At 34.3% G+C, this 433,779-nt stretch overlaps 7 protein-coding genes across 9 annotated transcripts; 5 read left to right on the top strand and 2 right to left on the bottom strand.

The window, feature by feature from the left end:
• The first annotated feature begins 12,554 nt into the window (after positions 1-12,554).
• LOC142984183 (uncharacterized) lies at positions 12,555-22,324 on the top strand. The gene is made up of 6 exons (XM_076131611.1): positions 12,555-12,681; positions 16,689-17,370; positions 17,940-18,097; positions 18,670-18,799; positions 19,149-19,271; positions 21,413-22,324. The coding sequence occupies exons 2-6, from the start codon at positions 16,721-16,723 to the stop codon at positions 21,534-21,536; spliced, it is 1,185 nt and encodes a 394-aa protein (XP_075987726.1). The 5' UTR covers positions 12,555-12,681; positions 16,689-16,720; the 3' UTR covers positions 21,537-22,324.
• Positions 22,325-22,740: 416 nt separating this feature from the next.
• Atg6 (Beclin-1-like Atg6) lies at positions 22,741-24,928 on the top strand. Its single transcript, XM_076131715.1, has one exon. It carries the CDS (start codon positions 22,960-22,962, stop codon positions 24,241-24,243), a length of 1,284 nt encoding a protein of 427 aa, XP_075987830.1. The 5' UTR covers positions 22,741-22,959; the 3' UTR covers positions 24,244-24,928.
• Positions 24,929-30,797: 5,869 nt separating this feature from the next.
• On the bottom strand, positions 30,798-40,276 carry LOC142984189 (uncharacterized). The gene is made up of 19 exons (XM_076131618.1): positions 40,141-40,276; positions 39,819-39,887; positions 39,016-39,084; positions 38,704-38,736; positions 36,900-36,929; positions 36,309-36,377; positions 35,846-35,872; positions 35,473-35,508; positions 35,111-35,143; positions 34,487-34,513; positions 33,967-33,999; positions 33,649-33,666; positions 33,511-33,570; positions 33,307-33,351; positions 32,982-33,077; positions 32,608-32,730; positions 32,338-32,382; positions 31,790-32,080; positions 30,798-31,111 (listed from the first exon to the last, which is right to left on the bottom strand). Exons 1-19 carry the CDS (start codon positions 40,246-40,248, stop codon positions 30,869-30,871), a joined length of 1,455 nt encoding a protein of 484 aa, XP_075987733.1. The 5' UTR covers positions 40,249-40,276; the 3' UTR covers positions 30,798-30,868.
• Positions 40,277-46,608: 6,332 nt separating this feature from the next.
• Positions 46,609-71,852, top strand: LOC142984170 (uncharacterized). Its single transcript, XM_076131595.1, has 40 exons — positions 46,609-46,716; positions 47,072-47,131; positions 47,377-47,439; positions 47,897-47,935; positions 48,218-48,235; positions 48,421-48,483; positions 48,736-48,762; positions 48,838-48,873; positions 49,002-49,034; positions 49,279-49,305; positions 49,439-49,471; positions 49,568-49,585; positions 49,896-49,952; positions 50,289-50,333; positions 50,939-50,980; positions 52,533-52,709; positions 53,017-53,100; positions 53,610-53,826; positions 54,547-54,635; positions 56,669-56,719; positions 56,928-56,990; positions 57,468-57,539; positions 58,861-58,905; positions 59,446-59,490; positions 59,822-59,839; positions 60,568-60,609; positions 61,538-61,579; positions 62,205-62,237; positions 62,461-62,499; positions 63,203-63,256; positions 63,863-64,018; positions 64,680-64,706; positions 65,077-65,103; positions 65,277-65,303; positions 65,459-65,485; positions 65,570-65,596; positions 66,345-66,371; positions 70,623-70,649; positions 71,216-71,242; positions 71,438-71,852. The coding sequence occupies exons 1-40, from the start codon at positions 46,609-46,611 to the stop codon at positions 71,846-71,848; spliced, it is 2,523 nt and encodes an 840-aa protein (XP_075987710.1). The 3' UTR covers positions 71,849-71,852.
• Positions 71,853-88,723: 16,871 nt separating this feature from the next.
• SPR (G protein-coupled sex peptide receptor) lies at positions 88,724-427,309 on the top strand. 2 transcript variants are annotated; one of them, XM_076131648.1, is made up of 10 exons: positions 88,724-89,044; positions 129,636-129,665; positions 177,884-177,919; positions 232,079-232,124; positions 327,367-327,401; positions 403,765-404,047; positions 405,633-405,870; positions 413,822-413,922; positions 424,259-424,397; positions 425,855-427,309. In XM_076131648.1, exons 6-10 carry the CDS (start codon positions 403,815-403,817, stop codon positions 426,401-426,403), a joined length of 1,260 nt encoding a protein of 419 aa, XP_075987763.1. In that variant the 5' UTR covers positions 88,724-89,044; positions 129,636-129,665; positions 177,884-177,919; positions 232,079-232,124; positions 327,367-327,401; positions 403,765-403,814; the 3' UTR covers positions 426,404-427,309. The 2 variants fall into 2 exon arrangements, with proteins under 2 accessions (XP_075987763.1, XP_075987764.1); XM_076131649.1 differs by lacking the exon at positions 327,367-327,401.
• On the top strand, positions 166,409-171,646 carry LOC142984171 (uncharacterized). The gene is made up of 3 exons (XM_076131596.1): positions 166,409-167,346; positions 167,492-167,993; positions 168,068-171,646. Exons 1-3 carry the CDS (start codon positions 166,867-166,869, stop codon positions 171,397-171,399), a joined length of 4,314 nt encoding a protein of 1,437 aa, XP_075987711.1. The 5' UTR covers positions 166,409-166,866; the 3' UTR covers positions 171,400-171,646.
• LOC142984210 (uncharacterized) lies at positions 415,625-417,702 on the bottom strand. Of its 2 annotated transcripts, none has more exons than XM_076131650.1 (3): positions 417,578-417,702; positions 416,879-416,980; positions 415,625-416,507 (listed from the first exon to the last, which is right to left on the bottom strand). In XM_076131650.1, exons 1-3 carry the CDS (start codon positions 417,611-417,613, stop codon positions 415,755-415,757), a joined length of 891 nt encoding a protein of 296 aa, XP_075987765.1. In that variant the 5' UTR covers positions 417,614-417,702; the 3' UTR covers positions 415,625-415,754. The 2 variants fall into 2 exon arrangements, with proteins under 2 accessions (XP_075987765.1, XP_075987766.1); XM_076131651.1 differs by having other exon boundaries at positions 416,894-416,980.
• Positions 427,310-433,779: the final 6,470 nt, after the last annotated feature.

Genomic DNA, 433,779 nt, shown 5'->3' with positions numbered 1-433,779 from the left:
CGCAACTTCGCTTGCGTCACCTAAGAGAATGGGTCAAAATTTTCCCCGTTTTTGTAAAATTTTTCGTTGCTACTCCGCTCCTAATGACCGTAGCGTGATGTTATATAGCCTATAGCCTTCCTCGATAAATGAGCTATCTAACACTGAGATTTTTTCAAATCGGACCAGTAGTTCCTGAGATTAGCGCGTTCAAACAAACAAACAAACAAACTCTTCAGCTTTATTATATTATAGTATACTATATAGTATAGATTGTTATAGACTAGGAGAGTCCAGAACTCATGAAAAAAAAATACTTCATGGTCTAAAGCATCCTTATGTTGATTTTCTTAAATTACTCGTATATTTTTTGGATTATGTCTACGAGAACTGAAGAAATTCGTAGACCCTACACGTAAACGCAAATCGTTAAGTAAGTGGCTAAAGACTTAAAAAAATATGGTAACCAGTCAGACACACACATTCAAGCTTTTATATTTAAAACACCAGCAGGAACGATATTCTTTTAATTATATAAATAAATTGCAACAATAGCACAGGCAACACGCATGGCTTACAGCCGACGTGCCGTGAAATGTAACTGTCATATTGAAATCGACACTGAATACTATTTGTGTATTACCAGCGATTCTGTTTCAGTTGGTTGAATTGTTACATGTACCTATAATTAAATATTTAAGTTCACTTCATAGCTTCTGCGTCTTAGGAAACCCGGGGTATAAGTCCTTTATGTTTACTTGCAACATGAATTGTAAAACAAAGTTAAAAGTAACTTATCTATGTATCCGTTATAAAAAGTTTACATTTATAATATTATTATTTTTTCTTTTATTGTCGTTATTATTAAAAAAAATGTAAGCTATTATTAAATCACAGACTGTACTTACTTTTCACTACATAATGATAACTGAAAGAATAGACCTGTTACTCCATCCATTGATAGGCCTACGACAGTCAGATATTGAGGTGGCTTGACCTGTGTTCAAGTAGCTTCCGTACACATCTGGAGCTTGTACTTCAATATAGTTGCTCAAGCGCTGAATTACTGCAGACAATACGCCATATACCTAGGTACTTTTAAAAATTCTTGGCGTGGGGCATCGAAAAAAGAAATCACCTAATTTTTATTTTCAGGCATTTGCTATCGAATGCATATTAAATAGCATTAGGTATATTGAAGAGTTACATAATTTCAAATTACAAATTCCCCGCCATAATTACATCATAGACAATATAAAAAGATGGCCGCCATTTTGTCTCACGTTACGCCAGTTCACATGAATGAGAGAATTAAAATGACACGTTACACCTCTTTATCGCGGTGTTTTGTTACATTTGATGCGCTGTCGCCAACACAGGGTAGGTAGGAGCTTCGAATGCAGTAAAATTGTGTGAATTTATGCTAGGTGCGTGTAAAACGTGTTGAACGGAAATTATTGTGTAGGTTGGTTGGTTAAATTTTTATGTAAGTTTCGGAGTGAGAGAAAAATTAGAAGGAATTTTGTTGACCTCCTTGCTCGGTGTGGAAGGCGACACTTTCCCACTTTTGCCTAGAAGTAGGACAATTATGGGTTAAATGTATTATGCTGCAGTTTGTTGACAAAATAAGTCACCAATGATCTTTTTTTTAAAGAAACCAAATGCATTATTTTAATTGGAAACGAGTTTAACATTGTATGGCAATGGATATAGCACAAAAGTTTATCTTATTAAACGATTTTGTAACTAAAGCATGAATATTTAGTCAGCGGCTAGATTAACCAGTTATTACTATTCCTGCTTACCGATAAAAGGATTTGTACCAGCGGTTATATAGTTAGTACGTACGTCATTATAAGTGAAAGCTGCAATTTTCATAATGAAGAACTATCGAAGGATTAAAGTAATTGGCTCAAACTCAACCCCAGCGTACACTTGTTAGGACGCACCCTTAAACTTAATAAAACATGACACCCTACGCAATTTAGGAATCGACTAAAAAGGGGGCCAAATTAACCATAAAATTGCAAATCAAACTATCGCACGCCAAATTACGTCACTACAAATGTCAAGCATCCTTAACATTCGATTTTCAAACTTTTTTCGCGCGATTTTATCTTTTTCAATGAATGGCGCAAATGTGCGATAATCCTGTACATTATTGTAAACATGGGATTGTAAGATTTTAGTAGTGTCTATGTAAAAGTGACCCTTAATGTTCTCGAAATAAGGCTTATTTTGGATATTTTCGAGTTGTTTGAATGCCAATTTCTTTTTGCCGTCGGATAAATGTGATTTTCAAATATTCACGTTAGAATTAGCATTTGACTGGCTGTAAATATAAAGTTGTAAAAATGGTATTCCAGAATTTTGAATTTCTAATCCTATTTTCTTTGAACATATTGTAGTGATTTTTAGGGGTCTAGAGGTGTTGGCGATAAGCGTATCTTTTTGGTATCAAAATACGGGCTACTGTGTTTCTTACATAGGTACTGTTCTGTGCAATAGTTGCCAGTAACTTGCTTTTGTTCCTTTTTACTAATACCGTCTAAATATTCTTAGTTTTTTGTGATTCTTAAGATAAAAACCACTCAATCGTCGCGTGTTGCAGACTACAACGGGAATTCAGGTGAATAAGTACAAACATTTATTAGGCTACTAGGCAACAACAACTCTAAATTCCTCAATATTGATAACATAGAAATCATGAAGTAAAGGATGCATAATTATAAAATTGAAATCTAAATTATAAAGTTTATAAGAATTTATTCGATCTCATTAATAACTCTACCACGTTTAAACCAACATACGGAACCAACCTCTCCAAACATAAACGCACTTGACAGTTGACAGCATTTTTTTTTATCTCAAGTAGGGCAAAGGCATGAATCCTCTGTTACGAGACTTACGAGTTATACAATAGACTCGGTGACAAATGAACAACTCTATTGTTGACGTACGCAATAAAAGTTACCATGTAGAAAAAAAATCTTAGATAAAATATATTATGTGAAAGAGCTTTGAAAGATTTATTTATAAAGTTGTAGGTATGATTTCAATCAAATATGTTGTAGTACTATACTGGTAATAAGTGACAAACCGAAATATTGATTATTTTTTGGACCTCTCAACTTTGAACTTAGGTTAAAGATAGATTCGATTCCCACAAGGTAAATTTTTTTGTGCGATTCACTAATAATTGTTTCGAATCTGGTTGTACTATGTATCCGTTGTTTGCATGTTTGTAGAAGTCCCCGCGACACAAGAACAGTTTTTAGTGCGGGAGTAGTATTTTTATGAATAATGGGACATAAAACTCCCAATTTTCATGCGGATATTAATAAAGTATCCGATATTATAATAATTTACATCTTAATGTTTAATTTAATTTTATGTTTATGATACAAAGTTGCCGCTAGTTAATATACATATATTTCTAAATACCAAATAAATATACGGTATACCAAAATTACTGACCAAAGCTATATTGCATCAAGAACTGTCAAATATGTTTTTTTGCCCCATCGAGGCAAAGGCGTGACTCTGTTAATCCGCAGTTACGAGTGTTGTACAAAATGCACAATAGACTTGTGACAATGGCACAGCACTATTGTTGTTCACGCAATATCACACATTGTTCAAATATCGGGAATAGGGATGTGGCTGGGCGATTACAGACGTAGGTTTTTTTTTAAATGGTGCAGATCTATGATATTAGTGGCGGGATTCGAGTTTAATAAGTCTAGATTAAGTTTGCTGATTTGATAATAACCAATGAATTACTACAAAAGTCGTTATACGTTTAAAGTCAAACAAGTCCTGTTTGGGTGGAAAATTTGTCTAAAAGTAACCAAAATCCTGGAAATATTTTCCCAACTGTGTTTTTTTCTTCTCGTACTGAAATTGAAGTCTACAGTGTAGTTACTGCAAAAACCATATTATACTGCTAAATCATTATCAATCAATAGTTTAACGAACCCTCATTTTGATAGATCCTTTATCAAACTTCTCGTTTCTCCGTAAATTAGGCTGAAAAATGTCTATATTAAGTACGGAAATTTCACGAAATAAACTTATAAAATATTACATCACTATTCTGTGTAACAATAGTGTTGCGCACTTGGTCCCCGCAGTGACACAGCGACGGATACAGAACAAACCCTAGTGTCAGTTGTCATGGCGCTCCCGCCCTTCTCGCACTACAATGCCATTATAAATGTTTAAGAGTAAAAAAATGGATTAAGGATGTTGAGGTTCATGCTAAATAGAGCAGTTTTAAGTTTGATATAATTTTACTTGACCTATTTGCCACTTATCTATACTAATATTATAAAGCTGAAGAGTTTGTTTGTTTGATTGTTTGATTGTTTGATTGTTTGTTTGTTTGTTTGAACGCGCTAATCTCAGGAACTACTGGTCCGATTTGAAAAATTCTTTCAGTGTTAGATAGATCATTTATCGAGGAAGGCTTAAGGCTATATAACATCACGCTACAGTCATTAGGAGCGGAGTAGCAACGAAAAATGTTACAAAAACGGGGAAAATTATGACCCATTCTCTCTTATGTGACGCAAGCGAAGTTGCGCGGGTCATGAAATTATAAGACTTTGAAGTGGAGTCGCCTATAAAAGAAAAATACTTAGTAAGAAGATTCTTGTTACGTGCATTGCCACTTGGTATTATGTCATATTTTTAAAGATGTGTTGATGATAAACTCGCAAACTACGGATGATATTTTCAGCGAAAGCTTTGTTCATAAACTTTTACACAATAATAAGAGACTTTTTTAATTTTTATGCAAGAAATTAATGAGCCAGTTTTGACTCAAAAGTATTTTATTAAACCATGTTGCTTTGTTTCAGAGCTAAATCTAAAATGCAAGCTATTTTATCAGAAAACTACAAACTTCAGCCTGTGCTTTCGTTCATGTAGTAAGATTTCTAGCCGTAAAAGTATCCAATGAATTCGGATTTTATCCTACCGGTGGGGAAACATTTCATCATAATCCGTTAAAATGAAAAGGCTAGCTTTTTCCAAACTATGTTGGAGTCGGCTTCCAGTCTCACCGGACGCAGCTGAATAACCGTATTATGCATGGAGCTGAAAGTAATAAATATACATACACTAGCTGAACCAGCAAACGTTGCCATAAAAAAAACCAGTGTCACTTAGGGGTATGAAAAATAGATGTTGGCCGATTCTCAGACCTACTCAATATGTTCGCAAAATTTATATGGCAACGAAAGCTGTGACGCGAGAATTTTATATATTAGATTTTCACAAACTTTCACATTCATAATCTATACTAATATAATAAAGTTGGAGAGTTTGTTTGTTTGTTTGATTGTTTGTTTGTTTGTTTGTTTGAACGCGCTAATCTCAGGAACTACTGGACCGATTTGAAAAATTCTTTCAGTGTTAGATAGCCCATTTATCGAGGAAGGCTATAGGCTATATAACATCACGCTACGATCATTAGGAGCGGAGTAACAACGAAAAATGTTACAAAATCGGGGAAAATTTTAACCCATTCTCTTAGGTGACGCAAGCGAAGTTGCGCGGGTCAGCTAGTTCATAATAATATTATAGGAAAGTGTAGGAAGTAGATTTTAATCCAAAATTCGTCATTTTATCAACAAATCAGTTCACATGGCTGACGAAGTGACGATTGGGTGAGGACAGTATTTTATCAGATGTTCATTTGTACGTTTAGCAGAAATACACGCGAGATCGGATTAAGATAGTGTGTTTGTTTGATTCTTGTTAATCCATTCGGAACGTGGAGTGTGAAGGATTATAGACAAGTTTTGGTAGAAAAACGTGGGATGAGGTGGGTTCTATAAGATTAGATTATAATATGGTACAAATGGCCAGAATGTAGAAGTTGATTTCGCGAGTTTCTTACCGTTCCTTCTTACGAGCAACCGAGTATTTCAAAAAAGATATTAAAAAGTTTATGAAGATATATTTTGAATTTGAATTTGACCCGTCATGCTCTATAGACTCTGAAGTCTGACCACGTTGATTTTGTAAATGATGTTTTAGGTAATTTGGTGGGAAGTATATAATTTAGGCAAATATTTATTTTGTTAATTCTGTAAACATCCACAATTCTGAAGCTTTCATTTTATAAAATGCTTGCGTCCGACATTACCGCAATACATTTTATATCCATTTTAATCATGTAAATTAGATCCTGATTTCATTAAATCATCAACTTAAACAAAGGTAAAGCCTTAGACAAAAGCCAGCACAAATAATTTAGCACCCACGCAACAAATAGAACCTTATAACAGCCATGAAAGCAAAAATAACATACATCCAGCACAAAAATATTCCATAAACGAAAAACATCAACACACCTCCGTTTTTATTACAATTTTAATTCCAAAATCGCTTTTTAAAGCATCCGTTAAGGTAATTGTACACCTAAGCACACCTGATCGAGTCCACCACTCTGATTGGTCGATTCAAATGTAGAGGGTGAGAGTGGTACGCTCTGATTGGTCGAAGCGCGCTAGGGGTGGTTCTGCCATCGGTGTCAGATTTCAACCCTTATTAACTGTGATTCGAGTGATTTAGGGATTTCACGTAAGGGCCACTGTTTGGTTAATTAATTTGAATTATTGATTTAGATTTAAATTGAGTTTGCAAGGGAAATTGCAGTTACTTTATAGTTGCTCTTGCTTGGCTGAAAGTTTTTCGGTCATTTTAATGTTTTAAAATGAATTCTAATACAACGAATGTAAAATTACCGAAGTACTTAAAAAAAAATTGTTAGATTTAGAAATTTAAGCCTAAATTTACTATCTGACCAAATAACTAAAGAAAGGATATCTTCTTTTTCAACAGCCAAACCACGTTAAATTCTTTTGGAAGCAAGAATAGATAGAGCACAGTCTATTGCTTCTTATGTACCTCAATTTATGCTATTTTATTTATATCTATACAAATATCTTTACCTAAATAGACACTAAGTTTTGTCTAAGGTTTTTGTGACGACCTAGTTATTGGCCTAATATTTTAAGGTCTTATATTTTAAATATTGTTTTTTACCATCAGGTTACTTTATTTAAAGTACAATTTTCATATCCTTTTCAGTTGAAACTGGCTGTAAGCTCTCCTTATAAAGTTATCTGTCTACAAAAATATCGGGCCTAGAAAAGAGCAACCTCTTTACCCTAAGCCAATGTTCTGGAATTCACAAATAGGTATCAATTTACAATAGTTGCATTTACAACAAACACAGCAGGTCATCGACATTCATTTAATAACAATAACGAAATTAAGATGGCGCCTATAACCTCAAAATGGACCGCCCAGTGTGACAGCGAATTTGGCGGCAAAAAGCAACCGCCATAACAGTATTGAGTTAATATAAACATCATTTGATATGCCTTTGAGTGTTTAGATTATTGTAATCTTAGATATTGTAGGCTATTTAGTTTTATAAAGCATTGAAAGAGGCTATTGTAGATGATAATAATATTTTAGAGTCACAAAAAATTAAAGGTTTTATGGCAGTCGTGCTGTATGTGACTAATGCACGAGGTTACGAATTCTAAACCTGGATATATATATATTTTATGATACAACTCCTGGAGTATTGACTTGAGTATTGCTTTTGTGTCGCCGGGACTTTTACAAACATGCATACAACGGTGGTGGACCACAAAATACAACCAGACCCGAAACAATTGTGGATCGCACAAATCATTGTTCCGTGTGGGAATCGAACCCACGACTTCCCGACGCAATACGGCGTGGTGACCAATACCATTGCGCCACGGAGGCAGTGAAATTGTGTTTCTTAGCTTGTCTTTGAAGTAATTCTCATTACCCATTAAGTTAGGGTCATAGACTTTTCTACATTTAAGAGAGTCATAATAAGAATTTGTTTAATTCAGAGACAACGTAGAGTTAAGCCGACGGGCCTTCGTTAGTCTTCTTCAGGTCAGTTCGGTTTGTCATCACAGTGAAGAAATAGAGAATGTACTTGTGTTATATGCAGTTGACACGTTTTAATAAAACTGGCATGGCCCTTGTCTCTCAAATATGCTTGAAACTCAGAGACTAGTGGTAGAGGCTTAGAAAAACGATATTTTTCATCGAAATTTCAGTTTGACCTGAAGTTTTATCATAAGTAGGTACAGATAAGTATTTAATTTTAGACATTTTGTGCATTCATCAGTATTTTTTTTCCAGGAACATAATTGTTTATTTTGTAACCGTATACCAAATACACTCACCGGCACGGAAACTTGGCCACATACGAATTTGGCGATATTTTTTATATTATTATATTTTTATTACTAAATCAATGGTAGATTGATTGATTAAGTGTTTGTTAGGATATTTAAAGTGGGAATTAAAAGATTAACTCACCAATAATAAAGTTTTTAATTTTTTTACTTTCACGAAAAAAAGTTTCATCACTTTCCACAAAAACAAAAACACTGTAACTGGAAACTAAGCGAAATGTCTTTAAAGTTTTTACATTTTAGTATAGTGTGTTTCCTCCTCGCGCCCTTACAACCGCTTGCATTCAATCAGGCATGCTTTGAATGATGTTTCTGACGTCAACTTGTGGTATACTGCTCCAAGCGGATACTGCTGCACTTCGAAGTTCGTTTAAAGTTAGGGGAGGGTTGGATACCGACTTAATCTTTCTTTTAAGCATATCCCAGATATGCTCTATTAGATTTAGGTCTGGGCTTCGCGCTGGCCATATCAGTTTTTGAATACCGACCTCTTCCAGGTATTCTTTAACGCAAATTGCGACGTGGGGGCGTGCATTATCGTGCATTAATCTGAATTGCTCGTGTCCAATGAATCCAGAATAAGGCACAACATGTTCCTGAAGAACCTCCTCGATGTATCGCACAGCTGTAAGGCGATTATCGACAATAACCAGCTCCGTGCGTGCATCGGAACTAATGCCTCCCCAAACCATTATTGAGCCTCCATAAAAACTCACTGTTTGTGTGGTGGTGATTGGTAGAAATCGCTCTCCTCTTCTTCTCCACACTCGTTCCCGACCGTCAGGAGCACGTAAAGCTATCCTACACTCATCTGTGAACAATACGTTTGCCCATTGCTCATGCGTCCAGTTAGCGTGTTCTCGCGCGAAGCGAAGTCGAGCTACTCGGTGTTGTCTGAGGAGTTGTGGACCTCGCGCTGGCCTACGAGCTTTTAAATTAACTTCCTCCATTCGTCTTCTCACCGTACGCTCACTCACATTCACACCTCTTGAAATTTGAAGTCGCTGGCGTATCTCAACTGCGGTGAGGTAGCGGTTTCTCAGAATTTCTTAGATAATAAAGCGATCGTCTCGAGCCGATCTGCACCTTTGGCCTCCACTACCTGATCTGCGGGTGTACCCGCCCATCTCTCGGTATCGTTTCAGGGCATACTGCATTGATCACCGAGGTACATTAAGTGCAGCAGCAACTTCACGCTGTGACATCCCTTGGTCAATCAGTGCTACAGCTTGTGCAACTTTTGCAGGTGTTAGGGGCATCCTTTATTGGTTAAAAGCACGCCTACTTACGAAATAACAAACAGGAAATCACAAAAGTAAAAAAATGTAACCGAAAACCTTTAACATCACACAAAATCAAACTTGCAACTCAGTCGCTCAAATGACCCGAACCAACTAAAGCTCAGAACTAACGTCATAGTGCACTCAATCGTTATGAATTACCCTCTTGAGCTGAAGTAAACATTTTTTGACCTACCTGCACTACAAACCGTCAACTGAAACACTTAAAATTTTTTCTATCGCGAGATAAGTGTTTGGCCAAGATTCCGTGCCGCTGAGTGTATTATTTTAGGTAAGTAAACTGCCAACATGGCGCAACGAATGCGCACTTAACATTAAAACCTTTGAAATAAGACCTCCTTGTATAGTACGTAACATTTTTTAAATGCATACGCATTAGTTTAAGTTTTTGTCAACAGTAAAAATAATTGTTTCATAATATAGTTATGTTTCGATGAACTTTTGCAGCTTAATTTATTATTCAATATGGAAAACTATTAAGTCATGATTTATAAAAAAACTAGCCTCTTATTTATTCACCCTTTAGTGAAAAGGGGTGTTTTTTTAGGCTTAACTGAAATACAGAAACGATTTCAACGTTTCTTCCAAACTTTTGCTTTTGTGTCAGTGCATTTTGATATCTTTACAGCTAAGGATATACGGATATACGGATACTTATCTGAATTAGTTGATAACAATTCAAAGAAGTATTCGTAATTGCATAAAAAAATACTATCGTTTTTATGCTAAATTGACTCAAAAAGTGGTAGTCGCCTTTGTCACAAACGACTTTTGTAAAAACACAATATAATGAATTTCAGTTAATCTACAATGACCAATATTATCTTTGTTCCCAAGTTCCTCATTACCCCTTTAAACTACCGTATCTCCATTTATCGCAAAAGAAAACATGATACTTAGTTTACTCAAACAAAGTCGAGCAAAACTTAGCAAAGTAAACAGTATCGTGAGAATTAAACTGAGTTAGCACTTTTATTATTTCAAGTTCAACCTTTTTACATGTTGTTTATAAAATGCTATGTTCTGTCGCATCGGCAAATATACCGGAAACCGTGTGAACGAACTGTGTTTTCAATCGTTAGATGTAACCTAGATTTTATTTATTTATTTCAATGTATGATTGTTATTTCTAGGAGCTTGTGACTTACCCCTGGTTTCTGAGGTATGTTTAACGGTAGTTTATCTATTCAATAGCGTTAAAACTCATATAAAAATACGCTTTTGGATAGATAAACTACCGTTAAATGAACCTCAGAAACCGGGGGGTTAGTGAGAAGCTCGTTCCTCCGTGTTTCAGAAGGCATCTTAATTTGTGGGTCTCGGATGTCATTTTCAAAGATCTTTGACAGTCGTTAACACTGTTAACAGTAGTCAGAAGCTTGGAAGTCAGACAACTAGTCTTACCGAAGGGTATCGTGTTATAACCCAAGTGACTGGGTTGTGGAGGTCACATAGGCAGTCGCTCCATGTAAAATACTGATATTCAGCTGCATCCGGTGACATTGGAAGCTGACTCCAACAAAGTTTGCAAGAAAGCTAAAAAAAACGTTGTAACCTAGATTTTATTCAAACGTAGGATTGTTATTTCATATTAATTTGTCGATGTTGCGAAGTATACAATTGCGTGGTTTGGTTTCTAGAAAAATTCAGTTCATGGGACTACATTGACCTGTTACACGTTGTCCACAGCCTACTTGTTTTCTTGCCCTACATGGTTTTATGCACTAAAAATACCTACTTTTCAGAAGCAAGTAAACGACAAAACAGAATAGCTATAGCTTTCGTTCCTTGTCCACAAATTTTAGAATGTTTGTGATTTCTTTTTGTGAATTTAGACCTAAACTATTACTTAGGTAGGTACGGTACCTACCTAGAAATTAGTAGGGTCTACATTATACTTAATTGGAATGTCAAGATACACTTAGATATTAATTTATTAAGGACTACAAAACGATTAACAAAATCCAGCTTTAATCAAATATATTTTCGTTTTAACATCAAAAATAACTTCCAACGGGAATCAAACTCTCCTACCTAATATTGCTTAACAACTGAACATTACATACCAGCGGCGGTGGTGTCAGTTCCCACGAGGTTCCAGGTACGATGCTCGTTTGAAACACGACGCCGGGGAAACTGACAACACCACACATTCATGCGTTTCTAAGATATACACTTTTGAACATTTATTGTTCGTATTATGAGAAATAAAGAGAATTTCAGACTGAACACATGAATAAAATCAAATACGCGAGTATGATATATGCAGGAGGACCTGGCTTAGTTAACAACAGCCGGATCTATGTCTGAAGTTAAGTTACGCTTGCCGAGGTTGTCCTGTGGATGGGTGACCATATTGCTTTGGAAGGCACGTTTAATTGCGGGTCTTGGCTGTCATTTTCAAAAATATCTTTGACCGTCGCTACTTCTGATTTTTCTCGTCTTTGATTACTTCTGATTTTCAAAGAGAATGATTATATTTTGAAGAAACAAAAAAAAATTATGGAAAATCATATTATGCGATGGTTATAGGTAGTCTCGGAAATTAAAAGCTCTTCGTTTTGAAAGTTAAGGTAGACCAAAATCTTTGCAGGAGGGGGGTGCATTTATATTAATCTGTTACTTAGTTGTTGAGTATATTTCGGTTTAAGACTTCATACAAGTTTAGGTATATAAGCTACAAAGTACTTGTCTTATGTCAATCGGAGATAAATTAGAATAGTAAATCAATCATAATAAAAATTAACGTCTCTATCACGACGCTGAAAGTCAGCCATTGTAAAAGACCAAAAACCAGTTTAAAGAAATGCATAAAAATCCATAGGCCTTAAACATCCGCCATTTGCCAGACCCGCAATAAAATCCCGCCTTTTTAGAGGTCAAACGTTAAAAAATAAAAGAAAAATTTAAACTCGACTAGCCAGCGATGCTCCGCCCTTATCTTCTGCCTCCCTCGCACATGTTGTGTCTCACTCTACGGCTTTGAAAGGCGATATAGCTTTTGTTATATGATCCGAAAACGTCGCGCAGTGAAGGTGTATCCGAACGAAAGACAATTTAAAAAAAATACGTAATTTTTTTTCTGTAGTGATTGTGATTTGAGTGTGCAATAATTGATTTTTATGTGAATTAATTCAAAGGTGAGTTGATTTTTATATAATTGAATGAATTAATACTTATTAGAAATTGTGGTAATTGAATATTAATTAGTAAATTAAAATTGTTTATTTATTAGAATACATTATAAAATTATTATTTATCGACGAGTTTCTCTGAATCTAAATTCGGCAAGATAATAATATTTCTACACAATAAATCATATTTTTATTAATAGATTAAATAGACAAACTATCGATTTCTTTATAAAGCTAAATAATTCATCATAAACTAGTTAATTACAATGAATAATTATCATATGCAAGATGCGACGGCCAAACATACTTTTTCAATTCAAATCAACGATCAGCATCGCTCATTGAAATCTTACTCAATTTCAAACAAATAACACTGGTCAGTGAAATTTCGTTATTACCTGATCAACTCAATTTTCAATAACTAAATAATGTTATCGCCGCCGGATTCTGAACTGAAACACAACACGACAAATGTAAATTATGTCAAGGAGTAACTCTTTCAAAATGAATCTTTATTAATTGATTATGTCTATACCAATTTCAGTGAATTCTATTCGGTAGTTTTTACGTGATACGGTAACATACAGACGGACGACAGACAGACAGAAAATTACAGATTCGGTATCAGTATCTGTTTCTTAACATCCCCCATTGGTTTTTTTAAATATACTTATTCGATGTACAGAATTGACCTCTCTACAGATTTATTGTAAGTATAGATACCTAATAACTTATCCTGAAATTCAGATTTTACACATTTTACTCTTTTTTCTTCGTAAGATTAGTGGTATCTGAGTTTTTCAAGCAGCCCAAAGACCTCTGACTGATTGTTTTCTAGCCAAAGCTTGCAAATTAATGTAAGGGTATTTTTTTCGATGTTCATTCATAATAGTGAGTACTTTGCAAAAGTTTTAAGGTCCTATGCGATATTTTGTAAATAGAAATAAGTGATTAAAAGCTTGACAAGCTTTACCTCTATCAATGAAGGCGTAATAAAACGATAATCTTCATAGAAATGTAATATTTTCATAGTATTATAGTATGTAGAGCAGTATAGTACCAATACTAGCTGACCCGCGCAACTTTGCTTGCGTCGCATAAGGTGAATGGGTGATAATTTTCCCCGCTTTTGTAAAATTTTTACTGGTACTCAGCTCCTATTAGTTGTAGAGAGATAATATATAGACTATAGCCTTCCTCGATAAATGGGCTATCTAACACTGAAAGATTTTTTTCAAATCGGTCCAGTAGGTCAAGAGATTAGTGCGTTCAAACAAATAAACAAACTCTTCAGCTTTATAATATAAGTAGGTATAGATTATGTAGAGCAGCCACCGCGCCGCTGAATTTGTCAATATTACTGAAGAAGAAAAGTACATACATATTTGTCACTATGTGTAATCACATAATTATTCATCAAAGTCCATAAAACTATTTGTTTAAACTTTGACCCCAGAGTTGCGCACCTATTTCTACAAAAAGCGTCTAATCGCACTCAAATACATAAATAAGCTGTAAGTACCTAATTTTAATTATATTTTTTCCTCCACTACATTATAAAACTTTTGGCGATTGAAAAGAGTGGCCATGAGTTTCTTGCTAGCTCTTCTCATAAGGCTCTACCCCCTTTCCGAGCTAGTGGTAGATTCAGTAATTGTAACAACTATCATAAGTGTGAATATTTGACCAAATTAATAAATGATTTGATTTGATTCCTAAAATAACAGTCTCCAACGCGTAGCTTTAAAACCTTTGCAGTACGATGATTGTTGTTTGTCCATCGTTACATAGTAAATTTAAATGCCCCAAAGAAATAATCATAATAACATATTGTATGTAAAAAAATATGTGTCACGATAAAATGATACAAAATAATATATTTCAAAAACGTATCGTTTACTATAATAATATACCAGTGGTTGTAGAGGATAGGCAGTCACTCCATGTCACACACTGGTACTCAGCTGTATCCGGTGAGACTGGAAGCCCCAACATAGTTGGAAGAAAGGTCTGACAAACCGTAGCTGAAGTATATTGTAGAGTTCTCGTAGATCTCTCAAACCGATGTACGTAGGTATAAATATAAGGGTTATAGATCAGCTTAGCCTTTCTTCCAAACTACGTTGGAGTCGGCTTCCAGTCTCACCGTATGCAGCTGGATACCACTGTTTTACATGAAGCGACTGCCTATCTGACCTCCACAACCCAGTATTGGGTTACAACACGATATCCTTCGGTAAGACTGGTTGTCAGACTTTCAAGCTTCTGACTACTGTTAACGACTGTCAAAGATCTTCGAAAATGACAGCCGGGACCCACAATTTAACGTGCCTTCCGAAACACGGAGGAACTCGATATGTATAAGATGGTCACCCATCCACAGACCAACCTCGGCAAGCATAGCTTAATCCGCGCGGCTGTTGTTAACTAAGCCACGAGCTCCTCAGTTAAAAATATTAGGGTTGTTAGGTTATAATACGAAAGCGGGGGCACGTTGCCCAGATAGCAAGCATATAGCTATTACCATTTAGACGAGTAAGTGCCCCAACATAGTAGTTGCCTGAAAGGTCATCGTCAATCAGGTAGACCATAGAAAACGATGTGCAAAATATTAGAAGACTTTAGTTAGGTAATTGGTAAATTAGGTTGGGTTAAGAGAGATAATAATATGTGTCTAAGAAAGGAATCTTATAAGGCAGAACAGGTTAACTAAAATCTGGACTTTTTAGGACTCTACTTCCTAGTTTAAGTTAAGCACATTACGAGATTCAAAAAGTTACCACGAATTGTTTCTGTTGTATTAATTGTTTGCGATTCTTTTTCCATTACTCAGATTCGAAAGAAAGGTATAACTCTTTTAACATTAGCTTTTAAACCTACTACCTAACGATTCACTTATGCTTGTCGCTTGCAGTAAGATTAAGTTATCAACATTTTTGCATCAAAAGGTTACATCTATATCTATACTAATATAATAAAACTGAAGAGTTTGTTTGTTTGTTTGTTTGAACGCGCTAATCTCAGGAACTACTGGTCCGATTTAAAAAATTCAGTGTTAGATAGACCATTTATCGAGGAAGGTTATAGGCTATATATCGTCACGGTACGACCAATAGGAGCAGAGTAGCAATAAAAACTGTTACAAAAACGGGGAAAACTTTGACCCATTCTCTCTTATGTGACGCAAGCGAAGTTGCGCGAGTGAGCTAGTTGTTAATAAGGCTTTTATTTTCCAATCAATTTAGATCACAAAATCATTGCATCAAAAGGTTACATGTTAAATATTTTTCTTCAATTTCTAGGAAACTTGAGTTCACTTGAAATCATTATGTTTTCGCGGTGTGTCCGGTCGGTGTCATTGTGTTATGTAAACATGGTGGTATTTTTACGCGCCAACGTGAATTTTCTTTTATTATTTATAATTGTAACGCACAATATCCGCTGATAGGTGACACGGTACATATTTCGGGGCTGAGAAATATATTTTCAGTGCTTATTTCCAAATGGTCGACCGTTTATAGTGGTTATTCTTCCTCCTTTAGGCCATAGCGTGATGTTAGATAAACTATAGACTTCCTTTATTTAAAAGGGTAATATAATACTAATAGTTCTTTTTAATCCGATTGGTAATTGGGGAGATTTGCGCGTTCAAACAAATAAACTGTTCCGCTCAGCTTTTATTGTGATCATAGATAATAAAGTTTTTTTGTCGGCAGCTGATTCAGGGAATAGCAGTTTTTAGTAGAAAGTAATATTTTAAGCAACGACATACCTACTCACAACTGAAACATCGCATCATATACGCGTATTCGAATAAAAAGATTTCTTAATATTTTTAAATAGTTTTTGAGCTTTAATATAATTTGAAAACATATATAACATACGTAAGTAGAGTCAGCACTAAACAAAATTTGTGATGACTTTTAACTTTTCGGCAGTATTTATTAAAATACAAACAGACTGTCGCAACATCAACGTTAATACAACTTAATAAAAACAAAACATTGTTTCAGATTACTAAAACTAAACAACAAACACAATTGTGATGAAATCTACCAACATGGAGTCATGTTCCGACCGCCTGAGTCCATCGAGCGACATGACCAGCGAATCTGAAACCTCCCTACCACCATTCCCATACGAAAATCAAAATGGAAACTTCTATCAACCAGACATGAATGAAAAACAATACTTTTCTTGCAAAAAAGCAAGGAACGACAACGAGAAAAGCCCAAAAGAGGTTTATTTACAAGAAAGCAACAAAATGGCGTTTGACAATTACCTTTCCCCGCCAAGGAATAAAAAATATTTGAATTTCGAACTCAAATTGCCGCCAACTAACGAAAACATTTTTTCTCAAATGGAAGGCGAAGATCGCATGCGTTCAGGCTATTTCAATGAGGTCCAAGATCTAAAAAGTTGCGTTCAGAACGAGAATAATCCTAATTTGTCTGATATGAAATTGAATCAGCAGATTTTTGACAATGTTGGTGTTAATGATAGGGAGAGAGTTCCTCAGACATATTTTGCTGAGAATGAGAACAATAATATGCGTAGATGTTTAAATTTTAACTCTGAACAAGTGCAGTGCGTGTGTGAGGCGTTGCAACAGAAAGGTGATATAGAGAAGTTAGCTGCTTTTTTGTGGAGTTTACCGCCTAGTGAGCTTTTAAGGGGTCATGAAACTATACTAAGGTGTGTATCTTTTTGAATAAGAAGTACGATTATGTATCTAATGTTGATAGACTGTGGATTTCGTAGTCCGTCGGCGCAGTTATCGAATGAAGTTAGAGCTTATCGCGATTATAAATTTACTCAGAAAAGCATCACATTCGGCCTCTATTTCTAATATAAACATTAAATTGTTTCTGTTAAAACCAATTTTCGGGAATTTTACTCGATACTACATACATTTTGGAAATTGAATCAATTAATTTTATAATGAAACCTTCGGAGTTGGGAAGTTGAGGTCGAAGACCTCCGTGCCTCGGAGAGCACGTAAAGCCGTCGGTCCTGCGCCTGACCTCTCACTGGTCGTGTCGGTTATCCGTCCCACCGGACTATGAGAGGGATGGAATAGAGAGTGTACCTGTGTATTGTGCACACACTTGGACACTATAAGCAAAGTCCTGCACAGATGGCCAGTTTCAATGAAACTGACCGCCGTAGCTGTATATCAGCTAGGGGGACATCACTTATTAACCTGCATTACAAAGAATGACAGTTTATCCTTCCTAATTAATAACTTATGCCTATGCTTCTAGGGCCCGAGCACTGGTAGCATACCACAGAGGAGTTTACCAAGAGTTATACGCCATTCTAGAAGCTCACTCGTTCCCGCCGCGACACCATAACGCATTGCAGAATCTATGGTATAAGGCACATTATAAAGAAGCTGAGAAAGTTAGGGGAAGGGCACTAGGTAAGTTACCAACAAAGTTTATTAGCTCCATGTTTCATTTTCTACAATATTCAGGTGTGATTGGCGCAGTTTAGTGAATTTTAAGCGCTTCATTGATCTTGAAATCTTAGATAATAGATACTACTCCTTTGAATATAGAGGCCACTATTACTCACTACTAATATTATACAAATAAACTGCTTCTATGGATGGTTTATGCGACTGCCACGCATAGGTCTCGGGTTCAGGCAGGCCCATAAGGCTTTTGCGGAGCTATTCTGTTAAGAAATGGTTAGAGAATAATTGTCCGGAGTTAGATTGTTGAGATCGAAGGCCTCTGAGTTTCGGAAAGCACATTAAGCTGCCGGTCCTGCGCTTGATCTCTTACTCGTCTTGTCGGATATTTGTCACATTGGGCTATGAGTGATGGCATATAGAGTGTAGGTACCTTTTTATACAGGAATCTGTCCGCTGCGCGCTGTACCCGAATCGGCTAAGAGGACATTATAAACAGTTACCAATAATCTAAATATCTTCTTCCATTAGCTAAGTTTTATCTCATTTGTCATTTTTATACGACTGTTGCTTTTTAGGTGCAGTAGACAAATACAGACTTAGAAAAAAGTATCCGTTACCAAAGACAATATGGGACGGCGAGGAGACGGTGTACTGCTTCAAGGAGAAGAGTAGGAATGCCCTGAAAGACTGCTATTATAGGAATAGGTAAGTTCACGGCATCATAACCGTATTTTACTAAAACAGTTTGGTAGAAAGAGTTATATTTTAAAAGCTCAGTTTTTCGGATATATTTTGTTGATGTTATTAAAAAGCAATTGATACTTCGATATTAATATCTTTACAGAATAAAAAGCTTCACTGTTAGCATTTTCAGTAACCAGGAATAAGAAACGAACATTAGAATTAACTGACTTTAAAAACCTAGTGCGGGAATATTTGATCTATATAAAAATAACATTAAATAAAATAAGTATATTCATAGCGGTGGTAAACGTAGGTTTTTTAAGAATTCTAGTCTATTAGCGTAAATTTTAACATATTCAATGTGCCTTAGGTACCCAACCCCGGACGAGAAGCGTGCCCTAGCTCAGAAGACTGGGCTGACCCTCACGCAAGTATCCAACTGGTTCAAGAACCGACGGCAGAGAGACCGCACTCCACAACAACCTAATAGACCGTGAGTCTCACTTTAAAACATTAACATTACACTGTCTTCGTGGCGCAGTGGTTTAGGTCGCCACGCCGATACCACTGCGTCGGGAGGCCGTGGGTTCGATTCCCACACGGAGCAATTATTTGTGCGATCCACAAGTTATTGTTTCGGGTCTGGTTGCGTTTTGTGCCCGTTGTTTTTATGATTGTAAAAGTCCCCGTGACACAAGACCAATTCTTAGTGCGGGAGGAGGAAAAAATGTTTTGACGTTAGAGCTCCATTCGTTAGTAAAAATTTATCCCCCACACGACGATTTCTTTTCAAAAAGATGTTAATATATAAGAGTATGTACTTTACTGTCTATAATAATGACTATTACTTGGATCCTTATTACCTTATCAGTTTACTAGTTGACCCGTACAGCTTTGCTAGGATACTTTCATTTCTTAATCCAGCCGATTAGGGGATGATTCGCGGAAAACATACATACACTTATGTTTGAAACCAGATTTTGACGAAGGAAAACAATACGTATTTCCAAGTTTTACTTGTGTTCATTACAGAGTTAAGACTGTATTGTTAAAAAATTGAGAATATGAGAGAATATAATATTTGGTTTAAGTCCTTTAGAATCAAGCCAATCAGGGGATAAAATATTATCACAATACAATACACACCACACTATATCTCTAGATACAAAATACCGATATCGTATATCAACTTATAGCACTCAAAAAGTTCGTCGAATGAGTTCCAAATATTATAGTCCAAAGTAAATAAAGTTTTATTGTTACGTTGAACGCGTCCATTGTTTGAAACACGAAGTCGTTTTGTCGTTTCAACGTCTCAAGGACTTTCAGTTATGTAGGGAGAATTGCTGGGTACGCAATATTTCAGATCGAATTTTTGTTAGTGTTTTTTTGGTACTTCGGCATCGGTAGCGCAATTCGGCGAATATAGTATTTGTTTTAAGGCTTTTCATGCCGAATTTAATCTGGTAAGAAAGTTGTGCCTCTATTTTTACATTTTTGGGCAGCTTTTTGGTCTCAAAAGTTTTTCGGCGGTTTCAAAAAGACTAACTTGAAGTCTTGGATGTAAGGTTATGGTTAAAATTTAAGTCCCATTGCATTATAATATTATGTGTACAATTCGCGATAGTTTAAAAGCATTAAGTTATAGCATTTATATTAATTATGATGCTCTTCGGCCTCAATCAAAAACAAATAGTTCTAGTTATATTAAAAATGTACTAAACAAAATCAATCTTGGGCTACCAGTAGTCAGAATGCCAGTGGTCATATTGTCCCTTTGCACATGTGCAACTTAAAAAAAACCTGACCTTTGTCTTTGATTAATGAGCCATAATGAGGGTTTATGACAAAGCACTTTGAATATGGAAGGAAAAAGTGTTACTAATGTTTAAAAAAAATCTCTTTGTTTTTAAAACCATGTGGTAGCTACTGCGTTGCAAAAACGCTTTTATGGTTTGACGAAATTTGTTGAGTTTTAGGCTGTATGAAATGCATACTTTTGCTTAGAAAATAATAAATCTTAGTTGTTATAGCTGACCCGCGCAACTTCGCTTGCGTCACATAAGAGAATCATAATTTTCCCCGTTTTTGTAACATTTTTCACTGGTACTCTGCTCCTATTGGTCGTAGCGTGATGATATATAGCCTATAGCCTTCCTCGATAAATGGGCTATCTAACACTGAAAGAATTTTTCAAATCGGACCCGTAGTTCCTGAGATTAGCGCGTTCAAACAAACAAACTCTTCAGCTTTATAATATTAGTATAGATTCAAACGTAACAGTGATCGTAGTACCTTTTCCTTCTCAATCTACTTAAAATATCTACTTTTGCTACCTATCACTGGCTAAGTTCACCGTTTGATTAACGCCAATCGGATAATAAGGTCAGAAAGGATGATCTATACCTACTATGCGTTAAGAGGTCGTGTGTTAGATTTAGGAGTCAGGTCGAATTATTTAGATTTTTTAAGGAAACCATTCGATCAAACCAGTGAATAAAGCCATATAAAACCATTTGGACAAATCTACTAAATCTTTACGGACCGTTACGGATAAGAGTTTTTTTTGTTATAATGCGGTCAGGGATGATTATTATTATTATAATCTAATATTAAAATATTTTTTTTTTTCAGAGAAATGCTAGTACCAGCGCAATACGCAGGACCTCAGGGAGGTTTGGCACAGGCGTTGCTCCCAAATGCCTATTACCATCAGCTACAAGATCCCACACACTACCTACATAGCGGTGCGCCATAATCGACTAACTAGACTAAGTACGGTATCGATTCCAGTGATTATTATAAAATATAAGTGAGTGTAAAAAGTGTTATTTATTAATCGTAAGTTCCTGTATATAATTTAGATTTTGGTTTTTCAGTAGCTATGTAAAAAATGGGTAGTAATTATGTTGATTTAGTGAAAATAAAAAATAGGGGTTTCTTTCATATCCTAATACGCCTATAATATTGTTGAGTATTTTGCTTTATGTATACATTTTAGCTAATGTTTAAGTTAAGGAACAACTTTGTTCTAGCAATGTGTGATCAACATGTTCAAAGGCGGAAGATTATCACTTTAGCATAATTTTATAGACACTTTTTCATATTTCCACCCGTGTACATTTAAAGTGAAATTGCATTTAAATATTATACTCTGTAGTTGACAGATAGAGAATAGTTAAAAACAGACAATGTATGACCGTGTTGACCACATAATGCCAGAAATGTTCGATTTAAAGGCAAATATTTATAAGTGTTTTTGAAATAGCCCCATTTTTCGATTGTCAAATAGTGTTTTTTGAGGTGCATTTCAGTTTTTTGGACTACAAAGGTTATCCTCGAATTAAATTATTTGGGAATGAAAAAGCAGGCCCTAAAAGATTTAGGTTTTCAAGAAATTCTGTTTAATTTTGTCCTATTATTGCCATAACTTTTTAGTTTAGTGATTTATGCTCAAAATAGAAAATATTTGCATATCCGTGTTAATTTAAGGTGCTGATTTAGTTTCAAACCATTGTATTCTAGTCTGGAAGTTAATTAAAATTCTATAAGAATCAAACGCTTGTTTTATTATCATCCACAATCACAAATACGAAATCTGCTTGGTATATCTACTTGATTTAGCCCGTTATCTTAATCATGTAAAAAATAAGAAACACCAAGATATATTACCAATTATATTTAAAACTTCTTTTTTTTGGTTTCTCATTTATGTCGAGCTATTATTAACATTGTGAAAATTTATGTGCGTCCTATACATTTTGAGTTGGACAAGACCTATAAATAACACACGTTTCTCACATCAGCGAATATGCATTTAGCTTTCGCTAGCATTATGCATGCAAATGCAATAAAATCATGCTCCATATTATGAATAAGAACGTCGAGGTTAGTACATTCAATAAAAGTTTTGCTAATTCCAGTCGATTTTTGAAGTCAAACACTATTTGAAATGTGGCACAACGGCACATCACTACAAACGTCAAAGTCAAATACGCAAAATAAATTTTGATCGATCTTTGAAGTTCTTTGTTTTCATTTTATTTCGTGAAAATTTTGCCAAACAAACGATCCTACAGTGAAAAAAACAACTGAAAACTGTAATTTGACACGTGTTACGTAAAATAGCGTTCAATAACTGTTGCAGTTTGTTCATGACGTAATAGTGAAGGGTTGTTACGATGAGTGACACAAAATCTTTCGTAAACTTTTCGTGCCAGCGATGTTTACAGCCTTTGAAGCTGGACGAGTCCTTAAACAACCTTGGGGAACACACTATAGCCGATCTGACCCTTCAGATACGAAGGAACAATGAGGTAGACCTGGATATGCAGTCCACAAGTTTGGAGCATTACGTGCCCCCCTTTCGCATGTCTGAGTCAGGAAATGGCGCGAACGGCTTTATGGTGATCTCAGACGGCTGGGAAACAACATCCTTAGGACATCAGTTACATGTAAAAGCTACATTATTCGATCTATTGTCAAATAACTCTGATGTGGACCATCCTCTTTGCGATGAATGTACGGATACTCTTCTAGAACTGATGGACAATCAATTGAGACAGACTGAAGCGGAATGGAAGGACTACAACGACTATTTAAAGAAGTTAGAGGACGATAAAGAGGATTTAAACTTAGAGGGGCTAGAAAAAGAACTGGACGATTGGAAACAGGAACAGAGTCGACTATTACAAGAATTATCTTCCTTGCAGAAAGAAGAAAGGGCTATGAAAGAGGAAATCGATGTGCAGGAACGAGAGAAAGAGAGGTTAGAGAAGGAACAAGATGTATATTGGAGAGAATACACAAGATATCGGAAAGACTTAATGACAATTGAAGATCAAATGAAGTTTTACGAATGTCAGCTCTCATATACACAGACACAGCTAGACAAGTTAAAGAAAACTAACATTTTCAAAGCAACATTCCATATCTCTGATTCTGGGCAGTTCGGTATTATAAATAACTTCCGTTTGGGTAGACTACCATCCGCTCCTGTTGATTGGTCAGAAATAAACGCAGCATGGGGACAAACTGTACTTCTACTATCGTCTTTAGCAAGGAAAATAAGTTTCAATTTCCAACGGTACCGATTAGTGCCGTACGGTAACCATTCATACATAGAAGTAATTGAAGATCAAAAAGTCCTTCCTCTATATGGTTCAGGAGGCTTCCGTTTTCTCTGGGATACGAAATTCGATGCTGCAATGGTAGCATTCTTAGATTGTCTTCAGCAATTTAAAGAGCAAGTAGAGAAAGGAAATACAGGTTTCTGCTTACCTTACAGAATAGATAAAGGCAAGATTGAAGATACAGCTTCTCCTCCGCATGCTTATTCTATTAAAATTCAATTTAATTCTGAAGAACATTGGACTAAAGCTCTTAAGTATATGTTGACGAATTTAAAATGGGCGCTTACTTGGATATCATCGCAGTTTAGTGAGGACAAACTTGAGGGGCAATGAGAGAGAAGATTTGTTTATGGTCTTTTATAGAGGTGGCTAATTTGACCAGTATTAAGATCAGATCTGTAATTAAAAGATACAATCTGGTTGATGGTTTTCTTCTTTGGTCTTTACTACTGCCACAGGAAAGTGTGACTAAAGTAACATAGTCTCACCTTTTTCCTATGGAGTAGGCATCTATGGTAACTAAATAGTAGATTGGATTCTAGCCAGAGATAAATGTTGGGTCTACTAAAGTGCCACATGCCACTTCTGATGTATTATATAAAAAACAAAGTATGAGAAAGTTACCCCAAAATTATGCTTATTTTGCTGCTCACATGGTTTAATCATTAAGATTTTTTAAATAACGGTATTTTCTCATTCTCCATAGAGTGCTAATATGTCAAAAAATGTAGTAAAAACTATGTGACATAGGCTATGAATAACTATGGTTACTAGATAGTTACTCTCTCAAATAATTAAATATGTAAATAGGTATCTATGCACTATAATATCTTTATTGTTATTCTAAAATAGATAAAATTATTTTGTTACATAGAAAATTTAAGTTGGTAGTTTTTTTATGTTACATGTTTTGTACAATGCTGTGATTTTGTATTTTATTTTTATCCCTTAGCAATGTGTACCTGTACCTTGTAAATATTATAAAATGCTAATACATACTGTGAATATTTAAAGAAAACTTTTTATTTTATCCTTTTGTGTTAAAATGATTCGCGAAGACCATTATTCATGGACAGTCCAATATACAGTCGAAGTCTTATTGTGTAAAACGCCATCTAGTTGATTTTATTCGTACTTCGTTTGTTCCAAAGAGTCTTGTATATCGCAGTAGATTAACATAAAAAATATAGATGGCGCTTTATACAAATATGATTACGCTTCCCGATTTTTGGGAATTCTCCGAATTTCATGATATTTTTATCGCCATGGAAGAAATTACAAGTGCAAATATACTGTTCATAGTTATTGACCTTTCGCTGTTTATTACGTATGCTGCCACTAGAAAATAAATCATACTACCTATCTTCACTACAAGTAGGTACCTACAAAGTAAAAGAAAATCCTTTAGATTTGCTTTAATTCACATGCAACGTCTGAGGTCATATTATTATTATACGTCTTTGCATAAGACACAATCAAACAAGGGTATTAGGTAACATTCAACTAAGAACTAAAACTCCCCTACATTCCGCAGTTTCCTTCACAATACAATACCTACACAATGTACAGATGTTGTTGAACTTGTTTCTAGCTAAGAACAGGCTTATCGTTAACTCTTCATAAATGCAAGAAGTGACTAAACTGCTACATGATCTCATGTCGACTTGTACCTTCAAGTTGCTTGTGTAACACACGGGTGAAGAAAATGTGCGAGCACGAAGAACTTTTTGAAGGCACGTAAGTATTTAAAAACTCGCTAGTTAGGGTTCCATAATTAAAGAGTAAAATCGGAACCCTATTACTAAACTGCCGCTGTCTGTCTGTCCGTCTGTCACCAGGCTGTGATCTCATAAATCGTAATAGAAGGAAGCTAGGAAGCAGAAATTTTCAGATTATGCATTTCCGTTGCTGCTGTAACAACAAATACTAAAGAATAAAAAAGTAAATCAAATTAAGGGAGTCCCGTACAATAAACGTGTTCTTTTTTCGTATTTTTTGGTAGTTTCGACTTTTCAGAAATGGAGTGGTATATTTGCACTGTGGTGAAAGTGGTCGTGAAGTTTTTGTTATAGTTGTTAGAGGTTGTGGATTTGATTTTTTTGAAACAAAAATTTGTGTTGTCCTTATCAATTGTTGTAGTTTGTTCCCAAAAACTTCGTAATGAAGGATTAATTCTTAGTGCAGCTTTTCAAAGTTGTAGGGTAGGTACCAAAGTATTTCGCTTTACTATCTATTTACTACTTAACTATTATGGTCAAATCTAGGTAAGTGAATTACTTACCTAGATTTGATTTTTCGTTTCATAGAATTAAAAATAGAGCATGATTTTCCAAACTAAAATGAAATCTTTTATTAAGATTTCTATTTACTAACAGAATTTAATTCAAAATTCTAGTACATAGTTTCATCATTAGTACATTTTCAGACAGTCAGTCAGGCATCAGTGTTAAAAAATAATTGTCACGACATTTCAATGAAACAAACTAGTTATCTTTAAGCTAGCTAAGCAAAAACATTTCAAGTCTTATTACTAAGTTTTATGACAATTAAGAAAAGCGAAACGTTAGCATAAAACAAAATTGTCTTCGAAATCGTAAGTCTATTTAAAATCTATCATGATTCATGGCAGTAACAAATTACTTAGGAATAACGAGAACTTTTCGCGTTATTTGTTGATTTATTGCTAGAAAGTTTTGTAGTTTCGCATGCCTGAGGGTTGATATTGGTGCAAATAGCAGCTAACTTACCTACTTATTAATTTATCGGGAAGCTAGAGCAGAAAAAGTGATACGTGTAAATGTAATTTTGTGCTCTTTTATTGCTCAACGACAAGGCCCCTGTCACGGAGAGCCCCAATTTACTTTTAAAATAGTTTGTTAAGATGAAAATAAACCAGAGTCCTCCGGGACGAGGGCTTCGGGGATCGGGGTACTCAGGAAATAACCCAAAAGGTCTTCTATTTCTCGCGTGCCAAAACACTTCTTCCACAATCCGTATGTTTTCAAAGTGCAACACACAGTGTAAGTGCGCGCGCGTGCTTGATGCACTTAGCAAGAGATTACAAGGCTGATCTGTACTTTGTACAATGTTCTACTTTACAAAGTAGAGACGACTAATGGTTGAGGGTAAGCCGCGATGGAGATTAATTGATGGGTAGACTTGTTTAATTGTAGGTTAGAGATCGATATCTTTAGTTAGGAGTTAAATTATGCTTTTAAAATTATGGTTAAACTAGGTACCTACTTTTATACTAGTTACACAACGAAATAGCTTTTTTTTTGTTAAAGTGATCGATACGCAACTGTAACTGCGTCAGGTCGTGTGTTCAATACCCATACGGAACACTGTTTGTGTTATCCATAAATAGTTGTTTCGGGTCTTGTTTCTGTCCGTTGTTTGTAAAAGTCTCACGACGCAATTCTTAGTGCCTGGATTGTATTTAATGATATTATGTTATTTTCGGACACTTCGTTTAGGAGTGGCATTGGTGCAGCTTGTAAGTGGCATACGTACTTCTGACTTTTCTATCTTATGAATTAGCGATTGGGCTGCTGTAACAAAAAAACTGCATGAATTCATCTTCCAAAAGTCATAACTAAAACCTATGTTGCATCAACTTCTAATAATGACATACTTTCATTCTTTAAATAGCTATTTGTAATCAAAGAATACTGAAAAACAACACAGTCCCTTAGCATCTAAACGCGAGAAAGTAAGGTATTCTTATTAAAACAGTAGCAAAACTTTGTCAACAGTTCTCAATGCATTTAAATCGTCTTATTTGTTCGCTATGTATATTCAAGGCGACTTATTAGACACTGAACAGAAATATGCCCGGAGATCCACGTTTTCTTCGAGAAAATGAAGATCACTGATTGGATAAAGTTAAGTGACAATTATTGTCAACATTTGGCTTGAAATCGTAGCTGGATTTTTTGGGCCTCAATGGTAAATGATTTGATATTGATTTTTGAAAGTTGATTGACAAAATTTAATCAGGTTTATAGTCACTTCTTTTTGAAGTCGGTTAAAATATAGGGTGTGATAATGAGAAATACTCTTCAAAAGGGGATTATGTGATTTATGTACAATCTCGTATAACATGAGTAGGGATTCTAGGAATTGGTTTTTACTTAGGTTTTTGGTGCGTGTGTATAAACCCTGTAGTTGCAACGTTTTTCAAAATCTATTTGCGCCTTTCATACTCAATTTATGTCCGGTTTCTGAGGTACATTTAACGGTAGTTTGTCTATTCAAACTCTCATGTTTGTCTGAGTTTAAACGCTATTAAATAAATAAACTACCGCTAAATGTACCTCAGAAAGGTAGAGATTTTGAGTCTGGCTCCTTGGCATATATTTGAGTGATTATAAATAGTTATTCATGTCAAACTGTACTTTATGTTCGTTGTTTGTACCATCCTCGTGTCATGTCCCGCAACAGAAAATTGCTTTTTAAGCAGCAAATAAGGTAGATAATGAGCTACCTGCCTGTAGTGTTATATAAATCTGTAATTAATTCAGATTAAAATCCTGAAACCTCGGTGCCAGTTAATAAAATGTAAATGTGTGTAAATGAATCATAAATTATTTTAAGTTTTAATTAATTTCCAGTGCGCATTCATGAGTGAACCCTGAGGTTTCATTGCAGTCAGAAGAAATTGTATTTCATTAAAATGGACAGCCTACTGACCTATATTATTTTTTAATGATTTAAATAATAAGTATTCAATATCGAACAGGAATATGTGACGCAATTTGTAGAACATCTTTAATTAGTAATGGTTTTCTGAAGCATCATACATCTTCCAAAATTATGATGATTATTAATTTGTTTCATCCTTATTCAGGTAGGTATTGTAAAGGAAAGTTTTTTAAGCTAATTTTTGAATCTTAAAGTCGTATTTTTCGTGTGATTTTTTCGAAAATATTTGCTCCTGAATATGCTAAAAACTTAAGTATTTTAAAATTACAACAATATTTACAGGTTACAAATATATTTAAACCAGATTATATTGTCTAATTTTATTTAAAAACTTAAGCTGCGTTGAGGAGACGAAAATGCTCTATTACTACGAATAAAGTGACTATTTTCTAGTCTATTTGTTATTAGAATTCACCTAAAAAATATAGTTTTACTATATGCAAGGGGCGCAGTTCTAGTGCATTAGTTCAAGGGTAATAAGTTTTTGGGAGGATTTTTTAGTTTAGTGCAGAGAATAGCTGTAGAATCTTTCTAAACTACTACAAAACTTCAAAACGATGAAAAATTCGTTCGCCGAGATACCTGTCAAGCTGTCAATATGTCATGACATAGTGACGGAGCGAGGGTCCGTGATAAATCGACGGTACTTGTGCAGACAAATCGTTGTTCGGAACAGTCAGGAAATTACGCGAGGAATCCCCTGTTGCCTTACAATTGAAGTGTTATAAGTTTTAATAAAATGTCTCGGATTTTGTAGGTCTGTTGTTATTTTGTTTACTTTTATGTTTTTAAAAGGACTATGGGCGGAATCGTCCCCACCCATCAACAAAAATGAAATGTAGCTCAATTGATATATCTCGGCAAGACGATATTTTTATACTATGGCGACATTGCCCAAATGCATGGGGTTCTCATAGTATCTTACGTTTAAACGAATATCTCGTTAACGTATTATTGACGACTAATTCCAAAATACATGCTCATTTATTTATTAATTAGTGCACAGCGGCGGACGCCGCATGCACATGAAGATAGCTGGGTACAAAATAACCCCCTCCCCCCGCTCTCCAACCCACGATTTTAGATCTGATCAGATTTTAATCTGCCAGCGCATCTGTTAGACAGCATTATAATTGACGAGTAAAAATAATTATTGAAATATGAAATCAATAACATGTATTAACCATATAATGGAAATGATATAAGTATATACATATGAGTGCCTCTGTGGCGCGGTCGGTAGTATATGCGACTGCGGTGCGAGAGGTCTCGGGTTCGAATCCTGGGTCGGGCCAAACAGTCTTTTCTGAGATTTTCTGTTAAGAATTTCCTAGAGATTGCCCGGAGTTAGGAAGTTGAGGTCGAAGACCTCCGTGTCTCGGAGAGCACGTAAAGCCGTCGGTCCTGCGCCTGACCTCTCACTGGTCGTGTCGGTTATCCGTCCCACCAAACTATGAGAGTGTACCTGTGTATTGTGCACACACTTGGACACTATAAACAAAGTCCGGCACAGATGGCCAGTTTCAATGAAACTGACCGCCGTAGCCGTATATCGGCTAGGAGGACATTATTATACATATGAGTTAGTACTGTAATATAACAATAATGTTAAAATAACTTACAAATGTAAAATAAAAATAATATACGTTAAATAATAATTACAAATTGTTTTTTTTTTTAAATATATATTCCCACTGATTTATCAAAAACAAAGGATTTTAATTAAATAGGGGGCACTTTATGAACACGTTGGTATCAGTTCCATGTTTGTTGGTAGGTGGGGACGGAGCCCATACTTTTTTGCCCATAGTCCTTTGTTCTGACTATAGATGTGTCCTACAGTTTTACTCTTGTTTGCAGTGTTTTCCACTACCGAATGCCCCAGCATGATAGGTAACCGCTAAACAATCAGTGAGTTAAGCAACTCTCGGCGCGGTCATTCTTTTTATTGGCTGACTGTTGGTCTTGGCTGTTGTCTATGAAAATAACGGTCGCTAAGCCATGCGAAAGCTTTTCGGGTGGTTTAACAAGTTAGTCACTGGGTTGACCACTTACCATACGATAAAATAAAATAATAAGTTACTTAAAGCTTACTAAGGTAGTTAGTTATACCAAATGTTTAAAAATACCTTACCAAGTTCGATGATTTGTGATAAATTGACTAAAATAAATCACCAAACAAATATAATTTTCCGCTTTATTACATCAATACTTTTTTTTAGTAACATCTTCAGAATTAGCAGCAATTTCGTAATTACGGGCTTAAACGTGGTCTTTTTAAGACTCTAAAAACATGTTGTGGAGTCAGCGTGGTAGACTCATAGTCTCCATCCATTCTTCTGTTAACGGCCCTGGCGCTGTCAGTCGCGAACTGCTTCTCCATCTCTATGTATTTATCTACTTGAGCCGCCAGTTCTCTTTCTATGTCTTTTTTGTTTTCATCTGTCAGTTGCAGGCCTTCTGACTGTCTTCTAGGTAGTACAAATGGCTCGTTTGCCTGAAAATATTATAAATTAACCCATTAATGTCCCACTGTTGTGCAAGGGTCTCCTCCCGCAATGAGGTAGGAGTTAGCCCTTGAGTCCACCACGCTGGCCAAGTGCGGGTTGGGGATTTTACATAGTTCAAGAACTGTTCCAGAGAACTCTCAGGCATGCAAGGTTTTCCTTCACCGTTGAAATAAGTGATAATTATTTCTAATAGGAAACATCGAAAAATCATTGGTGAATTGCCTCGGGTACGAACCATCGACCACTGGTGTGGGGGGCGCAATTTAAGCCACTTGGCTATCGCTATTATAAATTTTTATGTTATTTGATGACCTCTGAGATCTGAGCGGTAGTTAATGCAACGGCTAATCGAGCATGATGACCTCACGATCCAGGAATGACAGTGGTCCATTGGTCTTTTCTAATTTTTAAAAAAACATGTCTTAAACGTGCCTCGCCCCTATTACATGGCACTGACGTTGTTGATGGTGTAACGTGTGTGTATTTTATACATATGTTCCTACAAATGCTTGTATTACGGGTGTAATATTATGCATGTACATATTTAAAAAAAAATCGTATTAACTTAAACCTTTTAGAAGAAATATTGAAAAAAGAAATATTGTAAGCATTATTATTGCTTTCAACATATCTTCAAGAACTTAAAAATTACTTTAGATGCTTACAATCATTGCTTCTACCGAAGTCATGGCCTCATCATTGCCGAATGGAGAAGGGTTTGGTGTTCTCGGTGCTATTGGAGGTTCTGGAGCCCCTTGGACAGTTGGATTGCCAGGACCATTCCTTCCTGGGCCCGCATACCCTCTAGGCCCAGGACCATACCCTCTAGGCCCACCTCCCCGGTACCCAGGGCCACCTTCAGCAAACCTGTACGGCCGCACGTTTATCCTCGGTCTATAATCATAGTGACCTTCTTCCTCTCTTCTTGCAGAAGGATATGGAGCTGGTGCCTGACCCTATAAAGAGTAATTTTAAGTATTTTAAAGCTTGGAATTGGTTTTTGGATTCAGATTGGTTGTGGTGATAAGATGTGTGAGTGTGAATGAAGTAAAAAAGTTTGCAAGTGGCAAGAGAAACGGCTTGATTACAAGTATGTAGGTATGTAAAAATAATGTGTTCGTATATTAGTATTATTTGGTTAGGGTCCGGAGTTAACTTTTTTGCTCATTAGCAAATGACTCAAAAGTTGTGATAAATAGAAAAGGTTACTTACTTGGGGTCGTGGTGGCGGAGGTGGTGGGGCACCTCTTAAATCATTCTGTAGTTCAATCGTAAAAATAATATTATTAAATAATAATGGCGAAATGTGCAAAAAAGATTTCTAGAAATTTTCATTTCATTGTCTAACTTTCTTGGTTCATGATATATAGCCTAATGACAATCTGAGACATGGTTAAAAGGGTATGAATTATTTTTTTAGATTTACATTGCTTGGGGCTCATCTCGTATGTCGTGTAATCTGTAAAGGTTTTGATTTACTCACAAAAGCCAAACTGCGTTGGTGTTGAATATAAGGTTCCAGATTTGGGTCTCCATTTTGGTAATTTCGGCGACCAGACCTAATCAAAGATTCAGCGTTTCGACGACTCACAGGTGGTTGATTATTCTGAAATAAATAAATAGACTAAGCAATGAAAAAATATCGTTGGACTTCTGACATACGGCCATCTGATTCTAAACTAAGCAGAGCTTGTACTATTTTAACCAGACAACCTTATATGCAATCTCTCGTTCATTGAGAAGAGTGAAGGCTTTTAACCGACTTCTAGCAAACTTCTTTTAAAACAATCTCTTATAAAACTTGATATCTTTTGTTAAGAAAAAAAAATCCTATAATTGTGGAAATTTTATACGTACTCCAGGTCTTGCTAGCTGATCTTCTGGCTTCCTTTGACTGTTTCCACTTCGTTCTGGTTGCTCGAAGGATCGGCGACCCTTAGCAGTCTGTCTGTCCTAATGATGGAATAAGACTTATTATATCTGTATGCATTTATGCAACATATATTATATATTTTTGATATACCAAAGTCATATATTTTTTTGATATACCACGTTTGGTAATAGGCCCGGTGTATGGCAAAAGGCTTGTTCACTATTACATGGGACTAATTAATTACATTGTGAATGGCGAAATGCCTCTGATTATAACTTCGGGTATAATAAGCGCAATAATAACTCTTACCTTATTTCTTCCTTGGAAGTTATTGGGTCCCCAATAAGGATCCATCTGAAATGAAAACCAATTTTTAAACATTGATACGAATTTAATCGAAATAATAGTAACTCCGGTTATAACTCCACAACGCCTAAACGAATACACCGGTTTAGATCGAACTCGGCTGAATGATAGATTATTATATCGGGGTTGGTTTAAAGATATACTTACTCCCAAATTTTGCACAATTTTCGGAGGAAGGGTCATTATAACTCTTTCTCGCGCCCGTAGCTGTAAATTACATTAAAATCAGCTTTAGTATAAAAAACATATTTTTTTTATGTAAGAATAAGTACCCATTATGCTTACAGCTTTGACTTTTTCGGCCTGTAATAGAAAATAATACTTAGGATTTATTATACTTTAGAATTACTTATTACATATAGTTAAAAAAAAAGTGAAATATACAAAATTAAATAAGCAACTATAACACTATTTTAAAAAGTTAGTAAAATAAATGTATTCGACTTATTAGGTCTTCAAGTGTTTCCAGGCTAAATAATACGGGTTAGCAGTTTAGTCGTGAAAGTGTAACAGACTGACAGAATTTCGTATTTATATAGGCAATAGTCATGGATTTTGTTTTTTGTTTTTGTAGGAATTAGTGGGTAAACATAGGTTATTTACCTTACTTCTCTTTATCAAATTCCGGGAATAAGCCTGTAATTATTATGTTTGTTAATTATCTGAAATACTTTGAAATTGTAAAATTGGAACACAGTTAAAATAATCCAATTCACATGAATGCTGCTATGAACAGCAAACTACCATGAGAATTGTATATTTCGGGCATAACAAACTTTCACGAATTATAATTTTAGGGGGAAATTAAAAAAAGTCTTGGGACATCGATCATGTATATCTATCGATACGCATCAATAGGTTCGTTTCCTATTACATGGGATTTGTATTTCTTACATGAGACTAATATTGTTTTCTACAGCTTCAGAAGTAAAAGTAGTAACTTAGTAGTAATGTAAAAAAAGCGAAATTTAGAGATTGTGTTTTTGTAAATCGATGAAAATGTTCGTTGGGAATTTCCCCAATCGTGATTACTAAAACAAAAAAATACCCTAGAAATAATAAAGTTTTTAACAGTATCTTTTAGTAAATAGCCTGTAAATATCTGTATAAATAAGATACGTACCGCCCACTTATCCAATTCTTGCTCCCACTGTAAGACATCCAAGTTTGATGTTTATTTCTAAACTAAGTTTACAACTGGATATGCGTGGGTTTCTACAAATGTCACGTCAAATGTCAAAGGGTTTTTCCCTTGGAATTACTAGGTGTTATTTATTACTTGATTTTTTATGTGGTTAGATACATTTTTTGTCGATACCTTTATTAGGTACTAGTGGATTCGCGCGGCTTCGCTTGTGTATGATTTAGAAAGAATAAAAGTTGACTTTCAACCACATATTCTAACTCACTGAGGGCTGATTGATTTTGATCGACCTCGTAGAGCAAGTGTTTGAAATGTTACCGCAAAAAATATGTTTCTCTACGACTTCACATTAGAATCATAGCATTCATAATATAGCATCCTCTTGAATCACTCTATCATTAAAAAAGCTTCATCAAAATCCGTTGCGTAGTTTTAAAGATCTTAGATCTTTAAACCTACACTATATAAACATAGGGATAAACGAGGTAACCGATTTTGCTTTAAAAGTTGTAGTGATTAATTAGCCTATTCCTGTAAAACGTTCGGGATTCAACATCTTTTTAAGAAGGAAAACGAAAAGTTACATACAAGATGTTTACTTACATGTGGATTAATTTCACCTGACTTATATTTTTCCTGTCACCAAAAAATATATTATACATTTAAACACGGCTAACGCGGCCAACATCATTGAAACCAGCTAACTGCGCAGGACTCTATTTATAGTGTCCTAGTGCCTGGTATCCCAATATCGGCTAGAAGATTTTTTTGACCCATTAAACGGGGTCTCCTAATAAACGAGGGAGAAATTAGGCCATGAGTCCACCACGCCGGCCAAGTGCGGGTTCGGCGTTTAGCATGCCCTCAATAAATGTATAAAACAAATTTTAGGTGAATATTATGATACAATCATATACAAAAATATGATCTATTATTACACTTTTTTTTAAACCACTGCTACTTACATTTTCTTGGTCAATTAAATCGTAAAACTCGTCCCACTGAAAAACATTTGCATATGATTATTTTTTAATTGTATTTTTTAATAAATTGTAAATATATTAATAATATAAACGTAATGTATATTTCTTAGTGATCTATTAGATGATATTTTGTTCGTTTGTTGTCATAAAACGTTTTATGACAGGTGCAGACATACATTCTTACAATCTTTTAGACGGGCAAAAAATTAAAAATTGTTGTGATTCCTATTTTACAGGGTTAGACTGACGTCATCGTGGGCGAGCCTATAGCCATATTCTAAGCACATTATCTATGCAGTCGTGTACGCATCACGCACACCAAAGAGGCAAATAACTTAAAGCTATGTCCACGTACCTTTTTTGTTTCCGTTAACCTCTCAAACTGAAAAATATTATTTTTTATTTTATATGTTACACAAAAATTGAGGTACCTTCAAAAGAAAAGGCAGGCAAAAACTAGGGTTACGAAAAGAATAGCTTCAAAAACACTCAATAATACTTAAAACGTGTTATTTTGCGAAATACTGGTCGCCCTTAGAGGTAGTCTATGGTTGTTAAGCTATTTTATGGTCGGAATTATTAACATAAGTACTATCAGACTTATTATTTATTTATTATTACTAGCAGGCTGGCCCAAATTCATCCGGATATAGTATAATTTATTTTATACCGTTGAGTCCATTTCCAAGCGAATTTTAATCCCATCAATCCCATATAAACTTCGTCCCGACAGAAAAAAATATACAATTTGGTTTAGTTTTTCAAGAGTTATGCGTGTACACGTATTACTTTTTATTTATATACTTAGATTTGCTTACCAATTTCATCATATCGTACGTAGTCTCGTGACCTCTGTGATTGATTCGTGGAAACAACTGAAGATCCTCCTAATTTATCAACAGACACAAAAATAGTATGCTTGAAAGAATGTAAGTAAAAAATTTAACTAGGATTCACTGCTGGGCAAAGATCGCTTTACAGAATGAGAGACGTATTATGTGGCTATCAAACTAGATGGGTGCAAATTGGGACTTTGGATACCATTTTGAATGTTATAAATCATGCAAGATTTCATCACGTGCTATGTTTTTCTTCTATCATAATTATTGCTTACTAGCTGACCCGCGCAGCTCCGTTCACGCTTTCTTATTTTTATTTAATACCGCGCATTTTCAAATGTATTCACCTATTACACCTTCTCTGGACTTCCACAAATAATTCAAGACCAAAATTAGCCTAATCGGTCCAGCCGTTCAAGAGTTTTAGCGAGACTAACGAACAGCAATCCATTTTTATGTATATACATAGATACACACATTCGAATAGTAATTAAATTGGTGGCTTGGGAGGCGAAAACGTATGTCACTCGGCTATCATTGTCTTAATGAAAAAGTATATTTTATTTGTACCTTCTCTTCGTATGAATCACTGTCGGTCACCTAAACAAATGAAATAAAAACAATAAGTTACGTAAGTTTTTGAAGGAGTAATTATAGTAATACGTGGGCCACTACTTATATTTTGAGCCTAACTATGAAAAACGGTAAATATGTGAGTGAAAACTACTTTATCGTGTTCTCGGGTATTCTTATGCATGATCTAGATAAATTTTTATCTGATCGAAATATTTTTTTAATATATTTTTTTCTTTCCCCAAGACCCCTCCAAAACAGGGTGTTTAAAAGCATAACCTGTTTCTTGTGCCGATGAAAAATCTAGGTTAATGCTATTTATTCTTGACGTTTTGGAACTAAATAAAGTCATTTGATGTCAAACTGTAGTGTATGGCGAGAAACTAATTTATTCGATTATTTTCGTGCACATAACAGCCGGTTGTTTAACAAGATGCGTTAGGGCGGGCATTGTCATTATGGCACTCGACCTGTAGGATTTTGTGGTTTTTCCATATTTTAAACCAGTTTTTTGGTAAACTTTTGATTGTAAATCAATAAGAATTAACCATTCTACATTTTTCTAAAGACATTTTGGGCCGTGACAAAGTTTTTATAAAAAATCAAGGGACTATTCGTTTCAAAGTGCTTCGAGCGCGAAAAACTTTTTCTGGATTTGGTTCATCTTAAAGCATCCATAAAGTCGACTGACGTTTACTTTTCGGCTCATGCGCATAGATCCTAGATCTGTGGTCTGTCACAATTTGCAACATGTATTTTGAAGCAAAACGATAGAATTTTCAAGCATATGTTCGCACTAATCGCCGCGAGTACCTTTGCGAATTCTTGTAGAAAAAAAATTGGCTTATTTAGAAAAAAACTTCTAAACAGAAATGTTCTCCCCAAATATTTTTTATCTAAGAGTGGAAATAATGTATAGGATTGTATCAATCTATTGATGCATCAGGAAACGAAAATGCATAACTAATTTTCGCACAGCATCGATTTTTCCGGACACAACTGGTGACCTTGGACGCCCTTCAGGAATTTCATTGGTGAGGGAAAAATAATCATGATAGAACTCTACATATTAGCGTTTTAAATTTTCAAAAAATCGGACTTTATCACCAAAATAATAAATAAGTCGATATAGACACGACTGTTTCTATAAGTCACGTCGAAAGTCGTAAAAAATATTTGCACGAAAATGTTAACATCCTTATACCATTTTCCCGCACACTTACAATTTTCGATCGACGATATTGAAAATATTTTCAGCGCAGATTCCAAAACTTTCTTAGGAATGTAGTAGTCAAAATGGTCAAACTTTACGATGAAAACACCAAATGGGGTCTAAAACAATCAGATTCGTCAAGGCTCAAAATATAAGTAGTGACCTAAGTATAATTAATGTTGAATCATAGGCACACATATTCGTTTCGGCGTTAATCGGCTTACCCCCGGTTTCTGAGTACATTTAACGGTAGTTTATCTATTCAATAGCGTTTTTTTAAAGAGTTTAATGCTATTGAATAGATAAACTATCGCTAAGTATACCTCAGAAACCGGGGGTTAGCCGTTCGGCAAAACCGAAAATGCGTAGACGAATGTTCGGGAAAAATGCCGCTCGACATCGCCGCGTCTGAATGTTTAAACCGAATTGTGACGATCGAACCCGAAGGAACAAGCCGAGCGGCATAAGCCGTATATGTGTAGTAATTACTTCATTTTATTTTAGTTCTTTGATGAATATTGACGAACGAATGTGTCGACTCGAAAATGTATGTAGCAAGCCTGACTTACTAAAACAAATTTTACTTACATTCTTAATCGGTAGTTTTGGTGGTAGACGATTCTGGAAACAAAGATATTCTATTACTATGTTAACAAAACTATGATATGAATACATCTCTTTAATTCGTTGAATTTCTAAAATAAGAATTTAGTTTTTAGAAAAATAACTTTTTCTTAATGAAATAAGGTATACAATCTTCCAGGCTAGTTTCACGGCCTACGGTTAAGTATCGGATAACCTACCCGATAAATAAAGTGACAACTAATAAATAAAATGATCTGCCGACATTGGGCTGGGTAAACAAACAGCTGTTTTTCAAAAAATAGTTTTGATTCTTACCTCTGGTTTTCCATAAGGATAATACGGCCTTAAATCTTTCTCTGTGGTGGTTTCTTTTTCTTCATCGTCCTGTAAACGTAAATAGAACTGTAGATTAAAATCATTTTTTTTATCAAACTTATATTTATTACCAAATCACATGTAGAATTTGCTGGTATTAAATGACTTGTCCCATAAAAAGGTTTGTGCATGGCCTGTGTATCTCAGTTGACAAATATTTTATTGCCACTTTGCCGAAGCAGCGGCTCAAACAACTGCATAGAAGCTATTAAAGTGACGTAGACTAGTTCTCAACTAAGATACATAATATGCAGGAAAGGTTCGCTGGAGAACGTTGGATGAGGGTTGCCCAGAATCGAGCGTTGTGGATATCTATCAGGGAAGCTAATGTTCAATAGTGGAAGTGATTAAATTAATGAGCCGATGTAATTTGAGGTAGCCAGCTGAAGACCGCCTTGAGATAGTTAAGCTAGGGTTGCCATCTCTAAAATTTGGAAAACCGGACAAGACGCGTGGAAACCCGTGATTTTAAAGTCCGAAAGCCGGACATGTCAACAAAAAGAGCAACCGCGACGGGAGGAGTGGCGGAACGGTGAATATACTTGGTTCGTCGGTTGATCGTGGTGTGCGAGCATAGTGCGTGTCTCGCGGGCGGCCCAATTTTTTTTATTTATAATTTTTTTTAAACCCGGTCTACAAATGAAACCTTCCCCGGACGCTCCCCGGATGCCCTCTAAACTAGGACAAATCCGGGAAAACCCGGACGGAAGGCAACCCTAGTGAAGCAAAATGTAGACTCTTACGTAGTCTGGTTTCTTCTTCTTCGGTCTATTGAAGTGGTATATTTTAGTCTCGGGGATAAGTCCAGCATCCTAAAAAAACACATTGTTTAAGTAATATTTGGACAACAAACAGATCAGCAATGTTCTACTTCTATCGACAATCGTGTGGCTATCGACAAATTTTGTAAGTATGTGTAATCAGTGGCCCTAGAGTATTTAGCAAGAAGTCGAAAATTGCTTTATCTAATGGTGAAAACTGCATGAAAATCCGTTTAACGTAGACAGACAGATAGTCAGATGCAGAGAGAGGACTATACTCTATAGTGTTGTTTAAAATCGTTACCTTTAAATCATTTTCATCTAAAAACGCCGGGAACCCAGTATCGGTTGCATCTCCAATATTTAAATTCGCAAATATACTGGCAACCAGTGGCCATCTTACGACCAACATGTTTTAACTGATCACTGCAGTAAGATCCGTGACAATTTGCGTTTAATGAGAAAACTAATTGATTTCAGCATGTCTGTTCTCAAGAGATTGTCGGTAATAATATTCTTTATGACTTCTAAGACGGTTTAGTGTTTAATTTGCTAGAACTAGCATTATGGAGCTATTTCGAGATGAGACTAGTGTGTAAGAAATATTACTAAAAACTGAAATGTTATAACACTGTGAATGTATTCTTGAACTTGAAGTAAGATAATATTATAAAATTTTTAAATTCGTTTACTTTTACAGAAAACGTTATTCTGTACACCAAAGTCCAAAAGTAGCCATTTTTGAATATCATCGGTTAATTTAACTAATAAAAAGAATTAAAAAAAAAATGTTAGACATTAATTATTTTTTTACAGTTGTTTCAAACAAATACTGTCTCTTTATCTTTTGGATAGTCTTTCCGACGCTTATTCTTAAGCCACGAAACTGTTCTCTAAGAATGCAAAACGTTTTTTGTGACATGAAAACTGCTAAAACGTCAGCATAAATATTATATGACACCGTTATCTTTGCTTATGTAAATGTTATTATTTGTAAATCTCCTATTAGTAACAAAATTGCGAGACACATTACCTTTTATAAGTTGCAAGTGCTATTTCCTGATTGAATGCAGTTAAAACAAAAAGTAAAGCAATTTAAAATGGTCACCGTAGACGGCTGGCGTTTCTCCAGAATTCATTAAATCATCTCATAACGGATTGAAAACTGAAGTAAAAAGCAGACCAAGTGCAAGTTGATAGAAAGAAAGATACGCGCACAAACGGTTCCGTAGCAAAAAATACGAAAAAACACTTTTATTATATTGGGACCCCCTCAAATATTTGTGTTTTGTGTTTGATGTAATAGCGGCAACGGAAATACGTAGTTTGTGAAATTTTCGGCTTTCTAGCTATGACTGTTTATGAGATACGGCTTGGTGACAGACAAACGTACAGACAGCGGAGCTTAGCAATAGGGTTCCATTTTTACCCTTTAAGGAACCCTAAAAATACAAAAGGGACAAAGAAAAGTCCGTTTTCTTCTACAATGCAGCAGTCTTTGTGAAATGGAGGCGTTTTCAATCTTGCAAGTCTCACGGTCCGTGGTGGTGACAAATAATTTCCTTTACAATTTGAACGTTTGAAGGTGAAATTGTATGAAAAATGTTTGAATGTATTGTAGAAATGTCGGTACGAACTTCAATGTAGTTTACACTACAGAATAAATATGCTGTATTTACAATTTTGTATAGGTAACTGCCTCCGTGACGCAGTAGTTTAGGTCACCACGCCACTAGCATTGCGTCGGGAGGTCGTGGGTTTGATTCCCACACGGGACAATTATTTGGCTATCCATAAAAAATTGTTTCGGGTCTGGTTGTACTTTGTGTCCGACACAAGAGCAATTATTTTAAACTTGAGTTAGAAACCTTATTGTTAATACTACAGAACTAAATTTCACGTAGTGTATATATTTTACTTAGAAACTACACGAAATATATCGAGAAATATGTTTCTGTATCTCAATTTTGGCAATACGTTTAGGTCACGAGCATTGAATAAAAATATAGGTACGAGTACATACATTTTTCTACAAAATATGGCTATATTTTCTAATTGGTTAGGTACTGAGATAAAAGATCAATAGTTTCTTTCGACCGCACAACTAACAAAACAATTTGACATCTTACCCAACCTGGGAATCAAAATTGGGACATAACGATCATCATACACTTAACAAGTCGTAGTAGTTTACTAAACAAACAGTTTACTTAATAGCATCCATATAAAACCCCCATTACACGTACCTAAATCTAACTCACCATGTGGTCCGTGTAGTAGGGGACAAAATGGCGGCTCTACGTCAAGATAAATATCGTTTAATATCGGTTATGGAAGTATTCGAAAACGCTGACATTATGGGATATCTAGTTTATCGCACGGTTAGGGTGAATGGCGGATAAAATACACATAAATGAGCCATGCTGGGGTAATTTTTGAAGATATGGTGGGATATTTTTGTTTTTTAGGTATTTTTAAGGTTCCCTACTTAAAGGGTAAAAACGGGACCCTATTATTGTGACTTTGCTGTCTATTTGTCACCAGACTGTATCTCATGAACCGTGATAGTTAGACAGTCTAAATTTTCACATATTATGTAATTTGTTGATGATGTAACAACAAACACTGAAAACGGAATAAAATTAATATTCAAGAGGTTTCTCATACAATAAACGAAATGTTATTGCTGTTTTATAAATAACTTTAGCACCCAGGGACAATGCGTGTCAATTAATTTTCAAAATCGGTTTTGTAGTTTCAGAGATGACTCCTACATACAGACTTACAACCCTACAAACTTACAAATTTTATAAAATTAGTATAGATTGTGGTACGGAACAATTCGCGCGCGAGTCCAACTCGCACTTTGTTGTTAGATGAAAACGGTGTAATGTGTGAAAGGAAAAATGTTGAGAATGAGTCTTTTGGGTGTCATAGTAAGATATTGTTATCAATATGTATTTCTATATATCGCGCTGTATTGGATATAGAGTCAGTACTAAAATGTTTTCTGTAAGAATTTTGGCAAAGTTTGTTTTTTGATATTTTAGAGAAAATGTCAAAGGGCTTGTTCCGCCTGTGTTTGCTGGTGTGCATGAATCTTCTTAATAGGAAAAGCGACGTCATAATGCGGTCATGTGTCATGTTAAAGTGCAAGATTTTGTGAAAAATCTAATATATTTGTGTATGAAACACTTCCGTTACTGGGTGATTCTGACTGTCAGACGACGCACAGCCGAAACTACTGAACGCAAGAAGGTGCGTAATGTATGTTTCCCTTAAAGAGTGTAGAGAAGCACTAAGATAAGATTCCTAAAAATCAAAACTTTGTCCATCACTTATTATTATTAGGGTGCCTTCGTGACGAAGTGGTTAAGGTCGCCGCTGCCATTGCGTCGGGAGGTAGTGGGTTCAATTTTCACACCAAACAATTATTTGTGCTATCCACAAACAGGTCTTTGTATGTTTGTAAAAGACTCAAGAGAAAATTTTAGCTAGCGCGGAAGTTGTCTTCAAAACACATATTTATAAGTACCGATAAGTACTTGCAGATTTGTATATTGATATTGCAGTACTCGTAGAAATATATTTTTTGACCATTTATTGAAGTAAAAACATCTCTAAACAAAAAAACCTGCTTATCAGACATAAAAGTGAGTAATACAATCCCATAATTTTATGTGCAATAATGTTTTGTCACATTTTCCGTGACATAAACTCAGTAACACGGCTTTTACAACGTTTTTACGATAGTAGTTATGCCGTCGACTAATTTACCGTTTTTAGAACTTTAAAAGGATGTAGCAGGGTGTTCACATATTACTTTTTACTAGAATTATTTATTTGACAGTTTTTCTGTGACATCACTAAAGGTTTTCCAAATATTTGTAACTCAAAGGTGACTGACTGACTGACATAATGATAGTGATCTATAAATGCACAGCCCAAACATTAAACGGATCGGCCCGAAATTTGGCATGCAGGTAGATGTTATGACGTAAGCATACGCTAAGAAAGGATTTTGATAAATTTTACTCCCAAGGGTAAAAAAAGGGGATGAAAGATCTTTTAAATGCTCATCATACATTGAGTATGAGCAGGCTGATCGCAGTTTTCTCATAGATATAAGTAAAAGTTTGTCGATTAGTCGACAATTTTAACCAAGCGTATTCAATTAACCTGATAAAAATTAAATGGATCGCCTCTGCATTTCTCATTAAAAACGTGTACCAGACAGCTTCCTAGAATTTACTGACAAGGGCTATCGCACTTTTACAATAAAACATTGATTAAAGTCCTAAAAGCGTATTTCGTGAGAAAAAATGTTTTCAGGTTATTTTATAAAGCTCTCGACAGTACAGTAGCAAATTTCTCGATAGCTAGCATAGTAGTAGAGAATTGTCTCTACTACTATGCTAGCTATCGAGAAATTTTGTCTGTAAATCTGATCAGCGCTTCTAACGGGCGTCGTAAGAACTATTTTGGCAGTACATTTTATATGCCAAACTTTTGATACTCGACAGTACCGAATGTAGAGAATCGTGCTACAGGTTATTTTATAAAGCTCTCGACAGATACTATTGGAGCGATCTTAAAGATTCTTCTTTTTCGTCCCTGTGACGTCATAACCTAGCTCGCAGCCCTAAGAATATTATGTAATATATCGGATTAGTTATGTCCCTTGTGACCATCATCTTATTTATGGTTAGTTACTGCTTTCCAGAACTAAACTAGGTACCGAAAAATTGTGAGCGCTTGGGGATTACATTTTTTACTATGCGGCTAAGAATTCTTAAACAAGAAGAACTACTGATGTAATGTGAAATAATTTAATGTTAGACTTTTATTACATGAAAACAAGGTCGATATCTTACGAAAAGTTTTTGACACAATTTACTTAAAACTATGAATAGTTTTGGTGGTCTAAATGCTAGTATATGCTGATTAATAGTCGCATATAAAACATATTCCGTTTTCTATAGAATGGCGAGTTTCTAGCTCCAAGGGCTTATCTTTGGTTTCCAAGTAGTGGTGTTAAGTTATCTGCTTCGGAATTCTTGGTAGCAACTTGGAGTTAAGAAGTGTATATTAGTTGAAAGACTAGTTTTCTTGCTGCACAAAAATATTTGGGCAGAAGTTGTGTGCAGAAATGTAAAGCTTGTTCCAGAAAGATCTTTCCTTTTGTACAAAAAAGAGTGCTTTAACATTAATTTTGGTATTTTACAGCAGAAGTGGAGACCCTAGTGAGCAAGTTCTTTAACAGACTTTCAGACATTTTCTCGTATTTTTTTGTTTAGTTCGCTCGAATCGCAAGCTTTTTTACTCGTTGCGATTTGTCGCTACAAAGTTAGGGCGTATTCCGCTTCGTTCATCGTGACTATTCTTTGTCTTTTTGTCATTAGTTCTGATGAACGACTACTGTTCCGCAAAATACAGGTAGACTTTGGACTTTTACTAGCGAATAAAGTGGGTTAAAAGATAGCAGTTTGGAAAAATCTGTTTGGAAATGTAACCTTAGCTAAGTTTTACATGGTTTTTTTTGTAGTATATATGAGTACTAGCTGACCCGCGCAACCTCGCTTGCGTCACATAAGAGAGAATGGGTCAACATTTTCCCCCTTTTTGTTACATTTTGTACTGGTGCTCTGCTCCTATTGGTCGTAGCGTGATGATATATAACCTATAGCCTTCCTCGATAAATGGGCTATCTAACACTGAAATAATTTTTCAAATCGGACCAGTAGTTCATGAGATTAGCGCGTTCAAACAAACAAACTCTTCAGCTTTATAATAGTGAGTATAGGTGTGATAGCAAAAACATCTTAATATCTTAATATCTTAATCTTAAAGCTAGATTACCAAGATAAAAAAGATTGATCTGTCATTTGGTAAAATAATTACGATTCCAGACGATATAATTATTATGAACTTAAAAAATACTCGAAAGAAACTTAACTAAAGAACTATTAATTAAATTGTTTATTAGTAAAAGCAAGTTGGTGTAACTTAGTTAAATGTAACGTTGCTTCGCTTTCCCCGTTCATCCCTCGTTCGTTTTTTAATAAAACACCACCCTTATGTCCTTAAAATGTCATTTACAGTCATTCATAAATTATAATAATTTAATGTTCGTTTTATGGTCATTAAAAATATTATATCTTGTTCAAGATTTCAGCAGTAAAAGTATTATGTCAATGGTGAAAATGCAGTAATGTATAGTATTGTCACGCCTTTAAAATCAAAGGCATAGGACAGTGAATGTTATTTCCAGATTATCTCAGAGACTGGTTTAAGACTTTGACTGATTATAATTTTTTTTTGGATAAGAACCTTCTCTCCATTAGTCACGTTTATGTGAATCCACAATCGTTAGGTGTTTTGTATCGCCCTCATAATTAATCTTAAATCTCGAAGCCTTTGAAAACAGTCAAACAAGGAATACCAATTACTAAACGGAATCAAAGTAATACGTATATTGTACTTTTTAGAAATCGAACCCATGATACTCTTTGCAGTTATAGCAAAGGAACGCGCCTTTCTATTATGCCTCATGTAAAAAGGTTCCACAGCACAAAGCTTAAATTTGATGAAATTTCTTAAATTCTTCTCGCGTCGTTACGATTTTTTTCCTTTCTTGATCTGTCGGTTTTGTACAAAAGAAATAAAAAACGTAGAAACATGTGATTTATTATCTTAAAAGATAAACTACCACAAAATCAATTAGTTTCCTCATTAACTGAATTGTCACGGCTGTTTCCTCAGTAGTCAAAAGATGTTGGTCGCAAGATGGCCGCTGCTTGTCAGTTTTTTAGTGAATATACAACTTGGAACAGGAACTAAGAGTGGATACCCGGAGTTCTTTGATGATGACGATTTGTTGGTAAAATATATGTTTTTTAATCTACTGCTGTCCCACTGCTGGGCAAGGGTCTCCTCTCGAATTGAGGGAGGGGTTAGGCCTTGAGTCCACCATGCTGGCTTAGTGCGGGTTGGGGACTTTAACAGACATTCAAGAACCGTTCTATGAACTTTCAGGCATGCAAGGTTGCATCACGATGTTTTCCTTCACCGCTAGAGAAAGTGAAAATTATTTCTAATACAGATAATTTACTTTGGCTTGTTATTTGGCGCATATTATAATGACGACGGTGTTCTACGCATTCGCTTGTTGCTGTATTCAGACACATACAGAAAAACGGCGTGTTGCATATAAAATTATTTTGTTATATTTTCAGGCGAACGGACTCATCCCTGAATCAAAATATTTGAAACATCATCATAATGTACCTAGAATGGTGAGATTTTATTAGTGTATATTGGCAAGTATGTATTTAAGGATAGCAGAAATAAATAGATAGGGCGCTATCAATTGCCCATTTTAGAAGTCGATAGCGACTCGATACTAATTCGACAGTAATTTATTATTAAACACAGCCATACTTAATTTATCATTTTTATCAAATATTGCTGCGCAGGAAACAATATATCATATAATTGTGCGTATTCCTATACGAAAGTTTAAACTTTATATTGTTTACAGAATGAAAATGGCGAACAACCTTATCCACAATTTGAAAACTATTACCCCCATGGCAAACCACAGGTAACCAAATGTAATGTACTTTTGTACACAACATTTTTTGTCGCCAAGTATCATGAACAGATGAACGAATTCCTATAACAGTCGACTATCGGCAACCAATTAGCTAAAGATCAATTTGTAAGATAATGATCAGCGCCTCTAGCAGTCGTCGTAGGAACTATTTCTGTAGTATATTTTAAATGTCAAACTCTTGATACTCGATAGTATTGCGCTGTTGTTGTAGATAGGTTACACACAGTGACATGTTTTCATGTGTTTGTATCACCATTGTCGTGAAAAGCGAAACGTCGCGTACCATACATTTATGTTGCCTTGTGTATTAAGAGGCTTAAATGTCTGAAGAGGCTTACTCGATCGAATCGAGAAATTAATGTCGTTTTATAGTAATCGCAGCGTAGTTTTAATAGAGGTTATGTACTCGTAATGGATTTAACTGGAATTTAAATATTTTTTTCAGAGGCAAGAAAGAAATGAAACAAAACAGGCTGAACGTACTGTAAGTTTACTTCTTTAAGGCTATATACGCACTTAATTTATTCGAAATAGTCTTTCAGAGACTTTTAACTATTTGCGGATTACATAAATATGTTTTTCTTTGTATGTATATGAACTTATAACTATATGTGAAGTGGTGTAATGAAAATTTTATACAAAAAATATTACTACCTAATTATTTTTTGTATAAAATAACCTATTACTGTATAAGGCTCCCCCCTAATGGGGATAGTAATGGGGACCTTGTAGATATTGCTTATTAACCTAATTTATTTTTCTATAGCAAGGTGAAGATTCAGAGGTATGTAAAATTATTTGGTTTTAAAAATCTACTCTGGAATAGTGAAATTACTCTGATGTACAAAATTCTGGACGTTTGTATTCTAGTCCTTCAGCCATGAACCTTGTACTGGCTCTCTGCTTTGCTTAGTTGCTGGGCTATCATGGTCTCTTTCAAAATTATATTATTTTTTCGTTTTATTTCAGGAAGAGCTCGAGATATTTCCAACGGACAACAGGGAATATAATCCTGATGATTTAGAGCTATTGGTAAGGGATAATTTAAGAATGTAGATAATATTAAAACTAAAGAAGTCTAAGTAAAGAAGTCTGTGGACGAAAGTCGTCAGTCCGCGTACAAATGTCTACGACTTGTAGACTGCTCTCGGAAAAACGCCGCCATTTTGAGATATTATGACTATTAGGAGATAAGTTTTTTATTGTACTCTATTATGGCCAACACTAGATGATTTGGAATTTATTACTATTGTTGTTTAATCTAAATATATGTTTTTTTTATAGCCAAGAAGATTAACGGAAACTAACAAGGTAAGTTTAAATATTTTTATACATATTTCTGTTGTATTATGCTACAAGAAGGATTAATCTTTATTATATTTTCAGTGGGATGAATTTAAAGGATTCATTTTGGAAGTAGCCGTGAGTATTCAATAATGTTTTTTTTGTATATCTTATTTTAAACAACATGTAAAGTTCCTTTATACTTCTTTTTACTGCTTATGAACTTGATTTTACATTGGGGTGGTTATATTTTGGATAATTTCTAGAGAACACATAAACCTGGGACAATTATGAAAGATGTGAGTATTTTACCAATCTTATAGTTTTTTACTATTCCAGCATAAATAACTTATCAATTCATTTAGATAGAGCTATTGTTATGACACTTATGATAGTTGCTATAACTACTGAATCTTCCACTAGCTCGGAAAGGAGGTAGCTCTACGAGAAGAGAGATTCAATTAGAGTGGAAACTGTCAAAATTTACGGCTGAAGTAGAACAAATATTTACTGGTATATTAAAGCTTCTGTTTGTTGTTTCAGTGGGAAAAGGATGTTGAAAAGTGGGCGGTAAGTACCTATTTAGAACTTAATTGAAATGATGACTATATCATTGCAAGCCGGTTGTCGATATATAAATGCGCGTCATTGGTATAAAATTGCGGTACAAACACCATTTTTATATAACTTTGTTATTTTTCAGGGTTATTCTAGACAGCTGATAAAGAGAGACAAGGTATTTTTTTACATAATATTTTGCACGCGATTTCGTTGAAATTCGTGAAATTGTTCAAATATGATTTGCTGATTAATACAGTATTGATACTTACAGGCGGAAAAAGCAAAAATGGTAAGCAATATACCTACTACGACACTACAACTAGAAATTGATGTTAATGAATATTTGTTTGGGAGATTCATGATCAATGAAATTGTAAATCGAACAAAAATCGGTGTAAATCGCAGCAAATGCCTGTTTTACCATACTTAAGTCCAGTTTCACTATAGCATCATAGGTTAGCCTATTAAAAATAATATTGGCACATTTTTTATATGCTATTATTTATTTGTATTATAGATTATTGGACACTTATCAAGAAGTCACAAAACAGGCTGCGAATTTTAAAAGCTACTGTTATTTTTATTTTTAATGTTCTCAGCTAAGAATGAAAAAAAAGATGGAAGAAGACGTGGAGCCAATTACACCAAGTCCTGGAGTAAGTAGTTGATTCAAAAGTAATTGCATGAAAAAATGACAAACGAATGACAAGTGACCAGAGGGTCACTTGTCATTCGTTTGTCATTTTTTCATTGCATTTTTTGCATTTTTTCCAGTGGCACTTGCTAGAGAGCAAGTGCCACTGGAACCAATTATAAAATACTTCATATTATGTCAAATCTTAATATTTTATATGTCAAACCTTTTGATATTAGATCGATATCGAGACCGGTATTAGACCTTAGAGACTTTGTATGAAAATAATATCAAAGTCATGTGATAATCTTTGTAGTAAAGGTGGTAGTCAATTATAAACATTTGTTTAATATTTCAGATGAGTCCTTATTGGGGGACAAAGCAGTATGATTTAAAGCAAGCAGTAAGTACCATCAAAGTGATCATCATCTCATTATCAACCAATGGCAGTCCACTGCCTGGACATACGCATCACTAATATAATAAACATACGCATAACTAAAAAAATGAATTAATGAAGAGCTGGTTTTATTATTGTAGTCTGTCTAAATATATGTATATAACTTAAAGGTGACTGACTGACTTACCCCCGGTTTTTGAGGTACATTTAGCGGTAGTTTATCTATTCAATAGTGTCAAAAGTCATATAAAAAAACGCTATTGAATAGATAAACTACCGTAAAATGTACTCAGAAACCGGGGGATAGTGACTTATCAACGCACAACCCAAACCACTAGACGGATCAGGCTGAAATTTGGTATGCAGGTAGATATTATGACGTAGGTAGGATTTTGATCAATTTTACCTCTAAAGGGGATTAAATAGGGGATGAAAGTTTGTATGAAAATTCTGTCCTAAGCCACAAACCACGCGGAGAAAGTCGCGGGCAAAAGGGTATACTCCCAATTATTCCTAACCTAACACTGTCCCCCGGGGTGACAAATGGGAATAAGAGTAGGAAGAAAATTATGAAATTATTAGCTAGTACAAACTTTGTAATATTTCAGAGGCAGGCATACATGGAAAGTATGCTACAACAAGGAGTACAAGTAAGTAGTAGTATGATAGAAGTAGATAGGAATATCTAACTTTTTATTTACCGGGGTTTCTTGAGACATTGTTGAGGTGCTCATAAGTAAGTAGGAACAAGCGGCCCGGTTCGATTTCTGAGGTTAAGCTAAGGTTTCAAGCCAGGACTCACAATTTGACGTGCCTTCCGGAATACGCAGGGACTTGGTATGTAAAATATGGTCACCCATCCACAGACCAACCTCGGCAAGCGTGGCTTAACCTTAAAGATCGATCCGTGCGTCTAATACTTACTTAGCCACGTGCTCTTCTAAGAAGAATATCTATACAATATTTTATATATTTTCTACTTATATATTGTATTTTTTTGCCACTCTCGGGATTAGTAACAAATTGTTTCCACTTATTCCTATGAGTGTTGTCTGTCATACTAAACACTAGGTCTCACTTAGGTAATCTAGGAACTAGCTAAAGTGCTTGCTAATGGAATTGTTTTTTTCTAGAACTAGTTTCAATTTATTTTTGTTCTAGAATTACTCACATGATATTAATTAGTTTTTTACTATAATAATTTTGTTATCCATTCTTCTTGCGATATTAAATATTTTTGGTTTTAAAAAATAATATTATGTAACTGGTCGGAGACCCCCCCTACCCTTTCTTTATCATGGGAGCTTGTTTTTGCTATAACGGTGTAATAATAACATAAAACATTTCAAATCCACTCCAAAAAATATCTTGCGCCCGTCGCTACATTTTCCTGATCGAAGCTGATTTTAACCTTATCTACTACTACTATAAGTAACTTTAAGTTGTTAAGTGCACACATACATATGTTGACTTACACATGGTCAACGGATTTTAAAATAAGCGAAGCCTGCACTATGTTCACCAGACAGCTGACAAACATATGTATTTTACATTCAATATTTTCGCCGATCATACTACCCAGTATCACATAAAGTCCCTACACGACAAAGCGTTTCACAATTTCGCACGTATCGCCGGTTCTTCGAGAGGCTGGCTCAATCGCAAGTAATCTCTCTCAGCAGACAAACGCCAGGCTCGTACGAGCACTCAACGTGAAGTATTGAGAGTGTGAGTGAGGCTCGTGAGATCGCTGCAGTTGCGTCGTAGGTAGGAGATTAAATTTGAGTCGGACTGTGAACTCAGTTTTGAGTAAATTTAAGATACGCCATGTCATGAAGATGAAATATGAGTGTGTTGATAGATTTCTGCTTATTTTATTGACCAACACGTGACTTTACGTTTTTAAACTCTCGCGACTAGTACACATAATATTATAATGCAACGGGTCTGATACGCGATTGAAAATTTAAAGGTTAGGTTACCTTATTTGCTGCCCGACGTTTCGATCGAACGTGACCACGGTCGATGTAATTCGATCGAAACGTTTTCAATCGCGTAAAAGACCCGTTGCATTATAATATTACGTGACTTTACAGTAAAAAAAGGTTATTTTTACATTACAAATGGTTTGTTTTAGTACAAAAGTCGAATCACGATTCTCTCTTTCAAACATCTTCATCAAATTCATTTCTGTTGTTGCAGCCCCAGCCACAGCCACCACCTCAGAACTTTCGGCGATACTTCAATAACCTGGCGTTCAGTGACAACAGACCATACATCCCTGACTACGCCATGTCCAGTAGACCGAGGAGACATAGAGTGAGGCGAAGAATGCCGGGACGAACAGTGCTCATCACTACTGACTTGAGAAGAGCTATGGTAAACATTTATACATTTTGAGTTTCGCATTTCATGATATTAATTTAAAAAAATATCCTCTACTGTCCCATTTCTGGGCAAGGGACTCTTCCAAACGAGGGAAGGGTTAGGCTTTTGGTCCACCACGCTGGCCAATTGCGGATTGTGGACTTTGGGGATTTAATCAGCTAAAAAATAAAATAAGCTTGCTTTCCTAAAAGTATAGTTACACTTTCAATAGAACCCGGAGTTTGGTAACCTGCTTGCACCTTCTGATATAACAGGCGTGATATTATGTATAAAAGTTTAATGAGTTTATTATTTTCAGCAATTACGAATACCGCTCTTTTCCAACAAAACTCGTCGTAATTTCGATTTTGGTAGCACTATGACGGGAGATTTTGGATCCATGGTATGAATTTTATTTTATATTTCACTATTGATTTATGGTTTATACATTGACTTTTAAATTACCACAAAAAACACACATTTTTTTACTTTTACTTTTTTTATGGGTGGTTACGAACACACATATAGAAAGATGACACATCAATAACAAATACTGAGGTGTCGACAAAGAGATCTAGGTTTGGCTGTCGCAAAGTGCTATTGGGTTTTACGAATCTGTTGGCATATGCTCAAGTAGTTCGGAGTTTCGAGGGCCCCGTATAATGGCAATAGACCCGCCTCTTGTAACATGAATTTGGCGTTTTATCCTGAAATCCCTGACGTTTCGGCGCAGGTTACACTAGCCGTTGTCACAGGCTGACTCAAGCTGCGGCCGACAGTTAGCCTGCATTAAATCCTGTGTTCGCAGTTTCCGTATTCAATTAGGTTTTTAGGAAAGTCTGTTTCGAGCTTCGAGAATAATATTACATCATAAACGCATGCAACGTGGAGATTAAACAGTTATAATTCCAGGAAGGTTCAGAATTTGATCCGATGGGTCCTGAATATCCACGTGAAAGGCAAGTACTAATGACTGCCAGAAGACAGGATCAACAAAACTATCCTTTCCGGACCTACGGACCTGGTGGTGAGAGAGCGCCTTATCGCTCCAATAACAAGGGTCCCGGAGGACTCGCCAATCCATTTCAACCTCCAAGCCACCAGGGACCTATGCCTAAGGGGCCAAAAGGTATATTTATATAGCCTTTTTTATTAATAACCCATTACTGTCCCTCTGCAGGGCAAGGGTCTCCTCCCAAGGGTTAGGCCCGCACATGGCCAGCGTGGTGGACTTAATCCACCACGCTGGCCATGTGCGGGTTGGAGACTTTGCATGCTCTCAATAAATGTATTAAACTTTTAATTATGTTAAAGTTTTAAATTGTTCTTGAATGAATGCAAAGCTCCCGACCCGGTTACCATTTTCTATGTATCTATTCATATATCTTCAATAGTAGCCAGGGGTTTAAATATCTTGTACGGCATATGGCAAGGGTCACCCTTAAGATCAAAAAACAGCAACTGCGTCTCTGCCTACCTTCGTGCGAAACAGGCGAGATGATAGACAGTAGTACATCTATCTTGACCGGCATGAGGTCAGGCATAAAATAACTTTTGCGCAGATAGCGTAACGTCACCATTTAGTTCCAAATGTCATCTGCGCAGATACTGTTGCTAACTTCAGGCTGGCCGACTTATAGCGCGATTCTGTACATTCGGTACTGTCGAGTATCAAAAGTAAATTTAGAATGTACTGCCAAAATAGTTACTACGACGTCCGTTAGAGGCGCTGATCAGATTTTCATATAATTTTTTTCGATGACAAGCCGGTTGTCGGTAGTCGATAGTTGTAGAGAATCGCGCTACTGGATGGCGCGTATTGTAAATATAGTCATTCGTCGCCCCTCAGGTGGTCCTCCTAAGCTTCCTCGTCCTCCGGCACCTCATCCACCGCCACCAGCGAGGGAGAGGCCAGGTGGCTTCCAAGGAACTGATTATGTATGTATTAACTTTAGATGTATGCATGTGAATGGAGTCTTCTTCTTATCGTATAGTTAGTGGTCAACCTAGTGCCAAAGTTGTTCAAGCCGCCCGAAGGTCTTTGACGTGGCTTAACGACTGTTATCTTAATCGTCAACAACCGGGGCCGACTTTTTACGTGCCCTCCGAAGCACGGAGGCGCCCAGTTCAAACACCACTAAGTAAGGAATTCCTAGAAGTTTTTGGAGTCCCTAGAAGTGGCGTTCTTTGTCTCTGCCTAAGCTTACCAATATGGAAAAAGGCGTAATTTTATATACAGGGTGTCCCAAAACTCAACGATAATCTGAGACCGGATGACAGACCAAGTTATACCAGTTCTGGGAAAAAAAAAATCCATATCATATAGTTCAGCAATAATAGACATTTTTCAAATAAGTTGAAATTCGACACCCTTGGTCGCATTTTCAAGTCCTGTGATCACCAATGTCACAATTTCACTGTGTTTTTTTTAATTTCGTGATCTTCAATAAATATGCTATTAATCGTAAAACAAATTAATACACAAAACATTGTTGATTTAATAAAAAAAGGTAAATTTTAGTTAGTCATGGTTTTCAAAAATATCGTTAGTTAACTTTGACGCTTCATATTGAAAAAAAAATGTACTACACTACCCTTGGCAAGTTATATCAAAAGTTGGCGCATTTATTCAAGATTTCAAAATGGTGCAACACTTGCCACTTTTCTTTCCATTAAAAATGTTATTTTTATTTGAACGAAGAGTATCCTCGCAGATGGATCGAACGCAGTAGATCAATCTTATGACTTTCTCGTTCCCCCGATCAAAATCCAGTAGATATTTTTCACTGGGAACGCATAAAAGAAAAAGTTTATTCGAAATCAATACAAAATCTATCAGAACGTCGCCAGAAAATTGACACAGCGTCAGAAGAAATAAATGCAAGAAATTTTGGACGACTGGCGAAAAGATCTTTTGTACGCCGTTGCAGAGCCTGTATTTGTGCCAGAGGAAAGCAATTATTTTTAGTAAAGAAGTAATTGAGTCAGTCCATAACCAATATTAAATGTAATAAACATAATAGGTAATAATCATAAAAAAAAAACAATGAACGAACCATCGATCTTATTTTATTATTTTCCTTAAACTAAAGTAATTGCGAATTGTTTTCCTCTGGCTCGAATACAGGCTCTGCAACGCCTTACAAAAGACCTTTTCACCAGTCAAGTAAAATTTCTTGCATTTATTCCTTCTGACGCTGTGTCAATTTTCTGGCGAAGTTCTGATAGATTTTGTATTGATTTCGAATAGACTTTTTCTTTTATGCGTTCCCAGTCAAAAATATCTACTGGATTTTGATCGGGGGAACGAGAAAGTCATAAGATTGAACTACTGCGTTCGATCCATTTGCGAGGATACTCTTCGTTCAAATAAAAATAACATTTTTAATGGAAAGAAAAGTGGCAAGTGTTGCACCATTTTGAAATCTTGAATAAATGCGCCAACTTTTGATATAACTTGCCAAGGGTAGTGTAGTACATTTTTTTTTCAATATGAAGCGTCAAAGTTAACTAACGATATTTTTGAAAACCATGACTAACTAAAATTTACCTTTTTTTATTAAATCAACAATGTTTTGTGTATTAATTTGTTTTACGATTAATAGCATATTTATTGAAGATCACGAAATTAAAAAAAACACAGTGAAATTGTGACATTGGTGATCACAGGACTTGAAAATGCGACCAAGGGTGTCGAATTTCAACTTTTTTGAAAAATGTCTATTATTGCTGAACTATATGATATGGTTTTTTTTTTTTTTCCCAGAACTGGTATAACTTGGCCTGTCATCCGGTCTCAGATTATCGTTGAGTTTTGGGACACCCTGTATGTAACTTTTACCATGGTATCTAGGGTATGCTGGGATAGCTTGGTTATGGGCAGATAATGAATGAAGAATGACGAATAAAATGTATCGTTTGGAAGTCGATGAGGAAAATTATTCAAAACCTTGGTATCTTATAATTCACAGGATTATCAAGCTGAATTAAGGGCGATGAGAGGTGGCCAAGCCGAAGCTTATGTGAGTTGATTAAAATCCTGGTTCTTTTCCATTAACTTTGAAAGAAGTGTGACGAAAAATGTTCGCTTCAGAATAAAGATTTATTTCTCGGATAGGTTTGTTGTAACCACGGCTGTAAAAGTATCGGCTACGAAAGATTACATTTTCAGTACAGGAATTGTTTTCTCAAAAACGAAAAATAATTATAACTTTTGAAATCAATTTTCAGAACACTTACCAAGGACCGAAGCCTCCCAACCTCTTGCCTCCAGGCCAAGGTGGAATGATTGATGTAAGTCATGTAATCTATGCTAATATTATAAAGCTGAATAGTTTGTTTGTTTGTTTGAACGCGCTAATCTCAGGAACTACTGGTCCGCTTTGAAAAATTCTTTCAGTGTTAGATAGCCCATTTATCGAGGAAGGCTATAGACTATATATGTATACTGTTTATCAGCTAGGAGGACATTAATAAATTGGATCAAATCCGTTTAGCAGTTTCGACTTGATTGAGTTACAAACATAAATAAATAATCCTACTAATATTATAAATGCGAAAGTTTGTGTGCTGTTCTTTCACGCAAATACTACTGAATTGATTACGATGAAATTTGGTATATACGTAGCTGAAGACCCAGAATAACACATAGGCTACTTTTTATACCGGAGTTCCCGAGGGATCGGGATTTACACGGGTTTCCATGCGGACGAAGTCGCGGGTGGCCTCTAGCAATAAATATGATTGTATTGAATGTATTTGTTTAAGCAGGCGCCACGTCGTAATAGGGGGCCAACTAGCCCACAGCAGCAACCCCCTGGAGCTTTCGGAATACAAACCGGGGTAAGTAAAGCAAGGCTAATATTCTTCTGTGCTTAGTTAACAACAGCCGCGTGAATCGATCTCTGAGGTTAAGCTACGCTTGCCGAGGTTGTTCTGTGGATGGGTGACCATCTTATACATATCGAATTCCTCTGTGTTTCGGAAGGCACGTTAAATTGTGGGTCCCGGCTGTAATTATCAAAGATCTTTGACAGTCGTTAACAGTAGTCAGAAGCTTGAAAGTCTGACAACCAGTTTTACCCGAAGGGTATCATGTTATATCCCAGGTAACTGGGTTGTGAAGCTCAGATAGGCAGTCGCTCCATGTAAAACACTGGTATTCAGCTGCATCCGGTGTGACTGGAAGCCGACTCCAACATAGATTGGAAGAAAGACTAAGCCATGATTATATTTATGAATCAACTGTGCTAAATTGGTTAAGCGCATTCTCTACTAGCCGCGCTGGCCGATTCTCTATTACTATCGAGTATCGACAAGCTGCTGGCTATCAAGAAAATCTCGATTGTTTACTTCTATCGACTCCCGACAACCGACCTGTCATCGAGAAATTTTGTATGAAAATCGGATCAGCGCCTCTGACGGGTGTCGTAAGAAATATTTTGGCAGTACATTACTAAATGTCAAACTTTCGATACTCGACAGTACCGACTGTACAGAATCGCGCTAATCAGCGCCCCTAGCGGGCTCCTTTAGAAGTATTTTAGTTGTACATTTCAAATGTCAAACTCTCGATACTCGACAGTACCGACTGTAGAGAATTGCGCTACTAACGTGCACATTGGCGAGGCCCTACTATAATCAACAAAAAGTATATTCGTCGAAATTTCGTTACTTTCTATCCCTAAAATGTCGGGCAAACTATGTCACAATAATATGAGGTACCTATGCTTATCCCATACTCCTTGGCAAAATAGAATAGGAAAAGGTAATAAACAATCACCTTCACGAACAGTTAAAAAGTCTAACATTGTTCAGTATCGGAGATTTGCGTAGCCTTATGAACAAAGGGCCGTATGTAGTATACTATACATATATTAGGTCGGGGAAAAAGTCTTTTCGCACTATAGAATGTATGAACTTGTAATAAAATCTCTTTGGCTTCAAGAATCATAAATGAGTACACGGTTCATAAGGTTTCTTTCAGTGAGCTTGTGAGGTACCCAAATATCGAACTTTTTTGTGTAGGGAAATGGTTTTATTACAAGTTCATACATACTATAATGCGAAAAGACTTTTTCCCCGACCTAATACAACGTGATTGATGTCTTCAAGTAGTCGTACTGTAAATCTTAAGAGCAATCTTATTTTCTTTTTGTTTTAGGATATAAAAGAGCCCTTGTTGGAAATGGTGAGACAGAAAATAAAGGTAAATATGAAGTTATTTTAATGAAATAGTTACTTTCACATTGGTTTAGTTAACTCTTTCTATAAACTACGCAACAAATCTATAAATAATTCATACGTACATAAAATCACGTCTTCTTCCCATATTTCTTGGTTTTGGTCTATGCTAACGCCTAAGAAATAATTCCTTTAAAAAAATATACAGTCAACCTGGGTAACTTTGGATCATTTGGGTAACATTGACGTGGGAATTTGAACAAGTATCGATTATTTTTTCATATGAAACCAACACAATCGATAAAAGTTTGCAAAACTCAAATAAACCTTTATCAATTGTGTTGGTTTCATATAAAAAAAAATATCGAAACTAGTTCAAATTCCCACGTTCAATGTTACCCAAATGATTCAAAGTTACCCAAATTGACCTCATATTTTAATCTTTTGATCTCTGCTGTCCCTTATGGGAAAGATTTTATGTCAATGATGCGTGATGTAATGATTTTATTTTAGTATTTTAACTAACAAAACTTTACAAGATTTTAAAAAAATGGGTGATTTTTAGATGTTCGAAGAGATAGAAGCGGCTGACAAAAATATGACGGCACAAGTGAGTATTATATAATAAAAACTTGCTTTATCTTCATATAAGTAAACATGTATATAGTTTTCCCAATCCTTTCTTGCAATATAAATTTTCATATAAGTTGGTAAAACCGGTTATCTGTGAATGAAAATATTCGGCAAGATAATAAATATTATTGGACAGCTCACACACGGTCATTTGGTTCGAAACTAAGCAGAGCTCTTACTATGGTAACCAAATAACTGATAATATACTTGTATAAATACTTATCACATACTTATATAGATACATTAACAACCAGTGTTAATGTGCAGAAATGTAAGGTATATTATAATTTATTTTATTATTTTTACAGTATTATGCTACACAGCCGGTAAGTAGATTATTGTGAGAGTGGAGTGATTTTCTACCACTATCGAACTGGTAAGAGCAGTGATAGCTGAGTGGTATAAGTTGGTACCTCCCACGTAAGTGATTGACGGATCAAACCCGAGGCAACACAAACACACTGAATGACTTTTCAAACTTTTGTGTGTTTTAGAAACTAGCTGACCCGCGCAACTTCGCTTGTGTCACATAGGAGAGAATGGGTCAAAATTTTCCCCGTTTTTGTAACATGGCCTTCCTCAATAAATGGGCTATCTAACACTGAAAGATTTTTTCAAATCGTACCAGTAGTTCCTGAGATTAGCGCGTTCAAACAAACAAACAAATAACCAAACAAACAAACAAACTCTTCAGCTTTATAATATTAGTATAGATAATTATCACTTGCTCCGACGGTGAAAGAAAACATTGTGCATGTCTGAGAGTCATTTAGAACAGTTCTTGAAGGTAAGCAAAGTCCCCAACCCGCAATTGGCCAGCATGGTGGAAGAAAAGGAATCAAGGCCTAACCCTCCCTCATTCTGGGATAAGACCCTTGGCAGTAGTGAGACATTAATTGGTTAAATTTATTTTTTATTTTATTTTATCGGACTGGTATAAAAGTTGTCAATGAGTTGCCGGTTGTCAATAGTGGTAGAAAGCCACCCCCAGGGATCACTTCAATAAAAGTAAAAAGACCTGTTTAAAAATATTAATCCATCTAAATGATTACAGCCACCGGATTTGAAATCGTTATTACTGGCGTTGCCGAGAGTCGTAAGTATTAGGTTTTTTTATTTTTGTACAAAATGAAATCTTCATGGCGATATATTGACTTGAAAAGTCGCACGACGTCACGTTACAGTAAGAAAATGTACTACATCGTGACGTCATTAGCCCCCACTTCGTACCCTTAATACTTTTTAACTAAGCTACTTAATATAGTTTTTTTGACGAAAAAAAATACGTGTATGATATTTTTTTACAATCTACCAGGCGAACAAAAAATTAAAAATAGTCGCAATCGCTGATATATTTTTCTTTTGCCATTCTCACTTTTTCTATCTACTAGTTAGTTAATATATGTAAATACACTTCACAAATGAATCGTCCCAAATCTCATAATACATAAGTTGTGACTTGAAGACTTCGCGAACTTTGTCGAACTGACCGAAGTTCAGAGATAGCGAGTTCGAATACCGGCTGATGGAGGCTTAAGTAATATTCGAGGAATATTTGATCACTATCTATTATTTCATTAGTGTCTAGAGCAGGGGCTCCCAACCTTTTATTAGTCCGGGACTACTTTTATATATTTCTTGTTGGCATTGACCACTATGTAAGTATATTAAAAATAACGTGTAATAATCATCCTGAAAATTAAAAATTTTTTAATCATTCGCGGACCATATTTTGACTTCCACGGGCCATTGTTGATCCGCGGACCACTGGTTGGGAACCACTGGTCTAGAGCATTATTAAGATTATTGGGCACCGATTTTACTGTTATAAATATATCCTTATTTACAACGAGAATTTAGTACAGTAAAGGGATTCCCTACAGCCGGTACTAAAGAGTTTGACATTTAAAATGTACTATGAAAATTGTTCCTACGGCACCCGCTAGAGGCGCTGATCAGATTTTCCTATATATTAATGACTTAAGGATATTAATGGGTTAAAAATTGTTTTATGTCGTTTTCAGGATGATTTCGGCGCGCCTATAAAGTGGGTGCGATTCAATTCGGTAAGTTCTAGCGGCTAGTTCCGGCTTTACTGTTTAATAATGTCTATGTCAATTACAGTAATTTGTGAATTATTATATTATTATGGTAACGACAATCGCACAGTAAGATCTCATGCTGAGGTTGTTCTTTAGATGGATGATCTTTCGATTGTACAATTTGAGTTCCTTCGTGTTGTGGGTCCCGGCTGTCATTTTCAAAGATCTTTGACAGTCGTTACCAGTAGTCAGAAGCTTGAAAGTCAACCAGTTTATCTGAGGGGTATCGTGTTATAATCCGGTTGGGTTGTGGAGGTCCTCCGCGCAACTTTGCTTGCGAATAAGAGAGAATGGGTCAAAGTTTTCCCCGTTTTTGTAACATTTTTTACTGGTACTTGGCTCCTATTGGTCGTAGCGTGATGATATATAGCCTATAGCCTTCCTCGATAAATGAGCTATCTAACATTGAAATAATTTTCCAAATCGGACCAGTAGTTCCTGAGATTAGCGCGTTCAAACAAACAAACAAGCAAACAAACTCTTCAGCTTTATAATATTAGTATAGATTGAGCCTCGCGACTGTTGATACTAAGCCACGATTCTCATTTCCCAACATTAGACCTTGTTTATAAAATGTTTTTTTTCACAGAAAGAGACATTAGACGGCCTAGCGAGAGTAACGGTATTTTTTTTATACAAATACTATAATAGTATGTGTTGTGGTTATTATGAAGAAATTGAAACCTTGACTCACTCACCCACTTTGGTTAAGATTTTTAAAGTCCCACAAATAACCAGTATAATATTGAAGATACTTTTACAAACTAGATTTGAAACAAGTATTTGTGCATTGACCGATATTAATTTTAAGTTTTACTAAAAATATTTGTTTTTTTTTTATTCAGGATGCAAATACTAAGAAAAATCAACAGTTTATTGTGGAAGTATGTATAAAAGAAATTCTTTTTAAATAAATACCTACTCACTTGAAAATTGCCTAGGTGGCAGTGTAAATCCATTATCGAGTACCGACAACCAGCTAGCTATCGACTTGAAAATATGGAAAACGACTATGAAAAGCTGATTAGCGCCCCTAGCGGACTATGCAAGAACTATTTTCTTCGAATAACTATAAAATGTCAAACGTCCGCTTGTCGATAGTAAATTTAAAATTTAAACCATTAATGTCCCACTGCTGGGCGAGGGTCTCTTCCCGTAATGAGGGAGGGGTTAGGCCTTGAGTCCACCACGCTGACCAGGTGCGGGTTAGGGACTTTGCATGCCCTCAATAAATGTATTAAACGCATTTTTAGGCATGCAAGGTTTCTCACGATGTTTTCCTTCACCGTTGGAGCATGTGATAATTATTTCTAATACACACATAACTTCGAAAAGTCATTGATGTGTTGCCTCGGATTCGAACCTGCGACCACTTGCATGGGAGGTATCAACATACCACTCGGCTATCACTGCTCGTCGATGTCGATAGTACCAACCGTAAAAAATTGCGCAACCGATCAAATGCCTTGAAATTGCTTTTTGAATGGTAGCCTGGGGTTTGGTAATCTGCCCGGTAGATGTCCATAAGGTTTTTTACGTTAATACTTGGTAATAGTGTAGAGCATTAATAAGTATTTGTTTTAATAGGGTGCCATTTATGTGCCAATTGTCGACTTAAGTATGGGAAGATTGAGATTAACGGTAAGCACTTTAAAACATTTTTACGTTTTATTTGAAAAACGTATGTTCAATTTATTATTTACATAAGAATATTTACAAGTCACAATTTAAACTAAATAATTATACTATCTAATATATACAAATTCTACAACAAAAAAAAAGAAAAGAAAGGGAGAGTGCCCTATGCGTCAAAGTACTCCTCTGCATCGCTGTCTGTTTTTTTGTTCAATTACATTTAATCTGGGGTCTAAAATTTCTCGAATTAATTCAGGCTATTTATAACGAAATTATAGGCCCCCTATAATTTCGTTGTGGATAAAACATGGCCTGAATTTTCAGCAACTAATCTAATTACATAAGTGATTATTATGCCAATATGAAAAATATTTTACGTTTAAAACAAATAGATCGACTTGGTCATCGCATGATTTGACTATTAGTGTGGATCACACAATCGTTCCCAGTTGTTCTGTATTGAGATAACAAACAGTCTTTGACAACACAACTTTGACACTTGGTTGACCAGTGACCACTAACCATACGATAAGAAGAAGAAAACTATGGTGCAACGTGATTTGCCTGATCTTTTAAACTATATTAATTAAAAAGTAATATATTTATTTCTAGACGGAAGGGCCGACTACCACTACAATTTTGGCACTCACAATGGTCCCTAATCACGAGGCTCTCGTGAACATTTTGAGAACGATCAACAAGACAGAGCCGCAGGATTGGCTAGCTTTTGAAACTGTCATGGCTGATACTATATCATTTGGAAAACAGGTATTCTACAATCATAATTGGAGTTAAAAAAGCTGACTAATCTGCTCGGGCAAATTGCTGTACTTTTAAAATTTCTTCTGTTTTTGTTAGCCTGTATTGTCCCACTGCTGGGCAAAGGCTTCCCCTATTTTCTTCCAGTCCTCTCTATCTCCTGCTATTCGTGTCCAATTAATATTGAAGGCATCTAGATCGTCACGCCAGCGCTTCTTGGGTCTGCCCCGACGGCGACGTCCCTCTCGACGGCACCCATTGCGTGCTGCCCATCTTTCTTGGTGCATGCGGCTGACGTGACTCGCCCACTCCCATTTAAGTTTTGCTGTTTTCGTGCCCACATCAGTAATGCGAGTTCGTGAACGTATGTCCGAGTTTCGGATTTTGTCTACTAATTTTATTCCAAGAACACTGCGTTCTATGGCTCTTTTCTAATTAGTATTAGAATATTATTTAATAAAAGCCCGAAGTGCTAACAAACTTCGGTATAACACGGCAATGGGCTTGCCCTTATGGACTTATATTGTAAACGAGGAGGCGAAACGTGGATGTATTTCGTACACCTCTGTATATACTTTCGTGTATTATGAATATATGAATAGTTTAATGTTGTAATTAAATATTTTTGAGAACACAATAAAGTATTTTAAAATGTTTTAATTCATTGTAGTGTGCTGGCGATGGCTGCCAGAGTAGAGTGAGTATTGTTTTATTCATTTTTATTTATTTAGAAAAAAATATCATAAACATAAATGTTTTGTTTATTCCTCTAACAAGTTTTTCAAGGTTAAATCCATGCTAATATTATAAATGCGAAAGTAACTCTGTCTGTCTGTCTGTTACTCAATCTCGCCTAAACTACTGAACCAATTTGCATGAAATTTTGTATGGAGGTATTTTGATACCCGAGAAAGGACATAGGCTACTTTTTACCCCGGGAAAATGACGAATTCCCAAGGGAAAATGACGGATGAAGCCGCGGGTAAAAGCTAGTAAGTAAAATATTTTTTTAACTATATTTATGAAAATCTATATTTTTATTTAATAATCATTTTCTCATTAATTAGTGTCGTACAATGAACTGCGAGACTTCGGTGAGTATTTAATTTTTTTTTTTTTTGGCAATGACATGATTTTAAAAACCGTAAAATTGATTTGTAGTGTCCAAGTAAATTGTGTTATGTTAAGAATATAATTCGTTAGATTCAATTGAAATAGTTTTTTATTGGGAGTTATAATCAGTTATTTTTTTTTAAATTCATTCCAGTGTGAAGGAGATACTTGTCAAAGTGGGGTAATCAAATATTTATATTTATTATTAATAATACCTTCAGGTTTTGAGTAAGATTTGAAGAATACCTAAAGCAAAACATAATATTTAATAAAACAGCATTGGTTTGAAGAATTTAGGTACAACATTACATTTAATAAAATATATATTGTTTTCAGTGTGTCGGCATTTCCTGCAACTCTTATGTAAGGAACATTTAGTTTTCCACTCTACGACTTAATTTAGTGGAGACAGTAGAGTTAGTAATTAAAAATATAATTTCTTTACAGTGTAAAGGACCTGGTTGTTTGTCTATGGTAAACAGGTTTTAAATTATTTTTTATTTTAACAATAAGATTATATTCCCCAACCCACACTTGGCCAGCGTGGTGGACTCGAGGCCTTACCTGCCCCTCATTACGGTAGAAGACCATTGCCCAGCAGTGGGACAGTAATGGGTTAGTTTTTTTATATAGATTCTTACATTTCGATCAGTTATAGCCCAATGGTATAAGTTGGTACTCCTCACGCAAGTGGTCGCAGGTTCGAACCCGAGGCAACACACATATGACTTTTAGAAGTTATGTGTATATTAGAAATAAGTATGCAAAGTCCCCAACCAAGTAATTACAGGAGGAGACCCTTGCCCAGCAGTGGGACATTAATGGGTTTAATCTTTAATTTTATTTTATACATTTCGAACAACAAACTGATTAATTATGAAAAAAGGGTTATATGAAACCTTGTTAAAAGTAGTTGAAAAAACCATTTTCTTTTTAAATCAACGCAAGAACCCAGTGTTAATATATTATTCATACTGTGCCTCGATTCTCTACTACTATCGACTACCGACAACCGAACTGTCATCGAGAAATTTTGTATGAAAATCTGATCAGCGCCTCTGACGGGCGTCGTAGGAAACATTTTGGCAGTACATTCTAAATGTCAAATGTCGATAGCTAGCCGGTTGTCGGTAGTCGATAATGGTAGAGAATCGAGGTACAGTAGAACGTTATTAAAGCAGTAATGTGATTCTAGAATCTGAAGTTTACTTTTAATTTCTAGTGCATCGGCGACTTTTGTACTTCAAAGGTAAGTCACCAGTTTCACTTTATTAGTTGTTTGCTTAGTACTTCAAATTTGAACAGAAATACTCTAGGGAAGACTTTTCTTTTTATTTTTTGACATTTTATGATTTGTGCAATTGGGAATTCTAGCTTATTTTTAGCCCGTGTGGTAGATGTTTACTTATAAATAATATTGGATATGATTGTTTATTTTGTGTGAAATAATAATACACTAAACATTCTGTTGGATAGTGACATGGCCGTGACGTCATAGCGTGGCATATATTTTGGCAAGATTTGTCGTTATCAATTTTTTTTCCACCTCATAAATTTAATGCTATTTAAATAGGTTACGACAAATATGTCGCCAAACCTTAACTCACTTAAATCATATAAATCGCCAATTAAAAAAAAACGCATAATACATTTTTTTATATATCTTCATTGATTACCAAATCTAAGTGACGATTTAATTCGATCCATGTATCGATCCCTTTGCTTAAAATCCAAGATGTGTACGTTTAGAAATAAATTTCGTAACAAAAGCGCATTTTGCAAACTTAGCGTTTGTCTGAACATAACCTAAGTACTTTGACATAGCCATACAAGATCAAGCAGCCATTTTAAATCGCCAATATTGGCCACTAGATGGCGCGCCTTTTCGTTGTAGATGCTCCACGGTTTAAGCTCGCTTTCCCGAGAATTCGCGTCCACTATTCCCTGGAAAAATTGTACGATGCCCGTACCGCATACTACGGGAATAACGTTGAAAGGGCTGGCAGAGCTTACCTTATTTCTTGTTGTGAATAAATTGAGTGCATACATTGTAACGAACAGTATTCGTATATGCCCTCAATTTACCTACTGAAATCTTGTTTAACTTTTCTTCGGTTCTTATTTTTATTTATTTAGAGATATTTAACCGTCCATGAAATAAATACCAACATAATAAGGGGCTACTATGCTTATATTTACAAATATAAGCATGAGGTAAATTGTGGCCGGATTTGCCTCTTCTAAATAACTATCGGTTAGTTTATCAGTTGGAATTGTATCAGTGTCTTTCATACATAATGTATCACATGCCATCTGTGGTTTGATTATACAACGTAATAATAATATATCATCGACATAATTGATGCTATTTATCACCCAAATGCTGATTTTAGCAGCACTAAATCTTTGAATAGGTTTTCGAAGAAGAATCACGTGTCAGCCCTACTTGAACTATATTTAATCATACACTTGGCTCTTTGAAACGCGGGCGAGGCGGAAAGTTCTGACTTGCAAAAGATTTAGTAGAATTTAACTTCACTTTACAACCGGTTAGTCAATAGTTAGTGAACAACTTAAACAAATAAGGAAACGAAAATGTGAGAATTTCGGTTCTTGACAAACACCAAAGTCACGGACCATTGACTCATGTCGAGAACTTGAAGTTAGCGAATTATTGCAAGAGACATAATATGATAGTGGCTTGATGGCTGCCTTTGAAATGTAGTCATCGACATGTGTAGGCGGGTCGGTGACTTTAGTGTGTAGTTTATATTAGTCTTACCGAGAAGTATCGTGTTATAAACCCAGGTAACTAGCTTGTGGATGGTCCGATAAGTAGTCGCTCCTTGTAAAATACTTGTATCCAGCCGCATCCGGTAGGAATGGCAGCCGACCTACAACTTAACGTGTCTTCCGAAACACGTAGAAACTCGATATATATATATAAGATGGTCACCCATCCATAAAACAACCAAGCAAGCGTAAACTTGACCTTAGAGATCGATCCGTGTGGCTGTTAACTAAGCCACCAGCTTCTGTAGTGTGTAGTATAAACGATATAAGTATTTAATATTTACTAACGGTATTTTTTTAAGTTGCTCCTGTGTCTAATCATACAAAGAGCAGTCAGAGTAAAGAGTGCTGTATTTGGCCCCTTATAATTTGGGGTGTTATTTAACCACTGGTTTCTACTGGCGTTGTTATGGTTTTAAATAGTAGCCACAACAATCAAGGCAATATTATCTTAACCAGATCAGTAGTTTAGGCGGCAAAACGTAAAAATATTTTGCTCATAGTCATGTATTTATTCACTAAATTTTATCAGCACAAAATTCCTATGGTTCTATATAAGTATTGTAAAACCTACCTGTTTAAGTTTTTTGCATTTTATTTAGATGTTAAAATAAATCTTTCACTGTACATGACCTATTTCAATAGTAGGTACCTTGTGCGACGCGGTGCATGCGACGTTGCGTCCACGATTCTGCACAATTTTACACAACACGAACCATTTAGTTTGCATTGTTATGTAATATGCCGTTTAGATCCTACTGTTTGTCATTTCTTTTGTCATACTATAGCTTTCATTCCATAGTTCTTCTCTACTCCCTAAGGATTCTTCATAGCAAAATTTCAACTTTCTACGCTCAGTAGTTTTGGCTGTGCGTTGTCCATCAGTCAGTCACTTATTCACTGTAACGGAAGAGTTTCAATATAATTATATTGATTATTGATTGATTGTTAGAACACAAACAGTGTTCTAACCATAGGTGGATTAAAGCTGATATTACGGTTTCAATGTCCTATCTACCCATGGTTTACTTATTAAAGACAAGCTTATTACTTCGCTTTTCATAACCCGTTAATGGATAGCTGTTTCTACTAAAATCTAACTCCTTGTAGATTTAAGTCAACTTATCTTCAAATAGCTTGTAAAGCAATAGCCTGTTTAGTCAGTCTGTTTAACGCCTGTTTTATGGGACTATTTATCAAAAAACTTTAAATGCAATCTTAACACCTTACAGAGAATTAAAATATCTTTGATATTAAAGTAGTTTATCTCTGAGACCCATAATTTTTTCCACTCTATACAATCCCCAACCCGCAAGTGGACTCAAGTCCTTGCCCATCTTTCATTACGGGAGGAAACTCTTGCCCAGCAGTTGGACATTAATGGGTTAAATTTATTTATATAATAGTATAGTGTATTTATTTAATACACCTCTCACCTCTGCCTATACCTTTGAGTATAACAGGCGTGATACATATTAGTCTTACTTTTCTATTATATGTCGTAGAGTATATTTGACTGCCTCCGTGGCGCAGTGGTTTAGGTCGCCACGCCGAAACCACTGCAACGGGAGGTCGTGGGTTCGATTCCCACACGGGACAATTATTTGTGCGATCCACAAATAATATTGTTTCGGGTCTGGTTGTGCTTTGTGTCCGTTGTTTGTATGTTTGTAAAAGTCCCCGCGACACAAGAGCAATTCTTAGTGCGGGAGTTGTCTTTTAAAAAATAAAATAAATAAAAATAATAAAATATTTGTCCACTCAGTACAGAGGCGGCACTTATTTGTTCATTTTGTTATGTAACCACAGGACCAATAACGTTTATTTGAGGCTTTGGTCATTTCATCCCGCTTAAAACTTATCCCGCGGGATAAGTTGTCCACATTAATATTTTTATTATTTTTCTTTAGTCAACTCATCCCGCTTTCAAGAAAAGGTAAAAATCTACTGTATTATTTGAAATATTTGTACATTCGTGAACAAAAGTGTTGCTATAAATGTGGTCTTTTAAGTTTATTACAGTAGATGAGGTTAAATAAATATTATTTTTGTGTTATAAGCTGTTTATTCAAAAATGTTTGATGAATATTATTACTCACTTATTTATCTATACATTTTATTTTCTTTCTTTTTAAATAAATAAATAAATATCATTGAACTCACACACTGTCATTTGATTCCATTCTAAGCAGAGCTTGTACTATGGTAACCAAATGACTGATTAACATACTTATATACATTGACATCCAGGCTCAGAACAAATTCTCGTGCTCATCACACAAAGATTTGTCCCGGGTGGGATTCGAAAGGACAACTCCCGCTCTAAGAATTGCTCTTGTGTCGCGGGGACTATTATATGTATATGTTGGGACACTTATTAAGAAATAAAACATCTTTTTTTTTAAACTTGTTGACTAGACTTAGTAGTAGTACTTACTTCCGTAATCAATTCCGAATTTTAAGAAGTAGCTCTATTCAAAAGTAGCCAAAAGGGGCAGTGGCCATAATGAGTAATAGTGAGTCGGTTGCCACACTGAGAATTAGCCCTAATGCGCGTGAACCACTTTTTTTCAAGTCTGTACAAATCGTAAAATATATCAGCGGGATGAGTTGTCCGATTCAAAAATTGTACTAGGACAACTCATCCCGCGGGATGAGATCAAGCGGGATGAGTTGACCAAAGCCTCGTTTATTTATTGCATTGCAGTGTGACGGCGAGAACTGCGACGCACGGGTCTGTATTTTATTACTTACTAGCTTTTATATTTAGTTCAATGTTTGTTTTTAATGTGCACTAGCTGACCCGCGCAACTTCGCTTGCGTAACATAAGAGACAATGGGTCAAAATGTTCCCTGTTTTTGTAACATTTTTCGTTGCTACTCCGTTCCTAGTGGCCGTAGCGTGATGTTATATAGCCTATCCTTAATAAATGGACTATCTAACACAGAAATATTTTTTCAAATCGGACCAGTAGTTCCCGAGATTAGCGCGTTCAAACAAACAAACTCTTCAGCTTTATAATATTAGTATAGATTGTCTTCACTATACTTTAGCATTGCATGTTTATTATGCTTTTAGGGGATTAACGCGAACATGCACTGAAGAAGTTATCGTATACTAGAGATATTTTCAATAAATACGATCCTTAGGGAATGTTAAGTTCAAAGTATAGATTGGTCATGTTTGTATCGCGGACTTGTAATTGTAGTTTTATACATTTTTTCGTCGTTTGTTTTGGAAGAGTTATTTGCGAATTCAATATTATTCATTATTAATGTTATGTGTTCAACACTCAACAGTGTCGGGGCAAACAGTGTGATGCATCGGTACGTATAATACTTATTTATTAACTAGCTGACGCGCGCAACTTAGCTTAAAATGAATGAAAACATTATGTTTCTATACTTTATAAGTCTTTTTCTAGCTTCGGTTGTATGATACTATACATATAGGAAATTTTGAACATGATTATAACGTAGGTACTTCAAAACATTAAATTAATTTCGAACTTTTCATTTCAGTGTTCAAAATTCTCCTGTCACTATACCAAAAATGGAGAATTTGTGCAATCATCCAAACTTACTTGGAACGAGGCATATCCTCAATATGGCCATGGGCCCGGAAAACCGGGGCCATCGGGGCCACCAGGACCTCCTATGATGTCTGGACCTCCCGGGGCTCTAAGATCCCCAGGATCAGGACCCCCAGGATACCCGGGGCCCCCAGGGTCTAGGGGACCGCCGGGATATCCTGGGCCCCCAGGGTCTATGGGACCTCCGGGAGGAATGGGGCCTCCGGGAGGTATGGGGCCTCCGGGAGGTATGGGACCTCCGGGATATCCGGGACCTCCAGGGCACGCCTCAAGGCTACCTATGGGTGGTTCGTACAATCCACAGCCACCGCCAAGCCCTGACATGTATTCAGACTACTAATTAAAAGGACTGATTGTGACAGTATTTTTTTATTTGAACCATTATTTTTTCGAGGAAGAATTTTAAATGATCAGTGGGTTAAGTGGGACTTGGCGCAGACATTTCAGAGATGGGTTTTCTTAATGGTGAGTTACTTCGTGCATCGGAAATTAGAAGTTGGTTCTGATTGCTGTCAATAATAATTATGGTAACAGTATTTAAGCGACGTAGAAGGTTTTTTATGGTTATCTTATAAATATACAATCTTTTTATTATTTTTCCATCCCTATTCCAGATACTTATGGGTTGGTTTTGAAAAAAACCGTTTCTATTTGTAAGCTATCTTCATGCTACATTTTTTTCGATTTGTTCAATAGTTTAATCGTGAAAGCGTAACAAACATACAGACTTTGGCCTTTATATATTCTTATGTAACACTTTCCTTTCGTAAATATAAAGTTTTATAAGTAGTTAGATATGTATAAATAAATAATGATACAGGAGCCTCACATCGTAAACTTTAACTTAGCGAAAAGTTTCATCGAATTGGGGCAACTTTTTGCCGAAGTACTTTTCTTACGACTTCATATTTTAGCTAATATTATTATCTTTAAGGTACTCTGGCAAAGGAAAATCGTGCATTGTTTAGTGATATTCATAATTAAGGGAAGTGGGTTAGACTTTACATAAGTTAATTACGAAGAGATTTTATGAAATTAGTTATCTGTTAATTTTTATCTTATATTTGAAGTTCTTAAAGCCTGTTGCATTCACCGGTCGTTTAATAATTATATTATCGGTAAGTTAAGCAAACCTTACTTTTTAACTATTTTTATTTATCTCTGAACTAAGTCTTTGTTATCTTTTACTTCATATCGAATTAGGCTAAATAATGCTTGTCTCCTTCATCTTACTGTGTCTAAAGGTTTCTGGCCAGAGTCTTTATAACTCAGACTCTTTATTACTGTTTTTTATACTGTACATCACCTAGTATCAAAATATTTTGAAGGTAAAAGACACACTCAAGCCGCTGAATCGCCAACGAACGAGGGCTTATTTCAGAATGATTGATTATAATTATTAATAAAAAAGCAATGACGATGACTTGTAGAATGCTTCTGAGATCAAACCGCTAAGATTAAGGTCTTAAAAAAACCTGAATACCGTAAAGATTTAGAAAATCTCATAATTTGAAGGTAAGGCACATACTAGTCGCTGACCCACCGACGCATGACGATTTGAAATCGGTAATACCTTACTCCAAAAAAATTATTATTGATCGGAAATTATGAAGAAGACTTGTACAATGTCTGATTAAACAGTCGACATTAAACCACTTTGATGTGTACTCTATAAAGTCCAAAGCTACGTATATTCTCTGTCAAACTAACCTTTTGAAACAAAATCCGAGCGTATTATTCAATAACGTACAACACAGTTTCGCGGTAATCTATTGAATTAGTACCACTAAACGTGTTATAACCGCCTGAAACTGGATACGAGCGGTGTAAACCGGTTAGCAAGTACATTCGAGCGAAGTTATACTTTGAAGTTTGATATTGATTTGATTTTCTATTAACAGTTTGTAATTTCGAAGTAATAAATCTAGGCTTTAGTTATATTCTGAAAAATAGCTATGTTTATTTATTTGCACAAATTTTGATAACTTTGCTTAAAAGACAAATAAGTAAGTTAAAATTCTCATATTATTGCGTTTTTTATATTAAGTTTGTCGGGATGCATGTATTTATATCACTTTCCCAAGCAAAAATAGGTGTTCATAAAATTGGATACGCATATGATTTGGAAAGTGAGTGCCTTAGGACCTAATGTCGTCCTGGCCGAACTGTGCAGGCCTTTGTTTACAGTCGCCAAGCGTGTGCACAATACACAGGTAAACTCTGTATTCCTTAACTCCCATATTCCGATGGGACAGATAAACCGACAAGACATGGGAGAGGATAGGCGCAGGACCTACAACCTCTTTTCACAGAAATCTCAGAAAAGAGTTATCGGGCCGACTCGAGATTCGAACCCGAGACTTCACTCTCTTCACTCACTACGCGGCAGTCGCAGACACTACCGGCAAATATTACTAAACAGACGAGGTTGTATGTAGCATTATAAAAAAGAGCAGAGGAAAATTTTACAATTCAAAATTTAACACATCACTATCTGTCACACTTCGACAATAGCGCACAATTGAATTAGTCCCGTGAACCTGTTATAACTGGCTGTAACTAGATACAGCCAGTGTAAACTGGTTATGTGTAGATTGTACATGATTTTCCGGACAGTCCTGATTTTCATGTTGCTTAATCCCAAACTAATTTAATATAAGTACCTCAGATAATTAACCAGTACCATAGTAAGATAACGGTTAAAAAAATCCTAAAAAATATCTTAAAAATGCAAAAGAAAAACTTTTAAACGTACCATAATAAAATTTATCTTTATCGTTTTTCAAACTATCGCACAGTCGTTAGTATTGCTTTATATTTTGAGCCTCTACCGGTAACGCAGAAGGTAGACACTTACAGTAATATTTGCAGGCACTGCAACAGTAGTCTAGATGTTCGGCTATAATTATCAAAATAATATACACACAAGAACATTGAGAAACACGTGCCTTCAAAACAAAAGGCTCCGTAACATATCCCATAACTATTCCCATAAAGGCCATACACAGGGATGGGTTGGGACACCATGCTGAGTTTTATTAACGTCCCACTGTGATCACTAATCTATACGACGGCTGGTAGAATAATTATGGCCGTTTTCCTTCACCATATTGGATGGCTATCGTGAAAATTGACGGTCAGCGAAAAATATTTTTCTACACATTTTTTGTCGTATTTATGATACTATGCTCGGACACTGGCTTACGTGAGCTATGTAACGCGATGCGAAGGGAATAAAAGGCCTTTCTGATACACTAATTGGTGGGAGGTAATTAGCAAAATATGAAACATTTATTTTTGTAAAAAAGTATGTGTCTTATATTTTTCTAGTACTAATTGACAGACTAATTAGAATTTTGGTTTTGTTATTCAGGTAACATCCCAGTTAGGTCCTAATAATGATTTAAAATCAATTGACAATTGACCTAAAATCTAAGTTAATCTTATTATTAATTTATATTATTAATATTATAACTACGGCTTTTTTTTGATTAAATGTGTTTTCACATTTAATCAAGAAAAAAGCCGTAGTCGTGGTTGTGTAGAATAACACAAAGCATTACCGATCTGCTTTAAAAACAGAGACCAGTTTTGAATATGATTAGAAAACTTCAAGTAGCGTTTCCCTGTATGAAGTATCAGCAAAAACCAGCCAGTAATACATTGCTGTTTCGAATTCAAACAAAAACATAGTCCTGGTTTATTTACAAGTTATGGATACCGTATTAATGAGTAGCGAGAGATGTTTCAATTAACAAACACGTTTGATTGGGTTTTTGTGTTATTGACACGCTTGTATGAAAGCTGAACCCTATTATGAAGGGCTGTTTTTTAAATGCACTCAGTGGGTAAATTATCAATACGAAATTGTAATAAATATATTGACATTTTAAAAGCCGTCAGTTTCTTGCTGTTTCTTCTCAAGACTCATCAGTTTTCCCGAAATGGACAAAAAATACAATATATTGGCTATTTCAAAACTCTGTAAGAAGTTTACGAAATGAAGGATATTTTGAATTTTGCTATGTAAAGTAGTTGTAGCGAAAGCGTGGTGGAGGCGTGATGACGCGAAGATGTTATAACCGGGTAGGTTAATTGGGTTAATAGGCGTTATAAAAAGCTGAGCTTATCAGTGAAATTTTGAAAAGAAGTTAAAAGCAATTGCTGGGCATGCAAAAAAATGCATCAACCCGTTGAAAATACAAGTTGACAATTACGCTATTATTAGTTTATCACTGTAATTTTTAGTTTTTTTCAGCCTGAAATAGCTCCGTTTTTCGTTGCTTTAGTTACCCTTTTCATAAACTTCATTGTGATATTGGCTCATGTCAATGTTGCAGACAGCAATTACTTTAAAAATAAATTTATGATATTTTCTATTATAGTAATTCTATACCAAACATCATAATAGATGGATCGAAAAATCCCAAGTTATTATGAGCATGATTTAATTAATTAATGAAAATACCTCTTGAAAAAAGTATCTATAATATAAAAAAGTCCGTTGATCATATTTTTATAATTTATTAAAACCTTAAGTATATTACAGAGAATAAAAATAAAACTGTAAAGAAGCTGAAAGTTTATTTATATTTTCAATATTTCATTAATTAGGTATAAGTATGAAAGAAGGCAGTGATCGTTGGTACTTACTGTTTGCCAATGGGTGGGTGGTTCCGCTATTAAATAAGATCAAAATAACTTGTTATAGGTGCAAATAACTTGGATACAAGTAGGTGTTTTAGAAAACCTAGAGGACAGTCGGTTGTTGGTCTAACAGAAATCGAGTCATCGAAGCGTGTTCAGCTTTCAATTGTGTAATATGGGAGATGGGAGACAAATGCCTAATCCAATATTAAGCAAAAAATATTTACAGTCGAGTAATACGATAGTTTTAAAGTAATGAAAAAATAGCCGTTTCAGAAGTCTGAAAATTTGTTTTTTTCTTAGCGTCTGACTTGATGTAAACCTGCACTGGTAACGAGATATTAAATTGCTTGTAAGACGACACATTACTTTTCCGTGGAAAGTAGAATTATACACACATGCAAAATATCACGCCTTTTTCCCATATGGGTAGGGTTGAGAATAGCTATCTTGAAAGAAAACCAGGCTGTCTTAAACAGTTCCAAGTTAGTATTGATTCATCGCACGAATTAAACACATTCAGTGTTGTGTAAACAGGCGTGTAACTTCACCAATTAGTAGTTTCTCGCGACCCGTGAGTAGCTGTGAGTAGTCGTGTGTAGTAGTGAGTAGTCGTGTGTAGTCGTAAGTAGTCGTCAGTAGTCGTGAGTAGTCGTGGGTAGTCGTGACGCTCCATCGACGCGCCCTTGCGTTAAGGAAATTAAACTGTTACATCGTGAGAACTTTATTTGTCACGAGACGAGGACGACACGGGAAATAGTGAAAGATTGAATTGTTCCTGTTTTATATCTTTTAAAATTCAGTTTTTATACTCAAATTTTAATATTTGTGTGTAAAAAATATATTTATAATTTAGTTAATGTGTGAAAGAAATCTTCTAGTGAAGCAAACTGTGTGACAGAATAATGAATAATGTTAAAATGTGGCAAGATTTTCTGAATAGAAATTGATGAAAAGCCCGTCTAAAACTGTATTTTAGGACTGTTTAAAAAAAGATTTATACACTCAACTTAACTGATATTTAGCGCTAAATAATCTTACTAAACGACCTATTCATTCTAAAAAAGCTAAGACACAGCGATTCCCATGTAAACAAACAGTATATCATACAATATATTCTCAACAATACAAGAAATCTTTTAAACGCACCAAAAGAAAGAAGGTCCCTAGATGCGAGAGATTTGGATAAATAGCTGTTTCGTAAGATGGCTAAAGTTATATTTTTTGTTTACGCTCAAGTAACGCCAAAGTGTTTGCAAAGAGTTGTTCCCCATTGTTGTTTGGGTTGTGGGTGAGACGGTTACATTAATATCTCGGTGAAAAGGACGAAAACGGTTGATTTATGTACTGCTTAATGTATTATAACGGATAATACACTCAGCGGCAGAAAAAGTGGCCCAAGCGCTTATCGTGAATTTGTAAACAAATTAAGTAATATATGAAAGATATATTGTTGTAAGTAGTTGCGAAGTGATCTGTTTAGTGTTATGAAGTGTTGAATTTCAGATTAATTTAAGTGACGGATGACTTTTTCTAACAATGTGTGTTAGAACTGAATTCAGTGTTGATTCGAGAGGTCAGTTGAATTCTGTATTTTGAAATATTGCTGCACGGAAACGATTTTCTTTATGATTTTTATTGATTATTGGTCTATTTAGATTTTAGAAAAGATTTGAAGATGCCACTTACTGCTGAACAAGTGGCTTAGGTGGTCTTGTTGTCCGATCAGGGCCATTACCATTGAGAGGTGGCTGCATTTTTCAATGTATCGCGTACCACTTTAAGGTCTGCGATTAGGAGGTATCGTGAGACTGGTCTCTACACGCGGCGACTAGGAATTGGACGAACACGATGTACATCCGCAAGAGATGACCGATTTGTTAACCTCGAGGTGCTGAGAAACCGCTTTCTGACAGCGTTTGAGATTCACTAGAGGCTTCAAGCGGCACGCGGAGTCATTTTTAGTGCACGGAACATGAGGCGAAGGATAAAAGAACGTAATTTACAGGCAGGAAGACCAACCCGAGTACCAGAACTCGAGAGACACCATCGAGTTGCGCGATTACGATTTGCTCGTAAACATGTGAATTGGCTATCGACCAATGGAGCAAGTTCTTGTTAACCGATGAGTGCTGAGTAGCATTAAGAGCACCAAATGGTCGTGAGAGAGTGTAAGGACGCCATTAAGGACGGTTTTTTCCCAACACAACACGTCAGACGGTCAGTTACAAAGGTAGGTCTGTTATGGTATGGAGAGGTGTATGTTTGGGGGCACGTACGGAGCTTGTCGTCGTAGATCAGCGCCTAACAGCAGCCGAGTACATTGAAGAAATCTTCCAAGACCATGTTGTACCACTTATGGATTTCATTGGTCGGGAGGATTAACTCTAATGCAGTTTAATGCGCGCGCTCATAGCGCCCGCGTTGTGGAATCGCACCTTGCTGATATCGGGATTCAAAAACTGGCTTAGCCTGCTCACAGTCCAGACATCAACCCCATAGAACATGTCTGGCACATGCTAAAAAACAGTGTATGCGCACTGCCCAACCCACCAGAATCACTTGGTGAGCGAAGAACCGCTCTAGTCAGAGTGTGGGATAAAGTTCTTCAAGAAGTAATTAAAACATCCTCCAAAGCATGCCAGAATGCATGCAGGTCACCATAAATGCTAGAGGAGGTAACACGCGGTATAAACTAGATTTTTTCTTTGGTGCAGAATTAGGTTTTTGCAAAAACTTTCAGTAAGCGATTTCGACAAAAGCTGTATTTTTTAATTTTTCCCATTTTTGATTAAAAATTACGACTATTTAGTGTAAATTGCAACTAAACTTGTGTATAAACTGTTTAACTAATAGTTATAGCCAAAATAGTAACCATATATTGATATTCTAAAAAGTTTTATCGTAGTTTTGCTTTGGGCCACTTTTTCTGCCGCTGAGTGTATTAATGTTGTTCTAAAGGTGGAGGTGATATAATGGGGGTTTATCAGTCCAGTGTGCTATGTTTTGAACTTATTCAATGTTTGGGGGTTTTGATTATTTAAGAAGTATTTGTTTAAATTACTAGATTGGTTAGGTAAACTTATTGATTCAGCTTTTTTATAAGCTGTGCCATATATTGAGGTAGAGAGCCTTAATTATTTTACAATTCATAAATTTATAGTCTTTCAAGATGTAGCCCTGACTGCGATTTTCAGTTTGATTCAAATTTTACTCTTATTTATTTTACTTATTTCACCCAAAAGTATCCTGTATCGTATTTGTATCTACATAATGTGTAGAACGGTTCATCAGGTCTTGAACTATTAACTAGACCTTGGCATTGACAATCCTACACAAAATTCATTTAATTTAATTACAAAGTCGTGATGTATAAAAGCCCGTCGCGTCTCGTCAAACTGTGCTACAATCAGTGTTAAACGCGACTGACTTTGACGCCTGAATCCCGCCGCTGAACCACGTATAGTACGGTTACTAAACTACTATGAACTCTGGCTTAGTTCACTGTGTAACTAGGTTTATGTTTTGATATATGAGTTGCATAATAGTTGAAAAGGATTAAAAGTTCATTGGCTATCGAAAATGTTGGCGATTATACAATCGTGCATTATAATGAACAATTAACACTATACTGATACTAAGTTCTAAGTTTGATTTTCGGCGTTACCAAGACTTTTTGATAACTAACTTTTACTTTAAGCTGAGGAAAAACATGCAATAAAAAAAAATGTTTCAGGTCAAAAAACGTGTAGTAAGATTAAAAATTAAATTAAACACTGGACTATGTTTTCAATATTTATTGGTCTTTTTCAACCCCTGGATGATGACTTCTAGGACCAAATATAATAGATTTAAAGTGAGTATTAAGATCGGTATGTTCCACTTAAAAAAAATTGGCCGTATTTCAGATGAATGCTAGCATGTTTCACCTTTATATCCAAGTACATACAAGGTTTCCAAAGCTAAATGCAGTTTGCTGTACTTTTCTTAAGCTCGTGGTTATCAAGAAATGTATTTCTGATTTCGAGAATAGCGCGATGTATTTAATAAATAAACTTTCGATTAACCTTTTAACGTGTAAGAAAAATGGTGGTCAAATTATAAGGGTGCTATTTATTCCATACTTTGACATTTTCAAGAAACGTGCGAATTTGATATTGTTCAATATTATAAGAGTAGAAATTTAGTGAAAGCGCGTAGGTGTTGCACGTGGAAGTATTTTTGTTAAGTTATTCGAGTAGTATAAGCGATTTTCTCACTTAATAGGTCAATGGTCTAAATCCTAACTTAAAATAATACCGAAAACGCTGACAGGTCTTGTCCTGAGACACTGTTCAAATAGTTCCTAAAAGAATATAAAATCCCTGAGGCTCGTGACTAGCGTAGACTCTTCTTCTCTTTCCTGAAAACCTGTGTTTAGCAGTGACACAGTATCACTGCAAAACACAGGTTTTCATGGTTGTGGAGGAACGATGTGATCATGTTCCTCCAGCACAAAGGGAGGATCCTCCGACCAGGCGAGGTGATCATGCCTGGTGGGCCTAGGCTGCCTGACTGTTGTAGTCGGGAACTTGTATATAAAATATAGTCAGTTGCAAGGCAAACTTCGATAGCGCGATTCAGGATTTGTGACGTCAGTCACACTGCACGTGGTGGTTGGTTGTGCGCTGGTCCCAGTAGATGTCGCTGCATGTAGCGATCCGCCATCTTACAAAAGTGAAGCATTGCCTGTATGGTTTTGTGTCTCAATTACCTAGGTCGATTTTGGCAGGGTAAGCGATTTTATACCAATGAAAATGATCGGCTTTTTCTTGAAATATTTTTTTTACCTTTGGACAAGAAAAGCCGAACGCCTATAATAAATGCATGAAAAAAAGGGGAAGAAAGATCCCTACTAATAGTATTGAACGGTTTCAAAGCAATTAGTTCCACCGCTAAGTAAAGCTGGATTAAGAACATCTCCATATGCAAACACTAAACAAACAACGTCCAATGAAGTCAAAGTAATCTCTTTAGCAAATAGATTAGACTTGTTTTTGTTTTCAAATAAATACTGTTTGTGTTTCAACTTAGTAGTTGAAACACAAACAGTCACAACCTAGTACTACCAAGTAAAAAAACTTGATATAACAAACAGCTAACAAGTATTATTGTTTGAGGCGCTCACAGCCAGTTACGCTCACCGGTCGGTAAAAGATCTGCGGGTTAAGCAAACGTTGGCGCGGTCATTCTATAGATGGGTGACCGCATAGTGGTATTTGAGCTAAGCGTCTCCGTGCTTCGGAGGGCACGTAAAAAGTCAGTCCCGGTTGTTGTCAATTAAGATGAGTCGTTAAGCCATGTCGAAGGCATTTCGGGTGGCTTGAACAACTTTGACACTAGGTTGACCACTAACCATAGATAGATTACTTTTTTAACATTTCACGCAAAATATTTGGTGTTATAAGGTTGGTGTTTATTTTTGTCTGTACTCAGCGTGTTTGTTTGTGGCGTCATAAACTGAAAAACTAATGAGCCGGTTTTCATGTGGTCATTTTAGTGTATCAGTTGGACTGACTGCAAATACGAGCGTGACTGTGGATAAATAGCTTAACGTATTTGAAAAACAAAACAAAGTCTCGCAAGAAGGAAAGATGTTTTTTCGCCTAACCCGAAAGCATTCTTCTTGACTCGGGAATCGAACCCAAGTACGTTGATTAAAAATCGCTATACTGGTTTCGTACTATGATTTATAACAGAAATTCCGAGTAAAATAGTGGTCTGTGTTAGTAGTTTTCAGATAACGTTCGTGTATTAAATGAGAATTTAGTGGTCTCAGCTCAGACGGTCGACAGTCACGAGCTTACGTGAATAGCTTTTAATAATTCTTGTGGAGAATTCTTTACGGTAAATCTATACTAATATTATAAAGCTGAAGAGTTTGTTTCTCTGTTTGTTTGTTTGAACGCGCTAATCTCATGAACTACTAGTCCGATTTGAAAAAAAATCTTTCAGTGTTAGATAGCCCATTTATCGAGGAAGGTTATAGGCTATATATCATCACGCTACGACCAATAGGAGCAGAGTACAAGTAAAAAATGTTACAAAATCGGGAAAAATTTTGACGCATTCTCTCTTATGTGACGCAAGCGAAGATGCGCGGGTCAGCTATGTATTATAAAAAAAAAATATTATCTATCGAGTAGTACCTACAAGCTACTGTCTATCTCTGCAAGTGAAACCGCAGGAATCAGCTAGTATGTATTACGTATCGGATGTATATTTTGGTCCAGTCCCTATATGTCAAAACATATTTGTCGGTGAAATGTCAGGGAGGGCTCGTCCCTTATTATTTTTGATCCGTCTCACACACTTTGTGTTACGTATAAGTGTATATTTTTGGATATTTATAATAATTTATATTACATAATTTTCGGGAATTTGAAGCGTTTTGGGCAGTTACTTTGAAAGTCCTGAAAAATCTTCTAAAAGTAAAAAAAGTTCTAAATAACCGTTTTACAATTAAGATGGTTCATAAGCCCTTACCTCGCCCACACCCAACATAAATTAGACAAATTAGTGATGATGTCATTGGTTAATTTGCATTTTAAATTCATCAAAATTGATAATTAAATTTAAAACTAATACTATACACGTGAGACTTAGGTATTTCAGATCTTTACTTATTTTTATCCTGGTTTTGTCTTACGCTGCTTAGCAAAAGATTATTTTGTGTACTTCACGAAACCTAGTTGTTCGGGTGTGTAAATAGTTATCAATCATGCGTCTTCCGTTATTTCAGTTAACCCAAAACTAGTTTCAAACTACACAATAGTACTCACTCAAAGGTTACAGGTCATATCTTTGATTTAGTTTATTTATTTGCTGAAAGCTTTGTAGCCTACGAGAATTCCACGTTTTCATGTATTTCAATTGAGCTATGTTTTATAAAGCGAGTGGAGGCGTGACTGTTATTTACTCGTGACGGTGCGGAGGTGTGTCGGTGCGAAGGCGCGGCGATGCGGAGGCGTAGCGTGGGCGACTTTGTACAAACCAAAATTCGGCTTCAGTTTCTTTTTTGGCAGAATAATTGGAGATGAGACTCTCTTATTTACCATTAATTTAAATAAATACTAGATTTTCTGTTTTATTATTTCCGCCTCCGCGTCGCCACGCCTCCGCGTCGCTTCGCCTCCGCTGTGGTTTCGTTTTTGTGTGGTTATGTGGCTTTATCTCAATAAATATAAATGATATTTTAATTGTATATGATTTTGGAATATTATATTGTTACGAATTTTATAATTATTGTTTTGGTTTAACTAAGAGTTTGTTTATGACACTACAAAATGAATCAGTGCATAAACGGTTGTAAATCGTATGGAATTAAATCAGATATTTTTCAGTTAATTTAATTTGTAGGAACATAATAATAATTAAATGCATTTTTTTATCATTACAAATTAAGTTGTCGTCACACCACAACTATATCTTCTTTCGCTTTATAAATAATTCTTTGGCTGAGATTTACTTATTCAGTTGGACAGGTTTCTCTTATACGACACCACCATCCATCACAACTTCCCTTTCTTCTGAAGCTACCCTTAGTAAATGAGACACTCACTTATTATCAACATTTTTATTATGATAGAGATATAAATAAATAATAAATAAATGTAACCCATTACTGTCCCACTGCTGGGCAAGGGTCTCCTCCCGTAATTAGGGGAGGGGTTAGGCCTTGAGTCCACCACGCTGGCCAAGAGCGGGTTGGGGACTTTGCATGCCCTCAAAAAAGTATCAATAAAATTTTTAGGCATGCAAGGTTTCCTCACGATGTTTTCCTTCACCGTTATATTATAGAGATAAAACTAACTAGAAATAAAAGAAAACAACAATTCTTAAGTCAAAACAATAAACAAATAGACTAATATAATCCCGCCACAGTTTCATCTTCGAGTGATATTCTCGGGCATCGAAGCCGTATACCGTGTAATCCTGTACGGGACACTACTCAATGTCCGACGTTCAATCCACTATGAAAGATGGAGATTATTTGTAACACTAGTTTGGGATTGCTGGTTCGGTTAGATTTTAGTTTTATTTTAACTCTATGATGTAGAGTTTGGTTATAATTTTGATATGACTTTAAAATAAAATAAAAAAAAAATATTCTTGTTCCAACGGCGAAGGAAACAATCGTGGCAACACTGAATGCCTGAGAGTTCTTTTGAATAGTTCTTAAAGGTATGACAAATTCAACAACCCGCACTGAGCCAGCGTGGTGGACTCAAAGCCCAGCAGTGGGATATTAAAGAGTTCAATTTATTTAACTATTAAAAAAAATGTCGATATAAAAACTATTGTTTCTTTCTGCTAAACTTAATACTATTTTTTAAATGAATCACGAACCGTCTGAAATGTTCGAGACAAGTCGATAATGAAATTTTCAATAAATAAGAGTTAAACAAAATTATGTATGATATTAATTCGACCTTTAGTGCATTGAAATGTTACATGAGATTTACATTTCTTAGAGGACGCAATTTTATTATTGGAAAATGTAGAGAGGGTCAATAGAAGCTTAACTTGAAGTATGTGGGGTCGCCACCCCTGTCCCCCTATGCGTCTTACAATAAAATTGTGGAGGCATAATTTGTAGCAAATTATTTTGCCTACAAATATGTTTAATAACTTTTTGCCCTAAATTAATAATTAAAGATTTTATGAGCAAAAAAGTGCATTTTTTTTATATATTTTTTCTTTATTGCTCTATAACTTTTTTTAACGACAGCCGCGTGGATGGATCTCTGGCGTTAGCCACGCTTGCCGAGGTTTTTCTGTGGATGGGTGACCATCTTACACATATCGAGTTCCTCCGTGTTTCAAAAGGCACGTTAAATTGTGGGTCCGGGCTCTCATTTTCGAAGATCTTTGGCAGTCGTTAACAGTGCTCAGAAGCTTGAAGGTCTGACAACCAGTCTTAACGAAGGGTATCGTTTTATATCCCGGGTAACTGGTTTCTGGAGGTGAGATAGGCAGTCGCTCCATGTAAAATACTGGTATTCAGCTGGATTTGGTGAGACTGGAAGCCGACTCCAATATAGTTTGGAAAAAAGGCAAATCTGATATGTTTATATACAAAAAAATTACCTCAGACCAATCTTGTAGAGTATTTTTCGAGGAAAATTTTTCCCTAATAATTTTTTCCATTTCATTAATTAGAAACTCAGTAACAGCGCTCCGAAGTAGAATGAATTCGGAAAAAAAAATTGTAAAAAAAAAACACTTTTTTGCTTATAACTTCTTTAATTGTTAATTTAGGGCCAAAAGCTTTAAACATATTTGTAGGCAAAATAATTTGCTACAAATTATGCTTTCACAATTTATTGTTAGACGCATAGTTTTCGAGATATAGCGAAAAAAGTGTTTCCACCCCCTTTTCCAAGATGGCGGCCGGGGGACAAGGATGGCGACCCACAAACTTCAAGTTAAGCTTCTATTGACCCCCCTTACATGTTTCAAAAATAAAATTGCGTCCTCTAAGAAATGCAATATTCGGCCCTCAAATTGTAACATTTTAATGGACTACTTATTCAAAACAATAGTCATGAAGTCAATAATCCAGATTAGCGTAAACCATTGCGGCTTACCTACACCTAAACAGTGTTCATAGACAATGGTAGTATTCTCTGTTCGATGGATATGTATCTAGTTTGATTAATCAATCGTGTTGTTGCGTTAAATTAGTAGGTATTAGTTTCTAGCGAGTTTTATTTTACATTAATGTTTAGAAATATAAAGTAAAGTAATCCATTGTGAGTGTATTTGTTACAAAAAATCTTATGTTATATGTTACAGCTATGAAAATCACTGGAAAGATCCGATTCTAGACTATGCTAAAAAATCCAATCGATCAGTAAAAAAGATAGAAGACTTGATTTATGCAGTTTTTCACTCCACAAAGTTACTCATACATTATTACTAAATATGTTAGGCAAATCAGGCCTTATACACACAAAAAAATACTGCTTTTGAGACGCATTTTGGTTTTCAATGAAAATCACGTTATCTATTAAATAATCACTAAATTCATTCAATAACTATTATTTTTCACAATTTCGAAACAATCTGCACAAATACTAACTTCCTCGCTTTACGTAGCTATCAAACATGTATTATTAACAATGTACAAGCGAGACGGCTTTCTCAACTTCACTGGCTTTCACGTCAAACTAAAACTTCACTAAATCATATTTACAAGCGACTCTTATGAATTTATTTCTTTTACAACTTGTCGTATAAATGTGTTCGCTAATGTTTCAAATGAAGTACTTGTAAACTTCTGTCCCATATGACAATACTAGCTGACCCGCGCAACTTCGCTTGCGTCCAATAAGAGAGAATGGGCGAAATTTTTCCCCGTTTTTGTAACATTTTTTACTGATACTCTGCTCCTTTTGGTCGTAGCGTGATGATATATAGCCTATGTCCTTTTTCGGGTATAAAAGTATCTTCATATCAAATTTCGTGCAAATTGGTTCAGTAGTTTAGGCGTGATTGAGTAACAGACAGACAGACAGACAGAGTTACTTTCGCATTTATAATATTAGTATATATGTATTGGGCGTTAGTATCTATTCACCTAATGGTAAGTCACTATGGAAATAAGGATGTTACATGCCTATCCAATACATTGAAAATATGCGCACGGAAACAATATAGTAAAATTATCAAAATCTAAACACTCGTTTCTGAGTTCAGCGTGTAAAACCTTATGGTATAAAAAATTCGACAGCAAATAAAGACCAATTGTATAAAAATAATAAAATATACGTTTTAATTCGACAAACTATATTATACACAAAATTGCTACTTCTGGAACAAAATATCATTAACAAAAAACCATATCACAGACTATTTTTTGTATGAAAATCCGAATAAAGGCTGTATGCAATGAAAACCACTTCCGAAAACAAAATTAAACCTTTTAATTGAACAAAAACCATTTGTACTAAAAGCCGAATAAATAAATAAAATACAAGCTTTATTTCATGCTAAAACCACTTCCGAAAACAGTGACATCCACAATAAGTTTCCGTTTCTAAATATTTCAAATACATTCAATTCAAATTGGAACACAGACTTGACTTACCACTATCTATCGATAAAAGTGCTTTATTTAATATAATAAAATTAACATGTCATCCGATGATACTTGATAATACTGTCAAAATGTCAAAATTTACTGCGTTTAGAATGAATTTGTCATTATTATTTCGTATTATTGTTTTTATACATACACTAGCGGACCTGACAGACGTTGTCCTGTCTTTAATTTGTAAAAAATAATTAAAAAAACATTGTCCAGCGGACAAAATTGTGAATCTAAACCATTCTCAGATCTCCTTGAACACACACAAAAAAAAATCATCAAAATCCGTCCAGTCGTTTAAGAGAAGTTCAGTGACATACACACTTACAGAAGAATTATATATATAAAGATGTACAACATCACGCATTTTATACCCCAAAGTGTAGGCAGAGTTGTTTGAAACACATGCACGTTTCGCTATTGTTAGGAGCTACCCTTTTGCTATACACCCGGTGCGATGTCAAACGCTATTAAGAAATATCCATACTAATATTATAAATGCGAAAGTAACTCTGTCTGTCTGTCTGCTACTCAATCACGCCTAAACTACTAAACCAATTTGCATGAAATTTGGTATGGAGATATTTTGATACCCGAGAAAGGACATAGGCTACTTTTTACCCCGGGAAAATGACGCATATCCCGGAAAAATTCAGGTGGCGAACGAAGTCGCGAATAATCAATATTATATTGACACTGAATTAACAAAATTCCGTTGTCATGGCAACTGTTTTAATGGCGGATATGCCTTAGCGCGACTTCTTTATATTAGGAGATATATATAATTTTGAGAATATTTTTCGTGAAAGAAAAGCATATTTTATATCATCACGCTACGACCAATAGGAGCAGAGTAACAGTAAAAAGTGTTACAAAAACGTGGAAAATTCTGACCCTTTCTCTCTTATGTGACGCAAGCGAAGTTGCGCGGGTCAGCTAGTTCTAATATAAATTAGAAAAGATTCATAGAACTTCGTCCGACTTCGAAATCAAACTTGAGACCACTTACACAACAGTCATATACACAATCAACCGGGCCACAGAGACCGTCTTTATTTGCCAAGAAATTTAATTTTGAAAACGAAATGTCACTATTAAAAGAAAAATGTATATAAAATCTGAAGAGCGTTGACTAATAAACACTTTAACGGTAGCTATTCTCCTAGATTAAGTACTAAAACTGTTTGGAAATATACTGTAAAGAAAAACAGGTCACAAAAAGCCACTTCAAGATCAATCTTCGCGATCCAACAACTAATGATACCGATAAATAACACAAACATATCAAAAAGAAAGAAAGCGTGCAAGCCCATCTATTTTATCCGGAGGTGCAATGAAATTTTCCGACAAGACGTCAGAGGGGCGCGGCCCGAGGGGGCGGGGGGAATCAACAGTTTCAGCAGGCTCTGATACAGCTTTAAGCCAGTCTGGCCCCGTTGTCGGCGACGGACGGTCGTGTTACCCGCGCGCGTATCCACAATTTACGTCTTCAAATAAAACATGTAAAAATGTGCTTCAAATCCATAGTGTTCTAACATTACCCAGTGTCTGTGCTCTATATTTTTTTTTAACTGGCTCCTTTTTTTTCGAAGCTAAGGCAATTGTTTGCGGCCTGTAACTTTTACTTGAAACGGTGGTTTAATCGTGTGTGCGACCATATTGTTTATTTTATGTTCCGTTTTTCAAATTTATTGTTTTTTTTATTCCGTTGTGATTTTTTGGTGTGGTGACTTTTGATTTTGGAACCGGAATTGTGAGGTGAGTAGACCATTTATCGGCTATACAAAATTTGTTATAATATTTTTCTACAATAGTAAGACTACTAAGCGTATAAAAAAAACTAGAAATGTTTAATAAAATCTTCGTAGTATTAAGTTTCAGCGCGGCAGAAACGCCCGCGTGTTTTTCCATGTGTTTGGGTGTGTACTTAAAGATCATAATTGCGCTTTTAGTATAAACAGGTTGCTAGTCTTTCGTTTAAAGGTAAGCCGTGTCTAGTTTATTTCTATTATACCAAGAAGGTTCTAAATACTTAGTTATTATTATTAACTTCCGTATGTCCGGTTAAAGCTGTAGTCGGAAATTGGATTGATTGTAGAAGCTGTCTTAAATCATAATATCAGATATTTTCAGTATAAGACTTAATATATATTTTCTCAATTATAGCCTACCTTTTTTCTTTCATATGTTCATAAGACCGGCTGGTTTGGCGGGTGGAAATTTGGCAGATTTACTTGCAATTTTTTCTGTCAATCTAACTCTACTTAATTAACTATCTGGTGTTAATGGTAACCAAAATGGAGCATATCAGAAATTATTTTAAATTCAAATATAGCAAATAAAGGTGAATTTACATTATTTTTATTTTGAGACCAAATTTTAGGTTCATTCTATCCTCATTAAGCAATAGTAAACCAATTATAACAAATATTTACATCTAGTTGTTTCTTGTTTACTAGATAGCTGAATTAATTAAAATTATAATCACCTTTACACAACCTTTTCAGGAATTTTCCTGATAAGGATTAGTTATTTTTTTTTCTTAAATTGATACAATGGAACTATGGGAATACGTACTGTAAAAAACAAAGGTATTTTTTTTACTTACAACATAATAAACTACTTAAAATTTTCCATCACGTAACACAACTCTCACATTACAAAAAACAGACGGCCACAAACAGGGAAACTCACCCTAATCGTATTTTTACTTTTTTATTAGAATCGTATAAAACCTTAGTCAGCCACGTGACAGTGTTATATAAAATGTAGAAAATTGGCTCAATGAAAATATATGACGCCCATTTTTTTTACTAGCTAATATGAAACTACCTGGCAACCATCATTTAGCAGGTTTTGCACTCTTCACGCATTTGTTACGTATCTAATATTTTTTATGATTTAGAAAATAATACGAACATGCATTTAAATTAACCTTGGATTTCCTGACGTTTCGGCAGACAGTCTTAGTAGTCAAATAGCTGACTTGCAAACACGAACGTTTAAAAGCTACGGAAATCATTGGACACTTAATAATGACGACAAAACATATATCGCAACGGTTCACATATCCTACAGTTTGCATTATTAAAAAAATTGTTCAGTAATTTGTCAACCTAATATAAAAACGCGACGGCGTTTGACATAACTTAACGACTGTTATAACTAACAACAACCGGGATCGAATTTCCACAAGTCCACCGAGACACAGAGACGCTAAACTGTAATATCTAACCAGCGAAACATAGTTTCATATATAAATGTTATACATATATGTCCGACCCGCACTTAGCCAGCGTGGTAAACTAAAGGCCTAACCCCTCCCTCATTACGGGAGGAGACCCTTGCCCAGCAGTGGGACAGCAATGGGTTACATTTATTTATTATAAAGTTAGCTTTGCATTCAAGATCAAAGAATACTATGAAACACTTGTAGTAGCATTTCAAATCGGTTTGGGCAAACGAAAATTTCAGTGAACTGTGTATTAAAATAAAGGACTATGGGCAAAAATGTATGGGCTCCGTCCCCACCTACCAACAAACATTGAACTGATACCAACGTGTCCCTAAAGTGCCCCCTATTTAATTAAAATCCTTTGTTTTTGATAAATCAGTGGGAATATATATTTAAAAAAAAAACTATTTGTAATTATTATTTAACGTATTTTTTTATTTTACATTTGTAGGTTATTTTAACATTATTGTTATATTACAGTACTAACTCATATGTATAATAATGTCCTCCTAGCCGATATACGGCTACGGCGGTCAGTTTCATTGAAACTGGCCATCTGTGCCGGACTTTGTTTATAGTGTCCAAGTGTGTGCACAATACACAGGTACACTCTCTATTCCATCACTCTCATAGTTTGGTGGGACGGATAACCGACACGACCAGTGAGAGGTCAGGCGCAGGACCGACGGCTTTACGTGCTCTCCGAGGCACGGAGGTCTTCGACCTCAACTTCCTAACTCCGGGCAATCTCTAGGAAATTCTTAACAGAAAATCTCAGAAAAGACTGTTTGGCCCGACCCAGGATTCGAACCCGAGACCTCTCGCACCCAGGGGTGTATTTACCCTAGGGCTAGAAGGGCTATAGCCCGGGGCGGCAGGCCGCGAGGGGCGGCCCAGGGGCGGCCTAAGGGCGGCCGGCAGGCCGCCTTGACGGCTTTGGTTTGGACATTTGGAAAAGTAAAAAAAAAATAAGACGTAAGGCTAGAACGCGCCTGAGCCTCCTTTTCCAAGTATGCAAGCCGCCCCTTATTCTCTCCTGAACTCTTATGCCTGAAGTAAGTCTGACGCCGACGAAAATATTTTAGTATATGGCTTACGTCGCCCTGCGCAAGGTAATTTCTAGAAGTTCTAACCTGTACTCGTCTATCTAGAAAAATAATAAAGTTATACAGCGGTGGAACAGAACAGAATTCATTCTGTGACGGTTCGAAGCTTCTGAAGTGAAGTCAGTCTTTCTTGGAACTAATAACTATATCTTGGGTCTCGGTATGTTTAAATGTTGATCGGCTCGCGTTCGGTTAGGCGCGTTGTTTTTTCCCCTCGTTGGTCTGCATCTTGTCGTGGTGAGGGGGCTTAGTAACATTGAAAGGTTGTGGAAGCAGCGATCGCGAGGAATAAAAAAATTAATGTGCATGTCCCTCTGCTTGGAGAGGACACAGGTGCGGGACAGGTGAGCCGTCAGAGGAAGGACGGGCTCGGTGGGCACTCACACTGCCCCGAGCTGACGAGGAGCCAGGCCGCTGCCACCCTCGTCAACCGTCGAATATCGTAAACCCGCCCATCCTTGACCGAGGGCCTTGCCTTAACCAGCTGGGTCGCGAGGAGACCACTTCTTTAAAAATCCCGAGTAAGCCCAGCAGTGGCGCCCCCTTTGGGTGCCTTGCGTGGTCAGAGTTCATTTACTGTGCGAGGGGCTGGAGGGAATAACAGACGCAAGCGGCCACTGGGGCACCTCCCGCCCTCCAGTAGTATAAAGGTCACCGGACCATGGGGCCTCTACTTTGGTGGAACGATACTTGCCGCCACACTCGCGGGAACTGTTTGGATAATACAAATTTGAAAACAAACCCAATTGATGTAAGTGGGAGCGGCGAGAAGCTCAAACCCGAGGAGATCGGGGGCGAGAAGCCCAGCCGTCTTGACTGCATAGCATAGTTGCGGAGGGTCGGAGCACGCCTGGTTTTGCGCGACCCTCGTCGCTGAGGACGAGGTCGCTCGGGAGTCTAGTGTCGATTCCGACACTGGCTCCGACATGAGCGTGGTTTTGGATGCAACTCATCTATCCGAGAGCGGCCGCCTTTGGCGGAAGAGACGACCGCGCCTTGAGTCCGAGGAGTCGGATGGGGCGGGGAAGAAAAAGAAAGCGCCGAGGAAGCGAGTGTCAGACAATGACCCCAAGGACAAATCCGCCATTCAGCTGGCGGATACCATCCTCACCAACTACCAGGCAGTGGTGGAGGTGGCCGACAAATCCGGTCACCTCAAGGGTGACCTTTATAAAGTCCCTCAAAGACGCTGCCAGGAACATCAAACTGGCAGTGTCGGAGTCGAGCAGGCAGTATGCCACGAAGGAGAATCTGGCGCGTCAGGCCCAGGTCGATCACATGCAGCGAGAAATCGCTCGCTCGGAGCCTCGCATCCGTCTGCCCCTAGTGGTGGAGAAGAAGGGCAACCAGGGACAGCCACCGCCACCACACCGCAGCTCACAGGTCCCCGGACCAAGGAGAAGCAGGGTAAACAGCCGCAGCCCTCTTACCTCTTACGGTGGCTTCCAAACCGCCGTTCACTTACCCGACGAATGCCAATGAGTAGCAGTTCGTCGGGAAAAACAACAAGGCAGCCAAGGCGCCCAATGTTACAGAAGCCGACAAAAAGGGCAAGAAAAAGAAGGCGCCCAAACTTCGGGCTCCGAAATCGGCTGCAGTGATCATCACGCTGCACCTAGAGGCGTCAAAAAGCGGTGCGACCTACAGAGACGTGATTGGGGACGCGAAGGCCAAAATAAACCTGGCCAACAATGGAATAGTCCGCTTCTTGGTTGCGACTCCTGGAGCTCGAATGTTTGAGCACCCAGGGGTAGCAAGGGCCGGAAAAGCGGACGCCCTGGCCTCTAAATTGAGGGAATTCATCAGCGAGGACACCGTCGGAGTGTCCAGGCCCACAAAGACCGCGGAACTGAGCATTACAGGTTTGGACGACTCTGCCTCCCCAGAGGAGGTGAAAGTCGATTAAAGCCGGTTTAATAAATAAAATTGACATTGACAATGTAAAAAACGAATTTGTTAAAAATTAAAAAAAAGTTTACTTTTTTTCATTCCCTGATGGGGCGGAAAGGTAGCGAAGCCCGGGGCGCGCCATCTTAAAATACGCCTCTGCTCGCACCGCAGTCGCATATACTACCGACCGCGCCACAGAGGCACTCATATGTATATACTTATATCATTTCCATTATATGGTTAATACATGTTATTGATTTCATATTTCAATAATTATTTTTACTCGTCAATTATAATGCTGTCTAACAGATGCGCTGGCAGATTAAAATCTGATCAGATCTAAAATCGTGGGTTGGAGAGCGGGGGGAGGGGGTTATTTTGTACCCAGCTATCTTTATGTGCATGGGGCGTCCGCCGCTGTGCACTAATTAATAAATAAATGAGCATGTATTTTGGAATTAGTCGTCAATAATACGTTAACGAGATATTTGTTTAAACGTAAGATACTATGAGAACCCCATGCATTTGGGCAATGTCGCCATAGTATAAAAATATCGTCTTGCCAAGATATATCAATTGAGCTACATTTCATTTTTGTTGATGGGTGGGGACGATTCCGCCCATAGTCCTTTGCTTCGAATATTTTAAGGTCATACTACAGTGCCTCGATTCTCTACTACTATAGACTACCGACAATCGAACTGTCATCGAGAAATTTTGTATAAAAATCTGATCAGCGCCTCTGACGGGTGTCGTAGGAAACATTTTGGCAGTACATTCAAAATGTCAAATTTCGATAGCTAGCCGGTTGTCGGTAGTCGATGGTGGTACAGAATCGAGCTACTGAAACGTCTATTTTTTGGTTATAAAAAAACTGACTTGTTAAATATTAGTATTTTTGTTAAAGACATCTCCCGCACTAAGAATTGCTCTTGTGTCGCGGGGACTTTTACAAACATACAAACAACGGACACAAAGTACAACCAGACCCGAAACAATTATTTGTGGATCGCACAAATAATTGTTCCGTGTGGGAATCAAACCCACGACCTCCCGACGCAGTGGCATCGCCGTGGCGACCTAAACCACTGCGCCACCGAGTATTACATACATCGTGTTAGTTACTTTACAAACCAGTGAACGACAAAAATTAGTATACGATAAGGACCTATTTCAATACTTTAAAATGCTTTATTCACTCAATAAATATTTATTTGAGCAATAAAATTGAATGGCCGAATGTATGAAAAGGTTTTTTCAGGGAAATTTCATACGTATTCATCATTTTTGTATGAGTTTTCAATCGGTAACGAGTGCTTTGTCGGTAAGCTTAATTGGTGATTTACAAAGGTCTTTTAATATAGAAAATTAAATGAAACACGCACGATTTTTCGGCAATTAAGGGAATAATGGTGTTCATGTTTTGTAGATACGGTAATTGGGGGCATTCTTATATACAATTAGGATGTCTTGTATTATTCAATAGGATTTTCCTTATTGTATTAAGCCAACTGACCAATAGAAAGCCAGATAAAGCATGGGTAACATAGGTATATTTCAACAAATTATCAGAGAACTTTGAATGACAGAATCGTAGCTGGTGCAGATATACAAAATTCACGATTTACAACATTAGTGACCTGCTGCCTTATGCAACTATATCGAGTTGCAAATGGGTAAGAGACGCCCATAGCCAGTTGCGCTCACCGGTCGGTAAACGATCTGTGGGTTAAGCAACGCTTGGCGCAGTCATCCCTTTGAGGGTGACCGCCTAGTGGTATTTGAACAGGGTGTCTTCGTGCTTCGGAGAGTACGTAAAAAGTCGGTCCCGGTTCATGTCTATTAATATAACAGTCGTTAATCCACGTCAAAGGCCTTTGGGCGGCTTTAACAACTTTGACACTAGGTTGACCACTAACCATACGACAAGAAGAAGAAGAATGGGTAAACTTAAAACTTACGCATCAATTACCAAGCTACTTTAGAGTGATACAAAAATTTAAAGATTCTTTCAATTTGTCTGAATCCAGGTAATAAGCTATCTTTGTCAAAAAGCTAAATCTTTTTCATCTGGGGGCACGGAAATGCCCCCGCAAGTCGAGCAAAAAAAAGCGGCACGGCCGTACCATCCTTTTCTCGAAGCAATTCGGGCTATTTTTGACACCCCTATAATTTCGTTGTGGATAAAACAAGAAGCCTGAATTTTCAGCAACTAATCAGTCATTGTATAAACACGGTATATTTAAAATTTCAGTCAATTTGAACCAGTAGTTTAAGAATGACAACTTGTTAAAATTTTGAATTTTGTCACTCACTGATTCACTGACTCACTGACTCACCGATCATCAAAAGTCTAAGGTACTTCTAGCAGACTTAGAAGCTTAAAATTTAGAATACAAATAGGGTTTAGTGTCTTAATCATGGGAAAAATTCAATATTTTCTAACTTCGGTCCAGTTTTCTAAATACACCAACTGCAACAATAACTTTGTAATCCTATATAAATGTATAAGATTACAAGGTTACATTTGCAGTTAATGAATTATTGTTACTGTAGAAAATAAAATAAATAGGTGTAAATAGGTACCTACTATATGAGGCATAACGGGAGGGAGTATAGGGTGGGTAAGGGTGTGTAGCCCATGAAACTGAACAACATTCCCATAGGAAAATATGTTGAATTATGAAAAAGAAACGTCTTTCCATACGAATTGGACTTATGTTCGCTCTACAAAAAGAAGTGAGATGCCATCAAAAACATTCTATAAAAACTTCAAGTCTCGCCGTAAAAAGTGGTGAGATCTATATAATACCAAGTCGATTAATCTATTTAGTCTCCACTTAAAGGACCTTCTGTCTTAAGTTATTACGTATGTTATTATCATGCCAATTTTAAAAAAAATGCCTTTAAAACAAATAGATCGACTTGGTCATCGCAAGAAGACACAAATTCGCCATTAACATTTCAGGAGCATTAACTTCTCGTAGTGTTGTGTAGTGTAATACATACTAATAATTAAATCATGCGATGGCCAGGTCGGTCTATTTGTTTTAAAGGTATATTTTTTTTAAATTGGCATGATAATAACATACGTAATAACTTAAGACAGAAGGTCCTTTAAGTGGAGACTAAATAGATTAATCGACTTGGTATTATATAGATCTCACCACTTTTTACGGCGAGACTTGAAGTTTTTATAGAATGTTTTTGATGGCATTGATTTTACTTGAAGTTGTTACAAACATACATTCTTATGGGATTAAGTAATAAGATGCATGAGTACACAGTAAGTACCGGGTTCAAAGCCCCGTTGAAACAGCGTGAAAACTTCAAAGAATGCTTTCAAGTCTGATTGGAATTTGCCCAAGAAGCTGTTTGTAAAGGAACATAGAAATTATTAGATCATTCCTAAAAGAAAAGTAGTTGTTAGATAATAAAATAGATTAAAGATAAATAATGACCTACTCCACATTGACGGCCTTTGTGGCGCAGTGATTAACGTGGTCACCACGCCGCTACCTATGCGTCGAGAGATCGTGGGTTCGATTCCCATACGGAAAAAATATTTGCGCGATCCACAAATAGTTGTTTCGGGTCTGGTTGTACTTTGTGTCCGTTGTTTGTATGCATACACAAGAGCAATTCTTAGTGCCAGAGTTGTCTTAATAAAATAGAATGACCACTTTTGTGATATGCGACTGCTGATCACGAGGTGTCAGGTTCGATTCCCGGGTCTGGCAAAGTGGTACAGAGTTTTAGTGCTAATTTTAGGACACACTAAAAGTCGGTCTCGGTTGTTGTTTTCTAAGATATCAGTTCGTTAAGCCATGTCAAATACCTTTCGGGCGGCTTTAACAACTTTGACATTAGGTTGACCACTAGTCTTGAGATAAAATAAAGTAATAATGCGATTATACGATATTATGCAATCCGTATCACGTATCTCTCTTGACAGCTAGTGTACGTCGATTTGATGGTCACTATTCAGTACATTGCTGCTTTGACGTAACGTGTTAATCACTATAATCTAAGAGAGAAACCAATGTACATTGTGACTTTCAAATAGTTGTCAAATTAGATACGCGATAGCTCCTCGGGTCTTGAGTCTGTATAATAGCAGCCTTACATACATCCATACCGGTAGATTACTGAACTTCTGAAAAAATTAAATAGCAGTGTATTCTTTTACAAAACAAATAGTAAAAACAACAAAGCAACTACTTGCAAAACTAAGCTGTGTCTAACCGCTTCACAAAATACGATGCGGGGTTAATCCGGGGTTAATCTGTGGTTTATCTCCACAATATTATGTCGCTCTCTGCTGACCCAGAAACAGATACAAGTTTAGCATAAGAGGGTACTTCGGACCGTTCTTAAATAAGTTGGGAGTTTTATAGTTATTTGATTTATGCAGTTTCTTGAAAGAAAATTTTATTATTTTTAACTTGATAGCTCTTCCCAGGATTGTTAGAGCACATACATATGTATGTACATAATAATATATAGACTGTTGTCCAAACGATGCAGGCACCTGGTCTGAGCCGTTGCCGACGTGTCTGCCTAACACCCTGAATAGCTGTGAATTCTTTTGCTGTAAATAGTACCCTATGCTTCAGCCCGAATTTTGAACTATTGTGTTATGTTATTATGTAATTATTTTTTATTCCATACTAAATTTGTTCCTGTAAAGTTCAGTGGTTAAAAGGTACTTGCGCATTGGTAGTTTTCAGTAGATAAGTTAAAATCAAAATCGGTACAGATATTTAGCTGTGAAAGTATAAGAGATAGACAGTCTTTCATATTAATGGCTATCAGTATGACTCTTCTTTTACTTTAGATAAAAAGTTTTCAGTAGAATCTAATTCTTTTAAAACTTTACCACCATTTTGCAATTCTAACTGGCGAATAAAGGTTTTCAAATTCAATGAAATTCGAGACGTTTTTTCTCTTTGAGATCTAGAATACTTTGGTAGCTTCGGTCATTTGATTTATTGACTTTGTACCTATCATAAAGTTAAAGAAAGGCTCTTTAACTTTTTAAGAAAACTTGTTGATCAGCCTATGAATATATAGGTATTCGATTAGATGTATCAATTTAGGATACAGCGCCTCGATTCTCTACTTCTATCGACTACCGACAACCGAACTGTCATCGAGAAATTTTGTATGAAAATCTGATCAGCGCCTCTGACGGGTGTCGTAGGAAACATTTTGGCAGTACATTCTAAATGTCAAAATTTCGATAGCTAGCCGGTTGTCGGTAGTCGATAGTGGTAGAAAATCGAGGTACTGATCTCTATATCATTGAAGTGGGTTAAAATTGTCAAGGGTGTCATAAAAAGTGTTTCCCCGTCTGAGTCAAAAAATCTCTTCTTTTACATAACTCTTAGTGCGTAATTTACTAACACCTAAACTTTAAGTATTAATTTTTTTCATTCCCGTACAATGATCAGGATTTTAATTTACAATCTATCGATCGTATTGCGGTGTTAGTCATTTGACTAGAGTAAGGTCAAAATTGCTTTTAAGCAAATATTTTTTTAAGCTGTATGAAATGATTAATTAAAAAAAGCCTTTCCTTTATCGGATTTTCTATCTCGTTAACAATTTATCACTTTTATAAAGTAGCTTGGATTAGAACAAGGCGAAGGAAACCACAAATATTATTCCAACACACAAAGACGCTGTCGATCAATGAGAAAGCAATCCGCGGCGGGATTATAATCTGACCTCATTATGATTCGCTCAGTCAATCGGTAAACAATCTCTGGAGCTCATTAACCCCCAGATATAGTAGGTATGTACCTATAGTCTTTAGGAAGGTTTGACTAGAGTAAAGATAATAAGAACATACCTTAGATCTTTGTGTTACAAGAAAACTTGCCTTTTCAATCTTGTCAGTGATTGTTGAATTTTCTTTTATGTTCGCGACTTTATGCAACTGCTGTAGCGCAATTCTCTACTACTAGGTATCGAATGTCGAAAACCAGCTGGTTATCGAGAAATTTTGTATGAAAATCTGTAGCGCAATTCTCTACAGTCGGTGCTGTCGAGTATTGAGAATTTCACATTTAAAATGTACTGCCAAAATAGTTCTTACGTAGCCCGCTAAAGGCGCTGATCAGATTTTCGTGCTTAGAACGTGCTTTTTTTGGATTAGAACAGGGCGAAGGAAACCACAAATACCTATATTATTCCAACTCACAAAGATGGTCTGTCGATCAATGAGAAAGCAATCCGCGGTGGGGATTATAATCTGACCTCATTATGATTCGCTCAGTCAATCGGTAAACAATCTCTGGAGCTCATTAACCCCAAGATATTGTATGTACCTATAGGAAGGTTTAACTAGAGAAAAGATAAAGCTTGTCTTTGTATTACAAGAAACCTGCCTTTTCAATCATGATTAATGATTGATAACTCTTCTTATTTAAGCCGTAGTTTATGCAGCTGCTATAACGCGTTTCTTTGAAACTATCGAATGTCGATAACAGTGTAGGTATTGAGAAATTTTGTATGAAAATCTGAACAGCGCCTCTAGCGGGCGTGGTGGGAACTATTTTTGGTGTATATTTTGAATGTCAAACTCTTAGTATTCGGCAATATCGATTGTTGGGCATCAAGTCACGAGTCTTTTGTTTCAAATAACGGTTTCGGAAGAGTTAAGTTCATCAGTTCAAATTCAGTTATCCTAACTGTTGTTACTCTACAACCAACAAAAGAGTATGTCTATTCACATATAGGTATTCAATAGTAGGTAGTAGCCTCGCCCCTTAGTATATGGAACCCTTAAACGGTGAAACGTGGGAGTATTTCATGCACCTTTTATTACACCTTTGAATATAAAAGTCGAAAGCAATTACACGTTGCTATAACAGCATGTGTATAAAAATTGCAAGTTAAATTTCTTACAGACACCGTACTTATGTTTTGTCTTTACTTAACAGGCTCATAGCTCATAACTTTTAAACTCTTGCTATTATATGATAGGATCCGGAAATTAACGCGAACACGCATTTTACCTTAAAATGCATAACGTTTCGGCGCAGGTTGCACTCGCCGTGGTCGCAGGCTGATTGGAGCAGCGATGACAGGACTTCGTGTACCTATATGAGGCGGACGAATGTCTTTCCCCCCTTATATTTTGATTTCTCCAACCGTCATCACACACTATACTAACCGTGTCCCTATTCTGTGAGCTAACCGATTGCGAAACATATGCATGTTCACAGCTGTTTTGCCTGAGTCAAAAACAAACTGAAATTTTACTAAAGTACAACTGCAACGTCAAACTCAACACATGTACATGTGTGTAAAGCAAATTTGCAGTGCCAACATTCAGCTAGCACTAAGTCCTGCTATCTGTACTTGCAATCCCATGTTTACACACTAAATAAACAGAAATCGAACCGACTGACCACATACCACCTCTCAGCTTTAATCGACGAGCCAAGTGTCCATTAACCTAAGATCCTTTAGGCTGTGTTTACAAACAGGCGATATTTTGCTGCACTTAATAAAATCTCTTTGGCTTCAAGTCACATATGAGTACACGGTTCAGTAGGTTTCTTTCTGTGAGCTCGTGAGGTACCCAAATATCGAGCGTTTTTGTGTAGGGAAAAGATTTGATAACAAGTTCATACATACGTTCATATAATGTGAAAAGACTTTTTCCCCGACCTAATATTTCTATTTATATTTAAAAAGATCTGATTGGATACTTAAGATAGTATTAATAACAGATAAAAACTCCTATTAAAGTTCATTGTCTTGATTATTTATTTAATTGCCTGATTGTGCTTTATTGCAAGCAAAGCCCTATCCTTCATGTTTTCATGCACTTTTCTTAGCATCTGCCAATTTTTATCGGAAGAAGTTGAAAAAATAGTGTAAAACGAATTATCTATAAAATTAACATATCCGATAGCCAATGTTTTCGTTTACTTTAAGGCCGATTGAAAAGCTGTTTTACCCTTAAAACAATTATAGTCAGTCTGAAACCTTGAAAGAAATATTCAAATTAGTTCAGTAATTTTTGAGTTCATTGCAAACAGACTTACGCGGTAATCTATACTAATATTATTTTATATATGCAGTGATTTAGTTAGATTGCAAGTCGTAGATCCACATGTCTAAGCACACACCCTTACATTTGATCGTCTTCATTGTACCCTCGACCCTTTCTACCTACGGATATTAAACCGTTATCAGCAAAACGTGACCTAAATCTAATTAAAAACTGCGATGGAATTCCCAATCTACTGAATCAGGACTCCTTTTGATTTCAAGGGATTTTTAACTTGATTATTTTGTACGTGTCTGAATGGTGGGGTCTTTTTGTGAGAAGGATTTGAAGGCGAGTCGATAATGAGATTGGTTATAGTCTTTTTGATCTTGGATGTGCAGTTTAATTGCATTGTTTGATCTTGATATTATAATGTTTGTATTGAGTGATGTTTTTTATTTGGAAGAATTGACGGGTAAAAATGAATTTTAATAAGTACGTCTTTTAAAATCACTGTTACGTATTGTAGCAAGCCATCAAATTACAGTACAATTTTATTTTGAAATTGTATAAACTTTAGTTTTCTTCCAAATTTTTTGCTTGTATGGTTGCTGAATTTAACTTTAATACTAACCTAAAAATTACACGTATTAGTATGAAATAGACACTTAAATCTTAAAAATGTATAAGTAGTAGTTAATTATTTAGGTAAAATCCTATCAAATACTTACATAAATACCATTTCATTCAAAACCTCAAGCCTCAAAGTTCACATTAATCTAAAAATAAACGTCGAAAATCGTAAAACCGAAACTAATTTAAGTTACGTAAGAAAACCGATTAAACACTGAATGCGGAGAATATTAGCTATGTTTGATATTTTCAAGTTTTCCCTTCAATCAATGTTTAGTTACATCATTACGGTTTTTAGGGCGCGGTTACTGGCTGGAAATAGCATGGTTTTTGTGGTATACAGTTGTAAACTGCTTTATTAAATGTGTTAGGAAACTACTGAGTGATAAATTGAGTGAAATTTAGTGTCAGAAAAGAAAAAAACTAAAAAGTGCTTATCAGCCAGCTTTTATTTAAGCCGTTTGGGCCACAGAAGCAATCAAAATCACTTTTTATACTGAATTAATTTGGTATACGGATCTTCAACCATTATTATCTATCTCCCATTTTTTCGATACTACATAGGGGCAGTTAAACAGAAAAAAAACTACTTGTAGAAATAGTTATCTTGGAATACGCTAGGTGGCGCTGATCATTTCTTTATACAAATTATATAGATAAATACTCAGTTGTCGATAGTCGATAATGGTAACAAATCGCTCCTCTGCACAACATAATCTTTTATTCCTAAAACATTTTAATAGCTTGCTCTCTAAACGAGCTGTCAAATTATTATAAATGTCAAAAGTTTTCTGTCATTAATATCGAAGTTCTTGTTTTAACTACCGAACGTAAGCAAAAGCGAGGAGCAACTCCCAAACGCAATTTATAGTATTATGACACTTGAAAATGCGTTTAATTGAGCGAATATAGTTTATAGAAAACTATCTTATGAGCGCGGCTCCATTCGTATTCTTCTTGAAAGTATGTAATAAGTAAAACCTGTTTTGGTATACGTACACAATTTTTTTAAACCCATTTATGTCCCACTGGAGGAAGGGGTTCAGCTTTGAGTTATACAATACTAGCTTTTACCCGCGACTTTGTACGCCACCTGAATTTTCCCTTGGGAATGCGTCATTTTCCCGGGGTAAAAAGTAGCCTATGTCCTTTCTCGGATATCGAAATATCTCCATACCAAATTTCATGCAAATTGGTTCAGTAGTTTAGGCGTGATTGAGTCACAGACAGACAGAGCTACTTTCGCATTTATAATATTAGTTTGGATCTCGTACGGTACAAATCGGTTAAGCCGTTTTGACGTGAGGGGACATGATATAAACACACTTTTCTTGTAAGTAATCGAATGAAGCAAAATATATAGGTTACTGGATACTCTACAAAAATTTAGAAAACGATAAATCTCTATAACCGATCTCATAAGGTCTTGCGCTATTCCCTGGACGAACTCGGACCCAAGTAGCCCGAATACATTTTAATAAATAAATTGATGATCAAAAATTTTAACTGACAGCAATTCAAAAATTGAACGTTACAAAACAAAATGGCTGATTTATTTCGTCGTGAAACGTTTTAATTTTTACTCGGCTCGTTAACACGACTTGTCAAACAAGGCGGCACAAGGATTGTCTGTGCATGAAATCGAATGTTAAAATATTGTAAATTGATAGGTGTATGTTGTTGAGTTTATAAACTAATTTTGACAAGGATTATTTAATAACACTGCGTTATGGCGGAAAAATCTATGGAGACTTTAGTTTTTATACAAAGTTAGGTTGTGTTAGAAAATATTAAACACTGCACTTATTACGGTCGTAATTTTTATTATTCAAAGCTTTATTTGGTGAAGAATATCCATGTAAATGCTTAAAATTGCTGTCCCACTGCTGGGCAAGGGTCTCCTACCGGAAAGAGGTAGGCCTTGAGTCTCCCACACTGGCTAAGTACGGGTGGGGACGTTCGCATATCCTTCAAAAACTGTTTTAAAGAACTAGGTTTCATCACGATGATTATGTGAAATAGAAAGATTAAGAAAATGAACTTTATTTTATTTTATTTATTTATTAGCTGAAACAGAATCTAGCAACAAAATGCATTGAATAATAGAGTAGAACTAAGTGCTAACGAGCTACTAATTAACGAACAATTACCTTAATTAAAAGCAATTTCTGTAGTCCGCCATACTAATATTATAAATGCAACAATAGTCTGTTACGCTCTCATATCTAAACCACTAAACCGAATTTGATGAAATTTAGTTTAGAGATAGTTGGAGACTGAATCCAAAAAATAAAGTAGGTTTTCTTTACAAAATCGTCTTGCGAACCTTTAAGATATTTTTTTGAGTCAGCTTGTAGTCTCACCTCACATGGAGCGACTGCCTATCCTATCTCTGCAAGCGACAACTCCTTACCTGGGTTATATAACACGATACCCCTTGGTAAGACTAGTTTTCAGACAAGCTTCTGACTACAGCTGATAACGATAGCCAAAGATCTTTCAAAACATACAAGCTAAGCGTAGTGTAAACAATACAAAATTGTGGTAAAAAAATTGCAATTCCCTTTGTCCCTCCTGGGAGTCAAACCCGTAATGATTGAATCAACTGGTATTCTGTCATGCAGTCCTCGACGGTAATTGACAAAGAGTGTCTAAATTGACCCAATTATTATTTATTCGCGTCGGATTGGTAAAATGGGACACTTATGGAATCACTTGGGTGTTCGTCACAAGTAATTTTCTTTGTCGGTTTTCCTGTCACCGTTAATTAGTCACGCTTTTGGGCTTATTGTTGTATTATTTAGATTTTGGTAGTAAAATTAGTGCATATCCTTTATATTTTGTTAGATATTAGGCTATGTTTACAAACTAAAGAATTTAACTTTAGATTTTTGAGTTAAGGCATTTGAAATAAACAACTTTTGATAGCTCTTAATTTGAGCAATTTTGCAATTATGTATTCCTGTACATGCGTTATATAACAAGTATCATGAACGTCACAAGTTATCAGAATGTGACAAAAAATCTATACTAATATTATAAAGCTGAAGAGTTTGTTTGTTTCTTTGAACGCGCTAATCTCAGGAACTAAGGGTCCGATTTTAAAAATTCTTTCAGTGTTAGATAGTCCATTTATCGAGGAAGGTTATAGGCTATATATCATCACGCTACGACCAATAGGAGCAGAACACAGTGAAAAATGTTGCACAAACGGGGAAAATTATGACCTATTCTCTCTTATGTGACGCAAGCGAAGTTGCGCGGATCAGCTAGTACATCATATTGTGCAACATTTACCTAAAAAGTATATTAAATATTTCACCAAAAAAAGTTGCTTTAGCTTGGTTTGGTTTAAGCAATTTATATATTTTCAAGACATTTTTTTTAACTTAAGAACATTTTAAGTAAGCTTAGCTTAGTAAATAACTATTACCGTTTATACAGGCTTGTTAGTAAAACTTAACCGTAGTACAGACGGTATATTTTATACAGTACATGTTTAGTTTATAACAAAGCCATGCTTCCTTAATCTACACGATATTGAGGTCAGCTCCCTGTTCAAAACTATACTTTATAACTTTATTTTTATATTACCTTTTCAAGGTAACGTTCTTACTGGTCCAGAATATTGCATGATGTAGACTAGTGCTTCGAATGTTGATACCTAAGACCTAACTAGTTGGATGAACGGTGATATATTAGAAAAGTGTCTAACTATTTTCTGAATATCAATACTCTGAACAGACTTTATCTATTCCATATGAGCTGCTTCAAAAATAAGTATATTTGGTTTAATATGAACAATTTTTTTTTATAAAATTTCTTGATGTTTCGGCACACGTTACATTTGCCTTGGTCGCAAGGTCAATGCATGAACGCGATAATTCTTGTATAAATATTTAACGTTAAAACTCTAATTCTGTTTCGCACTATCTTTCTTGCCATATTTTTCATTTTCAACTGTGAAGCCATCAACGATGTTATTTAAGTTAGTTAAAACCTGTTTAATAGGCTTCTATTTTATTAAACCTTGTTACACATGCTGAAATATAGGAGCACAACACATAATTATACCTAAATCTTGCCTAACTACTTGTCGCCTTAAATACCGGCGTAATATTTACCGAATCTATCATGAACTAGTATAAAAAGCGATTCTTCAGCACCCTGCAATATTTCTTAGAGTACATTTTCGTCGTGTCCTGTCGAAGTGAACAATTTCAGTTACCTGAAATTCAGAAAGGAACCCTTAAAGGACCTCCCGTCAATGTCAGCTCAAAGAATATTTTTTACCCTTTTCTAAATATAGACATTCTTGTGTATTGAATATTATGATACCTATACGTTTTTTTACACGTGGGTATAAAAATTTCTTGTTCACATATTTTGTTGGTAAAGTCGTTGTCTACAAACAAATTTTGAAAGTTCCTGTCAAGTTGTAATATTCCTGATTAGAATCCGCCTGTAACTTTTACTGAATTCTTCATTTTCAGGAAAAGAAAAAATCTCCTAAACTTATAATAATTTGTCTTTACCTTCACTTAGATAGGATTGTCACGAAATTATCATTTGGTAAAAATGTAGGTTTTGTATTATGTTAAAATACATTGTTAATTATTGCGTTGACCTTGAGCCCAACCCGCACTAGGGCAGTGTGGTGGACTCAAGGCCTAATCCCTCCATTATTTGAAGAAACCTTGCCCAGCAGTGGGACAGTAATGGGTTAAAAATGCGTAATAAGTTAAGACATTCATTCACGTATTTTTTGTTCTATAGATACAATATAAATCTCTTTTTGTACAATCTATTACCAGAAGCTTACAAAAACTCATATTCGTACAAATTCTAAACCCGGAAGCTCACGAAAAATCGTTTCATTCGTATAAATTCGCTATACCGTTATATTTTTACTTTTAATAGGGGACAGTTGCGTACTCGACAGGGCTCGCACGTGTCACGTTGTATGAACAAAAGATATATATTTAGGACCGTATTAAGTGCCATCTGCTTCGGAAAGACGTGATAATATGTATCTTATGTTTATGTTATTACTAGCTTATGACCACGGCTCTGTTCGTGTTTTTTTTTCAAAAAGTTAGATGACTGGCGTGGGCCAACTGGTATGTATTTTACGTAAATAAAATGGAACTTTGGTAAATAATTAGTAATACTTGGTCTACGATTACCTTAACACTAGCTGACCCGCGCAACTTCGCTTGAAATTTGTGAGACTATAGCATAAGAGAGAATGGGTAAAAGTTTTGCCCATTTCCAAAACATTTTTCACTGGTACTCTGCTCCTATTGGTCGTAGCGTGATGATATATAGCTTATAGCCTTCCTCGATAAATGGGCTATCTAACACTGAAAGAATTTTTCAAATCGGACCCGTAGTTCCCGAGATTAGCGCGTTCAAACAAACAAACAAAGAAACTCTTCAGCTTTATAATATTAGTATAGATTAAAAGTCATCAAAATCGGTTCATTGGTTAAGTTGTGAAAGCATAACATACAGACAGACAGCATTCATAAATATATGCAAGTAGCTGCTCTTGCTGGCGAAGATATTTACCACATATTATCCAAATCAGTCTAGCTGTTTCGGGCTTATTGAATAAAATATACACGAACATACTTTCGTATTTATTATTTTTCAGAGAGATCCTTCGCTGATTGCTTTATCTCAAGTATAAAATACTTTACTAAATCCATGTGCGAATTACGTATAGATTTATATGTTTCGCTTTGATGAGAAAATTTCGATGTCAAGATAAAACGATAAACACAAAATATAAACTCTTTAAATTTTGAAACTCAATTATATCAATGAAAACAATAAAATGAAAGCAGTTTGTTTATTTTAAATTAAACCGTATGCATATTGTGTATCGCCAATTAATTCATAATAACCAGTAACAATTATTTTAATGGTTTCATAAACATAAGTTTATTAATTATGTCAGCATTTATTTTATTGGGTTAAATTTATTTTTGAATATAAATTGGAAATGAAAGTGTATTATAATATAAATTACCGTACCACACATAAATATAACATAGGAAATGTCAGTGCTATATATGTATATACAGATATGTTCTTATGCCGATATTGTCAGATATATATCCATACATATACAGATATATATACATATCCATACCAATGACTATCGACAACCGGCTAGCTATCGAGAAATGTTGTATGAAAATCTGAGCGTCTCTAACAGGCATCGTAAAAACTATTTTGGCTATACATTTTAAAAGTCAAACTCTCGAAATTAAATACCAACCGTAGAAAATCGTACAACATATCGATTAAAAAAACAATTTTTCAAATCAAACTGCATACTCAATTCTCAGAGTAAACTAACTCAAAATCGAATTGCTTTTTTCCCTCATTTCTCGAGCGCGTCAGTACATGGTTGTAATAAATTTTTATAAGTCAAGGATTACATATACGATGTACATTGTTCTAAGAAAAGTTCCCGGCTTTTATGTAGGGGCAGAGAATGAAGTATTTTTAGTCATTTTTGGAGTTTATTTTTGGGTTTATAATGTGAGGTATTTGGGTGATGTTTTGCTGTTATAAATAGCGTGGGAGTATGATAACTTGACATAATAATTTTTAGTGTTAATTTAGCTTCATAGGGTATCTTTTGGAGTTTTTACGAAGCCTTTGGGCAAGTTAAAAAGGTTTGCTTTGTTATAACACATTCGTAACAAAACCGACAGGAATAAAAATAGTCTTATTGTATATTGTCTGTTTTATTTATAGACGCTTTTTATTGTCGTAAAATAACTTAATAGAAAAATAATTTTGTGTTGCAGTCATTAGAGAATCTATATAAAATGATTGGCTAGTGTTATACTTAGTCTTCGGATGACCGATACTTAAATTAATTATTTGCACTATGACACAACACTACGAATTTCTATACAAAAATTCCTATAAATTTCTGGCAGAATAAAAACAAGCACAAAAGAATAATCCCACAATTCCTAAGGTCCAATTGTCTTATTATTCCTAGGAGAAAAAAACCTCGATATTAAGTAAGAATGATCTGAAAAACCACAAGTAGGTTAATATCATAGCTCTAGATAAAGTTAGGAAACTCAATCTACAAGGATCTAGTGGGATTACGTTTTCATAGTATTTGTAGATGTACCCGACTTGTGATCGTGGAAATGCCATTTTAATCAGATAAATGTAAATGCGTGGTTTTTGGATACTTATCAGCATATTGTATGGGTTTTTTGAAGTCTTTGGTGATAGGAAAATGAGGTGTTTATGTAAAATGTCATTAAAAGCCAATGTTTTGTAATTCGTTTTTATAAAATAAATAATTTTTGTTATTAAAATGTAACGCCTTAATGCAATTGCATCGAAAATCTACAAAATCCTTTAATTTTTAATAAACTTTAAGACATTAAGTCGCAAAAGTTTAAAAACGTTAAAATAATAATTACTGTGATATGACATTTCTTTTATTTGATTTGATGTTAGTAAGGTCAAAAATATTGTTATATACTAGTTGACCAGTTAGTTAGTTAGTTAGTTAGTATGCTACTACTTCGTTACATACATGCAATTAAGTAGTAACATACTAACTTCAACTTCAACTATCACCATACTCAATTTCACGAATTTCGGTTCAGCATTTTTCTGTAAACCAGTACCTAACAGACATACTAAATATTTTACATTTATAATATTAATAATGCTCTCTATAAATACTAGAACGAGACAAAACCCAACCCTTTTAAGACAAGGCGTGAACCCGTTCGTAACGCCTTTGGTGTCAGGGATCGATTTGCACGTTTAATTATTAACTCTACGCGGCGCTTGACTATTCATATATCACGGCTATTATGTTACCAGAGCAATAATACATAGTTTGTGAAACGGTTTTATATGCGTATTTATTATCTATACTAATCTATACTAATATTATAAAGCTGAAGAGTTTGTTTGTTCGAACGCACTAATCTCAGGAATTACTGATCCGATTTGTAAAATCCTTTCACTGTTAGATAGCCCTTTTATCGAGGAAGGCTATTGGCTATATATCATCACGCTACGACCAACAGGAGCAGAGTACCAGTAAAAAATGTTACAAAAACGAAACGAAAAAAAATACAGGAATTGCCCGGAGTTAGGAAGTTGAGGTTATAGACCTTCGTGCCTCGAAGAACACTTAAAGCCATCTGTCCTGTGCCTAAACTTTTACTGGTTGTTTCGGTTTAGGCATCCTATCAGGCTGTGATATGAAAGGGAGATTTGGAGACTCGCCTCTACATAAAAAAAAACAAATTCATAAAATACCCGATATTAAAAGCAATATTCAAATTACAACCAAGAATTTCTTGACGCCCGTCTGTATATGTTACTGAAAACCAACAAAAGCGAGGCGTCAATTCAACAATAACTAATTAACGGCTGTCAGACACGGCAATTACACATACATCTTTTGATTCCATACATGTATGAGTTCATACATGTTTGATTTCATACATGTATGAAATAATTAATGGACTTGTTGCTGTACAAGGCCGGGAGTTTGATAATGTGAAGGTTTTATAATAGATTGTGTAATACTCAAACATTAAATAGTAACTAATAGATAGTTGTATTGACCAATAACAAGTCGATATTAATGAAGTATGTTTTGATCATTTTAAAATATCGTTAGCTTCAATAGACAAACTTTTATTATTATGACAACACATTTACAGCGGTTTTGTGTTCTGATTGTTGTAAAAGGCTGCTGATCACGAGGTTTCAGGTTCGATACCCGTTTGGGAAAATTACTAATGAGCGTTTTTATAGATATAAGAATTTTCTCGCTTCCTCTCTCTCTATCCCTCCCGATATGCGGGTGTTTCGTAAAGCTCTGTCTACACCTTAGAATGTAACAGGCGTGATGTTATTTTTTAATAAGTGATTTTTTTAAGTATAATTACGTCATCACTATCCTTTCTTTTAGGGCTCACGCTAAACTACACATAGTTTTAACAAAATCATTTCCCGTTTTTCCTGTTACGTTACAATGAGCTTCACCTTCAGGAAATTCGACGAATCAATTTGTTGATTAAACACGACAATAGAGGGCGTTGTTCGTTTGTAACAATCACTTGCTGACAGACAATGAAGATTGTGTACAATGAAAAAAAAGTGCTTTTACACAAGAAAAGATTATGCTTAAAAAGATCCGGGATTTTCCTTTTTTGGATTAAGTAATAGTTTGTTTAGTTGATTTAAGCTTTTCACTTGCTTTACACAGTTTTGTAGATTTTCTCTCCATTTTCCGAAGTAAAGAATTACCGTTATTAGTACTTCAAGGAATGAAAAGTTTCCTCACAATGTTTTCTTTCCGTTAGCAAGGTAACTGCACGGCTCCGCTTGCATTAAAAAGTTCTTCTTCCTTACAGCCTGTAAGGCATCGATTTTGAACTTAAAGTTCGCGGATCTTCCATCACCTATAAATTTCATCAAAATTACTTATTTGTAACAGATGTAGGGGAAAAAATAAATTCTTGCTCTTACTTCTGTTACAACGAACAGACCAAGATTCAAATATATTAGGCCGGGGAAATAGTCCTTTCGCATTATAGTATGTATGAACTTGTAATAAAATCTTTTCTCTACACAAAAAAGCTCGATATTTGAGTACCTCACGAACTCACTGAAAGAAACCGAATGAACCGTGTACTCATTTGTGATTCTTACAGCCAAAGAGATTTTATTACAAGTTCATACATACTATAATGCGAAAAGACTTTTTCCCCGACCTAATATAATATTAACATTGTTATATGAACTACAATTCTAAAACTCACCATACTTTTACCGTATATAGCGTATTCACCTTTAACTATGTACGCCATCAGTTTACTGTGGTTAGTAATTCACGCGCTATAGCCTGCACTGTTTGTGTGTGACCGACGCTATTATACGTACAATGTGTTACTACATTTTGTATTACTTTATGTTTACGGTACATGACAAAGTTTTACGTCAAATTTGCAGCAGACTAAATGGGAGTTTCGGTAAATTTGACGGTATGTGGCTACTAGCGTATCTAAGTTTTGTTAGAAGAAGCAGAGTATATTTCATTTTACAACAAATCAACTGATATGAATAAAGTACTTTCATGAAATTTAGAGATTTAGATTTCGATAGAGATAATTATAACGTTTAAACTTTTGCGTTGCATGTTGCAGGACGCAGGCTGACTGAGTTAGGTTCACGGCCAATGCAAACTTTGTCAGGCAAATGTAAACGTTTTCGTGTTAGTTTCTGTATATTTTGTGGTGACTACTATACTAAACAAATTTGCTTGTTATAGAGTAGGCTTACTCTACTAAGAGTACAAGTACTCTAATTCAGATTACGGTTAAGTAACCCTAGTACCTACTGGTATGTATGACAAGCAGCGTCGCCAAACTAAACACTCAAAACGGTAACAATAAAAAAAGAAAACTTATAAATATTTTGCTGAATAAAAGGGACGGTTTGATATTCACCTGAAATATTAATACTTAATGTCTAAATATGCTTCATCATGCTAGTTCCAAAAAATGTTAATCCTAGTTTTACGTAACATAAAAAATAGTTTGTTTACTATTCAGGTTGTTGACCGAATTAGCATGACAGGCCTTTCTTAGAACATAACAAAGCATATACTATGACACGTTTTCGTAGTCAATTCTTTGAGCCTTTATGAATTGTGAACTATCTATTTTAAAGAACTGTTTAGGAACTCAATAGGCATGTCTATAATAGCTCTATTGTCCGATTTGTATGGTGTCTAGTCATGTATTGTACCTATGTATTGATTGATTACCATAAGTCACCAAAGCATCGCAATGAAAGCGCTTTTGTCATAGAAGACACTAGGTACCGTAAAGGTTTTTTATATAAACCAATCCGTGCTGTAAATTTGATGCCTACACCATTATAATTTAATAATATTTATATTGTACTAGCGGCTGTCCGCGACTTCGTCTACGTGGACTTCCCGTTTTACAACATTTTTATGCTGATCTTTCATATAAAAGTTTTCCCATCTTTTTACCCCCTTGGGTTTTTTTGTTTGTCGTATGGTTAGTGGTCAACCTAGTGTCAAAGTTGTTTAAGCTTAACGACTGTTATCTAAGTAGACAACAGCCGGGACCGACTTTTTACGTGCCCTCCAAAGCACGGAGACGCTCAGCTCAAATACCGCTATGCGGTCACCCATCTATGAAATGACCGCGCCAACGGTTGCTTATCCCACAGATCGCTTACCGACCGGTGAGCGCAACTAGCTATGGGCGCCTCAAACCTCAAACTCAAGCCCTTCGGTGGAAATGATAAAGCAATCATCCCTTTGTGTTTCTCGACATATTCTAGGGAATCTTCATACCAAATTTCAACTTTCCACACTCAGTGGTTTCTGCTGTATGTTGTCTATTAGTTAGTCACGGTAACGTAAAGTAACGGAAAAGAGAGTGGCACCAAAAATCTTTTTTAAATTTATTTAACTTTACAAAATTTCGGATAAACTGTGTATAAATTTGTATTTTGGATACCAAAGATTTCTTTTCATCCAAATCAGTTCTAGTTACAATAATACAGCGTTACAGACTCTAAACAGATTTCCATGCATGTAACATGTTCACGCTGGCTTCCATGCGGGCTGTTATTAACTAAACGTGCACAATTTCTGTGTAAGCCAGATAAGCCGTGTGTTATCTGTCGTGTAACGTCGCACACAAAACTGTTCATCAACTGACTGTATAATCTTTTTTTGACATAGTTTTTTCTAAAAAAATAGAGATTATTGTATAACTGGCTTACATACATAATATCATGTGCGTGATACTTGAATGTGTAGGCAGAGGTGTATGAAATCCTATCTCGTTTTGTCATTCAAATGGCCCATGTAATATGGGGCAAGCCTTTTGCTTTTTACCGGACACGTTACCAAACTCCGGACATCTTTTGAAAACGTTATAACGGAAACGTTGTAGAAAAAAAAAATAGCACATTTGCTCGTCCTGGGGGGCTATCACGTATCTCAGCCGAAAACTATTTCAAAGCCACTATGCTGTACATTGTTTTCTCCCTTAGATTATAGTGATTAACACGTTACTTAAAACAGCAATGGACTGAATAGTGGCCAAAAATCTGACGTACGCTAGTTGTCAACTAAGATACGTGTTATCCTCTTTGGAAATCAAACTCGTGATCAGATATTGCTGTATGATATAACACCACCGACTAGACGGCAATGGTAGTCTCTCTACCATACAAGTAACATTAGCATTAACCTTAATCAAACTAATATTACACTCCAAAATTAGTCAGTCAGTGTCCACCAGTACCATCCTACGTCACACGCCGTTATCAGCGATAAGGGGTCCGCTAAAATTACAGCTGTTGCCTCTCTGATATAGTGATTTGTTTCACATCAAATCCCGCGATAACACGCCCGCTTTGTCCCGCCGACAACCTGTTTTTAGTTTAATATTTTATGATAAACACTCACCAATATTGTTGTAATTGAAATAACGATATTTTGAGCTATAGTTTATTAGTAGTAGCAAAAGATTGTAAAGAGTTTAGTGTACTTGGATGTGAAGGTTTATAAAATGTCTAAGCTAGGCACGTGTTTATCATTTCGCACTATAAATTAATTAATTGATTAAAACTAGTATAGCATAAGCTATACAATAATATGAAGATTGCAGTAGTTTAAAAATATAAAACTATCAAATTAATTTTGAGGCGCGTGCGTCTCGTTTCTTCGCAGAAAAGAACGCAGCAGAGTCTGCAGCAAATATTTTTGTCTTAATAATAAGTAGATGTTCAGATGACATCGTGAAATGTGTAAGACTACAATCAATGAAGCAAGCGTAAGATAGTCAAAAGATAGACCTATGCTCTAAAGCGGGTAGAAGTGAGCTGAATAGATAGATAGATAGACAGACCGACAGATAGATGGTTTTTATATTAATCAGCCAGAAAAATAACTATAAGCTAAACCCCCCATACCACATAAAAGCAACCACTACTATTAATATAATATTCACTAAATAATCCGGCCGTTTTTCTATTAAAACAATCCATCAACTAAATCCCAGACATTGTTCTAAAACTATGCCTAATATTGCCTAAAATTAGTTCTAAAGCCCTTGAAGTTAATAAAGCCTAGGAAACGATATGAATAGTTTAGAGGCTTCAAATTTACAGGTGATCTAGGTTCCCGACTGTTACTAGGTGAGAAAGTGCCTAGAATTTGAGATTTATTGCTTTTCAACGTAATGTAATTTAAACTTGAGTGTGTGGTTAGTAGGAAAGGCGGTTGCTATGTCTCTGCGTCGATGTGGAGGTGTGGGTCGTGGGTTCGATTCATATACGTACCTTTTTATTGTGTGCACAGCAACATTTTTGATTAACAACTATTTTACGTGTTAAGACAACTAATAGGATCGCATAATAATATGTTGTTCTTTGTAAAAGTCCATGCGTCACAGGACCATGGTTTAAAGTGAAAGTGGTCCTTTCTAAAATCTAGAAAACAATTTAGAGCATTACTTAACCAGTCTTAATGAAACTAGCCTAACCAACCATTTAAATAGGTATCAAATTCATTTAATGCAGCGTTTATGATACGGGTCAGTGTAAATTACGAACCCATCACATTGGTACCATCCCTTTAGCGTCGTTTTTCGCTCACATTACCAAGCCTTTAAAACTCTATCAAAAATAGTCCCAACAAAAACATTCTAGTCAAATCAAAAGAGCCTTAAAGCCTGCAAACAAATGGGTCATCATAACAGACGAAATTTCTCGATTTATTTGTGGAAAACAGCTTAAATCTTTGTCCGTATTACGTGCCGCCGCTCGCTTGAGTAGATTTACGAAACATCTGAGAATAATGAGAGCGATTGTACTGAAATCTTTTAGATCTCAATTAATGCTGCTAGTTTAAATTTGTTTAGGCTCTATGTGATGTTTAATGAAACGACTGGGGACAGTATAAAGGTCTTGGTAATTACGTTCAATTGAAAGATGCTTGTACTTGATTCTTTTCTTTTTCTAGGGCTAAGGGTTTTTGTTTATTAATATTATAAACTAGAGATACTCTAAGACCACCGGAGTTTGGCTTGATTTACTCGTAAGCAGAACCGGAATTACTCATTCCTCGTATGGTTAGTGGTCAACCTAGTATCAAAGTTGTTCAAAGCCTCTGACGTCGTTCTAAGACGGTTTTTTATCTGAGATACATAATATCAGCCCTTACTGAGACTGACTTCTAACGTGCCCTCCGAAGCACGGAGACGCCCAGCTCAAATACCGCTAAGCGGATACCCATGAATGGAATGATCGCGCCATTGGTTGCTTAACCCACTCGTTTACTGATCCGTATATGCAACCAGCTATAGGTGTCCTAACTTAAAATTGAAGACTGGTGTTAGTCGAAAAAAAAAACTTTAATAACATGCAAATAGTGCCGGCTGCGAAACGCGGCTGTATTTCTTACGCCTCTCACTACACATTAGGGTGTGATAGGCGTGATGTTATGGATGAAGGTTTTAAATTATGATAGTATCTATCACATTTTTTTATAAATACCTAATCTACAAACCATTGAACGACTATTTAATCACATTTTTATAGTCACAGCTGTTTCTGAAAACGACTTTATTTCTTTGATTTCACGTGAAATAAGAATAAATTATTTGAGTCTGATTTCTACGAATTTCGATTTGGTTGTCGCTATGGGCGTATAATAAAATTTTAATATCGTGTTTGACGTTTCAGTTCTGAATTTTACAACGAAATATTTACGCTAGTTTCTGCCCGTGACTTTCCTGCATGAAAAGATTTCTCTGGGTAAAAAGTATTTTATAAGTTAAACCAGGCTATAAACTATCAATGTACCAAATTTCATTAATATCCGTTCAGTAATATTTGCGTGACTATTTATCATACATCAAACCATTCAAACATTCGCGTTTGTTATATTCCTATAATATGTATATGTAAATATTGAATAATCAAAGTTTGTATAAATGTAAGTAATAGTAAGTAACATTTTGCTTATCCCCATAGGAACATGGCGAGATTTTTTTGCCATGTTTTTAGATCGCCCAAAAATGCACAAACATTATATAACTTTTTTAAAGCGGTCTAGATGTTCTCCTTTTGCCCTAGAACCTTGAGATAGCATTTTTATTTTTTCATATTCTAGAAAAGGTGTTTTTCAGGACATACTAAGTCCTAAGGGATCTGTGACCGTATTTTTTCAACTGAATTTCATTTTGCTAAAAGGATTGGTGTTTCAAGGTAAATGAAACAACGACACACAATTTCAAGAAAAAAGTAACAATACGTTGTCGATTTTTAGTTAATATTTGTAGAGTGCTCTCTTTTTTACACCATATATTTTCTTTTTTAATGTAAATTGCGTTAAGCAATTGTAGCTTGAAACACTAGCCAAAATTGTATTCTAAACTTGTCGTTATTTGTACAAAAACATGGCTTGCGCAAAAATATAATTAGCACAAAAACATGACTTGCACAATAACTTGTTGCTTTTTAATAACAAAAAATGTTATATTATATATTTCCTATACACTTCTGAATCTCAGTTTTGGCATAAACATAAAACCTTGCTAGGCAGACTTTTATGAACAGCGTTAAGAATCGTATCCTAGCATTTGCGCAATTCTTGACTTGCGCAACAAATTCACAAGTTATTCAATAAAACAATTCGACACCAACATCAATGCCTCTGAGAGTAAAGTGTCAAGTCTCTCTCCATCAAGTGAATAGTAGACATGTTATTCTCTAGAGAGCCATAGCTGTAAAGTGCAGCCTTAGAATACAACTATGTATTTATATGACACGACGTTAAACTGACGGGTATCTGTACCTGTGTTTGTGTAAGAGATACGTAATAAATGAAATAGGTATATTACAACATTTTGTAGGTAGCTTTACCTTGACTCTTCTATCAATTCAAGTGGAAATGGGTAAGAATATCAAACAAAATATTACTGGATTATAGATATATAATGCAAATTATAAAATAATTTAAAAATTTTTGTTAGTATTACGTAGTTAACTTATTTTTTACGTGTGTTTTAGGTATATTTAGTTCGAGACGCCTACAGTCAAACCATAAAATGGTTTTGTAGGAATACGTGTAAATGTATACTATGTACATTCGTTTGTTGCACTTTATGGCAACATTTTTTTATTATAAAAACACAATTATTATTTCAAACAAATTATATTTACATAAGTTATAGCAGGTTAAACATAGTTAATTTGGTAGTATTACCTATAATGATACCAAGAAACCTGCACCCACTGCCCACGGAGTCAACAAACAAGCTATTTCCGACAAGGTCATTCAAGGGCGGTTTTATTTTTACGAAAACTCAACCGTAAATAGAACGAAATCAACAAGTCGTACTCATTTACCAAAAAACAAAAGTGAAAATAATTTATTACTTCCAAGAATTCATTTTGTGCTTTTTTTGGGTCAATCTTGGGTCAAATGTCGACGGCCGTCATGGCGTAGTGGAGGCAGCACGCAGCTTACGCACGCGGGAGTTTTGGATTCAATTCCTAGATAGAACAGATATTTGTGTGAGAGTGGTTTGGTTGCTGGTTGCTCTGTGTATATTTGACACAGTTTTCATGAGACAAGACTTAGTACGACTACTATTTGAAAAATATAGGAGTTTTGGAGTCGCTCATAGCTGGTTCAACTCACTAGTCTGTAAAAAATCAACGACTTTTATATACACTCCATAAATTTGTCGGTAAATGATTATTTTAGCTTAATGTTGCATTATAGGACGCGTTATAATATACCGATGCTTTTTCAGAAACAAAGAAGTTATTAAACCATATCAAAGTTCTTTGGTACTTCAAATTTTACCACGAGACCACTAACCAAACAAAGGAAAAAAGGCTCGCTAATGTTTTCTTTTCAAATGAAATCTGAAAAGTTTTCATCGGTAAAGCGGATTTATTAATTAGATGCTTCAATAGGCCTTCAGAAAATTATGTTATTAATATAATGAGGAAGTTTTAAGGAAAATCTTAAGGATTTCCTTGAAATATTTTTGGTACGTCAAGTGTGTCTGAGAAGTTAAATAAAAATTGGTTACAAAAAAATGGCCGAAAAAAGAAAGAGCCTTACGTAGCCGGTTATTCGTATAAATAGTATGGGAAATATATAATAATTATATACACCCAATACCTAGCAAATCTCTCGAAAGGTCTCTCGAAACCGTCTTCTTTTAAGGCTAAGACAAACTCAATTCATCAGTTAATAGCATCAGTAGGTAATTCCATGTTCATCTACAGAGAAAAATAACGATCCCAAAAACACGAAAAGTACTAGGATACGAGTACTATACTAACATACATTTAGTGTAAATGTCGAATAAATAGCTATTAAGAAGAAATAAACTACAACGTCTTAATTTGTCCTAACTCCAAACCTTAATCTGACCAAATCTTTTACAACCAACACTTGCAACCTAACTTCTCTTTCTAACATATAACTTCATCTCTTTCTAGTACATAAAACTACTCGATCCAAAGTAGTACAGTATATTTACGACAATTGCGCTACAATCAGCGAGTATCGTGTGTTACCTCAACGAGACTAAACTCAGATAAAATAAACCTAAACTAAAACACTCCGGTATTTGGATCCCTAAACTTTTGAACAAGTCTTTAGAAGGCTAAGGTGGCAGTGAGAGCGGAAAAGTCAGCGATGAAAGTGTCATTTCCCATCATAAAATGTTTGCGTAATGCGTAGGAATGAGATGAACTATCCCTAAAATATGCATTATTGTTGTCGTCCTGGCCAAAATCAGCCTACTGTGCAGGACTTTGTTTATAGTGTTCAAGTGTGTGCACAATACACAGGTATACTCTCTATTCTTTTACCCTCATAGTCTAGTGGGACAGTTAAACCGACACAACCTTAGAAATTTCAGACGCAGGTCCGACGTCTTTACGTGCTCTCCAAGGCACGGAGGTCTACTGCCTCAACTTCCTAACTCTGGGCAATCTTTGAGAATTGTTTTTTTTTATTATTTATTTTGTACATACAAACATAACAATTATTGTTTATTTCAAGTAAACTCGCCAAACTTTTACGTTTCATGGCGAGAAGCGCACTTTTACAAAAATTATAACGTTTATTTTGGCCCGACCCAGGATTCAAACCCGAAACCTTTAGCGACAGTCGCGTACTTTACCGACAGCGCCACAGAGGCAGTTAAATGTGAATATGGTCTTACAATAGCTAAATCTAAAATTAACGACATTCTAAACATGTAGCATACGTTTTATATGGATCAAACCAGCAACGGCGCTAACTAAATAAGGGTCTGCACGTGTTCGTGCACGTGGAGTACCTTATTTAGCTAGTAATAGACTACGACTATATATTACGAGTATCATTTAACTATTGTTTGCAAATTAATCACAGCAGCAAGTAGTTTAATCTACACATGACATCGATATCGAGAATATCTTGAATCTAATTAAGGCATAAATTTTAATAATCTTTTGTTGACAATTTAATAAAAAAATGTGTTAGTTTCGACTTAATTTAGTTTAAATGATGTTGTATACTATTGTTAAGAATTCATTCTTAAACTAAACCCGAATCACCTAATTAATTTGACAACAAAACCAACACGCTAGTCACTACACTACCCGCTCCGCTACCCGCTCCGCTACCCGCTCCGCTGCCCGCTTACACTCAAACCTCGTCCTAGAACTAACAAGCCGGCCTTAATTAGACAAAAATGTGTAACACAAGGTACACACGACTGTTAGTAACAAAGTACAAAGTTAGTACACGCGTGGCATTTTAACTACATTTGTAGACTGAATTTTAAACGTGCTTAGGATCTATCTAGAGCTGTACGTGAGTTCGTTTTTGTGTGTATTATTATTTGGTTTTCAAACCGGTACTAAGGGTGAGCATATTTTAGGTGCTTTTTTGTAATTTTATAAACAAAATTATTTGATTTTTAAACAGGCTTCTGTATGCTAATAAATCAGATGTTAGACGTGTCGTTCAGGTCATAAAAGCATTAAATTTTGTAAATTATATAGTGATTCCTCTGAGTAGTGGAGAACTTAACAAATTACTGAGTGTAAATTATGTGGTGGACGTTTAAATTACTGAGTGTATATTATGTGGTGGACGTTTTCAAGGTATCACAAATTATGCCATTAGAAACCGGTTTATATCACAATTTAACGTGCCTTCTGAAGCACGGAGGAACTCGATATGTATGAGATGGTCACCCATCCACAGAACAACCTCGGCAAGCTTTGTAGTTGTTCAACCGTGTGCCTTATGTTGTAGATATGGTATCTACAACAAATAAATAAATATTATTTGAATCTCGGGTCAAATTAAAGTCACCCTTTGCGATAATAGTATTAAAATAGGGCCTTTACATGCGTTTTAAACTTTCATAGTCACTCATTGAAAAATAATAACATTCTTTACTGTTTTCAAATGTCAGTGAATATCTATGAAACGATACTCAAGTATGTTCAATTGAAAATTATATGGGCACTAAGAACAAATGTCAAAGTGCCGTAAAAGGAACGATCACGAGTATCGTTTTAAAGTTATTGCTTTAGATCAAACGTCTAGTTTTAAATGAGGTTATATGACAGTATCGTGGCTGCATGTATGTACCTACTTTTACTGTGAATAAGGAATTTGGTATTATTTAAAGTAGGAAGAGACGGAGATACATCTACAAAATGAATTATTTTGCTTATTAAAATAACCTTTTAACTATTAGGGAAAAGTCTTTTCGCATTGTAGTATGTATGAACTTGTAATAAAATCTCTTTGGCTTTAAGAATCACAAATGAGTACAGGGTTCATTAGGTTTCTTTCAGTGAGCCTCGTGAGGTACCCAAATATCGAGCTTTTTTGTGTAGAGAAAAGATTTTATTACAAGTTCATACATACTATAACGCGAAAAGACTTTTTCCCCGACCTAATAAGTTTCATCATCATCATCATCATCTCAGCCGGGAATCGTCCACTGCTGGACAAAGGCCTCCCCCATCGAGCGCCAATAGGACCGGTCCTGGGCCGCCCTCATCCATCGGACTCCGGCAACCCTTACCAGGTCGTCGGTCTATCTTGTGGGGGGCCTGCCAACACTACGTTTCCCGGTTCGTGGTCGCCACTCCAGAACCTAATAAGTTGATTTGGCCCCAAACCTACTTGGTTTTTGAACATTATCTTAGGATACCTACATGCTGAGATATAATAGTTTTTACCCGTCATGGGCACCTGGCTTTATGTAAAGTTTTATATACACAGTTCAATTATGGCTGAATTATTGTGCGTTTGTAGGTTATCGTGATCGGTTCGTGAATTTAGTTGAAGTTATGTAGGCTCTGATTGAATGGTTGTCATTAATTGAGGAATAATGTATGACACTATATGTTTTCAGTATAAAACTCTTTTGAACTAATAACATAATTTATAGCAGAGTTCCTTAGGAAATTAATTTTGGATTATGTGTTAGCAAAACAAAATGAATTGTGTTTATAATAGAAGTTAGGTATTCCAAAATTATTATATTATTGCTTCCTAATAAAATTCCTAAGGTATACAGATATTTAATACAATGTAATAAGATATTTTTTTAACAAAAAGAAAAACAATTCAAAGTGTGAGTAACCATTTGCCTATAAAACCGAATTCAAAACCTCCTTGACTGCCTCCGTGGTGCAGTGGTTTAGGTCGCCACGCCGATAACACTGTGTCGGGAGGTCGTGGGTTTGATTCCCACACGAAACAATTATTTGTGCGATCCATAAATAATGGTTTCGGATCTGGTTGTACTTTGTGTCCGTTGTTTGTAAAAGTCCCCGCGACACAAGAGCAATGCTTAGAGCGGGAGTTGTGTAACTTTACAACCAATCTACAGCGAGAAAGTACCTATACATAAATAAACAATTATCCTATATATTTTTACCTTGTGTGCTCCGGAACATGTACATAAAAACATTAATATCGTCTTCAAAGAAGATATGTTATTGATTCGGAATTAATTCTATACGCACGTTTTCATTATTATTGATACACCGTAGTATTAGATATTTATATATGTATTTATCTTCAAATAGTAGAGGAATAGAATATATAGAATAAGAAAATGTATGTTTTAAAGAATGTCATACCATATTGACGACATAACAATAATATAACATCGTAATTGTTAGACTTTCACGTTGCATGTTTATTACATAATTGAATACGGGAATAAACGCGAACATGCATTTTACTTTGGAATGCCTGATATACTGGCCAGAGTGACCTGCGACTAAACGTCAGGCAATACAAGGCTAAATGCGTTTATTTTACGTATTCTATATTTTGACATAATACTAAACATACCTTAACAGCTACTAATAGACTACAATCAAAACATAATATAAAATAATATACTATATGCAGATGCATAAAACTATAAAAAAGGCCATGAAACTAGCTTAATAAATATGTGCGTTCCAGAGTTTATTCATTGAAATATTCAATAAAACATTGCTTGACTAAGGAATGGAACCCATGACCTCGAGATCTAAACACACGCGAAATCTACATCATTAGTAGTTTTATAGTCTTAGGACATTTATCACTTAGTTTCTTAGAAAAAATGTACCGGTAGTTTTTGTCTAAAACGTAGTAAAGTATTTTATATCAGCAGTTTTTATTTCAAAGTAATATTCATCTATCATGTCGGCAATACTGTTAAGTATCTCTGGAAGTGGAGTAATGAAGTAATCAATCAAATATGCAATGTTTATTTCTAGATAATGGCTGTGGAAAACTGCAAGATAACGATCTTGTATAATTAACTTACTAATTAAAATGTAGTAGCCAACGCCACGTGTCTAAAGTTTCCTATTTTTCGTGTCCTATTTTTAACAACTTCGGGGTAGAATTTTGAAAAATAAATGTGAATATATTTGATTTTATATCTTGAACTATCTCCATGCCAAATTTTATCAGAATTAGTTCAGTGGTTTAGCTGTAAGAACATGATTGATAGATGTAGTAATATGTACATTGAATGCCCGTTTGAATTGAATGGTAATTATTCAATCATACAAAATGTCTCCTTAGCGTATATAAGGGGGAATTTGGGGCAAAAACTAACACCGAAAGTTTTAATGAATTCTATTCCGAAAAAAACATTTTTACTTTATGTTACACTAGTTGACTCGCGCAACTCCGCTTGCGTCACATAAGAGAGAATGGGTCAAAATTTTCCCCGTTTTTGTAACATTTTTACTGGTACTCCTATTGGTCGTAGCGTGATGATATATAACCTTATAACCTTCCTTGATACGTGGGCTTGATACATCTAACATTGAAATATTTTTTCAAATCGGATCAGTAGTTCCTGAGATTCCGTTCAAACAAACAAACAAACAAACTCTTCAGCTTTATAATATTGTCTTGATTGATTTTGATTTTTTGACTTTAGCGTTGCATGTTAATTATACTTTTAGGGAATTAACACGAACATGCATCAAAGGAGTTATCGTATACTAGAGATATTTTCAATAAATACAATCCGTAGGGAATGTTAAGTTCAAAGTAAATTGATTTTTTGGCCAAGAGAATGTTGTTTTTCTTATTTATAGCCGTAATCTAATTTGGAATGTATTGATATTCATCAATATCATAACTGAATTTTGTGTTGTCCACATATTTTGTGAAGTAAACAAGTTATAAAAATGTTAGAAAGTAGGATTTATTTTTATTTTCATGAAGAATTGAATTAACTTAGTATAATAATTGTATGAGTATTTTAGGATAAAAGGATTAAAGATGAATTTGATTTCAAATTCTTTTTAATATCTGAGGATTTTTAGACGGTAAAATAGATATCCCAAATTTTTAAAGTATTTTAAAACTAATCGTAATTACTTTACTAAATTTACTCAGTCGTTTTAAAGACGTAAGTGCGTAAAACAATAAATCTGAATCCGTTTGGACAAAATAACTTGAATTGATGGCGTAAAATGTTTATATGTATCTCTGTATAAAGGAAGTCTGATCATTATTACCGCTTCGGAAAATATTGGCAAAAAACAAACTTCGCAAAGAAATACTAACTACTCGATTGAAGTATTGAGACTACTAAAAAAACTCCAACAAAACTGACTAAAGAACTACTTCGAAGTAAAACTTACTAATTTAATCCTCATTCCCGTTCGAGTTTAATATTCGAACAAAAACTCGAATAGAACAGCGATTACGACTCGAACCGAACGTACTTTTTGTCGTCTCCGCGAAGAAAATTCCTCTGATTACGTAACGCGGGTACTCACGTTAATTCTAGAGACTCGCTATGTAACCAGCTTAGTTAGAGCTCTAGAGACGGTCTTTTCTTAAGAGAGTTAGTGCTTAAAAGGATTTCAAGTGGGTCTTTTAAATTGGTCGTAGGGTAATAAAATTGAACCGGAATGTGTTAGGTTAATGTAAGTTTCTCAGAGTACCTGCAGTGTTTTATTAGATCTAAGGTTTATACGTACGTGATAATTAAATCAGAACTTCGGGTCGTAAAGTAAAGGGTGATCCCTTTTAGCAGACTAAGGACACGACATGCAAATTCTAGGTAACCTAAGGAAGTATGTACATACATATGTTATTGTAGTATAATATATGAACATAATATCACGCTTGCTATATCCGAAGAAGTATGCATAGGTGCATAAAAGATACCCACGTTTCGCCGTTGGCGATGCGATGTAAGTCCCATTTAATAAGGGGAAATCCTATTCTCATTTACTGGACACGTTACTAAGCTCCGGGTAACTATTGAGAAATATTCTAACTTCAATTATAAAATGTCAATGGTACAGTCAGCTCCAAAACTCGTTGATCAGAATCTAATTGACAAAATATCCTGTACACAATAAAATGCCGAAAGTAATAGTCGCGATTAAGAAACCAAATAAATGTTGGTATTTTGTAAATTTGATTCAGTTTAGCGACTTTTAGAGCTGACTGTACTTCGCTAGGCTCGGGAATCGAACCCAATTCCTCATGATCGACAGTCGAATACACTACCGACCGCGCCACAGAGACAGTCAATAGTAAAATTTATAAAAGATTTTTTCCTTAGTAAGGGATACAAAATCGACCTTGGGCCCTTACGTAAACTGTCTGTCAATTTGTTTTTTATTTGGGTGCGAAATTCATGAGTCATAAAACGTTACTCTCAGATATATTATTCCTATATCAGACTATTTTCGCTAGAATATTTCTTATAGTAATAACTTTTATATTATTTTGTTAAGCTGTATTTGGGACTACTCAAATGTATTAAATCATAATATCACGCCTGTTATATAATATTCCCGATGGAGTAGGCAGAGAGGTATAAAACACACCCAAGTTTCGCCATTAATATTGTTGATCTCATTTTGTAAAAGGTTAACCCCTAACCTTATAGGCTAACCCCTATTGGCATATATTGGGCCAGATATCAAACTCCGAGAAATATTCTAATAAAGAAAATATTGCACTTTGCCCTACTCAGGAATCGAATCCAAGATCAGCAATCGTATACTCAGTCAGGCAGTTAGTCTTCATTTCCATTAAAATCAATACTTTTGCTAACAAAACAGTAACTTCTCTATTATTATGCTAATAAGTTCTAAAGTCTACTTACTATAAGTTTACCCCTCGGTTTCCCTTGTTTCTCGGAACAATGAATGTAGCCGATATTATCTTTGAACTGACTGAGATTAAGTTTGTTCGTCGGTGAATAACCCGAGAATATTTAGAGCTATTGTTTTGTTTGGGTAAAGGAAGAATATGCTTACTTTTTCTTAAAAAAATAACGCTTTTGTTGTGAAATTGACTTTTGCAGATATTAACGTTTGGTATTTTAATATCGTCTACGCCTACTGTTTCACATTTAAAAAGAGTTAATAAGAATCATTTCTTGTCAAATACGTTAAGAGAATAATAATCCGTGCAACATATTTTATCATTTGAGTGTCTCAGGGTAAGTTATGATCATAATATTTCATTACAATTAGGTCGAGTAAAGAAACTAATATGTACCTATGTGATTAAAAATGGTATGAATATAGTATTATCTTAATTACACCTTTTTTATAAAATATCCTGCCCTTTACATACTTTAATTCAGTATTTATGTACCTAAGAAAAATAATCTTAAAGCAATGATATATCAAGATATTAATAAAAATAAGCTATTTTACCTAATATATTTCCTTCTCTCCAAAAATCCATTTCTAATAAAAACAAATATAAATATATATAATTCCTAGAAACATTTTCTTTCCACATTTCCTATGAGTCCGTAATATTTTCAAACAAAACACAGAACCAATAGATTTTTCCTTTTTACGCCGTTTCCTTGAATATAAATTAAATATAATGAAATTATTACAGGCCATTTTTCCTGTTCGACCGGAGTAAGACCAAATAACTGTGGATAGCAATAGCCATGATTGAATTGGGTCTATAACTTTTATTCGTTTATTTGTAGCTATGGACTTTTGAAAAGTATATGTTATAATTTGATAAATTTATTCCGGAGTCTGCTTTTGTGTAAGAAAGAGGACAGTTATTATGTATTTCATTCGAAAAAACAGCTAAAATATGAACTTTGTTTTGTGTGAAGGTGTAAACAACGGACACAAATCACGGCCACACCTATTACAAAAGGTTTTCTGGTAATCTTAAATCAGAGGTAATCGGAAATTCATTTTTACGAAAGATGTATTTAGCACATCTAGTTGCGAACTTTTTTTTAAAGGTGATAGACAAACAAACAAGCAATTATTCTTGTGTGTCATCTTGATAATGTTCGATAACACTTTTTTCTGAGAAATCAATCAAAGTACTAAGATTATCTGAGATTACTGCATAAAGTTTTGAGAAGCTAGTCGTTCTAGCGAAAAGCAATTGAATGGTTTCTAAAACTCTTTTTGTTACCAAGGTAAAAATACGAATATTTTTAAGCAGTTTCTTAAAGTATCAAAACCAATGTGTTTTCTATAAATATACTGTCGTTAAGGAAATATTTATAATAAGCGTGTTCCGTTTCCTGATTACGTCCGTAATGAGATCGTTACAAAAATAATTTTCCTTGATATTATCATTCTAATTATAATAGGAAAATATATATGTATATTGTATACTGTTCATTAGTGTAAGGAATTTTCTATATCTTGTCAAACGCTCAATAATATCGCGTTATTGTATAGAATATTTGACATTTAACGTTTCCTGGAAATCGTTAATTTTTATTTTTAATAAACTTCACGCCCTTGTTTTATTAGTTTTATATGCCTAGAAATCACGGAGACCATTAATTGGTGGGCCATGAAATAATTGGTTCATAATAAAATTGTGATCTACACTTTATGACAACATCTCATTTTGCCGATCGTTATTTAATACAGAGCCAAAAATCTTTTTGTGCATTCATGGTATTCAAACCCAGTATACTAAATAGTTAAGAATATGCAAATACGGCGCCTTGTAACAAGATCCTTCCGTTTTAGATTTTACTAAAACTGTACTTCTAGTAATACTTTTTTAGGCTACACACTAAGATTTTCTCTGTAGCGCCTTGACTCGTCGCTAAATGTGCGCAATTGTCAAGAATATTGCATTATGTAATGATACGATAGATAATGAAACGGACTATTTTCGTTTTCTTTTTCAAAACACCATATTGTGCAATGTTATTGATCGTCTGAGAGTAGCCTTACTCTTATCAAAACATGGTTGCCAAAAAAATATTCTCCATATTTTTTCTTCAAAAAATAAGGATAATTTTACCATGTCTCCCAATTATTAGCTTTCAAGATTCTTTAATCAAATGAATTTGTGGGGCTTCGTGAAAATGGGCTGCGTTGGAAAACAAAATATAATTATTTTTACGTAAATATACTTTGAGAGTTTACTTTGAGGTTGACCGGCTATGGACTTATCAAGGTTGAATTGCATGGAGTGTTTTTTATCTGTAGAATATTTTATACGTTGATTTAAGGTGGTTTTATGGAAGTGAGGTGTAGTTGTTTTGTAGATAACGATATTTTTACTCGAGAGATACTCGAAGTGCATGTGCGGATAGTTATTGCTAACAGTAGTTGTAATAACAATATGCGAATCAAGAAAAATGATTTTTACGTGTTGCTTCTTGTTGCGTAAAGTTTCAAAGAAAATTTTTAGACCATCCTCTGACAGTTAGACATTATAGCTGGACAATTCGGCTGATGTATTACACACGACTTAGGTAGTATAGCATGAGTGATGAGCCGAATGTTCGGCGCCGAACGTTGTGCGATTTGCAGATGTGTCCCTAGTCACTAGACTGTTATGTGCATAACTTCAACAAAATATATTTCTTGTTACAGATTTTCACGGACTGCTGACGACGAAATAAGGTAGGAAGATAATTATACCTACCTACACACTTCCTACTCGAGTACATTTTGTTATAATCATTAGTTAGTATAAACGTTAGTATAATTCAAGCTCCTATGGAAAAAGTAACATGTCCTTTTCCGGGACATGATCTATCGTATCGAAATGTTTTATCCCAATGGGTTTAGACTTGAAAGACGGACAATCAAACAAACTCACTATCTTTTTAATTAGCATAAGTTGACTACATATTAGACTGAAATTCGATACGATTCTATGTCCTATCAAGACAAACTGTTATTGTGTTTTTACATTCAAAAGTTCTCAGAACTCGGAGTTTGCTAATGTGTTAGATAAATGGCAATTAGCTCGCGCTATCAATCACAAAGATGCCAACAAAATATTGGGGAATCAACAAACTTGTGTTATACCTAGTACTCTGAGGTCATCGACCTGAAGTTGGTAGGAAAAATCTTATACCAGACGGCTCTGCCCGTAATCCAACTAACTTTAAAGAAATATGCCTTTGGTGTATCTAAAAATAGATTTCGCTTGTTCTAAAGGCGAAGGAAAAATATTGTGATGAAACCTGTCATGTCTTAGACGTCTTTAAAATAGTTTTTAATTTGGCCAGCGTGGTGGGCTCAAGACCTAACCCCCTCATTCTGGGATGAGACTTCCCACCAGTAGGACAATAACAGGCTTTTGATTAATTAAAAATTGTTTAAGTAAATACATATATTTAACTGCACGTTTGGCGCAGTGGTTTAAGCGGTCACCTCGCCGTAACAACCGTAGCGCCGCGTGTGGTGGGTTCGAATGCCACCCGGGACAGATCTTTGTGTGATGAGCACGAGTATTTGTTCTGAGTCTGGATGTTAATTTATCTATATAATAAGTATGTATTTAGAAGTTTATAAGTATGTTTATCAGTTATTTGGTTACCATAGTACAAGCTCTGCTTAGTTTGGAATCAAATGACCGTGTGTGAGTTGTCCAACAATATTTATTTATTTTTATTTTATAAAGACCAATGAGAATATATATTATGTAAGTAAGTGTTCGTTTTTGGTTTCACTCGTGTTAAAATATCAGTTGTCTGATACTTTCAGAATGTAAACACACTTATCGTATGCTTTTAAACTGTCAACCTATCAATATCTGTTAAGCGTTTTTTGGATAGTGTCCAATAATACATACTTTGTTTAACTACAAGTGTAAAAACTAAATCGTACGATCTTATAACATATTGATTTTTATCTGATACCCGCTTGTACCCGTGACTTCGCCCGAATTGATTGATTTCCTTAGGTACTTAACCGCGATTTACACAAAACTTTTTTATGTGTAAATTGCGGATACATAATAAGCTGCTTATTTTCCATTAAAAATATCTAGTTCTTTGCGTGACAGGGTATCAAAATCTATTTCGACAGTTGCATTTATAATAAGTAATATTGTCTTCCACGTACCTTAAAAGTAGTAGAAGATTTACATTGAATACGTTTAATAGTACTACTGATGCCCGGTAGTCCATTAAAATTGTGTAATTTTCCTTCGAATACAGTAGTTTTGGAGATGAGTTGCTATATTCTAACAACTTCGAATAGAGCCTTATATGCAAGTTGGCGGAGGTATACAAAATTTTGACTTTTGATCATCAGTGACACATTCATAAAAAAATATAGAATTATTGATTATAATCCGATTATTCGTGCAAAATAATGCTCTCTACAAAGTTTTCGGATACGCATAGAAACTCGCAAAATTTTCGCAGTTTGAATCCGAGGCAACACACCAATAACTTTTAGAAGTTATAATGTGTATAAGAAATAATAATCACTTGTCCAACGGTGAAGACGTCGTGAGGAAACCTTACATGCCTTCTTGAGAGTCTTGATAGTTCTTTAGTTCTTGAAGGTATGCAAAGTCCCCAATCCGCAATTGGACAGCGGGGTGGACATAAGGCCTTACCCCGCCTTCATTATGGGAGGAGACCCTTGGCCAGCAGTAGGACTTTTATGCGTTATATTAATAATTTATGAATAGTATAGGCAACAGAACATTATCTAACTACTGTATATAAATAATTTTCACAGAAGAGTTTAAGTAATGAGTACAGCACATAATTTACGTATCAACGCGGTATCGTGTATGTAGAATAAGTAGGTTAATTGCAACGAAACACCTTTAATTAAGTTGTTGGTTTTTCTTATATAGTGGGGACATGTCAGTGGCTTGTAGGTATACGGCTTATTTATTAAGTATATAATGTATATATTAACTGCCTGATAGCCCGATTTTATACTAGTATTGAGTAACGACAACCGGCTAAATATCCAGAAATTTTGTATGAAAATCTGGCCAGCGCCTCAAGCGGGTTTCGTAGGAACTACTTTTGTGTTTTAATGTAATTTGTACTGTGTGATTTTGGCAGTACAATGTTCATTTTAAATGTCAAACTGCCGATACTAGTTAGTTCCTATTATAGAGAAAAGCGTTGTAGATGAAAATTATTTTTTGAAAGACACCCGCGATTTTGCCCACCTGAAATTACCATCAGTATGGAAAACTTCATTTTAAATAAATAAAAAGAAATGGTTGATTCGAGAAGAAAACGATATTTTTGATACTTGGTGATACTTATAATTTTATATTAATAAAGTAATTTGTCGAATTGGACCAGTAGTTTCTAAGACTAGTTTTTTTAAACAGTCTATCTCTTTAACTTTTAATATTCAGCCTAAAATTTTGATACCTATCGATGTAATTAAATTTACTATGTATTTTATATGCAAAACTGTTTCTAAAATAGCAACAATTTTTTTCAATCGATCATCCATTTTACCTCCCAAATAGCCACAGGCTTTCTTTCTATTACATAGAACCTAACAAAACAAACCGAACATATTACATATCCTTTTACACTTATACCCTTGAAATACAAAAGATTTAATATAATACTAGCTACCGCCCGCGACTTGGCCTGCTGAAAAACATTTTTTCCAATATACTACTACTATCGACTAATTTTGTATGAAAATCTGATCAGCGCCTCTAGCAGGCGCCGAAGGAACTAATTTTTCAGTAAATTTTAAATGTCAAACTCTCGATCAAACTGTACTCGATATTCGATAGACTGTAGAAAATCGCGCTATGGCATTCTTGGCTCGTTTAACAAAGTAACATATATTATATCCACACATCCAAAGCTTCACATTTATATTATTAAACATATAATATTGCCTCTTAATATAACGTCTTAAACGCGATTGAAAAGAAATAAAAGTTAGGATACCTTATTCGTTTACCCGACGTTTCGATCAAATTACATCGACTGTGGTCACGGGCTAACTTTTTTATTATTAGAAATTATAGATATTATTAGCATATAGTATATATATGAAAACAAGCACTTCATGAAGTTATTTAATTACAAACATACATATTTCGAGAGGGAATAAACGGAAGAACTTTTAACTTATGTGGAGTCTTCATATAAGCAGCTTACTCAAGTAAAACCTTTTCTAACTAAAACTGGGCCATCTTGTATTTGCGCGAGAATTTTATGTATAGGTGTGCCTTACCGTTTCATTCATGCCTTTGGTGACTACTCAGCTCTTGTGGGTGACGGAATGATGCAGTTAGTTGCCTAAAGATTTACTCATGAAATAACTTAATAACTATTGAATTTTTTTTTTCAAATTGGATTTATTTTCCCGGATTTGGGCACGTTCTAACTGCCCGTTCAATCAGGCAAAGATTTATTCTGATTTATGTAGCAGAAAGAAATAAAAAAAGGCAATTAGTCAGCTTAGCGTGATGTTACCTTTTCCTATTCGTTGTCCTGAGCCAATTGGTTTTAGACAAACAAAAATACAACATATTAACGTTGTAAATTTTTATAATAAACTAGTTTCTGCCCGCGGCTTCGTCAGCGTGAAAAGATTTTCCATAGTAAAAAATGAAATTAACACATAGGATTATGTGTTAATTTCATTTCAATCAGTCGAAAATTTAAAAATATTTATACAAACTTTCACCCCCTATTTTATCCCCTTAGGGATGGAGTTTATCGTTTAGATAAATACATTATTAATAATAAATATTAATTCTATATTCATACATTCCTTAACTTAGCTTAGTATCCTAAATTAATTTCAAATAACAGCAACACACTATCAATATATCAATAAAACATAATTTATAGATAAATCGACGATAAAATGAGAAATCGGCTTAGAAATCGCGTAATAATCTCGATATCTTAGAAGGGGACCCTTAAAATTTTCCATTCAATATTTTCAAAGGGGTCTGTTCAAATAGGGGTCCAATTTTGAACCTCTTATCACGACCAAGCGACAGCCTTTGATGTCACTGAGGAGGTTTTTTTCGGAATTAGGCCCTGGTTACTAATTGGATTGTAGCTATTAATTTAGAATTAGGGCGTGTAAATGTTTTGTTTTTTAGTTTGAATTACTCGGATTTAATTTGAGAAAACAGACTGTTAATTTAGTTTAGAGAAAAAGGTCTGCTTTCATTGTGATGAAGAAATATCTAGGTATACTTTAATTACTAGATATACACATATATTATAGATCACAGCTTACTCTATTATGTACGTAAGGTATTAATAGAAAGAATAATTGAAAACCGCAGATGGCGGAGTAATTGGCGAATATTTATAAAATAAGATAATAAAACTCCGTCGGTATAAATACGTTTTGTATCTTCAGTGGTACGATTCTCTAGTACTACCAACTATCGTTAACCGGGTAGCTACCGAAAATTTAATATGAAAACCTTATCAGGGTCCCTACCGGGTGATCTAGGAACTAATTTTGCAGTGCGTTTTAAATGTCAAATTCTCGATATTCGTTAGTACCGACTATAGAACATCGCGCTTCGAATAGTATTATTAAGCGTATGTATATGAAACAAGGACCAAAACATCACAATTCATACGAAATTTTATCCAAGAACAGTACGTGTGCATAATTTCATAGTCCCAACAAAAGGTGAAACAAGGGTGTATTAATTCACGTACATTTATATCTATGGGGTATGCCTGCCTCCATTTCGGGATACATACGTAATATCACGCTCTGTTCCTACGGGAATGGATAGGGACTACAGAAGCTGTGTACGATTTTCTACGTTTCTTTTACTTCATTCATATTCATTTATTTACAAAGTCATGTTGAGTTTCAAGAGCTATCTGCCTGTGGTAGCGGAAAACATGTTACATGGTATTCCTGCAGAATGGCGAATTTGCTAGCTATCGATTAATTTTCAATAAAAATCTGATCAGCGCCTCTTGTGAGCGCCGTAAGAACTTTTTGCAGTGCCATTTAAATGCCAACTCTCTATTCTTACTGGTAGGTAAGACAGGTGGAAATAGACAGGGACTAGTACTGGCTGTAGAAAACTCCTTCGCCTAAACGTGCCGATACCGACAGTTGATAACGTTGAGGTCAGAAATACAGTAGTTTACATACATAACAATAGTTTAAGCGATTTTGTAAAACAATAATTTAGATCACAGTGACATGATATAATAACTAATGTATTCTAGTTTATTATTACTTTAACTGTCCTTAGTTCCATTACCCAGGGTAATGTCATTCAAAACTAATTGTAACATACAACGCTTCCAAAACTCAGTTGCCCACTTGTCACTTTACAAAACTCAATCATGTTCACAAAACTCTTTCGAAAAAGTATTAAATTGTCAACGTAACATAAAAAAACATGTTTCAAAAAACTTTTTACATAATGTTTCGCGTACACACGTGACATCGTAATGGGAGTACCCTTGACACGTCGTTGTTTTACATTTTAGCATTAATTAACAACTCTAGATTGACTCGTTCTACTCAATTTGTGAAGAATGTTTTGTGAATTTGTTTTTATGTTTAGAGTCGGTTGAAAACATTGTTTAGAGTAGTGACTGTGTAAGTCGGTTGTGGTTTTTTAAAATACTGTTACTGAAATGTGATAATTGAGAGCTGTTGTTGCTAATTGGATAAAATGTAGAGTAACCGTTTAGCTACTGTTTGTGTTCTGAACTATTTTTTTGTGTTATGACTGTATCAATAACTTATCTCCAGATAAGGATATTTTAACAGGATATTGTCTGATAACTGGAGGTTGACTAAGTTTAATGATATTCATTTTTTGAAGCTTAACTATATAGACTTATTGTCTTATTGTTGTCCTATATATTGGAAGTCGATTTAAGACCTTTAATAAATGTATAATTACACCGATAACTTACAATTTGTAGCAAACTTCACTGTCATGCGTTGTTCACACAGCAATTTTTTTTTACATTGACACCTCTGCGACAAATTTTATTAGTTTTTTCTGTCATTTTTCGACACGAAGAAACATTTTTACCACGTCGCTTTCATTCAAACCTTCAAAAAATAAAAAGAATAAGCCCGACTCACTTCCTCATTTTTGCGTACACTCGCCCTAAGGTCAGTAAATCGCATTACGACCTTAAGCCTCTTCCCTCGGTGCTTAGTTGGACCTCTAAGGGTCAGAGGTCAATATGGGACTGCCCTATTGTTCCTTGTAATCGGATGGGTGGTCGGACTTGAGTTTTTGTGTCCGTTTAATTGTGGTAAAAGATTGTGACGTATTTTTTTTTGTTATATATTATGTTTTATTATTTACTAGCTGACCCGACAGACTTCGTCCTGTCAAAAAGATTTGTAATTTGGCAGTTTTTTTGCCTACGTATTTAAAAAAAATCTCCTGAACAGAACCTTCACCCTGGTGATAGGGCGTTGTGAATAAAAAATAATTAAATACAACATACATATATAAGGATTTAAAAGTAAGTAATCGCTTTATTGTTAATCATGTGAATCATAATTATTATTATTATCATTGTAGTGCTTTGTGGTATACGATGTTTTTTTTTTATTACCTGGCGCATAGATAAACAAATCTGATGGTTTTCCAACACGGGAACAGGCAACATACAATTGACCATGTGAGAAACATGGGTTTTCTAGATTAATACCACAAACACTTAATGATTGCCCCTGGGACTTGTTTATAGTCATAGCAAAAGCAAGCCGCACTGGAAACTGTAGTCGTTTAAACTCAAATGGCACATCAGTCGGAATCATTGGGATGCGCGGTATGAGAACATCTTCTCCTTCATACTTTCCTTTGAGTATAGTTGCTTCTATCACATTGTTTAGTAATTTTTTTATCGCTAACCGTGTACCGTTGCAAAGACGCGGTTGGTTGATATTTCGCAACATTATAACCACCGATCCAACCTTTAATTGAAGATTGTGAGGTGGCAATCCTGGCAAATCCAGCGAGTTTAAAAATTCCGGTGGATAGTTGACTACATCATCTTGATTAGTAGCCGAATCAACTGATTTATATATCCTCAATTCGCCTGTAATTTGTTCTTGAATTTTGAAATTTAATTCATTTACATCTATGTTTTTTGCAGCCAGTATAGCTCGTTCGCTCAACCAATCATAGTTTCTGTAATTTTGAGAAACATCTGGAAACACCTTTTGAATAAGTTCATCTTTTGATTGAGTTAACTGACAAAAACTTTGAGGAAAGTTAATGCAGCCAGTCAACATGTCTATAGGAAATTTGCCATTACCAATGTCAATGAGTTGTTTAGAGAATATGTTTCCAGATTGGTCATTTTGCAACTCGACGCGCATATTCTTGCTTAAATGTAGTACTTTAACATGTTTCCACAAATTGGAGGACTTTAGACATGCATTGAGTTCATCAGCTGGCGTTGATCGTGGAATCACTGGCAATGTTTGACGAAAATCTCCTGCTAATAAAATCATTGCACCACCAAATCGGTTATTATTGCTCCGTAGATCTTTTAAGGTTCTGTCTAAAGCCTCCAAAGATTTTTTATGTGCCATCGTGCATTCATCCCAAACAATCAATTTACATTGCTGCAAAACCTTTGCCATTGCAGAGTTCTTCGAAACGTTGCAGGTTGGAGTTTCATTGCTTTGCATATTTAATGGCAATTTCAGTGCTGAATGGGCTGTTCGACCACCTTCAAGCAAAGTTGCTGCGATTCCCGACGAAGCGAGTGCAAGTGCAATTTTATTTTGTGAGCGAATTGTTGCTAATATTAATGAAATCAAAAAAGTTTTTCCTGTACCACCATGTGCATCTAAGAAGTAAATCATTTCATTATTTGTTACTTTCATAAGAGTTTCAAATACATACTTCTGTTGTTCATTTAACAGTGGAAGATTTGTTTGAATTAATTCTTTCAAAGCGTTGAGATCATACAGTTTTTCTCGATGCAACTCTTGGTTAAAAGCATCATGCATTGGACGATTGGGCGCGGTCAGGCCTAAGTGAATTAATAGTTTGTTTGACATTATCAAGCACATGTCCTTAATTGAAATCAATGCTTCATTGTAAATTTCTTCACTGATTTGTATATTTGGATTTCCCATTCTATTCCGTATTTGATACAAAATATCATCACACATATAATCTTTGTACTTGATCCACAAATCAATTGGGTTTGATGGGAAGCATGTAGATATGATTATAGAAAACAATTTTCGTATTTGATGAGCGTGTGATGATATTACAGCATCATTGAGAGTTTGATCCCAATGAGCGTCATTTTCAAGCAATTGCAAACGTTGACAGGCTTCTCTGTAGGATCCGCACAATTCACCATCAACAGTTCGTAACTGTTGGAATGATGTTGGGCCACGTACATTGACTAATAGCAGTCGTAAATAAAAACATTCATCATTGCTTGGATGTACTGAATAAATCCGGCCAATCGCATCGGTGGAATATACATCTGTATATCCTGGAACTGGTTTTCCTTGTTTCCGTCGTATAAATCTCCTTGAGGATTGATTCCAGGTATAATATTTTGGCATTTCAGAATATAGCAATGTTTGTGCGAAATCATCGTTTTGGCATGTCTCAAAAAAACTGGTTAATGTAGTAGATGGTGGCTGAGCAGCTCTTTGTACTGCGTTCTGTGCTGTAAAATACACTCTTTGTCCATTTTCTAAATGCACAGCTAAGTGAACAACAGAAGGGTGTCTCTCATGAATAGGAAAAGAAAATATTCGCCAAACTGCTTCATTACTACTGACATAGCGGCCCATTTGGTATTGGGTAACTTCATCATTTGAATTCTCTGCACCAATTCCAATCACAGCCATATCACTCCCTTTGGTTACATTTTTGCAAATGTATTTAATAGATTTCACTGAATGGCAAGATTCAACGTTGATGTGTGCTTTGAATGTCTTTGATAAAATGGGTGAATATGGAACAATCCAACGATTATCTATTTCAATATCTTGTTGATTTAATTTGACAATTGTTGATTTTCCATTTGTGCAACACAATCCATTGGCTTCGTTTTTGTATTTTAATGCCTTACAGTGTGAGCAAACCGAGTTCATAGAACCAATAACAACACATTGGTAGTTACTGTAGTCAATTGACACATCGTAACTGAAAGCAGCTCGATTCAAACTTGCGCGATTATTAGTTGAATGTCGCGCTCGCGCTTGACGCGTTTGTGATATCCGAATTCTTTCACGTTCATTTCCGTCTTCACGTTCTTGTGCAGTACGATTAGATCGGTAATTAGCTTGGTTTGTAGCATTTCTGGTTCTTCTACCTAAATTGCTTCGTCTTATAGGAGGCATATCAAATATAAATTATTTTTCACTAATCACGAACTAAACAAACACTAACTAAGTAAACACTCTGCACAAAACACGATATACGAATTTGTTTCGTGTATTAGTTGACAAAAGCAAACTCAATAGGTTAGGTCACAGACAACTTTTTTTTTTTTAATTTGATATGACTTGAGATCTTTGACTTTAGGAACACACCTACATTGCTTAGACAACAGTGAGTGCATGTAATTTTGATATGAACTTTATACCATAGCAATAAAGCTCAAATTAACTACGTTTTAGTTACAAATCATTTGTATGAGAAAAAGAAAAGGGTTATTTTTAGGATTTTTCCAGCGATAATTCTAATTTTTCTCGCCGTAAAAACCATCCTTAAACTTCAACGAACATTTTAAAAAAAGATTTGGCCAAATTGGTCGAGGCGTTGTTGAGTTATGCGCTTACCAACACATTTTGCGATTCATTTTTATATTATAGATTACGACTGTTTTTGTCGATGATGGAGGCAGATATGTATGAAACACCGCGTTCCGCTATTTACGACTTTAGTGCCGTAAAATACGGGGTGAGCCAAAATTATAGGCACGTTACCAACCTGGACTATTTTTGACCTAAATTATACGTAGATCATAAATCCCAAAATTATTAGTAATTTCGTAAATGTATGTCAGCAAAGTCAGACGAATTGATAAAAAACATTATAAAACTCAAAAACACTACAAAATATTTGTGTCAACCAAAATAAAATAAAAACGGGACATCTATGTCAGTAATATATTAAAAAATACCAACTGTCCCATAGCGTAGAACCTTGGATTGGGACTGACTGCAAAAAATAACAACAGTCCGAAAAATCTAGATCTATTTTACAAAAAAGTGAATATAACAACACTATTGCGAGATCAGAAAAAATGTCGGTAACACAAAAACAAAAGCAGAATAGTTGCAAGATATACAAAAATAATAAATACACAGTACAAGAGCTTTGCTGTTGATATTAAAAATATTTTCTTAAAAAAAACATCTGTATTCTGCGAAAAATGTTCTTTGTTAAGAACAAGAATAGCTTCTGTGAATCTTTCCATTAAGCCAATTGCAGGAGAAGTAAGAAAAACGCAGTGAATTTTTTGATAAAAAAATGTTTTGGATTGGAAAATCAAGACCCGTAAAAAAAGAGTGCATTTTGTTATTCAACAGGAATAGTAATTTTTGTTGTCGTTATTGAATGGGAAATTACAATAAAATTACTTTTGCGTTAAGCAGCATTCCATTGACAAAAAACTAGCTAAACCACGCGGCCCCCCTCACGTGGATTGATATGTTTCTACAATTTAGTTTTGCATTTTTTTGTCATTTCCTTCCATAAAAATCGTTTCTTGTCGTTGAATAAGATTTGACAAAAACAATTAACCAAATGGCAAAGTCGTACTAGGTTTGCGTTCAAAAAACGCATTTTGGCTTAGTTACTCATTTGGCAATTCATGTTTATTTATATAGATTAATACCTAACCTTAAAGAATAATCAGTCACCCAATAATCTGCAATAATATAACTTAACCTTTTACATATATTTTCAACAATCAAATAAACGTGCTTTCATAATTGTTGCTTCGTGATTACAAGTAATATTCACGCTATACACTCGTAGTAGTAGTTGTACAGTCGTACCTAGTACTTAGTTATCGCCACCCCAAATCTCTGCCAGTTTCGGCTGACATCAATCTGTGACATACTTAGCTTACGTTAGCATGTATTGATGTTTTGCTTAGACATTTTTACAAGGGATAAAATATTAACGAGTTATGTTAATGGGTAGTGATAGCCGAGTGGTTTAAGTTGGCATCTCCCACGCTAGTGGTCGCAGGTTCGAATCCGAGGCAGCACACCAATGACTTTTCGAAGTTATGTGTGTTTTAGAAATAATTGTCACATGCTCCAACGGTGAAGGAAAACATCGTGAGGAAACCTTGCATGCCTAAAAATTTGTTTAATACATTTATTGAGGGCATGCAAAGTCTCCAACCCGCACTTGGCCAGCGTGGTGGACTCAAGGCCTAACCCCTCCCTCATTACGGGAGGAGACCCTTGCCCAGCAGTGGGACAGTAATGGGTTAAATTTATTTATTTATTTTATATTTATCTTCATAGCTTAATGTATTTTTTAACTTAAATCATAAGGTAATTAAAGCTTTGTTTTATAGTGATTTATTGATTCATGTAACTATAATAGGTTCAAAAAAGGTTCATTCTCTGACCGTAAAACCGTTTGCTAAAAAATATTATTGCATTCAGCTCACTATCACTACTACTTATTTGTATTCCAAACCACTCAAAATTATTATGAAGCCTATGTTATCTTAGTACCAGTCTTTTAATCAGTGTTGCAGTGTTTTATAACTTACATTACCGTTATTTACGCACCCTAATAATAAAACTGCCACACCAGCAAATATTGCAACTAATATCCGTAATTTGAAGTCACATAAAAATGCTTTCAAACGTCCCTTACCTACGTCAATGTGAAATAAACTACACGACCGCAAATACCTATAAATAGGTAAACAAACTCGGTATTACGCAGTTTACATATCGGAAACTACCCGCTCTCCGGGGACATACAGCCTTCAACTCATTTGTCGAGGGAAAAATGCCATTTGTCGCTTATGTTGGTACATAATTTTATAATTGAGTGTTGTTAAGTAGATATCGTTGCATTATTTTGTGGCTGAGGATGTATGTGCGTTATACTTGGTATACTAATCGTATATTTGGTATAGCCAGATTTTTAATGGTCTGCTTATGATTAATTTTAGAATTCTGGTTTGAGTTATAAAATCAGAAGAATGTGTGTTAAAAAATTAGGTTTTTGTTTTGTCGAGGTTAAGTTTGGGTGTGGTGTTAAAAATATACCTGAATGCCCAATTAGCTTATTAATACATTTTGATAAGATACGAAATAATTGGTAAGTTTACGATTACGCTTAGATTCTACGAACAAGGTTTTTCTATGTCATGCAACGTACATTTCCACGAATTTGAAAAGTACCCCTACCAATTAACAAATTCAATAAACCCTTCCCTTCGATAACTCAAAGTCATTGACTCCGTGACGTCATACCATAACGTAAGCTAAGCATAATTTCTTTTGCCATACACGAAGTATATTGTTATCTCGTGATTTATTTATTACTGGTACGTGGTCGACGTTTGTTGACGATGAGTTTGTGACGTCATTCAGTTACAGACGGTGTAAATTTGTATGTTTCGTGTGCTTAATTAAAGGGTTTTTGGATAAAAACTGTTGTTTGGGTTGTTTCTACATTTGATTTATAAGACTCAGTCCATTGGGAGAGTTGTAAATTTAAATAAATAAAGCCACTTGTATGCCTGCAATAATCAGGGCTATTAACTAGTTTCCAAAATGTCATTGCACTTGATATTTTACCAATTAACCAATTCAATAAACCCTTCCCTTCGATAACTCAAATACGTTATGCGGTGACGTCACCGGGATTGACCCCGTGACGTCACCGCATAACGTAAGCTAAGCATAATTTCTTTTGCCATACACAAAGTATATTGTTATCTCGTGATTTATTTATTACTGGTACGTGGTCGACGTTTGTTAACGATGAGTTTGTGACGTCACTTAGTTACAGACGGTGTAAATTAGTATGTTTCGTGTGTTTAATTAAAGGGTTTTTGGATAAAACCTGTGCTTTGGGTTGTTTCTACTACATTTGATTTGTAAGACTCACTCCGTAAAACTGCTATACCTGTAATTATATAGAGCAATTAGTTGTAAGGGGCGACTCTACTAGCTTAAACTGGGCACGTCACCAAATTTCGAGCTGGTATTGAAAAATATACAAGTAAAAAAAGGACCGATAAAACGTTAACAACAGTAACTCCGAGCTAGTGCCACTTTGCTCGGCCGGGAAGCAAACCCATGACCTCGTTATCAACAGTCGTATATTCTAGCACCCTGTCCATAGAGGCATTTTCGAAATAAATGCAGTTTATTATTTTAACATGATCATAAAATGTAAACTAAATTTCTCTATAAACTAAATTTTAACTTAAAATTATAACAAATTTTACAAAACAGACTAGTATTTCAATAAAATTAACATCTGGGTTAAAATCGAGCTCGTACTTAAATATTCATTTGACACGGGCCGCTAATAGGTTGAATCTGTCAACACGTCTAGACCAGCCTTTAGTGAGATGACCAATATAGTGGAGAATAAAATAGGCTTTCTAGAAACTGACTGTTCGGATTGATTGATCGGTTAATAAGAAATCTATTACTGTACAAAGGTTTTAGAAATTTCGTTAGTTTTGTGTGGAACGATTTTCTACTTCAATCGATCATCGAAAACCGGCTAGCTAATAATAAAATTTAATATGAAAAAAAAGCAGTGATAGCCGAGTGGTATAAGTTGACACCTCCCACGCGAGTGGTCGCAGGTTCGAACCCGAGGCAACACACCAATGACTTTTCGAAAGTTATGTGTGTATTAGAAATAATTATCACATGCTCCAACGGTGAAGGAAAACATCGTGAGGAAACCTTGCATGCCTAAAATTTGTTTAATACATTTATTGTGGGCAAGCAAAGTACTCAACCCGCACTTGGCCAGCGTAGTGGACTCAAGGCCTAACCCCTCCCTTCATTACGGGAGGAGACCCTTGCCCAGCAGTGGGACAGTAATGGGTTACATTTATTTATTTATTATGAAAATCTGAGCCTCTAACAGGCGTTGTTGGAACTGATTTTGCAGTACATTTTAAACGTCCTGTTTGAAGAAAATTGTGCATTTAAATTCATGCTAACTATATTTGCTTCCGTAATTTATCATCATCAATGACCTCCCAACTAGCACACAAGCTGCTTATACAGTCGTTATACAGCCTGATAGTTGCATAAGAGTCGTTCAAATGCTGTACAATTCTCTATAAGTTGTATACTAGCTATTTAAAAAACCCTTTAACAGCTAGGCGGGACAGTAGCCGTTTAGTAGGAAACTAATGACTTATAGTGATATATGAGCATGTAATTGCATCGCTAGACAGCCTAGGGAAGTATAACTGAGTTAATGGAATCTTCTATAACACCGTAAACTGTATAAGGGGACTTTAGGAGATAAAGGAGTTTAAACGGAGTTATGCGTTGCGCTTATAGCGCTCAAGAGCGTAAATAAGCTTTTTGTAATGCCTTAGGTTCTATAACAGATTTTTTTAGGGCTAGTGTATTACTCATCTATAAAAGAGTTGCGTAGGTCTTTAATAGCGCCTTGAGCGTTATATCAGATATTTATATGGCTTCTGTACGGCAAATAGATGTATAAGGTATCATTCGAAACATTTTTACAGCCATGGGGATTACAGAATTATGTTAAGCACCTAAAGCGCTATAACCGAGTAATATACCTTTATACTAAAGCTTAAAATTATTATCATAATATATTTACATAGATGCAGTGGTGGTTCAGTCTGTCAACTGTTTTTAAAGAAAAAATAAAATAAAATAAAATAAAATAAAATAAAATAAAATAAAATAAAATGAAATAAAATAAAATAAAATAAAATAAAATAAAATAAAATAAAATAAAATAAAATAAAATAAAATAAAATAAAATAAAATAAAATAAAATAAAATAAAATAAAATAAAATAAAATAAAATAAAATAAAATAAAATAAAATAAAATAAAATAAAATAAAATAAAATAAAATAAAATAAAATAAAATAAAATAAAATAAAATAAAATAAAATAAAATAAAATAAAATAAAATAAAATAAAATAAAATAAAATAAAATAAAATAAAATAAAATAAAATAAAATAAAATAAAATAAAATAAAATAAAATAAAATAAAATAAAATAAAATAAAATAAAATAAAATAAAATAAAATAAAATAAAATAAAATAAAATAAAATAAAATAAAATAAAATAAAAAAGATTTTCAAACTATTTTAATATTCAACGACTGACCCCTAAAAGTACGAGTAAAATGCTGGTGTGCGACCAAAACAGTTATATTGAAGCACTCCTATGCCACAACTGCAAAACCTTGAGGTCTACAACAGCAAACACTAGAGCCTTTGTACAGCTTAAGGCGCTAGAGCAGATGTAACCAACTCTGAGAGCTGCTTGATCGAGACGCCATTATAGCATTTGGTAAACATATTTTTTGAGGTTATTACGATCTTTTGAAGATCATATAAATCTATAGCCTGGTAACGTTAACATAATTAAAATCATTTTTTATTACCTATAACCCTAATTAAATTATCTGTAACCCTCAAAGTCTTATTTATGTTCAAAATACAATTTCCAAATCCACATATCTATATAATTTTTGCACTTAAAACTGAATATTTTGAGGGCGCATGAAAATATTGACGATAATATACATATATATTGACAGCAAACTTGAACTCGCACTTTCATATCACGTACACAAAGAAATAAAAGCGATAGACTACTTGTTATTTTAATAATCCAATCCGTAAAAATAAAATGTCTCCTCATTTGTCACTGATGATTCATTTTAAAAAAATATATTTAGTTTACACCATAATAAACCGACTATATTACTAATTTAGAGCGTTAGCATTTATAACCGTTACACAGTAGCGCTAAAATAAGGTAAAGGTGGTATAATCGCGCTGCAAGAGCTTTTTCGAACGCTCGTGGCGCTAACCACCTTTGTACAACAGCTGGTAAGCGCCACGAAGCTGCGAAAAAGCTCTTGTAGCGCGATTATACCACCTTCATCTTATTTTAGCGCTCCTGTATTACTACTATACTACGTACTATTATAATTACTATTTACGACCACTGTAGATCCAATGTCGAGCTATAAGCTGGACAGTATGGGCCTATTTGACGCTACAAGAGCTCTGTAGCCGCTTATAGAACCACTATACTTCTTACTAAGGAGCCTAAGGCGTTATAAAAATCCTTTAACCGGCCATTGTACAGCTTGTTATAGCGCTTGTGTGCTAGTTGGGCTATTTACATCTGTTTAGACTTTACATTTTTTATATATCAGCGAAAGACTGTTTGTCTGTTGATCTGCCTCTAATATATCGTGGTTAAACCTCTGAACTAAACGTCATGACATATACTTTCATAATTCAGACTACACGCGTGCAGAAGGCTAGTCGGTTGGTTTAAAATATACGAAGACACAGAATGCTTAGACGCTTTGAGTATTAACTGTTACGTCTCAAACAAATATTGTAATTAACTAGATATTTTATCAGTAGTCGAGTCTAAGCTTTCCACGAAACAATTTTATTAACTAACTGGCCTAATGATTAAAATAGATCGATCTCCATTAATAAAACAGATCTAAAATAAACCAATTATAGTATTCGCAAAACTAAATTATGTTCGATATCAATCGTACTAATGAACATACTAATGAAATGTTAATTAAAACGATAGTTGTCAATACTGTTCGTGTCTGTCACTATGTCTGTATGTATGTATGCTTAAATCTTTAAATCTACACAACGGATTTCGGTGCAGTTTTTTTTAATAGATGGGGTGATTCAAGAGAAACGTTCAAGTGTATAAAGTTGTAAAGGTTTTTTGTAAAATAACGGTTTAAACCGGGTAAAGCCGGGGCAGGCCGCTGGTTTATTACTAATTTAAAAAAGGACTGATTTTGTCTTTGTCAGATTTTTTTTTCCAGGTACAAGTTTGACGTTTCTTGAACGATATTGAAAAGAAAAACCGACCAAGTAAGAGTCGGACTCGCGCACGAAGGGTTCCGTACCAAAAAAATACGAAAAAAAAACGTTTATATACGGGGCCCAAAAAAGCCACATTGCCACAATGTACGGCAATACTATTGCAAAAGCCGAAATTGTTCTTAACAATAAGGTTAAGTATTCATAAGACATTCTTCATCCATGTTACCTGTCATATTAAATAAACCGAAAACACCCGAACAAAGCCGAACTTGCACGAACGTTTCAAAATCACCCATTTTAGCATCACATTCGTGTGACGTCACGCGTAAACCGAAGCTCCGTCATGGTTTACAAGTTTCTGTATTTTTTTCCTCAAAAAAAGGGAGAAAGGGAGAAAGTTGCTGACTGAAATAGTTTACCAATAGCCCAATAGAAAGAGATATATAAACATTTCTGCAAAAAATATAAGGGATAATATTTCACATGCTTTTTTGTCCTTTGTCCGACAAAAGATGCTGTTGGGAGATTCGTTCGTTTTAGTATTATTTTACGTGTATTTTATATATAAGAAAAAATGTCTAACGTCTACCTTTCTGGTCTAGGCCGTAGTACCTATGTATGCCTTTTAGGCATGCGTTTAATTCTCTCGGCCCTGGAAAGTGCTAAACTTAGTAATTTCTAATTTATTTTAAACTATTTTCCAGGGTATCTCAGAGTGTGGTAAAAAGACTAGTATTGCATACGCCTAACGCTGAGTACGGCGAAATGCGGTTGTATTTCATACCTCTGCCCCAACCTTTGAGTATAACAGGCCTGATATTATGTATGTATGTATGTATGTACATATGTATCATCATCATCATCATCATCATCTCAGCCGGGAATCGTCCACTGCTGGACAAAGGCCTCCCCCATCGAGCGCCAATAGGACCGGTCCTGGGCCGCCCTCATCCATCGGACTCCGGCAACCCTTACCAGGTCGTCGGTCCATCTTGTGGGGGGCCTGCCAACACTACGTTTCCCGGTTCGTGGTCGCCACTCAAGAACCTTTCTGCCCCAACGGCCGTCGGTTCTGCGAGCTATGTGCCCTGCCCACTGCCACTTGAGGTTCGCAACTCTTAGGGCTATATCGGTTACTTTGGTTCTCCTGCGGATCTCCTCATTTCTGATTCGATCTCGCAGGGAAACTCCGAGCATAGCCCTCTCCATTGCCCTCTGGGTGACTTTGAGCCTTCTGATAAGGCCCATAGTGAGCGACCACGTTTCACCGCCATAGGTCATCACTGGCAACACACACTGGTCAAAGACTTTCGTCTTGAGACACTGCGGTAATTCGGACGAGAAGATGTGTCGGAGCCTCCCGAACGCTGCCCAGCCGAGTTGGATTCGACGAGTGACCTCTTTCTCGAAGTTGGACCTACCTAACTGGACAGTTTGTCCTAGGTAGACGTAATATTCTTATATATTTTGTATGAATGTTAGTACATGTCAAAAGATTTTAGCATAACCTAAATATGTTTGATAGAGAAAATCTATTCCTAGAAATAAGTTTGCCTGACGTAAGATAAGAAAAAATGTCCGCTATTTTTGTTTAGCATAAAACAAATGTCTTTGTCACGCTTGTCTGTCTCTACGTGACCTAATATTGAAGTATAGACGTGCAAAACTGTTTTAAAAGCGATAATTACGTAGTCACTCCTTTACAGGTAAATTGCTACAGCTGGCTTACTCCCTGGCTTCTTCCGAAACTTACTCTCACCCACATTTTGATAATAACTGGAATCAGATTCGATGGAATCTAACCAGAACCTATTGTTAAAAAGTACTTTTAAATTCTAAAATAAACGTCTGGTTAAACGCCGGTTTACACATGAAACTAATTAGTTTTAATTTATAAACTCTCGCGTTGCATGTTTAATGTATAATAGAATACGGAAATTAACGCGAACACGCATTTTACCTTAAAATACCTAACGTTTCGCCGCTGGTTGCACTCGCCGTGGTCGCAGACTGACTGCATACGCAGTCAGTCTGCGACTGCTGCGTATTCTATTATACATTAATTAGTTTTTTTTTAAATAAACGTTATTTAAGCAAAAGCTCGAAACCGATTTTATTTATTTCTTATTTAATTGTCAGGAGTAAATTCGATCAATTTTTTATTTCAGTCACAAACTTATTTTACAAGCCTCTCCTTTGACAAATAAACACAAAATACAGTCAATTCTCTACGTAAGTTGGTACCCTTAGATCTCTCGTTATAGGAATCGAAACAACAAAGTTAATATGGCAGTAGTCAAACGAAACGGTTATTTTAATAGGCGCAGTTGTTTCTTTGATAATATACAAGTGTTCTTCGTTTTCTATGAAATAATGTTTGTTGTTTTGTGTAAGGAGTTTTTAAATGTGACTTAGTTTTTGTAATGTCTCATTGAATAACTTGGTTTTATATCTCAGTCAAAGATAGTTTTTTTAGGTCTTATATAATTGCGGTTAATGTTAATAAAGTGCTTTCTAAAAATATAATTTTTGGCGATCTTTTACCAAACTTGTGATAAATAAAGTTAGAAAAGTACGCTTAAGTATTTTGCTGTGATTGCACATAGAATCAATGAAAATAAATTGACGATAGTAAACGAAAATCTTGAAGAAAACATACATAGATTATATCGGTGACAGTTTTCAAATTTTTTGTTCGTATAAATAAGCTAAGATCTTTTCGAATGTTGGTAATGAGACTCCATACACAAATGAATTCTTAGAATCCGTTTTAAATACTTATTTACTAACGACTAAACTTTTCCGCATTAAACTTAATGTATAGAATATAGGTAATTGTGATAGATTTCTACCTAACACCTAAACAATATTACACGTACTAAACAATTTAATTAGAAACTTCAAACGTTTACGAAATTAGTTCTGTAATAAATTCGTGCACAATTTATTGCATTGACAGCCTCTATGTTGGTTTACACAGGGTGTGTCAAATGCACACGTGTGCAGGTAAAAATTATAACAACACCATTTTAGAGGGAAATTGGTTTTGTATTTGTGCTTTTTGTTGTGTAGAAGTAATTTTAGGTGTAAAGTTTATTATGTAAAATTAATTACTTATGTTAAAACATCGATAGTTTTGGATAGATTTTAACAATTTCCCTGTCCCCATACAACGCATTTTGTGATAGCCCCACGTCCACTGGTTTTATGTTTTTTGTTTTGGTTTTTCCAGCCAAAAATCACGAAATTTTCATTTATTTCCTTGATGGGTAGAGGTTTTGCCACACGTCCACGACACATTTTAAAAAATATAGCGCTGCGTTCATATCATAAAATCTGCCCAAAAGTGCATAGGGAAATGAGTCACATGTGACTCATGAACTTATTTCAATACGCTCCAGTGAGTCATATATGAGTCACTGGACAGGGAAGTTGTTAAGAATATTTTACATTAGATAGTTTTTAGGATTCCGTACCCAAAGGGTAAAACGGGACCCTATTATTAAGTCTCCGCTGTCTATTTCTCCATCTGTCTGCTGTATCTCATAAACCGTTATAGCTAGATAGCTGAAATTTTCACAAATGATGTATTTTCGGTACCGCTGTAACATCAAATACATAAAAACTTTAAAATAATATTAAGGGTGGTCCCTATACAATAAACGTGTTTTTCGTATTTGATGGTACGGTACCCTTCGTCTCGGTCCGTTTTGTACTGTTATAAAATAAATATTGAATGCTGCTTCTATACAGGAAAAGTGTTCTAAGCTTGTTTTCGATATTAATGACGACAACTGTACCTCGATTCTCAACCACTATCGACTACCGACAACCGGCTAGCTATCGAATTTTGACATTGAGGATGTACTGCCAAAATGTTTTCTACGACACCCGTCAGAGGCGCTGATCAGATTTTCATACAAAATTTCTCGATGACAGTTCGGTTGTCGGTAGTCGATAGTAGAAGAGAATAGAGGCACTGGTAGACACTTAAAATATTCACAGCATAAGTAATTATAAATTAACTTTAAAGATATGTATGGTATAGAGCCGTTCGCGTGCGAGTCAGATTCTCACTTGGCCGATTTTTATATTGCGTGAGCGCCTTCGCTCCCTCAAAGAAATAAGTTACTTGAAGTATCTACTTACAATACTGTTGATTCTCAGTCTTACTACTAAACAAGAGTTTACCTACAAAAGGTTTTTACAAGTTGTTTTATCTTCAAAGTAAAAGCATTAGGGCTACGTTAATGTTCTACAAAATGTCTGAGCGCCCTTCTAAGTATCCATTTGAGACGGTCAACCGACTTACCTTTCTTGTAAGGGCTTAAAGGACTTTAATCTTTGTAGGGTAATATGGATAATGACTGAATGATTTCATTTGTTTTGGCTTCCTAGCTGATATATTATGACGGCCAGTTTCATTTAAACTGGCCAAGCCTTTATTTATAGTGTCCAAGTATGTGCATAATTCAAGTACACTTTCTATCCCATCACTCTCATGCCCGGTGGAACGGATAACAAAACGATTAGTTTGAGGTCAAACGAAGAACCTTTACGTGTTCTTCGATTCACGAAGGGATATTTTTTAACTTGAGGCAATCACTGTGAAAGATGTTTCGAAAATATTTTGTATACAATACAATTACAAAAAATACCTAATTTTTAAACTCAGAAAAAACTACATATGTCACGCATTCCTGGATTCAAACCCGAGACCTCTGCGCAGTAGTGACTATTGCGCCATAGAGGTGGTTAAATTTTGTCTGTAGTCAAATATTTAAGCAACTAGACTATGATTATAAGCTAGAATGGTTCTGACAAGTTTTAGTCATAATTATTATTTGAGTAGGGCTTTGTTATATTTGAACACACGAGTAAATAATGTACTAAATTATGGCTGACATTTGAAGCTTTAATACTGAAGTTACAAACTAGAATATTTAAAGTTACGTATAGCTTTTTATAACGTAGGGTGAATTTTAAGGATTCATTTGATGAAAATCTTTAATATGGTAAGGAGAATCGCTTATGAGTCAACCAATACTTACCTAGATTATATTGTTTTTTAACAGATTTTCACATATATTGCAACATTTCTATGTGCAATATTTTTCTACTATCAAGCTTGAAAATACCCAAAAAGTGCACACATGTCACACAAATGCGTTTATTTGTACTGTAAAAAGTGATAGACCTTTTTGAGTATTTAAATAGTAGACTAAAGCCTCACAATTTTAGCCGTACGAGGAAATATTAGGTCGGGGAAAAAGTATTTTCGCATTACAGTATGTATGAACTTGTAATAAAATCTCTTTGGCTTCAAGAATCACAAATGAGTACACGGTTCATTAGGTTTCTTTCAGTGAGCTCGTGAGGTACCAAAATATCGAACTTTTTTGTGTAGAGAAAAGATTTTATTACAAGTTCACACATACTATAATGCGAAAAGACTTTTTCCCCGACCTAATATAATGTCTAAATCACAACTAACCAACAACACTGCATAACTAGGTGCACCTACTAGGTACCAAGATCACTACGACAAGAGTGAAACAGAACAGAAAAAGAAGAGGAAATGACAATTCAGCTAGGTCGCAAGCCCAATAATTCTTTTTATTATTATTTCAAAGCAAAACATCCAACTGAAAACTGTAATTTACCTCCCAAGTAAAAAGGTTTCGTCATCTTAACAGGCTCTGAAACGTTTCGGCCACACCTTATTGATACCATAAAACGTATCCGTCTTTATTTCGCGGCTGTACATTGACTTAAGGAATTATTCTCGGCAGGCTGACTGATTGCGGTTGAGTTTTGCTTTTTCATGTGTGTTAGGTATCTGTGTTACGACTTTACGACAGTTGGTTCCAATATTCTTGGTTGACATCTAGATTATATTTTCATGAAGAGAGTTTATATACTATATAGAGATTAAATCTATAATAGACCTAAGGTTTATTAACAACTAATAATCTAATCTACCTTGTACAGTCTGTAGTACCAACTATAAACCCGGATTTACTTTAACATAGCCCTAATATAAATATATAGTTAACTATGACAGCTAGTCATTGTCAACGTAAGAAATAACAAAAAACTACAGTTAGATTATTACAGAAAATATAAAAACGAGTAGTAAGCAGCAAACTCTACGCCTCACACAAACCAATCCTTTTAGGTCAAATCGCGTCTCCCTTATGAGTTCTCTCACACATTCGCATCCACATAAAATATATGACATACCTTGAAACATTTCGAACCTCTATTTATTCGTTCCCTTTTGTTTACTATTGCTTGATTTATTTCGCTATCAGTTTGTAGGAAAATACGAGGATATTTGTAAAAATTGGTACTGCCCAACTAGCACACAAGCGCTATAACAAGCTGCACAATGGCCGGTTAAAGGATTTTTATAACGCCTTAGGCTCCTTAGTAAGAAGTATAGTGGTTCTATAAGCGGCTACAGATCTCTTGTAGCGTCAAATAGGCCCATACTGTCCAGCTTATAGCTCGACATTGGATCTACAGTGGTCGTAAATAGTAATTATAATAGTACGTAGTATAGTAGTAATACAGGAGCGCTAAAATAAGATGAAGGTGGTATAATCGCGCTACAAGAGCTGTTTCGCAGCTTCGTGGCGCTTACCAGCTGTTGTACAGAGGTGGTTAGCGCCACGAGCGTTCGAAAAAGCTCTTGCAGCGCGATTATACCACCTTTACCTTATTTTAGCGCTACTGTGTAACGGTTATAAATGCTAACGCTCTAAATTAGTAATATAGTCGGTTTATTATGGTGTAAACTAAATATATTTTTTTAAAATGAATCATCAGTGACAAATGAGGAGACATTTTATTTTTACGGATTGGATTATTAAAATAACAAGTAGTCTATCGCTTTTATTTCTTTGTGTACGTGATATGAAAGTGCGAGTTCCAGTTTGCTGTCAATATATATGTATATTATCGTCAATATTTTCATGCGCCCTCAAAATATTCAGTTTTAAGTGCAAAAATTATATAGATATGTGGATTTGGAAATTGTATTTTGAACATAAATAAGACTTTGAGGGTTACAGATAATTTAATTAGGGTTATAGGTAATAAAAAATGATTTTAATTATGTTAACGTTACCAGGCTATAGATTTATATGATCTTCAAAAGATCGTAATAACCTCAAAAAATATGTTTACCAAATGCTATAATGGCGTCTCGATCAAGCAGCTCTCAGAGTTGGTTACATCTGCTCTAGCGCCTTAAGCTGTACAAAGGCTCTAGTGTTTGCTGTTGTAGACCTCAAGGTTTTGCAGTTGTGGCATAGGAGTGCTTCAATATAACTGTTTTGGTCGCACACCAGCATTTTACTCGTACTTTTAGGGGTCAGTCGTTGAATATTAAAATAGTTTGAAAATCTTTTTTATTTTATTTTATTTTATTTTATTTTATTTTATTTTATTTTATTTTATTTTATTTTATTTTATTTTATTTTATTTTATTTTATTTTATTTTATTTTATTTTATTTTATTTTATTTTATTTTATTTTATTTTATTTTATTTTATTTTATTTTATTTTATTTTATTTTATTTTATTTTATTTTATTTTATTTTATTTTATTTTATTTTATTTTATTTTATTTTATTTTATTTTATTTTATTTTATTTTATTTTATTTTATTTTATTTTATTTTATTTTATTTTATTTTATTTTATTTTATTTTATTTTATTTTATTTTATTTTATTTTATTTTATTTTTTCTTTAAAAACAGTTGACAGACTGAACCACCACTGCACCTATGTAAATATATTATGATAATAATTTTAAGCTTTAGTATAAAGGTATATTACTCGGTTATAGCGCTTTAGGTGCTTAACATAATTCTGTAATCCCCATGGCTGTAAAAATGATTCGAATGATACCTTATACATCTATTTGCCGTACAGAAGCCATATAAATATCTGATATAACGCTCAAGGCGCTATTAAAGACCTACGCAACTCTTTTATAGATGAGTAATACACTAGCCCTAAAAAAATCTGTTATAGAACCTAAGGCATTACAAAAAGCTTCTTTACGCTCTTGAGCGCTATAAGCGCAACGCATAACACCGTTTAAACTCCTTTATCTCCTAAAGTCCCCTTATACAGTTAACGGTGTTATAGAAGATTCCATTAACTCAGTTATACTTCCCTAGGCTGTCTAGCGATGCAATTACATGCTCATATATCACTATAAGTCATTAGTTTCCTACTAAACGGCTACTGTCCCGCCTAGCTGTTAAAGGGTTTTTTAAATAGCTAGTATACAACTTATAGAGAATTGTACAGCATTTGAACGACTCTTATGCAACTATCAGGCTGTATAACGACTGTATAAGCAGCTTGTGTGCTAGTTGGGTGTTTATGTTGTTTTAATAGTGTATGCGACTGTAGATGGCTATAATTAGGTTTGGTTTTCTAGTCTAGGAATATGCGATCAGGTATTTCGCGTTATGCTATTCAAATTAGAATGCTCCTTCAAGTTTGGTGGCATGCTTGATAAACGCCAGTCGGATCGCAATAGCGACAATTTGGCATGTGACAAATTATATAAGCGGTAAAAAGTGTATATTTATATACTTATGTGCATTCATTTTCGGGTACAACGGGCATGATAAATGTATGATAAAACATTTTTTTATGTAGTTTAAGATAATTTTCAATTAGCTTCTTTCTGTGACTTCTTCAACTCGTAAAGTTATCATAGTAAAAGTAACCCTGTGGCTCGCTACTCTATAAATGACCTGTCTGCCAACATTGAACCATGGAAATACATTCAGTACATTAAGCGTGGAAGGGTAACATACATACAACCGTTTTAACAAACTTTCGCATTTATATAAGTTGGATAGAATACATATAGTTAAGCCTCCGCCTTCAAGTCTTACAGGCGTGTTATAAAAAATATACTTATTCAGGTTTCCGGAAGTTGGACAGTTTTGTGATGAATGGCTGACGCGTGACGAATTTCCGGTTCCGTCGATTTACTTGCAAAAAGTTGTCTAAGTGATTTTTAAGAATGAATTATGTTTATGGAATGAAATATTTCTTGTCGTTGTAAGGGGAGAGTATTGGATAAGGCTGTATTTTTGGTAGCTTTGTAAAATTTAATTTTTTATTAAAACTAGATTGTGATGTCTTGATTTTCATGTGGATATCATCATCATCATCAGCCTAGCCTTTCTTCCAACTATGTAGGAGTCGGTTTCCAGCTTCACCTGATGCAGCTGAATACCAGTATTTTAGTATGTCATAAAGCTTTTAAATGTGTGTCGAAATTTTACGTGAAGCAATGTTAATTACGGACCATTTCATTATTTCGTCCATTACATTTCCATATTTATCAAAATAAGTTTTTAAAATCTATACTAGGTGGATATTTTTTTCATTACATTTCAGTTTAAAACAAACACAAGAAATAAAGTTATTTATTTTCTTAAAGAAAAAAGCTCGAATGTGGCCTTAAAACGTGGTTAAGTATAACGATTAAGGTATTGCATTGATGTGTATGTTCTAGTTGATAACATTGATTGTAACTAGCTTCAATAACTCTATTAAATTGTTAGTAAATACTAACACACTGTTTGTGGGTCCAAGTTACCAATGACAACTAAATTATTACTTTAAGACCTTTTAAAAACCTTTTTTTTTTAAATAACTCCCTGCTCTGCTCAAGAACTTTATAGCATGTGAAGATTTTCTTTTTCCACACACACTAACTATTTGTAAGCTAACTGGGATTTAAATTATTCATCTAAAACGCAAAATCTTATACAACTGGACTAAATAAATAAGATATTTAATACTACACGTGTTACTATTAACCCTAAACTGATTTACTAGACATTTAAGATAAAACAACATCAAATACAATCAAAGCTGTACAACATCAGACACAACAATCAAAACATTTTGACACAAGTCTTCAATCAATCTCAAAGTAATGTAACACAAACTAGGATTTAATTGGTACGTTAAGTTTACTACGAGTTTTGGATCTAATATTTAGTTAGAGTTTTGGGGTGTTTTAGTGTTGGCTAGGTGGTGGCGACACGACAACGACTGAAGAAAACTGAAATACGGCTAAGATGTAGTTCATTTTGTGTTTTCTTTAATTTGTACATAAGATAAATGTACAAAGTGAATTTATACATATAAGGTATAATTATCACATGGTAGTCTGTTATATGGCTTTACCTTTTTCATTATTTTATAGAACAGCCCGAAGCACTTACATGTTCATTTGCGATTTAACCCATATTATTTTATCAGCTAGTTTCAAAAACGTTTACTACCAATAGTAGTTTCTCTAATTATGAATCATGATTTTTCTATTGTCAATGCAAGCCTAACTAAGTAATTTCCTTTCTAAATACATAGGTATTTCTTTCAGCTATAGTCACGTTTTCAAGTCGTGTATGCAGGCAACGTCACGACCCATTATATTTTGAGAGTCTTAACAATATTCAAACTAAAAATCGTGTCGGCACCGTATCGTGAGTTCTAAAAGTTCATTATTCGTAAAGACAAACGAGTGATGTTTGTATAGGTGCCCGGGGTTAATGGGATCCGCATATAGAAATGACAATTTAGGTCCTTTTTGTTAGGGACCTCTAACTAGAACGTTTACTTGCTACATTGTAGGATTAGGGGGGCTATTAGCAAGCTGTCTTTAGTAGGCGTTAACAGTTTAGAGCACCTTTTAGGGTCTGTGTTAACACTTATGATTTAGTTGGGTAAGTAGTAAATTGCTTTGGTTTCAGCTATTGGAGAGATTTGGAAAGTGAAGAATTAATAAGTCAGCGGGTAAATGCCTGTTAGACGTTTATTGCAGTGACCAAAAGTTATATTCGCAACTTACTAGTTAGTACTTTATTAATATACTTTGGCTGGATGTGTGGTAAATATCAAATGACACTGAATGAAACCTATTATTAAAACCTTTTTTGCAGAAAAAAAAATTAAAGACACAAAGAAATCTACAAATACAAGTACTATTTCATTAACAGGTATTAATGGTGGCAAATGGCAGCCTTTGTTGAAACGTCAAGAAAACAAATACAAAATTCAGGATCGCGCCATTTTGTATGCAACACTTGTTAAAAATGTGACAAGATGGTATAAAAAAAAAATACCGTATAACACACATTCTTCAACATATTTCAATCACAATAACGAATACGTACAATATTTTTCCGCTACAAGTCTAGTCAATATAGGAGATTTTCTAGCGGGAATTTCCAATTAAGCGTGCATTCCGTTCTGTTCGACACGGGCCGACATTGCGAGTCACGTGAATCTCGACCGAGAGCCCAAATATAAGGGGTTTTTATTAATTGCTGATGGTAAATGAGTTAGACTTCTTATAGTGTGTTACAGGTTTGATTAGTATTGTTAAAAGTAAATGGAAACGCCGGGAAGACACCCCAATTTCACTCATTTGTCAACTATTTGAAAGCCCCCATCCTGTAAATTGTTTTCTCCCTAAGAATATTTTTTTAATAAGACTTTTTTAAATATTTTGGGACAACTTACACACGGTAATCTGATTCCGAACTAAGCAGAGCTTGTATGATAACCAGATGAACATACGTATATACTTCTTAATACATACTTGTTTAACTTGTTTTATTATTATTTTTATATAGTAATTAACACGTTACGTCAAAGCAGCAATGTACTGAATAGTGACCATCAATGTGACGTACATTAGTTTTCAACTGAGATACGGGATAAGCCCGTTGGAAAGACATGGACTGGTCACATCGATGATGTTTTACAAAAAGGTCAGGTGTGTAGTACTCCTAACCGGCGGTCCTGTATGACAAGGTGTACGGGTGTGAATGAAGCAAGAGCAGTTCGGAACCGTAACGCAGGCAGAGCCTATGGAAAAATGCGTGATTTCATAGATGTAGTTTATGTAGAAATAAGCTTAAAAAGTAATAATGATGAATTTTCTGGGTGCATTTAAGTAAGAATCAAAAACAATATTAGTTTTGGATGTGGTTATTCGATAATCATCTCTATTCTACATATTGTGACTAAATTGGTACGCTCCTTTGCCTGCGTTAGTTATAAATAACAGGTTTATAAATATGTCAGTCTTAGTAATTTATGTTAACATAAACATTATCGCTATGCCAAATATCTTCTTAATCGGTTCAACAGTTTTACCATTCAGGCAAAGACAGACTGACAAGCTAAAATCACATTTAAAAAAACGTTTTGTATGAATTAAGGGTAGTTTGTAAAGATTGTACCAAGTGGCGTTCTTTGGTCTCTGCCTACTTCTATGAGAAGCTGCAGAGCTTGTATTATGGTTACTAGATAACTGATAAACATATACTTGTGAATACATACTTTTATAGATAAACTAGCTGACCCGCGTAGTTCCGCTCACGCTTTCTTGTTTTTATTTAGTACCGCGCATTTTCAATTTTTATTCACCTTTTCGATTCTTTCTCTGGACTTCCACAAATAATTCAAGATCAAAATTAGCCAAATCGCGAGACTAACGAACAGCTATTAATTTTTACATACATATATAGAAATAGATAGATTGACATGCTGGATCAGAACAGATTCTCATGCTCAACAAACAAATATTTGTCCCGGGTTGAATCGAACCCATTACACGCGGCATGTAAGACGCAACGTTTGTACATATGTACAATTTAAACCATGCTTTTAAGTTAAAAATAACATAGTAACGTAGCAACTACTGAACGTTGACGAAACACATTTACAGCAATGTAAATAAAATTGCCGACTTGGGACTGTGTGACGTCATACGAAGCCCATTCGTGCCCGCGGGCTTGTGTTACGATGTTTGTAAATAGAAAAAACAACTTGGGGCTAGAAAAACTGTGAAATTTTGAAATTTCTAGTTAACTTGCTGATATACTAGCGAATGCGTCGTTCTTGAATTTTAATGCCAGTGCTTCAATGGTTTTCAGTCAGAAAGTTTAGTCGGTAATCATTTCGATGTAAATAAAGTAGAGGAAGTTTGTGAAGATTACAACAAATGGGGTATTTTGGATCCTCATGGAAAAATATGAATGTAAATAAATCTTTGCCGTAACTTAAACTTTCGCGTTTCTTTATTATCATCTAATATTGCAAGATTGCGACATTCCCATGTAATCTTAGATAAGAGCAATAACAATTACAAACCAAGCCCCTAATAAATTTTTGACCAAAAACACGTATATTCATGTAATATAAAAAATCTAAAAGCCCTCTAAACAATGATTTAAGCTGCCATATTTTAGGGTCACAAAAACAAAGCAAAGCTACGGTATCCCAGGATTGTACCAACTTTTGAACAAAAAGAGACCCCACGCTCTCACAAGTTATTCCTAAACATATTTTGTTTGTGGTCAGACCTCTTTTTTGTCAATCCAAAATCCTTTTTGAAAAGTTTCAAAAGACATAGCTACGCCCCCGGTTTCGCTTTCATTCTGATTAGAATCAACGCTGAAAGAATTAAGTTGATAACTTAAATGAGTTTAGTAATTACATCCGGAGTGGTTTAAGTTTGATAATATTTTTATTCGAACACCAGTTGCTTTGAAAAACTTATAAATTGCGTTAAGAATGTTAGAAAAATGTTGTTGTAAAATTTGTAAGTATATTTTAGATTAATGACTGGTAAGCGGCATTTATGTTATGATGATTTTTATCATAATTAAGTGTATTCAAAATCTTTCGGCAATATTTATCCTATAGAGATACCTACTAGGTAAAGTTTTAGTTTTTGTATTGCAGTAAATCATATTGCTCCTTACCGAACACAATTCCTAACTCCGGACTGCTGCAATAATATTTAAAAAAGAAAATTCAACTTTGCGAATCCACGTAAAAGTAATTTATTTGCTTTTTCATATAATATTTTCAGGAACAAGAAAATACTTGATATCTTGGCTATTTCAATCCATATTACCAACTGAACTTAACAGGTTCTTACACCGTTTTATGTCAATATGTTACCACAACTCAGCATAAAAATGCTTTTAAAAGTCATATCTAATAACTAGATAATTAAACCGGAAATCCTTTGCTCAACAGTGTAATACTAATACAAGAAAAATAAATAAAAAAATGTACTGATTTTAATGCTAAGTCCCAACATTTACTATCAGCAAAACAGTTGTAAATTCTAATCTCACTACAAAACAGCTCACATAACAAAATTCCCTATTTATAGTTTTGTTATTTACGAGATTCGTATACAGGAACAATGTTTTCCTTTTATACGTCTCCCGGAACGATCTCACGGCTATAACTTGTGTATTTGTTACAATATAAATCTTTGTGTATGGAGAAAATTGTGAAATATGTGTATTCTTCTGTTTGACCTTTTGACCTTTGGTTTTTTACCTGAGCTGTTTAGCTGTTATTAGTTGAATTTGTTTTGTATAACTCTGCTATATTGTCTTGGGTAGTGAATGCGACTGCTAATCTTGGTCCTGCGTTCGATTCCCAGGTTGGGCAAGGTGCTATTGGGCTATACTAATTTTATTAAAATAATTCTCAATAGCAGCCCACTACCATATGGGGTTCATTGCATGGAAGAAAGAGAGAGATAGCATCCCGGTGTTCGGTAACGTCCTACGGCTAGCTCCCTTTTATATGGGACTTATATTGTAAATGGTGAAACGTGGAGGTATTTCATACACCTCTTATACCTTCGGGTATAGCAGGTATGTATTTAAAATTGTAAAAAATATATTTTTTTCTGACCTTTGACCTTCACTTTTTACCTGAGTTGTTCATACGTGATATTAGTTGAATTAGTTTTTATAAGTTAGTTGAAAGTTATGAGGGACTTCGGACTGAGAGAAGGCCAGTGTCGACTGAATTAATAAGGTTACATTTTTATTATTTAATAGATGACCTTTTGGCGTAAGAATATTCTCGAAGGAATTTACTAACCTAGTATCAATACCAATCAATAAGTAAATACATTTTAATTGGATAAGGGCTTTTGTAAGTTTGTTAATAAAGTTGAGAGTCATTTACTTGACCTTTTTTGCTAGCAATAGTTACCTTTGCAAAGTTCTATATGCAAGATGATTTAAGTAATAACTATGCCAATTTATCTGCTGAACGAAATAATTGCTGAGCGTAGTTGACTTTTTTCTTGCCACATTGGTTCCTTTTGCACGTGAAATGTATATCGTATAAGACTTGTCGAAAGACGATTCACGTAATAACTTGCCAAATTATCTGCACATCGCAATTTGGCAATCGTAACAGCAATAATCAAATTCACAGATTTATTAATATAAAACGGAAACGTCTGAACAATTTGAGTAACAGACAGTTTCAAACATGTAAATAATTCAAAACAGATCTGTTTTACTTGCGGAACGATTGCATCACCGTAGAGAATAGCAAGTCAACCCAATTTCACGGTACATTCGTGCAATTTACACCTCTAAATTACGTGTGGTAAAGTGCATAATTGCTTGCGTTCGATTGTAATTTATTCCGTTGTGAAGTGCAGTAAATTTATGGGTGATGTCTAGTGATGTGATGTTAAGGAAAGCTAGTTTAAAGTCACGTGGGTGGAACTATTTCATCGATGTACTATAATAACGATGTTTATTGCTTAGATATTCAGGTATATTAGTGTATCTTATTTGATATTAATAGCAATATTAGGTAACGGTGAAGGAAAATATCGTGATGAAATCTTGCATGCCTAAAAGTTACTCGCATTTCTTAAGGGCATGCAAAGTCACCAAGTCGCATTTGGCTGGCGTTATGGAGTTCTAACCCTTCCTTCATTCATGACATTCAGGGGTTAAAAAAAGCAAATGATGAAATAAACCTTCATTCCTTTAATCATAAAAAAAATTTAACGCTTTAATGCAAAAATATAATTTGAGTTACTTATTCAATTTGCAAGATAGTTCTCGCTAAAGTATCCACTTAGTAATTTTTTATTTCCTATCACTCTGTCAATTTAATTTAGTAATTCAGCCGTGAAATCATGACAGACAGAGTTACTTTTACATTATTTCATATTATACATAAACAATACCGTGTAATCATGGATTGTAACATAAAACGCATCAAAAACCTCAGCAAATTCAAAATCCATTGTTAATTTTATCTAACCTTTCATTGGATTGTGAAAAGCTTAACTTTTTAACGCTTTGAACAGATAAAATAAACAAAAAGGACATGATATTGAGTGGCTTTGTTCGATGGTATTATCGAGCTGTCTACTCTTTGTCGATTTTTGTTTGTCGCTATTTCGATTGTTTTGTGATCTCTGTTTGTATATTAATCATGGAGGTTAAAAGTTATGTCGTTTTTCTAAAAAACAAAACGTTCTTCTTCTTCTTGTCGTATGGTTAGTGGTCAACCTAGTGTCAAAGTAGTTCAAGCCGCCCGAGGGCCTTTGACATTTGGCCGAAGCACGGAGACGCCCAGTCTAAATACCACTATACGGTCACCCATCAATGGAGTGACCGCGCCAAGGGTTGCTTAACCCACAGATCATTTACCGTCCGGTGAGCGCAACTGGCTATGGGCGCCTCAAAAACGTTTATAATACAAAACGTTTGTATTTGGAGGTATAATGAGCGTTTGGAAACTGTGTGACTAATGTTGATTAAAAAGCTTGATTGCTTGATGATAAGCAATCGTTTATAGATTTCACAAAAGGGATTGTTTTTAAGGGTATAAATTTTTTGTTTGAATAAAAGCGTTTAAAGCTGTTTCCATTTGCTAATTTTTTGTATTTACATAACACTCTTGTGTAAATACAAAAAGTAAACAAACTTTTTCTTAAGCAACCATAACCTATTTACAAGTTTCTAAATCGTTATACAAAAAGTGCCTTCTGCAAATCGTGGGAAAAGCTACTAACTAAATGCTGACAAAAAAATTTAAAACACATTTTTAATCTGACTTTCAAAGGAAATGCCCTTTGGTGCAGCAAAGTATTTAAAACACCTGGGAAGCAATGAAAAATGCAAGACTATTAAAAATTTCATCCATAACCATTTAGGAGTTTTACGTTAAAATGTTTTCTGCACTTAGGAAGGAAATGACGTTGCTGTTTTATGGTTTAAAAGTGCCTTTGGCTTTTACTACATTGATGCTAGGTTGACCGGAAACAAACAAATTTGTAAAAAGTAAAGTTTGGTGCATTAAAGGTAACCAATTTATACTTCTAGTCGTAGTAAAGTTTATGTTTCCAATTAATATTTTTTGTCATAGAAGTCTATATGCAAAGTCATTAGCCCGCACTTGGCTATCGTGGTGGACTCAAAGTCTAACCCTTCCTTAGTTCGGGAGGAGAATCCCAGACGAATGTGGACGCTTAGTAGTAGTAGCTATTGGTGTTGGACAGCCAAAAAGTTGAGAATTTCAATCCCAACTATTGCTCTATGTATGTAACCTTACTAAGCTTAAATCTCTGTATAAGGAAATAATTCTAATTGCAGCCAGATACAAGATCACGACTTATAAACCGTAAGTTTGATGCCCTGTGGTAAAACATAAGAATAGCAAATAAAAATACAAAAATAAAACACACAATACAATACTTTAATCCAAAAAGCGGGAAGGCTCACAAAAATAATGGAACATCAAAAAAACATTTCGGGAAGAACAGATTTTTATTCAATTTTCCATACGAATGCGGCAACTAAAAGAAACAGAATACAGTACATCTTCATAATGTAAACAGAAAATGTTCTTTAAAAGCATTTCTCAAGTTTAAGGAGGCACTTTTTCAATTACTTTTTTGTACATACGTTTTCCCGTTATATTTTACATAATGTTTTTTCAGAACTTTGGGCGTCGCGTCAAAATTGTTTCATTTGACGACTGTACAAATGGATCTTGTTTTTGTTCCGCGAAAATGAAACTAGCTGTTTTTTTTACAAGTATTTTAACGGATATGTATATGTTTGTTAAATTGTTGAATTTTCAAGTAGCGTGATCCTCTATAGTCGGTACTGTCGAGTATGAATGAACATTTTCATTGAAACATTCATCGCCTCTTCTAACCCTTTCTATCCCTATTTTCCCGATAAATGGACCATGTTCTTTATCAAAGTCAGTTCTATCTCTGTACCAAATTATTTAAAATCGGTTCAGTAGTTTAGATGTTTTAGCGACTAAACTACTGAACGCGTAACAGACAGGCAGGCAGGCAGTCAGACAGACAGACAGAGTTACTTTTGCATTCATACTTTTTGTAGGGAAGTAAGGATATTAGTAGAGATGGAGTATAATAGTCCTTAGCAAATCAAAGCTACTTGCAAATTACTAAAGAATTAATTTCAACTCTCGATTCTCTGGAGCATTATGGCGGGCAATTTATTCCCAATGTCCTCTCTGTAGGCTTCTCGCTTCATTTCGAGGAAACACGATATTAAACCAAAATCCGGTTAGACTTGAAAATAATATATATTCTTAGAAGTTCTCATATTAAAAGTTTAAAGGCTTCTTAACTAATGTTTGTATAGGACTCGAAATTCATTGTTAGGTCAATCAGTTCTGTGAATATTTAGCGATATTATTAAACGGGCTATTAAGTTTTATTGGCGTTCAATTGTAGTCTAATTATACAGATGACAGATTAGACTCGTACGCGTCGTGGTTGCGTAAAGTTTTCGTGACAGATGCGGGACCTTGCAGGCATTGTCCACAGCTCTCACATTTTCTATTGTTTCCTTAAAATAGTCCTTACCCTCCTAACGCGCTAGCGGCTAGACGCGCGGTTTGGGTTTGGTATGCAATCTCCTGTAACGCGATGCTCTACAGTCGGTACTGCAAAAATAGTTTCTAAGGCGTCCGCTAGGGAAGATTTCCATATAAAATTTCTCAATAACTAGCTGGTTGTCGAAAGTCGATAGTGGAATTACATAGGATAAGTGGCAGTGCATAGGCGGTTGCACATTAAAAACATAACGGCGCGACTTACCGCTAGTGTGTAAGGGGCTTAGATTTTCCCTATATTAATATACACATAGCGCAGAGACGTATAGCATTTTTTTCTAGAAAGCATATTTCCTATACAAAGTAACAACGGTAAGAAAAGCAATAAAATATTCGACAAAAAATTGTATAGCTATAAATCTGACAAAACCCCATAGGTTTTATTACCTAAATACTATTTTATTATACCTTATGTAACGTAAAAAGCATTTTCACAAAACATATTGTTAGATTTATGTGTTCCCGAATTGTGGTGCGTGTTGTTTATGAATCACACTTATGTTGTAATATAAAAATAAGTCGGGTTTTCCTTCCTGACGCTATAACTCCAGAACGCACGAACCGATTTCCACGGTTTTGGATTCGTTGGAAAGGTCTCGAGCTCCGCGAGGTTTATAGCAAAGAAAATTCAGGAAAAAATTCAACAGAAAGGCGAAAAAACAGAGAAAATCATTTTTCTCATACAGCGCCATCTCTGATACATAGCATGTACTACATACCAATATTTGTATCGTATTTCTTTTAATATTTTTATTTGACAGCTACTCATTGTAGATGGTGCCGGTGCGTGATATATTGTTTGACAGAGAATTTCATGTGAAAAAACGGTATTGTGTTCAAAAAAGTAAAAAATATAAGTTATTCGTTTCCTAACATTTTAATTGGAAACCAACAAATCAATTACGTGTATTGTGCAGATTTTTATTCGATTTCAACAGCAGGCATTTTGTCTTTAAGGTGGTAAGTTAAACTGTGTAAATTATGTGGATCGTGCATTTGAGGTTAAATTCACTACTCTGTCCATAGTCCAAAATGCCTAGAGGACGACGTGCGAACATCGGCCGCCGCACAAGACATGCAAGCCAGCAACAAGTGTATTCACAGAACTTAAGCGAAGTAAGACAAAATATAATAAGAGAAAATGCCCGATTAAGACAGCGCGTGAGCACACGAAGATCATTGGCATCATACAATCGCTTGGCATTCCAATATGATCCCACTGCGAACTACAGTAATGATGAAAATTTAGATATTGGACCAATGACGACTGTATGCCGATATTGTAATGCGTTAAAGTTTAAAAGAGAAACGGCTGGATTGTGTTGCGCAAGTGGAAAAGTCAAACTGGATCCATTACTTACACCACCACAGCCACTGAAACAATTGTTCGATGGAAGTGATCACGATTCCTACCATTTTCTTCAACACATCCTTGAATACAATAACTGCTTTCGCATGACTTCCTTTGGAGCTAATATCATTCGAGAAGGCGGCTTTATGCCGACTTGCAAGGTAAAAGATACAACACACAGAACCAATCACTCACACTAACAAAATGAATTGCAACAATAAAAACTACATATACACCAAACACTACACCATCACACGATCAGAATTTACACCGTATTCTTCAACAAATGATTGTTTGCAATTACAGATACAAGGACAAATATATCATTTGCATGGTTCAATGGTGCCATCACCGGATGAGCCGCATCAATTTCTGCAAATATATTTTATTTCGTCGATGGTGGATCAGCTGAATGTGCGTTGCAATATACAGGGAACACAACAGTTAAAGAGACGAATTATAGAACAGTTGCAAGCATTTTTTCACGCTAATAACGCTGTGGTTAATATGTTCAAAACAGCATTGGAACAAATGCCATCGGATACGCACAAATTTGTCATAAGAGCGGATTGTACCCCAACAGGTGAACACGTGCGAAGATTCAATGCACCCACCGTTAATGATGTTGCTGCAATTATTGTTGGCGATCCAACTAAATCGCGAGACATTGTCGTTCAGCGAAGAAGCAATATCATGCATCGTGTAAACGAGACACATCGTTTGTACGATGCGTTACAATATCCAATCATTTATTGGCAAGGGCAAGACGGATACGACATCACGTTGAAGATGGTCGATCCAATTACAGGTAAAATATTCACACACTAATTATATTGCTATTATTGGTTTCTATTAACAATTCATTTAATTTTGCATTTTCAGGTGTATCAACGAATAAAAATCTAAGCGCAATGAATTACTATGCGTATCGTTTGATGATTCGTACACATGAGGAGAATGTCATTCTGAAGTGCCGTCGGCTATTCCAGCAATTCGCTGTCGACATGTATGTCAAAGTCGAGACCGAACGTTTAGCGTTCATCCGATACAATCAGGCAAAGCTACGATCTGAGGACTATATACACTTGCGTGATGCTATTCATTCAGATGGCGATGTTCAGAATGTTGGACGTCTGACGATTCTTCCATCATCATATATCGGAAGCCCACGCCACATGCACGAATACGCTCAAGACGCTATGACGTACGTGCGAAATTATGGAACTCCGGATTTGTTTATTACGTTCACTTGCAATCCGAAGTGGATGGAAATTGAACGTGAGATGGAACCGGGACAAAAACCGCAAGATCGCCATGACATAATCGCCAGAGTATTTCAGCAAAAACTCAAGGTTATGATGGATGTGCTTACTAAGTATCGAGTTTTTGGTGACACACGTTGTTATATGTACTCGGTGGAATGGCAGAAGCGTGGACTACCGCATGCTCATATCCTAATTTGGTTGCTGAACAAATTACATTCAAATGAAGTGGATGACATCATATCAGCTGAAATTCCTGATCCAGTCACTGATCCCCATCTACACGACATTGTGACGACGCAGATGGTGCATGGACCGTGCGGTGCTTTGAATCCATTATCGCCTTGCATGGCTGATGGAAAGTGCACAAAACGATATCCGCGACCGTTAGTTGCTGAAACAGTCACAGGGCACGATGGATATCCAGTTTATCGTCGGCGTTCAAAAGAAGATAATGGTCGAACTATTAAAGTCAAAGTTCAAAATCAAGAGATTGAGATCGGAAATGAATTCATTGTACCATATTGCCCGCTGCTATCACGAATTTTCGAAACACATGCAAACGTTGAGAGTTGTCATTCGGCCAAATCAATCAAATATTTGTGCAAGTACGTCACAAAAGGCAGCGACATGGCTGTGTTTGGTATTGCGTCGGAAAATGCGAATGACGAAATCAGCAACTTCCAAATGGGCAGATACGTCAGTACTAATGAAGCACTGTGGCGATTATTGTCATTTCAAATTCATGAAAGATATCCCACAGTTGTACATTTAGCAGTGCATTTGGAAAATGGCCAAAGAGTTTACTTCACTGAGGCTAATGCCGCACAACGAGCTGAGAGACCACCATCGACAACATTGACTAGCTTCTTTTCAATGTGTGAAACAGATCCATTCGCAGCGACGCTGATGTACGTTGAAATGCCCAAGTATTACACTTGGAATCAATCAACAAAGAAATTCCAACGTCGCAAACAAGGCACCCCAGTTCCAGATTGGCCACAGGTGTTTTCCTCTGATGCACTAGGTCGTATGTATACTGTTCATCCTAGAAATGATGAATGTTTTTATTTGCGACTGCTGTTGGTAAATGTACGTGGACCAAAATCATTTGCGCATTTGAAAACTGTGAATGGCCACCAATGCCAAACATATCGAGAAGCATGTCAACTATTGGGTTTGCTGGAGAACGATTCTCATTGGGATTTAACACTTGCCGATTCAGTTGTTTCATCAAATGCGTACCAAATACGAACGCTGTTCGCAATTATCATCACCACATGTTTTCCTTCACAACCAATGCAGTTATGGAACAAATACAAAGACGACATATGTGAAGATATCTTGCATCGTTTGCGCATTCAAACGAATAATCCTGACATGCAAATAACCGATGAAATCTACAATGAAGGATTGATTCTGATTGAGGATCAATGCTTGACTATTGCAAACAAGCTACTGATTGAAGTAGGAATGATTGCGCCAAATCGATCGATGCACGATGCATTCAACCAAGAATTAAATCGAGAGCTGCAATACAATGTTGATACATTTCAGGAATTTGTTCAAAATAATGTGCCGTTACTGAATGAACAGCAAAAACAAGTATACGAAACATTAATACAAGCGGTGGACAATAATACTGGTGGTCTATTCTTCCTGGACGCACCTGGAGGGACAGGGAAAACATTTGTCATTTCATTGATTTTGGCCACTATTCGATCAAGATGTGACATAGCTTTGGCGTTAGCATCATCTGGAATTGCGGCGACTCTTCTAGATGGCGGTCGTACTGCACATTCTGCGCTTAAGTTGCCACTCAATTTAAACACAATTGATACTCCAACATGCAATATTTCCCGATCCAGTGCAATGGCAAAATTGTTGATGCAATGCAAGCTCATTGTTTGGGATGAGTGCACAATGGCACATAAGAAATCACTTGAAGCACTTAACTTGACACTGAAGGATCTTCGGCGAAATAACAACATCTTTGGCGGCTTGATGATATTGTTGGCAGGCGATTTCAGGCAGACTTTGCCAGTAATTCCCCGTGGAACGCCTGCAGATGAATTGAATGCTTGCCTGAAGGCATCACCTTTATGGAATAACGTAAAAACATTATCGCTAACCATTAATATGAGAGTTCAACTTCAAAATGATCAAAGTGCTGCACAATTTTCCAAACAATTGTTAGCTGTTGGAAATGGAAAAGTCCCAGTTGATGCGACATCTGGATTAATTACTCTTACCAACGACTTTTGTCGATTTGTAGACTCTCAATTAGCTCTTATTGAAAATGTTTTTCCAAACATTAGTGAGAATTATCAGAATTATGCTTGGTTAAGTGAACGAGCAATTCTTGCCGCAAAGAATAATGATGTACACGCACTGAATTTCACCATTCAATCAAAAATAGCAGGCGATTTGGTGACATACAAATCCGTTGATTCTATAACAAATCTCGATGAAGTAGTAAATTATCCGACGGAGTTTTTGAACTCTCTGGAGTTACCAGGATTTCCACCACATAACTTGCAACTCAAAGTAGGTACAGTTATTATGATATTGCGTAATTTGAATCCACCGCGACTTTGCAACGGTACTCGACTTGCGGTAAAAAGACTTATGTCGAATTTGATTGAGGCAACCATCATTAACGGAAAGTACGCAGGTGAAAATGTATGTATTCCTCGAATACCAATGATTCCGACCGATCTTCCGTTTGACTTCAAACGATTACAATTTCCAGTTCGCCTTGCGTTCGCAATGACAATTAACAAGTCGCAAGGCCAATCGCTTAGTGTTTGCGGGATAAATTTAGAGAATCATTGTTTTTCACATGGACAGTTATACGTTGCGTGTTCACGAGTTGGTAAACCATCCGCTTTGTTTGTGTTAACGTCAGACCAAAAAACAAAAAATGTGGTTTACCAAAGAGCACTTCAATGAATCTTCGAATAATTTGCGGACACGTATAACGCTTCGATTCAGTATTTACTTTGGATTCACTTTCATATACTTAGAGAAGTTCAACTAAATGACACTTCATTTTTGTATTCAAAATGAATTCATTACTGTTGTGAAATGCAATATTTTTTTCCTTTTCAAATATAAAACATAAAAAAATGTTTCTTCATCTCTTAATCACAAAACGAAATGTTACATAAAACGAAGCCATTTGGTGGCGAAACGGAGTTCGCCGGGTTTGCTAGTGTTGTAATAAAAATATCGAATGCCATACATATCGTAAAACTATAAAGGAAAGAAAAAAACCGTTTATGTTATTCATGGTTTTTTGTATGTCATACTGAGTGGAATAAAGCTGTAGGAAAATACGTTTGTCTTACGTCTTAGTCACAAAGTCCGCCTGAATAATTTTGTATATGGACTAATGGAGTAAAAAAATTATATAAAATCAAGCTTTTTTTCAAAGACGCTAGGCAGAAACACAATCAAATGCTAAAAGCTGGCCATTCCAAAGGTTCTTGTATTACTCTTGGTGCAGGTTTCCCGCCAAAATGGAGAAAAAAAATTGCCTTAAGTCCACTGCACCCTGCATAAGACCCTGTATAAGAGCGGATATCGTTTTCTTTTGGGGGAAAAATATTTTAAAACCTATACCTGCTCTACAGTTACTCATAGACAAGAATACTTTGTTATGTCTGTTAGTTAAACACTTGTTCATAGGTGATCAGAAATGGTTCCAGCCACACGATATCGTAATAAAAATGAGCAATTTTAACTTCATAACATGATATTATGAAAAAAATTAAGAATTCGAATGACGCGTAAAAAATCTTACGGATTGTAGCAAATCGTGTTTTTTTGGTCTTAGCCTTCCCCTATAGGAAAAGGACGTCATTTGATGTATACTATTTACAAATAATGTAATATTACGTATGTATTTATAGGTACTCTCAACAACTCCGTAAAAGCCAAAGTCATGCTAAAAGCATTACACACTGGTCCATTAATTTCCCTGTTGACATACGGCCGGACATATATTTGCATTGGGCCGTGTTAAAATATCAATTTCCTGTATATGGGTCGCGGTATCCTTGTACACCAATATCTATTGATAGGCATGTCTAAGACGTTGACATATACGTCCCTTTCCTATTTTCGGTGTTTGGTTTGCAAAAAATGTATATGCAGTTGAACTAAAAGGGGACATACTTATAATGAAGTTGGCTGTGTGTTGTTTACCTATATGCTGATGTACAAATTTTGACGTGGAAAAAAAACACGAATTTCAGTAGAGTGGACTTATTTTGGTTTTTTGCCGACTTATTTTTTTTAGTTTAAAATGTGATGTTTTCCATGTAGTCCTACTTAAATTTGGTCAAAATAAAACTGGTAGCTTATAAAATATTCTGAAAACTTCTCATTCTTAGTGTCGCTAAAGTGACATTTAGCTTAAAGTATTTATTTTGTAACGAATAGCGACCAGACTCGGCGAGCGATTAATTTTCTTATAACACACAATAAATTTATCCAACCAAAGAGTAATATTTTTAACAAAATATTTTTTAATCATAAAACAGGCCTACGTAGATGGTAATTCAACGAATCTAGGTAACTATTTTGTTTCAACATAACGTCATCAATCAAACATTCTCAATTCACACTAACCTTCCATCTTTATACCCAAGATTGCTCACAAAAACCTCATAAAACGCACACACACAAACACATTCTCAACAGTAGCTCCACGCCATCAAAATCCACAATTTTTCCTTCCACAATTAAGCACGGTACTCCCTCAGCGATTTGCCGCACAATTTCACTCGCTTGCATGTACCATGTTTACCCATGTGGTTCAAGAAAATGTGGAGTAATACAAAATGCTCAAGAAAATTGGATTCAAACTTTACACTGCGAATTGTTTTTGAAGTGGCTGTTCTGCAATTTGAGGATGTAAGGGAACTTGCGCTTGGTGGAATATCAATTTGTTTTGTATTAAAGTTTTTGGTTTGTGACTTGTGATAACCTCAACTCAAGGTCTAACCCTTCTCTTGTAGGAGGAGAAGATTCTAGGCCAGTAGTGGTATTTTATTTTACCGTATGGTTAGTGGTCAACCTAGTGTTAAAGTTGTTCAAGCCGCTCGAAAGGCCTTTGACATGATTTGACGACTGTTGTATTAGTGGATACGTGGATAGCAATATATTTTTTAAGTGCTTTTGAAGCACGGAAACAAATACCACTAAGCAGCCATCTATTGAATAACGGCGCGTGTTGGTTAACCGACAGATCGTTTACTGAAGCAAGGGAAGTTTGTAAATATCGTACCAAGTGGCGATCTCTGGTATCTGCCCAGCGCTATGTGAAAAAGGCGTGATTGTATAGGTATAATGGTATATGTATGTATTTTCATATGAAAAGTAGTTTCTCTCTCTTATCTGTAAAGTAGTTTTTGTATGTACTTAAGTACATTATAGCACTAGGCTCAGTAAGTTAGATCATAATAAAAGTTAGTGAAGCCCAGAGACCTAGTTTCGAGTCTCAGGTGAACCACAATAAGGTTGTAATATCACAACTTTATATTGCACTACAGATATGAACTTTATAACTGTTGTAATAGCTTTCTTTTTTAGAAAAACCTGTACGATTTTATATTTAATATCTTATTTAAGTTGGTGTATACTACAAAACTACAGTGTTATCACGTATCTCAGTAGACAACTAGTCAAATTGATAGTCACTATTCAGTACATTGCTGCTTTAACGTAACCTGTTAATCACTATAATCTTTGTGAGAAAACAATGTACAGCATAGTGGCTTTCAAATTGTTGTCAACTGAGATACGTAACGTGATAGACCCCCTTGTCAGTTTAGGTAAAACTTATTTAAGACCTACCTCCTCCCTTATTACGGGAAGAGACATACTTTATGACATACCTGGCCCAGCAGTGGGACAGCAATAACCCATTACTGTCCCACTGTTATTTATTTAGATTTATTTATTGGCACTACCCGTAAGTATGTCTTTTGGTCACTGCCTACCTGCCTATGGTAAAAAGACGTGATAAATAAGTTTGTTTAGGTTGCAAACTTGTATAATTACTGGTCAGATTTAGTTAATTTTTTGCTGTTAAAAAGTTCAGATAAAATGATATCTCGATTTAGTATATTCTTAACATTTCTATTAGTTTATTTTTAGCACAATTTAATATATTCTTATTTAAGATTAATTAAGTATGAATATAAATAATTTTAACTCAGTATAATGTTTAATAATAAACATCAGAGTGAATAGCTGTCATATTTGATGTCTAAGGAACTAATTATAAAAGTTATATGAAAGTAAATTAAATCGAGTTTCTTATTGAGAAACAATTTTGTATTAATATCCGGTAATTTTAAAACTTTTGTATGTTTGTTAATTTTCTTAAGGCACACATTATTATTTTATGTATTTTTTATTTATATTTTGTTAAAATACAGGCGGGTTAGCTTGATACGACGGCCAGTTGACCCTGTGCCGAAACGTCAAGATAAAGATGACAAATAAAAAAAAAAGTCCTTTTCCATATCATTATTTTACGCCAGTTACTATAGTTATTCTACAGTAAAAATACTTAGACTGAGTCCTATCTAGAGAATACTATTTTGCTGAAAAAAACAGAGATTTTTTCCCAATTCCCGATTTATTCCCAAAAAAGCAGCCGCAAACAGTGTACTTTTGCATTTATAATACCAATTACTGTAGAAAAAACACCACAGTCCAAACTAGGTCTAATAAACTTAACTGGAACACTAAACTGTGCCTATAAACTTGAACTCGATAGCAAAATTGCTAGCCTTAAATTTAGACTTTCAGTCATAAAAGTCTTCTAGGTCTTGTTATAACAATATGGTAATAAACTGTTTTAACAGGTACTCATAAACTTTGCACCGTTGTATTCTTTGTGAAAAAGTTTTTATTAACGACGAGTATTCTTTTGGTTTTATTAAAACTTTTGCTTATATTTTCGTAGTAGGACTTTTCTGGAAGCCACTAGATTAAATTGTAAGTTTGTGTTGATATGCAGAACTAGCTATGCCCCGCACTTTTGGTTGCAGACCGAAGTGTAGAAGAGGAATACGTATGTCGTTGTATGAAATACATACGATTCGCCATTTTCACTCTAAGGTACGATTCAGACCAACCGGCTAGCGTCGCGCCGCCTCGGAACGGAGCCGTACGCGTGCCGCGGCAGCCGAACGTGTGCCGCGGCAGCCGAACGCGTCCGTCGGAGCTGTACCGCTACTGCGGTATGCGTACGGCTGCCGCGGTAGCCGCACGCGTGCCGCGGCAGCCGACAGCGTCCGCTGGAATCCGTACTTCAATGATTCGCTAGTTGCTGCACCGTAATCTCCGTTCGTATTTCACGACGCACAGCTGACCGGCTCCGAACGGACCCGACGGCAGCCGATTGGATGCCGACGGCGCCGTTCGGAGCCGGTCGGGGCCGGTCGGCCGTCGCGACAGCCGAATGCATTCTGCGACAGGTCGCGACAGGTCGCACCGCGTCGCGGGATGCCGACGGAGATAGCTATGCGTAAGTTGCTTGCAAATATGAACTGTAATTACTGTTGATACATTTCAATGTTCTTTACCGCATTGTAAAATGCCGCCCGGCCCGGCCCGACGCGAGCCGGTTGGTCTGAATCGTACCTTAGTCCTATATATAATAAGAAGAGAACTTTTTGCGATATACCACGGGCACGCTCACAAAATCTGGACTACCAAACTGCTATTGAGAATAATAATCTAATATAATTTGGATATCGATCAATACCCCTTGTTCGATCTGAGAATCGATCCCAAGTCTTTATGATTTAGTATAAATTGATTGTTGTAATTGCTGACAACTTATTTTTTCAAAAGTCAACCTCTAAAAAATAAAAGGGGATGAAATTCGCGAGTTGTAACATTGTTCATGAAATACCTAAAATTCTAATATTTCTTGCAAAAACTTATGAAACCGGGACCAAAATGAGTAATGTTAGTCGTTTTAAATTGTCATCTCGAGGTAATCTGACGCGTTGATGTAATCTTCATAAGTTAGTTAGAGAACTCATCCTCTACTGTAATTAGTCAATTGAATGCTGTTACGTTAAAGTAGGGTATTTTGAGATCTTTGATGTATTTTTGGCGGTAACGTATTGAATGTTTTAGTATTGATTTTAATGAGTCGGTTTAAAATTGTGTTTATGAATAGTATTTGGACGTTTTGTAAAGATAAATTATTCTTTATTTTATTCAAAAGTATTCGTTGAGTGTAAAAATCCAAGTAACGCTCTGCCGACCCGAGTTAATATTTTTTTATAATTTCCCGAAAAGGTAATTTCAGTGATAATTGTTAATTATTAGTCTGGTTCTAGATCAGTATTTACTAACAGGTAGCACTTATACAGCTTCTGCAAATTTCTTATAAAAAATACAATTTCAAAAGTGGCACATCACACCTTACAAAAAATATGGCACATACGTCCTTTTTCAAATATCATATTGCATTTTACGTCCTACATAAAAACACAATATAAACTGTATATAACATGCAATAAGATTGCTTAACAACTATTCGAAGTGATAATAAATCTCGTCAGTAGTGGAGGGCGTCGAACTAAAGGTCACGGGTTCAGTGCCTGCCCTGCACTGGTGACCTCGACCCGTACACTACTGGGGTCAAATTGATGGGTTATATGTAGTAGTATTTAAATAGGTAAAGATTTTTAGAACCAGTGTGAGATTTTGATTTCATAAGTTGTCTGGGAGGAAAATGAATTTATTATAAAATAATATTTTACGAAGACATAAATAGACACAAAGTACAAGAAAACCTGTAAATAGACTTTATAGGTGTATACTATCTAATATATACAATTCTCGCGTCACAGTTTTCGTTGCCATACTCCTCCGAAACGGCTTGACCGATTCTCATGAAATTTTGTAAGTATATTGAGTAGGTGTCTGAGAATCGGCCAACATCTATTTTTCATACCTCTAGGTGACACTTTTCTTATTTAGGTATATGGCATAATAACGTTTGCCGGGTCAGCTAGTAGGTATATATTATCTAGATATACAATACATACCAACGAAGTCTAGTTATGTGTCTCTTATATGTATCTTGAACCAGCTGACCCACGTGGCATGTCATATATTTTTGAGAAATAAATTTGTAGTATGTTTGGTACCAGGACTTCTAAAATACCCATCACGTCTATATTCCATATCAACTAAAGAGCAATTACTATTGTAAATTTAATTCATTTATATTACCAAGAAAGGCTAACGTCCTTTAGACATCGACATCGTCAAAACATCAGCTCTTATCTCGAATCTTTTTTAGCTTGTTTTGGAATAAAACGTATCGTGTCCACGTGCGGTAGAGTAAGTACTGGTAAAGAAAATGTATTTATTTACAATCTTTTAATTGTTTCAGATAAACAGCAACCTCCTGACTGCTACGAAAACTGAGGTAGGTAGCTGTTCAAACATAAATACGATGAATACTTGTTACTGTTCTTTTCACAGAAGAATGTCGCGAGACAAACGTATCTCATTTTTTCATTTTGTGATTTATAATATCAGCCCAGCCTTCTTCCTATCATTTTTCATCCTAATATCACTGCAAAAGAATTCATAATTTAAACTTACTCAAACAAATGAAAATTTCGGTATTTATAGTAATAATCTTCAAGTAAGTATTCCTTCTTAAAATACATCTTTGAATAACTCAAATACTGATATAATCAAAATGAAAGCATACTCATCAAAGAATATTATTTCACTCATCTGATCTGTTATTCCTGAATATTAATTTATATAAAGGAATTTCCAGGAACAACGATTAATTACAATTTAGACTTATATTTACTTATAGGTACTTGATCGTGGTAAATAAATCTTTCGGGAATAGGCGTTTTAGTAATATTAGTGTTACGGAATTACTCATTATTTTTTTTTTGTTTTTGTATACTTCAAAACTGATTGGAACCTGTATAAAATCTACTTTCTATTTTTCTTTCTTAAACGTATTTTTTTGAAAAATACATAAGCACGTAAATCTTTAACTTTTTTCTTCATCAAAAATTTATTTTTTACATAGTTAATTAAACAAACCCTAGTTTAAAAAAATCTTAGACTCAAAAAAATGCAGTTGCTCTATATTATGTTTGTAATAAATATTACACCGTCAGAAATTCAAACTTAAAACAGTAAACAGATGCAACTAAATATAAACTACAGGCAGAAGCCAGCGGCAGGAGTTTTCAATGAACAATTTCGAACAAGGGACGTTTCCTAGCGCGTCAAAACTAGACCGCGCTAAATGTCCCTCGGATATATTAGAATTCATGTTTAACTGCTGTAAAGTTGTAAGCGAAACTCTAACGTTACAAGTTGAAACATTTTCATGTTTTAGGTGCAACTGTGTATTTATTAAAGTTATTTTATCTGTCCAAAATGATAAGTAAGCAGGCATATATACATATAAAAATAAACCCGTTTTCCTTGGTCACGGCATCACGCGTGAATGGCTGGACCGATTTTACTAATTGTTTTTGGGTTGTATTTATTATTATTAGGAGAAGGTTCTTACGGCAAAAAATATTAAGAAAATCTCTCAGAAATTTTGAAAAATAGACATTTAATTTTGCCGTGTCTGCTAGTTTATGATAAAAATGCAAGGTTTTGAGACTATTAAATATATATAAAAGTAATGGACCTAGTTGATATTGTTTTTCTAGAATCCAGAACCCAATACACTATAAACTGTTGACATCTTTGACAATCATCATAACATATTGATATCAATATTTTTATAATCATTTGGCGTAAAAAGAGTAGCCAGGCGTTTCTTGCTCTTCCCATAAGCCCCAGCAAATTTACCTAACTACTGTACTTTTGACTATCATAAGTGTATTTGACGTAAATTAATTATTAAATTTGCATTAAAATTTAATAGACATTTAAAAAAAACTACCAAAAAACGGGTTTAGAACCAATATCGAACAGATAAAAAAGTAATGTAAGTTTGTTTTTATGCGTAGTGAAAAAAAATACTAAGAAATGAAAGCGTAGGTAGCATCATTGTCGCCATTAACACCACGATCCAAAAAAAATCCTTCCCGGTAAAACTATTTCGAGCACCTAATCTTTAGCCGTTCTATATATAAGCAAGGATCGTGGATCAACTTGGTCCCAGAAACCGCCGAACTAGACAAAAGGATCTCTAAACGGATCGGTCGGTAACCCACAGCTTCGGGCCTGTACGTAAATAATACATCTAAGATTGAGGCCACATTAATGTGTTACGTTGCTAAATGCCACATCAAAAAGTGATTGTGACGCGGTCGATAGTGCATCTGACTGCTGATTGAGGTCTCATGGTCGATGCATGGGTTGGGTTCTATTGGTTTTTGTTACTTATATTATAATGTTTCTCAATAGTAGCCCGAAATTCCAAATCAATGTCTCATCCTCTTGTGATAGCGCAGTAGTGCACCGTTACTGGTGTAGCATACACTGGGTACATGCACAGGATCTCAACCTTTTGAGGAGTTACTAGGGAAAAAAAATTGCATCGCCCTTTTAAATAATAATATGAATAGTTATTTATAATTTGTCTTTAAATTGCGTCGTCGCACTAGGTTCCCAATGAAGAGGATTTATTATTATTATTATTAAATCCGCCATCGCTTCCTACAAAAATCTTCAGCGTCCGCTAGGGGGCAGTATCGCCTCCACCTAGTGCGTCGACGCAACAAAACGCACTAACGTGGCCACGCCCTTACACATCGTACGTGGCAACTGACGGATACCGAGGACATAAAGTCTAAGGGAAGTAGGTCAAGATATCAGTAGAAACTCTCGCGGTAGATGTGGCGATACACTTGAATTATCGATACGAACATTTTTGTTTCAGCCATGGGAACTAGATTGATATAATTAGCTTAATGATAATACAATAATACGGAGGTAAGGTTCATTATTTTATAAAGAAAGTGAAAAGTGTCCCTACACGAATTGGGAGTTGTTTTATGGGTAAGGAAGTAATCCTGACTATAGAAACCTTTACAAAAATAGAAATTTAGTAGAGTTTATATTCCTCAATTAAATATTTTCTGATTCTCTTATCAGGATTGTAAATTGTCTCTACATTATATTTGATCTCAAGATTGCTTACCTCCAGTTTCTGAGTACATTTAGCGGTAGTTTATCTAGTCTATAGCGTTAGCAGAACAAATTTTTATCTGCTCCTTACCTGCACTTGGTCAGCATGTGTGAACTCAAAACCTAAACTCATCCTCATTCCGGAAGAAGACCCGTGCCCAGCAGTAGGCCACTAACAATTTATTCAAATTTTTATTAAATATTCCTTCCCTTGAAAATACAAGTAACCAATAATTTTGTAAGGTATTTTAACGTTATAATTGAATAAGCTACCCTCGTTTTGAAGGAAATTCGATCTTACATTTTGCTTTCATTGTAAGGATCTTATAATCGTGAATTCATTTGAGTATGTCGGTATGTTATCTGTTAAATTAAGGGATTCCGAAGGATATTGGAATGAGAGTTAATTATACTGAATGTGTGAATAAGGTTTTTGAGTAATGAGATTTTATTTGGAATCCGTTTTAGTTAAAAATACATCGTACGTTATATTAATGTCGCAATGTTTTATAGTGAAATAAGTACAAGACTTTATACATATAATATTTGACCCAGAGTCAAATACAAAAATTCATCATAGTCCGTTCAGAAGTTTAACCTACATTAAGTTTATTCAATACATTTATTTTTATTAATTTTGCAATAGAAATAAATGAACCTCCCTTACAACATCTGCACTGCGAGTCACCTGAGGGCCTGAGAAACGTGGAACTAGAATTTAATTAGGCTTAAAATGTCAAACTCTTGATACTCAATAATACTGACTGTAGAAAATCGCATACCGAGAACCGAGATTTTGATTTTTAAAATGTACTGCAAAATTAGTTCCTACGGCGCTAGCTAGAGGCACTGATCATTTTTTCATACAAAAAAAATATCTAGCCGGTTATAGATAGTCAGTAAAAAATCGCCTCTATTTTCTGCAACGCAATCTCACCTAAGATTTTCACTCCTAACTTACGAAACATATTGAAAGGGTCAATTAAAGGATTACTATGATCCTGTAAACATCATATTTACATACACACAATCAAATTAACATAAACAATTATGTAAATATGATTCACAACTCATACGTAGACGCCGTATTTCTAAGAGATATGCATAATAATTTTACATACGGTGAAATATGTTTGAGATTTATGTGGGTAGTATTAGGCTGATAGTTTGCGGATAACTGTTTGTTGGATTTGTATTTTAGTCACTTCAATTAAAGGCCTGTCTTTGCGACCGATTTTAATTAGAGAAAAGTCATGTAAATGTCACTTGTAAGTAGAAACGGTACAGGTAAAAACGGCTAATTGAATATTTAATTCGATCGCAAAAATATCCGTTTACCTATATTTTATCATTTTTCTTTTTCACTCGTACTAAATAGGATTTACTGTTATCAATAGCCATCGTATATTTAATTTATTTTGAATGACAAAATATTTACTTTTCTGTTCAAATCCTCCCATATAATAATATACACTTAAAATAAGCAGATCGGCACTAAGCCAAAACTACGCTACAATCAATCTGCCTTCTCCACACGTTCCCTAAACTACGCCCTATCGACATCCTCGCACACTCAGTCGTAAACTGTCGTTACTAACCAAATCTTAGGGGATTGCGGACCCCTGAAACTTGGCTAGAGGCTCAATATGAAAGCCTCCAGCCATTAGCCGACTTTAGCGAAGATCCACATAATATTGTTGTCAGTTAAGTGTTTTGAAAACTTATTGTCGTTTGCTTACTGACATACGGATAATGATACAAAGGTCTTATATTTGTAGCACGTTATACAATATTATAACATATCGCCATAAATATGTCCATTTCCGTGGTCTAAATGTATGAAAATTTCAGCTTTTGGAGTCGAGAAAAAAATTAAATCATGATTTTTATCAAGCGTTAATTATTTATTCAGTGTCTTATAGTAAAACCCTATACACTGATTGTTTTAACGGCAGTACTATACATTACAAAAGTTTGGTCTACAGCCGAAAATATTTTCACATACGGCAATTCCTTAGACTTGCACCAATGTATGATTAGGAATTTTTAATTTGATTTTCGATAGGCGTTAGAAAATGCTTTCATAAAGCTATATACAAATAAAAAAAAATGTTGGACCAAAAGTATTCGCTTTGTGTAAAAAGTATCTATATAACATTATTTTACTAACTCAGAACTGGTCTTAAACTAACACTTTTGACTTCAAAAACCAAGATTTAACAATTCTATAACAAGGATAGAATATAAAAGGGTCTGTAAACGTTACTGCGCAAAAATACGTCGCCTCCATCTGTGCTCCTGAGAACATAAAAGACATAGAAGGCTTATCTTCGACTGCCTCCGATAATATTGGGATGAAGACGTTTACTGAATAAGTAGGTTCCAATGGAACTGTAAAAATAAGGGCCATTTTTTGTGTTTTAGAAAGGCTAGATTTGTATGAAGGCGCAATGGTGTTAACAAGGTCATCTTAATTGATAAACTACTTCTAAATACATAGATTGATGTTTTCTATTATGGAACGTATTAAACGGAGATACGCAAAGATTAGCAGATATTTATAGATCACTTACAATTTAAACATTATTATTTGCTCCAAGTAGAAATTGAATCTACACGATAAAAACTAAATTTAACCCATTACTGTCCCACTGCTGGGCAAGGGTCTCCTCCCGTAATGAGGGAGGGGTTAGGCCTTGAGTCCACCACGCTGGCCAAGTGCGGGTTGGGGACTTTGCATGCCCTCAATAAATGTATTAAACAAATTTTTAGGCATGCAAGGTTTCCTCGCGATGTTTTCCTTCACCGTTGGAACATGTGATAATTATTTCTAATACACTACCAATTTTTGTCATAACAAGCCCAAAAAAGGAAATTATATAAATAAAAAAACAGTGTGCTTTTTGTGCTCTTTTCCTGTAAAAGTGATTGAATTTATTTGAATGTAATTTGATAGGATGATAGACAGAGGTATCCTACCCTCACATAACGAAGTCATAAGTTCCTTAAAGCGACATCGTATTTAAAACTACTTTAACAAGATATAACCTATACTAATACAATGTAACTATATACATTATAATAAACACACCTCCCCACAATACCAGAAAAGATCCGTCCAAGACGGTTTCTCGTAACGCGAGCAAAATAAATGAAGACTGAGTATAGAGGCGAGTTATCTTGCTCATCTCGCCGACTATCGGGTTTACTGATATAGAGTAACTTGAACTGAGTGTTATATAGGGTTATTTGGTATATGTGTGTCTGGTCACTTATGATAGAAAATATTAGAGATCTAAAGAAGATTTTAGTAAATTCTCCGTGCGTTTGGTTTTTGTAGATAATGCCAATTGCACTATGTGATCATAACGCTTTTTTTGCACTTTAAGTCTCTAACGAATGAGTAATCCCCCCTTAGACGCTTGCTTTTGATTGGCTATAGGTAATAGACAAAAATATTAGAGTGTTACCAGAGAACGTGTTAAAACGTGTTTATGTGTTTTATTAAAACCTTGTCAGAATAAAAATATTCGGAGGGATCCGACACTCAATGTACTCAAAACATCTGAAATCTAAAACTCTATAATCAAAACATAATAATGAGTTGTTTTTGTTCGCCTGGAGTATGAATCCAAACATTGTAAAATTTGATTCTCCTGAAGAAGTACTCAATTTTTATGACAACAACTCTGTCACGTTGCACCATAAAATTTCAGCCACATCCATACAATCTGAAGCTTTAGAAAACATACAATAAAGTACACAAGTCATGTCTCAATACTCCTTATTGAAGTACTAAGTTGGAGAAAAGTGCCAAGCCAATATAAACTTTATGACCTTCGACATAAGGACCTCGAACAAGAGTTCGTTTTGTCAAGGATTTTCGAACAACTTGGAAAATGCGGGTAGAATTCAAAACGTGATTTGATGCATAGGTACTTGGGATCTTTTCATAGATGGCGTTACTGTGCTGCAGTTGAAGGTGCTTAGAAAGTATAGTTTTAGGAGAAATAGAAGTTTTACTTAGGAATGGCTGTACGTGATGTGAAAGAATATAATCATGTTGCTGTTATTCGAGTTTCACATTTGTATGCTCACACACAACTATCTAATATTGTAAGGGAATTCATGTAAACATGTATTTTACTTGATTGTTCCACGTTTACGTGTGTTTTGCAGGTGGTCACAAGCTGACTGAAACGGACAACGCGAAAGTGTTAAAATGATATCTTCCTGTTTCTAATATTATACTTTTTGTTTGAGTGCCAAACTTTTCATCTAAGTAATTATTTTTTGGGGTTTATCAGTCACTTGATTTCACCCGCGACTTCGTTCGCGAGTAAGATTTCTCGGAATAAAAAATATCTCATGTGTTAATCTAAGTTATATACTATAAAGTTTGGTGACTTAAAAATACTTCATGAAACTAAATTTCAAGTTATTTGTAGTTATAAATACGAAACACTGCACTGGTCAGACCGCAGTACACTTTTGTTGCCGCCAGTCCTTTCAATGTCCCTCTGGAGGCAACTTAAATTGCATCAAGACTATAAAAACAAACCATTTTATTCCATAAAACTAGAGGGAAAACTTTTAAAACTGCACTTTGTACAAAGCTTACTTCTTACTTATCTTATAACATAGGTATTACATGTTGCTATGTTGTAAATGCAAAAGTCACGAATACCATGTTTCTTACAACTCAACACCTGATTTTGATGAAATTTTCGACACAAATAGTTCTTTTTTAACGCGGCCAAACCTGCAGGCAGGATGATAATATTGCTATTTTAAGTTTGAGCTAATGAAATTGTAATTTCTAGTAATGAATGTCTGTGTGTAGATATGTGTTAGCTAGTAAAATTTAAACCCTTAACCTTTCTTGAAAGTCATATTTATATTTTCATGGCACGTGACTTTCAGTTATTTATAAAACCATTTTGAATCTCACTTCAAACTAGCTGACCCGCGCAACTTCGCTTGCGTCACATAAGATAATCATAATTTTCCCCGTTTTTGTATCATTTTTCACCGGTACTCTGCTCCTATTGGTCGGAGCGTGATGATATATAGCCTATAGCCTTCCTCGATAAATGGGCTATCTAACACTGAAAGAATTTTTCAAATCGGACCAGTAGTTCCCGAGATTAGCGCGTTCAAACAAACAAACAAACAAACGAACTCTTCAGCTTTATAATATTAGTATAGATAATTATTTCTACCACTGACCTTTACAGAAAAAACTCCACAACACTGACTTTTGACTTTTAAAAGTTTAACAAACCGATTTGAAAAACTTGAATAAAAATTTGAATTTAAGTTTCACTGAAGTTGAAAGCGAACTTATCTGACATTAACACGGTCGAGAGATGGCGACAGTGACAAATGGAGTCGAATCTGGAGTCAATGATCTTGATAACTACTGCGCTTGAGGTCTATCTGGTTTGATGTATGTTTGGAAAGTGAAGACTTATTTTTTTGTAGAGGATCCTTTACGATCTTTATTGTAGTTAGTTCAGTGTGTGTGGTGAATTTTGAGCGTTATCTATCTGTAACATGTAGTTCTATAATTTGATTTAATTCGGAATTTTCAATAACTGTGGTTTGGTTACTTGTCCAGTCTTCTCCTTGAAATGAAAATGTTTATAGTTTTACCTGGACCTTTTACGATTGACATACCATATTATCATATAAATACAAGCTATTCTTCTCCCCAAAAATAAGAAGGCATGTTTCAAACAGGGTCATTTGTTCACATTAAGTAACCATTTTACCTAAAAACTTCTACATTTTGTAAATTAACTAACTGTACATTACTAAACTCATTTCACAACATCAAACAGAAAAAAAAGAAAGATTTTTCCCTAGATTCTAAACAACTCAATCCATAATCAGCTAGTTTACTTCTAGCATCAACAAAGAAACCCAACTCCCACAATGTCCGATGACCATGGCCTTCCCATCTATGTGCAGTGGACCAGCTGTTGATATAATTTAGTTTGTTTAGCTCGCTGCTTGCAGATTGGCTGCAGTTAATTCAATCCGAGTGCAAGGTCGACTACTTGATTGATAATAAACAGTTGTTCTATTTGTTATTTGAGTAGGTTTGTTAATTTAAAGGACTTTTTTTTTCATTGACATTTATTACTAACCAGCTTTTGCCGATTCCGCGTGGTTTGTTCGGACAAATAGGACGAAATTTTCACACAAACTTTAATCCCCTTCTTTATCCCTTTGAGGGTAGAATTGATCAAAATCCTTCCTTAGCGGATGCTTACGTCATAACATCTACCTCCAAGCCAAATTTCATCCCGATCCTTCCAGTGGTTTGGGCTGTGCGTTCAAAAATCACTATGTCAGTTTATCACCTTTGAGCTGTATACATATTTAGACTAGTCCTTACACCTCTGCCTACACCTTCGAGTATAACAGGTGTAATATAATGCATGCATTTGAAAACAAAGCCCTTCCTGCTTGCATTGTATTTTTGCGTGAAAATAGTAGCCCATATCCTTTTTTGTAGTATTAAATCTTACTTTCATCTTGCTTAATAATAACTAAATTGGTCCAGTAGTTTCAACGTTATAAAAAGACAAACATATTTTTACGTTATTAAGAAATTAGTAACTGAACTAACTTTTTAAGCAAAATTTCGAAAGATTTTCTGGGATATAAAGTTCATCAAAATACATTAAGTGGGTTTGTTGGGATATATCTATAAAACTATCGCGTTTGGGTATTAATAGGATAGTATGAAATACAAGATTTTCTTGAAAAAAAAAATAGCCAAGGTTCCTGGAAATAAAATATCGTACTGGCAACATATACATCAAACTCTCGATACTTGATAGTTCTGGCGTTAACTTGGATAGTTTAAGGCTCAGTGTCAGCTAATCCAGCTTAAGTTTTAATAGGTTCAATACTCAGTTCGACATTCTTACGAATATTACTATTACAGAAATTTATCATAATATATTAATTTCGAAAATACCTAAGCCTCTTAAATGACATTTACCAAAATTAACAAAGTTATTAGTAATCGGCTTATTTAGTGCTCAAATTAATTAGTCCTTAGCAACCTAATTATACTTGAATTAGATTAATTAAGTTGAACAAAGTAATTATAACTAATATTGAAAGTAAATACCTAAGTATCTCGTAATATCTTCCCGTCAAGATGAATTTGTAGAATAATTTGATATCGATAAAGACGCGATAAATTATTATTTATTATATCAATAGAATATTAATTAACATTTACAAAGTTAGATGAAAGTGTAATTGAGCGTTTGGATCCATTATTTAATTTTCTTTGGAGTCTATTTTATTTGTGAATTAATTTGGGTTCCGTAGCGCTATCATGAATCATTCAATTTTAAAAATTATACTGCTGCAAAAAATGTAGAATATCTTTGCGAAACGTATAGTTTCAAAAGTAAAGTCATATCGATTGTCCGTCCATTAATATCAACGATAATTATTTTATCTAAATTAGTATATTCAAATATATTTTTCAACCTTTTATAGTTTGACTAGTAGAATTGTTTCTTTTTCAACTATTGCTGTCATACTGCAGGGCAAGGGTCCACTTTCAAACCCGGAATTGTTTTTTTTCAACGATGTGACAAATTAAAATTAATATTTTAGTTAATTCTAAATCATAGTGTTGCGAATACCCGATGATAAATGTATAATAATATACAATGATGTTTAATTTTTTGCAGAAACAACAACATTTTTATTTTAAATACACATTTCATTCAACTCCAAAACTATTGTTTGTGTATTACAAAATGCTGTGGTCACAAATATATTTGGACCGAGTCCAACTGTTGTATTGGTAAATGCACATGTAATGCAACACACGTGCAGCTTGATATTTCAAATGTGGCGCGATCAGCAAGCTTATTTACATACTACGACATACTAAACTTTACTAGATCAAAGAAAACCATTCAAAAATACATTTTTAACTTTAGCGTTTCCGTGTTGTTTAACAGATGCTATTTAACACTAAATGGTTCTTTTTTAAGGACAACTGCCGCACTAGGATTTGCTCTTTTGTCGCGGGGACTTTTACAAACATACAAACAATGGACACAAAGTACAACCAGACCCGAAAAAGCATTTCACTTTGAATTCACCGTTGTCACAAGCTACCTTTAGCCCCATGAAATCACGGCTAGTTAATCCTGAGCCAAACGTCAAAGGAAATAATTATATACATCTTACTATATAGTTGAGCCGCTTTAAAGTAAGCTACTGTAGTTGAGATCAATTCAGAGATGCAGTTTTTATTATAAGAGCTGACAGAAACTTTGTAAATGTAAAATTTATTATTTATTCTAGTTGAAATTTCTTCCATGTCTCATTGATCATTTTTAGACCATACAAAAAATAAAAATTATAACTATGTCTGTGAACTCCAATCTGAATCAGAACCTTTTAAGAACCTAACTTTTTAAGTGTCAAAAAGTATTTTTCTCAAACTTATGAAGTTAGTTGCAGCGTTATCTTTTGATGGGGTTCCCAAACGATGTTTTCTTTGAATTTCCCCCTGAATTTTCAAGTGTCTGGATTTTATTACCTTTTTTGTTGAAGTATTTTTACTAAACTTGAAGTAAAGTGCATTTGTTCAAAGAATTTAATGAACTGAAGTGTAATATAATGGTTTAAATGCAAGCCCCAAAGTTTGGACGTTGAATAAATTTCGAATAAATTATGTGGCACCAACTTTTGGGACGGAATTAATTATTTTGTTATAAATTTAATTTTGTATGCTGTCCGCTATGTATGTAACTTTTGTTAGTTATTTTGTATGTAATGTAGAGTTTTGGAATCAGGTCAGTTATGTGTGGTTGAGGTAAACTTTGAAACGACTTCAATCTATTACTATTGGAAGCAAGAAGTTATTTAGCTTATTTTGTTTTTGTTTACCATTACTGTCCCTCTGCTGGGCAAGGGTCTCCTTCCGAATGAGGAAAGGGTAAGATTTTGAGTCCACCACGCTTGCCAAGTGCGAGTTGGAGACTTTGCATACCTTCAAGAACTGTTTTAAAGAATTCTCAGGCGTGCAAGGTTGCATCACGATGTTGTAAACAAATAGATTATACATAATATCATGACCATGTATCTATAAGGTTCCTTTTTTATTATTTAAATTCATTTGCTGCTTTATTTAGTCAAGTCTTTTTAGTATTTTACATTGATCAAAATAACGTCGGATATTTGTCAACGATGCTTAAAATAGCGCCTGTTTAAATAACTAGCTTACATTAATTAATACAATGTTATTCTTTCGCATCCTTTAACGGAAGATAAAAAGTACGTTAGCAAATACAAACAATTTTGGTAAAAGGATTTTTAATGAGAAACAAATAAATACGAAACAAAAAGTAAATAATGTTGTTAAAATTTTGTTGATATAAACAAAAATATTTTGAAAAGGTACTTGTAATAGGCAGTTTTTTTTAAAAACAGTAACGCCATTATTTACAGTCGAGCATCGAAAGGTTGATATTTTAAATGTACTGCTGAAATATAACCTATGCCGCCCGCCTGAAGCGCTGATCATAAGTTCATACATTTTTTTTATCGTTTGTGGGAGGAAATTCCCTTCCTAGGCTGCCAAAAAATGATTTCTATAATGAAATTTTATATTATATTGGACTCATTTCGATCACCATCATCAGCGAATGCGAATAACACTCATACCCATTCTCTGTAAACTTATATACTATGTTGTATAAAAGTAATTGGCATTAAAATATCGTGATTTTGACGTTTTTTTTTCTCTACCCTGGGTGTTTAGCTTAAAAGCTTTAGTTTTGCATTTATTCTAAATCAAATGAACAAATACATGTACACAAATAAAATACTCGAAAAATAGTAATAAAACACACCTATTTTTGTTTCTGTTCCACACTTTATGGTTGTAAGCATTTCTTCACAAGATTTTATCTCCCCTGCTACGTGAGTGTCGTAAACAGGATTGGAGGTAACAAAATACAAATAAAACGCACTTCTGTTAGGGTTGTCACGTGATTGGGACCCACGGGAATTGTCTTGACATGCGAACGAATGTCACGGAATCTACAAAAATGTTTTTGGAGTAATATATGTCAAAAAGGGCCACAGTGGGGCAAGGCCCCGAAGCGATATTTGTACGAATACGGTACGTGGAAATATACGTTTTTCGAATTTTTGTAGTTTTTATAGTAGAATTTATCTGCGAATGAAACAAGGGAAATTTTTAAAATTGTAGCAAGCAGCGTTTTTGGTCTCTGCATAATTGGATAAACCGCGATTTAATATATTATTATGTATGTAACTAATTTGTAGTTAAATAATACATATAGTATAAGATACCCCCAAACCCACATAGGTATATTTTTTAATGTAACGTAAAAACTCAATCAACTTATAATAATTTATAAGTAACAAATAGTTTTACCATACTATAATAATTAAAATACTGAAGTTAATCAACGTGTTTGACAGCCCTATTTCCAGGCCCTGTAAAGTTTGTGGGTATAGGAACCACGTAGTTACACGTGTCGTAGCAAATACGTGCTTTCAACTACGTTTCAACTTGAACAAGATCGTAATGATAGCTCATTCTACTCATAGTTAAAGATGTATAATAGAATAGGAGAAATAACGCGAACACGCATTTTACCTTCAAATACTTAACGTTTCGGCGCAGGTTGCAGTCGCCGTGATTGCAGGCTGACTAGAGCTGACTGGAGCAGCAATGACAGGGAGTCCTGTCGTCGCTGCTCCAGTCAGCTCCGGCCTGCCTGATACATTAAACTTGCAACGCGAGAGTTTAAAAGTTATAGTCAAAGATATTGGGCGTTGTAGACTTGTTATAGTAGTAACAAAAACATTACTTATAGCCCAACTAGCACACAAGCGCTATAACAAGCTGTACAATGGCCGGTTAAAGGATTTTTATAACGCCTTAGGCTCCTTAGTAAGAAGTATAGTGGTTCTATAAGCGGCTATAGATCTCTTGTAGCGTCAAATAGGCCCATACTGTCCAGCTTATAGCTCGACATTGGATCTACAGTGGTCGTAAATAGTAATTATAATAGTACGTAGTATAGTAGTAATACAGGAGCGCTAAAATAAGATGAAGGTGGTATAATCGCGCTACAAGAGCTTTTTCGCAGCTTCGTGGCGCTTACCAGCTGTTGTACAGAGGTGGTTAGCGCCACGAGCGTTCGAAAAAGCTCTTGCAGCGCGATTATACCACCTTTACCTTATTTTAGCGCTACTGTGTAACGGTTATAAATGCTAACGCTCTAAATTAGTAATATAGTCGGTTTAATATGGTGTAAACTAAATATATTTTTTTAAAATGAATCATCAGTGACAAATGAGGAGACATTTTATTTTTACGGATTGGATTATTAAAATAACAAGTAGTCTATCGCTTTTATTTCTTTGTGTACGTGATATGAAAGTGCGAGTTCAAGTTTGCTGTCAATATATATGTATATTATCGTCAATATTTTCATGCGCCCTCAAAATATTCAGTTTTAAGTGCAAAAATTATATAGATATGTGGATTTGAAAATTGTATTTTGAACATAAATAAGACTTTGAGGGTTACAGATAGTTTAATTAGGGTTATAGGTAATAAAAAATGATTTTAATTATGTTAACGTTACCAGGCTATAGATTTATATGATCTTCAAAAGATCGTAATAACCTCAAAAAATATGTTTACCAAATGCTATAATGGCGTCTCGATCAAGCAGCTCTCAGAGTTGGTTACATCTACTCTAGCGCCTTAAGCTGTACAAAGGCTCTAGTGTTTGCTGTTGTAGACCTCAAGGTTTTGCAGTTGTGGCATAGGAGTGCTTCAATATAACTGTTTTGGTCGCACACCAGCATTTTACTCGTACTTTTAGGGGTCAGTCGTTGAATATGAAAATAGTTTGAAAATCTTTTTTATTTTATTTTATTTTATTTTATTTTGTTTAATTTTATTTTATTTTATTTTATTTTATTTTATTTTATTTTATTTTATTTTATTTTATTTTATTTTATTTTATTTTATTTTATTTTATTTTATTTTATTTTATTTTATTTTATTTTATTTTATTTTATTTTATTTTATTTTATTTTATTTTATTTTATTTTATTTTATTTTATTTTATTTTATTTTATTTTATTTTATTTTATTTTATTTTATTTTATTTTATTTTATTTTATTTTATTTTATTTTATTTTATTTTATTTTATTTTATTTTATTTTATTTTATTTTATTTTATTTTATTTTATTTTATTTTATTTTATTTTATTTTATTTTATTTTATTTTATTTTATTTTATTTTATTTTATTTTATTTTATTTTATTTTATTTTATTTTATTTTATTTTATAATTTTAAGCTTTAGTATAAAGGTATATTACTCGGTTATAGCGCTTTAGGTGCTTAACATAATTCTGTAATCCCCATGGCTGTAAAAATGTTTCGAATGATACCTTATACATCTATTTGCCGTACAGAAGCCATATAAATATCTGATATAACGCTCAAGGCGCTATTAAAGACCTACGCAACTCTTTTATAGATGAGTAATACACTAGCCCTAAAAAAATCTGTTATAGAACCTAAGGCATTACAAAAAGCTTATTTACGCTCTTGAGCGCTATAAGCGCAACGCATAACTCCGTTTAAACTCCTTTATCTCCTAAAGTCCCCTTATACAGTTTACGGTGTTATAGAAGATTCCATTAACTCAGTTATACTTCCCTAGGCTGTCTAGCGATGCAATTACATGCTCATATATCACTATAAGTCATTAGTTTCCTACTAAACGGCTACTGTCCCGCCTAGCTGTTAAAGGGTTTTTTAAATAGCTAGTATACAACTTATAGAGAATTGTACAGCATTTGAACGACTCTTATGCAACTATCAGGCTGTATAACGACTGTATAAGCAGCTTGTGTGCTAGTTGGGAGGTACCATGCATTTTTGAACATACATAGGTGCTAACACGTGCGTTATACCGCTTATTACAAGGTGTTGGGTTGGATTTTCAGACCAAGCAATATAACATAGGCGTTATGCTAAAAAATGTAATGAGTGATTTTCACACCTTTAATATTTTCGTACATATTACGTAGTGGCGTTCTATGTTTCTCTCTCTGTGGTTAAAATGCGTTATTTTGTGTAAGTATGTATTTTTCTTAAAACTTCAAACCAGTATCATGCCAAATCAATTACCATCAAAAAAGTTTTTTGTATAATAACAGTATACTTTTCCGTGTCTCAAAATGTTTCAGTTGATTAGATTTCTCGTAACTGGGTCACAACAGCCTTGCAAGATTCGTAGCATACAAACAAACAAACAAAGAAAATTAAACAGACGCAATAAATAAGTACATAAAGGCGTATTTATTTAGGACCTTTTCAAAGGAAATAATTATGTCTGAAAACACGGAGATACGATTATTAGGGGCAGATTGAGTTATTATCTTTAATTTTAATTATTTAACTGTATAATTAATAAAAACAGGATTTCTGGCAGCTTTCCTACTTGCGTTGAAAGATTTTACGTTAAATATAAATAACTAGATGACCCGCATGGCTTTGCTTGTGAGTAATCTCATTACTGCCATGATTAGTGAACGACTTAAAGCTATTCGTATGATATTTACCCTGCTTTTAAAACAATACTGCCGGCATTAGTATAACGATTCTCTACTACTATTGAGTATCGACAACTGGCTAGCTATCGAAGAAAAAAGTATGAAAAATCTGATCAGCGCCTCTAGCGGACGTCGTAGAAACTATTTTGGCAGTACATTTCAAATGTCAAACTCTCGATACTCGATGGTTCCAATTGTAGAGAATCGCGCTACAGTAGCTCTATTCTCTATTACTATCGACTAGCGACAGCCGACCTGTTATCGAGAAATTTTATATGAAAATCTGATCAGCGCCTCTGACGGGCGTCGGAGAAACTTTTTGGCAGTACATTCTAAATGTCAAAATTCGATAGCTAGCCGGTTGTCAGTAGTCGATAGTGGTAGAGAATCGAGGTGAGGTCGTCGACATGAGTCGGTAGGCGTCTTTGGCAGACTCCTTAACAGACAGAGATTTGGTTTTTCGAAGTATGCTTGTAGCATTTCAACGAGGATTCTATCTACCTATATAGGAGTTTCATAAATGACTTAAAAACAAGCAAAATGTTTTACTTAATATACTTAAGCTACGATATCATTAATATGATAACAGTAATTACTGTAATTTTACTTTATACGAATAATTAAGAATGTTAATGATATTCAGAAAATAATATAGGAAACAGTATATTATAATTATATTAATTCCGTGTCTTGTAAGGCAAGGTAATTAAATGTAAATGTTTGAAGGAAATTTTCGTTTTTTATTTAGCTTACTACAAAATTAAGGGCTTTTTTGACAATACATGTATATGCCTACGCCTGTGACTCTTAAATAAACTTCCTTAATAAATGGACTATTCAATACAAAAATAATTTTTCAATTTGAATATAATCTATATAATACGAATAAGAAAAATATCAATCTTGAGATAAAGGCGTTAAAAAAAACTTTTTTTCAACCCGTTACTGTCCCACTGCTGGGCAAGAGTCTCCTCCCTAAACATTTATTTAGCTTTATAATATAAATACTTAGGTATACCCATATTGTGCATACAAAAACAACTCAACATCTTCACAATATACTTAATCTAAAGCTTATAAAACAATACGAAGGGAAACAATTAAACACATGTCTCCAACAAGCTGACAGCGGAGATACAAACTTTGTGAAGAAACCTCTCAGGAACGTGACACGACCGTCTTATACGCAGGTGGGTTTTTACTTACAATGATATATTATATACCGGGATATATAGCCTATATAATACTGGGATATATCTATGTGTTGTTAGATACGTGTATATTGTAATAACTTTGGGATTAAGGTAGAGAAAAAGTATAACGTGAAAACGAATTCATAATGATGTTTTGTTGTATATAAATCCGAAAATGCAGTAGTTTGAAACTCAAAGGAAATAAGATTTTGTCTACTGTTTGACATAACATCGAGGAGTTCGATACTATGGAATCTTAATGTATATAAGTATGTTTATCAGTTATTTGGTTACCATAGTACAAGCTCTGCTTAGTTTGGAATCAAATGACCGTGTGTGAGTTGTCCAATAATATTTATTTATTTTATTTATTTATTTTAAACGCTTGATTCACAATGAGAACCTAAATTTTAAAAATCTTGCAAAATTATTACATATTATACTTAGTTTACAATAACCTATATTCGGTAAAGGTTTATTGACCTTAAAAACCTTGAAATATACGAATAATAGTACTGTTACAATCAAGGAACTTAGGAACATACCTTGGATAGAAATATTTCATTTAGTACACGGCAATAACTCATTCCATTAAGATGGAGCCGCGAAGAAAATGAACTAAACGTGCTGCTAATTTAATTCGCCCAAGATCGCTCCCTATATTATTATAGGGGAAGGTACAAGCATATTAAACGCCGCGCTTCTACCATTGCGTCGGGAGGTCGTGGGTTCGATTCCCACACGGAACAATTATATGTGCGATTCACAAACTGTCTGGTTGTACTTTATGTCCATTGTTAGTATGTGTCTGCAAATCCCCGCGACAAGAGTGATTTCTGAAAAAAAATGCAATGCGAAGTTCCACCACTTCACGAGCGTGGGGGACTCAAGGTCCCTTCCTTAGTACGTGAGAAGACCCTTGTCCAGCAGTGGGACAGTAATGGGTTGAATGTATTTTATGGAGTAAGTGTCAGATTTTTATAAACTTGTAAAAGTTACCGAGACCCGTGAAAAACGTAATTCTTAATGCGAAAGTTCCAACTATCGAAAAGCTATCCAAATATTTATATCCATAGAAGGGTGAAAAGCCTTTAAAAGTGATACACGGCCGTCAGCAGCACATCCAAAACAATTGTCTACCAACCCGAGTCCCAGTTTCATCTTACACATAAACAAATTCAAACTTTCAACCATTAAAGGGAGGGAAAGTTTTTGCGCAAACATCCAAGAACTTTGTTCAACGTTTTGACAACTCATTTGTTAAAGTCAGCCTTAGAGAATTAATTTTTAATCAACATAGTTGTGTGTGTTGTTTTTTTGCATGTAATATGTGTCTTACCTCTCTCTTAGCAACAATAACTTTTCGGATTATATGTGTATTAGAAATAGTTCATCACTTGCTCTTACGGTGAAGGTAAACATCGTGAAGAAACCTTGCATGCCTAAAATTTGTTTAATACATTTTTTGAGGGCATGCAATGTCCCCAACCCGCTCTTGGCCAGCGTGGACTCAAGGCCTAACCCTCTCGTATGGAAGGAGACCTTTGCCCTGCAGTGGGACAGTAAAGGGTTAAAAAAAATGTCTCTTAGCTCTTTTCGGATATGTGCATAGGTATATTATAGATATCATGTGGTTTGAGTAGTATTGTAAACGACTACTGCCCAGTCTCTGAGGTACATTTAGCGGTAGTTTATATATTAAAACAGTTTGTTTCATATGAGTTTAAACCCTATAGAATAGATAAACTACCGCTTAATGTACCTTAGAAACCGGTGGTATATCATGAAGTCTTGGGTTCGATTACCTAGGTAGGGCAAAGGTCTTTTTTAATTTATATAATAATATTATTAACAGTGGCTCGCAGATTAGTAGTGGTATATAGCAAAAATTAGACCCCCTATTTCATAAGAAAAACATAGTAAAAACTAACGCGTGTATATTTCATACACATTTCTTGATTTCATACTCTTTTAAGGTTAATGGGCGTCATGCTATGTTCAGAATGAATATTCAAAAACATGAGGAGCTAAAGAAATAAGTGTTTTCTGTTTTAACGAGCTTAACGAATTCTCATTTTCCTTAAGTTAATTAAATGTCTGCTTACATGTTGGATATAAATACATTCTTTTAAAACGTAGCCACAGAAAAATAAATAATCTTTCAGAATCTTATACGAGTTTTTAATCAGTAATAATATTATTATAATATGCTATTTATATAGTTTGAATGAGAACAGAACCCTTTCTTTGCGAAACTAATCTTTAACTTTAGTAAAACTGTTAAATGATTTAAATCCTAAGCCGAAAAGTCTTTCAAACTACCCTCTCTAACCGAACCAAATGCATAATAAATTACCAAGGAAACGGTCGGCTACTAAGTGTCCCTTTAATAATGATGACACGGAACCATTACCTAACTGGCCGCTAAATATGAATTGAAAGCCCCTTGAAACTTGGGGGTAAGATGTGAAATAAATATATATGACATCATGCCTTTTGTAACTGAAGGTTTAGTAAAGGTGTATTGTAGATACGAACGGTTTTTTTAACTGCACGTTCAGCGTAGTGGTTAACATGGTCACTTAGCCGCAATAACTGTAGCGCCGTGTATTTGTTCTGAGTCTGGTTGTAAATCTATCTATATGAGTATGTATTTCGAAATAAGTACAATAATATACATTGTCATTATGTATGTTTATAAGTTGTCTGGTTACCATAGTATCAAATCGACCACCTATGAGTTGTACAAAAATATTTATTGCTATTATTATTTCTATTATCATTTGCTGTAAGATGGTTGGTGCACATGTGTAATAAGAAGATAGCCATAAATAAATTTGGATCTATGCGTAACCTCTCGGTTCTGCCAACATACTAATATAAATCTATTCCTATTGTTATATCTTAAGGCACATATTCAAATGGTAGTTACCAATAAATCCTTTTTCACCTCAATCTTCTATACCTCAAAAGTCGAAAATTTACATCCAAGAATCACCCTCACTCACACATATAAATCACACAGTACCTGTAAGATATAATTCACGCACACAGCGACAACGTCAGCTAATATTTCACTCCGAGTAGTACGGATAAGTTATTTCTTGTGAGTACCTGCGATGCTACGGAGTGAATTTAGGGGTGGGAAAATATCGATGATTTTTGAGGTGTTTTTTGGTTTTGAGGCCAGACTATTGCGTAATTGTGATGACAATATGATTTTTCTCATAAAATATGAAGTCTTATTTAGTTAAAATTTATTTATTTTTGTATCGTAGCTTGTTGGTTTTAATGGGAGTGTAGTGTGAATAATACAATATTATAATTTTGACATAATATTATCTCTCAAATAAGTTAAAATTACTACTACCCTGTAAGATATAAGTCACGCACACAGCGACAACGTCAGCTAATATTTAACTCCGAGTAGTACGGATAAGTTATTTCTTGTGAGTACCTGCGATGCTACCGAGTGAATTTAGGGCTGAGAAAATAGCGATGTTATTTGGGATGTTTCTGGTTTCATCTTTTGCGTGATTAGTAAAAAGATATGAATAAATACTAGATAGTACAGCTGGTATTAATATTTTTGATGAATTGTTTGGTTTTTTTATGGGATAATTTTTAATTTTGCCATTTATGCCAGGTATTTTTATTTTATTGAAGTTAGAAAAATATTTATTAAAATTTCCTGTAAAAGACGTTTTGCCTAAATGCAGTTTACTGGAAAAAACACTATTTTTTTACTAGAATATAATTTACTAGAGTACGTTACACGTGCACGTGTTTGAAAGTGTTATTTTATAATAACACTTTCAAACACGTGCACGTGAAAATTAACGCTTGAATTGTCTACTTTACTCGAACAATCCTTATAAAATTAAATAAATACACCGACAAACTCGAAAAACGTATTTACCCATCCCATCCCTAGAGTGTCATTCGTCGTTATCAAAAGCTCAATTTATTTAGTGTAAGGCACTACGTGATCTGATATTCAAATTTAGAATTTGCACAAGCTCAGAAGCCTCCCGGAAGCGGAAGGTATTAATAATGATATTGATTCTGATTTAATTTACAGCCTTATGTTACCTTCAAGCTATTTTGCATTCATTTAAGGAGGATTTTTTGAAAAATTCTGTCTTTTTTTAAGAAACCTTTTATTGAGTATTGCATTATTAATCTTTGATTCTGATCACGAATTCTATTGTGAATAAAATTACGTTTTTTTGTAAAGGTTTTGTCAAACGTTTATGTCGGTAGGTACATGCTTCTGCTCGTGACTTCGTCCACATGGAAAGATTTCTCGAGGTATAAAGTATATTTTATGTTAATCCAGGTTATAATTCAGAAGTGTGCCAAACAGGGAATTTCGTGAGTTATTTTTTGCATGAAAGAGTTATATACATTCATATTATTATATACTCACAACCTTACACATTTATATAATGTCTATACAGTATTTTTCCTTCAAGAACAGAAGGTGTTCCAGTTAAATAGTATCGCGTATATTATCAAAATCTAACTGTAATTACTGAGAGCTCTCTATCTGAGGAATCGAATGAAACTTTCTCCAAGCCGGTAATCGAATGCAAAACTTAGATTAACAGTCTTCTACTGCTTAAACAGTTAAAGCTTTTGTATATATTTGTATGTCATGTATGTATGTTTGTGGATAATTTACGATGATATTCGATGTCTGTTGTCATCCCATTAGGAGTAATAGTAGTATTCGTCTCCCGGGTTTGGTCAAGATTTCAAAGTAAGCCATTACACGATTGACTTTTAACTTTGATATTAATTATTATTACTTATTTCTTTATCGTTATGGTTAGTTGTCAACCTAGTCAAATTGGTACAAGCCGTCCGAAGGCCTTTGACGTGGCTTGAACAATGATTGCTCATTAACGGCGAAGAAAAACATCGAGATAAAACCTTACACGTTCAAAAATTCAGGTCTTGAAGGAATCCATAGACCTCAACCCGTAATTGCCCAATATAGTGGATTTAAAGCACTTCTCTCATTCAAGAAGACTCTTGCCCACTAGTGGGACAATAAGGACTTAAATATATTTATCATAGTAGCATTTTAAAGGTCCTTTTCCTGCCGTCGTAGTCTAATTTCATCGTATTATCGATCTGCGCGGTTGCGAGTCTGTCACACGCGCTATTAAACCCAAAGTACTGTTCTAAGCACGTTTCCTTGTATATTTTAACCATTCAAATGTAAGGCTTTTTATGAAATCATGAGGCAATAAGACTAAGTTAATGTGCGAACTAAATTGAAATTTGTAATGTATTGGAATTTTGTAAAATTGTGAAATCAATTGCTTGTTAAATTATTTGTTGTATTAAAGTTCACAATAAGCATGCATAATACTACTTTGGTCTTAATTTGGTTCAAAAGCGTTTATGTAATCGGCAAATAATCTTGAAAAGAAGCCCGTGTTTATTCGTTCTCTTACACATAATACAATTTCATTAAAATATGTTCAGCAGTATAGCCGCAAAAGTGGGACAAACAGACTGACTGTTTGGTAAATGGGCAGTACTATACATTCAACATTAAATATAGATGATTTCTATGCAATTTTGGACAAGCTTCCACATTTTTAGTTCAATCTTTTTAAAACGGTCGTTTTGTAACGTTTGACACTGGGCTAAATTTTTTGCTAGTTCAATCGGCAAAAACGGTCGTTCCGTAAAATTGCGAACATATCACGGTGTTTTGTTATGAATGGAACAATCTGTATGCATCACAACGGCAGTTCAGCGAGTCGTCCATAGCCAGTTGCGCTCACCGGTCGGTAAACGATCTGTGGGTTTAGCACACCTTGACGTTGTCATTCCATAGATGGGTGACCTTATAGTGGTCTATATGGTCATCTTCGTGCTTCGGTTGTCTATTAAGATAACAGTCGTTAAGCCGTGTCAAAGGCCTTCGGGTGGCTTGAACAACTTTGACACTAGGTTGACCACTAACCATACGACAACACAAGTCAGAACATTAAGGTGTTCAGTTATGAATGGACCAATCTGTATGCAGCATAACATTAGTTCAGAGAGGCGCCCATAGCCAGTTGCGCTCACCGGTTAACGATCTGTGGGTTAAGCTAACCATGGCGCGGTAATTCCAGAGATGGGTGACCGCATAGTGGTATTTGAACTAGGCGTCTTCGTGCTTCGGAAAGCACGTAAAAAGGCGGTCCAGACTGTTGTCTATTAAGATAACAGTCGTTAAGCCATGTCAAAGGCCTTTGGGCGGCTTGAACAACTTTGACACTAGGTTGACCACTAACCATACGACAACAAGTCAAGCTAGCACATTAAGGTGTTCAGTTATAAATGAACCAGTCTGTATGCACCATAACGTCAGTTTAGCGACATGTAGCGTAAAAGGGTTTCTGCGTCAACATTCAAAGCAAAATGTTTGGTGTTCCGCTTAAATTTTCAGTTAAGTCTTGTTCGTTTGTGTTTGTTATTATTTTGGATATAATGTTCTTTGAGGAGCCCTGTTTTTAATAAGTCTATACAGTAGTTGTATATATGTAAGGTATAGTAACAGTCAGGGCCAATTTCACAGCGTTTGAATAATTGTCGAATAAATCTGCCAGATGACAGTAAATGTATGAAAATAACTGTCAAAATTCCATCCGATAAGGTATCGAAGACCTATCCAGAAGTAGCGAAATAGAGCTTCAACATTGCATTTGTAACGGTAACGTCATAAATCTTGTCAATGAATATGTGTGTTGCAAGCCTTAGGTGCAGTGCAGACGACAGACTATCCGTGACGCACTTTTTAGTCTGTGAAAATAGAACTTATGCCATTATATGCAGTAACGCACACAACGCGCAAAAAGTCCGGCGCGTTACTACATATAATTGTGTACGATCTATTTTCACAGACTAAAAAGTGCGTCAAGGATAGTCTGTCGTCTGCGTTGCACCTTAGTGTTCTTACATTAGTGCCACTGTATGCCACTGCGGTTATGTAGTTTCGTGCTAATTTCTTGGTCAAGTAAGGTCTTCTCGGAATATTATCAAAAGCAGTTTCTCGGTATTTGGTAACGTTCATTGCGCAATCTCTTTAAGCTTACTAGTAGTATGTGTTTCATGCAAACAGCAAATCATGGATATTTTTATTATTCTGCTTGCACCTAACGGAGTAAGTAGCGAGAAGAAATCAGAACAAAACTTTGAAAGACATCCAATTTATGCACATAAGGCAGATTTTTTTCTTTTTTTAAAGGCATCTCCCGCGCCGACGCACGCCCTCTTGTGTTGCGGGGACTTTTACAAACATACAAACAACGGACACAAAGTCCAACCAGACCCGAAACAACTATTTTTCACAATCGAACCCACGACCCGACGCAATTGTAGCGGCATGGTGACCCAAACCACATTTTGGTATTTTTAAGACCTTATTTACTTTTGAAAAGTAATTTTTGACTTCATGTATTTGCAATACAATGAGCGTTAAAAAAAATAACAGAATTACATTCATCTGTGTACAGTTCATTCTCGAATGATTTCAATATTGACACTATACTCGGATAAAAGGGGCCGATCGCGTGATTCAATGTGCGTTTTCAAAATTCATACAATGTTGAAAGTAAATATTTATTATCGCAAATTAAATTATAATAGTTAATTTATGATTGTTTTATGAACGATTAATTAACGTTTGATTAATTGATAAAGCATTATTGAGAGTTAAATATAAATAAATAAATTTACTGCTGTGCTCTGTTGCTAGGCACAGATGTTGTCCAATATAACTAAAGTACCATTTAAAATTATTTGAAACTATACCAGCTGATAAAAAATAAGCCCTGTAGGTCTGTCTGTTTTCCCTACACCGGCTTAACTGCTCGACCGAGTTTGCTAAGTCTTGGCATGGAGATAAATAGTGAATTATCTGTGATACTTTTGAAAAATTATTGCTATAGCGGTTAAAATAAGCAATGGAACTATGTGTATACGCGAGTGGAGCCGCGAATAGTAATTAAATATAAATAATAAATTCAATTACTTATATTTGATCACTATATCGCTATTCTTGCCAGGCCAGTCATATACAAAATCTTTGCAGAAATACTACGCCACATTTTGGTCCGATATGGGATTCGAACCCGAGACCACTTTAGCAACTACAGTCAGAATTACTACTACGCTATAGGATCACTCAATTGGCTAAACAAACTAGGTTCACTCGATATTTACTAACTACATCATACTATCGGATCACTAGTTAGTACCTTTGTCCAAATATTTGGGGCCAACGCAAACATTTGTATAGTAGTGTTTATTCGTGATTTGTATTGAGAATGTACCATATTCTCACGTTACTAAATAAATGTTGGGTATTTGTTTTGTTACTATGAATTGGACAAACATACTGATGTATTAAATAAATAGATTGTAATAAGAAGTGATATACATAAAGGTACATACTACCTAAATCTAATCAACTTTTTGAGCATTGCGCATTGTTCAGAATGTCCAATAGTAACTTTAAAAGCAATGAATATGAGCATGCTTTTAATTTAGCTTGCTTGACGTTTCTGCGTGGGCTATATTGGCTGTAATTGTTTCTGGGCTGTTCATCACCAATAATAATAAGTTCTAGGAGAATGTTGATATATTATTTGTTAAATTTAAACCAGTCTTATCTAGGCAAAACTGGGGCGAGTTGCTAGTATGAGATAATTATCATCAAGATAAGTCTACTATGATGAATGATGATCAAGATAGTGTCTGTCCGAGCAATAAAAGCCGCGCAGAACCCTTATATTATGCCTAAAAGTTTTTACCGCGAGGAACTCTAGTATTGTTATTTAAAGAACTCTTCCATGTATTTAGAAGTATAAGTACATATGTTTATCAGTTATTTGGTTACCATAGTACAAGCTCTGCTTAGTTTGTAATCAAATGACCGTGTGTGAGTTGTCCGATGATATTTATTTATTTTATTTGTAAAGGTAGAAACTCTTCTAGCCTTCGTCAGCGTAAATAAATGCAGGTTTTCAGCTTGACAGAGAGGTTTAAATAACATTATTATCAAAAGCAATGATAGCTTTGTAAACTTAACAAAGTAAAAGTCTTTGAACTCCAGTTGGAATTCCAAGCTCGCAGAAACTTTGTTGAAATAATAATTAGATCTAAGAAAATATTCAAAATCAAAATCAAAATCAAATCATTTATTCATATAGGTCAAATGTTGACACTTATGATAGTCAATGATACAGAGAGTGAATTTACCGCCAGTTCGGAAGGTAGGGCCAATGAGAAGAGCTGGCAAGAAACTCCAGGCCACTCTTTTTAATCGCCAATTAATTTTAACAATCTTTCGATTAGGTATAAATTTTTGATGATGTAAGGAGCTGCTACCAACACTACCGAACACACATAGGTATAATATAAATAAATTAAATCAATATAAAGGTGCTAATAACATAACAAGTGTATTGGAAGCATGATGGGAGCATCTACCTAGATCATGATAGTATTGCAGTCATAAGAGGCATCTCAAGAGCATACTATGGCACAAGGAATTATATCGATTAATACTTATTTACTTAAAAAAAAAATATTTGGCAAATTCACCACAACCAGGACGACCAGTCACCCCAAGCAGCACCCGTTCACGAGTATGACGCATGGACCAGCCATCACCCCCTTCGCACATATTAGAGGGAAGGGGGTGACCCGGCACACGACGCCGCCGCAAGCAATGACATTTTAGTGAGCATGACGAACCTTGGCATGTGGGAGCCCACCATATCTATCAAGAAAAGAAAACGAGTGCCACTGAGGCTCGTGTGATACCTCTCTGTTACAGAGTTAAAATACTACTGATTAATATTTATACAATGCAAAGATTAATATATACATATATAGATATTTAATCTTGATTTGTGTAGAACGCGCAACTAATCCCATGATTTCTTGTCCATTATATAATCGTCGATCTTATAATAACCCCTTTTAATCAGATGATCTTTAACAACTAATTTGAATTTTTGTTGGGGTAGATCCATAACACTGCTGGGAAGTTTGTTGTACAACCGAACACCAAGACCTGCAAATGAGTTGTGTACTTTTTGCAATCTATTGCAGGGACCTACTAATTTGTGCTTATTTCTGGTATTAATGTTATGAATGTCACTATTCTTAGTAAACGAATTTATGTTTTGTTTGACGAACATCAAATTCGCAAAAATATACTGTGATGCCACCGTCAGTATACCTATTTTCCCAAATACCTCCCGCAGAGAGTCCCGCGCTCCTAAGCCGTAAATAGCGCGAATTGCTCTTTTTTGAATAACGAAGATTGTGTCTATATCAGCAGCTCGGCCCCAAAGTAGAATACCGTAGGACAAAACGCTGTGAAAATAACCAAAGTAAACCAGTCTTGCCGCATCTACACCCGCAAACTGTCTTACTTTTCTTATCGCATAGGCTGCGGAGCTGAGCCTGCCCGCGAGCTTTGTTATTTGGGTGCCCCATTGAAGCTTATTATCTAAGTCTACACCTAGGAAGGTTGCGGAGTTGACCATGTCTAACACCTCACCATTTAGAACTACATTCGTACCTAGATTCCTAGCGTTGGGCATGGTAAACCTAATGCATTTCGTTTTCTTAGAATTTAACAATAAATTGTTGGCTGTAAACCAATCGAGAACCTGTGTAAGAGCACCATTTACATCGTCAAAATCAGTTTTCTTACGATCTACTTTAAATATAAGCGACGTATCATCAGCAAATAGTACGATGTCACACAGATCCTGCACCTGATGTGGCAAATCATTAATATATACCAGAAAAAGAAAAGGACCAAGGATAGAGCCCTGCGGTACCCCTAAACTAACTGCAGATCCAGTGGATCTTGACCCATTGATATCTGTATACTGAACTCTCTCAGACAAGTAGGATGCAAGTAGGTCAAGTGCCACATCCCCAATCCCATAGAATTTAAGTTTATATAAAAGAGTATTGTGGTCAACACAATCAAACGCTTTGGAGAGATCGCAGAATACCCCAATAGCATCCTGCGACGCTTCCCAAGCATCGAAAATATGCCTAATAAGTGTGACCCCTGCATCGATGGTAGATCGACCCTTTGTAAAGCCAAACTGTTTGCTGTGGAGTAAATTATACAAACTGAAATGGCTCTCTAATTGCTCTAATATAGCCCTTTCAAATATTTTACTGAGAGCAGGCAAGATGGATATTGGCCTAAAGTTACTGGGCTCACTTTTGCATCCGTTTTTAAACAAGGGAATTATCTTACTGTGCTTCATTAAATTAGGAAACACACCTACATCTACACATCGATTAAAAGTTGCAGCTAAATGAGGCGCTATCTCAGCGATAATACTCTCAAGTAACTTTACAGAAATTCCCCACAAGTCCGCTGTATTTTTTGAATTAAGCGACTTGAATACTCTGATTATGTCAGAGGGGTTTATATGCTTAAAATAAAATGAGACATTGCACTGACCCACATTGCTCCTAAGTAATGATCCTGCTTTAGCGGTTGAGGAATTTAAGGAACTAGTCGTAATGACTGGTATGTCAGAAAAATAATTGTTAAATGTTTGAGCTACGCCTAGGCTATCTGTAATAACCCGATTGTTAACATTTAATTCGAAGTCGTGATCAGGTGGTGACGATCTTCCTGTTTCATTGTTGATAATATTCCAAGTTGTTTTTATTTTATTGTTGGAATTTTTGATCTTGTTGCTTAAGTACAAAGACTTAGCAGCGGCACAAGATTTTTTAAAGATTTTAGAGTAATTCCTAACATATTCAAGAAAACCTGGATTGAAATTATATTGTTTCATGGCATACAGCTCATACATCCTAGCTCTACTAAGCTCTATTAATAAGTAACTTCAGAAATAAAACTAGATATTTAACTTAGAATCTTTTATTAATTAATGTCTCATTATTTGGGTTCAATGACCGTTGATGTTTTAATAAATGACAATCAAAGGCCAAACTAAATTAACTAACTTTTATTATTTGTAAAACTAGTTAAGTTTAATATTACTTTCTTTAAATATTCAAAGAAAATTACAATTATTCCGGAATATGATTATTGAGTAATTATTCCAGAAAAAAAAAATCATTGCCCCACTGCTGGGCAAGTGTCTTCTCTCAAATGAGGGACGGGTTAGGCCTTGAGGCCGCCATGCCGGCTAAGTACGGGTTGGGGACTTTTCATTAAAACGTATTTAACTATTTATAGGCATACAAGATTTCATCACGATGTTTTCCTTCACCGTTGAAACAAATGATAATTATTTCAAATACACACATAACTTCTCTTTCTTTTTATAATATGGTTATAGAATATTTTTTCCAGAACACACTTAAAGAATAAATTATTCCATAATAATTATAACCGATTAATTATAACGTAATTATTCGTCAGTAAAACTGGCGATTTGCAAATTCAATTCAAAAAGCGAGTAACTAAAGAAAATTTACATTAAAAAGCGAAATGGAGGCTTTCCGAAAAAGGTTTTTAACGATATCCTTTTCGTGGCGGACTGAATATAAATCCCGTGCGATTTTCCCGGGCTTTTTGTCATCCGCTAATAAAATACTTATATTTTCTTTCTAAAAATGGAATGTAGGACGAATTGTTCGGTGTGTGATTTAATGTGATTTTCTGGTTTTTATCGGAGTTTACCTGGTATGAATGTTATAACCCGGTTATATATTATTATCTTTACCCGGATATTACAATTACAATAATATAAGACTCAAAACGCACGGGTTGTCAAGCGGAAATATAAAAGTTGATTTTGTCTTAGCAAATTGTATCAGTACTGCATTTTTCCACACGATTATCGACAACCGGCTATCTTTAGCTATCGTCACGTGACTAACTTTCGACGATCGGTTATTGACAAATTTTATATGAAAAACTAATCAGCGCCCCTAGAGAGTGCAGAAGGAATTAATTTTTCGGTAGATTCTAAATGTCAAACTTTCAATGGTATAAAATCGCTAGACAGGTAACTAAATTATGTTATTTGCCTATTTATGATGAAGATAAATAATCATTTTTATTTTTTATATAATACCATCCACATAAATTATACTAATGCTTACAAATACTAAATGTAAAATAATAAAACTCGAGATGAGAAATAAAGTCAATTCAGCATTATAATAATGATGTTAGGCGTCAGCTCGCAGATTTATTTGAAACCTAGGGCGTCTAGATTTAAAATTGAGTCTGACCTTAATAGCGGATTATTTGAGATAAAATCTTTATTTTAAAAGCGAGTTGACATGTATGTGAGAGCAGATTCCATTTTGTATTGAAAATATGAATATGCAAGACAACTTGATACTCCATTTTAATTTATAAGAAAAATGAGTTTACATAAAAACATTAACAACGTATTATTTAATTTTATTTGATATGTCTAACCTTAAAAACAGCCAAGCCAGTTTTGACATAGAAGGATTTTTTATAAGAAATTATTTAAGTTATTTAAACTTTAAACAAAATATTACTGTAACAATCGTAGGTGCTGATAAAAGCTAGTCTGAAAAAATATACGTATGTTCCAAAACCTACACGTGTGTTATCAAGGAAATATTTCTATCAAAAAGCTCACAATATAGCGCGTGTAAAATATATTATATTATTTAATATGAAACCATTAATACTTGAAATCTGTACAGGTAAACGACAGGCTACTATTGTAAACAAAGAGTAACAACTCAGGGGTAACAGGATTCTCATCAGTTTATAACTATTTGAGAGCCAGTAGGCTGTCCATTGTTTTCTCCCTTAGATTATAGTGATTAACACGTTTCGTCAAAGCAGCAATGTACTGTAGCTCGACTACCAATAACCGTCATCGAGACATTTTGTATGAAAATCTGTTCCTCGATTCTGTACCACTATCGACTACCGACAACCGGCTAGCTATCGACATCTGACATTTAGAATGTACTGCCAAAATATTTCCAACGACTGATCAGATTTTCATACAAAATTTCTCGATGACAGGTCGGTTGTCGGTAGTCAATAGAGTCATTCGGGTCAAGTGTGCGCAATTTCACCTTTGGGACCACATTGTGAATTAGAACAGTGTAATCAGTAAAATAAAAGTAACATATCAAAATAAACATTTATTAGACTACAATTTGGAAGACAAACTAAATCTGTAAGTATATTAGTTTTCATTCAAACAGACAAAAACAACTGAAAGTCGTAATGCGATCACTTGACCCGTGTTTTGGGTAAGTGTGCGCACAACTATGGGGTAAATAGACGCACTTGGGGCAAGTGAACGCAATGGTTAATTTGACCGAAATTAATGATATTAATTAAATTATTTCACCTAAATTATATAGCATTTGAAGTAAATTTAATGAAAATTAACCAGAACCAAACATCTCCTCAGAAAATCCAAACACAAAACCAACAAAACTACTTCAAGTAGTTTTGTTGGTTTTGTGTTCATTTGTGTCATTCTAGGTATAAATATAAAAAAATAAATAATCAAATTAAATCATTCGTACTGTTTCTGACTTAAACCGACCTATTGAAGATGCAGCTACGTTTAATTTAAGTCTTTTGCGAAGACATGACTCACTTATACCAATTGCTTTACTTTTACCCTGTTCAATTAGAGCTTTTGCTTTAGCGATTTGTTGTAACAGTCGCAAGTTCAGGTTTTTTTCTAATATAATTACGAAACATGGCGCTACACTAAAACAAATAAGTAAATTAGAGTTTATTTGGTACTAAAATTATATAAATTTATTATTATCTTTATGAATCCGGGCAAGTGTGCGCGTGCGCCCACTTACCCGCGCACACTTTCCCGCAGACCCCAAAATTGAATATAAGAACCGCTGAGTCCAAAGTAATGAATATAACTTTATATTACGCTTACAAATTTCAACAACAATAACCATTTAATTATAAAAACATGACTTTCCTGGTGTTGCTTTACAATCTTGTGTGTCAGAATGTTTTCCAAACAATAAGAAAGACACAATCAAATGGCCTAAAACAGTTTTTTGCGAATAAATAAAAAACAAAGAGTGGTGCAGCGCACTGACATGTCGCGACTATTTCGCATCGCTTGCAGCTACGATTGACCAAAACAGTCACCCCCTCACCCCGATCAGAGATATAGGCCCTGCGCTCACTTACCCACTGCGAACAGTTACCCCGAATGACTCTAGTAGTAGAGAATCGAGGTACTGATCAGCGCCTCTGACGGGCGTCGCAGAAATTGTTTTGGCAGTACATTCTAAATGTCAAAATTTCGATAGCTAGCCGGTTGTCAGTAGTCGATAGTGGTAGAGAATCGAGTTGCTGGTATCTCAAGTCAAGTCAAGTCAAATATTCTTTATTTCATAAACTTTAACAAGTATTTGAAATCGTCAAAATATTTTTTATCTACCACCGTTTCGGGAAAGCTGTTGCTCGTGAGAAGAAACGGCAAGAAACTCACGGCTTGCTCTTTTTAAATGTCAATATTTCCAAATTAATAACAATGTCATAATAATGAAATATAACAAATTAATAACAATGTCATAATAAATTAATAACAATGTCATAATATCAAATTGTAATACATTATTTTGAAATAGACTTGGTAGAAGCAGCACAGTCCCAAGCTTTGTTATCATCTAAATAATCTTTAATAGTATAATATCCCTTACGACATAAATTACTTTTAACTAATAACTTAAATTTATTGAGACTTAAATTTTGAATTTCACTCGGGATTTTATTGTAGAATCGCACACACTGACCTCTGAAGGATTTATTTATTTTTTGGAGCCTAGTGACTGGGATAACAAGTTTGTCTTTATTGCGTGTATTTATATTGTGCATGTCACTCTTTTTTTTAAAAAGGGCGATATTTTTATGTACATAAGTTAAGTTTTCATAAATATATTGACTTGCCACTGTCATTATATTTATTTCCTTGAATTTTTCCCTTAGTGAATGTCTACTTCCTAAATTATAAATTGCACGAATAGCCCTTTTCTGCAGCACAAAGATGGTTTGGGTGTCGGCAGCATTACCCCAGAGTAGAATTCCATAAGACATGACACTATGGAAGTAACTGAAGTAGACTAACCTAGCTGTTTCAATGTCAGTAAGTTGACGAATTTTTCTGACCGCGTAGGCTGCAGAACTAAGTCTATTCGCCAATTGTGATATATGAGATCCCCACTGTAACTTACAATCTATTGTAATGCCTAAAAATTTAGCATTATCCACAAGGTCCAACACATCTTCCTTCATCTTTACTGCTGTTTTCACTGGTTTGACATTAGGTGTTACAAATTTTATACATTTAGTTTTTTGCTCGTTTAAAAGCAAATTGTTAACATCAAACCAGTGTACCACCTTTGAGATAGCAATGTTCACGTCGTCAAGAGTGGTTTGTTGTCGTTTAAGTTTAAACAATAATGAAGTGTCATCTGCGAACAGTACTATCTCGTGACTATCCTTAACAAGATGTGGTAAATCATTAATATAAACTAGAAACAAAAAAGGACCGAGTATTGAGCCTTGAGGCACCCCCATTTTAACCGCAGATCCCACAGATCGCTTACCGTTAACCTCGACCCTTTGAATCCTATTATCTAAATACGAGATAAGAAGATTCAGTGCCGAATGTTGAATACCGTAGTGATGTAATTTCCTGATCAATGTTTCATGAGGGACACAGTCGAACGCCTTGGACAAATCACAGAAAATGCCGAGAGCATCGTGTGAGTCCTCCCAGGCGTCGAAGATGTGGTTCACAAGCTCAACACCAGCATCGATAGTGGAGCGACCCCTTGTGAAGCCAAATTGTTTCCTATGTAATAAATTGTGTTTAGTAAAGAAACAATGCATTTGATCGAATAATAATTTTTCAAAGATTTTACTAAATGTAGGCAGTACTGAAATAGGTCTAAAGTTAGTGGGGTCTGATGTACTGCCTGACTTAAATAATGGTATTACTTTACTATGTTTCATTAGATCAGTTTATAACTATTCGAGAGTCAGTAGGCTGTCTATTGTTTTCTCTCTTAGATTATGGTGATTAATACGTTACACCAAAGTAGCAATGTACTGAATAGTGACCATCAATTTGACGTACACTAATTGTCAACTGAGATACGTGATACGCAAACAGAACTGTGCTGAGCAGAATTTAGTTAAAAACGTTCTATTTAAGTACAAAGAGACCTCAAACGAAATTCCCTTCCCTTTGACAATTAAAGTTATTATCGCGACTACTTTATACTATTAAATTCAAAGTTTGCGAATCTTCTACCGAATAATTATTTAAATTCGTATTCAATTAACGTTAAAAACACTTATAAGTGAAGCAGGCAAGTTTCGTGGACTCAATTTCAAATGCTAATTGACAATCAGTCGGGTTCCTTCCACGGTAGGACGTTAAAGAACTTTAAGCATTTTACTGCTTATGACTCAAAAAGGCGTGTCATGTCTTATTACTGACTGCAGCAAATTTCAAAAGGGGGTAGTATGTATGTAGATTTTAGATCATTGGCGATATTATAATAGTAACAGTCTCCGGAAACGTCTCGAAATTTTTATAGTAATTGAAAAAGAGCAGTGATAGCCGAGTGGTATATTATAAGTTGATACCTCCCAAGCAAGACGTCGCAGGTTCAAAAACGAGGCAACACACCAATGACTTTTAGAAGTTATGAGTGTATTAGAAATAATTATCACTTGTTCCTACGGTGAAGGAAAACATCGTGATGCAACCTTGCCCGCCTGAGAGTTCTTTAGAACAGTTCTTGAAGGTATGCAAAGTCCCCAACCTGCAATTGGCCAGCGTGGTGGACTTAAAGCCCAACCCCTCCTTCATTACGGGAAGAGATCCTTGCCGAGCAGTGGGACATAATGGGTTAAATTTATTAATTGAAAAAACGCCATAACCCATACCATTAACAGACTTTAGAAGCTTGAGTACTAGTATTCCTATAGAAATTGAAAAAATAATTTAACACTGTCCGAATCGTTGAAGGCGCGCTAACTTTTGCGTAGCGTTTTGGCTAGAGAGGCAGTCAAAAATAAGCGTTCAATAAGAGTCTATAGAGAGCACTCAAGGCGTAGCTCTTCCCTCGTTCAGGAGAAGACCTTTGCCCAGCAGTGGGACTTCATGGCTTAAAAAAGAGGTCACTATTTTGGTAATTGAATAGTTAAAGTTGGCAACTTGCACTTGCTTATTGAGAAGGCTTTGCTCTGGTCAAACTCTGACTAAGTAATAAGTAGCGATTACCAACTTTTAATGCCTTCGGGTTGAGTTTTTGACGTTTTGATTCACTTATTTTGATATGTGCTTGCTTGCTAAAGACAGTAATTAAGAATACAATACTTTATTCACTAAGAATTTTATGAGAATAAAAAAAATCACAAAATTACTGATGTAATGAAAACTGACGAAGTCAAATCTAACCTACAACATCTCACATTTTAAGAAGCTTAAGATTTCGTACAGAACTTGGCACTCATTTAGATATCCATTCTTTTTGCAGCGAAGCCCACAGCCAATCATAGTTTTTGTATTGAACTTGGCTCTCCTTTTTTACATTCAGGTTTTTGGTGGGATTATATTTTTTATACATAAAAAGGTGTGAGTTAAGATGTGTGAAATACACAAACGTTAGCCGTTTATTTCACTGTAGGTCTAATAGGCTAGAAAACCTAATATTGGTGCATTGGTTACTATTAAACTCCGAGCTATCATTAAGAATATTCCAAACACCTATTGTATTATATCACCCGAGGCTTCCTGATCAGAAGTTACTCATAGAGCAAATTAGATCTGTCGGGCAATCTATTTTTTCAAAGTATCATCCAAACACCAAGCTTATTGTATACTATTTTTGTTGCAAATTACACATCAGTGACTCCACTAAGCCAGCAAAGCTCAACACCAAATGATACCACACATAATTACAATTTAATTGCGTTAGGCTTTAATATTAATTGTAATTGAGTATCCAATTACGTATCATTTACGCAAATTATCAAGTACATGTTATATGAGGACACTGGATTAATTTGATGGTTTTCAAGCACCCTGTTAGACATTTAGATATTCTCTAAGTATTGGGATTATAGGATTTCAAATATAGCTCGGTTATGTAGAGGTAATCGTCAATGTCTTGTCTTTATCATAGATTCGCTTCACACGATTTTACTTATACCTACCTTTTCCTCTAGGGGTAGGCAGAGAACAAAAAACGCCACTTGCTTCGATCTTTAAAAACTTCTTTTGCCTCGTTCATATCCATTTTAAAAGTTTTCAAATAAATTAAGAATCATCAAAGTCAATTCACCCAAAAAATAGTAAGAGCTAAAAACAAAAAAAAACCTTATTAAGAGCCTCCTCCTTTTTGAAGTCGGTTTTAAGTTGATCGTAGTTAGTGCCAAATAAAACATCAGACTTTAGGCCAAGATTCGAGACCAACTTTGACACTTGTTTGATCACTCAGTCTCCAAATATAGCCTCCAATAAAAGTTGGTACTCTCCTCCCGTTTGTCACGTGACCTTGAGGCGATAAGCCATAGCCCTTCGAGGGCAGTTGTGGCTCTTAAGTGTCGATTTAATCGCGATGTAATTTCCCCGGCTGTGTTTTATTTTCAAGCGTTCCTTTTATTTTTATTGCTTATTTTGTTGCTGTAAACGAGTTTGGTTTTGAATTTTAGTGGTTGTATAATAATATAGGTGTTTTAGAAGTTTTTGATATAAATATGGTTATAAATGAAGTCATGTTTGCCTATCTCGTTCATTTACTTTAAGACAAAACATCTTAATTTTGACTGCTTGATTTGCACGGTTTTTTTAACAGAAATGCAAAGAAACAAGCAAGCAATATTTATTTTTTTCTAGTCTACGCTATTTTTTTTTCTGGTACCTTATAATATACTAGCTGACCCGCGCAACTTCGCTTGCGTCACATAAGAGAGAATGGGTCAAAATTTTCCCCGTTTCTGTAACATTTTTTGCTATTACTCTGCTCCTATTAGTTGTAGCGTGATGATATATAGCCTATAGCCTTTCTCGATAAATGGACTATCTAACACTGAAAGAATTTTTCAAATCGGACCAGTAGTTCCTGAGATTAGCGCGTTCAAACAAACAAACAAACAAACAAACAAACTCTTCAGCTTTATAATATTAAGTATAGATTTTCTAGGGCTATGAACTATCAATTTACTAAGTTTATATTAATAAGTTTAAGAGAACAGTCGTAATTGTGTAACAAAACAGACAGTCCTCATGAACGAATGTATCTAATGGAAACTGTTTTCGCTTCCTTTCTTGTCTCAAAGGACACATTAGGCTCAATTTCAATTCCTATACATTCGAAGTTACTTTTTCTCTCCAAAATGCCCCCTCTCTCTACCCATAAATGGTAAATCAATACTCCAAATATAGTAAAACCACGAACGAACCCCGTAATCTGATAAAAACGAACCAAAAAAGTACCTATCAACAATCTCTCAATCTCTATACATCACTATCAAACCATTTCATCGCGACAAAAACCAAACCCTGAATTATACGGTTAGGAAACCCTTTATTATTATGTATTCTAGTACTATTAAGAGATCCTACTACATGATGGCGATATTCATCTGTTTTGAGAAATACATAAGATTATTATTATAATTTAGTATGAATTATCAAATGTTTATTCTTCGAGGAAAAAGGTTATTGAATTGTGATTTTTGGATGTCAATTTTTTATTCAACATAGTCATAATCGCGTTTTGATTTTATTAGGTCGGGGAAAAAGTCTTTTCGCTTTATAGTATGTATGAACTTGTAATAAAATCTTATCTCTACACAAAAAGGCTCGATATTTGGGTACCTCACGAGTTCACTGAAAGAAACCTAATGAACCGTGTACTCATTTGTGATTCTTGAAGCCAAATAGATTTTATTACGAGTTCATACATACTATAATGTGAAAAGATTTTTTTTCCGACCTAATATAATTATACTCACATGTATAAATACATAAAATCGCGACTTGTGCAAGCAGAAACTAAAAAAAATTATTTGTTATGGACCCAGAAAACTTTAAAGTTGTCGATAATAGCAAGCTTACTAAACATTTATACCGTCTCGCTTTTAAAACGAAAATTATATACCACATACAAAATACCCTTTTTACAACAACCACGCCAAGCATAACAAAAAGTAATAACACACATTAAAAGTCGTTCAAACTTCAACCTTGTGTCGAAGTAATTAAGTTTTAAAAGTAATACAGTAGCTAGTTATTATGTTGAATTTCCTGCAATTGTGTTCAAATGTTAGAAACTACGGTAATAACGTCTTTACATGTTCTAATTCATGTTCGTGGTAATACACGCTTCATTTTAGTTGATACTTACTTGTTATTTGCTGCGGGAGTCGAGCGACATTGTTGTTTAGTATTTTGTGGAAAGTAGTTGAAATAGTTTTTTAAACAGCTCAAGTTCTTTGGTATTTCATAATTAATCAATCAGCCTAGCCTGCAGCTGTCTTCTGACTATGTTGGAGTCGACTTCTAGTCTCACTGCATGCGATTATATCTCAGTATTTTCATGAAATAGTGCTCATCATATCTCGGGTATGATCAAATCCACCACTCGCGGCACTACGGATATTCCAGAGAGGTGACCATGTTAACCACTGAAAACAAATCTCAAAAAAAATAACAAATTTTCTATTGCTTAACATTATGAATGTATCTTTTTTTAGATAGATAGCCGATTGTCGATACTTGATAGAAGTAGAGAATTCAGACTACAGTTAAGTCTATTAGTATGTTATATTCTTCTACAAAAACCACCAACTTTAATATGAAAACCTCGACACAAATCCCTAATATTTGGTGTCCCTACTCGCAGTGTTTGTGGTTGGTAATGCCTGCGAGAAATTTTAGTTCGCATAGTTGCTACCAACTGAAGGTTTAATGAAATCGTTATGAGGATTATTGTCACCCTGTTTGTCTTTAGCGGTTTGGGGTACGTGGGATTAGGGTGGATTTGAGGGTTTAGATAGCCTTAGGGAATGGAATAAAATACCTCTCGTTTGAGGCTTCGTAGGAGGTATATTTGAAATAGCTATATGAGGAGCGACTATTTAGGTGTGCCTTATTAGTATTTTATTATGTGTAAAGTATTTTTAGAGCTGAAGTTAATTAGCCTTGTATAAAAGTACATTCTAATAGAAATAGGCTTCAGCTGTGAATGGATCGCTTTTTATCGAAATTGAGACCGATGGATATTTTTTGATTTTAATTATGAATAGTATTATCGGTCAGTTTAGTAAATTTATTTTCTTTTCTAATGATTATTTCAATATTGCTAATTTTACTCAAAGTATAAGACAGAGATATTTCGTTTTATACTTTGCTACATTTTTATTGTTTCCTTTAATATAATAATGTTTGCCTTTAATTTATTATCTTTCACAAAAAAAAACAAAATCACCTTTTTAATCTGCTACACTCATCCCCTTAACTTGGTTACCGGGTCCCTAAATGTGACAAAATGACACTTTTAAATGATAAGGGTTAATTACATTGACCTAAGACTTTTAAACCTTAACGCAAAGAATGATCTTACTTTTCAGGTTTTCAAGTGTTAAAATGTTGCTATATGTAAGTTACGAAATAAATAAATTACCATCTGTAAATGGCAATAGGCTAGCGTATTGCCATTTGATACTTGCCAAACTATGTTATAGGTCCCATGTAATAGGTTACATGGGACTAACATTGTTAATGGTGCAATGAGGGTACACATATCTTTATATGTATATATAATTCTTCTGTAAGTGTGTATGTCACTGAACTTCTCTTAAATGACTGGACCGATTTTGATGATATTTTTTGTGTGTGTTCAAGGGGATCTGGGAATGGTTTAGATTCACAATTTTGTCCGCTGGACAATGTTTTTGTTTTATTTAATTTTTATGGCAAAACAACGTTTGCCGGGTCAGCTAGTACTTTTGTATAATTACTGGTCAACCTAGTCTCAAAGTTGTTCAAGCCACCCGATATTTCTTTAGCATGGTGATAACAGTATTTTATACACCACTGCCTATACCTTCGAGTATAACAGGTGTGATATTATGTTTGAGTAAACGATATATTGTAGGGATTCGTCGAATTTTTGGGGAAAATCTTTGGAAAGACGTCGTTGGTCAAGCAAGAGTGATTGATGATACAAACGCTGTGATTTGAACGGCCAATGAGTTCTTAGAAAATGGGGAGAGACAGCTGTGTTTAGGTGCCAAGATTTTCGAGAATATTACTTAGTTGTTTGTTTTCTAACAGACTTTATACAATGGGAAATTTATGATTTGTGTTACATGACGATAACTTTAGGGATTAAAGATACAATATTCTCTTGTCAATAATCTGATAACGGTGATAAATTTATTTATAGCATAAAAAGTTGTTAAGAGTTACAATTAAATTGTTAGGGTCAACTTTATATCATGTCTTTGCGGCGGAAGAGAATTGATTAACGGGTAAATTACCTGTGACGAAAGAAATACAAGCAATACAATAATATTGAGAATAACAAATTGTTACTACGAATTAGCTACAAAAATTGTCAAAGCAAAGCTACACAATAGACTAACGAATAAAACGCATCGGACTGCCGCAAAAAGAGGCCAAATACCCAAAACCCAGGGGTAAGGAAACGACAGCGTGGGGGTCAGTCCTTTGATCGTGGACCTTAGACCCAGACAGAACGAGATAAAACGATAATTCGTATGTGTATCGGAAACCACTTTGGTGCGTGACTAAGCTTAGTACTCGGCAGGATCTGTACATCATGTTATAGTCGCACAACTTTGTAGAGAGATACTGAAATGCAAGATTTACGTACGGCCCTTTGAACACAAGGCTACGCAAATCTCTGATACTCAAAGATACTAACGATAACTTACTTACTTTTAGCGTAGCCTTAGCAAAAAGACCTTAGAAAATAGCGTTTTAAATTCTCATATAAGCATGCTTCTGTTTTTCTCCAGCCAAGAATCTTGCAAGAATCTCTACTAAGTTGTAGCACTATAGGGTATGACCAAAAAAAAGAGTAGATTTGGAAAACAGACAACTGTCTGTTGCATAATTCTGCAGGTGAATGACATTCTAAATTCTACATTTGCAAGCCTTGCATACAAGACTCTAAACAAAGTTGTCTGTCTCCACGACCCAAGAAGCTAAATAATGCTCTCCACAATGCTGTCTTACTACAGTCTCTCTCTTTGTCCCTAAAAAAGGTTGTAACGGATGAAACGTTGACCCTTTGACCCATGATTGGGTGTACGAAGGACGAATACGAAATTTGGACGGTACGTTTATTTTTGCACGATTCACTGAACAAAGAAGAGTAATGTTTTTAGAGATTCTTCAGTGTCACTGTGACGAAATTTCTGTTTGGTATTTTAGTTGTTCTTATGCCTTTTCTATTTGACTCAGTTTTTTTCCGAAAATAGGCATTGATTGAATTGTAGAATATTTTATTTCATCACTTCCTATATTCTTCTTCATTCAATTCTTTATTAATACCAATGACGGAAGAAAAAATCTTCCTAAAGAAATAAGAAAGCAAATGAATTTAGTTGTCATTAAGACTTACGGACTGGACGTCTAAAGACGGGCCCGAAGTAGACCGACCACGATGGCACGACTATATGGTCGATTTAGAGCGACTGTGATGGAAAGAGATTGCATACATATAACGGAGTGGCAATCAGTAGTGATGCACATCAGAAGGCTATTGAAAAAACCCGCTTTACTAAAATAATTTTATACATAAATAGGAGAGTATTAAAATAAAATAATTAAAATAAATAGGTACTTGTAACACCAGCAGCATGCATTTTTTTTCAGAAAGCTCCAAAGTCATATACAAGGTCGAACGGGTTAAAGTTAGCAACACATTCTGAAACTTTCACACATATAACCAAGTCACGGCTGCAAAATAAATCATAGTCAATATTGCTAATTAATTTTCGCTAATTGCTAGCCCAACGCTAAAAGCGCAATTAGTTGATGAAATAATGGCCCGAATTATTTGAGACAGCCTCTCATAGTAATAGTTATATACTAATAGACAACCTTTTTGGTAGACTTGCTTCTTAATTAATTGGCGCGAAAATCATCTTTTTTAGTGTTGATAATTTTGTTATTGTTTTTGGATATTTTCTTTGCGTTAGTAAAATATTTTTGGCTTCTTTTTTGTTAACAATGGATACAATTACGGCATTATCATTATTATAATTATGTTGATTTAAGATGAGAAATAGTAAAAGTAATGTAACTTCATATTTGCGCATGATTTTTTTAAATCTCATTTTCAGTTTTCGGGATTGATGCGTTAAAACTGGCAGATGCGATATCATATTATCTAAGACTAAGTAATTACACGTTGTTTTGAAAAAAAAAAACTTATAAATAGTTATACAAACTAAGCTTTACGAAACTGAATAAAATAAACAAGATAATTTCTATTATCCGGCCACTCACATCAAAAACCGCACCAATTTCAAAAACCGAACGCAATAAATATTAAACCTCAAATAAAAAATGCGAACTCATTCAATTCGTTCAGTAATCAAATATCGAACACTCCATTATGCGTCGAATTGTCCCGTGAACGAACAAGGAACTTGGACATTCATTCATTCGTTCAATGGTTTGCGCGGTAAAATTGAATGGCTGATTGGAAATGTCACAATAAGTTATTAATACCTGTACAAACTTTTGTTTTCATGATGGATGGCGTTCGAGAACTTTTCTGGTATTTTTACACTATAAAATTGTTGCAAAGTTTCTAGCATTTCTCGAACAAGATAATTAAAGTTGGTACAAATGGGAATTGGTCAGTTGATTCATTTGATTGCTTGTCAAAAGTTTTGCTGGCTATAATTGTAACAGTCGTTGAACCACTTCGGAAAAGTGGTTTGAACTTTTGCCACAAAATTTGGACACTAACAACACAAAAATAGAAAGTTGATATTGATGTTTTGTTACTTTAAACTTCAATGTGAAATAAATAATTACCTACGTAATTTATTCGTGAAAATTACAAAGTAAAAATAATTCAGCTTGTGACTACGGCTCACTAGGAACAATAACTAACAACGTTCATAAATTAATTAGATTTTCGGAAGACATTTTTACTGAGCAGGAGAATAGAAATGTGTTACGTTCACATTATATAACACATAAGTAATAAAATTATTATTTATCAATGACTGTACGATAGTCTAATGTCTACACATACATAAAACGACACGCCCGCGCCATTTTAAACACCATTTAGGGGTGGGCAGATCACTTCTTGCTACGATCCTTACAATGTTCCTTTCTTCGTTCACATACTCACAAAAAAACAGGCATCAATTCTAAATACCCCGTAAATTACTTAAAAAAGTACTTTAAAAAACAGAAAACTCTTGACCCCCAGATTGCTATCACACATCAAAAACGTCATAAGGGTTGAAATAAAGGCCACTAATGAGTTTTTAATGTCCAGAAGCATTTTGTTTATTTGACATTTGTACTGGCCATGCAAAATATTATATGACATGTAATAGCAAATTACTATGAACCTTATTGCGTACATGTAAGGTTTATTTTTTGTTTTGTCGCTTGTGACGTTTTTGGGTGTTTCTGCAGTAATATCAATGTTTGACAGGTTAATTATTATGCGTTTCAAAAGTAAATGTTTTTATTTGTATAATTGTTTTAAATAAGGTCAGTCGAATTGTTTATATAGGTCAGTCGTCTGTAGGGAGTTCGTGGTTATTTGAGGTATACTAAAGTATGCTTAATATTTGTTTTCTTTACGTGTGTGTTATAAAAATACGTATTGTATTTTTCAGAAATTCCATTTTCGATATGTGGTCTATTCAATTTCCAGTTTCGGTAGCTTAGTATAAGTTGGCAGTGTCGAATATCGTGAGGTTAATGTTTAAAAGGTACTAAAAACGGTTTCTACGGCACTTGCTTCGATCAGATTGACGAAAGCTAAGAGTGGTAGATAATCTTGGTACAGAATTACCTATTAAGTTCAATAGTTAATTTAAATTAACTACTATCTTTGGTGTTTTTAAATTAATAAATTAAAAAAAAGACAACACCAGCACTAATAATATCTCTTGTGGCGCGGGGACTTTTACAAACATACAAACGCAAAGTACAACCTGACCAGAAACAATTATTTGTAACACAATTTGTTTCCCAAATTAAAATATTTTGAACAAGAAATGATACAGTATCGTTAACTGGTTTCGTCTGCAAGTAATATCTTGAAAGATTTCCAAACGCTAATTCATCAAATCTCCACAAAAAAGTCGTATAAAAATAATAGGTAATATTTCAAAGTACTAAATAACACGAAATTTTGTACATCTGCCGAGTTTTATTAAAGTAAGTAAATGATGGTATTGACCCGGTCACGGAGAGGGGCACTAGGGTTGTCCATGCTCTATAAGACATTAAAAAATACAGTTTTCATTTACAAAAAATGTTTTTGTATTTGTAGTGCAAGGATCGGTGGAAAACATGAAAAGTAATACAATTATTTATAATACTAGCTGACACGGCAAACGTTGTTCTGCCATAAAAAAATAAAAAACCATTGTCCAGCGGACAAAATTGTGAATCTAAACCATTCTCAGATCCCCTTGAACATACACAAAAAATTTCATCAAAATCGGTCCAGTCGTTTAACAGAAGTTCAGTGACATACACACTTACAGAAGAATTATATATATAAAGATGTAGCCACCAAAAATGCCTACTTTTTTATCTCCTCTCTAAGAATCATCACCATAATAATTATTTCAGCCGCTTTCTTTGTGTCTTTGCAACTACCCCAGATCGTTTAAAAGTAAATACCTCTAGCATAAAGGCGTCCTTTTAACTATTGTCACATAGGAAGATAAATAAAAATGCAGCACACAAATTATATCTACAAAATAATAAAATTGCAAAATAATGCACATAAAACGTAACCAAAAATATTAAAGTATCATCTCCTTCTACTCCTATAACATCGTATAAAGTATCAAGAGAGAGCTCACGTTAATAATAGACCGGGATGTGTGCAATCGAACGAGAACGGTGATACGCACCGATATCTGCCACTTGAACGTTTCTGCAAATACGAGCTGTTAAATGTGTTAGGATTTGATTTATGAGGGCCTTTGTTAAGAATGATTATGAAGGTAATTTTTTGGAAAAGGTTCAAAAGTGACATAGAAAAATAAAGCGTCAAATTGAAAAAAAATATGACGTGATACATTTTGATTGTTGACAACCGGCTAGCTATGAACTACTTTAAAAATGAGATCAGCGCCTTTAGCGGGCGCAGAAGGTACTATTTCTGCAGTACATTTTAAATGTCAACTCTCGATACTCAATATTAGCGTTTGTAGAGAGTCGCGTTGTCACAAATGGTTCGAACCAGGAATTACAGTGTTTAAGGAAGCCTTATACCCCGCTGTGGGTTGAAAAAAGCTGTGACTGTGTGATTCTTAGCAGTATTTCTTATTCATAGTAGGTTCGTTATTTACTTTTTGGTTTTATTATTTGTGGTGTTGAAATATTTAATAAGCTCTCAGCTTTTCATCTTAGCAAAGAATTTATAAAAACCTGGTGTTAAAAATAGTCTTCAAGTGGTTTATACTAATTTTGCTGAAAGAATTTTCAACGCATTATTAAAATTTACTAGCTCTAAAAGGTATTTCTGGAAAATAAAAAGGTTTTCGTTAGTCCAGAACTAACCAATTACTGACAGAAATCTCCCCACTGAATCGTAAGCTATAAAATATCCTTTGAATAAAATTACTTAACGAGTAGAGTGGAAAACTTTGGTAAAATTTGTAGGTACTAATAAGTTAAGGCCAGAGGTCAAATAAGGTCAGATTTGAAGGGTCAAAAGAGCTCGGAATTCCCGAATTACTAATACATAATAAATGCTTAAAGTTTTGTACTTCTTTGCGATTATAGAATTGAGTATTTCTTTGACATTTCGGAAGGGAAAGTAACGGGTACGTTTTTTAAACAACAATCGAAAAAAATATATTATTCGTATAATGGATATTCGTTAAGAAGGAAGTACGTCATCTTACAATTATAAATTAATTGAAACGGTAACAATGCAAAGGTATTATGTTATGTTAGCTCAAGAAAGCATACAAAATAATTAGTCTTAATATTATGTGTTTACTGAAATCAAATCATTTCTTTAAAAAACACATTTTGACCAATTTGGCTTATCTACTAATCTATCAAAATAGAAAAGTGTGTATATTAAAGATTTTAATAATTTAGGAGCGATAAGAGACCAAGAAGATAATAATTAAAATCTAAAATGTATTTAATTTTAAAATCAAATACCATTTTTAACTTAACTTAAAATAAATTATTTCAATTTCACATTCATGCCAGCCCTGAACACAAAAGTAAATTGGCTGCCCTCGGCAATAGCTAGCTTTAATTTCACTAAGTTCTCGTCAACATCACGCCGTGACGTTTTGGTGTTCAGCAGAATTATACGGTTTGTTTACCCTTGTTATGTTTATCATTGTATTAAGTACTTGTAGGATTATTATCTTCGTTTAATCTATCATCATAACGAGAGGTCACCTTCAACAGGCTTAAGATTCTTAGTCTGTAATAAGGACAATGTTTTGCTTCACTGTTGTAACAATTCATGATCTCTACATGGATAGATCTACATTATCTGGTGTAAGAGTAGCTTGATGTGTTAATCAAGGTCAAAAAGGCATCTTTCATCAAAATCCATTTTCGCTTGAATAATTCATCCAACCATTATAAGTTTTACAGTATTAGGTAGTAAGACAAAATTTCTGGAAGTCATTGATATATTTGATATTATTGCGTTGCATTATTCTAATATACTTACTAACTATTCGTCAATCAGTCTTATCTAAATAAAAGTTTTACTCACTTATAAAATGAGCACTTGTATTGTAGAATTTAGGTATCAAAAGTATATATTTTATACCAAAAACTGTTCTACATACATTCTCATAAAATATTTCAAAGCTCTATCAAGACTAAACTTTACATTATAAAATGTTACTACTACTTTGCGTTCTACCCACCCCGTTGCACGATAACAGGGTTGAGTGAGTACTAAGATTACTTGGCATAAGACACTGAGGTGACGTATTACCTGCTTCATAAATGTAAAGGAGAGCACATACTTATAGCTAAATATATAGTGCAGGCGGCAGTGTATGCGACTGCTAATCAAGAGGTTTTGGGTTTATTTACCGGGTAGAGCAAATATTCTCAACATTTCAAGATAAATTGGATGGAAAGAGGCCTCCCGCCACTTCGTGGAAACCCTTCCCGTGTAACTCCCGAAACCTCGGGAACTCCGGGATAAAAAGTAGCCTATGTGTTATTCTGGGTCTTCAGCTACCTATATACCAAATTACATCGTAATCGGTTTAGTAGTATTTGAGTGAAAGAGTAACAAACATCCGTACATACATACATACATTCTCACAAACTTTCGCATTTATAATATTAGTAGGATTATTTAATCCTTTTTGAAAAACTTTTCTGGGGTAAAAGTATCCTATATGCTAACCCTGGTTATGAATATCCTGTTTTTCAAATCTTATTAAATTCAAACGTCTAGAAAATGCGGTTATAACGTCTCTTGAAAATCTTATCAAGAACCGTCCAATAGTTTTTAAGTTCCATAGCATAGATGTAGCGATAGACCTCGTTTAATTGATATAGTTTGTACTAGCTGACCCGCGCAACTTCGCTTGCGTTTTTGTAACATTTTTTACTGGTACTCTGCTCCTATTGGTCGTAGCGTGATGGTATATAGCCTATAGCCTTCCTCGATAATTTTTTTTTAAGAATTTTTCAAATCAGTCCTGAGATTAGCGCGTTCAAACAAACAAACGAACTCTTCAGCTTTATAATATTAATAGTATAGATTTCAAACTAAAATGTATAACCTTCTTAACAATTGACTAGTTTACGTGACGTCATTAAGTCAGCCATATTGTTTTATATGGACACTCTTAGCTGAAGGTTTATAGTGCATCTTTACTTTCAATAAACTGAAGAAGCGTGGTAAAGGAGCTTAGAACAAAGGATATTTAAACTAAGCTGCTTTGAAGTGGATCAGTTTGGTAAATTTGAAGTGAAAAGTTTTTAAGAAAGTATGAATTTATATGACTTACTGACTGTTACTTGTGTTTGTTTATTGCAGTTTTGTTCTCTATTATTATAGAAAGGTATATATCGTTTATTTTATTTTACTCTTTACCTCGTTGTGCTTTTCGAGGCATTGTTTTGTTACATAAGTTTCAGTATTTGACCTAAATTAATAAATGATTTGATTTTACTTAATTATTACTGTCAGTAAATTGACTTAAGTTGGTCAATTTCCAGCTGCTATTGACTATCGACAACCAGTCTATTAAAAATGGTTGCATGACCGGGTCACTATCCAACACAGATTCTGTATAAGAATCTGACCAGCGTCCCTTGCGGGTGTCGTAGGAACGAATTTTAAATAATACTCTACTCTTAATCATTGCCAAAATATGCAAAACACAAGTAACGAGCAAGAATATATTCTTACTTTTCGTCAATGTAGTCACTGACTTCTAGTATTTACGTAGCACCATGAATAGACTTGCTATTTATACGACGAATTCCCAATTGCTGTAACTTTCCCCAAATAACCGGACACCCAAAACTTAGCCAATATTCAAAGAACAATGAAGCCAACAAAAGTTGGAGCCAACTAACGCCAACTATTGGCCGTGACGTAAGCATTAGATCAAAGTTTCGCTTTAAATTGATTTCGTGAAGTATGCAATCCATTTACTAGACTCTTGACCGAATACTTGAAATAGTAATGTTAAAACGTTTTCTAAGTAGTTACGTAAAAGTTTGTAGCGATAAGTGGATGGAAGTTATTATTAATTAAGTATTTTGCTAAGTGATTGTTCTTCAATGTTGTGATTACGAATGCTGTTGAACAATTTGGAGATTTGGGTCTAAATCCCTCTGACGGAAGGACGAATGATTTATTATGACTAGTGATAATTGCAATATATCTCTCATTGATGGTGATCCATGGCGACCAGTTTCATTCAAACTAGACAATTGCCTGTGCCACATGGCCAGTTTTAATGAAACTGCACAGTCCGATGGCCATTTTGAATGAAACTGGTCGCCGTCAACACATCAACTGATTCCTGTGAATCAGTTTGTGTGCTCAACTTACCCAGGAAGTCAGTAAATGGATATTAGAGACTAAACGCAAATCCAGTTACTCTCCTTCTAACTAACCCTCCGAATCAGTTTTGTCTTCCTAAATAACTACGAAACATCAAACACCGCAAAAAAAAAATTTGATAGCCTCCTCGGCTTGAGAACTCTAGATAGAAGTCGCATTCAATATAGTTCTGCAATATAAACAGTCTACGAGTATAAATATACTCTAATGTTATTACATTAGAACAGCAATTTCAATAACAATGGTCGCCTGGACAAAATGTGGTGAGTGTAGGAATGCCACTGCAGTGCTATTTGGAATCAATTTAGTGAGTGCGGCTACAAGCTTCGACAGTTATGGTACCCAGTTACCCACAAATCGGCTACTTAGTTGAACTATTTATTATATTATTTAAACGTCACATGGTAGGTACGTACCTATACATACAAAAATTCATAAAATCACGCCTTTTCCCCACAGGGGTAGGCAGAGACTACCACTTGGTAGGTACGATCCTTACAAACTTCCTTTACTTCATTGATATCCATACATCTTGTCATACAGGACCTTCAGTTACGAGTACTACGCACCTGACGTTCTGGCAAGACGTCCGTTTTCAGGACAATAGACACCAAAGACGGACCCACAGACCTGCATATGTCGGCTACTTTTTGTCGGCGGGATAGTTAGTCAACTGAGACATGCCACCGGGTTGTATCGATAGGTCAGCGACTTAAGTGTGTACTCGTATTGCGCTTATCAAGAGTAGGAAAAGAATACGATCATCAACAAAAATCACCGACATATGTTGACAGTTTGATGTCACCAAAGATCTACTATCGCCAACTAGATGTCATCGGATCTTTCATGTCACCCTCATCAAATATAACATGTTTCAACGGTTCTCTAACTATGTATGTAGACTCTTAGGTCAATTTTTTCATTTATATATTACTGTATCAATTGGCAAAATAATATCGACATCTTTTACTGATATATTAATCTATCGGGAATTCGCTATACAAGTTTTATAATATTCTACCGAGAAAAGAAATTAAAAAAATATTTATCTACAAAACCTTTTAGATTAAAAAGTAATAACGAGAGAAAACGCTTAAAAATATTACAAAATCGACAAAAAGCAATGGAATCAAAAACAACAAATTCAAATTGAATTGCTTTGAGAATTACTTTTAAATCGCCTCCAGGGACTAGCGAGGATAAACCGAAGAGTTTGATGGACAGAATTAATATGTTTCATTGTTTTTTCACTGAATTACAATGTCAAAAGTAATTTCTACAATTGAATATGTAAAATCAATTTAAAACCAACTTTATTGAGGTATTTTTTTGTATTAAGCTTAAGGCATTTGCAACCAATCACGGTGACCAATTGTTTCTTTTTTCAAATGATAGAGTTCATTTATTTAGTCACAGTTTGAAATATAGAAAATCTAGTAAGAACTAAGCATGTATTCTTTTCAAAAAGTATATTTTTTAACCCGTTACTGCCCAGCAGTGGGACTGCTGGGCAAGGGTTTCCTGCCGATCTAGGGAGGGGTATGGGTTAGGCCTTGAGTCCACCACGCTGACCAAGTGCGGGCAAGGGACTTTGTATGTAAATTAATACATATTTTTAGGCATCCAAAGTAAAAACTAAGGCCTGCCTCTTTAAGAGAATCCTACATACATAAAATTACGGCTTTATCCTATGGGGTAGGAAGAACCAAAAAACGCTACACATTTCATTACATTCACATCCATACATCTTGTCATACAGGACGAGATAGACTTTCCATCCCTGGTAAAACATTCTCGTATTTACTGCATTTAATGATGATAAATTCGCAGTTTAACATGAAGGTCAAATACAGTCCATGATAAATACTGTCTGAATATTTCATTGAACGAAACCGCAGTGAAATGAGCATTGTTTAATCCGCTCAATTTTGTGGTAATTTGTTTACTCGAGCGCAAGTATGAACGTGCCTGGATGAGCATGCTTCGACAGACTATTGCTATAAGGGATTCACTCGGATCAGGGGAGATATCACGTATCTCAGTCGACAACTATTTGAAGGTCACTTTGCTGCACATTGTTTGTTCTCCTAGGTTATAGTGATTAAGACGTTACCGTAAAATAGGATTATAATAATAATAAATTCAACCCATTAATGTCCCACTGATGGGCAAAGGCCTCCTCCCGTAATAAGGCGGTTAGTCCCGCTATGGTATGGTCCCGGTATGGCACCCTCTTAAAATACCTATCAAAAAGTCCCGCTATGGTACCCATCTTTTAGATCTACGTTAGACAATAGAAGGTACAACTGAAAAGAAAAGTGTATCTATAAATAAATACTTTTAGGAGTGCATCAATAAAACGTCTGTTTGCGATATTAAATCAGTCTTTTATTAATTCAAAATATTTATAAAAAAATATCAAACAGTAAAACGAAATATTAATTGCAATGTAATTTTTAAAATAATCAACAATATTAATTACCAATAATCAACAATAAAAAAAATATAAAAAATTCCACATCTCAGAAAAGTATTACTGTAAATATTATAAACTACAAATAAAAACAACATCCAGACATAAATATTAGTTACAGATAATCAACATTGAGAAAAGGCAGTAATTGTAAATTTATATAAACTACAAAAATAATCAACAACCAACTAGACAAATATATTAATTACCCCTTTGTCTTTTAAGTTACCCATGTGTTTTTCGAAAATTTTCTGTACTGATCCGTAATTTGAATTTACTTCTTTTTTGCACTCACTTATAGCCATTTGAACTTCATTGTCTTCAAAATGTGGCACGCACTGATCACTGTGTTTATAATCTTTAATTATTGTATTATTGGTATTCTCAATAGTTATATATCCACTACATTTAATACTATTTCTCCTATTTACACAATGCCAAGTACTTGAATTTTTATTTTCTCTGCGTTTAATATATTTATGTCCGGCACGTAATAAAGTTTTTCCACCGCGTCGACTGTCAATAATTATTAAATTTACACCACGTGAACTACTTGACCCAGACATTGCGATAGATAAACTAACAAGCTATCCTAATTACTCATATCGCAAAAGTACAGCTGCAAATAGCAAACTAAACCCGGAATAATACTGTCTCTCTCTATTTTCATAAAAACAAAAGGGAAGAGCTAGATACGAATTCGAGGAAGGGCTCGTCTCTATTGTTTTACGAAAAAACCGGTTGGTCAGGTAACTACCTGAAGTGAAACGACAATTACCGAGCGTGATTTGTTTAAAAAATAGTATTAATAAATATTATCTTGCTTAACTATAATAGTTTAAGAAAAGATATTTTTTATTAGGTAATTTTATTAGGTAATAATATTACTATTTTTTTCTTAACGCATTGTATAACTTTTCTTTACAACAGTACCAAAAACTGAAGGGTACCATAGCGGGACTTTTTGATAGGTATTTTAAGAGGGTGCCATACCGGGACCATACCATAGCGGGACTAACCCTAATAAGGGAGGGGTTAGGCTTTGAGTCCACCACGCTGTCCAAGTGCGAGTTGTATGCCTTCAATTATTATACAAATTTTTAGGCATGCAAGGTTTCCTCACGATGTTTTCCTTAACCGTTGGAGCATTTGATAGTTATTTCTAATACACACATAACTTCAAAAAGCCATTGGTGTGTTGCCTCGGGTTCGAACCTGCGACCACTGTCGTGGGAGATATCAACTTATACCACTCGGCTATCTGGGGTTAATTTTGTTATAGGAATAAGTAAATAGCTCGCATAAAAAGCTAGCGACTAGTTCAATTTTCTGGTTCTTGGTACTAAATATCGCTATAAATAAGATTGCAGCATTTCAAATAGTGTAATTGTCTTTAAACATATCCATTTATTTCTGTTTTAAATTAACTCCTGCATTCAAAAGTAGCCCCGTATGAATGTATTGAATAGTGACCATTAATTTGACGTACACTAGTTGTCAAATGAGATACGTGATACACATACTGATAGATAAGCGGCTTTGAGCTGTGCACAGTTATTGAAATACATTTATTTCGGGAAATAGGAGTCTCATAGAATTATTATACACTCCAATCAAGATGTTATTTCTCAGTTTACTGTAAGGACTAGACGAATAGGACGTATGGAAAGGACTAAGCGCGGGCGTGTTCTCTTGTAATTAGATTTTAGTGCGTAAGACAATTTTTTTATTGGATTTTGTATAAAATTTATTTCTCGTTTTTTTTTTGTTACAGATTTAAGCTAGAGTGGTCATCAGGATCTGAAGAAGGAAATTAAAAGGTAAAATTTTAAATGAAACCTTTGAGTACAATATACGCGAACAATACCTTAAATGCCAATAAACAGTACTATAAGAATATTAAAAAAAAAGATAACTAAGAAAGATTAATTAAAACAAGAGAGGAGTATAGCAGTGGGACGCTTATTCAATCCGAGAACAAAAATTAAACATTATTACGATTATGATTTCATTAGAAACCTAAAATATTTTGCCTACGTTTTCAACCAGTCAACAGAACCTAACAAAAGTACATTAATATACTCACAATCTATTCGTGAAACATACAGTCCCAAAGTAATGGAAAACAACATAAAAATTATATTATACCTTACACTGTCCCCTACACATTACTACCCCATTATACACAGTTTTCATAAAAACAAACACATTCATCTTTTTTATTAGCATTATATTAAACACTTATCAATTTACTCTAGTTGGCTGAAAACAACCTTTTTGTTTTTCTATGAAACACAAACCAATATACACTTTAAGTGCTTCAAAATAGAGCTGCTTTTGTGTTAAGTGGAAAGATTGGTTGGAATATACAGCAGTTCCAAAATATGACGGGTCTTTACACAATATTTCTTTATTTATTACGGTAAAGAAATTGCCTGCGGAAATGTATTCTGCTGCTGAAAATTTTGCGTTTGTTGAACCTCATTTTTGAAGTAAAGACTGGCTGTTATTTGTTTGTAAATATGTGTTTAGTACCTATGTTGGTATAGGCCTTAGCTAATTGCAACGGTCGGTAAACGATCTGTGGGTTTAGCAACCTAAGCATGATAATTCTATAGATGGATAGTTGCATAGTGGTAAAATTGAGCGTCTTTGTGTTTTTGTAAGCACGTAAAAAGTCTGTCCCTGTGGTTATCAATTCAAATAGCAATTGTCAAGTCAATATCATTTCATTTCCGTGTAATTTTCGAGATAAAACATATTATATATAAAAAAGGGCTTCTTTGATGTCAAACTATTGTGGTAAAAAAAAGTATCCAAATCGGTGCAGCAGTTTAGACATGAAGTTAGAAACGCATTAATAATATTGTACGTAAACAGCTCGAAATTAAAAAAAAATCTCTCACATCTAGAGAGATGTAGGAAATTCACTGTAATATTCCATAATTTGTCAAAATTGTACCACCATCACTACAATCTGTTCCATTTAGATAATGTCTGTCTGTCCGCGATAATCTCGGGAACGGATGACACGTAACACAAGTTCGTATTTTAAATGACACCGGTATTATGATGTCATGTTTCGAAGGTTGAGGATAAAGAGAGATATTTTATTGTTGAGATGTGGGTTTGACCCTCGGGATTTACCTTGTAAGGTGTAAATTCTTGTTGGTATACTTTAAAATTGTTGTTGTAATATAATTTTTAATATAGTACGGGAATTAGAGCTTCTCTTTCAGGCATGTCAAAAACTTCACACAGACACAGATTCGTATTTTCATAGGGTTCAAATGAGCGCCAAATGTAATATTTCACTCTGAAATAATTTTTATTTCAAAATTATTTAATAAAAAGATCATTGTAATACTGACCGTGCTCGCAAGCTGGCTCTTATTCCGATTTTTAAGATATTTAAATGCTAAAATAATCCTTACAATAAAGTAAAATTGTATCAGTGGAAATCTGAATAACAAGACTTTATACTAAGAACGTAACATATACTTAAATCTGTTTGTAACTACTGTAATAACCTTCAGAAATAATTCAATATACAACTAAACCACGCGCTACTAAAGCAACAACTATAGCAGAAAACTCCAATAACCAATACAAAACAACACAATACTATAATATTACTAATACTTAATAACACACACACTCCTCTCTAAATCTAATAAAGTACAGAATTCGATTTCCCGGCCGATTCTTGTGTCGTATACGATAGTTCGTAGACGTACAAAGGGCTTTGGAATAGCTATCGGTTTGAATCAGATAAGCCCTGATTCAGGTTGTACAATGGACGTTTAATTTGGGCACTGATAATAGGCTTAATTGTAGAAATGTCTGATCCATTAGGAACACTGTTATTTATGCTTTGCTGGATACTGGTAGAAAGATTTTGGGTAAATACTGTAACTAAGGATTTAATTTACAAGAAAAAGTTCATCTAAATATAAGTTTTGCAAGAATAAAATGTAGGTTGATTTAGTTTTTGAACTATTTATAGGGAAAACCTCATCGTAAAGAGTTATCAAACATATTTTCAAATCATATATATCAAAATACTATCCAATTTTTATGTTTCATCTTAATATATTGACATGACGAAAGCATGTGTGAAACATCTAAAAAAATAATTTGACTAATAATAAAATAAAAAATAAAAAAATAAAAAAATTATAAAAATAAAAAAAAATAAAAAAGCCTTTTTATTCCCAGATAGAAAAAATACATAATAAAATACTATATTTCCAATTTGACTAATAACAATGACTAAAATTAACAAACGAAGCCACGACTAAATTTCTAAATAGATTTAGATCCAATTAAAAATGATGATAGAAGTACATACGTTTGTATATATTAAATTGGCAATTGTTAACTTATTATTTAAAAATCAATTTGCTATTAACACTCCTTTTGATATACATCTGCCTCAAATAAATACACAACTGCAAAAGTATGTATTTCCAATAATATGTACTTGATACAAATAGCACATTTAAGTTACCATGATCCTCATCGTTATTTTATGCGTATTCCATGCCAAGAGGCCACTTCAATAACGATTCCTGTACGATATTGCCACAAATGAAAATAATAAATCTACCGGCATCATTTTATTGTTTCTTATGTAATCTGTATTGGTATCATAAAGTTATTTTTGTTTGTTTGTTTGAGAATCGAAGGACTTGACTTGCCATATTGAAATGAAAAAACTCTTTATTGTACTGAATAAAAACAAAAAAAAAGAAAAAGAATAAACTTGAATAAAAATAAAAACTAAATAGAATTAAAATGGTATTGCCATTTGTACGGAATAAATTCAATATGATATAACAAGCTTTCACTCTCGACTTTATTCGCCAGAAAAGATTTCCCGTGGTAAAAACTATTTTGTGTTAATTTAGGTTAGATACTATCTGTGTATCAAAGACTATTAAAAGGAGTTAAGTTTTTGTTTATGGTATGCCAAATCGCTTGAAATTTTGACTCAGTAAAGCCTGTACATTTACATGAAAATTAGTTTTTGTTTTAGTCAAAAATACCAAGTTGTTTTGATTTTACAAGCATTCAAAGTTTCAAAAAATATCGAGTCCCGCTAACAGCGTGACGTCATAGTACACCATGCCGCGCGGGCCGCGTCCCGCTTAATATCAAGTCTCCAGCCGTAGATGTAATAGCTTATGCAGTATTTTGTTGTGTTTTCGTCTGCTTATTACATTTAAATTGTAATAATAGTAAATATTATTAAAAAAGACTATGTGAGCCAGACTTAGAGTAATGTACAATGACGTGACACCGACTCGCGCGGTTACAACTTGTTTTACTTATAAATCGGAAACTAATTGACGTATCAAAGTAATTCTTTCACTAGTATTTTTTATTTTTAACAGAGAATATGGAGAGCTAATAATCCAAATTTGTTAACATTCTCCATTGTCACCTATATAAAATTTTACAAAGACCGTCTCTCTTTTTTCGATTCCCTTCCCGCAGACTTCGCTAGCCGTCCGTCTGTCACTCACTCGTCTGAACCGTGATAGTGAAATAGTTGAAATTTTCCCAGATAAATCATTGTACGGAATCCTTTGTAAGCGAGTCTAACTCACACTGGGCTAGTTTTTAACACCTTATAATTTTGTTGTCTACGATAGCATAAAGTAAAACGTCTTTGTCATCATATCCCGCTTCAACTTATGGAAGGAGAGTAATTGCATAATAGTAGTAATTGTGTATATAAGTTATATTATGTATGTATTAGTATAGTTATATTTTTAAGCTGTATTTTGTTTGTTATATTATCTATGGGCCTCAGTAGCCTGAAAAAAGGAAAAAATAATAAAATAAAAATAAATAAATGCAAGTAGAACTACGGAACACAACTACTAAAACTTTAAAGGTAGGAAACAGCGAGAAAGACTGCGGGATACAGTTCGTATATACCGGATCTTCAGGTGCGTTGGCTTGAAGCCAGAACATTGGACAATAACATAAAAATCTTATTTTATGTACCACAAAAACCTATAAAGTATGGGAATTTTGTTTCAAGGAAATGGCCGCTGTGTTTTATTCGAAACATTAAATGTAGGAACTGTACATTTTACATCTTCGACGTCGTTTCACCGAATTTGGAGTTTAAAGGAGTTTATCTTGAATTTGAACTGCCTCCGCTGAGCAGTGGTTAAGGTCACCACGCCGCTACCATTGCGTCGGGAGGTCGTGGGTTCGATTCCCACACGGAACAATTATCTATTATTTGTGGGATGCACAAATAATTGTTTCTTGTCTGGTCGCGCTTTGTGTCCGTTGTTTGTATGTCTGGAAAAGCCATACTAACAACGGCATACCCGCGACACAAGAGCAATTTTTAGTACGGGAGTTGTCTTTTTAAAAGAAAAAAAAAGGAATTATACATCCAATATACTTTTTTGTACAAAACATATTATTATGGTTATCTTCACACCAATAGTTAAAAATAAACCAGAATAAATATCGCAACTGCTTATTTAAAAAACCAAGAGTTCTTGAAAGGCGATATATTTTAAAATAAACTTCTGTTAAGAACCTACTTCCAAAACTTAGAATGCTCTATATAAAGTCTAAAGCACCTTACCACCCTACTAATATTTAATTATAAATGCGAAAGTTTGTGAGAATGTATTTATGCATGGATGTTTGTTACTTTTTCACGCAAATACTACAAAACCGATTACAATGAAATTTGATACATAGGTAGCTGAAGACCCAGAATAACACATAGGCTACTTTTTATCCCGGAGTTCCCGAGGGATCGGGATTTACACGGGAAGGATTTCCACACGGACGAAGTCGCGGGCGGCCTCTAGTACTCCATAAGTCCAAAACTAAGTCCCTAACTTTTCAATCTCACAACATAATTAAAACAAAAAGTTTAGTTTTTCATTTATCAATAAAGCCTTACCTCATTAGTAAGTAATCAATCAGAAAGGCTGTACAGAACTTCCTTCGGGTTTAATTTTAAAAAGTTTCTCGTCAATAATTAATCATGATTAGAACGGTCCATTGATTGTTATATTAATTGTGAATTCACAAGAAAGGAGAACTTTGTTGTATCGTAATTTTGTTTGATGTTTTTCTTTATTATTTATTATATTTTTAATTATATTCATTTTTCAGAAGCGAAATTTCCTTGGATCCTCGAGGCTCAGATTTGGTTGCACAAGAACTTAAAATTTAAAGCACAGTTAAATTGTGTTTAAATCTTTAATTACATCAAACGTTTATTAACACTATAACTTTAAACCTTCTATTACACGTTAATTAGGTACATTATACGGGAATCCACTGCGACTAGGTATACATTTTACCTTGAAATGCCTGATGTTTTGGCGCAGGTCACACTGGCCAGTATCGCAGGCTAACTGGCACACCGAAGGCTGTACTCCCTTTCCGAATATCAGATGCTTTTAAAATAACGGCGGTTATTTCAGATCCTACAAAGGTTAAATTAGGCAGCCAACAGCTGTGTGAGTCGAAGAACACATCGCCGTTGTAATTATTTATACATACAAGTAATCATGTCACAACCGATGTTGGCAAGGGAATAGGAAGTACTACGTTTTGCCATTAACACAGTCTCATAAAATAGGATATTATTAATCTTTTATCTCATCTATTTTACAAATCTAACTACCATTTCTACCATTCAATTCACTACTAAGATGTTGCATCGATTATCCTAACTAACTGCAGCCCGTCATGAAGTAACTCTTAGCTCGCAAGCGTCGCAAGCCTGCCACGGCTCACAATTGTATTTGCGTTATCTGTTAAGTGAATTCTGTTTAGTACCTCCCTTGTAATAGTTTACTAACTATTGTAGATTTAATTGCTTGTGCTTAGGTTATGTTTGGATAAAGAGAATGTTACGTCTGCCTAGGAGTTTTGAGTTTAAATGTTGGTTAGGAAGAAAAAAGGAAAAGGAAAAACATGTATGAAATACTTTAGTTATTAAAAAAACATTGTTTTCGTTTTACATTCAAGAAGTATTTTAACAGTTTCTATCGATACGTCCAATCCGGATGTATTAACCCATAAATAATACTTTGATTCTACTAGGATTGTTGTTTTCTATAATTTTAATGCCGCACTTAATCAATATTTTTATTTTCATTTAAAATGTTCTTAATTGTTCTTTTATGCAGAATATAAAAAGGGTTGCTTGCAATTTAAGATGAAAACGTAATCAAAACACATATGTGGAGTAATTTCTCAAAAATCCTTAAACACAGTCTCAATTCACCACTTTCGACCTTGAAAGTCGTGAAAACTAAGCGGTCGTTATTCTGATACCAATATCAAACTAATCTTAAACTCATACGCTTTGAGATGTGAACTTAGATCGAGTAACCGCAAGCTTGAGATGCCGTTACAAGTTTGACGAGTTCTGCAAAATAATGGAATTGTAGACAAGGTCATGTGTGGTGAGAATAGTAATATAGCCTTGGTGGATCCTAAACTTGGGCTTGAGGAGTGATAAATATTGAATACTCTTGAAATTTTTATATTTTCCCATCCATTATCCATATATTTAACAGCGTAACCGTTATATTACTAGCTTTTACTCGTAACTTCGTCCGCATGAAAAAATATCCTAACCAACATCCATGTTGTACTTTTGATGTGATTGCCTGGAATCCAGAATGAATGCGGTATTTTCAAATTCTATGATAACTATTAAATAACCTGAATGTATGCTAGATTTTATCACGATATGTTTCAAAAATATTCGTTAAATGATAACTTCCTTCTTTTTAAATCCCATTATAGAAACATTTTTGTCAATTTATTGCTTTAAATCATTCTACACTGAAAACTAAATATGCAGCATGCCAGCTTAACTAGATATTTCATTACAAGGCGTAAACACACTTCAAAACTTGAAACTACATCAAATACCAAAATGTAAACCACCAAACATTCAAGTTCTAACTCAAAAACGTCATAAGTCCAGTTGAAATACACTGGCTGTTTGACCTTTATCAACTAACAATAGAACTATTATTCTCATTGAGCTGTCCGTTAGCTAAAAACAATCGCTGAAGTTGTGTTGTGTCTGCACTATTGTCATGATAATATGGAATGCAGTGTTTGTACGTCTGTTTAAAACTAGAGTCCTAAATTGAAGTTCAGTTTAAAATATTTGGGACAAATATTCGCACTTATGTTTGTTTTGGATTATTTTAATTGCTAGATATAAATAGTAATTTTTTTTTAAGTCATACAGAGGTATAGTTAACTTTTTAGTCACTTTGTAACTTCAATAGGTTTAGGTACTTCCTTTTAAAATAGGATTATCAACTGCAAACTGCACGTAACTGCAGACTGCACACATCTTGTCACGCCGCAGTTGCAGTTGCTATTAGAAATTATTCCTCACAAATTAAGAGACAATATTTAATTTTGTGTACAGTGCACGCATCATTGCTTCTCTTTGTAGTCGGCACCTACCTAAGATTCCTGATAAACAAATTGTTTTAGAAAAAATAAATGACAACCAAGAACTAAAATCAAAACAAAAACACAATTCTCTCAGCAAAAATAATTACAGGAAAACAGTCAATTAGCTCCCCATTTCTCCACACTATCCAGTATTTCTCCTGAGCTGTCAGTTACAATAGATATAATTAAAACGATCCACATTCCTCCCGGTTAGGTCAACAAACGATCCAAGTTCTATCCAGACAGATTTAAGCCTTCAAGTTACGAGTTTACTTGTATTATATTATATGTTTACTTGTAAGGTTTGAGTTTGTTTTACGCGAGCATTCAGGAATAATTTATTGATTTAAACAAATATTTTGGGAGTATCACGTGCAATATTTACCTCTACAGTAGTCTCATTTAAATAAAAATCATAAACATATTGCAAAAATTTTGCATTATCTTTATTCAATACTGAAAAGCAATCGTTTCTGCCAATATAATGTGTTATTTTTAACCGGACTTCACTTTCTAACTTATGACTATCCTGCTGCTACTGCTGAGCAAGAGCCTTCTCCTAACGAAAGAGCAATAAGGCCTTGAGCCAGATAATAATCTGTACTCATTTGAAAGCTGATTTCAAAAGTTTAAGACTGCAGACGCTTGCAGCAAATGACAAAAATAATAACATAAGAAAAGAATAAGAAAAAACCAATCTTGAAACCAATGAAGAGATCAGTAATTTCCACGGAATGTCTCAATCCCGTACAGATATAAAGCCTCTCACAGAACATAAGTCTATCGTACATAACATAACCTCTCGTCCCATGTACCCGTATCACGAAATAACTTAATATTACTTAAACCCGGCCGCACTACTTAATCCAACCCTTTACTGTTGCAATTAATTTTATACTGCTTTCATACCTTTACTTTGAGTTTTACTTAGAGAACGTAATTAAAACGTATGTTATTAAAAAACACCGGCTTAGTGCAAGTTGGACTAGCGCATGAAGGGTTTCATTATTAGTAATATAGCATAAATTCACGTTTGTTGCATGGGAATCAGCCTCCAATATTTATTTAATGCTGTTTTGTAATTTTTGTTATATTGGCAACAAAAATAGAATAGCTATTAAAATGTCTATCACGGTTCATGAGAAACATCATGGTGAAAGGCAAACGCTGAAAATTTCTTTATAGTGTTACCGATAATGTCAAATGAAAGTCTGGCTTTTGTCCATTATTCCAGGCTTCCATGGAAAAAGAAAGTAGCCTTAGTAACAACATATGTCCTAACTCAAGATATAATCTCTTATTTGGCCTTCAATCTTAGTCAGACTCTTGTATCGATTTTGACCGTAATGAAGCACAGACAAAATCAGTTTCATCATCTCTCATATTTGTAAAATAAAGTCCCCGCGTCGTGTCTGTCTTCCGTCTTCTTGCAATTAAACCAATATCTACAGATCGGATTTTTACTTTACTTTACTTTCGTAATCTTTTAGGAAGATTTTTGTAGTAAACTTATTGAAGTTAAGCCATCGTAACCCGTGCGAAGCCGGTGTGGGCCACTAGTGCCGATAATAATAATACAAAACGAGCTATGAGTCTTTAACTCTACATCACTCCAAGAAGGACTTATATATAATGTTTTTATTGTTGCTTAGTCCTATGAAGTTAGACTTATAAATCACATACATAAAACCATAATCTACAAAACTTATTCGCTCCGAACATTTGTTACGCGCAAAACAAACGGTAACCTAACCCGAGGTCAATAAAACGGTCTATTGTACAAGATGTATCGCCGACTTAAGATAACTTCTTCTCACTTCTACTTGTATTGTAAGAGTTCGTACACGTTACACGACTCATTTGACAGTAAAACACTCTTTTAAAGCATGGTTTTAATGGAAATAATCTGTACTTTTGTAGTTTTGGCTGTATTTGATGTGTTTGACTTGTATTTTTACCTTTTTTTACGTAATCACAAAATGTCAGCAATACAATAATCTAAAACGTACCATGATCAACTTATAAGGTACTATAATTTCAATGAAACGAATTAGTTAAACGTTTTTAACACGCCCGTTTCAGGCTGTTCCAGGCTTGCATCTCCAAATCCACTGAAAAATCTGTGGATTTGGAAATGCAAGCCTGAAACTTTCGGCTTTCAATTCGAAAGCCCAGGCCAAAGCCGTGATAATAGCCGAAGCCGGGGCCGAGATAGTCATACACAGAACTGTTAAGGCAGAAGATATATGTATATACATATATATATATATATATGTGTAGTTTGGCGAGGAGAATACATGTAAAACATTATTTTGTACTATTATATGAATAAATTATTAAAAAAAATATATATCAACATTTATAACCGTTTTATATTTCTATCGAAACCTAGACCAAAGCAAAAAGTTCCTTTGAACTTCACAGATCATTTTCCAATCGGAAAATTGTACTCAAGACTAAGGTTTAAGTGCAAAGTGTGTACGAACTCTTTGAGTCGAGCTCTCAACAAATCACTCGTGCCAACTTTGTATTGTACAGACGAGTGCTACAAGAGTAATGGAACAAGTTTTGACTGGTGTATGCTTCGTAGAATATTAGTGGGGTTATTTAGATTTGTTATACTAGAGTTTATTGACCTGGAAGGCTATTGTGTATTTCAAACATTATGCTGTACATTGCTTTCTCAATTAGATTACGGTTATTAACACGTCACGTCAAAGCAGCAATATATTGAATAGTGACTTACAATTCGACGAACACTTTCTGTCAAGTGAGATACATAATACTTATGCTGATCGATTCCTTAGCGCGTTTTTGTCCTGCAGTACTGCTATTGCAACCATTGCAACCATTGCAACTATTGCAACCAGTACAGTCGGTTTTGGTATTCTTGTATTAGTTGCTATTCTAAAAGACAGTAATATAATGCGCTCTTAGGTGCGTCTTAATATAATGAAAGCATCTTCAAGTCGGTTGAGATTGTCAATAAAATAATTACAAATAAAAACCAATGACAAATAAAAAATTGTCAATCGTCGTTTAGTATTATAAGAGCGAAATTGCATTTTAAACGCAGTAACTATAAATCTGATCAACCACGAGTTTTTCAAAGACGTTGATTACTTAACGTATTCAAGCAGTCTAATTTAAGCAGACTATAAATTTCCCAGTGTTATATCAAACATTTTATAACTAACTACACGTCGAACCAAAGTTAGTGAAGCCAAATAACAACGTTATAACAGCTATCGTTACCCGTTCTTACACTAAACCCTTCCGGTAACAAGTCGAGCAGCTGAATGGACTATTATTTTTAGCTGTCATAACATCACGGAGGTACTAGTAAGTTTACGTTTAAAGAGCAGCGTAGACGAACGTTTTTGGCATCGAGGTTATATTCTTTATGAAAACGTTGATTGGTTTTAAAATCATGATTTCGTAAAGGAAAAAAGTTGTCGAAAATTTCTTGACCAGTTGCAGAAACCAATCAACGTTATGATCAAAGTTCATAATCAAAGTTATGAAGAATCGTCCAAAAATAAATATTATTATCTACAAAGTAAAAGTACCGTTACGATTACTACAAAATAATAAAGCATACAATCCGTCAAACTCTTTGTTACTCCTTCCGTCAAACTCTTTGATAATATGTTGGCAAAAAATATTATAATCTTTTCTTAGCTTATTAGTATTTAAAACTTAGTATTTATTCCAACGATCGATCTCCAAAGAAAAACTCTGCTAATCCGATTAAATACTCTCGCTACACGCCAATTTTCTCTTAAGTTTAAATCAATCGTATGCGTCACTCCTTATCCCTATCGACTGAAATTCAGAATATAACTGGTTTAACGGCTTCCGTCAAACTTACCGCCTTGTTCAGGTGGAAAACACAAAGACTGATGGGTAATGGACGTGCCCGCTAGGTAGTTTCGCGGCCATTTTGAATTATGTCTGGTAACCAGAAATCTGTTTGAGAGAAAAAAGATGTAGATATTGTTTGTAACGAAAATGTTTGGACCAAATTTGAATTAAGTAATTAATTTATTAATTAATATGAAGCTATTTCTATGAAGTTTAATTTTGCGAAAATAGAACTATGTGAAACATTTTTACAGTGCTTTTTAAAAGGAAATAAAATTTTGTGAAGCTAGCCAAATAAGTCCTGCAGTTCGGCAATTCAAAATTTCATGTTTCTTGCAAAATATTGTTAGAAGAGAGTGGCATTTTTTATTTATTCTAGAACTGCACTAAAACGTTTTTCTCATAAAATTCTAGACAGTTAATCCAAAAGTATAACACAAAAGCTTTCTACAAAACAAACATTAACATACGTAAATAATTTCGGAAACTTTTTCAAAAAGATTAGTGACCCGCCTGCGCAAGATCCACCCCCGTATGTTTACAATCTTCAGCAGGAAAATTTAACATCGTGATAATATCGGATAGCCCATTACGCCGTACATCAAAAGTTTGAGAATTTTATCGCTTTTCAAAATAAATTATGTTCCGTATAAAAAATGTTATTGTTGAAAATAACATTATTTTGCGTAATAGATAAAGATAATGTTTCTTCAGATGTTGGGCGGTGAATTTTGGTCGGTAGTGTAATGTTTTAAAGCTGTTTTATACAGATAAACGAGTGTTATCTATGGGCTAATTGTTTAATAGTTTCTTCGTATTAAAGCACTATCAATATTAGAAAATTATGGGCTAAAGAGTATGGTTTGAATCTTTCGTTGAGTTATTCTAAAACTCCGTTTGCTTAATAAAATATAATAATGAAAATTTCTTCTTTATTTTACAGTGAGTCTAATGCAGTAGTCTACATGTCAATTGTCAATATAACTGCGCCCAGGGTCGAGGATACGAGTTGCACATGATATTGGTGTAAAAAAATTGACAACACAAACAAATAGCTGGTGCCGAAACATCTAGCAAATTAAATTACTTTTAACTCAAGTGTACTCTGCCTGCCTCTACGGAAAAAAGGCGTGATTATATTTATGTTTGTAGCATTAGATAATGAAACTGAACCTGTTGCCAACAGTAACATAACTAACTATAGTAAATCAAAGGGTCCTTTAACAATAACCATTGACTACAATTTGATGACTCAATCTACAAGTTTCAATTTCAAAACGGTCATTTTCATAATCGTCCCTCGTTCCCCATAAATGTAGCGGAGTCAATTTTATTTGACATTTTAGTAATAGAGACATCAAACTGAATGGATTTCAATCATTCACCCTATATATATACTAGCTGACCCGCGCAACTTCGCTTGCGTCACATAATAGAATCATAATTTTCCCCGTTTTTGTAACATTTTCACTGGTACTCTGCTCCTATTGGTCGTAGCGTGATGATATATAGCCTTTAGCCTTCCTCGATAAATGGGCTATCTAACACTGAAAGAATTTTTCAAATCGGGCCAGTAGTTCCCGAGATTACCGCGTTCAAACAAACAAACAAACAATCAAACGAACAAACTCTTCAGCTTTATAATATTAGTATAGAAAGTATAGATGTATACTCCGACATTTTGTCTGTAAGACTGTGATCGAGTAGGTTAGTACTTGTTTTGTGTATTTAGGAAAGTGATGGATGAGTGAGTGTCTAAGTAAATAAAGATTTAATTGAATATATAATGACTTCGACTTGCTGGAGTCATATTCGGTTCGGCATTAATCGGTTGAGCCGGGCGGAAAAACCGAAAATGTGTAGTAGAGTGGAGTCGATTTTGTTGTTCGATAAATATAGCTAAACCGAATATGTGTGCGAGCATTATATGGCTTATTACCCACATTGGTCCCGTTCCTGTGAAACCTCCGGAATAAAAATTATTGTTTTTTGGGTCCCAAAAATTATCTTTGTACAAATTTCATCCAAATCGGTCTAGCAGTTTGGGCGTGAAGAAGAGGTAGGGAGACAGATAGAATGATTTTCACATTTGTAATATTAATTTGTTTCATTTTTAACACTATGCCTCATATGGATGAGGGTTTAAGCAGAGTGATGTATGTTATACGGTAAAATTAAGCTTTAAACAATGTCAAACATTGATGTTATGTGCTACTATTGTACTTCTCGTTACATCTCGTTTCTAACTAAAATTGATCCCCGATAAAAACCTCTCAAGTGGAATTTCCCAATCAGCAAGGTTATTGCACGATAATTATAAATAAACTATTCATATCTCAGCTCAAGGTTCGGATCCTGAGTCATGCACGAATATTTAAGCTATAAAATAATATTTAAAATAGCCTTGATGTGTAATATCTATACTAATATTATAAAGCTGAAGAGTTTGTTTGTTTGATTGTTTGTTTGTTCGTTTGTTTGAACGCGCTAATCTCGGAAACCACTGGTCCGATTTGAAAAGTTCTTGCAGTGTTAGATAGTTCATTTATCGATGAAGGCTATAGGCTATATATCATTACGCTACGACCAATAGGAGCAGAGTAGCAATACAAAATGTTGCAAAAACAGGGAAAATTTTGGTCCATTCTCTCTTATGTGACGCAAGCGAAGTTGCGCGGGTCAGCTAGTCATAGCTAAATCTTTTAACGCTTGCATGTTTGTTATTTTACAACTCATAAATAGAGTTATGGAATTTTATGGTACGCGATTGAAATGTTCAAATCCCTATCGTTGTGAAGAGAAATATTGAAAATGTATGATCGGAACATTATTCTAGAGTACTTTGTAGAACGATTACTTTTGGTATCATCGTATTGTGTTATAATACTATAAAAATCGTAAAAAGAAAGGAAAGAAATCTAAATTTCAATATAGAATTTTCATTTTTAATAGCATTGTTTGATACCTACGTTTATAGTAAAAAAAACTAAAATAAAAAGTAAAGTCCAATTCTTTTGAATCACATAAATATTTGTCCCGCGTGTTATTCGAATCTACAACCTCTAGTCCACCACCATTTTTATTATTGCGTCAACGAAACGGACAACATGTATTTTCAACTATTTTGAATAAAAAACAGTACGTTACAGTATCTAATTACAACTATCACTAACAACCATTTCTATATTCTATCAAAGATAACAACTGATACATCGCTATCTTAAATTATTACGTTAAAATGATCAGTATCCAGGAACGGGTTATACGCGACGAAGTATCAATAAAATTATAGATAATAATTACCTTTCGTAAGAAAGGATTGGATAGATAAGGCGTAAAAAACATCTTTCAAAGATAGTCTATATTCTTAAAACACTGCATTTTAAATACCAATGAGTAACTGAAACTGTTTACAAAAACGTTCTAACAGTCATTCGTTTCGTACAAATACACATATTAATGTTAAACTGTGCTCTCGTAAAACTCGGTTTATTTTTGTATATTTAGTTTCACGGTTACAGGGGAATACTTTTAGTTTTTACTACTTTTATACTCGTTAACGTAGTTAGGATTACTAGAAGATTATGTGTGTTTGAAAGCTATTGGGGTTTTTTAAATTCTGTAGGAATATTCACTGTGGTTAAAGAATTTTGGTAATGTGGTTGATATACCCGTATTGCAATTCTAATGATAATATAAATGCAAAAGTTTGTAGAGATGTATATTATATGTATGTATGTTTGAGTTAGCAGGTAGAAGTTTATAAAGCGTAATGTTATGAAAATAAATGAGTCTTCCATCCGAAACTATTAACCGCACGGTGGACTTAAAGCCCTCCCTCATTGTGGAAGGAGGTCCTTGTCCAGCAGGAGGAGAAAAAATATGCATAATCCTAAACTATGTCATTTGTGCTAATACAATAAAAAAACCGGTTCAAAGTAATTTCAGTCTAGTTCATCGTACATTACGTAATGTTTATTAAATTTCATAAAATAACACACACCCATCTAAAACTTTACCTTACTAACAATTGCTTAACTTCACAGCAATCCAACCTCTTTAAGAAAACCCACTCATATAACCTACAAGATCACTCAACAAATTCCTTCAAAGGCTCTCATAATTACTAATCACAATCATTACTACCCTCGTTCCACTGTGTAACGCTCCACTGCAAATGGCTATCGGTATCGTTCGGGTACCGAGACCGATAACATTGTGGTATCGAAGTTTCCATTGCAATTATTGCTAGTAACGGCTATTGTTGCACGGTATTAGTAGGGATATTCGCTTTTATGATCGTTTGGGGATATTGGCTGTAGATTAATATAAGTCGTTGTGTTAAGGAGGATTTTAATATAACAAATATCAATTTGCAATAAGTATATGATAAGAAAACTACGCGTAAGCATTGCCATTCAACGTGGCAATGCGGCCAGCCTTTTGGGCACGTTTCCGGTTGAATGCGATGCGGAAAAATTCTACGACACCCAGTAGGATTATTTTAATTTAATTTAACTTATTGTTTTTTTTCTTACTAAATTTTATATAATTGTCAATAATTTCTTTTTTGTTAATTATTTGTAAGAAAACTGAATTAAGGTAAAGTAATGGAAATCATTAAAATTACAGTTTAGGTATAAGTAAAATTTCCGATTACTTCATTTTGCTTCTTTTCTTTTTGCACAAAACGTTGATAACAAGACTGGATCGAATTCTACTATTTTTCCGAGAATTGTTGATCACAATGCAATTACTTCCTTCTGCCTGCAATTTTGTTCGCATGATAAGATTCCTTGAGGTAGTAAATAAAACCTTTGACAGATAAAATAACGACAACCCTCTGAGTAAAATGACTAAAATAATTGCGTTGGAGCCTTCATTCCAATTTACTGTCCAAATAATAAACCCTCAAACAAAATACAAGTATTTCTTTATTATTATTTAGCGACAATAACACCGAATTATCCATACGTCCCCAGCGCTTTCGTAATAAAGTAACAAAATAGAATTATTATTAATAATCTCGTAACACAGAGGAGTTATTCTTAATACTGTTGTTACACAATGGAATTATTTCCTACAGTCTGGCTGGTAATTTAATTAAGGGTTGTGAGAGTGTTCTTTTCTTTTATACTGTGATATGTTGGACTAACGTGATAAGTGGGAACGGTGACGTATGTTGGAGAGTAGGTAAGTCGAAACTAGATTTCTATAAAATTTTATTATTAATTTATATTGCTAGTAAACTCGCGAAACTTGAACGTTTGATGGCGAGAGAATACTTTAAATTCCTTATATAAATAGCTTGTTAGTTATAACAAGTTAGTTTAGGTTGTTTTTTATTAATGACTAGGTGACTCGCCCTGCACTGCTTGCGTGATGATGACGAGAGCCACATAATGCAGGGAAAAAGCAGATTGATAATAATTAAAAACAAAATCAATCGTTACGTTATCTCTCAATATTTTCCCAAGAATATGAATGAACTTTAGCTAGATATGACTGAAAAAAGGACAGTAAAATAACGTAACTCTGAAATTCACGTAACTTGAAGTATCTGTCGTAAGTCGGGACACTACAAGGTCTAACTATAAATGAAAGTAGTGTTTTCTTATGTTATTAGGTAAGTGATTCCGTTTATCTTGCACTTACAGCCCGCTAATTATATTTGCTAGAAGAGTGTTATAATATATTTACTTTGATAACGTCTTAGTAATTATTTTTGTTGTCGAGCAGCAGTTGAAAATATATAAGTCTTTAGGCAATAATTATACTATTGAGTTAGGTACTTTTGGTTATAGTTTCAAACTTGATACATTTTTTTTATTATCTTTTTTAAGGCAATATTTATACAATTAATTTGCTTTTGGTTGTAGTTTCAAACTTAATATATATTTTTTTATAATCATTATTTCTTATTCTTCGTGTTATCATTAAAAACTCGATGTATTCTATTCCGCTGTTCAGATTAATATTTGCTTGCGAAAGTAGGTAATAGCGGAGCATACAGCTTTGAAAATTACCTTAAAACATTGGTTGATGGATTATATTATTATCTATGGTAAATCAAATTGATTTACCTTAGATATAATCAGTGATATATCCTACGATCAATATGGATATCCGAAAAAAAAAAAGAATTCAACAAATATATGGAATTTTCCCAAATGTCGTAACATCTCTAGTCAGAAGATGATCATGATCTGTTTATAAATAATTATAACAGCTATCAATCACTCGTCATTATGTTATTAACAATGTGCTAGCACTGATAGACATACGTCAGTAGGTTACCACAACATAGTGGAAACTGTACATGATTGATTTTAATCGAAATATATGAGGCCTTGACCAATTTTGTTGTAATTCGGTAATACTCGGAACTTTAAGACGGTAACAGTTAGTGCGGTGTTATAATTTTTTTATTATTAATTGTCAAAATTCTAAATATACTAGCTTTCGCCCGCGGCTGCGACCGCGTGAAAAGAATTCCCGGGAAAAAGAGTACCTACTCTATGTGTTAATCAGGATTGTAAACTATCTGTACCTATCCATACTAATATTATAAATGCGAAAGTAACTCTGTCTGTCTGCTACTCAATCACGCCTAAACTACTGAACCAATTTGCATGAAATTTGGTATGGAGATAGTTTGATACTCGAGAAAGGACATAGGCTACTTTTTACCCCGGGAAAATGACGCATTTCCCGGGTAAATTCAGGTTTCGCCACCGAAGTCGCGAATAATCAATATTATAATGACATTGAATTAACAAAATTCCGTTGTCATGGCAACAGTTTTAATGGCGGATATGCTTTAGCGAGAGTTATATGAGATATAAATAATTTTGAAAATATTTTTCGTGAAAAAAGCATATTTTGTTGTTAAGGAATAATTAAGCTTTGTATTAGTAAAAAAAAATCATTCACGCGAGCGGAGCCGCACGGGTCAGCTAGTACTAAATAACGTCTAGATTCGCCTAGTAGTTTTTATGTTACGTGTCCTAAAGTAAATTAATTCATGATACATCCATCATTACAAAGTTTCGCATTAATACTATGAGTAGGATTTCAAAGAGATATCAGCATAAATACATATGCTTTATGTCTAAAAATATTTTTAATATCTTAGCTTCACCTGCCGTTTCAATTTATGGGAGTACTAGCTGACCCGCGCAACTTCGCTTGCGTCACATAAGAGAGAATGGGTCAGAATTTTCCATGTTTTTGTAACACTTTTTACTGTTACCTACTCTGCTCCTATTGGTAGTAGCGTGATGATATAAAATATGCTTTTATTTTCACGAAAAATATTTTCAAAATTATTTATATCTCTTAGTATAACGAAGTCGCGCTAAGACATATCCGCCATTAAAACAGTTGCCATGGCAACGAAATTTTGTTAATTCAATGTCATTATAATATTGATTTTTCGCGACTTCGTTGAATTTTCTGAATTTTCCCGGGAAATGCGTCATTTTCCCGGGGTAAAAAGTAGCCTATGTCCTTTCTCGGGTATCAAAATATCTCCATACCAAATTTCATGCAAATTGGTTCAGTAGTTTAGGCGTGATTGAGTAGCAGACAGACAGACAGACAGACAGACAGACAGACAGAGTTACTTTCGCATTTATAATATTAGTATGGATTAATAACATCTTCTATTCAAAATTCAATAACATGAGAAATTATGTTCAATTATGTAAAATAAAATGACACCTCTTACTTCACTTTGTGTTCTTACTTACTTGTAACTAAATACGGTATTTAAGTCTTTTTTTACTTTTACATTAAAAGTTGAAAAAAGAAAAATATAAAATATCCGTACATTTTAACAGTTTTAAAGGAAATTCTCACGTTGCATCCCTCAACGAGACAAAATTAAGTGAATTTTCCAAAAATAACAAATTCCATTTATTCCATTCCACGGGTGACGCAAATGAGTTTATTGGAATTACCCATTTACTGGAATTTCGTGAACATTTTTACAGGACGTGTTTATTTATGAGTTGATGATATTATTTTAATGGCGTAAAAAGGTTTTGGGCTATATTTTCGTAGATATTATTTTTATTCGTTACGTACTACCTACTTAATTGTAGTAACTAATGCGATGGCATCGCTTTGATATACTATGAATGCGAAATTTTACGAGGACGGATGAATGTATCTATCTGTCTGTTTCTTAATCTTTCATTAAAAAACTACTGGGCGGATTTCGATGAAATTTGCAACATTGATAGCTTATTACCTTAATGAACACATTGAGGATACTACTAACTTTGGAAATCTTTTCACATGGAAGAACTTGTCGGCAGAAACTAGTATTTAATAGAAAAGAAAAAAAAGACTTTCTTTCTTTCTTTCTAGTTTTTAATACTTATTGATAAAAAAGTTTTGGCGACTAATGTGACGCAATGATTCTAGTGGTTGCCGCATCAATGGTATTTAATGGTTCGACTGCCAAGCTGAGTAAGTAAGAAGATGTAGAGTTTATAGAGCTTTTTGTCCTTAACATGTATGTTGCTTGTAACATAATATCAACACATAATTACATGTTATTTTCTCATCAATCTACATAAATATAATCACAAAACGTTTCAACAATGTCTCCCCATGTGTTTGACAGGAGCTAAACGAGCTTCCTCTTCATAAAAACTTTAATTTAAAATCTAATAACCGCGTTGACGTGAATATCGCTTATGAAATAGGATAAAATGGATCACTCTTGTACTTTACCGTGTAATGGAAGTATGTAGGTAATTTATTTTTATAAATATAGTGATCGTTAAAAAGAAGTAATAGGATGGAGCCCCTTGTCTAGTAGTGGGACGGACAGTCATGGGTTAAAAAAATGTCATCGTTTTATAAAGGGAGACGATATACAAACAAAACTAACAGTTTTGAAGTTTATTCTATAATCTTCATATTTGTAAGTGGAGTTATTCGACATACAATTATATTTCGTTATTTACAATCCTAATCCTCTGTAACAGGGAGCGAGTCTATTACTATACCTCAGACAAGTTACCAAACTGCAGTCTACTTTATGAATATATAAACTTAACAGAAATAAGTAACTGACCAGAAATAATTCATATCCTCATAGATAATCACGAGAGTGATTAGATCGTATATCGTTTTTACCCCAATGGCAGTTTCACGAAGATAAAGATAATCTAACTCTAACCTGCGAAAGCAAATAGCTTAATGGCACATTTTTGTCTTCCACTGAAAAGATCTGATGCTAAAACATTAATGATATTCTAAAAATAATAAATAAATGTTCCAAGTGGTGTTCAATTATTCATTTTTCATGTCACAGTTTCCACGAGTCGCTGATTTCAAATTCCATACCTGAAAACCTTTAGAATAAAAATAAAACTGTCAAATGGTTTCAGTGATTCTCGGGACCGCTGAAAAATATATATTCATATCATACAACATTTTGAATCTCTTTTAATTTTTCTGGTTTTAATATTTCCCGCAATTCACAATTTTCCGGGAAAAGTCAAGAATATTTGCGTATATCATTTACGAATATTATACACTACAAAACTATACTTTCTATTCTTCAATGCTTTTTCATAATAGGTTTATTATTTTTAGAAATTTATCTGGATTTATGTGTCAAACAAGGCAGACGTTTCATGTAAAATATTGATGTATCAAACAAAGAAACATCTACGACAATAATAAAAAAAAGAAAAAAATGTGTTTCTTAATAATGGTTCTGTTAAATAATTTGCTTCACCCATATTAGAACAATATTTTTCGAACTCATATCGTTAGAACCAAGTCTACAGACAAAAGTAGTTTCTACCTAGCAAGACCGAACCCGAATAATTTACTTTCACTTACATTAATATTTTCAGTCAATTTATTTGGACCGCTCTGATACTTTTCAGACTAGTTTATGACTGTTAGGGTCAGATTCTGGGGTCCGCGTCTTCTTATTGGGTCTGAAACGACAAATATATTCTCGTAATGTTCTTACTTATTTGACCAATCGATTTGTTTGAAAGTGACCTGTTTTTGGTTGGAAATTTCTACTAATGTAGTTTCGAATAAGGTTTTATTACGTATTGTTAACAATCGGAAGAAATCTTTATTAATAGTAACATAAAAAGTATAAGTTATTACGATTCCAATAGGCCTCTATACAAAATAGTCAGTCAATTGAGTGAGTGCGTGTCGAGAGATTAAATGCCTGAGATGGAAGCCAAAGAAGACGAATGTAAATCTAAAGGGCGATGGTCACCAGACTCCCAATTACAGGTGTTCTTTGACAGGTGTACGACAGATTAATAGGTAGATGAAATCAAACCTTCAGTAATTCCTTCAAACCTTGTTAAACCTTCACGAAGATGAAGGATGATTTTAGGCAAGGTAGAAGCAATTATACAGAATTCAAAAAGTAGCCGTGGTATATTAAAATTAAAGACACATTATCATAAACACATAGCTTCTGTACCGCCATTCTCTGCCACTATCAAATACTGACAACCGGCTAGCTATCGAAAAATGTTGTATGAAAATGAGATCAGCGCCTCTAGCGGGCACCGTAGAAACTATTTTTGCAATACATTTGTAATGTCAAACTTTCGTTACTCGAAAGTACCAATTGTACAGAATCGATAGTTTTCTTTATCGCATCCAATTTGCGTATCCAAAGCAATATCACAATATATTTATTGTTCTACGTACTATTTGCCTGTTACCTCTTGACATCGGAACCAATTAATTCATACCCTTCAGCCAATGCTTGCAAACGAGAACGGGAATTGTGCAAAGAAATAATGAAACTTTTCCGTATAAACAAGGTAAAGATCTATTTTATTATTCTTTAATGACAACCGTTTGTCTTATGGTGTATCATTTACTGAGAAATGTATGTTTTATTCGTGTTTCCATATTTTTCTTTTCTACTGAAGTTACCCTCATTACGACTGTGGCAAACAATACCTATGTATAATAATTTAAACGTGAATTTGTATCTATCTGTAGCGCTTTTACGGCTAAACCACTGAATCGTTTTAAATACCATGTAGTGTATAATAGGGTTTTTTTTCTGATCTTCTTTTTATATTGAGACTAAAAGTAGCTCAATATTTCATATATTGGCAGTTTTGTAAGTGAAATAAAGATGATGAAAAAACTGCATTTTCAGGCATTACTTCGGAAATCAAACTGCAGATATTGATACTCATTGCTCCTGTAAATAAAGATTTAAATATTATTTCTATATAAAACTTATCTTGTTGTAACCAAAAACTTAAAACAAGCTTATATAAAGCTGCATTTAACTTCATAAAACCTTTCAATCGGTCATTGACCCACTAAAGCCCATCACAAAACCCTTACGCTGTCCCAATAAGGTTTAACACGTGGCATGTCAAGAAAACTTATGAAGATTATTCATCGGCGTCGTCGTGACGTCTTCAAATATGATGGATGATGTGAAAGTGTCGCACGCACACACGCTTGGAGAATAAGCTATCGATTTTAAAAAGGTAATATGTGTTATATATATACTTGAAGGTGTATGGAATATCCGCTTTGCCATTTAGAATGCTAGTTCCATGTAATAATATGTACTGCTTGTCTACTTATGTATTTAAATATTATGGTTAAAAGTCGACGTCTTAAGTTCGATTCCAGATTTTGAGAAGGTGTTATTGGATTTATAATGTTTCCAATTGCTGATGTAAGGTTTTCTATAAAAAAAAATTGGTGACGTGTACGGTTATAAAAATGAAATTACTCACAACTACTTCGGACCAATAATAAATAGTGAAATATGGGCCTATTTTATACTGCTCTGCTTAAAACAGCGAGTACAAAAGGTGCGGAATGTTATAATGTATATTCATACTTATTTTCTTATTAAATTCGTATTTAAGAAGTAAATAAGTATGGGTGTACATTATTATATAATGCTGGTGTATATATCATCATATCTATACTCAAATTCAGCATTATATACATTTTCGTAAACATTTTGGTGAAACTCTTCCCAAATCAGACAAAAAATCTGGTAACACTCAACAATATAACACTTCTTACAATATCTCTTTAAATATATTCTCGCTTAAACATGTGATTGTGACATAACGCTCAAATATTGAAACAAGTGATCATTCATCTTAAAGCTCTCGCGTCGCGCCTGTGACGTCACGGGAATTAAGACCGACTCTTATTTAATCACGTAACATGAAGACAAAGGAGAATTGGCACTCCTGGGCGGTCGGCGGCCATTAATAAAAGTAGTGTCAAATTAAAGTAATGATAACTAGGAACAACTTTTACTAAGAACGTTTCGCTGCAATCCTTTCAGGAAACAATATATTGACATGTAAATATAATGGAATTCCATAGAACAAATACAATTATTTCGTGTCTGTAATGCATTTAATGTTGTGTAATAACGTTACATCTTCTTATAACGATTGCAATGCCATCAAAATGAACAATAATCGTAACTCGTATCTATCTATATCATATGGTTCACCTAGTTTCAAAGTTGTTCAAGCCGCCCGAATGTTATCTTAGTTGACAACAACCGGGACCGACTTTTTACGTGCCCTCGGAAGCACGGAGAAGCTCAGTTCAAATACCACAATGCGGTCACCCATCTATAGAATGACCGCGCCAACGGTTGCTTAACCAACAGATCGTTTACCGACCAGTGAGCGCAACTGGCTATGAACGCCTCGTTTTTAAGCTGAGCATTCAAGACAGATAAGTCGTCTCAGTGAATATGTTATAGAAGAGCAAGATGTTTACTTGTTACGATATTTATATATTTACATGTTATGATTGTTCGAATATTAATAATGTCTACATTTGTATGCAATAATATAAATAGCACTTTTTATTTAATCTCCGAATATAAGCCAAAAATATGTTTTGATACTATTAAAAGTGCTCAAAAACAAAAATGTATTTTGTTCGTCATATAAGTGCGTCGCGGCAATAAAACTTCTACACGGTAATTATAGGACTAAACTACATTAAAAAAACAAAAAATCAAGTTTGGCCGCGGATCGCCCAGGCTCCATACTATTTTGCCCATTCTCCTTTACTAAAATCCTGCTTTATTTTCTGTGTGACAGAAAAGTACCTATTATATTTTCGACTGCCTTTGTGGTGAGGTCAGTAGTGTAACCGGCAACTGATCATGATCAAAGGTCTCGGCTACGAAACTTGAGTTAGACCATAAAGTATTTTTTCTTCTGTTAAGTATTTCTTACAGCTTGCTTGGAATGAGGAAGTTGAAATCGTTGGCATATGTGTCTAGGAGAGCACAAAAAACCGTCGGTCCCGCATCTGATCTCTTACTCTACTGGTCGTATTATGTATAGTTTGCATTATTAAAAATCTTTAAAATATCTGGTTCCAGAATCAAACCTTGGTCTTGTAACCATCGATTTCGCAAAATAAAAATTGGACCCCTAAGTCACATATATGCCAATACCTATGTACAATTCTATCAAGCTTACAAGCACTCGAAACCGTCCATTTTAGTAAGAAACTCTTAAAACAAATAACCCGTGATTCCACCGATCAATATTCCCATAACTCTCTCAAAATTCTAAGCAATAACATATCCAAATACTTCAGAAAAAAAACCCAACGATTTATTCATAATCGTTCAATGTACTTGTATGAAAACTTTCAACATTTATCTGACCAGTTACAGTAGACCCCTCAGCTCTTCACAGGAATAACAGGTTTATTCAAATCCGCGGTTCTTCGTTAGCTGGTTGGCGAGTATATTTTTATCTTTCTGCGACACTGGCTTCGGATATTGAATTTGGTAAAAAATGAATTTATTTGCCTTCTCATGTGACTATGTGTCACGTATTTGTCGGCAACTAATGGATAGCCAATAATTTTACTAGCTGGGCTGAATAAAATGTATTATCCTTTTGCCCTTACAAAAAGACGGGCAGTAGGTCGTTAGCCTTCGGGCATTCATTGTAAATAGTTTCTAGAATATATTACAATATTTTGGTATGAAATTGTGTCATTGATATAATATGTATCTTAAAGTAATAAAATACAAACAAAGATTTGCGTTTTCAGCTCCGAAAAAAATAAACGAAACTCCCCTTATTGAACCTATTAGGTATGGAACTTAAAAATCCTTTTATAAATACACAATAAAATGCACCACTTGTCAAAATTTTACATTTCTTACCCAAATTGTTAATGCCCTAAATTGGTCTACGACGATGATTCAGTCGGTCAATCAATCAGTCAAGACATCATATTGTATGTGTGTGTCAAATCAAATCATTTATTGACGATTTTTGGTACAGTTAGTGGTATTTTGGATACAGCACATCAATACACTACGCAACCTTTTGTAATGGGGTAAGCAGAGACCAAAGAACGCCACTATCTACGAGTTTCTACAACTTCTTTATAATAGTATAAATATCGACCTCCATCTGAAAACTGAATATCAGTAGTAAATCTACCTATATCTTTCGTACTGCAGGTCTTTCAACAAGAATAGAATCTTGAACACAATGGAACATAACGACCGTTTAATATCCAGACCTTCCATCCATTTCATCCATCGGATAAAATTTAACATTTTATTCCTATTCAATGAATAATTACAAATATAATTTTGATAATTTATGAATGTGCTGAACTCTTGGCAAAAGAAAATTATTCAATTTGTATGTTTGTATTGAATTTAGTAATATGTACATTGTACATACTTAGTTTAGTGAAATTCAAACACAAGTAATTTTTTTTTGTTCCTTGTAAGATGTCTTTAATGACTTTTGGAGACATAAATTACATCAGTTTTTAGGTTTTGCAGTGCTCAGTTGCTTTAACCTATTTTGCATGACGTATTTGAGTTTGACACTAATTATTTAAAAATTTATAGCTTCCGCATAAAACCCTATAAAAAAAATGTTACGCTATTTACGAAAATATCAATTAATATAGTATTTTAACGTTTCCAGAAAAAGCTTTTAAATAAGCCACAACTGTTCATTAAAGGCCATAATCAAATACTCCGAACCTCCATTATTTATACATCCTAAGACCTAAGTAAAAAAGACTTAAAACAAAAAACAGGTCACCATAGAAAGCTTCGTGAAAGAAAATCTTCAAAGAGAAATCTAATCGGATTAAAATCTGAGCGTTTTCTTCGGAACTACCCTCAATAGAGGCAAACAAATATAATAAGATAATGGAGTGGAAACCAAATAGATTTCAGAGTTAATTTGATGTATTTTTCTAGTTTTAGGTCAGTTTTTATATGGACGATTAACTTGAAAGAATTTAGAGGCTAATGTTGCGTGTAGATTGATGAAATTCGCAACCAAAAAATTTGGTACTATCGCCAAAGATTTTAAATACTATGTATTTTTTTAAGTTTTGGCGCTTACTTCTATACATATATAAGGTTACTGTAAAGTCCTCAAACCACACTTGGCCAACGTGGTGGACTCAAGGCCTAAACCTTTTCGGGAGGAGACCCTTGAAAAAAATCTAAAATTGTAAGATTAGGGTACTGGTTTCGAGGGTAGCAGATCCAGGATATTGTTTATTTCGGACAGAAAGAGGTTGGTCCTTATTCTTCTAAGAGGTTTAAGTTTTAAATGTTTAGAGCATTTCTCTGCTACCGCATAAAAATTGTAACGTCAGATGTTTTGGGGTGGCTAAAGCTTCGTAACTCATCCCCTAAATCTGTAAGTAAATGTGTCACACAAGAATATACTGACACGTTTCCTAAGAACAAATATTTATGTAAAGCCGGTTCATTAATAAAGCTTACAAAATTAGGAACAAGAAAAGGGTACGATCCGTCTCGCATTACAGCCTCGGCTAATTTCGAAGACATTGTCTTATGATGTAATTCTCATTGTAACGAGACAAGTATCTTATAAACTAGAGTTTAAATTAGCTTTTGAGACCTTTCCGGTTTAAGTACAGAGTATTGTAAATTTTCTGTTAGGATTTTTTCTTTTTTTTATGACAACTCCCGCACTTAAAATTGCTCTTGTGTCGCGGGGACTTTTACAAACATACAAACAACGGGCACAATGAACAACTAGACCCGAAACTAGTTATTATAGATCGCACAAATAATTGATCTGTGTGGAAATGAAACCCACGACCTGCCGAGGCAATGGTAGCGGCGTGGCTACCTAAACCACTGCGCCACGGAGGCAGTCGTCTTTGCACATATGATTAGAAGACTCTCCTATTTGGCAAAATTACAAATGATATACGTGAAGTACGAGATTGCATTGCATGTATCTAAAATGATAGCTAGTGTACGTCAATTTGATAACTGTAATGCAATACATTGCTGCTTTGACGTTACGTATTAGACATCACTATTTTAACAAACGAACAATGTACAGGATTGTGGCTATCGTTGTCAAAGGAGAAGGACTTACATCCAATACCTAGGACAAACGAATGACAATAAAAAAGTATAACTGTTCTCTTTTTGATATGCTAACTGTAAAAACAAATAATAAGATACTAAAAATATTTCTCTTTTTGTTACAGGTAATAAAAAAGGCAGCATACCAAGCAAATACTAAACACAAAAATCTAGTTAAAATTTCAGTCCAAAAAAGGGTGAAATTTCAGCCCATTTTCATTGTAGACCGCACAAAAGACCGTAGTACGTAGCCTGATGTAGGTAACATGAGTTCAGAGAGATCACAATGGCGTATTGTCATGCCTGCATCCAGGCAAGTACGCTACGTAATTGCCTGGGATGTAAGCCGCTTTGCCTGGATATCATTATAGATATTTTGATAATAACATTTTACTGTGGAGAGCTTGATAAAATATTTCGTAGAAGATGTTTTAAACCAAAGTAATGTTTAAATTAAAAAAAACTCTTTCACAATGTCGTTTAGACTTTTACAAACATGTATACAAAGTACAACTCGACCCAAAACAACCGTGTGGGAATCGAACCCACAGTATCCCATGGCAGTGATTGTAGCGTGGGAACAACTTTAATCACGCGCAGCGAAACGCAGGTGTATTTCATTCCCTTTAACTACTTCACTGCCTAAGACAGACATGATATTTAAAATAAATCATTTGGAAAAATGATACGATCATTATTTTTACAAAATTGTGGAATGTGCCTTGATAACAGAAACGTGACTGGTTTATGATCGTGCCTCTTACTCTTGAAAATATAAATTCTGTTATTTATTTTTATGACATGAGCTGTCTGAAAATAGCTATTTTTTATATTTTTATTAATATTTCCTCATTCACAGCCATAATTATGTCAGAATTCGGTACAAATTTTGCTTATGAGATCAGACTTGACAATTCAACTATTTTTTTTTGAGGCTATCAATAATGTATGACAAATTACCGGTCTTAAAAGTTAGATGTCAATATTTCTTATATTAGTTTGCAATAACAGATACCTACATCGTATCTACTATCAATTAGTGAGAGACATCCACGATAGCATTCCAATCAATACTGTACACATAGACACGTATTCATTTACATTGTTCATATCTGTACTGTACGTCTGGAAATTCCAATATATTTGAAACATCTTGATCCGAATTGTAATTAATTATACATACAGGATTTCAATTGGACGTAGTTATGAAAGAACGTTCCAATCCACAAGGTGGTCAAAATTGAGTTTTTGAGCCCAAGCTAGGTATTTTGGATCGTCCTATCTAGTGGTGAAGACACTGACTCTTTTACGACAATAACTACTGAAATAATTACACGGTCTAAATGATAAAACGTACCAAAAGATCTAAATTGTAATCGTATAACGTGACATTACATATGGATCGTACTATTTTTATTTGTTTTGGACTGAATGCAATAGAAATAACGATCCAATCCATCTTGAAACGTTTTAAAATAAATATTTTTATAATAATTTTAAATCTTAAAAAGTGACATTCCATTTGGATCGTTATATTTTATTACATTTTGGTCTGAATAAAATAAGAATAATGACTCAATCAACTTGGAACGTTTTTAAAAATAACAATTATAAATGAAAATTCATTTGGATCGTACTGTTTCAATACGTGTTGGACTGAATAACATAAAAATAATGATCCAATCATCTTGTTTGTTTTTCTTCTTCTTACTATCTATTTCTTCAAAACATTCCATGTAGGTACTTTATATATAACGTGACGATAATAAATTCATATTGGTAAAAGTACCGTAAAACGGGGTGAATAGAATTCGCGGGGTGAATAGAAAAAAAATCAGGAAAGTTTTCAAGTTTTTTTTAATATTTGAGTACTTCTCGTTGAAGAATTTTGTTCAAATTTTAAATGATTACACGGCGATATTACTTCTCTGCGGTGTTATAATTGTTTAAATTGATATTTATACCCAAAAAATTGCTTCAAAGTCTACCGTCCTTGAATACCTTAATATCGACCCTCAAAACTTTGGATTTAAAGTGGGATTTCTTTTCTAATGAGTTGTTTGGAGTGTTTATGTCTTTAGGTGTATATTAATTTATAAAGATACAATATTGTTAATTGAAGAAACGTTTTTAAATCTAAAAAATATGTTTAAATCATGGAAATAGTATTTTTTTTGTATAAACGGGGTGAATAGAATCGTTTGAAGGGTGAATAGAACTACAGTATGGGGCAAATGGAAACATAGCAGGGTTCAATAGAAACGCGTAAGAGGTGAATAGAAACGAGTGAGGGGTCAATAGAGATTAATAAATAGGGTTGTCAAAAACTGTAAACAAAATTAACATAAACAATGAAAAATTAATAGTCATTAATCTTCTGAACTTCACAATTATCATTGTATCAAAGTTATAACGGCAAACTACTGCATATAGTATGAAAGTTAGTTAGGTTATCTTGCTTTATTTTTTCAGTTAAAGTAATTATCAACGGTTATTTAAATTTTTAAACACACAACCTCCCTTTTCAGTATGTTGGATAAGTCGTCTTTGGCAGCCCTAACAGTTTTTCCATTCACCCCTTTGGTCGTTTCGATTTACCCCTATCGCTGGGTGAATAGAAAATGACCATTTTTTAAGGAAAAATCGTAAAATTATGCATATTTTTGGACAAATATGGTTTTAGCTCTTTCTTCATGGCGCCGGACATGATATAAAAGAACCCGACAATAAAAATAACAAGTTATTCGCAACAAATTTTTAGGACAAAGTTGAAAATCGTTTCTATTCACCCCGTTTTACGGTAAACCTTAGTCTACCTATGACCCCAAACGCTGCGGGTTAGTCTCTGAGTACCCCGATCCCCGAAGCCCCCGTCCCGGAGTGCCCCAATTTATTTTCGTCTTTTGGAAAATCATCACAATAAAATTTACATTCACATATTTCACATACATCACATGTTATCTATATTAATATTATAAAGCTGAATGAAAAGAAGAGTTTGTTTGTACGAGCAAATCTCAGGAACTACTGGTCCGATTTGAAAAATTATTTCAGTGTTAGATAGTTAATTTATCGAGGAAGGCTATAGGCTATATATCATTATGCTACTACTAATAGGAGCAGAGTAGCAATAAAAAATGTTATCTATACTGATATTACAAAACTGAAGAGTTTGTTTGTTTGTTTGAACGCGCTAATCTCAGCAACTACAGGTCCGATTTGAAAAAATCATTCAGTGTAAGATAGCCCATTTATCGAGGAAGGCTGTAAGGTATATATCATCACGCTACGACTAGTAGAAGCAGAGTACCAGTAAAAAATGTTACTAAAACGGGGAAAATTTTGACCCATTCTCTCTTATATGACGCAAGCGAAGTTGCGTGGGTCCAGCTATGTATGAATATTGTTTAAAAAATATGTTTTAATAATGTTTCATTGTTTTACTTATGTTTTAGAAAATATATATATTAATTACCAAAATATAGCAATTGTAACATTTTGGAACGTTTTTGCAAATTAAGTTAAAATCTACTTCCATACATTAAGCCTTTTTTCAAAAACGTTCCAAGTGCATTTTTTTCATAATTTGTATGAGAAATATGAATAAATTTTAGTGACAAGTATATTTAAAAATAAAGTTTATTTATATAGTTGCAGTGATACATACTACTTAGCTGTACTCGCTACCAAAAAAAAGCGTACCACAAAATTACAAAAACGCGATTTACTCATTTTGACCTGCGTGTGGATTGGAACGTTCTTTCATAACTACGTCCAATTGAGAGTACGATTTGTGTAGGTGCCTATATCAAATGAATTGATGATTCAATCAATTGATGATTGTTGAATATAGAAAATGATTATAGTCTGTTATTCTGATGTATTTATTATATATCTCCGTAGTCGTAGCAATATAGTTAACGATTGCTTTTATAACGAGGTCTCAGGATTTCTTCCGGAGTCAGTCAAAGTCACAATTGGATTTTTTGGGCGAATGAAGTTTGGTTTCATGCCCGTGTATTTCGTACACTTTGATAAAATGACATGCACTTAAAAATATAAATCAGTCTAGCTTCTTTTCCAACTATGTTGGTATCCGCTTCCAGTCTCACTGGCTGCAGCTGGATATCGGTATTTTACATGGAGTGGTTTGATAAAGTTACTTCAAAATTTCTCACGTGTATTTAGATTGTGTGGATAATAATAACGAATACACTTTCTCAGAAATATTCGTGCTAAGATGTTCCTACTAAAAAGTGTAGATAATTTTCGTCAAAGCTTAGAAGCAAACAAAACCACATTTCGACTCTCTCTCTTTCTCTCTCTTCCATGCTATGAATCCCATATGGTAGTGGGGTCAGCCTTCCTGGTCTTTCTCCTCCACTTCGCTCTGTCCTCGACATCGTCTTCGGAAACCTCACACTCACTCATGCCTTTCTCCACTACAGTTTCCCATCTAGTTTTGGGCCGTCCTCAAACCACATTTTGACTATAAAAACTTTTGCACCATTCATAATCGGATTTGGATTTAAAAGAAGCGTCGTTTAGCTTCATCCACGATCGAACTTTCCCAAGTAAAATCATTACCATTAAGCCTTAAAAATACGATGGAAACTCGAAAAACTTCTGGAAAAATCCCAATGAGAACAAAATGGGTATAATGGGAGAACTGAATAACTCTGATTTTGGCCAAATTGACTTTTTACCATTTCCGTGATCCCCAAAATATGCCGCATCTTTTGGTGTAGTAAATATTCCTATATCTTAATCCAATCTTAAAATATGACCATTTTTGTAGAAATGGATAGCTTGGTTTTTGATTTTTATTATTTTTTTGGTTTATTAAGGAAATTAGATTGATCCATCATAACATTGAGAGCAAACTTGCCTAGAGAAAATGTTCCCCATTTGTTAGTGATGTCAAAAATATTGACTAAAAAGCAGTCCCGAAAGCGCGAATTTCTCGAAACTTCAAATATTGAGTTATTTAGTTCTCCCAATAAACCGACGATATAGGAATTTATGCGGAGGTTTTTGTACCCTCGGTCGTACTACATAGCTGTTAAGTTTAATAGCGCTTTGATAAAACGCTGACAAATTATTTTAAGATTTAAGGAACTCGAGCTTAGAATAAGGATAAAGTGAAGGTTTTTGTTCGAGGAAATGTTAATTTGATATCGCTGTACACTAACGAGATTTTTGTTTAGTAAAATTTATAATTAAATATTTTCAAGGCACCTTTTTTGTTTAAAATTTTTGCCTTAAGTCCGAGCTGCCTATTCTATTTATAGTAACTTAAAACCCGCGTCGATAGAGGCTCGTAATCACAGATTGTTGACCCAGAAATCGAACGGGGGACATTGGAAGGCATTGTATATGTACCGAGCTGCTTCAACCACTAGTTAGTAGTAGCATTTGAAGTCTAATTGCTTCTTAGGAATAGACCATTTATAGTACTATTTTTTGTGTGCTATACTAATGTAGTGCCCTATTGGCACATAGTTTACGCATTAAATATATTAAATAGAAGGGGTGTTTAGTTATATTTTGCATAAAAAAAAAGAAACTGTATCGCTTTTTTGCTTGTTGTGGGACTTTTCAAACACGTTTGTTTTTAATTTCCGACAGAAAACAACGAAACGTTTGATGTGGAAATAAAAGACACATTTTAAACGGTATTTGTTTTTACTGTATATGTTGGTTAATCGGCTGTGGTGTATGTCGCGGCCAAGGTCAGGAGTTGAGTACCATGTGGTGTTCTTTTGGCTTATGCCTGATAAGATACCTATGGGAAAAAAGCGTGATATTATGTTGTATGGTACGTCAAGAGTTCGATTCTTGTATTTTCCATCTATACATTGCATGTTTTTAAAGAAATGTACATACACAACTATGTCCTGATGCAGTACTCTATTTTCAACCTAAAAACGGTAGGTGCTCTAAAATAAAAAACAGTAAAAGAATATTTAATATTTCATCCAATAAGGTTAAGTCTAATTTTCATTTACATTTTATTTAACACTAGCTGACCCGCGCAACTTCGCTTGCATCACATTAGAGAATGGGCGAAATTTTTCATCGTTTTTGTAACATTTTTTACTGGTACTCTGCTCCTGTAGGTCGTAGCTGATGTTGTTGATATATAGCCTATATCCTTCGTCGATAAATGGGCTATCTAACACTGAAAGAATTTTTTAAATCAGGCCAGTAGTTCCCGAGATTAGCGCGTTCAAACAAACAAACTCTTCAGCTTTATAATATTAGTATAGAAGTATAGATATAGATTTAAGTTCGATGTAATAGTAAGATAACCAAATCGTAGTAAAACATATCCACCGATAGCTAATAGAAACTGATACAAGATATAACTGAATACCTTATTTGAAACCCTCGCTACAATCCTAGCTGTCAAAGACAGGTAACAATATAATTATTAAGTCAATCTCCTATAACAACAAGCCACGTAATTGAATAACATTTAACAGACACCTCGGTACTATCCGTCAGTTTTGTTACAACAAATACGCACCTAGTAGATTATGAAAGCCACAAATTAATCAATAGAAACAGTTTTAGACTGTAGTTTTGGCATAAGCGGAGCGGGAGCAGAAAGGGACTTGATACTTTGATTTCAGAGATATTGGTACCAAGCATATATGATTATAATATAATACATATCGCTTTATTTAGAAGAAAATTTATGCTATGCAAAGTGCACTTAAATCATGCAGTATTTTTACACTCCAGATCCAATAAAAAAATCTTATTAATACCCTGAAAAATAATTATATCACATGCTTTACTCGTAAAATAAAATATTGTAAAGAAATTTTGCTAACCTGATGTATTTAACCAGATCACCAACTCGCGATATATGTAGAAGCGCTGTAGTCTTAAGACCTAAATTCTCTAACATTGCGGAAAAAAAATTATACCCATTACTAAATTTACATACTTTTGATTTATGATGCAGTCACATTTATATAGTTTTAAACCGCCACGTCTTACTCACGCTCACTTACGCCACACGCGAGTTTTTTTATACCTTTACTAGATATGCTTCGTATCTTTAAATAAGAACAGAGTTTGCTGTTTGCTAACGCTTCATCCTTTTCATCCGCTACCCGCTTCGCTTGTGTTTCAGTCACAGTGTTAACTAGTCACAAACACTGCCGCCGCCTACAATAAGCAATATTAGATAACGTTCGTTAACGCCCGGCTGAGTTCAGATATCAATTACACCCGCGGATCTGGCTGCGTATTGTTAACCATATTTATGTACGTAACAGATTGTACAGATATTGTGTACAAATATCGAAATAATAATATGAATGTGGAAGTTTGGATGTTTGTTACTCTATCACGCCAAAACTGATGTATGGATTTTGATGAAAGATGAGGTTCGATACAAATATAGTTTATAACCTATATTAATAAATCGCATATTACTTGTACTGGAAAGTCTTTTTACGCGGACAAATTCCCGAGGATAAACTAATGTTTCATATAGGTATCTTCATCCTATGATGGCTATCTTTAGGTATAATTATTATTGTACTTTCGGTGTATCAAAAAAGAGACGCATCTTTCTCCAAAAATACCTTTCTTTACAGCTTTCGAATGTGTTTTGAAAGTTTTCATACAGTTGCAACCCGAATATTTAAAGTCGAACAGCAAAAAGCTACCCCATAGCCAGATACTACATATGTAAGTATAAACGATCACGATAACAGCGGCTGCAGTTAATGCGATATAGCAGAAAACTCCTTAAAACCTTATACTTTGAACTGCTGTAGCCCAATTTTACATGACGTAAGACACTAAAAGCCACTTAATCCATCAAATTGTATGCCTTACAAAAACATTTGCACACATAACTTTCATTTAATGACCTATCTTCGCCACTCAGAGCTAAATATAAAGCAAAAATCACCACAATTCAATGGACGGTCGTAAATATTTTATGATGGTTTACGAGAGTTTTATTGGTTAATATATTATTAACGGGCTCAATATTATGATGGCCACCCACTGAGATATGCAAGACGAATCTTTGGAGGGAATATTTTTGGGATTGATGGCTTCCGGAGTGGTAATGCAAGGAGTATTTTTGGAGTGACTGGGTTTGCGAGAGGTGGCGGATCTCTTTGTGTTATTGAAATCATATAGATTGTACATCACAGTATTTATATTATACACGGATAAGGTCGCCAATTTATGAGAAATAGTACAACACCCATAAACAACTTACTTTTTTTTAAGATATATTATGTCAAGCATATGACACTAACGCAATATAATTTGATGATATCGTATTACTTTTGCATTCGCTTAAAAATAGCTATTTAAATAAATAAATATCATTCAACAATTCACACACGGTCATTTGATTCCAAACTGAGCAGAGACTATGGTAACAAAATAACTGATAACTATACTTTTAAACTTCTAAACACATTCTTATTTAACTTACTAGCTGACCCGTGCGGCTCCGCTCGCGTGAATTTCGTACTGTTGCTTATTTGTTTGAGCAAGCGAATTGCGAAGCACTCGATACACCTACACATAAAAATGCTAACAACTCTTTTGTCATCTAATGGTTATTTACGAAAGGGACCCGAAGGGCACACAATGTGACACAGGCTCAGGTAGGCCTGATTTCCTGTGGTTACCTTCTTTTCCGCTCTCGTCTGTATCCGTACCAGTTTACAGTGTAAAATATAATACCTTATTATAGACTGACCATTGCTTACCCGTCTGGATTCAGAATATTATTACAGGTACAGACAGACCTATCTGCGCCGGAGCTCTTCACACGCGTAATAATGTATACTTGCGATGATACGTCCGAAACCGCGTAACCCGTAATTATTTTTTATATATCATCCGTTGTTTATTTTTTAAAACTTACCACATAGTCTGTTTCATAGCTATCCAATTTATTTCCTTAATGCAACCAATTAATTTGGTTATGTGTTTCGAACAACAACGCCATCTGTTAGATGTAGTTGTTGCGATCAACGACAACAAACGAAATTACTTGGTTTGCCATCTAGGATATCCCGACCGCACCGGACCCACGTAAACCAACATTTTTGTGTAATATATCATACAACATTTATGTTTGAAAATCTTAGAAATGTAAAGCATGTTTCAAAGGTATTTTTTTTACAATAAAGCCATCAAAATAAATTAATTAGAAAAAACATGCTTTGTTTCGGGCTATAACGCCATCTATTGGTTGGTGCGAACAACAGGTATCGATACGGTAGGTGACGCGTTAACTTTATGCGAATGTTGATAAATGGATTGTAACGCCATCTATGGTCTCTATAGGGAAACGCAGGTTCAAACGATTTCAATTTTTTTCAATTTTCTAAAAATCTTTGAAATTTTTTGCTATAAAAAGTATCCTAGAAATTGCTCCACTACTTATTCTATGCATATACCAAATTTCAGTGCATTCTATTCGGTAGTTTTTACGTGATAGCGACACATACAGACGGAGGACAGACAGACAGACAGACAGACAGACAGACAGAAAAGAAAATTATAAATTGCAGATTCGGTATCAGTATCCGTTACTAAACATCCCCCATTGGTTTTTTTTAAATATATTCAATGTACAGAATTGACCTCTCTACAGATTTATTATAAGTATAGATTATTACGTTAAATATCTACTCAGTATTTAATTACAATCGTCATATAAAATTTAGCTGAACAACTCGACACCTAATTCGATAACGACTTGTATTCACGCGTAAGAGTATTCTATAAGAAAAATCAAGTGACAATCCGACAAGATGACACTAAATCCACCACTATCTTCACAAAAAGCTAAAAGTAGTTCAAAACAATAGTACAATAGGTACTTTTCCAGTACAAAAGGTACTTTTCTGAATTAATTACTCATTGTCGTAGACAAATGCTGGTACAGGCTTTTACTTTTACGTTAGTCCTGTGAAAACTCACTCTACAGGATTTATTTAGGACTTTCATTTGTAAAAGAAAAATACCTAGTACTTGATAATAGTGGAAAAGTCTTGTTCTTGGAAATTTGAGGAGGTATTTTTTATTTTGCTGGAGTTTTTTGTTGGCAGTGTTCTGTGAAATAATTTAGGTAATGATTTGTGAATCAAATTATAAGGCTTCTAGGTGCTAAGCAGGACTTCGGCTAGACCTAAAGGCTATTAATAAACTATAATTTATAAATAATAGCACGGCTTTCCAAGTCCAAGTCTAGTAGTAAGTCAATACATTTGGTTTTCGGGGCTTTAAAAACGAAATAAAGATCTTTAAAAGATCTGTCCAATCCGTTCAACATAATTATATCAACAGTACCTTCAGTTTATAATAGTATCTAAACGAATTCAAAGCAGCCAGCGTGTAAACTAAGTTGAGAATAGTTGCAATGACACGTTTCTATAAACCACAAATATTTTTTTCTAACTACGTAACTGTAATACTTTAAACTGCCGAGTGCACTTACAGAATACTAATTTATCCCAATAATTTCAAGCAAGACATCTATAGTAACTGCAACATAAACGTCGTTCGCTTTACACAATGTAGGAGTCCCATATGTCTCGGATAGGTGATAGCCGTAATTCAAAGTGGTATCAGGTGCATCCAGCCGCGTCTCGTATGAATAAATCAGGTTTCACTTGACACCACGCATGTGTTGATTGGTGGGAATTTCCGAAAATGTTTTGATGTTTTTGTAGTCTACTTTTAGAAGTGGAAACAATATTAGAAAGAGGTTACACCACTCATAACTTTTAAACTCTCGCGTTGCATGTTTAATGTATAATAGAATACGGGAATTAACGCGAACACGCATTTTACCTTAAAATGCCTAACGTTTCGGCGCAGGTTGCACTCGCCGTGGTCCCAGGCTGACTGGAGCAGCGATGACAGGACTTCGTGTATATGAGGCGGACGAATGTCCACCCACCCTCATAATTTTGATTTTTCCAACCGCCACCACACACTACACTAACCGTGTCCCTATTCTGTGAGCTAACCGATTGCGAAACATAGCGAGGTTTTGTAACAGTAATCACTGGATTCCACGTCGCGGATAATTTGAAGCCGTCTTCCCGATTGAAATTTGAATGTTTCTTGATTTCGATCGCTTCACGAACAATCCTCGAGTAGAAATGTCGTTCAGTGGAGAGGACTTGAGGGCGATGGAACTCAATCCAGTGATTAGTTCCTGCTTCGAGTAGATGTTCCGCAATGGCTGATTTGACGGTTCTTAACAGCGGCGATATGTTCCTTGACCCTTTCAGCTATCGACCGCTTAGTCTGGCCTATGTAGGAACTACCGCAGCTGCAGTTGATCTTGTAGACACCTGGTGTTTGAAACGGTAGTACATCCTTCGGTGTGCCCACCATGCTGCTGACTTTTGCCCCCGGCGTGAACACTGTGCTGATGCTGTATTGTTTCAATACATTCCCGATCTTATCAGTCACTCCTCTGACGTAGGGCAAGTAGGCGGGCTGTCTGTTGACCTCCGGATGTTTACTCCGTTTCGTGATCCTGTTCCTTCGTCGACTTACGTGGTATACGTTCATTCGTAGTACCTCCTGAACATGTTCCAGTTCCTTCAAATTATCCGCGACGTGGAATCCAGTGATTACTGTTACAAAACCTCGCTATGTTTCGCAATCGGTTAGCTCACAGAATAGGGACACGGTTAGTGTAGTGTGTGGTGGCGGTTGGAAAAATCAAAATATGAGGGTGGATGGACATTCGTCCGCCTCATATACACGAAGTCCTGTCATCGCTGCTCCAGTCTGCCTGGGACCACGGCGAGTGCAACCTGCGCCGAAACGTTAGGCATTTTAAGGTAAAATGCGTGTTCAGGTTACACCACTTATAATTAGGTATTGGTCAACTCGTCAAATTCAAATCAGTCAAATTTTCAAATCAACCAGTCTGTTGGTCAAATAGCAAGTAAAAAAACTAACAGATTTTTTATAGATTTTCTGTTACTATCAACATCAGATAACCTATCCGACACTTATCTACGAGCCTTGAAACTGACCCTTAACACAACAATGGGCGATATTTAAATACATGCACTACCATCAGACTATTCATCAGCCTAGCCTTTCTAGAGTCGGCTCCTAGTCTCACTGGATGCAACTGAATAATAAAAAAAATAAAAAATAAAAACATGCATGCAACTGAATATCAGTATTTGAAATAGAGCGACTGCCTATCTGACCTCCACAATCCAGTCACCTGGATTATAACACGATACCCCTCGGTAAGACTGGAGTCAGACTTCCAAGCTTCTGACTACTGTTAACAGCTGATAAAGATATTTGAAAATGACATCCGGAACCGATGGTCACCCATCCACAGACCAACCTCGGCAAGCGTAGCTTAACCCCAAAAACTGATTCACGCGGCTGTTGTTAGCTAAGCTGCACACATACACAAAATATTTTGAACACTTACCCTCCATTTTCCTTCAACCTTGCCCACTCCATAATGGCGTCTAAGCCATGACTCGAACATTACAAAGTCGTTAAGCCCGGAACCACAAACTTGAGCCATCAGAATCAAAAGTTAAATCAATTTAGTTTCGCACCCTCCCTCTAAAGATACACAAACTACTTTCAGTAAACAAAACAAATAAAACAATTACTTAGATTCGTTTATGAAAAGAATTTCTGATTAAAGTAGGTGTTATTTAGGAGAGTCATGTTTGTAAATGGCTAACTGTTTGTGGCAGAGTATTTGACTGCAAACATTTTGCGAACCCCGGTTTCTAGGTTTATCTATTCAATAGAGTTTTTTTACGTATGAGTTTAAACGCTATTGAATAGATAAACTACCGCTAAATGTACCTCAGAAACCAGGGGTAGATCATTTATGCAAACTTATTTTTTATGTAAAATCATTTCACGCGCAAACAGACCAACCGCCTTCATCGATGAAATTTGATATATTTATTATATCCCAAAGAAGAATAAAGGTTTTTTTTACCGCAGACGAAGCTGTGCATAAAACATAATTAATTATTAAACAACTGCATTTTTACAAAACAATTTAAACTCACTTCAAGTATTATTTGTGTTTTACTTGACGTTTCGGCCAGTTTCAGACAACAATATGCTACGTCATTGTAAAGCTCAGTATTTATGTATTCCAAGCCTTTGAAACTCAACTTTCCAAGAGCGCGAGTTAAATTTTAGTTTTCTGCTTATTAAATATAAGTGAGACTTTTCACGGCTTCAACTTATTCAAAGAACTTTGTCTTTTATGTCTCATACAACGGATGTAAAATAGTAACTTTCTGTTGTTATGAATGTGAACACAAATAAAATATTCTTAGATATTTATATCAGCTTATTTAAAACAAAAACCATACATCGTACTATAAATACATAGATAGATATATTTACTCTCAGAACATTAACTCACAATAATGTTTGTCCCGAGTGGGATTTGAACCCGCATCAAGTAGCGCGGTGGAAACAGTATCAACCATTACGACAAAAATGTGTATTAATGCCAATTCTATCTTCCGTAAAATAGAATACAATAGGAATATTTATTTGCTCAGAAAGTAGATACATATTAGGCCTACCGTACCTTCACATTTTCCGTGATTTTGACACAAAACTAATAACAAACAGTTTGCCACAAACTATCAGCTTAATTTGACGAAATCCTTGCCAAAACTACTTCTTTAATAAGACAAGTTCGTGATAACGAAACTTATTATTAGTCGCTTTATTAACAAACTTTCCGTCCACTGTATTTTGTGGTTAAACATAACCTCGAGAGAAGAAAGAAATATTACGTGCTCTGAAAACATTGGAATTATGATAAGACCAGTTTAACTTGACCTGCCTGTCTTCATACATACGACTTTGTTGTTTAACATTTTCTATACATATTGAGAAGGATGAGGTCTATTGATTTTGGTCTTTTGAAAGGCACTTTTTACAGTTTTGTGACGTCAGCGTTATGGAAATAAGGACGTGGAAAAATGTTTTTCAGCAAAAGAAAACGACACTTTGAGAGCTATGCAAAAATACTGTCAGTTAAGATACTTAGCTGCCAAATAATGGTCGTCACACATGAACTACTGTGTGTTTGTACTAGTATCAAGGATAAAATGTTGAGTTTTGTACAGTAACATGAATGCCTGGAAAAAAAGTGAAGATTAAATTATAGATAGTGTCCTTTTTAGGGTCTCATACCCCAAAGGTAAAACGTGAACCCTATTACTAATACTTCGCTGTCTGTCTGGCTGTCGGTCTGTTTGTCTGTCGTTTTGTTTGTTTTCCGTCTGTCTGTCTGCCTGTCATCAGGCTGTATCTCATGACCCATGAAAGTTATACAGTAGCTTTCTTTTTGATAATGTAAATATACGAATCTTTGTAGCAAAGACGACTAAATATGAAACACAGAGACAGTCAGTGGTAAAGTTCCCATGGACACATCAGTTTGTCCCCCTCGTCCCACTAGTGGGACAAATGTTGTCCCACTGCGCTAAGGTGAGATAACTAAAATATACTAGAATATTAAATTAAAACAATGTCGAATTTCCACTCCTATTTAGTATCTCACGAAAATAATTTTAATTAATTCAAAATATTCTCTACCTTAGGAAATATTAATTAAGTTCAAAATACAAGATAATATTATATTATTTAGTAAGACTTCGCAACAAAATTTACATTTCAATGAAACTTAATAATTGATTTGATGAAATCTAGTTTAGCTGTTTCGGAGATAACAATTTATTGTTGTTTACGTTAAGGAAAACAAAATGACGCTGGAAATTGGTTTTTGATTAAAGTAAATAATTGTAATTACTTGCCGAGATTATGTAGGTATCAAAATGATAGACTGTCCTTACGGGATGAGCCAAATTAATTCGTGTTTTGTTTGAAGCCAAATTATTTGTTGAAGGTTTTTGAAATGTAAACAAATCTTTGTTTTGACAATAAAATATTTGATCAGAAAAGTAGATGAAAGAAAACAAATTTTTCTCGAGTGATTTAGACTATTCTTCGCAAGATACCGGGATGTCTAATTTAGCAAAAAGTTTCTCGGATTTCTGGATTGTTGGCAGGTAATGGCCGAGGTTGAAGACTGGTAGAGAGGGAGGTGACCTATTGTTAACAATGAGATGGCATAGCAAGAAAAAAGATCTATAGGAATCTGGCATTTGATAATAGTTCATGATATTGAGTCCTCCCTTAGAATCATCAATTGCGAAACGAGATAGTGACAGCTCTTCCTAAACATTTGCAGAACACTTTGGACAACAGATAGTTAGAAATACATCTCCGCCACTTAAATATAAACAATAAAATCCAAACAAAATTTTGTTGACAAAAACAAGCTAAATCAAAACAATGAAATTTAATTTAGAAACGATACGTAAATAGAGTGAATATCATTAAACCCTTAAGACTTATAATTTTGAACATTGTCGTGTTTCGTGAACTCGCTGACAATTTGTTTAAATTATACAATGTTTATTTCAAGTTGGGAACTTGTTTTAATTGTTTAAAGATATGTTGAGACATGTGGAGTTGCTCTTTATTGTAATTGTTTTATTATAATTTTTATTTAGGCTTTTTATACAGATTTTGTCAACTTTTGTTGTGGCTATAGTGAATTTAGTGAATGTTGTTGCTGGGTAGAGGTTTCTAGTTCAAATTTAGAGTGGAATAAAAAATATTTTTCGGCCAATATTTTTTTAAGTCCAAATTATGAACTCTGAAGTTAAAGTTGCATGTGTGAATACTTGGGAAAGCACTTTTCTATGTTTTGTATCTGACCTCCTACAGGTCACATTTGTCTATCATATTACTACGTTTTACGACATTAATAGATTAACGAATAGGAGGAGTATTGTGCACTTACTTGGCTACAATAAACAAACTACTATTACTTTGCCACTAAAAGTAAACTACAAAAACGTTTGAATACATTCTTGACCACAAAATAAAACTGTCAACCCGTCTCAAAGACCTTTTGTAACTTCAATAGCATACAAACAAAACAATTTGAAAAAATAACATCGAAGCTCAAAAGAGTAATACTAACTTATTTTATATGATATATGTGAATAAAACACTTTCTTCAAACTTATGGTTTGACAGCTTTTGGACCTTTTCGGGGAAGTTTCTAAGCCCCTATACTGAGCTCCTTTGACTATGTAAAAGGTTATTTGTGACCTTAGAGGTCATATATTGTTTGAAGACTTTAAACAGTTTATTGTTTACGAGTTAAATTGTTTGGATGTTATTTTAAAAGTTTTAATATTGATAGTATCTATAAGAGTAAGTATATGAACAAGCCTTGATATCCTACACCGGAAGTCAGAGCTTGACAGGGGAGCAAAGCAGTCTCTACGCCAAGAGCACTGAATCTGAAAGGTGTGTGTTCAATACGTACACAAAACAAAAAAATGTGCGTTCCATAAATATAACAAATACATAATAATATACTTAACACCGTAGAAGAAGAACAGACATACTTCTGGATAAGGCACTGAGTTCACTATTTGTGTGTTTGTTAAAATCTGATACAAAACAATATTGTCCGAAAGATGACTATGTAAAAATAAATCTTAGACTTTTCAAAGACGATAATTCCAGGTTTACCCTACGAGTTGATCATACTATTGAGTTAAAATACCTACAGCAAAAATGCTGAAAACAATGAACGCACAAAAAATAATTAAATTATTATATCATTAACATTTTGAGTAAATTCACAATCAATAAATATAATGATAAACGACGATATGTAATGAATTTTAACGTAAACATTTTGAATTCATTAAATTAACAATTAATGAAGTGCAGTGATATTTGAGTGCACGCACTCGTTAGTGCAGAGTGCAATGATTCGTGAAGATGTTAATTAATGTAGCTCATGATTTACACGACTATTTGAGTGGAAACTGCTGTTTACTTAAACATTATTTACATTTGGTTTTAATAAAATTACTTATATATGACCTTATTAACATTTTTAGGAAATAACACGTACCTTACACGCTAACTGTCTCAATTTGTGACTACAACTAGTGCAATGTGGGCTGATATATCAAGTAAAGCATGATAAAAAAATATGATTGTATATATTCTAAGAAATATTTATATAATATTTTTTAAAACAGCAAATAATAAAAAACACGCGATATGTAATTTATTTCAACATTTACATTTTCATTACATTAACAACTAGCTGCCGCGCAACTTCGCTTACGTCACATAAGAGAGAATGGGTAAAATTTGTCCCCGTTTTCATAACATTTTTTACTGCTGCTCCGCTCCTATTTGTCGTAGCGTGGTGATATATAGCCTATTAAAGAATTTTTCAAATCGGACCAGTAGTTCCTGAGATTAGCGCGTTATAACAAACAAACATACAAACAAACAAACTCTTCAGCTTTATAATATTAGTATAGATTAATGAAGTGCAATTATACTTTGAGTGCACGCACTCGTTAGTGCATAGTGCAATGATTCGTGAAGATGTTAATTAATGTAGCTCATTTACACGACTATTTAAGTGGAAACTGCTGTCTGCTTAAATTATCTTTTGGAAAACTTGTACCTATGTACATCGTATATAAAGTTCTTTAATTATTGTTTGGCGTGTTTTATAAAGTGCAATAACCTGTTATAGTTTTCTTTCGTGTTGGTAAAGGTGACTTTTGAAGCTTATGATTTTGCTAAAAGTGAAAATTCAGTTTGGACATTTTGCTGCAATGTCTGGTAGATTACATGTCGTATAAGTGTTGGTAGAAGTATCAGCGATACCTCTTTTTATTTTATATTTACTAGACAAATAGGTAGCATTTTTTGTTCTTAAAATAATTAAAAATTATTATTTCATATATTTAGTTTTCTATAAATAAATCTATACTAATATAATAAAGCTGAAGAGTTTGTTTGTTTGTTTGTTTGTTTGAACGCGCTAATCTCAGGAACTACTGGTCCGATTTGAAAAATTCTTTCAGTGTTAGATAGTCCATTTATCGAGGAAGGTTATAGGCTATATAACATCACGCTACGGCCATTAGGAGCGGAGTAGCAATGAAAAATGTTGAAAAAACGGGGAAAATTATGAGGCATTCTCTCTTATGTGACGCAAGCGAAGTTGCGCGGGTCAGCTAGTAATAAATAAATAAATAAATATTAATGGACAACTCACACACGGTCATTTGATTCCAAACTAAGCAGAGCTTGTACTATGGTAACCAAATAACTGATAAACATACTTATATACTTCTAAATATATACCTATATAGATAAATTAACAACCTTAAATCTAAATCTAATCTTTAAATCTTTCAACTTCCTTCAAAATTTAGCTTGATTTCCATATAGTGTACTGGTAAACCATACTACTATCTTACAGAGAAACACAAGACCATTTCACAAAGGCTATTTCACTCGGAAATGGCCAGCAAATATTCCGAAAATGGTATCCAGTGATAAAGCATTATCTACTTTATAGTCATAGCTGTCTCAACACTAACTTTGGACCACTATAAATCTGCTAACTAAAATAGTTTATGTGGTTGTCAAACTTTCAAGCTTCTGACTGCTGGTAACGATTGTCAAAGATTTTAGAATGATAGCCGGGAGCTACAATTTATCGTATCTCCCGAAACACGGAGGAACTGGGTTAGTACCTCTATAATATCCACCCATCCACAGTAGTAAAAATGGGCCAAAAAGCCTATCTGCAATAAATATTTGCTAAAAATACTAAATATATTCGCCCTTATTATAATTATCACAAAACCATTCAAAAATACAAATACCCTTTGTTTCAAACAACGAAACTATTTTAAAACACAGATGGCCTTGCTTGTATGAAAGCAGACAACGACCAATTTACAACACAGTTATTCTCTAACAAAAGTAAGACACATTTATGACAAAACATATTTCTTTCTTTCACAAAAAAGAAAGTTTTTGCTATTAGTGTAATTTGAAAGACTTGGCACACTCGTATAAAACATTATATACAGGTGATGTTTTCTTATAAAAGTAATTTCTGTAGCCCCGCTGTTCCGTTTTATTAAATCTGGCAATATTTTCTTCAATAGGAAACTGTCATTAGTAAAATAACAAGACTCGTTTTTACTTTTTCTTCTGTGTTACTGCCTCTGTGGTCTGTATGCGTATTACTTATCTTATTTGACATCTAGTGTTTGTGAAATTGATGATCACTATTCAGTACATTGCTGCTTTAACGTAACGTGTTAATCACTATAATATAAGCAAGAAAGCGATGTATAGTGTAGTGGCTTTTAAATAGTTATCAACTGAAATACGAGATAGCCTCCCAGAGCTGTGATGTATGCCACATTGATCATAAAGATTCAGGTTTAGTTCTCGGATCCGGCAAACTGTTATTAAATTTTTGTATTATTGTTACAATATTATTTCCGACCAGGGAATGAAACCCGTGTCTAGTCATGCGCACTCGGATTTTAGAAGCATATATTAAAAAATAACCTTATGTCTTCACATGTACAGGTCCTTAAAAAATATTATTTGCAGTTGCGTTGAAAGAGAAACTACCCAATTTTCTTTCTATTTCCGCCCGCAACGCAAACCAACTCAAAGTAACATTGCACTAAAGTGTACAGACTACGGAGTATACACTTTTGTGGCCCGCAGTGTAAACGCATAAATCTTCTGTAGCTAATGTGCGTACCGAACATAGGTGGTGCCATTTTTCGGGCCTTTTATGTAAATTTTTTGAAAGACTCTCTTCACAGTTCGATGCGTTTGAAGGCTTTAGTAATGGGTTTCAGATTAATATCTCTATAGCGTTATAGTAGCAATATGATGGATATATTTTTGCAATGTTAGTTTTTTAAGAGGTCTATAAAATTTATTATTTTGCTGATTCATTTCATTATTAGCCTAAATAAAAAAGTTACAACGAAAGTGGAGTGTTGTTTATGTTTTTAGTAAGACTATGACTTTTATTTTGCTTAATTTTTTTAAAATTGTTACAGTAAGTAACTCTGTTTGTTATTCTTTCACGGTTAAACCCTTAAACAAATTTTTAACTCGATATGAATCAATTGGACTTCATTAAAATCTGACATTTAGAGATAAATTTAGACAGATTTTTCAAGATGCCCTAAAATTTACAACAAAAGAACGTTATCGCCATCGGGACAAACTGGTAGTAACTGGTTTTGAACTGCATATCGTAGTACAACTTTAAATAAATTAATTGGCATCTATTTCAACTGGCAACTGCCCCTTGGCTCTTGGGTGTACTACAATTCCTAGATTAATACTAACAGTAGCATAAACTTACTGTTCCAAGTTATTACGGCGCCATCTTGGATACCATCCAAGTACTTTAAATTATGTCAGATGTTTTAACGTGTAGGTTTAAATTGTCTCGGATTTATAACCTGACTAGCTGTTACCTATAGCTCGATTCTCTACCACTATCGACTATTCTTCTTCTTCTTATCGTATGGTTAGTGGTCAACCTGGTGTCAAAGTTGTTCGAGCCGCCAGAAGGCCTTTGACGTGGCTTAACGACTGTTATCTTAATAGACAACAACCGGGACCGACTTTTTACGTGCCCTCCGAAGCACGGAGACGCCCAGTTCAAATACCACTATGCGGTCACCCATTTATGGAATGACCGCGCCAAGGTTTGCTTAACCCACAGATCGTTTACCGACCGGTGTGCGCAACTGGCTATGGGCGCCTCGACTATTGACAACCGGCTAGCAATCGAGAGATTTTGTATGAAAATCTGATCAGCGCCTCTAGCGGGAACCGTATGAACTATTTTAGCAATACATTTTAAATGTCAAACTCTTAGTGCGTAGTATTCGTAACCACCGTTTATGTTTTTGGATGTGATTGTGCGTGGCGTTTTTTTGGGTGTCTGCCTATCTCTGTATATAATGCATCTGAATAGCAGACAAAAAGTAGACTCAGCCAATAAGCCTTTTTTGATGATAGACGTCGCGAACTCGAGACTCAGGATAATTACTACTAGTACTAATACTAACGGATACGAGGACTTAGCTAATTACTTAAAATCAAAATCAAAAATGTGCTACTTAGAATCGTAGTTCATAAAAAAAATACGCCAAAAAGCAATAAGTACTTACCTGTTATAACCAATATTTACAGTCACCCATATTTCAAAAATCTTTATCACATCCCACGAGGTTTGAAGATCTATGTGTGAGAAATGTGCCTTCGTCATAACTTCAGAAGTCTCACAAGTCGTAGCTTTTAGCTAAACTCTGTCCCGGTGTACTCGTAAATCGTTGTCACCGTCCGTTTCCGTAACGGTTATATTCTGACGTTTTTGTGTATTGGAATTTACGGTTTTTTAAAAGTAGGCCGATTTTTTACGGTTTTTTGCTACTTGTTTATGATGATGTAGAAATACTGCTGGCAGATCCCAGTACGTTTCTGTGTAACTCGTCGCTCAAACCTTACTACTGTAGCGCAATTTTCTACTTTTAACGACTATCGACAATAGACTAGACAACAAAAAAAATTGTATTCAAATCTGATCAGCGCCTATAGCGGGTGCCGTGAGAACAATATTTGCACTACGTTAGCGTTAAACTGATGATACTCGATTGTACAGCCTGTAGAAAATCGCAGTATTGGATTGCTGATTACTGACGACTTTATAAACAAAAGCTTGGCTGATAATTTATTATTAGATATTAATTATAAACTATTTGGGAATAAAAAGGCTAATATAATAATAATAAATAGTAAAACCAGATATTGTTAATGTCAAACATAAACAAACCGTAGGTAAAAATAGCCCTGAAATCCAAAAATACTGCTTAAATCCATACAATTTTCTACGGAACCACAAAAGTACTTAATAAAATAGGTATCCAAGAGCATCCTCGTCTAATTACAAGTAGAAGCTAAAACTTTGTGAAACAGACACTATCATGAACGGAAGCAGATTACATTTAATCCCACAGGGCTGTGTGAAAAGCCTTTAATCATATCCGGGTACACTGTGGCTAAGGGCAAGGCCAAGTTCTACAATATTAATATTACATGTTTCTATACTACTAAAATTATACACACGGAAGTTTGTGAAAATGTTGGCATTGTCTACCTCCGTGGCGCAGTGGTTTAGATGGCCATGCCGTTACCATTGCGTCGAGACGTTCGATTCCCACACGAAACAATTATTTGAGCTATCCGTAAATTATTGGTTTCGGGTCTAATTGTGTCCGTTGTTTGTATGTTTGTAAAAGTCCCCGCGACACAAGAGCAATTCTTAGTGCGTGTGTTGTCTTTTTTATAAACAAAACAAATGATTGTAGTATTAGACAACTACATACCGTTAACCAATAACCTACAATCGGCTCCAAGTCTTCATTACCCTATATTCTGAAGCTTGCCTATTACACCTCAGAAATACAATTGAAATTGATAGAAATAGAAAGTAGAGTAAGGAGCTTTTGTTTTAATACATATAAAAATCGCAATGTAAAGAAATTCTAAAATATATTGTTAGCTGTACCTTTGTGTAAAAATAAAAGCCCTTTTTTAACATTTCATTTATACAGTGTTTAACTCGAGAACTAAATAAACATACCAAACAGGCTTTACGTAACTTTTCAGCGTGTTACACTAGAATTTGTGTTACTAAGGCTATGTTTAGGCTTTATTCGTTTGTTAGTTCTCTTCAAGTATTTCGTGTCTAGATTAATTCTGTAAAACATATATGTATATATATTTTTATCTATCTAAAAACTCCCGCACTAAATTTACTCTTGTGTCGCGGGGACTTTTACAAACATACAAACAACGGACACAAAGTATAACCGGACCCGACCCAAATATTTCTGGATCGCATTCATGATTGTTCCGTGTGGGAATCGAACCCACGACCGACGCAATGTTACTACGGCGCCAGGGCGGCAGTAAAGTGATTCAAGATATTATATTATATGTTGCAGTCAAAACTCACATTCTGTCAAAACTAGCTCTAATTTAATCTGTCAAAACTACTTTTGACCAGCCTGGAAATTATTGGTCAATGGTACTTTTGACTGCAAATTATTGTTCAATTCCTATTGCAAACGTACATGTAATGCGTTTAGTTTTGTGTCTGTGTGTGTCTAGGCATAAAGATCAATCTAAGTACTTCCGATCTAAAAATCTTAAGCCCGCGCGTCTGTACATAGCCTAGCCGTAAACCTTAATGTACAAAGTTGGAACTAGCGGCGTTTTCTGTAAAATAATTGCTACGCTGTGTACACACAACTTTATAAAGCCAACAATTCGAGTTTACACATTAGAAAAGTACAACTTTTGTCGTTTAGAAGTTTCTAATGTACACATGCTTGTATCTCTAATAGAAAATGAATAATTGAATTATTAATTTAACATACGTGAATGAATAAAGACATTTCTAGAAAAACTTAAGAGAACCGTAGATTTTTTCTTGAATTAATACAATAATGAATTTGAATGGCAACAAAATAAGTTAATTATTCATTCTAAAATCATGGATACAAAAGTTTGTCTGCATTTGAATGCGGCTATTTGATGACTCTTGAATTTTAACGAGAATACCTTAATTTCTATAATATTCTTCCAAAATCAAACACGAGCGGAGTCGCGCTGGTCCAATAGTGTTCACTAGCGGTCCACCAGTTCTTTTCATATAAAGCTGAGAAAAAGCCTTTGAAAATATAACTACGACGTCTTACGACCTCTAAATACGTCGTATTATATCGTTTTATTTTGCCTTTCGTAGAAAATAGTTGCGGTGATTTTAAACAACAATATTGTAGTGCCCGCGTATTGGTTTGTGATAACCTTTTCTAAAGTTCTTTATAGAGTTTCGTATCAAAAGGGTAAAAACTGGTCCATATTTCTGAGCTTTCGCTGTCTGTCTGTCTGCCTGTCTGTTCGTCTGTCATCAGGATGTATCTAATGAACCGTGATAGACAGTTGAAATTTTCACAGATGATGAGTTTATGTTGCCTCTTCAACAAATAATATACTAGAAACTAGAATAAAACAAATATCTAAGGGGGCTCCTATACAACTAACAAAATTGTTGTGCTGTTTTAAAAGTTAATGGTACGGAACCAGAATAAAACCCTTCATGCGCGTATCTAACTCGCACTTGACCGGTATTTTTCCAAAATTTGTAACATCTTTACATAACATTGGAGGTCACGTGTTTTTCCAAAAGCCTTCAGGAATGTTCCAGAAACATCAAAAGCCTTCCTTCAGGCTATTTACCCTGAAACATACGAAATGATAGGAAAACTTACAATAAAATAGAGAATCGCAAGACAATACGCCTGAAGGAATACTTCATGACAACTGAAATAAATAAGAATTGTATAGCAGGTATCGTTTGATAATATTATTATTAATAATATTGTCTTGGTAACAGTTTTACAAGCCACTACTGTGAATTTGATTCTTATATTGTAAAGGAAAGCCTTAAACAGTTTGATTATGTATGTAAATGTAAAGCCTAAAGAAGACCGGATTAGATTTAGCACCTGCATTGATATTTAGTCACTAGTTACTTATTATTTAGGAAAAAATCAAGCAATTAACATACTTAAAAAAAGTTTTATTGCATTAATCACCATGTTAAATTGTACTTATAATAAAACTATATTATTTATTGTTCACTTGTTGGCTTAGTGATATTCTTTTGTTTCTACCTACCCGCGTGTATGAAAGGCGAGATCTTATGTATGTATGTATGTAGAATGTTACTGGAAAACTCAACAAAGTAAAAAAAAAAATAACAATAGGTATTATATTCTTTTCAAAATACATGAACCAGGTAATTCAGCATTGATTATACGCAATTTCGTCTGTCAACTCGGCTCCTTTGAGTTTCCATTTCACAAAGAATATCATACAATGTACATATTTGTGACAGTACACACGAATTCAGATAAGACAGGCTTTTAATTAAAAACAATAAATCATACTGTTATCGTCAATTAACAACGGTAACAATTGTGTTGATAAAATTGAGATCAAAAGCCGCAGAGGAACGAAATACGACATATTTGGTTGCTATTGAGAGATCCCAATCATGTTATGTTTTCAAAACCTTTGTGTTTTGAAACGACAATTACAGCATGAATACAATTAATTAATTTGATTTGTGTTATATTGTATAATATTACGTTTTATACCCAAACATGTACAGATGTTTGAAATTCATCATTTATAATTTAGCCATGTTCTAAAAAAGGTTCGGCTTCCTACTTTACCTTTTACATAGAATTTGCCAGTTACCTGTTAGCAAACTTCGGGTAACTATTAAGAACATAGAAATGAGAAGACTTCAGTAGCACTTTATTTGAAATGAAAACCGATTGGCCTATCGGGAAATAGACATTTAAAATGCACTTGTAATTAGTTACTACTGCCTCCGCTAGAGGGCTTTGATTTGCTTTTCATGCAAAATTTGTAAATAGTTAACCGATTTTCGGCGGTCGACTTGCACTTAAAGCCTACATATTGCTGCTAGCAAAAATAGCAATATTCCTAAAAATACATCTATGGTTTAAAAAACCCCATCTAATACAATAAATGATACATACATAACTTCTCCCTGTGCTCTCAAGTGTAATAAATAGACAGCGCATAGAATTATCTCAAATGGCCCCATTTTTATGGCATGACGGTATATTAAACGATTTAAGACGATCTCCAGTGTAGGCGATGTTTTATAGCTTTTGGTATAAAATGAAACAAGTTTATTCTTAGTTTATTTATAGCTCTGAATTTTGTAGTGCAGAATATTTTAGAGCAATAATATTATTATCTAAAATATTGATATTTAACTCTAAAGAATTAAACTTGTTGACAGTTGAGATGATTAATTTATAAGGTCATTTAATTGCATTATAAGTTAATGACAAAGATACAATGACCAATTTGATATTTGTTTTTATTTCAAAAACGCTTTTACAAATACAATTACTCCAATCATCTTTTAGAGCGAAAATATTAAATACAATTTTTTTAAAGTTGAAAAATCTAATATGTATTAATTTTTTCCAAATCTGATTCTGACTTTGATTAAAAAAGACAGCTCCCGCACTAACTAAAATCATTGTTCCGTGTAAGAATCGAACTCACGACCTCTCAACGCAAGGTAACGGCGCGGCACCGCGGCGCCACGGAGACAGTCAGAATTTAATGCATACGTACAAAACATGAGAATCAGATTAAAAAAAAGTATTTAAAAAAAATTGTCATCAAGGATACCACGCAAATCTCATAACCCACTTCTCTAAAACTATCTTAAGTCTAACATAACTTCTTAACTACACACTAGTATTATAAATCACACAGTATCATCCAACTCAAACAGATTCAAACACCAGTTAGACTTCAAACGCAAAGTCCAGGATTCAGTACCCACGTCGATCAAAAGTTTAATTGGGGTAACTAGTCCTTTATACACGCGTCAGTGATTAACCCATGGGTTTAACCCTTACGTCTCTAACTTGTTACTGGGTATGATTTGAGGGTATCAGTGGTATGTGTTACTTGTATTTCTGTTATATACTACTGATATAAAATTAAATGCGAAAGTTTGTTAGGATGGATGTATGTTTGTTAATCTTTTACGAAAAAACTACTGGACGGATTTTAATGAAATACACAATAGAGCAGTTCTCTACAGTCGGTACTGTCGAGTATCAAGAGTTTGACATTTGAAAAGTTCAATGAAATTGGAAGTTTCTATTATAATCAGAACGATTTATATCAGTTTATATCTATTTTCGTAGTTCTATCTTATGTTACCGCACAGTTAAGGTAATACATGCATTAACGCATGTATTACCTTACACACGGCGTAAAAAGCTACTTTTATTATTACTGTCGGCCGGGAATTGCGGTTCAGAAAATTAAAAAAATATGCATAGCGCTGTAGTAAAAAGTATGCATAGTGAGAGTTAAATAATTGAAATGTAATGCTAAGTCACGAGAATGACGAATCACGCTAGGAACAGTTATCTCAAAACTGGTCAAAATATGTGTTGGCTCTTAGATATATTTATAAAAAACATACAGGCAATTCTTCATTTTCTATTCCAGACCACGCAATTTTTAAAAATATGGCTTTATTCTCTCTCTTCCACAGTACTACAGTCCTTACAGCCGGCATTCGTCAAAAGGAGAAGCAAAACCTTTGTAAAATCACTCATGTGCCCTTTTGACTGTCAATTACACTCACTTAGATCGTATAAATGTTTCAGTATGAACGCATGAAACAATAATAAGTCTGTTGACGCGTCTGTTTCACCATTGCTTATATTATACGAATATTTTTGAAGTTATTTTTTCGGAAGACGTTTGAAGATTTCATAATCTTTACAAATGTACGTTGAGAAAATGTTGAATAATTGATCAAAATTTTTTATTTTGAAATACTCATACTCGTCACTCAGTTACTTGTCTTGTACTTAAAGACATTCGATGGTTTAGTACAGTGGTCCCCAATCACAAGTAAAAATATGGTCTGCGAATTATTTTAAAATTAAAAATTTTTAGGATGATTATTATTATTATATTATATTATTATTTTTAACTAGCTGACCCGCGCAACTTCGCTTGCGTCACATTCTTATGTCATCATAATTTTCCCCGGTACTCTGCTCCTATTGGTCGTAGCGTGATGATATATAGCCTATAGCCTTCCTCGATAAATGGGCTATCTAACACTGAAAGAATTTTTCAAATCAGGCCAGTAGTTCCCAAGATTAGCGCGTTCAAACAAACAAACAAACTCTTCAGCTTTATAATATTAAGTATAGATATACTTACGAAGTGGTCCCTGCTAGCAAGAACTATATACAAGTAGTCCCGGACTAAGAAAAGGTTGGGAACCCCTGATTTCAACAAACACAACCCTTAGCTCTAGTTTCATCCCCTCCATAAAAGGTTTAACCCCACGATACCTCAAACGGAATCATTTTACATTCAATAATACTTTCGATAAAACTCACACTTGACCCGTTTCGTTTGATACAAAACACGTCACTTAAATATGTGAATAAAATACACTTTACTTTGTGTTTTGATGTCAAATGCCAGAAAACAAGTTGAAATAAACAAAGATGAAATAGTGAGAGATGAAATTGGATTTAGTGGAAAATACGGCGGTATTTTGAGTAGTATTAAGTGGAAAGGTAAATACCCAAAATAGATTGGTTAGGTTAAGTAAACGTTCGAAGTTCAGGCCTTGAAATTGATTCTTAGGTTAGGTCAGACAATTTATTAAAGTCTAGACCTGTAGTAAGACAATAATTGGTACTTTTGAATAGTCAACTTTTGCGATGAAAAATCTCTGAACTATAATAAAAATTCAATTCAAAATATCGTTTATTTCGTAAACTTCATACAAATTATTTCAAATAGTCATGTATTATATTTTTTTTAAAGTTTTGGAAAAGTCAATTCGAAATTAGTCTTATAATAAAACTAGGCACGAAAATGTTTTTATTGGACAAGAAATTTTTACAGTTTGATACTTTTACGTTACCTGAAAACGAATTCATAATTTCTGTAAATCTCATTTGGAATTTACTTACCTATAACCCTAAATATAGGTACTCTAATTTCTAAAATTGTCTAGAATCACGAACAATGTTGTTTTAGGTAGCTCTGCGTGATTGATCTAACTACAACGATAAAATTATCATATTTAACAAGTTTACTCATAATAATATATTTCATCCAAAACAATCATCATTCATCATGATTGAAGACCTAAAGTAGGCCAATTACTTCATCAACGTCTTTCACCACGTATGTATGTCAGTCTGTTCGCGATAAACTCAAAAACTGCTTAACGGATTTTCAAGCTGTTTTCATCCATGTAGGGCATAGTTCATCACAGGTATTTTTTTATTTGGCTACCTGTTATATAAATAAATTATGGTGATTTGTAAAAGAGTTTCAAAATATTATAGTGCTGTGTTAAGGCTCTGAGTTTGAGGAGAGCAAAGTTTGCCGGAACTAATAGTAGGTATCTATAGAATAGATATTTATGTCTTAAGGTAAAAATGAAGAATACAATTAAAAGCATTTGCACCCTTCATTTGACTCGAGCGTACTTACCTTGTGGAAGAATGGACCCTTATTGTGGTCTAAATTATACGAAAATGCGATTAAGAAATAACAACATTTGTAGGACATTTTTTTTTTGACACTATATTCAAGATAGATCTTTAGGAGGATTTTTAAAATACATTTTGAAATACAATGGCGGTTACAAGGTTAACTATGTAATTGACGTTTATAGTCAGCAATCCCGATGTAAAAATAAAATTGTCGTGTAAAATTATAACCTAACTAGTTATTGATTGTTCAAAGGAAATTTTACTCTTTTAGAAAATGTTCATAGTAAAGTAATAAGCAAGCCAAATAAATAGTGTTATTTATATTGCAGGTCGTTACGCCATTCAGACTTCATTAGCATCAAATAAAGACTAACTTAAAAAAACTCCGTAACTGCTAGAACTAAAATAACCAGCCAGTAACGATTTCACATCAGTGACTCTGGATTTATCGGCCATATTGTGCACGCGATGTCGAAATTAGTTAGTGTGCTAATAATTATTCATTATGCACCCTTCTGTTCTCACGACACTGCTGCTCATGCAATGAGACTAATCTTTCATGAAACATTCATGAAGGACCTACTTCGAAAAAATATTTCTTGAGAAAGTAAAGCGACTTTACTTTAAACATAGTTGAGATCTACAATCGTAAAAATGTCTACTAAGTATTTTTAGAATAATTCAAATCAACACACGTGTCATATGATCTAGTTAAAAGTAAAAACTCCGACGTCGCCTGCTATCTGGCCAAAACTACTGAACTTATTTTGATGTAATTTAGTACACAGATAAATAACCTGGATTAACACATAAGTATTATTACTCAGTAAAATTCTTGGATAAAATTTTGGACAGAAATAAGTAGAAAATAATTATAAATATGTACATACATGAAATAAGCCTAGTTACCATAGGAATAAGCAGAGATCAAAAAACGCCACTTGGTACCGTCCTTACAAACTTCACTTGCTTCATTCACTTCCATACATCTTGTCTTACAGGACCGCCAGAAACTAATTATGAGGTACAATTCTAATTAGAAACCTTACAAGCCACTACATGCAATCAAATGTTTACCACTTTTGTATGCAAGTTGCGCTCGCTTATGCGCCCGCTAATGCTCTCGCTTCAGCTCATACCTTATCCTACAAATCAGGGTCCCACCACCTCTTTAAGTTGGTAAAGTAAATGTTAGCGTTCAATTTGCCGTGTTTTCTTTGTCTCCAGTTACGAGGGATACGTAACGCATAGTCTTTGAGGTGCGGTTGAGCTATCAATATAGTGAAAAAGAGATGTTAATTATATAAGTATTATTATGCATTACATAATAATATATGAATAAAATCACACCCTCTTCCCCATACATATAGGAAGATAAAGAAAAGAGTGTAGTAAGTAAAGAATATAATATTATGTGCGAACCAATCAAGGTATAACTCAAGAAAATCAGGATAAAGTCAACCAATGCTTACCTAATTATTGTGAAACCCTGCCTGTCTAGTACTGTTTCATGTCTTATTACTTATTCTATGTTTAAGAAATGTAGTACAGAGAGATACTTAAAGATTCGAGATTACACATATACTTATTAAGATTTTTAATTTTTTAAGAATCTGTTCCCTTACTCTCTTTTTTGTTTTTTCCATATTATACATAAACAAATGACCGCGCAAGTTGTATTATAAAAGAAAAATGGTAGCCAGACTCTTAAATAATGTCTACAAGTATGTGGCGATCAACCACCACGACAACTATCAGCGAACATCGCGTCATATTATATTTACCTACGTCGATATTTACCTACATAACCGAAGTAATTCACTCCACCACAGCTCTGTTACTACTCATTAAAGCCAAACCAAATGATAATAACACAGACATAATATAAAGGAATTTCGTTAACGCTACACCCACCATTTTAGACGGTGTCGTGCCCCGAATACGGAAACATGCGTGCTTTGTTAACAAATATCATATTTACTTGCTTAGTACCCCGATTCTGCTTGTATTATTAAACTAGAGTTAACCATATACCAGAGAGATCAGGAAGGCTGATCCCATCACCATATGGCATGGAAGAGAGAGAACTATATACCAAAAATTCAGTTATTTTTATAGAGGTACTAGCTGACCCGGCAAACGTTGCTTTGCCATATAAAAAAAAATGTGTCACTTAGGTGTATGAAAAATAGATGTTGGCCGATTGTCAGACCTAGTCAATATACTCACAAAATTTCATAAGAATCGGTCCTCCGTTTCGGAGGAGTACGGTAACGAAAACTGTGACGCGAGAATTTTATATATTAGATGTTACGTCTTTTTACCTTTCAATTATCTTGAACCGCTAACTACCGTTACTAAACAGTTGATTTCTCCAAACGATACTTCGAAGTATTGAGAGTTTGAAAATTAAAATGTACTAAAAATTAGTTCCAGCAGCTCTTGCTGGAGCCCCTGATAAGTTTTTAAACAACATTTTTGTAATTGTAGAAAATTACGGTACTCCATATAAAGCGTTATGTTCTAAATTACGACTTTTTAATTATGTCATTAAATTCCTCATGCTGATAATAATATGTACTTTATTTCTGTAAGAGCAAAAGTTTGTCATTTATTTATTAATCTTTTACAACCTATCTGTACAAATGGATACACGTACGGTCCTAGAAGTACAATACAGGTTTTTTTTTAAATATCCTCGCAAGTGAGACCTGGTGTATTACCTAGCATAGCATAATTAACAAAACCCATACTATTTCCTAACCCTATAATAGCAAATATTTTCATACAAAATGTAATAACACAGTTATAACGAGAAAGCCGCGGGCTCGTGTCCGCAAATAAGTTGTAACTATGTTTGTTCGTTTCAAATGAGTTAATGAATTTCAAACGTATCTATTGTAGACGAAAATTTTCAGACAATATTGTATGTATTTTAGTTAATTAAATTATGTTACGGTGAGGAAGCGGTTTTGTTGAAGTAACGGATTTGATTCTTGATTCTAAGTTTTGTGAGTTCTTAGTAGTCTGGTGTTACTGAGTAAATAATGTAATAAATAATCTTGCATGGCAATATGTATAAGGCAAAGGAAATTTGTAAAGATCGTATCAAGTATCTTTCTCTGCCTACCCTTATGAGAAAATGGCGTGAATTTATGGCTGATTGAAAGATTTTAGGTTCGATTTCTGAGCCATAGCTCAAAAATACCACACAGTTCTTTTCATAGAAGGAACAGTTAACTTTTCTTATTCCGTATGAAATGTTGGCTTTACAACTTTTCAAAATTATAATAAAGAATTATATTGCATCTGACTTAAACTGAATTTGAAACATCGTAATCGGTAGCCTGTACTTATATAATAACTTTAATGATTCTACGGAATTTGGCTCCATTTACAGTAACTTAGCGTAAAAACTTCAAATTTCTTTGCAAACTTGAATGTAAACAAAAATCACTTCAATACTAATTACAAGATTACTTACAAAACACAAAGATGAATCCTCTACATTCAAGAGCCGAAGTTACACGAACTTTGCCGAACAAGCCCGAATTCATCCCGACTAATGTAGTTGATGTAGTTAGTGTTTAGCCGTCAGATGAACTAGAAACTTATTGATTGGTTGTTGATAACTAATTGGTAATACGAGAAGACACTGATCACGACCGGAGATGTAAGCAAGGGTATATATAGTATAAAATAAATCGATTTTTAACTGTATTTATCTCTTACACATATAATATTACGTTTTTTCAGGCAGAGACCAAAGAAAATCTAACATAGTAAACTCTACTGCCATCTATCAGGCATAATTATCAAAATCTTAGAAATATTTCGAGAGATATTTGCTTGGCACAGCAATTGTACCCGAGATCCGTATTACTCGAAAATCGGATCGAAGCTAATTATCATTTTTTCGATACTCGGTCTATTTAATTTTAACCAGCCAATTGTGTAAAAGTAGAGTAGAATAGCATAGTAGAATTTACAGTACATTATTTATTACATGACTCTCAACAGAAAAATTACCAACAACCTATTGACCAACCTGGAATTCAACCATAAAACCTTTGCAGAGAATTGCAAACTTTGCACATCCTCCTCTACAAAAGCATTTTACATAATACTACCATATTAAACACTACTTACAAATTTCAACCTGTAAACTTGGTTTCAAGAAAGGCTCAGGTAATTAACAGTTTCCAGGAAGGAACCTTCGTAATTAGTTGCCACTTACACAAATGAATGCGATGTAAGTTGCTAGAACATGGCTTGATCTTAATTACATTAGAGTTGTCTTTGATTTCTGTTCTCGGAACACCAAATTTGGTATTAGTATAATATTTTTGAAATTAAAGATAATTTGACTTTAAAAGATTTTCACTGCCACCGGGTTTCGGTTCCGGTTTAGGTCACCACGCCGCTACCATTGCGTCGGGAGGTCGTGGGTTCGATTATCACTCGGAACAATTATTTGTGCAATCCACAAATAGTTGTTTCGGGTTTATGTCCGTTGTTTGTATGTACATTTGACTGCCAAAAAATACACCTATATCTTCCAGTATTCTTTACTTTCTATATCAAAAAAATGTATTAGTAATAATTATTACATGGTCTAGGGCTGAATTTCGTGTTAAGGGCAAATAATCATGCAATTCCCAAATAAAATAATGCCTTACGTGTAAAACTCTACCAAAAAAACATTTTGAGACTCAATTGTCCACGCATATAAAAGTAATCGCCATAAATAGATCTGGAATTATATCCAAACATAAACAATATAAGCTAGAAACAAACAATATCTATTCAAAATGAACAATAAACTCGTACAAACGTTTGTTCCTGGAATACAACCGGAACTAATCTCTTCGAGTTAACAAATAAATAAAGAAAACATTTGTTTCTTATTTCCGTCTAAAGTAATACTGCAATAACTTACGGGTCACAGGTTTTGTGAGTTGCGAGTTATTATAGACACAAGTAGATTTTTTCCAATGAAAACTAGTTTATTTTAATTTACAGGCTTTGTTTTGTACCTAGGCTTTAAAACTCTACTTTTACAGTGAAAGGTAGATAGCTTCGATAAGATTACAATAAAAAAAAACAATTCTATAGGAGTTTTATTTATATATGTTACTGTAAAAGCCCGAACTGTGGTAAATCCTAAGATTTTCCGGTAAAACCTAAGATTTACCAACTCTCAACGGTAAAAGTCCGAACAAGCCAGAGTTTAAAAACTATGTTACGATATATAAAAAAATCCTCCTTAATAACTATGTTTATAACTATTTCACGGTATAATTATATACTGTGACATAATTATAAAGAAGGAGTTTTGGGCAAAGCGACATGGGTAGGTTAGGTTAGAAGGCTAAGGTGGGAGCGAGCGAAGCGAAGCTCCCACCTTAGCCTTCGTGGTTATTTTTTTTTAACCACCCAGAAGGAGGAGCCCCGCGAAGCGGGGCTCCGGCGACATCTCGATATCATCAAGTGAGTATAGGTAAAAGTTCGAATTAAAAGAATTGTTCGGACTTTTACCATTGCGAGTTGGTAAATCTTAGGTTATACCGGAAAATCTTAGGATTTACCATCGTTCGGGCTTTTACAGTAACATATACATTTATTTAACTAATAAACCTAGTAAGGAATTATTACACATTATCAAATATCTTGAACAGTCAACATCCTTATTTAAAAACATTAGGACAACGCAATTTCTCTCATGAATTTCTATTTAATAACAAAAATCACATAAAAGTCTGTTTAGTAATTTTTGAGTTCATTGCAAAATGACACAAGAGACATGGCACTTCGCATATATATTATACAGTTACGTATGGTTGCATACCTAAATACCTGAAGATTTTCAGTAAAACTTAATCCGAACAACGACAGACTTAGTAGGAAGAAGGTATTTTTAAAGTAAAGATATTTAAGACTTTTATTAACAACTTCTAAGAAATATTATTTCTGTGAATTTGTTAGCCGGTTATAAATAGTACTGAAATTAAATTCTATAGGCTTCTAAGATTTTCTTGTCAAATATTAAAAGGAACAAATAAATTTAGGTAAATCTTTATTTTGCTGTTACTGGTAATCCTCTATTCATTTTTAACGAAAAATTTCGCGAAATGCTTATTTTCAGTATTCATTAGCCATTCAATGGCTTTCTGGTAAAAATATCAAAATGATGTACAAAAAACTAATAAACTAAATAAAACCCATTGAGTACCGTAACACTGCTGGGTTAAGGTCTCCTCCCAGAATGAGGGAGAAATTGCGTACCAGCAGTTAAGTTCTATTACGCTTGCCAAGTGAGAGAACTTAATCATTCCTTCGAGCATCTGTCTGTAGGGATTGTAGTAAGTGGCGTTTTTTTGTCTCTAACTACCCCTACGGGAACAAGCATGATTATACATAATAACGCCATTTTCACGAAGATACATTACATAGTTCAATCAAAAAAATCGTATTACATCTTTAAATAATCGAAAAATCCATACATATTATTTAAGCCACTTACATATTCTAAAAAAAACCTTTTCAACAGCAGATGTTACTTTGTCATAATTTTATAATAAAACAAAATAATAATCCAGCAAAACCACAATTACTGAATTAGGTGTGCACAGACAAAACTTAATTATACAAGATTCTTCAACTGAAACTTGAGTACGTTTTCCATTTAAGATAACAGCATTAGTACTGTAAATAATGGACTGAAACATTGAATTTTATTCTTTCAGGTAATTATGCTGTCTGCAAGGTGAATGCACTGAGGTAGTATTAAAATTTTCTGTGTTTCAACATGAAAAGTCACGTTAACGTGAGGTCTTACTGAAAGAAAATAGCGGAGCGGGAAACGTCTTCAAAATATATTTATTTCTTAAACTTCGGGAACAAAAGTTGTATAAAGATGGACATTATTTGCATTAAGTAGGCATTTGCTACCAGTCAACCAATCTATAGCTTTCTGTCAAACTGCAAACTGCTGACGGAAAAGAAATAGAAATAGTATTGTTAATTGAAGGCCCGATTTTCTATTACAAAATAACTTATTTATATTATTCAAATAATAATCTGTAATTTTTAAGATATTCTTCGTACATAACTTCTCAAAAACGAGTCAATGAAGTACAACCACTACGATTGAATTGTTTTGTTAGGGACTTACTTTAACAGAAATATCCCGTAAAATGTTCTTTGAAAAATCCGAAAATCGCTTTCAGTAAAACCTAGTCCTAACTGGTGTCTGTGTGAGTGAGAGCTTTATAAATCTAAAGGATTAAAGCGAGACAGAATGTCACGCTCCTAATGTCCCAATAAATTGTTACTAGTTTTTTTCATGAACTTACAGTTTAAGAGCGACAAAAATGAGTTTAGTTTTACAGTTTAGGGGTGTCACAAATAGGTTTAGTTTTAATTTAGACGATTTCTAGTCGTTTTAAAATTGAAAAAGTTTATTTTGTTTGTTTCAAAGTTTATTAAATTGTTGATGCTCTTTGAGATAGACAGCGTTTTAGAATTAATGTCAGTAAAGCTAGTGATGAAAATGTATTTGAATTTCTTTTGAAGTTAAATTTACGTTGTTTTAATTTGATACGAAATTTTAACGCTATTTTGTTAATTCTTTGTTAAATATAATAAGATAGTGGGAAAAATATATTTTAGAAAAGCTGAGATAGACCCACACCTTTATCATACTAGCATAATTATTTTCTGTCAACTATCAAACCTATCAAAACTGAATCAAATTCAAAGAGTACGCTATTACATTGGGTAAGCGTTTTTCTAACCTACAATATAGTACTATAACATGCCTTATCCGGGGTACAAACCTCTAGCCTTTATTATAAGCAATCAACATAATCATTTGAGACATATGTACATACATCTTTATCATCACAATCGTTTCAATAATAAAAAAACACACAAAAAAAGCAATTTCGAATAAGAAAATAAAACAACATCCTTTATATGACCTCAATACTTTTTATTATCCTTCAATACAGGGTGTGTATATTATCGACAGAATTTCAGTACCGTTGTCATAAAGTAAGTCGTTCGTCAGTTATTGAGTAGTGTGACCATTGTTTTTTATTCGAAAAGACATTTTTTTATGCGAAGACGTTTTTTTTTATTCGAAAAATATTTTTATGCCAAATCGTTATTGTTTATGTTGTGTTCGAATACAGGAAACATGTAACTGTATGTTTTTATGTGATCGTTCTCTGTTCGGTGTAGATTGAGGTTGAAGTGGGTTAGTGTGTTTGTTGAATTTGATTACATTGCTTTTCTTATTGGAATATACATATATCTTAGTAACATAGATACGATTTTATTTAAGATTATTTTTTACAATCTTAGCTGTGGGTTAATGTATACTTATCTACCTTTACCCAATGCATGCAATTACGTATTTTATTATATCTCTGCTTCTAGTTTTTATTTCTAGATAAACAGTCGTAATAACTAAAATTGGTCAAGTTTTTCAGATTTCAGTAAAAAAAGTATAAAACAACTCTGTTTGGTACCCTATTACAGCTAAACGGATGGCCTATACTGTACGAAATTTTATAAGGAGGCAAAACATTTCCTGAAATTTTAAACATTCAGGAGTTGTGTACCTATACTGTACTAAATTCCATAAGGAGGCAAAAAAAATCCTGAAAATTCAGGAGGTGTGTTATATACATGTACATTCACCATAAAAATAACAATAAAAGGGTCTGAAACTACACTACTTAGGTAGGTATTCTTATCACACATTCATTTTCAGTGTTATCATTTTGAAAACATCGTTTTGACACGCTACGCCGCCCTTCCCCGTACTTTGATAGGCACGTTATAGCAACGACCTATAAAACTCCCCCTTGCTTTACACCTACGTATTCAGAAGTAGCTTGTGCACGCAACTTTGCTTATGTTGAAAGATTTTCTTTCTATTTTCCGGGATATAAAACTAGAATACGGGAAAAAATATCATTTCTTTTTAGCCAAAATGTGGAATTCTGTAAGTGGCCCATGTTTTGGAATAAACTGTGTAGTTTCGAAATACCCATACTCATACAAGTTTGTAAATAATTTATACTGAAAAAAGTTGAATCATATTTTTAGGACTTACCTCTCTGAAAACAATTATGGAAATGTAACTTAAATCAAGGTGATATAACCTTATTGATACTTAAATATCATACGTTTTCAACTCAATAGTTTAACAGAGCACTTGAATGACACGAAAATTTATTTCACCCGAAATAGCACAATAAATAAATATCTATAGTCTATAAATTCGGTCCCTGACATTGCTTATCATTGGACGGACTGATCATGACGTAATTAACTGTAAAGATAACAATACAATAGAACAAAAACACCAAACCGGGCGTCAGGCAAGATCTGATTACTCTGTTACATAATTTTAGAAACATTGTTTTAACATCCTTTTTAAATTTTAATAATTCTGAAAATAGTAAAAGGCTTTTTTTATTTTATTTATTATTTGTTACACCCCTTTTATTTGATTGTACTACAAGAAAACTATCCATCAATAGTGTCAGTGGGTCTACGGTTTAAACAAAATCCTTTTTTATAGCAAAAATCAATAAATTCTTGTTGACGGCAAAAATGTAGGTACTTAAAACCGGATGAGCAACTTACGTACGTTTATAAGTCTCACACTCACAAGTCAAAACATTTAGACAGCAAACCAACCGTGCCTTTCTCTCATCCTTTCTTCTTACTTTCCCTCATAAAGTGAAAGTATAATACACAAAAGAATATTCCTGAGTTATTGCCCAACGCGTTGTCACAGTGTAAAAGTGGTCTCAAGGAGCAGAACGGTTGATTAATACCAAGGGACGTACTACGGCGTAGTGCGGCGTAGTACGGCGTACTGTGGCGTAGTACGCTACGACGAGCTACGGCGTAGTACGCTGTTCAACCACGTGGAATAACGAATAAGCTTTCGTGTGTAGATGTGGTAAATTCAAATATTTTTGTTACTTGGGCTTTGGGATTAGGAAACGCTATTGATATTTGTTTGATTAAAATATTATACTTAACTATTATGGTGATGATGATGGTTTAATTTAATACAAAAGAAAGAAGTGACCTCAACTTATGAACTAGGTAGTTTTAGTCTTTTTCCGTTGAAAAAAATATTTCATTAAAAATAAGGCTGCATTTTATTTGTAAAATGTTTCAAAACTCAATTACACAGTATTAGTGTCTAGTTTAAACAATAACTTGATATGTTTCACAAATGTTAAACTGTTGTTCCTGTGTTTCTGTTACTTTCTGATATGATTTTACTTCTTTCAGAAAACCCTAGTTTTACCTCTCTTAATACTAATATATGTAAAGACAAAGAACAATAATTTTCCCCGTACAAATATTAACGCCTGCTTTACACGAAAATAGTACAAAATATATAAAAGGTGAATGAAATGCACTCACGTTACGCCGTTTAACGCAACGTATGTAATAGACGGCGAACTTTTTGCCATATACCGGGCACGTTATCAAAATCCGGATTACTAGTAAGAAACACGTTAACATAAATTAGACAAAAACTAATATCTTCTCCATATTCTTCCTAGTTGTTTGTCCTTGATATCTTAAGGTCGTTCGTCAACCGCGCGACTGGACCAAGCTGGAGACATTTGTTATCTCCACGCTCCGACTTTATCACTTTAAACACCAACCCCACTTGTTTTGTTCAAGCAATTTAATGGAAACTGAGTGAGCTGCTTGAAGAATTTTTGATGAAACATTTACTTCTTCATGAAAATAATTAACTTTAAAAAACTACTACAATATTTCTGTTTTTTCGCATATGACAGTAATACGCACACGAAATACAAAGATACGCATTTTAAGGGATATGTCAAATAGTCAAAACTGTATCAATTTTAAATAAGACTATATTGAAAGCACCGTCTTTCAAACAAAAAAGAACTATCAAAATCAATCCACCTATTAATAAGTTACGAGGCAACAAACCAAAAAACATACAGACTAATTGAGAACCTTCTCCTTTTTAAAGTAGCTTAAATAAACTCTAAAGTAACCTAGAAAATAAACTAAAAGCTTTCTATAAAACGTCTAAAGTCATCAATTTGATCACAAAACCTAGTTTTCAGAACAAAATGTAAGAAGTTTAACTACAGTTGTAAAGAGTAGTTACACGGACATTAGACGAAGCTTTGCTTTAGTTTTTATAAGACGCGACGCCGGAATACTAATAGTTTTACTAGTTTCAAAATAAGAGATTTTTGTAAAGGTGGTCACTGACATGTTACATTCGGTGCTTACAGTACAAATAATTTTTAACACTAACCCTCTTATTCATAGAAATATATGAAGTTATGAAAGGTTTATAAAGAGTTTTGTTTCTTTCACTCCTTAGCGAAATGAAAAAGAGAAAACATATTATAGTAGTTTATGAATAAAAGGGTAACATTTTTGTAGATTGCAACTCGGGGAACTTTACAAAAACATATTACGAATAATAGTTAGATAGAGAAAAGAAGAGGCGAAAATAATAATTATGGGCATTGAAGACCACGCATATTTGTAATTGCAAACAATTGATATCACTGTTTGCGCAAATTAATAAAAAATCTCATACATTCATGTACAATAAAAAAAATTTTGTTATTTTCTTTTCTGGGCTATCCAAAAATAACTAATTTTGAGTAACAAAGACTAGAAACTACACGAAAGTCTACCACCATCTTTAGCAGCAAGTCTTACATAAAAGACTAATTCAGACAAAGTCGAAATTAAGTCGCTTGAAAAGTCGTCGAGTTAAGCCGATTAAGTTCAAAAATTACTTGATCACTTGCGCGTAACTAATCTATTGGAGACATGCTACATGTCTCAAACGTGTTCGGAATATTTAATTTTAAGTCGCTGTTTTAAGACAGATTTTGAATAATGAAGATAAGACGAAAGATCAAACGACATGTAGCTTATGAAAAATCCCATATCTAAAATTTGTACAATTGATTTATTTTTTGTAAAAACAGTAACTAATCTTAGACTGAAAAAGGGGTTAAAGTCTGGTGTTATCTTCGTGTAAAGGTATGGTTGAACATTTTGTACTCTAAAAATAATATATTTTTTTCGCGTTCAGAAGGTCCACGCTATAAAAGGCACCCACTTTACAGCCGTCTCTCATTACTTACACTTTGGCAGCATTTTTAACATCTTATGTCCCTCAATTTGAGCTTAAAACTTTATAAAAAATTACTAATGAAAACATTTTATGTCTCTAATCTTCACATACTTCTATCACTACATACTAAACAACAATCACTGTTCTGAAATATCACTTTCATCACAACTAATCCGATAAAGTCAATCAAAAACTATGTGAATATTGGAAATGAATCTCTAAATTAAACAAACATACAAAAATGTTTATTAATTCGCGATATTAATAACACAAATCAACTCCACAAATATTAATACAACATTAAAATTCGTCTAGACTAACACAATGGATAGCTAACTCCAATCAATTTCAATCCGCTCTAACTAAACCTCGTATAGGTCAACGAACTCTTACTATTAATGTATTGCAATATATTCTGTCTGTCTGTCATAACGATACTGTACACGTAGCAGAACAACCACTAATATTATAAGTGCAAAAGTTTGTATGAATGTTTGTCACTTTTCACGCCAAAAGCTATTGAAAGAAATTTATTAAACAGAGAGTATAATAATAACAAATACTATTTATTAACAAAAGCGATACTTTGCCCCGGAAAATCTTTACACGCAGAAATCAACAGCTTTTTTTAGTAATTAATATGGCTGATTTTAAGACCCTTTGTCGGCGGTCCTCTATGACAAGATGTATGGATGTGAATGAAGCATAGGAAGTTTAGAAGGATCTTACCTAGTGGCGTTCTCTGGTCTCTGGTCTCTATGGGAAGAAGGCGTGAATGTACATATGTATGTATGGTCCCTTTGCAAACAATATTTGGACTTGGCATCGTTTCTAAAAGTGTTCGAATTCCCATTCATGTAAGCATAAAAGTAGCATAAAAAAATGCATATTATTTCTTGCTCTACTCAAATATTAGCCTCAAAATTTTTGTCTTTAAATGCTGCTATTTTTTTCTCACTTTCAGTAAACACAAATATTATCTTTCAAAGTTTAGTTTTCTTCCATACTTCTAACTTTATTTCCACTCTGTATACTATAAATACGAGACAACACGGTTGATTTAACCTTACCTAGTAGATTTTGAAGGCTTAATTTCCTACTAGTGAGCTCAGTTCGTGTATGCCAGTTTTAATCGAGTTGGCATCCTCAGCTTGTCTATTCACGTGTCAATCCCTCAGAAGAGTGCCAATCTTTCACAGCGATTGGACGTAAAATCGAAGGGTGAATATTCGCTTGATGCCAGCATAAAAACTATGATTCTGCACTTTTTAAGAACCGATTTTTTCATTGGATAACTTTATTTTGAAGAATATTTCTTTTTCACGGTTTTGGCAGATGTATGGCTTATTTTTTGGATAATGTTATTAGGAGGTTATAATAAAGCTCAAGTATTTTTTTTACCTACATCTTTTTCACAACAATAAAATGTTATGTTAATTTCCTGCGCTTTCCTAATGAGCTTTAAATTTTTTCAAATTTCTCATGAATTTCAGTGTTCAAAAACTCTTTCTGATTTTTGGGTCTACAAAATACAAATAACATATCGAACTACCACAAGAGGCGCAATTTGTACAAAAGTAGCATAAGTAGATATTGAATAGATAGTTTAAGTATGAGTTGATGAACAACGCCACGCCGACCTCGCGTCAGAATCTGAGCGCGTAATGAGCCAACACAACATTACTTTTTGACGCCACTTACACTAAATACCTTTCATTAGGATAACCATGATTAAAGGTTAAAAATATAATAATATTTGCAGACAATTCTCTGCAGAAAAATATTAACTTTACTAACTTTCAGATATCTTAACTCATAATAGATTTCATATAATTGAATCATATTTTAGTTTAATTTAGGCGCTATTGTATAATAACGTTATTGTATGCCTTACTGGCGGGACATGGCTGATCACTATAGGTTTACTAGTGCCATCTATTTTGTACCTGTAATCCACAATAAATACACTTTGATTTTGACTTTTACTCCAAATTTTTTTTTATATTTTGGTACACTATCTACACCTAGATCTTTACAAAATTCAAACCGTATAAAAATAAGTGTTTCAGATTCCACGATGTATCTTTATGAACGTATTATGATTTCTTGTTGTTAACTAAAATATTATTCTTTAAATTCTTTTGTAGTTCATCAATAAGATATGAAAAAGGTATTTTACGGTAGTTCTGAAAAATACCGTTTTCATAACTTAATAAAGAATTTAGTAGTTTTACAAAACACCGTTTCTAAATGCATGGACACACTACTAACAACCTGTTATTTAAGCTCGGTAAAAGCAAGTTTCTGTGTTAAAGTACAGTTTAGTTACAATAAAAATGGCTTCCTACATTTCAGAAGGTTTAGGAAGTCTCCAATGGTAATAGCTTCCTTTTGTAAAAACCCTTCACGTTAAGACAAAACATTACTTTTATTAACTGTTTTTGCTATTTTTTATCTGTTTTCTAAGTATTTTGGACCCATTTTATGAGCTTTTGATAGCGATTTTATTGAGAATGGGTGTTTTTCGATGAAAGAGCTACTTTTTCATGGTGTCATAAATTACTTTAATTATGTGTTCTGTTCGGATTTGACCAGCGTTATGGACTCGTGGCTTAACCCCTCCCTTATTTCTCTGGAGGAGAGGAGACTCTTGCCCAGCAGTGGGATAGTTACCCATTACTGTTCTACTGTATTTAAGAAAACAAGTGTTTTAGCCAGATCGCGTGTGTTAAGTCTGTTTTGTAATGCCTTTAGCGCCAGCATTAGCAAAAGCTGACAAGTCCCATTTTTACTAAAGTTCTAATCGAAGTAATTTAGAAAAATAAGTTTTTTTCTCACAAAAACTACCGCAAGAATGGTCCTAAAAATTAACGACTTTTGAAAAAAAATATAATCAAATAACACTAATTACACACACACCTAAGTTTTCCACCGTTTCTAATATCATAAAGTAACCATAGCAAAAAAACTAATACATTAAGAAACTGCCAAAATCTCACTTAAAAAAATGATGACTAAAATTATTTTAATATACCAACGTCGACGTTTTTCTTATATTATAATTTTACGAAGTCATTAAATTTAATGAGAATTTTCCAATATCTTCGCTTCCGTTCGTTAATTATTATGTTATTATTATAACGTTATAAAATTTTAAAGCATAATATTCTGAGAATTTTTACTTCTATAGTGGCACTTCGGGTTTCGTTAAAATTTTGCTAGTCTCCCACCAAGTTATATTTTACACAATCTAAAACCTCGATTTATCATTATAAGATATCTATTTGAAAAAACTGCATGATAATTTTTTCGATAAGTTTTTAGTATTTTTTATAGACATAATATGGGTAAATTAAATAATATTAAGGCGCAGTTTTACAAACTACGGATAAGTAACCAATAGATATAGTAAGAACAAACGTACGAAAAGTTTTAAAAATCTAATTGTATACATTTTTAGGTTCCTCACGACACGATTTCGTGCCAAATGTGGGAGTTTTTTCGGAAAACTATTAAATTTAAGACTATGATTACTGAGGTGAAGACCTTTCATTCATTTAGATAGATTACACCTTTCAAATGAACAGCCTTAATACACCAAAAAACCTTTTCAGAGAACCCTCTGATCCAAAACCAAGGTTACATTTTATCAACGAAATAATAATGAATTGAAATTAATTAAAATGAAAGGAAATCATCGCGAATGAGAACAAGTACTTTATTTTAACGGTAACAATTTATTATTTACTTGGAAATATTAATTTCGGGAGTTAATAATAGCCCGTGGTGTTACTCGTTTATCCGTCGTTAAGGTGATTGCACTTTTAATTGCGTTTTGTTATTATAATATGTATTTAATTAACTGTTTCAAACAAAGAAACAGAAATGCGTTGTATTTTAAATTTTAAGGATCAGTTACAAGTAAATATTTTAGGATATAACTGCATTTGTCCGAACGGTAAAGTATATTGCAGACCTCGAGGTCTGAGGTTCAATTCCTGAGTCGATCAAAGTAATTTTGAAGTTTCTGATGTGATATTATTCAGCATGCTTTGAGTAGTGACCCGCTGATTGTTTATGTGCACCATATATATAGCAAAATGTTAGCTATATAAACGATGAAAAGGGAACTAATTTTGGTAGATACATATTGATTAAAATCTGGAATAAAAGTAGATAGTTATCAAAGGTAGACCATACATTCAGTAGTTTCAAAATTGAACAAAGTTGACAATTGCTCAAATGAAAAGTCGTATGTATTTAAGCTGAGCGAGTCCTCGCAGGTAAAAAGTCCCACCTTTTCATTACGGGACCAGTCGTTTAACCAAGTCAAAGGCCTTTGACTGCTCTCAAGTACTTTGACTAGATTTAACCACTAACCACGTAAAAGAACTGGTTAAAGACTAGTCAGACTGGAACTGAAACTGGTTAACCGGAAATCAGGATACGCGAATTTATGGTGTTAGTGTCTGTTTTAATTGTTAGTTTTTGATAATAAATCCAGCTCGATACTGCAGAAAAAAAGCGGAAGTGTCAAAGACCTCTCTCTCTCTCTCTATCTCTATCTCTCTCAGATAAGACACAACGATCTTTACCGCGCTGGTTAATGAATGAAAGTTTTTTTAATCAAATAAAGTACGTCGAGAAATATATTGCGTTTGGGTTGTCTTAAAAAAATCAGTCCTGAGTACCTTTAATTTTCCCGTTGCATTATTACATTATGTAGATGGCCAAATTGCGAATGTTTATTACGGTTAATAGGAAAGATATTTTCTAAAACACAAAATGTATCTCGTACTAATATTAGTCGCACATCTACTGCCATCTCCCGCCGCGCACTCGCGTCATAGAAACCCGCCCTAACACGATATAACTTATAGCAATAAAAGAGCAATATGAGAGAACGTATTTATTTTGCGGCCCCGCCCCACGTTCTGCATTCATATGAAACCAATAAACCGTCTCTTTGCAAAGAAATGTATTTCTGGGTTTTAATACACGTAATTTTAAAACATTTGGACGTTTTGATGTTGTTTCTGTGAGGTTACACACAAGTAGTATGCAATTTCCTACTAATATTATAAATGCGACAGTTTGTGAGTATGGATGTTTGTTACTCTTTTACGAAAAAACTACTAGATGGATTTGGATGAAATTTCACACCGATAGCTAATAGCTCAGGGAAATCTTTTAGCGCGGATGAGGTCACGGGCAAAGCTGGGGCTCTATAGTTATGAGTATATAAATGAATGGTTAGAATGGATTAATAACAATCGTCCTTTTTATTGTAGTTGCACTGATTATCTGAATATAAAATTAATAACTTGGTGAATCGTAAGCAGTTTACATTTCCGTTATCTCTAGAACTAACAGAAAATCTTCAACATCAAACATCAGATGTTAAGATGAGATGTGATAATTCCCAGGAAGAAATTAAGTTCTTAGATGTTTTATTTAATTACTAGCTGGCCGTCACATTAGAATTTTTCCCTGTTTTAGTAACATTTCTTACTGGTAATCTGCTCCTGTTGGTCGTAGCGTGATATTGTATATAGCCTATAGCCTTTCTTAATAAATAGGCTCTCCAACGGTAAAATAATTTTTCAAGTCGCACCAGTAGTTCCTGAGATGAACGCGTTCAAACAAACAAACAAACTCTCCAGCTTTATTATATAAGTATAGATTTTATACGTCTAGTCACTTTTACTAGCAGAAAAAATAACAAATTCAGTTCAACTGGCCATAGCCATTAGAATATTACAATATACCTACATATATACTAGTTCTAGTTTTAACAGCGCACGCAGTGAACCATACATATGCATTTAATTCAGGCCTCACTGAACGGTTTTGTGTAGTTTTAGTATCCACCAAATTGGAGTACTTCTCTTGTTTTTTTACGCAACTGAGTGTTTTTGGGGAATGCAAAGCCTAAAGGGAATATATAGTTTTTTGGAAACGGTTAGGTTAAGTGGTTTATACTCGCTTTATTATTTATGTGAAGTTCGGTTTCCGCGGAAGAAAAGAAAATATGTATACTGGAAGGCAAGTATGATGTAAAAAGTGTACTTACGTACTGTATACCGTAGTTATTTCCTCCTGGCCGAGATACGGCTACGGCGCGGCGGCCAGTTTTATTAAAACTGGCCAACTGTGCAAGTCTTTGTTTTAAGTGTCCAAGTGTGTGCACAATACACAGACACACTCTCTATTACCTTATTCTCGTAGTCTGGCAACGGCTTAATCGACACGACCAGTGAGACATCCGGGATATCTGATAAATTCTTAACCAACAATCTTAGAGAAGACTATTTGGTCCGACTACGGAATCGAACTCAAGACCACTGCGCGGCATTCGCATACACTACTGAATACGCCACAAAGACAGTAAAATTCCATAGTATACAGGTTATATCTGTGTTAGGGTTTTAACTGTAAAATCTTTTTCACGTTTTCATCTAAAAACTGAAGCAAAATTCTATTGTTAAATCAGGTAACGTTCCACAACTCGACTCATAATAAATAGTCAAAAATATTCTCTCGCATTGTATCATCTTGTCAATATGTGCATAAAGCTATGCAAAACCGCTATCAATTTCACTCTTTCGTATTTTACAAAACCATATCTACCGAGTACAGAGACCATATAAAATATTGAATTTTTTACCCATCTATCAGAATATTCTCTTTTGTATTGTATTCAAAAAGTTACGAGTAAAAAACCGGCCAAGAGCGGCTTGGATTCGCGTACGAATGGTTCCGTACTAATATGTGATGGTGATGCTCTCCGACCGATTTCGACCTTGGCCCTATATGTATATAAACGCTGAAAAATATTTTTTGGTGTTTTATTTACCTAGTTTCTTTTTTATATTTTTTATTGTAGCGGCAACAACACTATGCATTTCTTTAACAGTAGCTGGATTTTTTACAGTCACATTTGAAACGCACTGCCGAAAGAGTTACTACGACATCCGTTAGAGGCGCTGATTCCATTATATACTCCATATAAAAATTCTCGATAGCTAGCCGGTTGTCAACATTCAATAGTAGAAGAGAATCGAGCAACAGATGATGCCATCTGTGAAAATTTACAGCCTAGTGACAGACAAACAGACAGCGAATTCTTAGTAATATGGCCAGGTTTTTGTCCTTTCGTTACGGAATCCTAAAAATATACTTTTTCAACTATTTTTAGATAAAGTCCCTGCTAGTTGTAAAAAAGGCTTGCGTTGAAAGGCTTTGAGTATTTTTTTGTCTTTTAGTCCACTTCAAACGTAGACCGGTTTTCCAACATGGCCGATTGTGGGCTAATTACGTTTTTCAATATCCTGGTTTGAATTGCCTGATGGATATTATCAAGGACATTTTATTTTTCAGTTTTTATCTCGGTTGCGAATTCGATGTAAAAATTATTCTTTTAAAACATGTTCATTTCAAGAATATATTAGATGAAATGCAATAATAATCGTAGAAATTATGAAAAGCTCCGGATATAATAAACACGTAGTTTTGTTTCGGTTTTAGTGGAACACAAATAACCTTTTCAACTGAAAACTCATTGAGAACAGAACTGAAAATTTACAACTGCGTAAAATTTTAATTGCATCGAGTTTTTTTAAACAATAACATTTTGAGAGCTTAACTTTATTCACAATTAATTGAACCTCGTATCATTTTGACACACCAATGATGACTTCAAACTTTGTGTTTCAATTCAAATCAATATGGCAGTTTCTTTTTGACACCTATAATGATTAATGACAAAAAAATTATATAAAAAACTAACTCTTATTTATTTTTAACTTTTATTACTGCAGCAACACTCATCATAATACGATTATATCATTATTTTTCTATATTTTAAAGTCATTGATTTTTATTATTCCTCATATATTAAAGCGAATTAAATATTTGTTTCCGTTGTTTGTATGCTTGTAAATGTCCCCGCGACACAAGAGCAATTCTTAGTGCGAAAACTTTCCTAAAGGAATAATTAAATACTTATTATTACTCGCAGATTTGTTGACACAAACCAACACCCAAATCTGTAAGATAAACGAATCATATATTGCTATATAAAGCACATCTCTTACATAACAGGCACAAGATTGATGGACCAGTAATCTTACACCGTTAATGATAACAGGAAATGAGCGGATTCTTTTGTACGAACATCTTTTGAACGTGATTTTCGCTTTGTTTTTCTAGTGCAGGAAATATGTGTTTGAAGGAATAATGACTATTATGAATGGGAGTTGGTAATTATTGTCATTATAAATGAAGTAGAATTTAGTCATGGTATTATTTAAGCCGCTTTGTTAATAAACGGAGTGTATGCTCAGGTTAGTTACAATGTTTCGTTTTTTTCACACATACCGTCGTTTAAGTTCTATCACCACGTAAGTAATTTTAGCAACTTTTCAGAAGAGACAGATTTCAATTTCGTCTTTCGGTTCTCTAGCCAATGACATCAAAACAACTTAAACTTAACAACAACGATATCGTCGTTGTTAATTTTCATGAGAATGAGAAAAAAATCTTACTTTTTTGATTAATTTTGAAACCGTATGTATTGCACATGCACTATATACGATTTCAAAATTCAAAACTGGGTTACGATTTTGTACTAATTTTCGTGTACAGATAGTTGCTGGATACTTGTGCGCCTAGTTCAAATATCAGTATGCGGCCACCCATCCATGAAATATCCGTGCCAAGATAGCTTAACCCACTGATTGTCTACAGACCGATGAGCACAATTAAAATTAGTTTTTGCAATATTCAGGCACATAGACACACGATCCTTTTTCTTGCAATAAACATGTAGCTATTATAACTGTATAGTAACAACAATAGTGCAGTCAATTAAGCTTAAATTAGGTAAGAATCTCGGAATTCGAGATACCCAGCTGTAAGTCTGTAAATACTTGTATATTGACACCCTAAAAGTTGTCTCAAAACCTACATATGGTAGGGTGTACGCAACTATAAAATTTCAAGGTCCAAAGTCCCAAAAACCGGTTTTTTGAGCTTTTTTTTGTAAATATCTCATTTCCTATGGAATTTTTGCATTCGTATTCATTACCAATATTGTACAGTATAAAATTCTCTCCCAATTTTGTTTGAATTTTTTTTTTTACGGTGAACCGTTTTCGAGATAGAGGGGGGAGAGCGCGCGGTCACAGGATCATTTCAAGTCAACCGGTGCCTCCGGTCGAAGATGCGCCATATATATTGTAGTTGATGAACTATCGATAAATCAATGATTAATAAATATTTGTCAATTCCTATTAACTATTACATTATTTTTTATCATTTTTTTCATAACCTATCCACTTTTTATTCAGTATTAATTAACTTATCAACACTTACCTGCCCATGTAATTGCAGAATTTTTCATGAAAATATAGGCACTATATTTGAATTTTAACCTAATTAATATTAATAACTTCTTACATGATGAAAAAAAAACAAATAAATCAGTATTATTGAAAAGATATAGATTTAATATAATTATGAAGAAAATGATGACACCAATGACTTTTCGAAGTTATGTGTGTATTAGAAATAATTGTCACATGCTCCAACGGTGAAGGAAAACATCGTGAGGAAACTTTGCTTGAATAAAATTTGTTAAATACATTTATTGAGGGCATGCAAAGTCCCCAACCCGCACTTGGCCAGCGTGGTGGACTCAAGGCCTAACCCCTCCCTCATTACGGGAGAAGACCCTTGCTCAGCAGTGGGACAGTAATGGGTTAAATTTATTTATTATTATAATCATTGATTTATCGATAGTTCATCAACTATACATATATGGCGCATCTTCGACCGGAGGCACCGGTTGACTTGAAATGATCCTGTGACCGCGCGCTCTCCGCCCTCTATCTCGAAAACGGTTCACCGTAAAAAAAAAATCAAACAAAATTTGTAGAGAATTTTATACTGTACAATATTGGTAATGAATACGAATGCAAAAATTCCATAGGAAATGAGATATTTACAAAAAAAGCTCAAAAAACCGGTTTTTGGGACTTTGGACCTTGAAATTTTATAGTTGCGTACACCCTACCATATGTAGGTTTTGAGACAACTTTTAGGGTGTCAATATACAAGTATTTACAGATTTACAGCTGGGTATCTCGAATTCCGAGGTGAACTTACTATAATGACTGGACTACAAATAAAAAACTCTTAATACACAAGAATTGGCAATAACGTTAATATAACATAAGGGCGGCGACAGACAGGCGCGGCGTGACGTCACACACAAATTGGATTGAAACCTAACGATGTGCTATCAATGTGTTTATTGAGTCCAGCCGTGTTCAGTGTGCTCACTCAATACTGTCACACACTGTACCTACTGATTTTCTATGGCGACGCGTGATCGCTTTACGGACATCTTTGAAGGAGAATTTGCTTGGAGATTTTGGTTATAGACTATTTTTTCAGTCTAGAATGGGTAGATGACTATATTTGAGAGATATTTTTGGATTTTGACTAGATTCGGTACGTTTATACAGTCTGTAATATTCATTACTTAAGTAAAGTATGTAGTTAAGTAGAGTTTTGTAGCGTGAAATGCTACAGTCAGCACTATCGACTAGCGGGTGTTTCACATTTCAGACTACCTAAAGAAAATAATTCCTGCGGAATACGATAGGGGCGCTTATCAGTTTTTCAACAATGTTATCAATAGTGAAAATGGTAAGCGACCCTAAAAGACAAATTTAAAGTATTTTTTTCACTTCTAGCAGGTGACTATTATAATAATATGTCTGTCTTATAGATTGTTTTTTTACTCTTAACTTAAAAATTACAATATTTGACGAAGTTTTCATTTAAACAGTATCATTTCGATATTTTGTCCCATCTCCATTACATCAACACAATTGGCTCTGATCAGCATAATATCCAAATGCCAACCTTATCATTAACTAAATGGCAAAATAAACCTATCAAGTGGAATAATAATAATGGAACAAATGTATAATTTTCGTTCATTACCAATGTTACAGTATACAGCTTATAAGCAGTATGGAAACCACGAACCATTCGAAATACATCATCGAGAGCTCGAAGCGGATTTTTTCATTTGTTTTAAGTTTCTTTTTCTTTTTTAAAAGATAACTCCCGCATTAAGAATTGCTCTGGTGTCGCGGAAACTTTTACAAACATAAAATCAACGGACAAGAAGTACAACCAGACCCGAATCAATTATTTGTGTATCGCACAAATAATTGTTCCGTAGAACCTACGACCTCCCAACGCAATGGTAGCGGGGTGGCGACCTAAACCACTGCGCCACGGAGGCAGTCGTTTACAATGCAACGTTCTCTTTCATCTCTTGTTAAAGCAGGTATCTGTTAATGTAATGTATGGCCGTGGTATCCATACTTTTGATGCTGAGAGTAAGCTTAGGTACTATTAGGTTAAAACTGCGGTTTTGTTTATTGAACATCGTAAGCCTTTATAGCTTGTTATCTGTGGCCCAGTAATATCTTATCCTTGTAAATGACTTTTATACTCTACAAACGGACTTCATATTTAACACTTTAAAATAATGTAAACGACTTTTTGAGAAATCAGATATTGACCCTTGGTTTCTGAGGCACACTTAACGGTAATTTATCCATTAAAATTGACATTTTTACATGAGCTTAAACGCTATTGAATAGATAAACTATAGCTAAATGTACCTCAGAGACCAGGGATGAGTGGTGTTGTCGATTACTTAACCAATTCGAGTACTTGTCGATTCATACATCGGCGTGACTGTGAAATTCTAGAGCTGTACCTAGATTCTCTACCACTATCGACTACCGACAACCAACGAAATTTTGACATTTAGAATGTACTGTCAAAATATTTCCTACGACACCCGTCAGAGGCGCTGATCAGATTTTCATACAAAATTTCTCTATGACAGGTCGGTTGTCGGTAGTCGATAGTAATAGAGAATTGAGCTACAGGTTTGTAGTTTCCATACTGCAAGTAAGTGTTATACTCTGTGGCAATATCTGTATAATTGCGGACGGTTAATAGGCTTCTAACTAATTTGCGGCTATCGGAAAACTGCTCTACTAAATAAACTATTTGCGTTTTCGGTTTGTTTTATACTAGTTTAAGCCTTCGGGTGTATTCGTGGTATGTTAATATGCGGTTAGATTAATGAACTGATTTTACCACATCATTAATTTTATTATGAAGGAGAAAATTTTATGCAATTTAAAGAATGCAGTTACAGGTAATAATATAGAGATAAATATTCTTACAGGTTTCATATTGATAAGATTTACCTTAATATCTGTAAATGAAATAACTAATTATAAGAAGGACATAGAGTTATAAACTTTTCTTAAAACTTCTGCAGTTCTTAATATTTAAAATGATGTGCCAACTCCCGCACTAAGAATTGCTCTTGTGTCGCGAGGACTTACAAACAACGGACACAAAGCACAACCAGGCTAGAAACAATGATTTGTGGATCGCACAAATAATTGCTCCGTGTGGGAATCGAACTCACGGTCTCCCGACGCAATGATAGCGGCGTGGCGACCTAAACCACTGCGCCACGGAGGCAGTCAAATTTTGTGCTTCATATTGCTATATTTACTTCCAACCATAACTTGTCCGTTAAACAAAATCCACATATTCGCAACAAAATATCTCAATATTTAAATACATCTACCGTTGCAGGGTGTAATAAATTCAAGCAGCCGAGTCGTTGGGCCTCGATGGCCTGGCTCGACGCCAGACGGCCTCAATTAAGCCTCTTGAACAAAAAGTGACAATGTTAATCTCAACTGTTGGATGCACTTTTGTGCGGAATGGATTATAACACTGAGAGGAAGAATTTAAAAGAATAATTATTATTTTAATCCATATTGTCCCACTTCAGGTGAAGGCCTCCCTTCCCTCTTTCCACCTATCTCTGTCTACAGGATACAAATTGCTGATGTTGGCGACTCAACTGCAAAATTGATGATGATGGTGTCCTGGCCGATTTTGGCTACGGCGGCCAGTTTCATTGAAATTGACCTACGGCTTTACGTGCTCTCCGAGGCACGGAGGTCTAAGACCTCAACTTCCTAACTCTGGGAATTTTTAAACAGAAAATCTCAGAAAAGACTTTTAGGCCCGACCCAGGATTCGAACATGAGACCTCTTGCGCGGCAGTCGCTTACACTACCAACCGCGCCATAGAGGCAGTGTATTGCAAGCCGCGAAATTAAACTGAAACTGGGCCCGTCACATCTGCCGCATTTCAGATTGTTGGAAAACAACCACTGAGTGGGTCCCAGTTGACAGGAAGCGACAACGCAGAAAGAGATGGCGAGATGAGTTGGTCTCTCTCGCTAAAGATTGACATCAAAAGAATATAAATTTTTCGCGTTCGCCTTTCACGCAATAGTTAATGTTTCAAGCAAAACATCAATGATGTTAGAAGTTAAATAATCATCACATATTTTAACAGATAGATAAGGAAAATATCGTTTAGAATCTAGCATGCAATTCAGTCTTCAAACCACGCTTAGCGTTGTAGATACAAAGTCTTTTATTCCGCGGAGACCTGTGACCAGCAAACTCCTCGAATTTTATTATGCTTACAGCAAAGGTTAGGCTGAGTTTTCCATTCAAATATAAAACTTTTGACTATGCAGAACCAGAGCCAAGCAGGACAAATATAAAACTCCAGTGGTACGGTACAGCAAGCCTAGCATTTAATAATATGAAATCCATAAAACATCCCACAAGGAAGTACAAAATCACAGTTTTATAACATAACCTCGAGTTTGCTTGAGTGGGCACAACTATTTTTATGACCGGCCCGGATTTATGTTAAGGCCGAACTGAGGAATTGCGTTTTTATTTTATGAAGGTTGATTAATAAAGTTTTAAGGCATAGTTTCGCGAGGGAATATGTGTCAATATAGAAAAATCTTCTGTCTGACGCCACTTGAATCATCTGCAATAGATGGACACAGACGAATGATGAATGATGACGACAGAAAAATAAAATCTACATTTTGAAAATGAATTATTCCTGATACATTTTTATTAGACACCGTTCTATTGTAGCTTAATTGCTGGAAATAATACATAAACGCGTATTTCTGTCTCTACGAATCACAATCAAAGTGACTAGAACTTCATGATACTTAAGAGTTGCCTAAACTTGAAAGACAAAACATTCGGCATTAAATAAATAAAATGTACTACACCAAAGACGAAAAGCATTTTCTTAAAAAGATATTGTTCAATGTAGTGTAGTTGCGTCAAGTCAAGAAGAATGAGTTTATCTTTAAAACATAAAAGTAATTTTACTTCAAAATCTAGAATTGAAAATGCTTAAATACACTCAATGATATTTTACGCACTGTCTAACATTTCAACAAAAATGTAAGTAAATACATATAAAAAGAATTCACAACAAAAAATGCCAGTTTGAGTCCCAGTTGAAGGGTTGAGTGACCCCTGTTTGACGTATGTATAATGTATATATGTATGTATGTACATAGCAATCCGCGTGAAAATCGTAAGCAAATACACCCGAAGGCCTTAACCCTTTTATTTTAAGATCAGTGCCCAAAAGTAGGACGGTAATAAATGATGGTACTACGTATACAAAGGAGACAATGTATTTGAGAAATATAATATTCAGATTACGTCTACCTACAAAATGTACCCAAGCACCGCCGCTTGCCATAATTGCAACAGACTGAACTACCAAATTACTATGAGTGACGTTATTGAACTCTATAAAGGCGAGTTTTTTGCCAGTACATAATATCACGCCTTTTCCCGTTGGGGTAGGCAGAGACCACAGAACGCCACTTAGTACGATCCTCACAAACTTCCCTTGCTTCATTCACAGCCATATATCTTGTCATACACTACCAGAATTTTCTCCAGTAATCGGAAAATAAATAAAGCTCTTCTCGACTCGGGAATCTGACACAAGACTTCGTGGTTAACAGTTTTAAATATAAAAACTCGAACCTACCCAAAAACATATATATCCATTGTAATATTTTCCACACAAAAAACAAAACTAATAAACAATATTTCGTGTGACCCAAACAGGTGGATATTTCCTCCAAGAAGATGAACGAAACTTTATGAGGAAAAACGTCACAAAGAATTCAATCAGGAACGAGGAGTATTTGACAAAACCGACCCGTATATGTGAGGTCAATTAGAGCATTTCTTATAAACTGCTAACTTCATTGCGTAATCTTTTGTAATTCTAAGAATGGGCTGAATCCGGAAGTTAATAATAAGATGGTTTTTGTTGAATGAAAACCTCACTTATCTGACCCAGGAATCAAACCCGACATCTCGTAATCAGCAGTATTCAAGAGTTTGCAAGATATCTATTCACGTATTCTACGAAAGCTTAATATTATATCCGTATGCAAACTGTAAATGCAATGCGGATGTCAAAAATATTTTCGAATTGCTATAAATAGCAATAAAACAAAAAAATTAAAACAAGTTCCCGAATACAGCAGAGAACCGCTCAGGCTATAGCTATAGCTCAGGAAGTTGTTCATGTTCTTTTATCTATAATCTACAAAAGAAAACGTGTTAGTTACACTGTATATAACTCAAGAACGCCTCAACCGATTTGGCTGAAAATCGCTGGAAAAGTTAATGGATGAAAATTAAAAATTAATCGCCAGCTCTTGCTTAGCGCGAAACTCAAGATGGAGTAAAATTGTATTTAAGACACGGGAAAGGATTTTATGGAGAGAGAAAAAAATGCCTGAGCGAAGCTGCGCGCGTCAGCTAGTTTTACATAAAGCATTTTCGTTAAACGTTTAAAAAACAAATAACAGTTTTATTTTTATCGTCACATCCCTGAAACTTTCACAACTTGATGGCTATTCAGATGAGTTTCGTTCTTATAAACATAATATCTAACCGTAGTACTAAAGTTATGTATTATGAGTATTTTTAACAACTATCTTGTTTCTTGTTATATCGTCGTAACGTTTCGGTTGTTTTGATATTAGTTTGACTTGAAAGCCATATTTTTTAAACTCTCGCGTTGCATGTTTAATGTATAATAGAATACGGGAATTAACGCGAACACGCATTTTACCTTAAAATGTCTAACGTGTCGGCACAGGTTGCACTCGCCGTGGTCGCAGGCTGACTGGAGTATCATGAAAATAAAATCAAGAAAATGGAATAGTCTTAATGAATAAAGCATCGGATTCGTATACAGTATTTGATGTATGACATTCTTTGACACAAATTAGTTCTCAAAAAATACGCTAGAGGCGCAGATCAATCAGAAATTCAATAGTTGGATATTCAAACAGGAAACTTTTGCTGAATTTGAAATACTTTTACATATTTTACATGATACAAGACCGACTTTTTAAAACTATTTTCGAGTATGAATGTCAAATAAACATAATTATAAACACCCTTTTTACTTTCTATTTCTATATAACGTACTTTTATTTTATTACTGCAATATTAAGCGAGAATAAGCCTCAAAATTATTTCAAACAAGAATAATCTAATTTTGGCTAAAGCTTCTCAGTTCTAATGTCAGGACAAAAGTACAGTCGGACACAAAAACACCTGGCCCTTCGCTAAAATTCCACTTTACATTTTATTCCAAAAAAGTAAAAACAGAATTATTCAAACTTACAAAAGATTTACTTTTTAATTTAAAAAAGGAATGGCATTTGTGAAATTCATGAAGGTAATGTTTCTCTTATACTTTTCAGGCTTTTTTTCATGAGAACGGACTTTTTTTTAGTAATTTATTCATTTTCGGATGTGAGTTAGCCAGTTGATTCTTACTTTTTATGTATTTTTAATATTTTGAAGTTATGCCGCTAACAGCTGTGAGATTTTATGCGTGAATTTATTCGGCCTGTTACTAAGATAAAACAGACTGTATTTATTTTCATCTCGTATTTTTCTTTACATTTTTAAACTTACTAGTTACCCGCCCCCGCTTCATCTAGTTTAAAAAGTTATTTTACAAAAAAACCTTTACTTTTTTACTATTTCAACACATATACTCTTGAAACAATTGGCCATAGTTAAACGGAAACGATCCAACCCACACAGACGTAGTTTCGAGATATTTAACTTTAAAGTTCAGATCGTATTCCGTCATTGATTCTCCACTTTAATTTTGGGGACTAACTCAGGACTATAACTTCATGGCGGGTTTGAATTTTACTTGGATTGTTTTCGTGATATTAAAATTTTAACTTCAAGGAGTGTTTTGATAGTGTGGGTTGGATCCTTTCCGTTTAACTATGGCCAATTTATCTATTAAAAATACATCATAATTCGTTGCGTAGTTAAAAAGATCTAAGCATACATAGGGACAGACAAAAGAAAACGTCTTAGTTTTATGCTATGTAGTCTTTTCGGTGTTATGAAATACCCATTGATTGTAAATTTGTTTAGTAATTTTTATTATAATTAAATACAGTGGGAGCCATTTCCCAGATGCCATTTCCCATATTATACATAATTCATTATCAGAAAGCGATTCCAAAGCTTTAGTTCTGTAGTAGTTTGAGTAGCATTAGATTTTCGTCAAATATTTAAGTGTCCCTCAAAAATGTTGGCACTTTTATCAAGCTAGTTAATCCCCCGACTGTACTCGACCTAAAAGATAAAGAACTTAACATCCCGGTGCTCTCAGTTGCGTCAATAAAACCTCTTCACTCAACAATAGTCCGCAACACTGTTTATCTTTCAGGAAGTCATTTTGAACAGGTCCTGATTGTGCAATGAATTGAGAGAATTATTTACTTGACTGTACCGTGAAACAAAGATAAAATTTATATTCTAAATGAGTATTTGAAAGAGGTAATCATTTTCTTAAATTTTTGTGTTGTCTATTATTCGGCTTACCATTTTTGTATACTGATAATTAAAAAGCTAATATTATTAGCATCTAACTAAGATAGAATAACATTCAAAGACTACTTAGTAATTAAATTATATAACTCACACACACTCATTCCTGCGAACACATTGTCATAAGAACCGATTTTTACATCATCACCAAACTAGCTTTGAGGAATCATTTAGGCGCTCATAGCCAGTTGTGCTCACCGGTCGGTAAACGATGTGTGGGTTAAGCAACCGTACGATAGAATAGAATTGAATTTAGGGGTTTTTTGGTAGATTGTCGAAATATTTCATTCCAAAATGTCAATATCACCCATCAGTAAAGCAACAAAAACCACATCTAAAATACATCCTTGACAAAACAGCGTCCCATTATGAAACAAATCTTTATATTTCCCAAAAACATTGCGTCGTACCCCATTAAATAAGGTTTACAAACAATACATATTTTATACAAAGATATGAGTATCTCTCCTAGCAATCTCAGTAATGCGTCCACTGTTTACCAGTTCTAAAAGGGCTTTAGTGTTTTGTTCGGGAGCTAAAATGTGTGTGTCAGATTGAAATGTGGTTGCAATTGTGTGTAATATAAAATGTGACTTTTCTGAATGAAATATGTTTTTAACGTAAATGGTTTGTGAAATTATTTTTTACTTTTATTTGTGTGTTCTGTTTAATTTTAACGCTAGCTAGACAGTTATTGTTGAATTTTTTTTCGCTTTAAATACGTTTTATGTTGAAATAAAACGCTTTCACTTATATTAACTTTATTTTTAAATAAAATAGTACCTAAATTGTATTTGTTATTGCATTAAATCAAGCATTACAATTCAGTTATTTAGTGAAATGTGAAACCATCTGCAACTCAGAATGAAAATAAAATCAATATTTTATACGAATAATGACAAATTTATACAAATTTTCACCGAATACATTCTCTCTACACATTGCCAATCAGCCTATAATTTGCCATTAAACAATGCCTAAACCCAAAAGCCGACATATTCCAATTTGTTTCACAAAACATGTTAATACAAGCCAATAGATGTCAAAGGGCTTTTAAAATCACCCTTTGACAAGCCAAATGAAAATGAAAGGTAACAAATCGATTAGCGTAAACAAAGTTAATTTTCAAAAAGGAGAATACATTATTGAACAAAGAATATGTTTCTAAGGATGTATAAAAAAGCCATTTGTAGGAAAAATTGCTTATTTCCGCTATATAAATGTGTATTGATGTGTAATCAAGGTTACATAATCAATTTCTGTTTGAACGATATTTTACATTTGATGGTTTACGGTTTACATCAAACGGTTTGAGACTGATCGTTTGATGTTTGATGTTCGGGAAAATATGTGAGCGAGTGTACTTGTGATGACGCGAGTAATTAGGTTAGTCAGGGTTATAGAATCTGTACAGCGACCATCCACTACCGATTACTGACAACAGATATCGATTTTTTTATGAAAATGTAATCAGGGCCTCTAGTGGTTGCCGTAGAAAGTAAAATCAAAATCAAAATCAAAATCAAATCATTTATTCATTTAGGTCAAGTGCTGACGCTTATGATAGTCAATGATACAGAGAGTGAATTTACCGCCAGTTCGGAAGGTAGGGCCAATGAGAAGAGCTGGCAAGAAACTCCTGGCCACTCTTTTTAATCGCCAAATGATTTTAACAATATTTATGCTGGTATAAAACATTGATGATGTAAGTAGCTGCTACCTACCAACACTACCGAACACACTTTGGTCATAACATAAATTAAATCAATATATTAAGGTGCTAATAAACAAGATATAAATAGTATTGGAAGCATGATGGGAGCATCTACCCACATAATAATATAAATTAAATCATACGAGGCATTTCAAGAGCATACTGTGGTAAAGGAAGTACAGTTAGTGAAACGTAGTTGCTTAAAAAAAAATTATGGCAGTCACCACACCCAGGACGACCAGTCACCCCAAGTAGCACCCGTTCACGAGTATGACGCGTGGACCAGCCATCACCCCCTTCGCACATATTAGAGGGAAGGGGTGACCCGGCACACGACGCCGCCGCAAGCAATGACATTTTAGTGAGCATGACGAACCTTGGCATGGGAGCCCACCATTTCAATGAAAAAAAAGAAAAATGAATACCACTGAGACTCGTGCAATACCTCTCTGTTACAGAGTTGAAATGACTGATTAATGTTTATACAATGCAAAGATGTATATATAAATATATAGATATTTAATCTCGATTTCTGTAGAACGCGTAACTAACTAATCCCATGTTTTCTTATCCATTAAGTAATCGTCAACCTTATAATAACCCCTTTTAATAAGATGATCTTTAACAACTACTTTGAATTTTTGTTGGGGAAGATCCATAACACTGCTAGGGAGTTTGTTATACAACCGAACACCAAGACCTGCAAATGAGTTGTGTACTTTTTGCAATCTATTGCAGGGATCTACTAATTTGTGCTTATTTCTGGTATTAATGTTATGAATGTCACTATGTTATGTTTTGTTTGATGAACATCAAATTCGCAAAAATATACTGTGATGCCACCGTCAGTATGCCTATTTTCCCAAATACATCCCGCAGAGAGTCCCGCGCTCCTAAGCCGTAAATAGCGCGAATTGCTCTTTTTTGTTCAGTGCACTTTAAAAATCAATCTTTCGATACTTGATAGTGTACCGACTATAGTATATCGCATTTCTGATGTCGTAATATAGTGTCGTGTCGTATAGTCTAATACGTAGTGAGTTAATGTGCTAAATTTATATGACAAATTTTGATATACTTGTTATTTTAAAAGAATTTTTTTGGTACTTATAATACCCGAAGAGGCTACCATTAACGAATCTGGTTTTTGTTGGAACTATAATTTATTTTTCATTGAGTTTTTTTTGTAATAAAGTCATGACGTTAATATGAATATACATAATTTTATTTATTTGGTTTACTTGGAGGCAGTCTGGTCAAGTTGTACTTTTAAGCAAACAAAAATGCTTACTTACTACAATGTATTCAGTACCAATTCAGTATGTAAACTCACTAGACTGTATGTAATGCGTCCAAGTGCTTACCACGAAAAGGTCATTTTAAATATTACAACATATTCGCTGGTCGAACAAAAGTTTTGTAGCGATATTTTATATCAAAATGTTTTAGCGAATATGTGGCTTTCTGAAGTACGATTACGATTTTTAAAAAAACATTTGATTTACCAGTCTTACCGAAGGGTATTGTGGTATGACTTAGGTAACTGGGCTTTGGGTTCCGATAGGCAGTCGCTCAATGTATTCAGGTAAACACTGGTATTCAGTTTCGTCCGGTGAGACTGGAAGCCGACTCAAACATAGGAAGAAAAGTGAAGCTGAAGAAGAAGACTGGATATGTTTTAGTATTTTAACTTGTGATATATTAATTTCGTAGCCTGCGGTACTGTATGACAAGATTTATATATGTAAGTGAGTCAAAGGAAGTTTGCAAGTGGTGTTCTTTGGTCTCTGCCTACCCCTTTGGGAAAAGGCGTGATACTAAGTGTGAATCGAACCTAGAACTTTTCGATTTTCAGTCAACTACACAACCGCATAAAGAATGTGAAAATACAGATTTTAAAATCGACGATAAAAAATCTGGTAATGGTCAGTTTTACTATATAAAATATATTATACTATACGTTTATATTATTTCAACATGGCAAAAATTTACATCAGCTTCTCAAAACACGAGTATTTCAAATACAAAGAAAAGTTATCTTAGTTATTTGAACGTGTATATATTTGAAGGTCAAAGTTCAGCCGTGTGAACGGTTCGCCGAGCGCGCTATTAGTTGCCAAGTATGCCAATTATTTCGACAAATATTAGGCCTTCGGTATGCTGAAATATGTGATGGTTTTACTAAGGAGCTATTTTTCTAGAGTAAAATAACTTTGCTGAATGAAAAATGTTAGAATGCTAGATTTTTTTCAGGTTTTTACTAGATACTGTATAATTATCTAGCTGTTTCTATCGTTTGGACCATGTTAGTGTTTCTTGGCGAAAATTAAGACGTAAAATTTTAATAACTTACTGTAAATTTTATTTCAAGTAGTAATTCGATATATTTCATACTTATTATTATTTAAGAAATCGAAATCCTTTTATGGTTACAGTGTGAGCATTAACCCAAAAATATCAAGTTCAGTGGCCTGATTCTCTACTACTATCGACTACCGAAAACCGGCCAACTCGGGAAATTTTACACTACAATTTGTTTTGATAGTACATTTTAAATGTCAATCTCTCGATACTCAACAATACCGACTGTAGAAAATAGCGCTACAGTCTCACCAATTTATTGATTTCTTCTCATTAACTTTAAAATTGATTCCTTCGACAAATCACCTCGATTCAATTCACTGATTCAATATCGAAGTAGAAAGGACGGTAATTTATCATCAACATTACCTTCCAAGGTGGAAAGTTGTGAGTTGACTTGAAACTTAAAGAACCCCTGTCCAAACTTGCGTGATATCTCGATAGCTTTTAGGTTGAATATTTTATACCTTGGAATTTTAGGGTAGAACCTTTGCGCGAGAGAAAGCACTTAATGCTGTAGTTGATAGCAAACCATGAAAAGGATGACTAAAACTGCGTTAACTTGTCTTTTTTTACTAGCCATCTAAGTACCCCATTTTTGAACAAAAGTCTCCCCACTCTCTTCTTCCAAACCTCTCTTTCTTATGCCACATTTTGCCATGATAGGTCCGCGAATGCCTTTAGAATAAAGTTTACGTCCTATATAATGAGAAACGCTGATAATCAAGGTATTTCCTAGTATTTTATTAAAAAAATAAAACACGTTGGGACCGTTTCATTTACTTTAAAAAAGCTCTCTCGTCATTCATCCAGTTGCAATTTGAGCATTTAATTGTTGTGAACTTTTGGGGACATACTTTCGACACAAAATCTCAACAACACACGATTCTATCTGTAAATCGACACTACCTTATATACCATGAAAAAACGTCGAAATATTAGGTCGGGGTAAAATAGAAAAAAAAGTTCAAACAAACTATAATGCGAAAACACTTTTTCCCCGACCTAATATATCGCTACATCTTGTACCAACTTCAATTTACGTAACTAATTCATTACACATTGAAATAACCTCTCTAGACACAGCCTGTCCGTCACCTGGCAATCTCACACCGACATGAGAAACGCTAATACGCCTCAATGACAAACTTTGACAAAGTTCTGCCATGAATTCCACGAAAAATTCCCACTTGAAACAAACTTCATACTTCTACTAGTTTTGATCTAATAACTTTGTGATTTAGAGTGATTTCTGTCTGTAAGTTTTTAATAGAATAAGTGGTTCTTGACAGCCTCTAGGTATATAGTTTTACAAACGAACTTTGTGAATAAAAACTAAGTCCTTGTTATGTTTACCATCCACGTGTGGTCCATGGCAATCCCTAGGTATTAAATAATTTTTATTTACCCTCCTTTATATGTTAAAAGCTTAACAAATGAATAGAATCATATCGAGTCTCAATTGAGAAATTGTTGGTAGGTAGCAGCTACTTACATCATCAATGTTTTATACCAGCATAAATATTGTTAAAATCATTTGGCGATTAAAAAGAGTGGCCAGGAGTTTCTTGCCAGCTCTTCTCATTGGCCCTACCTTCCGAACTGGCGGTAAATTCACTCTCTGTATGACTATCATAAGTGTCAGCACTTGACCTAAATGAATAAATGATTTGATTTTTTGATTTTGAAAGAAAATAACTACCTTTACACACACACTCTATCGCACGTTCTTAGGAGCGTGCAGGATTACGCGCGGGAAAGCAGCGCGGTCTTCGCTCGCGATTTTCTTCGCGGGCTTGACAGATGAGCGCGGCGCTTGGTCTTTCCTTTCCCCTTACACGCGCGCTCTTTCAAGCGCAATTGTTGTTTCATGCGCGACAGAGTGTTTGTGTAAAGGAGGCTAATGGTGGAAAACTTGCTATAAATAAAGGACATAACTATGTGTAAATTATTAACAAAATTTGTATTTATTTTCTTCGGATACAACGTTTAAATGAGGAGAGTTTATATATTTTTAGCAAGAAATTTTTAGCAATAAGAAAAAAAATGTTGAAAGTGTTTATTGTATCTAAAACTTCTTTCATAACTATACTATAAAAAAAATGATTTTAATATTAGTATCGAAGTTATTTTAACAGAAAATAAGAATGATTTTAAATATGTAAAGAAACGTTAAAAATACAGTTATTTTCTTTGCTCTTCCCGTAGCTAAGAAATGGAAGATCTTATTGTTTTTCCAACTTGAAATTTACAATTCTGATAGGAAACGTAGCGGTCTCAAACAGTTTAGCTACTGGGAACCGTTAGCTTTGTATTTTTACAAGTCACTGCTGTTAATTTCGAGTATTGCTTTGTGTTAAAGGTTCGTGTAATAAATTGCATCCTGAATTAAGTAGTTGATAGAACTTGTAGCGCAATTTTCTACAGTCGGTTCTAACGAGTGTGGAGTTTGACAGTTAAAATGTACTGCAAAATAGTTCTTACGACACCCGCTAGAGGCACTGATTAGAATCTCTATACAAAATTTCTCGATAACGAGCCGATTGTCGATAGTTATAGTAGAGAATTGCGGTATTGTATATTACGTTTGGAATTTTTTTATAATGTTTCCTATTACTTTAGGGTACGTTATTTTTATTTGTGTAACTCTTAGGTCCAATAATATATTGGTATCTTCTTGAAAACACAATTTTGGAAGCCTTTCACTAACCATTTAATTTCAAACGGGTTCTTTAAACAATGCTTCCATGCAATCATGCTTGTTGTCTATTAATACGGGGCGAAATCTTTGTCTACATAAACGCAACTTATTACCGTAATATATCAGAGTATTGAAATTAAAAACAACAAAGTCGTATTTATTAAACTTTTCCAATGAAATGATTTCAAAGCCGTATTGGCTATTTTGCTAATTAGAATTTCCCGGAATAAAAATAAGTAGCACAAAGAGTGGACGTTATTAGGAAATGCGCGGATTATGGCTGGACGAGATATATACAGAATTATAGGAAATTAAATACATAGAGTAGCCGAAAGTCATTTTTTACTAAGTTATTCTGATAAATCAGACAACCGTTTTTATGAACATTTCTAGGTATTGTTTGTAGCAATCAAGTTAGTAAGCAAATAAAATAAATTAACAATAGTATGGTTTTGATGGCTTCCGTGGTTCAATGTTTCGGCTGCAATTCTACTACCACTTCGTTTGAAGGTAGCAAGTTTGATTCCTGGAAATAAATATTTAACGATCTATAAAGTAATAGTAGTTTCGTATCTACATGTGATTTTTGTATGTTTGTTAAAGTGGGCTCGGCACAAGAGCAATTTGTAAGGGTTACCTGGAAAAAAGTATTTGTGTTAAACTAAAAACTATTTTAGCAGAAGAAAAATACTTTTCAAATCGTATTTCAAGTGTTCCAAAAACATTAGTGAAACACGACACTATCGAATTCAACTAGACGTATGATTTGAATCGAAACGTCAGTTAGCTGTCAGGCATCGAACCCGGGACGTATCCAATATATTTGCAAATGGAGCATTTTACTCGCGTGTTGAAATAACGTGAAATTGTTAGTTGATGTGGGTAGTTTTGTTTTTGTGCGAATGTTTTTATTGACAGTGACATGAATGCTGAAATAGGAAGTAGTTTTTTTACCGGATTTAAAAACCCATTTTATTATAAAAACTATATTTAAGCAAAACCTTAATCAATTTTAAGGCAAGAGAAAAATGATTGAATTAAACCGGGATAAGAAAATCATTTAATATGTATAGCAGTTTAGCCGGAATTCCTTGCATACTGAAAATCATTGCAGTATTTGAGCCACTAACCAAGTAGAAAGAAATATGATGACTATAAATAGTAAGATTCTTAGTTATACCTGCGAATAAGTGGAATTGATTTATTGTTATAAAATTTCGCTTGCTTGAAAAGGATAATTAATTTGATTTGTTTTTGTTACAGATCGAATCGTCATCTTTAACTACAAATTTCAAAAAGTAAGTACCTACTTAATATGGAATAACTACTTTTCAATAAAATAATACCGATAGGAAAAAAATACATAACTATATTATCTTTCGCCGCATAATTCCCGCGTAAAAAAGATAGCAATATATTTATCGTGTATCACAATTTATTACTCAGAATAATGATGTTTATTCTCCATTTTAAACATCACACAACATTAATTTAAATATGACGTCAATTAGCCAGGTCAATATTTTAACGCTGGGTCAATATTTTGACGCCAGGTCAAATAAATCAAGTTATTATGACCGAAACTATTGAAGTTTGTGACCATTTATCTGGATTATTTCTGCACTGTATGTAAATTTGAATCCGGTGGATATAACGCTTTGGATTCTGATTTATTTTGTGGCCGATAAGTACTACCTTTGCTTTTAGGGTCTCATGATCCACGATAGTTATACAGCTCAATTTACACAGAGATTTATTTCTTCTGCAACAAATAGGAAAAATCAGAATAAAATAAATATTTAATTGAACTTCTACCCAACAAATGTATTTTTTTTGGCGTTTTAGTAAATAATGGTACAGAACAATTAGTGCGCGAGTTAAACTCGCACTTGTTTAAGAAAGTTAGTGATAACAAAGAAAAAAATACCTCGACTTCTTAAAAATCGCGCTCGACTGTCCTTCGATATTCGGCTTCTACACAGCCAATTGCATTGAAACTAGTCGCGTAGGAAATCTTTTATAGTGCCAATACACAGGTACTCTCTATTCTATTACAATCAGAGACCGGTGCGGTGGGACGATATCGGAAACGATCAGTAAGAGGTCATAAGAAAAATCAACGACTTTACGTACGAAATCTTTAAAGTGTACGCTTTAAAAAGTACAAATCAAAAAACTAAATCCAGCTCCGATTTTACTAGACTAATCGTTAGTTAATTACAAAGAATTGCCTCGGTCATAGTTCTCTACATATTTATTATAAAATAAGGTCCCCTCGCCGCGTCTGTTTGTCTATTCATGATAACCTCAAAAGCTACTGAACAAATTTTCAAACAGTTTTCGACAGTAGACAGAACGATTCGAACGTTTATGCGTATTCATTGTAAGAAATTTTGTGTAAATTTACTTTTTAAGCCGGGCGAAGCCGTGGAAAGCCGCTAGTTTCATCTAGTTAGTACATTCAGGACTCTAGTTATTTCTAAAAATAAACTTTAGATAACTAAAAATAGTGGAAAATAAAATAAAATATGATAAAGAAGCAGCTTACCGTGATCCATTAGTGCTCGCTACTCGCTAGGCTTTACTCAATCCGCTTTAAGCCGCGAGTGATTGATGTTTCGCTATTTTATTGAGTTCACTTGCTCTGTTAGTTTCATATTTATTTTGTAGTTTTGAAATACACTTGTACTACTAATGTATATGTATAACATAAAGCCTGTTGTATTCGGAAGCATATGCCATAGGTGTAGGCAGAAGTGAATGAAATACAACCACGATTCGCCATGAACACTAAATCCGAGCGGGGTCGAGCCTATTGCCATTTAATAGGCATGTCATCGAATTATAACCTACCTAACCTAACCTAAGAGGTCATGATCAGCAGTCGTACACACTACAGCCCAGACCACAGAGGAAGTTTAAGGATAATTACTAAGGATAGAAGATTGAATCCATAAAATACACCAGAATATTAAATTTACATATTTAAGTATTATGCTTAGGCTACAGTGGAAAACTATGGGTAGGCTTTTGCCCAGCAGTGGTACTATACAGGCTTATAATAATAATTCAGGTATTAAAATCACTTTAAATTGAACGACCACATAGCCCTATAAAACAAAGGGCTTAATCCAACTGAACCGATGTGGCCATAAAACACAGATTTTGTGCCAAATCGTGGCTATTTGGCAATTCGCCGACAAGATTGGCAGACATACCATGTGGTGGCCCTAATCCCTCATACAAAGAATAATTTGACATGACGTAATTTTTTAATGGCTTTTTCATGGCTTGGATAGTTTGTAATTAGTTTATTACTTATATTCTGAGCTCCAGAGGGTATTATGTCAATATAATATTACAAAAGTATGGTAAGGTAATACGTAAAATGATACTTTGTAGAAATTTTTATTGTGAATTTAAGCCAGATTCAGAAATGTTCAAGCTTGAACCTTACGAATATGTTTGAAAAATAGAAAAACTTAGTTATTTTTTTCGTATCACAAATTGACCATAGGTACTCTTACAATTTGTATACTGTTTTATAAACTGAGCAGTGTCAGTGCCAAAACACATTGTTTCCTGACGTTTTGTATAAAACACATATTTGTTTATACTGCTTAGTTTTGCTCTTAATAAAGAGATATAAATCTGTATGTAAGCACAGTTATCAGATAACTAAACTCTCATTTACTCACCAAAATATAACACAATCAAGAATCAAGAAATACGCAAATACTCGCCTTCTCTACACACACTTTCAACCTACAATAAACTCTATACTACTCTATATACAGTTCTATTTCCAATAACATTGTTTTACTTAGTTTAAAGGAAGTAATATGTGCTATTTGTCCGATACAATAAGGAACAATTGAGTTGCGTTCTTGTGTGTAATGAAACGTTATAAAGAAACTACGTCTACTTTGCTGGACTTATTGATTTTCTTGGCTAATTTCGTATTGGAATCGTGAGTAAAATGAATGTAGCTGCAACTAAAATTGTTGGTTAGCTTTCATATTATTATAATGACTACCTATGTTTGGAATTTAGTTTCGCAGAGGGTTAAAAACATTAACTCAATCTGTGATATTTTGAAGCATTGTGTGATTCTTATTCTTCATAGAAAATATGAAGGTAATTCTTGTGTTAATCAAAAAGTTAAATTCTGCTAAGATCCTTTGGTTTGATTTTGTGAAACGACTTACCACAATCTCATAAAATCATTTGATACAGGAAAAACTATTCAAGTTTGTAGAAATTCTAAATCTGTAAATCAATAAATAATCAGAAATTCTTTTACAGTTGTTCAAAACATAGTAAGCTCTAAAAGAAAAAATATTCTACATCAGCAACTGAGTCAAAATACTTACAAAACATACAAAGCTCAAATTAATAAAAATTCCTTCGAGTAAATAACCCGCCCATTTTGACATGTCATACATAATTCATGTGATACAAAAGAATTAGGTGCGTCTCCATCTTGGCAGGGTTATACATATCTAGAAGATTTCATTCGTACTTAGGATTTAATTACAGTGAGTATTTGAATTGTAAATTAAGTCGACTTATTCCCTTTTGGGAATTTCCCATTGTTGGGAATTTCGTTGGGAAGTGTTTAGCCAGTTTGAGTCATTCTTTGAGACAACGTGACATGTAACGAGTGAGTATTGTGTTTCTAACAGGGGAATACTGAAACTCAAATTTGAGTGACGCTCAAATTTCAAGCTGTCTCTTTCACTTTAACGTGTATTGTAAAGGTGGAAAGCTATACCAACTTAACGTTTCAAAGATTGATCGTACCTTATAAATATATGAGCTATTAAAAATATTTTATTCTTCTTTCCATTTGTCGAGCAAATAACTTCATGTTTGTTTATTTTGAAGTTGTCAAAACTATGATGTTAGATAAATCCCGTCCAATAAAAAATAGTCTCGCGAATGGAGCTTACCGAAATGCCATTATATCTTTCGATATCATCCTCATAGTAATTTAAAACACATTCTTTAGCAGATATATTAAACATCTAAAAATAACAAAAACAAACTAAAAAGTATCTCGCACGAACATTTCACGAATTTTCTAAAAGTATTTTTTAAAACCCATTCCATTTTCCAGCATTCTTTTGAAAGCAACACCCACATCGCAAAGTTAACACCTTGCCGTTTCAGAAGGAAACAATCTCATCATGGCCACCTGCTTCCATTTATTCAAGTATGTGTTTATACTAGCCCTAAAATGGCAACACGTTTCTTAAGTCGAGAGTTTAGAAGTGCGGAGTTTGGCGAGCGAGTTTAGAAGCATAATTTCTTATGCTTTGCTTAGTGGTTTTTTATAAGACGTACTTACGTAACATCACACCTTTTATACCGAAGCTGTAGGGAGAAGTTTCATGCACAAATAATCCTGGATTTCTGCCGTTTACATTGTATGAACCATGTTGTTACATGATCAGAAGTCGGAGACGCTACCGACCGCGCCACAAAAAGTCTCGGATTCGATTCCCGTGTCGACTAATGTACCATTTGATGTTTTTTAATTTATATTAAAATTATAAAATTATTCTCAAATGGCGAAACGTGGGTGTATTTCATACACTTCCAACTACACCTTTGGGTACAGCTTGTGATAATATGTAGCCTTTTTAATTTGTCTTTTCAGTACCATTTAAAATTACAAGAAGATATTTTCTCCAAGCTGTGTTGTATTTAACGTCAGAACATTAAAACTTACGACGAGCTTATCAAATGAGAAGGTTACGTTTTATTGCAAGGTATTTCAAAGTAGCGTTTACAACTTAATATCTATTTTATATACAAATCCTAGACAACTGAGCTATAAAAACTTATGACTTGGTATTATTAAATTTCATATTTAATAATAAGTAACACTATAAAGTAAACTAATGGAGCTTATTTTCTATATTTTTGGAACTATATACGAATATAAACAATACCACCTGTCGAGCGATTCTCTACAGTTGGTACTATTGAGTATAGAGATTTTGACATTTAAAATGTACTGTAAAATAGTTTCTACTTCGCCTGCTAAAGGCGGTGATCAGATTTTTTTACAACAATTCTCAATAACGAGCTGATTGTCGATAGACGTAGAGAATTTCACAACCTTTGGATAATTATTTAATAACATTAGGAAAATTGACAGATTTTTTAATATATTTGCCGTAATTTTATCATTCAGATAGTATATCCGGCAACACCAAATTCTAAGGGTCAGATTCCTTTACAGATATGGCTAACTATGGGTTAGTTCAGCAGGTGGAATGTAGACGGTCGTTATCCTAAATGCCCTGTATTTTTATCTATCAGATTGGTTATCAGACACTTTTCCATAAGCTGTAAAACTTGCTCTTTATTGATGTTTTTCTTTTGAAAATCTCCTTCGGCCACGAAGGCTAGTTATTCACGCTCAATTTTAACTTCGCTCATAATTCCGCTAGTCTAAGATACTACCCCTAATACGAAATGGTTCCTAAGGTCCCCAAACTTTGGAACTTTAGTAACCAAGTGATTTATTCGGACAGTTTTTAAGTACTCATATAAAGTCTAGACGTCTGGAGTTATCGAAGAGATATTCAAAATTGAGGTATTAGCATACGCGCGATTAAATTTGCCCGTTTAGGAATTTATGGCTGGCGCGAACATTGTATAGACATTTGACTGTCTGCTTGAAAGATTTTGGGAGGGATAAAATACGTGTTTGTTTTGGTACGAAGACTAGTATTTGCGTCTTATAGTTGTTAGGTAGGGTAGTATAGGAGTTTAAACTCTCGGTACTTGTGCTATCGTAACTATTAATTGTCAATCGTGCTTAAGACTCATTGCATTGTAATATGATGTGCAGTGTAGTGTTCTAATAACGATAATTCTTGTACTCTCAGTAAATAGTTAATCCGGGCGTCTTGTTTTAATGTTTTTATGTCAATGTTATACAGAAAGTTTATTAGGTACATGCAGCTTAAAACTATGATTTCTATTTTAAGATACTTAACATACCAATGACTTTTCTAGTATACACATTTGTTATCACTTGATTTAACTGTGAATGAAAACATCGTAGGAAATCTCACATTCCATAGTTTACTACGTTTTTTTAAAAGCTATCACCTATTTTTACGTGAAAATATACCTGCTAAAAATATCACCTTATAGTGAAAATAACTCTTACCTCAAAAATAAGGCATTAAAATACCTCTATTATTCCAAAAGCAATAAAATCTAACAAACTACCTCCTTATTTTATCTTTTTAATCCTGACTTTGCAAAGTGGAATTCGTGTAATTCTCCTAAAAAGCGATGTTGGAAACTATGTAACTGTGAAATTTAATGTTCACTGCACATTCCAGTTCACAATAAAAAGGCTGCAAAGTAATTAGCTCCCGGTAGATGCAATGAAAACACGAAAACCATATCTTAGGGAGCGAACAGACTAGAGCTAAAGGAACTGCGATAGTCGGACGGCGCGACGACCGCATTTCTCCCATTTCTCCTAAGTCATATAAAACAGAGATTTAATAAAATGTATCATTCGTAAGATTTTTAATAATTTATAAAAGGTAGGTACATTTTCAACCACGTGGGTGATGTTCTGTTCCACTAACTAGGCTATAATATAGCCTGTATTATGGAGGTCTAAATCTTCCACTTGCATTCATTTACGCCATATCCAGTGGCAGTGGCTTATAATTCCCGCAATCATATTTACTTTATTGATATATCTTTTTCCGAAGTATAAAGCTAAAAAACCTCATGGAATTAACATGCCAAAGATACATATGATGTGATTTTCTATAGCAATGACTAAAGAGTGTCGAAATTTAAAAATGAACTTGATTGTTACTCGCGATTCTCAGCTTTTATATTTTTTCTCTTTGAGGCTAGAATTGATCAAAATCCTTTCTTAGCGGATGTTTACCTACATGCCAAGTATCGCCAAGTGTCAGCCCGATCTGTCTAATGGTTTCGGCTGTTCTTTGATAGATTACTATGTCAGTCAGTCATCTTTGAGTTAAATTGGAGTATATTTAAATTGCTTATTGCTAGCGGGTTGTTAAAAGTTATAAATAACATTGGTCAACACGAATTTTGAGTCTGAGTTCTGTACCTTTGATTTTGATTACGTATACCTAACTAAATAAGGAAATAATATTTTTATCTAATAAAGTTTGCTTTTGTAGCTTTTAGAACGAACTTTAAGTTTTAATGGTAAAGCTCTTTTTTTCACATTCAATTATAAATATATAAGAGTAATAAGTAATGATTTATATATTTTTATTAATTTAAATGATGAAATAAGGCATAAAGAAACACAAAATACAAAAAGGATACAATTTTTTTTTAGAAATGAATACTTTTGGTTTTTTTTTTTGTGTGAAAATAGGAACTTGATGTGTCAGTAGGCTCTCTCCATATTCATGGTACTTCAAACTTCATCTTTTTTTTCTCTCCTCAGTACCAGGCTGAAAAAAATTTTAATAACATTAATTAACGATGTACACATGTAATGTATATTTAAAAAAATATGTATATAGGCATATAAATGTTCATTCAATATAAGGAGTATTTTCTTACCTTCTAAAGTGTTTTTGCAGTTATTACACAAGAAGTGAGGTGCCCATATTTTATTCTGATTTCGTACTGACATGTTAAAGTAAGCTTCATAGGCTTCACAAAATGCCTTATTTGATGATAAACAAATTTTATTGGCTCTCACTTTAATAAATTCATCACAAATGTAGCAAAAAGAGTCCACGTCGTTTTTACACTTTTTCGATGCCATTTTTAGACCCCGTGACGCAAAAAAATGTGTTATTTCTTTTAAATGCGCACGCGCATACTGCCATGACACTCTGCTACCACCCACTTCGCACGCAAAAACACAGGCTCAAAAAAAAATATTTTTTTTGTCGACTTGTGTAATCGCACTACTGAAAACGCAACTGGCTTTAAGCGATTCAGCCTCTAATGTGACGTACCCTTAACACAAATAAGAGAAAAGTGTACGTCTATAAAAGTTACAACAATGTTTCAGTCGAGCGGCCATTACGTACAAACTAAGAGTTTTACATTAGATGGATAGCACTTTGTGCAATTATGTACTCATTTTGTGCCGACTTCTGACTAGTTGTACTCGTAATTTGAGATATTTAACTTTTCTTTGTGAAAGTTTTGAAAACATTTGTTGAATGTTGAACTGTTGAACTACAATTATGCTTAATGTTGTGAGAGGCATAACTTAAGTATGATCTTACATTTGTATAAAAGTATAGTTTAAATTTATTACTGACTTATCGTTTAATATAACTAACGACATAATTTATGACCCAATATTAAACCATAGCGGTGTTGTCCAAAGTTTTGGTCGTCTTAAGAAAAATCATCGTACGAGAAAGGTACGTTAAGTAAAGGTCAGTTAAATACCCAAGTTGTCTGGTATGAAATATAAATATATCCGTACTCATAAACACTATTGAACCTAATATTGTATACTTAAGTATTCTTAGTGTTATATACAAAAGTCACACGACCAAAAATTTCTTTTTAAGGAATAACTTTACTCTAACTTTTGATAATGATTGTAATCAATAGAAACAATACGATATTTGCAAATAGTATATAATTCATAAGAAAATACCTTCAAATCAAATACAGCCCACACAAACAACGCCACAGGTATTGATACATAATTGAATGATAATAAAATATGCACCGTGTAAATACCATTGTCTGATCGTCACTCGATTACACATTCCATGATAATATTTGATTTAACGCGTTAATAGTTAATTGTTTGTGTTATGTAAGCAAATATACTGTGAAACCTTATTATTGGAGGTATTATACATATGTATATGGTACTATTAAATTCGGTGATGTGGGTTCGATTACAACTACCTTTAGACGCAAGTAAATTATTTTAAGGACACAAAATTACGGCTTATCATAATGTGAAAGATTAAAAATGCCTTTCGCTACATTTCATACCAACAGAACATTTTGCTTCCTGTACCCGAAAATTTATGCAGCAGTGTTTATAATACACTCGCGATTCTCGTTGGCCCCAAGTAATAGGGCAAGCCTGTTGTCATATACCAGCCACGTTACCAATCTGTAAGCTACAACTAAAATAAGAAAAGCCCAAAAGCACCTTATTCTACCGCGGTATCATACCCGAGACCTCGTGATTACAAATCATATGCGCTAATCGTTCATACCACAAACCAAATAACTTTCAAGAAAGATTCAACAGAAACTCAGAAAACCTTCTTCGGTCAATTGGCATTGTTTTTTCTAAGAAATCGAACCCAAAACGATCTGTAGTCGCACTATTTAGACCATAGAAATAGTCGTTATTATATCCCGACTTTCACAAAATTCAACTGTTTATTCAGCACTAATAAACTACTTATTCTCATGTCGGTCGTTAAAGGCGAGGGCGTCATAATGGCATGTTAAACAAAACGACGTCAGCTCGTTAGTTCACGGGTGCATATTTCATGCCCCTCGACGGCTTGAACCGGGGACTTATGCAACAATATAAAAGGCACGTAGGTAAGGTAAAATTACTGTTTAAAAAAATCTGTAAATATTGTTTGGTGTGGTACAAATTAGCTGTTCTATATAGTCGTATATTTTTTGTATGCTCATGTAGCAGTGTCTTTTTTGGCTAATTTCACGATTGAAAAGAGGGTTCTGACCGTGAATATTGTAAGAGCTTGACAGCCATGTATAATCCAAATAAAATAAGCGTAATCGTATGTTCTATTACCATACCATAATTAATCTAATTTAGTAATATACCTTTTATACAAAATACACTCTAGAATTAAATAAACCACCTACCATTTTATAACCTTTATTATTTTTTACTAGACCCTCAGACATGTTAAACATGTTCATTTATATCCATTATTTTAAAAACCTCATATTAATTATTCTCATTTACAAAAACATATTCTTAAGAATAAACAACTAAGTAAAATAAATTTCATCAAAAATACACAGCCCCTATTAAAACGTATTTTCCTCAAAACTGTGAAGAAAGGAAAAATCCTCTTAATTTTCACAATTACTCAAAAAAAGCTTTATATCATTATGAGGATTACGACTAATGTGGTACTCTGAGGAAACGAGTCTAATTGTGTCTAATTAGAGGTCTTTCTGAAGAAAAACATGCCACGACTCATATAGAACGAGGTTTTGCAAACATACATCAGTTTAAAAATATTTTTTCTTTATAAAAATGGTTAATGTTAATGTCTGACTATGTAAATGCTATAATTTAATAGCCAAACTAGTACCAATTAAGATATGATTAGGCAGTACTAGGAAAGAAATATTTTATGTTTTAGTTTATTTAAAAAACATTTGTGAGTGAAAATCATTTGTACACATAATGTTCTGGTAGATGGCCTGTTGACAAAATGCTTTGGTAGAGATCATAAGTTAAGAATCGTACCCTTTTTTTACAAACATCCATGTCATAGGGATCAAGTCGTGATACAGAAAAAAAAACTACTTAGAAATAAGAATTAAAAATATATGTTTATTTTCCTGAAACATATTTTTCAACTCTGCCTACTCCCTGCACATACCTAGCAAACCGTTTCAAAAACGTCAAAATAATTCATTTTTATTTCATCAAAAAGAGCATGACAAGTGCATGGCAGTTCCCGTCTACATCAATTACTTTGAAACGTGCATTTGTACAAAAATGCAACATTTGCACAAAAGCTAATTGGTGTCACGTTTTGTGTATTCATTTTGTGCACGCTCTCCTTTGTACGACGTTTGTTAGGCCAGTAGTGCAATTATTACGCTAGAATAGATGTAAAATTAAGTAGGTAGAAAAATATTGTACTATTCTGACAAGGGGCAGTTGAAAGAGTTGGTTTGAACTTGTTACAAAAGTGTTTAAATTGATTTGTGAACTATCTAAGATTTAAAGGAATAAAAAGATATCCTTCATTCATTGTCGTATGGTTAGTGGTCAACCTGGTGTCAAAATTGTTCAAGCCGCCCGAAGGCCTTTGACGTGGCTTGAAGATATCCTTAATAGCGTATATTTGTGCTCAAGTTTCAAAGTTTGTTAAATAATGTCTGTAAATATGCAGTTTTGCTAAAAATGCAGTTTTTCGTCTTAAAAATTCCTACAATTATTATTATCATCGGTAGTATGTAAAAATAAGTCAAAAACCCTTGCGAAAATTGGTTAAGGCTTTTAAGAAATTAAATGTTCTGTACAACAACAAAGATCCGATTATTAGGTACAAATACCTACAATTTTATGAAAAACATCATGTTTTTATAAACGTAGTAAGTAAAGTTATCGGTCAATTTACTTCTAGATTTCCACTCCCAAGGCGAGGCAGTATGATTGGATAGGCTAATAGGATTCTTAGGCAGTCGCTCAAATTGACAGTGAACTTGATAACAAATAGGGCTGCGACAACGCGTAGCTGTATTTGTAAAACGCCATATTGGTCTGTAATTGAAATATAGCATACTTTTGATGAAATGTATTATGATATATATTTTTGACTTATTGTCAACTGAGACATCTTTACTTTGTGTAACTTCAACTATACATTATTTAGTTACAAATATGTTTAAGTTTATAAAGCGCTATTAAACCAAGACATCATCAAAAAGATGACCTATGTAAAATTATACATCTACAAAATACAAATATGATTTATACTAGTCAGAACATAATATTTTTGCAACACGACTAAAAAAAACGGAACTCTTGGAATTAATCTTCAGGCCATATTATTAAAAGCAGCTAAAAAACGAAAATTCATGCTAATGTTTATCGTCTCGTAGTATGACACAGGGCAGACAGAATCGGAAGCCAAGAGGGGAGGCCTTTGCCCAGCGGTGGGACACATAAAATACTAACGTGACGTTTACAATAGTTAGAAGTAAGTAAGAATCTATTCAAAAAAATACTAATGAATAATAACTCTCTACTGGATGAATTATACATAAGATGAAAGTTATTCCACACAACATTTGACTAACTTAGATTGTATAACAACACTCAACCCACAGGCATTCCTTTTTGCAAACTTAATAATTAAGTGCACAGAAGTAATTATGACATTGGAATGAAGTTCGTCCTAAGACGAGTGAGGAACAACAAGTTTTATAAGTAGGATTGCTTGATAACTTGTTCTGAGGTACGAACGTCAATTACAACTTTAGATGGCTGTCTGAATCTTGGGTGACAATTCAACTGGAGAGGATTTTAGTTAAAAGGCATTTAAAGTGACTAGATTTTCTAACACTATCGATTATTGACAACCGACTAGCTATCGAGAAATTTTGTATGAAAATCTGATCAGTGCCGCTAGCGGGCGTCGCCGTCGTGGGAACTATTTTGGCAGCATATTTTTAATGTCAAACTTTCGCTACTGGATGGACAAGACTGAACAGAATCGCGCTACAGGATATTTCTTTTTTTTTATTACTTCTGTAGTAGAATATAGCTTTCACCCTTAAAACTAAAGCTATCTCGAGATGTCCTTATAAAATCTATAATTGGAACTAAGAGACGAAGAAAGAGGTTAAAAGTATAATAAAATAAGTAGAACTAAGGAATTTATTGTAACTAGTGAGGATACCATATAGTTCAATAAATTAATAAATATTTGTTTCATACGAGGATCGAACTTACAACACCGTCGCAATGTGCCAGCCTTAGTATACTAACCACCCAAACTACTTCACCACAAACATGTCAACATTCAAATTCTTATACATATAGCGTCAAACCAGATACCATTAGTTTTCTCCAAGTGGAATCATTATAGGAATGTAAATCGCGGTCATTAACAATCATTGCGCAATAAAATGAATGGGGAACTTTTTACAAGCAATAATGTCCGCTAATGGAAGTTCTTTATGACTATCATTAATTAGCATCGGCTGTCTCGCTCTTCCGCGATTATTCTTGATTAATTGCCTTTTTGTATAACAAAAAGACAATCTCTCTTTAATTTTGCGAGAGATAAACACTTTTAAAACAAATAATCATTCTTCTATACTATCAAGTGTCTTTAGTTATTTGAAAGGAAAAACTGTTTCAATGGTGTTTACAATTTTACAAAAGTTTACAATTGTATGCGTGCACTTTTACATTTCTTGACACAAATTCCAATTGCTTTATGACCTAACTCGAAGATAGATCTTAAAACATCTGTGTAGCAGCCATCTTCACTATAAAATAAATAAATTTAACCCATTAATGTCCCACTACTGGACACGGTTCTACTCCCGTAATGAGGGAGTGGTTAGGCATTGAGTCCACTAATTTGCAAAAATAATTACTTACTACAAACATACACAAAATCATGCCTTGTTCATATAGGGGTAAGCAGAGCCCAAAGAGAACCATTTGACACATCTTGTTATAGGGTATAGGGCAGCCGGTTACTAGTGCATGTTCGTGTAAAATTTGTGTGTCTTTTTAGGGCGTTCTTTCTGGGTTTTTCGATTTACTTCCTTTAAAAATAATAACAACAATTAATAAAACAATATCTTACTTTATATTACTACTCCCATGATAGGAAGCTGATTTAAAATAACCAGAAATACTTCGCTTTAACGAGATAAATGACCATCAGTTTGCTAAATATAATTTGCGACATTGTTGCTCACATTTTCCGTATCCAATAACCAATATTAATTAAGGCCGCGGTGTTTGATCGCTCGACTGCAGCCATTTACGGGTGACCGACGGCGACCGACAACGACCGATAACGACCGATAGTGACCGAAGTTGACCGATACAGACACCTGAGCCTTAGCGCTTCAGAGAACACGTGTTAAAAGTTATGAAGTAGGCTTCGTATTGCTTTTGAAACAATATATTGAATGAAAATTGTGAAAAGCAAAGCTTGCTCATGGTTCAGACGTAATAAGAGAATTTTAATGTGAAATTAAATCTGTAACGCGATACTCTCCAGATGGTACTACTAAGGATCGAAAGGTTGACATTAAAAACGTTCTGCAAAAATAGTTCCTATGACGCCCGCTAGAGGCGCTAATCATATTTTCATAATCAATTTTCTTCAAAAAGGGGTTGTTTTCAATAATAAGAAAATTATTTACTTCATAGTTATTTGGTAATATTCACGATCCTAAGAAACTGCTAATGGCATTCGATCGTAACCATTCGATAAGTAACGAATTACTAAACTTTTAAACGTCAAATACTTACCTCAAATACAAGTTAAAAAGCCAATCACACAACACAGCGACGTCACAATCTCCCATCATTTACAACTCACAACTCTTGATTATGTTCTCAACAAATAACAAATTATGAAAATTGTCATTTTGAAAACTGTTCGTGCCTTTATCACTTTATTTTATAATTAACTTGGTGAATTATCTTGCAATGACACTTGGTATTTCAGCGAGGGTATATTATGTAATATAGCGGTTGTTGACCTGAAAGAGTTGACATACAACCATGGATAGGCTGTACTTTTTTATTTATTTATGTAAACACGGCATCTTGTAACCAGTTACATTAACATAAAATTACTATAAGTTCAAGTTAAGTTATAAAAGCAAAGACTTATAATAATATATCCAATTATAAAAAAAATTACAAACAAATGTAAACAAATAACTGAAAAATAATAATAAAACAATACAGAGAAATCCTTCATACACCATATGATTAACAAAAAATTAAAGTTTTTTAAACAGTGGCTCTCCCACTACTGAGCAAAGGTCTTTTACCGAATTAAGTAGGGGTAGTTTTGTTAATTGTCTAACTGAATATATGTCTGCTTTGGACTTCAATAAGGATATATTCAAACATCATTTATCAACCTAATCAATGAATACCTATTAATTATGAGACTAAAAACTTAAATGTATTTTATTTAAGTGTTTCAAGTACATATATATTATAATATTTATATATGTGTGATTACCCTCGAGAAAATGAAAAATATATGCCAACGACGACACTGTCTTATTCAGTCACAATACAAAGAATCATATTTGTACTCTCATTTCTATAGAATACGAAATAAAACAGTATATTTAATGTATCATTGTTCTTCTAATGGTACAGGTCTCTTCCCGGAATGAGGCTTACACCCGTTCCTGGAAAAAGAAAAAGGTGAAAGCTTAGAGTCCATAAAAATACAAAATGGAAAATGTCGTCAACAGTATTAATTTGAGTTCTTAAAACATTTCTGACCTAATAAAACAGGAGACTACATATTATTAATAATTTTCAACAGGATTTTTTACCTGCTACCACAAAAAACAAGCAAAAACCGCGTAGTTACAGAGACTTCCTACTATTTATACCAAAATTGATTGTGCTGAACAAATTACTCTTATCTATGTGGTACCAGGTACCACAGAACAAGTTGTTATCGTGCATTCAAAGAAATTAACAATTAATATTCGTGAAAAGAAATTTTAAAATTGTTCGTCCAATAAATTCCTACGATTAATATCAGTAGCAGATAACGCTTGATCAAACTATGACTTAAAATAAAAACAATCTGAATCAAACAATCTAATTACTATTGCATACAAAGAGCGTTTAATCATTTGACATTAGCTCAAATGCGATAGAATTTAATTCGAATTAAAGTTTGTAACTCAGCAGCGCTTGCCTGTATAGGCTTTAACGTCGAAAATTCTGATATAATTAAATTCTCACAAATGAAGAATACATTTCAATAGTTATTTACGTCACAAAAACAATGAGCACTTATTTTCAACACGTCCCAATAATGGGAAATTCCCATTTCAACCGCAGAAACCGATACGTTACCAATCACTATTCTTTTGTTGAAATAACCAGGCAAAACTGCAAGGAAATATGACTCTTGTTACTAAAACATTAAGGTTAAATTTCAAGTGATACGTTTGAAATATAATTAGGTTACGAGTGATAAGATTTAATTTCCAACTATTGCTGTTCTCTTGTTTGTAAATATAAGAAATCTTTATACAAACAATGTCTTTAAAAAGATTCTAAGGTGTGAATGAAGCGAGAGAAGTTTGTAAGGAACGTATCAAGTGGCGTTTTTTGATCTCTATCGCTTTGGGAAAAATACTTTTTTGTATGTTTGTATGTTATGTTTGGTCTTGGTGAGGTCAAATCAATTGTCGTATTTTTCTTATTGCTACGGCTGAATGTAAAAAACTTAAAGAAATCGATTGCTAGATTTTGCTGGGGTTTGCACATGAAAAGATAAACAATTGCATGTTCCGTTATATATCCGAAATAAATTTTATTATTTCTATCTTTATTAACGATTTTAACAAGACCTGTTTTTATCCATGACTTCGTTTGTGCTAGACCAAGTAATTAAATTATCTCTATACCAAATTTGATGAAATCAGTCCAGCGGTTTTACTACCAAATCGCAACAGTCCAACAAGCTTTACTCACAATAGTATAGATAACTTTAAGATGATTCTATTTCCAAGAACACACCTACACCTAAAATAGAAAACAATTTTCCCAAACATTTTCCATACACTTCCATAAAAACACATTATTTATTAAAGCAGACACATTAAAAGTGGAATTTTCACAAGGTTTTTGCGTATTCAATATTCATAGAATAATATAATAGTGAACGTAGATATTTCTTTGCTCTCGGGAATAAATAAAGTTCGTGTATCGAGTGTGTGTCGTATTGAAGTATATTTATTGGATAATGGATGAGCTTTGTAAATGCTGCTTCCTATATTTTGTATACTTTTCGTGTCGTATGTAAGTTTATTGTGTTTTGTTGTTGGTATGAAAACGTCGTGTAGATAGTGACATGATCTTGAGTATCCTTGAAGTAGCACTGGAACTTTACTTACTCGTTTGTACTTGGACTTACTTTCACGACTTTTAATGGAACTAACTAACAATTTTTTATTTAGCGCACATTATTTTATCTTAATCGTTATTTTTAGTTTATGGATTTTATACAGAGTAAAGAAAATAGTTTCCGTATTTATTTGAATGTGAACAGGTTGAACCAGGACATCTTATACAGGGGTTGATGCATACTCCACTTAGCTGTCACCAGAATTCTTAATGATTTGTTATAACTTTCTAAATCCATGATTGTCCCAGTGCTGGACAAGGGTGTCTACCCGATTGAGAGATGGGTCTTAAGACCACCACACTGGCCAAGTTTGAGTTTAAGACTTGATGCTCTTTAATTTACATAATTTATTGAAATTATACTCACATGTGGTAAATAAGCGCTCAAATTCATATTTTAAAATTTTCCACTAAAACCATTTTGTTTTACTGAAATTGAACAAAAACGTTTCTACAATTGCAAAACATCAGCACTCGGTGTGACCCGAACAAACATCACAACAGTTGATTGAGTGTAAACCATTCCTTTTGTGCACGAGTTAAATGTCTCTCAGCTAGTGCTACGTCGTAGCTCCGTAGACCCGCTACGGATAATTGTCGTAGACTGCTACGACTGCAGATATTGATGTTCTTTGTGGAGTAATCTTGTGGTTCTTCTCTAATACACTTGAAAGGAAACAGGATTAAAATTTTCAGACATAAGATTTTTGTTCATAATGTACTCATAAGTCTTGTATTACTAAGTTATAGAGTGGTTCTACGAGACAATTTGTTTCAGATTTTTAAAAGATACTAGATAACTCTATTTTTTTGAGGCTACAGTACTAGAGAGTTGTTTAAATTTAAGCAGTAATTAAGTCTTACAACGTCTTTGTCATTTCAAAATGTGTTGCCATGACAGGACAAGTTTTGAGAGCTACTCAATCTAAGATTGAGTTAAATTCGGCTGTATCAAAGTAAGTAAGTACAGTTTAAGGTTTCAATCAAAAACATACTTGCTGCTTTTCATATCTTCGTCCACGATGAAAGACTCCTTATAAAAAAACCCTATTTTAATTCCTTTTTGAACCGACTGTAAGATAATTTCAAGAAAATCCATTCAATAGTTTATACTTTTGTGGTTAATATAAAACATTAGAATTTCTAAAAGTAGAATAGCAGTAAGTTTTAAACCTTTACTCTGACACCAATAACTGAGTAACCTCAAAACGTCTTAACCTAAAGTTGGAAATTTTAACCCTTCCTTAGTAATAGTCCATGGCGCAGTGGTTTAGGTCGCCACGCCGATACCACTGCAACGGGAGGTCGTGGGTTCGATTCCCACACGGAGCAATTATTTGTGCGATCCACAAATAATTGTTTCGGGTCTGGTTGTGCTTTGTGTCCGTTGTTTGTATGTTTGTAAAAGTCCCCGCGACACAAGAGCAGTTCTTAGTGCGGGAGTTGTCTTTAAAAAAAAAAAAAAAAAGTCCCTAAATTATCCAAGAGGTTAAACCCAACCTTTAAAACCTTACACAAAGAGCTAGAAAACTTAACCCTACAACAAAAATACCTCTAAGTTTCAGGCTAGAATCCTTGTTCTAGTATATTCTAAACAGTTTAATAGGTTTAGTCTCGTTGGTAGTAGTTAATTCGTATGCTAAAGGCATCTATCTGCCTGAACACAAGACGGAAGGCTCATTTGCATTTAGCGGGATATTGTGCTTGACAGTCGCTCTGCCAAAGTTGGTTTGTATTGGCGGGTTAATTAGCTTTATAAGGAGAAATAAGTAATTTATGCACATATAGTAAATTACCACTATAGTATGTATGTTAGGAGAATAACATATGCGGTCATTGGTTCGTATTTGTAATTAATACATAAAAATTTAATTACCACTATAATTGTATGTGTGTCAGTAACATATGCAGTCATTTGATATAATTGTAATTTGTATTTTGTGCAGTGTTTGATTGGACCAAATAAGTACAACGATGAAAAAATAAATCCACTTTTAATGCCTGAGCACATTTCGAAAATAATATCTGATTATATATCTTTAAATAAGAATTAGTTTAATGATTTTTTTAAGCTTTTTGGAGGAGCTCGTGGCTTAGTTAACAACACCCGCGCGGATCGATCTCTGAGGTTAAGCCATGCTTGCCGAGGTTGATTTGTGGATGGGTGACCATCTTATACATATCGAGTTCCTCCGTGTTTCGGAAGGCACGTTAAATTATGGGTCCCGGCTGTCAATTTCGAAGAAATTTGACAGTCGTTAACAGCAGTCAGAAGCTTGAAAGTCTGACGACTAGTCTTACCGAAGGGTATCGTGTTATCCCAGGAAACTGGGTTGTGGAGGTCAGGTCGCTCCATGTAAAACACTGGTATTCAGCTGCATCCGGTGAGACTGGAAGCCGACTCCAACATAGCTTGGAAGAAAGGCTAAGCTGATATAGTTTAATGATTTTATTGGTAATAAGAAAATTAAATTTGCCTCACGACCCAAGATCGCATGAATTCTAAAATTACGAAATTTGGAATAAATACTAGTTTCGGAAAGTACATATTTTATTTATATTCAAATCACTAGCCAAAGTCTATAACTAGTGGCCAAAAAGCCTTAAAAAGAATCCGTACCCGTCCGAGTTGAAATTCCTTGTAACTGCACAGTTTTAGTAGCAAACGTTCCATTTTATGAGACTGGACTATAAACTGCGTGTTTCTAGCTAAATGCTGCTATATAGCGAACAGTGCAATTTTCTAGCACTATAAAGCTACAATGTTGTGTACTATAGTACATCTGGCATTGGTTAACCAGTTAGCCGGTGCAACAGCCGACGCCGAGGGCAAATTGGCAAGCAGACTTTAAACAGACTTGGCAAATGCTGGTGTGAAACTTTTGTAAAGATTTTTAAATGTACAAAAACACAAACGAAGAGATTTCATTTGAAAATAAAAAAAGCTTTTATTTTTTTGCTAAAAAGTCTATGAAAACACGGTCCCTTTTATAAAATAGTTTTCGTTTGGTTTTATTGTTACTCTCAAACATAGCAATGTTCTAATTCTCAGAATTTGTTATTAGTTCTAGAAGACGACAGATCGAGCAGTTTTATATAATTAAAAAATTCAAATGTGATCTACTCTAAAATTTACGAAATAACGGATATTATTTTCTATTTGCACTTATTATATGATTCTATTCAATCTTATTTACCTGCTTGACAAGAAAACGGCATGTGGAGGAACGAGGTGATCGTGTTCCTCCATCACAAAGGGAGGATCCTCCGACCAGGCGAGGTGATCGTGCCTGGTGGGCCTAGGCTGCCCGACTGTTGTAGTCGGGAACTTGTATATATAGTCAGTTGCCGTGCAAACTTCGATAGCGCGATCTAGGACTTGTGACGTCAGTCACACTGCGCGTGGTGGTTGGTTGCGCGCTGGTCCCAGTAGATGTCGCTGTATGTAGCGAGCCGCTACAGGCACATAGGAAAATATTTTTACGTATGAAATGCACCTAATTACTAAGTTTTTATTACATCAAATACAAGGCAATATAAATACCAAAAGCATTCTCTACAATTTATTTAACGCGCTAAATATAAACGTGTCACTTTTCACAGTCATATTAAACTTAATTCTTATTACTTAAACACTAATATTGTACGTAAAACAGATTCTAAAACAGGAATGCGTGAGCTCGTCTCCGCTTCCAAGATGGCCGCGGGCAATTCGCCTCGCATTATACAGTTAGCGCGGGAAATTGCTACTGGCATTCGTTTTGGCGCCAAAACGACTAACAGGGTTGCCAACGTTTAATTTAAATTTTCTGCAACGAGATGATTCGAATTGTGACCGTATTTTTTCAAGAATGTTATAGTTACAAGTCTTTTTATTTTCTTGTATTCCAATTTCCTTTCGTAGTCTTGAAAGAGAACCATTTTATGGATATATATTATTTCTCATAGACAGGAAATCTTTTTACTTGCTATTAATATGCATGTCACATCCCAATGAAACTGGTTACATGAACATACATATATGCTACTCGGTCGGACAGCGTTAATTAAATACTTTGGTTTCTCTGCCGAAGAAAATCAGGATATAGACTTTTCTTTGTCTCTACTTTATACGATACAGGAAAAAATATTTTTGCAACACTGTCGCCTAGTTAAAGATAGAATTTCTGTATGCATAAGAAATAACTAGGACGCAGATAGTCAGGCAATTGTTAATGCTTTTGAGGATCCAAACATTCAAAATAAAAAATGAAATACAAAAGTGTTTATTTTGGCACTACTGCCAAATTAAAATACTTTGAACAATGTTTTCAAAATCTACCTTATTATTATTACACCGAATTCAAACCTTCTTGTTTCGAACATAAGTATACCAAATTTAAACCCTCTTGTTTCGAACATTAGTCAATAAACGTGTAATTTACAAAACAATATGTAAATACACACCGACTTTTTCTCTACATTAATTTCTACTTGCCCTCTAATCATTGTCAAGGTTGTGGCAGCCCTGTTAATAGAAACCGCGTCTAATGACCACAGATTACAGTAAACAGTTTACGCGGCCAGCGTCGATATTACAACATTATGACTTACTTGTTACGCTTCCAGATACTTGAAATGCTTGCGAAACACCTTAAGATGACAGCTAATTGAAAAATGGCAGGTAATTTAAGAAAATTAGAAAAGTAATCTGGGTTTTAAAACTATCGTATATTCATCCTTTTGAAAAGGTAGTTAATAATTGGTAACGTAATTAAGCATTTCTAAAAATAAAAACAAGTAACGCAACGGGTCTTAAATAGGATGAAAATGTACGGCTTACTTTAGTTCCTGTTCCTTAGGTTACACTTCTATTATTCGGAGATTTTTCGCTTGTCAGTCGTTTTCTGGTTAAAAGGATCTACAGTTTTGCAAAATGCGTTTAAAAGTTATTAACCCTTACGTTCGCAACTTGAGTCTTTATGAATACGTCTTTTATTTTTCTTGCAAAATAGATGCTCAAATAAAATATTGACGGTTTTTGCTGCCAACTATACCTAAGTTAATTATACCCAAACAAGTGTAATAAAATGATATATTCGATGTTTCGCGAAGATATTTATTTGCTTTCCAAAAAACTTGTTTACATTTTTCCTAAAAATACGTAAAAGAAAAAACACCATTAGGAGAAAACAAAATGGCCGCCGTAAGCCAATCCGCCGTAACATTAGAAGCGAAGAGAAATTATATTTTGTTTGTTTTTCGCGCTTTCATACAAAAACAGATTACTTACGAGGTGACAATCTCATATAGTACTTTTTACTTATTTCTCTGTGAGTGCTAAGATAGTAAAGTAGGAGTAATTTGATTTCTAAGATATCTGGGATTACCTACATTAAGATATATAGAATATTATTCCAAGTACACGAATATCTTATTACGCAATGTGGTTGAAACAACTTTGGCCCTTGAGCGTTTACTATTTGACACTAAACCTACTGTTTATCAATTTTTTAGTCTAAAAAACGAATATAGAACCGAACGCTGTAAAATCCAGTTTCATACGACTGATAAAGAATACCGACAGTAAAATGCTAAAGTCACAATGGTTAATATGCAACATTAAGGTTGCATATTAACCATTAAAGCTAAAACATTTCTGTTATCATTCTTGCATAATATTTTCAAATAAATTGAATAGCTGCTTAAAACTTGCAGTTTATTCTGAAACTGGGAAATTAACAATACAGCTTTCGGACACTTTTACATCCCATGCACAGTCCATGCATATAACTTATTTTTCACAAAACATATCCTACTATATGTCATAGTATCTAAGTGGCAAGTTTACACTACACTTGCAGCAGGATTACTCCACTGAACATTAAGGGAGGCGAACAAGTTAGAACAGTTCAAGCAAAGACCCCCCGCACTTAGAGTTGCCCAACTATAAGGCTTCTTAGCAGTTTATGACTAAAGATCTGATATAGAGCCTTAACTCTTCGATGAAGTCGCTCAATGGCTTTATGTAAGGAAGGCTTTGATGGCCTTAGTTTAAAGTTTTTAAATCTATTCTTAAAAGATTTTGAGAGATATCTTGGTCTAAGTTTTATGAAGTAATGTAAAAGAAATGTATTATTATGTTACTTTCTGATACGTTTCATCGGCAAATATTCTGCAGAAAATGGGAGAGTGATGGAATATGTCCCTGGCTATTGCTATTAGCTATTTATTTCCTAAAATGCATAAGGAAACAGAAGCATTGTGACCAAATTTTAGCAATTAGGTTAATCAGTGCCCGTAGCTTATTCTGTCACGTTTTCGAGTCAAAACAAGCTTCTAATTTTACCCAACAACGACAAAGCCAAAAGGACTTTTACAATTTTTATTCTACTGTTACTCGAAAACGGCAAAACAAAAAGGACAGTTATGAATTTTACAATTAGAGCTGACACATAACAAGCGTCGTTACTAAAACGTTGATGTATTTCCTTACGTACCCTTTTGAAACTTGCAAAAGCATCATAAATACATATGAAACTGTGATAAAAACAATAGGTATTAAAGCAAAGCACCGTGTATTCACTACACTATGCGACACTGTTTGTTTTTCAGCGAATATTCGTTAAAATTTTATATCTACGTCCCAAAAAATCGAGATATTGCTGTGAGGATGTGTAAAGCGGGGAATGGAATTGGGTCGGTGTAGGGCTACCAGCTTGTTACATGAGAATAAGCTGATTTGGAATTTCGAGCTCGGTTTAGTTTGTTGTTTACTGCCGGTGGCGCATCGGTATTGTGAGCGACTGCAGCGCAGAGGTCTCTTGTACGAATGCTTCCAAAAAAGAATTTCCTTTTCAAAACTCCCAGTTATTTAGCCTAGAGGTAGGAAAGTTTAGTCGCAACCTTCAATATCTGGATAAAAACGAAAAGAAACTAGAGTAAAACTAACTAGACTCTACTAACTAGAGTAAAGTAGCGTGATTCTTTACAATTGGCACCTCCGAGTATCGAGAGTTCGACATTTAAAATGTACTGCCTAAATAGTTTCTACGACGTCCGCCAGGGGCGCTGATCAGATTACATACAAAATTTTTCGATAGCTAGGCGATCGTCAATACTCGATAAGAAAGAGCTAAGAAAAAGTGTACGTTATATTACTGTAATACATACTCAATATTACAAATCCTATTAAGTTGGCTAGTTTTATTGACATTATCTTTTTTGACCCAGAATCGTTCGAAAACGGAATTAGTATATTTATTCTATCGTAAAATTAAATAGCTCAAATTTTATCACGTGGCAGCCCTAAGCAGCCTTCAAATTCAACGCGTCTAGCCGTACAGAGCAGTAGATAGGACCATTGTGACAGTTTTTTTAGGGTACTGCAAACAAATTGTTAAAACTAAACTCGTTTGGCATGTTGTCCAATTGTTTGTTTGTTTGTTACTGACTCTATTTGAATTGTAAAAGTGGCAATATCAATAACAAAGAGACAGCCTTAAAACCTTTTTTATAGTGAAAGAGTAAATATGTTTGTACTTACAGCTATGGTCTCATAGAATATCATTTATCATCAAAATTCTTTCTTAGAAGATGTCTACATCATAACATCTACTTGCATGCCAAACTTCAGCCCGATAAGTCCAGTGGTTTGGACTGTGCGTTGATAAATCACTATGTCAGTCAGTCACCTTTAAGTTATATATATTAGGACATGAGTACATTTTTTGTGACGTTGTGTTATTCAAACATCAGCAATTTAAAACTTTACCCTAAACTTGAAAATTTAATATGATAGTCGCAAATTTATTATAACCTTAGCGACGAGACGTTAAGAATATCGTCATAAGTATCCTTTAAAACTTAAAGTAGTAAACATAGGGTGAAAGTAGCTCGTGTTACTGTGATATAATGAGCTTATTTTTAAACATAACGAAGCATGTATGTTTTAAAGTAGTTAATTAAGGAAAATGTTTGGAAAAGACGTGCTTACGTGTAATTTGGGTCAAATAAAAAATGTCTTTAGAAAATAGAAAATTCAGCTATTCTTTTGCTTAGCATGATAATTAGTTGAAGTTTCTAGATAAAGCGTTACAGACATTGGCGTTTATAATAATGTAGTACCTACTTTCGGAAAATGGCTTGTCTCCATATTAGTAAGACAAATATGTAAGTTTGTTCGTATCTATAGTAAATGAGGCTTAATAAGTTTAAATATTCAACAATGCGAGGAAAGTACATTATTTCCTAGATAGATATTTTCACTCCACTTTCAACTATTAAAACGAAAAAACGAAGAGCGTGACATAAAAATAAATATTTTTAATAACTCAAGCGAAAAGAAAAAGTAAACATCCTATGTTGCCTTTAACATTTTTACGAACAAAACTGTGACAGCGGAAAAACTAAATTCATGCTACGACTCACATACGGGACGTTTCGTAATATTTCACGTTCATTATAAAACTGCGACAAAACGAGTATATTTCGTTATTTTTCTAAAGGTAGATACACAGGAGAAGCCGAGAACGAGCGGAGCACAAGGCGAGCACAAATTCGTATAGTGTGGACTGGCAACTCGAACGAAAGAGTTTCTCAAATAATTTCTGCTCGGTCCGTTATAACGTTTTAAGCAAATATCAAGACATAAATAAGACTTACCATAGGGGTCTCTTCCAAAGGGAGCCACTTCTTCTTCTTATAGTATGGTTAGTGGTCAACCTAGTATCAAAGTTGTTCAAGCCACCCGAAGGCCTTTGACATGGCTTAATCAATGTTATCTTACTAGACAACAACCGGGACCAACTTTTTACGTGCCCTCCGAAGCACGAAGGCACTTGGCACGATCCTTACAAACTTCCCTTGCCTCGTTCTCATCCATATATCTTGACATTCAGGACCGCAGCCGCCGTTTACGAGTACTACGCAATTACGCAAGTTAGAGCCTTTTAAGGTTCACTGTAACGAACAATCAAACCCATTACCTCCGTGGCGCAGTGGCTTAGGTCACCACGCCGATACCACTGCACCGGGTCGTGGGTTCGATTCCCACACGGAGGATGCATGCGGATCGCACAAATAATTGTTTCGGGTCTGGTTGGGCTTTGTGTCCGTTGTTTGTATGTTTGTAAAAGTCCCGGGACACAAGAGCAATTTTTAGTGCGGGAGTTGTCTTTTTTTAGAACAAAAAAGGAAAACTCCATCGTCTTGCTATATTCGCGCTTCGCTCTACTAGCGTAGACTCATCTTAAAAATGCCTTAAGTTTTATTATAAGCTTGTAAAACTTGTATCCACTAACGAGACAGCGTTCAAAGAGCGTATCACCGGTAATACGTGACGTACCGTGACGTAATTATGCCAGCATTGTGTGGAGGAAAATACTGCTTTGTTACGTAAACGTGTATTATATGAGGGTGCTTTTAAGGTTTTAAATTAGATGGCTATTATATAATATAAGGGGATTTTTGAGATCTTAATATTCTAAAAATAGCTTGTCTTGGTTTGTTTGCGACTATACTATGTCATTGGTATCGAACTTTTTGCTCGCACTTGTACTGTTACGTCCTATAGAACTACTCCATAGTCCAACAATTTAGGAGAGAGTCTCTCCGTCACTCTCGTTTTCTTAATAAAAAAAGACAACTCTCGCACTAAGAATTGCTCTTGAGTCGCGGGGACTTTTACAAACATACAAACAATCAAACAATGGACACAAAGTACAACCAGACACGAAACAATTATTTGTGTGGGAATCGAACCAACCATCTCCTGATGTAATGGTAGTGGCATAGTGACCGAAACCACTCTGCACCTCGGAGGCATTTGAAAGAAGCCTTGTCCAAAAATGGGACTGTCACGGATAAAAAGAAAAATGGTATGTTTTTTTTTTCTAAATAAAGCAGCTGTATCCAACACACCACCATCAGCCCAGGGTCACTGAGGTTCTAAATATCTTCTCAAAATGAGAGAAAAGATATTGCAAATGTCAAGTAATTTTTAATATACACTTAACTATGTAAATACATAAGATAATATAAAATATTCAAAGTTAAAAATGTCCTCTCCTTTGATATTTCAATATTATCGCTCGCGGACTATAATCACTCTGTTATAAAACCAGTATTGAAATAACACTGAATATTTCTTATTAAATTACCTTTATGTTAATTCGTTATTTTTCTACATCTAAGTAAAATTATTTTCATTGAAGTTTTTAGAATATAAATTGAGAATTTTCTATTGAAAAATTGCCTTTTTATGCTTGACTAATATGTGTAATTCATCAAAGTTATTTTTTTTGTACAATATAAAAAAACTGACTTTCGGCCTGATCAAGTAAAAATATCAACACAGCTTTGGAATCTAAAAAAACCGATTCTGAATATCTGTCGATTCTTTTCATGCTACTGTATGACCGTTTAAAAGGTCTAGTTACGAGATATGACATAGGTACTAACTTATAAAAATATAAAAAAAAAAGTTTTAATTTGAGCAACTGTAGGCCGTACTGCATTTTTTTAAAGATTTTATTATGTAAAATTGTTTCTTTTAAATCTTCTGTAGTAGTCCTTTACTGAACAAAGGTGTTTTCTTTTCCTCTATAATCCAGATCTTTTGTAATAAAAAAGAAACCATAATTTTTTATGGTTTATATATCACAAGTTCAACTTTTGCACGAATTTTTCTACAATGCAAATTTCACACGAACGATGTCGCGCACAAAAGCTATCAATACACGTTTCTGCAGTAATTAAATTATTCTCAGACTTCATTAATATGTATGAACCATTTTTGATGTAAATGAATTCGATACTATTTTGATTTTATTTCGGTAGTGGTCTTTTGTAGTGCATTTTGTGGTTCGGTTCGCTTGGAGGTTTCAAAGGACGTCGTTACATGGCTGAGTGCTCTCTCAGTGGTTTTAAGCCGGCTGTAGTAAAGCTTCGATGGATAGCTAAGCGTCTATTACGGTCGTGTTTTGTAAAATATGAACAAGTTAGATTCTGTTAAATTCTGGCTTAACGAGTATACAGACACTAAGACTGTCCAACATTTAGCAATACAGTAATGTTATATGTTTAACCCTTTTTAAATATCTGGAGATATCTTTTCTTTTCTGCAATTTTGTAACGGCATTGGCAAAAAACTCAGAGTCATAATGAGGCACAAGATAAAACGTAAATATAATATGTCTTTGATTCTTATTTTTTAAGTTTTCAAATGTAATTTGATGAACAAAAACCAATTAAAGTTTAATATTGACACACAACAAATGTTTTCACCAAATAAAAATCAATTTAAGTTGACAAAGACAAATCCACGCTAGTTTTTGCGCCTATAAAACGAATTCCATCAATTTAATTAAAATTGTAAACAAAAAAAGCAATATGTCAAACACCAATGCGATGGCAGCGCCACCTATTTGTTTTTTCACACACAATCGAGCACAGACTATACACATCACTGACTTTGAGTTTTAAAAATAAAATAACTTGACGCTTTTTGGATTAAATGTGTGTTCAAATGTATTTTATTTAGCTGAAAGGCTTTAGTTTAGTAAATGTTTAAACAACATATTATATTGTATGCTCTTTTGTTTTTAAGTGAAGATCCTTTCACGATCTTTAATCAGAAGAGATTGATTGAACAGTTTCACGTTTCGCGAAAACCTATACTTATAATACTACTTTAATGTCCTCCTAGCCGATATACGGCTACGGCGGCCAGTTTCATTGAAACTGGCCATCTGTGCAGGACTTTGTTTTATACTGTCCAAGTGTGTGCACAATACACAGGTACACTCTCTATTCCATCACTCTCATAGTTTGGTGGGACGGATAACCGACGACCAGTGAGAGGTCAGGCGCAGGACCGACGGCTTTACGTGCTCTCCGAGGCACGGAGGTCTTCGACCTCAACTCCGGGCAATCTCTAGGAAATTCTTAACAGAAAATTTCAGAAAAGACTTTTTGGCCCGACCCAGGATTCGAACCCGAGACCTCTCGCACCGCAGTCGCATATACTACGGACCGCGCCACAGAGGCAGTCAAATACTACTTTAATACTAATATAACTAGTTATACCTTTACTTATAAAATAGGCATCTCAAAAACTCTGTTTATAGTCCGGTCAAATTAGACCAAAAAATCAGTAAACCCACGACAAATTCAGGGGAAGCTGAAAATTCTTAAAATTGTTTAAATTATAATTATAAACATTGTCTTAAAAGTCCCAACCGATCCCATGTAAGGAAAAAATTTTAGCGGGGTAATAAGGTCCAAAAAATGAGTTTTTCGCGATTTTCTTGAAAACGGTAAGTTTTATCGCAAAATTACCCCAGACATAATTTGTAGATCAGGGAATTTCCTATAAAAAAGGTATCAATAATTTTTTCCCTAAAAGCCACCGCTTCTGAGATATAACGATGCAAAAAATTGCGAGCGTCATAATACACTCATACACTACTTCAACTTGCTTTAGCAATTATAATATTAAAAGAAGTTGAAATCGATGACATCATGGATGCTGATTTAATAATTAATATCGAAAATATAGTAGATAAAATTTTTTCATACAATGATATTGAAAATGATGAAATATCTGGAGCTTTACTTAATAAACTGAATCAAAAACTTAAGGATTATGAGGAACGAGGACCAACAGCGAAACTTTGGATTCAATATTTTTATATGGTTTCAATTCTTAAAGAGTTTTTAAGAGCTGAACGTATGGGGGATTGGAAAGCTCATTTAAACTGCGTCAAAGAAATGCTTCCTTACTTTCACGCGTCTGGACATTTTCCGTATGCTAAGTCTGCACACCTATACTTGCAGGATATGCTACAATTAGAGAATTTCATAGATCCTGAAGTCTATAAAAAATTTTCAGAAGGATTCTTCACTGTGAGACGTTCAGACAAATTAAGCTGTGGCACTTCAACGGACATGGTAATTGAGCAGTCTATGATGAAAGCTATGAAGACAGATGGAGGTATTTATTGCTCGAGGAAGAAGCACAAAACAGAGTGTCATAAGTAAATGGGTTTATAGTATGCATGCAATGAATACAGTTTGTGAAAAATTAGAAGATCTGGCTAATGTTAGGATGGACACGACCGAGCAGCATGTTGATGCAAGTGATTCACGAGTAAAAAAAGATGCTAAAGACTTACGAAAACTTTTGGAATGGTTCTCAATACATAATCCTTTTCCAGAGGTTTTGCATCGTTATATCTCAGAAGCGGTGGCTTTTAGGGAAAAAATTATTGATACCTTTTTTATAGGAAATTCCCTGATCTACAAATTATGTCTGGGGTAATTTTGCGATAAAACTTACCGTTTTCAAGAAAATCGCGAAAAACTCATTTTTTGGACCTTATTACCCCGCTAAAATTTTTTCCTTACATGGGATCGGTTGGGACTTTTAAGACAATGTTTATAATTATAATTTAAACAATTTTAAGAATTTTCAGCTTCCCCTGAATTTGTCGTGGGTCAAATGTCTAAATTGACCGGAGTATTAAAGTAAAATTTACGAACACCAGAAAATCCTTCTTAACGTTATTCAAAGACTAACAAAAATATACTTTTTTCTACTATAAAAATGACCGATGACAAAGTCCTTAAAACGTTTTATTTTCTCCAAGAACATTGTTTTAGTTTTACCAACAACTTTATTCCTTACAATAGCAAACTAACATACAATAAACAGTATACATTGTACAAACTTAACTGAGCGTTAAAACGTTACAGTTCCGGGAATACTGGCAACTATACCGCATTGTGGAAGCCTGTTGGGAGTTCTCGGAACTTACCGCTATGGTAAGGAGTAAACGGCGGTTAGAATGTAAAACGTCAGTTGTATTTCCTTGAAACTTTATGTATATTTATTGTGCTTTAGTATTAATACAATCTTAATGTATAAGAAGGAAATGTTTGATTATGAATGAAACAAAAGAAGTAGTAAGACGTTGTAGTTAGAACTTGGTAATTTACGTAAAAAAATAAAAATTGACCACATAATAATATCACTTTAGTCAGAATAGATGTACGCGAAAGGACAGAAGCCACATTTAAATGGCTTTTATTTTATTGACATATGTTTAGATACACATAAAATACCTTTTCCCAGTGAAATCGTAGACAACATTGCGGGCATACACTAGTGTCAATAAAAATCCAAAAGAATTTTATTTCATTCACTCCTTGGTATAAATATTAATATACGTATAGTGTGGCGTTTTTTGGCCTCTGGTCACACGCTAAAACAGCGCGCCCACGGCGTTGGAGCGAAACGTAGGGACCGCAGGGATTTTTTGCTTTGCATTATTTTCTATGGTACTGCGTCCACTGGATCGACATTAAGGGCCATATTTTAATTCAAAATGACAGATTTTTAGTTTAGCTTAGTTTAACAAAGTCATTAATGGGTCCGTTCCGCTTGCGATAGAAACTGGGCATTAAGGCCCGTACTTTTCTAAAGTGGACCCGCAGCTTTAATAATAAGTTCTAGTAACTTAACATATTCATACTTATAGAATTTCATACGAACTTAACCATCTTAGTTGAGAGCATTACTCAAAACTTGCCCCAACAAGTTCCAGTGAAAGTTTTAGTAAGAGAAAAGTTCAATACTTAAACTAACTTAATATTTTAGTGCGACTTCTGATAAATGCATTTTAACTAGTATATTATAATCTTTATAAATTTTGTATCAAAATGTACATCCCCATAATACATATTTACATAAAATCAGCCTTTTTTCTCTTATGGAATTTTTTGTTAGGGAAAATGCGATGGCCAATTTTTAGGCGTGCGAGATTTCCTTCCTCGTTGGAACGTATTGTTAGATGTTATAATTATTTCTATGACTACATACACACATAACTTGGAAAAGTCATTGGTGTGTTGCCTCAAGTTCATACCTCCAATCAATACAAGTGTAAGTCGACATATAGGACGCGCATCTCATGTATCACTGCTCTAAGTAAATTGTATTAAAAAAATATATCTGACATGCAAACGTTTGACTTGCTCGTTGAAAATGATGACACTTATTTCTAGCACACATAACTTCGAAAAGTCAGTTCCCCTGCGTGGGTGACAAAACCATTCGGCTTTTTTAAAAATGTATTATAAAGAACTACTGCAGAGTATCAAGAACTTTGAAACACTACATTTTGATGCAAAAATGCAACGCCTTACAATACAAACTAACTTTCTGCCATTGAAACATTGTCTCCTACGTTCCATTTCACGCTCGGGAATTTCAAGTTGGAGAGCGATAGCGAAGTGTTTGTTACGTTCCTTTATACGTAACTTGTTCTGTAGTCTGTTTCACACCTTATCTTCAACTGCAGCTTTAGTTTAGAACTTGGGGATGAATATTTTTCAAACTACTTTTTAGTTCAGGAGATGTATTTTCTGTTGGATATACATACATCGTACTTCAGCTGGTAGGTTAAGTTTGGGATGACGATTTTTAATATCTATATAGGTATTGTGGTAACAAGTAAGTAGATCAAAATACACAGAAATTCTACTTCATTAATACTTGGCCTGTAACCAAACATTGGGTTGCGGGCGCCAATAGAAACCGGAAAGAATTCAGTAACACTTTGACTAATGTAGGATTCAAACTTGATACCTCAACAACTATCAACAACAGTAACAAACACTACCTTTCAGAATGCCAATTATTTCTAACACACATAATTAATACAAATTTTGCCTCAATAGGCCTCAGCCGAGCAATGAGACCTGTAAAATATTAACGAAAAAATTACGATTTACAATTACCTGTACGATAAGATGTATGGATGTAAATGAAGTAAGGGAAGTTTGGAAGGATCGTACCAAGTGGCGTTCTCTGTTCTCTGCCACCACTGAGGTAAAGAAAAGTGATTTTATATATGTAAATTACGATTTGTTAATGAACATAACGCTGTAAATAACTCTATAATGATGTAAACTACATGTTAGCACATTTTCAAAGGATTTAATCAGTATTTCGCTCTTTGGGTCTGGGGTATGAAGCTTTACTGCTTTAAACAATACCCACAGGAAATAATGAGGTGACTGTTTGTTGGCACGAGCGGAAATAGGGTTATGTTTTATATATTAAATACGGTTTCATAACCTTTACAGAGAGAGAGCAGTGATAGCCGAGTGGTATAAGTTGACACCTTCCACTCAAGTGGTCGCAGGTTCGAACCCGAGGCAACACACCAATGACTTTTCGAAGTTATGTGTGTATTAGAAATAATTATCACATGCTCCAACGGTGAAGGAAAACATCGTGAGGAAACCTTGCATGCCTAAAATGTGTTTAATACATTTATTGAGGGCATGCAAAGTCCCCAACCCGCACTTGGCCAGCGTGGTGGACTCAAGGCCTAACCCCTCCCTCATTGCGGGAGGAGACCCTTGCCCAGCAGTGGGACAGAAATGGGTTCAATTTATTATTATACTAGCTGACCCGTGCGGCTCCGCTCGCGTGAATTTCGTACTGTTGCTTATTCGTTTGAGCACGCGAATTGCGAAGCACTCGATACACCTACACATAAAAATGCTAAAAACCCTTTTGTCATCTAATGGTTATTTACGAAAGGGACCCGAAGGGCACACAATGTGACACACAGGCTCAGGCAGGCCTGATTTCCTGTGGTTACCTTCTTTTCCGCTCTCGTCTGTATCCGTACCAGTTTACAGTGTAAAATATAATATCTTGTTATAGACAGACCATTGCTTACCCGTCTGGATTCAGAATATTATTATAGGTGCAGACAGACCTATCTGCGCCGGAGCTCTTCACACGCGTAATAATGTATACTTGCGATGATACGTCCGAAACCGCGTAACCCGTAATTATTTTTTATATATCATCCGTTGTTTATTTTTTAAAACTTACCACATAGTCTGTTTCATAGCTATCCAATTTATTTCCTTAATGCAACCAATTAATTTGGTTGTGTTACGAACTACAACGCCATCTGTTAGTTGCGGCGAACAACGACAACAAACGAAATTACTCGGTTTGCCATCTAGGGTATCCTGACCGCACCGGACCCACGTAAACCAACATTTTTGTGTATATCATACAACATTTATGTTTGAAAATCTTATAAATGTATAGCATGTTTCAAAGGTATTTTTTTACAATAAAGCCATCAAAATAAATTAATTAGGAAAAACATGCTTTGTTGCGGACTATAACGCCATCTATTGGTTGGTGCAAACAACAGGTATCGATACGGCAGGCGCCGCGTTAACTTTATGCGAATGTTGTGAAATAGATTGCAACGCCATCTATGGTCTCTTTAGGGAAACGCAGGTTCAAACGATTTCTACGTATTTTTTTCAATTTTCTAAAAATCTATGAAATTTTATGCGATAAAAAGTATCCTATAAGTTGCTCCACTACTTATTCTATGCATATACCAAATTTCAGTGCATTCTATCCGGTAGTTTTTACGTGATAGCGACACATACAGACGGAGGACAGACAGACAGACAGACAGACAGAAAAGAAAATTATAAATTGCAGATTCGGTATCAGTATCCGTTACTAAACACCCCCCATTGTTTTTTTTTAAATATATTCAATGTACAGAATTGACCTCTCTACAGATTTATTATAAGTATAGAAAAGTATTCTATAAGTTGCTCCACTACTTATTCTCTGCATATACCAAATTTCAGTGCATTCTATCCGGTAGTTTTTACGTGATAGCGACACATACAGACGGAGGACAGACAGACAGACAGACAGACAGAAAAGAAAATTATAAATTGCAGATTCGGTATCAGTATCCGTTACTAAACACCCCCCATTGTTTTTTTTTAAATATATTCAATGTACAGAATTGACCTCTCTACAGATTTATTATAAGTATAGATTATAATAATATTATAATTTATAACCTTTACAGTAAATTTTATGTGGGTCAAATCCTCGCCGCGTGGTTTCAGCAATCGCTTCTTACGGGAATAGAAGCCCCTTGCCTAGTGGTTAAAGGTTCAAACTCCAGGCAGCACAGCTATCATGAAACGTCAACCGGGAAGATTTTTAACGATGGAGGAAAACATCCTGATACACCCTTCACCCTTGCATGCCAAAAAGTTCTTTAACACAGTTTTTGAAGGTATGAAAAGTTCCCGCATTTGGCCAGCGTAGTGGACTCAAGATTAAAACCTTCTTTGATTCCTAAAGGAGTCCTACTGCTGGGAAAGGTTATACGTAAAATAATTACTGGTTTCTGTGAAGCCAGACACCAAAAAACGCCATACATACAAAATACTTTTGCTCAAAAGTTTAGCTTATAGATAGTGATTGAGTATGATTTGTCCAAAGTTTTTTATTTGAAATAGATAACTCGATCAGGCCTTCGATAAAAGTTTTTATGTTCCGGCTACTCCAATCAGTAAGTAAATAGCCAACAATTTTATTTTATCGCTACATTTTATTTCTATAGCTTATGAAGTAAAAGAGTGAAAAAGGTAAAGGAAGGGGATATCTTTTCCGGTCACGTGGTGTCGTAACTTTTTATCTTTATTTTGTACAGTCAGGGGCAAAAATGTGTATAGGTTGACCCATTTGGAATTGTACTTTTTGAATTTAACAGTGGAATTACGGTATGATTTCAAAAACTTTTTACGATCGCTGTGTTATCACTTAACTTAGTCTTGGCATACATTATTTATCGTAACAATAAATCAGCCATATCGTGTATATACGAATAAATGAAGCTGGACAAGCAACCATCCAGCGCATAAGTTAACAATTAGTGACTGAGATCCTATAATTCACATTTTGTATACCTCCACCACCGACGCAGTTTGTATACAAGAGTCTCTACTAAGTTGTTTCATTGTCTATTTATTTATTTATTACCGCCTTACATTAACAGTATATTTTATACTAAACATGTAAGTTACAGGTACATTAAATTATAGAAGATTGTAAGATAACAAACATTAACATTATAATAAAATAATAATAATCTAATGATGAATTAATGATGAATACTGCTAGGGGTTGCGATTGAATGAAAAGTAGTAAATGATTGTAGTGAAAGTAATTCTGAAAATAAGACATTGTGTAGATATTTTTGCTTGTGACTGTACATAGTGTATAAAACTGTATAAACATGCTGACTCAGTTATTTGTTATGTTTATGTTCAAATATTGGACGTAAATATGTGATGATTTCGATTTCTTCGAGATAAAGAAATCTTAAGGGTATGTTAGTGTTGGGTCAATGATATCGAAGCGACTTTTTTTCTATTTCATCACGTCTGTGGTTATGAAGGTCATCTAGCTGATACCATTGCGTATTAAGGTCTTAGATTCTGTTCCCGAACGAAGTAATGTTTATTTGATCGTTGATGTTTTAAGAGTCTTTTGTCTGTTTGTTTTTAAAATTCTGTTAGTTGTTGAAGTCAGTAGGTACTTTCGAATGAAATATTTTCAGGCTTCAAAATAAAAAACAATATTTTCTTTCCTTCATAAAGTAACAAGAATAAACTCCTACATAATTTATCTTCAGGCGTAAAACAAGTATTTCTAGCATGAAACCGTCGTTAGAAAAATAGGTCTATGAAAATTCAGAGCCGTCTTATAAACGCGACGACATCAATTCAAAACTCTGAAAATCCTGAAAAATGTATTCTTATATAGAAATATAAAGGAATACGCGATTCGTTTTATTTTGTGACATTTTCTTGAAAATGTCAAAGTACAACATTTTTACTAGAGGAATGGAAATAGCAAGCTTTCAAGAAATTATTTTCCAGCGAGACATTTGTTTAAAAGATTATTCTTCCATTTGGAATAAATACGTCTTATATCAAACGCAAAAAGATTACACAGTATACTTTTCATATCCTAAAAATCTTTTCAGGGATATGAACCAACGGGACTACCTCCATGGCCTGAGCGGTAATATATATATACTGATCACGAGGTTTTCGGTTGGATTTCTATGTCAGGCCAGGTCAAAATGTAACCCAAAGTGTGGTAATGTGCCAGTATGTGGCATAACGAGCGTAATCATTAATATAAATCCTACCAATATTATTAATGCGAAAGTTTGTGCGGATAGAGTATGTATGTTTGTTACTCTTTCACGCAAAACCCATTAACACACAGGACACTTTTATATCGAAAAAATTTTGACGCAGACAATGCCTTGCCCAAAAGCTAGTAGATAAATGAAATAAGTATACTACCGGATAAAAGCTAAAACAAGAACTTTGTCCACAACTGAAGCCGCATCAAAACTGAATCGTTTACATTTTAATGAACACACTAACTTGATCAGCATACGTACAACAAACTTGTTACAACCACAGCAGAATTAATAATACACCTTGTTCTTGCGGTGCCTCGACGTGAAGCCGCCATCTTGGCGTGAATTTATTCATGTTCAGGGAAGACTTTCTCTATAGTCGGTACTATAGAGTATCAAGAGTTTGACGTTTAAAATGTACCGCAAAAATAGTTCCCACGATGCTCGCTAGAGGCGCTGATTAGCCATGCAATTTTTTTCGATAGCTAGCCGGTTGTCGATAGTCGGTAGTGGTAGAGAATTGCTGTACTCATTTGTAAGGTGAGTCTGATTGAAGGCATGGTTTTATGTAGGGTTCGATTTGCAATTAAGGACAGTTATCGGATCCATTTAAGGATTAAATGTAATGCTGTAAATCGTATGGTTTTAGATTTGGATGTACATCGTGAACACTAAAAAAATTATAGGTGTAAGTATTTTAGCATTTCTGATTGGACCAACTGTTGAATGCAGACTTTTTTGCAGTTGGACTAACTACAAATCACTTAGAGATCAGAAAATAAAAAAAATAATTGTGACAGTGGCTCCGTAAACTATGCTATTATTTGTTCTTGCTTAAATCAATTTAAAAATACAAACATACAACGAAATAATTCATGCGATTGACATTGTTGTTTCAAAAAGGGGCACATGAAGATATCTTAGCGAACTATAAGGATATTTACATTCCGCTACAAACATTCTGCTTTTCAATATCCCAAAAATCATTCCAAAACCCCTGATCTTGTATCCAAGGGATATTCCGTTAAGTAATGAAAGTTTTTACAAAAAGGAGAGCCTTTCTTGTTATTAAATTGTTGTGCATCCACTTGGAAATATCGTCTAAATTGTTTTGTCTTCAGCATTTCAAAGTGCTTTGATTCTGACAGCGTTGGAGAGGAAATATCTACGGTATTATTGATACGATAAATTCCTTCTGTAAGATAAAATCTAGGTTATATTAAATAAGGATTACGATAGATTTTTAAATTCCCTATCGTGATTTTTACTTGTTTTAAAAATTCTTATGTGTGGGCCAGTTAGCTTCACACACTTGCACTAATAGCAAAGTAGAGTAGAGTTAAGTTAAGTTTAGGAGTACTAATAGAAAGATAGCCACAAAGTTAAAAACTGTATATTAAGTTAAAGTTAAAGAGTAAAGTTACAATAAATAACGGTAGCTAGTCTTCCCTTGATAGTTTTCACTGCGTAAAGTTAAGAGGTACTCGCTAATTATTACATTATTTCTCATTAATATAGACGGTATTGCACAATATTAAGTGACGCAGGTTGTTACTGCGTCTGGCGTAAATGCTGAGTAGGCGTATGAGCTGGGTCGGCGTATGAGCTGAGTCAGCGTATGTACGGTCATCAACCCGTACATCTTAAAAAATTTAAAACTTTTAAGGTAAAATGTGTGTTCGCGTTAATTCCCGTATCCCATTATATTGATGTAAGGCGGTAATAAATAAATAAATAAATATATTTATATTAAACATGCAACGCGAGAGTTTTAAAGTTAGGATTCTTAAAACCAGTTTTTTGAAAGTATAAAAAGTCCCGTATTTGTCATGGTGGGCTCGATGGAGACGCTTACAAATACCACTATGTCGCCACCCATCTATGGAATGTCCAATTGCTTAACTTACTGCTCATTTACCTAGCGAGCTAGCTACAAAAGCTTTAACATTAAACTGACTGACATTGTATCTCAAATGTCTAATAATTAATACACGAACAATTTCGGCTTGATTAACGGCCTTCCTTCGCCCGTTGTCCATTGTCCATCAATCAGGGGCTTATTTAACTTGTTATATATTACATAAGGTACTGTCAATGTGTCCATCTATCTCGTGGCAACACTATTTATTTATTATTAAAAAGAGCTGAGGTAACTTATTTTTGGGATGTGACACACGGGTGCTGAAGTTGAGTAACTTTTGCTAATAGATTTTTAAATTTCTTTCGATTGATTTTGTGTAGTCGAAATAATCGGTGATTCGTAATAAAAATTCTTATGAGTATTATTTCTTCGCAACATAGGATTGATTAATTTTTGATGCAAACTATTATTGAAGAAACTGAATAACGTAAAGAGAATGTCTATAAAATCAATATTTAAAATACCTTACTGCCAATTTTTTTAGATTACCAACTTAATATTTCCACAATTAATCATCCGATCTTTAAAACAAATTTCAGTCAATTAAGAGTACAACTGTTTAAATATGACTGAAACGACAAGCAAACAAAGGTCATTAACACTAACAAATCATTAAAAACATGATTGTAAAATCTCCGTGATATTTTAAACTCTACTCATTCAAAACGAACTTTTAATTACAATACAATATTTACACGTACAAAATTCATTGTCATTTTAACAAAACTACCCTCAGTTAGTTAAACAAAAACAAAAAGTTAAAATCACAAACGAGTAAATGAGATCGTATATTATTCCACCGAGAATTGAACCTGCAACCGTTCATTAAAAGTTAGCCGAGCGAATATATTTTAATGCACTAACTATGCCGTCGCCATTGTTACGAGAAATTAAAATGAAATGAAAGCGTTTTTTATTTTATTTGCTGTGTGAATATTTGCGTATAAAACTGTTGAATTTATTTGTGGTTTACACATTTATATTTTTGAATAGTTTTTTCTGGCTTAGTCCGCGTTTTATTGTGATGTTTAGACTTATTTTCGGTGACAAAATTATATTTGGTAGGCCATTCCTGTGTTAAAATAAGGAAATTAATCTGTTTGTCATTTTTCACGCTCAAACGGCTAAGATTTTAATGAAAAAGTTACAAAGAGGTAAGTAGAACTCCAAGAAATAGTCATACACCTTTTATTACTACGCCTAAAGTAGACAACTCTTTTTTCATGCTTACTTAATACGCATTAATAGCGTCTGTCTAATCTAAGCCAATCAATTTTGACTGAGCTTACGCCGCTATAAGTCAGTTCTTTACATATAAATAAATCCTGCAAAATTTCATCTACAAATTGTTCGCTAACCTACAAATCCATAGCCCTCTCGTTCTCAAATAATAATAAACTTCGTATCTCGGCTGAATTCGACGCTGTCTCCTTCATTATTGATAGAGCCCGCACCTCCAACTACGTCTCAGTTCCTCACAGTTCCCTCACTGTTCCCTCACAGTTCCCTCACAAACTACTCCCTCAATTTCGCAGGAAACAAAGAACATTTTACGTACGGATAGTAAAAAAAATAACAGAGTCACATCGTCCTTATATTTTAAACGCAAGAGTTTCACGCAAAAACTACGGAATAGATTTGGTTGCAAATTGATACACAGGTAGGTTATAGTCAGAATTAACACAAGATACCATTTACTCCGAGGAATGTTCACGCGAACGTAGAAAGATTGTTTCTTGTTTTTATGATCTTAAAATTCTAAGAGAAGATCGTAAAATTCTGAACATAACTAATAGAGGAATTACGAAAAAAGAAGGACAGTAGTATTCAGAGTCAACATTTGTTGAAAGTGTTTGCAATTTAGTGTCGACATATTTTTCATTGTTGTGCTGCTGTACTGACAATATTCCAGAAATTCTAAAATTCCCATTCGTTACGCTAAAATTTCCCAACCGCCGTAGTGATTGGGAATTTAATATAAAGGTATTAAACATTTATTATATCATTGATACACGTGCTTCGAATAGAATAATCATTTCGTATTCCCCGAAGATCACTTCGGTGCCTCCAATCAAATAATCATAAAGTTCCTATCAAGACTTTATTGTTGCTCTTAATCTATTATTGACTGACTCTTGGCAACATTTCAAAATGGCCGAATATCTAGATTTATGTATTATTTATTTATATCAATAAAATATGTCCTATGTCCTGTTTTTGACTAGTTCTGCCAAATTACATTTGAATTGATATTGTGCTGTCTAGTACTGTAATAATGAACAGTCAACCGATAGAATTTATTGAGTATTTGATACATAATTCATGATAATATATGGCCAACTGTCGACGAAGCATAGCAAAAACAACTATACACTAGCTGTTTTGCTAAGCTTAGTGTTTCAATACTAGCACAATACCAATTGATGTTTTTGCGAAGATTTGCATAGATATAATATCTTTTACTTTCAATATTAAAATATTAAAAAACGACTGTTGTTGTAGTTTCATAAATGTATGGTTTTGAAATTTGTAGGAAATAATCAAATCTATTGTGAGAACGTCTGTGGTTGGCAAAGCTTTAACATACTTTAAATTCATACACAAATAAATACACAATTTTATTTAAGTCAACCTCAAGAAACTTTTACTAGGTAAATGCTTTGCAAAAGGCACGAACTAATAAACTTAAAACTTTCTGCTGCATATTGCAGTCTTAATTAACCGAAGCGCATAAATAATACGTTTCATTACATTAAGTTTTTCCCAACTGAAGTTGCTATTGGGAATAAAATTTTACTGCATTCCCATTAGTTACGCCGTATAAAAGTTTGCGGAGCCAATGAAGCGACAAATGAACGGAGCCAATCTCTTAAAACTTGAAATTTGGCTCATTCATTATCAGAATGATAGCTTTATTTAAATAATAATGAACTTTGGCGTTATTATATTTGTTTTTCATTTCGAGTTTCGAAATAATATATCTATTTATAGTCTAATATCGTAAGGAAATATTTGAAGAGCTATAAACATTTTTTAAATAGAACAACCTACTTTTTTTAAAAAATGCAAGTAATAAATATAAACCTTTTAGAATACTTATAATGATTTCTTTGTCGCAAACATTAATTTGAAACAAACAGAATGCAATATCGTTTGAGGTTATCAAAAAACCGACCCGATATTTATGTTAGTAGAACATAAACATGAATTAAAGTAATGTAAATATATAGATATAGAAGTTTAAATAAATGTTTGAAGACCAATTTAAAATTTTAATATGAATTTACAAAAAAAATAATATTTTTACTCTTTCAGTTAATATGAAACGTATCATTGTCAGACTTTTTATTTGAAAACTTATTTTCTAAAACAGAGTTTGTATTTTTAAGTTTGAAATAAAAAAGAACTCATATATCTATCGGAATCCATTTAAAAGTTACAAAAACTATTATAAAAACCTAAATGTAAAACCAAAGCAAATATTTTTAGTTTCTCTCTGTATTTTTAAGAGCGTGAATTTTTTTATCGCAGCTAATGGGAATAAAATTTTATGTTATTTCCCATTGGGTACGTTACGTTGGGAATTTTCGTTGTCTTGAAACTGTTATTGGTTGTTAGCAATAGTGTCCGTGCGTTTTATTCCCTTTTCGAGTGTTTTGAGAAGAATATTGAAATTTGTATGCAATACGAATACTACGGGTATAGTAAACTGTTTATTTTTGTATGGTCTGTTTGGTATTGTTCGTCGTTCTTTATGATAAAAATGTAGATACGGTACGATAAGGTTTTTAGGCGATTTTCATTTTCAATTTCAGCCTTACTCAACAGTACCGTATAATGCGAATTGTAAATAAATTATCTCAAACTAAGCTAAAAAGAAATGACCTAGAAGTTAAAATCACTTAGACAGAAACCATAGGCGACATATAGAGTTATTAAATGAGCTTTTATTCTGAAAAGGCGTAGGTAGCCTGGATAGTAACAAATTATGCGTAAATTAACGTTAAAGGCTTCAAATGTCCATGACATTGACGTCTTAAAGTTAAAATACAATAAAGAGAATTAAATTAAATAACCCAGTAGATTTTCACCTATAAATATCATCCAATATAATTCCCATATCAGGAAATCTATTCCCAAAACAGCGTCCTATTAATAAGTATATTTTCGTACAAAACTTAAACAGATCGTATTAAATACAAATTGCTTTGTAGATCAACTCCTTGTTTGTTCTATTTATTATATTTCAGACTATATTAATGTTTATATTAGTATATATTTAATTAATTTAGACTGGATATTGGTAGGTATACCGGAAAACGGAATCAAGATTACGGACTTAGCGATAGGCCTTTTAGTATTTTAGTATCTAGTAGTAGTGAATCTAGTCTTCACTCAAGAACTAAAACAGCTTAGCACACTGAACTTCTTCATTCATAATATTTGTGTCTAGTGCCCTATAATAGAAACAGCGTCTCAAAATAAGTGATGCTCAAAGTTATTCCTGTCGCTACAAAACACGTCAAAACGACAGAGACTGCATGACACTTAGAAACTGCTTAAAATTTACATACGTTTCTGTGTATTGCTTTAACATTTCAACCTGCCAGTCGTTCTAGCTAGTACCAAGCATTCTATCGTACAAACAAACTCATTTTATATCCGTGTTACTGAGAAGTGATGTACAAACTATAAAGCAACAGTACCATAGATAAACTCCGGTATCTAGTTAACAAAATTTACGCAGTCCGAGGCAACCTGCTTGAAATATTTACCGTCGGTCTGTCAGTGCGCTCGTAAAACTGAAATTAGAAAAACCTCTCGCTACTAAATTATAGGCGAGACTGCAATGGGTGGTGTGACTTAGAGTAACGGAGCGGAGAGCGGAGCTTAACGTATGATTTATAGCATCACAAAAGCAAGATCAAGTCGCGTATTTGGCTTAATCAAAGTTCTAGTGACGATGGTTAAAATACAGTTAATTCTATACACTCTTTAAAATGACAATATTGTATAATTTATATAGATACTTAATAAAACTACTATACTTTAATAAAAGAAACCAAAAAGATCTCATAACTTTTGTATTTCTACTATATGGTAGTATAAATAAAACAAGTTAAAAAATCGTTCCCGCGCCGCTCGTCGTTCCGCTTATACCAAAATCACAGTCTTAAGTTTACAAGATTTCAGAGCTTATTTTAGGAAGGAAATTATAAACGGTTGGGTCGTAAACTTTTAAATAGGAATATTACTGGTTTTAACCTTGGCTTAGAAGTTTTGAAAGTCGTTTGAAGAGTACTGCGGGAGTTGTACGGCTAGTTTTAAATTAACGTTTACAGTGCTGACATCTGTAGTTTGTACAGGTAAGCTTGAAACTTGTTTTGTAAAGTTAGCCTTGGTAGATGAGGTTTTTTCTTTTTGTTACTAGATATTTTTCCAAGATAGTTTAGGAAAGGCGGTTTGATGTAAATTATCTATAATACAAAAATATATATTTAAATAAATATATAACAAACAATGCACAGTTTCTGATGAGACTAAATTATTGGTTGACTATTAACTATTTATGATATGTTTTTAATTTAGTCGCTGAACTGAATTTCGAATTTATTATCTAATATTTTATAATATCTGACTTAGGAATCTCATCACAATCCAATCTCACTCACCGTATAAAAAAAAATATTTCGTACAAGAATCGCTTTTTTAAATACATAAAAATTGTTCATAATGTTTTAACTCCTAACTTATTCATAAAGCAGCAAGGGTATCTATTTCACATTGTTAAGTTAAAAGAAATTCAGACTTCCTTTGTGACACTTTTATATAAACTTAAGGTTTCCTTTTTATAAAATATGATAAAAAGACAGTATTTACTTAGTGGAACATTACTTATTAAATACAGTACTTACATAAAACTAGCCTTTTTCCGGTCGGCAGAGACTAAAGAACGTCATTTGTTGTTATTTTTACAAAGTTTTTTGCCCAATTTCTACGCATCAGTTGTGTGACTCTCTACAGTCGGTGCTCTTGAGTATCGAAAGTTTGGCATTGTACTGCAAATATCAGGTCGGGGAAAAAGTCTTTTCGCATTATAGTATGTATGAACTTGTAATAAGATCTTTTCTCTACACAAAAAAAGCTCGATATTTGGGTACCTCACGAGCTCACTGAAAGAAACCTCATGAACCGTGGACTCATTTGTGATTCTTGAAGCCAAAAAGATTTTATTACAAGTTCATACATACTATAATGCGAAAAGACTTTTTCCTCAACCTAATAGTTCATGCGGCGCCCGTTCGATCAGTTTATTCTACAATATTTATGGATAGCTAGCTAGTTGTCAAAAATTGATAGTTGTAGAGAATCGCTTTACTGACCCAGATAAATAAAAAAAAATTACCTTCTGAGTATACTTAACCTTAAGTATTTAAGTCATAGACAAGCGACGCCGCGGGTACAGACTATAGATAATAAATTACGTACTTAGTACTCGCTTGCTACAGCAGCCTATAAATCTTATACAAGGTTAAATAATGTCGCAAGAATCAAATGTAATAAGAAGCTGAGTCTAATTTATTTATATTGAATTAGGCTATATTTCTTGTATACATAAAATGAAATTACCCAAAACGTGCTCCTATCACACCGATAGGAGCAGAGTACCAGTAAAAAATGTTACAAAAACGGGGAAAATGTTGACCAATTCTATCTTCTGTGACGCAAGCGAAGTTGCGCGGGTCAGCTAGTTATATATAAAAACATACTTCCCTAGAACAGTACAATAGTATTCAGGGGATAAAATTGCATAGGGTTTTTTTTAAGTACTTCATCGAAGTATGAAAATATGTTTTTGAGGTCCAACCCTAAACTGACTAAATACCAAAAAATCAACCTTTTATAAAAACATACTTCTCTACATGAGAATAGTAGGTAGGGAATCGTATGCATATAAAATCTTAACAAAATAACCATCTACTGTCATATCAAAGTCTCGCAATACCTGCGTCCCGAATAATGAATGTACCACACACATCCTTGAACAAAAGATAAAAAAACAACCCCTGTACATGACAACTGGGGAATAATAAAAGCTTCCCTGCTTTAGAAAAGTATATGTTAGTAAAACATCGCCATGTTGATTCAGTTGCTTGTTTTTATTTTGATGAAACATTTTGTTTGAAGGAAAATACTGTTTTAGAAATAATTTGCGGTAGGGGTTGAATTTCACAAAATTCATAAAGTTTGTATGTTTGTTGCAAATTATGCAAAAATGGCTGTATGTATTTTAATTTGGAACACATGATATGTAGTCTGCTACTAAAATGTCTATTTATAATTTTAGGTAGATTAGTGAGAGTTCTTATAGGTTAATTTTTTTTTGCCGATATAAGATTGTGAAGTTTTCAGCATCCGTCGATCTCACCTTTTTCTATGTTTAACCAAATTTACTTTAAGTTAACTTTATACCGTCCCACTGCTGTGCCGCTTGTCCAGCAACAAAAACAGAAACAACTCCTGCAGTTCACATATTAAATCGTGACTTACCAGTTTAAAGTGCTCCTAAAACCCCCCAACATGGGTTTTAAATTCAAAAATGTACATAAGCCTTGTTAATATAACAAATACTGCAATCTACAGATAAAATTCTGACCTACCGGTTAAAAATCCTCTTAAAACTAGGCTATAAAAGATACTCTCTCAAGCCTTGCATAGTAACGTAGGCACTATTTCACTATAACGTTATTTAATTTAAACCCTCGATCCGTCTTACACCCTCGCCATTGTCTAGACTCATATATTGCGTCTTGAAGCTATTAACTATGTATACTATTAAGATTTTGGCCTCTGATACTCCATTTTATTTATGTTAAACGAGAAAGGGTGTAAAAGGGTTTCCTTTTAGGTATTAAGTGTGCTGTCTCTTTTCTTCTCGTTTGAATAGAAAGGGACGAAGGTGTAAGCTAAGATGCTATTTAATGTTGGTTTTAAAGGTTATTGTTGAAATAATTATTACCTCTGAAGCTGAGAGGTAGTTTATGTGACTACCGATTACGAAGTCTCTGATTAGAGTCTGGATAGATTCAAAATGCAAAATCTAGACATTTATTATTTTAGGTAAAATACAGTTACATTTGAATATCATATTATTATGATAAAAATTATTCACTTTTTGACAGTCATAAATGACAGTAAAGCGATAATTAGACGACTAGGAGTCCTAAAATACATTGTGTATATTTCGAAAAGGTAGTTAGGAAGTTAACAACATCAGCGCAGTTTTTCGTACCATTGAAAATAAACTTGTAGACTAATTTCATTGGGATCAACATTATAAACGATAAAAGGTCGAATTTCTTCGACTTTTATAACTATATCTGGTTATAATAAGCATAAAGTAACGTTCAAAGAAATATTGTATTTTAACAACAAAAGAATTTTCTACAAACTGTCCTACATTTGTCACAAATTGAGACAATCTAGAAGTTCATCTTTATAGCAACTGAATGGAATAAAGCACCGTATTTCATAAAAAGGGTCCATCCCATTTAGTGCAGAGCCTATTGGGCCGACAGATGCAGGTTATAGCGCTGAAAATGGATGAATTATGAAAGGGTGGAATGAATGTTGCCAGATGGGACGAGACCGGCGGAGATATTTTTAATAATGTTAGTTAGGACAGATTAAGGGATTAGGCTTGTTTGTAGAAAAGCAAAATTATTTTTTTCTTTTTTTGTGTTGAATTCTAGGGTTCTGTGTGAAAAGTTTAAAGACGGTTTCTTTTACTAGGTTTTGGTTACGAACATATAAAATCTATGTAAATCTTTCACATAGCTTTTATCGATTTAAAATTTTCTATAAGATAGACAGATAGTATTATAGTGTCTTGCAGCTGTGTTAGACTCTCTAGCATTTTTTGCTCATGGTCATGAATTCGTTTCTCTGAAGCTAAAACTTATATGATTAAAAAAATAGTCGATTCGTTTCTTGTACGTTGAATTTCATGTCCATTGTTTGTAAAAACATCGCAACTCGAGATTTATACAAGTGCAGGAAATGCCTTTATAAAATAAGTATTATTTATTATGATATTGCTTGTAAACCAAGCCCATACTATGATATCCTATACACATGTAAAAGCAACAGGAGTAATTCGAAATTGATTCAAAAAAGTCTGTGAGGCCGACTCGCTCTTCACCGGTAGTATTAATTAGCGGCCGCCGCAATATCCCTTTCATTTAAATCATCTCTGAATTAAATCTGTAACTCTTTTGTAATGCTGTGTATCTACCTACTTAGAATCCTGGTCTAAGTTTAATGAAAGAAAAATCTGAATAATATCATAATTTAATAGAAAACATGAGTCTTTTATAGCATGTTTTTGAGAGAAAATATGTTAGGCTGACCCCACATACAGAGGGATAATGAAATAAAAATATGTGTATGTAGTCATTCAATCATTCGTTGAATGCTTTAAGCAATTAACGGTTAACTAGGGTCAAAGTTTTTCAAAACCACCCGGCGTTGAACAACTTTAGTTTAAGGACTGATATCTTATTTGACAACCGAATCCGACTTTGGGCATATTTTCGGAAGATAGTTAATTCAAATACCACTAAGCGGTCACCGATCTATAGAATGTCCGCGCTAAAGTTGCTTGATCCACTGATCATTTATCAGCCGGTGAGCGCAACTAACTACGAATAACTCCAGACTGACTTCAATAACTGTTTATAGAACTATCAAGCAAGTTTCCCTCACAATGTTTTCTTCACTGAAACAAGACTAATCAAGCCCATACATATGATTCCAGTAGCACGATTTTGTACAGTCGCTATGGTCGACTATCTAGATACTGAAATATAAAATATGCTGCAAAAATTGTTCCAACGTCAGCCACTAGTTACACCAGTTACACACGTCGTTTAAACATCTGATCAGTGCCTCTGATCAGATTTTTAAACGACGACGACGAAATTTCACGATAACTAGCCGCTAGCTATTCGTAAATTTTTTTTTTTCTTTTTTTTTCTTTCTTTTTTTCTTTTAAAGACCACTCCCGCTATGAATTGCTCTTGTGTCGCGGGGGGACTTTTACAAACATACAAACAACGGACACAAAGCACAACCAGACTCGAAACAATTATTTGTGGATCGCACAAATAATTTCTCCGTGTGGGAATCGAACCCACGACCTCTCGTTGCAGTGGTATCGGCGTGGCAACCTAAACCACTGCGCCACAGAGACAGTCATAGTGGTACAGAATTGCGCTACTGTTTAGGAACCTCTCATGCAAGTTTCCTTCACGATGTTTTCCTTCACTGAAACAAGCCTATTCAAGCCAGCACGGTTCCAGTACGTAGAATCGAAACACCGAGTATATTCGGTAGACCGGTTCCTCTGTACAGCGGTCAAGCTACGATTGTTTGTGTAAACGCTGAATTGGCGTTACATTGCTGTGATGTGTACAAGTCAAGGCGGAATTGACCGTGCAGTACGAGTAATGTATCGGTAAATAAAGCAATGGAATCACTTACTGTGCAGTGAAATTGAGCCGCATTTAGGCCGATTTTCATGTTTGGACTTTGGTGAAACTGGGGTTACGTGGTTTCGTAATGAGAAAGATTAACGTGCCTACTAATAAACGTCGTGCAAGCTCTAATTACACAGCGCTTTGTAAAAATAAAATATGTCGCGTACTTTTTATATCATACTAGAGACCGCTCGCGACTTCGTCCGCGTGGAAACTCTTCCCTTGTAAATCCCGATCCCTCGGGAACTCCGGAATAAAAAGTAGCCTGTGTGTTATTCTGGGTCTTCAGCTATCTACATATATACCAAATTTCATAGTTATCGGTTCAGAAGATTTTGCGTGAAAGAGTAACAAACATCAATACATACATTCTAAAACTTTCGCATTTATAATATTAGTAGGATAAACGAAGCGCGATTCTCTACCACTATCCACTATCGACAACATATCTATTTTGTATAAACATGTGATCAGCGCCTCTAGCGGGTGTCGTAGGAACTATTTTGGCAGTACATCTTAAATGTCAAACTCTCGATACTCGCTAGTACCGGCTGTAGACCATCTACAGTTTAATTTATAACGTTCAAGGTTCAATTCTTAGTCTATATTGTTAATCCTATAATAAATTCATAAGCAATTATAACAATATAATTGATATGAATATTATCAATACAAACACAAATACCCGTGAGATGGATAGATTCATAACAATTAATTAATTCAGACGCCATCTTGCAAATGTAGCACATTCCGATGTTATGGAATAGCTCTCAACGGATCAGATGAAATTCAAACTATTATTACAATTATATACTAGACGGTCTCCCTGGCGCAGTGGTTAAGGTGTCCACCACGCCACTACCACAGCTTCAGGAGATCGAGGGTTCAAATCCCACATGAAACAACTATTTATGAGATTCACGAATAACTTATTTCGAGTCTGTATACGTAACATGAATCCCAGATGACAAGAAGTGTACGTTAACTTGATGGTCACTATTCAGTACATTGCTGTTTTGACGTAATCAATCACTACAATCTAAGGGAGAAACCAATGTATAAAATAGTGGCTTTCAAATAGTTGTCATCTGAGATACGTGATACCCCTCAGGCCTCACGGCTCAGACACTATATGGAATAACTATTTACGCGATTCACGAATAATTATTTCGGTAGCGCGATTCTGTACAGTCGGTACTGTCGAGTATCGAAAGTTTCACATTTAGAATGTACTGCCAAAATAGTTCCTACGACGCCCGTCAGAGGCGCTGATCAGATTTTCATGCAAAATTTCTGGATGACAGGCCGGTTGTCGGTAGTCGATAGTAATAGAGAATCGAGCTACGGGTCTGTATACGTAACATGAATCTCAGTTGACAACTAGTATAAGTACATCAACTTGATGGTCATTATTCAGTACATTGCTGCTTTGACGTAACATGTTAATCACTATAATCAAGGGGAGAAAACAATGTGCAGCATTGTGGCTTTCAAATAGCTATCAACTAAGATACGTGATAAGCCCCCTGGTTTTACTTTGTGGCCGTCGTTTGCACGGTAGTTCAAGTCTTCGCGACCCAAAACAGTTCTTAGTACGGTAGTTATCTTTTTCATGAAAAGTAGAATTATAATATGTATACTTAAGCCTAAATACACTGTAACACGTGTCGCCGGTGGTAATTGCTTCGGCAGTACATATCTATACTAATCTATACTAATATTATAAAGCTGAAGAGTTTGTTTGTTTGTTTGTTTGAACGCGCTAATCTCAGAATCGACTGGTCTGATTTAAAAAAATCTTTCAGTGTTAGATAGGCCATTTATCGAGGAAGGCTATAGGCTATATAACATCATGCTACGACCAATAGGAACAGAGTACCAGTGAAAAATGTTACAAAAACGGGGAAAATTATGATTCTCTTATGTGACGCAAGCGAAGTTGCGCGGGTCAGCTAGTGTATACTAAAATTGGAACCTGGCGCCGATGTTTTCAGATAGAACTGTGCGATGTTGTCGGACTTTCATCGAAATACTACGCTTCGCTCGATGTGTCCAGATGAGGCCAGCAAATCACGCGACTTTAGTTGAGCTTGACATTTCGCCCGAACATTTCGAGCTCCATTAGTTTCCTAGTGTGTCCTAGCTTTACAAGGAGCACGGAAACTTAGAATAAACGTTTGAAACGTCACACAAGAGTACTCAAAATGGAGGAATTATTTTTTCAGCACTCTTCCCATAGCTAATTTCTCTCTAAACTCTAAAATCATAGATGCTTTAATGGTCATATGCTCCATGGGTCCTATTCTACTTAAGACTAATTTCGAGTTTCGTGCCATTATCCGTTTGACTATGGAAAAATTGCGCTTATAGAAGATAATGGTCTGAATCCCTTTCTTTTAAATAAAAAAACTCACTATTATAGATAAATACTTATAATATTACAACCTCAAACAAGTACAATTCTCTTCAGGTTACGAAGACCGTTTACAACCGTCATGTTCATGATGAATGAGCTCGCGATACGACTAATTTAAGATAATCATATTCTGTTGTTACGCCGCGTGTGTTCGCGAATTGTGTTCAGAGATTATTGAAGAAAGTAGGGCAAAGTAAAGCCTTTTTTCTTATTTGAAGGATTATTACAAGTACTTTTTTTCTTAAACTCTCTTATTAGAGCGGTGATAGCCGAGTGGTATAAGTTGACACCTCCCACGCAAGTGGTCGCAGGTTCGAACCCGAGGCAACACACCAATGACTTTTCGAAGTTATGTGTGTATTAGAAATAATTATCACATACTCCAACGGTGAAGGAAAACATCGTGAGGAAACCTTGCATGCCTAAAATTTGTTTCATACATTTATTGAGGCCATGCAAAGTCCCCAACCCGCACTTGGCCAGCGTGGTGGACTCAAGGCCTAACCCCTCCCTCATTACGGGAGGAGACCCTTGTCCAGCAGTGGGACATTCATGGGTTAAATTTATTTATTTTATTTTACTCTCTTTTTGGATTAATTAGTGAGGTGTTTAAGCGATTTTTAATACAAAAAGTGATAAATTTGGTCAATTATTGTAAAGCTCTTAGAATGTTTCGCAGGTTACTAAGGATGCCCGCTAAGTGTAACAAAAAGAAGCGACGATCTTTCTAAAATTAAATAGAAAGGAACACTACTCTTGGTGGTTTAACACCAAAACTCAATATCTATAATCCATTCCAAATGTGTCCTACATTTGTATATTCATTTCGAGATCAGAAGAGAGATAAAACATTTTATATTCAAACTTTTTTTATATCATAAAATGATCCAAATAAAATAAATAAAACGAGAGGAAAGAGGATATGTCTATGAATATATAAACATAAAAACATTATCTCATAAAATTGCTTAAAAATACTCGTATCATCCAAAAATCTCTCTACATTTCTACAACCGTAACATCTTTTTAATAACACCACAATCAAATATTAAACGTTTCCTCTCGAAATTGGCAACATGTGAAGCCTTATGAAATCGTTCATAAGCCGGTTGCCATGGCAACGACACAACAGCCTCACAAAGGATACCAAAGGCTCTCGACTCCAAATCTCACGAACGCTCAAAGGGAAATTTCAGACCAAAAATGGATGCCAAAAAAAACTGATCTTTTTGGAAAGTCGTTTGTTTTGTGGTGTTTGAGAGACATTCCGTGGCTTTTGGAGGTATTTCAAGTGTTGTGTCAAAGAATTCTAGAACTGTATTTCACGATAGTGAACTGAAATACGATTTGCAGCGGTTTTTATTTATTTATTTATTAACTTCATATACAAAATGTATAATGGCGGACTTAATGCCAATGGCATTCTCTACCAGTCAACCTACGGGTGATGCAGAGATAAGAAGAAGTAGGTGTATAATAGAAGTGAAGGAGTGAGTTGAGCAAAATAAACAAATAGTTAAGAAAGATTAAAATGGAAAGAAGTATACAAAAATACATAAATATTGATAAATACACATAGCTACATACATACAAAATATAATACTAGGTACATAAATAAATACGTTATAATACATATTATTATTAGGTATTATAAATTATAAAACATGTAAAATAATAGAAACCTATATAAATACCACAAATATATACCAATAAACTATGATAAAAGTGATGATTCTGCGACTTTGTTCAGCAAGAGATCCCGATCCGTTTTTCAGTCGACTCGAGCTGTGTTTTCCACAAATTGGCATCTGCTAGGCTACCTCTGCAGTATCGATTTTTATAACGAGGTCCTTTTCGTACTGCGTTAGTTTAAAATAAAATTTATACTTATACTCGTTGAAATTGAACATAAACATAATTTGTAAATGATGTATATATCTGCTCATTATAAAGAAGTGTTTTGATATTTTTGCAGTTATGAAAAGAGTATCTAATGTCGATAAAGCCATTTAATTATAATAATATATAATGTACTTTACTTTACATAAATATGGAAGGTTATTCGTTACCGCTATTATGATAAGCAATAAAAAAAATACTAAAACTGTGTCGCAAACATATTTTGTAAGAACTAAGTACTTTTTCAAGTTATTTTATTTCACACGCTCGCAAGGCAAGGCCATAGATTTCGGAGCCTCAATTCTAAAGTAAAAAGAATATAAACATGTATCTTAGATTTTTTTGAGAACGTGTTTTTATTCCACACGTAACTGGAATTTTTATTCGAAATTTTCTCATACCTAGAGAGCATTCTTGAAATGATCTTTGTTGAAAAAGTCGCGGCTTGCCAAATATGCGAAGAGTCTTGTCGAACAAAGCTGACCTTTTTAAAGGATACGTGAAATAATGATGCTCTTTTAAAGGACGGGGTTGTAAGAAATTTTTGTTATTTTTTTTTTACTATTTGACCAAATTACATAAAGTTCTTATAAGAATCTCTAGTATTATATCTGTAGGCTTATGTGCCGTGTATTTTTTACAGTCAAGCAGTGCCTTTATTTTCTTACTACCTTTACGATCAATGTACTATAATATGTGACTGCTGATCTCAAGGCTTGGATAGCCGAGTTATGGAAAACACTATTGGGTTTACGATTTCTGTTGGTGTTCTTCATGCTGACCTACTGTTAGACTGTAATTACTTTCACCTTTACTCCTTCGATTATAAACAGCTATATGCTATATTTAAAACAGAATAATTGGTCTAGCAGTTTCACCGTAACCCATAGGTGTGTTAGGGGGGTCACGGTGCTTTCACATTTTGTGACATTTAGTTGGATTTTTAATGACAAACAGCTGTGCAAAATAGTACATTTTTTTTTATGTACTCTTTATTTCAATGTTTTGTTTTGACCTGTGTCCATCTATGTATTGCAAATGAACTTAAAAACATCGCCTCAATACTTCCTACATATCATATCAATACAATATAAACAATGCCGTTATTTCATGGCTATTACGAGCCAATCATTTTAGCTAGTAATTCCATCAGTGGCGTCCTCGTAATAAATAATATTAGTACCGACACTTTACCCACACATCATTGAGCTTCTATTGATTTTTTGTATATGTCATAGTCTTGTTAAAGAACTATTATCTACAATACTTATGAGCGATAATATGTGTCTGTCTGTTACGCTTTTACGGCTAAACTGATTCAAATACAATTAGATTTTGATTACAAATAAGTTTGATAATAAGTGGTGAGATAAATGTTAAATATCTGCAATTTAGTAATTTTATAATAAACTAACTCTTAATGCCTTACATGCCTTCCTTGTATTCATTTAAGAACAAGGAAATAACATTCTATTCAGGCACCTAAACCGTGTTAAGTAAGATTTTTTTCACAAAAAAAAGCAATCTATACTTAATATTATAAAGCTGAAGAGTTTGTTTGTTTGTTTGTATGTTTGTTTGTTTGTTTGAACGCGCTAATTTCAGGAACTACTGATCCGATTTAAAAAAAATCTTTCAGTGTTAGATTGCACATTTATTGAGGAAGGCTATAGGCTATATATCATTACGCTACGACCAGTAGGAGCAGAGTACCAGTGAAAAACATAGTCAGGGAAAATTATGACTCTCTTATGTGACGCAAGCGAAGTTGCGCGGGTCAGCTAGTGTAGTAATAAAAGATTTTAAAACTTATGCTTAAACGTGTGTTCTTAATGACAACCTCTCTTATAGACAGTCATATAAAGTTAAAATAAAGCCTACAAAACGTCTGTCTACCTCAATCGTAATTTCAACAAATATATACAAAGTTGTAGGCAAAAATACTGTTCCTAATTAGACAAAACAGCCGTCTGTAACTTTGTCACTCCGCCGGATAATTAGTGAACAACTTAATAAAAGAAAACGAATTTAACTTCGTGTTTTGGTTCAGATAGAGATTTTACTCTTTTTACTTAAAACACTTTTTCTATGAGTCTACTATAGTATATAGTATTGAGAAAAAACATATTCTGTTTTGAAAAAGTTGTCGTGTGAAACAACATACTATTATGAGAATATAATATATCTCTGTATATTACAAATACTTGCGATAATATCGCGTAATGTTAATGCTTTGGTCACTATTTGCTATGCTTTCTACGTAGCGCAATGATTTAGGTCGCCACGCCGCTACCAATGCCTCGGGAGGTCGTGGGTTCGATAATACAATAGCAATTCTAAATGCGATTGTAAAAAACACGATTTTAAGATTAGAGATAACAAAACCTTTGTGTATTTTATTTATTCTTTGTCAAAGAATTTCGTCCACTAAGTTGTTCGTAACAAAAGATTTCCTTTGTAAGCAGTTGATTTAAATATTGTTAAGAGACAACGACGATTCGCTGACACGCCGTGTTATTTTATAACGAATTGTTTATCAGATTACAAAAACGTTTTAAACGCGACTGTTTTAGAAATAACTAGCTGGCCTAGTTAGACCTTTTTGTGATTTTGCTATATATCTATCTATTCAGCCCATTTCCACTCACTGTTAAGTATAATAGCCCAAAATTATATTATTAAATCTCATATATACAATATTGGCTATGTTTATTCCTACCAAATGTAGATTACGGTAGATTTTTGAAGATAAATTTTTCAAAAATATATTGAACCTATTATCACTATATCACACTTCACACACTTCTTACAATACGCTATTATATTAGTTATCTAGTTTCAAAATTATGTTCAGTAACTAGAATCTTTTCTAAAGAAGTTTATATTTAGACTCTCAAGAGACATATAAGGAAGGTAATAGGTGGATACTATTTATACGTACACTCTGAAACAAGGTTTGTTTCAAAGCAAAGGATATCCGTTATAGCCTTTCATGTTTCAGCGAAGCACTAAAGTAAATGGACAGCGGAAGAGCCTTAAATAGATCGAGAGGTTATCGATACTGCCTTTTAAACTGTATGAAAGTATATGAAGTGTATTTTTAAAAATATAGATGCTCTTGCTTTAAGATATGTTTTTTATAACTCAGTTCATCTGAAAAAGATACTCGTGAGGCTGCCTTTTAGATGTATGAAGTGAGCTACAAAATATTTTTTTGAAAGTAAACGCAAATAGTATGGTGTTTCATACATAAATAAAAGCACACAAAGCTACATGTTGGATATCGTTTAAAAATAATGCTTATGCGAAACGAATGGACAGAAACATTCCCGCATAGTTAATTAATAAGTAATATATCAGCTTAGCCTTTTTTCCAAACTATGTTGGAGTAGGCTTCCAGTATCACCGGATGCAGCTGAATACCAGTGTTTTACTTGGAGCGACTGCCTATCTGGCCTCCACAACCCAGTTTCCTCGGATATATACACGATTCCCTTCGGTAAAACTGGTTGTGAGACTTTGAAGCTTCTGACCACTGTTAATGGCTGTCAGAGATCTTCGAAAATGATAGCCGGGACCCACAATTTAACGTGCCTTCCGAAACACGGAGGAACTCGATATGTGTAAGATGGTCATCCATCCACAGAACAACCTCTCAATCAACCTGTGGCTTAACCTCAGAGATCAATCCGCGCGTCTGTCGTTAACTAAGCCACGAGCTCCTTGAGTTAATTAATAAGTAATAAATATCAGAATATATTGTATTAAGATATACTTATTTTATCATTACCTCAAACAAATATCTCAAACAAAGTCACAAAGCAAAGCTAGTATTAATAACTCATAAATAAACATTTCTTTGATATTCCCTTACTTTTACGCACGAAAATATGTTAAGAATATCGTTAACTAGCTGACCCGCGCAACTTCGCTTGCGTCACCTAAGAGAATGGGTCAAAATTTTCCCCGTTTTTGTAACATTTTTCATTGCTACTCCGCTCCTAATGACCGTAGCGTGATGTTATATAGCCTAAAGCCTTCCTCGATAAATGGGCTATCTAACACTGAAAGAATTTTTCAAATAGGACCAGTAGTTTCTGAGATTAGCGCGTTCAAACAAACAAACAAACAAACTCTTCAGCTTTATAATATTAAGTATTAAGTATAGATAAAGTAACATGGACGGAATACATAAGTGTTATATATTTATTTACCAAAATACTAATTAGAAATGTGTTTTATTAACACGTGTTATAAAAATATATACTTTTTGATATGTTATAATTAAAGCTATCCTTTTGAGCAATCAAATATTATGTTACTACTATATTCTTTCTTCTTTTACTTATAGTTCCTCAAAAAACCTTTCACTGTAGGTTCTTTACAAGCATATAAACATACATCACGTTTGTTAAACATGAAATTTTCCTAGCCTATTGCCATAAGAAGATGGATGGAGATTTTTTTTTTAAATGTCCAGTATGTTACAGTAAATGTTCCATTCTTAGGTTTGCGTCAGTACCGAAAGTAATTGTTTTATTTCAGAGTGCAACGTTTACTATCAATATGAGTATCATAATCTTTTTTCCCGGGAATATAACTTGGGACCTCTCAAACAGATATCAAACATAATATATTCATAACAAAAAAATCGTTTACAATTTCCAACACAAAATGATTGAACACTCTACTTCGAAATAAAACAAGCCTTTAAAAGAATAAAATTGAAAGTTAATTAAGTCTGGCAACACCAGAAAGTATTTGTAAAAAAGTAAAAAGAATAGACTGTGCCTCAATGGTTTTTGTTCGAGTCTTCTTTGTTGTTTTTCTTATTAACTTTTTCTTTTAGCCTGATATTGACGACCTAAATAGGTTTTAGATATTGAAGCTGTAATGTTTTAAATAAATTCCAAATTTTTTTATACGAATGAAAGAATATTTTGTTCACAGAACTTGCCCTAAATTTATGCTTCTTTCGTTTCTATGCAAAACATTTTGCAGACTATATTGTACTTCTTATGTCTACTGTTAAATCCTTTAAAATGAAATCGAGAATTTTCTGTGCTCTCTAGTCTATACCCATTCTTTTTAGAAAATTAAGTTAATTTAGTTTTAATGTAAATTGTGCTCCTGTTGCAGTTGCCATACGATTAACATAAATTAAAAGACCTATAAAAGTCTATACATCCATCATCCAAAACCAGTGAATCTTCAAGATTATATAATCTTTCAAAAAAGAGTTTATTTAAAAATAGAGAGAAACTGAGTACCTTCTCTTATCATGCAGCAAAATCTTAATACCAGTATGAACTTAAAATACACAGCAGCACAGAATGTCCAATTTCCCCACAAACTGCATATATCAAAAACATCTTCGTATTCTATATCTATTAATAAAATACCTACTCAACCCGTGCACCTGGGTAACAAGATTACCCTTACCCCGGTTACCCGGTTTACCCTGTTTACCGACGCTTTGACGGTTAACCGTATTATACACACACTCTTGAAGCTTTTTGACGTACTGATACAATTTCCTATGTTAAATTATTTTGTGGAGGAATTCTGGGTTTCGATGGAGCCCTAAGGGAGTGTTTATACTGAGTGTAAGGGCAAATTGCCGGTAAATTCTGTTTGGTGTTTGATATTTCGTTAGTGACGGTTCGATGTGTCTTGTTAAACGATAACGGTGACGATATTGAGTAAAACACGATTGAAATTTGATTTTCTAACAAGTATTTTAACGATTTAAGTAATTGAGAAGTTCTTAACAAATAAGTCATACTCATTTTACTTAATAAGTATCAAGGAAATTATAGAAATTTCTAGACAAATAAACGTGGGACAATTTCCAACTACTATAAACTTTTGACTACCGGCTAGCTATGGACAAATGTTGTATGGAAGACTGACTAACGCCACTAACGGGTGCCATAGGAACTATTTGTAATAAAATTTCAAGTGTCAAAGTCTCGATACTATACAAGGAAGACTGTAAAAAACGTGCTATTGCTAAAGTTACGAGTCATTAGAATAATGTAGACAAAAATGGTTATGTATGTTCTTTAAATTTTTATCTTTAAATCCCGATCTCAATTCCGTGAAAGGAAAAAATATAAACAAAATGTTTGTAACTGCTATATTACAATAAATCATGCGACCCTACTTCCTTGAAAACGAGCCCTTATACAATATACCGGGTCCTTTACACTAACATATAATCCCATTCCTTTAGTAAATTCTAGAGATATACCATATATTAGCTTTAGTTGACCTTCACATATTAATACCATACATACTAATATAAACGCCGGAGTTTGTTTGTCAGTCTTTTTAACTTTAACGAATAAAGCGCTGACCACATTATGATAGTTTTGTTTTGTGTAATCATATCTTATCGTATGGTTAACTTATTGTCGAAGTTGTTCAAGCCGCCTGAAAGGCATGGCTGTTTTAACTGATATCTAATTGTCAACAACAACCGTGTCATAGTTTGTCAGTCTATTACACTTTCACGGCTAAGGAGCTCAACCAATTTTCATGGCATTGAAAATTGTTGAAAGCGTGAAGCCTGAAACTATAATAGACCACGTTTTCTGTATTATTACTTTTTACCCAAGTGAAAGGCGAGCAGAACCGTGAGGATCAGCTATAGCGATTAATAAATTTATTATTGACATGCGATATAAACCAAGGGTTCTCAAATATTTGGCACGTATGTGTGTGTGTCTGTGTGTGTGTGTTCGAGGTGTCATACAAATGAAGTTAGGAATGTTTGAATACATGTAGGTAAATATTTAATTTTCTTATGAAGCGGGTTATCTGTTTAGAGGTACGAGTGTAGATTGTATAAATCTATCTATTTAGTTCTGATTTACAAATACGTAGACATGATTAAGGTTATGTGCATATAAATGGGAATATTCTTACAATTATTTATTTACACTTTATAAACTGACCATTTTATTAAACACCTGGATAAGTAATGGTTAAATTAAAACTCGATGTATGTTATAAAAATATCAATTTAAATTGTATTATAATCATAATATTCTGTCCTTTTCTGTAGTTATTTGTGTCATATTTATAAAAGTAGGTATGCATTTGATGACATGGAAATTCTCTTCCATACCATCCATCAAAATTGTAAAAATGAGAAATGTCCCCTTGTTTTATAATTTGTTATTTTATTTGACATAAAATAACTCAAATTCAGATTGAATTCATTACTTTAAAGAATTCAGAAATCGCAGTCATTACAACATATTAAAATGAAATATGCCTTACATATTGACCCCGGATAAATACACTAATTGGAAAGCTTAAATACTTTTTACATTTAAAATTAATGAATTTCTGAAAATATTTCCCAATTACAATAATTCCCAATAATAAAGAACCGAATTAAAATGAATACTCGAAAACCTTTTGAATGGGCAAAAATATTTTTCGAAATGAAACGAGGTTCCGATTCCAATACCCATAAACTAAGGAAAAGCCTTACCAAACATTTTGAATTTATGTTTATTAAAATCAAAAAAGGTATGAATAATTCCCACACAAATGTATGAAAATAAAATTATCGTTTCCAATTTGGGCTGTATTGAATTTGTTGGAAATAAATGAAATTTGCGAATTTTAATACGTTTTTTGTATTCCGATCAATATTTTGTTGTTATCTTTATGTACACGTTTGATTAATAACAATGAAAGAAGGTAAATTAATTATTGTATCCATTTAACTTTCGTGTTGCATGTTTATTACATAAGAGATTACGGGAATGAACGCGAACATGCATTTACCTTTGAAATGCTTGTCGTTTGCGCGCTGGTTTCACGGACCGTGGACGCAAGCTTAATCATCTTTTGAGATTTTCTGTTAAGAATATCTTAGCGATTGCCCAAAGTAAGGAATTTGAGGTTGCAGACCTCCGTTCCTGGGAGAGCACGTAAGGCTGACGGTCCAGCGCCTGATCTCCCACTGGTAGTGTCGTTTATCCGTTCTACCGGGCTATGAGTGTAAAGAAATAGAGAGTGTAAGAGTGTTAACAAAGTCCTGCACCGTTGGCCGATTTTAACCAGATTGCGTGCCGAAGCTGAATATCGGCTAGGAGAACATTATAATTCCTTTTGGTTGTAAAATAATATTAACGTGAAAAATAATATTAACTCGACTACTTGTATCAGTAGAAGCCTAAACCTGTCTTATAAATTATGTATCAAAAATTTAACTAAATTGAATTTATATTTTCCTTGTCTAAAATATTACTTCTAATTAACACAAAATGTGGAAGCTGAAATTTCCTTAAGAAAACTGTAAATTATTTTAGTTGAAACTCAGTTTAATGTTAATAGTACTAGGGCTTCTTACAAACAGGTATATTATATTATCTTTAATTATTATTGTTAAAATATTTTATAAGGCGTGTAAATGACGATTATATTTTATCAGTAGATCAGTTTAAGTGGCGCTTCCTACACCATTGGTCGAGGGTTCGAACCCGAGGCGAACACACCAATGACTTTTCGAAGCTATGTGTGTATTAGAAATAATTATCACTTGTTTCAACGGTCAAGGAAAACATCGTGATGCAACCTTGCATGCCTGTGAGTTCTTTAGAACAGTTCTTCAATGTCCTCAACCCGCACTTGGCCAGCATGGTGGACTCAAGACCTAACCCCTTCCTCATTCCGTGAGAAGACCCTTGCATAGCAGTGGGACAATAATGGGTTAAATTTAATTGAATCCTTAAAACTTTAACATTACATTTAACGATTGAAAGGTAAAACAAAAGCATATTAGTTACGTTACTCAGGTTGTTCATGTATTCCGAGAAAAAAGCTTGATTTTTCCAAATAGACAATTCTAAGATCGCGGGCAATAACCAGCGTAGTTGCAATAATAAATAATAAAAAATATGTGAGTACTTCTGCGAAGTAGGTTTACAAAACATTTTATCACAAGCTCTCTTATTTCTGAATTTTAATGATGCCAGCTTATTTTAACATCAAAAACAACAAACAAAAATACAAGGAAAAAGAAAATGGCCGCTATTTATAAAAACAAAGTAAATAATACTAAAAGTAGATTTGTACGGCTATTGTCTTTAAACTGTAATTATTATAAGGTATAAGGTAATTTAAACGGATCGCGTAATCCTAGATTATTATGTTTTTAATACTGGCAATAATAAAGCAATTAACATTACTGAAATATTCGAGAATGTGAAAAATATGAAACAGCTCGTTAACGGAATTTTACCTATTTGTGTTAATTAAGCGAGACTTATTATAATTAAGGGTAAGTATGTTTAATGTTTGGTAGTATTTGGAATTTTGGTACGTTTTCTCTTTTTGTTTACAGTCCATATTTTTATAATAAGCTGTGTCCTACTACTGAGGAAAAGCCTCTCCTTCAGATTGCAGTTATATTAAAGTTAAAAAAAAGAAAGTTTGTATAGATATATAAGTAAAGAAATGTATTTATACACGCTGTAATACACATAGATAAACACTGTAACTAGATATTAGAGAATCAGAAGTAAGTTTGTTCTACTAATTTATTGTTTGATCAAATTGATGTTTCTTATAACAAAGTTATGGTCATTATTTATTTATTAGAAAGGCTCTACTGCATGTAAAAGTTAATGTACACATCAATCAAAATATAACAATGATTTATAACAATAATTTTACTCAACACAAAATGGCCCTACAATTTAGTTTTCACAAAATATATTTTCTGATTGCCAAGTCTGATTACCTTTACCCAGTTAGGGTAAGCAGTAATTAATCAAAATGTACACGTCCAATCTATAAATCAAAAAAATATCTCGCATTTTGAAAATGAAATCACTGGGCCGAATAAATTGCCTTCATAAATCAAATTAAAAAATAATTTCGAAATAAATGCTTAATTAAAACGCGTTTCGTTAAAATTCGTAAAAAATGTTTTTCTAGCCGATATTCGGCACCGGTGGCCAGTTTTATTGAAATCAAGCACCAGTGCAAGACTTTGTTTAAACAGTCCAAGTGTGTGGATTTTTTATTCTTTGCATCTCATAGACCGTTTCGGTGAGACGAGTAGCCGACACAACCAGCGAATTTTGAGGCACAGGACCAACAGTTTTACGTGCTCTTCAAGGCATAAAACCTAAACTTTCAAACTGCGGTCAATTCGCATCTCTTGATGGCAAAACTTAGGAATGTTTTTTTGGCCCTACCCGGGATTCAAACCTCAGATGGAGTGAGGCAATCGCATACTCTACCGATCATGCTGCGTTATCGACCATAATCAACCATTACAAACCCTGCAATGCACACGTCATAAAATGTATGAGGGTAAATTATTTTACCCATTTATTTTTAGGGTAAATTAATTTTATTAAATTATGCATTAGAGGTATAATTAATATGAGGGTAGTTGGCAATTTAGAGGTATTTTATGGTATGTTGCTTCATGCAACGTTGGCTCACGCTGAAATATATGGGACATTTAATGGGACGAAGTGGTTAAACACGTTGAATAATTCTGACTGTTTTGGAGTAGATTACAATACTTCCTTGTTGTGTACAAATATTCAAAATGTCGTAAGCTTATAGTAATATTAACCTTATGATAACTATGAATTAGAAAGACTATTTATTTAAAATATCATAATCGACTATTATTATAATGATACACAATAATTCTAGAGTCATGCGTTTTTCAAAGGATGCTATTTTATTTTTTACTAGCTGACTCGCGTAACTTCGCTTGCGTCACATAATTGAGAATGGGTCACAATTTTCCCCGTTTTGTAACATTTTTACTGGTACTCTGCTCCTATTGGTCGTAGCGTGATGATATATAGCCTATAGCCTTCCTTGATAAATGGGCTATCTAACACTTTTCGGACCAGTAGCTTCTGAGATTAGCGCGAACAAACAAACATAATAATATTAGTATAGATTGTGTAGAGGAGGGTTCTGAAAATCGAAGTCCTAAATGTAGTGTAATGTACAAAACTATAAGTAGTTTAGAATAGACTATCATTAATCCAAAAGAAATGGACACTTTAATCGACTTCTGCCATTAATTTAAAAATAAATAAATAAACTTAACCCATTAATGTCCCACTGCTAGGTCTACTCCCGTAACGAGGATGGGGTTTGGCCTTGAGTCCACCACGCTGGCCAAATGCGGGTTGGGGGACTATGCATACCTTCAAGAACTGTTTGAAAGAACTCTCAGGCATGCAAGATTGCATCACGATATTTTCCTTCACCGTTGGAACAAGTGATGATTATTTCTAATACACACATAACTTCGAAAAGTCATTGGTGTGTTGCCTCTAGTTCGAACCTGCGACCACTGGCTTGAGAGGTGTCAACTTATACCACTCGAATACGAGCGAATAATTAATTTACTTAAAAAATATTCTCAAGAATTCTGGTGTGTACATTCCTCTAAAGCAGCTATGAATAGGGGAGAATCTCCAAATTTACCAGAATTTATACTATAGTCCGGCAACTTAGTAGAGAGCCTTGGCATGCACAATTTATCTAGCCCACCATTTTGTCCAAGTATGTGTATTTTCTTAGTAAAGTAGCTGTAGCAAATAGGCCATAGTCAGCAAGCATAAGATTCACTTGTGTTCTATATTTTTACATGTTGTACACCTCCATCTTAAACAAGAAAATAATGTTTTAAAAGAATGTTTGGGGATTTTACATGCTTCATAAATATGAAGGCATGTAAAGTCCCCAACTGGCACTTGGCTAGAGTGGTAGACTTAAGGCCTAACCTCTCTCGGTAGTGAGGAGACCCTTGCATAGCAGTGGGGCGGTAGGTAACTGATGAAAAAAAAACAAAAAAGCTCTGTAGCCTCGAAACGTGCACACAAGACGCTCTACTAAGTCTTCTTCTTGTCGTATGGTTAGTGGTCAACCTAGTGTCAAAGTTGTTCAAGCAGGCCTTTGACGTGGCTTAACGACTGTTATCTTAATTGACAACAACCGGGACCTACTTTCGACGTGCCCTCCGAAGCACGGGGACGCCCTGTTCAAATACCACTATGCGGTCACCCATCTATGGAATGACCGCGCCAAGGTTTGCTTAACCCACAGATCGTTTAGCGGCCGGTGAGCGCAACTGGCTACGGGCTCCTTCTACTAAGTTGTTGTACTACAGGTGCACTCTACAAATTTATTTATTAAAAGCACTCACTTAGGTCCATTTGTACACTGAACGCAATCTGGAGCGAGTTCTCTACATTTTTCGTGGAAAATATTCGGTGAGCATGCAATGTAATGTGGTTTTAAAATGTAGATATGCTGTTTTTAAATTATAAAACTTCGTTATTTAGTGACTGAATTTTATGAATCAAAAATCGTGTTAATTTGGAAATACTAGTTACATTTTTTATATGTTTTAATACTTCAAACCAAAACTATTTATGTCAGCATTATAAAATTTAAACCGTGTTGGCTGTAACGCGTTTCTCTATAGTCGGTACCAACAGATCATTTAAAATTTACTGAAAAATTAGTACTTGTGACACCCGCTAAAGGCGCTAATCGGATTTTAATACAATATTCTCGATAGCTAGCCGGTAGTCGATAGTTACTAAGTACAGAAAACGGACGCTGTAAGCAAAAGAAAACCTGACGCAATAAATATAGAGCAATAAACCTTCTCGAAATGTTTAAGTACTTAATTCAATACTTTCACTTAAACTCTAAAACATACCTGCTTCTATAAATAACTAAAGCGAGAATATCTCGTGTACACGAAACCTTAATAAGTAAATATTTAGAGCAAAACTGTACGTTTGACTGAAATACGACTTAAAACATGTTACATTTTGTCTAAGGCTTGTTATACACATATTCGGATCGGCACATTCGGTTCGGCAATATTTATCGAACAACAAAACCGACTTGAAGCAATTACTGCACTTGTTCGGCTTGCGCCGATCACGTACTACTTTCAGGTCCGATCGTCACAATTTGATTGACAACAACTTATACCTTACACGATTGATAATATACCTTTGTAACACATGAGAGCAATAAAATTTTAATTCAAATATTCAGGCGCGGCGATGTCGAGCGACATTTTTCTCTAACGTTCATCGCACATTCATAGTCATTTTTGCCGCTCGGCTAAGCCGATTAATGCCGAACCGAATTTCAAATTCGGTCTTGCAACCGCTTGCAACACACAAAGTCGTCACGAAAACTAAGAAATGTGAACCAAGCTGAGGGAATCTGTAGAAAATACGTGTTATTTCTGAAATCCTAAGTCTTATAAATAAATTCTTCCTTTCATATATTTGAAGAATAAAATATGAAGTATACCTATTTCAAATAAGAGCTTATATTTTCAGATGTGGGTAGTTTTTGGTGTAGGAAAGAACATATTATTTCCTTGAATACATTTTTCGAAAAGGTGTAAAGTCCCCAACCCGCAATTGGCCAGCGTGGTGGACTCAGGGAAACCCCTCCCTCATTTCGAGAGGACACCCTTGCCCAGCAGTGGGACATTAATAAGCTAAAGGAGGACCGGACAAAACGGTCCTTGATACCAATAACGACTTGACATATGTCATTAGAAAGGTCTTATAATATACTACAATAGTTACTATTGGAGCTCATTTCAAATCACTGTGTGAAAAAAGTTATGGCGATATGAAAAGCTTATTTTCGTAGACGATTTTAAGCAATAAAAGTACGTTTTTTATTATTCTATGACAATCAATAAATACTCTTCTATCAAAAGGTGTTCTAAACTATAGTTAAATGATCACCCACACACTAATAATTAAAACAAACATAAATATAATTCTATTTCTTACCCTTACCCCGTCCGGCAGTTCGCTGTTTATCTTAGAAACCCACCGGTTACCAATGAAATTAAAATGAAAACGTTCTGAGTTAGTTCTGTAATATCCACTTTTTATGAAATAAGTTCTATGTTTGCATTGCTAATTTAATTTAGTTCGCTTTTCCTTGTCGTTTTTCGCATTCAGTAGAAAGTATTTAATGTAGAGTAATGATAGTAGAGTAGTTTAAGTGATCGCCTCTCACGCAAGTGGTCAAAAGTTCTAGCTCGAGGCTACACAACAATTACTTTTTGAAGTAACTAAAGTTGTTCTAAAGGTAAAGGTAGACATCGTGATGCAACTTGATATGCCTTTAACACAGTTCTTTACCATTTTTTTTAATGCGCTTCTTGGCCGGCGTGGTGGACTCAAGGCATCGCCCCTGCCCTTTTCCAGGAGACCCTTGCCCAGCAACAGGACAGCAATGAATTATTTAATTTAAAGTATCTGTTAAGGATTTTAGAACATGTAAATTTTGCTATACTTTGGTCACGATATTTTTTAGATATGATGACAAAAATTCATGCACCCGCCAGAAAACCTAAAAAAAATTATGACCTTGGCAAACCATAACAAGACCCCATAACCCACTATGTTACCCCATCTATCTCATAGTTAAGTTAAATTACCCCAAGCGCCCAATCCGCACACCGGAAGGAACTGGGTTCCGTACCCGGCCGTGGTTAATCTCTGGAAAGGGTTACAAATTAGTTTACACCTGACCGTTGAGGTTATAAATCAAAAGTTACTTTGAACGTAACTTAATATATTTACATATTTTGTTATGAAATGTTTTATAAAACATGGTTCTTTGTCAATTTATTTCAGTTTAAACTTAATTTTAACTCATTTTAATTAGTGTATCTTATTGACATTTGAAAGAAGGAGTTCGGTAGCACACATTTTTAAAACCTAAGAATAGCTTTATCACAATATCATAACCAGTTTCTTGCATTCAATTATCTTCAAAGTTATACTATTGTCATTAAAATTAACAGCTATTGGAAATGGTTTTTAACTTGTCCACCTCAGCACAGTGAGTGAGTGTCTGCTCAAAAATCCCTGAACGGTCTCCCATCCAGGCTCCAAATCCACCTATATGCGCTATAAGCCTGTAAACTAACTGATATTTAACTGCTTAATTGCAACTGGTTATAACCGTTTCAAACAACTTAATAATCAATTAAGCACTCAAAACGAGTCATTAATAAAATATTAAAACGGCGCTTAGGAAGCAGTTTAAAACTCGCTTAAAATCTTAATATTAAAAGATCTCAATTAACATTATTAAATGAGTAAAAAGATGGTAGTTATTTTAACTTAACACCGCGCGCGACTTTGCCTAAGTGCACTTTGTTGGCCCGTTTTCATATCATTTTGTATTGCTACTCCTCTTTTGTCAGTCATAGCGTGATGATATAGCCTTCCCCTACGAATAGATTTATTAAATCGAACTAGTAGTTCTTAAGAATAGCGCGTAACAAACAAACTCTTAAGTGTTTATTACTAACATACCCGCGCAGCTTCGCTTGTATCACATAAGAAAGAGTGGGTCATAATTTTCCCCGTCTTTGTAACATTTTTACAAACACTCTTTGGTACTCTGCTCCTAATAGTCATAGCATAATATTATATAGCCTGTAACTTTCCTCAATAACTGGACTATTTGACACAAAAATAATGTTACTAGAACCAGTCATTTCTGAGATAAGTGCGTTCAAACAAACAAACAATTTATTTATTAGTAGAATACGGTTAGAAGATCAAAGTTTGAAAGTCAATTAGAATCATTAATTAAAATTAGGTATTCGTTTTCTTACTAAAACTTTAGTTTCAATGTAATGTTTTTTAGAGCTTACTAATTAGTTTCTAGAAAAATACTTCAAGTTATAATTATTTACTTATGTCAAATAAATTATGTTACTAAATAATTATGAATCGTGGGCACTTAGTGGAAAGTCTATGTTTATTTTATTTTAGTGTTTTGGGGACAGTATTTTTTTTTACTCAGTCCGAAAGTAATATCGCTGTACTAAGTATTTGCTAGTATATAAAACTACTCAAACGTATTAAATAAAAATGTGAATCTGAATAAATACAAAAAAGCTGACTCTTATTACTGTTTAATGCGTGTAACGATTGAATATAATATCAATAAATAATAATATACATATATCATTCACTAGCTGACCCGGCAAACGTTGCTTTGCCATTTAAATTTAATAAAAAATAGTGTCACTTATTTGTATGAAAAATAGATGTTGGCCGATTCTCAGACCTACTCAATATGCTCACAAAATTTCTTGAGAATCGGTCAAGCCGTTTCGGAGATGTTTGGTAACGAAAACTGTGACGCGAGAATTTTATATATTAAGAAGATATCTTTGTTATTACCACATTTCTGACAATTAAATGATTATGATCACGAACGTTAAGTGTAAGTGGTAAATATGTAGGTAAGAAAAGATCAATAGCACTATGTCCCGGAATTGCACCCAAGGCCTCATTATCCGCTGTCGTATACACTATCAACTGCGCCAAAGAAACAAACAAACAAGCGCCAAACAGTCAAAGTAAATAATATATTGATACAAAGATACAGTCGCGACATATAAAAACTATGTCAACAGGAAAAGCATTTTCTATATCAACAAACTATCTCTGGAATCACAATAACGAAATTCACTTTCCCATATTAAAGAATAAAAAACTCTAACTAAAAACTTTTCCATCCATTCCTTCACTCCCAACGAACCCTGAAAGGGTAACAGTCAAAAGTTTAGGGTAAAAGTTGTACCCTTTACCCTCGGGAAGATGCACGTTAAATTAAAACTTGTACAGGCTTTCTTTATTAAAAATAAACATCCCTTAATTAAGGGGTAAGTTTTATCTATAAAGTTTTAGGGCTGAAACCTTTTTCATGTTTGGATGTATTTTTTATTATATTTGTGATGAATGTGTCGAGTATCTTTTGTATTTTGCTCTCGATTGTTGGTTCTAGTGGTAGACGATAGTTTTGTGATAGGCTCGCCCCCTATTACATGGGACTAAAATTGTTAATGGCAAAACGCGGGTGTGTTTTGTGCACTTCTGCCGACCCCTTAGAGTATAAAAGGAGTGATATTTAATCAATATACATATGATTAATGGTTTAAATTTAAAATCTATTACATGAGGAATAAACTCATACTATCACTGAAACATAAATACTATGTATTTCAAAATTATAGCTTAATTAACTTAACTTGATATTTTATTAGAGAGTTACTTGGCGCATCCCTAAAGCCGCAGTTTTTTAATTAAACAGAGAGGGTTAACAAAGTTAGCATTTTCATTAAAAGATATTGCAATTTTAATGTATAATATGCACTATAATATTTTTATTTCTTTATTTTATGACTGTATATCATGCGGGGACAATGAAACTACAAAGTTTGGTCTACGGACGACATGATCCTATTCGATTTGATAAAATAGCAGCCATAAGCCCAAATCAAACTGCATTATTTGAATTCATTTTTCTCAGACAATCAATTCATCAATTTAAAAGTAATAGTCAAATCCAAATATCCTTTCTTTTGTAAACTATAATATTTAAAAAATATTGAATCAACTATCTTTCAAAATGCTGGTTGTTTTTAATAAGAAACGACAATTTATTATGCTCTTATGAATTTATTTAATGTAAACGCTGTAAGGCGATTCTCTACAACCGGCTAGGTATCGGAATAAAATGAACGAAAATCGGATCAGCGCCTCTAGCGGGCGCCGTAGGAACTACTTATTGCAGTATATTTTAAACGTCAAACTCTCGATACTCTATAGTACCGACTATAAAGAATCGCTCTACTGTCATCGAACAGTTAAATAATTCAGTGAAAAGCTCACGAAAGACTTAGAGAAGATTTTTTTCAACCTTTTATTAAGAGCATAGCAGTGAGTTAAATTAAGTTACAATTACTCTGAAAACCAGCTACCTGGAATACTTTAATTACTTTCTCTTTTTAATTAGGCACTCCATTCACACTATTCAGTATACAAATTGCCTCAAAACATTTTGACACTAATGAGTCATCAAGCGACACCATGTTTAAAAACTGACTGAAACTTTCATATTTGTTAATTAATTAATAAAATGTAAATTTATTTTGTGGGAGCCCTTTATAAAAGTACCTCGGTTTGTCTGTCTGTTACTTTTTGTTTGGCTATGGCACATCGGCACATTTGTGGACCTCGTTGGAGGAGGCCTATGTCCAGCAGTGCACGTCTACAGCCTAATATAATGATGATGATGATGATGATGATGATAGCACATAGAGGCTATGGTGCATCGGTGGGGTATTTAGCGGGTTTATCACGTATCTCAGTTGACAAGTAGTGTACGTCAAATTGATGGCCACTATTCAGTACATTGCTGCTTTGACGTAACGTGTTCATCACTATAACCTAAGGGAGAAAACAATGTACAGCATAGTGGCTTTCAAGTAGGTGTCAACTGAAATACGTGATAGTTTGAATCGGGATTCAAAATAAGAGATGAAACTAGTCGGTCGGACTATTTCCTGGTTTCAACAATAAAGAAATAGTCAATAATTTGCCCGGAGTTAGGTTAGTTGAGGTCTTACTCCATGCTTCGGAGAGCAAATTAAGCCTGTTCTATAACGGGCGTATGGCTGGTCCTTCAGGATAAACTATGAACAAATTACTGCACAGTAAGTTTAAATGAAGCTGGCCGCCGAATATCAGCAAGAGTAGCTACATTATTGTACACACGCACTTAGACACATTATTAGCTGATTTTTAATAGCTGTCTCATAACTTCAGCAGTCAGTAACGCGAGTATCGAGAGTTTGACATTTAAAATGTACTGCAAAAATAGTTTCTACGTCGCACACTAGAGGCGCTGAACCGATGGTCATGCACAATTTTTCGCTAGAAGGTCGTCAGAAGTCGATAGTGGTAGAGAATTGCGGTACAAAATACAAATTTTACGCAAGCAAAACCCTTTTAAAACGTAGTCTTAGTAATAAAATGCAAAGCTGTACCCCTTAACCTCGAGAGCTCGTCTGAAGAACTGTACAAAGTAACTTCCAGCCATTATGAAGCTTGTGTTTGTTTCTGTGCAGCTTTTAATAAGGCTTGTGGGGCATTTGCATTCACGACAACCTACATTTTTGTTGAATATTCTTGACAAAATGGCGTTTCAATTTGTTTTTCGCTGGAGTTTTTAAGTAGTCATATAGACAATGAGTTTATTCTTACTTAGTCTTTTGGAATATTCTAATTATTTTTAGCATTATTTACTAGATATTTAATGAAAACTCGATATCTGTGTAATATATGCGGGATGAAATTACAATAAAAGGAATTCATTCGTATGGTATTGGAGTTTCTACCACTATCGACTATTCCTAACAACCAAGTTACTAAACTGTTATATTAATATGAAATGCCTGTGTATCGGATTCCCCAGAAACGACCATTTCAGTTAGGTTATATTCGAAGCTCAACTTTCGATACTCTATATTACCAACTGTGGAAAATCTAGCTACAGTACCAATTTACACGTCTTTTCTCGCCTCATACCCGTCTTACAAGATAATAATAGGCTCACCTATCTCAATCCGCTAACAAAATGAACAGTGTTTGTTCACAAACTTAGATATTTGTGTCAACGCAAGTTTAATTAGGAAAATTCCCTCACACACGCCTCACAAGTTTCTTGTTGCGATTAATAATTGTTTCTTGTTATAAATATATATTATTGCTTCGAGAAAGTATATAGGTAGACTAATATTATACCTACTTTATGTAATACAAGGTGCCCTGTTTAACTCGGGTTTTCTATTAAATAAATAAATATTATTAGACAACTCACATATGATTATTTGATTCCAACAGAGCTTGTTGTACGGTAACCAAATAACTGATAAACATACATACTTATATAGATTGACAACCAGGCTCAGAACAAATACTCGTGCTTTCCACACAAAGATTTGTCCCGGGTGGGATTTGAACCCACCAGACGGGGCACTACGGTTCTTGGGACGAGGTGGCTACTTTAACCACTGCGCCAAACGTGTAGTTAACTCAGTAAAAATTCTGATCTCCTCTTACTATTTTTTACCCGAAGTAAAATTCACAAGTTTTTCTCACAGTTAACTACCTACCACTTACTCGACATTTAACATTAAGCTGAGTGGATAAACATGATTCAAAATGACGAGTAATTTATCAAATTAGCGCATTGGAAAAAAAAACTAGATCATTGTTACTCTTATCGTAAAGAGAATCTATTATATTATCCTCTATCATCATAATAATATATTAATTAATTGCAAAATGGATGGAAAAACACTTATAAAAACTAGTGAAATTATATTTCTCGTTACTGTGTCACGTACAGACGCAGATTAAAATAAGTTGACCAATATAAAAGGCTATATTTTTCCAGCTAAACTGGGATTGGTTTTAAAACAATAAATAGTTCTTAGATCACAGGAAATTGTCTAGCACAGACATAGTTCTGGACATGATATGACACGGATACGCAATATGCAATTTATTTGAAAACAGATAGTTTGCATGTCCAATTTTGACAAAGCAATATGATTCTGAGAACTACAGTATTGGATCGATCGAGGCCGATAATAATGGTTCAAGACTGGAACGAATTTTGTATTTCCAATTCTAATATAAATTAGATAACACCAATAGTATTTTGCCTGCCTGAGACATCAAACACATAGGACTCGGATTAGACCTCATGATCAGCTGACGGAAGAGCCTACTACCGACTGCGCTATAGATAATCTGAAAATAATGATTAATCTATACTAATATTGTAAAATTGAAGTTTGTTTGGTTGAACGCGCTATTCTCAGGAACTACTGGTGCGAATTGAAAAAATATTTTACTATCTACTTTTACGTTGGATAGCCTATTTATTGAGGAAGGCTACACAACATCACGCTACGACCAATACGAACAGAGTACCAGTAAAAAATGTTACAAAAACGGGAAAAAATATGACCCATTCTCTTTTATGTGACGCAAGCAAAGTTACACGGGTCAGCTAGTATACTAATATAGTCACAATATTCAGGAGCGATTTTGATAAAATTATCTTAATTCAATTTAATTTTTGATCTCAAAAGGTTTGATACAAATAATTTAGTATAAACAAAATAAGCAGTTCTATTTTAGCACTCGTAATAAGAGGCGTGAAGGGTTAATAAATTAATTCTACCCTTTCAGGGTTGGACACCATTAACGAAGGCTTATTACAGGGTAGATTGATAGCAGATAATAATTTCTCTTATCAATTTACCGGTACACGTTACGAAATTCGAGAATTCAGAGATTAAAAAGGGCTTTCAGGATAGTGATCAAAGTTTTGATTAAATAAACGATGTTTATTTATAGAATTAATAATGGTTGTATTTTATTAGTTGTTAAGGAAAAGATAAAGGGAAATTAGGTAAGATAGAAAGTGTAAATCATTTTAAAATGTATCTCTTAATGTCGTGGCGAAACGTTGCCACATGCCCTCAAGAAATGTATTCAGTAACTTTTTAGGCATACTAGGTTTCATCACGTTACATTTAATTATTACTTCTAATTCATTCATGACATCGATAAGTCATTAATACGTTGCCTCGGGTGCAAGTGATAATTATTTCTAATACACTCATAACTTTGAAAAGTCATTGGTATGTTCGGTTCGAACTGTCGATTGTGTGCGGGGTATCAACTTAAACCAATTGGCTATCACTGCTAGAAGATTGCTTATTTGATTAATAGATCATATTTAGTTATAAAATATTGTGCTACAAATTTCGTTTTTTGTGAGAGTTATATTGAAACAGGAACTTTCATTGTTCAATTGTACTATTCAATTGAACATGTAATTAGATAGCAGTAACTACAGCATTCAATGTAATTACAAATAGCTGAGCTGATCTGAATTAAACGTTAATCGAATTAGTTTGTATGCTTAATTAAGCGTAAATAATGCTTTAATGCTATTGTGATATCTATCTAATTAACTTATCGTTGCAACTCTAAATATTATAAAACAAAATTCCCCTTCCAACGGCGTTTGAATGAGATGAGTTGGACTCTCATACTAAAGATTGGCAACAGATAGCTTTAGACAGAGATAGATAGAAAGAGGGAAGGGAGGCCTTTGCCCTACAGTGGGACAATATGGGCTGATGATAATAATAATAATAACGGCGTTTGTGTGAGACTGTCTGAAAGAGGTATAAGGGGTTAACCCAATTAGGACCTATGTCCTAATAAGGCATATTTCTTCAATTTCCAGTTTCTCGGCTTCAAATGGCTGCCAATGTATGCAGAAGTGTGTGTAATGTAGAATAGAATACCGAATGTAAAAAATAATTAAGCAATATTATAATGTTGTCAAACATAAAGAACTAACTAATAACAAAATAAATGTCGAGAAGAACAAATTTATAGTTTAATTACATTGTAAACGGTAACAAACTTATTAGCATAGCAAATTAATTGTGACGTCACTTGTATGCGTGTTCGTTGTAAAGTTAAGTTAATTAAATATAATTAAGTACTAAGTTTAATTAGTACTTTGTGCTTGTATGACTAAAAATAGATGTTAATATTAATTATAAAATTTAATGTCGTCATTTCAACACCTATGCTTAAGAGTTGAAAATATTTACTCATTTTAAGAATAACATAAAACTAATAGGGAACTGAAAAATGAAATGTTTGAGATCACAACGGCTTTATCAATTAAGAATTTTATGTTTTCCCTTTGGTTTAGTATTTTTTTATTTCTTAACGACATTACATTTCAACATACCTAATATTTAAAACCTACATACCAATATGCCTTCTTCCGCCCCAAGGTGAACAGATTTCTTGGGGTAAAAAGTCTTCAAAATCCTAATACTATGTGTAATCCAGGGTGTACGAAAACCACCTGACAAGATCAAATCAATATTCAAAAAACATCCAAACTTTCCATTTTTTATAGTATTAGTAAGACACAAGTTACAATCCAAAAATTCTAACTCCAAAATTTTTCTTTGCCCACAGAATAACCATGCCGTAACCATGTCAGCAACAGGTTAACAACCAAAACCAAGATGGCACAAGACAAGGACTGGGTGGACTATTTCGGGGACTACAACGCGACGAGAAAAGGACTCCCCAATGACGTCATAGAAGACAACAAGATCACTTACTATTATGATAATCAAACCGGCTACCCCGAGTACTCCAACTTTACCACGGACGACTTCTGTCAGTCGAACCACTCGCATATGTACTTAAATGTCACTTGTGAGTTCCCGATTAATTATGCTGAACCTATGTATGGGTGAGTATTATTTTATTATTATGTTTATTTATATTATGACCTATGTGTGTTCGGTAGTGTTGGTAGCAGCTCCTTACATCATCAAAGATTTATACCTAATAGAAAGATTGTTAAAACTAATTGGCGATTAAAAAGAGTGGCCTGGAGTTTCTTGCCAGCTCTTCTCATTGGCCCTACCTTCCGAACTGGCGGTAAATGCACTCTCTGTATAAGTGTCAGCATTTGCCTATATGAATAAATTATTTGATTTTATGAAACTAGCTAAACCGCGTATAATTTCTTACTATATTACGTTTTTACAAAAATAATATTTTTAGAAAAAAAGTAACATATTTTCGGCTCTGGATCTGCAATTGTCGCTATGCCACATTTTATGAAAATCAGTTTAGTTACGTTAGCGTAGATGACAGATGGACTCGCATTTATGATGTTTTAATACATAATATAATTTGTATGTATTTAATATCGCTCATTATAAATTTTGGTCTTAAGATGAAAGGTATAATTATCCGAAATTGGACTACCATCGTACCTATGTACCTACTGCATAATAAAACCATTTGTATACTACCACTTGTATCCAATATATGTCATAATTTTATACCTACCATCATCGTCATTGGCCTGTGTCCGTCTATTGCAAATGATTCTGGTGACGTCAGACAGAGGAATATTTATACCTCCAGGAGTGAAAAAATAGTGTAAAAGCACCTTTAAAATACATCTTATTATTCACTAAATGAAGTTTTCCTACTTAAAAAGGGTTGAGAGCAAAATTCTTGTTTATCTAATTGAAGTGAAAGCTAAGTTCGTTTTATTCTTTCCAAAGCTTTTTATAAAAGTTGTAAGTTAGTTTAGAAAGCTCAAGTATAAAGTGGAATAGATGAGGACGTTGTTATTTTACATGATTATTTTTATTTCCCGGACTCGTTTTACAAAGAATGTTTTAAAGATAATCTCATTGCTGTCTTTTGAAAAATTTCTGTATAAAAGAGTTTGCTAAAGCATAATGAAATTGTAATATACATTGAATTATTTTGTAACTTTACAAAACTGTTTTGAAACTGAAACCTCCATGTTTCGGAAGGCACGTTAAATTGTGGGTCCCTGCTGTCATTTTCGAAGATCTTTGACATGCGTTTACAGTAAGTAGTCAGAAATTTGAAAGTCTGACAACCAGTCTTACCGAAGGGTATCGAGTTAAAACCCAGGTAACTGGGTTGTGGAGGTCAGATAGGCAGTCAGTAAAAAAGGTAAATTAAGCTCAGTCATTAGCATTGTCAATTGACTGCCTATATTGTTCAAGCCCTTATTGTGTCCCACGGTTAATCATATGGTTAACGATCTTGTGTCTGATGCCTCTGAATTTACTCTTCGTTTGCTATTCGAATTTATAACAAACGAAGAGCTTATAGCCAACGTCTCTTCACGTTTTAGGTCCAACAACATCACAAACAGTGAAAAATTATAGGGTTTTGTCATATTTTGTTGCGTATATGTTGTATGTTTTGCCTTGGGGTATAACAGTAAAAAACTAAAATTGCTTTAGTATCATCTAATCTGATTATTTTTCCTTGCTCCACAGATACATCGCCCCCTTCCTGCTAGCAACAACCACGGTAGCCAACACACTAATCGTGGTGGTCCTCTCCCGGCGACACATGCGGACTCCGACCAACGTGGTCCTCATGGCCATGGCTCTGTGCGACATGTTCACGATGCTGTTCCCTGCTCCCTGGCTCTTCTACATGTACACCTTCGGCAATCATTACAAGCCGCTCAGTCCGGTCAGAGCGTGCCAGGCTTGGAATTATATGAATGAGGTAAGTTGTTTACTCCACATTTTAATTATATACAGCTATTTCTAACCACAGTCCTCCTTCCAAGTCAGTCATCAGTGTTTTGTGCCGCTAAGCAGATTTTCTGATAATCTTTACATCGACCTTTTTTTGTCATGAGTTTTTTCATGAATCATATTTCTACGCTCGGATTATTAGGTCCATCGTGTTTCCTTTGTTTCTGTGTATTCTTCTCTCTTTCCTCATTAATCTTCCGTCTTCTTTGGTCTTCCAACGTGGTTCTGCGACACAACACGTCACGTCCCACACTTGGTTTCAGACAAAATGACAAGGTTCTTAAAAAAATTATACGATGCCGGGTCATCGACTTTTTTGCCATGGGTCTTATCACGGCTCATAGTTCTTCTCTTGAACTGTTGCGTGATAGTTGGCGTTTTCCATTTGTTTATAAGGGTATTTACAGTCGTTTTCTTCTTTTATTTTTCTCTCTATTTGTTTACTCGCTCACTTATTAACTTTTCCTCTTTTAAAACAAACTAATATGAATTCTGTGTACAATCTGTAGCATCGTAACTCTACCGATATCAAGATTAGTTGCAATTAAATTTATAACATACATAATAATATCCAACACAAAAAGTATGTATAGTTAGCTCCAGTAAAAAAGTTGTATTTTTCTCAGTTTTTAACAAAAAAATAACTAATAAATATCATGCAATCACTTCAACTAACATATATTATCAAACAACACCAATTTGTCTTTCTAAAAGATAAGCACATATAATAACTTCACAAGGTCTGCCCATGTATTACACGAGTAAATTAATTAATATGGATATCATTAAAACGGTACACCATTTATTCTGTCACCTATTTGCATAAACACGTGTTGAAATATGGCTTTATTTAATAGTTTATTTTGATAAAGATCTCTTTTGTTTATTAGTTTTACTAACAGATTTATATTTTAGGTAATGTATAATTGAATATGGGAATTAACGTATACACACATTTTTTTTTACGGGTTTAATCGCTTAGCGATTATATCACCCAATAAATTTTAACAAAGATATGTTACAAAACCACAAAAAATAATAGTTATTCTAATACATATGTACACAGCTATGTGAATAGATTCTTGTGTAAGAAAGAATTCTAATGATACAGTGTTAGGTCTCAAACTCTGACAATTCCATTAGATAACATTGACATTAATAATAGAATTACAATTGTCCATAATTATTTGAAAAAACATTCATTAACGTTGTCATTAAAAAACTAACCGATCCACTACTAATTTTGTCCATCAGCCATTCAAAAATATTTTTAACTAACTGACTTATCTTCTCTTCAAATGATTGATTACTTACAAATATATTTTCCAGTTCAATCAAAAGTTGAATAATCGAGTCTTCTTTAAGTTTTACATTTTTAACGCAACCTTCATCATTAGAATCTTTACTGCCTTTGGAAAACTCGACTTCATGTTGATCACCCGCTACCGAAGGAGGGGGAGTTGGTGCACGAAGGGTCTTGCCGTGCTTCCTCAGCTTCCTCTTATTGGGCACCGGAATGCTAACTACCTTCTTGGCAGGCGACTTGACTACATCTGACATAAGACGTGTACAATCCTTTTCAGTAGTTACAAGAGGCGGGGATAAATATAAAACTTCCGAATTCAAGACTGGAAAATTCGATTCTAATATTGGACTGGCTGATCCCTTCTCCACCTCTGTGCTCTGACGTATATATAACTCCAGTGCCTGTTTATACGTGTATACACACATTTTAAAATGCACACACAATTTAAGGTAAAATGTGTGTTTGCGTTAATTCCCGTATTCTATTATACATTAAACATGCAACACGAGAATTTAAAAGTTATATTTTAGGTAATACAGGTTTCATAAAGTTGACGGTATTTGTAAATTATTTTTTTTTTTCTGGCTTTATTTCTGGAATTGCTAATCGGTTAAGGAAAAAGTTTTTGGATATGATATGGCAATTTTCCATTTATTTATATGAAATGATTTACGGAAATCATTAAACTAAGTGAGACTTGGGACAAATAAAAGCAGTAAATATGTATCTAATTCACTATTGAAAAATTCGTGAGTTAGTTAGACACCTATAATCTGCTCTACGTATAATTTTATATTCTATCCTTATGTTACGATTCGAACAAAATGAAGTAAATTCTGTATGCGTATTATATAACTCAGTTGACAATTAGCGTACACAAATTGATGGCCACTATTCAGTACATTACTGCTTTGACGTAACGTGTTAATCACTATAATCTAAGGGAGAGATCACTGTACAGCATTGCGCCTTTAAAATAGTTGTCAACTGATATACGTGGTGAGAAACACGAAAGTCCATCGACCATTCGTATTATTTTAATAATGAGTATATATCTATACTAATATTATAAAGCTGAAGAGTTTGTTTGTTTGTTTGTTTGAACGCGCTTATCTCAGGAACTACTGGTCCGATTTGAAAAATTCTTTCTGTGTTAGATAGCCCATTTATCGAGGAAGGTTATAGGCTATATATCATCACGCTACGAACAATAGGAGCAGAGTACCAGTAAAAAATGTTACGAAAACGGGGAAAAGCTCTTATGTCACGCAAGCGAAGTTGCGCGGGTCAGCTAGTAAATCATAAATGTTAAAGCCCACTATTGCGACAATAATCTATCATCTCTTTTATAAACAAAAAATATCCCCAATAGCAAAGAGTTTTAGGTCTAAAACCACTTCTATTCAGGCATTTTAAAAGCAAACTGCTGCTAAAAATAAAATGTCAATCGGGAATAAAACACACAACACGGTAACAGCGTCAATTCACGGCACAGTAACCCGCCATATTGCCACAGCGGATTATACTAGTCGCACGAATAATTCATGTTAAATATACCGGATTCATTGTCAACTGACTATTGTTTCTGTGGTATTTATGTACTGTAAATTTTTTTGAAATAGTTTGTTATTTGAGGAGTTTTTTGAGTAAAATGCAAAAATGTTTCTGGTTTTTCGAAAGCCATTGAGTTCGTTTTGGGTTAGTTTTCTAAATATTCGTTTCTGCCATCAATTAATAATTGATGGCAGAAACGAATATTTAATTGACAATTATATAGTATTGTAACTTGGAATGACACTTATACTGAGGTCACTAGCCGACTGGCTGTCAAGCATAAATCATTTTCGCGTTAATTCCTGTATCCATCACATTAATTGACACATATTTTTATAAATGTATAAAAGTCATTGGTGTGTTGTCTCGGGTTGAGCCTGCAACCACTTGCGTGGAAGGTATAACTTACTTAACAACTTATATCACTCGGCTATCACTGCTCTTAAAACAAAATAGGCTTAACATACATTTTGATTCATAATTTAGTTTCAACAAAGTTATATTATTGTGTCTGACAGATGTTAGGTTCATACATATCCCGGTTAATATGTCATACACGAACATTGTCCGGGTTAAACACATAAACCGGTCAACCATATTAATATTAACAATATTCACGAAACCAATTATAAAAAGATTACCGGCATTATATTTCAATACTACGTAATTTAAAAGATAATAAGGCCGGATATCCGGATGCCGAATGGAACAATACCCGGGTATCGGTTTGGACGAGAAGCTATTGTGTATTGAAATTCAGATGGTAGCTGTATATCAATATAAAGTGGGCTTACCCGGGTTATAAACCCGGTCATCCGGATATATCAGACAAATGAGGTATTATTTTTCTTTAGCTTTTGAAAGAGGTAGTTTGGTTTAATGCAAAATATACACGTATATTTAATGTAACACAAACGTACCTGAAATGTATGACCAAAGCTTTTTATTTTACATTTTATTTATTTCAAAATTAAAGCGATGATATTCGAGTGGTTTAAGCATTTGCCTCTCATGCATGTTCCCGAGGGTTCTAAAATAACTACCTGACAAAATATTTTTATTTATATACGCAAGCGACATTTTTATTCTAAACTGAGTACTAAGTAAAAATTTCCGGACCGTCGTCCGAGTAAAATCAGGACGCACATTTCGTCCAAAAGCAGTATTTTAAAATTAACTCAATAAATCGAGAGAAATTAAGTTGGTAGAACACTAGCATTCCTTTGAATTCTTGTAACAGATAGAAAAGAAACGAAATGAATTCGTTCAAAGGTATCTCACAAAGACTCTTTCAGTGCTTAGGACGAAGTTACAACGGTCTTTATCTAGCTGCAAAATAGTAAAGGCTAGTTTTACGGTTTTAAGATTAGTGTTGGATAAATTATCCGGAAGATTAAATGACAGCAGATTTACAACTGTCAATATTCAATTACAACTTATTCAGACGTATTGTAGCCTTACTTCCATAAAAGGTAGCTAAATAAAATTTATAAAATATTGAAGAGAAGTAGCTTGCTAGATCTGGTTCAATTCCCGAGTTCAGATAAAATGAACTTGTAATCCTTCAAAATGTTTACTGACATTTTCACTGCTGCCAGGAATATAACCACGTGTCCGCCTCGTTCTCTGCTCGTATCGTTGTGACGTTATAAAATATCTTATTCCCTTAATTTTATTTTTATTGAACTATGTACATACCTACACTAAAATCAAATATTTTAATGTCCAGCAATCTCTTCTACCCCAGTTCCACTCATACGGTAGCCTAAAACAAATCAACTAAGACCATCGACATTGCACTTCACAAAAAAGTCTATAAAACGGACTTACACCTCTCACTCGGCTGCCCCACTGTGAATGCATCCGAACACCAAACCGATCGCGTTTCAGCTTTCAAAAGCTCTTGAAAATCCGATATTTTCGCTCACAAAAGTTTCCAGCAAACGCAGCAGAAGGGAAAACAAGTTCTTTTTACTGTTTAAAACGGTTTCTTTTTTTATGAGACTTTGTAGACTTGCTGTTGCCGACTGTAAATTTAAGTTTGTCGGGTAATAGACGGACTGTTTGTGAGTTTGTGACTATGAATCCGGGTGGCAGACAAACGAGGATGTAGATGATGTGTTTTTTGTCGTTGAAATATTTAGTTCTACGTAATAATTTACTTTTCAATGGGATTATGTCTGCATAGTGTTAAGCTGCAATAGTCGAGTTTAAAATGGATCAAAAGTAATAACTGCAATGAGTTTAAAGGCCAAAATGAAACAGGCGAAATTCGATATGTTTATACTATGGTTATTGTAAACAACAATATTAACGAAATAAACATAATCAATGTAAATGACCTGAATTGTTGTAACATAAGCTTTACCGAAGAAAGTAATCTGAAATCGACTACTGTCATATTATATGACTATTCACTAACACGAAATAACCGACGATTCGATTGATCTTCAAATTCCATTTTTTATGTTTATTATGGTAAATTACACTTATCCAGAAACACTAAAAGCAGATGTAATTCTTCAGAAACAACTACATCACGTCATTACATCCACAATTCCCAAACTACGTATCATAAATTCCCACTTACTTTGCCTTCAAGTCGCGATTATCTGCGAAAAGAATTCATTATTCTCTATTAGCCGCTTTTCAGTATTCAGAGGCGCCCATAGCCAGTTGCGCTCACCGGTCAGTAAACGATCTGTGGGTTAAGCAATCCCTGGCGCGGTCATTCCATAGATGGGTGACCGCATAGTGGTATTTGAACTGGGCGTCTCCGTGCTTCGGAGGGCACGTAAAAAGTCGGTCCCGGTTGTTGTCTACTAAGATAACAGTCGTTAAGCCATGTCAAAGGCCTTTCGGGCGGCTTGAACAACTTTGACACCAGGTTGACCACTAACCATACGATAAGAAGAAGTATTCAGAGTCCTGTACCACTGGCCTCGGAACTGAAACCCGTTTGTGATAAAATTTTTGCATGTTGAGCCCCCATTTTAAGGGATAACGTTATGAATTTCAAAAGATCTTTTCCTATTGTTTTCTTACACAGATTTTGTTTTCAACAACGCAATTTATTTTTTGCTTTTCACTTAAGTTGTTTTTGCAGTTGATTTAACTGCTGACTAAATTTTGATGTTGATTTAATCAAACACTTTTACGAGATTTGTTTTAAGTTTTATAAGGTTTTATTTTGTTGTCAGACATTTTAGTATTTTCAGCTTTTTCTTACGTTCTCAAGTCTGAAGTGGGTATTATTTTAGTATATACATAACATTCATAAAAATACATTAAAATGTGTATTGATGTCTTACGAAATTACATCATTTTAGGAGTGTAAAATTCGAACTTATAAACATTAGATCTATGTTTTAGGAGTCTTGAATTCTTTGGCTGCTCTGTCCAGTAATGGGACATTGATGTTTGTTAAGTCATTGTTTCAAAAGACTCATAAAATCGAAGAGGCATTGCATTTTTTTTTATGCTCAATATAAAAATAAGTATTTCACATGGAGCGACTGCCTATTAAAACCTCCACTATTTTGAGCATACTGTAAATTGAAAATATACCATTTTAAATTGAAGAAATACCTTATATATGCTAGGTAATTATGCACAAACAATAACCAGACTTTCATACTAATATTAATAATTAATACCTGCATTAAAATCGTTAGTCGTAAGCCGTATCGCAACAAGGAGCGGCTTACTGGCTTAGAACCCGGTATTAATCCTTTATGTAGCATGAAGGTAGCTCCTTTGTGCCTGTGACTCGGCCCTCCACCGATAAGCCTGATCTATCTAGTTATGTCGGTATTGTATGGGTAATGGGTTCATATTAGTGATCGGATATAAAGCATGTATAATTTAGGTGCTGTAGTATATGTTATAGGAACAGTAGTCTGTATTTGATTTTGTTTAATCGTTTTTAAGGTTATGTTCGTGAAAATCTTTTTAGTGTTTTAGCTGTGAAAATGTAGACAGTCTTTTTCATGTAATATAATGTATAATTATTTGATGAAAGCGCGCTGTTTATGAAGGTCCTAGATTAGGATTATATGTCGAGCAAATAATTGTCAAGTTATGTGTAAAGAATTATTAAGTTACTTGGCATAGAATTCTTTAAATTAAACAACTCGCATAAAATTATTTCTGACTATTTATTACGCTTACTAAGCCGCTAAGGTTGCACTTGCCGTGGTCGCAGGCTGACTGGAGCAGCGATGGCATATAGTAACACAAATCTATACTAATATTATTCAGCTGAAGAGTTTGTTTGTTTGAACGCGCTAATCTCAGGAACTACTGGTCCGATTTGAATTTTTTTTACAGTGTTGGATAGCCCATTTATCGAGGAAGGCTGTAGGCTACATATCATCACGCTACTACCAGAACAGAGTACCAGTTACAATTGTTACAAAAACGGGGAAAATTTTGACCCATTCTCTCTTATGCAAGCGAAGTTGCGCGAGTGTGTGTACAATATAATGTTGGTAACCGCGAGGACAGTGCACAGGTAGTCTCTCGGGTTGAAGGCTATTTCCCGTCGCAGCGACGCGCCGCTCTCAGGAAATTGTGCAGTTGCCTCCTTGAGCCTTTGTCTGATGTGTCTTTGTAACTCGTGTCCTGCGTGAGCCTTTGTGTTTTAATAGTTTCTATTTTAATACTAGTTCCTACATTTGGTTCTGCTGACTAGGAATTGGTTAAAAGGAATACAAATTTTCGTTTTTTTTTTCTGCTAAGTGTATTAAATGTCTTATTAGAAGGTCCAGGTGTATGCGTAAGGTGCAAACAGTTTTTACTCAGACATATGATCAGAAGGGCGATTTTCTACTACGGCCTATGTAGCTATCGATGTCTGAAAAAGCCCCTACTATCTTTCACCGGAACCATTTACTTAAAGTAATTTTAAATTTCGGGCTCACGGATTAATCATTTCAACGACTTTTTCTTGGCACATCTTAGGTACATTTAAGTATTTTTATTGAATAATGACAATCAACAAAATTTTATTTTGTTATATTAGGTATATTTTAATGAGTTATTTCTCGTTGTTGTGCAGGTGATTCCAGCGATGTTCCACACGGCAAGCATCTGGTTAACGTTAGCACTAGCGGTACAGCGGTACATCTACGTCTGCCACGCGCCCGTCGCTAGGACTTGGTGAGTTTATTTTATTTATTAAAAAGTATTAATTTCTGTTTTTCTTCTTGTAAAATTTTTCAGGCTTTCTAATGACTTTCTATAGTTATGTATGTATTCGTAGCAAAACATCGTGATTAAACCTTGCATACCTAAAAGATCTTTAAAAAAGCTCTTTAGGGCTTACAATATTCTCAACCCATACTTGATCAGCGTGGTGAAATCAAGACCTAAACCATCCCCTCTATCGTTTCTTGAGAAGACCGTGGCCAAGTACACAAATATTTTTTCAATGTAGAAACATCGCAAAACCGTGCAAGTTACGCGTCTGCCATTTTCACTGTGCCACAAACGTCAACGGCATCTATCATATGCACAACAGTCATCTTGCATAACATATCTTAAGTATTTGGGTCACTTCTACACCAAAAAGCACATTTTCGGTATAATACTAACACACACGACAGGTACTCAGACAGACGGAAATCAAATGCCTTGGACATGAACAACCTGATACTAATTTCCGGCCGATGATATATCTAATGCCAAATGCCAGTCGTAATAGCTATATAGCGAAGAAAATGTACCTCACAACTAAAACTACGCTACGCTTAGGAACTAAAACTTTATCAATATTATTTTATCGTAACTTAATAGGTATAATTTTATTCAGGGAAGAACTTTTACTTTTTGACACTAGTTACTAATGCCGTTAGCAAACTGTCATTTTTATATGAGCTTTAACGCTATTGAATAGATAGACTACCGCTAAATGTACCTCAGAAACCGGAGGCAAGTACCGGGGGTACGTCAAAGTTATTAAAAGCGAGGTTCTAGGATTAAAAATCAAGGCAAACCTGCCACAAACTTGAAGTTATGGTAGATTTACAAAAATAGACTCTGCTTGAGGGTTAAATAAAAAACCTTGTATGCCTGATAGGTATTTTTAATTAGTTTCTTAAAAGTCTTGGAAGAACTAGAAAATGTTTGGTTTGCTGTGATGGTGTGTGTGTTTGAATAGATCCCTGAGTGGTTTATATTTTAGGCCTAATAAGTTTTCAAAAGTCAACCATTTTGATCATGATTTCAAACGCTATTACTCTATTCTCTTTGTATATACTACACCATTCAACGCGGCTTTACTGAAACTAATACCTAGTTGACATACAAATATAGCACAATTAACATTCATTTCATACATACATTATGTATGAACATGAGTATCTCTTCAAATATCTGTTTGATGAATACGCACTTAATGACGTAGAGTACTGTATAGTTGATGGTACTAATTATGATGATAGTTAATATATGGCTACTGAGAAAGGCGACCGAGATCGTTTGAGGGCTTATAGGATAGATTATTTCTTATTACTGATTTTACACCCTAAGCCTAAGGGCGCGTTCCTATTTTGTCATAACGATTAATTTATCGTTGGACGACTGTCGTCTCTAGCTGTTCCCATTATAACGATTGCTTGTCGTCAAAAAAAATATCGTTTAGTGGCTGTCGTATCTAGCCGTCCCCACTGTCACGATAATCTGTCATCACTGCAAAAAAATGTCGTAGACGACAGTAAGTCGTGTCGTTCTATATGTGAACACCTCCATTTAAACATATAAGCAACGACACTTAAAACTACAACGCGCCCCAATTATGCATATTCTGTGTCCATTGAATTCATGATAGAGTAATATTGCATAGGTCAAATAAAAAATTGGCTGGCCTTTAAATTTATTGCTACATAGATGTAATCACAGCGAAATCTGTCAATTTATATAAAATCTTCTCAGGTGTTCTTAGGCCTATAATGTTTTAATATTAAATATATTGCAATAATTTTATCTCATAGTTAATTCTTTCCCGCAGCGACGAAACGAGAAGATTTTTGTTTTTTATTCTTTGCATTATTCTTTTTATTTCTTTTTGCACTATTTGAATGTTTGTGTTTCTGTCTGTGGTCTCTATTCGAATAGTTGAAGGGTACTTGTACAGGGAAATCCTCTTCATCACTGTCCGATTCGTCTGAGAAGAATTTCTTCTGAATGTATTCAGGCCTGTCTGTAATTTCGCCAAAATTGTCCGAACTGTCCTCGTCGTTATAATTATATCGGTCTTTTTCATTCTGTTCACTGTCGTCGCGATTATTACTATCATTTTGTAATTCATAATTATTATTATCACGATTTTTATCATAATATTTATCATTCTGGTTCTCGTCACTATTGTCATCACGATTTTGGTCGTTATATTTATAATTCTGGTTTTCGTTACTTTTGTATTTATAATTTTGATTCTCTTCATCACGATCGTTATAATTGTAGTTATTATTCTGATTATCGTCACGATCGTTGACGTCATCGTAAGAGTTGTCTATTTTATTTTGGTTATTATTCTGATCGTCATAATTTTCATCCATGCTGTCTTCTTCTTTGTTATAAGAATTATCCTGTTCGTCACTGTAGCGGTTTTTATTATTATTATTTTTATTAGATTCTGAACTCTCCGAGTCGTCTTTGTTACTAGTTTGATAGTACACTTGCGACACAGCATCTTTCAATATCTTTAATTCATCTCTGTTCAAACTAGAGTGCCTGATGACCTCCTGAAAATAAAACCAAAATAAGATTTTAATTTTTGACTAACTATAATTCCGTGTGGGCGATCAGTGAGGATCAGAAACTCAGGCGCTGGAAAGACCGTTTTTCGTCCTCTCGAAAGCATGCAAGTTTGCTTGTTCAAGTGCTAGATTTATTTTTTATTTCTATATAAACTCCATTTTTCTTGAGATATTTCCAAAAACCGATCCGGACGCTACTTTGCATCCACAATAAACATAGAAACGGCAAATAGTGGGTTCGATTACCTTTGCAAACATATCATCTTCGAGTATAAAGTACAGTAACTTGTAAAGAGTAATAGAAAAATTCCCCGTAATTTCAACACCTGTGGATAATTCATTGAAAAAGCTATTACCAATAAAGTTCTTACAATAATTGCCTCCAAAGTATCGATGGAGTTCTCTCCGATGCCATCGTTCTGACGTATGTTTACTGTTGGAGCTGCCTGGGCATACACCTGAAATTACACTTGTTATAGAAAATTCAAGTTTAATTCTTGAAAGAGGCTGTATTGGTACGCGTGACGTGTCAGTATCGTATGTGTCATATTGAATCTTTTTAAAATCTTCCGTATGATAGTCATAAATTTAACCCATTAATGTTCAAAAAGTCGAGAGCAGGCACGTGAGTTGCAGAGGTACAATTGATGGGTTAAAATCTGTCTATTTTCAACAAATTAACCCGATTTTACGGAATACGTTTTATGTCAATACATAATATCTGCTTCTACATGAAATTCGTAAACGTAAAAAGATTTTCCGCGCATAAAATATCCTTCATGTTAATTCTAGTTTTAAACTGTCTGAGTCTTCGTCCAATACGTTTAAACGTGAAAACTAACAAATATTGATACATTAATAACCCATGGAAAGTTGCATTTAAAATACCTAATAATTTTAGTAGAAATCATTTTCCCGAAACATACGCTGCTGAGACGTGGCTCACCTTTGTACGTTAAAATTAACTCCTAGAAACGGTGGCAACGACATTTACAAATAAAAATAAATAACCAAAATAACAGAACACAAATATAAATTAAAAATAACACACTTACAATTAATAGACAAGTTAACGCAATGAATACCGCCATTTTAATGTCTGAGTTATTTCGCAAAATAACTGTTTAAATACTTATGTTAGATTTTAAATTAAGCGTCAAGTATTTTTTATCGTTTTGTGTATAAACAGGAATTATTAATTAGTTTATAATGTGCCGTGAACATTTTATAGATTACACTTCGTTTCATAATAAACTCCAGTATTGTTAGGATTTTTTATCTATACCTACTTTTTACTTTACTGTACTCTGTTCTTATTATATTAATATTTTTCTATTTTAATTATGCTCCGGACAATGTAACTCTATGAATCATACTTCATGAGACCCTTCAATTACCATTTTGTGTAAAAATGTAACCTAAAAAATACATAATTTACATGGTCAAAGTAAAGTTTACCCATATCACGATTATTTCCTGAAATATGCTGCGGGTTCGTAAAAAACTTTTACTTTTAGCCCCAGCAGAAAGTGTATACATATACACATACGTTTCGCCGTTTAAAATTGTATCCCATATAATAGGGAGCCAGCCTACAGCGATCTACATTCACAACTGACTACTATTTCAACAGAAACCGGAAAGCTTTGTAGCGCTCGTCCTGACCAGGGAATCGAACCCGAGCCCTCATTATCACGCTCACACTCGGGCCATAGAGACAATTTCTAGACGTTAACGAATTAATCTATACGTCATAACACATTCCAAACTTACCACAAGTTTTCTCATACCTATTTTAATTATTATTACTGTCATGTTAAATTAACTGTGAAATTACCTCGATAAAACTTATAATTAGTGTTAACGATAAATTATTTTTTTAATTAATATTTTCAATCCGAAATTAAAAACATGTCTTCAGTGCGATAACGAATATTTAATATTATTGCATTATTTTCTAGTAATTATATAAGTCAACAGCCTGGTCGTTTATTATAAAATGATTCGTTGAAATAAATTATTATTCTTTATTACGTCAGGGCCACGTATGTATGGGGCATTATGAAGTATTCACAGTTTGGCGATTGCCACTCGATGGCTCAACTTATTATGATATATTTTTTTGGTTAGCTTCGTTACGATCCTGGTGTTATGCCTAATTCCGGCCAATAACACAGTATCAAAAGATATCTAAACTCGTATTTTGCGATTGCAAAGCAACCATGTTTACAAGTGGCCAATTTTCATTATTTTGCATAAAAATATTGTAAGGACGATATAACGGTCAATCCCTTATCAAAAATATAGTCAACGTTTTCGAAGACACGTGCAAATTTTATTTGACAGACTGCCGTTTTATCTTTTCCTCATAACACGAAACAAATTATACATATAGGCGTAAAATTTAATTTATTAAAAGGTTGACTACCCCATCGAATACCAACCAACAGTTGAGCTCCCCTGGTCACGTACCTGCAATACTATTTCAGTTATAAAAGTGGAAACATAAACAAGTCGAAATACCGCGAAACATAAAACATTCGGTCAGTACGCTTTCCGTTCACAAATGTCATAAAAATGTTGTAAAAACTATTTTTAATTTACACGGAAATGTTTACGTTAGAAGTCAGGTGTAAATAAATTACGGTAAATTATTATTCGAGTTTGTGTGTGTCAGGCAGAGGGCAAAAAAAATAACAACTGATCAATTTGTAATAGTATTTTTTTATTCTTGTAAATTTTTTTCTCAATGTTTACGGATTTTCCCAACATCATATTTCGTTCCAAAATCAGATTTTTATTGCGATTTTTCAGTTTGGAAACCACATTCGAAAATTCGTGGTCAATTAAAATCGATTACTACGTAATTAATAGATACCAATTAATTGATGAAACGAACTAATTCAGATATCAAATTGTAAATTACATTAGTTATTGTTTTTCATATTTTCGATTTTATGATTCAAAATAAACGTTTCCACGGAGAGAGAAAAAATGTTTTAGTAACCGAAACTAGTTTTGATCTTTATCCTAGTGGACGTTTAAGTCAATTCATAGAACTAGTCTAATAGAACTTAACTTCACAGTAAACTATTTCCATAAATACTCGTATTTACAAAGTAACCCAGTTAATATTTGAGGTAAATCTTTAGCAGACGCGAGGAAAGACCCTTAATCCATTCGTTGTGGTACGAACAATGGCTCAGGCGGCTAATTTCAGACCCCTGCAACGCAAATTGTGCGGAAAAAATATATCCCGGCCTCCTTTTGTGGATATTTTTCATAATAATGGTAATGTCACCCGCTATGGTCGAAGGTAGGGAATATTTAAAGTTAATGGAGTGACTTTGTCGGTCTAGGAAAGGTGGAATATGAAGTAATGAGCGAGGGTTTCTGACAGTTTATGGTGGTCGTTAACCATTGTACTGTGTGGTTTCGGACACAGGCTATTTATTTTTTGTGAATCAGCCATCTGCAATTTCACATTTTAAGCCGAAGCAGTACTTCTTGGCTTGTGAAACGTGTAAGCAACCGTTGACTCCCAGAACCATATAATTGTATCATGAAAAGAAACTTGTATCTTTATAACAGTAGTAGTCAGACTTTTGTTATTTTCTATGTTAGACCACCAAAAGACATACATAATTTCCACCATACCAATTTACCAGTAATTTTCATTATACCAAGTAGCATTCTTTGGTCTCTACCAAAGAATGTTACTTGGTATGATCCTAACAAACTTTCCTTACTTCATTCACTTCCATACATGTTGTTATACAGGACCGGCGGTTAACCTTTTTGCTCTCTAGGTGTCTCTCTAGGCGTATCCTTCCGGCGTTTACAATACGAAACAGTCATAATTAATTTGGGCTTCAGACGGAACAGTATTTAAATATCATAAATAAGAATATTTTCTTACAGTATTCGAAGGTTGTAAGCTACAAAAATGACCTATTTGTAAAGAGTTTTAAGAAAAAGTTATATTCATTTTTGTTGCCAATATTCAATTTTGTTGGGTCATTAAGCAACAAAAATGAATATAACTTTTTCTTATAACTCTTTACAAATAGGTCGTATTCAATAAGCTAGAACTAGGTTATACTAAAATTAATTTGACTGAAAATATTTACGTTTTCATTGACTCTAGAAATCGGATTTTGCTGAAAAGATTTATTTAGCCTTTGGAAGGTTAAGTAAGTTTTTTTCGATAGGTAAATAAGTTTGGAGTGTATATGACAGGTCGAAAAGTGGGTCATAGTATTCTGAAATTTATTCGAGAAAGTAGGGAAAAAAGTTTTTTTTTCACACGTTTTTTATAAAACATCAGTAGTACTTTCTTATTTAAAGGTATAAATAGGAATAATAAAGTCTATATATTCCTTTTTGTATACAAACTTCACATAAACGTTTATTTATTTATTCTTTGGCAACCAAACGGTATATAATTATGGTAAAATAGGTTTATAATAATAAATCTGTAACTTAAGCCTAAAAAGTTTCCACAGATGTTACGCTTTTGTCACATTTAACTTTTAAGAAATATTACAAACATGAAACTTTGTGCAGATAGAAGTATGCAATGTTTGTATGTCTGCTACGCTTTCACACAAAAACGACTGCATTAATTTTGATGAAATTGATCAGAGATAGAATATTTAAATATTTAACATGCAGACAGTTTTTAACCTGAGATATTTTTGTATACGACACTTTTACTTATAACGTGTACGAAGTCGCGGGGATTTACTAGTACAAGTAACTATAGGATAAGTACTTCAAATATTGAACAAATATCAATGTAAAAGCAGACTGCGATACAATGAACCAAAACTTCATTAAAATTGCTTTTAAGGCGTCGCCTTTATGTAATCCATTCTTTTGCGCGAACCAACGAAATTATATTTACTTTGCCACTGTTAACGCAACAGATATTAATTCTAAGTTATGAAGGAAAACATTTGAAAAATGACTTTCATATTTCACTAGCGCTAGATATTAAAAAGGAGCTGTATATATGTATAAGATTGTTTTAAATATGCTTTGCCGTCGCCGTTTCATTTTCTGTAGCAATGGGAAGGAGACGCATTTTACCTTAAAATGCCTAACGTTTCGGTGCAGGTTGCACTCGCTGTGGTCGCAGGCTGAGTAATTCCCGTATTCTATTATACATTAAACATGCAACGCGAGAGTTTAAAAGTTATGAATAGGAAGGAGTGCATGATTGATCTCTAATAGAGATAACGCGATGATAAAGATCCTTTTCTAGAAGGATAACCTGTAGCAGCCGGTGACAGAAGAGTTTTGAAGCCCAGGGAACAAACAGGCTTTTGCTAAATACTGGGACACAGAACCAGGATGCATTTTTATTAAGCCTGTTTAAATGTTCTACTACTAGGCAACGATCTCCCTTCCTTTTACACCACCCTATTTCAAATAGCAAAGACACCGAATAAGTATTTTCAAAACATAAAACTCCCTAATTAAATTCAATATTTTTATTTATTTTCGCGTGCAAAATTTCACATGCAGTCCCAGTTTTTACCTCAACTTTCTTACAAATATCATCAGTTTTATGATTCAGTCAATATCAATATATTCTCCATAATATCACAATCAAAACTAATTAACTATAGCAATAAACAGTGACAAAAATATTCGTAGGGGACACTCCAACTTTCTCGGATATCGTTTACGACGTCACATCAAAATTGTGCAAATAATATAAAATACGAAGGTTATACTCTTTTTATTTGATGTTGATTTCTTGAAGGTCAATTGACTGATATCAATTTTTACCAAAAAAAATATCAAGTTGATTTAAGGGATGGATACTACCTACTTAATAAATTCTTCTTAACGTGGATTCGATTTCCACACGGAACAATTATTTGTGGACCGCACAAATTATTTTTCCGGGTCTGGTTTTACTTTGATTCCGTTATTTGTATGTTCGTAAAAATCCCCGCGACACAAGAACTCTCTTTAAAACAAATAAAAGATTCGTATAAAAGACGATATATTGCATTTTGGCAATTTAAAATACTTTTCATCCCGTCTTGAATATTTGAATATTAGGTTCAGACTTACTATGAGATAAACCTTAAAAACGATATAATATGCTCAATCGCCATTTCTATTCATGAACCAACCGAATTCAGCTCGAAAATCGGTCAAAAAGCTTTTAATAAGTGCCCATCGTTGATCTTAATATGATTGTCAATAAACATTAAGCAGTGATTAGACAAACGAACTGACACATTGTTGAGTAATCACTCGATCGGGGTCAGAGCCTCATAATCGTTCGCCCACTCTCCATCACCACTCAGACGTCAGATAGGAAGAACATTGCTATTGATTCATGTGACCAGATATTTTGTAAGTACTTGGGACACCCGAACAAAAATTGTATGATCGCTTGCGTATAAACTGTCGTCCTCTGTTGTTGTTGTTTGTCGTATGGTTAGTGGTCAACCTAGTGTCAAAGTTGTTCATGCCGCCCGAGAGACCTTTGACATGGCTTACACTTCTGTTTAAACCCAAAGGTATTTTAATAAGTCACCTATTTTTAAACTATCTTTATGAGGAATTTTATAAAAATTGATTCTGTGGTTTAGCATTTAGTTTAATAGATAGTCTCACATTTATATTTGATAAGTTAATACTTGCGTTTTCCATCGCTTGAGAGAATTTACTGGTGTAAAATATATCCTATGTTAGTTCAGGTTATTAACTATCTGGCGTTCAAATATCATTGAAATCTATTCAGAAGTTTTTGCAAACATACGAATGTCATCACAAACTTTCGCATTCATAATGTACAGATTTTAATCGTAAAAACCAAAATACTACAAAAAGTACCTGAACAGAAACGAAAGAAGCGGTTATTAATATTAATAAAGTATGCTATTGATAACCTCAAGCCCATAACAAAATACCCTACGAATAATTAACACCAGTCTCAATTTTCACTAAATCAATATGGTTCCTCTACTAACCCTAATCCTGACAGATGACATTTGAATTGTATTACCGATTATTGTTTTACGTTAAAAATAATCTTATTCGCGTAGGTTTTATGATCTTAAGAAGTTCTAATAAACAAACAACCTTGGAATATAGATCAATTTATATTTAATCGTGTTGGTTCTAGTACTATATATCGTATTAAACTCCTACGCAATACGTTGGTGTACGGCGTAGTGTTATTCCTTTAGTTTGTTGATTTACGAATAATTTCGTTTTAGTAAATATCTTTCTGTAGTCTTTAGTAAGTCGGTCTTTCATTTGGATGTCAATTGTCTAAACAAGAAGGTCTGGTCTGCTGCTGCTTTTTCATCGGATTGATTTATTATGTACTGATTTTAAGTATATATATATTTTTACTTAAGCCTTTATGAAGTCTTTATAAAACCTAAGAAATTTTTTAAAATTTCTCATTCAGATATAGTAAGAATAAGTATAACACATTGTCAGTATTTTAATATAATAAAGAGTAAGAACACAAACATTGAATCATATCGTGTAATACCATTTTCATTATTCTTTTACAATATAACACTATACCCTAACTGGGAAACAAACCCAACACCTTACCTCTACTCATTAAAAACAATCCTCTAACTTAAATCAAAATAATCTGGCCAACTATTTCCATTCACTCTTACAAAATAGCTGGGTGTTACCCAGTTATTTTGCACTATATTCCATAGTAACAAAGTCTATATTCGTTTGCACAGGTGCACGATGCCTCGTGTGATGAAGTGCCTGGTGTACATCGGCGTGGCCGCGTTCCTGCACCAGCTGCCGAGGTTCTTCGACCGCCGCTACGTGCCGCAGTTCACCGTCTGGAGGGGGCACCTTGAAGAGGTTTGCAGGGTAAGCATACAAACAAACAAAAGTTAATACTTCAGACCATTTCTGCCTTACTTTAAGAACCCTGCCTCACTAGGACGCCATGGCGCCATTAGCATTCTCACTGGGTCCACCACTTGGCTTAGAGCCCTGCCTCACTAGGACGCCATGGCGGTGTCGCTGGCTACGTACCTAAGCAGTTAATATTAAAACGAAAATAAACGTATAATTCTTCAAAATGTAGTTCATATTGAATGCTAGAAATTCGCATGTCCCGTACACTATTACATATTGTGTGGATTAGTGCGAGTGACGTGCGATATATTAGACGTCGCGCGACGCTTCACAACATAACACAACGTAACAACATGCTCTGATTTAATACTTGGATGTCAAACGCGTTTAGAGCATTTACATAGTCTATTTGAAATAGGTTGTTTACAGAGTCATGACCAAACGACTTATAATATTTATTTCTAATGCTCTAATTATCGGCAATGGAAGAATTATCAAGAATATTCTTGAAAACCTGATCAACGCCTAACCCATGTTGAGAAATAAGTAATTTTTTTCAAATAATGAAAAATGTTTGTTAATCGATAGCAATATGTGTAGGAAATAATTTTCATTTTTTTTATTTGCTCGAGACAAACAACACACTAAATAATTGTCTGTAAATTTCAACATTAGCCGAATTTCGATAACGAAGCTTACATAATTAAAATATTTTTTACGAGACCACTAATATTAGGGCAGAAAAAACTGGCCAAAGCCAAAAACTGATTCCATCGGCTTAAACTTTAATCAACTAGAAAACACAAATAATGAACCATCAAAATGTTTACCTTCTTACTATCATATAAAGGAAATCACTTAAAATCATCCCACGCACTATTAACTCTCTATTCAACCATAAGTAAGTAAGTTCGATTAAATTTACCAATCCTTCCATAACGACAAGCGTATTAACGATTGATAAACCTTTACGACCTTCTCCCGGGGGACCAACAAATCGGTTTATAAAGGTACCTCATTAGGTATTATCCAGTTTTTGAAATGGAAACAAATTGCGGCCAATTGCCGTTCACTAGATTGTCGAGATAATCTGAAATGGTATATTTTGATGAAAAAATCTGGGACATTTTGCTGATTTTATTACTTAGGTAAATCTTATCAATTTTGAAGAAAATGTACTCATATTATTCTTTTTCCATTGACATTTAAACGTTAAAAAAACCTTTACTGCGCACGTTAAATTTTTTTACTTTATTTTTAAACATTTGCGACCATAGAAATCATTATTCCATTCATTTATATAGCTGATAGCCTATGATTATGTTTGAAAACACTTAAATATTTTAACCTAGGCTTATAACATTTAATATAAGCCAAAATACCCAACTTATGCTGTCTTAAAACTGTGTCCATGCATCTTTCTACTCACCAACACTCATTAATATACTATTTTCTCTCTATTCCAGATCGAGATGGCTCCATGGGTGCACGCGATCTCCCTCGACGTGTACTTCATCTCGTACTACGGCTTCAGAGTCCTGTTCGTTCATCTCATCCCCTGCACATCTCTCGTGGTCCTCAACGTCCTCCTCTTTAGGGCCATGAGGACCGCACAGATCAACAGGCAGAGACTCTTCAAAGAAAACAGAAAATCCGAATGCAGGAAACTTAGGGATTCAAATTGTACCACACTCATGTTAATCGTCGTCGTCACGGTATTTCTCTTGGTAGAAATTCCTGTGGCTGTCGTCACTATTCTTCATATTATTTCAAGTACTATTGTTGAGATTTTAGATTACTATATTGCTAATATACTGATTCTGATCACTAATTTCTTCATCTTAGTTTCTTATCCTATTAACTTTGCGATCTACTGCGGCATGTCCAGGCAATTCCGTGAGACTTTCAAGGAGTTGTTCATTAGAGGAGCGGTCACTAGTAGGAAAAATGGAGGTTCTAGTAGATATTCCCTAGTAAATGGACCTAGGACTTGCACGAATGAAACTGTGCTGTAAAGTTTTGTAAATATCTTATGACTAGTCTAAGTAATTATTGGATTTTGTTTCTCTACACTGTTAGAACATATCAAATGATTTAACTCTAGATTTTCGAAGGTTTTTACCTGTTTTTGTTGTTTTTTTTCTTTGACAGATTTGTTATTTTCTTCTCTCAAAACGAAAGCACAAGTTTTTTATATTAAATGTATAAAATAAGACGTTTATTTTCTACGAAATTAAGATTAAATGTAATGTATAACATTCGTAGGGAATCAACGTGACTTAGACTTTATACAAACTAGTTATGTGTAATAAATATCTAGAATAATATATTATTTGCATTTATACTTTGCAATTTGTATAAAATAAAGTTTACATTTAATTTCTTGGTACTTTTTCGCGGCTGTGCGGTTACCTGATCAAAAATATTTTTTCGTTAGAATTAAATATATTTTTTAAACTGATTAGCTGACCTCACGGCCTCAAATGGTGAGCCCCCATTTCGAAAAAGTATAAAATATTGTAAATGATATACGAAATATACTTTTAAAAAGTTAATTACGTTCTCAGTGTGCTTTTATTATGGAAAAAATATAATTAAAAAAATAATTTATAAAATATTTGTAAATTTATATAAAAATATTGTAAAAAAATCGTAGTTAAATGTGTAAATTGTGTAAGTATATATAATAAATAAAATGGTACTAAATATTTATGTTGTAATGTAATACAGATGTTTGTAACGCTTAAATACATAGTTTGATAGTCATGAGGGTAGGGCGAGATAATGTCGATGCATGATGACGTCATCGTGCTTTTATTTCGTTCTACCCTCATTTTACAGCGACATAGATGGAAATAATTTAAAATGTAAACATTTTTGTAAACTGATTCGGACCATGGCGAATTGAAAATTATGTTAGGTGCATATTATATTAAATTAAATAAATAAATTGTATAATACTACTTGTTTTATTTATGTCCACTAGAGGCCTTACTTGCCAGGGTCTTCTCTCAAATTGAAAGACAATTTAGGCTTTGAGTACATTATGTTAGCAAACTGCAGATTGAAGACTTTAGAACTGCACAGAGAGCTTTCAGACATGCAAGTTTTTCTTACGATGAGTTCATTCATCGTTAAAGATAAGTATTTCTATTATAACCAAAATAACAACATAATAGGGAGCCGGTTGAATACAAGGTTTGCGGTCCACGGAAGTGTACATATTTAATTAAAAATTTAGATCATCAGCGACCAAGTTTTGGCTGCTGGCGGTGGCATTTTTAATAATACAGATAGTTTCTTTTATAAAAACACAGCATTATTAATTATAATTAACAAAATCCGTGCATTAGCGCTCTGATATGCAACTTATTTCTACTACTTTAACAGAGTTTTTTTTTCATAAAAAAAACCTTAAAATCGTTAAAAACTGAAATATACCAACACAGTAGCCAATCTATTCTCGATACCTATATCAGACCAGGTGCACACTTTCTAGCGATGTACAGAATGCACAGTCTGCAGTACATTCAATATCGTGTACACCTGCGAATTTCGCTCCAAACCTTATTACTGCAGAAATTTGAAGCAAGCTTTGAAATCGTACTAAATTGCTATAGAAATGCATATGATTACCTTAGTTTGCATAAAATTGATTGGTATTTGGGATTTAGTGGTTTTGGTAAGACTAAACTTACTAATTAAATATTATTTTTGTTTTTACTAGAAGAAAGTGGTAAAAAGCCGTGATCGTAGTATAAGCAGTCACTTACTTACATAAATAACTTTCACTCACGTTTTACCATTAATTTTGTTCGTCTTTCAGGCGTAACTATTCCCTAAATATATACCGGGCACTTCACTAAGCTTCATTTAAACAGAAACAGCAAATACCCAAAGTATATACTGTGCTACGGAATCGAACCCAAGACCTCTATCTTAGACCACCTAAAATTTAATGAACTATAGTATCTAATAACCAAACTTAGATTGTCAAAAATCTCAAACTAAGCACATATTCAATCTAAATCGAAAACACTTAACCCAACCTGGCAATCGAATTCAAGACTTCAGGCCACCTTACACTTAACAAACTAAAGTGTACACAGTCAAATCTGTAATCAGGCACATATTCAATGTAATCAGCACTCTGATGTGTGTCGTGTGAACGCTCGAATCACAACTAATGACAAAGCGAGGAGTTGACGGTAATCACGCTTAATTGTTCTATACACTATCACTAAAGATATAAATTAGGTCGGGGGAAAAGTCTTTTCGCTTTATAGTATGTATGAACTTGTAATAAAATCTCTTTGGCTTCAAGAATCACAAATGAGTACACGGTTCATTAGGTTTTTTTCAGTGAGCTCGTGAGGTATCCAAATATCGAGCTTTTTTGTGTAGAGAAAAGATTTTATTACAAGTTCATACATACTATGCGAAAAGACTTTTTCCCCGACCTAATAGAACTAACATCCTACTAATATTAGAAATGCGAAAGTTTGTGAGAATGTATGTATGTATGAATGGATGTTTGTTACTCTTTCACGCAAACACTACTAAACCGATTATGATGAAATTTGGTATATAGGTAGATGAAGATTCAGAATAACACGTAGACTACTTTTATTCCGGAGTTCCCGAGAGATCGAGATTTACACGGGAAGGGTTTCCACGCGGATGATTTTGCGGGTGGCCTCTAGTACATAATATATTATATAATATATATATTTGCTTCTGTGGCGGCATCGATCGTAAAACTTAGGAACTAAAATAAATTAACAAAAAGTGCCTTTACAATCCGAAGACAATGATGACCAACTTTAAACACGTGCCAACAAAAAATTACTATCATAAAAATCCCTTCAAACTAGATCGTTGAACCTTCACCAAATCGAACTGATTAACTAAAGTAATACATTTTCCCTTTGTCCTTATTTAAGGGTGTAGGGTTCCGACCCTCGTTACGAAGGGACTCAGACTAAAATTGATATTTAACTTGGTCCCTAGGCGATGGAGACCTAATCCCAGCACTAATGGAGTAAACTACGCCTGTTTAATGAAAAGGAAGAATATTTACGTGATTTCTTTATAAAAGGATTATGTTGGTGAAAAGACATTTTTTATCGAAATTCGGTGAAAAAAATGCTCAAATGTTTATTTCAATCATAGTTCGTTGGAACATTAAAGTAAACAAAAAATACATTAATATTAATCATAGAGACTATAAATAAACACATTACCCTCCTTTGCGCCGCGCAGTAATAAAAGCAAAAGAATCTTCCTGTCGAAATATCCAAACATATTTTTATAATCTTGTGTTTTACTCAAAAGCATAAGAAAAGGTGTATGAAATATACCCACGTTTTGCTATTTACAATGTTATATGCAATAGGAGGCGATCCTATTGCCATCTACCGAGCACATTACCAAACTCCTGACTACTATATTGTAAATACACAAATTTAAGTTAGAAAAAATCAATAGTAATTTATGAAAATCGAACCCGAGACCTTGTGAACAGTACACTCAAACCACAGAGGCAGTCAAAATGCAATAAGTAAATTGACAAGTTATTGATTAATTGAAAGTGTATTGGTTATTGGAGGCTCCCCAAGGAATAGAGGCAACGGCCACAGAAGTAATAAGTCCAATGTCAAAGGAAATTCGTGATAATATGATATAGCTATCATGCGAAGATCTAGTTGCTAGCGACAATTTTGATATGGAAAAACGTTCATAAAAAGAGTTTTTGAGTAAATGAGAAGACACAGGAATCACCTAATTGGGTTGACGTAGTGACCTAAGTATTTTTTGCAAAATGGATTTGTAATATTTTTTATTTATTTACAAATGGGTTAACCTGTCTATAATAGCCAATTAAAAGCCTTTTGTGTTAATCTTGGCTATAAACTATCTCTGTACCAAATTTTATCAAAATCGACTAAGTATTTTTGCCTGTAAGAGTAACAAACAAACATACATCCATCCCCACAATCTTTCGCATTTTTTTACTTAGGATGCAATCGACGAAAATTATTCTCATAGCAAAATACATCTACAAACATAACAGGTAAACGATTATACAATAATACATCAATTAATATAAATACAGATGTAGATATAATTGGAAAAACATTGGTAGTGGTGGCATTTTTCACCGTGTCGGCCCCAGATGTCCTTTGTCATAACATTGACACGCGCTTGGTACCCCGTCATCGTTTACTGCCTATTATTGTGGTATAATTGGGCTATTATATATGTATTTATATTTATTTACTAGCTGACTCGCGCAACTTCGCTAGCGTCACATAAGAGAGAATGGGTCAAAATTTTCCCCGTTTTTGTAACATTTTTTACTAGTACTCGGCTCCTGTTAGTCGTAGCGTGATGATATATAGCCTATAGTCTTCCTCGATAAGTGGGCTAGGTAACACTGATGTTTTTTTTTAAATCGAACATTAGTTCCTGAGATTAGCGCTTTGAAACAAACAAACTCTTCAGCTTTATAATATTAGTATAGATAAGTATAAATATAGATTTTTTACTCTAAGAATATTTACAACATTTTTAACCATGCTTAAAGTACTTTAAACAGTGAATTGAAAAAGCAAACAAAAAAAGTATTCATAATGAATGTCAAATATGTATAACTAGGTGACCCGTGCAACTTCGCTTGCCTCACATAAGAGAGAATAAGTCATAATTTCACCCGTTTTTGTAACGTTTTTCAATGTTATTCTGCTCCTACTAATAATATATACTACTAATAAGCGTGATGATATATAGAATATAGCCTTCCTCGATAAATAGGCTATTTAACACTGAAATAATTATTCAAATCGGACCAGTAGTTCCTGAGATTAGCGCGTTCAAACAAACAAACAATCAAACAAACAAACTCTCCAGCTTTATAATATTAGTATAGATTACATATACTGCGGGTATACTGACAAAAACCGGGCGTATTAACCAACTTTATACTGCTATATGTCGCAAGATACCATCCGGATAACTCGTGATCCCATCATACGAACTATAGTATACCATGGTAAGTCACCAAAAAACATTTACAAAACTTCTTTTAAATAGGTTAATAGTACTCAAACATTGACACTATAACAGAATCCCATAAAAACAATTCCGGTATCGTTTATGGTGATATAACATAAGTTGAGTAATGAAATAAGGCGCGTCTATGATTGCCTGTAATTCGGTACAACGTGCCCGCCCCGTAGGGAGTGTACTGTCGTTTAATATAGAGAGAATTGCTCTTGGGTTTTTGAAGGTTATCGATGTACACTGGTTAGTTACTGGTTTCTTTAGTTAATAGTTGTTTTAGTGGTAAATATGAGCGTGTTTTGACTGCATACGTTAACCGTGCAATAGTGTCCATTTCAACCTTGAAACAAAATCTCTGATATCTGGTTACCATCGTTTCAACATGTTGAAAACCAGTCGAAAGTTGTTCAGAACCAGAAAAAAACAAAATTATTTATACACGTAACTTTTTATGACAAAATACTTAATTTTCAACATCTATAAGTTTTAAAATTGAATATATGAGAGTTCAGGAATCAGACACCGTGCATTTTACTACTGATCGTCAGACCAGAAAATTTAATAAAGGACGCAATTAGAAAACCACGAACAATGGTGAAGAAAAATTTTATGAAAGATCCTTATATCCATATAATGATACATAAGTGTATGATGTCATTGACCCCATTAAACATTTACAAATAATGTTCAATAAACAAACTTAGTCAGATTGGTTCACGTCTCGCTACGTATCATAATATTTCAATAAAACTTTATAGCTGATACACTCGCTGTGATTTGATTGAGCTATCAAATTATACAACTGTTTTCGGAATCGATTTCACTGAGTGCTATTGTCCGTTTCAAATGAATCTGTTCAAAATGGAAACGATTTTGAAACGAAAATAGATATTTTGATGACAGGGCAGTGATATTCTAATAAGCTTTGATTATTTTTCCATAAACGAAACCATTACTACTTTTATTTGTATTTTTCTTTTGTTTGTTTAATTCATCATCAGTGTATAAAATTGCTTCAGTATTTAATGAAGTCTAACCCTAGAGTGTCTTAATGCCTTATTATAGTTTCTTCATAACAAAAATCGTTTCTTTCTTAGTCAAAAATCTGTCTTTAGCAAAACGAATTTCCTTTTTTCCCGACTAAACTTGAGTTTTATTATAATTAGGGTTCCGTGTCTCGTACAGAGTCACACATAACTGGCGACAATAACAAGCGTATCTCGACTATCCATCTACCCGAATACCCTATAAACCAACTCATGGCTTACAGGCTGCGGGTGTTTCATGAGCGAAGCGGGCGGAAGCGCTGAGAGCAGGATTTAAAAGCAGAAATAAACATTATATCGATTGATAATAGTGATTCTATACAGGTGGTTCTCGGAACCTTAGTTTAGTACAAGCTTTTCGTGAGATTTTCTGTCAAAAAATGCTTCGTTATAAATTGAATATTCTGTTCTAAATACTAAATCTTGCATACTAATTTCGGTGAGATGTTCCGTATTATACCAACTCAGATCTTGTAACCAGGATTCAAACAAATAAAATATTGTTATTCTTACGAAGAGTTAATTAACTTCGACAGTAACGCTTAGGCTCGCTCTCTATTATATTGGACCGCTAGTATATCACAAAACATAGCTATATCAAACATTAGTGCCTTTAGCGTAAAGTGTAACAGGCATGATGTTAAAAATTAAAAATTGTTTTAAAATCTTGCTATAACCGCTCCGCTGCACGCTTCTCTATACGCTCCGTTACTCTAACACATCTCCCTGTCACACACACATAGTACATTTAATTACTTAATTTGGTTCTGTAAGAGGGCACGCCAGCGTGTGACGTCACCACTAAACCTTATGGGAAATGATATTTATTGGCCTCTCTTGTTTATGGACAGAAGTACGAATCAATTTTATGATACATGAGTTGTATGACGTGTGAAGAAAAACTATAGTGATGGAAAAATCTAGGTTTTAATAGTTTAACACCTAACTTTAGCTATGGTATTAATGGAAAAAGCCGTTTCCATGAATATCATAGCTACTACATAGCTGTAGTTAACGAAAGCGACTAATCATAAATATGATGCATTTATCATAATTTAAATTAATTAAATATAAAAAAATACGCCTATTTTTGGCACGGCTGAAGATCGTAGTTTGTTTTTGAAGGCATAAAATAATATACATGCTACGCATTATTAAGAATTAATCAAAAACTGCATCGGAAACACCATCTTTCAAACAAAAATAAAGAATCAAAATTAGTCCTCCCGTTAAAAAAATGCGTCGGACTTTTGAAAAACTTAAAACAAATCTGTCCCTATTTT

Source organism: Anticarsia gemmatalis, chromosome 26, assembly GCF_050436995.1.
Source record: "Anticarsia gemmatalis isolate Benzon Research Colony breed Stoneville strain chromosome 26, ilAntGemm2 primary, whole genome shotgun sequence".
Classification (NCBI taxonomy): Eukaryota; Metazoa; Arthropoda; class Insecta; order Lepidoptera; family Erebidae; genus Anticarsia; species Anticarsia gemmatalis.
The sequence above is the reverse complement of the archived record's forward strand: the minus strand, read 5'-3'. Positions and strand labels throughout refer to the sequence as shown.

Bases quoted from the DNA above. Each gene is read 5' to 3' on its own strand.
- LOC142984183 (XM_076131611.1), top strand. From the start codon at position 16,721: ATGAAATCTACCAACATGGAGTCATGTTCCGACCGCCTGAGTCCATCG. The intron at 18,800-19,148 runs GTAAGTTCACGG...AATGTGCCTTAG, and splicing joins GACTGCTATTATAGGAATAG to GTACCCAACCCCGGACGAGA. The intron at 19,272-21,412 runs GTGAGTCTCACT...TTTTTTTTTCAG, and splicing joins CCACAACAACCTAATAGACC to AGAAATGCTAGTACCAGCGC.
- LOC142984171 (XM_076131596.1), top strand. From the start codon at position 166,867: ATGCCTAGAGGACGACGTGCGAACATCGGCCGCCGCACAAGACATGCA. The intron at 167,347-167,491 runs GTAAAAGATACA...TTGCAATTACAG, and splicing joins GCTTTATGCCGACTTGCAAG to ATACAAGGACAAATATATCA. The intron at 167,994-168,067 runs GTAAAATATTCA...TTGCATTTTCAG, and splicing joins GATGGTCGATCCAATTACAG to GTGTATCAACGAATAAAAAT.
- LOC142984210 (XM_076131650.1), bottom strand. From the start codon at position 417,613: ATGGCGGTATTCATTGCGTTAACTTGTCTATTAATT. The intron at 416,981-417,577 runs GTAAGTGTGTTA...GTGTAATTTCAG, and splicing joins CGTTAACTTGTCTATTAATT to GTGTATGCCCAGGCAGCTCC. The intron at 416,508-416,878 runs GTAATAGCTTTT...TTTTATTTTCAG, and splicing joins TTATTGTAAGAACTTTATTG to GAGGTCATCAGGCACTCTAG.
- Atg6 (XM_076131715.1), top strand. From the start codon at position 22,960: ATGAGTGACACAAAATCTTTCGTAAACTTTTCGTGCCAGCGATGTTTA.
- SPR (XM_076131649.1), top strand. From the start codon at position 403,815: ATGGCACAAGACAAGGACTGGGTGGACTATTTCGGGGACTACAACGCG. The intron at 404,048-405,632 runs GTGAGTATTATT...CTTGCTCCACAG, and splicing joins TATGCTGAACCTATGTATGG to ATACATCGCCCCCTTCCTGC. The intron at 405,871-413,821 runs GTAAGTTGTTTA...GTTGTTGTGCAG, and splicing joins CTTGGAATTATATGAATGAG to GTGATTCCAGCGATGTTCCA.
- LOC142984170 (XM_076131595.1), top strand. From the start codon at position 46,609: ATGTTGGTCGCAAGATGGCCGCTGCTTGTCAGTTTTTTAGTGAATATA. The intron at 58,906-59,445 runs GTAAATATGAAG...GGTGATTTTTAG, and splicing joins TGGTGAGACAGAAAATAAAG to ATGTTCGAAGAGATAGAAGC. The intron at 64,707-65,076 runs GTGAGTATTGTT...CTCATTAATTAG, and splicing joins GCGATGGCTGCCAGAGTAGA to TGTCGTACAATGAACTGCGA.
- LOC142984189 (XM_076131618.1), bottom strand. From the start codon at position 40,248: ATGTTGGTCGTAAGATGGCCACTGGTTGCCAGTATATTTGCGAATTTA. The intron at 35,144-35,472 runs GTAAGTAGCAGT...TTTTGGTGACAG, and splicing joins ATTTAATTGACCAAGAAAAT to GAAAAATATAAGTCAGGTGA. The intron at 32,383-32,607 runs GTGAGTAAATCA...ATTGAACTACAG, and splicing joins ACCAACGCAGTTTGGCTTTT to AATGATTTAAGAGGTGCCCC.